A 576716-nucleotide genomic window follows, 5' to 3' on the forward strand; every position below is an offset into this window, starting at 1 on the left:
AAAGGGATGGTAAAACTCACAACTTTTTCTTCCCCCCGTACATATTTCCCAAATCAAATTATCAGAATGTAAATATTTTAACCTTAAAACCCATATTTACGGGATAAATAATTTGTTTATAATTTGGAACTATCCCGGAAAAAGGTGTTTCTCGCAATAAAATACTTGACTGGACTATTGTTTTCGTGAATATGCAAAGTAGTCACACTACCTTTAATATTAGACTGTCCCCTTTCTTTGTTATTTACGAGCCCGGTTGTACGACGTCAAGTCATCAGGCAACATTGACAAGCACATTTTTTTCGGTGAAGCGATTGGCCTATTCCACGAAGACAAAATGGCTGACAAGGAAAGACGAAGTTTTCTCTTCAGTTAATCCGTATTTTTAGCCAAATCGGTTGGCGAAAACACTGCAAAGTGAGCGAGGTGAGTTGAATTTTAGTTGTAGAATGAATTGGAATGGTTTCTAAGGTGAATATGAGTTTTCAAAACGGCAAAAAAAAAAAGCAAACATTGCATTGGCTTTCTGTTCAGTGTCTAGAGCGTGACGGTCGTGACGGTTGGCTTTGTTCAGTGGGGCGGTTAGTGGCGGTATATAGCCTCACTCTTCAGTGTGGCGGCAGTCTTCGAAACACACGTGTGTGTGTTGACATGCCCGAAGCTTGTACCCACTGCAGTTCTTTAATACCTAAAAGACATGGAACGACACTCACTAACCACTACTATATTGTCCAAAACTATTTAAAATTTACCCAGTCACTTTCAGTTCGCACACTAACTTGTCAATGTCACTCTTCTTCCTTCCTTCCTTGTACTAGTTAATATTTTTTCTTGTCTTGTTATGTAACTTTTCTTTACAAACACTTTTTTAATCAAGAAAAATGAAAGATGGAACATATAGTGAAACCGGAAAGGTTTCCGTATGGCGCCACCACTTTTTCATTTGATATGAAATAATATAGGAACTTATTTACCTGATTGATATATCCCTTTTTCTAAAAATGAGTGAAAAAGTGGTGGCGCCATGCGGAAAGTTATCCAAATCGAACTCAAAGTCAACTTTTGAAAAAAAGTTTTTGAAACGTTATGTAATATGTGGCATTATTAAAGTCACCTAGAAATAGAATTTTTTTTCTTTCAAACATAAGAGTATATCAGTCCGCGCAAAGTGCAGATAAGGCAACGTTGCCTTATTGTGCAACATTGAGTAGCAGAATTCGGAAACGTTGACGAGTTGCACTACTTCAAAGTTGCACTATTCGGCAACTCTTGCATTCAAACACAAAAAGGGAATCGAAAAAGGCTTCGTTGGAATAGTTAAAATCATATAATAGTATTGTACAGTTCCTTACCCAACTTTCTATCTGTGCAAATCAAAAAGTTATCTGTGCGTTTTCGCGCAAATGGCTTTTGAAAATCATCACTCCACACTTGCCGTTCAGGAAAACTGCGACGCCATTTTACTGTGTCAGATTGTATCCTCGTCCAGCGGTGTTAATTTATGCAAGTTTAAAAACCACTCTTACTTTAAAAATAACATTGTTTATAGTCAATAAAAAAATGATATTACAGTTTTAAATTAAACTTAATATTTTTTATTGTTAAAATTAAATAAAATAAAAACTTTATTGATGTTAAGTTTTTAAATGTATTGACGTGCCTGACCATTCATGAATTGCGCGAAACATAAACAGATGGCGGGAAACTTGGAAGAGCCTTGTAATAGTAATAACTATTTTAGTAACTTTGCTCCTTGCCTTGGCTGAGTAGTTTGGATAACAAATTTTGTATGTAGACGAGAATTTCATATTAAAGCAGGGAACCTAAGTAAATATAGTGACAACTTTGGCAAGAGTAGGCCTGTCCAAGACCAAGGGACCGTGGTTTGAAACTTGAGATCGGCCCGATGCCGGAATTTTTCATTTACGCCAGACAAGTTCGTTGTGGTGGACCCAAAATATTTTGGAGGTTGAGAGAGGGGGAGATGTGCAGGCGGGTCTCTAACTTAGCCATCCCGGCCCGTCCCATTGACATAATTGATTTAAAACAGTAGATTGCAACCAAATGTAAACAAGTAAAAAGGAAGGTACAGTAATTATTTCAGAAATAAATAATTATTAATAAGTAATTATTTTAATTGTGGTTACAAGTATGGCTACAAATTAAACATCAGTGATATAAAATAATTAATTTTGGTTTGTGCAATCTTTATTAATTAGGGCAGAACTAAACTTGGTATATCCACTGTTCAACAAAAACTATTGGGCACGCCAATCAGCAGGAAGTTGTGTACTAATTAGATGTCCTATTCAACATTCTGAACACACATGGTGGCAACATTTTATTAACTTGGTAAAAGTGTAACATTGTTGTAATTGCTGACTTCCATTTGATTTGAAAAATTTTGTTAATTTTTAAAGATTTATAAAATGTTTATTTAAGAAGTGTTTTTCACTTTGATGTTTACTAAAATTCTGCAATCTTGATTAATCATTACCATAAATGAAACTTTTGTGTTTTTGTATGAGACAAATTTTTTAATTATTTTTATTTACATTTTTTTAAGTGACCATGCAGTTTGCAATTTGCCATTTTTTATTTTAAATTATTCAATCACTGTCAGTAAATTTTTCTAGAAATAACTTTACTTTAAACACAAGTTTTAGTTTATATTTATTATTTATTGCTCTTTCAATGTTAAAAATAAAACCTAGAAAATGTACACTTTTGAAATATTATGAGACTTAGAAAAAAGTAAAACATTTGAGAGTTGATAATATTAATAACAATATAGGTATTTATAGCGCCTGAACTAAACAAGAACCAAGCAAAGAAACAAGAAAAACAAAACAACAAAATATTAACGTCGAGGCTGACTGAAAAAGTAGGTTTTGAGGTTTTTCTTGAAAATGGCAGTAGAAGATGATTCCCTGACGAGTTTAGGTAACTTGTTCCATTCCTTCAGCCCAGCCAGAGAAAAAGACTTGGAGCAGGCAGATCGAGAAAGCCTGTGCTCACAGAGAAGGAATTAAATCGTCATTATAAATATAAATACAAAAAAGAACTAATCAACGCTCAGAAATAATTTTATTAAAGAAATGTATTACAATTAAAAACTCAATGTAAATACAGAATATAATTATGAAGCTTAAAAAAATGAATAAATAAACCTTTAATCATGACGCTATTCTCACGTGTAGTATTAGCTCCGCCCCCATACCCACCCCTCCTCCATGCTCCACCCCACCCCATCTCCAACCAGCCCAACTGTCCTAAAACAACAGTAAAGATGTTTTATTTTACCCTCAGACCACATAAGCTGATTAGCATTGACAGTATTTCACCTTGTTTTCAACGTAGCTTACATTTTTCTACTTTTACACCGGAAGTTGCATTATTGCGCTACTGGTTGCACAATAAGGCAACGTTGCCTTATCTGCACTTTGCGCGGACTGATATGCTTACGAACAATAAAACACCTTTTTTAGTAATTGTTTGTCACATTTATATGTTAAAAAAATATATAAAGTTGTTTGGGGGGCTGACTCCGCCTACCCCTTTTGTGACGTCAATCGAGGCAGACTTTGCCTGCAATGCGTATAGTAAACACACGTGCAAAGTACATGTACGTCCAAGTCGTGAGTTGGTACATTTCAAAAAGTGTTTTTCTGCATTCAGCAGCAATACACCTGGTCGGCATTGCCGGAAAAAACAAAACTTTTTTTTTTTGAAACGTACAAACTCACGACTTGGTCCGTACATGTACTTTGCAATTGTGTTTACTCTACGCATTACAGGCAAAATCTGCCACGATTGACGTCACGAACAGAGCCCTCACGGGTCGGGGTCTACTCTTAAATTTGTAAATAACAAAAGAACTGATTTTTAAAACCTTAGTTAACTGTTTATTCACATTCCACTCATCAAAACACATATATTAGTGACAAAAGCTTTATTTTGAAAGTACAGCATATTTCTTGGACGCTAACGTCCGTCGATGTCAGTTTTTTTTTTAACCGATATATCGAAAATTCAATATCAATATTTGCCCTTTGACAGTTTCCAATCTCTAATTGGTCAAACCCAACCACGTTGGGATGTATTAATGGGTGATAAAGGACCCGCTTTGGAAAATAATTGAATAAATGGTCCCACAACCAGCATACATTGTGTGCAACTAGTTTGTGCTTTGCACTGTATTGCATGCTTATTCGTTTTGTACGTTTCATTGCAACTTGGCACACATGCGCGTTAGGCCTGGGCGAATTATTCGAATTTCCGGTTAATGGCGAATAGGTTTTCCTATCCATAACCGTGAATGCCTTTTTTTTCTTAACCGGATATCCGCATAGGGCACGAATACCTATTTACAAACCGGATAATTCTGTAATTACAACCGAGTAACCAGATATTCTTTAATATCCGAATATCCGTGGACGTCGGGCGACAACTGATATGAATGTTTTCTCTGAATCCTTATGAAACTTCTATTAAGACAGCATAAAACAGCATATATTAAGTATTTAACTATGCTCACCTCCGTGAAGAGTTAAAACAATGACATTTCTGACGTAATTTGTTCAAAGATTACAAAAGTTTTCCTGCACGTAGAGACAATCACGATCAAAAGAAAAAGCAAATCGCTATCTTTAAATTAGATCCGGTCATTTTTATTAAATGAACCAAGTGACACTGTCTAAAACTAATATCAATCCGCCAATATGATCTCATTCACAAACGAACAGCGCCCTCTAGCGGCAAAAAAAATATAAAAAAATGTTTTAATATTTTTTTTTAAATAGTGCCCTCTAGCGGCGAAAAAACTATTTGAAGACCCGCTTAATTTCGGATAGTTGGCCAGCGGTATCCGAATAACAAAACAGGTGCGTGCGTATAAACTCGTTTGGCCTATATGGTCCTGTTTACAGCAACATGCTACATGGACGCTCAGCTCATGCGCCCATTTTACGCACAAAGAACAGCTATCGTCCAATCATTTGCCTACTTTGACCCCAGTGAGGGCGCTTATCAGACCATTCCTTTAAAGAGTCACTGGTCTCAAACTTTCAGTAATATGATTATTGCACGAAAGAGTTGGAAACCATCAAAAGCTAAATATGGCCCCTGAACATGTCTGGAAGTTTCGCCTAGAGAGTTTTAGTTGTTTATTTTGTTGGAAAAGGTATTTGTTAACATGAATAACAGTGTTCGGACCCAGTCTTCACCGTGTGGTAATGACCATGGTTGGTGGCTGGCGCTCTTAACAGACAGACGGCTTGGTCCGCTAAAGACATCATAATTTTGCTAATATCAGCAAATTTTGATATATCAAAAATTCATTTAAAAAATTGGCATCAGCGATTTTGATGTCAACAAAATATCAAGTTAATGAGTATTTTTCGATATATTGACGGATGTTATTGGATGGGATTCGATTTCCAACCCACGGCCTTTGCAATTCTAGAGAAGTGTCAGACCATCTAGACCACCCAGATTGCCTGTTAGTTAGAGGCACTTCGAGCCCAATGTTTAGCAGCGGGTAGTGCAATGATGTAATAGATGTTAAGAACAACTATAAATATTAATAGTAAACTTGCAGGTACAACCATGGGTCAAAATTCTTTTGGAGGAGTGGTGGCTCTGAAAGCCGGTTCTCCTGAAGACGAGTATATGTTCGAAACATCAAGACCAAACCGGCTCTTTTCAGAGCCACCACTACTCCAAAAGAGTTTTTACCCATGGTTGTACCCGCAAGTTTACTATTAATATTTATATTTATAGTTGCTCTTATTCTCCACACCATGCAAAGCTTCAAACACCATTTAACAGATATTGAGTTTGAGTCGGGGGAAAAAGAATATTCATATTGATTTTACCCATATACACTGATTGATGTGTGTCAGCACTGTATACTCAGTACTTACTCGAGCTATGTGAAAATAATCACAGACATGTTACTTGAGTGGGATTAGAACCAACAACCTATTGCAATTCTAGGTGTAATATTTGTTTTTTGAATCCAGGAATTTACTCCCGTGACCCGAAAGCCTAGAGTTTGTTCACAAACTCTCAATGTCTAGTGTTAATTTTGCATTGGGGATTAAGAAGATTTAAAACAAATTTTTAAATCAAACACTTTTTTTTCTTAATGATAGAAATTGTTAATAAAATGTTAAACTTCTTTCTCATTACTTTTCGTCATCCTCTACAGATCAAGTAATTCAGACAAAGAGTGTCAGGTCTTTGTTCATAGTGGCTGACCATTAAACAGTCAACGGAAGCATATCTGTGAAGGATGAAGCATTTGGACCACTTCACCATCTTCAAAAGGGTAAAATACCTTAGTTAATATTCTTAATCCCTGATGCAAATTTAAACATCTGAAATATCGTTTGCGGTACCCACTGCCAAAATATAGGATTCAAACTACCTCTAGATACCGGGCAATCTCGGTAGTCTAGTTGGTAAGACACTGTTCTAGAATTGCAAAGGTCATGGGTTCGAATCCCAACCGAGTAATATATGCCTGTGATATGTTTTCACAGGACTCAGGAAATTACTGAGTATACAATACATCGGTGTATGGGTAAAAAGGTAAAGGTATGATACAAAATTGTTAATGATAAAGAAAATGTATGAGTCAGTGCCTATAGTGAAGACCTACTGTTTGCGAACAGTACCAATAGTTTGGAAATGCTCCTATGTGTGAGTAAATTGTCCCCCCATCATTCAATATCATTGGCGTTTTGTTAAAAATGCAACCACCAGGTACGTTGTTGGTGTTGGTTTAAAACATTTGTTTGTCAAAAACCACATCACATCTGTAATAAAAATAAAATGTCCACCCGCAGTCTTATTTTTGTGAACTTTTTTTTAGCATCTTGAGTCATCCTTTGAAATTATCATTGCCACAATGGTAACCATGACTCGAAACTGGAAAGTTGCTTTGAACAGTCCATACACTGCATTTTGATGTAGGAGAAGAAACACCTTCATGTTCAGTAGAAGTTTCACACAAACAGTATTTTCTATCTTTTAAAAATGTGTTTGGTGTGCACTTGAAGACAATAACTGTTTATAATGGGTTCCACACAGCATCCAGAGATGACACTGAATAAAGGTATACTCCTTGAATCAAACTATAAAAAAATGCCAAAAACTATGATCAAATTGTTTTAAAAATGCAATACGATCTCAATTAGCTTGTGACGGGTTAAAGAGCAGTTTGTGACAGGGCTCCTTGCTCCCTAGCAACTGCTGCTACATAATCCATTCACCGGAACTTTATACGATGTTTCATTCAAAAGTTAGAGGCTTTAATACAATTAAAGTGCCTCAATTTGGACATGCTTTATGTGTTGAAAGCTTCGGTGCAGCACCACGCGGAGCAGATGCGCGCTAGTTTTCGTTATGTGTTATTGTATAAGAAGTCTATTAGAGTGCACATAATGGCCAGCCCTTTTGCTTGAACAAATTGTTCCACTGCTAAAGACCAAATACCATGCATATATAGCCTTGTGTGTAAATAACATGTTAAGTTCAGATAGTTGGCTGTGCAAAATTCCTGGACTTAATGATAGAAATTGTTAATAAAATGTTAATTTTTTTCTCATTACTTTTTGTCACCCACTACAGATCAAGTAATTCAGACAAAGAGTGTCAGATCTTTGTTCATAGTGGCTGATCATTAAACAGTCAACGGAAGCACATCTGTGAAGGATGAAGCATTTGGACCACTTTACCAACTTCAAAGGGTAAAATACCTAAGTTAATATTTTTAATCTCAATTAGCTTGTGATGGGTTTTAGAGCAGTTTGTGACAGGGCTCCCTGCTCCCTAGCAATTGCTCCTTTATTATCCGTTTACCCAAACTTTACTTGATGTTTCATTCAAAAGTTAGAGGCTTTAATACAATTAAAGTGCCTCAATTAGGATATGCTTTATGTGTTGAAAGGATCTGTGCAGCACCACAGGAGCTGATGCGCACTAGTTTTCGTTATGTGTTATTGTATAGGAAGTCTATAAGAGTACACATAATGGCCAACCCTTTTACTTGAAAAAATTGTCCCACTGCTAAAGACCAAATATCATGCATGTAGCCTTTAGTGTGTAAATAACATGTTAAGTCCAGATAGTTGGCTGTGCAAGATTCTTGGACGTAATGATAGAAATTGTTTATAAAATGTTAACTTTTTTCTCTTTACTTTTTGTCACCCTCTACAGATCAAGTAATTCAGACCAAGAGTGTCAGATCTTTTACCATAGTGGCTGACCATCAAACAGTCAGCGGAGATATAAGCTTGATCTGTGAAAGATGAAGCATTTTGACAACTTTACCAACGTCAAAGGGTAAAATACCAAAGTTAATATTCTTAAACCCTGATGCAAATTTAAACATCTGTTATATAGTTATATCTGCTGCCAAAACATAGGATTCAAAATACCTCTAGCAATACCGGGCAATCTAGTTGGTAAGACACTGCTCTAGAAGTGCTCTAGAAGGTCGCTGGTTCTAATCCCAACCGAGTAATAAATGCCTGTGATTCGTTTCACAGGACTCGGGGGGGAAAGTACTTGAGTATACAGTGCAAATACACATCGGTGTATGGGTAAAAAAACCAAAATGTGCACTTTGATTTTATTTCAATCACAAATTATATTACATTTTATGTTGAAACCCAAGCATTTGAAAGTGATTGTTATGAAATGCATATTATGGATCCACACAAATACACCTCAAAATTGCATGGTTTTCCCCATTCATCGTAAAAACGACACACCAATTTGTGGAGTCAATTGTGGACACCAAAAAAAGGGCAAATCGTGTTAAAGCCATTATACACTTTCGGTAAACAGTATTGTCCAAGTCCCACACTTTGTGTATCACAACTTATATATAAAATAACAATCCTGTGGAAATTTAGGCTCAATCGGACATCGGAGTCAGGAGAAAATAACGGGAAAACCCACTCCTGTTTTCGCGCGTTTTGCCGTGTTATGACATGTGTTTATAACAAATCCGTAATTCTCGTTAACGAGAATTATATTGTTTTACCGTTTTCTCAAAAAGTAAAGCATTTCATGGACTAATATTTCAAGAGAAGTCTTTCACCATTACCTTCTGTAAACCCTGTAAATTATTTGTAAATCTGTGAGCTTTTTTTTTTTTTTGTACCGAAAAGGTCCAATGGCTTTAAAGGAACACGTTGCCTTGGATCGGTCGAGTTGGTCTTTGAAAAGCGTTTGTAACCGTTTTTTATAAAATGTATATGGGTAGAAAGATGTTGTAAAAGTAGAATACAATGATCCACACAAACATGCCTCAAAAATGCGTGGTTTTCCTTTTACCTCGTCGACTAACACATCGGCCATTTATGGGGGTCAAAATTTTGACTCCCATAAATGGCCGACCATGTTAGTTCGCATAGTAGAAGGAAAGCCATGCAATTTTGAGGCAAACTTGTGTGGATCATTGTATTCTACTTTTAAAACATCTTTCCAACCATATGCATTTTATAAAAAACGGTTACAAACGCTTTTGTTTTGACCAACTCGTCCGATCCAAGGCAACGTGTTCCTTTAAGTTCACAAAGTAAGAACAAAAAATTGCGATTTTGAGGCATGTTTGTATGAATCATTATACTCTACCCTTTTTCTGCTCAACAGCTTTGTGAAATTGGGCCTAGACACACGGCCAAAATCACTGTCATAGACTTAATTTTTTTATTAAATTTTTTGTTCATAAGAATATGAAGGAAAAACTAATGGCACAACTAAGATTGCATGTCTTTCAAACCAAAAATAAATTAATGTAAGTGGGCTTGCGCTTGCAAGCTTTCATGCGCCGTGTGCCCATATTTTTTTTTCACATCCCTGTAATTAAGCAGCTAGTTACAAAGTTTATTATGCTTCGTCTTTATTGAAAAATATTGGAACAGAACTTATATGCTTTTCTAAATTCAAATGATGTACCTAATACTTTGACGAAGATATGTTCAGATGAATGTTGCATTGACCTAGTTAAAGGTTTAATATTATTTCTCTTTCACTTTCTTTTATCCTCTACAGATTAACTAATCGAGACAGAGGGTGGCGGATCTCCATTCAAGATCAAGGCCATCACCAGTGGAGATGCAGTGCTGGTCAACAGTAATTTAGTGTTTGTAGCTTTGAATTTATTACTTGTATCTGGGATGGATCTGAAGGTTTAATATAATATCACCAAGATAATGAAGGTTTTTTTTGAAAGAGCATCATTGTCTGCAAGATTAAAATGTGCACATCCTGAGTGGTGAATCATTCATACTTTCCTTGTGTGGTGATCTACCTATATTTACCCATGGTGAATCATTCATACTTTCCTTGTGTGGTGATCTACCTATATTTACCCATGGTGAATCATTCATACTTTCCTTGTATTGTGATCTACCTATATTTACCCATGGTGAATCATTCATACTTTCCTTGTATGGTGATCTACTTATATTTACCCATGGTGAATCACTCGTACTTTCCCTGTGTGGTGATCTTCCTATATTTACCCATGGTGAATCATTCATACTTTCCTTGTGCTGGTGTGTTGATCTACCTATTCTTACCTATGGTAAATCATTCATACTTTCCTTGTATGGTGATCTACCTATAATTACCCATGGTGAATCATCCATACTTTCCTTGTATGGTGATCTACCTATATTTTCCTTGTATGGTGAATCATTCATACTTTCCTTGTGTGGTGATCTACCTATACCCATGGTGAATCATTCATACTTTCCTTGTATGGTGATTCATTCAAATCAAAATTTAGACTTGATATGTCAAAGGCTTAGTTGTATGTAGTTATGTTTCATCATTCATTTAGGCCATTCAATTTAGGTGTGCTGATGTCATGGAGTTGACAAACTTGGTTGCCTTATAGTGGAGCCGGCATGGGAATTTTCCCCCCCTTTTTTCCCCATATGGGTTTTAGGGAGGTTTTCGCCCATCTCATACATCAGCAACTAGCAGCCATGCAACTTTTCAGCTGGTCAGCTGATTTTATGGTTTTGGTATTCTCAGCCATTGGAAATTAAAAAATGCAGAACAAAATCTTGCTGTGCTTGTTTCTGAAAATGTCAGATCTTTTGCAAAAATTCAGAGTTGCATGTCTGAAATAGGTGACACTTAAGTGTCTTCAAAGAAGAAAAAACACAGTACAAAATCTTGCTGTGCCTGTTTCTGGAAATTCCTCTTTTTTTGGGGGTGGGGTCAAAATATATGTCTGAAATAGATGACACTTGGTGTCTAAATAGGTTCATTAGGTGTCAAAGAAAATTTGACTCCACATTTTAGGTGTATTTAATTAAAACTTGTAGATGAGTAAACATTTCATTACTATTTTACATGTGGTGAATTACCCATACTTCTTCTGGTGTTGCGTATTTTCTACACTTTCAACTGTGTTTTGAATTACCCATACTTCCCCTGGTGTTGCGTATTCTCTACACTTCCACCTGTGTTTTGAATTACCCATACTGCCCCTGTCGTTGTGTATTTTCTACACTTCCAACTGTGTTTTGAATTACCCATACTTCCTCTAGTGTCTTGAAGTTCCTACACTTCCAATTGTGTTGTGAATTATACCCATACTTCCCCTGGTGTTGCGTATTCTTTACACAACTGTGTGGTGAATTACCCATACTTCCCCTGGTGTTGCGTAGTCTTTACACTTCCACCTGTGTTTTGAATGACCCATACTTCCCCAAGTGTTGCGTATTCTCTACACTTTCAACTTTGTGATGGTGAATTACCCATACTTCCCCTGGTGTTGCATATTCTCTACACTTTCGCTTGTGTTTGGAATTACCCATACTTCCCCTGGTGTTGCGTATTCTTTACACTTTCACTCGTGTTTTGAATTTACAATACTTCCCCTAGTGTTGCGTATTCTCTACACTTTCAACTGTGTGGTGAATTACCCATACTTCCCCTGGTGTTGCGTATTCTTTACACTTTCACTCGTGTTTTGAATTACCCATACTTCCCTTAGTGTTGCATATACTCTACACTTTCAACCTGTTGTGAATTACCCATAACTCCCTTAGTGTTGTGTATGGCCTACACTTTCAACCTGTTGTGAAGACCCATACTTCCTCTGGTGTTGCGTATTCTTTACACGTTCACCTGTGTTTTGAATTTCCAATACTTCCCCTAGTGTTGCGTATTCTCTACATTTTCAACTGTGTGGTGAATTGCCCATAATTCCCCTAGTGTTGCGTATTCTCTACATTTTCAACTGTGTTGGGAATTACCTATACTTTCCCTGGCCGGTGTTGCGTATTCTCTTCATTTCACATGTGTTTTGAGTTACCCATACTTCCTCTGGTGTGGCGTCTGCTCTTCCCTTCACTTATGTTGTGATTTACGCTTACTGCCCTCGTGTGGTCATCTGCCCATACTTCCCTTGTGTGGTGATCTACTCATACTTCCCTTGTGTGGTGATCTACTCATACTTCCCTTGTGTGGTGATCTACTCATACTTCCCTTGTGTGGTGATCTACTCATACTTCCCTTGTGTGGTGATCTACTCATACTTCCCTTGTGTGGTGATCTACTCATACTTCCCTTGTGTGGTGATCTACTCATACTTCCCTTGTGTGGTGATCTACTCATACTTCCCTTGTGTGGTGATCTACTCATACTTCCCTTGTGTGGTGATCTACTCATACTTCCCTTGTCTGGTGATCTACTCATACTTCCCTTGTGTGGTGATCTACTCATACTTCCCTTGTGTGGTGATCTACTCATACTTCCCTTGTGTGGTGATCTACTCATACTTCCCTTGTGTGGTGATCTACTCATACTTCCCTTGTGTTGTGATCTACTCATACTTCCCTTGTGTGCTGATCTACTCATACTTCCCTTGTGTGCTGATCTACTCATACTTCCCTTGTGTGCTGATCTACCCATACTGAAATTTTTACCTATGTTTTTTAAATTCAGTGTCCAAGTAAATGTGACTTAATATATGCTAGGTATTTAATAAGTTTTGTACATTAGTCTATGTCCCAGGGGTGTGCTAATAATCTTGTATGGTGATCTACCCATTCTTTACTTTGTGATTAATTACCCTTTCCCTTGATTGGTGAATTGCTTACACTTTCCTTGTGTGGTGATCATTCAACGTATTCCTTACACTGTGGTACATGACACTTCTCCATGTGTTGTGAACTACTCATACATAGTCCCTTGTGTGGTGAAATATCCATACAACCCTTAGTATGGTGAAATAACCACTTTGACTTCTGTTTAGATTTATCCACACTTCTCCCTGGGTGGTGAATCACAAAAAAATCCCCTTGTGTCCCAAGATCCATCCCTAATCTGCATTAAAGATGTATGATTCAGATTTCAATTAATTCATACATGAAAAACTAACAAAAATTCCTCACAAAACCAAAGAAATTCTGTTCCCTTGCAGATAATCAGGGCACTCTGATTGTCTTCTTGGGAAACAGTTTTACCAGTCCGAGAGCACTCCAATTGAAACTGTTCAGAGAAATTTCAAACAAATTTTTGCAGAAAAAGTAGATAAGAATTGAAGCGAAAACCCTAACCACCCTGTCTGAATCACATGTCTTTGTGAAATTAAAGTAATTTATTTAGTTAAAATGTAAGAGTTGCTCCTACCAAAGAATGAGACCATGAAAAAGAATTGTTTAAAATAAAATAATAATTTTTCTCGCAAGCAAAGTCATTGTTTCAGAAATTGGGCAAACATAAAAACAAAAATTATGGAAATCTCAGTATCTTGCAGAGATATGGACTTTTCTATCCCCAAAAGGACTGATAAAAGACATTTGTTTTTTGTTTTGGTAGATCTCAGTTAGTGTCTTCAAAAAGTGTTGATTTTTTCTGTTATAGGTATAGATATTAATATTTGTCAGTAATTGAGCAAGTTATAGAAATTTCACTATCTTGCAGAGATATGGAAATTTCTATCAAAGAAAATGATAAAATTCCCTTACTTGTACTTTTTCATTGGGGGTTGTAGCTCTAAAAGATATTGAGAATATTTTTCAGAGCTCAAGGTAAAACCACAGAAATATTTTATAGACTCATTGTGTAGGAGCAGCTCATTCTGTTGAGGGTTTTCATGTATGTTAGGGCCTCATCCAAACCCTCTGAAAAACTCGCAGAGTTGTGCAAACACCTGTGCCTGTTGGTGGACCCCCTCGGCTGCCTGGAATAAGTGTTGGTCCTGCTGGTCTGGGTGCGATGGAGGGTATGTTCTCTGTTCAGTGAAGTTTAAATAGATGCGCCACTAGTGTTTTGTTTCACTGGTGTGTTGCCTTACAAATTTGATGAGCTAGAGCGAAGCAATTTTTGGATGCATACATACTAGCGCATTCCGAGCTGGAAAGTAGTGGTTGGTCCCTAAAACGTTTGGTTCGGCAAGATCTCTCAAGACGTCGGGATGAGGGCCCCTTATCATTTAGCCTTTTGTTGGTCACGTCACTCTTTTGTTCTCTAGTAAACAGGTTTGAACTGGGGATCTTTCAAGATCATCAAAGGTGCCTTGAGATGTCTTTGCTTGAGCCAATGGAGTCTGGACTTGGTGGATGATGAGGACATCTATCCAGTTGATGATATGAGGGCTGGAGAAACATGTTCTGCTTGGTCATGCCACCTAAAATAATAAATATCTAGTAAGAACACCCTTTTTATTGCTTTTTGATACCAAAGATGACATTGGATTTGTATCATTTGAATTAGTTGAATTTTAGAAGAGGTCAAAGGTTGTATATTCTCTACTCTTTCATTGTGATTTGAATTACCATACTTCCCCTGGTGTTGCGTATTCTCTACACTTACACTTGTGTTTTGAATTACTCATACTCCCACTAGTGTTGCGCATTCTGTACACTTTTAACTGTGTTTTGAATTACCCATACTTCCCCTGACGTAACGTATTCTCTACACGTTCACATGTGTTTGAATTACCCATTACTTCCCCAGTTGTTGCATATTCTCTGCACTTTCACATGTGTTTTGAATTACCCATACTTCCCCCTGTTGTTGCGTATTCTCTACACTTTCGCTTGTGTTTTGAATTACTCACACTCCCACTTGTGTTGCGTATTCTGTACACTTTTAACTGTGTTTTGAATTACCCATATTTCCCCTTGTGTCGCGTATTCTCTACACTTACACTTGTGTTTTGAATTACTCATACTCCCACTAGTGTTGCGCATTCTGTACACTTTTAACTGTGTTTTGAATTACCCATACTTCCCCTGACGTAACGTATTCTCTACACGTTCACATGTGTTTGAATTACCCATTACTTCCCCAGTTGTTGCATATTCTCTGCACTTTCACATGTGTTTTGAATTACCCATACTTCCCCCGGTGTTGCGTATTCTCTACACTTTCGCTTGTGTTTTGAATTACCCTTACTTCCCCTGGGGTTGCGAATTCTTTTCACTTTCACATGTGTTTTGAATTACCCATACTTCCCCCTGTTGTTGCGTATTCTCTACACTTTCGCTTGTGTTTTGAATTACTCACACTCCCACTAGTGTTGCGTATTCTGTACACTTTTAACTGTGTTTTGAATTACCCATACATCCCCTGGTGTTGCGTATTCTCTACACCTACACTTGTGTTTTGAATTACCCATACTCCCCCTGGGGTTGCGAATTCTTTTCACTTTTGCTTGTGTTTTGAATTACCCCATACTTCCCCTGGTGTTGCGAATTCTCTACACTTTCGCTTGTGTTTTGAATTACCCATACTTCCCCTGATGTTGTGTGTTCTCTACACTTACACTTGTGTTATGAATTACCCATACTCCCCCTGGGGTTGCGAATTCTTTTCACTTTTGCTTGTGTTTTGAATTACCCATACTTCCCCTTGTGTTGCGTATTCTCTACACTTTCGCTTGTGTTTTGAATTACCCATACTTCCCCTGGGGTTGCGAATTCTTTTCACTTTCACTTGTGTTTTGAATTTCCCATACTTCCCCATGTGTTGCGCATTCTCTACACTTTCGCTTGTGTTTTGAATTACCCATACTTCCCCTGATGTTATGTGTTCTCTACACTTACACTTGTGTTTTGAATTACCCCTACTTCCCCTGATGTTACGTATTCTCTACACTTTCGCTTGTGTTTTGAATAACCCATACTTCCCCTGATGTTATGTGTTCTCTACACTTACACTTGTGTTTTGAATTACCCATACGTCCCCTGATGTTACGTATTCTCTACACTTTCGCTTGTGTTTTGAATAACCCATGTTTCCCCTGATGTTACGTATTCTTTACACTTTCGCTTGTGTTTTGAATTACCCATACTTCCCCTGGGGTTGCGAATTCTTTTCACTTTCACTTGTGTTTTGAATTACCCATACTTCCCCTTGTGTTGTGTATTCTACACTTTCACTTGTGTTTTGATTAACCCATACTTCCCCTGGTGTTGCGTATTCTCTACACTTTCGCTTGTTTTGAATTACCCATACTTCCCATGGGGTTGCGAATTCTTTGCTTTTACTTGTGTTTTGAATTACCCATACGATCCCCTGATGTTTCGTATTCTCTACACTTCCACATGTGTTTTGAATTACCCATACTTCCCCTGATGTTACGTATTCTCTACACTTTCGCTTGTGTTTTGAATTACCCATGTTTTCCCTGATGTTGCGTATTCTCTACACTTACACTTGTGTTTTGAGTTACCCATACTTCCCCTGATGTCACGTATTCTCTACACTTTCGCTTGTGTTTTGAATTACCCATATTTCCCCTGATGTTACAAATTCTGTACACTTACACTTGTGTTTTGAATTACCCATACTTTCCCTGATGTTACGTATTCTCTACCCTTTTGCTTGTGTTTTGAATTACCCATACTTCCCCTGGGGTTGAATTCTTTTCACTTTCGCTTGTGTTTTGAATTACCCTTACTTCCCCCTGTCGTTGCGTATTCTCTGCACTTTTGCTTGTGTCCCCTTGTGTTGCGTATTCTCTACACCTACACTTGTGTTTTGAATAACCCATACTTCCCCACGGGTTGCGAATTCTTTTCACTTTCACTTGTGTTTTGAATTACCCATACTTCCCCTTGTGTTGCGTATTCTCTACACTTACACTTGTGTTTTGAATTACCCATACTTCCCCTGATGTAACGTATTCTCTACACTTTCGCTTGTGTTTTGAATTACCCATATTTCCCCTTGTAATGCGTATTCTCTACACTCTCGCTTGTGTTTTGAATTACCCATACTTCCCCTGGGGTTGCGAATTCTTTTCACTTTTACATGTGTTTTGAATTACTCATACTCCCACTAGTGTTGCGTATTCTGTACACTTTTAACTGTGTTTTGAAACCCATATTTCCCCTTGTGTTGCGTATTCTCTACACCTACACTTGTGTTTTGAATAACCCATACTTCCCCTGGTGTTGCGTATTCTCTACACTTTCGCTTGTGTTTTGAATTACCCATACTTCCCCTGATGTTATGTATTCTCTACACTTACACTTGTGTTGTGAATTACCCATACTTCCCCTGATGTTGCGTATTTTCTACACATACACTTGTGTTTTGAATTACCCATACTTCCCCTGGGGTTGCGAATTCTTTTCACTTTCACTTGTGTTTTGAATTACCCATACTTCCCCTGGTGTTGCGTATTCTCTACACTTTCGCTTGTGTTTTGAATTACCCATACTTCCCCTGGGGTTGCGAATTCTTTTCACTTTCACTTGTGTTTTGAATTTCCCATACTTCCCCTGGTGTTGCGTATTCTCTACACTTTGCTTGTGTTTTGAATTACCCATACATCCCCTGATGTTATGTATTCTCTACACTTGCACTTGTGTTGTGAATTACCCATACTTCCCCTGGTGTTGCGTATTCTCTACACTTTCGCTTGTGTTTTGAATTACCCATACTTCCCCTGATGTTGCGTATTCTCTACACTTACACTTGTGTTTTGAATTATCCATACTTCCCCTGGGGTTGCGAATTCTTTTCACTTTTGCTCGTGTTTTGAATTACCCATACTTCCCCTTGTGTTGCGAATTCTTTTCACTTTTTTTTGTGTTTTGAATTACCCATACTTCCCCCTGTTGTTGCATATTCTCTACACTTTCGCTTGTGTTTTGAATTACCCATACTTCCCCTGGTGTTTCGAATTCTTTTCGGTTTCACATGTGTTTTGAATTACTCATACTCCCACTAGTGTTGCGTATTCTGTACACTTTTAACTGTGTTTTGAATTACCCATATTTCCCCTAGTGTTGCGTATTCTCTACACCTACACTTGTGTTTTGAATTACCCATAGTTCCCCTGGTGTTGCGTATTCTCTACACGTACACTCGTGTTTTGAATTACCATACTTCCCCTGGTGTTGCATATTCTCTTCACTTTCGCTTGTGTTTTGAATTACCCATACTTCCCCTGGGGTTGCGAATTCTTTTCACTTTTGATTGTGTTTTGAATTACCCATACTTCCCCTTGTGTTGCGTATTCTCTACACTTTCGCTTGTGTTTTGAATTACCTATACTTCCCCTGGGGTTGCGAATTCTTTTCACTTTCACTTGTGTTTTGAATTACCCATACTTCCCCTTGTGTTGCGCATTCTCTACACTTACACTTGTGTTTTGAATTACCCATACTCCCACTAGTGTTGCGTATTCTCTACACTTTTGCTTGTGTTTTGAATTACCCATACTTCCCCTGGTGTTGCGAATTCTCTACACTTTCGCTTGTGTTTTGAATTACCCATACTTCCCCAGTTGTTGCATATTCTCTGCACTTTCACTTTCCGTTTTTGTTAAGGATGGTAGACTAAATATCGATCCAATGTCATCTCCAGTATCAGTTATTAGCAAACATGCAGTGAGAAAACATCACTACTTATCATGCTCAAACCGTTGAACAATTTTTTGACATTTGTACGCAAAGAATTTTGACGACTTGCGTTACACACAATGGTATACAAAATTCATGCCCATTACAGAACTTGTTTCTCCGACCAGCACATCATCATCGGGATAGAAGTTGTCATCATCTGTTGAGTTAGGATCCCATTGGAACAAGTGTCGACACCTCTTAGCACCACCAGTGCGGCTTGGTTGCGAAACCACAATCGGTGAAATCCTAAGCACTCTTGAGGGCACCATTTCATTTAAGCAAGCAACAACTACCTTCTGCTCAGCACTTCTGCGTCTAAAACCAAGCGCTAAATTGCGTCTAGCTCGTTAGATTTGTAAGACATTACATCGTTGTTACAAACCACTAGTAGCGCATCTAATTGAACTCCACTGAACAGAGAACATATCAACCATTGCACTTTGGACCTTAAGATCATCACAAGTTCCAGGTGGCCGAGGGGGTCCACCGACAGGCTCAGGTGTTTGCACGACTCTCCTTTTTTTTTGGCCAAAATTTTCAATAAAAAATCGAACAGAATTCTCCTTGTAACTTGTACTTTATTTGCCTCAACCCTACCCCCCCCCCTCTTAATCAAATACGGAAGGTCCATCTTATCCCGATGGAACCCACCTCCACACTGTAAGGACCAATGTTAGCCCCCCCCCCCTACAGTGTGGGGGTGGGTTCCATCGGGTTAAGATGGACCCTCAGGCCACCATGTTTAACTACAATGCAATTGGGTATGTATTAAGTCGCTTTTAGCCAAGTATTGTTGCGCATATGAAATTAGGTCTAAAAATAATACACAACCATTGCTGCACTGTGTTCAAACATGGCGGCCAAGTAGACGACTCGAGTAATGAGACATTAGTCTTTGACTTTAGGGCAATCAAAACCTAAATTGATTCGCCCTTAAAAATTAACCTTTATTTTCGTACACACAAAACCAAACTTGTAAACATTTTCAAGCAAAATTTGATAAAGCCATAAGGTTATAGCCTGCACACATTTTCAAGCAAAATTTGATAAAGCCACATTTTGAGGCAAAATTTGATAAAAACCATAAGGCTATAGCCTTGCACACATTTTCAGTAAAAATTTGACAAAAACCATAAGGCTATAGCCTTGCACACATTTTCAAGCAAAATTTTATAAAGCCACATTTTTAACCAAAATTTGATAAAAACCATAAGGCTATAGCCTTGCACACATTTTCAGGCAAAATTTTATAAAACCATGAGGCCTTGTGATAATTTTCAAGCAAAATTTGATAAAGCCACATTTTTAGGCAAAATTTGATAAAAACCATAAGGCTATAGCCAAGCACACATTTTCAAGCAAAATTTGATAAAGCCACATTTTTAGGCAAAATTTGATAAAAACCATAAGGCTATAGCCTTGCCCACATTTTTAGGCAAAATTTGATAAAAACCATAAGGCTTATAGCCTTGCACACATTTTCAGTAAAAATTTGATAAAACCATAAGGCTATAGCCTTGCACACATTTTCAAGCAAAATTTGATAAAGCCACATTTTGAGGCAAAATTTGATAAAAACCATAAGGCTATAGCCTTGCACACATTTTCAAGCAAAATTTGATAAAGCCACATTTTTAGGCAAAATTTGATAAAAACCATAAGGCTATAGCTTTGCACACATTTTCAAGCAAAATTTTAAAAAGCCACATTTTCAGTAAAAATTTGATAAAAACCATAAGGCTATAGCCTAGCACACATTTTCAAGCAAAATTTGATAAAACCATAAGGCTATAGCCTTGCACACATTTTCAAGCAAAATTTTATAAAACCATGAGGCCTTGTGATAATTTTCAAGCAAAATTTGATAAAGCCACATTTTTAGGCAAAATTTGATAAAAACCATAAGGCTATAGCCAAGCACACATTTTCAAGCAAAATTTGATAAAGCCACATTTTTAGGCAAAATTTGATAAAAACCATAAGGCTATAGCCTTGCCCACATTTTTAGGCAAAATTTGATAAAAACCATAAGGCTATAGCCTTGCACACATTTTCAGTAAAAATTTGATAAAAACCATAAGGCTATAGCCTAGCACACATTTTCAAGCAAAGTTTGATAAAACCATAAGGCTTATAGCCTTGCACACATTTTCAAGCAAAATTTTATAAAACCATAAGGCCTTTTGCTAATTTTCAAGCAAAATTTGATAAAGCCACATTTTGAGGCAAAATTTGATAAAAACCATAAGGCTATAGCCAAGCACACATTTTCAAGCAAAATTTGATAAAGCCACATTTTTAGGCAAAATTTGATAAAAACCATAAGGCTATAGCCTTGCACACATTTTCAGTAAAAATTTGATAAAAACCATAAGGCTATAGCCTTGCACACATTTTCAAGCAAAATTTTATAAAACCATGAGGCCTTTTGCTAATTTTCAAGCAAAATTTGATAAAGCCACATTTTGAGGCAAAATTTGATAAAAACCATAAGGCTATAGCCTAGCACACATTTTCAAGCAAAGTTTGATAAAACCATAAGGCCTTTTGCTAATTTTCAAGCAAAATTTGATAAAGCCACATTTTGAGGCAAAATTTGATAAAAACCATAAGGCTATAGCCTTGCACACATTTTCAAGAATAATTTGATAAAGCCACATTTTTAGGCAAAGTTTGATAAAAACCATAAGGTATAGCCTTGCACACATTTTCAGTAAAAATTTGATAAAAACCATAAGGCTATGGCTTTGCACACATTTTCAAGCAAAATTAAAAAAAAGCCACATTTTTTGGCAAAATTTGATAAAAACCATAAGGCACACATTTTCAAGCAAAATTTTATAAAAACCATGAGGCCTTGTGATAATTTTCAAGCAAAATTTGATAAAGCCACATTTTTAGGCAAAATTTGATAAAAACCATAAGGCTATATAGCCTTGCACACATTTTCAAGCAAAATTTGATAAAAACCATTTTCAAGCAAAATTTGATAAAACCATAAGAAATTTGATAAAGCCATTATGTGATATCCTTGCACACATTTTCAAGCAAAATTTGATAAAACCATAAGGTCTTGTGATCATTTTCAAGCAAAATTTGTTAAAGCCACATTTTGAGGCAAAATTTGATAAAACCATATAAGGCTTGCTATCATTTTCAAGCAAAATTCATTCATTTTCAAGCAAAATTTGATAAAGCCTCATTTTGAGGCAAAATTTGATAAAAACCATACTCCTTGTGATCATTTTCAAGCAAAATTTAATAAAGCCACACTTTTAGGCAAAATTTGATAAAAACCATAAGGCCTTGTGAACATTTTCAAGCAAAATTTGATAAAGCCACATTTTGAGGCAAAATTTGATAAAACCATAAGGCTATTATACCTCTATAGTTTTGCTAAAGCCTTGCACACTTTTTCAAGCAAAATTTGATAAAACCATTAGGCACACATTTTCAAGCAAGCCTTCGTACTCATTTTCAGGCAAAGTTTGATAAAGCCACATTTTCAGGCAAAATTTGATAAAACCAAAAGGCTTTAGCCTTGCACACATTTTCAAGTAAAATGTGATAAGCCACATTTTTAGGCAAAAAAAATGATAACACAATAATGCACACATTTTCAGGCAGAATTTGATTAAAAACACCTTTTTAGGCAAAATTTGATAAAACCATAAGGCTATGAAGGTAATGTAATATCCTTGCACACATTTTCACGCAATTTGATAAAGCCTCTGTTTACCAGCCTTGTTCTCATTTTCAGGCAAAATTTGATAAAGCCACTTTTTAAGGCAATATTTGATAACAAACCATAAGGCCTTTGCACACATTTTCAAGCAAAATTTGATAGAACCACATTTTCTGGCAAAATTTGATAATAAGAGAAAGCAGTTCATTTATCAGACACACTGTACATTGTTTGAAGCTTCAACTGCAGGTCTCAGCATCTACTCATCAGTTGATGGCTATGTATTTCACAGTGATGACACCCCCCTGCTGTATCATGCAAACATCATCATCATCATCATCATCATCCTTCGTCCTTGGACTAAATAGTAGAAGCAGCTTTGATGAAGTGGTGCCAGGTTGCTTTATCCCTCATGAGTTGTTGGGTCTCGATTTGATTGAGATATTAAGTGTCTCTGGTGATGGTGTCTGGGTAGTTGATTTTCCTCCTGCCGCGGTTTGGATGTCCGCCAGGAGGATTCCAGAAGACCAGGTGCGATATAGGTTGATCGTCTGTAGTAAACAGTGACCGGCAAACTGAAGGCGTCTCTGCATAACTGTCTCGGACGGCGGTAGATTGCCGTATACCTCCCTGTTTGTAATGGTCCCGCCAGTTGATGTTAAGTATTCTACGCAGCAGTTGGGTAAACAAAGAACAATTATGAGAACAATTATAAGAACAATATAATGCTTAAATAGTTATATTTAAAATATTAACACGTAATGAAACAGAGGAGTAGTTTGGGATAACAGGGTTCTGCCCAGGATTTCTTTAGTGGCTGAAAAACATTTTCCCTAGGTCATAACAATAGACTCAAACTAATAAAGTACTACAAATTATTGCTCGGATACCCTTTGATTTTGGAAAATGTTTCTAAAATCAACATTTTTCTTAAATCTGAATGTTCAAACTGTACATCATCTATTTCGAGACATCTCAAACAATGGTTTCTCTTAATAGTACATTTACCTGTTGATGGAGAACATAATCATTGAATCTTGATGCAGGACAGCATGTGCATTATCAATATGCAATGCAACTACCTTGGGGAAGTAGACTTCATCTGTCAATAGCATTTCTGCAGCTACAGCCTAAATACAAACAAAATATAACAATGTTTTGTGAGAAGGGTGTGTTGTTTTCATATAGGTGAAGCAACAATTTGAAAGAACAATTTGTCGCCAAATTTTCAATTTTGTTTGCATCACACAGAATAAGAATATTCTTCTTTCGTAACTTAAAATTTAAACCACACTAATGTTTTGCATAGTAAACTTTCTAAGTCTTAAAACAATCACTGTGCAATTTGCATGTTCATCAGTGCCATTTTAAGCTTTATAAGGTTCACTTTTTGTAGAAGTTTAGTGCAAAGGTTAAGGAAGGGACTATGACCGTTATAGATAGCCCCATAAATAGTGCCAATTGGCAGGGCTCCTTCTGCATCTTAGCTCTATGCCCAAGTACCAAGGAGGATAAAACATACATCAAAATATTAAAAACCCACATTTTCATGCCATGGAGATTTTTTTCCCAGAAAATGAGACCCACACTTATGCGAAGATTTTTTTCACCCAGATATTGACCTTAGCTCATTTGTGGCGAAAACATCGACTTGAAAACGTGCTCGCTCAAATCGGTGTAATTTTATGCAAAATAAAAATAATGGCAATCGCTGTAAAAATTTGCGTCGGAACCATGATAAAGAGTGTTGATTCCTTTTGTTGGAATGGCCGCATTAGACTACTGATTGCGCGTGCACATCCGTAATTGTCCTGCCATCAAGGGTGACCAACAATGTTTATATAAGAAAAATAATCCTAATACACTAAAACGAGAGTGCACACTATTTTGAGTTAATATAGCTCAAAAATATGATACGGTAAAAGGACAACAGTGGGTGGAATATTTCGGCATAAAAACGTGGGTTTCATACAGCAAAAGCTGTCCAGGTAAATGTATTTTCACAAGAAAGTTGGGAATATAGTATCTAATTTACCTCAATGAAATACCTTTTTTGCAAAAATGAGTGAAAAAGTGGTGGCGCCATACGGAAAGTTATCCCCTCAATGAGATAACCTTTTTCGTAAAAATGAGTGAATTTAGTGGTGGCGCCATACGGAAAGTTATCCCTTAGAAACCTAAAGTAATCATGGCAGTTTTTGTCGAAAACGTGTGCCCACTTTCAAGTCAAATTCTTCAGGTGTATGGAAAAGAAGTCTCTTTTGGGCTCAAAAATCACTATGTGGATGCAAAATTTAAAATCATTTTGATTTTATTTAAAATGATCACAAGAATTCGTCGGACGGTCATGCAAAATGTTGTTCAAAACGAGCCAAAACGCAACATTTTTTGATAAAATTGTTTGGTTCTACACGGGGCACTTCCAATAAACAACTCTGCACACCAATTGTAGAGAGCGCTCATTCGTGAACCAAATAACTTGTGTAGGTGGGGTTTCCGGCATTTTCTGCTACAATTATTCGTTCACACTGTGTATCAACTTTGCTGTGATTGGTTGAATATTTTCGTCGGACAGGGGAAAACAGTGAAAACATCAAAACTTTAGTCCAATCAAACTTCACACCACGGTACGGAAAGGCGCGCATTGCATTGCGCGTATGCCTGACACCCTGTACAATGTATCAACCCGGCCGCACGCACGCCGCACACTGAGTGCATGATCACAGCGCTTTGACTTATTGAGACTTTTCTTACGTAACATTTCCATTCAGAATGTTCAACTACAAGCCGCTCATTTAAGATGATTTTGCAGATGGATCGACATTATGATCCCCCTAGATTATTATGGAAAGACCCTGAACTCCAGGCTGTCGCTCACATCTCAATCTCAGTAATCACATCTTAATATAGTCCCATTCCTTTCCTAATAACGACAATTTCATTACATCAAAATCATTATCACAATCGAATAGGTACTCACGGTCACGTTTGTGGTATGGTCATTGGATTAATCCCGTAAAATCTTCAATTTGTTGACCACTAAAGCACACGTAGATCGAGACAGGTTGACGGCGTCCATTTTGTCTTTGAAACTGAGCGCCTTTAGAGTCATGTGATCATCCAACGGCTTTTCAGCATGCAGTACGGTCGTTTTCATTGGTCAATCTAACAGTTTCTTGATGCTATTTCTGTCTTTCTTATTTTGTTTTATTGGAAGTTACACCCGAAATAAAACAATAAGGTTTCACACTATGTCCAATGGTCTAATTGGCCACCAAATACACCTGTCATTTCTTGCTATTATCACCAAAAATTTGCTAAGCAGATTGTGTAGTGGTCAAATTTTGACAACAGAGGGCGCTGTACACTTAGGTTCAAGTTGCAGACCCCCGAACCATTTCTGTCTGCTACCCGAAGACAACAAATCCGATCGAATAGAAGGGTTTCTACTTGAAGCAGGTAAGTTTATACCTAGTTTTACTATTGGTTTGAGTACCTGCAACCTTCATTTCATAAAGAAAAATATTAGTATTGTGGTGTGATGTCTCTTACCCGGAAGTAGCCCCACCACACAAGTGAAGTGGGGCTAACCCGGACGAAAACAACATTGGCTTTCTTCTATATGTCCGTGTTGATTGAGCGCAGTCAGTCTGTGAACTCTGCTCTGTATTTTAATTTGTTTACCTTTTTGTGAAAATATATAGGCTTTAAAATATCTCAACAAGACTCAATTTTTACCTAGTTTCCCATTTGAAATGGATACCGAAATCAATTATGTCAAATGTATTGTCTGATATGCTCTTATGATAAGTCTATGCTCTTCTTAATTTATTAATAAATCAGGAGCAGTGGCCACGCCCATTATTATTAGTAAGAAATTGACAGACTTGAATAATTGTCCTTCTGTTCTGTCACGGTTAATATGAGCATTATGCTGCCATTCTATAAAGCTATTGAAATGAAATCAATACACTGCTTTTATTATCCTCTTTCCAATGGTATAAAACTTGTTAGGGTTTTGTGAAAAAATACAAAAGTGCTGGACTCCCTAACTTTTCATAGATAGAAAAAAAACCTAAAAGAGCCAGCTAAGTCAGTGTCTTGAATTTGAAAATGGGCCGCAGTTTGTAAACAATTTCATCAGAGTTTTGGATCTTTTTGTTTCCCCTCAGATCTGGTTGGTACTCATTTCACAATGATGCTACCGCTCATACTAACCTGCCTGTGTGGAAGTTTACTAGCTGGCGGCCAGCCAAACGAACACGGCTACGTTCAACATGATGAAACCATCCACGATACAGAGAATGATGGGTCCTTGAGTTTCACTGCAGCAGTCTACCAGCATGATACGCTGAACTGGCTTCTTCCAAGTATCAGTCGTGAAGAGGCATTACGGTTGATGAATATAAATGTGGACACTTATGAGGAGCAGATCATCACTGCTGCTTCAAAGGTACCCGAGTGAGATTCTAAATTCTTTGTCTATAAAACAAATAATCTTGTTCAGCTTTTGATAACCATCAAAATGAGCAATATATTTGTTGAGCTATCACCATCTGTATCATAATCCCTTTGTGCAACAACTTGTATCAGGCCTTGGAATTTCGTTCTTGAAGGCGCCCTGCTCTTTTTTCTCTGGTTAGGGCATCTCTTCAAATAGGGAAATGTAAACTTATTCTGGAACTTTGCAAAGGTCACTGCAGCAAAAGCAGAAGGCCACATTTCATAAAGCCTGTTTAAGCTCCTTAAAAACTTGCTAGTGCACAGAAAATCTTGCTGAACAAAAACTGATTTAAACCAACCAAAATTAAATGAGTTTGCATTGTTGCAACTGGTATAGTAGGTAAGAATTAGATGGGGGAGAGATGGGGGTGGGGATGAGGAATGTATAAAAGGGGAGCGGATTAAGGAGGGGAAGTATGAGGGAGTTTGACAAGCAGAGTAAAGACACTCTAATTTAAGATGGACAGGATGAACAAAAGTGAAAACACTGCGACTCAAGGAATAATGAAGATGGCTAGACAAGAGTTTGCACATATTATGTAGGAAACTAAACAAATCTAATTTCTGTTTTTGACTGTTCGACTTTACATTTTTTTGTACTTGTTTCCAGGGTGTTTCGATGATTGTCTTTCCGGAGTACGGCATCACTGGCTTAAAAATGTCCAACACCACCGTCACTGCCTTCTTGGAGTTTGTTCCCAACCCATATGAGCGAAAAATCATACCCTGCGACTCTATACAGTTGAAGGACTCGCCCATCCTGCAGCGCCTCAGCTGTCTGGCTAAAAACTATTCAATGGTAGTCGTTGCTAACCTCGCTGCAAAGAAGCCGTGCAAAAAGACTTCACAGGCACCCGACTGCCCGCCAGACGGCATGTATAAGTTCAACACTGATGTTGCTTTTGGTGCGGATGGTCAACTTGTAGCAAAGTATAACAAAATAAACCTGTATTCAGTAGAGAGGACTATGTTTCAGCCTGGAAGGGGAGTCGAAAACCTGGGGGTATTCCAAACTGAGTTTGGGGTTTTTGGGCTGTTTACTTGTTTTGATATGTTGTTTGAACAACCAGCGGAGCTTTTAGTTCATGGTATGGGGATCACTAATATGGTCTTCCCCACAGGATGGATGAATGAGTTACCATTGCTTAGTGCGGTGGAATATCAACAAGCTTGGGCTATCAGTTTTGACGTCAATCTATTGGCTGCAAATATCCAATTGCCTTTATTTCAATTTACTGGTGGTGGGTTGTACAACGGTGCAAAAGGTGCTGTTGTGTATCATTATAACATGATGGAGTACAAAGGGGTTTTGGTGGTTGGGAAGTTACCCATTCGAAAACAGAGAGCCGCAAATATGAACTCTACTGACATGAAGAATACCTTGAAACAGATTACGAAACTCACTCCTAAGGAGCTTCTAAAGGTGTCTCCTGTGGTCAGGGCTATTTTCACTGAAGGCTCAGAAACATCCCCATTTCCGGAAGTTAGAGAGGAAACGCAAAAAGTTACCCATCCATCGTCACCATTGCAATCATCACCATCTTGCGATAAACCATTCATATCACTTATGAACCACGACCCCTATACCTTCACCCTCCTAACCGAACAATCTGCACGAACATCAGTGTGCAGCAAAGGACTCTGTTGCTATCTTAACTACACATTCAACGCTAACTCAACCCACACAGAGCTATTCGCACTCGGCGTCTTCAACGATCTACACATCAACAATGGACAGTACTATATACAAACCTGCGCTTTAGTCAAATGTAAATTTCAGATAAAGTATAGCTGTGGTGCTGAGACTGAACAATCCAAGACTAGATTTGAATCGTTTAGTTTGAGAGGTGAGGGATTTGACCCTAGTACAGTACTGTTTCCTTCAGTATTGACTTCTGGTGTGCAGTTACCAGTGATTGGCAAAGAGTGGGAGAGTCCTTCGCCTCATGATCGTGTTTGGAGTGATAGTGGGACGAGGGAGCCGTTACTTGAGGCTAGTGTGTTTGGGAGATTGTATTCTAAAGATTAATGGGAAACAAAAACCATTATTGAGTACAAAAACATTTCAATATAATTGAATAAGACTTAAGTTAGTTTGTTTCTTTATGAAGTTATATGTCATATTTGACACTAAAGAACATAGTATCATGCCACAACGATTCGGTTTTGTAAAAACTGTGTTTCTTGCATAAGAGACGCCGTGTGTAAATACATGGTGCTGAATCGGTGCCGTTAGGTTTTGTATGTACCATAGAGAAGGTATACATTTGGTAATCTTTTTTAAAATTAATGGCAATAAAAACATTTAGTTAGAAGCTTACAGCAGCTTTCGATTTTTTATAGCATTTTGAGAAACATTTCTCTTTTAATTATTGTGTTTATGTAAAAAGGTATCCATTATGTGCCCCAAAATTTGATAACGCTTCTCAGATTGTGTATTCCTATTGACGATTATTCCATTTGTGACAAAACAATTTCTTTCTCTTTCCCTGAAATATGAAACAGCTCAAAAAGGCCCAAAGAAGCTGTTTTGTAAATGTAGACTGAAATTGAAAAGTAAAGAAATGTAAGTGATATTTAGTCGACAGATTTTTATATATGAAAGTATATTTTGTTAAAAAGCTACATATCATAGGCCTAACTGTTTGTTAATATGCAATACCTGTTTTCTAATGTGTCTATTATTCTCAAACAATTAAACAAAATGCCATCATTTTCCAATTGTACTGTTTATTCATAACTGTCTAAACCAAATATAAAAATTGTACTAATAACATCAAATTTAAAATGTACCGAATTACATTAAAGGAACACGTTGCCTTGGATCGGACGAGTTGGTCTATAAAAAGCGTTTGAAACCGTTGGTTATGAAATGTATATGGTTAGAAAGATGTTTTAAAAGTAGAATATAATGATCCACACAAGTATCTCTCAAAATTGCACGGTTTTCTTTTTACGTCGCGAACTATCACGGTCGGCCATTTATGGGGGTCAAAATTTTGACTCCCATAAATGGCCGACCGTGTTATTGGACGAGGTAAAAAGAAAACCACGCAATTTCGAGGCATATTTGTGTAGATCATTGTATTCTACTTTTACATCATCTTTCTAACCATATGCATTTTATAATAAACGGTCACAAAACGCTTTTCAAAGACCAACTCGACCGATCCAAGGCAACGTGTTCCTTTAATAAATTACAAATTCATTCATCAAGGACTTGGTATTCCATGTGTGATTTTCTCTGCAGTGAATGGAATTTAGCTTAAATGTAACATAAGTTTGATTAAATACAAATGACAATAATATGATAACACTCAAATTCTGCAAATTCTTGATCGTATGGTGTCTCAAAGCACTTATACCTTTAAAAAAAAGAGTGCAAAGTTTTTTAGTTTGATGAATTGTACGACACCGATTTTTATAACACGTGGTTAAGTGGATCAGACTCGAGATCTCAGTCAGCAGAGTGCGCTACATACTTGGCAGCACATGCTGTATACTCCCCAAAAATTCCAAAGTTCTTCCAGGCGTTAAAAACGTCCGCCATAAGTCTGTCTCAAATAGTTACAGATATACAAACTTAACTTCATTTTTAAATGATTGGCAGTGATTATATTAAATATCTAGATCTACCATACAATCTACACAAGATCACAGATTTCCTAAAGAAAGACAAGTACCTTTTCATTTCTAATTCTTCACTAATCTACCCAAATTAGTATCAATTGCCTAGACCTTATACCCAACCACAAGAGGGTGCCATTTGTGAATAGACTGGAATGCCATAAACTGCAAGTCCCTTGACCAAAATTAAACATTCGGCCTGATTAAAATGTATCATTTTGTTTTCTACATTTTGAGCAATGTATGTGTTTGAAGACCTGCACGATGAACCTATAATACATAGAAACTTGAAACTTTATGTTTGCATTTTAAAAATAATTTATGCATCTTCACATCGGCATCTTGACAATGGTGAATCTTCGTAAAAACCCTGAGAAATTATGCCTTGTACATCCCTAAATTGTCTAGGATGATTCTTACAGCATTGCCGGCCTGATACTTTCATTTCATTGAATTTCAAGACATTATTTTCCAGTCTAGATACAGTGGAGGCTTCTATATGCACCTTGCCATAGGCCTATGCCTTGGTGCCTTTCTAAAATGTCTGCAGTAGAAATAAAAATATCCCTCACGGAGTTGTCATGATAGGAAAAACAACAACATTATGTAGGCCCAAGAATGCATTGCTGTATAAACCATTCAAAATTTACTGAAACTTGTGCGTTTAAAATGTTCTATTTTTGAAAACTAATCTAATCTGAAAAGACACTGATTATTTTATAACTCTCTAATACGTGAAGATGAAGTTAGGCAGTTTGTGTGATGAACCTGACTTGAGTAATGTAAACAGAAATTAAAACCCTGAAGTCGAATACACAGAAACCAAAACCAAGACCTAATTTAGTTAAGAAACAATTTCACACCTGTGCCAATTCTCATGCCGCTTTTTTAGCGTATATGGTCCCCATTCTCTGTTTACAGAGTTACAGAGTTTATTGCTGTTGTGTTAACCTGTATAAGCAATGATCTTAATAGCTGAAGTATGAAATCAAACGAGCAAAAAATCCTTGCCTTTTGTTTCATAAGGAGTTAAAGCCATTATACACTTTCGGTAAACAGTATTGTCCAAGTCCCACACTTCGTGTATCACAAGTTATAAATAAAATAACAAACCTGTGAAAATTTAGGCTCAATCGGTCGTCGGAGTCGGGAGAAAATAACGGGAAAACCCACTCTTTTTTCCGCGCGTTTCGCCGTGTCATGACGTGTTTAAAACAAATCCGTAATTCTCGCTAACGAGAATTAATATTGTTTTAATGTTTTCTCATAAAGTAAAACATTTCATGGAACAATATTTCAAGAGAAGTGTTTCACCATTACCTTCTGTAAAACCCTGTAAATTATTTGAAAATCTGTGAACTTTTTTTTTTCCCTGAACCGAAAGTGTATAACGGCTTTAACCAGAGCCATGACACGGGCCATGGAATGTACACTTATTGTCTCTTAAATAACATTGTTGATGCTTTTCCAATACAGTAGTGAGGTAATTAGTGATTGCACAACAATTTTACCTGTCTTTGTCAACAATTTCATAGAGCTGCTCAAGCACAAAAAATAGCTCAGCAAAATCCAGTTTTGCTCAGAATACACATACCAGAAATACATGTACATGTGTACCATTCCACGAATATTGTCTGTGACTGGTTTCCTTCTCAGTTTTGCTCGCACAATACTCTGCTTTTCAAAACGACTCCACTAAATTAGGACCCAAGCCCTATTTTATAAGGTCTGTAAGCACAAACAAACTAAGCACAGAATACTTATGCTTACCAGAGTACGTTTACCAGTCAACCTACATATGTACCATGTCACACAGACCATTTGAAACTAGTGTCCTGCTTATTTTTGCTATGCAAGTTACTCTGCTTAAGGAACTCCTTGACATTGGGCTCTGTATGGCTCAAGGCCAAGAGGCAAAGACAAGACAGGAGACGAGAATGACCGAGAGGCCAAGGGCCACGGCCAACGGGAAGGAAGTCATCCCCCCACCCTGGCCTGACTGCAGGCTAGTCGAGATAAGGTAGGGTGCAGGGGTAGGTTAAAAAAGTTGAAGAGTTGACAAGATTGCTAAAACAGCAGTGATGAAATAGGAGAGCAGGTAGGTTGATTCTAATGTATACAACACCATCAGGATGGATAAGCCATGGAACACCCATGACGCCACCTTGCAACACTCCCTGTCAAAACAAAAAAGGATCACATTTCACGTATCCACACATGTGCACTTCTGCTGCACACACACAAATTCTGCTTCTTCTGAAGCTTATAAAGACATTGCTTTTAACATGTGAAAGAAGCAAAGTTGCCCAAGCCCAAAGTTGAGCCCAGGCCAATATTCGCAGGTAAAGATATGACCCAACATTCACTTAATTTATCGAGATTTTTTAATTTTTAATTTTATTTCATTTGTTCTGGTTCAGAAGCTTAGGATTGCAAGAAACTTCACTAGCCAAAGACGAAGAAGAATGTGTCAGTTTTAAATATTTAGTTTTAGATTTTGGAGGAAAACTACAGAGACCTATTCCAGGAAAAACCCACGCAGTCAGGTAGGGACAGAGAACCCAATCCACATTGTCCTCGGGGTGATTTGAACCAGAGTCTTAGAGGTGGAAGGCGAGGAAATATACCACTACGCCAACCCGATCACCCAAGTTCAAGTTGAAAGTGAAACTCACCTATTTGATGGTAGTGTATACCTTCCGTCTAGTAATACTGACATGATGCTACATACAGCAGCTGATATCACCATAGAAGGATCATTGACTAGATGGATACTGTGGCTGCGTATGGGACAAATGAAAGAAGAAAATGATACATTTGTACTGAGTCATGGGGTGTTATCGCTGAGTAGTTTAGATCATCCAATTCAAGTTCTGGTGGTGAAGTAGTAAAACTGATGTGAATTCTTTATCTTTTGGCATCTCAAAGCACTTTTTATGTTTAAGAAAAGTATGTTTTTGAATTGCTGTGTGAGAACAGTTTTCATAACACGTGGCTGATCGGTTAGGGGGATCGGACTCAAGTTCCGATGGCTGAGCCATTAGGGTGTGGGTTCGAATTCCAGTCATGACACTTATGTCCTTGAGCAATATGCTTTACTCTAATTGCTTCTCTTCACCCAGGGGTATAAATGGGTACCAGCAAGGGTAGAGGGTGATATTATTGTGTTCAAAAAATCCTTCAGATGCGCCACAGCAGCTCTAGGCTGTATACTCCCAATGGAGCTGAGAAAGATTACTTATGTTATTGGCCAAATGACCAGGGCACTAATGTATAGCGCATTGATCCAGTTATTGTGAAGTGCGCAATATAAAAAGTACATGAAGTGTGCAATATAAGAAGTGCATTAAGTATCGAGTACTGCAACGATTTAATAGATTTCATCCTCATATAGCACTTTGCAAGACGCCATTAATTAATAATACTATGACTCTACTTACAAAGAACTTAATCAGCCTACCTGATGTTCTTAAACCATACAACTAGTGCAGGTCCATTCAACACAACCAAACACCACAACAGCATCATGATGGCTAAGTGAAAGTTATAGGCCTCTTTGGCCACGCCTAGTGGGCTTAGGTCCTTGGGCTTGGGCTCTGCGTCTGGGTCCACTTTCTTCTTAGGTGTGACATCCTCACTAGGTGCCTGCGCATCAGTATCAGGAGATGTGGCATCATTGTTTTCGGTGGTGGTGTGATTTGTGGTCTCAGCATTGATGGTATCGTTGGGTGGTGGGATCTCTGCTTCAGGAACTGCTCCATGCTACAGGGAAACCAAATAATAGAGCCATTAGATTATTGTAAGTGCAAAACATTATGTTCCAGACCCCAAAATACCCTTGAAAATAAAATATCACGGCTGGCGCCATCCCCAAAAAGCAGGTTTGAACTTGTTACAAAAGTTTGACTTACAATGTTTCAGTTACTGCCCCATGCTACAGGGAATCCAAATAAATGAGCCATTCGATTATTGTAATGCAGAACATTAGTTCCAGACCCCAGACACAAAATAAAGACCATAAGTGCTTTGCATGAGATGTGTTTTCAACCTGTTTTCGAAGCAGGTTTGAACTTGTTACAAATGTTAGACTTACAATATTGAGGCAGTGACTAAGTCTTTGAATTCTCGTCTTTAAGCCAACAACCTGTTTGGATAAAAAAAGAAATCTGTGAAAGTACCGGGTAAAGAAATTATAAAGTTCCTTGTGTGACCAGTGGATAGTTCAATTAATCAATCAATCATAAATTATAAAGCCCCTCAATCAAAATTTTCTCAAAGGGGCAGAGGCACAGAAGAAATAAATAAGTTATTGATGATAGGCCTCCTGAAACTAGTGGCTTTCAGAAAGGTTTTGAATGTTTTCAATGTGTTGATAGTTATCTGCAAGCCAGGAAATGCCATGGAATGTACTGTTTTTGAACCCAATGTGACTTGTCTATAATTCCATCGAAAATGATGTTGATATCATCAAAGCAGGCCAGTGGCTGCTTAGATTAATTGCATATGACGTCACACTTTCAAGAAATGCCATCTCTGAGGCCAAAAAGAGGCAGATCATTGGACGTACATGTAGCTGTTCTTTATGGGTAAAAACTTGCGCGGGTCTATGGAAATAATGAACTCTCACCCAGTTATTTGACATATGCGGACGCGGGTGAACATTCTCTGATTGCCTGGCAAGCGCCGACTTGCTGCTTTAGCCTTGTTAGTGTAGAATGCCTAGTACGTGAAGTACGCACATACACAAGCAAACATTCCCAGCTAACCCATGAAATACGCTTAACAAAAGTGCAGAATTCACAGATTCTATAAGCGCAGATTCTTTGCTTCTGGTAATAGCTCCGAAATTAGGCCCTGCTTTTATCATGACAACACAGAACCACTGAAGTGTTTTACATACCTTAAAGAAATATAAGAAAAGCAACACAACCAGCCCAAGAGTACCACAGGTGGCTACAGACATGGCCATGATGCCACCTAGTACAGCATACATCAACCATGGTGTGGGACCACCTTGGTTTAACTGGTGCTCATCAGCCTTTGTCCTTTAGATAAAAACATAATAACAGTTTAGAGAACTATTACAACTATTTGAAAGGATGTAAGCTTTAGGGACTGTGGTTTACAAACTGAGTAGCTTAACCCTCTAATAAAGTATTCTGTTTCGTCCTTTTCATTTAAAAAAAGTTGGTCAGGTTTTTAAGACATTGACAAAAATCTGGAGAGACATGTAATGCCCACACAGGAAGCATCATCCCAAATAGGAATACACTCTGAGGAACGTTACAGCTGTGTATCGCTCCCCAGATTCAAATTTGTTTGCATAATCTCTATGAGTACACAAGCTTAGAAGAGATACTGCAGTAATGATTCTCAGATTCAAATTCAGGGCCATGAAAACTGACATCTTTTTACATAACAGCAATACTTTGACGTGAGATTTTTTTCTCATAAATGTATTCATACTATCAAAAGCTGCTGTTGGATTCTAACAAAAAGTTTTTAATGCCATTAATTTTGGAGTGATTACCAGTCGTATACCTTCCTCTCAAAACAAGTGTTCAAATGCAATTCGCTGTATTTTTAACTGCATGAAAAATTAGTAAACAAACTTGGTTTTGTCAATTGTTTGTTATATTTATGTTTATGCATTTCGTCATTGATACAAGAACACTACACACAGGAAATTAAAAAACAAGTTGAAACTGTAAAAGCGCCCTCATGCGGTAAAAAAAATGGTAATTAAAAAGACGCCTTAATGCCCTACGGTTAAAAACGAAATCTACAAGGTACCTCAGTCTCAACTCACCCTTTGAACATAAACAGAAAACGTGCCCATAAAGCCACTTTGGTCTCTACAACTGAAGCTAAGATGGTAAGAATGGCATAGCCAAAGATGAAGAACACCATGGGTAGAACGCTGAAGGAGATGTTCCTATCCTCTAATGATCGAAGCTCGTATGTTGAATCAAGCGGGTCGTACCTAAAGCCATTCAAATTGAGAAATAGGACTTGGTTTTGATGCAATTGTTATTGGTTTAATTATCTGTCTAGTAATAAAACCAAGGATTCTTAAAAAAATTCTTGCAAGGCAACCCCTTCTCTTCATAAAAAGGGTACTGAATTGTTCACTTCATGTGACATGTCATGGCCGGGCGGTTGAGAGCACCGGATTCAAGCTCTGGTGTTTGATCAGCAGGGCGTGGGTTCAAATCCTGGTTGTGACACTTGCTACGTGAAATTGGGGAGGTAGTGCTTTCTGCTCTAGATAAAAAAGATAATTAAATAGCAAAAGATTTGAACAAAAACACACATCGTGTTATTTTGTCTTTAGCTTTGTGATTTTTCACTTACTTTACAACGCCCCGGAACATGTTTATGGTAAGCGCCACAGCAGTAGGTTTAGCATAGGTAGACTGCATCCAATTGAAGGAGTCAATGGCCTCTGTAACAAAATATAATACAAATAAATACATGCCTTGTACTTCAAACTTGAAGGGACATTTATTTGTCTCTGGTTAGCGGCATGAAAACAACAAAGTTGAATTTGAATTAAATTGAATTGAATTTAATGGTTTATTCTTTCTTCGTCAAGTATATAAAATTACATGAAATTTTAAATCCTTTTGTACAGCAACACATAAAATATTAAAATGTAAAAATTGCACAAGTTAAACCACAATACCACAATTTGGTACACATAGCAAAAGCACAGGGCCTAATTTCAAAAAACCTGTAAGCAAACTCACAGAAACAAAGAATAGTATTGCTTAGCAGAATCATGTTACCAGCCAAAATTACATTAAGTTTGCTATGTTGTGGCTGGTGCCCGACTCAATTTATGCTTAGCAAAAAAAGTTGTCAATCAGTATTTTCTGCCAAACAGCTATATGAAACTGGGCGCTATGGGCACCACAGCAATAAGCCATTTTGAGATAATGGTGGACACAATTATTCAATTGCACCATGTGGTTTGGGTAAATCTGTCTCTATACACACAAACCAAACAGTGTACTGCCATAGTGTCTGCCATATTTCACAAAAAGATAACCGTTGCTGTTAGTGTTGTTGGTTAATTCAAGCCCTGTAAACATTTTGCATAAACATAAATTTGGGTGATTGGGTCACATACCTGATGTTAGGAAATATTATGAGTGCATCTAACTTTTTCTGTGACTTTTTTTCTGCAAGGTATATGGAGTTATGTTTTGAAGTATGAGACATACATGTATTCCTTTATAGCACAGTGCAATGGTTTACAAGGTGCAATATGCTGCGCCAATGGAACCTGGAACACCGGGGCGATCAAACCCTTCTCTTTACAATAAGTGCACTGAGTTCTTTTACGTTACACAACACACAGGACCTACTGCCCATCCAAATAATGCAGCAATAGACCGTATTGAATATGACCTCACCCGGCTCAAATATCTGACCTACAAGATGGCGTCTGTGTATGTGCGTGTGTGTGTGTGCGTGCATGTGCCGTAGAAACCTTGCCCTACAAGATGGCGACTTTTCATAGCAATAAGGGGCTATTCAATACGATCTATAATGGTTAAGTGTCTTGCTTTTAAAGGACACAAGTGTCACAACCCGCACTCGGACCCACACTCTGTTGATCAAAAACACCAGAGCTTGAGTCATGTGCTCTTATTCGCTCAGCCACGACACATCACAAGTTTTGCACTTACGGTCTTTTGACACATGTCTGAGCTGAAAGCAGATCGTATACACCAGAACAACCACCACGAAGTTGGGAAGTAGGTTAGCGTGGAACCTGACGATCTGTAATGTAAAAAAAAAAGACAAAACAAAAATTAATCAATTTTTGTACAGTTCATGGAAATTACTTTTTTCACATATTTAAACTTCTATCTATTCTGTGCACAGTTCATTTCATTTAATATGATTGTAAAGCCAGAGGACTCTCTGTGCTTTTTCTGTTCTACCCTTTGCAAAATTTCAACACAAATTAACATTTACCTCATAAAAGTGCCAGAGAAAAATTGCTCCTTCAAGAACATAACTCAAGGCCTTTATATGAAACAAACTAAGCACAAATTAACATTAAATATGTTGAAAAAACATACCAGTGATTTATGCAGGTTCAAAAACCCTTAAAAACATATTATCATCTAAAATACTTGGGGCACACTTTGATCTTATTCTGGCTCAATGTACACTAATTTAAAAAAAAATTAGTGATTTTTTATGAAAGAGAAAGGTCTATAAACATCAACAGACTGACAATGACTAAAACACTAAAAAGGCTTTTGGATGAACCATGGATGAACAGACTAGTACATTCTAAATAATGATGACACATTCTAAATAGTGACAAAAAACAACAGACAAATCTTAAAAACTTTTCCACCCTTACTCAAATATGAACACTGTCATCAGCTTACATGTACAACTTGATTTAAAACATACATTGGGTTCACAGTGAATCAGCCAAACTGCAGAAATAACATGTGTAATTGACTTGATTGTTGGATAGGTGAAGATGTTTATCGAGGTATGTTTGTCTCGTTGACAACAGAATCCTCTTTCTTTCTGAGACGGGTACAGGAAGAGGACATAGCCCGAAGGGGTAAGGAATTCGAAGAAACACTACAAGTGCCAAGGACCATTCCTGGGCAGGTTTCAATGAGGCGTTGTCTGGGGCACAATGGAATGCAAGCTTCTTGAGAAGTTCTTTAATTCCCCTCTTGGCACACTCAGAATAATCAATATACACTGTAGACCCAAGGAGGCGGAAACACAATCTGTGCCGAAAATAAAAACAACACCTCTCACGTCATATACATGTAGGACGATGTTAAATTTGCTTAGGTTTTGAGAATATTTGTGGGTTTTACCCTCATACTGGAAAGTACTGAGTAAACAGTGCTTTACAGACATTGTTGTAGGAGGAAAAACCAAACAATAACCTCATACACCCCTGGTGTGCAACATGAGACATTTCCTTTTGAGGTACATATGGCAGCTTTGTTGACTACTAATAAACATTCATGCTTTTGATGATTTGAACAGATTTGCCATAACAAAAAACATGAAGTAAACAACAAGATCAGTTTACTTGTGAGTTGTGTTGTCCCTTCGGCTTTGAGAAAGACCCTGTTATTGCGGAAAAAGCTGGGCCAAATTTCATGGCTCTACTTACATGTTCTGTGTGCTTTACAGGAAACCGTAAGCACAGAACTACATGGTAACCAGCACCATACAATTGGACCCAGTTTGCAATGGCTATTTCTCTGTTTTTTATACTTATTACTTTTTACTGGTTTATTACTTTGTATATCTTATTTTTTTTAAGGATAAAAATCAGCGCAGACAATCTTATAAAAAAATGCAACACTGTGATGATTTTCGTAATCTTATCGGACTACCTTTGTCTAATCTAGACACGCACCCCAGCCAGCCCCAAACCACCCCACCTGCAAACTGGTGGGTTCGTGTAATCCCATTGAACAAAGCGGCTTAACAAACTCAAGGACTACACAGATCTCTGGAGTAGATTTGTTTGCCCATGGTATCAAGTGATCACCCTATGGTTCGGATTAGAGGTATTGGTGCTTGAAATTAAGATCCACCACGGTGAACAAAATCCCAAACTGTATTGTAGTCAAGAATGGTTTAAATATGAATGGAGTCGTTATTTATAGAACTGAGATTCATTTCAAAAACCCATTTTCAAAGAGCTGCTTAAAGCAGAAAATATTGCTTAACATTTTTCAGTTTAGCAGAAATGAGCAGGACACCAGTCACAAATTGTACATGTGAGATGGTATTTTGACTGGTCACTGAATTCGGGTAAGCATAATTACTTGGTGCTTAGCCACTTTTCGTGCTTAGGCAGCGCTATGAAATTTGGCCCTGTTCACGTTTACTTGCCATCATGTTTACAAACTTAGCAAAGAAAAATACTGTGACTTACTTTTCAACAGTTATCCTAAAACTTTAAAATGCACAACTTCCATAAAACATTTAAAACATAAAATGTATATATATAATTTCCCCTTTTTTTCAAACAAAGACACTAAATACATGTAATCAGATTCAAGATAGCTACCATAAAACTTATAAATGTATAATTTCCCGCAGCAAAATTCCACAGAACAGGTTTAATTACTCCAAAGTCAGACAAAGTCAGACAAAAACTAAACAGCAAAAAAAAAAAAAAAAAAAAAATCCAGTTTGTCCATTGCCTCACAGAAAACTATTCTAAAAACAAGAACGATGTAATCCCTATGAACATGAACTAATTATGATTTAATATTTAACTAGATCAGTTATAAGAACATGGTCATTGTGCAACATTTGTTTAATATTAACATTTGCCTTTTCTTCAATCATGAATGAATTGGAATTGAATTCAACCTTTGTACCAAGCTCAATGCTATTAATTTTCCATGTATACTTTATCATGACAGCTACTGTTTCAATGGAACTTCCGCACACTTCACATTATAAGCACAGACTCTCAAATATATCAAAGTGTTTTGATTTTATCAAGCATGAAACAGGAGTTTTCAAACAAATCATCGAGCACCCACACTCAAGGCATGGGGGTAGAACTACATGTACCTCCCCACTCAAGGATTGCTCTCTGTGCCATCATCCCCCCCCCAACATAGTTATTCAAGGTTTAAAAAGAAAAGCTCAAGTAATTTTAACCCTAGCAATGCCCTGGCTTCATAGTGTTAGCCTTACGGACGGCTGTCTGTGTTTCTTTTGGAAACCCAGTTTTAAATTTGGACACCCATTTGATCGGTCTTATTGTCAAATTTGGACCTTTTACATAATCCTGGCTAAACAATGTTTTGCTTTGTTATGTGTACGCAATGCATTTTCAACTGTAAAATACTATTTTTTTTATAGATATTGCAAGAAGCTTCAAAGCTGACTTAAAAGCTGTCTTACCTTCCAAAAGGTCATGAAAAAAGGAGCAAAATACAGTAAAAAGTAAAGTAACATCTTGAAGGTTTTTTTATGACATCGTCACCTCGCCCTGGACCCAGTTTCATAGAGCTGTTTTAGCACAAGTAGCTATAAAATTAAGTTTACCAAAATAAGGTTAACATCCAAAATAACAAGTCACATGCACAATTTCTCAATGGTATCCTGCTAATTGTTGCTAAACACAAAATTTGTAAGCAAAATTGTCTTCTTAAGCAGCTCTATGAAATTGAGCCCTGCACCCAAGGAACTTTTTTTTTCAACAACCCCCCTTTAAAGATGTTGCCAATATCTTTACAGTTTGTACAGAAACTTTTAACAATGAGGTAAATCTGGTAGCAAGTCCGCATTGTGTCAACTGCCGCTAGCTGTAATCAGTTGTCCTAGTGCCCATTGGTCTGTTGACTAAGTAAACATACTAACACCATCACGATTGGGTGTTTAGACCTGATCATTGCTGGTACGTAGAGAGGATTTGGTGTTAAGTCCGATCATTGCTAGTATGTAGAGGCATCTCTATGGTAGAGGGGGCAACGGAGGCGGGTTGGCAATGCAGTTCACAGAACTCGTTCGATCATTGAGACCATACTGAGACATTCTTTGTGGTGTGTTTTTAAACAGAAACACCTTTGGGTGGAGTATATTTCTTGGATGTTGAAGTTAAAGTGAAAGATGAAATCTCTTCAAATGACCAGGAATTTGTTATATTTGTTGAGAGATATGACACAGGTAAATACAATGTGTGATTAGGAGACAAAATTTGTTTGTGATTTGGGGTTAATAGGCCTTTAAGTTTTTGGACATCATGATTGAAAAAGATTGAATCGTTGAGTTGTCAACCACTGGTACCTTTCAGAACCAACACTACCTCACCTAACTATATTGCCACCATGCAAAGTTTCAAATCCTACTTATATGTGATTTTACCACGTACTTTTTGGAAGTGTTTTACTTCAATGTAATTGGCTCTGGCAAAACCCAAAACTTTGACCCAATTTTCAAAGACATTATAAATCTAGATATTGTTCTTTGTCACGATGAGGGCGGACTTATCAAGTATTTAACGTTTAATCATTTATCCCAAATATTTCATCGAAAAAAAAATTTTCTTTGATAAATTTGTCAGGATTTAAAAAAAATTTCAAACAAATATGATATCAAAAAAAGAGAACAAATCTAGCGAAACAATTTGTTAAAAATCTCACTTTTGAAAACCATGTCAAAGTCAGGGAGTTGCCAGAGAAAGTCACATGACAACCTTGAGCTATTACTTGAAGGCAAAGTTTCCTTTGTTTTTTTTAACCATGTGATTGTTTTAGTAGAAATTAAATTCCTCTTGAGATATTACCGAAAATCCGGATCAAACATGTCCATGCAGGAAAAATAATCCCAAACAGGAAAACACAATCTGAAAAGCATTATCGCATTTAAAGGCTGTGGACACTATTGGTAATTACTCAAAATAATTATTAGCATAAAACCTCACTTGGTAACGAGTAATGTGGAGAGGTTGATAGTGTAAAACATTGTGAGAAACAGCTCCCTCTGAAATGACGTAGTTTTCGAGAAAGAAGTAATTTCCCACGAATTTGACTTTTAGACCTCAGATTTGGAATTTGAGGTCTCAAAATTAAGCATCAGAAAGCACACAACTTTGTGTGACCATGGTGGGACAAGGGTGTTTTTTCTTTCATTAATATCTCGCAACTTTGACAACCAATTTTCACAGGTTTGTTATTTTATTTTATTAAGTGAGATAACTGGTGTTTGACAATTACAAATTGACCCATTTCACCTGACGTCATCATCAGAATAATCTTGGATGCGCCATTTTGGTGGTCAATGTCAACGTGTGTTATTCAGTGAAGTGCGCATTTTTAGGTGATGGTGCACTTGCACGTAAACCTATTGACCACCAACATGGTGAGCGTGGCATCAGCCGCCGCATGTGACGCGCGTGTCCACTGCCTTTAATGCTTCTCAGATTTAAATGTTTTTGGCATAAAAAATGACATCTTTTTAGATGTAACCACATTACTTTTAAAAAGAAATGTTTTCTCAACATGCTCCAAAATACTATCAACACTGCCATAAGCCTTTTTAAGGTATGGCGGGCGTGATACGCGCGCGTCACACGCCGCGACTGATGCCACGCTCACCATGTTGGTGGTCATTAGGTTTACGTGTAAACGCTGCGTCGCCTAAAATGCGCACTTCACTGAACAACATACGTTCTGTTTATATGGTCAATACGCACAAATTGACCACAACTTTACAGTGTTGTAGCATTGTGTCCGCCAGATCTCAAAAAGGCTTATGGGCTTCGAACCAAAAGTTTTTGTTGCCATTCTTTTTCAGAGTGATTACCAAATGCTACATTCCCTTTAGGCATTTTGAAACAGCGAGTTCTATTTTTACATGTAATTAACCTAATTATTGTTGGTAGAAACCACTCGGCCCAGTTGGCAAAGTTCAAGTGTACTTCAAACTTTGCTCAAACAATGAACAAGTCCTTCCTCCACGGTATACCTTAGATAATTGATTGTCATTAGTCACAGGCAGGGGGCATTCAGGGTCAGTTCTTTACTGGTTTTATTACAAACTTTATGACTGCATGGTATGGATTTGTTTGCTAAAAATACCTAAAATGCCCCGTGGATGACCAGAGACGGTTTTCATAACCGACAATTAAAGTTTCAAAATATAAAATTTGATTTCAAGTTTCGCAAAAGATTTTAACAAACCCACATGTTGTCAACCATTTTAGCAGCACTTACTGGAACTTCGTGTGACAATGGTTATTTTTCTTTCATCATTATCTCGCAACTTCGATGAATTATTTTTTATGAAGGGAAGGTATACATATACATTCTTTAGCAGCCTACAGCAGCTTTCCTACAGAGCATTTTGAGAAAAAGTTTACTTTGAAGTTATCATGGTTATGTGGTTATGTTCAAAATGTACATGTAAAAGACAAATCAGTGATTATGGCCCAAAATTTGAATCCGAGACTTGTGTCTGTCGGTAATGTTCTTCAGATAGTGTATTCCTATTAGTCATTATTTTCCTGCATGGCGACAAATTCGCTCTAGATTTTTCGACGATATTGCAAAAAAACATTACCATTGTACACATCTATATTTATATATGATTTAAAGGCAGTGGTCACAATTGGTAATTACTCAAAATAATTATTGGCACAAAACCTTTCTTGGTGACGAGTAATTGGGAGAGGTTGATGATATAAAACATTGTGAGAAACGGCTCCCTCTAAGGTGCCATAGTTTTCGAGAAAGAAGTATATTTCCACGAATTTGATTCTCGAAATCAACCATCTAAACGCACACAACTTCGTGTGACAAGGGTTATTTTTCTTTCATTATTATCTCGCAACTTCGATGACGGATTGAGCTCAAATTTTCACATGTTTGTTATTTTATGCATATGTTGAGATACACCTACTGTGAAGGCTAGTCTTTGACAATTACCAATAGTGTCCACTGCCTTCAAACAACTGAATGGTTTGAAATCCAAAGTTATACTTTGCCTTTGATGTTAATTTCTTTATTTACTTTTTGTTGTTACAAGGAATCTACCTCACCATGGTATTCCAGAGCAACCAATCTAAAAGATAACGATGTAAACCAATGTTGATACAATAATGCGGTCATGTTGTAGCTGTTTGATGATTTCTACATGCTAGTACAACCAAATGATGACTTGCCTTTTTCACTTGTTCCATTGACAGACTACATGTTTTAGCAACAATAGCCAGGGTTTGCATTTGGTGTGGGTGAGGGGGGGGGGGGGAATCCATGAGAATGAAGGGCTCAAAATGTTTACTGGAACAAATTTAAGAAAATTCAAAAAATGAAATGAAATTCTTTTTACGAGACCAGAATCAAATTAAGAAAAATTTCCTAACACACCTTAACACTTTAACATTCTTGAACAAGTGCAAAGACATGTAAGAGAAGATTGTTCCCATATGTCTTTAATGGATATTATAGTTCATAATTTCATTTTTCAGTAGAATTGAGCGGTAATTTATCAAATGAACATCAACATTTGATCACTCTTTGTTCAAAATGTTACACAATGAGGCAATATTCTTCATTAAAATTCAATTAAAAAACACAAAATCACCAGGTTTTCTTCGGTCAAATGTTTCCTGGCCCGAGACAAAAATGCTGGCCAAGTGTAAAATCCAGCCCTGAGTGACAGTAATGATAGTAGGACCAGTCACGCTTCTTCCTAGTGGCTTTAATTAGGCGTCATATTCACACTGTACATCCCCGTGGAATACAGCCCTGGGGAGGCCCCAGAATTTTGTTTTACCCCACCATATACCCCGGCGCACTTTCACACTGTCCCCGCCTACAAGTCCCCATTCCAAGTGGTTCTGGTTGCACATTTGAAGAATACCCCAGGGCCTTAACAGCTTACCCCTATACTCCAGAGCATGGGTGGCTGCTCAGATGTACTTGTACATGAATGATAATGGTTTTGAAATACATAAAATGGAGTGTATATGTACGACATTGGCACTCAAAGAGTTCATAGCTTTTTTCAGGCTATTTAATAACAGTTCTTCTGATATTGAAACAAATCCTACATTATACTAAAGTAGGAAGAATACCATGCCTGTGAGATAGCTCCATGGTGAGATTAAGTTTAGAGAGGCTGCCCAACTCAAACAACCTACTCCTATTTTAACACTGGATTTAATTGGTTTATTTGCAGAGATCAGGACTACACAAACTTGAAAGCATGAGCAACGGATCAGTTACATGTAAACCACCAACTTACAGCAACAAGCCAGATCTAATCAGTGTTGATCATCAGGATTGAATATCACATGGGACAACATCTCACACATCATAAATACCACACCAGGGTTTCTGAGTTGTGTGTGTTTAACGGATGTAGAGAGATACAGTGAACAAAGACTATACACCTTTAGGAGAAGTGGAACAATTTGTACACATGTTTATTTTAACACTATAATCATCATCCAGTACTCAGGATTACAAAAGTTATTGTTGTATATAAAAAATAAAACACATGAGGGGTTGTGTTCAAGAACAGCCAAAGCATCTCTCTCATCCAGCCAGATGCTAATTGCAGATTTCCTCAACAACCTATCTTCATAATCTGATCAACGCACTGCATCAGGATTGAGGTGTGAATTTTTGCAAGAGTTGAAAATTCACCCTGACAAAATGGATCAGTCCATGGACAGTGACGAACTGGAGTCTGGGTCCCTGACTACCTCAAGCCCGCCATTAAGTACGCCCTCCCCACAACTGGACAGACTGAGACCTGTCGCTGACTACAGTGCATCTTTACTCCACTTGGACGATACTACACCCCACGATAACAACAATGTTTGTATTAAAACTAAACGATCATCTAGTCTTGGTCTCAAAAGTTCATCGGACTATCAGTTACACATCGAGTCTAAACCAAGGAGAGCATCACAGCAAGACTTTGAAAACAATGTGATGCCTTCATCTGGTAGTCAAAGCTTAATCAACTTTGATACAGGCAACATCTTGAAGTCATCGTACAACCTGACAACATCACAATCTCAAGGTGTTCCCACAGGAAGGCATCTTGAAGGACTTTCACACCTGAATCCTGAATTCAATGGAAACGATGGAACCACAGACCCCAACAACAATGAAACTACAAGTGAGTGGCAATATCTTGCAACACAGAGAAAACCACTCAGTCTGCATCCCATTCCACGAAAAAGCCCTTATCCACCTTGGCGGTTCAGTCAATCCAGACAGCCTCCAGAGACAGCGCTAGACATCGCATTCAGGACAATGCTCGACTACAAACAACCCATGACCCTCCACAGACCCTCGAAAGCAGACCGCCGAATGGTACACTACGACTACCTACCCAGTATTAAGGTCATCTCCAGCAAGGATCAACGACGACGCAATGATAATCGCAATGAGCTCAAGCAACAACTGCAGCTTGCAGAGGAGCGTAAGCGACGAGAGATCCTGGAAATGGAGTCTGACTTCTTCCAAGAAGACGACAGAGATGACCCCCTGCAGAAGAACATCTTCCTCCCATCTGGAGAAGAGTATGAATTCTCTGAGGGTGGACTTCCAGTTGCTACTCTTCCTGTACCATCCCAAAGAAAAGAAAGATCTTCAAGTCGTCAATCGTCTCTGAACGGTTCTTATGATGGGCGGAGACAGAGTAACGCTTCCCATGAAAGTCGAAGGCCGAGCTTCGCATCCCATGATGGTCGAAGGCCGAGTGATGCTTCAATCGATAGCAGGCGGCCTAGTAATGTATCCCTTAATGTCAATGGAGCTTCGTATGCAGGTAACTCCACCCTAGGATCTAAGCGTCGACACTCTGTGAATACCATGGTCAGAAGAGAGAAACTATTTACAGTGGTGAGCCACTGGCCAGGTCTGCAGAAGCCGTCAACCTTCTTCCAGACGCCTCTTGATGAGCCCCCAAATGAATCTGATTCTCCTTTCGAGGAGCCAAGACCACCAAGTGCTCAGAGCAAAAGATCTCTGCCAAACAGTAAAACCATGCAAAAGAGAGCAAAATCTAAAGGGCTCCCATAAGCATAGTCTTCTGACTGATAGAAGATAGAACGTTTAAAGGCACTGTATGAACACCTTTGGTAATTGTCAAAGACCTGTATTCTCACTTGGTGTATCACCCAACATAAGCATACAAATAAAATCTGTGAAAATAAGGAGTTAATTGGTCATGGAAGTTGCAAAAGACTAATGAAAGAAAAATCACCCTTGTGCCTTCAGATACCTGAAAAAGGCTTCAGGCCCGTTTTTAATCAGATTCACATGTTTCAGTGAGGAATTACCTCTTTCTGAAAAACTATGTTACTTCTGAAGGAGCTGCTGTTTCTCACAATGTTTTATACTACCAACAGCTCTCCAGTACTCATTACCAATTAAGATTTCATGCTAATACTTATTTTTAGTAATAACCAATAGTGTCCAGTGCCTTTAACCCATTGGAGACCATAGCGGCTGCAAACGGTTGCAAGATCTGACCTACTTCCAATAAGGTCAAGGTAAAAGTCGTGACCTCAATTGGCAGATTCCAATGCTTCCCATTTTCACAAAGTTTGTTTCTAAAACAAAATTAAACTTTTGTTTCACATTTAATTTTGAGACACTTTTAAAATAATTTTTTCCCCCTAAAATCAAAACCGAAGCCATGTCTGGGCATGAGGTGATGATTATTATACAGAAATGAGTGGTCTCTAAAGAGTTAGGGGTTGTCATGGCCATGGAGTCTAGACAGGGCTAGAGAGGTAGACTCAAGGTCCCTAATACCTAGAATGTGGATTTGAGTCCTGGCCCAGTCAGTGGCAACACTCATGTCCTTCAGCAAGGCACTTTAACATTATTGCTTCTCCCCAGAGGAAAACAAATTGGGGTCAAAATTGTCAGAAGCCGGTTGGCTTGGGACTAGCAAATTTACAGCCAGGCAGCTGATTTTTCCAGTTTAATAGGATAGCTTGGTGTGGTAGTGATTATAAACTACTTCACGATGGATGAAATACTAAATTAAATTTTTCTAGAATGGTCTACACTCCAAAAAAAAATACCATGCATGGCTATGAACAAATTTATTTGGCATACCAGCATGAAGTATTCCATCAATCCTACTTGCAAATGCCTGATTATAATAAACAAAGATAAATGTTTTGTCAACCATGAGAGAAAATTTAAACCAATTTTTGCCGTTAATGTTTTATATTATCTGCTGTGGTTAAACTGTTTCAGTATTGATAAGGAATTAAAAAAAAAAAAGAGAAAAAATGTACAGCATTATTTGAAATAATGTTTTTCTGTTAAATTTTGTTAATAATATTTTTATTGGGGGAAAAAAGAGAAGGAGGCAGAATAAAAAGATTGTCCTTATATTATAAATGTAACATGTTTTTCTTCCATGTTTAATTGTTTTTCTTTTGTGCTATTTTTTTGGTGCCAAAATTACATGGGGGGTGATCAGAATCTCCTGCCACACTCAGGAGCAATAGTGGAAAGCCTGATCAAAAGGTAAAATGTATAAATAAATGCACAGTCACACACAAACAAACAAGCAAACAAAGTACAACACACAAGAAAAAACTATATAATTTGGTTTGTGGTAACACTATGTGTGTGTCTACTTGCCAGGTAGAGTTTGTTCTTTAGTCTAGAGAACTGTCTTGCTATATATTTTCTACTGACCCAGAATTTGTTGAGAGACTTCTCAGTTCTGAGAAGAACTGTCCTGCTTTTTAACTACTACCTGGGCGATAGGTAGAAAATCGGCTGGGACTACTACTTTAGCTTATAGGATTGTTATTAACTGCACTACCGCAGAGTGAGTTCTTAATTGGCCTCTACGTTTCGACTAGCTTGCTCTAGTCATCTTGCTCTAGTCATCGTCAGGAGACTGAGGAGATATGAGAGAAGTGGGTCTATTTATAGGAGTTCAGAGGTTTCAGTGTAGAGTCGATCAATGTCTGATTGGTTCTCCCAAAAGGAGGCCTGTGGGAAAGCATTGATGATCATAGAGTTATATATATAAGAACTAGAGGGCGCACTGGTGATGCTGCTTGCACAAACGCGACGGGACCGCAAGGAGACACACGCGCAATTTTGTACGCGCGTTAAATATGAAGTACACGTTGGAGTCAACTTACAAAATGGCCGCACACAGGGCCACGTAAACACACGCTGTGCAATGCTGTTTTGTCAACTCAGAAAATGGCCTTGTGCGCTTACGCCGCGCCATGTATACACAATGTAGGCCAGTGCGCCCTCTAGTTCCTATATATAACTCTATGATTGTGATAGAGAGAATGATCTTACCTGTCCCATCTTGTCCTGTAGCGACCAAACAATCTTGATACTATAGCGACATTTAGGGTTGAGGTATGCATAGAGTTGAGCAGTCTGATTGTTACTGGCCGGCCAGCCCAATGGAAGCTTCAGTGGTAGCTTGTTAACGTCGCTGGCAGCGGCAACAGAGAACATATCCTGACCCTCTGCCCATGAGATGTGCAGGCGTAACGTTGTACTATCATCTAGGAAGTCAAAAACATTCAATTAGGGGGACCAGGTTGGCGCAGTGATTTCTTTCCCTGTCTTTCACCTCTGTGGACCCACCTCAGACCTGGGCCCAACTTTATGGCTCTGCTTACCTTAAGCACACAAAATGGGCTTAAGAAAGCAGGTAATTCTGTTCTTACGGCAAGCCTATTTCACGGGTTAGCGGAGAATTTTGGCTTCTGCGCGTGCGTACTCCACGTTACACGGCATTCTACGCTTACAAGGCTAGCACAGAAATTCAGCGCTTGCACGTAAGTGGGGAATCGTGGTCGTAAGCGCAGAATATGGAGGTAAGCAGAGCCATGAAATTGGGCCCTGAAGCCTTGCATGTGGATTGGGTCCACACTCCCTACCAGATTGCGTATGCTTTCCCCCAATTTCATAGTTGCTTAAAACCAAAATATTTTAGCGGACAACTTTCGGCCCAAAAAATAAGCAGGAGATCAGTCACACATGGTAGATGCTGAGTGGTATTTAGGCTGGTTACCTTATTCCACTAAGCAGAATTGTGTGTGCTTAACTAATTTTGCGCTTAAGCAGCTCTAAGAAATTTGGTCCAGAATATCAAATCCATCAACGTTTAGTGGATTGACGGACACCAACCCTCAGAAACGATTAATGCACGAGTCATTTCTCAGATTAAAATGGTTTTGGGTGGAACTTTAAAGACAATGGACACTATTGGTATTTGTCAAAGACCAGTCTTTTCACTTGGTGTATCTCAACATATGCATAAAATAACAAACCTGAGGAAAATTTAGCGCAATTGGTCGTCGCAGTTGCGAGATAATAATGAAAGAAAAAAACAACCTTGTCGCACGATGTTGTTCGCTTTCAGATGCTTGATTTCGAGACCTCAAGTTGTAAATCTCAGGTCTTGAAATCAAATTCATGGAAAATTACTTCTTTCTCGAAAACTACGTCACTTCAGAGGGAGCCGTTTCTCACAATGTTTTATACTATCAACCTCTCCCCATTACTCGTTACCAAGTAAGGTTTTATGATAATAAGAATTTTGAGTAATTACCAATAGTGTCCACTGCCTTAAATAACTTTGAAGGGAATCTTTTCAGAAAAAAAATTGCCATTATAAACATCTGCAGTGCTTTTCAGCAAGTTAGTTTTCTTGTCCATCATTATTTGGAGTACCTACATGTACCAATCTATGGTCCTACATTTAAAGAATTTCAAAGAGAAAATTAATTACCTTGTTCAATATTGGAGTCACACATGAGTGGTTCAAGTTTAGCTGTGTATGCAAGATGGAATGCATTGAAGTCTACCATATTGATGCTGTAGAACACTGCCTCTGGTTCTGTCATCTCTACAGCGACACTAGCATCACCTTTTCAAATCAAATTTAAAAAAACATTAAATAATAGCAATTTTATGATTATCATTGTTATTGCCAGTAAGACATAATAATAATAAGAAAGCACTGGCAGCCAGATGGGTGCAGAGGTTACTCATGATTCAAATCAATGATATCCACCCTCGGAGGTACCAGTTTACTCCAGTGCTCGTCCTTTTGAGGATCCTTCTGTTTCATTGCCAGAAAGATACAATAATAAGAAGAAAGCACCGGCAGCCAGATGGGTGCAGAGGTTACTCATGATTCACATCAATCATATCCACCCTCGGAGGTACCAGTTTACTCCAGTGCTCGTCCTTTTGAGGATCCTTCTGTTTCATTGCCAGAAAGACACAATAATAAGAAGAAAGCACTGGCAGCCAGATGGGTGCAGAGGTTACTCATGATTCACATCAATGATATCCACCCTCGGAGGTACCAGTTTACTCCAGTGCTTGTCCTTTTGAGGATCCTTCTGTTTCATTGCCAGAAAGATACAATAATAAGAAGAAAGCACCGGCAGCCAGATGGGTGCAGAGGTTACTCATGATTCACATCAATGATATCCACCCTCGGAGGTACCAGTTTACTGGAGTGCTCGTCCTTTTGAGGATCCTTCTGTTTCATTGCCAGAAAGATACAATAATAAGAAGAAAGCACCGGCAGCCAGATGGGTGCAGAGGTTACTCATGATTCACATCAATGATATCCACCCTCGGAGGTACCAGTTTACTGGAGTGCTAGGCCTTTTGAGGATCCTTCTGTTTCATTGCCAGAAAGACACAATAATAAGAAGAAAGCACCGGCAGCCAGATGGGTGCAGAGGTTACTCATGATTCACATCAATGATATCCACCCTCGGAGGTACCAGTTTACTGGAGTGCTAGGCCTTTTGAGGATCCTTCTGTTTCATTGCCAGAAAGACACAATAATAAGAAGAAAGCACCGGCAGCCAGATGGGTGCAGAGGTTACTCATGATTCACATCAATGATATCCACCCTCGGAGGTACCAGTTTACTGGAGTGCTAGGCCTTTTGAGGATCCTTCTGTTTCATTGCCAGAAAGACACAATAATAAGAAGAAAGCACCGGCAGCCAGATGGGTGCAGAGGTTACTCATGATTCACATCAATGATATCCACCCTCGGAGGTACCAGTTTACTGGAGTGCTAGGCCTTTTGAGGATCCTTCTGTTTTATTGCCAGTAAGATATAATAATAATAAGAAAGCACTGGCAGCCACATCAATGTTTTACACCCTCGCAGGTACGCATTTAATCAAGTACATGTACATGTACTAGGCATTTCGCATTGCTAGTAAGATTTAATAAGATACAAACTCACCTAATGAGAATGGGCCTGGTAAGGTGAACTCTACACTTCTCTGATTAGTGTTATAAACTTCAGCTTTAACTGGTACCTGCAATCAATTAAGATATAGCATTTATATTTCTAAAACAAAACAACAGTTATGTGTGACAAATATTTCAGAAACTTTTACAAGAAAAAACTTAGTTTGGAATAGTTTGGTTTGGGAAAAAGAAAAATTGAGTGGAGCGGGACTTGAACCACTAACCTATGCATTAATGTACTAACGCTATACCAACTGAGCTAGTTATCTATATCCAGACCAATGTTGGCGGTCTCCCTAACGGTCAATGTGTTTGTTCGGGGGTGCCAACAAAAACGATCAGGCATGATGTTTAGCCTCGAAGAAGAGTAGGAACATTGTATTGAGTAGAAGGGCTGACCTACATGTACACATGGTAAAGGCCTTAAAACACATTTCAAGTTAAAATTGTGCTCAAAATCACAATTTTGCATTTTTTTTTTAGGGCTAACAAAATCGGAAATCAGACTTCAGTTGGATAGACATCATGCCTGAATAATGAGGCCAAGTATAAAAAGGCTTAAAAACTATTTTAAAAAGTTCTGTTGATTATGTATAATCAACATGATTCCCTAATCAACATGATTATAAATAATCAACGAATTTGTTTATTGTATTCATTGTTTACATATAAATGTAATAAGTTATCACACAAGCACTCGTGGAATACAGAAAAATATAGCGCTTCTGCATCCCCTATCGAATGAGGTCAAAGGCTGAGTTGGATATGGGACGCTATATTTTTCCGTTTACAGTGTATGCAGTGTGTGATTTAAAAACTGGGAGTAGGTTAAAGGTTTTTTTATACCACACTCTGTTTCGAGCATCCGATTGGTGGATTAGTGCGTACTGGAAGATAAGTAAAATATAATGGAATTCTTACCTGTTTTCCACTCGGTACTTTCACCACAACATGCTTTGCATCAGGATACTCATTCAAATCAACCAATGCCTCCATAATGTCAGACTTCAGAGGAGGGATCACCCTCGCACTTGAGGAAATATCCACCCCCTTTGAACATGCAGTGGAATTGCCCTCCTCACAGACAAATAGCCACTCCCCCGAGCTAACACCTGCAACTATTGCAAATGCATTGTTGGATTCATCGGACTGTTCCACTGGAAAGAGGTAGTGGGTGGGTTTCCCTGAGGGTTCTATGATGGTTTCGGTTGCAAGCTCAAAGGAAGCCCCTGGTCAAGAATGAATACATGATTATTATTAACTGAAATGTTGAATGTGATTCCAGCGCCTTTTGTTTCAGTCAATGTCCAGTAATTAACCGATGGCAAACTCAACTGCAACTGAAAGAGTTATTTGTTACGTCCGTGAAAACTAACCCTACAACCAGTATGCATGTATTATTTGAAGCTTTGGACGATGTGGATAAATAGGAAGAAACTATAAATAAATAGTCCACCTTGTCTAAAACCTCTTTAGCGGAGTGTTGGCCCTGAAAGTATACATGCATGATTCACACCAAACAATTAGCCTTTTGGGTAAGTAGGATAGGGTTAGGGTGGTTGGTTTGGCGTTTTGACCAACAAAGGGAAAGAAATTCTTCTTGAGGAAGCTGTAACCATTTAAAAATTTAAAAGTCTATTTACCACTATTTACTGCAAAATACGCGTACGCGATGTGTTGACGCGAGTCTAGTTTGCGATGGCGCAAATCTCATACACTAGACTATGTTAGTTTACCCCACATGACCATGTTTCAGCCAACCAGAATACAGAGCAAGCAAGAGGTGTATAATAAACATATATATTTTTAGACAATTCACAGGAAATTCAAAAAAATGAGAACCCCAAACATACCTTCAAAGCTGTTTGATTTTGCTTCATCTACATTTAACATTTCGCTCCCATCATGGGTCAGGAAATGGTGACGGAAAACTCTCATGCGGTACTCAGGGTCACTTGAGATCTATAATGGGTTGGAAATAAAATCAATAAAAGAAATGGCCTTATTGTGCGATAATAATATCTTATGTAGCTACAATTATCTGAAACTTGAGAAAGAAAAATACATGCGTTGTGTGTACATCTTGGCTTTTTTTAGCAACATACAAAGTTTTGAGAATTTCAAACTCATGACCACTGTCAATGCTAATTTAGGAGATGTTTTTGCACTGATAAGATTAAATAATTATACTCTCTCTAAGCGTTTTTGTATTCAAGTTGATGTGATGCGCATTTGAAAATATTAAAACGGAATTTCTACAAATTAAACCCATAAAGTTTTATTAAAATTTTGTAAAAGATGCAAAAAAAGTAAAAAAAATACTCACTTGTTTTGTCTGACTGTCAACCATTTGAAAGAGCGCCCTCTTTGTGGCCAGAACCAATTCTTTACACCTAAAAAAGTGAAGAGAAAAAAATTCTTGTATTACAACATTCAAACTACTAAAGGGTGTTGCTTCAGGTCTGATCTCACAACTGCTGGGAGCACTTGGGTGGTCGGGTTGGCTTAGTGGTATTTGACCTTGCCTTCCACCCCGGGGACTCTGGTTCGAACTCCATCTGGGACACTATGTGGATTGGGTGTTCAGTCCCTACCTGACTGTGTGGGTTTTCCATGAAACAAATCTCTGGGGTTTCCTCTCCATTGGGTTCTTGGCTCGTACAGTGATTAAGTTCCTTTTTTTTTTTTTTTTTCATTTAGAGTCATTGTATTTCCAACGAGAATAAATAAATTTAGTTCATATCTTAGTATCTTGTCTCTGGAGACATTTAGGTCTTAGTCTACGTTAAGGTCTTAAGGTCTTAGTAGTGGTCTTAATTCAGGTCCCCCTGGTCTTGGTCTTAGGTTACTTACCAAACAACGCACAGATGATCAGTTGATAACCACACTCTTGGAATGGACATAGACTATACAAGAAAAAGAAAACAAGTATACTTATAATAGTAATAATAATAATAATCACAGATGATCTAGCACCTGAACTTCTTCTATTGAGTATCCTTAAACCCTTACTCCCAGAGCCTTTTTGTCGACAGGTGGCTAAAACAATGAGCACCGGACTGGGTTAAGAAGTGAAGTCAAAAGCAAGGGTGTCAATTGGATTCATAAACATTCACTTTTTGTATACTGAATACTCAACTTATGAATTTGAAGTTAAATCAGGCATTTGGTTTGGGCCCAACGGGCGTACCTGTTTGGGGCCCAAGCTTATAAGCTTTGCTTCTTATAAGCTCCCCTGCAGTATCCCAAAAGTGTATACCTGGTAGAAATGTGTTATTATTAAAACATGTAAATACAGTACATATTATTGCCTGTATAAGATTTGTTACTGTGGCAAGCAAAACAAACCTTGAACCTACCAATGTCGTAGTCAAGAGGGGATACAATGAATGTGTGTTTGATATAACCAGTAGAGTTTTTATCAAGGTAGTTGTGAAGTTTCCCTATTTTATAAGCACCAAAGTATTGGTAAATAACTTACATTGACGCTTAGACCTCTATTTGGAGCAACGATATTCTGAAGAGAAGTTAGTCCAGATCGCACCATGGTGTCTCTGTGTCCGCCACTAACAGATAATACCGTCACATCACTCAACCTTGCACCTTTCCTATGCTCCTTCCAGTACTAAAAAAACAATGTCCAATTAAATATGTTTACAAAAATGTAAAAAACAAAGGATTAGAACTGGCTCTAGCCACCGGGCAATCTCTGTGGTCTAAGCTGGCATGACACTGCTCTAGAATTGCAAAGGTCGTAGGTTCAAATCCCACCCAAGTAATATGCCTGTGATTTTTTTGCACAGAACTTGGGTAAGTGTGTACAGTGCTAACACACATCGGTGTATATGGGTAAAAAACAAAATGAATATTCTTTATCCCCGATGCAAATTTAACATCTATTAAATGTACAATGGTTCTTTTATAGAATGCTTATCCTAGTAGTTAGATCAAGACGCCTTGCAAGGTTATTATCCCTGTTCATCAGGCGTGTTTCAAAACAATCCTCAAATTTTCTCAACTCCCCGAGGAGCTTAAAACCATATAAAATGACACACGTGGACACGTATTGGCAATGGCATGACAACAGTGGTATACAGAACTCTGAAATGGCATCCCTTTGCTTTTAACTGTTTTTTGAACTCTTTTTTTCTTTAATGGACGACCATTTTATGGAGTCAAAAACTTGACTCCACAAAATGGAGTGCAGTGTTAGTTCGCAAAGTAAAAGGAAAACCGTACAATTTTGATGCATATTCTACTTTTAAAACATCTTTGCATTTCATAACAAACAGTTAAAAAAAATCTATATACCAACTCGCCCTATCCACGGCAACATGTCCTTTTAACACCCCTCTGAACAGGGGTGGCAGAGGTGGAAATTCCTCAGGATATGCCCATTTATCCAAACAGACTGTAGGCAGACCGGGGGTACAGCGAACATAGTGTGAAAAGGCTAGTCATTATTCCCCAGGGGATTAGAGTACTGTGAAAAGGGCTTAAGGTTTACCATGATCTGGGTTATATATCAATCCAATGCTTAACTGTACCTTATTGACTTTGGAATAGAAGTCAACCAGCTGCTTGTCGGCCCCAATGACTGGGTTTGTATGAGGTGTAGCCTGGGTGATAATGGTGTGCACCAGATTACGTTGGAAGCGTGGTAGAGTAAAGAGAGCCCTTGCTATCACACCACCCTAACAGAAATAAAAACGAAAACAATGTTTGAATATTTTATATTAATAATAATAACAACTAGTTTATACAGCGCATTTTACAATAATGTATCAATGCGCTTTACAATAGTGCCTCAGCCATTAGGCCAATGACATTCCTTTAATCTTTCTCAGCACCCTGGGAAGTATACAGCCCTGAGCTGCCGTGGCGCTCTGAAGGCTTTCTCAAATATCAACCTCTACCCTCGCAGGTACCAATTTATGCCCATGGGTGACAGCACAAACAGCACAATTAGCGCCAATTACAGGATGCATCTATAGGTGAACAAGAATGTCAGTTCTAGATGTCGCAAATGAAAACAAAACATGAAAGTATTTTATTGAACAACCAACAACACAGTAAGTGCCAATAACAGGATAAATAGGAAAAAAACAACAACAAAAAAACAATGCATTCCAATTTTACATGTTTTAGCATAGAATTTCACATCATTGCAATTTAACTTTATTCCATTTAGTTGGTACGTAATTTACTATTCTTAACCGACTGCCTTGCTTTTAAGGCAGTGGACTGGACGCTAACTACTCAAAATAATTATCAGCATAAAACCCTACTTGATAACATGTAATGGGGAGAGGTTGAAAAAACATTGTGAGAAACGGCTTCCTCTGAAGTAACAGAGTTTTCGAAAAGAAGTAATTTTCCACGAGTTTAATTTTGACACCTCAGATTTAGAATTTGAGGTCTCGAAATCAAGCATCTAAAAGCACACAACTTCATGTGACAAGGGTGTTTTTTCTTTTATTATTATCTCGCAACTTCGATGACCGATTGAGCCCAAATTTTCACAAGTTAGTCTTTGACAAATACCAATAGTGTCCAGTGTCTTTAAAAAAACTACAGATTTTAACAGCAAGACCAACAACAACAGCTGTAACTCTACAAAACTTTTAAATATTGTTGTATTACGTACTGTTTGCAATATGTTCTGCTCAACACCAGACAATACCCATCTTGCAGAATTTACACCAAACAAATCCTTTTCTTAAGCCGCTCCACAACTGTGAAACAACCTCCCAGTCACCATGTGGACCTCAATTTTGCTGCCTTCTTTCAAGAAACACTTAACAAAAATTGTTTTCCATAGTTGATTCTTCTTTGTTTACTTGCTGTATTATTAGGTTTTATTATCAGTTTGCTATATAAGCACTGTGGTCATATTGGAATGGCTGGCGCTATATAAAAGTCCATTGTATATAGTTATGCACATGTACAACATTCCCCTTTCATTTACATGTATGTCAAATTTCACATCCTTCTCTCAACTACCAGCAACATTGTTGTCATAAAACACACACAGCATAATTAATAGTGTTGGTAATTTTGTGTGGTACATGACAGGAACCATCAGATTTAATAAGGGAATCAATGTGTGGTGAAGAGGTTTTCAACTAGTGGTTTAATCCCAATGATGCCTGGTTCTTGATTATTTAACCGAGAAGTAAAACAAAAAATGGAAATTTTTTTGTCAAAAAGTAAAAATAATGCAAAAATTATAATTGTGCAATGATTTCTTTCACACCCCTCCAGCTATGAACTGGTAAGGCACTAGGGTAAACAACTACTTAATAGGAGATTGCTGTGCGCGTCGCGCGTATCGCGTGATGTGGCACAACTGTTCCAGCCGTTGCTCTCGACCAATAGGAATGAAGAAACCGCTTATAAGTACAGGTGCAAGCTCGCGTGTCACGCCCATGTTTCAACACTTTTTACTGGTGTTATATCATCCGTTCAAACACATGCCCTCTCGACGAATCAGAATGGATAAACTGTCTGAGGTATTTATGAATGTGCGTTAAACACTTCTCCATTGGACTTACCATAGAGTGACCAACAAGCACGACACTAGTCGGTGGATTCTTCTTCTTCTTGTACAGACCCAGTATATACTTGATGCATTCATGAACATACTCTGCATAATAAATAGAATGTTTAGGATAGTCAGACAGTGAATAAAAGGTTGTTAATTGTACAAAATGTAGAATTGAGGGGGACGACAATTCCCTTTTTGAGTTTTATACATGGCTGAACAGAGCATACAACAGGCTTCATTTTGACATCTTTTACACACCTTTCAATGTTAGTTCTAAAGTTACGTGTATGCCCTTTAGAAAAATATATTATGTCATAATCTGAAAATAACACCTAATGGAGAACAGCCTGTTTAACAAACAAAAACCGATAACATTGTAAAGCGAAAGAAAAGGACACAAGTTAAAGGGTCATAAAACCTGTTTTTATTCCTGCTTTTAAATGCGCAAATGTTTTGCTTACAGTAAGAAGAGCCATGCATTTGGGCCCTGCTCATTATACAGATTGGTCCATAATCTTAATTGGAATCAGTACAAATGGTTTCAACACAAGGCACAAGCTCTGTTTGCCCAATTAGGAAAACAAGTGCTGTTTTTCAAATATTACTAAGTAGGGGTTTGGACAAGCTATCTTCAGGACTTTGCTGTACACAGATACAGAGTTCTTGAGGTTTGTCATTAAATAAAATAGTCTGGTACTTATTATGTTTATAGTGAGAATCTATCTGGATGATCCATACTACCATACCTGTTTGTTTGTCCAGAGTGCCTCCGTAGACTCCAGTAAGTTCCTCATTGAAGTCAATGGTGAAGTAATTGAAATGAAAATTACGAGACTTGGCTTTCCTCAGAGCCACAGATCCAAGAGAGCGAACTGTCAACAAAAATCAATTTCAAATCATTGTTTATTTCATAATATACCAAACAGCACAAAGACAAGTCTGTCCTGAGCCAACAAGGCCTCATCAGGCCGGTGCTTATATCAGGTTTCCTTGGCATTAACAACTGCGAACATTTCAAATCCCACCAGAGTAGTATGCCTGTGATATTTTTTTTTTTACAGGACTCGGGAAAGTACTGAGTATACAGTGCTAACACACATCGTTGTGTGGGTAAAAACAAAAATAAATATTCTTTATCCCCGATGCAAATTTAACATCTATTATATATCGTTGCGGTACCCGCTGCCAAAACATAGGATTTGAACTGCCTCTAGCTACCGGGCAATCTTGGTAGTCTAGTTGGTAAGACACTGCTCTAGAATTGCAAGGGTCGTGGGTTCGAACCCCACTCGTGATATATGCCTGTGATATTTTTTCACAGGACTAGGGAAAGTACTGAGTAAACAGTGCTTTCACAAAAATTAATACTCCACCCGGATATTTTACTTAGGTAATATGTTTTGAAAAATAGTTACTGTCTGACATTTTGACCCTAGCAGAGTCCTTCCCCAAGGCTAAATTACAACACAACAAACATGTTCTGTCGTAATAGAAACAGTCAATGGGAAATCACAACAAAAGGAGACAAAGAGGGGAGGGAGAGTAAAGAAAAGGGGGCTGGTTGAACCAAATAAATACACAAAGGTCTACTCTGATGTTATAAAACAACCATTGAAGGTGTTGCAGTTGTGGAATGGAGAGAATACTTTCATTCAATGAAAGATGGAATGTTCCATTGAACTTCCTATCATTGATTGGAGCATTCTATCTTTACACCTGGAAATAATTCTCACCATTGCACTCATAAACATTTATTGTTTGTGCATAATCAACAGTATCCTAGTGGTGGTAACTTAATGCATACCTTGTCTGTAGCTTCCAGCATTTCCAGGAATAAAAAGAACTGGTATTCCCTTCAATTTGAAACCCCTATAAAGTAAAAAAAAAAAAAAAATATCATGATAACTCACTGATGTTATAAAGGATGGATTCTGGTACATCAGAACAAATACATATTTCTTAATTACACACCTCAACCACATATTGGAATCAAAATTAAATGTACTGTGAAGTGCAGTATTTGTTGTTTTACAGGAAGCAGGTATGGTTGGCAAGCCAAGGTCGATTTCACAAAGAGCTTAGATTGATATTTACTGCGAATCAATCGTAGTTGCTTAGTTAAGTGTGATGTCACAATACAAATCACTATGGTAATACTGAAAATTTGTCTTGCGATGATTTTTAGTTCTGAGTGAAATCCAGCCCTGGAATTACATGGAGCCCATTGCCAGCCTCTGTTGCCCTGGTCTTGGCCTTGGTGCCCCATAAAAGATACCCATATGACTGTTTGGAGATTTTTCAAAGGAAATGCCTTAAAAGTTGCAAGTTAAAAATGGCCTTGCCCTCTCAAAGATGAAATTCAAGACCTTAATTTGCAAAGTTTATCCCTGCAACAGCCATTTAAGCAAAGAATTTTCTTGAGAATTGGCATGTTCACGTCTCGTATACAGCAAAAACAATCTTGTCCTGAACTATATAACACAGCAACACTGGTTGCAGTCTGAGGAGTTCAAATAAGCAATTATTTTACCAAATCAGTCATGATACCGAACATCATTCAAATCTAAGGCTGTATCAGAATTGGCAGCAACAGCTACGGATGACTGTTGCTATGTGTGTTGCTAAGGATATCCTATACTTTAACGCATGATGGCGTGATGATGATCCAGCTGTAGCCAGCTGTAGCCACAGCTAAGTGTAGCCACCAGCCACCAATGGACCCTTTCCGTGAAATATGCTAATCACATTCATGCATGCGTACAGACCCTGTTGGTTTGCAAATGCCATAGAGTTGTGCAATAAGCAGACGTGCAATCGCCTCTGCGTCTTGCACCCATTAGCCGTGTACAAAACAGCGCGATGTTCCCTCATTTTGCCAACCAAAATGTTAGTGCGCAGGCGCTATGTGCAATTTACATTTTCATTTTCATTTTCATATGCAGACACAGCCTAACTCTCTGCTGTCTTTTTCCTGCATGTGATTGTCTAACACAATCCAGGGCCAAATTTCACAAAGCCTGTAACCATACAAATTTGCTTTAAAAAAAAACACAGACAAATATTGCTGGTTCCCAGCCCAAATCACATAAAGTTTGCATCGTTGCAACTGGTGCCCCACTCACGTTTTGCTTAGCAAAGAAAAAATTTGCTAAGCGATATTTTATGATAAACAGTTTTATGAAATTGGGCCCAGGTCGTTGGTGGGGCTCTATAGAAAATACATTATTTTGTTTTATTGCTTTATTTACGGGCGTCTTATCACTATTTTTTCCAGACAAATTTTGAAGTTTAAGAATTATGAGACCCATTTATGTGACAAAACAATGCGCTGTGGCGCAGTCAGCAGCTGCTGCCATTAACACCGGCAACCTTCTTTTATCAGTAAGTGTAACTGGGTTCTTTTAGGTGCATTAAACAACACATGAGACCAACTGCTTTACGTCCCATCTGAAGGACAAAGCAAAATTAGTTTTGTGTCTTATTTTGAAGTGTCAAGAACGTGACTTGAAACCCACACTCTGCTGACCAGAAACATCAGAACTTGGGTCCAGTGCGCTTGCACTTATCACACGGATGTGATAATCTACTTGCCTGGATTGTTGGATATAGTCCCCTTCTCCGTAGAGCAACAGGGAATACTGAGGAAACCTCTGCTTGATCTTCTCATCAATTGTGGTTGCCTGTGTGAAAAAAAAAACCCAGAAATAAATATTAATATCTTTTAAAACCACGTAATAGCCCGATGAAGTGTCAATACCAGGGCTAATCTTTGTATTAACACTATGCACAAACAATTTATAAGCATAGAAAACTCTTGCTTTTTAGCAGAAATATTTTACCAGCCGACATTCCATAAACTTTACATTGTTGCAACTGTTTCTCCGACTGTGTTGAACTTAAAAGGCATAAATTTAAGCACAAATTAATCCTGAACTTAATCCTGTGTACAATAAATGCTTTTAAAGTAGTAAAAATTATTTCATTTCAATGCTGTCATACATTTACAATTGATCGTCATATTTAAACGACCCTCATATATGTTGTGAATCCCAACTTTGATTCCCGTTTACCGCGAGACTGTGCAAGCTCCACCAGTGACAGAAGCTCTGCAATTTACTCACGGTCTGTATTTTCGTCAGGCTTAATCATGCTGAGAATAAAGTTTCCTGTCGTGGGTTATGCTCAAACATTTATAAAATTATTAATTTTTGGTACTAATCACTCGTGCATTATTATGCCAAGATTCAAGTGAGTCAAAGAAACATCATCCAACCTTGAAAGTTCAAAACAAAATTATCATCTGCTAAATTGAGTTTCATTCTCCTTTAGTTCCCAGATAGATCATGTGATGTAGTTGCTATTTGGGATTCTATGGTGTGCCACCAATATGGAGGAAAACAAAATATTTCAAGTGAAAAAGAAAAAAAAACAATTGTTTGATAAACTGCAGACTTTAGTGTAAGTGTAATAAATTCCGATTAACGTAACAGATATAACAGATTGGTTCTTATACCTGAAACCATGGAAACCAAACATTGCTGGTATGAAATGGGGGAAATAGATGTTATGAAGTGTTTGTGCTTTTTAGGAGATTGGGGTGTTTTACCGTGGTGCCTTGTGAATGTGGTATCTCCGGATTGTAATCAAGTAGCCACTTATGTCATCTTAGGACAACAATCATAAAAATGTAATTAAAATTTGTTTAAAATAATGTAAATTGAATTTGATTTTTTATTTATTTTGCACGCCATACTAGCTTATGAATATTCAATAAAATACCAACCAATGACAGGTTTGAATATGCTGTACATGTATTTACAGTCATTAGCACTGTAAACATGGTAAATAGTAGTGGACTATCTCTTGCAAAAGAAAAAAAATCTTTACAGATTTCAAGCTCAACACAAGAATGATGAAGTGTAATTAATACTATAGAAATAGGCCTACTAGGGCCTATTACTAATTTTTAATTGTTATTAAAAAGGTTTGGATAGATGATTTAAAACAAAAATTTTTTTGATTGTGAACAACTTTCCTGTTATCCTACTGTCTACTGAAAACCCATGACACCAGGATAATATTAATAAACTAAAAAAGCATCCACTGAGTGGGTTCCATTGGTGGGTTCGATAGGGATGGATCTGAATCTAAATAAAACATAATCTGCGGATACTTACAATATACGACGGGTACTCAAACATGTACGTCATGGAGCATCCATTGTCTTCAACATTCACAAAAACATCGTAGAAACCCAGCGCCAGAAGCGCCACAACGACGAAGCACAAGATCTTGTTTTTAGCGGCCATTTTCTTCACTCAAACACCTCGATCGCTCATCAGACATGCAGCAGACATGAGATCGCAAAATCCACCAACTCAAAATCGTGATCGTAAATTTAATTTACCGGCATAATAGTTAGGCTCCCTTCAATATTTACCGTATCAATAGCGTTGCATTAATAATGGGATCCAGACTGGATCAAAGGTCATTTTTTTTATTTAGACAGATCCTCCAGTTTGTAGGTATTTCGTTTGCACGATGCAACGTCAGGGTAGCACACTCGGTACCGGGTGCGCGTAAAAAAACCCAGTTTGACCCCGCCCATAGAGTATAAGACCACTCCGCCCCATCAAATAATATCCAGTGGCGTAAAGAAGAGGGGGGAGGGGTAATGGGGGGGGGGGAGGCAGGGGGTGGGGTGTCCCCCCTCCATTTGAAATGCTACATTTTACAACCCCATAAACAGAAACTTTAAACAAATTCTACACAATGTACAATGGCGAGTGCATAATTTTATTGTGCTAATACTTGTGTTTAAAAGAATTTGTGTGTGCATAACTGGGATATTTTCAGCAGAAAATGCATACTTTCAACAATTGACTTACTTTTCGAGGGAAAAACATATCTGAAAAAAAAAAAAATCGTCTGCAATGTGCATGGATATGCAGCACCACAACACCATACTTGAAAGTTTGGGGTAATTGTTGTTTGTTACCACAGCCAGTTTATCGCAATTGCTTAATTTTATCACTAAAATTCTTTCCAAACATGAATTCTACTTACTGAAGGTTCAGGCCTGGTGAATATGTTCCTGCCATATCAGACACTCAGCTTTTCATCTTTAAAATTTTGACAAATTTTGGCCCAGCAGTGAGTCAGATGATAAATACTATTTGGTAATAAAATGGACATGAATCTAAAGGGTGAGGATATTTATTTTGCCGGGTTGATTATAGAGACATCTTATGCTGTGGCATTGACATTGCTTTTCAGAATGGAACAATATCCCCTACAGGGATTTAACAATCACAAGAAATGTTCGTCTCTAGAGCTCATGTACAAGGCATTAAGAACTTCAAGGCTTATATCAATGTTACTGTACAACAAAATAATTGAATAACTTGTTTATTCTGATTGCAGTAATACACAATCCTTCATCGAATCCTTGACAGTACAGGATCATTTGCATTAAGTTTTATTTATAACAAGATTCATCCCTATTGCTATAGACCTCATCAGCAATTTTTTTGTGCTAGGCAAGCATTGAGTGGAGTACCAGTTGCAGCAATGTAAACTATGCTATTTTGGCTGGTAACCTATTTCTGCTAAGCAAAATACTTCAGTCCTTAACAAGTTTGTACACTTCCATGCTTTGTGAAACTGGGCCCAGGGCCCATCTTTTACCCCAAACGAAATATATACCGAAAATACTGCTTGACAAATTCTCTGCTAAAGCACAAAACGAGTGGGCCCCAGTTGCAACAGTGTAAACTTTATGGAATGTTTTTTGTCAGGGAAATTTACCCAAAATAAAAAAACTCTGAAAAAGGACAAAATTGTAGTAAATGACTGCAAAGTTGATCTTTTGGAAATGAAATTGTATCAAGATTGGCCAAGTTTAAAAAAATACCAGTTGATCCGTCCGGATTTTCCCCAAAAGAGGAGGATGAGGGCCTTTTTTATTATTTTTTTATTATATTTCTTTCGAAGGTGGCCGCCAAGCATTTTAATTCAAACTAGCCGACAATTCTTCAGTTTAAAGTCACCACTTACTTATGTAACAAATTTATAAGTTAATCAAGACAAAAAAATGTAAAATAAAAAATATTAAAAAAAAGGATGCGCCTCAAAAAAGGATAAGGGAGGGGACGATCAACTGGTATTTTTTTAAACATTTGGCCTTAAGGCCTATTAATTACAAATGCTTATAAGTAGGGCATTACAATGTTTTCCGGTTTTGGGCAAAACAAAATCCTTGCCCTCACAAATAAGTTTACAGATTTCTGTTGAACAACTGGTACCAGTGGTCACACCGTCTCAGGTGGAAACAATAAAAATTAAACCTATCTATGCAAGCCTTCAAAAAAAAACATAGACCCCAAGTACAATAACATCTTCTTTGTACAAAATAGATTTATTTTGTTTTGTACGACTTAATATTAATTGCCCTCAAGACGACATAGGTTTGTCCAAACCTAGGCAAAATTTCAAGGCACTAATCACAAAAGTCAACAAAATTGTCCACCTTTGTGCCATTTAAGGTGCATGATTCTAAGGGCGGTAAGCACAGACATCTGCGCTTAACAGAATAGCTGTGAGCGCAGAATTTCGCAGCAAGCATTGCCATGAACTTCAGCATTTTTGATATTTTTTTCAGAAGAAATATAATTCGCAGCTAATCAATAAAATAATATCCTGCTCATTTTTGCACAGAAGAAAATTATTAAAGGAACACGTTGCCTTGGATCGGTCGAGTTGGTCTTTGAAAATCGTTCTGTAACCGTTTGTTGTAAAATGTATATGGTTAGAAAGATATTGTAAAAGTAGAATACAATGACCTGCACAAATATTCCTCGAAATTGTGTGGTTTTCTTTTTACCCTGTCGACTAACACGGTCGGCCATTTATGGGAGTCAACATTTTGACTCCCATAAATGGCCGACCGTGATAGTTTGCGACGTAAAAGGAAAACCGTGCAATTTCGAGTGATACTTGAGTGGATAATTATATTCTACTTTTAAAACATCTTTCTAACCATATGCATTTCATAACACTTTCGGTTTCAAACGCTTTTATTAGACCAACTCGACCGATCCAAGGCAACGTGTTCCTTTAAGCACTTTCTGCTACTTAAGAATCACTATGAAATTGGGCCCAAATCAAAGTTAGCAAGAAAAAACTTGATCATCAAAAGAAGGGTAAGTTGCTCTTGTATAGATTTGATTTTGTCCCATTCATGTAACTAAACCGAGGCTGGAAGGATAAATAGTCTGGTTCCTTTTTAATATTAACATTCATTACTGTTACGGGATACAAGGAACATGGCCAAGATGGTGATAGTATGCCGAAGATCTATTCCATGAGGACACAGAAGGCATAGCTTGCTACTATGTGTAGCGACATCAGCTTCCAAAGGCAATCTGATATCAAGTAGTAAATGCATTTACACAGCACAAAGTCAACCCTCCTACTACCTGACCGATTCATATCCGTACTATGATATCATGTGGCGAATGCATCTATAAAGTACTCAGTCAATCCTCCTACTGCATGACGATACATATCCGTACTATGATATCATGTGGCGAATACATCTATAAAGTACACAGTCAACCCTCCTACTGCATGACAAACATCATCTACATGGTTTTGAGTGATAGATACACTATGCCAGCCAGCAATACAAAGTCATGTAGTGAATATCCACAGTATGTAGTTAGTTCTGTGCACAGTCATGCCAGCATACATGCAATCTGTGTTGTTAAATAGTTCCAAATAGTTGGTCAACTTTGGATTGTTCAATACAACAAGAGGTTCTCTCTTAAATCACTTTGCGGCAGACATTACTTTCTTAAATCCTGTCGTTGTTGAGAAATATCCGACATTTTCCTCCGAGTTCTTCTTCTCTGCTGCATGCGGATTCACAATTTCCAGACCCTAAAAAAAAAAAATGACAAAATGCAGGGGTTATAATTTAATCACAACTACACAAAACAAATTGCAGATTAAAGCCCTCGTCCCACTGTGTCGCTTACACCCCTGGGAAGGCCCATGACTTTTTCTACCCCACAGTGCAGTTTTACAGTTCCTGCCTAGGTCCCTATTCCTCGGGGTTCTGGTTGGACATTTAGAGAATACCCCAGGGTTTTACCGCTTAACCCTACTCCGGAGCAAGTGTTGCTTGGGTATGCCCATTTGCCTCGGTAGATCAGGGGCAAAGTGATCCAAGTGTGAAAGGTCCGGCCGCTTTTCCACGGGATCGCCCCCAGGAATAAAACAGAGCGAAAAGGGCTTAAAAGGGTTAAAGAAACCAGAACTTGACTAAATTTCTTAAAACTGAATGCCTGATATCTACAAAACAAAGAGACTAAAATAAGAAATATGTATCTCAATTTTAGACAGCTATATTTCCCTTCAATCGAGGAATGGTTATATGTTAGTTTCAGAGTTGGTGGCTTCTGACTGGCACCCCAAACAAAGATATTGACACATTATGGAGACTGCCTACAAAAGGTTAGATGCAAGCCTTAGTTGGTAAAGCTCAAGTACATTAGTCCAGATGTCTCAGGTTCAAATCAAGCTCTTGTAAATTTGACTTTGTTCAACCCAAAATAGAAAATATTCCATTAACTTTTAATAAGTAGGGTTTGAAACTTTGCATGGTTGGAGATAATTAGTTAAGGTTTGGTGTAGCACCATGTGTAAATCTCTTTCTCTGAAACGGACCACTGTTCGACAGCTCAATGTTTTGATCACTCAATATGCTGTGATCCTCTTCAGGAGATACATTGAAATGTCAACCATCAGAACTTTCAGAACAAACGCTACTCAAAAGTGATTTTCACATGGTGCTACCGCAAACCCCACCCAGTTATATTATTTCCACCACGCAAAGTTTCAAAATCAAATGAAAAGACTTTGATATCATTAAAATTAATTTGTATTAGCTAGCATACCTGTAGGGGTGTGAACGCCACACTGGATGCTGTACCAGATGTCTCACGGCCTCTTACCGTTGACTTCCCTCCATGTGTCTGTTGTCTCTGTAACTTGCGCTGTTTAGAATAGAACAGAAGGTGTTACTATTAAATGTTAACATTGTTTTACTTTGGGATACACTATATTGATGTGGGATTAGCACTTCATACTCAGTTTGAGACTCTGACCCAAGACCCCTGCATACATGTACATGTACATGCCAGTTTCAAGAGACACATTTGGATCCTAGTTGCCTCTTTCAATATTTATGCATGAGTATGACACAATTCTATTCCAAAACGAGGCCATAGGGGCGCGCAGCCACTTCAAGTGGTGGCGGGCGTGCGCCTGTACCTCATTTTGGGTTAGAATTATGACGTCATGCATGAATATTAAGAGAGGCATATAGCTACCAATGGGCAATGAAAGCACTTAAACTGATGCTTAATCTATGCTTTTTCTAGAACCTTTATTGTCAAAGTCTTGGCTTGACCATCTGGTCCCCAACCTTCATGACTTGGTCTTGGTCTCTGAGTATCGGGTCTCGACTATAACGCTGTTAGATGAACGTTAGTGCAAAAGAGTTTAAGAGTCTATGCTTTTTCTTGACAGATATCTTGTATGAACATCAATAATTAAACTGCTTGCTGTGGTGGCAGGTTTTCAATTCAATTCAATTCATATTTATGTCCAACAACTTAAAAACTTTACAGTCAACACTTAACACAGCAAAACAGAATGCATATACAATGTAACAGCGGACAGAGTATATAAAGGTATTTACAATCAAAGAAAATAGAGAGTATGGAGAAATCAAAGAGAGTAAAGCGTCATTGTTCAAAGATGAAACCTGAACTGTCAACCTACCTGAAGACTCTTGGATATCTTGACCTGTGTTTTATTATCGACAGTCGGACCTCGTATCCTTCCGGTTCCACCCTTGCCAACTTGCCCTAAAGAGAAGCCCAGATCCTCTTGATAAGCATCATCCTCTATCTCACCAAATGACATGCGATTGGCCGCCTTGCGCATACTTGTCATTCCTAGCTTCTCTTTCATCTTGCGGACTCTGGAAAGGTCAGGATGAGAAAGTATTGGAATTTTGAGAAGTCACAAATCCACAATCTGTTTACACCTAGGATGTGTTCCACTTGCGCATACATATATCGCAACTGTACACAAAGTTGTTTTCGTTTGAACAATTGGTTGCAAACTTCGCGATGCCAATATGGTGGTGCTCTGTAATAAAGTTGGCGACATCGTATGTAGTGGTTTTTGCTGTAGCGAAGGTATATTTTAGGCCTTTTGAACATCATGACATCAAATCATTAACTTGTTATTTCAACTCCACCTGATTGCGTTAACAACCACCAAAAACACACAAATTTACTTTTGTGACAAGAAAATAGTAACGTCTGCCTACTGTTCTGCTATCATGTTGTACCCACCGTTATAAAAAACCAACCACCAACACCTCAGAAGTACGTTCGCCTATGGTTGCTACTGTTTGTCATTGTTGGCCTTCACAACTTGTTCCCCTTCAAAATTGTTGGTAAACATGCACCAACGTTTGCAACGGTTGCGTAAGTGGAACACACCCCAGAACTTGAGTTGGTGCAATTAACATCTCGGTTATATCACTCAGCAGTGCAATGTAAGGTTTAGTAAACATTACAGTAAAGTTTGAAGACACTGGACACTATTGGTAATAGTCAAAGACCAGTCTTCTCACTAGGTGTAACTCAACTTATGCACAAAATAATAAACCTGTGAAAATTTGAGTTCAATTAGTCGTTGAAGTTGCAAGATAACAATGAAAGAAAAAAACAGCCTTGTCACACAACGTTGTGTGCTTTCAGATGCTTGATTTCGAGACCTCAAAATCGAATTATGAAGTCTTGAAATCAAATTCGTGGAAAATTACTTCTTTCTCGACAACTACGTTACTTCAGAGGGAGCCGTTTCTCATAATGTTGTATACTATCAACATCTCCCAATTAATTGTTACCAAGTAAGGTTTTATGTTAATATTTATTTTGAGTAATTGCCAATAGTGTCCAGTGTCTTTAACTAGACTTACCTTCTTCCACCACGTTTTTTCCTGCTGACGTCGATAGGTGCAGGTAACGCCTTAGCCTGTTTGGGTGGAGGAGGCTCCTGCAGCTTAGCTAACCTGTTGTCAATATCCTCTTTAAGGTTGAAACCAATGGTGGCATTAGGACTTTCATGGAAGCTGTCAACTCGTGCAGCTAGGGTGCATTTCCCTGAAACAAGGCGGGCTGCTTTCTTTCTCAAATCCTGGGCAGGAAAACATACATAACAAACTGGGATTCAAAACTTTGCATGGTGGAGATGCAATCTAGTAATGTTTGCAATAACAATATGTACATGAGTAGGATTTGAAACTTTGCATGGTGGAGATACAATCTAGTAAGGTTTGCAGTAACACTATGTACAAGAGTAGGATTTGAAACTTTGCATGGTTGAGATGCAATCTAGTAAGGTTTGCAATAACACCATGTACATGTACGTGAGTAGGATATGCAGGAATTGTCTAAAAAATGCCCCTTTGTGGAGCAATCTGTTGTTGTTTCCTTTGTCCCTGCTTACTTTCCCAAAGACTTTGTACACAAATTGCCTTGTGGAGCACCCAGTCTTCAGAATTCACCCGTCTTTTTATTTCCCCTTTTTTGTTTAGTCCTTGGTCTCCATAAAGTGTTGAATATGAGCACATGAGTATGATTTGAAATGATGCATGGATGAAATTCAATCTAAGCTTTGCAGTAAGGGTGGTCACGACACACCACAACATTTGCTCTAATTCCTAGAAGTGACATACAAACTAACTCATTGAACTTACAGGATTTGTTGCTTGTACAATGTCACTGTAGTAGATGTAACCTGTGTGTGGGTTTGTGGCTACACTAGAGAAGCCTGATAGTGTCTTACGCTGTGCTCCAAGGACCAAGATATTACAGGATGGCATCTTAGATAGATTGGTTAACCCTCCAGCAGCACCTGAACAAAAACAAACCAAAAAATTTATAGTAATAATAATAACAATAATATTATAGTGGCTTTTAAATATAGCGCTCATATAATAATTAAGTTAATAATATGCAGTTCATATGTAACGCTTGTCTACTCACGATGGGCGTCTGAAAGCGCTCAGTAGTTTTCCTTAAAAGTGTGTGGATCTACGTGTTGAAGTATGTGAATTATTTCGTTACATAGCATTATGGTTTAAATGGTTCACAAGTTGATGTAGTTTAATATGCAGCCAATCAAACCAGGAACACCAGGGCAATAAGCCCATTCCTTTTTGATAAGGTATTGAAGAGCTTGAAGTAATGAGACCATTTACTTTACATAGCACCATGGACAAGGTGATGTGGCGCAATATGCAGCCAATCACAGTATCTGCACACTTTCAAAAGTCAAAATGAAAACTTTTTCAGAACCCTGTGAAATAATACCTTAATAACAAACTTTGAGAACAGAGAAGGGGAGAAACAGCTATTCTCATTGTTTACTTCTGCCCAGAGCACATTAAAAAGATCTTACCCATGATCTTGGCCGCTGTTGATGATCCGATTATAGCAGACAGGTTTGGTGCAATGAAGGACATACGAGATTCTACATAGGCTTGGATTCTTGACTTGGCTTCATTCAAATCAAATGCCTGTGTATCAAACAACATAATTTTTTAGATATTTATTTATTTTGGTTTTTACCCATACACCGATGTGTGTTAGCACTGTATACTCAGTACTTTCCCGAGTCCTGTGAAAAATATCACAGGCATGTTACTCGGGTGGGATTCGAACCCACGACCCTTGCAATTCTAGAGCAGTGTCTTACTAGGCTACCCAGATTGCATGGTAGCTAGAGGCAGTTCGAATCCGATGTTTTATGTTTTGGCAGCGGGTACTGCAACGATAAATAAAAGATGCTTATCTTTAGATAATACAATTACTACAAGGGTATGACACAGAAACTTGGATCCTAGGGTAAGACACAGACCAGGGCCCAAATTCATGAAACCTGTGAGCACATAAACCTGCTAAGCCCAGAAAACTGGTGCAACTGGTGCCCCACTCAATGTTTGCAACAAAGAAATTTGTCATGTAGCATTTACTGCGTAACAGCTTTGTGAAATTGGGCCCTGGATGTAACTTGTAATGATGGGTTCTATATCTGAAGCCGAGGTGGTCAACTAACATCAACCGTCCACTAAACAAATTTTTCATCAGACTATTAAGGAGATGGTAGTCATTTCTATGCAAAACAAACAGGTACCCTCTACCTCAACTCCTTCATACCATGCGCTATGTCATGGCCGAGCGGTTAAGAGCACCGGATTAAAGCTCTGGTGATTGATCAGTAGGGCGTGGGCTCGAATCCCGTTCGTGACACTTGCTACGTAAAATTGGGAATGTAGTGCTTTCTGCTCTACCGGCCAGGCTTCGGACTGATGATACCCAAGCCTACATCCGTATGGACTGTAAAAGGGGTAACCCTGTTTCAGCCCTAGGAGTAGGTGGCAACGGCCTCTGGACAAAACTAATTGTAGCCCACACCTTGAAGTGGCCTTCAGGCCTTGTGTGTCTGGCGACTGCCCATCTCCTCTATAAGAAATGCAATGACTCCAATATTGGACTCTTACCATATCACAAGCTTCAAAGACAGTGGCTAGTTCCTCGTCCGATAGCTCAGTCCCCTGAGTAGTAGAGGCTGATACACTCACAACCATTATCACAGCATTGGTCAAGATGGCTTGGAGCTGTTCATTTGTCTTGGTGTTATCAAGGGTGTTGCCAAGTTCCTGAAGAAACAAAGATAAAACTGCAAACTAAAACATTCTGAAATCAAAGGACAATTGTTTGGGGTTATACACATAAAGGTACTGGACACGTTTGGTAATTAACTGTCAAAGACCAATAAGCAAATGTGCATATTTGGGCTCAATTGGTCATCAAAGTTGCAAGAAAATATTGGAAGACCAAATCCCCCCATTGCATAAATGATTGTTTTTTAGATGCCTAAGAAAGGATTCATGCGTGTAGTCTTTCTCAGATTCAAATATTTTGGTGAGAAGTTACCTCTCTTTAAGAACAAAATGTTACTTCCGAGGGAGCCGTTTCTAACAATGTTTTGTACTATCAACAGCTCTCCATTGCTCGCTACCAAGTAAGTTTGTATGTTTTAATATATATTTTGAAGAATTACCAAATGTGTCCAGTGCCTTCAGGCTGCCAACATTTGCATCCTTCAATCAAGGAAATTCTGTGCAAACATTTGTGAGATATTAAGAAAAATATTATTAATCTAGGATATATTCATTTGTTTTCATTGGAACATAAAAAGATTGGTTTATTTTCAGGGGCTTTCTGCAGAGGCAATGGAGAGTTGGCAGGTTTGTCGTTTTTATTGGCGTATGTATGACATTAACATCACAAATAATTAAAACTTTACCCGAACTGTTCTGAGGTATTCTTGGGGTGTTGGGACCAGTGATTCCAGCTCAGGGAACCGTTTTTGATAGTTGTCTCTTACAAATTTGTGAATAATATCTGTTGGAAGAAAACAACAAACAATTTTGAATAAAAACACTACCGTTAATTTTGTGGAAATTAAATCAAAGCTTTTTACCTGATTTTTTTTGTACAGAACTCGGGTAAGTACCGAGTATACAGTGCTAAACACACATCGGGTATATGGGTAAAACCAAAATGAATATTCTTCATCCCCGATGCAAATGTATCTATTAAAATCAAAGCTATAGTTACACATGCACATTTTAAGAAAAGTCTCCCACATTTTCCAATTTATCCTGTTACTTGCGCTAATGCTTATTGTGCTGTCGGATTTGTAATTGAAAAAAATAGAAAGAGAAAAAAAGTTAACAAAATAAAATAGCATAAAATAGAATAAAAAACGGAATAAAAAAAAACGAACAAATATTAAAACAAAATAAATGATTGTGTAATTTGTGTCTTACTGATTTCATTATCAATCTCCACACTGAGGTTATTAGCTTCAACGATCAGCATATACTCTGGATCAGCTTCTACAGGACCAACCACTGCAAACATAAAAACAAAAATACAATAGATGTCAGTTTTGCATTGGTGTCATAGGACATAACATGTTATTACCCCCATCCCCACATCAATGGGGATCAAGCGCTGCACACTCAGCAACACCCCCCCCCCCCAAAGCCATGTAAAAAAACAAACAAGGGCAAATCACTTGGGCAGGATTCAAACCCACAACATTTGCGATGCTAGAGCAGGTATGTCTTACCACTTGACCACTGAGCTAGCCCAGTAGCTAGAGGACACTCTCTCATTGCACTGATAATATTACTGAAACGCCTTTGTCTATTTGATATTCTCTTACCTTCTTCTTTGCGAGGATTTTCTTGAAAGTGTTCAATCTGGGTCATCACGTTTGCCAACTATTACAAAAAATAATCATACAAATAATAAATATCAGACATTTATATCTAGGACATAATGAAGGAGCCTCTATGCGAACAACAAAATATGAAACAATGAAAAGAATTGTCTTAAGCGATTGTTACCCAAAAAGAAGAAGATTCAAGCAAAAGAGTCTTTTAAAGTCCCTTGTAAAGAGTCGGCTTGACAAAAATACATGACGAGGCAAGCCTTTCCACCATGAAGGTGCAATGAAGTGCAAGGCCCAAGGTCAATAGAATTTAGTGAACAAATATGTTAGGCATGCAGTTGTGGATCTAGTTGCGGCCTCGTTGTACGAGGTACAACAACCTCGAAAAACCATGCTTCGACTCCACGGTATCAAGTACTTTTATGTACCGTGCAGTAAGTATCTATGCAGTTCGTGAATTCATAGCAGCGGGCCGGTGCTTGCGTAAAGAGCTTTGGACAAGGCTGGCAATTTATAAATGATCACCATAAGCCAGTTTGGAAAAGTTTGGCGATGTGGATGCTTGTAATCGGACATGAAGCAGTTAGTTTGAAAACGTAGCACGGCTTTAACATAACAGTGGACTAGGGCAAATCGTTTTAGTCCATCCCATACCTCTTTGCTGTGTCTGAGCTTAGCAATAGACTTGATCGAGTCCACCCTAGTATCAATGTCCATGGCGATATCTTGTACATCTTCAATGTCTTCATCCTCCTCATTAATGGCCTCTAGCTCCTCCCCCTCCTCTGCAATCTCCTCCAAGTCCGCCAGAAGCTCATCCGCAAGAGACATGATGAGTGTCCGCTACTGCTGGATGGTCTAGTCAGGGCAAACTATAGTATGCAAACTATAGTCTTACAATGCCTAAATAAAATACAGTGAAAAAAAAACATTAATCATTGACTTGGCCTGAGATCTGTTAGCCTTGCTCAAGGCAGTCACATTATTCGCTCCGAAAAGACGCCGCTGTAAACCCACCCGTATACCCTGTTCGTGGTATGGTGCGTGCGATCACACCGCATGACCCACCCGTATACACACTGTCAGATCGTACGAATACTGTTCACACAAGTCATCGCACTCGTACCACTAACCGCATGCGGAGGCCGTCAGGCCGACAGCCTTGTCGGGTCTGTATCTTCCGGGTTTAATGTGTTGTATTGAAAAAATTCCACAAGTGGACGAAATTGGGGGGGGGCTCTCGGATATGCTAGTATGCAGCTCATGAATATGTATATCGTTCGTCAGAGCTATCAGACAACACAGGATGTGAGGCAAATGAATTATTCATTTTGACGTCCAATCACGCACTTCCCTTATCACGACCTTTGGACCCTATCATGCGTCGGTAGTGGTGGTGTGTGATGTAAACATGTCTCGTCTTTCGCGGGCATTATGGTAATGAGCTGACTGTGGGAACTCTTCGCTTATTATAGTAATGAGGTCAGTGGCTTCAACACAGACCCTACAAGGCTGTCGGCCTGACGGCCTCCGCATGGGGATAGTGTACGGGGGCATCGTGTCGTGCGATGTTATGCACAGTGAATACGGGTGGATTTTTAAACAGCGGCGGTCTTTTTTCAGAGTGAATAATTCGACTGCCTTGAGCAAGGCTAGAGATCTGTCAGCAATCAGTAGTATAAAACTGATTCAGCTAAACTATCTAGATAGTAGGTAGCAATGGTTTACTTCTAGATAGGGGTCACATATTTAAGGCTTTTTTAACGCTATACGTTTTTCAAATCAGCGTTGATGGGTGAAAGTTTTGCGACCGTTAGCCAGCCAGAACTGTAGTTTCCTGTGTACTGTACACCTAAAGCATTCCCGGTCCTAAACAATATACATTCATAATGCTTGTATTTCCCTTTGTTGAGTTACGTTCAATAATTTGTTACAAGCATTATGAATGTATATTGAGTAGGACCGATTTGAAAAACGTATAGCGTTAAAAAAGCCCTAAATATGTGACCCCTTTATAAGTAGGCAAGTTCAGTGAAATTTAATGCAGGTGATTTTTTCTCTGACAAGATGTGGTCTCTTAAGGTGTATTATAAGGAGTAAAAATCAATTTAAAATTTTGAAATCGGATGTTTGGTTGCAGAGATATACCGTTTTTAATGAGAGTGGATCGTGCAAAAAACGTACCTGTGTTCAAGTTAAATTGTTATGTTTTTCTTCATATCTGCCACGCCAAGTTTAACGCACAGCCTATGGCAAAAGAGGGCGCACTATATGCTGAGTGCCCTCTACCAATGGGGAGGTTTGCAGACCGTGCAAGGTACATGTACATTCGTGCCTATTTAGGACAACTTTGCAAGAAATGGTTGAACAAAACCTCTCGGAGGGAGAAGAATACATTTATCAAATTACACCAAATTTTCACAAGTTAATCTTAAAAGTATGGGAATTAGCACTGACAAAAAGCTATGCGACTAGATGTACCATGTGCGGAATTTTATCGGCTACACGATGATGTAATCGTTATCTCATTTTGGGTAAACATGTGCTCCCTCATCGCAAAAAAAACGTCTTCGGGCTTCTTCGGCGCTTTCCAAAGATTTCCAAAATCCGTTGTCCACGGGGTTCAAAGGTGACGTCATGCACAAACGAATGGGCGCTACACGCGAGGCCAAGCATCCGGGTTGGCCGTCGAAGTCACACGCACGCAACATTGTGCTTGTGTGGCGACATTGTTAGTTTAGCCTTGTTTAGCCTTTTTTTAGGGAGGGGGGAGGGCGATTTTGTACACGTACATGGAGTGGAGGGAGGGAGCTTGCTGGGGCAACTTTGCAGGGGTCGCTTTTGTGGGGGTGACTTTGCAGGGGGCGAGATAGCCCCACTTGTGTGGCCAACACAACTGGGACTAGGGGCGAGATTACTGGTTTCCATTGGGATGAACATGATGAACTGGCGAGTACAAACTGTCCGGAAACTGGACAAACAAGTTTTAATTCTGCAATTTTCCCCCTGAATTAATGTCTGATAATTATTTTAAATCCAAAACAAATTCTTCTAAACGTTATCAATTTAACTTACAGATGTTGGCCTGTATGTAGAGACTTTATTCCAATTCCTCATTCAGTGTGTTTCTTCCAAAACTTCCAAAGGCAAAGCTAACGACTGACACTAAACCACGGATGGTTGTGATTAAAATACGCATGCGCAAGTTGTGATTAGTCTCTTGCAGTCGTAATGTTGTGTATATTTTTGAGCCAATACTATTTTCTGTATTAAACCATCTAAAGTTCAACCCCGTCATATTTTGTAACGTAACTGCTTTGGGTAAACTGTCTACTGGTTGGATCATGAATGGAGCTTTTCTTATCCTGTGTTCGCACTATTTCCCAAATAAACAGTGTGGTTTGCATATTCATGATCATGCATTTAGGCAGAAGTTCAACCCATTGTTTTGCATCTCAGTTTGTTAACACGGGAGGGCGCCAAAAAGCTCTAAAAGGTGCTCATAGATTCATAGCCGCAACCAATGCTTGTGCTAATTAATATTCAAAAGTTATTTTAAAAACTATTTTAAGTATCTGAACCTCTTGAAAACCAATCAAATATATTTTCGTACAACTAATAAAACGTCTGATTTCTTTTCAATTTTTGGCAGGTCAGCTTTTCGTAATTTTTGCTAATTAGGCCATACCCCGGAAAAAAAAAACACAGACAAATAATGTGTTTTTTCCTAAACCGCTGCAAGTATGATCACTTTTTCACTTCCCAAGCCAAATAGGACCAACCTCAAAGCCTACATTTATCACATCTCCTCAAAAGCTGAAGCACATAGCACCCAGGTTGTGATAAATTGTTATAGGCCCCTAGCGACACAATTAATTGCATGACCCCAAAACAATATTATTAAACAGAATTTGAGGGCATGGAATGATAACCCTGTTTTGCGCATGACTTTTGGCCTACAGTGGCACCCTGACAACTAATGGGGCTTATTCGTCTCTCGTCACCTCTTGGCTATTGTAAAAATATATTCCATCAAAGATAATTGAGCTAAAACGAACACGAACAAGCATAAACAATAATATAAATTCCCCCTTTTTAAAAACCTTTTTCTTTTCAGAAGAAAGCAACAATAATAAGCCCAAATACTGTGAACAGAAACCGAGACACAAAGTCATTTATTAAAATTTGGTCCGTTCCGGCCACGCCCTTCTAATTATGTTCTTTTTAGATCTAAATAATTTGTTTTAGTGTTCGGGCGCGAGCAATTTCAAAATACACCAATACTTTTTAGCACTGACAATTAATTACGTAGGGGCTTTGAAAAGACAGGAAACTACGGGAACACAAAGTTATAATAATTACCAGGAATATCACTACCGAGTAAGCATTAATCGTAACAATTATTACTAACCGGTATATCTCACTTACGAAAAACTGCTATGATAGATAACAAGTCATGATAGTTGTATTAGGGGGGCTATAGTTCAAATGAAATGTAAGTCATTATTGTGACTTTTACTTGAATATTTATAAGATGTAGGCTTTGGTAGTAATTATTGTTACGTTGAATAACAGTTTCTTTCTTTCCTGATAATTAAAAACCGTTTGTACAGTGTTTAACCTCTAGCAAAGTGTTGTCATGTCAAGCAATAACTCAATTGCGACTTTAAGCAGGGCTTGGGTGTAATAGATGAAAGGAAATAGATAGGGCTTACCTGTTTTTAATAATATAAATCAACTCAACTTTTAAATCACCACACTGGATACTGTTTTAAAACTCGATTGCGCTTTTCAGTTAGGAGAGTCGTCTTAGGTAAATGTATACAAATTAAAAATGACACGGCATGAATTAAACTTTACTTTACTGGCTAACTTAAATCCATAAATAAATTGAGTTTATATCAATATTGGTTTGAAAGTTTGTGACTAGTGGAAACTTTTGAAAAGTTGTCAGTGAAGCAATTTCATTGAAACCACGCAACTATTTACCGTGACATTGACATTCTTACCGATCCATAATAATCTCGACAGTAAGGAATGTATCGTGTATGTTGAATATCTTCAATCTATCTTAAGTTTCTGTTGTATTTGTTGGTATAATTCACTCTCCCAGGCAAATTGTAAGAAACTCCAGCGCATCCCCAAAAAGGCCAGCAGGATTATTGGAGCAGACTCTATAAGAGCATGCAAGAAATCATGGAAGATTACATTATGACTCAGTTTAATAAGTTTTAACCATCAATTTTTTCAGAACCACTCAGGCAGGGTCCGACAACTATGTCTCAAGACCAACAGTTTTAAGAACTCGTTTTCTACCTAGCGCAATATTAACCTTTGTAACAATAGTTGGTCGAGATAACGTGGTGCATTTTTAAAATTTGTTGATTATTGTGTATTTTATGATCTGTATTATCCCCCTTTCTATTACTTTAATTTTATAAATATATTCTTGTTGTCTATTGTTTTTATGCCTCTACTTGTATTAGATTCTCCTTATAGGCCCAACACAGAGAAAACAAATTTCATGCTGTTACCATGACAATAAATATTTTGAATCTTTGAAAATCAAGTTGTCTTCAAATGCAGAAAAGCGTTAAAGTTACAGGCCTTTTTCGGTTCGAATGGTTTTAGGCTTTCCTCTCTTGTTTGTAATAACAGAAGTTGCATTTTCCAATGAAAAAGGAACCAAAATCTAGTAATAAACAAAAAACATACATGCGCATAAACGCAGCAACATGTTCTTCAATAATTTTGATCAAGATTTTTATCACAACCATGGATGAAGGAAAATACAATATTTCCTGCCTCTATGTTACATTTATGCGGAGTTCCTTTGCCCTTCCAAATATCAGTCAACTTAATGAGTGCTGTATAAAACAAACAAAAGTACACTGAACATGGAGATCCATTGGTTGACAATTTGCATCGAAAAATTTCATTAAAAACTTTGATGTAACAAACTGTCTCCCTTCCTCCACCGTTGACAATAACTTTTGCCTCAAAAACTTAACTCTAGAATGTGAATGAAACGAAGATTCACACACAAAGTTGAAACTAAATCAGAGGAAGCTATTATTGCATTTGGTGCGTCTATTCGCACAATCTTTATTTCTTTAATGTTAGGCAAATACCGTATTATTCCATTGTTGTTTATAAAAAACATTGTTAATTTGCAATTGGAAATACGTTGTACAAAAGGTTAAAATGATGCAAAGAAACAATCCCTCTTCAAAGTTGTGGTTGCAGTTATTTTAACTATTATTTCTGTAATGTTGAAATTTGATTATAACGAGGATTATAAAACCATACTATATTGCTGACATATCTTTGATGACGAGTTGTTTTATTTGTTAAAAGAAGTTTAAAAAAAGTGAAAGTGGTACCAATCTCCCTAGACGCATTTTTTTCCACCAAAGGTTATTTCAACAATTCAAAGTACATACATACATCATAAAAGTATGGAACTTTAATCTAAACATGAGAAGAAAATGTATGCATTTGTACAATTCGTTTTTACAACAATACATAACAGTACAACATTGTCCATGTCCAACTTGTATGGATCTTGTATCAAGAAGAAATTGCACATTATTTTAATATAAAAAGGTTCATGTAAATGATACTACAGAAACTGCTTAAAAAAAAACCAAGCTTCTTTAACTGTTCCCTTTTTCCACAAATAGAAACGATAATACCACACAAAATTGTCTTGAGCCATTAATGAAAGCTGAACTTTGATGCGTTGGAAGGATGAAATCATCTGCTCTGCAACTTGGCCTTCTATCTTGAACACCCATCGGTTTGTATCCAATGGAACAGGCCAATGAAAGAATACAAAAAGGAAATACATACTTAGTTGAATTTAATAAAATCATGTAAAAATTATGAGATGAGTGGCTGTGGCAAATATTTGTTTCGTTTCAAGGCAGGGTATTACACACAAGTACATGTCAGAAGACTACACATTCATTTCTCATGTGTTTATTTTGAATAAAGACAAAAACAATTGTTAGAAAATTATTGTTGGTATGCCAAAGCTTTCCTTCGGCTTACTAGTCTGTAAACTTGCCTCAAAGTTTATAGTTGTAATTCTCTTTTTAAGCTATTTTATGATACAAACTTACTTTTTTATGAAGGTATGTATTTAGGTTTTAATTGAATTGTGTAGTTCCCATTGCATTGTGTATGGTTGTGTAGTTTCCCATTGACTTGTGTATGGTTGTGTAGTGTCCCATTGCATTGTGTATGGTTGTGTAGTTTCCCATTGACTTGTGTATGGTTGTGTTGTTTCCCATTGACTTGTGTATGGTTGTGAAGTGTCCCATTAACTTGTGTATGGTTGTGTAGTTTCCCATTGACTTGTGTATGGTTGTGTAGTTTCCCGTTAAGTTGTGTATGGTTGTGTAGTTTCCCATTGACTTGTGTATGGTTGTGTACTTTCCCATTGACTTGTGTATGGTTGTGTAGTTTCCCATTGCATTGTGTATGGTTGTGTAGTTTCCTATTGACTTGTGTATGGTTGTGTAGTTTCCCATTGACATGTGTATGGTTGTGAAGTGTCCCATTGACTTGTGTATGGTTGTGTAGTTTCCCATTGACTTGTGTATGGTTGTGTAGTTTCCCATTGCATTGTGTATGGTTGTGTAGTTTCCTATTGACTTGTGTATGGATGTGTAGTTTCCCATTGACATGTGTATGGTTGTGAAGTGTCCCATTGACTAGTGTATGGTTGTGTAGTTTCCCATTGACTTGTGTATGGTTGTGTAGTTTCCCATTGCATTGTGTATGGTTGTGTAGTTTCCCATTGCATTGTGTATGGTTGTGTAGTTTCCCATTGCATTGTGTATGGTTGTGTAGTTTCCGATTGACTTGTGTATGGTTATGTAGTTTCCCATTGACTTGTGTATGGTTGTGTAGTTCCCCATTGACTTGTGTATGGTTGTGTAGTTTCCTATTTACTTGTGTATGGTTGTGTAGTTTCCCATTGACATATGTATGATTGTGAAGTGTCCCATGACTTGTGTATGGTTGTGTAGTTTCCCATTGACTTGTGTATGGTTGTGTAGTTTCCCATTGACTTGTGTATGGTTGTGTAGTTTCCCATTGACTTGTGTATGGTTGTGTAGTTTCCTATTGACTTGTGTATGGTTGTGTAGTTTCCCATTGACTTGTGTATGGTGTAGTTTCCCATTGACTTGTGTATGGTTGTGTAGTTTCCCATTGACTTGTGCATAGTTGTGTAGTTTCCCATTGACTTGTGTATGGTTGTGTAGTTTCCCATTGACTTGTGTATAGTTGTGTAGTTTCCCATTGACTTGTGTATGGTTGTGTAGTTTCCCATTGACTTGTGTATGGTTGTGTAGTTCCCATTGATTTGTGTATGGTTGTTTAGTTTCCCATTGACTTGTGTATGGTTGTGTAGTTTCCCATTGACTTGTGTATGGTTGTGTAGTTTCCCGTTGACTTGTGTATTGTTGTGTAGTTTCCCATTGACTTGTGTATGGTTGTGTAGTTTCCCATTGAATTGTGTATGGTTGTGTAGTTTCCCGTTAACTTGTGTATGGTTGTGTAGTTTCCCATTGACTTGTGTATGGTTGTGTAGTTTCCCATTGACTTGTGTATGGTTGTGTAGTTTCCCATTGCATTGTGTATGGTTGTGTAGTTTCCCATTAACTTGTGTATGGTTGTGTAGTTTCCCATTGACTTGTGTATGGTTGTGTAGTTTCCTATTGACTTGTGTATGGTTGTGTAGTTTCCCATTGACTTGTGTATGGTTGTGTAGTTTCCCATTGACTTGTGTATGGTTTTGTAGTTTCCGATTGACTTGTGTATGGTTGTGTAGTTTCCGATTGACTTGTGTATGGTTGTGTAGTTTCCCATTGACTTGTGTATGGTTGTGTAGTTTCCCATTGACTTGTGTATGGTTGTGTAGTTTCCCATTGACTTGTGTATGGTTGTGTAGTTCCCATTGATTTGTGTATGGTTGTGTAGTTTCCCATTGACTTGTGTATGGTGTAGTTTCCCATTGACTTGTGTATGGTTGTGTAGTTTCCCATTGACTTGTGTATGGTTGTGTAGTTTCCCATTGACTTGTGTATGGTTGTGTAGTTTCCTATTGACTTGTGTATGGTTGTGTAGTTTCCCATTGACTTGTGTATGGTTGTGTAAGTTCCCATTGACTTGTGCATGGTTGTGTAGTTTCCCATTGACTTGTGTATGGTTGTGAAGTGTCCAATTAACTTGTGTATGGTTGTGTAGTTTCCCATTGACTTGTGTATGGTTGTGTAGTTTCCCGTTGACTTGTGTATGGTGTAGTTTCCCATTGACTTGTGTAGTTTCCCATTGACTTGTGTATAGTTGTGTAGTTTCCCATTGACTTGTGTATGGTTGTGTAGTTTCCCATTGACTTGTGTATAGTTGTGTAGTTTCCCATTGACTTGTGTATGGTTGTGTAGTTTCCCATTGACTTGTGTATGGTTGTGTAGTTCCCATTGATTTGTGTATGGTTGTTTAGTTTCCCATTGACTTGTGTATGGTTGTGTAGTTTCCGATTGACTTGTGTATGGTTGTTTAGTTTCCCATTGACTTGTGTATGGTTGTGTAGTTTCCCATTGACTTGTGTATGGTTGTGTAGTTTCCCCACGACTTGTGTATGGTTGTGTAGTTTCCCATTAACTTGTGTATGGTTGTGTAGTTTCCCATTGACTTGTGTATGGTTGTGTAGTTCCCGTTGATTTGTGTATGGTTGTGTAGTTTCCCATTGACTTGTGTATGGTGTAGTTTCCCATTGACTTGTGTATGGTTGTGTAGTTTCCCATTGACTTGTGTATGGTTGTGTAGTTTCCAATTGACTTGTGTATGGTTGTGTAGTTTCCCATTGACTTGTGTATGGTTGTGTAGTTTCCCATTGACTTGTGTATGGTTGTGTAGTTTCCAATTGACTTGTGTATGGTTGTGTAATTCCATTGATTTGTGTATGGTTGTGTAGTTTCCCATTGCATTGTGTATGGTTGTGTAGTTTCCCATTGACTTGTGTATGGTTGTGTAGTTTCCCATTGCATTGTGTATGGTTGTGTAGTTTCCGATTGACTTGTGTATGGTTATGTAGTTTCCCATTGACTTGTGTATGGTTGTGTAGTTCCCCATTGACTTGTGTATGGTTGTGTAGTTTCCTATTTACTTGTGTATGGTTGTGTAGTTTCCCATTGACATATGTATGATTGTGAAGTGTCCCATGACTTGTGTATGGTTGTGTAGTTTCCCATTGACTTGTGTATGGTTGTGTAGTTTCCCATTGACTTGTGTATGGTTGTGTAGTTTCCCATTGACTTGTGTATGGTTGTGTAGTTTCCTATTGACTTGTGTATGGTTGTGTAGTTTCCCATTGACTTGTGTATGGTGTAGTTTCCCATTGACTTGTGTATGGTTGTGTAGTTTCCCATTGACTTGTGCATAGTTGTGTAGTTTCCCATTGACTTGTGTATGGTTGTGTAGTTTCCCATTGACTTGTGTATAGTTGTGTAGTTTCCCATTGACTTGTGTATGGTTGTGTAGTTTCCCATTGACTTGTGTATGGTTGTGTAGTTCCCATTGATTTGTGTATGGTTGTTTAGTTTCCCATTGACTTGTGTATGGTTGTGTAGTTTCCCATTGACTTGTGTATGGTTGTGTAGTTTCCCGTTGACTTGTGTATTGTTGTGTAGTTTCCCATTGACTTGTGTATGGTTGTGTAGTTTCCCATTGAATTGTGTATGGTTGTGTAGTTTCCCGTTAACTTGTGTATGGTTGTGTAGTTTCCCATTGACTTGTGTATGGTTGTGTAGTTTCCCATTGACTTGTGTATGGTTTTGTAGTTTCCCATTGCATTGTGTATGGTTGTGTAGTTTCCCATTAACTTGTGTATGGTTGTGTAGTTTCCCATTGACTTGTGTATGGTTGTGTAGTTTCCTATTGACTTGTGTATGGTTGTGTAGTTTCCCATTGACTTGTGTATGGTTGTGTAGTTTCCCATTGACTTGTGTATGGTTTTGTAGTTTCCGATTGACTTGTGTATGGTTGTGTAGTTTCCGATTGACTTGTGTATGGTTGTGTAGTTTCCCATTGACTTGTGTATGGTTGTGTAGTTTCCCATTGACTTGTGTATGGTTGTGTAGTTTCCCATTGACTTGTGTATGGTTGTGTAGTTCCCATTGATTTGTGTATGGTTGTGTAGTTTCCCATTGACTTGTGTATGGTGTAGTTTCCCATTGACTTGTGTATGGTTGTGTAGTTTCCCATTGACTTGTGTATGGTTGTGTAGTTTCCCATTGACTTGTGTATGGTTGTGTAGTTTCCTATTGACTTGTGTATGGTTGTGTAGTTTCCCATTGACTTGTGTATGGTTGTGTAAGTTCCCATTGACTTGTGCATGGTTGTGTAGTTTCCCATTGACTTGTGTATGGTTGTGAAGTGTCCAATTAACTTGTGTATGGTTGTGTACTTTCCCATTGACTTGTGTATGGTTGTGTAGTTTCCCGTTGACTTGTGTATGGTGTAGTTTCCCATTGACTTGTGTAGTTTCCCATTGACTTGTGTATAGTTGTGTAGTTTCCCATTGACTTGTGTATGGTTGTGTAGTTTCCCATTGACTTGTGTATAGTTGTGTAGTTTCCCATTGACTTGTGTATGGTTGTGTAGTTTCCCATTGACTTGTGTATGGTTGTGTAGTTCCCATTGATTTGTGTATGGTTGTTTAGTTTCCCATTGACTTGTGTATGGTTGTGTAGTTTCCGATTGACTTGTGTATGGTTGTTTAGTTTCCCATTGACTTGTGTATGGTTGTGTAGTTTCCCATTGACTTGTGTATGGTTGTGTAGTTTCCCCACGACTTGTGTATGGTTGTGTAGTTTCCCATTAACTTGTGTATGGTTGTGTAGTTTCCCATTGACTTGTGTATGGTTGTGTAGTTCCCGTTGATTTGTGTATGGTTGTGTAGTTTCCCATTGACTTGTGTATGGTGTAGTTTCCCATTGACTTGTGTATGGTTGTGTAGTTTCCCATTGACTTGTGTATGGTTGTGTAGTTTCCAATTGACTTGTGTATGGTTGTGTAGTTTCCCATTGACTTGTGTATGGTTGTGTAGTTTCCCATTGACTTGTGTATGGTTGTGTAGTTTCCAATTGACTTGTGTATGGTTGTGTAATTCCATTGATTTGTGTATGGTTGTGTAGTTTCCCATTGACTTGTGTATGGTTGTGTAGTTTCCGATTGACTTGTGTATGGTTGTGTAGTTTCCCATTGACTTGTGTATGGTTGTGTAGTTTCCCATTGACTTGTGTATGGTTGTGTAGTTTCCGAATGACTTGTGTATGGTTGTGTAGTTTCCCATTGACTTGTGTATGGTTGTGTAGTTTCCCATTGACTTGTGTATGGTTGTGTAGTTTCCCATTGACTTGTGTATGGTTGTGTAGTTTCCGACTGACTTGTGTATGGTTGTGTAGTTTCCCATTGACTTGTGTATGGTTGTGTAGTTTCCCATTGATTTGTGTATGGTTGTGTAGTTTCCCATTGACTTGTGTATGGTGTAGTTTCCCATTGATTTGTGTATGGTTGTGTAGTTTCCCATTGACTTGTGTATGGTTGTGTAGTTTCCGATTGACTTGTGTATGGTTGTGTAGTTTCCCATTGACTTGTGTATGGTTGTGTAGTTTCCCATTGACTTGTGTATGGTTGTGTAGTTTCCGAATGACTTGTGTATGGTTGTGTAGTTTCCCATTGACTTGTGTATGGTTGTGTAGTTTCCCATTGACTTGTGTATGGTTGTGTAGTTTCCCATTGACTTGTGTATGGTTGTGTAGTTTCCGACTGACTTGTGTATGGTTGTGTAGTTTCCCATTGACTTGTGTATGGTTGTGTAGTTTCCCATTGATTTGTGTATGGTTGTGTAGTTTCCCATTGACTTGTGTATGGTGTAGTTTCCCATTGATTTGTGTATGGTTGTGTAGTTTCCCATTGACTTGTGTATGGTTGTGTAGTTTCCAATTGACTTGTGTATGGTTGTGTAGTTTCCTATTGACTTGTGTATGGTTGTGTAGTTTTCCATTGACTTGTGTATGGTTGTGTAGTTTCCCATTGACTTGTGTATGGTTGTGTAGTTTCCGATTGACTTGTGTATGGCTGTGTAGTTTCCCATTGACTTGTGTATGGTTGTGTAGTTTCCCATTGACTTGTGTATTGTTGTGAAGTGTCCCATTAACTTGTGTATGGTTGTGTAGTTTCCCATTGCCTTGTGTATGGTTGTGTAGTTTCCCGTTGACTTGTGTATGGTTGTGTAGTTTCCCATTGACTTGTGTATGGTTGTGTAGTTTCCCGTTGACTTGTGTATGGTGTAGTTTCCCATTGACTTGTGTATGGTTGTGTAGTTTCCCATTGACTTGTGTATAGTTGTGTAGTTTCCCATTGACTTGAGTATGGTTGTGTAGTTTCCCATTGACTTGTGTATAGTTGTGTAGTTTCCCATTGACTTGTGTATGGTTGTGTAGTTTCCCATTGACTTGTGTATGGTTGTGTAGTTCCCATTGATTTGTGTATGGTTGTTTAGTTTCCCATTGACTTGTGTATGGTTGTGTAGTTTCCGATTGACTTGTGTATGGTTGTTTAGTTTCCCATTGACTTGTGTATGGTTGTGTAGTTTCCAATTGACTTGTGTATGGTTGTGTAGTTTCCCATTGACTTGTGTATGGTTGTGTAGTTTCCCATTGACTTGTGTATGGTTGTGTAGTTTCCCATTGACTTGTGTATGGTTGTGTAATTCCCATTGATTTGTGTATGGTTGTGTAGTTTCCCATTGACTTGTGTATGGTTGTGTAGTTCCCGTTGATTTGTGTATGGTTGTGTAGTTTCCCATTGACTTGTGTATGGTGTAGTTTCCCATTGACTTGTGTATGGTTGTGTAGTTTCCCATTGACTTGTGTATGGTTGTGTAGTTTCCAATTGACTTGTGTATGGTTGTGTAGTTTCCCATTGACTTGTGTATGGTTGTGTAGTTTCCCATTGACTTGTGTATGGTTGTGTAGTTTCCCATTGACTTGTGTATGGTTGTGTAATTCCCATTGATTTGTGTATGGTTGTGTAGTTTCCCATTGACTTGTGTATGGTTGTGTAGTTTCCGATTGACTTGTGTATTGTTGTGTAGTTTCCCATTGACTTGTGTATGGTTGTGTAGTTTCCCATTGACTTGTGTATGGTTGTGTAGTTTCCCATTGACTTGTGTATGGTTGTGTAGTTTCCCATTGACTTGTGTATGGTTGTGTAGTTTCCCATTGACTTGTGTATGGTTGTGTAGTTTCCGACTGACTTGTGTATGGTTGTGTAGTTTCCCATTGACTTGTGTATGGTTGTGTAGTTTCCCATTGATTTGTGTATGGTTGTGTAGTTTCCCATTGACTTGTGTATGGTGTAGTTTCCCATTGATTTGTGTATGGTTGTGTAGTTTCCCATTGACTTGTGTATGGTTGTGTAGTTTCCAATTGACTTGTGTATGGTTGTGTAGTTTCACATTGACTTGTGTATGGTTGTGTAGTTTTCCATTGACTTGTGTATGGTTGTGTAGTTTCCCATTGACTTGTGTATGGTTGTGTAGTTTCCGATTGACTTGTGTATGGCTGTGTAGTTTCCCATTGACTTGTGTATGGTTGTGTAGTTTCCCATTGACTTGTGTATTGTTGTGAAGTGTCCCATTAACTTGTGTATGGTTGTGTAGTTTCCCATTGACTTGTGTATGGTTGTGTAGTTTCCCGTTGACTTGTGTATAGTTGTGTAGTTTCCCATTGACTTGTGTATGGTTTTGTAGTTTCCCATTGACTTGTGTATGGTTGTGTAGTTTCCCATTGACTTGTGTATGGTTGTGTAGTTTCCCATTGACTTGTGTATGGTTGTGTAGTTTCCCATTGACTTGTGTATGGTTGTGTAGTTTCCCATTGACTTGTGTATGGTTGTGTAGTTTCCCATTGACTTGTGTATGGTTGTGTAGTTTCCGACTGACTTGTGTATGGTTGTGTAGTTTCCCATTGACTTGTGTATGGTTGTGTAGTTTCCCATTGATTTGTGTATGGTTGTGTAGTTTCCCATTGACTTGTGTATGGTGTAGTTTCCCATTGATTTGTGTATGGTTGTGTAGTTTCCCATTGACTTGTGTATGGTTGTGTAGTTTCCAATTGACTTGTGTATGGTTGTGTAGTTTCACATTGACTTGTGTATGGTTGTGTAGTTTTCCATTGACTTGTGTATGGTTGTGTAGTTTCCCATTGACTTGTGTATGGTTGTGTAGTTTCCGATTGACTTGTGTATGGCTGTGTAGTTTCCCATTGACTTGTGTATGGTTGTGTAGTTTCCCATTGACTTGTGTATTGTTGTGAAGTGTCCCATTAACTTGTGTATGGTTGTGTAGTTTCCCATTGACTTGTGTATGGTTGTGTAGTTTCCCGTTGACTTGTGTATAGTTGTGTAGTTTCCCATTGACTTGTGTATGGTTTTGTAGTTTCCCATTGACTTGTGTATGGTTGTGTAGTTTCCAATTGACTTGTGTATGGTTGTTTAGTTTCCTATTGAATTGTGTATGGTTGTGTAGTTTCCCATTGACTTGTGTATGGTTGTGTAGTTTCCCATTGACTTGTGTATGGTTGTGTAGTTTCCGATTGACTTGTGTATGGCTGTGTAGTTTCCCATTGACTTGTGTATGGTTGTGTAGTTTCCCATTGACTTGTGTATTGTTGTGAAGTGTCCCATTAACTTGTGTATGGTTGTGTAGTTTCCCATTGCCTTGTGTATGGTTGTGTAGTTTCCCGTTGACTTGTGTATGGTTGTGTAGTTTCCCATTGACTTGTGTATGGTTGTGTAGTTTCCCATTGACTTGTGTATGGTTGTGTAGTTTCCCATTGCATTGTGTATGGTTGTGTAGTTTCCCATTAACTTGTGTATGGTTGTGTAGTTTCCCATTGACTTGTGTATGGTTGTGTAGTTTCCTATTGACTTGTGTATGGCTGTGTAGTTTCCCGTTGACTTGTGTATGGTTGTGTAGTTTCCCATTGACTTGTGTATGGTTGTGTAGTTTCCCATTGACTTGTGTATGGTTGTGTAGTTTCCCATTGCATTGTGTATGGTTGTGTAGTTTCCCATTAACTTGTGTATGGTTGTGTAGTTTCCCATTGACTTGTGTATGGTTGTGTAGTTTCCTATTGACTTGTGTATGGCTGTGTAGTTTCCCATTGACTTGTGTATGGTTGTGTAGTTTCCCATTGACTTGTGTATGGTTTTGTAGTTTCCGATTGACTTGTGTATGGTTGTGTAGTTTCCCATTGACTTGTGTATGGTTGTGTAGTTTCCCATTGACTTGTGTATGGTTGTGTAGTTTCCCATTGACTTGTGTATGGTTGTGTAGTTTCCCATTGACTTGTGTATGGTTGTGTAGTTCCCATTGATTTGTGTATGGTTGTGTAGTTTCCCATTGACTTGTGTATGGTGTAGTTTCCCATTGACTTGTGTATGGTTGTGTAGTTTCCCATTGACTTGTGTATGGTTGTGTAGTTTCCCATTGACTTGTGTATGGTTGTGTAGTTTCCTATTGACTTGTGTATGGTTGTGTAGTTTCCCATTGATTTGTGTATGGTTGTGTAGTTTCCCATTGACTTGTGTATGGTGTAGTTTCCGATTGACTTGTGTATGGTTGTGTAGTTCCCATTGATTTGTGTATGGTTGTGTAGTTTCCCATTGACTTGTGTATGGTGTAGTTTCCCATTGACTTGTGTATGGTTGTGTAGTTTCCCATTGACTTGTGTATGGTTGTGTAGTTTCCCATTGACTTGTGTATGGTTGTGTAGTTTCCCATTGACTTGTGTATGGTTGTGTAGTTTCCCATTGACTTGTGTATGGTTGTGTAGTTTCCCATTGACTTGTGTATGGTTGTGTAGTTTCCCAGTGACTTGTGTATGGTTGTGTAGTTTCCATTGACTTGTGTATGGTTGTGTATTTTCCCATTGACTTGTGTATGGTGTAGTTTCTCATTGACTTGTGTATGGTTGTGTAGTTTCCCATTGACTTGCGTATGGTTGTGTAGTTTCCCATTGACTTGTGTATGGTTGTGTAGTTTCCTATTGAATTGTGTATGGTTGTGTAGTTTCCCATTGACTTGTGTATGGTTGTGTAGTTTCCCATTGACTTGTGTATGGTTGTGTAGTTTCCGATTGACTTGTGTATGGCTGTGTAGTTTCCCATTGACTTGTGTATGGTTGTGTAGTTTCCCATTGACTTGTGTATTGTTGTGAAGTGTCCCATTAACTTGTGTATGGTTGTGTAGTTTCCCATTGCCTTGTGTATGGTTGTGTAGTTTCCCGTTGACTTGTGTATGGTTGTGTAGTTTCCCATTGACTTGTGTATGGTTGTGTAGTTTCCCATTGACTTGTGTATGGTTGTGTAGTTTCCCATTGCATTGTGTATGGTTGTGTAGTTTCCCATTAACTTGTGTATGGTTGTGTAGTTTCCCATTGACTTGTGTATGGTTGTGTAGTTTCCTATTGACTTGTGTATGGCTGTGTAGTTTCCCGTTGACTTGTGTATGGTTGTGTAGTTTCCCATTGACTTGTGTATGGTTGTGTAGTTTCCCATTGACTTGTGTATGGTTGTGTAGTTTCCCATTGCATTGTGTATGGTTGTGTAGTTTCCCATTAACTTGTGTATGGTTGTGTAGTTTCCCATTGACTTGTGTATGGTTGTGTAGTTTCCTATTGACTTGTGTATGGCTGTGTAGTTTCCCATTGACTTGTGTATGGTTGTGTAGTTTCCCATTGACTTGTGTATGGTTTTGTAGTTTCCGATTGACTTGTGTATGGTTGTGTAGTTTCCCATTGACTTGTGTATGGTTGTGTAGTTTCCCATTGACTTGTGTATGGTTGTGTAGTTTCCCATTGACTTGTGTATGGTTGTGTAGTTTCCCATTGACTTGTGTATGGTTGTGTAGTTCCCATTGATTTGTGTATGGTTGTGTAGTTTCCCATTGACTTGTGTATGGTGTAGTTTCCCATTGACTTGTGTATGGTTGTGTAGTTTCCCATTGACTTGTGTATGGTTGTGTAGTTTCCCATTGACTTGTGTATGGTTGTGTAGTTTCCTATTGACTTGTGTATGGTTGTGTAGTTTCCCATTGATTTGTGTATGGTTGTGTAGTTTCCCATTGACTTGTGTATGGTGTAGTTTCCGATTGACTTGTGTATGGTTGTGTAGTTCCCATTGATTTGTGTATGGTTGTGTAGTTTCCCATTGACTTGTGTATGGTGTAGTTTCCCATTGACTTGTGTATGGTTGTGTAGTTTCCCATTGACTTGTGTATGGTTGTGTAGTTTCCCATTGACTTGTGTATGGTTGTGTAGTTTCCTATTGACTTGTGTATGGTTGTGAAGTGTCCCATTGACTTGTGTATGGTTGTGTAGTTCCCATTGATTTGTGTATGGTTGTGTAGTTTCCCATTGACTTGTGTATGGTGTAGTTTCCGATTGACTTGTGTATGGTTGTATAGTTTCCCATTGACTTGTGTATGGTTGTGTAGTTTCCCATTGACTCGTGTATGGTTGTGTAGTTTCCGATTGACTTGTGTATGGTTGTGTAGTTTCCCATTGACTTGTGTATGGTTGTGTAGTTCCCATTGATTTGTGTATGGTTGTGTAGTTTCCCATTGACTTGTGTATGGTGTAGTTTCCCATTGACTTGTGTATGGTTGTGTAGTTTCCCATTGACTTGTGTATGGTTGTGTAGTTTCCCATTGACTTGTGTATGGTTGTGTAGTTTCCTATTGACTTGTGTATGGTTGTGTAGTTTCCCATTGACTTGTGTATGGTTGTGTAATTCCCATTGATTTGTGTATGGTTGTGTAGTTTCCCATTGACTTGTGTATGATTGTGTAGTTTCCGATTGACTTGTGTATGGTTGTGTAGTTTCCCATTGACTTGTGTATGGTTGTGTAGTTTCCCATTGACTTGTGTATGGTTGTGTAGTTTCCGAATGACTTGTGTATGGTTGTGTAGTTTCCCATTGACTTGTGTATGGTTGTGTAGTTTCCCATTGACTTGTGTATGGTTGTGTAGTTTCCGACTGACTTGTGTATGGTTGTGTAGTTTCCCATTGACTTGTGTATGGTTGTGTAGTTTCCCATTGATTTGTGTATGGTTGTGTAGTTTCCCATTGACTTGTGTATGGTGTAGTTTCCCATTGATTTGTGTATGGTTGTGTAGTTTCCCATTGACTTGTGTATGGTTGTGTAGTTTCCAATTGACTTGTGTATGGTTGTGTAGTTTCCTATTGACTTGTGTATGGTTGTGTAGTTTTCCATTGACTTGTGTATGGTTGTGTAGTTTCCCATTGACTTGTGTATGGTTGTGTAGTTTCCGATTGACTTGTGTATGGCTGTGTAGTTTCCCATTGACTTGTGTATGGTTGTGTAGTTTCCCATTGACTTGTGTATTGTTGTGAAGTGTCCCATTAACTTGTGTATGGTTGTGTAGTTTCCCATTGACTTGTGTATGGTTGTGTAGTTTCCCGTTGACTTGTGTATAGTTGTGTAGTTTCCCATTGACTTGTGTATGGTTGTGTAGTTTCCCATTGACTTGTGTATGATTGTGTAGTTTCCGATTGACTTGTGTATGGTTGTGTAGTTTCCCATTGACTTGTGTATGGTTGTGTAGTTTCCCATTGACTTGTGTATGGTTGTGTAGTTTCCGAATGACTTGTGTATGGTTGTGTAGTTTCCCATTGACTTGTGTATGGTTGTGTAGTTTCCCATTGACTTGTGTATGGTTGTGTAGTTTCCGACTGACTTGTGTATGGTTGTGTAGTTTCCCATTGACTTGTGTATGGTTGTGTAGTTTCCCATTGATTTGTGTATGGTTGTGTAGTTTCCCATTGACTTGTGTATTGTTGTGAAGTGTCCCATTAACTTGTGTATGGTTGTGTAGTTTCCCATTGACTTGTGTATGGTTGTGTAGTTTCCCGTTGACTTGTGTATAGTTGTGTAGTTTCCCATTGACTTGTGTATGGTTGTGTAGTTTCCCATTGACTTGTGTATGGTTGTGTAGTTTCCAATTGACTTGTGTATGGTTGTTTAGTTTCCTATTGACTTGTGTATGGTTGTGTAGTTTCCGATTGACTTGTGTATGGTTGTGTAGTTTCCCATTGACTTGTGTATGGTTGTGTAGTTTCCCATTGACTTATGTATGGTTGTGTAGTTTCCCATTGACTTGTGTATGGTTGTGTAGTTTCCCAGTGACTTGTGTATGGTTGTGTAGTTTCCATTGACTTGTGTATGGTTGTGTATTTTCCCATTGACTTGTGTATGGTGTAGTTTCTCATTGACTTGTGTATGAATGTGTAGTTTCCCATTGACTTGTGTATGGTTGTGTAGTTTCCCATTGACTTGTGTATGGTTGTGTAGTTTCCTATTGAATTGTGTATGGTTGTGTAGTTTCCCATTGACTTGTGTATGGTTGTGTAGTTTCCCATTGACTTGTGTATGGTTGTGTAGTTTCCGATTGACTTGTGTATGGCTGTGTAAATTCCCATTGACTTGTGTATGGTTGTGTAGTTTCCCATTGACTTGTGTATTGTTGTGAAGTGTCCCATTAACTTGTGTATGGTTGTGTAGTTTCCCATTGCCTTGTGTATGGTTGTGTAGTTTCCCGTTGACTTGTGTATGGTTGTGTAGTTTCCCATTGACTTGTGTATGGTTGTGTAGTTTCCCCGTGACTTGTGTATGGTTGTGTAGTTTCCCATTGCATTGTGTATGGTTGTGTAGTTTCCCATTAACTTGTGTATGGTTGTGTAGTTTCCCATTGACTTGTGTATGGTTGTGTAGTTTCCTATTGACTTGTGTATGGCTGTGTAGTTTCCCGTTGACTTGTGTATGGTTGTGTAGTTTCCCATTGACTTGTGTATGGTTGTGTAGTTTCCCATTGACTTGTGTATGGTTGTGTAGTTTCCCATTGCATTGTGTATGGTTGTGTAGTTTCCCATTAACTTGTGTATGGTTGTGTAGTTTCCTATTGACTTGTGTATGGCTGTGTAGTTTCCCATTGACTTGTGTATGGTTGTGTAGTTTCCCATTGACTTGTGTATGGTTTTGTAGTTTCCGATTGACTTGTGTATGGTTGTGTAGTTTCCCATTGACTTGTGTATGGTTGTGTAGTTTCCCATTGACTTGTGTATGGTTGTGTAGTTTCCCATTGACTTGTGTATGGTTGTGTAGTTTCCCATTGACTTGTGTATGGTTGTGTAGTTCCCATTGATTTGTGTATGGTTGTGTAGTTTCCCATTGACTTGTGTATGGTGTAGTTTCCCATTGACTTGTGTATGGTTGTGTAGTTTCCCATTGACTTGTGTATGGTTGTGTAGTTTCCCATTGACTTGTGTATGGTTGTGTAGTTTCCTATTGACTTGTGTATGGTTGTGTAGTTTCCCATTGACTTGTGTATGGTTGTGTAAGTTCCCATTGACTTGTGCATGGTTGTGTAGTTTCCCATTGACTTGTGTATGGTTGTGAAGTGTCCCATTGACTTGTGTATGGTTGTGTAGTTCCCATTGATTTGTGTATGGTTGTGTAGTTTCCCATTGACTTGTGTATGGTGTAGTTTCCGATTGACTTGTGTATGGTTGTGTAGTTTCCCATTGACTTGTGTATGGTTGTGTAGTTTCCCATTGACTCGTGTATGGTTGTGTAGTTTCCGATTGACTTGTGTATGGTTGTGTAGTTTCCCATTGACTCGTGTATGGTTGTGTAGTTCCCATTGATTTGTGTATGGTTGTGTAGTTTCCCATTGACTTGTGTATGGTGTAGTTTCCCATTGACTTGTGTCTGGTTGTGTAGTTTCCCATTGACTTGTGTATGGTTGTGTAGTTTCCCATTGACTTGTGTATGGTTGTGTAGTTTCCTATTGACTTGTGTATGGTTGTGTAGTTTCCCATTGACTTGTGTATGGTTGTGTAGTTTCCCATTGACTTGTGTATGGTTGTGTAGTTTCACATTGACTTGTGTATGGTTGTGTAAGTTCCCATTGACTTGTGTATGGTTGTGTAGTTTCCCATTGACTTGTGTATGGTTGTGTAGTTTCCCATTGACTTCTGTATGGTTGTGTAGTTTCCCATTGACTTGTGTATGGTTGTGTAGTTTCCTATTGACTTGTGTGTGGTTGTGTAGTTTCCCATTGACTTGTGTATGGTTGTGTAGTTTCCCATTGACTTGTGTATAATTGTGTAGTTTCCGATTGACTTGTGTATGGTTGTGTAGTTTCCCATTGCATTGTGTATGGTTGTGTAGTTTCCTATTGACTTGTGTATGGTTGTGTAGTTTCCCATTGACATGTGTATGGTTGTGAAGTGTCCAATTGACTTGTGTATGGTTGTGTAGTTTCCCATTGACTTGTGTATGGTTGTGTAGTTTCCCATTGCATTGTGTATGGTTGTGTAGTTTCCCATTGACTTGTGTATGGTTGTGTAGTTTCCCATTGCATCGTGTATGGTTGTGTAGTTTCCGATTGACTCGTGTATGGTTATGTAGTTTCCCATTGACTTGTGTATGGTTGTGTAGTTCCCCATTGACTTGTGTATGGTTGTGTTGTTTCCTATTTACTTGTGTATGGTTGTGTAGTTTCCCATTGACATATGTATGATTGTGAAGTGTCCCATTGACTTGTGTATAGTTGTGTAGTTTCCCATTGACTTGTGTATGGTTGTGTAGTTTTCCATTGACTTGTGTATGGTTGTGTAGTTTCCCATTGACTTGTGTATGGTTGTGTAGTTTCCCATTGACTTGTGTATGGTTGTGTAGTTTCCCATTGACTTGTGTATGGTTGTGTAGTTCCCCATTGACTTGTGTATGGTTGTGTAGTTTCCCATTGACTTGTGTATGGTGTAGTTTCCCTTTTGACTTGTGTATCGTTGTGTAGTTTCCCATTAACTTGTGTATGGTTGTGTAGTTTCCCATTGACTTGTGTATGGTTGTGTAGTTTCCTATTGACTTGTGTATGGTTGTGTAGTTTCCCATTGACTTGTGTATGGTGGTGTAGTTTCCCATTGACTTGTGTATGGTTGTGTAGTTTCCGATTGACTTGTGTATGGTTGTGTAGTTTACCATTGACTTGTGTATGGTTGTGTAGTTTTCCATTGACTTGTGTATGGTTGTGTAGTTTCCCATTGACTTGTGTATGGTTGCGTAGTTCCCATTGATTAGTGTATGGTTGTGTAGTTTCCCATTGACTTGTGTATGGTGTAGTTTCCCATTGACTTGTGTATGGTTGTGTAGTTTCCCATTGACTTGTGTATGGTTGTGTAGTTTCCCATTGACTTGTGTATGGTTGTGTAGTTTCCTATTGACTTGTGTATGGTTGTGTAGTTTCCCATTGACTTGTGTATGGTTGTGTAGTTTCCCGTTGACTTGTGTATGGTGTAGTTTCCCATTGACTTGTGTATGGTTGTGTAGTTTCCCATTGACTTGTGTATGGTTGTGTAGTTTCCCATTGACTTGTGTATTGTTTTGAAGTGTCCCATTAACTTGTGTATGGTTGTGTAGTTTCCAATTGACTTGTGTATGGTTGTGTAGTTTCCCGTTGACTTGTGTATGGTCGTGTAGTTTCCCATTGACTTGTGTATGGTTGTGTAGTTTCCCATTGACTTGTGTATGGTTGTGTAGTTTCCCATTGCATTGTGTATGGTTGTGTAGTTTCCTATTGACTTGTGTATGGTTGTGTAGTTTCCCATTGACATGTGTATGGTTGTGAAGTGTCCCATTGACTTGTGTATGGTTGTGTAGTTTCCCATTGACTTGTGTATGGTTGTGTAGTTTCCCATTGACTTGTGTATGGTTGTGTAGTTTCCGATTGACCGGTGTGTATGGTTGTGTAGTTTCCGATTGACTTGTGTATGGTTGTGTAGTTTCCCATTGACTTTGTGTATGGTTGTGTAGTTTCCCATTGCATTGTGTATGGTTGTGTAGTTTCCCATTGCATTGTGTATGGTTGTGTAGTTTCCTATTGACTTGTGTATGGTTGTGTAGTTTCCCATTGCATTGTGTATGGTTGTGTAGTTTCCGATTGACTTGTGTATGGTTGTGTAAATTCCCATTGACTTGTGTATGGTTGTGTAGTTTCCCATTGACTTGTGTATGGTTGTGTAGTTTCCCATTGACTTGTGTAGGGTTGTGTAGTTTCCGATTGACTTGTGTATGGTTGTGTAAGTTCCCATTGACTTGTGTATGGTTGTGTAGTTTCCCATTGACTTGTGTATGGTTGTGTAGTTTCCCATTGATTTGTGTATGGTTGTGTAGTTTCCCATTGACTTGTGTATGGTTGTGTAGTTTCCGATTGACTTGTGTATGGTTGTGTAGTTCCCATTGAGTTGTGTACGGTTGTGTTATTTCCCATTGACTTGTGTATGGTTGTGTAGTTTCCCTAGACTTGTGTATGGTTCTGTTGTTTCCCATTGAGTTGTGTATGGTTGTGTAGTTTCCCATTGACTTGTGTATGGTTGTAAAGTGTCCTACTGACTTATGTATGGTTGTGTAGTTTCCCATTGATTTGTGTATGATTGTGTAGTTTCCCATTAACTTGTGTATGGTTGTGTAGTTTCCCCTTGAGTTGCGTACGGTTGTGTAGTTAGTTTTGAAATGGAAACTTACCATATTTTTATAATAATAACATACCTCGATAATTTGCTGACTGAGTGAAACTAAACTGATGCCAATCCATTAAAGATAGATAGATAGATATAAATGTTTATTCAATGTTGCAAATAGTGTATAATACAGAGTACTATGGACAAAATAAAAGAAAATATAAAATATATTAAAAGATGAAACTTTAAACGAAAGGCAATATCTAGGTCCGGGGTTATCTTGGTGATGGTTTTAGCAATCGTCTCTCTGTCTCCCCCCCTGCTCTTTACGTCCGCAGCCGCCTTGAAGAGAAAACGCCACGGGTCGTCGGAATAAATTAGTATAGGTAACAAATATTCATGATTCTCATCTTGACTGATGAAGAGGAAACGACACGGACAAGAGACTAAGCAAGCACTGGTTCCAACAGCACATACATTGGGTGCGTTCGTTTAGCTTCCCTGGGTCGATCCCGATGTGGCGTATTTTTTTTTTCCAGGACGAACGTGGGCACACAATTACCTCACGTTCGTCCTCGAACCTGAAAAAAAACCCAGACACATCATCACTTGAGCCTTCCCGTGGTGACCTCGGTGCACCTCGGGTCAGCCCCAAGTGACCCAATCCACAAGCGGGGCTCTTGGGGCTGGCCCGAGGTGCACCGACGTCACCACGAGAAGGCTCACGTGATGAGGTGTCTGAGTTTTTTCCAGGTTCGAGGACGAACGTGGGGTAATTGTGTGCCCACGTTCGTCCTGGAAAAAAATAAAATACGCCACATCGGGGTCGACTCAGGGAAGCTAAACGAACGCACCCATTGTTCATAAACCAAAATGAGAAACAGGGAACCAGCGGCAGTTACCATAGAACGTGCATGGTTGTAGTTCGTGGCTTAGCTTCATACGTCTGTTCTGTTATATATCTCCAAAGTCAGACGAGTGTAAAAACGTGAAGCAGACGTTTTTCTAGTCATTTATATAGCGCCCTCTGTTGAGAAGGTGAACTTTTTAACTTCATCATTATAATTCAACTTTTTGCAGGTCAGCCGTTTAGAATTTTTGCCAATTACCCCATAAAGTAAAAGTGTTTTTTTTTTCCTTAACTGGCTAGATCTTTAAATCCTAAATCATCAGTGAAGAACCCAACTCCAAGCAGTTGTGATAACTTATCATAAAATCACTGTCTATTTTATTTTTAATTGCATGATCCCCAATAAATCATTATAGTCAAAAGAATTTTGGGGCAGGCCTGATAGTAATACTTCATGGGCGCGCCATGCCGGCCGCCTTGGTGCCCCTAAAAGCTCCACTAGAAATTTCATCAAAGGTTGCCCTTCACTAATAAGGAAAAAATGCCTTGATGCCCTTTCCCTTTCAAACACGAAGCCTACAAGCATGTGAGGGTACACTAATTTTCATAATCAGCTCCCATAGTGTCATAAGCCAGTGGGGCATCATTACGGGCAATGATAATTATTTGGAATGCGCATTGCATAAAATACCACAACACATGAAAGTTCTTCAATGATTGGTCACGTGTACATCCTGATATGTGGAGATTGTGCAGTATACCACCAGAACCAGGTCGTTGCCAACTTTTTTGACACCCCCAAAAACAGATTGCACAGAAAGATGAATGTCAATTGACACATGCGAACGCCAGCTTCGTACCCAGGCCCACGGTGATCGATCTCGCCACAACTTTTTCCCCAGCCAGCATGCTGCCTGCGCCGCCTTCTTTTCTTGCTCGCTCATAAATAATATAACCCCTGGAATTGGTTCATTCGCTGATGAACTAGACTTTATTTCAAGTCTGAAACTGCGGTTGCAAATGAAGTTAATGTCTAAAAACAAGAGGGCGCTATTTCAGGCAACATTGAATTGCTATACCAAAAACCCACGCAGCAAACTTCTTGGAACAATCACAATCAGCAATTTCTCCAACGTGCAATGACATGTGTCGGGGGGGGGGGGTCTTTTAAAAACTGAAGGAGGGGTCACAGGGGTGAAGTATAACACGCCAACAATGTCGGTGGTATTTATAAAACCAAAAAGTTCAACATAACTTTTGGTAATTTTCAAGGACCAACAGTATTATTCTAACTATCCCAAAAGCAACATGCCATAACACTTCAGTTTGAAGTTTTTGCTTAACTGGTCATCGAATTAAGTTGCACAAAATGCAGAAAGAGAAAACCTTGCTGTACACATTTTGTGTGCGTTCAGGTGGAAAAAGGGTCACCTGAAGCCTGCAGACGATGAGTATAATTAATTATACAAACTTTCAGAAAGATAGGTTATTGCAGTGATGAATTCTCTGAGACCCAAGTAATTAGTACCTTTAAATTAGGGTTTACATGGTGCTGCGGCGCATACAGCAGCCACAGCAAGGAACACCGGGGTGAACCTCTTTCCTTTTCAATGAGTGCACTGGGTTCTTCCCGTTCAACACACGAGACCAACGGCTTTACGTCCCATCCGCAGGACGAAACAATGGTTAAATGTCTTGCTTAAGGACACAAGTGTGACGGCTGATGCAAGGGTTAGCCCTACGATAGGACTCTTTCTGATCCTCTGTGCTGTACATAGATACAGACGAAAGTGTAAGGCCGCCAGGGCTAATGCAAGGGTATGATTTTATGCATCTGTAACAAAATATTATAAAAAATTATCCGTATTTGTAAAATGTATTACTATTATACATATATATTAATTTATTTATTCACAGTGCAACCATTCAGCGGGTTTCGTGAACTGGTATGGGGTGAGATAGAGGTGCTTCCGGTGAAATGGATATGGAGACGGCATTTAAAGGCACTGGATAGACATTGATAGTTATCAAAGACCAATAAATTCTCAGCTGGGGTAACCCAACATTATGCATAAAATAGCAAACCTGTGAAAGTTTGGGTTCAATTGGTCAAGAATAATGCAAAGGAATAACGAACAAAGCAAAAACAGCCTTAGGCATTACTTTTGTGGTGCTTTCAGATGCATAATAAAGAGGCCTCAGCTGGAGTATTTTATTACCTCTTTCTCAAAAATTGCATTATACCAGAGGGCGCCGTTTCACATAATGTTTTATGTACTATCAACAGCTTTCCATCGCTTGATAACAAATTTTTTTTATGCGCCAATCATTTTGAGTATTTATCAACAGTGTCCATTTTGCCTATTAAAAAGAACAAACTAGAACAGGACAAAAGTATATATTTGTTTAACACTCGGTATAGTTGTTTTTATTATCAACAACGATTTGATCTGCTTCACATAAGTGTTATAATGACGACGGTGCCAGCTTGGTTGAGTTTCGTTCATGTATTTGCCTATCATTGAAAATCCCTCTGAAAAACGTATGATAGGGGAATATAGGTCAACGGCTTTTTGTGAATTATGTCATATCAGTACAAAATTGTATACCTGGACCAAAACTTGTTTCCAAAATAATTATAAAGTAGGCCTATGACGCCAAAATCTATAGCAATTCATGAAAGCAAAAACAGCCTTGTTGCGTTACTTTTGTGTGCTTTCTGATACATACTAAAAAAAGGCCCCAGTTAAAGTATTTTATTACCCCTTTCTCAAATAATTACATTACTCGAGAGGGCGCCGTTTCCCACGATGAATAATGAACTCCCATTTTATTCTACTAACATTATTTCATTATTGTGTTACCATCGTTGTTAATCGTCAATTTCTAAATAAAATTATTATAATGAAAAAAAGAAAACAGGCCGGAACTTTATAGCATTGGTTGATAACTTTACAGATCCCTTCATTAAAATAGTGTTTTATTTTAAACCCATACCCGTTTTATATAATTACAATGTATTGTGTTTTAAAATAAAACTTATGTTTCACATTGATAAAGAAGTTCAAAATCTTCCGAAGCCATTGCCTTGATCCAAGACAAGATAATCACATTTCAAATGTCAGACCAGTATCCTTAAGCCTCTCCTGGCATAGTGCGTCTAGAGCCTCGCTTTGAGATGGGGACAACTGTGCCTTCCAACCACCCTCTTTGCCTAAATGGATAAAGGAAAAAGGTGCAACAGAACGACATTATTGTTCAATTCAATTAAACATTTTTTTAATTTCCATACTCACACTAATAAAAGACAGAATCATCAGGACATTATGGATAGTATAGTACAATGGGAGACTTTGGAACGCTAGGTGGCAGCAGACTTACCAAGTAAATTTCAATTTCAAAGAACAATGGATTTTACCTGGTACGTCTGCTGCCACCAAGCGTCCCAAAGTCTCACATACAAGCTAATTAAATACAGATGATGCCCAAGATAACTTATGGGGCAGAAACATGGACAACAACAAAACTGACAGCACAAACAGCAATGGAGAGTCATTTAAAATGCTATACATGTTATCTCAATTAGAGACAGGATTAAATGTACAGCAATACAAAAGAAAACAGGCTGGAGTAAAAAAGATACATCATAAGGACAACACAACAAGCAAAATTAGATGGACAACAAGAACAATGGATTGCCAACCAAGGATAGGGAATGGAAAAGAGGTAGACAGAGAAGAAGATGTAGAGATTACATCAGGGTTTATGCAAGAACAACATATCACAGAACTGCAAGAAATAGAAATGAATGTCATTTACATGAGGAGGGCTACATCCTACACTGGATGAAGATGATGATGAATGTCAAAAAAATAGCGACAGCATTAAGACCAGCTTAGAGAAGAGCAAAACGAGAGCTGTAGGGAGCGGTCTACAACAAAAGTTTCAGCGCTTTAAAGGCAGTGGACACTATTGGTAATTGACAAAGACAAGACTTCACAGTTGGTGTATCTCAATATATGCATGAAATAACAAACCTGTGAAAATTTGAGCTCAATCGGTCATCGAACTTGCGAGATAATAATGAAAAAAAAAACACCCTTGTCACATGAAGTTGTGTACGTTTAGATGGTTGATTTCGAGACCTCAAGTTCTAAATCTGAGGTCTTGAAATCAAATTTGTGAAAAATTACTTCTTTCTCGAAAACTATGGCACTTCAGAGGGAGCCGTTTCTCACAATGTTTTATACCATCAACCTCCCGCCATTACTCGTCACCAAGAAAGGTTTTATGATAATAATTATTTTGAGTAATTACCAATAGTGTCCACTGCCTTTAACACATAAACATTGGTTTTATAGTCTTACCCTTTCTCATAAATGACTTTCCATCTGCAATCTTGCCTAACCTTTGAGCAATAAGAGTGTCTGGATTGGTCATGGGGTTATTCTTCATGCTCTCAAAGCTGCAGTGATCGGTAATGGCGTCTAGGATTTCATCTGAGAAGGATTTCCCAAGGAACTCACTGATTTGCTTCACCGTCCCACGGAGGTCCTTAAAGGATTGAAAGACAAAAACAATAGTGTTCAAATCAACGGGGTTAAAAACAACTTCACTGGCTCCATATCTCTCAACGAATCATCTTCGAGCTGATGCTCATTGTCCACAAAGCACTCAACGGCAAGGCTCCCCATTATTATCTCAGAACTACTTCAAGTTAAACACTCCGTCATGGAATCTTCATTAAACCTAGGCTACCCACAGAAGATCAGTCAAAAATGCAATCGAAAATCTCCTCGGTAGAGTTAATGTGCTTTTCCAAGTCCATGGGTTCATCATTTATACTTTTAAATTGTACTATTCCTTTAAAACCCACCTTCTTCATGTCTTTAAACTGAAGCACTAAGACGTGATCTTCATTCCTCTTCTCCCAGAACTTCAGAATGTGATCCCACCAACTGCCGAACGGAACTTGATAATAAGAATATCAAATCGTTATTGTTACGGTCGTTTCATGTTCATATACTAGTGTGACAAAAACCGTTTGACAACAGACTTTATTACTGAATAGGTCACAGTTTGTTTGTTCATGTTTTTTCATTTTTCAGAAGAATGGAAAATCGAAAATCAACCTCGCGGTAGTAGAACTAGCAAGACAAGTTCTCAAAAGAAAATCTACCCAGCCAGTAGATACAAAGGCAGACCAAAACATAGAACCACATTGTATTACTTACGGGTGTTCTTCAGGAATCTCTCAAATACGTCATCAAATTGGTAATTCCTGTGAGGTGCTGTAAGATTTCCGTGATGAAAGAAAGACACAATGGTGTCTTTAGGATTCCTGATGACGTAGACCATCTTAATCTTCTTCTCCCATACTTGAGGAGGTAGTAGTTGACTTGGAAGATGAGACTTGATAAATCGAGGAGTGGACCTTGGCATATTGGCTACTATCTTATCACTCCTTGGCATCTGAAGAAGAAACACATTTTTTTATAGGCCTATCTATAAAAACGAAGTAACAAATGCCCTTTTCGAAACAACGGCTGCGGCTTTGGATTCAGCTTCAGGCTCCGTCTGAAGCCCCGAGCCCCAAGCATGTACGCAAAGCACGCGCAATAACATAGGGAGTTTTAGCTGGGCGTTACGAGAGCAAAAATGAACGCGAACATCAGACAATCGTTTTGTTCAAATCTCAAGTTTTTAGCATCCGTGAAGTTACCATTTTTTTTACGTCGGTACGTACGTGCAGCAGACGTCAAACGTGAGCATGAAATACTAGCCCAAAGTGGTCACGTCACCTCAAAACCATACCATTTTCTGACGATCATGTTCATGTTCACGTATTTGCTCGAGCAACGTGCAGCTAAATCTCCCTCCAGCTACACGTTACGCGAGCAAAAAACGTGAACGTCAAACATTGTGACGTGGACACTATTGGTAATTACTCAACATAATTATAAGCACAAAACCTTATTTGGCAACGGGTTATGGGGAAAGGTTGATGGTATAAAACATTGTTAAAAACGGCTCCCTCTGAAGAGAATTTGATTTCGAGGCCTTAGATTTAGAGTTTGAGGTCTCAAAAAATCAACCATCTAAACGCGCACAACTTCGTGTGACAAGGGTGTTTTTTCTATCATTATTATCTCGCAACTTTGACCACCAATTGAGCATGTTGAGATACACCTAATGAGAAAGCTGGTCTTTGACAATTACCAATAGTGTCCACTGTCTTTAAGTAGTCAATACATTGTTACGTGTTTTGAGAAGCCAATTGAAGGCAACGGCAAGTCACCACGTAAACTGCTGTAGTGCATTTTTTATTAATTAATTTTCGCGTCTACTTTACCTCTGGGTGCGCTGCACCAGCGTGTGTCATCTCTAAGAATGGAACTCTAAGAATTGTGTGTTTCTTGTTTACTTCCTCAATGTTCCCATCGTGAAGTATAGTGGACATTATCTCTTGCGTCCACGTGGTTCCTTTATTAGGCGGGAAAAAAAGATCAACCAAAAACCAAAGTCAAGAATAAGTAAACCGAGGAGGAAAAAAATGAAAGGCACCGGACACGTTTGGTATTTATGTCAAAGACATTCTGTTTTGAGCATGAAACCGCAATGGGAATCAATGGTGAAAGTGCAACTGCAAAATGGCCGCCTAATTGTCTTGCTAACTTGTGAAATGCTTACACCTGAGCATTTTTTCCTGCTACAGTGAGCACGAAATTTGCTTACCGTTAAGCAGCCTATGACATTGCGCCATGTTGCCCATACTAACAATCCTTTTGTTTTATACTTTGTCAATTTGTTCGGGGATCGTTAGGGTTATCCTGCTTCTTTAATTTCGTGTATACTGTATAAATTATTGTATGTAATTTTTTCGATCTTTTTATCTCCTCCATTTGTTGAGGTTATGAGGAAATAGATAAATAAAAACTAAAAAACCATACACCTTATGCTATACCTGATTTAGGGTAAGTAACAATGAACACGTCATCTTCTCGAATTTCAAACGTCTTGAGATCGTCCATGGTGCTTTTTAACGTATCTACAGCAAGATGAACTCCTTCATACTCGTACGTATCAAAACCTTTTGCATCTTCTTGTTTCACATTGGCAAATATTGCCATTACTGAAGGAGAAACAAATAATACATGTTAAATTTGCATCGGGGATAAAGAATATTAAATAGTCTGTGTACTTTTGTATATTAAAGACGGTTGAATAAAATTCCTCCTCCAGGGGAAAAACACAAATTCTGTAATATTTCTTTAATTTTTCCCCCACAGAACTCCACAGGGGCTGCGTGTTAAGTATATTACACTATACAGTGCTCACAAACATCGGTTCAAGGGTAAACAAAATATAACTAAGAAACCAATACTAAGGTTTGCGGTGTGACACCATTTACTTATACCATTTTTGCCTACTATACCAATAAATAAAAACGTATAATTTCATTTGTGTAATTTCACAGAAGAGTGCAAAGTACAAACGAAGAACGATAAAAACATACACATACACATTGTACTGTGATGGATTATAACAAGTATCTGAATTACTATCAGTTTATCTCCTGATGCCACAATTAAAGAACCAAACAATATCTATTAAAGGCGGTCGGGACATTTTAATTAAAACACGGCTTTATATACAGTACCAAAATATGAAAAATAATTAAACTTAAACTTGCAGAGAGGAACTGACCCCCACTTACTGACGTCCCTAAATACCAGGGATGTAGCGATAGGCCCCCTATAGCGCAAAATGTAATGACTGGATTTAGTTGTCTGTAAATATTTGCCTCATGTGACCATTTGGAGGAAGGAAAACCCTGGAGGAAGGAAAACCTTTCGCCGTCATGGTGTGACATGGCCCTAGAATAATTCCATGAGAACTTGGTTGATTGCTTTCATAGACCATGTGAACTTTGTTTACAATAGGTGTGACCTTGTACATTCTTTGTGTATTATGGCAGGCACAATATTGCACAGGTCATAATTTATGGGAAACTTGACATTTTGTGTAATAATTTCCAGATTAATCCTGGACAAGTTTTGAGATAAAAATTAGACAGTGCAATCTCCATAAAGATTTTATGATTTCTTTCATTAGGCCGTGTACAAATCGTGCCTGCAGGAAGGAAGTCCATGCTCTGTGGCTCTTTTGTAAACGTGTGATGTCACAGGTCATACCGTCTATTGCAAGATGACTGTTGTGATAATACTACACATAGGACTGGTACAATTTTACACTAACTTGTTTATTCATAATAATTTATGGGATCATGTATACTCAACGGCTCAACCATGCATGCCAGGGCTCAACACACGGACGTCACGTACTCAAAGCATACTCACAGACCTCCATGCTCACAGCCAGCAACCAACGTGTTCAAGCAAAAATAATGTGTCATTTACAACAATTGGTCTCCAACCTGTTTCAAACATTACTAACATTTACATTTCAGCGATCCGGCTGTTACCAATGCCTACACCATATCAATTTTGAATCAGTACTCACTTTTCTGTTGTATGTCTTGAGGGGAAGCCATTGTTGCTCTTTGGTTGGTGTTATATCTCTTGTGTGCAAGATCAAGGAAGTGAGTGCGATGTAGAACCTCTGACGAGTGAGTGCTCGTAATTTGCTTGTTTATTATACCAATTCTACCTCCATGAATATACACCATCCGATGCGTGCCTTATTTATACCTCCCTGCACGTACACTGTACCTCTTGTCACCGCATTACATAATACATTGATTATTACAATGTGAGCCGTACATCTGCTCTTCTCTGCGCATGCACCGACTTTACTGAAACAACCGTGTAGCTGTAAAGATTTCTTTCTTTATAGAAATGTGCACCGACATAAAAATTATAGGCATTCTGTATCTGTGTTTTGATTGGTCCAAGCATGGAGCTATACAAAAAGTCCGGGGTGACGTGGTCCGAGGTGACGTGGCTGCTACCACGTCACCTCGGAGACTTGCAGAGACGTCTGCATACGCCCAGATCTAGGTGAAAGGTGTAAATGAACGGGGATTGAGCCTCGTAGTGTGACCTCAGATGTTCGGGCTACCTTTCACCTAGATCCATACGCAGACGACCAAAAGTGCAGCTGCCAAAAAATTCACCTCGGACAAAACACAGATATAGAAAGATTTGCGTCACTGCACTGCATGCTATCCAATGAAAGTACACTGCACCTTTTTTTTAAAGCCCAGGCAAGTTAGCAGTCTAGTCCCATCCCCTTCGTCCATAATGATCGTACCGGAAATTAATGAACTAGACCAGCCAGCCAATGGGGGAGGGTGATCAGAGGCTGCGTATTTTCAAACGTGCAAGTATTTTAAAACATGACGCCATCAATTATGTCCTCTATGCAGTACTATCCAGAGGACATTATTGCATATGCAATAACGTTCGCCGGACGGTTTTGCATATCGTGTCCACCCGGACGCTGCTGCATAATGCAATTGTGTCCGTCCGGACACATGCAGTTGTGTCCGCCCCCGTGCAAAACCTTCCTTGCAGTAAATTAAACGCCCTTGGTCGACGGAACACGTTCGCCATTTTTTTTACAAGCTATTAAGTGCATGCCATGGATGACAAGACAAATGTTCGGCCGTTGGGTATTCGCTGCAATCATAAAATACGTGAATATTCATGCTGCATACACATAAACTGCTCACAAAAAGTAAGGAAACTTTTTTCAATCCAGTATATTTGTTATTATTTAATACTCTCTTTGTATATGGTATATATCATTGCAAAGCTGAACTGTTCCTCTTTAAAATGATACCGTAATTGCAATGATTACATGTTGCTGGACTTGACCACGTTAATGAGAATGAGACAAAGTCACAAATCAAATGTGCCAAAATTAGCAATTTTGTGTTAACGTGTGAACAATCAAATTGACACTGTAATTCAAACAAGCAAGACAACTTACTGATCTTAATCCACTTTATTGAGACAAGAAATTTGGTATAGAGCAAGACAACTTACTGATCTTAATACACTTTATTGATACAAAAAGTTCAGTAACAAGTGGATGATCCAAAGGCGTTGATGACAGCCTGGCACCTTCTTATCATGCTGCACACAAGTCCTGTGATGCGCTGATGATGAGGGATGGCGTTCCATTCTTTATTAAGGAACCTGGTTAGGTCAGCCACAGTTGATGTGTTGGTGGTTCTGGCGTGGACAGCAAGGCCAAGCTGGTCCCACAGATGTTCCATGGGATTCAGGTCTGGACTGTTAGCAGGCCAATCCATCCGGAGCACCCCAACATTTTTCAGGTAGTCAGTCACCAGTCGGGCTCGATGGGGGCGAGGGTTGTCATCTTGAAAGATGGCATTTGGTCCAAGAGTCTGCAAGTATGGGACTGCATTCGGCTGTAGAAAATCGTCTTGCAAATACCCATCAAACAAGGTGTTTTTCATGAGATGAGGGTTTATGTCCGATGAGCTCACTGGTGCAAATCTTTTTGTAAACCATTAATGGTTCTGTAAAGCTTGATCGGTTCGATTATTGAGCATTACCTATTGACCATTCACATAACAACGTTAATTTTGGCACATTTGATTTGTGACTTTGGCTCATTGTTATTCGTGTAGCCAAGTTCAGCAACATGTAATCATTGCAAATGTGGTATCATTTTAAAGAGGAACAGTTCAGCTTTGCATTGATATATACCATATACAAAGAGAGTATTAAATAATAACAAATATACTGGAATGAAAAAAGTTTCCTTACTTTTTGTGAGCAGTTTAGATTCAGTGCACGCACGCTCGCTTACGCGCGCACATACATGTACAGTCCACCGGACGGTTTTTGCATAGCCCCGGACACGATTGCATTAGCAAAAGTGTCCGGAGCGGACAGTATTGCATAGCGGTCACAATTGCATCTGACACCGGTCCAGGTTATTAGCTCGGTTATGAATACCCGATCCACCGAAGAAAAAGCACTGATACAAACACCACAATAAACTATTAATGTATTATTTTATTAAAATAAGTAATACAAGTCGATGTCAGTCACTACGATACCCATGAGTCACTTCGTACCCAAAATATCACACTCAAGTCACTTCGTACCCAAGTTCGTACCTCCATGTGACTCTGACTGGTGCCATTTACACTGACTTGATAACGAGGTGACCGACATTCATACAAATGTACATGAAACCTGAGTGAAACCTACAGCTGCAATATTAATCCACATCACAAACTTGTTTTCGTCAAACAAAAAATAAAGTGAGTAGATTTGAAACTTAAATGGTGGAAATACGACATACACATTTAACATGAAATAAAGTTTTGCGGTAGACAGCTTTCTCTAGAAGACGATCAGAGCATACTGATCGAAACGTCGAGTTGAAACCAACTTTTTTTTTTTAGAACCAACACAACTCGTGAGGAGATTATCATCACATGTACATGTACACTGCAAACTTTTACCATAAAATATTGAGTGTTTTTTCGAGCTTTCATTCGAGCCTGATCCTTTGAGGTATAATGGTTGTTAAGTGCAAAATCAAATTCTAGCAGAACAATTGAATAACCATCTCAATTCTCTCCTTGATACATGTTTAATTTCTCAGAAGTTGAGTATGGTAATCCTATAGACTGCAAATCAAACTACAGTTGGCTCTCATTATAAATAGTACTGTTAGGAAGAGCCTCTGATTATAATGAGTACATTCTGAAGTGATAAATCTTATTTCTGCTTTGTGTCTCTTTGGTTTGCTGTTCTCCAACAACAATGTTCCTGTTTAACAATGTTCCTGAGATGGTTCTGCTGATGAAGAGTACATTCTGAAGTCCTGAATCTCATTACTCTGTGCTTTGTATTTCTCTGTTTTACTGTATTCTTATAACAACTTTCCTGTTATAAAGAGGTAGTTGGCCAGTCACAGCACTGAATTATGAATCACAATATTACACGCTTAAAGTCACCATGGAAGTCACCTAAAGTTGAAACAATAGGCAAATGCTCCTTTAGGTTCGTCACGTCTTTTAGGTACATGCTGGAATTTACTTTGGGGTGGCGTCATGTTTTAGAAAAGAACTTTTCTCTTCATGTCAAATGGTGTATTCCTGATTCTCGAAGCACGACGGCTCGAAGTGTTTGCTGCACAGCGCTGGAAAAGAATTTGTTCGAAACGTACAAACTCACGACTAGGACTTCCATGCACTTGCACGTACGTGTGTTCGATGTTCGATCGGGGCAAAATACGTCACAAAAGGGGTAGGCGGAGTCACCCCAAACATCTTTATTTATTTGTTAAACCTACAATCGTACAAACAATTACTCAAAAAATTATTTAATTGTTCATAAACATATACTCTATAATGTTTGAAGAACAACAATTATATTTCCAGATGACTTTAAGTAAAAGTGCAGTACCTCGACGTCATGTCAGGCAAACACTGGGATTGATACGTAGATCTGCTCACAGATGCTCGAGTTGAAGGGCACCAGACTATCATATTTACATGTCGAATGAAAGACCAGTTCCCGGCAAAACCTCCTTTACTTGAGCTTCAAGAGCCTCGCTTTGGGTTTGAGACAGTTCAGCTTTCCAGCTGCCAGATTGCCCTGAGTAATGGAATAAACAAGTTTAACTCTTTATTTTGCACATTGGTAATTATTCATGACGCTTGGTTCTTTGTTAAATCGAAGTGTTTTACTTGAGAAAATATAATGTTTCTTTCCCCGAAACAATTACCTTAAATACCGCTCTTGATCAATATACTCCGTACCAAAATATGCAAAGCAATTTTATGAAAAATTGCACTAATGACGTCATAGTCATGGGCATGCAGACGTACATGTATAGACAGAATCATTTATAGTGCGCTTTTCAAAAACATGATCAAAGCGTATAAATTAAAGCTAGCTAGCACAAAACGTGTAGGCCTACATAATAGGAAAAAGATAAGTTTTAAGTTTAAATGTAACAACACAACCATGGACACTATTTGGGAGACTGTTCCAAAGTTCAGCAGAAGAACGATGAGAAGGCGTGATTGCCATAAGATGATTTGGACTTGTAAGTGACCTACCTTTCCTCATGAAGGACTGTCCTTCAGGCATCTTGCCACCGTGAATGACTTGGATCAATGTGTCTGGATTGGTCATGGGGTTATTCTTCATGTTCTGAAAGCTACAGTGATCCATTATGGCATCAATGGTCTCATCAGACAAAGACTTCCCAAGGAACTCGCAAATTTTCTCAATAGTTCCTCGAAGGTCCTTTAACAAATGTATAAAAAAAAAAAAAAAAAAACAGTGCATGTTAAAAAGATGTATTAATTGGGATTTTTGTGTGTAAGAATTAAGTATAACAATGTTTGTTGCTTAAAAGAACATTACAGAAATGGTACGACGAAAAAATTACACGGTCTAATGATGATGATAGTAGAAAACAATCAAAACATCCCTTAAAATATTTCGGTCTGAAATGTCATATTTGATGAGAAACAAATAAAACGAATTTCCCGTTTCGAGTTGATCGCGCAGCTTATTCATTTTTGTTGTTAAATCGATGTCATGCAAGTGTAATTGGTTTTGCACAATTTTCTCGTGACCCAGATGGCCGATCGATCTCAAACTAGTTTTTTTCAGTGCAGGCATGGTTAATCACATAAAGTGCCTACACGGCCAGCAATTGTTTTGTAAGCAGAAACCAATTCTATAATGTTCCCTTTAACTGAACAAACATATATATTTATAAAATCAGGGATGTCAAATTGTGAATAATTAAATGTATAAATAAGATTGTGTGTGTTAAAATACGAGTAAGCAGTAATTTGTTAATCAATCGCCCAATAACTTACGAACAATGTGTTTGTTTAGACTTGCCTTCTTTATGTCTTCGAATCGTAGAAATAAAATATGGTCCTCGTTTCGTCTCTCCCAGAAGTACAAGTAGTGCTCCCACCATTTCCCATAAAGCACTGTTCAAGATACAAAGTGGGTTATTCACAACTTTGTACTCGAAATTTACTTTAAATTTCGTTCAGAATTGAAGTACACCCATATCATGTCAGAGCTAACCTGAGCCGAATCTTTAGCCGAAGCCGTGGATTCAAAAAGGGCCTTTGTCTATGGTCCAAAGTAGTCACATGGTCCCAAATGGTCACATGGTTTATATAACTCACGTGTTCCATCCAAGAATTCGTCAAAAACGAAATCAAACGAGAATTTCCCGGGTGGGGTCATCATTGCTCCATGATGAAACAAAGACACCACTACATCTTTAGGATTCCTGATGACGTAGATCAACTTATTTTTCTTCTCCCACACTTGAGGAGGCAGGAGTTGACCTGGGAGATGAGACTTGATAAATCGAGGAGAAGTCGTTGGAAGTTTCGGTAACATTTTAATGGCCCGGGGGATCTGTGAGTGTAATGATTTCAAGGAAAGTAGTGCTGGTTCAGTTAAAGAAACATTACAGAATTGGTAAAAACTAATTCAGATTTACATAAAACTTACACGGTCTAATGATGAGAAAACATCCCTTGAAATATTTCTGTCTTAAATGTAATATTTGACGAGTAATAAATAAGTATAATTTCCCGTTTGAAGTTAATCGCCCAATGAGCGTTTTTTTATTAAAAGATGTTAAAGTATACCAACCAACCGGTTAATACGTTTTTACATGCTAAAAAACTGAGACGAAAATTATTTTCGTGGCATTGTTTTACTCATTTCTCAACTACAGCACCTCAGTAAGTAATAACTTGAAGGGAAGTTTTCTACTATCATTGTCTTCAAACTGTGTAGTTTAATGTAAATTTGTGGGCATTGTGTTTTGTGTTAGAAAAAAGTTCATAGACCCTTTAAGCAAAATGTGTACATTACATGTAATCGTTTTCTCACTACTTTCTCGTTAGACCCAGATATGGCCGATCGATCTCAAAACTTCTACAGGTTTGTCAGTTTATGTACTGTAAATGGTGGATAACACAAAGTGCGTGACACTGCCAGCAACTGTTTTGTTTACACAAAAAGAACAATAATTCTGTATTGTCCCTTGTACATTAGAGGGAAGGTTTATGGTTGGTAATCGCTAACATAATAACATTTTGTTAGAAGACTACAGCTAGCAGCTTGCGTTACATGCAGCATTTTGAAAAACATGTCACTTCTAAGTCATGTGGTTATGTAAAAAGATACAACATGTATCAGTTTTTATCACCCCAAAATTGAATCTGTATTCCTTCTTACTGCATGCGTGGACATTATTTCCTCCGGATTTTCGGCGATATGTCAAAAGCGCGACTACTTTTTGAAATGAAATTTCCGCAGGTTAGTTTAATTGTATATTATCTATAGCTGTAATATAAACACAAAAAGTGGTTTCAAATTACCAAACGTTTTTCAGAGAGAGCCGTTTCTCACAATGTTTTACATAATCAACAGCTCTTTAAAAAAAAAAATCTTCTCATTACCAAGTAAGTTTTTAAGCTAACAATTATTTTGAGTAGCTAATAGTGTCCAGTGCCTTTAATATAATGCATATCTCTGTAATTGTTTTGGAGACTTACTTCATCGTGTACAGCGCCACCAACGGTCATTTCAAGAAACGGCACTCTTTCCAGTGTGTGACTTTTATTGACTTGTGCAATATCGCCGTCATGGAGGATTGCTGACGTTATCTCCTGGGTCCACGTGGTGCCTTTAAATAGAAGATATGCAAATGTGAATTTCCAAACCTATTTTACAACCAAATTGTTGAATTGTTAAAAGGGGCTTTTTAAGCCCGCTCGTTAAAGTGATTAATGCACACATTTATTCAAGTCGAGTCCATATTAGTTTTTATTTCAAACCTCTTCTCAATCTATAACATACACATTTTGTTTAGATAAGTCAAATAATAAGCACAAAAGATGGATGGGAAAGAGTTAATCTGTGTTAACCAAAATAAAGATTAAGCAAAGGCTTGTAGATGACAGTCTAGACAGACAACTAGACAGTCAACGAAAAAACAACAGACCGGGCTGCAATGAGAGAAATTCTATAAAACTAGTAGAGCTAAAGCAAAATGGCTGAGATGACACAGGGGCTGGACTAACTACATCGAAAGAGAGATAAGATATAAATCAGTACCTGCTTTTGGGTAGGTAACGATGAAGATATCATCGTCTCGTATGTGAAACGTCTTCAATTCATCCATTGTGGTCTTAAGGGTATCCAGAGCCAATGGAATCCCTTCGTAGTCATACGTCTCAAACATTCGTATGTCTTCAGGTCTCACCTTGGACATCGACCACACTTTCGGAGAGAAAACATGCAAAAGTTAATTTGTATGCGGAGTTACTTATTATACGAAGTCTTGGAAGATAGTAGTAGGCCTACCACAGGATCGGATGTGACGATAGGGCAAGGAGGTGTAGGGTGACGAAGGGGAGGGGATGGGAGGGGTAAAAATGGTGTGGCAATGAGGTTGGGTGGGGCAAGGAGGTTGTGTGATGAATCGGTATGGGTAAGGGTGTGGCAATGAGGTAGGGTGGGGCAAGGAACTTGGGTGATGAATTGGTATGGGTAAGGGTGTGGCAATGAGGTAGGGTGGGGCAAGGAAGTTGGGTGATGAATTGGTATGGGTAAGGGTGTGGCAATGAGGTAGGGTGGGGCAAGGAAGTTGGGTGATGAATTGGTATGGGTAAGGGTGTGGCAATGAGGTAGGGTGGGGCAAGGAAGTTGGGTGATGAATTGGTATGGGTAAGGGTGTGGCAATGAGGTATGGTGGGGCAAGGAAGTTGGGTGATGAATTGGTATGGGTAAGGGTGTGGCAATGAGGTAGGGTGGGGCAAGGAAGTTTGGTGATGAATTGGTATGGGTAAGGGTGTGGCAATGAGGTTGGGTGGGGCAAGGAAGTTGGGTGATGAATTGGTATGGGTAAGGGTGTGGCAATGAGGTAGGGTGGGACAAGGAAGTTGGGTGATGAAGTGGGGGTAGGGTGGGGGTAATGAGGGGGTAGGTGGGGAGTGAGAGTGGGGCAAGGATGTTGGGTTGGTTGAGGGGATGGGTGAGTAGAATGGTGAGGGTGTGGCAAACAGGTTGGGGTGATGAAGTGGAGTGAGGGGTGAGGCAATGAGGTGGTAGTTTGGCTGGATCCAGCACCTGAAGAGGTGGTTCTATTACTATCCAAATCTAGTCTTTATACAAGGTCTTTATACAGTTAACATTCTCACTTCCCGTGTATTGACGAGTATGAACCCTGAATACAACGCCAACACACATCGGTGCAAGGGGGAAAAATACTAAAGTACGGTTTGCGATGGCAATATTTACTTATACCATTTTAGTCTATAAATGTACCAAGAAATACGTATAATTTCATTCAGTAATTTCACAGGCAAAATGCAAAGTACAAAAATAAGAACGATATGGGGTATTAGCTCAACACACGTCACATTACATGTATAGTGTCTCGCAACCAAATTCTCAAGCAAGTTTCTAGTAAACCAATGTGTTTCAACTTATCACAAGTCTCTAACCTGGTATTATTACTAACATGACATTTCAGCGATCCGGCTGTTGCCTATGCCGAAGCCATAATGTGAATTTGAATCAATACTTACTTTTATCTTGAGGGGAAGCCATTGTTGCTCTTTGGTTGGTGTTTCTCCTGTGTGTGCAAGATCGAGTAGTGAGTGCGACGTGAACCTCTGACAAGTGAGTGCTCGTTATTTGCTCCTATAAGCAGGGTGAATATTCATGCATCGACCTCTGGGTTGACACAACACCTGGTCAGCTTACCGTGCTATTCAAGTTGTGACATACCAAAAGAGTTCCATGTTAAAGCGAATGAATAGACTTGCATGCAGTCAATCCGCACCCACGCGTTATTAAGCCTAAATGTGAGTTTTTTTTTTTTTTTTTGGTATTCCATGCGTGACATCGGTTTGAATATTTAAATTTAATTAGTCCAAAGGGCTTGTGCAATTCAGTCTTTTTCGGCATTATCTGAAAAGTATTGACAGAAATAATGTAGCAGTACATTGAAACGAAGAGCATATCTGTCGTTTTGTATAAAAAAAATCGGTACAACTCAAATTGTAAACAGAGAAATTTGTACGTAAAAAATTGCTTCAAAAAGAAAGAAACCAAGTCACAAAATCACGGCAAATTTTCCCGTTAGGAATGTCGGCAACAGTACATGGATATAATCTTTCATATTCTTCCTGGAAATGTTAAAGGGACACATCGGCTCACACCGTTTACGCAATTTAGGGGTGTAGAATCACAAATAATGTTGTTATACATGGTTGCTGTAAAAAAATCATCAAAATGTCACGTATTTAGCGAAAAATGATTTAAAAAAACCAAAGCGGCCATATAACAAGCTTCCGTTACACGGACTCTTTGAATGTGAATCTTACGTTAGATTTTTCACCATTATTTACATTTTGTAGCGATAATTTGAATACATGATCTTTTTCGTCAATTATTCGTAAATAATTTTGTAAAAAAAAGATTTAAATTTGGTTAAGTAAGTTACTTTTAGACGGCTGAAAGTAAAACTAGCCCGGAAGGTCACGTGATTGTTTGTACCACTTTTTGGTTAGAACAATCACGCGACCTGCGTTTTTGTCTTAAAATGCTCAAAAACGGCTAAATTTGATGATTTCTTTAAGGACTGTTCTTCTTCATTCCTGGAAGACCGTTGAAGTCATATGTTAGTCTATTTTGTAGCCCAAATAGCCCAATTCGGCCGGTGTGTCCCTTTAAAAGCGAGACCGGATCTAGCTAGTCCGGTCAGGATACAGCGATTTCCACCATTAGTCCAAAACTCCCGTTACGAAAAGAATCAACCATTAAACAACATGGTTCTCCTGCACGGTGATTGACTGACGATGACATCATCCATTGATATGGCAGCTTGCTGTTTTTCGTGAGTATGGTGCCCCGACCGCCAAGCCAGTGTTAGTCAATAACGAAAGACCCTGTCTACTTTGAGCTGAATTAGGGTCAGCTCATAGTAGAGCAAGCTGCCATATCAATGGATGATGTCATCGTGGTTGGTTCTCGACCAATACAACTTCACATCTTGTTACCGAGGTATGACAATAATATTCACTTGCCGATGACCGACATAGTTGTTGGTATAGCTCCATAGTTTATACACCAGAAGGATTGTCTTCACTCACGTCGGCTGTTTATGGAACTCTTTGTTTCACTCAGTATGTCACAAGCACACCGTCTATTCGCCTTTGATAGTGGAGCTGCAGTCTAGCTAGAACATCTGACGTCACACTTCGAGGTAGGTTGCCTAGGTCAATCCCCGTCCTGTTCCACCTTTCACCTAGACTGGGCCCCTGTCTTTATCCGCAAGGATACAGGTATACTTGCTATTCAGAACCAGTGATATCATTGGATACGATCTTTTCATTGGATAAACGTGCAATGACGTGAAGCTTTCTGTATCTGTGTTTTGATTGGTCCAAAGTGATGTTTGGCAGCGGCACTTTCGGTCGTCTGCGTATGAGTCTAGGTGAACGGTAGCCTTTTGTCAAGGCATTCGTGGCTTGGACAGCTTTGTAGAGTTGCTTCGTAGAGTGAAGGCTACACCAGCCTATTTTTATTTTATTTTATTTATTTATTTATTTTTTTTGGGGGGGGGGGGGCTGCGTATTTTCAAACGTGTCAGCTGCATAGATATAGAATAGAATAATAATTATTATAATTCTATATCTATGGACAGATGGCGCTAGCAGGCGCGTGTCCGGGTGGGGTGTATTCTTAGCCTTATTAAAACTAGGACATTCGTCGTCACAATCGTTGTACATGGCACCAAGAACATAAGAGGATGTTGCCCCCTGCAGCGCCCCCTTCCATCACTGAAAGCCATCCCAAACCACTGACAAACCTTTTCCCCCTGGTACCCATACCTCGAGACAGTGACTAAACTGTGAATTGGCCACAATGTATTTACAATGATGTAGTTGGTAGGGCGTAAGTGGTAACCGAGTATGAGTTACATTTTAAGTCTGGACCAGTAATAACCTTAACCATTCACATAGTTATGTTAATGACTTCGAAGGTATCCGAGTACAGCTATCTTTAACATAGCTGGATTATGAATCCCGATCTAAAGCATTGATATAAAGCAAATCCGAGTAAAGCTTTGATACAAACACCACAATAAACTATTAATATAATATTTTATTAAAATAGTGATAAGAATCGATGTCGGTCACTTCGATACCCATGAGTCACTTCGTAGCCAGAAAATCATACACAAGTCATTTCGTACTCAAGTTCGTACCTCAATTGTCCGAATCTGACTGGTGCCATTTGAACTGACTTGGGTACGAGGTGACCGATATTCATACAAATGTACATTACATACATCAGATACATACAAAACATTACACATTACACCCGAGTACAACCTACAGCTGCAATATTAATCCACATCACAAACTTGTTTTCGTCAAACAAAAAATTGAGTGAGTAGACTTGAAACTTGCATGGTGGAAAGATGATATACATGTACATGTGCAATAAAGTTTTGCGGTAGACAGCTTTCTCCAGAGGACGATCAGAGCATACTGATCGAAACGTCGAGTTCAAACCAACGGTTCTTTTCAGAACCACCCCAACTCATTTAGATTTTATCATCAAATTTTAAATGGTGTTACCACAAACGTTTACTATAAAATATTGAGTGTTTTTTCGAGCTTTCATCCGAGTCTGATCCTTTGAGGTATAATGGTTGTTAAGTGCAAACCAAATTTTAGCAGAACAATTGAATAACCATCTCAATTCTCTCCTTGATAATCTATCGGTAGTTAATTTATGGTCATACTGCAAATCAAACTACAGTTGGCTTATAAAGAGCACTGTTAAGAGAAGAGGCTCTGCTTATAATGAGTACATTTTGAAGTGGTGAATCTTATTTCTGCTTTGTGTCTCTTTGTTTTGCTGTTCTCCAACAACAATGTTCCTGAGATGGTTCTGCTGATAAAGAGTACATTCTGAAGTCCAGAATCTATTTCTTTGTGCTTTGTATTTCTCTGTTTTGCTGTCTTTCCTGTTATAAAGAGGTAGTTGGCCAGTCCCAGCACTGGATTATGAATCACAATATTACACGCCCCAGTAAAAGTGCAGTACCTCGACGTCATGTCGGGCAAACACTGTGATTGATACGTCGATCTGCTCACAGATACTCGAGTTGAAGGGTACCAGACTATAATATTTACATGTCAAATGAAAGACCAGTTCCCGCCAAAACCTCCTTTACTTGAGCTTCAAGAGCCTCGCTTTGGGTTTGAGACAGTTTAGCTTTCCAGCTGCCAGATTGCCCTGAGTATAACGGAATAAAAGAAGTCTCTTTATTAAAATCTCTTTATTATTTTAATACATACTTATGGCAATGACGCTTGGTTCTTTGTTAAATCACCAACAAAAAAAGTTTTACCTGAACTACCACTGTTTACCAGGAGCTCCGAAAATATGTAAAGCAATTTTATGAAACCCATAATATTATTTCTTGTGGTTATTATTTGCACATGCAATTAATGGTTTTATCCGTATACTGCTGTGGTTACACCAACTTTCACAGTTCTGCTTTTTGTCATAAAATCTTAACTGTTATTGTTTTTAATGTGGAGCTGGCCAACTGATGTAATTGCCTTTTTAGGATGAATACATTTTTTTTAGTTGAATGAATTGAGCTAGTCATGGGCAGACGTAAAAACCTACCTTTCCTCATGAAGGACTGTCCTTCAGGCATCTTGCCACCGTGAATGATTTGAATCAATGTGTCTGGATTGGTCATGGGGTTATTCTTCATATTCTGAAAGCTACAGTGATCCATTATGGCATCAATGGTCTCATCAGAAAAAGACTTCCCAAGGAACTCACTGATTTTCAAAACAGTCCCTCGGAGATCCTTAAAACAAAAAATGCAAAATAAAAAAAACATCATGCATGTTAAAAAGATGTATTTGTCTGGGGTTTTTTGGTAAGAAGTATACAAATGTTGGTTGCTTTACTGAACAAATATATTTACGAAATCAGGTTTGTAAAATTGCAAATAATAAAATGTATATATACAATTTTCAGTGAAGGAGATTTGTAAATAATAATTTGTTAATCAATAATTGCCCAAATTATTTATATGAAATAGGTGTTTGGTTAGACTTGCCTTCTTCATGTCTTCGAATCGTAGAAATAAGATGTGGTCCTCGTTTCGTCTCTCCCAGAAGTACAAATAGTGCTCCCACCATTTCCCATAAGGCACTGTTCAAGATACAAAGTGGGTTATTCATAACTTTGTACTCGAAATTTACTTTAAATTTCGTCGTTCAGAATGTACACCCATATCACGTCAGAGCTAAACGTGCAGCATGAGACGTAACCAGTATTTTGTGAATAGCAATTAATACAGGAAATTACGTAAAAGCGGGAGATTTAAAGGCAGTGGACACTATTGGTAATTACTCAAAATAATTATTGGCATAAAACCTTTCTTGGTGACGAGTGATGGGGAGAGGTTGATGGTATAAAACATTGTGAGAAACGGCTCCCTCTGAAGTTCCATAGTTTCCGAGAAAGAAGTAATTTTCCACGAATTTGATTTCGAGACCTCAAATTTAGGGCTTGAGGTCTTGAAATCAACCATCTAAACGCACACAACTTCGTGTGACAATGGTGTTTTTTCTTTCCTTATTATCTCGCAACTTCGATGACCGATTGAGCTCAAACTTTCACAGGTTTGTTATTTTATGCATATGTTGAGATACAATAACTGCGAAGGCTAGTCTTTGACAATTACCAATAGTGTCCACTGCCTTTAAAACACTGTAATTACACAAAAAGAAAAAAAATATTTCCCGCTAATGGAAGAGAGAGAGAGATAGGAATAGTGTGCCTCAATATGAACTCTGTGGTTAGAGTGCACTACTTGCAATTGCAAGGTTATGGGTTCGGATCCCCTAATCAAACCGTTGATTTCACGATGATTGGACTAGGTATTGTTTTCTAATAAATTATTACTAAATCACATTATTCTTGATTTGTGCAACTCATAATCATATATAGATATTTAGAAAACCAATGTTTGTATGAGAGAGATTGGCTGTTGCCAGCTTGGCGTTTATATCCTTGTGGCAGTTTGCCGGGTTCCCTTCACGGGAAGATCATCTAAACGAACAAAAAAACAAAGAAAGGCACAAACAAACAAACCAATTAACACCCCCAAAAAGGTCTATTGCAGTCACAAGGTCTGTGATATCGATTTATCACGTGGTCTATGGCCTGGAGTATCACATAATGTTGTCACATGGTTTGAAGGGAAGCTACACGTTTGGTAATTACTCAAAACAAATATTAACTTAAATACTGTCTTGGTAACGAGCATTGGAGAGCTGTTGGTAGTATAAAACATTGTAGGAAACGACTCCCTCTGAAGTAACGTAGTTCTTGAGAAAGAGGTAATTTCTCACTAAAATAATAAAAGACTTCTAAGCCAGAAGTCTTTTATTCCATCTGAAACCACACAAATTCGTCCAACAAGGGTGTTTTTTCTCATCATTTTCTCGCAACTTCGATGACCAATTTAGCTCAAATTTTCACAGGCTTGTTTATTGCTTTGGTTGGGGGTAGACCTGCACCAAGTGAGAAGACTAGCTGGTCTTTGACAATTACCAAACGTGTACCTTCCCTTTAATAACTCACGTGTTCCATCCAAGAACCCGTCAAAAACGAAATCAAACGAGAATTTCCCGGGTGGGGTCATCAGCGCTCCATGATGAAACAAAGACACCACTACATCTTTAGGATTCCTGATGACGTAGATCATCTTAATCTTCTTCTCCCACACTTGAGGAGGCAGGAGTTGACCTGGGAGATGAGACTTGATAAACCGAGGAGAAGTCGTTGGAAGTTTCGGTAACATTTGAACGGCCCGGGGGATCTATGTAGAGAAACATTTATGAATTGGTAAGAACTAAACTCATATAAGATCACATAATTTACAAAAAAACACGGTCTAATGGTGATGACTGGAAAAAATCCTTTGAAATGTTTTTTGTCTGAAATGTTATAACATGACATTTCAGACAGAAATATTACTGGATGAGAAATATATGAAACTAATTTCCCATTTTGAGTTGATTGCTCAGTGGGCGTTTTATTGACGATGTAAAACGATACCAGTTTTTATCCCCAAAAGTTTGAATCTGTAATTCTATATTGTAGTGATTATTTTTAATCTGAGTACATAATCTCTCCGGATTTTCGGCGATATGTCAAAAGCGCGCCCACTTTTTGAACCGAAATTTTCGCTGGATAGTTTCACTGCATATCATATCTACAACTATAATATAAACAAAGAGTGGTTTTCAAATTACCAAATGTCATTCAGAGGGAACCGTTTCTCACAATGTTGTATACAATCAATAGCTCTTAATTTTTCTCATAGTAACCATTGTGTCCAGTTTCTTTGATATAATGCACTTCTCTGTAATTGTTTTGGAGACTTACGTCATCATAAACAGCGCCACCAACGGTCATTTCAATAAACGGCACTCTTTGCATGGTGTGTCTTTTATTGACTTGTGCAATATCACCGTCATGGAGGATTGCTGACGTTATCTCCTGGGTCCACGTGGTTCCTTTAAATACAAGATATTCAAATGCGAAGTTTCAAACCGATATTTTTATCAAGATGGTTGAATTATTAAAAGGAACCTTTGTGATTAAGGTACAAATTTATTTTAATAAATTTATTTTAAAAATTCAAGTCAAGTCAACATTTATTTCATACTATATCTAATAAAATTCAAAATGTATACAACATTATAGATAAGTGAAGTAGTAAGCACAGAAGACCAGCATTTACATCAGCGCCTTTTGCCAAAGGTTACAAAGTGCCTACAGAAGATGCAACATGCTTTACTAAGGTAGGCTGTCAAATTTAGTCAAGGATTGTAGAAGACAGCTTATAGACAGACAAACTACCAACATAGAGACAAGACACAAACAGGTAACGAAGAAATGTGTAGGCCTATAAACTATAAAGCACGCATTCACATTGGAGCTGGACTGACTATAAATAGAAGAGAGCTATACAATATAAAGTGGTACCTGCTTTGGGATAGGTAACGATGAAGACATCATCGTCTCGTATGTGAAACGTCTTCAGCTCATCCATTGTCGTCTTAAGGGTATCCAGAGCCAATGGAATCCCTTCGTAGTCATACGTCTCAAACACCCGTACGTCTTCAGGTCTCACCTTGGACATAATCGACCGCACTTTCGGAAAGAAAACAAGCACAGATTAATTTGTTTTCAGAGAGTAACTCATTATTTGAAGTCTTAAGAATGAAAGACTGGCCTACCACAAGGGTCGGGTGTGGTGAAGGGGCAAGGAGGTGTATAGGGTGACGAAGGGGAGGGGATGGGAGGGGTAAGGGTGTGGCAATGAGGTTGGGTTGGGCAAGGAGTTGGGTGATGAAGTGGGGGTATATGGGGGGGGGGTAAGGAGGTAGTAGGTGGGGGAGTGAGAGTGTGACAAGGATGTTGGGCTGGTTTAGTGGAGGAGGAGAAAGGGAAATGGTGAGGGTGTGGCAAACAGGTTGGGTGATGAAGTGGAGGGAGGGGTGGCAATTGGGGGTGGTAATTTGGGGATCCAGCACATGGAGATGTTGTTTTATTACTATCCAAATCTAGTCTTTACAGAACTAGGTCTTTATATACAGTTAACATCATCACGAGCAAGCCCCGAATCCCAAGCTCCATGCATATACTCACTTCTCCATCCAAAATATAGCTCAGCGACAGAAAACATGTATCCGGACAGTGTCTGTCCCATCTTGCTGTATCTTTAGTTACCAGGATTGGAACAACTTGAAGATTCTTCTTTATGTCATACGGAAATGTCAGTCATGCTTAATCGTTCATCATCTAAAAAACAAAATGTAGAAGTGAAAAAGTGCAACAAGTACATAGTTCGCAGTTAAAAAACTTGATCACCTAACGTTCAAAACATGTACAGTGTACCTTGAATACCCATACAATGCAAATAATAAACAGAGGTTATCATAGCGTTCCGTGCTGAATATAGGTCAAGCATGGACAGCACCTACCATTGACTCCGATCTGCCCCCCCCCCCCTCAAATGTGACTCAGCAAAACTGTTGTATCTAATGCATATACATGTATGAAGGTAGAATAGATATACCTCCATGCTTTAGGTAAATATAACATTAGTGAACTCACCTTTGCCCTACCTTTTAAAACTGCTCTGTATGCAAGTTATCAGCTGTCTTTCGCTGAAATCCAGATATTACACGGCTTGAAGAGGTGAGATCCACTAAGCCCCGCCCATTCGTCAACAAAGGTTTATTTTGGGGGATTGCATCATTGTAAACATCCCCATTGTCATGAGCCGCCGGTTCGCGTCCCGGGAGCAACGAAGCGTGAGACCGCGGAGCAAACAAAACGGCCTCGAGGTTAAATTCGGTTACAACGAACTTTTCCCTTCATTGCGGACCATCGAGGAATGCGTGTTGTTTTAACATTTTTAAAGGCACTGGACAAAATTTATAACTCTCAAAATAATTGTTAGCTTAAAAACTTACTTGCTAACGAGCAAAGTAGGCCTAAGCAAAAGAGAGCTGTTGATAATATAAAACATTGTGAACACGGCTCCCTCTGAAGTCACACAAAGCTGTGCAACAAAGGTGGGGTTTCGATGACCAATTGAGCAAATATTTTCACAAGGTTGTGAATTTAATACGTTAGGATACACCAAGTGAGAATACTACAAACGTGTGCAGTGTATTTAGCCTTAAAAGAAACTGGCTATGGTCGAAACGTCAGGCTTTTCAGCGTTTATGTCTAAAAGTAAAAATGACAAATGACAAAGACGATTGATAATCAGAAAGGCAACTCATGTATCATTATTTCGCCCGTTGTTGCAGGCTTGAGTTCTTGTAATATATTATGTTTGAAATATCTGGCCTGTATGCTTCGTTTTTGAAAGGGCATCCTCTCCTTGGTAAAAAAACCAAAACAAAACACTTCTACTGGAGCATCTCAAGGGCACCAAGGCTTTGGCAGGGGCATGGAGGTAATCGCCTCCGTGAAGTATCAGGCCTGTCAGAGACTCTGAACCCAGTGGATGCTTCATTGACAACAGCATCAAGCAAAAGAGACCAGCATTCTCCTGGATACGATCAGCAGAGCATCTTGTTGTGTCTTCACTATTACGCAAGGATATTTCACGGAACCCCTGAAATATTTCATTCCACATAAAACTGAACGTCTGCAAGGACATTTTCATTTTTCCTCAACGGTAAATATGATATGGGTTCAAATAAAAACTAGGCCCACCAGAAATCCAACTGTAAACATGCCACATTATAATTACCGTATAACCATGGAGGTATAACTGATTTACTCAGTAATTCCTTTCGCATTTGAAAACAGTTATTTGACATTATAATGATTTAACATCTAAAGGCATATTTTTGTAAACGCCGCATGCTCAAACTGTTTTTGTTTTTGTTTATTATAAGACGCTATTAATCATTCTATGTTGACACACCTCATATGGGTAAATACACCTTATTGCAGGTGAGCCAGTCACAAAGCAACGAGGCTATCGCCAAAACAGTGGCATGGAAAGAAACCACACATTCTCATTGGAGAGGCAAGAGGGGACACATACCCACATTTTGAACTGGGGTGGCGTACTACTTATATAATCTCAGACCATTCCTCCAATCTCAAAAAGAAGTAGGACAGCCCGCCCCCTTCTCAGACGGTTAGACCAACACCCACGCCCCCCCCCCTCAGACGGTTACGCCAACACTCCCCCCCCCCCCCCCACCCTCAGACGGTTACGCCAACACACACCCCCCCCCCCCCCGCCCCAGACGGTTACACCAACACACCAGAGTCTGTCATTAAACGCTATTGTTAAACAATCTAAGTGGATGATGGATTTTGATTTGTTTTTCTTCTAATCCTTGGAATAATCATAGCAAGATAAGATAATTCCAATGTGTATTTCTTTTAAAGAATAAAGCAATACTGACATACCTGTATAAACCATAGGACTCCAGAGCGAATGTACTTGCGGGAAGAATAATCCCTGTACTCACACTATACCAAGCGTCTTATAATTATTTCATTTTTGGGGATAACAAGTGGTATCTTTTTCTATAAACATAGTACCTCAAGGATTAATTTTTCTCTAAATGCATTATACCATTCAAAGTTGGCACGGTTGTTTTGATTGCCGATAATTTTCAGAGTCATTACCAAACGTATACGGACCATTTCACTTGCAATACAACCTAACTTATACAATAATAGACGTCACATAAATTATATTGATACATTATAACAAGTACATTTTGTACATGTAACTCATGTATGGAGGCAAATACTAGTTTATTTCATTTCAAAAGTAATATACATCAAGTGTATTATTGGATCCTCAGAAAAGCAACTCTAAGCATACAGAACCATCAGTACCAAGGTAATCTCGGGGAATTTTATCCTAAATTCAAACACTGAAAAAGGGAACATTAACAATTGCATGAGCTTTCGTAGCAACAACTACTTTATCAGATGCAATGAAGCGGACATCCACCCGAGTAATTTGTCCAGGTAAAAATGTCTATGATTTTGTTTACTATTTTTTTCACAGAACTCGGGGAAGTACCAGGTATACAGTGCTAACATCGGTGTACATGGGTAAAACCTTAAAAACCGAAATTAACCATCTTTATCCCGATTGTCAAAGACCAGTGTTCGCACTTTGTGTATCCCATCATAAGCATAACATAACAAGCCAGTGAAAATTTGGGCTCAATTGGTCATCGAAGTTGCAAGAAAATGATGAAAGAATAAAACAACCTTGTTGGTTGAATTGGTGTGCTTTCAGCTAGGAATAAAACACTTCTAGCTAGAAGTCTTTTAATATTTTAGTGAGAAATTTCCTCTTTCTCAAAAACTACATTACTTCAGAGGGAGTCGTTTCCCACAATGTTTAATACTATCAACAGTTCTCCAATACTTGTTACCAAGTTAAAGCCATTATACACTTACGGGACAGAAAAACCCCCCAAAAAGTTCACAAATTTACATATAACTTACAGGGTTTACAGAAGGTAAAGGTCAAAGACTTCTCATGAAATATTATTCCATGAAATGCTTTACTTTTTGAGAAAACATTGAAACAATTATCAATTCTCGACACTGAGAATTACGGATTTATAGTAAACACATGTCATGACACGGCGAAACATGCGGAAACAAGGGTGGCTTTTCCCGTTATTTTCTCTCGACTCCGATGACCGATTGAGGCTAAATTTTCACAGGTTTGTTATTTTATATAGAAGTTGTGATACACAAAGTGTGGGCATTAGACAATACTGTTTGCCGAAGGTGTCCAATGGCTTTAATATTTGTTTTGATTGAGTAATTACCAAACGTGTACCTTCCCTTTAACTTCTATTAAGAGAAAAAATCCCACAACAAAATGTATCTACATGTATTCCCTGTAGTGAGACATGAGGATGAGGAGGTATCTCTGAAAATTTCTTAACCTCAATACTCTTTTATGTGGGATTTATAAAAATATTTTTACAAATAATCACTTGAAGGATGCAGAAGGTTGCCTGCTGCTCGATTTTTCTTCTTGACAACCAATGTAGTAACAATACGCTGCTAAAACTCCATGTAAATTCTCAAGTGTTGAACTATCCAGGATTTGTCTAACAGCTCAATGGATTCTTAACCATTCTGCTTCCATGTCGAGCTGAATTACAAAGGTTTTTTAAATCCAAAATCCAAGGTAGTGACCGAAGTTGGAATGTTCTAAATTTTCAAGTCGCCTTCTGTCGTGAAATGACATCACCTCTTCTTGAAGCCGTACTTCTTTCTCTCGTAGAACAAGTCTGTCTTGGAGCTGCCGAGATTGACAATCTTGGGGCACCCATCTCTCTAAAGGAAATAAAGAGAAAAGGCAAAGAAAATTAGTTACAAATTTAAAACGGCCCTTCTTGAAAAGGAAAGTTTTTGGTTCTCAAGTTTGAGAAAGTAACTATGACTAATAAACACTCGACCCCAAGTCCAACGGCAATTTGTAATGAACCTGTAGTTTCGCAATGGTCATACCCAAACATACCATCATTAGAAAAAGAAAGTTTGGATCTTCCCAATGAAAGTACAATAAAAGAAGGTTGCTATAAATCAATCCCTCAATTGGAGTTGAACACACTGAGGAAAAATAGACAAAGAAGTTTAACACTGAGGAAAAATAGACAAAGAACTTATTAAGCTGAAAAACAATAACTTCAAAGTTGAAGGAGATATATGAGCTTGTCAAAATGCCAAAAATGGTTTATGAACAAACACCTTTCTGTTGTGTAAGAATGTGTACTTCACGCTTGAGTGGTCAAACATTGCAGTCACAAGTGGTTGTTTATGTCCACGAAATGGTTAAACAACGAAAGGGTTAAACAATAAACACTTTGAGGGATTCAATTTCTAACTTACATCTTTTTCTTGAATGGTACATTCTTTGCAGTAGTAAGCATCAGATACTCCGGGCCCTCCACAGATGACACAACGTCCTTGGTACGAGCCATAGTTACACTCATCACATATGCGCACTAAGGTACACGGACGCACATACGAGTCACAAATCACACATTTGCCGTCACATTTCTCGCAAAGTCTACCAATAGCTGTAATAAAGAGAATTTTAAGTAACTGTTAGATTATAATTAAACATCAAATTTTGATGTTTTGATTCAAAACATCATTTATATACTGCCATCAAAGAAATTTTTAAACTAACGCCTGGTCCACACTGCCATCTGGCTGTAAATGGCAACTATGAAGTGAGCCATAACACTACAGCCAAACAAGTTGCAAATTGATGAAAATGGCCTTGGCTTGTCTTTTGTGTTATGACTTATGACTTATGTTAAATGCGGTTTAAATTACAGCTGTCTGTTATTCTTTCCTACAACTATATGCCCAAACAAAAGTTGGTATTTGATTGAATTTCCTATCTATACTAATCCTATCCAAAAAATATTGAAATATAATAAGCCTATTCGGAATTGCAGCTGCGCATGTCTGTTACATACTGCTGCCAATGCAATTTGTCTATCTCCCGTGACCGTTTGAATGCCAGAAAGACAAATTGCGTTGTCAGCAGTAACAGACATGCGCAGCTGCAATTCCGTATAGGATTATTTAGTACGTACTCCATTTCAAAAGTAAACTGAACAGGCCTGTCGAATCGGCCATTTTTGCCAAAGTTTTACTTTATTTTACTTTGAGTTCAAATAGTCTGTTTGACATTTGGCTTTTCTTAAATCAACTCAGAGTTTGAATTTGTCAATATAGAACACAGATCTTTCAATGTCAATACTACGTGCCCTCCAACACCCCAAACGCAACACACACCGCACACACACAAACGAATGCCCATACCCAAACATTGTCCGAAAACTGGGCACAGCCTAAATCTAACAACACACACAAAGGCTGTTTGAATTCGGCATCAACTGAATACTGATCTTAACAAGTGGCTAGATCCGATGGTCTAATAAAGTTCTACTTCAAAGAGGAGTATAGCTTCAGTGCTTAAAAAGACTTACCAACTCCTGCTTGCTTTCTACAGAAAATCAAATCGGGATGATGCTTCGCCATGTCGGATTTTGGAAAAACGCTGGTAAAACGTTTTATGTACCGCCCTCTTGCGATAGTTACTGGTCAGGGAGCGCTTCTTTGTTTATTCGCTAGCCTCGATCGGGTCGCTGTAGCGAGCTCTATAATTATAGTGATTATTTTACACTTATGTGGATTTCCTGTTTCTTTCGCCTTGCTTGAACTTTCCATTTAATGCACATATGACTTTCAGGTAAACAGAAAGGTTCAAAGTAAAGTAAGGTCCCAAAACATCTGGAATAAAATTTAAGGCTACAAAAAACAATTAGCCTTCGGCGATGAGAAACAAAAATGATTCAATACTTCTCGATCTAGTTTCTGCATAGCAAAAAATATAAGCAGGATTCCAGAATCAAATGTGTGCATATGCAAAGCTCTCAACATCTGCATATTTCAATCAGGGAGATCTTGTACAACAATCAGCAGGGAGATATCAATAATTACACTCAAAATAACTAAGGGTCAACATTTCCATGAATCAGGGAGATTTTCCAAATTTGTTCATCAGCAGAAGCTGGAGACTGGATTACTTTTCAGCAGGGACTTTTCTAAAAAAAAAAAGGCAAAGCCACTGCATATGTGACATACCAATTTGGGCGGTACCCTTCATTTTCCCGGCCGGTAGTAAATTCTACCCCTTCGATATTTGATGGTTACTTATTTCACGTCAGCTCCGGTGTCAGATGCAATTGTGTCCGCCATGCAATACTGTCCGCTCCGGACACTTTTACATATGCAATCGTGTCCGGGGCTATGCAAAAACCGTCTGGCGGACATGACTGTAAATGTAGGTGCGCGCGTAAGCGAGCGTGCATGCAGCATGAATATTCACGTATTTTATGGTTGCAGCGAATACCCAACGGCCGAACATTTCTCATGTCATTCATGACATGCACTTAAAATGATGGCGAACGTGTTCCGTCGACCAAGGGCGTTTAATTTACTGCAAGGACGGTTTTGCACGGGGCGGACACAACTGCATATGCAAATGTTCTGGGCGGATACAATTGCATTATGCAGCAGCGTCCGGGCGGACACGATTACATATGCAAAACCGTATGCATATGCAATAATGTCCTCCGGATAGTATTGCATAGAGGACATAATCGCATGCCAGTCTTGTTATTGGGCATACTATTCGAAGACAGACATGCAGTCCTATAACTTATCGTGATGGATGAGGGTTCGTATGACCTCTGACCCAAATGATGGATTCCTTCATCTTGTATTCTTGCTGCGTGGTTACACATCGCCATCCCTAATTATTGGATAGTGGATATAGGTTAACATTAACCAAGCCGTACAAAACCAGGGCACGCACGATGTAATCTCGTCTAATATCAATGCGATGTTTCTCTCCTGCGGGCGGACTTTGGGATTGGAACGTACCGTTGAATCAAACGGCCCACAACAAAATATTAATTAGCGCAGAGGGCCGGCCCAATTTCATGAAGCCTCTTAGCACAAAAACCTGCTAAGCACAGTAAAATCTTGCTTAGCAAAAACAGGTTACAACCCAACTTTCGCCATTAAGTTTACACTGTATGGAGACTGGTGCCCACTCATTTTGTTTTTGTTTTTTGGCTTAGCAAATACATTTGTATGATTTATTGCCCCTGATCAACACCTCTCTGCTTAGAAAAAAAATAAGCAGAATGCAAGTGACACATGGTGCATGTGATATCTTGGCTGGTTCTTCTGGTACTGGCATCATTTGAAACTATATTGTTCTTGAGCCGATATATCCTGCTATCATTGATGCTTTCTCCAGAAGACGATCAGAGCATTACTGATCGAAACGTCGATTGAAACCAATGGTTCTTTTCAGAACCACCCCAACTCAATTAGAGATTATCATTTATACATAGTGTTACGTAAACCTTACTATGGGTGATGACGGATCCGGAATATCCTTCATGCCCCAAACCAATTCCTATAAATCCCAATGAATAATTTCTGCTTATGCTCCTATTACATGTTGTTTACGTACGATATGTGGGAGCGAGGTTTATGTAAACAACACAGTCCTCCCTGATCCTTAATAAAAATGTTATTCCTGATATACAGGGCAGAGAGGGAGAGAGAGAGAGGGAGAGAGAGAGGGAGAGTGAGATGTTATTGTTACGCACACCCCAATTATGGGGAAGAGGACCTTCCTTACTGCACATTCATCTAGTTTCCCCTCCCTTCTGCACTTGCATGGAGATAATTAGCCTTTTGAGATGGTGGACACTATCATCATTGTATTATTCTTATGCTCTCGCTCCTGTTGTACATAGTTAGTTCCTAGTTATTCATTTATTATTTGCTTTTAGATTACATTGTGTTTTTGGGGTATAATTTAAAGGAACACGTTGCCTTGGATCGGTCGAGTTGGTCTTTGAAAAGCGTTTGTAACCGTTTTTTATAAAATGCATATGGGTAGAAAGATGTTGTAAAAGTAGAATACAATGATCCACACAAACATGCCTCGAAATTGCGTGGTTTTCCTTTTACCTCGTCGACTAACACGTCGGCCATTTATGGGGGTCAAAATTTTGACTCCCATAAATGGCCGACCATGTTAGTTCGCACAGTAGAGGGAAAACCACGCAATTTCGAGGCAAACTTGTGTGGATCATTGTATTCTACTTTTAAAACATCTTTCCAACCATATGCATTTTATAAAAAACGGTTACAAACGCTTTTGTTTTGACCAACTCGTCCGATCCAAGGCAACGTGTTCCTTTAATGCACTTTAGATTTGTTAAATTTGATGTACTCTTTAATTCTCTCAATTTCTTTTTTGAAGAGTATGGAATAAACGTTTTTTTTTATTGAATGTGCCAATGGAAAACTAAATTTCTGTATTATTGATGATGCGGACAATAACATTTCTGCTTCTAATTCTAATTCCAGTGCACTGTTTGGTTTTGGGTATACAGACAAAATGTACCCAAACCATAGTGTCATTGTGTCCACCATATCACAAAATGGCAATAATGAAAGGGCAGGGTTTATTCCTGTTTAATCAACTTTATAACAGGCTGTTTAGAGTATGCAAGCCTCTAGCTGTGGGAAATAGGGAACACCAGACCACTGTTTCTCGGTCCCTTTTCAATTTACATGGAACTGTCTCCACTAATTTAAATTCTAGATGTGATAAATCCTTCTTTAAATAAATGCACTATACGAGCTTGATTCGTACACTAAAATCACCCTGCTATGCGTAACATATCGGATATTACTAAAATAGCTGATAAAAATAAAACCTGACAAAACACAAAAAATGTTGTGTTTTGTTTATTGTTGTTAACATACATTTTGAGGAAGCGCAGTGCCGCCCCATGATTACAAAATTCCGTAGTTGTACGTACAAAATATATTTAGATTGATGGTGTACGTACATTATACCATTGATCGTATACGTACATGATAATTACCGTGTACGTACATAATTATTGTTGTGCACGATATGAGTCTAAAAAATATTGTGTACGTACAAGATTACTAGTGTGTACGTACACGAAAAGTCTGGATCGTGTATGTGCATAATAGTCATCGTGTACGTACACAGCATGAGTGGCTTTCGTAATATTTAACTGAAAATTGCATTGTTGGTTTATATTATAAGTAATACAGAACTAGAGATTGAGAGTTTGTGAACAAACTCAAGGTGTTCGGTTTCCGGGAGTACTGGATTAAAAAACAAATATTACACCTTGCTTTGTTCTCAAGATTTGTAATAAATGATTCAAATTACAAAAACTGTCAAAACCACATGATTACGTCATCTAGTAAAAGTGTATGTTTGGTGATGTCATCGGTAATACTTGTATGGTGTGATGGTAAAGCATCAAAGGATGTTTTTTCGACCTAAAAGACAATAAACCACGCCCTTTCAAATCATTTCACAGTCACTTCCCGTTTAAACAGGTCAAAAGGTCAACGAAAGTTCACCAACATATCCATTTCTGTCAAGTACGTAAAGCCCTTTCATTTGATGTACAGATTGTCAAAATAGCTTATGTAGTTTAGGAAATATGAACTTAGGAAATATTGACTGACGACTGAAGAAAAGACTGTAAGGGGCATGTATGTTTTAACCGCCTTGAACGAAGACTATTCTTCATGAAGCTTTTTCGCGCTCTATTGATAATATTTTTAAAAAGAAGTAAAAAAAAAAAAAACGTGAATCAAAAATAATGATTTTTTGAAATAATAATTTGAATTTTTATTACTCAAGAATGGATGACATCATCATGACCTAACTAACAAATTATTCCACTCCTAATGCATATCTAACTATGTGCGAAGTTTCAAGTTCATACGAGTTTGGGAAGTGTGCTTTTGTTCGAGGACAAGGGACGAAGAGAAGAAGAAGATGAAAATCTGGATTGTTTTATTGATTTGTTTGTACTAAAGTTTTGTTTAATCCGGCAGTTTATTTTAGCAAGACCACTCCTAATTGCTTGGGCCTTATGCTTTAACCATTCTGTTTTCTTTGAATGTTTTGTATTGTAACATCCATGTCTGTGCATGGAGGTAGAAATAGATTAGTTTACGTAACGTCCTTTCCTACTAGAGAAAGTTTGAAAGGGCTTATGTTATTTCAGAGATTTTTTTTCTTCAAAATATTTAACTCAAAATAACTTGGATAGTTGTTTTAACAAATAATCGAAACAGTTGATGATTATGCTAAGTTCAAGAAGTAATAGATATCGTAATACTGACGTGAATTCCGTGGGCCCAAAACGCCCTTCACCCGGGGGGAGTGGTCGATCGATGTAACGTCTCTATTCTTCTCGGTGTTTAACCAAAACATGACCAATGTTCGTCATTTTGTACTGTTGTTTTCTCACATAATTAAAAGTCCCATTAATCACTGAAGTAGGTGGCCATCTCAGCGAAACTTCGTCTTCAATTCCACATTGACCACTAAGCCATCAGAAGGGTAACATTTGAACAATTTGACGCTGAAGATTGAAATGAAATCGTTTTCGCAGCGTTCTGCATAGCTATATAGCTCTATGCATATCACGCTATGGCACAGAGTACAACAAACTTGGCAGCATGCCACCAAATAAATTATGCCTTATACACTACACGTGTACGCCACAAGTGTTACGCACAACCAATGGGGAAATTTCGTAGTTCTTTATACAAGAAGTTGTGAACTTTCAAACTCGATTTTGAACCAGAAGACGAGCTCAAAATGGGATCAAAATGGGAGTTTTTAACGAACTTTCCGATGATGTGTCGATTGTAACAACCCATCATGTAGATCAAAAGTTATGATTTTTTGAAATAATAAACTTTGAAAATTCATAACTCAAGAATTGATGACGTCATCGTGACATAACTCAAACGGTTTCTTCTCCTTATACATATCTGACTATGTGTGAAGTTTCAACTTTATATGTGCTTGGGAAGTGTGATTTTTTTAGCGGACAATCGCCGAATGGATGATCACTGGAGCGTGCTCTGCTGCACGGCTAATACACTACACGTTGTGTGTATGCCTACGTGCAATGTTTATGCACATACCAAAGGGGATTTACGTTGTTCTTTAGACGTGAATTTTGAAATTTTCAACCTCTCTTTTGAGCCGGAAGACAACATCAAAATGGGGTCATGTCTGTGAGGCGTTTACGGAGTTTTCAATGACGATTCCGATGATGTTTCGATTGTAAAAATCCCTCATGTAGATCAAAAGTTATGATTTTTTGAATTAATAAACTTTGAATATTCATAACTCAAGAATTGATGACGTCATCATGACGTAACTCACACGGTTTCTTCTCCTAGTAAATATCTAACTATGTGTGAAGTTTCAAGTTCATACGATGTTTGGAAAGATGTTTTTGTAGGGGGACAAGGGACGTACAGAAGAAGAAGAAGAAGAAGAAGAAGTATCAACTAGAGATTGAGAGTTTGTGAACAAACTCAAGGTGTTCGGTTTCCGGGAGTACTGGATTAAAAAACAAATATTACACCTTGCTTTGTTCTCAAGATTTGTAATAAATGATTCAAATTACAAAAACTGTCAAAACCACATGATTACGTCATCTAGTAAAAGTGTATGTTTGGTGATGTCATCGGTAATACTTGTATGGTGTGATGGTAAAGCATCAAAGGATGTTTTTTCGACCTAAAAGACAATAAACCACGCCCTTTCAAATCATTTCACAGTCACTTCCCGTTTAAACAGGTCAAAAGGTCAACGAAAGTTCACCAACATATCCATTTCTGTCAAGTACGTAAAGCCCTTTCATTTGATGTACAGATTGTCAAAATAGCTTATGTAGTTTAGGAAATATGAACTTAGGAAATATTGACTGACGACTGAAGAAAAGACTGTAAGGGGCATGTATGTTTTAACCGCCTTGAACGAAGACTATTCTTCATGAAGCTTTTTCGCGCTCTATTGATAATATTTTTAAAAAGAAGTAAAAAAAAAAAAAACGTGAATCAAAAATAATGATTTTTTGAAATAATAATTTGAATTTTTATTACTCAAGAATGGATGACATCATCATGACCTAACTAACAAATTATTCCACTCCTAATGCATATCTAACTATGTGCGAAGTTTCAAGTTCATACGAGTTTGGGAAGTGTGCTTTTGTTCGAGGACAAGGGACGAAGAGAAGAAGAAGATGAAAATCTGGATTGTTTTATTGATTTGTTTGTACTAAAGTTTTGTTTAATCCGGCAGTTTATTTTAGCAAGACCACTCCTAATTGCTTGGGCCTTATGCTTTAACCATTCTGTTTTCTTTGAATGTTTTGTATTGTAACATCCATGTCTGTGCATGGAGGTAGAAATAGATTAGTTTACGTAACGTCCTTTCCTACTAGAGAAAGTTTGAAAGGGCTTATGTTATTTCAGAGATTTTTTTTCTTCAAAATATTTAACTCAAAATAACTTGGATAGTTGTTTTAACAAATAATCGAAACAGTTGATGATTATGCTAAGTTCAAGAAGTAATAGATATCGTAATACTGACGTGAATTCCGTGGGCCCAAAACGCCCTTCACCCGGGGGGAGTGGTCGATCGATGTAACGTCTCTATTCTTCTCGGTGTTTAACCAAAACATGACCAATGTTCGTCATTTTGTACTGTTGTTTTCTCACATAATTAAAAGTCCCATTAATCACTGAAGTAGGTGGCCATCTCAGCGAAACTTCGTCTTCAATTCCACATTGACCACTAAGCCATCAGAAGGGTAACATTTGAACAATTTGACGCTGAAGATTGAAATGAAATCGTTTTCGCAGCGTTCTGCATAGCTATATAGCTCTATGCATATCACGCTATGGCACAGAGTACAACAAACTTGGCAGCATGCCACCAAATAAATTATGCCTTATACACTACACGTGTACGCCACAAGTGTTACGCACAACCAATGGGGAAATTTCGTAGTTCTTTATACAAGAAGTTGTGAACTTTCAAACTCGATTTTGAACCAGAAGACGAGCTCAAAATGGGATCAAAATGGGAGTTTTTAACGAACTTTCCGATGATGTGTCGATTGTAACAACCCATCATGTAGATCAAAAGTTATGATTTTTTGAAATAATAAACTTTGAAAATTCATAACTCAAGAATTGATGACGTCATCGTGACATAACTCAAACGGTTTCTTCTCCTTATACATATCTGACTATGTGTGAAGTTTCAACTTTATATGTGCTTGGGAAGTGTGATTTTTTTAGCGGACAATCGCCGAATGGATGATCACTGGAGCGTGCTCTGCTGCACGGCTAATACACTACACGTTGTGTGTATGCCTACGTGCAATGTTTATGCACATACCAAAGGGGATTTACGTTGTTCTTTAGACGTGAATTTTGAAATTTTCAACCTCTCTTTTGAGCCGGAAGACAACATCAAAATGGGGTCATGTCTGTGAGGCGTTTACGGAGTTTTCAATGACGATTCCGATGATGTTTCGATTGTAAAAATCCCTCATGTAGATCAAAAGTTATGATTTTTTGAATTAATAAACTTTGAATATTCATAACTCAAGAATTGATGACGTCATCATGACGTAACTCACACGGTTTCTTCTCCTAGTAAATATCTAACTATGTGTGAAGTTTCAAGTTCATACGATGTTTGGAAAGATGTTTTTGTAGGGGGACAAGGGACGTACAGAAGAAGAAGAAGAAGAAGAAGAAGTATCAATAAAAAAAAAAAACCGAACAAAAATAAGAGGTGTTTCGGGCTGTTGGCCCGAACACCTAATAAAAAAAAAAAACCGAACAAAAATAAGAGGTGTTTCGGGCTGTTGGCCCGAACACCTAATAATTTCAGAGTTTTTAATTTGCTTCTCAAATCACGTCTACCGTGCCATCTGTTCATACATTTTTATATTACTGGATATTTTATTACAAATCATACATTTACACATATTGATCCTTTTCTTCAGTTCATCCGAAATATTAGACGAGTGAACTGATTATGTTTCAGATTGGCCGTCCCGCTCTAGCCCAATCCAGATCGTATGCACGGGACTGCATGCACTCTATAAGAGCTATTAGTGTATACCGCACTGTGTTAAGAAAACATGAGATGTCGGCTGATGATTACCACAGAAGATATGTAGTATGTAGCAAGGTTTCTTCCGCCGCATTGCTCTCCTAACACACGGCGAGAAGAAAACTCTCGGGACTCGTGGGAGACAAGACAATTTACTGTCAGTGACAACCAAGATATGCGCGTCAGAGACCATCTCAGATGCAAACATGCTTCGCTCGTGTGTTATATAGTGACATCACTCAGCAGTTATGGAGTGCTGGATGGACCGCTAGATTGTCCTGTATACTTGATTTGCTCTCTGTCAACGATGAGGATGCTTTCCCCAGACAACGAGTCGACACTGAAGGAGTAAGAAGTACACAAGAACTCCCAGCTGCATAGATTGGATAGAAGTAGATGAGGTTATAATAAATCACTATGTACGGTGGTGTTAAAGGAGATGACTTGGTCAATATTTGCTCCATGTATGAGAATTATCGATTCCGTACCCCACAGAGGCTGTTTCGGACTGCGTCTTTAAAGTATCCTGATGATTCTGCAACTGGGTCTTTGAGGTTTAAAGAAGAACACCGAGATCGTCAGAGCTTCAAACATTTTGATGATCGAGGACTTGATGTTAGTCATAAACATCCGCCTGGAAATCTTCAAATTAAACCCGGTGATAATGATGAATTCAACGCACTGACCAAACTCCGTCGATGCAGAATTGGTGATGATAAAAAAATGTACAAACATGACATCCCACCTTTAATGATCACCTCTAACAAGCTGCCGTCGATTTTCAAACAAGTACGGTACCCCATGAGCGACTCTGAGACAAAACAGGGCCTCCCCACGGAGAAAGTTAGTGGGAAGGAACCCTTTCAATATACTCCCTTAACAGGAACAACGGACGGCAAGCAAAACTCTCATAAAGACAAGATGAAAGATGGTGATCAACGGACCACCAAAAATGGCACACTACGAGGGAAAAAGAAAGTTGTCTCATTTGGAGGAGTCCGCATTGTCGATGATAGAAAGTTTCAGAAGGGATTGAGAACGCATCCTTCTCCGAGTATTCACTCCATCCATCTGAAGCATCCAACATCAAGAAAGCAAGATGTGGATTCATGGCCACCTCAAAAGTTGCTCCTTCCACGCAGGGGTAAGCTCCAAGTCCGGTTTTCAGGCAAGAGGTGTAAGCCATTCAACCCAACCACGGCCCGTCTGAAGGCTGATAGTGCTGGGGGTGTCAAGCCGTCGAAACAGGTGGTTCCTCATGTAGGTGTGTCCATCCTAAAGCAAGCTACCCCACTCATGGTCATCCCAACACCTTGCTTTCCATGCAGCCCTGAGTTTGAGCACGCGTTTCGAAGCATCAGGGGGCATCAGCACTAATGGTTAGAAAACACTTGAGAAGATTTCTCCCTTCTGTTTTTTGGTGGTACTCAGCAGGATTTAAACTTTTGTGAGACTCTCAACATAGCAGGAAATGATGCAGGAAATAACGGCTTAACTGGGATTCTGTCCATAAACCTGCTGTTATTTTGATTGTAAAACATAATGCATTCACATGTATAATCAGGTAAGAAGAAAAAAAAGATTCAAAAACCAAGCACAAATTTTATTTTGTAATGGATTGAATTGAATTGTACAATTTCCAAATGGGAAGAAAAAACTTAAGGAAGTTATACTTTTGATGGTTTGTATTATACATCCAGTTTCTTGCCGTAAATATTACTTCTATGCACCATTATTCAATGTGTTAAGTTAAAAACAATGTATTCGGCAAAACGTTGAAAAAATGCATATTATAATAATATGTTTTGTAATATTGGATGCATTCACTCAGTATAATGGAAAAAGCCATATTTCAACGAATGTCCACCCAAACTTTGAAAATTCTTTAAAATTTAAAATTTAAAACAACCATGGACGATAGATTAGCAGCAACCGTCCAATGAGCCGACCTTGCTTCATTGTGACAAACGGGCTGGGAACGATTATTTTGGGAACGATGCTGCCAAACATCCAACTATCCACATTGGAGCCCAATATTTAACTTTGGAGGTGTCGCGTCAGTACATTGCAAATGAATAGTGAAGGTGACACTGACGCAAGGATTTCTATATGCGTATAATTATAATATATCACACTAATTGCCTTATTCCACACACACACTAGCCACTAACGAGAACTATTGTACAGGCGTCATAACAAAAATCAACCAAGGTTTTTTAAGTGAGATGTATGGAACAGTAATCCTGAGAGAGCTCATTTATAAAGATGGGGCGTAATTAGTCTTACAAGGGTGGTAGAAGTAACAGCAAATTTCCTGCCTTCCGATTGGCCTGTAAAACGCCGACACCAAATCACGTGTATGAACACGTAATCAAGATCAACCAATCACGATGAAAGAATAATGCATAATTTTTTTTCGTAGTATTTTTTATTAACATTCTAAATTTATTAAATTTATGTTGTAGTATATTTTGGCAAGAGGAGTAATTTTATCTTACATAAGGCTGACTCTTTTTAATATATAGATACATTAAACAAAGACTATTGTAAGTAAGGATAGTAATTTATAAAGATTTTGTTTTCTAAAAGATTTAAGGATTTGTGAGAATGTGAAAATTAATGAACAAAACATTGCGCACTACTTGAAAGGTATTTGCACCACGAACAAATGCAAAACTATAGTAACAACTAGTTTTATGGTGTTACTTTAGTTTTTTGTTTGTGTTTTTTTATTTTATTTTTTTTTTTTTTTTGGGGGGGGGATCGATTTCTGACAAAGGGTGTGGTATAGGAGAGCTTTGAGAAATTCACAAATAAAAACTTGGTGTTTATTTAACCATGGATAAACAAAATATGTAATTTCGAGCCCCGCACACTATCAAAAGATGAGTCAACATTATATTAAATTGTTTCATACACGTCTTTGTTCTTGTATACTGAGCACTTCAAGTTGTCAAAGTGTAATAAATTTACTCTTTGTTTTTGTTCAGGCATGATATTGTTCAAGCCACTGAAATGAGTTGCCAATTGAAGATCACATCCGACTACCAGTAAACACTTGTTCAAGTGTTGACTTTAGATCGACAGTGTGTCTTAATGCGCTCCTAACTAATTTATGTGTCAGATATAAATTGTGAAATCATTTAGGCCGTGTGTAACAACAACACTATTCTAACCCGTTGGATTATTAAATCAAATTTGCCTTGTAATTTTGACATCGGAAATACCATGCTGTAACGTCAGCTGCAAATTCCAATCAAATTTAAGAATGTTTGTAATTTTGTTCTGCGGTAAGTTTTGAAACGCTAAGATGAACAAGTTATGTACAAGATGAACAAATAAACAAGACGAACAAATTATTGTATTTTATTTGTGGTAACAGCGTATCTACATGGTTGTTTAATGACAAACCAAATGCATTGAGCTCAACATGCAAAACTAATGCCCCAAATTCCGTTATGGCGAAATGATGTATAAGTTAACAACAATTTAAAGTTATGGAGTTAATATTGAGTGATTATACTAATCTGTATTTGATTAGAATGATTGTCGTATATGAATAAATTAAACATTTTAACAAGTAACTAAATTCTTAACCTGGAAAAAGTTAGGTCTATTCTATACGTCAGCTAATTTGATATGGAGTATAATTATTTGAGTTAATCAAACCATTACTTTCAGCGTAATAATAATCTGTATCTGATAGAATGATTAATGTATATGAAGAAATTAAAAAAGTTCACAAGTAACTAAATTCTTAACCTGGACAGGAAAGTTAGGTCTGTTCTATTCGTCAGCTAATTTTGAAATGGAGTATTATTATTTGAGTTAATCAAACCATTACTTTCAGCACAATACCAATCTGTATATGATTAGAATGATTGTTGTTTATGAAGAAATTAAAGATTTTAACAAGAAACTAAATATCTAACCTGGAAAGGAAAATTAAGTCTATTCTTTACGTCAGCTAATTTTGATATGGGGTATTATTATTTGAGTTAATCAAACCATTTACTTTCAGCACAACACGAATCTGTATTTGATTAGAATGATGTGTGTGCCCTGACTGTCCAGAGAATCGTAAAACGTACAGTAATGGTATTTATTCGCACAAGTTGTTGACACCAAACTCAGTGAAAAGCATGTATGGCCTAATGTTATCGGCGAGAGTCAACGGGAGTTGAGTCCCTGTCAATATTTGTCATACGACGTTCGAGTGGAACTCGAGATGTTTTTGTCAACACAGGCCGTTTTTGAAAACAAGGAGTTTGGCGTGTAGGCTCCGCCAGAAAACGCACGCGTTCCTTACGGGGCTAATAAAGCAAGCGAGTTGGAGCCCAACCGAAGCCCATGCCAAAACCTTAGTTTCGAAAAGGGCAAAAGAATCAACGTTATCCACACACACTGACTGCACACCTACTGATTACATCACAGTTTATGTATACTGAAGTGCATCTCTTATTATAATAAAAAGTATATGTGCAATTTTATCTTTATTTCTATCTCGTGGGTGGTTTATTCACTATATAATAATAGGATAGTCTTGACTAATGCAATTACTTCAATGCCATTTCAAGACAATTTTCTTTGTTATGAAAGACTGTGTGCAGCACATTATCTCAAGGCTGTCGCATTTGCATTTTCCAAAGGATCTTCTTACGTTGAAAATCGTTGCCATGGTAGTATAAGAAGGAAATACAATTGCTACAAGGACTGCTGCAGAAACGCACTTAATGTGAAAGGTCAAATAATTATTCTTTGTTTCCAGTTGAAGAACAACTGCCAAGCTTGCATGAACAAACCTTGTAGGATGTATAGGGATATGATTCCTGTGTAGTGAACTCAGAATTGTTCTCTATTTATTGTTTCGAATTTGCTACGTGAGCACAATGTTTTACTTTATTTAAAGTCAAGATGATTATAATAATATATTTCCACAAAAATTGCAACGTATGTGATTTACTTTGTAAGCACACGACAGTATTTTTTACTTTATTTAAAGTCAAGGTGAATAAAATAATTCAAAATGTCGAACAAGCTGCTGCAGTTGTATACTCAGATTGTTAATTTATCTTTGTGCTATTAAAAAAAACTACACTTCTTGTTTTTTTTTTTTTTTTTTTTTTTTTTGCATGGTGAATAATGGGGGAATTTGAAATCTATCTTCGAATGAGCACATAAAAGCAATAAAATGCATTGCTATTACAAGAAGAACCATACCTGTTGGGACGGGGGGGGGCATACGACAGGTTAGTTTGATAGTTCAACTATAAAAACAATTTTCTCGATCCAGTTGGAAGGGGTGGGAGCAACACGGGGTGGGGGGGGGGCAAAGGTTGAGATGGGGGTAGCGGGGCTCACATTTGCGTTCATCGGCCATGCAGGCCTACTGAACTATAAATTTTGCAAGTTAATCCTACATGTATTTTGTGCATCGTCTGCTGCATAAAGCTGGGGAGGCTTACGGTTTTCCGTTTTGAAATACCTCTTAAAAAATGTGTTTTTGAGAAGAAAAAATACAAATTCGGCAAAACACGGGCCATGCATCTGTAATTAATAATGTATCATCTGTTCTTCATTCTTATCATTAAACTTCGATAAATTTGGCTCACATTTAACTTTTAAAAAAGATCGCCAGATTGTTAATGTGACTACAATAATTTTAATTGATGGGAAGGGTTATTCTCAGTCGTAGCTATTGAGGGCGCCCTTTCAAAAGTACAGCGAGTGGACTGGGGAATGCCCCGGAATGATCTAGAACGATGAGTCATCGTTTACACTCGCGCAGCAGTACGTTGAATTTGTGCTGACAGGGCAACAGAAACATCGAGAAAAGCTCGACACCATGAGCTGCAGAAAGGTCGAGAAAACATGGAAAGATATAAAAACCCGTGTCTCAGACAGAGAACTTCAGAATCGAATTGCGATAGCAGTGAGGTATCCAGCAGAGAACCAGAGACGATTGAAATCTACATTCGTGAACATCATCAGACATCACACAACATTACCGTACAAGTTCTTCAGTGAAGTTGAGTAAGCTTTTGTGACTATGGCACCGACGGCAAGTACAGCACCCGCTATTGGCATCGACCTGGGCACAACCTATTCGTGTGTTGGTGTTTTCCAGAACGGCAAGGTGGAGATTATTGCAAACGACCAAGGCAACCGAACGACACCGAGTTATGTTGCATTCACAGACACGGAGAGAATGGTCGGCGATGCTGCCAAAAACCAAGTGGCAATGTAAGTATTCACTTACATTGTAATGTTGTTTGTAGTACCATCCTCCATGGTAGTACTTTGTTCATGCACAAATTTTACCCAGTTCATTATTGTTCATCCACACATCTGTTCCTTGCTCTATATATGGTATACGATATGGTTTAATTTAATATAATAATATTATTCATGACATATTATTAATTATACCCAGTTTAAAGTTGTTCAATCGAGAGAGAAAAAACAGGATTTCTGTACCTCTTGCTAAAGTAAAGTTGTTGTGAATGTCAAAGTTTCAACCTGTTTCTGTTCAACGAACCATAATGAACCGACAGAACAACTATGTCAGTATGTGCTGTCAAGTCATACAGATTACAGTTTTTTTTAAGACGAAATATATTTAGAGTTAGAGTTCATGTTAAATATTACAGAACTAGGAATCAAGTTTTCAAATTCATTGACATGGAACTGGTACTCTGTAAATTTTTCTGTTGAACAAATTGAACCATTCAAAAACCTCAATGATTTTATCAAATATTTTAAGTCAAATGTTAAATTGTTTGTGGCATGCTAAATCTAATTCCAACCAGCCTCTTGTCACCGGGCATGAGGCTCAGTGGTCTGATCTGGAATGGCTCTGCTCGGTAAAGGGTTCCAATATAAACCAAGTAGTTTGCTCGGGGATAAACTTTTCCACAGGATTGTTCCACATGATTGGGAAAATCACTGCGAGAGTGCTTATAAATCACGCATCAGTTTATAAGGGTTCAAAATCAAACGAACATTTTTTATTTTGATGCAATTAAAAATAATTATTGTTTTACACACAGTTTCAATCTTGGGCAAATATAGTACTAGTAGTTGAACATTTCTCAAATGTTTTAAGTAAAGTTTTACATTTAGAGACATTTAACAAAATAATATTAAATGTGTCTGTCACAAGAATGTCTAGTTATGGATCTATCCTACTGTTTCAACATTCTTGTACGACTGCTAAAAAGTTTTATTTAATGGCAGTTCAAAGTCACACACGTGTAGAAAGCATACTCTACAATTCTGCATGAAACTGAATATATATACAACTTACAATTCTATCATTGTGTGTTAGTTTGAGCCATTGATTTACTTATTCTGTTCTTATTTTTGTCAATCCAGGAACCCAAGGAACACAATTTTTGATGCCAAACGACTCATCGGTCGGCGATTTGATGATTCGGCTGTCCAGTCTGATATGAAACACTGGCCCTTCAAGGTCGTCAACCATCAAGGCCTGCCCAAGCTACAAGCCGAGTACATGAATGAAAACAAGACCTTCGCTCCAGAGGAAATCAGCTCTATGGTTCTTGTCAAGATGAAAGAAACAGCTGAGGCATACCTAGGTCAAAAGGTCAATCAGGCGGTCATCACCGTGCCAGCATACTTCAACGACTCCCAGAGGCAGGCGACTAAAGATGCTGGTGTGATTGCTGGACTGAAGGTTCTCAGAGTCGTCAATGAGCCAACAGCAGCTGCTTTGGCCTATGGACTAGACAAGAAGCTGCAAGGCGAGAAGCACGTATTGATCTTTGATCTTGGAGGGGGAACCTTTGATGTGTCTGTCCTGACTATTGATGATGGTATGTTTGAGGTTCTCTCAACAGCTGGTGATACTCATCTTGGTGGTGAGGACTTTGACAATCGTCTTGTGACTCACCTTGCTCAAGAATTCAAGAGGAAGCACAAGAAGGACATAACAACCAATCCAAGAGCTCTTCGACGACTGAGGACGGCAGCAGAGCGAGCGAAGAGAACCTTGTCAAGCAGCACCCAGGCCAACATCGAGGTGGACTCTTTGTTCGAGGGTATTGACTTCTACACTTCTGTTTCCCGAGCCCGATTTGAGGAGCTTTGCGCAGACATGTTCCGCAACTGCCTTGCCCCAGTAGAACGAGCTTTGGTAGATGCCAAACTTGACAAGAATCGCATCGACGAAGTGGTTCTTGTTGGAGGCTCTACTCGAATCCCAAAGATCCAGAAGCTGTTACAGGACTATCTTAATGGCAAAGAGTTGAATAGGTCCATCAATCCTGATGAAGCAGTAGCTTATGGTGCTGCTGTTCAGGCAGCTATCCTGAGTGGTGACCAGAGTGCTGAAGTCAAGGATGTCCTTCTTGTCGATGTAGCTCCTCTGTCTCTAGGTATTGAGACAGCTGGTGGTGTCATGACCAAACTGATTGAACGCAACAGTCGTATCCCTAACAAGGCATCCAAGACCTTCTCTACATACTCTGACAATCAGCCTGCTGTTACCATTCAGGTGTTTGAGGGTGAACGAGCCATGACATCCGACAACAACCGCCTTGGTGTCTTCGAGCTAAGTGGAATCCCACCAGCCCCACGTGGTGTGCCGAAGATTGAAGTCTCCTTTGACGTTGACGCTAACGGAATCCTCAATGTCTCAGCCAAGGATGAGAGCACTGGAAAGAGCAATCAGATCACCATCTCGAATGACAAAGGAAGGCTCTCCAAAGAAGACATTGACAGAATGGTGTCTGATGCTGAGAAATACAAAGCAGAGGATGACGCTCACAGAGAATGCATCACCTCCAGGAACAACTTGGAGAATTACGTCTTCAGCGTCAAGTCTGCCCTGAATGAAGAAGCTGTGCAGAGTAAGATCCAATCAGACGACAAAGAGAAAGTGGATAGCATCTTGAAAGACACCCTGACATGGCTGGATAACAATACTCTAGCTGCCAAGGAAGAGTACAGTCACAAGTTGGAGGAGCTTCAGAAGGTCTGCTCACCAGTGATGGCCAAACTACACAGTGGAGGAAAGGCGAGTGAAGACCAAGAACAGAGTGGGAGGCAGAAAGAGCCTTTTGTAGAGGAGGTTGATTAATTAAATGACTCTTTTATGAACAGTACATATAACTAAATTTGCTTAACATTTATAACTCTCCTGTCTCTCTTCAGCATGACAACAAAATTGAACGCACAATAAGTAGCTGAGCAATACTAAATTAGCAGATGATACAGTTTTTTTACCACTAGCCAAAATACCTTGTCCCATGTAAACTGTACCGTCTTTGACTGTTAGTGTGTTATACTCTATTCCCTTTATACTTTGCACACAATTGTGCTGTGTTGCAGTATAATCTTTTTAATGCAGCACTATAAAAATGGGCCATGTTCAAAAAGACAAAAAGACATTCTTCCTACTGAAGCGGACAACCAGTAAACAAAATTTTCCATTGTTGATGCAAAGAATACACGCTTTCTGCTTATTATACACGTTCAGGTAAAGTATGTATGAATTGATGAGTTTTTCTAGGAGAAGAGCTGCATTAAGGTTGTAATAGCTCTGGGCAAATACAACAATGTTTATTTTTCTGTGGAATTATTTCAATACAGTATGAAAATTGTGGCTTATGATCAGTTGCTCAGTCAAGGCACTTCAAGATTACACAACACACAGGACCAATGGCTTTACAATGTACGTCAATACCCAATTAAAAAGTGTCTTGCTAAGAGGACACTCAAGTGTCACAACTGGGACTCAAACCCACACTCTCCTGAACAAAAACACCAGAGCTTTAGTCCGGTGCTCTTATTCACTTGGCTACGCAACAAGTAAATATTTTTACAATTTTTCTCTCACCAGATATGACAGGTTAGTCCAAAAAGAGAAAGCAATTTGAAAGGAGTCTGAATAATTTCAATTGAGGAGATTTAATCACAGAACATCAATTTTTTTAATTTTGTTTTATTTAAGGTGTTTTTTTTTTCCTTTTGTAATGTTTGGGATGTGTTTAACTTGAAGGTTAAAATAGTTTGACCAACTTTCTTAAAACAGTTTATCAATTTTCAATGGCAACCTGTTCTTCTTTCTTGAATGACAAATTTCAAATCAACACTAAAGCACAATGTTCATATAATATATTAAAGTGTTTAATATATTAAAGTGTTTTGCATATATTATATTATATTTATTAATATTTTAAAGCAACTAAGTAATATTTTATACAATATAGCATTTTCTTACTGCAAAAAAAAAAGAATTAACAGGCATTAGCTACACAGGTTCCATGAGTACTATACATATTTTGGGGGAAAAACAGAACAAACAAAATCTAAAGGAAAAAATGAATGAAAACAGAAAATTTACTAAGTACAGGACAAAATTGGGCTAAAATGCTGTAAATTTGTGACATGCTGTTTTCAAATGTTATTTTGTTTTCATCGCCAAGTTATTTGGACTTTAAAGAAAAATTCTAGCTTGATCAAGACTGTTAACTTCAATGCCTGTGTATTCATTTTCCATTTTAATTAATTAATTTCAAAACCACAGCAGTATTTATTTCAGTTCAAACAGTGGTTTATTACTGACATTTGATTGGAAAGAAATTGTTCTAGTTGAGGAGCCAATTAGTACGTTTAAATGTTTTTATATATTAAAATTTATATTTATATCAAGTAAATGTTTATTTAATAAATAGTTTAAAATTAGATCTTCTGGCTTCACTTACAATAATTTGTGTTCTCTGTTCAATCTTATTCAGAGGGAAACAATTATAGGACTGCTTTTTTAAGTTAAACTTTATTTTGTCAACAAATTGCACTGTGCATGTCTTCAAAAGCACTGAATTTTGTGTTTTTAACAGAATCGTTGCACACACACGCACAAACAGGCATGATACTTGGCCCTTGGACAAATTAGGAAAATTATGTTGAGTGCAAGACCTGACCCACACATGTTTATGGCTTTAACAGACTTTTTACAGGCTATTTAATAAGATGAGGGCAAAATAAACAGATTACAGTATGGAGCATATCATGCCTGCACACAACAGGACAAAGTTCAAAACAAACATTGAAATTGTCACATTATTTAACATTCTTATGAATCTGGAATGAAAATAAATTTAACAAATACAAATCGTAGCAAGAAATGCAAGGTAGGCTGTGTGAGGGGGTTATGTGGGGAGGAGGGGGGGATGTTGGTGGGGAACAGCTCCTTGTTATTAGTTACCTGGGCAGACTTGCATCCAATCGTTTCACCATCAGTAAACTAGAGGTGTGGAATAACTTCCATGGGGTCAGCTTTGCTACATGATAGGACACGAACAACACGCTTAGCACCAGGTTGGGATACCTGAAAGAAGAATAAAAAACATGAACAAAATTAATTGAAATACTTTTGGGATGGTGTTAACTGTCAGTTTTCTTATAAAGATATCAACATAAATAAACCATAAGGGGAAACTGTCTGGGTAATTTAAAAACAAATTATTTGGGATTGACCAGAAACGTGCTGGCGCTCAACCAACTGAGCTAACTATTGACAAAACTGGCTACACGGTAGCTACCATTATGGCTTCTGACATGTACCCCCAAACAAAGATATTAGCTAATAGGGAGACCCTCCAGAAAAGGGCTGGATAGCCCAGTAGAGCACCGGTGCGTTAATCCAGAAGTCTTTGGTTCAAGTCCAACTCCAGTCACGTTTTCTTTGTTGAAACCCAATCTTAACCAAGTAATCATTATCGTTTTTCATCTAAACTGCGATAGCTTATTGATGATGATGATGATGTGAGGTCATAGTCTATTCTACACCAACTCGGGACTTGGTTGCAGCTCTCTACCCTTCCCTGTCCAGCATTAGGGTCCTCATCTCCCCTGTGTCACTGACGCTGCAAAGTGTTGATGACTCATTCTTTCATTTGAATTTACTCCGCTTTTTTTGATGTCTAGAAACAAGGCACGCACTATCCCCCAATGGAACAAGTTACCACCAGAAGCAAAAATTGCCCCAGATATCCCAGCGTTTAAGATCATGCTAGAAAAGTGCAAAATTTAGCGATGCATGTGGGACTACATGTCAACAGCCACAACTGAGGCAATTTGTGCAGTAAAAATATCAAGATCAAGATCAAGGCAGTTTAATTGAATTCACTCATCTGAAACCAATGTGTTTACTTACCTTGAAGTAGACCTTGCATCTCTCCAGCAGATATTTCCATTTGAGGTCTGTTTTCTGTTGGTCTGTGTACTGAATAAACTCATCCATCTAATGACAAAATAAAGGAAAATAAAACTGTGATAATTACAAATATTATGATAGATAAAACCTTTAATCGGGCCTGGCGAGTTTCGTAATTGAGAGGGCAAGGTCATTTAAATTTTTTAAAGGGCACTTCTATTGGAATTTCTTCAAAGTTTATTGGAAAATGTTGAAGGGGAACCAAGGCCAAGACCAGGGAGAAAAAGGCCATGCCTCCATGTAACTCCAGGCCTGTTCTATCTCATGGACTTTGAAGCCAAATAAAGTTTGAAAAAATAATGTTTAAAGTAGGTGTGACGTCGCCCAAAAAAAATTAAATATGGAAATTGTTCATGTCTTGATAAATGAGTTTCTTTACCGAGCATTTGAGCATTTCTTCAGCTTGATTTCCTCCTAGATAACACCCACTGAGAGTGCCTGTAATATCAGAGAGGTCAACTGGGATGTCAAAGGTCATGACTGTGTCAGTTTTACCGGAAAGCGAGGATGGACAGTTGGGATTGATGCAGCCGAAATTTGCAGAATCTACTTGAACTCGGCGCTTACAGCTTGCGCTATTATAGAGGAAAGATAATTAATTGTAACATGTTAAAATTTGTCAACTGATAACCAAAAAGCAAAGTCTTTATGAAGAGTTATAGTCTCTCCACTGTTTTATTAATTGAGACAGTAACAACTTCTTCTGAAGAACAGAAGAAACTTCTATTGGAAATGTTGATTGTTGTCTCACCATACTGTGAACGGCTTGGATGTGATTTCTCTACAAAAAAATGGCAAGGTGGCTTACTTGAATGTGACATTGGTAGGGGTACCAAGTGAGCCACCTACCCTACTAATATTACATCCAAGTGGGCCATCTTTTTTGCAGAGAAATCACATCCAGGCCATTCATTCACAGTGCCATTGGTTCTTTTCAGAACACTTCTTAAAGAAGTGCTAGGTTGTTTGTTCACTTGTCAACCTAAATCGATACGGCTGTAGGCTTAGGTTTCATCGATCGGTAGCCTGAAGAAGAAACTTACCATCTCATTGAGATACCATTTCTTGTACCATTGTCAATATCCAGAGCTGTAAGGAAGGCGTAGGTGATGCCGTATTCAACCCCATCATGACTCTCACCGGTTAAACTCTTAATCTGGTCTACTTTGTACACGTCTTTGATTGTAGAGACTATTGATAAATCAAATCAAAATCAAATCATAACAGTATAGATCTTTAAGTTCATCTCTGAGAGTGCAAAAAATGCTTGATTTTTTCACTGGACCATCGGCCTCATCGGAGTCTCAGTGTAATTCCATAATATCTTTAGCAAAATTTTCACCAGAATGTTTGAGACTTTTTTAGCTCTATATTCTGCTTCGGAATTCAGGAGGCTTCAAGTTCTAAAGAGAACTGTCCTGCTTAGTACCGTCTACCTGGCGGGGATATAAAATTAGCTAAGACTACTACTACTTGTAAGTTGATCGCGTGGAAACTTCTCGAGATAACTTCACTGCTGCAGAGAGAGTTTGCTCTAGTCATCAACAGGAGACTGAGGAGTGTGAGACAAATTGGCCAGTAGATACACTTGGTTATTGCCAACCAAATATATACAAAGACAGATTTCGAAAAGACATTTTGGGCAGCAAGTATGTTCAAATCCTCTGCGTCCTCTAGTCATTTCTAGGAATATTTCTTACTGTTTTTAAAAAAAAAGAAATACTAATTATATGTGAAACTTACGATCAACATTCTGTTTGTCCGCATCGCCAGTCGTGTCATCACTAGGATCGTGTGACTGTCCAAACTTGAATAAAGAATGGGCCTTTTGGGTATCTTTTCAACACAAAAAAGAATAGTCATTAAGTTTTAAAATATAGGAATTAACCTTGTTGGTTTTCAAATGAACTGGTGGTTGAAAACTCAACAATTTGCTCAGTATGCTCGCATTCTCAAAAACTATTCAGAGGGACTCTTTTCTCACAATGTTTCATAAAATCAACAGCTCTCCATTGCTCATTATATACCAAATAAGTTTTTATGCTAATATATGTTTTGAGTAGTCAGCAATCCTGTCCAGTGCCTCTAAGTGAGAGCCTATAGTTGTAAAGTATGAACAGATTTTTTTACCTGGATTTATTATGAAGATAGTCTTTGAGTCAACTGTTCCAACCATGCTAGACCTGAAGTTGTCAAACTTGACCATGATGTCAAAAGCAAACACAACTGTAAAGAAGGAAAACAAAAAGCATAACATTACAGATGTTTTTATTATTGAGATTTGAAAAGTAGAATCACTAAAAGTAGGATTTGAAACTTTAAATGGTCAACCCCAAATTATTTACAAAGTTACCCAGTCAGTTTCCCTTGTGGTTTACAACTTGATTTTATTTTGGTAGAAAGTTTCTACTAGAAACTCTGATTTGCAACCTAATACTGAACCCAAATGCCTCCATCATGCATTGGTGCCCCTTTAAAATAGTCTGGTAACAGTTTATGTTTCCATTATATAAAGGTACCTTTTACTAACGAAGAACTACAGGAACAAAGCATACACCAATTCTGGATTTCATCGAGCTGCTTTTAAGCAAAAAATATTGCTTAACATTTGTTTGCTTAGCAAACATGAGCAGGATACCAATCACAAATTGTACCGGTAACCTTTGGTTAGCATAATTGTGTTGGTTGTGCTCAGCAGATTTGTGTGCTTAAGCAGCTCTATAAAAAATTTGGCACAGGTCTGGATTTTGTATAATTCTTGATACCATACCTGTTTCATGTGTCATCCAACGTTGCACAAGCTCAATGTTCTCTGTATCCCATCTAGATGCAAACAAACAAAAGATGTCAATTTTGATAACTTGAATGATTCAACAAGTTACTTTATACAAGGATGCACTTAATAAAGAAAGAATCAGAACTAAAATGAAGATACAAATTTTAAGGATATGATTGAATAGTGGCGTACCCAAGTTGGGCTGGGGCCTGTTATCTTTTGATAAAATGAATTATTCCACAAGTTACTTTATACAAGGATATGCACTTAATAAAGAAACAATCAGAACTAAATTGAAAATACAGATTTTGAAGTACCGCAACAAAGGATATGATTGAACAGTGGCATACCCAAGTTGGACTGGGGCATGTTTTTTTTACTTTAAAGCCATTGGACCCTTTCGGTAAACAGTGTTGTCCAAGGCCCACACTTTGTGTACCACAACTTCTATATCAAATAAAAAACCTGTGAAAATTTAGGCTCAATCGGTCATCGGAGTCGGGAGAAAACAACGGAAAAACCCACCCTTGTTTCCGCGCATTTCGCCGTGTCATGACATGTGTTTAAAATAAATCCGTAATTCTCGTTAACGAGAGTTTATATTGTTTTGCTGTTTTCTCAAAAAGTAAAGCATTTCATGTAATAATATTTCAAGAGAAGTCTTTCACCTATGCCTTCTGTAAACCGTGTAAGATATTTGTAAATCTGTGAACTTTTATTTTTTTTTTTAACCGAAAGGGTCCAATGGCTTTAAGGGCACTAAATGTATCTGGGTTTGTTTGTGGATGGAGCATTTGGAGAGGATTTGGAGACTTGCAGGGCAGCACAAGTCTCCCCTCCTCCCAAGCTGGGGCAAACTTCATAGAGCTGCTTAAGCACCAAAAAGTAGCTGGGCGTAACAACATTATGCTACCAGAATAAGGCTACTAAGCCGAGCTACCGTGCCGTTAGTACAATTTGTCACTTGTGACTGGTAAAACTGTTCATTTCTGCTTAGCAGACAATTATTAAGCAATATTTTCTGCTTTAGCAGCTCTAATAAATTGGACCCTGATCCTGTCAGCTAAGGTAAGCGATGATATAATACTTACAGAACAATAGGAAATGACGGACAGGTCTCATCATACAGCTTGACCTCACAGCGCTGCATTTTCTTCCCAGCTTTGGTCACTATATCCTTTGGAGGTCCAATCTAAATGAAAAAAGGATAACATCAATAAAGGCACTTGTTATGAACAACTAGCCTTCAACATTTCTATAACAAGCGTGGTGATTGTTAACAGGGCCTGGTTTCATACAGCTGTTAAGCAAAAAATACTGCTTGAATTAATGTTTTGCCAAGCAGACATTTCAGTGGGGTACCAGTCGATAAATGTAAACTTAATGTCATCTTGGTTGGCCCTGTTTGTTGAGGGGGTTGTTCGAGAGCCATTTTCAAGACTTGCTCGCTGGAGGCTTCATGTACGAACAAAGCCTTCCAAATGCCAGGACCCAAATTCATTAGGTCTTTGAGCAGAAAAACTTACTAAGCACCGAAAATTATTGCTTAGCAGAAACAAGTTTTACCAGCCAAAATTAACCAGCTTTTAATAGATCAACTCGCCTGATCCAAGGCAACGTGTCCCTAAAATATTTGCTAACCGTCTTTAGTAGAGCTAACAAGTTGATATGCTCTCCATGTAAACCCTGGCCGTTAGATAGAACATCAGCTAGAGTGTAGTAGTTGTCATTGCCTCTGATTGGAACATGTTGCAGTGTATTGAAGCGATCCAAGTTCCATCCTCCATACAGACTTAATGAGGAATACTTCTCACTCAAACTCAGTTGGTATGGACTAAATAAAACAGATGATGAGACAAAAAATTAGTACTTAATATAAAGATTATTGTGTATCATCATGGGAAAGGTTCTCTGTAAAACTCAGGTCTGTTGGCTCTTGGAAAAAAGTAGGAAAGTTTACAAAGTACACTTTCCAGACTCACGAAACAACAATTTGGGTGATTTTTCTGAGGGTAAACACAAGTTATTTTTCAAGAGATATTTTGGAGTGGATGTGGCTGAGCAGGCTAGACTGGATGCAAATGGTCTAGAATATGGGCTCAGGTCATGACACGAGGACAAATAGTGTATAAATGTCATGTGAGTTGTGAACCAATCACACTTATCAGTAAAAGAAGGGGTTTAACTCAGTTATCTTGACATGGTTGGTTGCAGGTTGTGCCTCACTACCTTGTATACCTTTAGGATACAAGGTGCCACAATATGTGGGTGTCATATTTCAATCATAGCTCTGCATTTACCTTTAAAGGAACACCGTTTTTTATGAAATGCATATGGGTAGAAAATTGTTGTAAAAGTAGAATACAATGATCCACACAAACATGCCTCGAAATTGCACGGTTTTCCTTTTACCTCGTCGACTAGAACACGGTCGGCCATTTATGGGAGTCAAAATTTTGACTCCAATAAATAGCCGACTGTGTTAGTTCACACAGTAACAGGAAAACCAGGCAATTTCGAGGCAAACTTGTGTGGATCATTGTGTTCTACTTTTAAAACATCTTTCCAAACATATGCAATTCATAAAAAAACGGTAACAAATGCTTTTTATCGACCAACTCGTCCGATCCAAGGCAACGTGTTCCTTTAATCAAAATAATCGGCGCATTGAGAGGGATGCTTAAATCTAAAGGGAGATAAGATCTGAGTAGCACTACTGTTACAGAACTGGAAATAACCTAAGTGTCAGACACAAATTTACATATTCCTCATTGAGTGCCCCTTACCAGAGGAAAATAACCATGCTCCATCAAGAGTAAAGTTTGAGGCCTGCTGATAACTTGCTGAATGACAAAATAAGACTATTGTGGACATATGGGAAGGTTTGCGGTAACACCATGTAATGACTATGTACAGTTGGGGTGGTTCTGAAAAAAAAACGTTGGTTTCAACTCAACGTTTCGATCAGATGCTCTAAACGTCTTCTAGAGAAAGCTGGACTCTGATGCTGCATGCTACTAATAAACTCATGTATTGTGGACATGTGTGGATTTGTTAGAAGCTATGTATACTACCTTGGAGTCCATGGGCGGTATCGTTCCTCTTGCTCCGTGTTCTGCTTGTTTTGGATCTGAGGATTTCTTATCTCCACTGTGAGTGAAAAATCAAACATCAATATAATCTAAAGTGAAGACTTACTCAGCCCAAAACTGTCTTATCCTTTGGTTTAGTTGCAGGGGTTTGTTGGCTAAAGGTACTTGTTCAGGTACTTGCCCACCAGTCTGCACACAGAGTCCATCGGCCCACAACACACTTGCAGGATAATGCTGTTCAAACAGCATTCATAACTTTCAATAACCCCTCTTTCTGTATAAATGTATACTACAAGCACCTTAGAGTACCTTGTTGGTAGATACATGCGCTGTACATGTATAACACTTTGATGTTATTATGTTTCCTTTATGTGTGAATGTGAAGCCCTATTACATAAAATAACTACATAGTGTGTCTTAACTTAAAATTTAATGGGTATAAAAACTTACCAATGTCTCCAATTTTGAACTTTGACGCCAAGTCAAAGATGTAATTCTCGGAGCCCCAGCATGTTCCATTGATGAAATCCATAGGAGAATCTCTAATTGTAAAACTGATCAAACCTCGGTCGTTGTTTGGATCTTCACAGAAAGGAATAAATGTGCTTTGTAAATAGGTTGTTAACATGTTGCCTAATTGTTCCCCTTATCAATCTGACAATGTTTCCAGCTGCCTTGTGCTAGCTTCCCGTATTGTAAGTCCTTTTTTCTTTTTGCTTTCTCCCCTCTTTGTTCCCCTCATATCCTTCCCCCAACCCCATCCCTTCTACATCAACTGTGGTAGGATGGCTCTGTGCAGAGATGCTGGTCACCAGGGCCAAATTTCATGGCTCTGCTTTTCACTGAATTATGCGCTTCGATCACCATTCTCCGTTCACTGGACAAGCAGCAAGTTTCAGAGCTAGCTGTGTAGGCGAAGAACACCTAGTAATATCGAGTAAGCACGGCACAAGCAAACATTATCTGCTAGTTTGTGAAATATGCTTGACGTAAGCGTGGAATTCCCTGCTAACGTAAGCGCTGACTCTTTGCTTTTGGTAAGAGAATAGAGCCATGAAATCGAGCCCTGTTCCATTTTGCCACTCATTGGCATTTGGTTGTAACTTTTTAAATAATTGTGTTGTGTTATTGCAAACAGGTTAATTTGTATCTCCCTGTATTTTTCCGCTGTATTGTTGTCCCAGCGAACAACTGTAAACAAATTAAAAATAAATAAAACTCCAACCTTACTGGAGGTTGAAACTTTACTATTACAGAAACGGTTTTATAAAGCAAGTACTCGTTCTAGGACTATCTCTTACTTGCAGTTGCAAATAATCAAATACCTACCCTATGGTTGTGAATTAGAGCTAAGGTTGCAGGACCTTTTCTCTCAATTACTTGCTTACCTGATTTACTTGGAATTGTTTTTGGCTGCTGTTTTGAAATCACAAGTCCAATAATGACCTGAAAAATAAAAAATAAACAAATTAGGTGTCTGTTTATAATAAACATGTTTATTGAAAATAAAGAAAAGTACACATTTTTGTTCAATATTTCAGACTTAGTTAAATAGCTCCATGCGGGTGTTTTTATGTCTGCCAGTGAATTCTGCTTGTAAAACACACGGCCTGGAACTACACATTGTTTTAGGGCTGGCCTTGGCAGGGCAAAACTTTGTAAAAAAGTAAAAATAATATTGTGCAAAGAATAGGTATGTGACAATCCTGTGCATTGCAGTATATTTGTATGGGCCGCGGCGTTCGTAGCGTCCGTGTCACCTTCAATCGTTTTGGGATAGATCACGTCCGAGTATTGCTTTTGTTGACACTTCGTTATGAGGTTTTATTTTAACCGTACCCGGTCGATTTTTTTTTAACACATAGAGGACATATTCAGCTTTAACCTCGTCCCCAAATTTTCTGGACGCGACATCATAATCATGAGAAGATAGGCCCTACACAGTGATACATGTATACCCTAGTTAGTACTAGACGTAGGCCTACTAATTCATTAAAAATTGTGACTTTACTCCCCAACCAAGGTCCTTGAGTTGAGCAACAGGAGTTGAACTTACACATTACGAAATAGAAGGCCATCAATCAATGACAATCCTGACAATGGCAGAGCAATTAAAAACATACGGTAAACGAGTCTCAGCGCCACTGGCCACTAGCTACACGACAGCTTGAGTATAAAAACTTATAAGCCTATCAATATTACTTATCAAAGTACCACCATTTTGTAGGTAGGATTGGCATTAATTGAGTGCACATAAACCGCCGTGGTTACTTACTGCATTTGCTGCATTCGGTGTGATGTTCTTGAGCTGTATCTCGCCGCCGTCGTTGCAAGCGGCAGAGTCACCAACACCTGAGCTGTTTGGTGGGTTTTGATAATTATTTTGAACACGAGTTCCATCTGGCCACCTTTTCTGTGTCCCGAAGTCACCTGAGAAGCTTCCAACATTCCCAGACCACGCCATAATTCAAGTGTTTTTGAGATTCTGTTCAATAACTCCCCTCACCGACTCGAGCTTTTGTCGCCGCTGCGAAAAATGAACACAAAAGTGTCCCTTTAAAAATGGCGCCTTTATTTACCAAGCAACGGAAATGGCACAATTTCATTGGTCGAATGTTTAATTAAATGTGTGACGTATTTACAGGGGGCGGTACCGTGCGTGACTCCTCTGTCATCAAAACAAACAAAATGGCGGCCGAAATGGATGGCGAAAACGGATCATCAAATCTGACGCAAGATTTGTCATCTGGAGACCACAAGTTAAAGCACTATTTCGCATTGTATACATACCATGCTAATAGGTACGTGATCCACGTGAATTATCAGTATTTTGCGGGGAATACTCGCTCAAACTTGCTTACAGATTTAACAATATAAATGACACCGGTTTACGTTGTGACAACTCGACCTTCGTTTTGACATATACCGTGATCCGTGATGGGGACTGACGGTACAAACGCACGGCTCGTAGTAGGGGGTCAAATTCGGGGACAGCTCGACATTTGATACAGATCCAACATCATGTAAATTGCAGCACTGGTTGTGACGGACGGTGGTGGCATGTCTACGTTCACAAAGTAGATCATCAAATTTTAACAAACAAATCGAATTAACTCAATAACTGTTTTTATAGTGTTTAATTATTTGTGTTTACTTCTTTGGCAGTTCTATCATCAAGGTCGAATTGGTCATGTTCATCCATGGAGGAAGAAATTCCTTCCTCCATGGTTCATCCACCAACTTAGCCGATCAAAATTGTTCTGGGTCACTTTTATTTGATTATCGAATTTACATGAATTTGAAAGGATTTGATTCAGGATCAACTTGTTTGTCACTTGTTACGATAACTGCAGCAGATTTAGGATAACTTTCCGTATGGCGCCACCACCTTTTCACTCATTTTTACAAAAAGGGATATCTCATTGAGGTAAATTAGATACTATATTATTTCATATCGAATGAAAAAGTGGTGGCGCCATACTGAAACTTTTCCCAGATTTATTAACAATTAGACAGTTTCTTTTTTATATCCTTTAGATGTACATGTATATTACCATTAATGGCATTAGGGATCTCTTTACTACAGGCCCAGTGTTCAGGAAGGCGGCCAAGAAGTTGACAGGAATGATTCAACGGTCGCTAACTTCCTTCAGAGGGAAGCAACGTCAAACAGAGATTTTAGGTAAGCGAGATGAAAGGAGTGAAATAATCGCAATACGTCTCAAAGTGCAGGGTATGTATTTAGTGTAGTCACTCTTAAAAATGAATAGCAACAAAGCTTATTGGTTAGAAGTACAGCAGCTTTTGATAGTGTTTAGCATTATGAGAATAATTTCTCTTTGAAGTAATAAGGTTATGAACAAATTTTTGTCAGTTTTATCCTCCAAAATTTGAATCTGAGAACCGTTACTTAAAGTGAGTATTGTCTCTCAAATTGTGTATTCCAGTTTCGGATTATTATTCCTGCGCAAACGTAATCACAACAAATATTTTGCAACATCCCAAAAACTTGACCACCTTTTGAAATTAAATTTGTTAGGTTAATTGTATTGTATACAATAAAAACAAGCAAACGGCTCCAAAAGCCACTTTAAACTTGCCGATTTTTTAAACAAAGAACCATGGTTTCCTCGATATTAAATACGTTTTTGTTAATTTCTTTTTTTCTGCACACAGTCTCTCAATTATCGCAACGGACCTAATTGCTGAACAAGAAACTGAACTCAGAGAGTTTATATTCAAGAGGTTATCTCGAGGGACTGTGTATGGTGGCAGTGGAAACGTCAACACTGTTGACATAAGGTATAATAAAGTTTCCACCGAGGGTTTACGTTCTTGGTATCTTGTACATGTAGTTGCAATAATCATAGCTCTACATACTGCGACCATCGGGAGGACAGACGGTTACAGATATCTGGTAAACTTCATGACTTGATTGTGTATATCTTGACCACCCCAAAGCTCATCAGCTGTTTTAGGGTTGAAGAGATTTATACTCCACTAGGATATTGAAATTTTCTGTGTCGGCTTAATGCCCGATAGCAATTCATAAAAACATTAATAAATGCTCTGGGATAAATCTTCTGGGATGTGTAAATCTTATTGTGGTGATAAGTTCCTTCAGGTTTTTGGCAATCAAAACTTACAAAATCCATCGTGCTTACTATTAAAAATATTTGACTCCCTGTCTGGCCTCAATGTTTTTTTTTTCAAAGCATGGAGGTCAAATCGTTATACATAAAGTATACCCTTAAGTGTGAGATAATTGGTTGTGGCTAGTCAGAAACTGCCTTAAAAGTTTCAATGTTTTTTCATTTCCGGATTTATGTTTTGCTGCAAAGTTATTGTTGCAAAAAGGTGTAGAACTTGCATTTATTTCACAGTTCACAGTACGTAGATAAACCTTGCTCAAGAAGCACTCATTTACAGTCAGTTTTAATATGTTTCCTCTGCACTACATTAGAAGTACTCTGTTGTCATTACTATACTATTATTATATTTCTTCTTCAGCAATGAACCATTGTCATGTTACTACTATCTCCTGAGGCAACAGACCATTCCAGATGATTCTGAGCTGGACCAAGATGAGCAAACGAATACCTTCTACACATCTATCGAGTACGTTATCTGTTTACTGATGGACACAAGTGCTGCATTGGAGCTATATCCTTGCCAGAATTTAAACAATAAAGCGCCCAACCCTTTTTCATGTAGAATCGTAGTCTGCTATGTGGTTGTCGTAAGGACAATGTTTTTTTACGTTTTATTGTGAATTACTCATGAAAACTTGTTAGAGGCACTTAGGCAATGACCACGGGTACGGAGGCAATTGCCCCCATTGCCTCTGTGATTTATAGGCCTGTATCGTTTCGCAACACAATAACACTGTTACCCATTACATTTGAAACTGCATTGTATCTGAGATTTAGTGTTTTTGAACTGACACAGAGATTTAGGTGTCCGTCAGTCTAAAAGACTATGGAATTGAGACCCTAGGGTAATAGAAATAAGGCATCAAAGTAATACACAGTTCTTACAATAATATACAGAAAGCGTCACATTCTGGCGAGCGTATCAAAGCGCTGATTATTTTTACAACAGGTATGCAGAGCGCTAGTTGAATGATACTAAAAAAGCTACACCTTGATAGGGTTTTACAAAGTGATGCATCACAATCTGCATGCAAGAAACATGGGGCAAACCCTTCTCTTAACGATAAAGTGTGCTAGCACTGGTACTGAATTCATGTAATTGTGCATTACACAAAATACGGCTCTTTACCCACACAAAGAACTAAAAGATATTATGGTTAAGTGTGTTGCTCATGGACACAAGTGTCATGACTTGAACCCAAGCCAAACATGAGTACAGTTCACTAGACCACTCAGCCACAACACCCTCTTTGTGTCATTCTAACAAAATAATACCTTTACTATGATTATTTTTTCTTGACTCTCTAACCACATTTCGTCCTGAGCTTGATGCCTACAGTGAAGGTCTCCTTGCAGTATTGGATTCAGAGGCAAGTTCCAGACTTGGTTGTTTTGTTTTTGAAAGGGCAAGGGCACAAAGGTATTTTTTCCTTGAGGTCACCCTACAGTATGAGGAAATTGTTACCGGAGCATTTCAAAAGCACCAAGGCAATGGCCAGGGGGCATGGAGGCAATCGCCTTTGTTGCCTCCATTAAGTATCAGGCCTGAAGTTTACAATGACCTTAAAGTGTGAGCCACCCATCCATGATAGGAAAATAGTAGATCATTCACTATTAGAAGTCCATGGAATAAAGAGTGTCTCGCCTCAAGTCAGCTAGAAACAAATGTTCCAGAGTATGTACAGTATAGACTGGTCATAGAGTAGCTATCCAAACAGCATGCCAGCCCCCCTCCCTATTCAGTTTTGAATAACAATACTCATTGGTTCTTATTTCTTACAACTATGTTATTTTTCTTTTCAAACAGGCTAAGGAATTAATCAAGATTCAACATTACCTTGAGCAGTGGTACCAACAGGCAGCTGAGTATGTGTGCCGATGTACAGACAGATTCCAAGATGATCTCTCGCTACTGATACACACGGTAAGAAAGAAAACAACAAATAATCAAACAATTTGAGGGTTATTGAATTTGATTTTACCCATATACACCGATTTAGGTTAGCACTGTATACTAACTCAGTACTTTCCCAAGCTCTGTTCAAACAAATCACAGGCTTATTACTTGGGTGGGGTTCAAACCCACAACCTTTGCAATTCTAGAGCAGTGTCTTACCAACTAGAGACCACCGAGATTGCCTGGTAGCTATGAGGTTTGACACGTAGAAAATTAAATAGAATGGGATTTGAACCTATGAACTTTAGATCAAAATGTTCCGGCGCTCTACCAAGTGAGCTATCCAGCCCTAATGTGATTGTTTCTCATGATGTGGCTGATGATTTACAACAGTGTTTTGATCATGCCGAAGAAGAGATAAACAAACATGTATCACAAAGTCCAAATAGAAGACCATTGCCATAATTTTGGTTGTTTTATAGCGCTCATTCACACACTCTGCTGATCAGAAACACCAGAGTTCAATAGGATCTTTATGTAAGATATTGTCCAACTTTTTGTAAGCCAACCTAAACAATTTTAAGGATTATACCAATATCAATTTCAGTGTAATTCTTGTTTATTTTCAGGCATTACTTGATGAAAAACTGAATTATGTAGGAGGGGATGAGGAATTAAGATCTGATGTTACAAAGTGAGTGTAAAACAATAGTGTTGAAGGTAGTGTTAATGGTAGGGTCTTAGATTGGTTTTTGTACAAACAAGTTTAAACACAGCTGAAAGTTTCTTTTCTCAAGAACTTTGATTCCATCCTTGTTTAGGAAGGAGAGGGGGTCTGACCTGCATCTCTGACCATAGCAATTGCGAAGGGTCACCAATCCACAGAAATCAAGACAAAAATTCATGCATGAATCGTTTCTTAGACTCAAATGTTTTGGGCTACAAACAAAATTATTCCAACCATATTACTTCAAAGTGAATCCTTTTCAAAATAGTTTTCAACAGTTGCAGTACTTCTCACCAAGTAAGATTTTATGGTCGTTCCAGTATTTACCAATCTATGACCCTACATTTAAAACAGTGTATCATGAAAGGCCTACTTTTAAAGTGGGGCTCTAAGGTTAAACCCTATGTGTTCCAGTACTGACATTTTCTACAGGATGTAGCGTACAGTTATTCTAAGTCAATTTCTCCATTGGCCCACACTGAGCTGCAATGTGGTTCGGGTAAAACAAAAATGTGACAAAGCAAGGAATACTCAGGTTCTCCGCTTGTAACATGGTCTCAGTGTGACCCCCAAACTGACACAGCAATCGTTAAAAAAAAAATATATAAAAATCAGGTGAAAACCTTTCTGTTTTGTTTCACTCCTTCATATTTCTGCTTTTGTTGACAATTATCTTGTTTTTATTAACTTATTTCCCCCCGCACCTTGCATCAAATTAAGGTGGATTTGGGGCATTAGCAATCATTATATTATCTATTATTGTTCTAGATTCGTGCAAGTTTGCAGCTTATCAGACCTACTTCAACACATGAGTGATAGTGACACTAACTCCCAAGGGACCTCATCGTCTGAACCAACGCTAATTGACTTGGAGTCTAATGTGTCTCATGATCAAGCTGACGGTAAATCAGCAGACAGCTCATCTCAGCCTGTACAGCTGGTCTTTGACGACTGTACACAACATTTTCATAATGCTGGTAATAATATAACCATTGTTTTGTACTTTAGGCTTTTACAAAAGAAAGCCTTTTTAATTTTTGTCCTAGTCTCAAAATTAAAATACAATAGTTTGGATACCCTTACATCATTTTTAGGGATTTTTTAATTTGTTACAAAAATAGCTGTTATTTCTTCCGATGAATAGGTTCTACTCATTGATCTATTTCTCTACTGCTGAGGATACTGTTCCCAGAAGCTCCTTGAAAAAATAAAACTCCAGGGCTTAACAAAATATTCTTCCTAAAATTTAGATCATGGTTTCAGACTTTTTTGTCAGGAATGACTCTTAATCCAGCATTGTGTGATAAGCACCCTATACTTTGGGGTAGTTCACAGGCTACTCCGTTGGGATTCGAACCGATACTATACCCACTGTTAGTGCGTCAAACAAGATTCGTACTGAACTCTTTTCAACAACGTGCTTGATGACCTACTGGTTAAGAGATCTGGGCCCAGTTTCATGGCTCTGCTTACCGCCAAATTCTGCGCTTACAATAGCCATTCTCCGATTACTTGCAAGCAAATTTCTGCGCTAGCTGTGTAAGCGTAGAATGCCTAGTAGTGTGTAGTACGCACGCGTACAATCCCAAATTCCCCACTAACCCATGAAGTCTGCATGACGTAAGCACAGAATTCCCTGCTTCCGCAAGCGCTAATTTTTTGCTGACGCTAAGCAGAGCTTTGAAATTGGGCCCTGTTCCGAACTGATTAGCCAGTCTTCCTTCTTTTGTTTCTCAGGAAAAAAATTAAATATAAAGTGCTTATCACAGTGCTTATAACACTATAAGATAAAACCATTATTGTGATTTTCTTTGTTGTGAACAGAGAGCAGTCCTTTCTGTGAGGAGTGGACACGACTTTTACTGACCAGCAGCAGTGTTGGTAATCCAGCCAATCTGAGGCAAATCATTGAGGATTGTAAACTACGCACCATTCAAGATTTGAATACTTTAAAGAGGCTCGTCAGGCAGGCAGAATCTGACCACTATGCTCTGTATCGGTACGTTTTGGGGTTTTTAAAATTTGTTTTTATGCAAGACGCCTTGCACACATGGCCTGAACGTGTGGGCTACAATTAAACTATTTCTCCAGGGGCCGTTGCCACCTACTCCTGGGGCTGAAACAGGGTTACCCCCTTTACAGTCCATATGGATTTAGGCTTGGGTATCATCCATCAGAAGCCTGGCTGGTAGAGCAGAAAACACTAACTCCCCAACTAAATGTTAGTAAGACGACAGAAAAATATCCACTCTCCCCTCCCCCTTTCGCCAATAGGTAACTGAGGAAAAAAAGCTTTCCAGGCTGTATCAATAACTTGGGTGTGATCCCTGGCCACATGGCAGGTAACGGTTATATGGTATTTGACTGACATCACTGAACAAAGATATAGAATAATAGGGGAGGCTGCCAGCTGAGGGCTGGATAGCTCAGTTGGTAGAGCAAATGTTTATTGATCCAGAGGTTGATGGTTCACGTCTCGCCCCAGTAAATTTTTCTTTATTCCAACCCCAACTATTTCATAAACAAAACTTAACCAGGTTTCTCCTGAAGACGAGCAGAGTATACTGTTAGAAACTTCGAGACCAAACCGGCTCTTTTCAGAGCCACCACTCCTTCAAAAGAGTTTTTACCCATGGTTGTACCCGCAATTTACTATTAATATTTATATTTATAGTTGCTCTTAAAACTTAACCAATCAGTTTCCTTTGTGGTCATACTTGATAAAATCAATTGTGAGAAAATTAATCTTCATGTATGTCAAACCATTTAGTAGTGATGTAGTTCACAAAATTTACCGTGTTTGCCAGGAAACTTGTTTCTGGTCCAAGTTTCCTCAAACAGACCCTGTTGTCTTTAACTCTTGTGAATATGAACGCTTGATGTACAAGCCTTGATTTTCAAGAATATCAATTGAAAGTGGCTTAACTCCCAATCATGTTTTCACCTTATCACAGAGCGTTTGCGTTCTTGAGGGATTGCGGTAACGGTGCTGTTCTACTTAGACATATCTGGAAGGATGAGAACACAGTCACATCTCAAGATACGCAGAGCGTCTTGCATGTTTTGGAAGAGTTCATCTCACAGAATGGCTGCTTCGCTAAATCCTGATCAAGAATCTCGGCTCACTTGGCCAGAGGGGACCAAGGTCATCAGGAATATTTTAATTATATTTTGTAAATGCAGAAAGGTATAACACTGGTTTATTAGGCCTGGTGTTTCATCTTTGAGCGGGCAACAGGCCTGGAGTTTCATCTTTGACGGGGCAAGGCAATTTTCATTTTGCAAAGGGCACTTGAATTAGACAATGTTTAAGAGTCTATGTGAAGCTTTCGGGGGGGGGGGGGGGGCACCAAAGCCAAGACCAGGGCAAGAAGGCCATAACCTCTGTATTAAGTTGGAAAAAAACCCAATGTTATACCTTTCTTTCACCGATTAGTTTTTTTCATAGTTTTTTTCCATCATTTGTTAGAATTAAGCATCCCAAGCAATCCTTTTCAAATGCAAGTTTATAAACTACTATCTAGTATAAAAGAACCCCGTTTTGCTATTCTTAAATAAAAGTGACAATAAGTAAAATATTCCACAGACTTTTATTCATTCCTACTCTTTAGTACAGAAATAACTTTTTGACACTTTTGTAATATCTTGCCACTACATAACATTGTGTTAAACAAAATTGAATGTTTGTCAAATTGTCTATAAGATCGTTGAGGTACATGTACATAGGTTTGTGATAACTTAACTTGGGTTTCTGCAATACATGTACATTTTTGGACCGCTTGCTTTTATGACCAGTGACATATCAGAGGGATGGGGAGGGAGTCATGCTCTTGCCCTCACAGATGAGATTGGAAAAAATACAGAAATGGGTGGTTTGATACATAAAAATAGTCCCCCTCCAAATTATGTCTTTGTCCCTGTTTCCCCCACCCCCTCCACTACCCCCAAATGAAAATGTATTGTTCAAGCTCAAACAGGGACCGATTTCACAAAGAGCTAAGATTGATCTTAACTGCAAATTAATTGGAGTTCCTAAGTAAAATGGGATGTCACAATACAAATCACATGGTAATACTGAAAAGTTGTCTTCTAATGAATTTTGCTGCTTGTGAAATCTGCCCCATGTCTATCATCGATTGATTACTGCTAAATATCATCGCTGACTGATTTTATTAGTATTTCAAAGTAAACACATAGGCATACAAGGTATTCTTGTGAGTACAGAATTTATGCTAAAACTACTGTACTGTGAAATCTGTTGGCTTTAGTAACAGTGCTTAAAAGCATTGCCATAAAATTGGGGGCCCAGAATTATTCAGTCATTCAAACCTGTGGTGTTTTAGATATAGAGACCAATAAAGTTATCTCAGCAATGTAAATCACAATAGCGTATAAAAAACCCATATTTCAGCTTCTCTAAAGAAAAGAAGCGATAACATTTGAATATAATGTTTCTACTTCTACTTCGACTTGTATACTTGGTAGGGTCCATCAGACAGGACAAGCCGAGGGACTACTTGTCAATGAGCGGTGCAGGGGTGGTTTGTACAAAGTGCAAGTAAAAAAAAAGACTCATTGCTGCTTGTGTTTGTTTGTACATGTATGTTAAACAAGGGATTTGCCTTGTGTTGTATTTTTGTAGTCATGTGAACTTTTTATTTAACAAAGAAATACAATGTACAAAACCATAGATTTTAGTTCACAATAGACCTCGTCATACAGCTGCTATCACTGGAGGTTAACCGAAGATGAAACAATGGAAAATGCATATGTATGAACCATTGCATTTATAAGGTCTTTGAGGTAAATAAAGAGACAAAGTAGCTTATGCTTTATGTAATTAGAAGGGGGCGAGACAGACAGATCAATACACTGTATGTGTACTTCTTTTTGTTGATTGCTGCATAACATAGCAACAATACATTGGCGCAATAAAATGAATTAATGAAAAATGTATTTTTTGACCTTTCTGTTTCCTTGCAATTTTTTTACAAAAGAATAAAATATTTGACCTAAACTAACAAAGATTGTGCACCTGAACAACAATATTTTGAGAACAATGAACTACCCCTCCCTTTGTTACGACCCCCCTTCTTTACAAAACATAGTGGGTGTAAAATAACACTAACAGTATGTTATGAGAACATCTTGAGCCTAGCCTACATTCGTGGGGTTTGGGGTCCACGTATACCCCCCTGCAAAATTGTGTAGATAAATTATCAATTCTCGACAACGAGAATTACGGATTATAGTAAACACATGTCATGACACGGCGAAACGTGCGGAAACACGGGTGGGTTTTCCCGTTATTTTCTCCCGACTCCGATAGCCGATTGAGCCCAATTTTTTTTACAGGTTTGTTATTTTATATATAAGTTGTGATACACGAAGTGTGGGCCTTTGGACAATACTGTTTACCGAAAGTGTCCAATGACTTTAAAGCATGATGCATTTACGACAATATAGGGGCTGTAAATATTTAAGTATAATAAACCACTCCTCTGGTATTACTTTTTAAAAAGGCTATTACTGTTATAGTATTAAATTAATGTTGGGACTTTTCGAGGTCAAAGAAACGCGATTATTTATAATTTTTCGACCAGTTGTCCACACCAGGGATAGTTATTCTTTTCCGAGCATTATAATAATACTGAAGTTTTGCTTCAAATTGAAAAAAATCGAATCAAACTCTTCCCCTTTTTAAAATCTTAATTTTAAAATAAAATTATCTAACGTCGCCGATGATTGTTGTTGTTATTGTTGTTTATTTCTCAATGTTTTCACTCATCCTGTTGGTGGATATAAATAATATCACAAAATGAATACATATACAATTGGTTGTTTGTCTAGTGCGTGTTGCGTATTACCATGGAGGTAGGATCCTACCTCCATGGTATTACAGACACTGTTTGTTGGTATTCTGAGCATCCATGACAACCATCAGCCGACCAGATTATTAACCATACCTGGCAATAATAGTATAGTTCACTCCGATAATGGACAATTTAGCGATGTCTCCACAGAAATTGGCTGTTCTTCACGTTATAAAAATAATTAAGGGTCTACTCACAACTAGGCAGAAATTGACACTGGCATAGCGCAAGCATGAATTGTAAAGAAGTCAAGGTTACAAAAATAATTTCACACATAAAAACAAAGAAAATATCAACCGCTGTTTACAATATAATTTAAAGCTATGTGGTAGCATGTTTTATTAACAAACTATGCCTGGGCCCAATTTCATAGAGCTGCTTATAAGCACAAAATTTTGCTTAAGCAAAAAAATCCTTGCTCAGTAAAATCAGGTTACCGGCCAAGACTCCACTCAATTGTTATGCTAAGTAAACACCAGCTAAATACCAGTCACAAGCAATGTATATGGCATGAAATTTTTGCCAGTAACATGTAAAAAATAAGCGAGCTATTTTCGCGCTGATTAAAGTGGAACGAACAAAGAACTATACTTGGATTTTTCTCCAGAAGACGATCAGAGCACTGATCGAAACGTCGAGTTGAAACCAACGGTTCTTTTCAGAACCACCCCAAGTCATGGTGTTACCGCTAACCTTTCTATAGTTTAATTTGTTTGACATAACAATGGGCCTATCCTAGAAGTTAAACAGGGGATATCAAAGAAATGTCATGGTATAATCAGAAGAAAGAGGACTGAAGAACAAAGGACCACAACAAGAACAATGCTATGCTATCTTTACAATGGTATCCTTCGTATTTTTGTCCTCGCATTTTTTTCGTGCACTTAGTTGTTTGCTTAAGCAGCTCTTAAGTAACATAGTTTTCGAGAAAGAAGTAACCTCTCACTAAAATAGCCGAGGTCTCGAATTCAAGCATCTGAAATCACACAACTTTTTCGACAAGGGTGTTTTCCTTCCATTAATCTCTCGCAACTTCGACGACCAATTGAGCTCAAATTTTCACATGTTTATTTTGTGCATACCTGTGTTAACATACACCAAGTGAGAAGACTGTCTTTTACAATTACCAAAGGTGTCCATCAGTGCCTTTAACGACTTGTTAGCATTCGAAAAAGACTCTGCTATGGTCGAAGCGTCAGATCATGAATAATTTTTTGCGTTTACTTTAAAAACTGCATGAGCTTTTTTAGCAACAAGTACTATCAGAAGCAATGAAGGGGACAAGCCAAACTGACGCTACAATGCACAATAACGTAACAGTAGGATGAGTCCAGTCACTGGCAGTGACAAGGGAGACTATAAATAGCGTCTCCACCCTTTGTTGTGGCTTAATTTACCCGTAACGTTCATGTATTTTGCAATGATTGGTTAATATTTAAGTGCTACCACTACTTTCCTTGTTTTACCTAAATACTAATAAAACACGGCCATCTTTATCAGGGGGTTTAAAAATAGAAATACAACGGCATAGTACCGTAACAAATATGTGTGTAATACATTTTATTTTTATATCACTTAAAATTACGTAAAGCAGGGAAGTCTTGCGGATATGTATCGAGAAAAATACCTTGACGTCACAACCAAATCCTCAAAAGAATTCCCATTAAGTATTGTATTATAACTACTTATTATAATATTTTACCCACAGAACCAATCAGGAGACATCTTTTCATCACGTATATCTCTATACCTATAGAAATGTCGATATTTGTTCACGCTAATTTAATTTTGTTTGCCCTAGGTTTAAACGAATACACATCTTGATATAGATAATACTTATTTTTTGATATTGACGTTACTGCGGTATCCAATATTTGAAAACCATTTCAAAAATCAGCTATAAAATAAGTCTTTATTGAAAATGCTTAAACTCGAGAATCAACATTTATTAAATTTTATGGCTCAATGTTGAGACCAAACCTCAAGAATCAACATTGATCGACTGCTCCAGTAAGCGTTAACAAATTATGTTAATGCATGATTTGCGTGAGCGTAAAAGGCAGTCCACGCCCTATGTAGCAAACTGCCCACACCTCTTTGAATCATAACCTGTTGCGTCTCGTCGCATGCAGTAAACGAAACAGGCTTCAAGGGCAGGAACTTGAAGGGCAGGGACAAACCCCACTTGAAGTGAATTGCTTGTTAATCTTCAACTGGACTTCTGAGCTGATATTAAGTACAGAAGACATTTCTTGAAATGTCGGTGCTTGTGTTCTTTGCTGTGTGGATTCTGCTTATCTCTATGGCGTACACTACCCAAGGTAAGTTTAATCTACTTATTTTAAATTGAAAATCATTATTTTTTTTTCCGTCTGGCTCTCATGCCACTTTCACAGAGCTGCCTAAGCACAGAAAAGGAGCTAAGCACAATATTATTATGCTTACCAGAATAAGGTTACCATTCAAAATATCGTTTCACATAATGTGACTGGTATCCTGCTCAGTTTTACTTAGCAGAGAGATTTTTTTCTTACACGTTGAGAAAGAATGGCACAACATTTACAAGATTTAAATATTGTGTATGCCTATTATGATGTGTAGTTAGCAGTAGCGTAACAATTTAGTTTCGGGGTTGGGGAGTGTCGGGTCAACAAATAAATATTGTATTGCTTTCTAAATGTACTAGATAAGTCTTCAATGTATTTGAGGAGGAGGTCAAAGGGTTTTGAAAAAGACTACTTGTTCTTGGCTAAATGTAATACAACTGCTTACCACGGCATTCTGCGCTTGCAGCACCCTCTAAAAAGACAAATTAGGTTAACGCATCGAATCCACGGAAACATAGCCACGAACTTGGACTCTGGGCCCAATTTCATAAAGCTGCTAAAAAAAATCCTTGCTTAGTTAAATTAGATTACCGGCCAAGACTCCAATCATTTTTTTTTATACTGAGTAAACAGCAGCTCAAAACCCAATACATGTACCATTCACAATCAATGTAGGCCATATATGGCAAAACATTTTGGCAAGTAACATCTGTAAAATAGGGGAGCTATTTTCGTGCTTTAGCAAATTTTGTGCATAAGCAGCTCTATGAAATTGGCCCCTGTTCTGAGATTTAGAGCGTTAAAATATTTCGCATTCGATTTAAGATTTTTTTTTTTCGAAACAAAGCCTTTAGAAATTTGGGCTCTGGCTTCGTAAGTTAGCCCATTTGAAAACGTGTGCTTTTGGTACATGACTTCAAAAAGACGGCCGGGAGCCATTTATGGAGCCCATGCTGTACTCCGTCATTTCGTAAAGAGCTCAAAACCCATCAAATTAAAATTATCATTCAATCGTTGGAAGTCATTCAAATTCAGTGAGATTGAGCATTGACTATAAAGTTCATAAGAATTTAAGTGGACTTCAATTACGTCGAAGTCACAGAAAATTGCATATAAATAGAATATTGATCCATTTCAAAATGTTTTGTCTCTTCAGCTGCTGATGCTGGGCATCGAATCATCGCGCACTTATTGCATTTTCTGGCATACTAAACCGGTTAGCATTCTATTAATCAATTTGCAAAAGCAGTTCTTGTTTTTTAAAAGTTATTTAAAGACACTGGACACTATTGGTAGTTGTCAAAGACCAGTCTTCTCCCATGGTGTATCTCAACATATGCACAAAATAACAAACCTGTAAAAATTTGAGTTCAATTGGTCGTCGAAGTTACGAGATAACTATGAAAGAAACACCCTTTGTCACACGAAGTTGTGTGCTTTCAGATGCTTCATAAAAAACTATACGTTTTCAGAGGGAGCTGTTTCTCACAATGTTTTATACTATCAACCTCTCCCCATTACTCGTTACCAAGTAAGGTTTTATGCTAATAATTATTTTGAGTAATTTAGCAATGTCCACTGCCTTTAAAATCACATTCGTCATTCAGTTCCTAGGTTTGAATGGATAATTTTGTTTTCGTTTTCTAAAGTAGCAATTTCACAAATTAAAAATATAGATAAGTATATCAAACACATCAGGGAGAAAAGGGAAGGTTTTAAAAACGGAAAACAAACCGACCGACGCCAATGATACTTAAAATTTAACACAACGAAAAAAATCAACCATTATCAACGTGATGTAATAATATCTTGAACATTTAACATGCGGTTACATACACCATGCCTTCCACAACCGTATGGATGTTTTAAAAGCATTTAGACACGTTTGGTAATTGTCAAAGACCAATATTCTCACTTGGTGTTTCTCAACATATGCATTAAACACAAAATACGTGGCAATTTGGACTTATGTGGTCATCGAAATTGCATCTGAGAATAATGAAAGAAAAGGCACTTTTGTTCAGGCCTTTTCTCAAAAACTATACGTTATTCTTCGTTTATAGATGGAGCCGTTTCTCACCAATAGTGTCCAGTGCCTTTAAAGACATAGAGAAGGGCTATAAATTGCTACATGCTCTCCTAATTATTATTGAAAATAATTATGCATACCGTTCACACAGTCTAGAAGTGAAATTTAACGTAATATACATGATTGGTAGAGCTGACAAAACAGTCGCAAATAGTGTGATGTTTTGTGTGATGAACCATGTTTCAATATGAAGTGATAAACTTGTGAACAATCGGGAAATAATGAGTCAGGAGAAAATAGTGAGAACCATGCACAAGCAACCGAAATGGCCAAAATCTAATGAGGAGATCTCGAAATCAAATTTTACTTCTTTCTCGAAAACTACGTTACTTCAGAAGGAGCTGTTTCTCACAATGTTTTATACTATCAACAGCTCTCAATTGCTTGTTACCAAGTACGTTTTTATGCTAACAATTATTTTGAGTAATTACCAATTCTGTAATGTTCCTTTAAACACCGTGATCGGCAGTTAATTTTCTGCTCTAAATAAAACATATACGTTTTTTTCTTCTTCATGCACTTAAAAGTTTAAGAATTTACATTTTGCGCCCACACTCATATTGGTCTAGGTCATATAAAAGCTCTTAATACTGCCATCCATTTTGTAAACAAATTAATTAAAGATGAAGTCGTTTTCGCAGGGGTCGTCTCAACAAGGGCATATCCTGGTTTATTATCCGTCTTTTTGTGAGTTTGTTTTCTAAATAAATTAGGTCTGTATTAAGAGTCAGTTCAGGTAAATAATTGACATACTTGCTCACGGTCAAAAAATGATTTTTTTTTTTAATACTTTGTAGGTGGAAGGGCCTTGGGGTGCAAATAAACAAAATTGCATTTTCAATTCCATATATAGCCCGTTGCCATGGTTACGGCTCATTTTGTTTTTGGCCATTTTAGGCCGATTTTGGGGTCTGAAAAACTCATTTTTTACAACTCCACCCCACCAAAATGCAAAATTATTTCAAAAAACCTTGTATATCACTTCAAAGTATCATCCTTGGCCTTCCTTCAGAAAAAAAATTATTGCTTTAAATATCACCCTTGTGCTATTTTTGCATCGTTTATTACAGTATGTTTTTAGAACTTGCAAAATCGTCATTTTTACCCTATTTTTGGACTCAAAAATGTCAACTTGCCAGGGGTCTCAGAAAATTTCCTTTCGGCTGTGATTAGGGCCAACATTGATCTATTCATATCTGGTGAGAAAAACTTGGGCAATTGTATCCTGTTGTGACAGTACGTGTCCAAGATGAAAAAAAGGAATATTTTTCTTATACTTTATGGATGGTAGGGACTTGGGGTCCAAATAAACAAAATTTACATTTCAAATCATTATATATTACGTTGCCATGGTAACAGTTCATTTGTGTTTAGGCCACTTTAGGCCGATTTGGGGGTCTGAAAAACTGTTTTTTAGTTAATATTTACAACTCCGCCCCACCAAAAAACACAAATATTTCATAAAACCTTTTACATCACTACAAAGTATCATCCATGGATTTACTTGAGTCAAAAAATGATTGCTATAAATTTCACCCTTGTGCTATTTTCAGAACGTGCATTAGAGTATGTTTTTCGAACTTGCAAAATCAACTTTTTTACCATATTTTTTTACCTAATTTCATTTTTTCAGGGGTCTCAGAATATTTTCCTTTCGGTTTTGATTAGGGCCAAAATTGATCTTTTTATTTCTGGTAAGAAAAACTTGAGCAAATGCATTTTGAATTGTTTTGAATGCATTTTGAATTGTTTTTTCTTCATATTGAATTTATAACATTAAAAAGTAATAATTCTATCAATCTTGCAGCTCTTCCTAAGCACTCTGTAGGCTTAGTGGATTACACAACATTGATCAGGAACTATTGATGACATAAATTTTAGAATTTGGCGGCCCAGCCCCAATCATATTCCTTGACATTGCATAAAACAATGTTTTGTGAATAGCGCCTCTTTTTTGAAAGTGTTCCCTTTCGGTTGTGATTGAGGCGATTATTGGTGTTTTGTATGTCTTCTGGGGAGAAACACTTGGGTTTATTGTATCCTGTTGTGACACTACCTGCCTCAAGTATAGTAATTTTCAAAAACAATGCATGCTTGTAAAAATCTGGCACTGTTTCCATGCCCTTTGAGTATTGAGTACAAAGTTTTTATTTAAACATAATGGTATCCAACCAAGCCATAACCAATGCTTTGCCACTGAGAGTTCTTGATTTGGCTACTTTACCTATTGTACAGGTATGATTCCCATTGCAAGTAGAGTGCGATGAGCATTCTTTACAAGTTGTCTTTAATACAGGGCCTACTCTCCTTGGTCCCTGCCTGCTACCAAATGTAAAACTTTTCAGAGATAGAGATCATGAACAATATAGTTTCTGTGCTGCAGATGGTTTGGAGCATCCAATCATGTCCACCACAAATGTCGGAAATTAAAAAGCCTCCGCTTAAAAGTGTTGGAAAAAGTTTGCCAAGATCTCATTAAAAACAATGATACTAACGATTTGCAAGATGAGCGTAAGAGATCATTTAAAAGGAACACGTTGCCTGGGGATCGGTCAAGTTGGTCTTTGAAATGCGTTTGTAACCGTTTGTTATAAAATGCATACGTTAGAAAGATGTTTTTGGGTGATACTTGTGTGGATCATTGTTTTCTACTTTTAAAATATCTTTCTAATCATATGCATTTTGTAATAAACGGTTACAAACGCTTTTCAAAGACCAACTCGACCGATCCAAGGCAACGTGTTCCTTTAATGAAACAACATTGAAAGAAGTTGTAAATACTTGCACCTGCTCAACCTAAATTAGTAAGATGCAATTGCAGTGACAAAAGTTTATTCATCCTAGTTTGATTATTTTTTCCATTCGCTATCTTAATAATTCATATTTGGTATATATGTCTCTGAGAACGATCAACAAAAAACATTGTCAACCATTACCTGCTGAATTGTCTATCACGTAACCAACTCTGATATTGCTTGCAACAGTACAATTTTAGAGCCTCTTTGTTCTGATGGGGATGAAAATGTTTAGTTTGGTAGCAGGCAGGGGACCATGGAGACTGTTATAAGGCCATGTATAGACAACTTGTAAAGAATGCTCATCGCACTACTTCTCTTCTTGCAATGTGAATCATACCTGGGCCCAATTTCATGGCTCTGCTTACCGCCGAATTCCGCGCTTACAATTGCGATTCCCCGCTTGCGTGTAAGCGCCGAGTTTCTGCGCTAGCCTTGTAAGCGTATTATGCCTAGTAACTTGAAGTATGCACGCGCAGAAGGCGAAATTCCCCGCTAACCCGTGAAATACGCTTGCCGTAAGCACAGAATTTTGTGCTTACGGTAAGCAGAGCCATGAAATTGGGCCATGGACAACTAGGTAAAGAAGTCATGACGAAACAAGAGCTCTCAGTGGCAAAGCATGGTTGTGGCTAAAACAACCGTTGTACTTGTTACTTTAAAGAGCATGGCAACAGGGTTTAACGATCATGCACGTTTTTGTGTTTTATCAATTCAAACTAAGGGATATCTTCAAAATGCATTTTTCTTGTTTTCGGAAAAATTACCATGTTTGATGCAGAAGTGTCACAACACCAACCAAAGTGTTTCGCCCCAGCAGACATGCAAACCATAATGATAGCCCAATCACAACCAAAAGGGAAATATTCTGAGAACCAACAAAAATTAAGACAGCACAAACTTTCTTGATGTGCAAGGGGATTTAAAAAATAAGACTTTCAAAAAAGAGGCGCTGTTCACAAAACTTTGTTTTATGCAATGTCAAGAAATATAATTGGGGCGGGGCCAATGTGGGGCAAGTTTTAAGATTTGGGTCATCAACAAGTCCTGATCAATGTTGAGTAATGCACTAAACCTACAGAGTGCTTATATGAGAAGCTGCCAGATTGATGGAATTATTACTTCTTTCTGTTTTAAATTAAAAATGAAGCAAATATTTCAAAATGCATTTCTCCATGTTTTTGGGGAAAAGGGTCTATTTTTGAGACAGCACTGATACATCAGGATACAATTGCCCAAGTTTTTCTTACCAGAAATAAAAAGACAAAATTTGGTCCTATTCAAAACCGAAAGGAAAATATTCTCCTGAAAAAAATGAAATTTGGAGGGAAAAAATATGGTTAAAATGTTGATTTTGCAAGTTCTAAAAACATTCTCAAATGCACCTTCTAAAAATAGCACAAGGGTGGAATTTATAGCAATCATTTGTTGTCTCAAGTAAAGCCAAGAATGATAATTGGTAGTGATGGCAAAGGTTTTATGAAATGTTTGTGTTTTTCGGTGGGGTGGAATTGTAAATATTAACTAAAAAACAGTTTTTCTGACCCCCAAATCGGCCTAAAGGGGCCTAACAAAACCGAACTGTTACCATGGCAACGTGTTATATAATGATTTGAAATGTTAATTTTGTGTATTTGGACCCAAGGCCCTACCATCCACAAAGGATTAGAAAAATGTTCCTTTCTTTTTAAGTATGGACACATCATCAATATTATGTGAAATAACCCTTAAAAAGGCATTTTTCACGTTTTGGGGAAAAAAGTCTAGTTTTGAGGCAGTACTGTCACAACAGGATACAATTGCCCAAGTTTTTCTCACCAGATATGAGAATACCAATGTTGGCCCTAACCACAGCCGAAAGGAAAATTTTCTGAGACCCCTGGCAAGTTGACATTTTGGGGTCCAAAAATAGGGTAAAAATGGCGATTTTGCAAGTTCTAAAAACATACTGTAATAAACGATGCAAAAATGGCACAAGGGTGATATTTAAAGCAATAATTTTTTTCTCAAGGAAGGCCAAGGATGATACTTTGTAGTGATATACAAGGTTTTTTGAAATAATTTTGCATTTGGGTGGGGTGGAGTTGTAAATATGAGCTAAAAACCAGTTTTTCAGACCCCAAAATCGGCCTAAAATGGCCAAAAAGCAAAATGAGCCGTAACCATGGCAACGGGCTATATATGGAATTAAAAAATGCAATTTTGTTTATTTGCACCCCAAGGCCCTCCCACCCACAAAGTATTTAAAAAAAAATCATTTTTTGACCGTGAGCAAGTATGTCAATTATTTACCTGAACTGACTCTTAATACAGACCTAATTTAATTAGAAAACAAACTCACAAAAAGACGGATAATAAACCAGGATATGCCCTGGTTGAGACGACCCCTGCGAAAACGACTTCATCTTTAATTAATTTGTTTACAAAATGGATGGCAGTATTAAGAGCTTTTATATGACCTAGACCATATGAGTGTGGGCGCAAAATGTATTTCAATTATTTACCTGAACTGACTCTTAAACCTTATTGGTTTCAGACCCTGCCCTATTCTGTTAGTGTGTTTCATTGTTACCATACACAATGGCTTTAGTCGTGTGTGGACACCTCTTTTTTCCGTTAATTTTGAGGTCGACATATTCACACAATCACTCTTTCTTCCTTGCCAAAATGTTTGTGTTTGGACTGAATATAAACATAATATTTAACAATTATCTGGGCAAAAAATAGGTTGGAGATGTTGCACTAAATCTGTTATGAGCTTTTAGAAGTAGGCTATGTTTTATTTTAGCAATTGCATAACTTGACTACATTTCAGTTTGAAACTTTAATTGGAAATTAGACACGTTAACACAATCACACTTTCTTGCAAAAGTCTTGTTTGATTTTGGACTGAATGTAAACAGAATTTTAACAGAATCTGCGCAAAAAATAGGTTAGAGATATTGCACTAATTCTGTAATTTTTTGACGTATATACATCATTTGATGTTCATTTGGTTAAGTTTACTATATTTCAATTCGAAGTATTTTTTGTAAACCAGCGTTAATAAATTGGCAACGGACGAGAAGAATCAAACACACAAATTAAACAACAATTGAACTATAATCTCCAAACTGAGTATAAGAAATACAGTCTACAGCTGCATAGTTAGGCATTTAAAAAAATATACAACTTTTTATCCGCAAAGATTTTGAATATAAGGCTCAGACTGTGTATTCCTATTTCAGGGATTATTCTTACTGCATGAAAATTATTCGCTCCGGATTTTCGGCGATATCTTAAAACACAACCACATTTTGAAATGAAATAGTATTGAGGCCTATATAATTATATCTACATTTAAATATGACTGAAATATTTGAGAGCTTACTTAACACATTGTTGCGCGCACAATTATTTACGGATAGGGCCCACTAAACTTTATAATTAATTCAGTAGAGCTACAAAATTCGCTGCTTGAAATTTAAAGCTTGATAACAATTCATGACAAATATGTTGAAAATGGGCGGGAAGGTCTTGATTCTAGAAACTCGTCTCCAACATCAAGTATATGAAGTAATTTTAATGAAGTGTTGGAATTTGGGGGAAATTACTCCAAAACGAAATTCAGTTCGCGCAAGGAAATTTTTGCCGACGAGCTGCTAATTTCGTGCTCAACTTGTGGCGTGTCATGGCCGAGTGGTTAAGAGCACCAACACGGGTTCAAGCTATGGTGTTTGATCAGTAGAGTGAAGGTTCGAGTCCCGGTCATGACACTTGTGTATTCAAGCAAAACATTTAACCATAGTTGCTTCTTAAAAGGGGTAGGTAGTGCTTACTGCTCTACCACCTATAGGCTTCTAATGGATGATACCCAAGCCTATGGACTATAAAGGGGGTAACCCTGTTTCAGTACAGGGAGTAGGTGGCAACGGCCCCTGGAAAAAATAGCGTAGCCACATCTTGGAGTGTCTTCGGGCCTTATGTGTCTGGCGACTTGCATAAAAAACTAAGCATGTTTTGGGTACAAGGCAATATGAACAGTTGGCAAATTGTGCTTGTTCGAACTTAAAAAAGGGAATAATACGCAAATATTTGTGTTTATTTTCTAGCCATGATTTGCAGCATTGGACAAGAACCCGATGCGGCCAATGGTAACAAGTTCCGATGGGTTATACCAGTTTCGGATCCATGTGAATGTACTAAGATCCGTATGGGCGGACTCAATACAAGGACCCCAGCTCGACCATTCAACGTGACCTATCACGATACGCCTTTTATCAACGATGACTACAAGAAGATATGGAAATGGCTCAAATGCCCTGGTAAGTCACAATCCAATGTTCTACCTTTCTTAACTTCTTTAACTATGATATGTTAAATGAATATTTTGGTTTTGCTAACAAAACAGATGCTGACGGTGTGTAAGCACTTCATGTAATTCACCATATCTGACAAGCCTCTATAGAAGTTTGAGATCGATCGGCCATCTGGGTCACGAGAAAATAGTTTAAAAAAACGTTTACACATCATGCATGACAACGATTAAAAACAAATGAATAAAACAACCACTGAGCAATAAACTAAAAACAGAATATTATTTTTTTACGTCACAGTTTCTGCTCAGTCTATAGACTATTAATTTTTTTTTTTTTTTACCCATACACCGATGTGTGTTAGTACTGTATACTCAGTACTTCCCGAGTCCTGTGAAAAAATATCACAGGCATGTTACTCGGGTGGGATTCGAACCCACGACCCTTGCAATTCTAGAGCAGTGTCTTACCAACTAGACTACCGAGGTTGCCCGGCAGCTAGAGGCAGTTCGAATCCTATGTTTTGGCAGCGGGTACCGCAACGATATAATAGATGTTAAATTTGCATCGGGGATAAAGAATATTAATTTTGGTTTTTTTAGTCTATAGACGCTCATCCGCGATCTTGCTCTTCGTTGCGCTGGTCTTTTTTCGTGCGTTACTTTTGGGGATGCCGCCGCCGTTTGCGCTTTTTGAATAAAGGCTATTGGGCATGCTGGGAAACAATTGGCGCAGAGAGATTGATCACCACTGGGAACAAGCTTGATGCTGAAAAAAAATTAATTTAACTATTTTGTTTTGTCTGGGATGGATTTACAATTCACTGCTGAATGAAATCCAGTTTATTTGTCTGTTCTTCAGGCCTGAAGTTTTTTCAGGCAACTCAAAACACACATAAATTTGTGCAACAATTGTTTTTCTTTCACTACTGGGGCCGATTTCACTAACGCCTATGTTTGCGATCGTCGCTAACACACTTACGGTGGGATCGCAAACCTCAAATCCATCGCAATTGCGATTTCGCTAATTTTGCGTTTCACTAAACCCATCGCAATTGCGATGACGTAAAAAGGAAAATAAAGTTTTTTTACGAGGCTAAAAGTAGTGACCTTTGACATAACCCGCAACAAAATCGTCGGTCGTCGCGCGCGCGCTCGAAATGAAATGAAATGGCATAATAGTTAAGTGCAGTTTATGTAAATCGTTGTCATGTTTGTGCATACTAACAACAATTGTGAGTTAAGGTTACATTAAATCAAATTTAACGTGGTTCGTTTGTAGGCCTAATGGCCTCTATTATAATTCTAAATAATAATAAACAATTTTCGTAAATCTGTTGTAACGTTGGGATTGATGAAAATTCTGACATATTCTGTAAATATCTGTCTCATAAAAAAATACACACTGCCTTCCGCCATTGTTCGAACGTCAAAAGGGAAACGACATAACTCATTTTTGAATGCCTGAAATAGGCATATTGTCTGTCAAAAGTACATGCAGTGATATTAAATCGGAAAAGACAATTATTGGCTGCAATGTCAATTTGCCTAGGCCCACACACTGCACATAAAATAATCGAACCCAAATAGATCTCATTGTTACAGATTTTAAGCTCTCTTTGCTGTAGTTGCGTCGCTGATAGTTGTCATCGGCATTCTGAGTCTACCAGGTAATAGACCGCAAGACTAAATGTAGCGCCATTGTACTCTAAACCACGGACACATTATACGTCAAGACGTACACCGCTCTATAACTAAGCACAGAATGGCGCAATGTATCATAAGTTTGCGATGAACTTTTACTTTGCAACTAACGAGTCATCGCAAGATTGTCATCGCTAAGTAAAACTTTGCGAAGAGTGTTCTCATCGCAAAGTATAAGTGAAATCGCTATCCAAAATCCATCGCTAGTTGCGATCGACTTTGGATTTAGCGATTGATTTCGGCGTTTGCGATGATCGCAAAGCGTTAGTGAAATCGGCCCCTGGTCAACTTCGATGACCAGTTACGCCAAACATGCAGGCGCAAACATTTGCACAGATTTTTTAATTGTATGCAAACGTTTGGATACACCAAGTGAGAATACTGGTCTCCATCGAACATGTCGGCCTACAGTTAATGCTTCATCTACCTTCATTTGTTGTATGTAGTTAATGAATGTGATGAAGACACCCATACCTGCAGTGGTTCTGGGAACGAAGTATGCTCCGATAAACCCGTTGGTTACGACTGTGTGTGCCAGGAGGGATACCACCGACCTCACAGTGGCGGACTATGCCAAGGTATTTGTTATATTATTTATCACAACGGAGAAGAGTACAGAAGCATATTGTCCCCACATGAATAACAACATACCTTCTTGTGGTGTACGTACGATTGTATAAGAACACAATTGTGTACGTACATGATACACGATGAATCCAAACTTATTGTGTACATACGCGATATTTTGGACTTATTGTGTACGCACATTAATTTAATGTGTATGTACACGACAACTCCACAATTTACTGTGTACGTACACGATAAGTCCAAAACTTATTGTATATGTACACGATAATTTGTCTTTAATTCATCGATGTTATTTATGTCTATTAGAGAATTATGTAAGGCTGAGATCAGTTCAAAGGTACTTTTTATTAAAAAATCAAAGCAGAGAGGAGGCATTTAATAACAGTATACTTCATCATCTATTAAAGGAAGTTGAGGTACTCAAAATGCGTTGCTGTTGTTTTTTCTTGCGAACTACAAATAATTTGTTTTAATGAGTGCAAAGGTTGTAAGTGATTACTTTACAGTCGTTTTATGAAGCTGCAATAGCACACACGCTAAACAAAAACTTTTTTTCAAGTCTTAAATAGTACACAATGCAGTCTGCAGTCTAAAACAGCATGTTTTACCTTCTTATCAGCTAGAAAACCATCACCAACATTACATAAAACCTGCATTAAAAGTATGGGTCAGGGGTCGATTTCACAAAAAGTTTAGGACTAGTCCTAACTTAGGATTAAGTCCTATAGTCGCCCACACAGGACTAAAAGGTTAAGACTACAATCCCGGCCAAAATGCTTGGGCCACCCTTTCCTAACGTTGTATACAACAACAATTCCCTGTGCACTTCCGAATCACATTCAAAACATTTGTCCCCCGCCCCCCCCCCCCCCCCGCTCAATGTTGACTGTAACTCAGAACACAATCGGCAATTGGAACCAACGTTGAAAGGGGGCAGGGGGCCCAACGAGATATGGCCGGGATTGTCTGAGTTAATTTCGTAATTTTTTTCCCGTTTTTAAATGATCAAATAATGCATTTAAAGGGCTGTGAATGTCCAAAGACAGTGGATGTGGATTCATAACTGACAAGGGCACTAAAACATATTTCAAATCAGCAAGTAATTTTGTTTGGGGTGGTGTGGGGGGGGGGGGGCTGACTATGATGGGCATTGACAGTAAATTATGTTTTAGCAATTACACCATTGAGTCGCATAAAAAGTCAAGCGCAGCGATGATCAGCGTCCATAGACTTGATTTCAAGTCTGAGGTGGCAGTTATTATTCCTCTGTATGAGACATGAAAAACGCCCCCACAGATTAGCTATCATGGGCCAATCTAACAATAGGGCTCTATTTGCGGCAATAATGTATTGGCTATCAAGTTGACTAAAAGTGACGATTGCAGGCTTGGATCAAGTCTACACGGTTCACCGTAGTAAAGTAAATAAGGAAATTAATTAAATTTCTTTTATATTTTGGTATTCGTGTCCCAAAAATGAATGAGGTGGTTGAAAAGAATATCAACAGGTTATGTGTTGTTTGTGGACTGTCAATGGCCTTTTCGTGTTGAAGAAAAACAAATTTACGCTAAGTTAGCAGTCAAAATGCTATGGTGAACCGTGTGGTGAACCGTCAGACATGAACGCAACCAAAAAAGTTGGACAGGTACATTATTTTTGTGCGCAGCCGCAAGCGGTCGTGCCAGGAATCGTCATTGTCGTCTCAGAGTGAAAGGTAATGACGTTTTGGACGGGCTACTTTGGGAGTTACACTTGTCTTCACTTATATTATTTTATGAACTTCATACCGAACAACACAAGAAGCAAGCCAAGTTACATAATTAATTTAGGTTTAACCCATGAATATAGTTATGTTTTATTTGTGAAAGCGAGTAAAGCAAAGTCATGTCAAGACGTCCATTTCAGCAAGCATGAATATGGAGTGTGAGAAAATCAGTTGTAAACTCTTTTGCTTAGCGCCAAAGAGAGGGCAATAAAATTACGTATAACACAATGCACGCTGGTACGAGTTGCTTAGCGCCATACAGGGGGTATGCAAGTTACTAATAACACAATGCACCACCATACCCATAAAATAATCACTTTGAAATGCCATTAAAGTAGATCACAGATTATTTGATCAAATTATCCAAGAAAGTTGATTTGTGAATAAGCAGAGTAGCTATCAGATCTGATGTGTAAAGGAAAAGAAGAGAAGATGTCAGATTTGTTTTATTTTTATGTGTAGATGTCGGTGAATGTGTACAAAGCCAAAACTGTAACTTGAATGATTTACAAAGTGTGCTCCAATACACCCGGTGGCTACGAGTGTGTGTGCAAGGCAGGATACCAAACAAGTCCACATTTTGTTTGAAGATCGCGTTCATCGCCAAAAAAAGTACATCAAATGAATTAATGTTCATCATCATCATCCTTCGTCTATAGACGGAATAGTAGAAGCAGCTTTGATGAAGTGGTGCCAGGTTGCTTTGTCCCTCATGAGTTGTTGAGTCTCGTTTGGATTGAGATTTGTGTCTCGGGTGATGGTGTCAGTGTAGCTCATTTTCCGCCAGGAGGATTCCAGAAGACCAGATGCGATATAGGTTGATCCGCTGTTCGCAAACAGTGGCCAGCAAACTGGAGACGTCTCTGCATTATGGTCTCGGAAAGTGGTGGTAGATTGCCATAAACCTCCCTGTTTGTAGTATGGTCCCGCCAGTGGATGTTGAGAACTCTACGCAGCAGTTGAGTGTAGCAACCGTTGATGCGATCATTCATTTTTTTGTGTTGTTGTCCATGTTTCGGCTCCATAGCAGGATGCTTTCAACACAGGCCCTGAAGAATTTGATTTTGATAGCTCTGTTAATATCTGAAGTTTACTTTCAAAATCAAAAACCCTGCTGTTTAAACATTGGTTTCAGTCATTGGCTGCTATAATATAAAATACTGTGAGATTCCATATTGAATTTTACCTTAAAATGCTTGGAATGAAACATTGTCCACTGACAGCGTGGAGTCGTAAGGATAGAACTGCTCATCCGTTTATAACAATCCAAATATTTCTTTTCCGTTTTCTCTTGCAGCTTGCCATTTCTCTACTGTGCCTCATCCCGAACCATACAGCTACAAGTTTATTCTGGAGCCCCAGATATCGCCGTTTACGTTGAACTTTAGTGTGAAAACTGGAGGTTCCGCCTTGGTAGGACTGTCGGAGGATGGGACGGATCAGTCAGTCATTATTGAGACACGTAAGTCTGGTCTGGCAGGAGATTTTGCCCCCCCCCCCGGAGATTCTGTCGCCCCCCCCCCCTCCCGCCAGAAGTGTAAACCTATTTCAATAGCGCCCTCTAGTGAATCCTCTTCCACCAGCCAATGCTATTTCCTATGGGGGACAGAATCTCAGGCAACCAGATTTCCCTGGGACCCCCGGAACTTAGAGTTATCTTTTCATTGCCATACAAATTGAGGCATAATCAGTTACATTTTTATGGCCTACAACAACAACGTTTTGCGGTATAATGTGGCTGCCTCATGCCGTCGACCATGGGGGCAAGCAGAGATTGCGTAAAGTAGGGGAACTGTATACCTTCAACATTCGTCTCTTATGTATGTTACCAATTCCATGTTAAAAATTTTACAGAAGCTGTCTGTTTACAGCCAAACGGGCTCATGATATGCCACACGTATAAAGATAAAACTTAAAGGGACACGTTGCCTTGGATCGGACGAGTTGGCAGTATAAAAAAGTTTGTAACCGTTTGTTATAAAATGCACATGGTTGGAAAGATGTTTTAAAAGTAGAATGTAATGATCCACACAAATTTGCAATGAAATTGCATGGTTTTCCTTTTGCTTTGCGAACTAACACGGTCGGCCATTTATGGGGGTCAAAAATTTGACCCCCATAATTGGCCCATAAGTGGCCGACCGTGTTAGTCGACGAGGTTCAAGGAAAACCGCGCACTTTCGAGGCATATCTATGTGGATCATTGTATTCTACTTTTAAAACGCTTTTCAAAGACCAACTTGACCGGTCCAAGGCAACGTGTTCCTTTAATAATTAATTATATAAATTTTCAATTCTTACAATTTGTTTGTTTTTCTTTTTGTTAAGTTTTTGGCTTCAATCCATCCAGAAGCAAGATAGTTGTCAGACGCTGTATGCCACACCTCTGTGAGACAGTGGGTTTCGGCGGGCTGATGGCTGAATACACAGACACAACAGGCCTAACTAGCAGCACTGAATACCATCCTTTCTGGATCAACTACGCCGAGGGCGTTATTACTGCCGGCAAGGGAGGTGAACACGAGAGTCCCGTGGAATGGGACGCTGGTGCCCATTACGGCCGAGTACCAAATCAATTACATATTGGTATATCTACGTGGGAGAACGCGTACGGCGAGTGGGATTTCTGCAAATGAGAGACGAGCCCGGCCCAAAAATGTATCTTTAATTTTGTTTGAAAGCTAGTGGCCTGACGTCAGACCCTTTGCAGAGTATTTCTCAAAGGCTGACATGTCATTTAGCCTTAAATTTGTTTGCATTATGTCCTTTTGATTGATAAGCAGTTTGCAACAGCTAATCATTTTTTCTAATCTTTAATTCAATCAATGGTATACAATACATTTACCCTGTTTTATTTCATATCTCTCACCGGTTATTATAGGTATAGACCCGTTTCCATTGTTATAAACAAAGCGCGCCGGTTGGCATGGCCGGCCAAATAGAACAATACTATTGTGTTAAAACAATAATGTGCCAAAATCATTATTTCTTTGAAGATCCATATGAGCTGAGAACATCTCCCATGGTTTGTTGATTTGTTTTAAACAAGGTCAACTTATATTTTGAATTTTTGAGTAAAAATGTCTACATGGCTATCCGTTTTTGTTTTGTATTTAGGGTTTTCCATAGTTTTCAAGCCTCAGTTGGCAAGAACTCGGGCTGTGAAGTTGCAATCGAAAGGTCTATACGTCAGAGTGGTCTATAATGGTAGACTGTGTGCAAGTCTAACGTAAATATTTTGTTAGCTGTACTTAAATCCTCTCAAAATCGCAAGTTTCGCAACAATGTGATGATGTTTGATATGAACAGTGCTGCTAAATAGGTAAACAGAAATATTTATCTTTTGAAAAATCTATTTTAATTTCATCGTTTAGAAAGTTGTAAAATTAAAATACACTGCCACATAATTTAACCTTTCGGCCACTGGACCAACCAGCCGCCATAAAGCGAGTCACTGTACTGTATGAGTTACAAGAAAACGCCCACAATCTTGTGTTTTGGACAACAAAGTAACATAACAATAAAACGTTGATAGTCATTAGGCTAGTTAAGTCAATCATTTATAGAGCATTGTGAATCCCCCCCCCCCCCCCCTTCACAGTTGACTTATAAAATGTCAACGCAAATGAAGATGAATAATGCAAAATGCTCATTTTGTAAGCCTATACAAAATTAAAATGTTCTTTTATCATGATAAGACTGTCGAAAACCAATATTGGCAGTTAATCAATATGAGCAATGAGCCAGACAAAAGCCTTAAAAAGCTTTTGTGTTAATGTTAACAGAACTCATTGTATGTATAAAATACAAAAAATTAAAAAAGCCTTGCTTTCTTTTGAAATTTGAAACACGATTCTAATTTACTGCAAGAATCTTGAAAACTAATTATCTTTTCAGCAAATTCGAGTGCTGCAGTGACCCAAGGTAATACAACAAAACAATATTAATGATATCATAAACGTTCTATAGTTAGCGGTCATAATAGTGTATATTTTGACAATTTCTTTATGTCAAAACAATGATGACGTAAGCTAGTCCACAACACTTTGTTGCTCTAAACTTTCTCTGGAGTATCAATCAATACATTTATAAAATTCAATATTATCATCATGCACTTTAATGAAAATTATTGTCCCTAAGTGGGTGTTTCACAGTTCCATGCTTTCGATCAGCAACATCTGAACACTCTTTGGTCAGAATTGACCAGGATTCTGAGTCCTATAGGAGGACTGATTTCTGGGTCAGATTGACCCAGAATAAGGACAACAATGTAATTTTTACCTAGATTCTGGGATAGACAAAGTTGTATATGTTTCATTGGTTGTTGAATGATTCAGACATTCTTTGCTGCAGAATAATTATAAATCGTAATAATAACTAGTTATTACATAGAGCATATCACAAATTTCTCAGTCAATGCACTTTATTATAAACACAAATTATTATCTTTTTAAATGTCACTTTAAGTTCATGTATAATATCAAAGTCAATGGACACGGTTGGTAATCAGGTTGGTAATCAGGCTACTCAAAAAGTTGTTTGCATAAAAACTTACTTGGCAATGGAGAGCTGTTGATAGTAATAACACCTTGTGAGAAACGGCTCCCTCTGAAGTAAAGTAGTTTTTGAGAAAGAGGTAATTTCTAACTCGAATAAAAGACTTTCAGTTGAAATCTTTTATTTTTATGCATCTAAAAGCAGACAAAATAAAGCGCGTTTTTTCTTTCTTTATTCTGCAAATTCGATGACCAATTGAGTCTAAATGTTCACAGGTTTGTTATTTTATGCATATGTTGGGATTTACCAAGTGAATACCGTCTTTGACAATTACCAAACGTTTCCAGCGTCTTTAACGGTCACTGTAACATAATTAACCTTTTAGCTATCCTACACCACCCAGCCGCCCAAAGCAATACACTGTATATACGTTTGTGTTTGTGAAGACAAAAAGTAACCTCAACATAAAACTAGGCCTCGATAGTCAACAGGACGCATTTGGTTAATCAATCTATATGTTTAATGGTTAATTCCCCCCTTCACAGTAAACTCGTAATATGTCAACGCGAATGATGATAAAATAATGCAGCTATTAACCATAGTATTCTCATTTGAAGAAAACAAAAAAGTTTTCTTTCATTATGATACTGTCGAAAACTAAAGCCTAGCAATTAATCAGTATGAGCATTGAGCCAGACAAAAGCCTTAAAACCTATTGTGTACATTTTAACACAATAAATAATAATTGCCATAAAAATCACCGGTAGCCGTTAACGAGAGGCATTTATTGCTCCCTAGGGACTTATTACTTCTGAACAAATAATAACCGAGGAGGACACGAATTGCACATAATTAATATGCCCTGGGTATCTTTTGAAATTTGGAACCACGATTCTTAGTAATTTGCTTTTGAAGAGTTTTGCAAACTACTTATCTTTTCAGCAAACTCGGGCGGTGCAGGGACTCACGGTTAACAATGATTAGAAAAAGGTTTTCGCAATTTTGAGATATCGCCGAAAATCCGGCGCGATTACACAGGAAGAATTATCCCTAGTATTAATACACAGTCTGAGAAGCGTTACTGCGGTAACGCTTCTTATCAGCTTCTTATAGTCAAATTTGGGGGATAACAAGTTTAATCTTTTTTCCATAACCATAGAACTTCGAAGTGAAATGTTCCTCAAAGTGCATTATACTATCCAAAGCTGCTGTACGTGTTACCATGTGAGTTTTCATGGCCATTAATTTTCAGAAGCACTTAACATAATACAGACCTGAATCATAATAATTTCACATAATTAGCAATTAATGCAATTTATATTCCTGTTTCACAGTCTCATTAAGTAAAGGGGAAGGCATGTATAATTTTAAATGAGGATTGAATGTGTTGAGGGAGATAAATTGTGGATGGTCTCCTGCTTCGCAAAAAATATTAAATTTCATCGAAACATAAACATAGTGAGCAGAATTTGAAACTTTGCATGGTGAGAGTAGAATAATGTGAGATGTGGACATCTCTTTTGAGTAGTGTTGGTTCTGAGAAGAACTGGTGGCTGACAACCTAACGTTTCTTTCAGTATGCTTTGATGATCTTCAAGAGGATCAACATAATGTGGTACCACAATATTAGATTCATACAAAGACAATATCATTCCAGACAGAAACATTCTCAAGACATTTGAGGCAAGAACAAAGTTATTTTTTATAAAGCAAGTTTTATTAGTACTTCGATGCCAAAGATGATCACATCTTATCTTAAATTTAGTATTAAAAAAACCCATTACTAACGTTAGTCTTGTAAATAAAACAAGCTATTGGTAAATATACCCAGTGAGTTGACCTAGTATTTGAAACCATTCAAATACACAATTTGTGCATAGTGTTACAATCACGTAACTGTGGTCATGTGTTTACTGTATGCATACACCAAATGATACCACATTACAGGCCTGGCATAGTTTATGTAAAATCACATTAAATTGTATTGAATGGTCATACAGTAGGAGGGCTGACTGTGTACTGTGTAGATACCTTCACCACCTTATATCATATTGAAGGCTGGCATTGTTTAAAACCACAGTGGATGACAGTGGATGGCATTACATGGTCAAACAGTAGGAGGGTTGAGTATAAAGTAGATGCTAACTCAAAATGTTGTTTTTAAAATATAAAAATAAAAATGACAATAAACCATGTTAGTAAATAACTGTCAATTAGAGGTCGGTTACTTAATCAATAACCCATGAAAATCAAGTAAGCTCATTTACCTTTGTGTTAAAGGAACATTACAGAATTGGTAAGAAACAAAAATCGTGGAGATCACAGATTTACATAAAACTTACATGGTCTAATGATGATGATAGTAGAAAACATCCCTTGAAATATTTCTGTCTGAAATATTTCTGTCTGAAATTTCATATTTTATGAGAAATAAACAATCTAATTTCGCAATTGGAGTTTATCGCTCAGTGATCGTTTTATTCATTTTTATTTTGGCATCAATTTGTAATCGGGTTTTCACTATTTTTTCTCGTGACCCAGATGGCCGATCGATCTCAAGCTTTACAGGTTTGTCAGTTTATGTATATGGTGGATTACATAAAGTGCTTACACTGCCAGCAACTGTTTTGTTAGCAAAAACCAATTCTGTAATGTTCCTTTAAGCGTTTCATTCCAACAATTCCCTGCTCTGACCATCTGGGTCCTACTTCATACAGCTGCTTGAGCACAAAACAAATTAAATTTAACAGAGTCAAATGATAACACAAGTACCATCTGTGACTGGTGTCCTGCTTATCTTTGCTTAGTAGAAAATTGTTAAAGCAGTACTGTTTGCTTCAGCAGCTCTATGAAATAGGGAACAAGTAAAATGAAAATGTTCACAGTGTAGCATGTTAGAAGTTTTAAACTAGCAGTCATGCAACTACAGGGGATCAACAAAGAGGGAATTGCCAGGCGCTTAGAACTGTTTCACAATTTTGGCACAGCTTAGAAACCAAAAAGGGAAGAAATCTTCTTGTATACTGCCATTACTAGTGATATGAGAGAGGATAAATAGCAAAATACAGATCACATTCAGGAGATAACAGTTAAAGAGAATTATGTATTCTTTCAAACATTATACAGTTATACTCGGAAAAGTACTGAGTAATACAGTGCTAACTGTAATAAAATAAACTACTTCAGTTTTTTATTTCAGTGCAGCTCTTTCACTGGTCGGTCCGTTATATCCCCAAGGAAGAGGGTACTAAAGATGTCGTCAAAGAATTCTTTCCGATGCCAGCATGCTCTCTCACAGTCTGGGAAGAAATTACACTCAAGTAGAACCGGCTGCATGACTTTCTCTCCTGAATAAAAACAATCAAATTGAGAATTCAGTAATTTAATGTTTCCCTTGGAAGTTTAAAGCATTTTCTCCTGAATAAAAACAATCAAATTGAGAATTGAGCAATTTAATGTTTCCCTTGGAAGTTTAAAGCGTTCTCTCCTGAATAAAAACAATCAAATTGAGAATTCAGTAATTTAATGTTTCCCTTGGAAGTTTAAAGCGTTCTCTCCTGAATAAAAACAATCAAATTGAGAGTTGAGCAATTTAGTGTTTCCCTTAGAAGTTAAAGGAACACGTTGCCTTGGATCGGTCGAGTTGCTCTTTAAAAAGCGTTTGTAACCGTTTGTTATAAAATGCATATGGTTTAGAAAGACGTTTCAAAAGTAGAATACAATGATCCACACAAATTTTCCACGAAATTGCGTGGTTTTGCTTTTACTTTGCTAACTACCACAGGCGGCCATTTATGGGAGTCAAAAATTTGTTTTTTTATCACTTCCGGGGTATACATGATTCCTCCCGCACAGCTCAAACGCCTTTCTGTCACTTTTGTTGCACCGTAGTTTTAGTTTGCTTTAGAGGCGTGTTATAACGGCTCCTTTAGAGGTCTTATTGTCTGTGATGGACGTGACGTCTGTGGTGGTATTGTGTTCCAGTCTTTAAAAACTGTTTTTTGTATGATTGAATATACCCCTGGAAGTGATACAAACATGTTTTAGAGCGCCCTCATGCGCCCTCATTGAGCATCTACAATGCATAACAAGGGGTTTACCAGCATGATTGGTGTCCCATTTCAGCATGACGTCCAATCCATACATAGCTCTTGACCATGGGCAGTGGGCAATACCCTTAGGCGGAGGCTCCGATATGGCCGCCTGGAAGAACTCCAGAATCATCTGATGAATATTGGACTCTGTATCCTCCCAGTTGTAACTAGGAAACTGCTGGTTGAAATTGGTGGCAAACTCATGCCAAAGCACCTAGTGGAAAAAACATCAAATTCAATTTAAAGTAATTTAATGTATCCGAATACGCAAAGCGTCATATAATTAGTGAACAAAATATGTAATCACATTTGAGGCCCATTTTGGTAGAACTGGGAACAATAACGATAACTTTGACCTTTGGTTTTCCACAACTTAGTCTCAAATTTATAGTAACAATAATTGATACAGAACATTTATATAGCACTTGATGAAGAATAATTGTGACACAATTGAACATGAGGTCGGCATCACATGACATTTCTAGTTAATATTAACAAGTAATTTACATACAAGGTCAAAGGTCATACACTTATTGGTGTACAATAACTGTGAATACATTTTTAAATCTTTTATCTGCATGTTTAACAACAACATTTTATTAAAGAAAACATTTGTAGACAAAAAAATACTATAAAGGGTAGGTAACAACACTGGTAAGTTGATATTCTGATGCTACAATTCAAGACACACAAGCATCATATGGAAGATACCAAGAATTGAAAGCAACATACATGTAGAAGACAATGACAATAATTTGTAAAGCACAAAAACATAACATCATTAATAATGTTAATTGATTTTACATTTCCGCCCGAATTCCCCATCTCCAGCTTTCTATAATCTTTGGTCTATAAGTGTCAAATATTGGAAAATTTTCTAGGCCAGGGAATAATTACGCTTTTAGCAAAATTTAAGGTGGGAACCTAACGTTCCAACAAATACTTGCGAGACTTGACTGGTCCTTTCCAACATTCATTTCCAAAAGGTTGTAAAAAGCTCCAGGCATGCAATTAACTATGGTTTCCGGCTTGCTCGTGGTCTTTGTGTCCATTATCATGGTACGCCAAACTGTCATGGACACGCGGTCTTGTGCGCTGGACTCAAGCTCTGGTGTTCTGTGTTCGTGGGTATTCGAGTCCCGATCGTGGCAATACATCAAATCCTATTGCTTCATCCTTTCAATGTCACTTGAATGCATAGGTTCCGTTTGTTAAATATTTATCATTATAAAAGAAAAGGGGCTTGCTTTGTGCAGATTACGCGCATCACCGTGTAATCTCTTAAACTGTTATTATTATTACTATTACATGGATAAAAAAATGGATCTGAAATTACCTGAAAGAAATTATCTCCAACTTCACCTCCTGTAACGTAGTTCATGACAGTGAAGTGTTTGTTGTAATCATCAAGATGGTCCAATGAGAATGGCCTGTAAGTAATCAACAAAACACACATTGACTCTAATGAGATACACATCGGATTGTCCTTGGCAGGGTTTGCTTTTAAAAATATACAACAAGACAAAAGGACTTTGAAGGTAGTGGACACTATTGGTAATAATAATTATTAGCCTAAAACCTTACTTGGTAACGAGTAATGGGGAGAGGTTGATATCAAAACATTGTGAGAAGCGGCTCTGTGGTACCATGACTTACTTGTTAGCAAATCGAGTCCAGAAGATCTTGTAGACATAAAGTTTTAACGGCTTCACCGATGACAACATGACGATAAAACGAAGATCAAATTTGACTGGTCCAATCCCATCACGGAGATACAGGACTGGGTCTGTCAAATACTCACAGGCAACCTGTATAAAGAAAATTAACATTGACCGCTATTTGTATCTTATCAAGTCATAAGCCACAACGGAAACTGTCCAGGTAAATCTGAAATAATTTGGGATTGAACACAGATAAAAATAAAGGAATCTAAGCCAATGCCCCCTGGTTTAAGGTGTCGAGACTCTTCCAATTGAGCTATCTTGCCATATGTTGGTGGTTTCCCTGTCTTTGTTTGGTCGGCGAGGGGTAGGGGCAGCCAGAAGCCATACACCCATTTAATGCCGTGTAGCCAAGGATCACACCCAAGTTTACGACACAACTTGGGAAGTGGCAGCCAGAGGATCACCTTAAGGAGTTGTGACCTTTTTATTTCAGACAATCTTTCTAAAGTCACATATTTGCATGACCCTTTTCGAAACCACGGCTTCGGCTTTTGATGCGTGCGGCTTGAGGCTCTGCTCTCTCATCTGAAGCCCCGACCGCGTATACGCAAAGCACGCACAAATTATCAAAACAACCGGCGGAGCCAAGCTAGCCTGAGCCAAATCCAAAGCCGAAGCCGTGGTTTTGAAAAGGGCCCTTACCTTTGGAATATCTGTTTCTGTCTGTCTGATGATATGATTCAGATCATTGGTTACCACGGTGTCCAGACTACGGGCTAGATTAACCGGCTTACAAATCCAGATATTTTGTGCTCCCCTGGGAAGAAAAAAACACAACCAAGAGATTATTAAGAATTCAATGCTGAATCAGCCACTTTCGCTGTTTAATTATTTTAACAGGTGAGGTTTTTTTTCTGAATCTACAGTGGCATATTATATATTTTTATTTAGGGACACGTTGCCTTGGATCAGGCGAGTTGTTCCATGAAAAGCAATTGAAACAGTTTTTTTTTAATATGAAATCGATATGGTTAGGAAGATTTTTTTAAAAGTAGACTATAATAATCCACACAAACCTGCCTCGAAAGTGTGTGGTTTTCCTTATACTTTGCGAACTATATTTGTGTGGATCATTATATGCTACTTTTAAAACATCTTTCTAACAAATGGTTTCAAACACTTTCCATGCACCAACTTGACTGATCCAAGGCAACATGTCCCTTTAAGGATGGGCCATGGGAGGTGCAGTAGACTTGTCCCTTTCCCTATGCCCAAGGATATAAAGACAGACACCTGTTTTACAGACCCAATGATTTAATTGGATAAAATGGTTGATCATTGGATAAAGTGCAGCGTAAGCTTTCCATATCTCTGTTTTTATTTTTCATATCTGTGTTTTGCACTTTGTAGACCAAGAGTTAAGACAGAGATTCAATTGAAAACTCACTTTTGTTTTTGTTGTTGAAAGTACGATACAAACTGAGGCAATGCCAGCAGCAGGTCAAAGGTCACTGGGAGCCATTTTGGGCCAATGCTTCTCCCTGATTGGTCCTTTGTTCCTGCTCGTCTAGAAACAAAGGCAAGAAGGTCTTTGGTTGTGATAAGTTTCTCTCCAGGAAACTGGCTGATGAACTGGTGGGTCTCGGTGGAAATTTTCCTGACGGTAATGAAAATGAAATCTCAAATTATGTACTGCAATGATTCTTACAACTCTTTACTTCCTACAAAAAGTTACATGAATAATAGTTGTAAAGACATTTATTCCAATATTGGCAACAACAAAAAATGTATCAAATAAAGTTTAAGCATTCCATAAAGACTACAAACCCCGATTGAAACTCCATTTCATTGTTTAAGATACTTAGACTGTTAACAGTGACACCAATATATGCAGGGGAAAATTTGAAGCACAATAATAACACTAGAGGTGCTTAAAGGGAAGATATACATTCGGTAATCACTCTTAAAATTAATTGTTATACAAATTTTTGATCAGAAGCCTACAGCAGCCTTTGATAGTATAAAGCTTTTTGAAAAATATTTCACTTTTGAAGTAATTCGTAAAATACATTTCTGTCTCCAACCAAATGCCAAGGAAAATCAAAATAAACCAAATTTCGGAACTTTGTAATCTCTATTTTTCGACACAAAGAGAACATCTGGCTCTTCTTTTTTCTCAACAAACACAAACTTGCTGGGGTAGATCAGTGTGAAAGGACCCGCTACTATGTCCTGGGGTCCCCAGGGGTATAGAGTAGTGTGAAAAGGTCTTCAGCAAAATCAAAATAAAATTAACAATAATTTGGGAATTTTGACTCTGACAGACTTGACCAACCTGTAATCTCTATTTTTGGACACGTAGAGAATATCCGCATCTTCCTCTTTCTCAACAATCACAAACTTTGGATGTTTGAGATTATTTGAAGCCTGAGAGTTATTACTAAAGACCTTCAGCTGCTTAGAGGTGTCCGGTAAGATGATTTCATCACCTACTACAGGAGCTTTGTAGTTACAGCATCGGGAGAGATAAGCGTCGTCTGGTTCAGGGTGCTCTGTGCTGACGTGGGTTAGGTCACTGTGTTGCCATGGTAACAGGTGAATCTGACGCATCAGTGGGTCGGGATGATTGAAGGCAAAGTCCACCGTTACGTCCTCTGAAAATGGACAATTACAGGGAGCGAGCTACAAATTAGTATTATCACCACCTCAACAATGTCTGTCGAGTCACAGGTTTCAATCTGCGTTAAAGGGTCACGGCCTGTAAACGTTTGGTAATCACTGAAAACTAATGGCAACTATACAAACTTTGATAAATACTATTTCGAAATAATAAAGTTTGTAAAAAGATATCATTTTTCATCAGATTGGTTATTCCTATAATGCATACCTTCCTGGTGGACATTATTTGCTTCGGGAAGTTTCAGTGATATATAAAAAACGCAACCTCCTTTTGAAATAAAATTTTCACAGGTTAGTTTTATTGTATACATCTACATTTATTTGGTGAATAAAACAAACAAACAAACAAACAAACAAACAAACAAACAAACAAACTGCCTTTAAACTGGTCATTTATAACCTCTCGAAGCAAGTAAACAGCCAATTCATGCCTATTTGACAAATTGTGCTTAGCGTTCTCTGTGTTCTATATCTGTGGATAATGTAGACAGTTCCCTACCTCCATACTCCAGGTGCCTTAAGGGAAACAGCAGGTCATATGCAATGTTCTGTGATGCGTAGAGGAGTGGTACCAGACGACAGTTTGGAGTATCCGAATGGTGAATACGTGATCCAAATTCATCCAGAATGTACCACACTGGCTGCTTGTCCTCAGTACTCAGTCCCTTCAATGGAAAACAAAATAATTTATGCTAAGACATGTCAGAGTGATCTTGAGAATCTTGAGGGTATGAGATACATCAAGCACACAATGATTAAAGAATAAGCAGCAAATTAATGGCAACATTTAGGGTATAAAGGTTGAACAAGATGCTTTTGTTCCCTAACCTATGGACAGACGAACATATTTTTACAATCATCAAACCTCATTGCTCTGCATTAAAAACACTCAACGACACTGACAGCACTGTCTATACCTTTCAAATTTTTACATCTACATCTATCCGGCTACTTGTCAAAGCCTATTCAGCATCTAGACAAGGGTGCGACTGCCGGTGGTGGACGGTTTGTGTGCTCAGTTAAAGTACTTGACCCTATAGATTGCTTGAATAGTGAGCCCAATACTCATGCTGTTGATTCGCAATCCTGATTAATTTAACCCATGACCTTTAACTTTACCTGTATGTTTAAGCTGTATGTACGGTTGTACTTCCACGATTCTCCCAGCACTCCATCAATGCATGCATCGTCGTTGTCTTCAGCCGTTCTATTGAGTTCCATGAGACTCATCAGTCTAGCCAGCAACCCTGGGACTTCATGGAGCTGACGTCTTGCATCGATCAAACGATATGTCCAAGCATGGTCAATCAGAAAGATGCTGTAAACAAGAATGGAATAGACCGATCAGTAAGGTCTGGTTCATCTGGTCAGGTCATGCTGTCTGGTCATGTTGGTCAGGTCAGGTCAAATCAGGTCAGGTCATGCAGACTGGTCAGGTCAGATCAAGTCAAGTCAGGTCAGGTCAGGTAATGCAGACTGGTCAGGTCAGCTCAGGTCAGATCAGATCAGATCAAGTCAAGTCAAGTCAGGTCAGGTCAGGTCAGATCAAGCCAAGTCAGGCCAGGTCAGGTCAGGTCAGGTCAGTCCGGTCAGGTCAGTCGGGTCAGTCCGATCAGGTCAGTCCGATCAGGTCAGTCCGATCAGGTCAGTCCGGTCAGGTCAGACTGGTCAGGTCAGTATGGTCAGATCCTGCAGTCCATTCAGGCTAGTCCAGTCAGGCCTGTCTGGTCATGTCAGTCAGGTCAGTTGGTTCAAGTCAGGTGACATGTTGGTAAGGTTAGGCTCCTCTGGTCAGGCATCCCCAAAATGAGGGAGATAACCCATGCAATCAGGTAGGGACTGAAAACCTGATCAAGGCTCCAGTCTGGAATTCAAACCAGGGTCACTGAAGTGGAAGGCAGGGAATGAAACCACTGAGCAAACCTGATTGGCCAAATCATTTTGATCATCACAACTACTGTACACTGCGAACTGTATAGTAGACTTGTGGACTAGTCGTTAAATGTATGTCACAGTGACAGGGTTCCTATTTTCGCGAGACTGCTGCCCTCCCAGGACTACTGCTCTCACAACTACGCTCCCATTTAACGGCGGAGAACTGAAGTCAGCAGCCAGCAGCTTCCCACACCAGTGATCTCACGAGAGCAGTATTTAACCACCACGATGACTCTACTATCTCACAATGACAGACCATTAACATCTTGTCCACAAGTCTAGCTGTATAGCTAGCAACACAACTACAAGTTCAAGAAACAAATATTTTCATCTTGACACACACCTGTCTTCATGAGAAGAAGACAACCCATCTTCGTGACTCACAACAACTTTCAGCTTTGGGGGTTTGTCTTCTCCAGTATTCTCCTCATTTATTTTATTTCTAGTTTGTTCCTCATCAGTGTCTTCTTCACATTCTTCCTCATCGTCATCATTCATGTACGTCAGCATAAACTTTTCACCGGCATCGTAAACCTGCATTGGTTGGGGAAAATAAATTAAATCTTCAGGTTTTATTACTGATGGAGGCTATATTTAGTCATTTTAAAATATGGGTAGTGGATGTAAATCAACGACTGTTTAAAATGCATCAGCGGCAAATCTGTCACTTGACATTATGAATGATGTTGAGGAAAGACAATCTTCTATATTACACTACAGAGAATCCTTCGATTGTCATGAGCGGTTTCTCCATTTGGTTGGGGGCCTAAAATCTAAAATCAATTTAGAGCACAAAAATGATTGCAAGTACAATGAAATGGGTCATTAAATGCCTGATGTTGGCGTTTACATCCCGACTGAAGAACTATGCCAAACACCGACGAAGTAGGAAAAGTCAGCAGTAAAGGCACTTTAATAATAAGCTATCTATTTTGGGGTTTTTGTGGGTCTTTTGGTTATTTTGGGACATTTTTTGTGACTGGCTTGTGATTTGACATATTTACTGTTAAGTTATTGTTAAACGTATCTTCTATTTGTCCCTGTGATTTGTGACCCCCCCCCCCCACACACACACACAGCCCCGCCCGACCCACCGCACTCCTCTGGACCCTGGATGTGTTGCCTACACAAACATTGTTTCAACTTTGGTTGGCTTAAATCGATACCTGATTACTTAGTTTGAGATACAAACTATGCCAGAAATGTTGTGGAACTCCTGATTTTTCTAGTTGAGGTTTATGGACGAGTACAAAATCGTTGTAATCGTTGTTTTCCAGTCCGTTTTCCATGCCTCTTTGCTCTTTCGATGTGATACAACAACTCTTGATGCAAAAAATAATCACAAACACACGTGCGCATGGTACCTAGTGTTCTCTGTACAATCATAAGCTTTGCATACGACGCCCATTCGGAACCCGTCTAACATAAAATTGGGGCTCGACACTTGAGGGCGCCATTCAAAGTTAATGGTGAGATCGTCGTGCAAATAGTTTTCCTCCCAATTTGTCTGTGTTTTTCGGTGGAAAATGGCACAGAGCCCTGTCCATGCCAATACTAATCATGATGAAGACCAAGATGTTCTGATTGGAGAGGAACCAGGAGCAAGGTATGTCCCATTTTATTTGTTTTAGAAATTCGATTTTGTCTAAGAATTAATTTTTTTTATTTTTTTAGCCAGACCGTTGACTGTGTGTCTGGCTGCTGAGATTGTCTGATTGTCTGTGTCACTCTCATCTGTGTGTGTCATCATCGACATCAGCTTGTCAACTGCAGATAACCAATAGGAATGAGTTTTGTTGTGTTTGTTTTCTGTTTGTAACTTGATAAAGTTACCCCCTTTTTTTTTAGAGAGCTCATTCATTCATGCCAGGTAAAGCTAGGACTAGGCAGAAGGTCTCCTCACCACATCACGCACACACGTTCATGACAGATGTGATCATTAAAAAAACCTTTATTCTTTAATTAAATTAAACTTAAATTTTGAAAATTTTGCTAATCACGCCACCACTTTTTCATTCGTTATAAAAACAATATGGTATCTCATTTATGATTTACCTCAAATGAGATATCCCTAAAAATGAGTGAAAAAGTGGTAGCAGGATACGTAAAGTAATATTATCCTTAATTTTATAAACTTAAGGTTCTGGTAATCTGGATAAATTAACATGGTAAAATCATGGAGGAAGAAAATGATGCATTACGCAATCATTCACCGGCGCTGTATATTTATAAATAAGTTGTAAAGGGCCGGCCCGCGTATAAAACATTAGCAAAAATTATGAAATTGTAAAGGCTCGGCTGGGTAACGTGTGATGTGTCTTTAGATTTTTTTTTTGACGGCTCAATAATACAGATAAAGTGTACAGTAACATATACAGAAGGGGGCGTGTTAAAAACCCAAATTTCCAACGCGTCTTCGTAGATGTGTCGCGGTCGAGACGTCTGGCGCACCGAATTCTCTAGTTGTGGCGGCTGATTCATCACAATGTTGGTTTAAATCTTTGTCCCTTCCATTGTGTCCTTGAGCAAGAAAACACAAAACAATAGTTCTTCCTTCCTGCTTGGCATTTATATTATGACGTATTATTGGTCCTAAATGATGAAGTGAAGGTACTGCCCTTCAGTGTTCACATGCAACAGTGCACAATCAACTCATCTCAGGTCATGATGGTTTTGCACTTTTTTTTATCTCATCCCCAAAATAGGAATCGTCATCTTTATTTGACTTCTTTTTTAATGGAGAGTCTTGCCTTTTCTTGTTTAAAGACAGTGGACACTATTGGTAATTGTCAAAGACCAGTCTTCTCACTTGGTGTATCTCAACATATGCATAAAATAACTAACCTGTGAAAATTTGAGCTCAATCGGTCATCAAAGTTGCGAGATAATAATGAAAGAAAAAAACACCCTTGTCACACGAAGTTGTGCGCTTTCAGATGCTTGATTTCAAATTCTCGAAATCGAAATCAAATTCGTGGAAAAATACTTCTTTCTCGAAAACTACATTACTTCAGAGGGAGCCGTTTCTCACAATGTTTTGTACTATCAACCTCTCCCCTATCAATTACTCAATACCAAGTAAGGTTTTATGATAATAATTATTTTGAGTAATTACCAATAGTGTCCACTGCCTTTAACTTTGTGGCTCACTGACTATTTTCAGGGTATATATTTCAATGAAACTTTGTTTTGGAATATTTAATTTGCAGTGATCATCCCATGTTAGCAACAGAAGATTCTTATGAGGAGCTTGACTATGATCTGAACGTCGACGCCCCAGTTCAACAGACAAGAAGAGAACGTCTCGCTAGTGGGACTATTGCAAGTATTGTAGAGGAACACATTGGGTCTGTGGAGGAGCTAGCTACAGAGGCAACAGAATTAGAGGTATTTACAAAAATATTTAAGTCACCTGGAAGTGGTATTTTTTTTAAATAAAGCTTTTGTCACTAAAATATGCGTTTTTATGAGAGGAATGTGAATAAAAAGTTAACTAAGGTTTAAATATATTAGTTTTGATTGTATTTACAAGTTTACGAGTAGGCCCCGACCCGAGAGGGCGCTGTTCGTGACGTAATTCAAGGGCGATATTTGAAGAAAAAATTTGTAGTATACAACATGGCACATCAAAACAAATTTAGACACGATTTTACACACATACGCACATTGAAACTTGAACATGTTGAACGCCTAGTGGTTTTTACAAAAGCTGTTGCTGCTATTTTTATTTGGGTTGTAAGATGTGGGTCTGCCTACGTATTATTATAGAAATACGGCCACGGAGCAGACTGCACGCACGCACTATGGCTGCTGTATAATGTGCGGACGGTCACATAGGACCTGCATGCACGGTGAATTGCATGCGGTACCAACAAAAAATCGTGTCACTTGGCAAAAGCTAAAAACATACCCTCAAAGTTCAAACTTACCCGAATTTTTTCACGTTTAGCAAATGCTCCTCTGGGTTCGTCACGTCTTTCAGATACCTTCTTCGACTTCCCACTAGCTGGAAAAATTGTTGGGACGGCGTCGTGTTAAGAATGGCTCTTCTTGTCATGTCAAATGAGTGGTGTATCCCGGATTCGAAGCACGACGGCTCGAAGTGTTCGCTGCATAGCGCTGAATAAGACGTCGGACCGGACCACTTTGCTCTAGTTAATCTGACTTTCGCAGCCCACAACAGCCTATACTTGGGATCTGCAGGAAACAGATGAAGATTGACCCCATCTTTAGTTGTTTTGCTGCATCTAGCAGCAATACACCTGGTCGGCATTGCCTGAAAAATGCCAGAAAAAAAACCTTTTTCGCAGCGTACAAACTCGCGTCTTAGAATTACATGTACTTTTGCACGTGTGTTTATCTATGCATCGAGGGGGGTCTATGTTTGATCGAGGCAAAGTCTTCCTTTTCCTACGTCACAAAAGGGGTAGGGGGAGTCAACCCCCCAACATATAAATCGTGACAAACAATTACTCAAAAAATTGTTTTATTGTTAATAAACATATATTCTTATTTTGAAAAGAAAAAAAAATCCTATTTCTTGGTGCCTTTAACCTTGTACAACCCTGGGGCTTAAAATGAACTCTTGACCAGAGACCTGAGGCCAGTGATTTGAGCTTCAGACCAGCAAACTTTACCCCCAGCGCTTTGCATCCTCTGGTTAAAGGGGCTCTATAAATGTCCAGCAGTCTTGTGTTTTTTACTATGACACCTCACTCCATTTTACATTTAAACTTGTACAAATTGATTTCAATTCCATTGAGTAAGCTATTGAAATATTTAAAGATCAGAACAATTAGATACATCTTTGTACTTATTTAAAAAGAAAATTCAAATGTGAAACAGTGTAGATTTTTTCATTTTTGGTCTTGAGCCATGCTCCCTACAAAATAGAGAGAAACACTGATAGAAAATGAATGTGCTCTCTCTTGCTCATTTCATTTAACTTCATGTCTTATGCAACAAACTCGGACTTATTCACAGTAAGTTCTCTTGTGCTTTAACAGAATAATGTAGAAGACCTTGAGGAAGATCTTGAGGAGGAAGTAGAATCTTTACATATAACCGACGATACAACGCAACATGGTAGAGAAGATGGGGCATCAAACAGGGATGAGACACCAACAAATAGCACAGAAGAAGATGCAAGACGAAGAGAAGCAATACTTAGAGATACAACAGAAGAAGGTACTTTATAAGGTTGCCATATTGGTCTCGGTTCCTAAACTCAACAACTGTAATTAATACTGATTACAGCAAACTTGTCCCCAGAGGTGTACGATCTCGCCAAGCCACTTATTTCGCTTTGACTGATCTACTCTACGTGCACTCATTTATGGTAGCCTGCAAATAAGGCATCAAATCATAGACTTTAAGATTTTCAAATGGAAGTACATTTGCAAAATGAAAATTGGCCTGAGATGAAAATTCAAGGCCGAGGTAGGAAGTGTGTGCCTCCCCACGGAGCTTCACAAACAGTTGACAGGAAGTTATCAAAGTTATTATGAAGAAAAGTATAAAAATGTATGTTCTGTCCACAGATATTCACAGCAGTACCTGGCGTGATCATAAGAAACATGTGTTTATCCTCAGTGAAGCAGGGAAACCTATATACTCAAGGTAAGAAGGCCTTCAAGGCATTTGACACTCTCAAAATCATTGTTAGCATAAAAACTTACCCGATTTATCCCACCCGAGTAATATGCCTATGATATTTTTTTCACAGGACTCGGGGAAAGTACTGAGAAAACAGTGCTAATACACATCGGTGTATGGGTAAAAACCAAAATTAATATTCTTTATCCCTGATGCAAATTTAACATCTATTATGTAAGTAGGATTTGAAACTTTGCATGGTGGAAATACGACATGGAAAGACTATGTCTAATGAGTTGGGGTGGTTCTGAAAAGAATCGTTGGTTTCAACTTGACGTTTCGATCAGTATGCTCTGATCGTCTTCTGGAGAAAGCTGGAGGAAGCACCAGAACCACCCCAACTCATTAGAGATAGTCATAACATGGTGTTACCGTAAACCTTTCCATATGTGTTATATACATAAAAGCTTACTTGGTAGCAAGCAATAGAGAGCTGTTGGTATTGTAAAACATTGTGAGAAACGGCTCCCTATGAAGTATTTAAGTTTTATGAGAAAGAAGTAATTTTTTACTCAAACATTTTACTCTAATAAAAACCTTCAGGCCTGAAACCTTTTATGAGGCATCTGAAAGCACACGTATTTGTGCAAAGGGTGTTTTCTCTCCCATTATTCTTTTGCAATTTCAATGACCAATTGTGTAAACCTTTTTCTCTTTGTAGATATGGAAATGAAGACAAGTTGGTGTCGTTAATGGGCGTTATGTCAGCATTAATATCATTTGTACAAGATGGAAAAAATAGTCTCAGGTGAGAGAAATACTTTTTTTTATTATTAATGAAACCCTCCTACTTTTAGATACATTAACCAACCAGTTAACATAATAGTGCAGGCTGGCATAGTTTATCTACAAGTCCTAAATACCTCAGCCGTGTACAAAACAGCTCGATGTTCCCTCATTTTGCCAACCAAAATGTACAATTAACATTGTTTCATGGGAAGGGTCTATTCTCCTCCAGTGGTGTCCAGTTGTTGAGATCAAATTGTTTGAGTTTTCCATCCACCAATGTTCTGTTTTAATTTATTTTCCAGGTCCATTGTATCAGCTGATCGTACCTTTGTTTTCCTGGTCCGTCAGCCGCTGATACTAGTCGCTGTATCCAGAACTCACGAGTCACAACAGCAACTTTTGATGCAACTCACTTATGTCTACAATCAGGTCCTTAGTGTACTCACATTCTCACAGCTAAGTCGAGTCTTAGAAACGAGGAAGAATTATGATCTACGAAGATTGCTCTCAGGTAGGTTGGGTATGCTAATAATTTATTATAATAAAAAGGTTTTATATAGTGCCCTGGGCACCGATTGTTTTGGAAGAACTGGTAATGAATTATAAAGAATCCCACCCAAGTAATATGCCTGTGATTTTTTTTATAGGAATGGGTAAAAACAAAAATTGATATATATTTTTCCTGATGTAAATTTAACATCTTTTATGTTATTAATGCTCATGAACTTAACAATCTTCGTGCCTACCATTGCCCAAAAGCTCACATCTAACAACACCACAATTAAAAAGACTAAAGAGTCAAATCATCTCTACAATTTTTTTATTTTGTAGGCACAGAGAAGTTTTTAGATAATCTACTCAACTTGATCGATCAAGACCCAAGTTTCTTACTAACAGCTGTCCGATGTTTACCACTTGACAACACAATCAGAGATATCATCGGCCACAGTATGCAGAGTGCCAAAATCAAGGTAAGGTCGTAGGTAACATGCCTGTGATATTTTTTCACAGGACTCGGGAAAGTACTGAGTATACAGTGCTAACACACATCGGTGTATGGGTAAAACCCCCAACTGCAGTGCGTGCTATAGGACCACTTGGGTAGCACATGATTATTTTGTCAAACAATGTTTTACGATCCCCAAGAATAATATCGGAACTTTCAAATGTGAATGAATCCTCTTCTTGGAAATTGTCTGGAACTGGTTGCCTGTAAATTGCCTCGTGTGACATGACCCTAAGATGACTAAAAAATAGTTTTCGGTTGAATGAAGACAAATTGACTGGAGCTGGAATTGAACCTGCGACCCCTAGATTTACGTGCCGGTGTAATAGGAGAGTCTGTCCCCCTGAGATTACGTTCGGCAAACTGTGTACAAATTCTTTCTGATAGCGCCCTCTTTGAATCATCCTCTTTCAGCCCATGTTAATTTCCCACATGGGGCGAGATTTTCCGATGACACCGGCATTCTACCATCTTAGCTGTCGCGCCCTTATGTTAGCGGTCTTCCTATTTTGTGAATGGCTTGGTTCGGGGATGTCAGTCAAATTTACATTAAGCAACTTATTGTTTACTAAAAATTTGTTGTTTTGTTTGTTTTACCGTCAGGATCTTGTGTTTGCCATTTTGATTGCTGACAACCAGTTAGTCACACTTTGCAGAATGAAGAAGTATGTCCTACATCCTGCCGGTAAGTATTTGTTGGTCTGTTCAAAAACATTCTGCAGACAATATACAGACTGAAAACATTCTGCAGACAACATACTCACACAAAAACATACAAACACACCAAACATCATATTCAGATAACATGAAGACAAATACACTTTTATTAATCTTGGTCAGCTTGAACTGGGTTGTCTTTGTTCCGTATTCCCTGCTGTTCTCTCTCCCACCCCATTTCCTGTCTTCAATCTTTATTCATAAATACCTCAGACAGTTTCGCTTTTCGTATTGGTGGAGAGCGCGCCACGTGGGTGTGTATTAACCTTTGTTTATGACTAGTAAAAAGTGTTGAAACAAGAGCGTGACACTCGAGCTAGCACCTGTGCTTCTTCAAGAGAAGACAGTTTCTTCATTCCTATTGGTCAAGAGCAACTGCCAGGACAGTTGTGCCACATCATGCGATAAGCGCGACGCACACAGCATTCCCTTATAAGGAGTTGTTTACCCGAGGGCGGCGGAGGGCCTTACCATTTCATAGCTGGAGGGGTGTTGTGTTGAAATAAATCATTGAACAATTATAATTTTTGCATTTATTTTACTGTTTGATTAAAAAGGGTTGATGTTTTTTGACCGAAAAGGTATTTATGAATTTACCAACTTTTGTTGGTAAATTCAATAAACTATTATCATTGGTCTCTTAAATCTCCCATTGTGAAGCTTAGTCTAAAACAAACCAACAGTCCTTGGTTATGGTTCAGTCTGGTTGGCTCAGTGGTTTTTGTCCCTGCCTTTCACCTCTGAGGACCCTGGTTCGATACACCGACCGGAGCCTTGCATGTAGATTTGGTTTTCCCAAAAGAGGTTTTCCTCCCATGTCTTAAACTCAAATTTCTTAATTGTCTACTCAACAAAAAAATTGGTTTGATGTTTTTTTTTATTAGAACGATTTTCCGATTATACATGTATAGTTTAGATTCAGATGGTTTGGTTGTAGGGCACTCCTCCATAACTACACAGCTGAAAATGACTGAACCTCAAAACATTTTCTTGTTGGGTCGCCAAAACGCTTAAATTTATTTCCTTTCTTTTATCAGATCTTCATTTAGTGTTTAATCTCCTGAATGCCTCGATGTCCTTCCAGACCGCTGATTCCTGGATGCCAATCTGCTTACCATTTATTTCCTTTCTTTTATTAGATCTTCATTTAGTGTTTAATCTCCTGAATGCCTCGACGTCCTTCCAGACCGCTGATTCCTGGATACCAATCTGCTTACCAAAGTTTGACAGCACAGGATTCCTACACGCCCACATCTCATACCTTGACAACAGCAAGGCGTGTCTACTCCTACTCACAGTGGATAAAATGATGTTCTTTGAATTGGCCAAATGCAAAGAGAAGATTCTGGAGGTAAAGTAAGCCCTTACCACAATAGACCGATTCATTAGGCTCCGCCCACGACACACGTGTGAGCAAGAACACGTGAGCCTCTCCATAGCTTTCTGCACAATCTGCCACGCGCGCCAAGCATACGCGCATGCATGTCGGACCTTATTTGTTGACCTTAGTTGCGTTGTGATTGGTCAATATGCAATGGGGCGGAGCTTAATGGACCGGTCTATTGGTGGCTACAGCTACTGCTACGACTGTTGCAAAAGGTGTTATTCAGGATGTCATGTACTTCAAGGCATGGTGGCGCGGAAATCTAGCAATTAATAGAAGACTAGGTATTATAATAGTTTTATATATTGTATGATTATTTCACAGAAATTAAAAAAGCATAATTGCTTGGAAGCGATTACAAAAGCAATAGGGGATGGTGGTTACCGGTGTCGAGAAGTGGGTATCAGTGATTTGAGACATTTTATTTACAAGTCCAAGAGTACTGCTCAGTTCACTGCGCCGGACCTAGAAGCTCCGTATAAAGACAGCGATGAAAGAGCAAGGTAATAATAGTATTGATAGCTTTAGGCCAAATTTTAAAAAATGCCAGTTGATCGTTCGGATTTTTCCAAAACGCGGAGGATGCGAGCGTTTGTATGATTTATTTTCCCTAGATGGCTGCTAAGTATTTAAAATCAAACAGGCCACAGATTCTTCAGTTTGAGCCCAAACAAAACAGAAGGTTACATGTGTTCGAGAGCATCACACTAGATTCGGGGGAAAAGCTTTTTATTTTTATTTTTTATTTTTTTATAAATAAAAAATGAAAAATAGTAAAAAAAAAACAGGATGCGGCTCCAAAAAAGGATGTGTCAGGGACGATCAATTGGTAAAAAAATTGTTTGGCCTTATATAGCACACATATTTACCAACTAGGTTCTCAAGGCCCTTATATGTGGTATTTACATTTTTTCAGAGAGATTGTTATTGAAATTATGAATTCTGCGACCCAATTATGTGGCACATGAATATCGTTTATGAAATGATCAGAAATGTTGAATAAACACGGATACTTATACTGTAAAGGACCTTGATCTAGCTAATAGGAAATACAAGCTATATGAGAACCAAGTATTATTATAAAATGTTCACAGAATTTTATTTGATTTTGTTCAGGTTATTTAGCATGTATCAGTACGTTCATCAAAGAGTTCACAATGCAGCCAGACCACTCAAGATTATGTTTCATGTTGGATCGAGAGAAGCGTTGTTAGGCTGGGTAAGTCAATTAAAAACATTCATGACTCGATCAAATTGCGTATTGTGTAATTTTGAATCTGATCCCTTTCAAAGCTCTTGGCTTGTCTCCCTTCTATATCACTGATCTAAATAAAGTCTTAATCCATTTGACACTTTCGGTAAACTGTATTGTCCAAAGGCCCACACTTCGTGTATCACAACTTAGATATAAATAACAAAATTTAGGCTCAATCGGTCATCGGATTCGGGAGAAAATAATGGGAAAACCCACCCTTGTTTCCGCACGTTTCGCCGTGTCATGACATGTGTTTAAAATAAATCCGTAATTCTCGATATCGAGAATTAATATAGTTTTAATATTTTCTCAAAAAGTAAAGCATTTCATGGACTAATATTTCAAGAGAAGTCTTTCACCATTACCTTCTGTACACCCTGTAAATTATTTGTAAATCTGTGAACTTTTATTTTTTATTATTATTATTAGTTTTTGTCTGTTCCGAAAGTGTATAATGGTTTTAAGACTCATTTGTTTGAAATCTTTATTTTTGTAACAAACTGCGTTATATGTCCCATCCATAGTCACTTGTTCTTGATCAAGGTTCTTTCATCAAGCACAATCCTGTTGACCTGAGACTTTGACTGCTCTGCTTTAAAGCAAACCAAGGTTGAAATTTACAATGTTCAGTTCAACTAGGTGTCATCGTCTACTTATTTTCAAAAGTGTTCAGCTAGATTTCATAGATAAAAAAGTAGCTAAGTAACAAAATTATGCTTACCAGGATAAGGCTACCAGCCAAAATATCATGTCACACGCACCGTTTTTGTTTGCATCATGCACAGTTCTGCTTAGCACAGATTGTTCAAGCAAATTTCTTGCTTAAGCAACTCTATGAAATTTCCCCTGGTAGGTTACTGTTTTTCAATGACCAAGGACTATGTTTCTCAAAATGTGTGTCTGTTTTTTTGTTTATGGCAGGTTACGACAGGATTTGAGCTTTATGCAGTCTTTGGTCCCTTAGCAACCAAACAAGTAGCCATCTTAGCCGTCAATAAATTACTTAAGTGGATCAAGGTAATTGCTATAGTTTTGTTATATTGATTTTTTTTTAAACTGGCGTCAGACACGGCAACTGTCTGCCCATGGTTTGCCCATTTGGGATGTAAAGGAAACAGTGAGTGGTGCTTCACTGCACAGTACAGGGATGTGATTTCTTTGTTTTAACAAGAAATGTGCGTTGAAAACTTTGTACTCAATGTTAAAATTGATGTAACAGCTTCAGTACACTAGGGGTATGTTCAGACAGCGTACTAAGTTAGACCCGAACCGGTTTTACTTTTACGAGCAGCAGGGGGTGATCGTAAAAATAAAACTCCTTTGCGTTCAGACAGCACTGAGTTAAACCCGATCCGGTTTATCTTTGGCTTTAAGAGGTCAAAGAAAACGCGACCCCGTTACTCTAACATCCTGTTTATTGTCCTGTTCATTGGTCACCGTGTGTTTACGTGCGTAATGATTATGTTGTGAGTTAAACCGGATGTGGTATTTTTTATTCTGTCCACACACAGTGTTAAAAGTTAAACCCGAAGCGGTCTAAAGATAAACCCCCTCCCTGGACGGTTTATCTTTTGTGGGTTGAACTCGATTCGGACTAACTTTAGATCCGTTCAGACACACAGAGTTGAAATCGATCGAGTTGAACCATGAGTTAAACCAACTTTAGTACCGTGTCTGAATGCACCCATATGTACATCAATTTATACTATCAGTGTGAGGACTTTCCTTCAACCTTTGTCCCTCTAACCTATTATTCTCAATAGTCTAAGTGCATGACAAATTATGAGGACACAAAAATACAAATTGCTTGCTATCATTATCTATGTGGGGTTTTCCTTTGTCCCTCCCTAACAACCTCCATAGACATTATAAGTGCATGAAAAAAAAGGTGAGGACATGAAAATACAAAGGATACCATTGTGAGGTGAACCTTGTTCCTTTTGTGTTCCTTTGTTCTACAGTCACTTGTCTTCTGATAACACCATGACATGTACATAGAGCAAACACGTACATGTACATATGGATAAACATGTACAATGTGTTCGCCAGTAAAATATAGCGCTTTGGTCCAGATCTATTTTCTTGCAAATACAGACTCCATGGATGTGTTGCTTCTTCAAAAGCTTCACAAGCTGTTTTTAAATATTTACTCCCATAAACAAAACATTGAGACTGGTGGGTTTGAAAAACAGTGTTATTTAAGAAAACTTTTATCACTTTTTTTCATTACGGTTGAGACACTTTCATATTTCTTTTGACAGAAAGAGGAAGATCGGCTGTTTATCCTCAACCCTCCAGAATATTAACGCTAAAGGTGATGCGCTCATCTGTAACTGGTACTCTCCATGGATTGTGTGAATCAGTCAACAACAGCAACTTACGAAAACCAGTCAACTGCCCAGTGGAAATAAGAAAATGTCCAATATCGCACTTTGGAAAAGGCGTGAGAATTACATCAGATTTTAATCATCCTAAATGATTAAAATCATTTAGATATTGATTTTAATTTTTGTAATTATTGGTTTTTATTTTATTGTTCGTTAGATTGGAATTTTTGCAAGGTTAATAATAATAGTAATAATCGGTTTTTATATAGCGCTTTTCACACCCAAATGGCTTCTCAAAGCGCTCCAACTTTATAACCTCTGTGATCACTGGGCCCTAATTCATTCCTTAAACCATCTCAGTTCCATGGGGGTACAGCCTATGCAACAAATATACGCTACTACATGTACATGTACATGTACTTAGCTAAATCAATCACAACGAACCATTTATTAAGGGAATAAAAGGGTAGTGACGAGTTCTTAAACGGCCGTTAAAAACCGGCAGGGTCGTGGCTGTGTGATAATTAAAGGCCCTCGGCTCGGGCCTTTGTTGCATGGCCACAACCCTGCAAGTATAAGAACGAGTCACCTCTTTTATTCCCATTCATAAATGCCTTTTTGGTTAAAAGGCGTTATAAAGTAAACACTCTGTAAAACTTATCCGTTTTCCGACGTCCTTGAGCTCTGTATGGACGCACGTCGGGTGATGCATTTTTATGACTGAGACAGTTTTCGGATATGCATTCGTGCACATAGTTAGGTCTTGGTGCAAGATGTTTTTCATTTTCTTTTCACACACAGCGCGGCCAACTCGCAAACAGCGCCGCATCGCCCGTAACGGGAAACGTCTTGCACCAAGACTAGCGCGTAGTATCCGAAAAACAACCGGTTATAAACAGCTCCAGCTGGTCATTATCAATCGTTTAAACACCCCCACGTGACACGCTCTCCACCAATAGGAATAGCGAAACAGTCTGAGGTATTTATGAATTATAGTTAAGTGTCTAGTTAAGGACGAAAAAAAGAGCTTTACAGGTACAGATCTAATAGTTAACAACTTTCTTGAAGAGGGCAGCACCTTTTTTAAATTTAATATTTATCGGGAAAATAGTACAAGCTTTACAAAAGTAAATTTTACTTTAATTTTTTGTCATAATCATCTGAGTTTGGAAAGTATACACCCTTTTCAGTGAGTGGGTGTGTTAACATTGAAATACTTGGGTCATTAAATTTTATGGATGGGCAGTTAATCTGCCTGGGACAGTCGGCAGCCCTACTGGTTTGTGCATGATCCAATTAAGTCCACTGTTTGGAAAAGGAATTACATGGAGATAACAGGTGTTAGTTGTCAGATGAAAAAGATGTTTCATTTTAGCCAATTTCATAATGATTACTATGTCTTTGGGTGATTTAAATTGTAATTTCAAATATTGGACATAAATATTGTCATTTACAGAAATCTCCAATAGTTGTACAGTGTAAATATTTTTTCCATAAAATTGTCCAAAATCAACTGATTTTGTTTTGCCAATTTGTGAAATTTGCACATTTTTCAATTAATGGTTTTGTAGAAATTGTACATACAGCTGGTAATGCAAGTGAAATAGTGGTTAAGAACTAATTTATAAACTTGTATTTATTCTTTTTATGTATAGGGGAAGGGGTGACCAACCTCGCTGAGTCATTATCGATTATACTCCGACAATAAATCAATAACTCTGAAACATCAAGAGGATATTTCTGAGTCATTTATTTTTATAACAATGACTCTGGCAAAACACTTATAAGTCATTGCATCAACAAACACAGTGTATCTTTTGCTGGCTAATACAAAAATAAAGAAAAGGAGACATTTATATTTTTTAAGAGTACAACTGTGCCTGACAGGCACTGGACGCGTTTGTAAATGTCAAAGGCCAGTATTCTCACTTTGTGTACCCTCAACATGTGCACAAAAAAAAAAAGTCTGTGAATATCTGTGCGATTTATGGTAGTGAGAATAGACTTTTGCAAAGCTAGCGAGTGATACAGCGCGCTGCTCATGGTAGCGAGGCTGGGAAATAACCAATGTCAAGGGGTGGATTTCACAAAGAGATAAGACTAGTCTTATTTTGAGTTAGGACGAGTTACTCGTCCACTCGTCCTAACTTAGGACTAGCCATGTGTTTTTAGTATCTCCTAGGACTTGTCCTAAGTTAGGACTCTGTGAAATTGACCCAAGGTCTTGGAACCAAGACTAGGGTCCTAGAGGCAAAGGGCGAGGAAAGATACCACTAAGCCAACTCGGCCAATTTCAATCTGAAAGACCACTTATTATAAAGTTTTCCAATTCTAATCCTCCGGAGAAACATGTCCACCCGAAACACTATCAGAATTCAGGAAATGGCATTTGAAACCCTAGCTTATTTTGAAAGCCGCAACTGATATTAACCCAATTTGAAAATGCACAACACCCATGACAAAATGTCTACTTCATAGTTTTCCCTTACAATTATTACAAAATTAAATGAGATTTCCAAATGAGATCATTGTATGGTTCGTTTATTTAAACTCAAAGATGGGAAGAAATAAGGCAAAATTACAACACAATTACTAATTGTGATTGCATACAAATAAAGTGCTTACAAAATTACAAACTGGAAAATATTATAAACTTGCCAATACAAATATCTAAACACCAATGCTGCTTGTTGAAAGATTTTTAGAAAATAACTTTTAAGACTCACGGATTTATGCCTTCTTGTTTGTCAACTGATTTTAAATATACATGCTTTTAAATATGTTTACCTCAAATGAATTTCTAACAGGCAGAAAGCAAAATACTAATGTTACAACTTGTTGTTAAACATTGGACACTTTCGGTAAACAGTATTGTCCAAGGCCCACACTTCGTGTATCACAACTTATATATAAAGTAACAAACCTGTGAAAATTTAGGCTCGATCAGTCATCGGAGTCGGGAGGAAATAACGGGAAAACCCACCCTTGTTTCCGCACGTTTCGCCGTGTCATGACATGTGATTAAAATAAATCCGTAATTCTCGATATCGTGAATTGATATTGTTTTAATGTTTCCTTCAAAAAGTAAAGCATTTCATGGAATGATACTTTAAGAGAAGTCTTTCACCATTACCTTCTGTAAACCCTGTAAGTTATTTGTAAATCTGTGAACTGTTCCGAAAGTGTCCAATGGCAGTGGACACTATTGGTAATTACTCAAAATAATTATAAGCACAAAACCTGACTTAGTAACGAGTAATGGGGAGAGGTTGATAGTATAAAACATTGTGAGAAACGGCTCCCTCTGAAGTGACGTAGTTTTCGAGAAAGAAGTAATTTTCCACGAATTTGATTTCGAGACCTCTTGTTTAGAATTTGAGGTCTCGAAATCAAGCATTCGAAAGCGCATGACTTCGTGTGACAAGGGTGTTTTTTCTTTCATTGTTGTCTCGCAACTTCGATGACCGATTGAGCTCAAATTTTCACAGGTTTTTTTTTTTATGCATATGTGTTGAGATACACCAAGTGAGAAGACTGGTCTTAGACATTATTTTACCAAGAGTGTCCAGTGTCTTTAAAAACGGGAAAGAAAAATGAAGTCAAACAAAAATACTGCAAATATTTGTATCTTGCAGATCACACTAAACAAAAATCAGGCCTGGAATTTCAACGTTGAGACGGCAGGACTATCCTCAATTCGTAAAGGCGGTCCTTATCAAACATTTTGCAGGGTGTGGGAATATTTTGAAAGGGCATCAAGGCCTGGGCCAAGACCAGGGCAACAGTCAATGGTCTCAATGAAACTCCAGGCCTGAAGAACTATGAAAGTAAATTAGACCAGAACATACCCCGTACATTTTCCCTCCAAAATAAACTCGTAAAAATACAACACATTACATTTATTTGTAAGCCCATCCAGCCCAACATTTCGTTTAGGTGAAAGTTTATTTGCTTTCATGATGAAAATCAACATGATCAAAAAGAAAAGATGGGTAGGTTAATAATAAACTCTATTTATTAGATTCAACATTTACAGAGTGAAAATCCATATTTAATCCAGCTACATTTACAATAAAATCTATAAAATATGTTTTTAAAAATAAAGGTATGACATGCATGCAAGACAGTGCCCAAAAATGACCACCATGTTTATCTTGTCTAAAATGTCATGCAATCTCCTGAGAATATTTTAAGATGTCAAAAAAGTTTTGAAAACCTAAAATGCCACATCAACAAAATATTGAGGTTGCTTCTAAATTGTCCAAACTCATTACAGATTACTGCATTTCTTATATTGTACAATAATATATGAAAATATTAATGCCTAGCTAATATTAATATTTATTTCAAATTTTTATTCTGAGAAATGTTTTTACAGATTTGGAATTTCATATTCTTTTAAATGCAATATTTCCTGACTGCCTGAGAGAAAGGAAACGAAGACCGTATCAAAATTGAGGATTTGGCTATGGCTGTTGCTATGGACAACCTATACTTCAGTGCATGATGACATAGCAATCAAGCTGTAGCTGTAGCCGTCAATGGATCTTACCATGGTAATCAAGTCGCAGCCACTAATTCAGATGTAGCTTGTTGCTGGAAAGACAAAATAGTCTGGTACCTTACGAAATAATTGCAACTAGACCTCGCAAGGATCATTGTGCATAAGGGGAACTTAACAATGAAGCACTGTCTATTTGCATGTGTGAGGTTCCAGATCTATATTTCAATTTAAAACTATATTTATTTTGGTTTTACGCACATATACCGATGTGTGTTAGCACTGTATGCCGAGTACTTTTCTAGAGTTCTGTGAAAAAAAACACTGGCATAATACTCGGATGCAAATTTAACAGCTATTGAATCGTTGTGGAACCCGCTGCTAAAATATAGGATTCGAACTGCCTCTAGCTACCAGGCAATCTCAGTGGTCTAGTTGGTATGACTATGACACTGCTCTAGAATTGAAATGGTCCGAGAAATATGCCTGTTATTTGTTTACACATAACTCAGGTAAGTACTGAGTATTCAGTGCTAACACAAATCGATGTATGGGTAAAACCAAAATTAATATTCTTCATCCCTGATGCAAATTTAACATCCCTATTCATTTTAACTAGCATCTAACAATATACTTTTAGTCTTTTATGCCATACCATCCGGCAGATTAACTATTTATAGAAATTTACATAATACACAATTATTTCTACTATAAAGTCAGTTCTAATATCCAGAGTAATTGAAGATAATTTTTTTGTTACAAAATGTGTAAAATATTAAATATTTCTTGCTACTTAATTGCACATTGAAGTGTTTTTTTTTTCTTTCTATGGCCTGGCACATACACACAGTAAGTTTCTGTGCACAGCTGTGCCATCATACACAACCCACGCAATTAGATGGTTTTAAATGTACACGTATGGTCAATGTGCTGGAAAATGTTAGCGCCGTAGAAGGGTTAACTACAAAACCACCTTACTTTAAATTCAATTTGTTGCAAACTCATGATAAGCAATGTCAATTATGTATATTTTTTTGTGGTAAAACCTTGTGTATCTAATTGTTGTGTAAACAATTTTCTTTGAGAACTTGTTTTGTAATTCATTCTGCTGTCGTGGAGTAGATTTAAGAATTTGGGAGAAGTGTCCTGCTAAATGTTTATTGTTCTACATTCATGTATTAGTAGATACACATGTGGTGTTACTGCAAACTGATTATACATTGATACCTCAAAACTCCAGTGTCAATATGAACAATAATCAGGGCCCAATTTCATAGAAATGCTTAAAAGCAGAAAACGTTGCTTAAAAAGTTTCTGCTAACCAAAAATAAGCAGGATACCAGTCACAGATTGTACATGACATGGTACTTTGGTTGGTACCCTTGTTCTGGTAAGCATAATCTTGTTGGGGTTAACTGCTTTTTTTGGTTGGTACCCTTATTCTGGTAAGCATAATCTTGTTGGGTTAACTGCTTTTTTTTTTGGTAACCTTATTTTGGTAAGCATAATCTTGTTGGGATTAACTGCTTTTTTTGGTTGGTACCCTTGTTCTGGTAAAAGCATAATCTTGTTGGGATTAACTGCTTTTTTTGGTTGGTACCCTTATTCTGGTAAGCATAATCTTGTTGGGTTAACTGCTTTTTGGGGGTTGGTAACCTTATTTTGGTAAGCATAATCTTGTTGGGATGAACTGCTTTATGTGCTTAAGCAGCTCTATGAAATTGGGCCTTGTGTTTGTTTACACATGTCAACTCCAAGTACATGGAGTATGTTATCATTTCATGCAGGCCTGTATGCTTCATTTTTGAAAGGGCACCAAGGCATTTTCTGCTTAGTAAATGGCACCCTATGAGGAAATTGTAAATTATACTGTAGCATTTGAAGGGCAGCCTCTGCTGCCTCAGTGAAGTATCAGGCCTGAACATGTATAAGAGTTGGCAGATCAAATCAAATCAAAAGCATCAAACTACGATTCCCTATCACCTTGCGATGTGGATGCTCTGGTATTAGTCTGGTTTATGTGTATCTTGCTTGAGCTTCCAGCAACTGCCGAAGATGTCACCGGTAAACTGGTCACCATCTTGACTTTCACATTGGTTTTATCGGCAAATTTCAACAGGGCCTGGTACTTGCCACGGATGTCCTCAAACTTCTGCCTGTGTTTCTTGTTCTGGTGGTTGAGCCGGCGGACTTCGTCGTGGAGCCTGGCCTGTTCCTCTTCCAATGTCTCCTTCTGGGAGACACGCTTCTCACGGCAGTTGGCGGCATAGCCTCGGTTCTTGAGAGTACGCCGTCTTTGTTTCAGCATGATGACTTGCTCCTTGCTGAGGCCGCGGAGACGACGGTTGAGTTCTCGTACGGAGAAGGTAACTAAGTCATGATCACTTATCACGGTGTCTTGAGAGACGGGTTCTTGCTTTACCTTGGTCACACAAACAAAGACAAAATCAATCAATTACTCATATATCACACTTAGTTCTTCAACAAATTTTGTTAACCCTCCTACTGTCTACCATTCAATATAATCCCCTGTTGTTTTAAAATGATCAACAAACTATATCAGCAAGCAATATGTTGAATACGTCACTGTACATAGTCAACCCTCCTACTGTGTGACCATGTATGTACCAGTACACTGTATTTATGCCATCCTACAATGATATATCGTGTGCACAGTTGGGCCACCATACACAACAAAGTTAAAGCAGCTGAATTAACATCAAGAATATTAACTTGATTAAAGGTAAAAAAGATATTTAAAATAGTTAACACATTTATTTGAAGATGTAGAGTTTATTTTGCTCCAATTCAAGGCAAAGGCAAATACCTACAGACATTGTCTTGATAAGGTTTATCACGATTCAGAAACGCAATGCATTGTGGGAAGGAATATGGGGCAGTTTCTATGCAGTTTCTACGACTCGCGCACGCAACGCCTAGATACCTTTGTGTGGGTTCAACAGCGCCCTCTCTTGATATTTTGCTATTCGCGATAAACCTTATGGGATGAGAACAGTGAATTTACCTTGACATTGGTGGGTCCAGCTTTTCGCACCATGGTTGTAGAGTTAACTTATTTTCACTTTAGATCTAAGAATGAATCAGATAATATACAATCATTCAGTTATGATATATTCAGTGTTTAAAGGTAGATTTATCTTGATGAAGAAATATGCTGAACTCCTTGGGCAGATTTGTTTACTTTGAACACACAATGCCATCTTCGGTTTGGCGCTAGAACTTCCACACCTCTGTCGGGTTGGAACTAGTTCTAACCATGGAGGTAGAATTAGTAGTGTAAACTGTATGCAGTAACAAGATGGCTCATTTATTATGTCAATGAAGGTGCTAAATTATTGTTTCTGAATTCGACATAAAATAGTTAACAACGGCAAGTTTTTAATCCCTTTATGACTTTTAGACTTAGAGGTTGAGATTTTACGGTGATTTGGATCTGGAGAAAGTAATTTTAATGTTATGATGATTTATTGATTGTAACGCAAATTCATGTATGATGATGTCTATGGATGGACCTTTAATCTATTTATTTTATATTAATCACGAAACTGATACTACAAGACACCGAGCCAATGAAATACGTATTATTTGCAATGACCACGATCATGATGGCCATGGCTGAAAAACAAATAAACTTCAGATCCCATTTTCCAGTTCTCAACAACAAACAACATGAAGATCATGAATAACAAAAGAAAACCGAAGTTTTATTACTAATTCCCCCACTATACTTCACCCTTAAAGTAGAAATCTATGATATCTGTGTGTCAATAAAACAAAATCCACTTTCAAAGTATCAATATACTTTCGAACTTTGATGGAAATTTACCTGCAAATTGGAGGAACTTTTCCTACTTCGCGATCCTTTAGTCACTTCGCACTTCGGAGTAAGTAATTCCGGTTTGACAACCTTGACTACGGCTTCCCTCGTACCCGGCTCCTGTAGTAACTATGCAATCACAAATTAATAGTCGATTCGTCAGAGCCATTACCCGTGGGTACGAGTGTGATGATTCGGAAACCGCCCTCCATTGTCTCAAATAAGAGAGTAGACTTCAGATTTTGTCATTTTACAGATTGTGACAGCACAAGCAGCAGACGAACAACACAAGAAGACATTCAATTCGAGACAAATTGTTCATTTTTTTATAGGTGTGTCACTTAAAAAAGGTAAGTCCACTAATTTCTTGAATAAAAATGAAATTTAGTATGTGAAACTTTCACTGAAAGAAAAAATATCTAATGAATGAAATGCGGGTGGGTTTTTTACTTTCTCAACTTCTCAACTCAAATAAGACAAAACCCCTCAAGTTAAGTTTCTGGTTTTTATTAAGGGAATCAATGTGTGGTGAAGAGGTTTTCAACTAGTAGTTTAAACCCAACGAGGCCTGGTTCTTGATAATGTTACCGAGACGAAGTCGATATAAATTATCAAGAACCAGGCCTCGGCGGGTTTAAAAAACCACTAGTTGAAAATCGATTCAACACACTTTTGATTCCCATTCATACATCCTGACATACCTTTTCGGTAGGAGACGATAGCCGGACGAAACCGGAAAAGTTATAGGAGTAACTCTAAACCAAACCCTAACCCTGGAGTGGCCCTGTATTCGTATAATTGTACCAAACGATAGTTGTTCAATGAGTTCATATTATTATTATTATTATTTCTTTCAACACAACACCCCTCCAGCTATGAAATGGTAATAAAAGGCCCTCGGGTAAACAACTCCTTATAAAAAAGGGAATGCTGTGCGCGTCGCGCTATTCGCGTGATGTGGCACGGCTGTTTCTCTCGACCAATAGGAATGAAGAAACTGTCTTATAAGCACAGGTGCAAGCTCGCGTGTCACGCCCATGTTTTTAACACTTTTTACTGGTCATAAACAAAGGTTTATTCATGCCCACATGACGCGCTCTCCACCAATAGGAATAGCATAACTGTTCGAGGCATTTATGAATAAAAAATAATTATTTAAAAAAATATTTAATAAATAAAAAATAAAAAAAGGAATGTATTTTTATTGAAAACTTGTATCATTGGTGGCACCATACTGAAACTTTTCCCAAACTACTTCTGATAGCGCGTTCTTTTTGAGTCCTCCTCCTACAACACTACAGCCAACGTTAATTTCCCGTGGGGGACCGAATCTTGGGCAAACAGCAATCCCTGGGAGTTAGGACACTCGGTCTTGACACGTGTCTACAATCGTTTCGAGCATGCTCGTATCCTCATTACAATATTAGGTTGGGACACACTACTACAAAGTGAAAGACAAATTCACCAGCCAGTTAACAACACTTTACCATGTTACAATTTGTAACAATGTATATATTCAATGTATCGTAGGAGGTCCTGTTTTCAAGGTGTCCCTAAAATCTTTGCAAATCTTTTACCTCTCTGTGCGCGATGTAAACAGTCCCCAGATAAAAATTGTGTGGTTTTATTTGCCAAGCAAAGAGTCTCCTCTCCCTTGACCAAAACTTAGAAACACGTAAGGCTCCACTGGATATTTGCACTTGTAAATGCAAAAAGTTTGGTATTTTAGGCATTTCTACAAGGTACAAAAATATGTCATAATGTTGAGGCCAATATAAAAATATTTGCCCACCGAAAAAGTTTCATCAAACACTATTTCAATTCACAAATCATGATGATCAAACCATGTGACTGAATATTTTGCTGAGCATTCTGGGAAAAAAATACAGAGGCTTAAAGAAGCCATGTGCCTTATATCATTTTCTAATATTTTTGGAGATTTTTTTTTTTAACCCTCCGATCAATAATATTATTAGTATTAAAATTTAAACGATCAGCTTGTTGATTCAATTATCACTGTTTATTTATATGCTTTATTCTAAATTTTAAGAGAAAAAAAAGGGGGAAAAAATAAATAAAAATCAGATTTTAAAGCCAATGATTATTCACACTTTTTTTTAAATTATTTATTTTTGTTATTTTTTGCAAATTACCATGGGAATTTTAAAACTTCATTATAAAATATTTTGAATAAAACGAAGACAACTGCTGGCTATAGAGTAATACACAGAGTCTCAAAGAACACTTGTAGTCACTGTAGATGTTTCTTCCATGTATGGCTTCACCGGGAAACTATGCTTTCTTGTTTTCCGTGAAAACAGGAAAAACTCAAAACAAATGGGGCCAGTTGAAGTCATCGAAGATCGGTGTGTAGTGTGAACATTTCAATGTCCATCAAGTTTTAATATATGTTTGCATACTTCATATTAACAAAAGAAGGTAATTAGGGCATCGGTTGATATAAGGCATCATTATTTTTTTTCCAATTCTAAGAAAAAGGCATAATAGCGTGAAAACTGGTAAGGGGAGGATATATATTGTCACACTGGTACCTGGGGCCTATATATATCAGCACTGGTGCCTGGGCCCAGTGAACACTGGTGCTGGGGGACCTACATGTTTGGAACACTTGTGTTCAGGGCCTACGGAGCACTGGTTTATATTGATCAATTACATTTTTCTATAGGTGACTGATCCAACATCATGGCACTGTTCAAAGACCTCAACAAAATGGTGAGCAGTGTCCTGAGTAACATCCAAACCATCAATCCATCCGCTCGCACCGTTCGGAAAGTGGAGCATCCAGTGCAGAAATATTCCAACTGGCCGATTGTCTCGAATCTGGAATACTTGCGACTGCTGCATGATGTGAAGGGGAAAATGTACGAGTGTGTGCTGTTCTTGGATCAAAACAATCTATTTGCATTCAGGTCAGTATTAATCATGTTAATAAAAATCTTCAAGGAACCTTTTTTAGCTGATGAGCTGGGCCCGATTTCATTGCTTAACACCTGATTTTGTGCTTACCCTGTGAATTTCGTTTTCATAGCCCTGCTTACCATAAAACTCACCTAGGCGTGCTAACCTTCTGTTGCTTACTGTATGAAATGAATGACATAACAACACAAATCAAAGGTAGTGCGCAAGATGGCTGCGCTTGCTAAGCTGTGAAATAAGCTTAAAAGACTTTTTCTGCTGTAGCACAAAAATTTGCTTACCGTTTGGCAGCTCTTTGAAATTGGGCCCAGATTTCCTTGTTTTGAATATATTGTTGCAAAATTACGAAATGAATCATTTATTATCATACAGTTAACGATAATCAGTGTTTACCTGTGTGCATGTACATGTACATACGTACATTGTGTGTTAAATTGCAGTGATAGATTGTGTTTGAAACGTGACACACCTACTACATGTCACAAACTGAATGGAATGTCTCGGAACCCATAATAAGGTTTACTTTGTATAATGTGCAGTGTGATTTTGCTCTTACCTTATTCCGGTGGTTTATAGGATACATGTTATTGTACTTTCCCTTGTATTTGGTTTTGTATTGTTTGTACAGCACCATGAGCGACATGCCTGACGGACCTGCTGGGTGCTCTCCACCATTTTTATTTTTAAGGGAATCAATGTGTGGTGAAGAGGTTTTCAACTAGTGGTTTAATCCCAACGAGGCCTGGTTCTTGATAATTTTACAGAGACAAAGTTGAGGTAAATTTAATTATCAAGAACCAGGCATCGGCGGGTTTAAACCACTAGTTGAAAACCGATTCAACACACTTTGATTCCCATTCATAAATACCTTTTCGGTCAAAAAACATCAACACTTATGGTAAAAAAGTAAAATAAATGCAAAAATTATATTTTTCAATGATTTCTTTCAACACAACACCCCTCCAGCTATGAAATGGTAAGGCCCAGTCAAGGCCCTCGGGTAAACAACTCCTTATAAGGGAATGTTGTGCACGTTGCGCGTATCGCATGATGTGGCACAACTGTCTCGGCCGTTGCTCTCGACCAATAGGAATGAAGAAACTGTCTTATAAGAACAGGTGCAAGCTCGCGTGTCACGCCCATGTTTCAACACTTTTTACTGGTCAAAAACAAAGGTGATACACACCCACGTGACGCGCTCTCCACCAATAGGAATAGCGAAACTGTCTGAGGTATCTATGAATTAGGGAATAACAGTGCGAGTACCCGGTCTTCACTGCGTGGTAATGACCGGGTTGGTGGCTGGCGCTGTTAATGGACCGAGCCGACCTTTTTTAGCGAATTAAACGGCTAAAATTGTCCAAATTTTGTAACTTTTCTCTCGGCGGCACTTCCAGACAGGTTCAGGGGCCATATTCGAGCTTTTGATGGTTCCCATCTCTTTCGTGCGTTAATCACATTACTGATCTTTGAGACCAGTGACTCTTTGAAATAATGATCTGTTCAGCGCCTTCACTGGGGTCAAAGGAGGCAAATGATTGGACGATAGCTGTTCCTTGTGCATTAAAACGCGCGCACGAGCTCGGCGTCGTCAGTTTATACGCGCGCACATGTTACACGCGCGCACTCAAAATTGATACATTTTCAGCATGCGTACGCGAAGTGCGCGAAGTTGCAATGAAACTAACAGGGATATAAATAAGTGGCGATACAGTGCAACGCGCAAGGTTTACACAATGTATGCTAATTTAGTGGCCACTTATTCGCTATTTTCCAAAGCCGGTCTTTATACCACCGTTAACACTCCCACACGTGACCGGGTTTTGACCAATCAGAGACTTGAAACCGTCCAAGGTATTTATTAATATTATATTATTATTCCAGTGTGTTCAGATTGCCTGTGGGTGACGCAACCATTTCTGAGTTCAGCAAGCTCTATCAGACCCTGGCGCCATTCTGCAACCATTGCAGTCAAAACCTGACAGTAGAGATTCTACAGAAACTCATCAATGGCTCACGTTCCAACCCTACATGGTCCAGCGCTCACATCGCTGTGCAAGCTAAGTTCGACAAGTGCCTGTCATCAAAACAAGTTATAGAGTAAGATAATTTTTCGCTATTTATTTGGAGTTATTTCTAATGAAATGCTCTTCGGGCAGTGAAAAAAAAGGAAGTAATGTCTGTCCGGAGTCGTTATAGCTCATCGGGCCGGTGTTTATCCAGTTTCATGAACATGTTCATTGGGACATGTATTGAACTGACTGAGAATACTTCTATACCCCTGGACAGGATCACGGGTTATCTGGTAACTCCATATTTGTAGCCGGCGCCCATTTGATAAAGTGCCTTGGCCATCTACACAAGTAATATAAGAGATGTTAAAGGCAGTGGACACTGTTGGTAATTGTCAAAGATGAGCCTTCACAGTTAGTGTATCTCAACATATGCATAAAATAACAAACCTGTGAAAATTTGAGCTCTATCGGTCATCAAACTAGCAAGATAATAATGAAAGAAAAAAACACCCCTGTCACACGAAGTTGTGTTCGTTTAGATGGTTGATTTTGAGACCTCAAGTTGTAAATCTGAGGTCCTGAAATCAAATTCGTGGAAAATTACTTCTTTCTCGAAAACTATGGCACTTCAGAGGGAGCCGTTTCTCACAGTGTTTTATACCATCAACCTCTCCCCATTACTCGTTACCAAGAAAGGTTTTATGCTAACAATTATTTTGAATAATTACCAATAGTGTCCACTGCCTTTAAATTTGCATCGGATAAACGCCCCTTGTTCTTGACACTGCTCTAGAATTGCAAGGGTTGTTGGTTCGAATCCCACCCGAGTAACATGCCTGTGATATTTTTTCACAGGACTCAGGAAAGTACTGAGTTGCTAACATACATTGGTGTATGGGTGGTAAAAAAAAAATGAATTTCTACACTTGAGTGTTGCAACTGACCAGACCAAACTTCAAACCCTTATTTAGTAAATTTGAGTCCCTGGCCCTAGACCGTTCGGATGGCATGGCGATGGGGATAAAATTCACCCTGGTGTTTAATTCTAAAGATTTAGTTCTGTAGTATGAAAAGAGCTCACATTTTAAGTTTAAGCCACAAGGGAAACTGACTAGATAAATTTTCAAATGATTTGGAGTCAGTCGAACCAATGACCCCCGCATGTTGAATAAGAGGTCATTAGTTCACATCCCACTTTAGTCAATTTTTTCTTTGTTTAACCCCGAATCAAAATTTGATAGGCACATAAATAGTCAGGAGTGTGATGCGAAGAGAACGCCTCTACATCTAGCAGTGAAGTGGAATGATGTGTCTATGGCCAAAGCTCTTGTTATTTACGGAGCTAAACTGAATATCGCTGATGCTGAGGGAGAAAGTGTATTCCACTATGCAGCCAGATTAGTTGGGAATGTGTCGCCAATGCTAGAGGTAAGGATTCAGGAGGCTTTGAGAAGAGTAAATGATTTCATAATAATAATTGTGGCTTCTCATATAGCACTCATAAAACTAACATGTAAAAATATCATTTCAAAAGGTGGTCGGGGTTTTTGAAATCGCCGAAAATCCGGAGCGAATGCGCCCACAATAATCTGAAAAGGAATACACAATCTCAGATTCAAATTGGGGGGAATGATATCTTTTTACATAACTACTTTACTTGGAAGTGAAATGTTTCTCAAAATCCTGGTTACTATCAAAAACTGCTGTAGACTTCTCATTAATCTCACCTTTTTTGCAAGGGCCAAATACCATTGAATTACTCTGATGTCTTTTGTCTTAAGGTATTGGCTGAAGACACAAGTGACATCAATCGATACAATCTACGTGGTATGACAGCTGTACAAGTAGCTTGTAAACTGGGCAATCTGGATACAGCTGCAGGGCTAGCTAACCTTGGAGCCCTGGTCAGTGTTACTGATGTTATGGGTCATCCCATACATTACGCCTTCAAATATCAGAACTTGAAGTAAGTATTGGACGTGTGCATCATACCCCAAACCCACTTCTTTGATCAGTTTAATTTGATGAGCTGCTTCGGGCAAGTCTTTCTCAGTTTCAAATATTTTATTGAGAAAATGCCTCGTTTTAAAAAGCTATGTATGTTATTAAAGAGAGTTGTTTCTCACATTTTTTGGTAGTATATCAACAGCTCTCTGTTGCTTGTTGCCAAGAAAGTGTATTCTGATAAATATTTTGAAACACATTCAACCAAAGGTGTCCAGCAGCCGATTTCATGAAACGCTAGAATTAGTTCTATCTCGAGTAAGGATGGTGATGGGTTCAATGCATCCTTACTTCTAGTAGTTACAGAACTTAACTTGTCCTAAGTCCTAAGATTAATCCTAAGTTAGAAGTTAGAAAGAATTTTGTGAAAACGACGGCTGTGTCTTGAAAAGTAACTAGTTAAATAACTGCACTAGCAACAACTACTTTAGCAGATGCAGAATCAAGACACCCGAAAAAATAATTAAATTTCATTTCATTGAATTTTATTTTTCATCAAGTATAAAAAATACATGAAATTAAGGTGGATTTCATTCAGCAGAGAACTTATTGTAAATCCACCCAGACAATAAATAATAACCAAAACAGGTCCAATGCCTTTAACATTGTATTACTATACCATACATGTATACAGTGCTGCTGTAGCTTTCATGAAAGCACCTGATGCCCAGCTTTGCAGCAGCACCTGCGTCAAGTATGGAGGAACAGCGCTGCATTATGCCAAGTCAGCAAAGTTTGTTGACCTGGCTATCAAACATGGCGAACTGGACGTGAACGCAGAGAGCAAGACCGGTCACACCCCACTCCATGTCATGATACAGAGGCAGAGACTAGAGTGTGCTATGGCAATATTGTGTGCAGGAGCCAACGTTAATGTCCGGGTACCAGGTGGGGATACACCACTTCACGATGCAGTCAGGGTGAGAATATGAGAATATTAAAATGCAACATAAAGCTTACTAAAGGCAAAGTATAGATTTGGTTTTGGGAACTGGTTGATTGTTTTTATCATATATAAAATTAGATGTGTACAATACAACTAACATCATACATGTGAAAATATTGAGTTTGATTTACAAAATGGCGGACAGAGGTGCGTGATAGTGTGCTGCACAATGTCAAAGGGGTCCATAGCTGGATTCAACATTTTGAAAGTGTCTTTGTGTATTTTATCATCCAGAAAAATAACTTGGACATGGTTCACGCTTTGATCGTCTTCGGAGCTGATGTTAATGCGGTAAACATGAAGAAGGAATCTCCACGCCACATTGCCACGACTCCGATAATATCCTCTCTTGGTAGCTACATGGGTTCGACCAATCATATTATCAGCGCTCTACACCTGGTAGGCGCCAAGCGTTGCCCGCCAGGCATGCAGGGATGTAGTGCTGGATGTAAGGCTGGTGGGACGTACAACGGAAACCCTACCACTGCTAATACTGATTTCACTCAGTTAGAGAGCAATAAAGGTATTCTTTGTGGCAATGACAAAATTTTTATTTTATTTTTTTTTTTTTTATCTCAAATAATAAACCACAAGGGAATCTGACTGGGTAAAAGAGTAGAATTTGAACCAATGACGTCCGGATTAACATTGGCAATCTCCCTATTTTGTCAATATCTTTGTTCGGAGGTTCCAGTCAGAAGCTATACAACTGTTAACTGCCATGTAGCCAGGGATCGCACTCAAGTTTATGATACAAACTGGGAAGCATCAGCCAGGGGATCACCTTAGCAACTTTTTATTTCAAATAGCAAAAAAACCACAAGGGAAACTGAATGGATAAATTTTAAATGATTTTGGGGTTGAACAAAGAAAAATTGTCTAGAGCAGGATTTGAACCGAAGACCTCCGGATTATTGTGCTAGCACTCTACCAACTGAGCTATCTAGCCCTATGTCTCCCTATTTTATCAATATCTTTGTTTGGGGTGCCAGTCGGAAGCCATACAACCCTTAACTGCCGTATAGCCAGGGATCACACCCATGTTTGTGATACAACGTGGGACTCTTTTTTCATGCAAGTTCGTCAAAACAAGGCTAAATGCCACTATTGGGTCCAAAAACATCAACACTGATAAATTGATAATTGTTAACAAGTAAAATAAATGCAAAAATGATAGTTGTTCAATGATTTCTTTCAACACAACACCCCTCCAGCTATGAAATGGTAAGGCCTTCGGGTTAATAACTCCTTATAAGAGAATGCTGTGCGCGTCGTGCATATATCGCGTGATGTGGCGCAACTGTTTCAGCTGTTGCTCTTGACCAATGGGAATGAAGAAACTGTCTTATAAGCACAGGTGCAAGCTCGCGTGTCACGCCCATTTATGATCTAAAACTTTTGTTATAGCTTATGATGAATTCCTGGCAATATGTATCGGTTTGATGGCCAGCAAGCAAGGTGTTTCCGTGGCAACAGATGAGACAGATAATGCATCACCTCGCAGGCAGAGTGACAACGTCCTGTGCCTGGATGGGGGAGGAATTAGAGGACTTGTACTCATCCAGATATTAAATGTGAGTAAATTAGTATCAGAATCTGGAGACTATGCTCAAATGAGTTCTTAGTGAGTAGTCATCAATCATTACAAGCAACTAAATGTGAGTAAAATAGTATCAGAGTATAGACCGTATTGAATATGACGTCACCGTTCAAATATTTGCCCTATAAGATGGCGTCTGCCTGCTTGTGCCATGGAAATCAAACCGGGAATGCTGCGTGCTGGTTGTTTCTTTGATGTATGCGTTTAGACGCGCATACGGTTTGACCTACAAGATGGCCACTTTTAAAGCAGCAAAGGGGTTATTCAATACGGTCTATTGGAGACTCGACTGATTCCTTAGTGAGTTTTAGTTTAGCAATTTCTGAAGAGCAAACCCTAGTACCATTCATTGTGCCATACACATCAGGGCTACCATGACGTACATTTTCTAGTAAGACCTGCTACTGGTGAGTAAACACCACCTCTCAACCTGCCCTGTGGGCTACTTTCGGTAATCTGTGCAACCTACTTGTATAAAATGCTCATATTTTTTCCATTCAGATGTGAACAATACATTTTTTAAACGTGTTCCCAACCTCTAGACAAAGGGGGACGTTTTATTTTAGAAGTAGTTTGATGCAGTCTCCTGGACCAAGCTTGTTGAAACATTGAGACTAATTACGAACTCAGTCCACAGTAGTAAAGTTAATAATGATCCACCAAAATCTTCATTAGTAGTCCCTACCTTCCGCCCAGGTAGTAGTGTAAAAGCAGGAAAGTTCTTTTCACAACTGAGAAGTCTCTCGAAATCCGAAAATCTGCTCAGCAAGACAGTTCTCTAAAGAACAAAATCTTCCCTGGCAAGTAAATACTCACATGGCGTTACAAAAAACAAATATATATTGAAGAGAATAATAATAATAAAGACATTGTCTTACTATTCTTGCACGTTGTCATTCTATACGTGTTGAATTGTTTTTCAGGCAATAGAGGAAGCAGCTGGTAGGCCAATAGCTGATTTATTTGACTGGATAGCAGGCACTAGTACTGGAGGTATATTGGCCCTTGCACTGGCAGTAGGTAAGAAATATTGTTTCTTATCAGGGATGTAGCAACCTGGACCCAATTTCATATAGTTGATTAGACAAACAAATAAGCTAAGCTAAACAAATTATGCTAACCAGAATAAGGTTACCAGCCAAAATACAATGCCACACGAACAATTTGTGACTGGTGTCCTGCTCATTATTATTGCTAAGCAGGGATTTTCTTCTTTTATAAAAGCAGCTGTTTGAAATTGGGCCCAGGGGTTTGGCACCACCCTTTGAAGCGTAGATCATTTGTATAGGGTGTCATCGCCGAGTGGTTTAGAGCATCAAATTCAAGTTCTGTTGATTATTATGAGTTGTCCGAGTGTCGGCTCAAATCCTGGGCATGACACCTGTGTCCTTGAGCTAGATGCTTTATGCCGTGGAGCTTCAGTGGTTTTTCATACACAATATCAACCTCTACCCTTACAGGTGTCCATTTATCCCTGGTTAAAGAGAAGTAATTATAGTAAGGCATGTTGCCTAAGGACAAGAGTGTCATGACTGGCATTCGAACTTGCACTCCAATGACTTAACCACCAGGGACCAATTTCTTAGAGCTGCTTAGCAGGATGCATGGTATTTTGGCTGGTAACCCGTTTCTGCTAAGCATAAATCTTTTGTGCTAAGCTACTTTTTGTGCTTAAGCAGCTCTATGAAGTTGGACCCAGAACTTGAACAACTCGGCCATGACTCCGTAAAGATTGCATGTTTATATTTGATATTCTTTATTTATTCTACAGGGTTTTCAGTGAAGGAGACTAGAGGTCTGTACTTTGGTTTGAAGAATTCCGTCTTTTTCGGCAATCGTCCCTACCCCTCTGAACCGCTAGAAACATTTCTCAAACAACTCTTTGGTGAAGACACCAAGATGGACACCATCGTTAAACATAAGTAAGAAAAAAAAACAATCATGGGGCCCACTTTGTATACGTCACGTTAGCAATTGGTTGTTATTTGTGTTCCTGAAAACAGTATATCTCCATTGGGGGTTATACTTATGAATGATGATTTTGTTAACTTTATATTTCGTTTTATTGCCATGGCTTTTCAGTGTTTTTGTACCTTAACTACCTGTTTAAGGTTTGAATAAATGAATTTCCTCCAGGAAAAAACATGAATAAATTATGATTTATTCTTTGTAGAGTTTTGGTCACAGCAACACTCGGGGACCGAACACCGCCACCTCTACACATGTTTCGCAGCTACGAACCCCCGAAATGCTCATCGTCTGCTGCCCTCGTTTATAACGAAGACACCTTCGAGTCACCACCATTGTTCCATGGTAATTTGAAGTAATTTTAAATTTTATTATATTATCCATTTCAGACTTTGTATTTGAACTTCCTGGGCAAGGTTGGTCCCAACTGAGTCTTACGTGTGCACAATTCTGTTTTTCCAAATACTACAATGGTTGTGGCTATAAAATTGATTTCGTACTGACGGCTCCAACCTTGTCCCCCCTGGCATGACCATACCTTGTGTTTAACATTTATAGTGCCCTGGTCATAGGGGCAATAACATTCCTTTAACCTTTCTATGCTCCCCGGGGAGTATGCAGCTCGAGCTGCCATGGCGCTCCGAAGGCTTTTTCATACACAATATCAACCTCTACTCTAGCAGGTACCCATTTATACCCCTTGGTGAAGAGAAGCAATTATAGTTCTGCATCTTGCTCAAGGACACAAGTGTCATGACCGGGATTCAAGCCCACACTCTGATGACTTAACAACCATAACTTGAATTCGATGCCACTCGGCCATGACACCCTACAATATTAAAATATGGAGTGTCGAAGCAGTAAATACATGGTCAAATAATGGATGGCACCAATCAGATGACAAGGATCTAGTGTGTCATATGTAATTATGACTATTGTTTATATCTACAGAGCAGCTGATATGGAAGGCAGCTCGCTGTAGTGGTGCCGCTCCTACCTACTTCCAACCAATGGGACGATTCTTAGATGGAGGTTTAATTGCTAATAATCCAACGCTGGATGCATTGACCGAGCTACAGGAGTATAATATGGATAAGAAAATGAAGGTATGTCATGGAATAATGGATGGATACTTTTGAGTTTTAACAGTTAATGACATTCATACCCTCTCTTCCTTACCATCCGTCACTCAGCTCAAGGAGTCACTCAGCTCAAGGAGCTTTAACATACAGTACTTTCCTGCAAGGTATGTGGGACCATGTTTGAATAGACCGATCCACTAAGCTCCGCCCCATTGCGTATTGACCAATCACAACGCAACGAAGGTCCGACAAATAATGTCCGACATGTGTGCACGTATCTTGGCGCGCGGCAGAGTTGTGCAGAAAGGCATTGGAGAGCCCCACGTGTTCTTGCTCACAATTGCGTCGTGGGCGGAGCCTACTGGATCGGTCTATTATGAGATCTAATCCTTTTACATAGCACCATGTGGCACAATATGCTGCCAATCAAACTAGGATTACCGGGGCGAACCCCTTGTCTTTTTGATAAGTGCACTGGGTTTTTTTACGTGCGTTTCACAAAACACGGGACCAACGGCATAATGTCCCACAAAAAGGTTTTCCAAAATGGCAATGACAGGCAACATTTTTCAAGATCTTCAACTTCCGACCACCACTTTCTGATGAAAAATTCTTTTTTTTGTCTGATAACATTTTGTTAACTTGTTTTCAGGGTGAACCAACTCGTGATGTGGGCGTGGTTGTTTCAGTAGGTACGGGGTGTGTCCCATGTAAACCAATGAAGAGTACTGAGATGGCTAGACCTAGCAGCATGCTAGATTTGTTTAATGCTGCTAAGGCAATCGCTGGAGCAGCTAACTTGGGAGAGATTCTACTTGATCAGGTAAGATAACTTTCAAATATATTTCATGGGTAGACACTTTTTATATATAATTGTAACTAAGCTTGGGGGATATCAATTTATTTTGTTTACGATATATCGCCGACAATTTATCGCGGTATTCGATATAATCACGATTAATTAAATTTGACATCATCAGTCTTCAAACTCCAAGTGAAAGTTGTAGAAGAGACAGTCATAGCATAAGAGAGGTGTCCAAACCTATGGAGTGCAAGATGTCTCAGCTAGCAAATTCATCGCGATATTTAATCGATATCTCGATATATCAGAATTATCGCTATTATCTCGATATATCGCGATATATCAATATCTCGATTAAAACCAAATCGATCCGATATCGAAATGGTTTCAAAAATAATATCGCGATACTCGATAATATCGTGATATCGCCCAAGCTCTTTTCATAACTTTTTAACTTTTGTGGCGTTTGGTTTTAATTATTGGCTGGTCCGTTTGTGTAGTTTATATTTTACGAAATCTTGTGATGCTCTTTGATTATATCTGCCTCTTGCTTGGTGCTATTTTAATTTGTACAGCGCCTTGGGGTCCAGTCATGGATGTAAGGCGCATTATTATTAAAGGCGAATTAAACCTTTTTTTTGAGCCGTTCGATGGTTTAAAAGATAAACACACTCTGAGAAGCTGCCTTATGACAGTTATGTGTCTCAAATTCTGGGCTCAATTTCATAACGCCTGTAAGCACAAAAACTTGGTAAGCACATACAAATATTGCTAAGCAAAAACAGGTTACCAGCCAATATTCCATTAAGTTTACATTGGTGTGACAGGTGCCCCACAATTTTTTGCTTTGCTGTTGAATTTTTTAAGCAGTCTTTTCTGCTAAGCAGCTTTATGAAATTTGTCCCAGTCAGGTAGATGGGTTGTAATCTAAACTTAAGCGTCTCACACCATCATTTTATGTGTTGATTTTATTGAAATTTTCATCCCAAAGTTAACAGATGCTAGAGGGCGCACTCTGGATCGTGCACGCTCCTGGTGTAATATGATTGGTGCTCCCTTCTACCGCTTCAGTACGCCAATGAGCGCTGACATCCCACTGGACGAAACCAGAGACAGCGTCTTACTCAAGATGCTTTGGGAGACGGAAGTCTACTTACATCAAAACAGAGATAAGATCACGCAACTTGGAGAACTCCTGAAATCCCAGCTACAGTAAGATAAACATCATACATATTTATGAGCTTATTTAATACGTCATGCATATTCATGAGTTTAAGGTACACGCTTTTCTTTGGCGTGTTGAGGCCTTGCGATTAAGAGCACCAGACTCAAGCTCTGGTGTTTCTTATAAGCAGAGTGTGGGGTCGAGTTCCAGTCGCGACACTTGTGTCCATGATGCTTCGTCATTCGGATGGGACTTAAAGCCGTTGGTCCTGTGTGTTGTGCAATGCACATACAAGAAACCCATTGCACTTATCACAAAGAGAAGGGGTTCGTCCCCGGTGTTCCTGGTTTGATTGGCTGCATATTGCGCCACAGCACCTTGTAAACCATTACAGGGTGCAATGTAAAAGGAGTAGGTCTCATAATTCAAACTTCGTCCCACATACCTTGCAGGAAAATACTGAATGTTGAATCGTCTTGAGCGCACTGAGTGACGGATATGAACGCTTTATATGAAGCCACTATATATGTATATATACTGTACTATGATTGGTTGAGCTGTCACGATGCAGTGACTGTGTAATGAATTATTCAATAATGATGTATTATCCTACAAAGTGGATGTAATATTGTGTGTGCCATGAGCAGCCTTATTCAAAATCCTTTTTTAAAAATGCAGCGTAGTTTGCATATTTGGCCTTCGATGGGTTTAAATTTAACGTATACTCAGCAGTGATCTTTTCTTAGTAAATATATTTCAAATTGTGTATGCTTGTAGTTTTAAAGTTGCTGTGTCAGATTTTTGGCCCCAAACATTAAAAAAATAGATTTTTTGGAGTGAATGGTATTTCAAAGAGTATCACCCGCTCTAACGAAAAAAAAGTTTAACTTTTACTTTTAATGGTTAGGAACCATGACAAAAATTTAAAACGTTTCTTATAAAACACATAAGAATTGGTCATGTGATATATCGTCGGGATCCTGACAAAAACTAATTTGGAGCACTTTATTTCACTGCTACTAATAATTGGCGGACTTTTTCGAGCAATGGCTCAAATGAAAGCTTGTAACTTTCTCGATCCCAATCAAAATACCTATTGAATTTTAAATCAAAATTTTGGGGTCAAATCGGCAAAAAATCTGACATAGCATCTTTAATGAGTCAGATATAAAACTGACCTCCAAATCAGTTTGGCTGGGTGGTTGTTTCCCTGCCATCTCTTGTGGACCATGGTTTGAATCCCACATCAGATCAGATCCGATATCTAAACCATTAGACAACCCAGAGTGCCTGATGGCAAGAGGCCATTGCGAGTTCCGAAAAAGCGCTGGCTATTGAGAAAACAATGCAATTTATATGTGGATATCGTTTTCAAGCTTTTCAGTACTTAAAACAAAATTCATCATCAGGCAAAACCAGAGTATAGATTGGAACAAATTTGGCGATTTGTTGTTAGTGCAACTGTTTTATATTTAGTATCATATGAAATAGTGACAGTTATTTAGTTTAAAAAAAAGTGTAATAATAGAAGATAGTTTTTTGTATGTTAAATTTTATTTTATCCTAGCAAGTCAGTGTCAGATTTGCACCTTTCGAGAAAGTTCCCAAAATTGTTTGAAGTATCAGGCCTACCCCTCAGTGAAGTATTTTGAAAGAATATATTCATACCTTTTATAAGCAAGCATGAACACTGAAATTATCGAATAATCTTCAACAATCCCTCATAGATTCCAAATCCCACCATATCTTTAAAAGCAATTACAGTCACAACTTAAAAGGTCCAGGTTATTTTTGTAAGGTACCAAACACAATGTTCACAGATTTACATACAGTTTGAAAATAATGATGGTAGAAAGCTTCCCTTAAAATATTACTTGCTGAGGTGCTGTAGTTTTTGAGAAATGAGTAAAACAAATCACAATAATTTTTGTCTCTAAAGACAAATTTTTTTTCAGCATGTAAAATGTATTTTCATGACATTGTTTCACTAATTTTTACAAAAACTACAGCACATTGGCTAGTAATATTTTAAGGTGATTTTTAAGCGGATAACCACTAAGTAACAAGTACATGTGAGAAATGATTTCTTATACATGTATGCCCAAGTCTTTCTTTCGATTCATTTCATAATTTTTATTCAGGACATGGCTTCTGGTCAGACAATAAGTACATGTAGTTCACAAAATTTCAATATTATAGGAGGAAAATTTATGAAACTTACAACCCGGTGCTTGCACCTTAAACAAAATTATGTTTAGTAAACCTGACATGCCATAAAAATGCAGCAAGCGTTAGAATTATTGTTTAAGAATTAATTTTCAATACAAAAACATGCTGTAGTTTCTGTTATTGTCCTAACCTTTGATCATAGCATAGACATATAACAAATGTGTGATAATAGTGCCAACAAAACATTTTTTTTTTTTTCGATTACATTTTCAAATATATTTACCACATAACAGGTGTAGAGGTATCTAAGCCCTACTGAATCCTTAAAGAATTTGAAAACGACCATATTATAATTATTTATAAACAATTTTTGCTTTTAAAGTTGTTGGTAATCTTTTTCTCCCTACTGAACCCTTGGATGATGGAAAATGCACCTCTGCACAATTGTGGCTATCATTTCAACCATTTTGACTCTAAAATGGCTGAGAGGGTACAGGTGTGTGCTGGTGCATTGCATCTTGTGAAATGGGTCAAAATGCTTTTTTTTTGGAACAAAACATAAAATTCTTGGTAAGTTGCATTTTGCATGTCATCGGAGGATGAACCAAAACATTAAAATATCTTCAGAGTGAGTGATAAAAATCTATTGATTACTTCAACTCCAAACTTATTATCCACCTGAGCCCAATTCCATGGCTCTGCCTAGCGTTGCATTCAGCGCACATGATCTCCATCCCCCCTTTTACTGTGCAAAAGCCCCGAATTTCTGCGCTGGCCGTGTAAGCGAAGAATGCCTTGTAACATGGAGTATGCCATAAATGCACTTGACCTAAGCATAGACTTCTTGGCTTCAATAAGCACTAATTGTGCTTACGGTCTACGGTTAGCAGAACCATGACATTGGGCTCTTACTTGTCCTGGGCTTAAAGCCAAAGCTATAGAAATAATGACAATATATGTCATAAGTTGTATTATATCTACATTTTTGTATATTATATTTGTGAATATTTATCTAATTGTTATCTTATCCAGAAGCAGAAGCAGTTTAAAATAAACAGACTTCATTTGCATTTTACAGAAAATCTTACAACTGTACATTTACCACATGCTTCTTGCATTGCTTTGTAGCGTGTCAAGGCTGGGTGATCTGGAGCATCGAACTCAAATTCTGGGCCAAATTTCATAAAGCATGTAAGCACAAAAACTTGCAAAGCACAGACAAACATTACTTAGCAAAAACAGGTAACCAGCCAACATTCCATTAAGTTTACATTGTTGGGACTGGTGACCCCCCTCAATTGTTGCTTAGCAAACAAATTTGTTAAGCAGTTTTTTTCTGCCAAACAGCTTTATGTAATTAGGCCCTAGTTGCTGAGTCATCAGAGTATGGGTTTGGATCCTGGTCATGACACTTGTGTTCTTGAGCAAGAAACTCGACTGTATTTGCTTCACATCACCCAAGAGTAACTGGGTACCGGTGTGTTTGGGCAAAGGTTGTTGATGTGAATGATAAGCAACTTGTGCGCCAATGAGGCTGCTGGTGCTGCATACTCCAAAGGACTTTAGAGCAAAAGATACTGATTAACACTTTTCTGCTAAGCTGAAATGAGTAGGATACTTGTCACAAATTGTACACTTGACGTGGTAGTTTAAATGGTAACTTTATTCTGGTAGGAACACATTTGTTATGCTAAGCTACTTTTTCTGCTTAAGCAACTATGAAATTGGGCCCAGGGGTAGTATTAGTTTAAGGCGCTTTGAACCAATTTTCAAAAGTGACTAATAAATGTCATATCACTGTATATTGTTAAGTTATTACCAACACCTTTAAAACTTCTGGTGTGGGAAAGGGAGGGGTAATTTTCATGTTATAATCTTGGGTTTTGGGGTGGGTTTTTTTTTGGGGGGGGGGGGGGGTAGGCAGTAACCCATTTTCTTGCCACACAATCCTTAGGCGGTCTCTCTACATGATCAAAACTTCAATGCTGTAGCTGCCGCTGGTTTGCTTGACGGGAACAGACGCTGATGTTTTGAAACTTTCCAGAATAGCCTGAACAGCTTCCAATTCATTGTAGAACATCTCCTTCAGACAGAACAATTAAGGTAAAACACAAACTTTAAATCTAAATGCTTTCTTAGTTTAAAATATTTTGGTTTTACTCTTCAACAATGTCAGGCATAATATTTTGTCCTTGGGAAAAAGTAGGGACATTTTATTGAGTACAAGGGCTGACCTACATGTACACAAGGTGTAGGCTTTGATAGACTTTTCAGGCTATTGAATCAACATTTTCCTGATAATTTTTCCTGAAGGCCCCAAAATCAGAAATCAGACTCGAGTAGGAAGAGTATCATGCCATCAATTACATTTTTATAACCTCTTTGTAATCAATGATCTCAGAGTCCTTTAGAAAAATTCACACAAACGGGATTCAACTCCGTGACTTTTGCATTCTAGAGCAAATGTCTTGCCCACAATACCATTGAGTGTGCCTGGTGCCCAGTTTGAATTCTGTAATTACCAGTGGCAACAGTTTGACTGATGTACTAATTAGTGTGTAAAGATAATCATTTTAGTTAACCCATTTTACATGTATGTGGTCAGCACTGTATACTCGGTGTTCCCACATCATACCAGAAAAATTCATAAGCTACTTGGGTGGGATTCAGGACCATGTCTTCCCCTGTTAGACCAAAGAGCAAGCCAGGAACCAACCCAGTTTGAACTCTGTAACGAGCAGCAGATAGCGCAATTAAAGACGACTACTACAATTGCTTCTCTTCGTCCAGGGGTACAAATGGGTTCTTTTCCCTTTGGATGACGTTTTTACTTACTTGATACTTGACAGCATCTGCCAGCTTAAATAACAACTCCCTCGCTTCATAAGATAAGAGAAATTGCGAGAAATGAGCGTCTAACAAAGCACTTGTCCAATCAGCAACCTTGATAAACACAAGAAAATGGATATAAAGGTACTTATGTTATTCTTTAATACAATGTGATAATAAAGCACTTTTTGCTGCAAAAATGGGTATGTGATGTCAAATTCGCCTTCTCTTGAACTTGTGGGAAATTCCCAGGCTCACAGGGCTTGTGGCTCAGAATGTTCAAGGGATCAAAAGTCTTTTTAATAGACCGTAATAAAGACATAAGACAACCCAGTTTAACATCCATTTCAGTTAAACTGTTTTAATTCAGCAAATGCCAATATGTACTATATTTCAGAACTACTTCAAGTTTACACTCCGTCAAGGAATCTTCGATCGAGTTCCATGCTTTTCCTCATTGAACCCAAGTCTCGACACTCCTTGGCAGAGCTGCTAACTAGTGGTAGTGAGTTTTTTTAGGCCCAACACTTGAACTACTGACACAAGGGTTCAATTTCATTGAGCTGCTTTAAAGCAGAAAATACAGCTTACCGTTTGTTTTGGCTAAGCACATCTCAGCAGGATACCAGGTACATTTTGTACATGTAAAAATGGTATGTCAGCCATTCTGGTAAGCATAATTTTGTTGTTCTTAGCAAATTTTTATGCTGAAGCAGCTCTGTGAACTTGGGCCCTGGCCTGTGGATTATTTGATCCCTGCTTATAGCAGGATAACTTACAGCATTTAATGTTGGTGTAGAGTCGTTCTGTTGACTAGATGAACCCTTTACTAGACAGAACAGATACTGAAGTAACACCTAAAAGCAAAGGAATATCCGTAGGAATAAACAAACTAAATACATGTAATGACACTGGCTGTGTGAAAATTATCGGAGTGTTTTATCATCCCCTATAAGTTATAGGGGGCTCCTGCTTTATTCAGACACCCTATCTGACACTTAAAATCACCCTCTATTCATTACTTATCTTGGTAATGTAATAACATGGAGGAAGGAAGAGAAGGAGCTCGAACGAACGGACTTCAAAAGTCGATCCTGTGGTACCGCGATCGTTTAGTGACACCTCGGTCAGACAGGGGCATTGTCAGGGTATTCTTTTGTTACTCTGCGGTTTTGCGGGTCGTTCGAGCTCCTTCTCTTCCTTCCTCCATGGTAATAATAACAACTACATGCACTTTACATTAGTGCCCTGGTCATTGGGCCAATAACATTCCTGTTATCATTCTCAGCTCCCTGGGGAGTATACAGCCCTGGGCTCCTGTGGCGCTCCAAAGGCTTTTTTTTAAAACACAATATCAAGCTCTACCCTCTCAGGATACCAGTCACAAATTGTGTGAAATTGTATCTTGACTGGTAACCCTGTTCTTGTAAGCATAATTTTATTGTGCTTAGCTTTTTTCTGTGCTTAAGCAGTTCTATGAAATTGAGCCCATGTGTAGAGCATGAACTTAACAGTACTGCTTAAAATGTGCTGCTTAGCATAAATAAGCAGGACACCAGTCACAAATTGTATGTGACATGATATTTTGGCTGGTAATCTTATTCTGGTAAGCATGTTTTTGTTGTGCTTAGCTACTTTCCAGTGCTTATACTCACCAAAGCTTCATCAAAGCTGAACTGTTTCAAGTAATCGAGAATGAATGTGTCGTTGAATGGACAACTTAAGACCTTGTTTCTGAATAAACACACTTAAGGAAAAAAACACTCACTAGAGTTCTCATATTTTCTCCAAATCTGTGGAACTCATTGCCATCACATCTTCGCCATGCAACTTCACAGAAACAATTCAAGAAACTACTTAAGACTCATTTGTATAGAAATACTTGACTCATTTACTCCACTTTACATTAGAACATCTTGAGTTTGGACTTCTTTGTTGCATCTTCTGTAGGCGCTTTGTAACCTTGGGAAAAAGGCGTCTCATATAAATGCTGATATGTATGTATGTATGTATTATTTGGGTCTTTGTGTTTACCTAAGCAAGTCATTGTACCAGACATTATTAAAATCAAACTCGGGAATTACTTATTCAGTCGTTGCTTAGGATGCATTTTTATAACAACACAGGGCTGTAGCTAGAGCAAATTTAGTGGTGGGCAATAAATGAAATTTTGTTTGGAGTCTACTGAGGGCAAGGAGATCAACAAAATTATTCATACATACATTTTTGGTTTTTTACCCATACATCGGTGTATGGGTAAAAAAACAAAAATGGGTAAAAAACCCAAAATTAATATTCTTAATCTGGGCAAAAATTGAGAGTCCTGGGCAGGCCCGCCCAGCACCGCCCACCGAGGCTGCAACACTGTAGCAACAATATCCAGATTGATTTGCTTTATAGTCTTTGCCCTTTGGTTGTTCTTAACACAGAAGCTGATGCTTAAAGGATACACATATTGTGGACAGGAGCACATGATAGAAAATTGGGGAGCGGCAGTTGCTAGTTCATCATCTCCTGTTTGCTGCCCTCTAACGCCTTCAGACTGAAAATACCTGGAAGAGAAAAACAAACAATGAACAACAAGAATGGGTTATCATTTGTAATTTGTGCAAAGGAGATGCCTGTCTCCCTTTTCTATTTTGTGTAACCATGGTTTAACCTTTGTGAAATGATCTACCCTAGCAGTTATTAATTTTCAATTTAGTGCTGTTTATCTTGTTTTGTTTTGTATTGTTTTAACGGTACATCCATCACAAGCCTCAGCTTTTAGAATGATGCATCCATGTGCAATGTGATTGATTGATTGATTGATTGATTGAAAGATTGGTGGTCAGTTTTAAACCTGTGAGCACTATAGAGGCAAAGTAAATCTTGTTTTAATTCATTTGTGGCACGTTGTGGCCGAGCGGTTAAGGTCACCAGACCCAAGCTCTGGGATTGTCAGCAGCAGGAGTGTGGGTTCACATCCTGGTCATGTCACTTGTGTCCTTGAGCAAGGCACTTTTATTGCTTCGTAAAAAGTTGGGACGGTAGTGCAATCTGCTCAACCAGCCAGGCTCCTAGTGGATGATACCGTCCTACATCCTTACGGACTGTGAAGGGGATAACCCTGTTTCAGCCCCATGAGTAGGTGGCAGTGTGTCGGTAACGGTTGATTTGGGTCGATAACCCAAAATCAGTTTAGTTCAGCCTTCGCCTTGAAGTGGCTGTCCAGCCTTGTGAGTTTGGCGATGTCTCATACCAAAATATTTGAAAAAATCTGTAGGGCTGCAATGAACAGAAAAGTCCAATAAACTCTCACCTGATGTAGAATTGTAGTGACTTGGTCAAGATAGAGTCTGGGATGTCTTGCATGTGATTTATGCAGCAATCTACCACTTCAAGATCCTTCAACTCTATGGCCAACAGTATCAATGGCGTGCAAGAACTAAAACAAATAACAACAAATTATCCTGAGAAGTGCAAAAAACATGCTATCGGGACCACAAAAGAAACCACGGTCCTGAGGCTGGTTCCAACAATGATAGACCAGCCTGGATCCGAGTAAAAATAGTCAACATTTAGTTAACCGCAGAGCGCACTCTAACTTGTTCCTTGTTGTGCCATTGTACAATAATAATTATAAATATAACTTACATGCAGGAAGTTTCTTTGGTTTCTACTCACCTTGCTGCTATGTTACAATCTCGAATGAGGTTCAGTAGAGACTTCTTGGGCCAGAAGGGTTTCTTATCGGAGTGTCTGTCTACGACGTTGTTCAATATGACGCCAGCTGATGTTGTTCTCCATGATAAAGTCAGTGTTGATGACTTGCAAGTTTTATCTAGTAATGTCTCGCAAAGTTGATTGAACTTTGTTGTTGTCTTGACCTAATCAAAAAATAATGCAAAGATTTTTTCACATGTACAGCGTTTCAAACTAGAGTATTATCCAAACAACTTGGAGCGTCCAATCTCTTAGGACAAACTAACAATACCAAAACTAATAAGCACTATTTTGACAGCACAAGCACAGCGCACATTCAAATGGATTTTGCAGCCCACCCTCTCCAGGACAACAGTAATGCTTTATTAGGAGAGAACAGTAATTCAAGATTTAAGATTCATATTGATTAAAATGTTAAAGTACACGCTGCTAATTTTTTTGGGGAAAAGAACTTGGTGGCTTGTGGTTAAGAAAAATTATGTTCTAGAATATTTTGGTCTTAGGTTCCAAATCCCAGTGACGTAACCAACAAGGGGGCAGGGGTGGGAGTATCCCCTCCCCCCCTCCCCCCCTCCCTCCCCCCCCCCCCCCCACCGGAACCAACCCACAACTGGTGTGGTTCACTACTTCAATAGCCCCCCAAATTATGTATTTTCCCAGCCTGCCCCCATCCAACTGAAATATCTGGTTACGCCACTGCCAATCCCACCCAAGCTCTCTGTAAGCACCCTGTAGATTTTTTCCCTGCAGCACTTTGAACTATTTACACATCGGTGTAATGGTAAAACCAAAATCCTAAAGTATGTTACATGACACATACTCAAAACCTCTGTGTTTTGAAACACAAGTGACAATTCTCTCACTGCTCACGGTCTATTCACAAATTAATAGAATGTTTTTTTTCCTTTTTTCTATCAAAGTTTTCTTGCAATCCAATCAACTTGTTTTCAAGAAACATGTTTTAAAATTCACCAGCGAAATTCACAACTATCTGGTCGTGTGTTTTTGTACTTTGAAAATGTTTTTCACAATGCATTATTTGCAGTCTTACCTTAGAAGGATTCAGAATGTCTTCAATTAGTTGTTCCACTTCATCTTGAACAGATAAAGATTTGTCGGCCTGTTGGGGGAAAAAACCAGAAGTAACAAATTATGTGTAAAATCTGTGGTGTATATTTTCAAAACTTCTCCTGAGAAAATGTTTGGAAAATATTAAGACAAGTAATAGCCCAAGCAATTACAACACTTCCATTGGTGCCATGACAAGAAGAACTACAACTTTTGTTTGGATAATTGCAATCATCTGTACTCCCCACGTTTACTTCCAACCCTTCGGGGAGAATCTCAATTTCCACTTGACAGTCCACACTTGAGAGGATGAGGGGTAACAGTTATCACAACTTACACTTAGGGTCATGTCACAAGAGGCAATTTACAGGCAACCAGTTCCAGGAAGTCTCAAATAAGAAAAGACATTCACGTTTGAGTGTTAACGTATTGTTCGTGTGGATCCTAAGACACTGTTTACAAACATTACTCATGTGCTAAGAAAGTGGTCCTGTGTTAACATGCACTTTAGTAGGTTGACAACAAGTTGCCTGCAAAAGTTGCTTTGTGTCAAAAGGCCCTAAGAATTACCCAACGAAAATGTATAGTTATGTGACTTCATTACAAAATTCAAACCTTTGTTTTTGATTTCTTAGCCCAACTGACAGTGACTGGTATAGAAGGTTGGGTGCTCTGAGAAGATGAACCATTCTGACCAAGTCGAGACGCCAAGTTGACTGAATTATGTAACACGCTGGAAGTTGAATCACTCCTAAAAAATAAATCAAATTAATGACAAAATGTTACTTTTTAAATTGCACAATCCACTCTTGCTCCAAATACTGTCATCCTATATTAGTGACAGATATGCGCCACTTTTTTCCAAACAGAAACTACAACTACAACTACCAAACTCCACCACCACCAGAATCCCAACCCAAAACTCCACTAAGTAATTTTTATGGATGAAGTCCTAATGCTTCGCCCAAACACACACAACTAAAATGGTCAGTCAAATCCTTATCACAGTCTCTCCCAACAAAAGTCATTTGACATGTTAAAATTTATAATCACGGTTTAACTATTTTCCCCAAAACAGTCACCGCATATTCCAGTGGTGTTCATTCCGCCTTGCCTTGATGATTGAATTGTGAATCCTTGCTATATATAATTTATATTCTGGTGATAGAAAGTAACCAGTATAAAAAACTATAGGCCCCTATAAGAGCTTAAAATTAAATTAAAGTTGAATTTGAATTTATAAAACAAATTAATTATAAATTCAAATTCAACCAGAATAGTAAGCTTAAAATAAAACTATATTATATATATAGGGAGTGTATTATTTTATTAAAGTGTCTATACTCTTACTTAGTCCTTTTCTTAATGTTATTGCTAATGCTAGTCCCACTCGCAGCAGTACGTAGGTATATACATTTTATCACGATACTGATGCAATACATTTTTGTATATAACGCTAACACTAACAGTAACACATCACAGATGGGATGTTGATTATAAACTAAATTCAAATCCCTAGATCGAAACAACCAACACGAAATAATATCTGTATAACTTAATTAAACGTTACACTTACTTTGAATCTGCAACCATTGTAGGAACAGCGGCAGAAGGAGTTTCTGCGTTTGAAAAGTCAACCATGATTGTTGATGCTGGTCTGTGTGAGTTTTGCCAGCACACGTGTTGTCTAGCGCCCTCTTTCGACTAGCATGACTCATTCAGAAGAGTTTTTACTTGGCAACTTTCATTTTATTAAAGTTTTAGTTATTACTTTCATAGCTCTTTAATAGTTTTCTATCGAATTTGTACATTAGAGATTAATTCATATTGTGCTCCTCATCAAACCAGGCACCTTGGAAATAGTACATGGATAAAGGTAAGTTATCTTGCCAAGCTTTCAAAGTTGTGTTTTGTAGTAAAGATTTATAAGATAGAGATTGTATTCCAGGGAAACACACAAACACAGCATCCAACAGTAGATTCAACTCACTGGGGTCTCGGAGCTGGAAAGTGATACCCCAACCTGTGCTGTATTAAATGTAGGGTAGGCTTAATGTTTGTAAATAATTTAAACTTTTAAGAAGGTTTTATTAAAGTTTGTATCACTTTGAGACATTTGTTTCAGCTTTTATTTTCAATTTTTTTGTGTACATGAGTTTTGCTGCAAGTGCAACCAACCCCCGAAAAACCCTTCTGGGGTTCTGCATCGTAATCATGCAAAATAGCACCTGTTGCCTCTATGTCGATTAGGCCTGAAAGGCTGTTCGGCACATGAATGTACAATAGTACACAAATATTGAGTGGCTCAGAGTGGAATGGGAGGAATATCACCGCAAGGTAAAATTTGGACTGTTTCGCCGAGTGAAATGGAACAGTACAAATTTTACCGAGCGATAATATTCCTTCCATTCCACAAATTAAAGCCACTCGATATTTGTTTTATATGACTGACATATTGTCATTTGATGTATTTTAAAAGTATAACATTATAAAAAATCACACAAATTAATACTGACAACCAAAAATCAATAGTGCCGTGTAGCGGCCACACTGCACAAATCGGATCACAACCTTTTGCACAGTGCTCCTTTGTTCTAGCAGCGGCGCAGCGGAGCTGTACTGCTCAAAAACATTGAAACAAGGATGATCCTAACTGTTGAATGGGAAATGCGAATAGGTCTTTTTGATCGCCAGTGAGGATGGGAGTAATAGTGAATGTCACTTGAAGTAAGTTTTACCAATCAAATGACAAGTATCTGTATATTAGTTATATAATTAAAACTACTAAACTAGAAGATACTTGGGACAACAATAAAAAATACAGCAAACGAAAACTGCTGGTTCAAAATTGTCTGGAAATTGGTTAAAGGCAGTGGACACTATTGGTATAATTACTCAAAATAATTATTGGCATAAAACCTTACTTGGTAACATTGGTACCGAGTAATGGGGAGCCGTTCATAAACGGCTCCCTCTGAAGTAACATAGTTTTTGAGAAAGAAGTAATTTTCAACGAAATTTGATTTTGAGACCTCAGATTTAGAATTTGAGGTCTCGAAATCAACCATTTAAAAGCACACAACTTCGTGTGACAACTGTGTATTTTTCTTTCATTTTTATCTCGCAACTTGGACGACCAATTGAGCTCAAATTTTCACAGGTTTGTTATTCTATGCATATGTTGAGATACACCAAGTGAGAAGACTGGTCTTTGACAACTTCCAATAGTGTCCAGTGTCTTTCAAAAGTGGGATTTTAACTTGAATTCTGCGTCAGTATGACCCATTTCTAGGTCATTTGACACACTTTCTGGTCAGTCTGACCCAGTAATGGGTCAGGGTCAATTAAACCTGGTCGAGTCAATTCTGACACAAATGTTTTTGGAGACCAAATAATTAAAGTATTAAAGTATTTTACTGAACTTGTTAAAATAGAATGAAAAAAAATGTTATACCATGTATACACCAACTGTACACTAGACAAGTAATATTAATTAAAGCCATTGGACCCTTTCGGTTCAGAAAAAAAATAAAAGTTCACAGATTTACAAATAACTTACAGGGTTTACAGAAGGCAATGGTGAAAGACTTCTCTTGAAATATTATTCCATGAAATGCTTTACCTTTTGAGAAAACATCAAAACAATATAAATTCTCGTTAACGAGAATTACGGATTTATTTTAAACACATGTCATGACACGGCGAAACGCGCGGAAACAAGGGTGGGTTTTTCCGTTGTTTTCTTCCGACTCCGATGACCGATTGAGCCTAAATTTTCACAGGTTTGTTATTTGATATAGAAGTTGTGGTACACAAAGTGTGGGCCTTGGACAACACTGTTACCGAAAGGGTCCAATGGCTTTAACTCGTAAAATTACATGCGAAAATCGGTCCTTAGCGATCGCTACAAGCTTCAAACCCCTCCAGAAAAATAGTTGTAAAACACTAAAGATCGGACAGCCTTACAGTTTTCCCAAAGAAAGAGGACCTTGAGGGTGCTTGCTGTTGTGTCCTGTTTTTTGAGGGGTTGCCATTGTAGAAAAAATAATGTGTATGGGGGAATAAATTTAACATTGAAATAAATTGTGCATGAAAGGGTTTAAGCATGTTTTCTCCCAAAATAGAGTAGAAATGTAAATCACAAATTTCGGAACAGATCATAGTTTACTGACTATTATTTTTTAGAGTGACCCACCCATGTTGGTTTCGTCTCTCAATTAATGAATCCTCTTTCTTTATCAAAACTTTCAAATAGTTTATCAACTTAAACAAATTAAAGCAATCGCACAAAATCGGTAAACAGTATTGTCCAAAGGCCCACACTTTGTGTATCACAATTTATATAAAATAACAAACCTGTGAAAAATTTCTGTTCAGAAAGTGTCCAATGGCTTTAAAGCCATATTATACACTTTCGGCACAGAAAAAAAAAAATCACAGATTTTCAAATAACTTACAGGGTTTACAGAAGGTAATGGCGAAAGACTTCTCTTGAAATATTATTCCATGAAATGCTTTACTTTTCGAGAAAACATTGAAACAATTATAAATTCTCGTTGTAGAGAATTACGGATTTATTTTAAATACATGTCATGATACGGCGAAACATGCAGAAACAAGGATGGGTTTTCCCCGTTATTTTCTCCCAACTCCAATGACCAATTGAGCCTAAATTTTCACAGGTTTGTTATTTTTTATATCAGTTGTGATACACGAAGGTGGGCCTTTGGACAATACTGTTTACCGAAAGTGTCCAATGGCTTTAAAGTTGTATTGAAAGAAACTATTAAAAATGAATATTCTCCGTCATCCAGGTAAATATAATATTGACATTTTAAAAAATTTATACAACTGGACTTACTTTTCAGAGGACAAGTTCAACTTTTTTTTTTAAAGAAAATAAAGTTGCTTTGAAGCCTGTGATAGCATGAAACAAAATGTTTGTTTACATCAGGAGTGGAAGTCCAAGGAGGCCACAGAGACCATGGCCTGCGATGCCCCTGGTCTTGGCCTTTGTGCCCCCTCAAAAGTGTCCCATAAACTTTCAGATTTTCCAATGGAAGTGCACTTTGCAAAATGTAATGCTTGTCCTTTCAAAGATAATATTCCAGGCCTGGTTCATCATATCACAGTCAAAGTCTTGTAAAATATTAAAATTGGGCAATCAAAAAGTATGTACACAAAAATGCATATGACACTCAACCTTCCTCTAAAACTAACAGTAATTTTCTATATTCTAAAACAGTTTACCTACCTATAGTACAGTACATTGTAGCATTAATCAAATTCTTGAAATTGTTTTACATTATAAGAAACAACTGTTAAAACGGTACCTCTTTTATAGAAAATTTGTCAACAAATATTTATGATTTTGCAATGGCACATACTATACCAATACCCAGTGTAGCAGTGGCTCAGGGAGTGACTTGATCATTTTCATGGCTTTTGCCTTGAAGAAACAGTCTGCAGGTTCTTCAAGGCCAAAATAATTTTAAATGTGTTTTGGGAACTTAATTAAGTGAAAGTTTTGAAACATTTTGCCACACGTTCAAAAGGCCTCATACTGCAAGCTTAGATTTTATAATCAACTTGAAAATTACATGTTACCCTCAAAGTTTGTTCCCTGACTCTCTGGAAATCCACACCTCTTGTTGTATCAGTTAGTTATTACAAACAAAATAACTGAAAAACAAAATTCAGTTTTATTTTTGTTGAAAGTCAAATTACCCAGCTGGCCATGATTGTCAATGTTGTATTCCTGATTGAACGACAAAGTAAAATGTGTTAAGCCAAGAAAAACCGTTGAAAAACTGTTGAAAAAACTAACTGATGTTGGAGACCTTTGATCTAAAGGATCTAAAGTTCACTCATCAAGGCATTACTTTGTTACTTCATTCTATACTTAATAGCCCTAATAACTAAAACTAAAATCAATAACAGACTATATTTGTTTTGATACCAGAATTTCCATTGGTTAACTTGCAATTGTGTCTTTAATTTTAAAGGCAGTGGACACTATTGGTAATTGCTCAAAATAATTATAAGCATAAAACCTTTCTTGGTGACGAGTAATGGGGAGAGGTTGATGGTATAAGACATTGTGAGAAACGGCTCCCTCTGAAGTGCCATAGTTTTCGAGAAAGAAGTAATTTTCCACAAATTTGATTTTGAGACCTCAAGTTTAGAACTTGAGGTCTCGAAAATCAACCATCTAAACTCAAACAACTTTGTGTGACAAGGATGTTTTCTTCTTTCATTATTATCTTGCAACTTTGATGACCGGTGAGCTCAAATTTTCACAGGTTAGTTATTTTATGCACATTTTGAGATACACTAACTGTGAAGGCTAGTCTTTGACTATTACCAACAGTGTCCACTGCCTTTAACAAAATGTAAGAATTTAAAGCAAGTCATCAGGGAGAATTGCGGTGTATTTTCATGTCACTTTTCACAATTCCTGAACCATTCCAATAAGTTCCACTAATGACAGGATTGTTACCAGCAGAATAATTACCAGGTTGGATGTATTCACCATTGAGATTATTGTACACTGCACCACAGCACCCATTGGACCACCAACCCTCCTCACTGCTCGGCAAGCGAGGGCAGTTGTTAGCTGGCCGGTCGTATGTTGAGAATGGATGATTGTTGATCATCTCCAAAAAATCATCTGAAATTTAAAATAACAACATGAGGGAAATGATACCTACCCATTTAAATGAGTTCAAAATGACAATAGTGTATGGGGTCGGGATAAGAAGGCACTGCTATGGACCTGTGTGGTAATTACTAAAAGGAATAATAGCATAAAAACTAACAATGGGTAACAGAGAGCTGTTGATAGTGAGAAAAGACTCGCTGAATGTAGTTTTCAGGTGATTTAAAAAAAAAAGGTAATTTAATTCTTACTCAAATTTTAGACTTTCTCAGGCATCTTGAAGCACACAATAATTGTGCAGCAAGAGTGTTTTTTCAATCATTATTTTTCTTGTGCACAGCCTTCGATGACCAGTTGAGCCCAAATTGTCACAGATTTCTCATGTTCACAAAGAATGAATTAATGAAACCCAAATTAGTCTCATATCATGTAGGTATCATAAATCGCATTTGATGCAATTTCTTTAGGCTACTTTTGAATGGCTTCAGACTGGCATCCCCTGAAAAAGATATTGACAGAATACAGAAAGCTGCCAATATAGCGCTAGATATAGCTCTGAGTGCAAGCACTTTATCTGTAAGCTGCAGGTTCAAGTCCCACTCTCTGGTAAATTTGTCTTTTAAATTATTTGAATTGTTCCTCTGTGTAGCTAGAAGATAAACATCTAGATTATTAACTGGTCCTAATAACAACTGATTGTGTTGTGTGGCCCCTTTATTACAGTTTTGGAAACCAGCTACGGCTTTATTGTCTAGCCCATAATATATTTTTTTTAAACGTGCCTAGTGAACTGGGCAGATATGGCTCCATTATACAGGGCGTTGGTCTCACAACTATAAATTTCATTTCCTATTTTCTAAGTAGTCCTAGCCAATTTTCTTCCTTCTGCCCAGGTAGTAGTAAAACAAAAATGGGTAGTTCTTTTTAGAACTGAGAAGTCTTCCCAAAAATCTGAAAAATCTACGTCGCCGTATAGTAGAATATAATACATGTGGCAAGACAGTTCTCTAAAGAACAAACTCTCCCTGGCAAGTAGACACTTGCAAGGTGTTTACGCAAACCAAATATTCACTTACATGTACTTTTTAAGGTAAGAAACTTTTCTAAGAAGTAAATTGAACCAGAATTTGGTTTCCCAACCCGAGTTTAATTTCTGTCTTCATTTAGTTAGTTTCTTTAAAAGTGAAACATAACAATTGTTTAGCCATAAACCCTGCCAGTATTTACCAGTGTAACCTAGGAGCTCAAGACGTAGGGCTGGGTACTCAATGTAGTCTGTTGGTCTGATGCGAATGTACCGTGCTTGAATCAAGTACATGAATAGATTGGTAACTGGGGTGCTTCCATCAGTGTTGCCACGAAATGTCTGTCAGTATAAAACAAAGGAGGAAGTTGTGAGAAAAGTATTTGCCTCCTGTTTGTTGCTTTATTTTTATCATCCCAGGGACTTTTATTTGTTTTTCAACAGGATAGGCAGAGAGTTTTCAACAATGACACCCGACTACGACAACACCTTGTAATGGTTCACAAGGTGCTTCGGCAAATTCAGCAGCATCTGCCAAAAACACCTGGGCAAACCCCCTTCTAGCTGCAAGCCTGGAGTTTCATCTTTGAGAAGGCAAGGCAATTTATACTTTATTGCAAAGGGCACTTCCATTGGAAAATTTGTGGGAAACCTATAATTTAAAAATGGGGCACCAAGGCCTTGACCAGGGCATGGCCTCCTTTTAATTCAAGGTCTGGCTTAAATCCAGTGCTCTGAGCTCTCGACCACGACACGCTGCTAAAAAAGAATAAGTCGAAGAATAATGCTGTGTAAGGGATTTGAGGCATCGCATGGTGAGGTATTAATATATTTGCGGTAACACCATGTGTGTATCTTTGCCAGGTAATAGTTTTTTGAGAACTCGTCTTGCTTTATATTCTACTACCGCGTACGTAGATTTTGGGAATTCGGGAGTCTTCTCAGTTCTGAAAAGAAACTGTTGTACTTTTTGAAACGTTGAAGACCAATTAAGAACTAACTCCATGGAAGTATAAAGTTTATAATGAGAAGTCCCCTCAATCCACTACAGATTAAACTAGTTTTGGCCAATTTTCTACCTGCCGCCCAGGTTAAAAAGCAGGGACAGTTCTATCCAGAACTGAGAAGTGTCCCAAATTCCAAAATCTACTTCACTGTAATAGAATAGTTAAACTAAGACAAGTTCTCAAAAGTACATAATCTACCTGGCAAGTATAGATACACACATGGTGTTACCGCAAAACCAAATATACAATAATGCTGTGATAAAGATTATTATTTGGTTATGACATAGGTTTACACATTTTGTGCTATTATAAGTGATCTTACTTGTGGTGCGGAGCTGGGTGTCTCACTCACATACAACCATGCAGTACTGTCAATGCTGTATTGCAATTGATAATGTGACACATAGTATTCTTTCTGTGGATGTCCCTGTGTGGTGACACCAACAATCTGTACAAGTTTATCATCTATCTCTACTTGAAGCCACGGGTGGGTGTCTTCTAAGGCAGCTGACCAGCAATTTTTTAAGTTCAGTCTTGCATATTTTCCTTGGCGTTTTTCTGAGTGCTGACTAGACGCTGTGATTCTTTCGTCAGGAATTCCCTTGTCTTCCATCCCAAGAGGATGTCCACAGAATGTCCTTGATTCAACTGCAACAAAATTGAAGTTTTATTATCTTTGTCACCACAAAAAACTTGGGATGGGTTTGGAAGATTAAGGGGTGGGGCATCAGAGCAATTATTTAGGTTGTCATTAAAAAACAGAGGATGTCCACAGAATCTACTTGATTCATCTGAATTATTTTTTAAAGTTCTACTATCTTTGTGTGACAGTATTTTTTTAGCGCGAAAGGAGCAAGACTATTCCATTTTTGTTTTCACGTAATAATCATCTCTATCCCCCCGAGGGGGTATTGGGCTTGATAATGAAGAGATCTGCTTTATACTTCTGTTTTTGTAACCCTTCCTCTCAATCTACTTTACATCAATTAACTACATATCCATGTAAATGAATTCAAAATGACAAAGCATGCAGGGCAGGTCAGGGAGTGAAATTCAAGGCACAGCTATGGACACTTGGGAGCTAATCAAAATATATAATAGCATCAAACTTACATTAATATGAGCAACATAGAGAGTTGATGATAAACATTGAGAAATAGCTCCCTCTGAGGTAACATAGTTTTCAAGAAAGAGGCTATTTCTCACGTCTATGAATACGGAACTTAACTCTGTCCTATTAAGTCCTAAGTTAGGAAGAGTTTGGTGAAATCAACGGCTGGTCTTTAACAATTACCAAAGGTGTCCAGGGGCCGATTTCTAAAAGAGTAAGGATTGATTCTTAACTGCAATTCAATCAAAGTTGCTAAATAAAGTGTAATGTCACATTATAAATAACTATAAATGCTGACAATTTGCTTTGTGAAATCAAGCCCAGTGCTTTTCAAGGAAATTGTGGTCATTATTTGGTCTATAATTGACTTTTAAAAGACAACATACATACCAGTTGGTGTTTCAGTTGATTGCCCTGTAGTCAAGTCGTAAGTAGTTTGACTGGCAATGTGAAACATTGGTTTAAGGAAATATTCAGTCCAGCCATTTTGGTTAGTGAGGTCCAAACGAATTGTCCAGTTCTGGTCACCGTCAGTTAGCTTACGAAGAACCTCATTGCCAAGCCAGAATTCGCCATCAAATGACCCAAAGCCATCTTTATAATCTGTCCAACTGCGGTTGAAGTTTACTGATCCGTCATATCGACGCTGGACCACCTTGAAACATAAAAGTTAGATTTTTTACTATTTATTTAATTAGTATTACAACATTTCAAAAGTGTTGCCAGAGGCCAAATTGTATTTGATTTACAATATTATTAGAATAATAATGTAAACAAAAATAAATTAGAGCCACAAAAGCCACAAAAGAACTACCACAAACTCAAGGAACACCAAGAAAAAAAAATTATATTCAAGAGAATACACAGAAACTATAACAAACAATAACAGGACGAGAGCAATTACATAAAAATGGACCAGCAAAATGTGAAAACGATGAAACCAAAGCAGTCAGGCTCTATTTAAAATGCGAATGAGGTAGGGGATAACACTTTTGCTGTATCTATCAACTTTGGTATTCGGCTCGTGTTTCTGAGATCAAACATTATTAATTTTTCTAGCCTTGTGTGAGTCAGACTTCCCTACCTTATAAATTTACAAATTCTCCTTTGCTGCTTTCAAGAAAAAGTTACGTAAAAGAATCTATTTCAGACTTTTCACAGTTAAACTTTGAGAAAATTGCTCACCAACCAAAAGAATCAAATGCAAAGAATAGTGGTCAGCGTCCAATTTCATACAACCTTAAAGCCAAAAATATTCCTAAGCACAGAAAAAACTAGCTTAACAAAAACTGGCTTCTTGTAGAAATTCTATAAAGCTTACATTGTTGCAACTGGTGCCTGTTTCATTTTTTTTATTAGCGAGCAATTTTTTTTTATTGCTTACGGCTTTATGAAATTTGGCCCTGGGGTCGATTTCTCAAAGGATTAGGACTAGTCCAAGGAGATATTAAAAATGTATGGCTAGTCCTACGTTAGGACGATGACATTTTGCCCTGGTGTAATTGACCCTAACAGAGTCTTTCTCAAAGGTAAATTACCTGAGGAAGACTCTGCTAGGATTGAAATGTCAGGCCACTACAAACTAGTTTTTGTCAGTACAACTTCCTTTTAACATAAAGAGTTTGCAAATTATTGTTGTTTTTAAAAATCTAAAAGATAAAACCAGGTGTTGCAAACATTGGTATGAATTTTTACTTTGACTTTTACTTTAAAATTATTTTTAGTATAATTTTGAAACCTGATGATGTATTCACAGTGGTTTTATTTACTAGTAAAAATCTAACAATGTGGTTTTGTTTAGTTTTAATTTTGTTTAACTTTGTGAAGTGTGTCTTTAAAGACGCACATAAACTATAACATCCCCTGACAAAAAATGCACCGACCCATTTTTCTCTACAAATTTTTCCCAGAAAGGGTATCAAATGCAATGGCTATATTTACACCATTTTAGCGTGAGGTTAGCTCTATTTAAAGAACTGTAAGTTTTTCCCCACACATATGAGGACTCTATCTAATGGAAAATGAGTGCATCACAAAAATTGAATTAGACGTTTCCCATCCTCTAGTTATGGGCTGATTCTGATCGTTTACTAGGATCCTAAATGGACTGAAAAGTAGCTTGATGTAATGTACCAGGCCTTGCTCTTAAGCCTTTTTTTCTTTTTTTTTTTTAAGTAGCCAATCGGGTTAATAAGCTCTGAGTTTAACTAAGGTAGTTTTAGTAGCCCTGTTGTTTTAAATTATGTAGGCCCTCATTGTCATAAATGTATCTTTCTGATGCATTAATGATAGGCAAATAAAGTTACAGTCAAACACTCAAAAAGTCCAGTCTAGTCCAGTCAGGATACAGCGATTTCCACCGTTAATCCAAATCTCACATTACGAAAAAGTCAACTATTAGACAGAATGGTTTTCTTGCATGGGTGATTGACTGACGATGACATCATCGACTGATAGGGCAGCAATCAGCATGCTGTTTTTCTTTGGCATGGTACCTTGACCACCAAGCCTAAGTTAGTCATAACAAAAGTGCCCGTCATAACAAAAGCGCCCTTTGTACTAATTAGTATTCAAACCGAGGTCACGCATGAAAAATCACGCCTACTCGCGCCTGATAAATCACAAAGGAGACTTATTAAATCGAGTGTTCTGCGGGTGGACTGTAGGATGCACAGTTTAAGTTGAGAGTTGGTGTTTACTAGCCAGTAGCAATTTTTACTAGACAATGTATGCTGGGCTAGTGCTGTAAGCGCTGTGTACTTACAATCCAGCCTGTGGGTGTTGTCATATCACATAACACCTTTATTCCATCACCATTCTGGAATGGATAGATGGTGTAGACACCAGTCTCTTTGTTACCGGCATCCAACAAGGCCTGGCAGTCTGAAAAAAATATTAAAGAGACGTATTATATTGGTATAAAAAAATAGAAAAAAATATATAGCACTTTTCACACCCGAAGGGCGTCTTTAAAGCGCTTCCAACATTATTACCCATGGTCACTGGGCCATTTATCAATCACAAGAACCATCTCTGCCCTCACAGGTACCCATTAACCCTGGGTGGAGAGAAGCAATTGCAGTTCTGAAAGTGTCTTGTTCAGGGACACAAGTGTCACGACCTGGACTCAAACCCACTCTCTGCTGATCAGAAACACCAGAGCTTAAGTTCAGTGCTCTTATCTGCGTGGCAATCCACCTTATTATAAATGATTTTGGGTTGAGCAAAGAGAAAGGTTACTGATAGGGTGATGAATGCCCAATGCATCGGCCTGTGTAATCACACTGAGACTGTATCTGAGAAGTGCCTGATTCGGCATGAGGTGTCACTTCTAAATTTCTGATTTGGGGAAAATTGACCAGAGAAAATTGACCTCCGGATTAACGCGCCAGCACTCGTCCAACTGAGCTATCCACCCCTTTATTGGTTGTTTCCGTATTTTGTCGATTACCTTTTTTCGTGGGTGCCAGTCAGAAGCCATACAACCGTAAACTGCCGTGTAGCCATTAGCCAGGGATCACATTCAAATTATGATATAACCTGGGAAGTCACAGCCAGGAGATCACCTCAAGGAGTGCAATGTTTTATTTCACACTATTTGACTCACACATAGATCCTTTTCATTTTATTGGTTTGAAAACACATTGGGTGTCTGCCAACAATAAATTCCAGTATTTATGACGAAACACATCAGGTTTCGTTTAAGTATCCGTTCCTGACAATATCTGACGAATACACTCTTTGAAGTATTACTTTTTTTCTTTTTTTTCTTATTTTATGTGGCCAAACAAAATATATTGTAAATTGTAATTTATTGTAGTGATATTCCTTAAAGCACTTATTTGACTGATTGAGATCTCAGTATTGGGTCAATCTGGTAATAAATTATGAGAGGTCAGCGAAATGACCTAAGGAGAGTTTACCTGACCCTAACTTTGGGCTAGTGACAACCTTGCTTAAAAGAATTGTCCTATTGTGATAGGAAATTGAAAAAGTGGAACTATTGGTTTACTGAAGCTACATTTACTGTGCGTTTGCTTGACTCATTCTTACCCCGGCATCCATAATGGTTATGTATCTCCTCTTGGTCATCAGTGAAGATTGGATGATCAGTGTAGATCTGTTTAGTCTTTCTGTCTTGAGCTACTATATACAGCCCTCCTGGTCGGATTGAGGTACATGAACACATATCCTCAAATGGTTGGATCCATTGTAGTCTGTTTGCTTCATCTGGACCCGGTTCTTGAGTCAAGTAACACACTTTAGTAGCAGCAGCTGCTTCAGTGGTTTGCATTAAACAAACTTTAAAAAACAAGGTACAGTGTAATATATGTTGAATCTGACCATTTATTGTTGCAAATTAGTTTTGAGGATTTTTTAAAGGAACATTACGGAATTGTTTTTTGCTGATAAAACTGTTGCTGGCAGTGTAAGCACTTTATGTAATCCACCATATACATAAACTGACCAACCTGTAGAAATTGGAGATCTGGGTGAAAGACCTATTACACATTAGTAGAAGGAAGCGTCTGATGGTGACACACAAAGGAAAATAGTATTGGAAATCGCTAAAAACACAAAGGATTGAATGGAATATTTAATGAGGACACACAAAGGAAAGGGTTTAAAATTTGGGGGACACACAAAGGAAAGGGATTAAGATTTTGGGGACACACAAAGGAAGACGAAAGGTTGAATGAAATAATTAATGAGGACACACAAAGGAAGACGTAAGGAGAAGGGATTAAAATTTTGGGGACACACAAAGGAGAGGGATTAAAATTTTGGGGCACACAAAGGAAGACGGAAGGTTGAATGAAATATTTAATGAGGACACACAAAGGAAGATGGAAGGAGAAGGGATTAAAGTTTTGGGGACACACAAAGGAAGACGGAAGGTTGAATGAAATATTTAATGAGGACACACAATGGGAAGATGGAGTTTCATCATACCTAAATTAAACGTAAACAGAACTATAGTATACAGGATTAAAATGATCCCCCATCATAGGTAACTAACAGCTTAGTCAACTATATTGACCTATTATTTTCTACCCTCACCTGAAAAGGAAATATTCCATCAGTTGTTAATGTTTTATTTATTTTTTCAGCAGGACTCCTATATGTCTTAAAACATTAATGCAGTTAAAGTAATCTTAGTAAATTCACTAAGTTCAACTGAAGTTATAAAATATAATAATATTTGATTTTATGTCATGTTACTTACACTTTTAGCGTTTAAAACCTTTATGCAATTACACGTCGAATATAATGCGAGCTTATTTCTGTATTTAGTTTTTTTAAAACAAATTATAAATGATGTGTAACTAAACAGTCTTGAGATGGACTGTGTAGACAGTTAAGCTCGTTTAATAACTTTAAAAGAAACGTTCGTGTTTAGTAGCGTATACCGAATTTTTGTCTCAATAAGTTGAGAACTGAAATATGTTTTCCTCACTTGCTAAAAGTAACATCCAAATATTTGACTGTACGCATTACATGTAACCCCAAGTTATGAGGGTCGTTTTTATTCCAATGATAACTTGTTTTATAAACACTAAAATAATATGAAATTATAAGCTCACTTCATTCGACTTGCAATTGCATGGTGGTTTTAAACATTAAAAGTTACTCTTTGTTCAATTGATGATCCGTTACTGGGGAAGATAAATGTATTAATCGCGGCAGGTAAACTTTCTTGGTTTTGCTGAATCATGCAACGCAACACGTGTATTGATTTAGTCATAGGAGGTAACACTGAACGATAACAACTTCCGTTAGCCATAGTAGCGCACAATTTTTCTCGTAGTATTAACAAATATATATGTTTGTTTGTAAAATGGCTCAAGACGTTTGACACTCTTAAGATTCAATTCTATATTGAACGTAACGCTTTTAACTTAAGAAAAAAAAGTATAGGAATGTTTACAATAGTCTCTCCATATACTAAAAATGACATGTATTCTTTTTACTATAATGGGGATTAATGTAATATTTCATACTCTGTTTAAATATCATATCGCCCGCGGAAAATTCAAAACGTCAAGTGGAGAGGGACGGAAAAGGGCCGGTAAGGCTAAGGGAGCACCACCAGATGGCGACAAGAAAAGACGTAGAAATATAAAGGACCTACATCTACAAAGTGATAAAGTAAGTGCATCACGAATCAAGGCTATCACAATGTTCATCACCTTCAAATAGACGTTGAATGTGTACACGTCAAAACCAACCGGTTCTTTTCAGAGCCCCCCAACATCTTCCAAAAAGAGAAATAATCAAACTGTCTTAATTTTGTCTACCTATCACTCGATACTATTATATGATTTCAGTTAAACCTAGTGAATTTACTAGGACTACTTTAACTGCATGAATGTTTTAAGACACGTAGGAGTCCTACTGAGTAAATAACTGATGGAATATTTCCTTTTCAAGTAACATCCGAATATTCGAATATAAAGAATCAAATTTACTGTACGCGTTTCATGTAGGTAATCTCAAATTATGGGGTTCGTTTTTTTTATTCCAATGATAACTTGTTTTATAAAAACTAAATACAGAAATAAGCTCGCATTATATTCGACGTGTAATTGCATAATGGTTTTAAACACTAAAAGTGTAAGTAACATGACATAAAATCAAATATTATTATATTTTATAACTTCAGTTGAACTTAGTAAATTTACTAAGATTACTTTAACTGCATTAATGTTTTAAGACATATAGGAGTCCTGCTGAAAAAATAAATAAAACATTAACAACTGATGGAATATTTCCTTTTCAGGTGAGGGTAGAAAATAATAGGTCAATATAGTTGACTAAGCTGTTAGTTACCTATGATGGGGGATCATTTTAATCCTGTATACTATAGTTCTGTTTACGTTTAATTTAGGTATGATGAAACTCCATCTTCCCATTGTGTGTCCTCATTAAATATTTCATTCAACCTTCCGTCTTCCTTTGTGTGTCCCCAAAATTTTAATCCCTTCTCCTTCCGTCTTCCTTTGTGTGTCCTCATTAAATATTTCATTCAACCTTCCGTCTTCCTTTGTGTGTCCCCAAAATTTTAATCCCTCTCCTTTGTGTCCCCAAAATTTTAATCCCTTCTCCTTCCGTCTTCCTTTGTGTGTCCTCATTAATTATTACATTCAACCTTCCGTCTTCCTTTGTGTGTCCCCAAAATCTTAATCCCTCTCCTTTGTGTGTCCCCAAAATCTTAATCCCTTTCCTTTGTGTGTCCCCCAAATTTTAATCCCTTTCCTTTGTGTGTCCTCATTAAATATTCCATTCAATCCTTTGTGTTTTTATCGATTTCCAATACTATTTTCCCTTGTATGTCCCTATCAGACGCGTCCTTCTCACATTTTGCATGACATCGATCCTTTTTTTATTTTGTTTATTTTAGACGCTCTTTGAGTGATAATACTAAACGGGAAAATAGAGCTAAATGTTTATAGTGGTACAGGGTTCTGCCCACAGTGGTTGGTGCTTGAAAACCCACCCAGCACCTAAGATTCCCAAACGACCACTGAAAGAATTTCCTCAGTTGCTGACAACCACACATTTTCAAATTTTTTAAAAACTTTTGCAAAGGTTTTTTAACGAATTGTTAAATTGGGTATTTACCAGTACAAATGGTGTCCGAAGCCATTAGTTTTGAGCACTTCTTTGGTTTGAGTCTATTTATATGATCTACCTATAACTAATCCATCTCGCAATGGTTTCCAGGAAAACATTTTCCCACCACTAAATAAACTGTGGGCAGAACCCTTTTTGAAAGGGGCAAGACAATTTTCAAAATAAATGGGATTAGATGTAGTTTGCACTCAAGTACTTTGAGAAATATCTTTTTTTTTTAAATGAGTTTTGACTCAAAATTAAAAACACAAATTTCGCAGAACTCCGGAAAGTACTGAGGATACAGTACTTAATACACAAGTAAGGGTAAACAAAAAAATATTCTTTATCCATGATGCATACAAAAATTGTCTATAAAAGAAATTTATAGGAGAATTCATAAATATCTCACTACTCCTATTGATGGAGAGCGCTTCATGGGGGTGTTTAAACGGTTGATAATGACCGGCTGGAGCTGTTTTTGACCGGCTAGCTTCTGCGTGTCGGGTGCAGGCGTACGCCAATATTATCGCGCAGAATGCGCAATTCATAGCTATTAGTAACAAGGCTTAATCTATTTCATAGCGCAGACGCCTAATCTATTTTAGAACGCGTACACACAACCCACGTGCATCAAACAGATTCTTCACAAAGTTTTTGAATAAATACTTCAAACCTTGAATTTTCAATTGTCAAAGTGTCTATCATTGTATTTTTTTTTTTTTTTTAGCAAAAGGGCATTTATGAATAGGAATAAAAGAGTAGTGACTCGTTCTAAAACGTCCGTTTAAAACCTTGCAGGATCGTTGCAGTGCAATAAATGGCAACGACCCTGCCGGTTTTAAACGGCGGTAACCCTTTTATTCCCTTAATAACAACCCTAACATCTTTTCAGGTTAATTTTGAAAATCTTTTTCAAAAAGAATTCAAAATGTATTTTCTTAAATATTTTTAAAATCTTGTGTTGTAAAAATAACATTGAAAACCACATACACAAATAAACCCTCAGAAACAAAGCATTTTACTTTATCATGTGTTACAATTTAGGCATTATTGGTAATTCAGGTGGCACGGTTGGCTTGTGCGTAAAGCGCTCGCCTCTCACCAAGGTGAACCCGGTTCGATTCTCGGTCGGGGCCATATGTGAGTTGAGTTGTGCGTTGGTTCTCTGCTGTGCCACAAGGGTTTTCCAGACTATCCGGTTTTCCTCCCTCAGGAAAAAATCAAACACTTTCGATCTTGGCTGTGCTCCGTGGTCATAATTGGTTGATGTGGCTGGCAGCTGAATGCGCCCTTGCATGCCTGCTTCTCGAACACGTTGTAGCCGCGTCCTTCGCAATTCAGCTCTTAGCTGCGATGATTAGCCCCCCAAATTATTATTATTATTATTATAATTACTCAAAATAATTGTTAGCATAAAAACTAACTTGGTACTGGACAATGGAGAGCTGTTAATAGTATATATAAAGCATGGTGCGAAACAGCTCCCTCTGAAATTGTAGTTTTTAAAAAGCGGAAATTTGTCACTCAAATTATTAAAGACTTCTGGCCTGAAGCCCTTTTTAGACATTTTGTGCAACAAGGCGCTTTTCTGTTATTATTCTGTTTCACCAAGGGAGAATACTGGTCTCAGAAAATTACCAAAAGTGTCTAGTGCCTTGAAATGTTTTTGTTTAAAAAAAACTTTCCAAAATCTTTTCCTAAAGAATTCAAAACGTTTTTTCACTCAAACACTTTCAACAAATGTTTTTCTGTAAAACCTTGATAAAAATCTAGAAATAAAGCAATAGCCCTATATCATTTATTATTACAGTTTTAACCGCTTTGTAAAAAAAATTGTTTAAATCTTTTATCAAAGAATTCAAAATTTGCCTCAAACACTTTTCAAAAACCTTTTTCTCCACCAGGAATGTCATTAGTGACAGACATGGCGCTATAGTAATGTTCAATTAAAAGTATTATTATTTTTAAAACCACATTAAAAACCTCCTTCAAAAATTTACTGAGATCCAAAGCGCATATAAAATGTTACAGCTTACCTGTTTTTGTTAAATAAATAAAATAAAATAAAATCTTCTGTTAAAAAAATGACGTTTAAATTTTTTGTTTTATAATGCTGAAGGTAGAAACATTTCTTGGAGATGCAGAGAAGAAGTGAATGACATACAGATCTGAAGAAAAGAAAATACAAACACTTACCCCTGAGTACGAAAACCAGCAAAGGTAAGTAGCTCATTTGGTGAGATTAATTATTAGATGTTGCAATAAAGATCAGCAGAGCCAGTCGGAGTTTTAAAACTGCGTGGATTCTTTTCAAGGAAATACAGCAGTAATGTATCAGCAGAGAATATTCGTTTTTTTAAGAGAGCAATTCCAAATAAGCCAAGTAAGATTTGAAAAGTGTCTGGTACAATGACTTGCTTGAGTCACCGCTTACATTTGAATTCCTCAGACCATAGAGACAGTTGCTATGTCAAATGGTTCGGGGCAAGCTTTTGTATAGCAACCTCCAAATGAGCAGGCCCTGCTACCATTGTGTCATACACATCCATTCAGAATTGTGTATGGGTGTTCACTGTCTCTTCTGTAACTACGCAAACACTTGCCCCGAATCATGTGACATAGCAACTGTCTCTACAGTCTGAGGAATTCAAATTTAAGCGGTAACTAGTGATGAAGCATGTCATTATGTACTAGACAAAATTCAAATTTAACACGCACAAAATGGCTTGTTGAGGTGAGTTTAGTTTCTGTGATCATTGACTCACTTTGACTGGTTTAAAATCTTTCCAGTTTTTATATGGAGTAGCTGTGTGATACTCAATGCATGAGATATCGCAGTACACTGGTGTCATGGAGATGTCATCTAGTCTAATAATAATAATATAAAGCATTTATATAGCGGAGAACAGAGCACTTTACATGAGACTATGACAACAAAAGAAAAACAAACAAACAAGGATGGGTGGGGAAAAAGAAATGTTTTGAGGAGGCTTCAGCTTTTTTTAAAGGAACATTTTACAGGATGGTTTTGCTAACAAAACAGTTTCTGGCAGTGTAATAACGTCATTTCAAAAGGTGACTCGCATTGCAATACAGTTTGTACGCCATTTCTTGTTTAAAAAAATGTGACAACAATTTGAAGAATAGTTCTGAAAGAAATCAGACACTGTGTGTTTCATCAGGCCTGATTGCAGAATCAAACAAGGAAAATAAAATTAGCTGTTGCAAACTGCTAAGGAACTATTGTTGCAACTGTTAGTTGCGTGACATTTCGACCCTAGTAGTAGAGTCTTTTTAGCCTTCAAGAAAGACTCTGCTAGAGGGTAAAAACAACAGGCAACTTACTAATGTTTTTGCATGAGAATCAAACTGTTCATAGTGTGTGGATGTACTTTCTGCATTTTTGTTTTTTAGCTATGTCGAGAGTTAGTTCCAGAATTATCTGATGACATTTTGCAATGTACTTTCTGTCATAGCAATAAGGTTAATGATCAATTGATCATGAAGTTAAATAGTTAAAATGCAAGATAAGACGTTATGACTCTCAAATTTATTTGTACAATGCTTTCTTTTTTGTCAAAACCTTGAGCTAATGGGAACGTTATCAGGATCATTACTCCTGAGGCTATGGACAAGTACAGTTCAAATTTAGCCGTGAAGTTCCGGCAACTGCAAAAGTTGCCATCCTTTATGAGGTATTCATAATGATAAATAAGGGGATACAAAGGTGGCAATGAGGTTTGAAATAGCCATTATTATACCAACTGTGGACATGTAAGCTTATAAATGAACTTAGTGGCTGTCTGCTGGGCTAATGATCTTAAAAAAAAAAAAATAGAAATAAGCGACTAATTAATTTAAAATTTAAAGGAACAATACAGAGTTGGTTTTTGCTAACAAAACAGTTGCTGGCAGTGTAAGCACTTATGAAATCCACTGTATATCCACTGACAAACCTGTAGAAGTTTGAGACCAATCGACCATCTTAATCAGGGGAAAATAGTGAAAAAAGGAATACACATTTTGTATGACATCAATTACAAAAAATTGAAGAAAGAAAACGCTCGCTGAGCGATAAACTCCAAACGGGAAATTAGTTTTATTTATAACTCATCAAATATGACAGAAATATTTCAAGGGATGTTTTCTACTATCATTTGAGACCTTGTAAGTTTGGAGTAAATCTGTGATCTTAAATTACATTTTTTTTTCCCTCAACAATTGTGTAATGTTCCTTTAAGTTAACTATGCCACCATCACGAACCCCCTTCCTTTTACAACTTTGCAGAATTGATAGCAACATTAAAAAGTTCCAATGCTTCCTAAAATGTTAACATATTAATTGTTTTCATAATGAGCCTTTTGTGTTGATTCATATTTTGTTTTCTTTGCAGAAAGCTTACCAGCCTTAACTACTGGTTTCTGAGATCACTCTTGGAAACCCATCAACAATTGTGAGCTCATCTCCACAGTGCACATTGCAAACATCACTACTTGGTACACAGCTCTGTGTACCAAGTGTACCGGGTACCAAGTGCGTCGTTATCCAGTAGTGTGACATTCATTATTCACATCTTACTTTGGATAAGTATAATCGAGACATCATCATGGAACTGGTAAGTGTCATTTTATCTTGTTTTATTCCTGCTGAAAAACAAATTTAAGTGTCTGTAGTCATCAAATAAAATATGTTTGATGTTTAATAAAAGATGTACCTTGAACAGTTCTATGAAATTTGACCTGACTCTGTATTTGTGAGCTGAAGTGTATGAAATTCATTCTACACAAGTACCTTCTACCTGCTCATGTCATTATTCTAATAATAATAATAATATTAGTAATAAAGACTTGTAATGAGCACATATCCACCCTGCAGAGTGTTAAAGGCGCAGTCAAACCATAACAAAACGAAAGAAAACAGGCACACAAAAATTAGTGACATAAGATCAGTTTTTAGAAGAATTTTGTGGTACATCGACAAGATCTAAGATTAAGTAGTAGAGAGTTCCAGATGCGTGGCGCAGCTGAAGAAAAGGACCACTCCAGGAGTGTCTTGGAGAACCTTGTTTAATTTGTAGCTCATATCCTGCTAAGTTGTGCTTAGCAGGAAAAAAATGTTTTAAGGAGTTTTTTCAGCTTAAGCAGCTCTATGAAATTCAGCCTTGGCCTGTTAATAGTAATTTTGCGTGTGGTGCTGTGGTACAAAGAGGTTTCTTGAAAATGATTGATAAGCAAATTTGTTTATTGATTTATTTATCTTCATTATATGAGTTAATTATGTTGGGCCATGTAATTATTCACAAAAGCCCTACCTGAAATTTACTCATTGGGAATCATCTAATCTAATTGTAGTATTTTGTTGTTACTTTTTTTTGCAAAAAAAGAAGAAAAGATAAATAAAAAAATTAACGAACCAACCCTCTTTTCATAGATTTCTTGTTAAGGGCAACCATGACACCTTTGGTAATTGTCAAAGACTAAGTATTCTCACTTGGTGTATCCAAACATATTATGCATAAAATAAAAAAATCTGTGAAACTAGAGTGCTAGACTCAATTGGTTATCAAAGTTGCAGGAGAATAATGAGAGGGAAAATACCGTTGTTGCACAATTCAGATGCCTAATAAAAGGCTTCAGGCCTGAAGTGTTTTACTATGGAGTGAGAAATGACCTCTTTCTCAAAAACTACTTATTTAAGAGGGAGCCGTTTCTCACGATGTTTTATAATATCAACAACTCTCCATTGCCAGGTACCAAGTAAGTTTTCATGCTAATCATTATTTTGAGTAATTACTAATAGTGTCCAGTGCCTTTATGCTTCTCTTTAAATTAATACTACAGGTTATTGCTGCTTGAAAAAAGTTTTATTCACTTATAAAATATCTGCTTGTATTCCAACCCCAACTACACGTTCCATATTGGCGGGCATTGAGGTAGTGATCGATCTTTCACCTCACCGCCTGTGAACAGGTAACACACATGTTCTAATATCACTGTAAAATCTCTGATTTTCATATATTCCGTACTAATGCAATGCTTTGTAAGAGTGCTCAAAGTAAACACAATAGTCTTGTAATAATTCTGGTTTTTATATGGATTAGGTATAAAGAGAGATTTCCGTCTGTGAAAATGTTGAATTAGCGTGTATTCCTGTAGGGATTATGTATTGTGTGTGTCAATGTCGTGGGTAGATGGCATGACCCTGTGCCGGTAGTAGTGTTGTGTGTACATTGTCATGATCGTATGGATGAGTGTTATGAAGTCAACATAAATTGTGTATGAATGGAATACATTGGTTGATCGTTCAGTTTGGCTGGCTGGATTTGACATTGTTTGTGAGTTTCTTGTTTTAGGATGATCAGGATAGTTGGCCCCATGTGGGTCTTTACTTGCATGCTATTCCACTCACACTCATATGTTCGCTTTTTGACACAATAGTAATTTGATAAGATAGAGACCTGTATGCTTCGTTTGTGAAAGAGGAAGGGCACCAAGGCATTTTCTCCTTGATTAAAGGGCACTCTATGAGGAAATAGTGAATTTCTACTGTAGCACCATGACCAGGATGGATTCATTGCCTTCTTGAAGTATCCGGCCTGTATAAATATGCATTCATAAATACCTCAGACAGTTTCGCTATTCCTATTGGTGGAGAGCGCGTCACATGGGGGTGTATAAACCTTTGATAATGACCAGTGTTTATAACAAGCTGGCTTCCGCGTGTCGGGCGCGCAAAATTATCACGCAGAGCGGAATTCATAGCTATAGTGACAGCGCGTAATCTAAAAAAATATTTCAAACCTCGAATTTTCAATTGTTAAAGTGTCTGTAATTGTATTTTTTAACGCCTTTTAACCAAAAAGGCATTTATGAATGGGAATAAAAGGGTAGCTTCTAGTTCTTTCACAGCCGTTTAAAACCTTGCAGGGTCGAATTGCCGTTCGATGAAGGCTTGGGCCTTTATCTTCGGCTCGGGCCTTTCACTTGGCAATTCGACCCTGCCTGTTTTAAACAGCCGTGAAAGAAGCTACCCTTTTATTCCCTTATTCAAAACAAAGACAGACAATAAACAATGTTTACAAAACAGACACTAATTTTATGTACTAATTATACTCAGATACGAATAAAACAAGCAGACAAATTATATTTTGATTGATTGCCACAGCCTCTGAAAACTGTTTTATTTCCAAAACAAAAATTGTGAAGGTTGCTGAAAAACTTATGGCTAGCCAGTCACACACATAAAAATAGCTTAGGGTACACATGACCCCACAATTGTTTGGCCAGTACTTGGCTTCTTCTGCCAACATAACACTCATCAAATTTGCCCAGTACCTGGATTCTTCTTCCCATGAACATGTGACCTCAACCATTACTGGGCACCACGCCCGAAGTAATTAATTGGCAAACAATTGCCACACCACAACAAATCTGGCCAACATGGCTTCTTCTTCCAATGTACACGTGACACAACCATTAATGGGCACCACGCCCCTATTACTTATTTGGCACACAAATGTTATATTTGTTAACTGGCACCTGGCCAAACATTAATCTGCATGCCCACCTGACTCCAATCACATGGGCACACAGTCAGAATGCACTAAAACAATTATTGAAACTAGTCATACCTTACACAATGAGGTTAACCCATCAATCAATTAATTAAGTTGTAAAATTCCACTTTGAGACATGAGGTCGGACTTAGCCCCTAGGGAACCTCAGAACGCTAACACAAGTTATTGTTACAATACTTTAACTCAATATTACGAATGGGCGTGTAAGTTCCTAGAACAAGGTGTACAAAGTGAAAGAAATAATTTGACAAAGTACATTTACTTGCAACTATAACCCCCAAAACAGAAACACTGTGTGAATCCCGTAAAAAACGCCAAACGTGCCAAACGCGCCAAACGCGTCCCACAGGGAGAACACTTTTTTTTTCTTTTCTTTTTTTTACATGGCAAGAATACAAGAATGCAAATTGGCCCGAAACAATGTTGTGCCCAACGGCGACAAATGCACACCATCAAAACGATATAGCGCTGTTTTGGTCCAAACAAATTGGGGATGGTGCAAGCAATATGCACCCAACCTAACACATTGGGACTTAGCCCAGCGATTAACTGCCCGCCGTTTCTTTTCAACGGCGGGCTGGGATTTGGCCCCGAAGTAAAAAACCCTCGGCAGAATGTCGGACCAGACAATTTTGGTTGACGGGAATCGTCTAATGCAATCCCTAGTCGCATACAAAACTCATCAACCTTAATTAAATCATTGGTCCCTATATGAAAAATAATAATGGCTGGAGTTGCCCCACCACATGACTGCAACAAAGATTCCAGCTCAAACATACCAGCCCCACTTTTACCCTTCCACACCACGGGACGAGGTAGATTGAAAGCTGTGGCAGCCCAGCGGACGATGGAGTCCCCAATTATCCAAACAGGACCTAATAATGATAGCCACAGAAAAGGAGGGAATGGGAAACTTTAGACTATCTGCCAATCACCAAGAGAGGGCGCTCTCCACCAGGTAATGTCAACAACTTATTAGGAATAGGAGAAGCATGAGGGACGGTCACTGGCAGCAAATACCTTGTGTTTTGCGTGTTTTTGATTTTGTATTTAGATTTAGCCAAACTGTATTTTGTTTCTCATAACACAATGCCAGCACAAACCAAACTGTTCTGGAACAGGACGCACTGGACATGAGTTCCCCAAGGATAACAAGCGGTGTGCATGAGGTTTTGGGAGTGTTTCTTCTAGGGTAATTAGCAAAAATTCCAAAATGCTGACCTACCAAAAAATGAGGAGAAATCTGAAGTTTAGTTGTATGACAATGTATCTGATTTAATTTTCAAGAGGCTGAGCGACTTCTAAATATTTTTTGAGTATTTTTGAATGTTTAGCATTTACCATTGTTTGCTAGGAGTTGTGCACCCTTGCCTGGTAGGTCTGCTGCCCTCTAGTGGCAGAGCTTTCAAAAAGTCTCCCATTGGTAAACTGACTACGGATTATGTCCTGTAACCGAAGTACATGGCATTTCACAATGAGCAATAGGTCGAATATAAGTAGCAACAGCATTTGAACGCCACCTACCCATGCAACGAACTTGATCAATGGGAATGCACCCACTCACCGCAGTGGATGCCGCCCCGATACGAAAAGAATGAGCCCGGATGCTCACCAGACAAACCTGCAAACTTTAGGGCTTTTTGCAACACTGCATTAAACTGAAAGCGAGTGAGTGGGGAGCAATCAAAATGACAAAATAAAGGGCCAGCCGTGTTAGGTCTCACAGAAAGAAACTCTCTCAATGCCAGTACAGGACAGATGGCTGGGTTGCTTGATTGCACTAAACGAATGACCTGTGGGGGGCCGCACTGATTATTCTTTGCATGGTTGAAAGAAACAAGGAACGACTGGCCCCCATCTGCAGACTGACAAAACTGAACACTAGCGGCCGTTAACACTGAAGGCTGAATGCGGTGACGTGAATTCGCAGCCAGCTCGCCTACCCTCATGAAACCCAAAAATGCACAAACAAATATTGCTTTAAATAAACAAGCTTCAAACGTAGAAGTACATACTGCAGGAAGTGACTGTGTAATTTGCACTAACATAGGTATAGACATTGGCAAACGTGCGTCTGATAAGGGACGCAAACGCCTGCACCCTTCAAGTAGCTTGGACACCAAAAAATTATTAGTAGGATCATCCCACCCTTGTAACTTGTGATAAAACCCAACAGCAAACTTTTGCAAAGATAGCCATGCGACAAACCGTGAATTACATCGGCTGTTTTTGTGAGCTCATCCAACAGTACACATTGCAAACATCTCGCTACAATTAAACAGCTACATGTATGTACCAAGTGTACCGGTTACCAAGTGCGTCGTTATATATCCACTAGTGTGGCATTCATTATTCACATCTTATTATGGATAAGTATAAACATGGAGCAATAAACTAGTTTATTGCTCCATGGTATAAACGAGACATCATCATGGAACTGGTAAGTGTCATTTTATCTTGTTTTATTCCTGCTGAAAAATTTAAGTACCTGACTTAGGGTATTGTTCCCATCAAATAAAATATGTATGATGTTTAATAAAACATGTACCTTTAGCAGTTCTATGAAATTTGACCTATCTCTGTATTTGTAAGCTGAAGTGTATGAAATCCATTATACACAAGTACCTTCTACCTGCTCAATTATGTCATTAATCTAATAATAGTAATAATAATAATAATAATAATAATAATAATAATAATAATAATAATAATAATAATAATAATAATAATAATAATAATAATAATAATAATAATAATAATAATATAAAGACTTGTAATGAGCACATATCCACCCTGCAGAGTGTTCAAGGCGCAGTCAAACCATAACAAAACGAAAGAAAACAGGCACACAAAAATTAGTCCTTGAAAACCTGTGACATACGTTCAGTTTTTAGAAGAATTTTGTGGTACAGCGACAAGATCTAAAATATAGAGAATTCCAGATGCAGGGCGCAGCTGAATAAAAGGACCACCCTAGAAGTGTCGAGACTTGGGTTCAATGAGGAGAATCTTGTTCAAATTGTAGCTCATATCCTGCTAAGTTGTGCTTAGCAGAAAAAAAATGTTTAAAGGGAATCGCACAACATCGGTAAACAGTACTGTCCAAAGGCCCACACTTCGTGTATCACAACTTATATATAAAATAACAAACCTGTGAAAATTTAGGCTCAATCGGTCATCGAAGTCGGGAGAAAATAACGGGAAAACCCACCCTTGTTTCCGCACGTTTCGCCGTGTCATGACATGTGTTTAAAATAAATCCGTTATTCCCTATCGAGAATTGATATTGTTTTAATGTTTTCTCAAAAAGTAAAGCATTTCATGGAATAATATTTCAAGGGAAGTCTTTCACCATTACCTTCTGTAAACCCTGTAAGTTATTTGAAAATCTGTGAACTTTTAATTTTTTGTTCTGTTCAGAAAGTGTCCAATGGCTTTAAGGGAAGGTAAACATTTGGTAGTTACTCAAAACAAATATTAACTTAAAAACTTACTTGGTAACGAGCATTGGAGAGCTGTTGATAGTATAAAACATTGTGGGAAACAACTCCCTTTGAAGTAACGTAGTTTTTGAGAAAGAGGTAATTTCTCACTAAAATAATAAAAGACTTTTAGCTAGAAGTCTTTTATTCCTATCTGAAAGCACACAAATTCGTCCAAAAGGTGTTTTTTCTTTCATCATTTTCTCGCAACTTTGATGACCGATTGAGCCCAAATTTTCACAGGCTTGTTATTTTATGCTTATGATGGGATACACCAAGTGAGAAGACTGGTCTTTGACAATTCCCAAACATGTACCTTCCCTTTAAGGAGTTTTTTCAGCTAAGGCAGCTCTATGAAATTCAGCCTTGGCCTGTTAATAGTAATTTTGCGTGTGGTGCTGTGGTACAAAGAGGTTTCTTGAAAATGATTGATAAGCAAATTTGTTTATTGATTTATTTATCTGTATTATATGAATTAATTATGTTGGGCGATGTAATTATTCCCAAAAGCCCTACCTGAAATTTATTCATTGGGAATAATCTAATCTAAATGTAGTATTATGTTGTTATTTTGTTTTTTGCTAAACAAGAAAGGAACAAAAACTTTTAAAAATTAATGAACCGACCCTCTATTCTTACTTGGTGTATCCCAACATATGCATAAAATAACAAATCTGTGAAACTAGAGTGCTAGACTCAATTGGTTATATCTAAGTTGCAGGAGAATAATGAGAGGGAAAACACTGTTGTTGCACAATTCAGAAAAGGCTTCATCAGACCTGAAGTGTTTTATTATTGAGTGAGAAATGACCTCTTTCTTAAAAACTACTTGTTTAAGAGGGAGCCGTTTCTCACAATGTGTTATAATATCAACAACTCTCCATTGCCAGGTACCAAGTAAGTTTTCATGCTAATAATTATTTTGAGTAATTACTAATAGTGTCCAGTGCCTTTATGCTTCTCTTTAAATTAATAATACAGGTTATTGGTGCTTGAAAAAAGCAAGGAGGTGTTCGTGCTTGTATTGCACGAACACCTAACAAGGAGGTGTTCGTGCTTGTATTGCACGAACACCTAAAAATGCCCTCATCCTCCTCTTTTATAAAATGTTTGGACGATCAACTGGTATTTTTTTTTATTTGGCCTGATAGAAGTTATACTAAAATAAATGTTTTGCCCAATGTTGTCCAGATACCAATTTTACAGACCCTTAGGGATAGTTACCAGCCAAAATTAAGAAATTATCTTCCCTGCTATTTAAGAAATATAAGTTTTTGAAACAATTGTCTACGTACAAACAAGAACAGAAATTTGTCACAAATTGTCTAAGTCCATTGTTCGAATGTGATTTTTTCCCCATTTTTATTGCCTTAACACCCACAGCAACATCTCAGTTTTATTGCTTACAATCATTAAGAGTCAGGAATATTCCTAACACAATATTCTGTAATTGTTTTCAAATTCTTTCTTTACTTTCCAGGCCATGTCTGTCTTTTGTTACATTCGTAACACATTCTAAATGACCTTGTAATTCCTAGAGGTCACCGATTTTTATTTTTTTAACTAGGAACAATCAGAAACAGAAATAAAAGGTAAAGGAAAAGACTTCCAATGAGTTTTGCTGCAATGAACAGTAACACCCCACACGGAAAACTTTCCGCAACCAGGCACCACTTTTTCACTCTTTTTTTTAACGATTCAACTTATTTCCAATGATTTTTTCCACTCTTTTTTTTAACGATTCAACTTATTTCCAATGAGTTTTGCTGCAACTAACACCCCACACGAAAAACTTTCCGCAACCTGCAACCACTTGTTTCACTCTTTTTTTTAACGATTCAATTAATTTCCAATGATTTTTGCTGCAACCAGCACCCCACACAGAAATTTTTTCGCAACCTGCCACTTCGTTTTCACTCTTTTGTTTTTAGGAAAATGAATGGAGACATTGGCACCTGTTCTCTCACTGAGGCCTGCACTGCTTTTCAAGAGAGCATGACAATGTACAATTTGTTTAAGTTAAAGTCACCTGGAAATAGAGATTGTTTTCTTTCAAACATAAGAGTATAATATGCTTAAATGAACAATAAAACAATTTTTTTAGTAATTGTTTGTCACGATTTATATGTTTAAAAAATAGATAAAGTTGTTTAGGGGGCTGACTCCGCCTACCCGTTCTGTGACGTCAATCGAGGCAGACTTTGCCTGCGATGCATAGAGTAAACACACGTGCAAAGAACATGTACGGTCCAGGTCGTGACTCTGTACGTTTAAAGTTTTTTTCTGCATTCAGCAGCAATACACCTGGTCGGCATTGCCGGAAAAATGCAAAAAACTCTTTTTTTGAAACGACAAAACGTACAAACTCACGACTTGGACCGTACATGTACATTGCAAGTTTGTTTACTCTACGCATTGCAGGCAAAGTCTGTCCCAATTGACGTTACGAACAGCGCCCTCTCGGGTCGGGCCTACTCTTAAATTTGTAAATAACATAAGAACTAATTTTTTAAAACCTTAGCTAACTGTTTATTCACATTCCACTCATCAAAACACATATTAGTGACAAAAGCTTTATTTTGAAAAAAATCCACTTCCAGGTGACTTTAAAACTACTAAATTTATATTTGGGAAAACAACAAAAATACAGCAATTTGAAGACTGAGTTATACAATTTGAAGACTTTTTAAAAAAACTGCTGGTTTTCACTTTCTTTCATTTTCAATCTAATAAAAATACTGGCTGGGTTCGGTGAGAGAATGATGCCAGGCTTGTGTGGGGGTATGGGATTTTATTGGAGCAGCTGCTTGAAATTGTTCAATTTTGGTGCATTCACTATTATGAGTCGTTAATGGCATTCCACTCATGGTCCTTGTAAAGAATGCAAGTGAATAAATCCAAGCGGGCATTGTGAGTTATAAAGTTTTTTTCCGGAAGTGAGCTGGATTCTGTGCTAGGGGAGTGAAGCCATTTCTGGTTCAGGCTGGTCTGGAAACTGGTTAAAAAGTGGGATTTTATCTTGGATTATGTGTCAGTTTGACCTGTTTCTGGCTCATTTTGACATACTTTCTGGTCATACTGACCCAGAATGGGTCAGGGTCCATAAGTCATGGAGTTCGGGTAGATCCTGACACAGAAGTTTTTAGAGTGTATAAATAATTACTTTATTACTACTGATAATAAACTTGAATGAAAAACAAAACAAAACGGCAACCAAGTACTAACTTTTTCATGTGCAAACCGGTCCCTGGCCACCAGTTAAAGCCATCGGACACTTTCTAAACAAAACAAAAATTTAAAGTTAACAGATTTACAAATAACTTACAGGGTTTACAGAAGGTAATGGTGAAAGACTTCCCTTGAAATATTATTCCATGAAAGGCTTTACTTTTTGAGAAAACATTAAAACAATTATCAATTCTCGATATATCGAGAATAACGGATTTATTTAAAACACATGCCATGACACTGCGACACATGCGGAAACAAGGATGGGTTTTCCCGTTATTTTCTGCCGACTCCGATGACCGATTGAGCCTAAATTTTCACAGGTTTGTTATTTTACATATAAGCTGTGATACACACGCAGTGTGGGCCATTGGACAATACTGTTTACCGATGTTGTGCGATTGCTTTAAAATCATCCAGAAAAATAGTTGTAAAACATTAAAGATGTTTTCACAGTTTTCAAATTTAAGAAAGAGAAAAATTAAAAATTAATGTGTCCAATATAATAATAAAAATTAACACTAAAATAAATTGTGCATACATACAAGGGTTCTAAGACATGGTTGCTCCCAAAATAGGGTAGAATTATGCAAATCACAAACTTTGGAACTGATCATTTAGTTTATCCAATTATTATTTTTGTAGTTTCCCACTCATGTTGTACTTGTTTTCCTCTCTCATTTAAAGGCACTGGACACCTGGGTAATTGTCAAAGACCAGTCTTCCTTCTCACTTGGTGTATCTCAACATTAATAATGCACAATTAACAAACCTATGAAAATTTGAACTCAATTTGTCTTTGAAGTTGCAAATAATAATGGAAGAAAAAACACCCTTGTCACTCGAAGTTGTGTGCTTTCAGATGCTTGATTTCGAGACCTCGAAATCGAACTCGATGAGGTCTTGAAATCAAATTCAAAAATTTAAGTGGAAAATTACTTCTTTCTTGAAAACCACGTTAATTATAAGAGGGAGCTGTTTCTTACAATGTTTTATACTATCAACAGCTCTCCCTTGATCGTTTTAACAAGAACGTTTTGATCACGGTAATAATTATATTGAGTAATTACCAATAGTGTCCACTGAATCCTTTTTCTGTATCAAAACTTTCCAATAGTTTATCCACTTTAAAAACAAATTGAAGTTGTATTGAAATAAACTATTCAAAAACATATAGGAACTTTAAGCAGACCAGTCTGAATTGTAAAAGAGGAGTAAATTCAACTTTTATTGTTTTTTAAAAGTAAATAAAGTTGCTTTGAAGCCCCAAAACTGTGACCCTAGCATGAAACAAAATGTAATCTCTTCCCACAAAATGTTTGTTCACAAAATATTATATTGCAGTCAGAGTCGTCAGCTGCATATTTGAGTGAAACTTTAGAAATGGGCAATCAAAAAGTATTAAATTAACTTAGGCTTCTCAGGCCTGAAGTGTTTTATTGGGTGAGAAATTACCTCTTTCTCAAAAACTACTTTACTTCAGAGGAAGCTGTTTCTCACAATGTTTATACTATCAATAGCTCTCCATTGCTTGTTACCAAGTAAGTTTTCATGCTAACAATTATTTTGATTAATTACTAATGATGTCCAGTGCCTTTAAAGGCAGTGGACAGTATTGGTAATTGTCAAAGACTAGCCTTCACAGTTGGTGTATCTCAACATATGCATAACATAACAAACCTGTGAAAATTTGAGCTCACCGGTCATCCAACTTTCAAGATAATAATGAAAGAAAAAAACACCCTTGTCACACGAAGTTGTGTGCATTTAGATGGTTGATTTCGAGACCTCAAGTTCTAAATCTGAGGTCTCGAAATCAAATTCGTGACACTTCAGAGGGAGCCGTCACAATGTTTTATACCATTAACCTCTCCCCTTTACTCATCACATGACTCATCACCATGAAAGGTTTTTTGCTAATAATTATTTTGATTAATTACCAATAGTGTCCACTGCCTTTAAGCTTCACTGTAAATTAATAGTACAGCGCGTGAAAAAAGTTTCATTCACTTATAAAATATCTGCTCGTATTAAAACCCCAACTACACGTTCCATTTTGGCGGGCATTGAGAAAGTGACCTTTCACCCATACACAGCCTGTGAACAGGTAACACACATGTTCTAATATCGCTGTAAAATCTCTGATTTTCATATATTCCATATTATTGCATTGCTTTAACAGAGTGCTCAGAGTAAACACAATAGTCTTGTGATTATTCTATGAGTATTTTTGATACATTTTAACTAGGTATAAAGAGAGATTTTCGTAATGTAGAATTATCATGTATTGTGTGTGTCAATGTCATGATGCCATGACCATGTGCCTGTAGTGTAGTGTTGTGTGTAATTGTCATGATCGTTTGGACGACTGAATACAATACATGAAGTAGACATAAATTGTGTATGAATGGAATGCATGGGTTGTCTGTTTGGCTGGTGGGATTGGACATTGGTTTGTGAGTTTCTTGTGTTAGTAATGATCAGGATAGTGGGTTCCGTGTGGTTCCTATCTCGCATGCTATTCAACTCATATTCATATGTACACTTTTTGACACAATAGTTTGATGTTTGATAAGTAGAGACCTGTTTGCTTTAAGGGCAAGGGCACCAAGGCATTTTCTTCTTGGTAAAGGGCACCCTATCAGGAAATAGTGAATTTCTGCTGTAGCATAAGGGCACCATAACCAGGGGGCATGAAGGCAATTGCCTTCATTGCCTCGCTTGATGTATCAGGCATTCAAACATCACCAACAAACATTAGATCATAAACAATGTTTACAAAGAAGACACTAATTTTATGTAAATCTCTTTTTCGTTTGGTTCAATTCTGTACCATGTTTTGACCTTGTAAATAGTTAAAATTATTTTACAATGTTTAATAAATCTCCATTTCTTTGTGATTTATCTTTGCAGGGTACCTTCTACTTTGGAACCCCACTGTTTATTTTGTATTGTCTATTCATAAAGTGATGGCTGAAGCAGTGGTGACGGTAGGGTGTGTTGGTACCATCTCTGGCATCTGTACATCTGTATGTAAGTGGGTGTACATGTACATGGTACGGGTGTACATGTACAAGTTGGCCTAATAATAAGTAATAATTTATTTATTTATTTATTATGCGCAAGTTTCATAAAAAATATGTACAGATTCGCATTACAATAATAAAATACATGCCTGATGCCATGTGGAAGTGTCATGGCCGAGCGGTTAAACAGCGGCTACAGAATGCTCAAAAATATATAGTCGATGCAGTCCACGGGAAACAGAAAAAACATGTAACAAGTCTCGTACCTCACGTTAAAACATGGTAAAAATGTTTTGTCCCCGAAACACTCCAAGCCAAAATTCTGAAAAACGTTAGGTCAAACAAACCCGCGTGACAAAGGAATTGTTTTGTCATTGGCGGCTTGATGTGGAAAATAGCGCCCTCAGTTTGCCAAAGCTGGAGAACTGTGTTCAAACCCAACTAGGGGAAAATCGTCACTGGCGTCAAGGGGTCGTTATAATAGATAAGACGTTTTTGACTCTCGGCTGAACAAGCCGCGCAGAGATGTGCATTTTTGATTTATTACCAAATGCAAATTTTAAGCGTAAAATGGTTATAAATCGGTATCTACGATGTCTGTTTGGCCAAAAAAGGGTCATAGTTAAAACATTGAGATTATCCTTAGCCGCTGTTTAAGAGCACCGATTTCAAACTCTGGTGTTTCTGATCAGCAGAGTGTGGGTTTTGATGGGGGTCGAGAAAGTTACAAGCTTTCATTTGAGTCATTGCTCAAAAAAGTCTGCCAATTATTAGTAGCAGTGAAATAAAGTGCTCAAAATTAGTTTTTGTCGGGATCCCGACAATTATATCACGTGACCAATTCTTATTTTTTTTATAAGAAACGTTTAAAAATTTTGTCATGGTTCCTGACCATTAAAAGTAAAAGTTAAACTTTTTTTCGTTAGAGCGGGTGATACTCTTTGAAATACCATTCACTAAAAAAAATTCTATTTTTTAATGTTTGGGGCAAAAAATCTGACATAGCATCTTTAACGAAAAGAGAAGGGGTTCGCCCCGGTGTTCCTGGCTGTGGCTGCTTAATGCGCCATCGCACCTTGTAAACCCTTACAAGGTGCTAACTAATTGCAATAACCTATCTTCTGAAAGTTTGTATATATACTCAGCGCCTTGAGTCCCCTTGTTTGGTAGATACGTGCGCTGTATTTCAATATTATTATTATTAATAATAATAAACTAGATATTCAGAGTCTGTTGTAAAACAAACTCTAGGTGTTCGGTTTCCGGGAGTAAAAGCCTAGTGTAAAAAACAAATATTGCACCTTGCTTTGTTCTCAAGATTTGTAGTAAATGATCAAAATTGCAAAAATGTAAAAAAAAACATGATGACATCATCATGACTAATTTAGGACTCATCATCATGACTAATCATCATGACTAATTTAAATTTGCCGACATTCATAACATGAAAATTTTCCATGTTTTTGTGACATGTTTTCTCTGTTTTTGAAGCAATTTTTTACGTACAAATTTCTCTTTTTAAAATTTGAGTTGCACCGATTGTTTTTATACATAACGACAGATATGCTCTTCGTTTCAATTTACTGGTACATTATTTTGGTTGAGACTTTTCAGAAGGCTGAAAATGACCGAATTCCAGAAGCCGGCTTTTGACTAATTAATATTCACATAGAGGTCACGCATGAAAAAACGCTGCATATCCCTGCAGATAAATAACAAAGGAGATTAGTGTACTGCGGGTAGACTGATACAAAAAAACTAAATCATACTCCATGTTGTTTTTGAGATATGAACCATTGAAATTTGGTCAAGGCGGCCATGTTGTGCGCGCCATAAGATGCGAAAAGTGATTTTTGTGATAATTTCCTAATTTGAAAGCAAATTTAGTTTTTGTACCAGGTAGAGAGATCAAATTTGGTATGGCATCTTACTTCTTGCCAAATTTCATGAATCTGCACTCAATTTAAATGTATCTCCTTTAATTTTCGAAAATGTTTTTTGTGAAATTTGGGGTTACCCTGTGCCCACATGAGGGGTCAAATGAATCCTGTATTCTCTAGGTATTATCTATGGGTGCATGTCTATAACCATAAGCAATTATAAGCTCACGAATGCATGACTTTAGAAATAGCATGGCCCCAAAATTGGTTCCAGCCAGAAAAAGGTCAAAAAGACCCTGCCCTTCTTGACCCCGGTTGACCCCGCGATCAATTGAAACATTTTGTTAAATTAACACCAGTTACACATTAAAATAAAAAAAATCACACAAAGCATTTTTAGCTGATTAAAGTGCTTACTTTGGGTGACCATAACTAGAAAATTAAAGGAGATACATTTAAATTGAGTGCAGATTCATGAAATTTGGCAAGATGTAAGATGGAATGCCAAACTTGAGCTCTCTTATCACAAAAAACACTTTTCGCATTTTGCGCGCACACAAAATGGCCGCCTCAACCAAAATTCATTGGGTCATATCCCGAAAACGACATGGTATTTTAGGTTTTCTGTATGTATTCATTTAAGCCAATCCAATCATTCTATTGAAGTTTCATCAAAATCTGAGTGAGAGGGTCACCTGGGGACCACTGTTTGATTTGACATGGATGACCCAACTGAGATCAAAGTTTCACAGGCTTTTTATTTTCTGCATATTATACACCAAGTGAAAAGACTGGTCTTTGACAGTTAGCAATAGTGTCCAGTGTCTTTAAACGATTTTCTCATAATTCTAGCCCTGCAGATGCTATATGTCAGCCTCTCTTTCATCACTTGCTGAATTGTTTTTTAAAGGTAGATGGTGTTGTGGGGACAACGGTTGCTGTAGGGTATTCAAGTGGTGTAGAGGCAAGTGTAAAAATGTAAAACTCTTCGCTACCCTTATAGAGTCCCTTAATAATAGTTTTGTGGAATCTCTGAAAAAGAGCCCCAGAGGGTTGAATGGCCATTTTTGGGTAAAAGTGGGAAACAGACTTTTAAAATCATTTCTGGTGTTCTGAATCCGATAAAGCCGGTTCTCAAAATTTCAAGTTTTTGACCATCTGCATGTAAATTGCATACTTAAATTAGATGCCGAATTGCCAATTTTTGACCTTTCTTGAACCATTTGAACCCTTACCTGACATGCAAAAATGATAAGTGATGCATGTACCCCAAGTAAATATTTTAAGTATTGATCTGCTACGTACGTAGTATAGGCCTACTTAATTTGGTACATGTGCATCGAACTCGGCTAAAAGTAAACCTGCTTTGCGATGACACCTTGAACTTTTGTGGTTCTTGAACTGATGTGTCACAACTCAATTGTTTCATGTTTGTTTTCTTTAGGAGATTCACCTCAGCTCAAAAAAGAAAGATATTCTGACAATAGTGTCATCATCACAGCCATTGGGTTCTTATTTACCAACGACACAAAAATCTCGCATCAGGTTCAGACAGGTGTACCAAAGTCGCGTCGACCAAATTCTTAATTAAGTAAATGGAACAGTTTGACGTCTAAAAAAGTTGCTGTTTGATTGACTGAAAGATAGACTGTTGCAGTCATTCAAAACGACTCTGGATTGCCTTGGTTTCAGACGTCAATCTTGACATGAGCCGGACCTTATTATGTTTTGCTAAGTTTGCCTTTCTGAAACCAAAATTTATTTGGGTTTACCTCGGGTCGCTCCTAATCTATTTGGTTTGGCCGGCGTGACTCTTGCGGGCCTGTAAAACAGTGTTAGTCTAAAGCACAAGCAGCAGAAACAATAGAAAAAGAAAAATGGTTCACTTGCCTGTTTGAAAAAATATCTTTAAGCTGAGAATGGTGATTATAAGCGCAGAATTCGGCGGTAAGCAGATCCATGATTGGGCCCTGACATAAGATCAATAACCATAGTTACATTTTAAATACTAATTGTTTATTTTAATGTATTTTTGTGTTTTTCAGGATCTCCTTCAGACACAGGTAAGCAACATGGAAGTTGTGGAATTATGCCTCAATGTCAAGGATTATTATGTTATGCCTGTCCAAACTTCAGTGCGCATCCAGACCTGTACTGCTATTGAGACATTTTTTTTAAACTATCTGTTTCCTTTTGTTTACTTTTAACTTGAGCAATCAGACTATATGAAAGGGTAAATTGAAAATTGAAGGGTAAATTGTGTCATACGCATAATCCTGCTGGCGCTGATTCTCAGGCATTTTTTTCTCCTCCAATTTAGAGATCCCAGATCCGCCCCTGGTTGTTATGTTTGCGTATCTGAAACCAAAATTTATTTGGGTTGATCTAGAGTTGCTCCTAATCTATTTGGTTCGGATGGCGTGACTCTTGCGCACCTGTAAACAGTGTTAGTCTTCAGCAAAAACAGCAGAAACAATAGAAAAAGAAACATGGTTCACTTGCCTATTTGAAAAAATATCTTTTCCCTGGATGATGACATCTTTAAAGACAGTGGAAACTTTTGGTAATTGTCAAAGACCAGTCTTCTCACTTGGTTTATTTCGACATATTCACAAAATAACAAACCTGTGAAAAATTGAACTCAATTGGTTGTCAAAGTTGTGGGATAATAATGAAAGAAAAAAACACCCTTGTCTGTCACATCAAAGTTGTGTGCTTTCAGATGCTTGATATTGAGACCTCAAAATCGAAATCTGAGTTCTAAAAATCAAATTCGTTGAAAATTTCTTCTTTCTCAAAAACTATGTTACTTCGTAAATTCAGAGGGAGTTGGTTCTCACAATATTTATACTATCAACAGCTCTCCAATACTAGTTACCAAGTAAGTTTTTATGCTAGCAATATTTTGAGTAATTACCAATAGACCCTTCCCATGAAATAGGTAATATGCACATAGCGCGTGCGCACTAACGTGTTGGTTGGCAAAATGAGGGAACATCCTGCTGTTTTGTACACGGCTAATGGGTGCGTGACGCAGACGCGATTGCGCGTCTGCTTAGTGCACAACTCTATGGCGTTTGCCAACCAACAGGGTCTGTACGCATGCGTGAATGTGATTAGCATATTTCATGGGAAGGGTCCATTGTGTCCACTGCCTTTAATCTAATATGAGAGAATGCACAGACCTGTTGGTTTTTACATGTAGCTACAAAACACTCTAGCATTGGAAATAATATAGATCTGAATTCATTGTAAAACTGAGGAGTGGATCTAACTAGTAAATGCTTCCTGATTGCAACTTAGCTGAAGGAACCAAAGGGCCCAATTTAATCTGCTTACCGTAAGCAAAGCATCGGCGCTTGCTGAAGCAGGGATTTCTGTGCTTACATACTCGAGTGTATTTCACTAAGCTTGGGCGATACCACGATATCGAATATCGCGATACTAATTTGGAAACGATTTCGATATCGGATCGATTTGGTTTGGTTTTAGTCGAAATATCTATATATAGCTGAGACATCTTGCATCCCATAGGTTTGGAGTAAAACCAGAAGAATAGGTCATTCGAACACCTATCTATGCTATGATTGTCTCTTCTACAACTTTCAATGGGAGTTTGAAGACTGATGATGTCAAATTTAATTAATCACGATTATATCGAATATCGCGATTTATTGTTGGCAATATATCGTGAATAAAATACATCGATATCGCCCAAGCTTATATTTCACAGGTAAGCGGGGAATTTGGGCTTGTGCACGTGCGTACTCCCTGCTTTTTACTGGTATTTACGCTTACACAGCTTGGGTGTTTGTAAAAGATAAACACGTTGAGAACGGATCCGGCTTATACTGGAACATGAAATTTTATTAATAACTGAACGCCATGAAAAACATGGCGCCCGCTTGAGAGCGTAACAAGCAGTACACTAATAGCGCCCTCATTGTTGCATGAGAGAAAGTAAGCACTACATGGAATACAACGGGTTTGTAAACACAACAACAGCTAGCGCAGAAATTTTGCGCAACTGCGCAACTTTGTAACAAGCAGTACGTAAATAGCGCCCCCATTGTTGCATTAGAGGAAGTAAGCACTACATGGAATACAACGGGTTTGTAAACGCAACAACAGCTAGCGCAGAAATTTTGCGCAACTGTATAACAAGCAGTATGTAAATAGCGCCCCCATTGTTGCATTAGAGGAAGTAAACACTACATGGAATACAACGGGTTTGTAAACACAACAACAGCTAGCGCAGAAATTTTGCGCAATTGCGCAACTTTGTAACAAGCAGTACGTAAATAGCGCCCCCATTGTTGCATTAGAGAAAGTAAACACTACATGGAATAATAATGGGTTTGTAAACACAACAGCTAGCGCAGAAATTTTGCGCTGGCACATAAGCTGAGAATGGTGATTATAAGCACAGAATTTGGCGGTAAGCAGATCCATGATTGGGCCTTACATAAAATAATAAAGATCAATAACCATAGTAAAATACTTATTGTTTACTTTTATTTGTTTGTTTTTCAGAATCTTCTCCATCACAAACAGGTAAGCAACATGGAAGTTGTGGGATGCCTCAGTGTCAAGGATTATTATTTCATGCCTGTCCAAACTGTGCGCATCCAGACCTCTGCTCTTGAGACATTTTTTTAAACTATCTGTTTCCTTTTGTTAAACTTGCGCAATCATAATAATATGAAAGGGTAAATCAACAATTTAAAAAATATTTTTTTTGCACATTGTGTTATATGCTGGCGCTGACCCTCGGATATTTTTTGTCTCCTCCATTTTAGAGCTCCTAGATCCGCCCCTTATTATGTTATGCTATGTTTGATCTAGAGTTGCTCCTAATAAGCCACTATTGTTTCTTCACCATTTCATGTGTGTAAATTTGTCAGTTGTACAAAACAATAGATTGAAAATAACAATATTCACAATTTGAATGGTGGAAAACCAATTGAAAAACTTGAAAAAGACTTGGATGACCGATTGAGCTGAAACTTTCACAGACTTGTATATTTAGGCTAACATATTGTGTGCATACTGGCCTTTGACATTTTATCAATTTTGTCTATATTGTTAATACATTAATGCATTACTGATGTATCTCTTGTAATATCTGCTAAATGTGCAATCAGGAAGGGAGAGTATGTACAGAGAGTACAATTAAATTAACCTACGTTTCCAGATTAGAACTTTTTATTTGTTTATTTTCTTCCTGAGTTAATTATTGCTGGGGTGCGCCGATTGGCAGTAGTACACATGCTATTACTCACCTTCACAAAACATTTAACGTGCAAAGCTTGAGTGTTGCTCCTTATATTTAATTCAATAATAGGCGAAGTAGCAATTATTACAATTTTAGAATCTTTTGATGGAGCAAAGAACATGCTACTAAAAAGACAAATTATTTTCCCCTTAATTAGTAGTGCCATTATTTATTTGCTTATTGTTCTGTAACTTGTAAAGTGCTGTGGTACCCTTTTTATTATATTATTATATTAAGGCAGGATGTCCTGTTAAACCTGAGATATATTTTTAATTTAAGATAATAAATTCACTCCACATAATGCAGTCATCAAATAAAATAAAATAAATGCTTTTGGTATGTTTTGTTTCAGCCAATCAATCATCAACTTACTTACTGTGTTGTTGTAAGTACAATCTTTAAGATTTTTGTAATTTTTCCAAATATTCCACCAGTTAATTCATGCGAAGAAAGAACATTGACATTTGGTAAAATTAGAAGCATGATTTCCACTACCCTTGCAAGGGTACAACAATGAGTGCACTATGCATAGTACACATATCACCCACTGTTCAGTGACATCCCATGTTAAACTTTGGAACAGTTGTTTGCGCCCATTTTGTGTTTTATATTGTATTTGAAAGTTTTTGATTATTAAAGGCACGTTACAAAATTGGTAAGAAAAAAAACTTGTCTAAGATCACAGATTTACATCAAACTTACATTGTGTAATGATGATGATAGTATACAAATATTGACTGCTTTTACTCGGTTAAAACTATGACTCCCAAGGTGATCCCCGGAACAATCTATTTCCCCTTGGGCAAGGGAAAATAGAACGCTCCGGGGATCACTGAGGGAGTCATAGTTTTAACCACAGCATGAGTAAAAGCAGTCAATATTTGTTTTATAACACCCCAAACATTTCTAAATACTGTACTATTAAGTTACAGACCTGAATGCTACAATCCACGGACGACGCGAATACAGATTGCGAAAACTTTTACTGTGCTGCATGTAGTGTCATGTAATCCGAAATGGTTACAGATAAGACTATTAATTTATCATCGTACACGCAACGGACGTCTGGGTACTGCACGCCATGTGATAGTCTTCGGACTAGCTCACGGCAAACCGATGCACTATTACACGGCAAACCGATGCACTATCACACGGCCGCCGTCTAGTCCAACTAAGACATAGCATGTGACGCCCTCTAAACCAATAAGGCAGAATATTCGTATGGGGTGTTATAATAGAAAACATCCCTTGAAATATTTCTTTCTGAAATGTCATATTTGATAAGAAATAAGTAAAATTATAACACACCTCTTGCTTTTTCTGTGTTCTAGTTGGCTGAAACACGGTCACGTGGGATGAACTAATATAGTCTAGTGATCAGGCGCGCGTGTTTGCAGGAACTATAGTTCCCGAGCGGGCACTAGTCTTTGAAAATAGTGCCCGGTTACAGCGCCCTCTCTTGACTTGAACCGTGAACAGCAACTACAAAGCTTTCTTATCCAGAGTTCTGTTCTTATTTCACATTTAAAACCGAGTTGTGTTATAAAACACATATTGACTGGCATAATTCAGTAACTAGTGTACATCTATTCCCCCTCGGGCCTGTGAGTGACCAGAGGAGGGGCTCATTTCCCTCGGCATTCGGCCTCGGGGAAATAGGTCCCTCTTCTGGTCACTCAAAGTCCCTCGGGGGAATAGACATACACTAGTTACCTCATTGCCAGTCAATATGTGTATACTAAAACCCGGTTTGGAGTTTAACGCTCAGTGAGTGTTTAATTCATTTTTTTTTTAATCAATGTCATACAAAATATATAATCATTTTTTCTCGTGACCGAGATGGCCGATCGATTTCTAACTTCTACAGATTTGTCAGTTTATGTATATGGTGGATTACTTAAAGTGCTTACACTGCCAGCAACTGTTACGTTAGCAAAACCAATTCTGTAATTTTCCTTTAAAAGTCTTCCTGTGTTTACTGGTTAAATCAAAGTTCTGCATGAATCAACACTTCTTTCCAAAAGTTTTATTTACTATTTGTTTCCCATCGACTTAATCTAGTTCCGATGCAAAGCTTCATAATGTTGAGGGTCTGATTTAAACTTTTGTTTTTAATTGCAGCTTGTTGTGGTGATGCATCGCTGGGTACGTAGCGGGTATATGTACTTTAATTGTGGTGTGGAATGAAGGTCCTAATTTGAATAGTGTTTAGGAATCCTAGTAGCGACAATTTTTCGCACAAAGTTATCCAATATTAAAATTATGTATTTTAGGTTGATTTTTTTCCCAATAGGCATTTCCCCCTCTCATTAACCTTTAATTATCAAAGTTGGAGATTAGTCTGTTCAAGTAATTGTTTTACCCATATTCACTGATAACGATGCACTGTATACTCGGTACTTTCCCAAGCTCTGTGAAAAAAAAGCACAGGTATATTACTCGGGTGAGATTCAAACCCAACACCTTTGCAATTCTAGAGCAGTGTCTGCTCTCTTGATCCAAAATTGTTTGACTGACTATATCACCATTTCTAAAACTTTACAGGCAACAACACTCAGTCAACTGCACGTTTTGAACATAGGACTCCAGAAGAACGCAGTCAGCAACAATCCAGTGAGTAATCAGCAGTTTCTTGGCTACTTTTTTATCTTATTGAGTACAGTCACTTCTTAAAGACAGCAGACACTATTGGTAATTGTCAAAGACCAGCCTTCTCACTTGGTGTATCTCAACATATACATAAAATAACAAACCTGTGAAAATTTGAGCTTGATTGGTCTCCGAAGTTGTGAGTTAATAATGAAAGAAAAAACAACCTTGTGACATGAAGTTGAGGCTTTCAGATGCAAGTTGATTTTGAAACCTCATCTAATTTTGAGGTCTCAAAATCAAATTCGTTGAAAATTACTTCTTTCTCGAAAACTGGGTTACTTCAGAGGGAGCCGTTTCTCACAGTGTTTTATACTATCAACCTCTCCCCATTTACTCGTTACCAAGTAAGGTTTTATGCTAATAAATATTTTGATTAATTACCAATAGTGTCTGCCTTTAAAGCACTGTTCATACTTCCTGCCAATATGAATGCAAAGCAAATTTTGACAGCACATGGCTGTTTTTGCACTGAATGTTCACATGAGTTGAGCTCAAGTTAACTGTGGCGAATTATTTATTTGAATTTGTTACGTCAACAATTGCAGGAAGTACATGAACCAGGCATCCACAAATGTTTGACTGACTATTTTCCACCATTTCTAAATCTTTACAGATGTGGACAGACAGCCAGCAAGTAATCCCTCTGGGTCTAATCAGACTGTTCATCCAACGGCACGTCCAGAATCGAGCAATGAAAATGATCCGCAGCTGCTGCCACCACCAAGTGAGTAATCAGGATTTACTTATAGTTATTTTACTTTGTCTGGTCTCAACTTTCGGTCTTACCTGTGCATTTAAAGGGTTCCGTACTTTTTGTTGGACACAAAACACTATGTCCTACTACACCCCGATGCTCCTGGTTTGATTGGCAGTATATTGCGCCACAGCACCTTGTAAATCGTTTCATGGTGCTATGTAAAAAGGAGTAGGTCTCATAATTCAAACATAGTCCCACATACCTTGCAGGTAAAATACTGCATGATGAAGTGCCTTGAGGGTCACTGAGTGATGGATATATGAGCGCTATATGAGAAGTCACTATTATTACTTTTGATATTATCTTATTGATACAGTCAATGCATAGGGAAGGTCCTCTCTTGCTAGTGCAATTTTTCATCTTAAAGATTAGACAGGTATTATTTAATAATAATAAGTATAGTGGCTTCTTATTGGTAATTGTCAAAGACTAGCCTTCACAGTTGGTGTATCTCAACATGTGCATAAAATAACATACCTGTGAAAATTTGAGCTCAATCGGTCATCGAACTTGCGAGATAATAATGAAAGAAAAATAACCCTTGTCACACGAAGTTGTGTGCATTTATAGATGGTTGATTTCGAGACCTCAAGTTCTAAATCTGAGGTCTCGAAATCAAATTCGTGGAAAATTACTTCTTTCTCGAAAACTATGGCACTTCAGAGGGAGCCGTTTCTCACAATGTTTTATACCATCAACCTCTCCACATTACTTGTCACCAAGAAAGGTTTCATGCCAATAATTATTTTGAGTAATTACCAATAGTGTCCACTGCCTTTAAAGCACTGTTCATACTCCCTGCCAAAATGAATGCAAAGCAAATTTTGATGTCATACACATGGCTGTTTTTGCAGTGAATGTTCGCATGGGTTGAGCTCAAGTCAACTGATGCGAATTATTTGTTGCAAATTTGTTACGTCAACAATTGTAGGAAGTACATGAACCAGCATCCACAAATGTTTGACTGACTATATTCCACCATTTCTAAATCTTTACAGACAGTCAGCTAGCAAATAATCCCTCTGGGTCTAATCAGACTGTTCATCCAACTGCACCTCCAGAACAGAACAATGAAAATGTTCCACTGCTGCCAACACCAAGTGAGTAATCAGGAGTTACTTATAGTTATTTTACTTTGTCTGGTTTCAACTTTCGGTCTTATATTTTGATCTGCGTGTGTGATGTGTAATGTTGTGTTATATATGACCCCCGTGGTTGTCTGTTCAAAAATGAAAAGTACTAAAGCATTTCTTATCTGCTTCACTTTGTCCTACCATGCTGGCTCCATTTTCATCTGCTTTGTTTAGATTTAGGCATGTCGGGTTACACAAATTGCAAAAGTTTGTTTTATTGTTGATTCTTGTTTATTGGTTGGTTATTGATTACCTATCCAAAATCGGACAAGAGTTTCAAGCCAGAAGTGACCTAATTTGCATATTTAAATTAGGTGGTAATTAGCTTTTGTCCTACCATGCTGGCTCCATTTTCATCTACTCTGTTACTATGTTTCAATAGTCCAGTTTACTGTTCAATTAACTTCCTGTTATCATTAACATATCTGTATCATTACCCTGAGTCAGTATGAAATAAATGTTGTTATTATTATTACTTCTTTTGGCGTGTCGTGACCTCTTTTAGTGGCCTCGAGCTCTGGTGTTCCTGTTCAGCAGAGTGAGGGTTCTAGTCCCAGTCATGACACTTATTCATTATGCTTTGTCCTTCGGATTAGACGTAAAGTTGTTGGTCCCCTGTGTGAAGTAGCACACATAAAAGAACCCAGTACTTTCTAAATATTGAAAAGAGAAGAGGTTTGCCCAAGTGTTCCTGGTTTGATTGGCAGCATATTGCGCCATAGCATCTTTGTAAACCATTACATGGTGCTGTAAAAAGAAGTTGGTTTACAAGAGCTAATTTGTGTTCAAATGTGTGCTGAACTGGTTGTTTCTATTTTCATTGTGGTCATTGGACTGCTTTCTGATAAATGCAGTAAATCATGTTAACATGTCTTTTAAGAAAACTTAATTTTTGACAAACCAATCAAAAACTTTTTCTTCATCAACCCGCAAACAGATTTGACCACTGTTGAAAGCTCCACAACAGTTGCAACACCTGATCAACGTGATTCCCAAACAAATCGGACAACCTCTAACCAACATCCGCAACAATGCACTGGTAAGTAGAAATTACGGTCAAACTATAACTCAATTTCTTGAGAAATAACGGCTTTTAATACAGCAAGTAGAATCAAATAAAATGTGTTATAAATGATGAAATAAATCTTAAAAACACAACTTAACTGGAAAGTAGTCTTCAAATCAAATCAATACTTCAGGGCCTTTTCAGCTCTGCAGCTGACTTCCCATCATTTCCTTTATTTGTTTACAGAAAACTAAAATGGTACAAAGTTTTTTTTTTGCAATATCAAAGTTGTATGTTTGATATTATATGCAGGCAAAGTTGTTACTGGATCTTCTCAGTCAGGTTCCTTGGTTACTGTAGATGTCCACCAAAGAAGTGCAGCACAAAGTGATACCTCTGGTAAGTATATAAGTACAGGCCAACTGTCAAGTCAACCTGCATGGTTCGGTACTTTTTGTTGGTGTCCTACACCCCGATGTTCCTGGTTTGATTGGCAGTATATTGTGCCACACCACCTTGTAAACCACTACATGGTGCTATGTAAAAAGGAGTAGGTCTCATAATTCAAACATAGTCCCACATACCTTGCAGGTAAAATACTGCATGATGAAGCGCCCTGAGGGTCACTGCGTGATGGATATATGAGCGCTATATGAGAAGTCACTATTATTACTTTTGATATTATCTTATTGATACAGTCAATGCATAGGGAAGGTCCTCTCTTGCTAGTGCAATTTTTCATCTTAAAGATTAGACAGGTATTATTTAATAATAATAAGTATAGTGGCTTCTTATTGGTAACTGTCAAAGACTAGCCTTCACAGTTGGTGTATCTCAACATGTGCATAAAATAACAAACCTGTGAAAACTTGAGCTCAATCGGTCATCGAACTTGCGAGATAATAATGAAAGAAAAATAACCCTTGTCACACGAGGTTGTGTGCGTTAATAGATGGTTGATTTCGAGACCTCAAGTTCTAAATCTGAGGTCTCGAAATCAAATTCGTGGAAAATTACTTCTTTCTCGAAAACTATGGCACTTCAGAGGGAGCCGTTTCTCACAATGTTTTATACCATCAACCTCTCCACATTACTTGTCACCAAGAAAGGTTTCATGCCAATAATTATTTTGAGTAATTACCAATAGTGTCCACTGCCTTTAAAGCACTGTTCATACTCCCTGCCAAAATGAATGCAAAGCAAATTTTGATGTCATACACATGGCTGTTTTTGCAGTGAATGTTCGCATGGGTTGAGCTCAAGTCAACTGATGCGAATTATTTGTTGCAAATTTGTTACGTCAACAATTGTAGGAAGGACATGAACCAGCATCCACAAATGTTTGACTGACTATATTCCACCATTTCTAAATCTTTACAGACAGTCAGCTAGCAAATAATCCCTCTGGGTCTAATCAGACTGTTCATCCAACTGCACCTCCAGAACAGAACAATGAAAATGTTCCACTGCTGCCAACACCAAGTGAGTAATCAGGAGTTACTTATAGTTATTTTACTTTGTCTGGTTTCAACTTTCGGTCTTATATTTTGATCTGCGTGTGTGATGTGTAATGTTGTGTTATATATGACCCCCGTGGTTGTCTGTTCAAAAATGAAAAGTACTAAAGCATTTCTTATCTGCTTCACTTTGTCCTACCATGCTGGCTCCATTTTCATCTGCTTTGTTTAGATTTAGGCATGTCGGGTTACACAAATTGCAAAAGTTTGTTTTATTGTTGATTCTTGTTTATTGGTTGGTTATTGATTACCTATCCAAAATCGGACAAGAGTGTCAAGCCAGAAGTGACCTAATTTGCATATTTAAATTAGGTGGTAATTAGCTTTTTTCCTACCATGCTGGCTCCATTTTCATCTACTCTGTTACTATGTTTCAATAGTCCAGTTTACTGTTCAATTAACTTCCTGTTATCATTAACATATCTGTATCATTACCCTGAGTCAGTATGAAATAAATGTTGTTATTATTATTACTTCTTTTGGCGTGTCGTGACCTCTTTTAGTGGCCTCGAGCTCTGGTGTTCCTGTTCAGCAGAGTGAGGGTTCTAGTCCCAGTCATGACACTTATTCATTATGCTTTGTCCTTCGGATTAGACGTAAAGTTGTTGGTCCCCTGTGTGAAGTAGCACACATAAAAGAACCCAGTACTTTCTAAATATTGAAAAGAGAAGAGGTTTGCCCAAGTGTTCCTGGTTTGATTGGCAGCATATTGCGCCATAGCATCTTTGTAAACCATTACATGGTGCTGTAAAAAGAAGTTGGTTTACAAGAGCTAATTTGTGTTCAAATGTGTGCTGAACTGGTTGTTTCTATTTTCATTGTGGTCATTGGACTGCTTTCTGATAAATGCAGTAAATCATGTTAACATGTCTTTTAAGAAAACTTAATTTTTGACAAACCAATCAAAAACTTTTTCTTCATCAACCCGCAAACAGATTTGACCACTGTTGAAAGCTCCACAACAGTTGCAACACCTGATCAACGTGATTCCCAAACAAATCGGACAACCTCTAACCAACATCCGCAACAATGCACTGGTAAGTAGAAATTACGGTCAAACTATAACTCAATTTCTTGAGAAATAACGGCTTTTAATACAGCAAGTAGAATCAAATAAAATGTGTTATAAATGATGAAATAAATCTTAAAAACACAACTTAACTGGAAAGTAGTCTTCAAATCAAATCAATACTTCAGGGCCTTTTCAGCTCTGCAGCTGACTTCCCATCATTTCCTTTATTTGTTTACAGAAAACTAAAATGGTACAAAGTTTTTTTTTTGCAATATCAAAGTTGTATGTTTGATATTATATGCAGGCAAAGTTGTTACTGGATCTTCTCAGTCAGGTTCCTTGGTTACTGTAGATGTCCACCAAAGAAGTGCAGCACAAAGTGATACCTCTGGTAAGTATATAAGTACAGGCCAACTGTCAAGTCAACCTGCATGGTTCGGTACTTTTTGTTGGTGTCCTACACCCCGATGTTCCTGGTTTGATTGGCAGTATATTGTGCCACACCACCTTGTAAACCACTACATGGTGCTATGTAAAAAGGAGTAGGTCTCATAATTCAAACATAGTCCCACATACCTTGCAGGTAAAATACTGCATGATGAAGCGCCCTGAGGGTCACTGCGTGATGGATATATGAGCGCTATATGAGAAGTCACTATTATTACTTTTGATATTATCTTATTGATACAGTCAATGCATAGGGAAGGTCCTCTCTTGCTAGTGCAATTTTTCATCTTAAAGATTAGACAGGTATTATTTAATAATAATAAGTATAGTGGCTTCTTATTGGTAACTGTCAAAGACTAGCCTTCACAGTTGGTGTATCTCAACATGTGCATAAAATAACAAACCTGTGAAAACTTGAGCTCAATCGGTCATCGAACTTGCGAGATAATAATGAAAGAAAAATAACCCTTGTCACACGAGGTTGTGTGCGTTAATAGATGGTTGATTTCGAGACCTCAAGTTCTAAATCTGAGGTCTCGAAATCAAATTCGTGGAAAATTACTTCTTTCTCGAAAACTATGGCACTTCAGAGGGAGCCGTTTCTCACAATGTTTTATACCATCAACCTCTCCACATTACTTGTCACCAAGAAAGGTTTCATGCCAATAATTATTTTGAGTAATTACCAATAGTGTCCACTGCCTTTAAAGCACTGTTCATACTCCCTGCCAATATGAATGCAAAGCAAATTTTGATGTCATACACATGGCTGTTTTTGCAGTGAATGTTCGCATGGGTTGAGCTCAAGTCAACTGATACGAATTATTTGTTGCAAATTTGTTACGTCAACAATTGTAGGAAGTACATGAACCAGCATCCACAAATGTTTGACTGACTATATTCCACCATTTCTAAATCTTTACAGACAGTCAGCTAGCAAATAATCCCTCTGAGTCTAATCAGACTGTTCATCCAACTGCACCTCCAGAACAGAGCAATGAAAATGTTCCACTGCTGCCAACACCAAGTGAGTAATCAGGAGTTACTTATAGTTATTTTACTTTGTCTGGTTTCAACTTTCGGTCTTATATTTTGATCTGCGTGTGTGATATATGACCCCCGTGGTTGTCTGTTCAAAAATGAAAAGTACTAAAGCATTTCTTATCTGCTTCACTTTGTCCTACCATGCTGGCTCCATTTTCATCTGCTTTGTTTAGATTTAGGCATGTCGGGTTACACAAATTGCAAAAGTTTGTTTTATTGTTGATTCTTGTTTATTGGTTGGTTATTGATGACCTATCCAAAATCGGACAAGAGTTTCAAGCCAGAAGTGACCTAATTTGCATATTTAAATTAGGTGGTAATTAGCTTTTGTCCTACCATGCTGGCTCCATTTTCATCTACTCTGTTACTATGTTTCAAGAATCCAGTTTATGGTTCAGTTCACTACCTGTTATCATCAACATATCTGTATCATTACCGTGAGTCAGTATGAAATAAATGTTGTTATTATTACTTCCTTTGGCGTGTCATGACCTAGTGGCCTCAAGCTCTGGTGTTCCTGTTCAGCAGAGTCCGACAACTTCTAACGAACAGTGGCATCAATGCACTGGTAAGTAGAAATAAAGCAGTGCCACTATTGAACAGGCGTGTTCGATAGTGGTGCGTTCAAAGTATTTAAACTCAATTTCCGCAGAAATAACTGCTTTTAATACAGCAAGTAGAGCGAGTATTAACACTAACGAACACAGTAAAGCAAAACAAGAAGTGAAGTATAAGTGACAACAAGAGGGCGCTACACTGCTCTGTCGTAGCTTTCCCTTATTATTAACCAATACTTCAGTTGATTTAAATCATTACCAAGGTATCAGTACTGACATTTTCCCCGGATTGTGAAAACTTCAGCCAGATTTTTCCAAGGGCGCAATCTTGTGGGATCCTTTTTGGCGAGCTGCAGAGCAGTGCGAGCCTATGTAATACCAATTTCCGTCCGGCATCCGTCTGTCCGTCCGGCCGGCCGGCCGTCCGCGTTAAAGTTTTTGAAAATGTTAAAGTTTTTGGTTTAAGTTTAAGTCTTTGAGTTGAGTTGTTTTTGGTATATATACAAGCCAAAGTGAGATTGTTATATACAATTGCCAGTCATTTCAGTAATTTTCAGGTTTTTTTTCAAATAATGTTGAAGTTTTGGGAATAAAAAAATGTTAAAGATTTTTGGAATAACAAAAAATGTTAACGTTTTTAGAATAAACTAAAATGTTAAAGTATACATATAGATTCATAAGAAAAGATAAACCTCCCTTTGTGCATCACTGGTTCCAGTTGAATGAGCTGAAACAATGACAACCTTAAATGGTCATAACTCCTGATTGCAATGATGTTCTGACTTGAAACTTAAGTCAAGTGTTGCTTCTTACATGTAGATTAATATGAAGAGATAAAACTTAAAAAATTAATCACAGGTTTCAGTTGAATGAGCTTAAACAATGAACAAATTGAATAGGCATAACTCCTTATTTCCATGATGTACTGACTTGAAACCTAAATCAAATATTACTTTTAACATAAAGATGCATATGAAAGGATAAAACTCAATGAGTGCATCACTGAAGAGTGCAAAGTTTTAATCAAATAATTATTGCTGCTTAGATGCATATAATATGAAAAGATAAAACTCAAAGATCACTGGTTCCAGTTGAATGAGCTCAATCAATGAAAACCTTAAATGGTCATTACTTCATACTTGTCAACGTCCCCACCCCTTTGACCATCAGTTGATCAAATGATTGGTTTTTCTGTCAGTCATTGGTTCTATCTGGTGATCAGCAGCTCACCATGGCAGCTCTGCTGTTCTTGTTTTGTTTTAATGTTGAGAGTCTAAATCCAACCAAGGCATCTTTTAGTTAATCGTCCTGAAGAATTTGAAACATTGGATGATAACTACAGTACAATAAAGAGTTAATCAACAGGAATTGACCTTGAGAAATGCAAGCTCACAAATTTCAGAGGAATATCTTTATAAGGAGACCAGTTAAAGCGCCAGCTAGCACATTAATCCAGAGGTCATTGGTCAATCCCTTACTAGTAAATATTTCTTTGTTCAGCCCCAAATTATTTAGGAAAGTATTTGCTTACCCTGCAAAGTTAAACTGCTTTCATTGTAAAGTCCCTGTTTAGATTGATAAAAACTTATGATCAATTTTTAATCTGAGTTTGTGATTGTGACGACGATAGCAAGTGTTTCAGAAAAAAAACATTTATGTCATTTATGCTTCCATGTGTGAAAAATTGTTTTCTGAAACTCAGTTTCTCATTTCAAAATAACCAAATTAATATTGAAATCTGCAAAGTTCCTGACCAATCATGTACAGTTATTATTTGTTTTCTCAAAAACATGTCCAAGTTGCTGGTACAGTGCATTTTTTGAAAACTAAAAGATTGGAATGAAGCATTTTCCCCCAAATCAATGATAATAATAATGATATTAATAATCACTAGTTTTTATGTAGCACATTCCAAAATAATGTCTCAATGCGCTTCATCCGTGACTTGGTGTTTGGGCTGATCCTTTAATCTTTCTCAGCCCGAGCTGCCGTGCACTCAGATGGCTTTTTCAAATAAAATATGAACCAAAAATGATGAAATAAATCTTAAAAACACAACAAATGTTTTTATCAATTTAGCCAAGCCACAGCAAAAGCTGTCAGTTCAGACACAGCTATGTTAATAAATCAGCAATCTTTAGTCCTTTATTAGCTCTTTTGGTATCCATTCATTTAAGTACCTTCACTTTTTCGGTTGGTTTATAGGAGCTAAATTCGTGTTCAAATTTGTTCCTGATTTTTTGTTTTGTTTAGTAGGAACTGGGTGTTTTTATTGTCATCCTGGTCATTTGGTCTTTTCTCTTATACATGCCTAAATGAGAGCTCAAGTGGAAGACAAAAACTGCTCTTCTCAAAAGTCACAAAGGTTTATCAAATCTACGGGTCAGTAACGCATCTATCCACGCCTGTCAATGACTGCCTGGCACCATCATGGTGTTGATCAGTCTGGTGACACGCTGCTGTGGGATGGCCTTCCACTGAACTTGCAGAAGATGGGACAGGTGAGCCAGGTTGCTGTTGGTGTTGATGTGGGGATATGCAGATCGCTTCAGCTAGTCCCACAGGGATGGGATTGAGGTCGTGCGAACTTAGCGGCCACACTATTCGCTCGATGCCTTCAGCAGCCAGGAATGCAGTAGCTACTCTCCCTCTATGTGGTCGGGCATTAATGTCATCCATGTACACAAATGCTCCACCATGGGCTGCAGCAAGTGGTGCAACATTTGGACGCAGCACTTCGTCAACATATCATTGCACTGTCAGGTTGCCAGCAATCTGCACAAGTGCATCTCCTCTCCGAGGGGACATGGGCTGGGTGTTGGATCTCCCCGCCAAGGAAGCGGAGGACGCCCCCGCTGAACGGCGGTCTTTTAAGAGGAGGACTGGCCCGCTCAGAGGAGTGGGAATGTTTTCCCGGCTATGCCACTCGACCGTGTATGCGCTGACCGCATCGAGGGCATTATGTCGGCGTCCTCTTGGACGGCCTACCCCAAGCGGGTGGATTTATATTACCGATTCCCCCCCCCCCCCCCGGGATTTCGATAAATATTTTTCGACCCCGGTCCTACCGGACTCCGCGGCAGACAAGCTGACCGCAGACAGGGGGTCAACCTCTTCCAAACTTCCCTTCACCGACAAAGCGCGGGGGAAGATGGAGGAAGTAGCCAGGAAGATAGACTCAGCATCGCGCTTTGGCATGCGCACATCGTCTTTTTTGCTTCTCTTGTCCAAGTACCTCACGCTTGCCGGCGATGAGGACTCGGCGATCCCAGCGGACATGATGGTGGCGGCCTGCGCACTGTCCTAGATCAATTTACGAGAGTATCCACCCTATCAACATCTGCCCGTAGGGCAAACCACCTAGACGCTCTGTTCCTCCCGTCCGTCGGGGCTCCCAAACGACTTGATGCGCTCCCCCTAACGGGACGAGACCTGTTTGCAGGAAAATTCCAAGAGTCTATGGAGGCCAAGCAAAATATTGATAGAAACTGCCGAGAAAACTCATCAAAATATTATCCATATTCCATGAAACAGAACGCGTTTTATTTTTGTGTTTTACACCACCGTTTCCGATTGAATAAATACTTTAATTTGTACCTCAATTGATTGGAAGTTGTAATCTCTCAAAAGCTGGTGCCGCGATTTGTATTCCGATTCGTTCATAAACACAACTACACACGTGCAAGTTACTTAAATACATGTACTTTTTCAGTATTTGCCCAACTTCCCAACTTCCTTGCTGTTTAACCCCTGGGAAATGTTTTTGGTATCACCTGTAAAAAATAACTATGAACTTTAATTGTAAACAAAAAACATGTTCAGGGCATACTGGGAGTGTCGTTGCTTAGTGATCTGGTGCACGAAGGTTAACTTCTGAATACTCTTTAAAGGCACTGGACACTATTGGTTTACTCAAAATAATAACGAGTAATGGAGAGCTGTTGATAGTATAAAACCTTGTGAGAAACAGCTTCCTCTGAAATAACAAAATTTTTGAAAATGAAGTAATATCTCACTCAAACAATAAAATACTTCAGTTGAAGCCATTTATTATGCTTCTGAAACCCCACAAGGACCAATTGAGTAAGTATTTCACAGGTTTGTTATTTAGTGCACAATTTTAGTTGGGATACACCAAATGAAAAGACTGGTCTTTGACAATGACTGATTGTGTCCATACAGTGCCTTTAACATCATGCTCAATGGGATTGTCTTGTATCGTGTTGTCAGGGAGTAAAAGTAAACAAACACATAGTTCCCTCGATTTTGATGGGATCAGGAAAAATGTGGCACTGGCCCTCTGGCACTTGTGTTTCAAAGCAAGACACTAAACAAATTCCTCCTTTAAAAATACAAACAAATTTCAGTTTTAAAGGCACTGGACACTATTTGTAATTACTAAAAAATAATTGTTACATAATAACCTACTTGGTAAAGAGCAATGGAGAGCCGTTGACCGTATAAAACATTGTGAAAAACGGCTCCCTCTGAAGTAACATAGTTTTTGAGAAAGAGGTTATTTCTCACTCAAATAGTGATAGACTCCAGCGGAAGCCTTTTTATGATGAATCTGAAAGCAAACAAAGTAATGGAACAAGGGTGTCTTTCTTTCATTGTTCACTTGCAAATTTGATAACCAATTAAGGCAACATTTTCACAGGTTTGTTATTTTATGCATATCTTGGGATACATCAAGTGAAATACTAGTCTTTGACAATTACCAAGTTGTTTCCAGTGCCTTTAAGATGAGTTCGTAAATGAATTTATTTTAATTTGATATTGAACAAGAAATGTAGATCACCTCAATAAATTAACATTGAGCCGATCAATCATAAAAACTGATTATGTAGCAACCAAAAACTGTTTTTTTTATGGTTTTATATTTTCATTATGCAATGTACTTTTTGGTGAATGGTATGCACTATGCAGTACATCTTTTACCGTAAAATTTATCTTAAATACTAAGCATTATTGTATATCTGTGTGACCATAGAGATGTTGTTAAGTCACTGTTAATAAGGCACAGGGAAACTGGATTTGAATATCTCTTGAATAATTGTTTATTGTCGGAATCTGTAAATTGGATGAACAGAGATGTTTACTTGAAATATTTCAGATTGAGATTTTTAAGAATAAGATCCTATAACCAATAAAAAAAATCACTTGGAAGTATTGGTAGAGATCTGTCATCAACAATTAAGTTTTAATACAAAATACTTTGTAGTTGCTTGTTTAAATTTTGTTAATTGTATCGGGAAAGAGCTGGTGGCATTGACAAGAACCAGAGCTGAAGACCAAAGAACTGTGTTTGAAATGTCAAGATATCTCGGGTTCTTCAGAACCCTCACTTCTTTCAAGAACTGAAAATGACCTTTCATTTTTTTTCTTCCCCATATACTCTGATGTGTGTTAGCACCGAGTTCTGAGTAAAAACTCACAGACATATTACTGGGGTGGGATTTGAACCAACAACCGTTGCAACTTAACATGTCTTAAGAAATGCAACTTTACTTTTGGTGATGACTACAGCATACTAAAGAGTGTACCAAAATGAATTGCCCTTGAGAAATACAAGCTCCTTTATTAAAGTTTTGTAGAAAACTGAAAAACATCGTACAAAGTTTTAGTTTGGCAATATCAAAGTTGTATGTGGGGTATTACTTGCAGGTTACTGAGTCTTTTCTGACCGCAAAGATTGTTGTCTTTTATTGAATGAAAACAAAAAACATTTTTTTCTTTCAATTTTTTTTCTTCTTTTCAGAATTCGGTTCATCTGAGGTGTCATGTCTGGGTGCCAGTATACCAGACAATGAACTTGCTAAACTTGCATATGATCCCGAAACGTTGAAGGTGCTTGCTAGAAAGAAGCCGGGTAGGTCTACCTGAGATATTTATAAGCTAACATAGGATTTAGAACAAAACTGAAGATTGATTCAGGCTTTTTACATACTACATTAATTGAAAGATTGAACAGATACAAACACTGCTGTTGCCATTAATTTTTAGAGTCATTCCCAAACAATACGGACTCTTTAAAGGCACTGGACACCTTGGGGTTATTGTCAAAGACCAGGGGCGGATTGCACCAAGCGGTCTTAAACCAGTCTATGCAGATAGCCGGCTAACTTGAGACGCGTTTAGACAGTCTTTAATTATAGACCAATTGCAATAGCGCGGTCTATGAGGTCGTTCACACGCCGTACTAAAGTTGGTCTAAGTCCACTTACACCGGTTCGGGTTCAACTTTTGTGCGTGTGAACGCAAATAAAGTTAGACCGGATCGGGTTTAAACCCCAAAACTTAAACCGTCCAGCGAGGCGGTCTAAGTCTAAACCGGTTCGGGTTTATCTTTTAACACTGCGTGTGGACAGAATGACATCCGGTTTTAACTCGTAACGGACGACCCATTGTGTGGTTCAATGCACACGCCCGGGACCCGGAGTGCTTGTATACGGTTTCTGTTGCCTCTGATGCTGAAAAGCACCGAGTATTTATATTACTTTCTTGCCGCTTACCGAGTTGGCGAAACCCTCTCGATCGGTGTATGCAGTTTAACACAGGCCCACGCCCATGATTTATTAAATTCTGAAACAAAATTATATTTTCCAAGCTTTTTTTGTTCAGTGTCCTATAATAAATTGAAACTGTTTTTCATGCGTATACTACGAGCGCAGCGAAGAAGCATATTTTTCAATGCTTCTCACATGTACAGCGGTGCCATCCCATAGTGATCACTCTCTGATATCCCATAGTTACCATCACCGATCCCGTGGATGTGCCTTTCTATTGCCGTCACCGTTACTAGCGTGCTGTACTTTCAATCTAGGAGAATGAACTGCAGTGGGCGCGAGGCTGTGTGTAGGGGAAATTCCCTACGCCAGCAATATCACCACGTTGTTGTTGGGAAGTTGGGAAAATACTGCAAAGTACATGTATTTACGTAACTTGCACGTGTGTAGTTGTGTTTATGAACGAATCGGAATAAAAATCGCGGCACCAGCTTTTGAGAGATCGCAGCTTCCAATCGATTGAAGTACAAACTAAAAGTATTTATTAAATCGGAAACAGTGGTATAAAACAAAACGCACAAATGAAACGTGTTCTGTTTCATGGAATATGGACAATATTTTGGTGAGTTTTCTCGGCGGTTTGTATCAATATTTTGTTTGTTTAAAAAAAAAAATTTGAGTCGTGTTCATGTTTGTTTTAAGTGCCCATATCCTCCCAACGGTAAAACTGTTACCGCGTTCGATTTGGCCATTTGTATCCAATAATTATGCCCTGATGATCATCCAGGGCATGGGGCACTCAGTATTTCGGCATACTCGGTGCATGAATCTGATGAATAAAACCGGATGTTAGAGCAACGGGGTCGCGTCTACTTTGACCTCTTAAAACCGAAGATAAACCGAATCGGGTTTAACTCTGTGCTGTCTGAACGCAAAGGGTTTTTATTTTTACGACCACCCCCCGCTGCTCGTAAAAGTTAGACCGGTTCGGGTCTAAGTTAGTACGCTGTCTGAACATACCCTATAATTATAGCCAGTCTTAAATCTTAAGCCTGCTCTGAGCTGGCTATAATCGGTGTTTGTTTTGGTTTTTAGAGATGGTGCTGCATTTGTTAGTTGTAGATAATTTGATACAAAGAGCTCTAGGATTAGATTTTATTTTAGAAATAGATTACACCCATGGGAGGCATTATGATGATGATCAAGGTGATTGTATCGTAAATGTATGTTCCCAAAAGTCAAAATGATACAACTCACAGATTTGATATCCGGTGATTTAAACCAAATGAATAAGAACAATGCCGTACCACCAGTGCCTGCAGAGTGCTAAGTATTATGGGACACTCGTTCGTATTTCATTACTTTCACCGACTTATCTAAGACCGGCTTATATTGCAACAGGCTTAATGACTGACTAAGCTAAGACCGTCTTAGGCAGATAGCCGGCTATAACTGACTGGTCTTAGACTGTTGACTAAGACCGTTTTATTGCAATCCGCCCCAGTATTCTCATAGGTCCTTGCTATATGGTGTATCCCAACATTTGCATTAAATAACAATTCTTTGAAATTTTTGACTCAATTGGTCATCGAAGTTGCAAGAGAATGATGTAAAAAACATTGTTGCACAAATTTGCTTGGTTTTAGATGCATATTAAATAAAAGCCTTCAGGCCTGAAGTCTTTTAATATTTGAGTGTGAAATTAGCCCTTTCTCAAAAACTATGTTACTTTAGAGGAGACACTCTCACCATGTTTCATACCGTCAACAGCTCTCCATTGCTCGTTACCAAGTAAGTTTTGAGTAAAGACAGAGTCCAGTGCATTTAAACAACACTTCTTTACTTATCTTGCAAGTTTGTGTGGAGACGTAAAACATTTTTGTAAAATTTGTTATGCTTTTTAATCCGGTCAGTATGCAAAAAACAAATCCACACCTCAGCATGAACATTTGAGAAGGTGGCATTTCATGGCCTAGAGGTTTTAATCATCGGATTCAAACTCTGATCAGCAGAGTGTTGGTTCGAGTCTAAGGCGTGACACTTGTGTCCTTAAGCAAAACACTTAACCATGACTTAACCTTCGAATTGGACATAAAGCCGTTGGTCCGTTGTGTTGTGTAATGCATGTATAAGAACTGTGCACTTATCAAAAAGAGAAAGGGTTTGCCTTGGAGTTCCTGCATGGTTTGGCATGATTGGCAGCATGTTGTACCGCAGCACCATTTCATGTGCTGCATCTATACTATTAAAAGCGTAACCCGCGCCATCTTGGATTGAAAATTAGAAGGTCCAGTGACATGGCATCCTTGTGGAAATCAACACGGTTAAGTGTGTGGAATTCAATACGTTTGTGTGGTTTCAGACGTCGGGTTGCAAGTCTACAAAACCCTGACCCAAACTCCCACTTACAAGCCAACTGATTGGAGAAAGTTTGGGCAGTGACCGTGTGTCAACCACTGGTCGATGTTGTTACCAGACTTCCTAGAAATCTTTCTGTAAGGCGACTCATTGGACAGTGTTTCGCAGATGGTTCTCCGGATTGGTTCACTCATTGCCCCTTGCCCGCCCACCCGCCATTCGATCCGCCCTTTTTGGTCGGGTTACTTTCATGTTGTACTAAGCATGGTTCTCCGGATTGGTTCATTCATTACCGCGCAGGGTCGAAAGGGTCGAAGAGGCTGGGTGCCAGGACAAAACCGACACAAATCTCACAAATTTGCATTGAATGAATGAAGTAACTCACAGATTGATGTTTCGCAGGCGACCATGTGTCAACCACTGGTCGATGTTGTGACTTCCTAGAAATCCTTCGGACAGGTGACTCATTTGTTGAAAAGATTAAATGGAGAATATTTATAAAGAAGCATTCACTTCAAAACGGCATGAGAATTATCATGATGGACAAGGATGGGATCAAACGGAAGCTTTATAATTTGGAAACATTGGGTAGGGCCGGCTATAGGTTGAAAGGTGTCTAAGGGAACTTTACAATTAATAACATTTGGGGGTTGGGGGGGGGGCCTTACACAAAGAGCCTAAAATAACCTCTCCTTACATTCTGGTCAGTGTATTGTGAGTGGTGTGTTATCTGGTTTTGAGACAGGCCACCTGTTGATTGGTGAAGGAGGTCGCCGTGGGACCACTTTAGGTTGAAAGTGGGTGGCGACCTCGGACTTACAAAAATCTCCATACAGAAATTGCACTATTGATGCAAAACGTATCTTGCTGTTTTTAAACTATGGACACTATCTTTTGCCAGTAAACTCAAATGAGTACATGAATACCGTTTTAGAATACGGTCTGTTCATGGAGGTATAGTGTTGCAGTTTCAGAGTTTACCCCATCACGGAAGTTTGTGAAACTTATACACGTACGTCAAAGGCTGTTTTGAAGCTGTAAAAAAGAACTTTGCATTTGGTCAAAGTTGTTAAGCAAAACGACATTAAGTTTCCTTTAGAATAAGTCCATTCACAAAATTGGTTAGAGCAGTGTGTCGGTCAGGTCTCAGAATGTACATTTTGCCAAATCCATTTTCTAGCCTTATTTAGCGATCGGCCCGTCGGGTTGGTTACTGGAGATAATATTAACAAAAGAGACCTCATGCGGCTGAATGGGGTACATTTTTAGGAGTTTGTCTATTGACCCAAACTGGACGTAACAAACCCTAAAAATAACTTGACATGCTTTCTGAAAGTGAAATAAGTTAGAGAAAATTAAGGAGGCGCGGCATCCCGCTAGTGTATGTAAAAAGGAGTAGGTCTCATAATTCAAACATAGTACCACATATTGTATCTTGAGCGTCACTGAGTGACGGATATGCACACTATATAAGAAGCCACTATTATAATTTATTATTATTATTCTCTTGTACTGTGAAGGGGATAACCCTGTTTCAGCCCAATGAGTAGGTGGCAGTGTGTCAGTAACGGTTGATTTGGGTCGATAACCCAAAATCAGTTTAGTTCAGCCTTCGCCTTGAAGTGGCTGTCCAGCCTTGTGAGTTTGGCGATGTCTCATACCAAAATATTTGAAAAAATCTGTAGGTCTGCAAGGAACAGAAAAGTCCAATAAACTCTCACCTGATGTAGAATTGTAGTGACTTGGTCAAGATAGAGTCTGGGATGTCTTGCATGTGATTTATGCAGCAATCTACCACTTCAAGATCCTTCAACTCTATGGCCAACAGTATCAATGGCGTGCAAGAACTAAAACAAATAACAACAAATTATCCTGAGAAGTGCAAAAAACATGCTATCGGGACCACAAAAGAAACCACGGTCCTGAGGCTGGTTCCAACAATGATAGACCAGCCTGGAATCGAGTAAAAATAGTCAACATTTAGTTAACCACAGAGCGCACTCTAACTTGTTCCTTATTGTGCCATTATACAATAATAATAATAAATATGACTTACATGAAGGAAGTTTCTTTCGTTTCTACTCACCTTGCTGCTATGTTACAATCTCGAATGAGGTTCAGTAGAGACTTCTTGGGCCAGAAGGGTTTCTTATCGGAGTGTCTTTCTACAACGTTGTTCAATATGACGCCAGCTGATGTTGTTCTCCATGATAAAGTCAGTGTTGATGACTTGCAAGTTTTATCTAGTAATGTCTCGCAAAGTTGATTGAACTTTGTTGTTGTCTTGACCTAATCAAAAAATAATGCAAAGATTTTTTCACATGTACAGCGTTTCAAACTAGAGTATTATCCAAACAACTTGGAGTGTCCAATCTCTTAGGACAAACTAACAATACCAAAACTAATAAGCACTATTTTGACAGCACAAGCACAGCGCACATTCAAATGGATTTTGCAGCCCACCCTCTCCAGGACAACAGTAATGCTTTATTAGGAGAGAACAGTAATTCAAGATTTAAGATTCATATTGATTAAAATGTTAGAGTACACGCTGCTAATTTTTTTGGGGAAAAGAACTTGGTGGCTTGTGGTTAAGAAAAATTATGTTCTAGAATATTTTGGTCTTAGGTTCCAAATCCCAGTGACGTAACCAACAAGGGGGCAGGGGTGGGAGTATCCCCCCCCCCCCCACCGGAACCAACCCACAACTGGTGTGGTTCACTACTTCAATAGCCCCCCAAATTATGTATTTTCCCTGCCTGCCCCCATCCAACTGAAATATCTGGTTACGCCACTGCCAATCCCACCCAAGCTCTCTGTAAGCACCCTGTAGATTTTTTCCCTGCAGCACTCTGAACTATTTACACATCGGTGTAATGGTAAAACCAAAATCCTAAAGTATGTTACATGACACATACTCAAAACCTCTGTGTTTTGAAACACAAGTGACAATTCTCTCACTGCTCACGGTCTATTCACAAATTAATAGAATGTTTTTTTTTCTTTTTTCTATCAAAGATTTCTTGCAATCCAATCAACTTGTTTTCAAGAAACATGTTTTAAAATTCACCAGCGAAATTCACAACTATCTGGTCGTGTGTTTTTGTACTTTGAAAATGTTTTTCACGATGCATTATTTGCAGTCTTACCTTAGAAGGATTCAGAATGTCTTCAATTAGTTGTTCCACTTCATCTTGAACAGATAAAGATTTGTCGGCCTGTTGGGGGAAAAAACCAGAAGTAACAAATTATGTGTAAAATCTGTGGTGTATATTTTCAAAACTTCTCCTGAGAAAATGTTTGGAAAATATTAAGACAAGTAATAGCCCAAGCAATTACAACACTTCCATTGGTGCCATGACAAGAAGAACTACAACTTTTGTTTGGATAATTGCAATCATCTGTACTCCCCACGTTTACTTCCAACCCTTCGGGGAGAATCTCAATTTCCACTTGACAGTCCACACTTGAGAGGATGAGGGGTAACAGTTATCACAACTTACACTTAGGGTCATGTCACAAGAGGCAATTTACAGGCAACCAGTTCCAGGAAGTCTCAAATAAGAAAAGACATTCACGTTTGAGTGTTAACGTATTGTTCGTGTGGATCCTAAGACACTGTTTACAAACATTACTCATGTGCTAAGAAAGTGGTCCTGTGTTAACATGCACTTTAGTAGGTTGACAACAAGTTGCCTGCAAAAGTTGCTTTGTGTCAAAAGGCCCTAAGAATTACCCAACGAAAATGTATAGTTATGTGACTTCATTACAAAATTCAAACCTTTGTTTTTGATTTCTTAGCCCAACTGACAGTGACTGGTATAGAAGGTTGGGTGCTCTGAGAAGATGAACCATTCTGGCCAAGTCGAGACGCCAAGTTGACTGAATTATGTAACACGCTGGAAGTTGAATCACTCCTAAAAAATAAATCAAATTAATGACAAAATGTTACTTTTTAAATTGCACAATCCACTCTTGCTCCAAATACTGTCATCCTATATTAGTGACAGATATGCGCCACTTTTTTCCAAACAGAAACTACAACTACAACTACTGGGTTACTTCAGAGGGAGCCGTTTCTCACAGTGTTTTATACTATCAACCTCTCCACATTACTTGTCACCAAGAAAGGTTTCATGCCAATAATTATTTTGAGTAATTACCAATAGTGTCCACTGCCTTTAAAGCACTGTTCATACTCCCTGCCAAAATGAATGCAAAGCAAATTTTGATGTCATATACATGGCTGTTTTTGCAGTGAATGTTCGCATGGGTTGAGCTCAAGTCAACTGATGCGAATTATTTGTTGCAAATTTGTTACGTCAACAATTGTAGGAAGGACATGAACCAGCATCCACAAATGTTTGACTGACTATATATTCCACCATTTCTCAATCTTTACAGTCGTGGACAGTCGGCCAGCAAGTAATCCCTCTGGGTCTAATCAGACTGTTCATCCAACTGCACCTCCAGAACAGAACAATGAAAATGTTCCACTGCTGCCACCACCATCAAGTGAGTAATCAGGAGTTACTTATAGTTATTTTACTTTGTCTGGTTTCAACTTTCGGTCTTATATTTTGATCTGCGTGTGTGATATATGACCCCCGTGGTTGTCTGTTCAAAAATGAAAAGTACTAAAGCATTTCTTATCTGCTTCACTTTGTCCTACCATGCTGGCTCCATTTTCATCTGCTTTGTTTAGATTTAGGCATGTCGGGTTACACAAATTGCAAAAGTTTGTTTTATTGTTGATTCTTGTTTATTGGTTGGTTATTGATGACCTATCCAAAATCGGACAAGAGTTTCAAGCCAGAAGTGACCTAATTTGCATATTTAAATTAGGTGGTAATTAGCTTTTGTCCTACCATGCTGGCTCCATTTTCATCTACTCTGTTACTATGTTTCAAGAATCCAGTTTATGGTTCAGTTCACTACCTGTTATCATCAACATATCTGTATCATTACCGTGAGTCAGTATGAAATAAATGTTGTTATTATTACTTCCTTTGGCGTGTCATGACCTAGTGGCCTCAAGCTCTGGTGTTCCTGTTCAGCAGAGTCCGACAACTTCTAACGAACAGTGGCATCAATGCACTGGTAAGTAGAAATAAAGCAGTGCCACTATTGAACAGGCGTGTTCGATAGTGGTGCGGTCAAAGTATTTAAACTCAATTTCCGCAGAAATAACTGCTTTTAATACAGCAAGTAGAGCGAGTATTAACACTAACGAACACAGTAAAGCAAAACAAGAAGTGAAGTATAAGTGACAACAAGAGGGCGCTACACTGCTCTGTCGTAGCTTTCCCTTATTATTAACCAATACTTCAGTTGATTTAAATCATTACCAAGGTATCAGTACTGACATTTTCCCCGGATTGTGAAAACTTCAGCCAGATTTTTCCAAGGGCGCAATCTTGTGGGATCCTTTTTGGCGAGCTGCAGAGCAGTGCGAGCCTATGTAATACCAATTTCCGTCCGGCATCCGTCTGTCCGTCCGGCCGGCCGGCCGTCCGCGTTAAAGTTTTTGAAAATGTTAAAGTTTTTGGTTTAAGTTTAAGTCTTTGAGTTGAGTTGTTTTTGGTATATAAACAAGCCAAAGTGAGATTGTTATATACAATTGCCAGTCATTTCAGTAATTTTCAGGTTTTTTTTCAAATAATGTTGAAGTTTTGGGAATAAAAAAATGTTAAAGTTTTTTGGAATAACAAAAAATGTTAACGTTTTTAGAATAAACTAAAATGTTAAAGTATACATATAGATTCATAAGAAAAGATAAACCTCCCTTTGTGCATCACTGGTTCCAGTTGAATGAGCTGAAACAATGACAACCTTAAATGGTCATAACTCCTGATTGCAATGATGTTCTGACTTGAAACTTAAGTCAAGTGTTGCTTCTTACATGTAGATTAATATGAAGAGATAAAACTTAAAAAATTAATCACAGGTTTCAGTTGAATGAGCTTAAACAATGAACAAATTGAATAGGCATAACTCCTTATTTCCATGATGTACTGACTTGAAACCTAAATCAAATATTACTTTTAACATAAAGATGCATATGAAAGGATAAAACTCAATGAGTGCATCACTGAAGAGTGCAAAGTTTTAATCAAATAATTATTGCTGCTTAGATGCATATAATATGAAAAGATAAAACTCAAAGATCACTGGTTCCAGTTGAATGAGCTCAATCAATGAAAACCTTAAATGGTCATTACTTCATACTTGTCAACGTCCCCACCCCTTTGACCATCAGTTGATCAAATGATTGGTTTTTCTGTCAGTCATTGGTTCTATCTGGTGATCAGCAGCTCACCATGGCAGCTCTGCTGTTCTTGTTTTGTTTTAATGTTGAGAGTCTAAATCCAACCAAGGCATCTTTTAGTTAATCGTCCTGAAGAATTTGAAACATTGGATGATAACTACAGTACAATAAAGAGTTAATCAACAGGAATTGACCTTGAGAAATGCAAGCTCACAAATTTCAGAGGAATATCTTTATAAGGAGACCAGTTAAAGCGCCAGCTAGCACATTAATCCAGAGGTCATTGGTCAATCCCTTACTAGTAAATATTTCTTTGTTCAGCCCCAAATTATTTAGGAAAGTATTTGCTTACCCTGCAAAGTTAAACTGCTTTCATTGTAAAGTCCCTGTTTAGATTGATAAAAACTTATGATCAATTTTTAATCTGAGTTTGTGATTGTGACGACGATAGCAAGTGTTTCAGAAAAAAAACATTTATGTCATTTATGCTTCCATGTGTGAAAAATTGTTTTCTGAAACTCAGTTTCTCATTTCAAAATAACCAAATTAATATTGAAATCTGCAAAGTTCCTGACCAATCATGTACAGTTATTATTTGTTTTCTCAAAAACATGTCCAAGTTGCTGGTACAGTGCATTTTTTGAAAACTAAAAGATTGGAATGAAGCATTTTCCCCCAAATCAATGATAATAATAATGATATTAATAATCACTAGTTTTTATGTAGCACATTCCAAAATAATGTCTCAATGCGCTTCATCCGTGACTTGGTGTTTGGGCTGATCCTTTAATCTTTCTCAGCCCGAGCTGCCGTGCACTCAGATGGCTTTTTCAAATAAAATATGAACCAAAAATGATGAAATAAATCTTAAAAACACAACAAATGTTTTTATCAATTTAGCCAAGCCACAGCAAAAGCTGTCAGTTCAGACACAGCTATGTTAATAAATCAGCAATCTTTAGTCCTTTATTAGCTCTTTTGGTATCCATTCATTTAAGTACCTTCACTTTTTCGGTTGGTTTATAGGAGCTAAATTCGTGTTCAAATTTGTTCCTGATTTTTTGTTTTGTTTAGTAGGAACTGGGTGTTTTTATTGTCATCCTGGTCATTTGGTCTTTTCTCTTATACATGCCTAAATGAGAGCTCAAGTGGAAGACAAAAACTGCTCTTCTCAAAAGTCACAAAGGTTTATCAAATCTACGGGTCAGTAACGCATCTATCCACGCCTGTCAATGACTGCCTGGCACCATCATGGTGTTGATCAGTCTGGTGACACGCTGCTGTGGGATGGCCTTCCACTGAACTTGCAGAAGATGGGACAGGTGAGCCAGGTTGCTGTTGGTGTTGATGTGGGGATATGCAGATCGCTTCAGCTAGTCCCACAGGGATGGGATTGAGGTCGTGCGAACTTAGCGGCCACACTATTCGCTCGATGCCTTCAGCAGCCAGGAATGCAGTAGCTACTCTCCCTCTGTGTGGTCGGGCATTAATGTCATCCATGTACACAAATGCTCCACCATGGGCTGCAGCAAGTGGTGCAACATTTGGACGCAGCACTTCGTCAACATATCATTGCACTGTCAGGTTGCCAGCAATCTGCACAAGTGCATCTCCTCTCCGAGGGGACATGGGCTGGGTGTTGGATCTCCCCGCCAAGGAAGCGGAGGACGCCCCCGCTGAACGGCGGTCTTTTAAGAGGAGGACTGGCCCGCTCAGAGGAGTGGGAATGTTTTCCCGGCTATGCCACTCGACCGTGTATGCGCTGACCGCATCGAGGGCATTATGTCGGCGTCCTCTTGGACGGCCTACCCCAAGTGGGTGGATTTATATTACTGATTCCCCCCCCCCCCCCCCCCCCGGGATTTCGATAAATATTTTTCAACCCCGGTCCTACCGGACTCCGCGGCAGACAAGCTGACCGCAGACAGGGGGTCAACCTCTTCCAAACTTCCCTTCACCGACAAAGCGCGGGGGAAGATGGAGGAAGTAGCCAGGAAGATAGACTCAGCATCGCGCTTTGGCATGCGCACATCGTCTTTTTTGCTTCTCTTGTCCAAGTACCTCACGCTTGCCGGCGATGAGGACTCGGCGATCCCAGCGGACATGATGGTGGCGGCCTGCGCACTGTCCTAGATCAATTTACGAGAGTATCCACCCTATCAACATCTGCCCGTAGGGCAAACCACCTAGATGCTCTGTTCCTCCCGTCCGTCGGGGCTCCCAAACGACTTGATGCGCTCCCCCTAACGGGACGAGACCTGTTTGCAGGAAAATTCCAAGAGTCTATGGAGGCCAAGCAAAATATTGATAGAAACTGCCGAGAAAACTCATCAAAATATTATCCATATTCCATGAAACAGAACGCGTTTTATTTTTGTGTTTTACACCACCGTTTCCGATTGAATAAATACTTTAATTTGTACCTCAATCGATTGGAAGTTGTAATCTCTCAAAAGCTGGTGCCGCGATTTGTATTCCGATTCGTTCATAAACACAACTACACACGTGCAAGTTACTTAAATACATGTACTTTTTCAGTATTTGCCCAACTTCCCAACTTCCTTGCTGTTTAACCCCTGGGAAATGTTTTTGGTATCACCTGTAAAAAATAACTATGAACTTTAATTGTAAACAAAAAACATGTTCAGGGCATACTGGGAGTGTCGTTGCTTAGTGATCTGGTGCACGAAGGTTAACTTCTGAATACTCTTTAAAGGCACTGGACACTATTGGTTTACTCAAAATAATAACGAGTAATGGAGAGCTGTTGATAGTATAAAACCTTGTGAGAAACAGCTTCCTCTGAAATAACAAAATTTTTGAAAATGAAGTAATATCTCACTCAAACAATAAAATACTTCAGTTGAAGCCATTTATTATGCTTCTGAAACCCCACAAGGACCAATTGAGTAAGTATTTCACAGGTTTGTTATTTAGTGCACAATTTTAGTTGGGATACACCAAATGAAAAGACTGGTCTTTGACAATGACTGATTGTGTCCATACAGTGCCTTTAACATCATGCTCAATGGGATTGTCTTGTATCGTGTTGTCAGGGAGTAAAAGTAAACAAACACATAGTTCCCTCGATTTTGATGGGATCAGGAAAAATGTGGCACTGGCCCTCTGGCACTTGTGTTTCAAAGCAAGACACTAAACAAATTCCTCCTTTAAAAATACAAACAAATTTCAGTTTTAAAGGCACTGGACACTATTTGTAATTACTAAAAAATAATTGTTACATAATAACCTACTTGGTAAAGAGCAATGGAGAGCCGTTGACCGTATAAAACATTGTGAAAAACGGCTCCCTCTGAAGTAACATAGTTTTTGAGAAAGAGGTTATTTCTCACTCAAATAGTGATAGACTCCAGCGGAAGCCTTTTTATGATGAATCTGAAAGCAAACAAAGTAATGGAACAAGGGTGTCTTTCTTTCATTGTTCACTTGCAAATTTGATAACCAATTAAGGCAACATTTTCACAGGTTTGTTATTTTATGCATATCTTGGGATACATCAAGTGAAATACTAGTCTTTGACAATTACCAAGTTGTTTCCAGTGCCTTTAAGATGAGTTTGTAAATGAATTTATTTTAATTTGATATTGAACAAGAAATGTAGATCACCTCAATAAATTAACATTGAGCCGATCAATCATAAAAACTGATTATGTAGCAACCAAAAACTGTTTTTTTTATGGTTTTATATTTTCATTATGCAATGTACTTTTTGGTGAATGGTATGCACTATGCAGTACATCTTTTACCGTAAAATTTATCTTAAATACTAAGCATTATTGTATATCTGTGTGACCATAGAGATGTTGTTAAGTCACTGTTAATAAGGCACAGGGAAACTGGATTTGAATATCTCTTGAATAATTGTTTATTGTCGGAATCTGTAAATTGGATGAACAGAGATGTTTACTTGAAATATTTCAGATTGAGATTTTTAAGAATAAGATCCTATAACCAATAAAAAAAATCACTTGGAAGTATTGGTAGAGATCTGTCATCAACAATTAAGTTTTAATACAAAATACTTTGTAGTTGCTTGTTTAAATTTTGTTAATTGTATCGGGAAAGAGCTGGTGGCATTGACAAGAACCAGAGCTGAAGACCAAAGAACTGTGTTTGAAATGTCAAGATATCTCGGGTTCTTCAGAACCCTCACTTCTTTCAAGAACTGAAAATGACCTTTCATTTTTTTTCTTCCCCATATACTCTGATGTGTGTTAGTACCGAGTTCTGAGTAAAAACTCACAGACATATTACTGGGGTGGGATTTGAACCCACAACCGTTGCAACTTAACATGTCTTAAGAAATGCAACTTTACTTTTGGTGATGACTACAGCATACTAAAGAGTGTACCAAAATGAATTGCCCTTGAGAAATACAAGCTCCTTTATTAAAGTTTTGTAGAAAACTGAAAAACATCGTACAAAGTTTTAGTTTGGCAATATCAAAGTTGTATGTGGGGTATTACTTGCAGGTTACTGAGTCTTTTCTGACCGCAAAGATTGTTGTCTTTTATTGAATGAAAACAAAAAACATTTTTTTCTTTCAATTTTTTTTCTTCTTTTCAGAATTCGGTTCATCTGAGGTGTCATGTCTGGGTGCCAGTATACCAGACAATGAACTTGCTAAACTTGCATATGATCCCGAAACGTTGAAGGTGCTTGCTAGAAAGAAGCCGGGTAGGTCTACCTGAGATATTTATAAGCTAACATAGGATTTAGAACAAAACTGAAGATTGATTCAGGCTTTTTACATACTACATTAATTGAAAGATTGAACAGATACAAACACTGCTGTTGCCATTAATTTTTAGAGTCATTCCCAAACAATACGGACTCTTTAAAGGCACTGGACACCTTGGGGTTATTGTCAAAGACCAGGGGCGGATTGCACCAAGCGGTCTTAAACCAGTCTATGCAGATAGCCGGCTAACTTGAGACGCGTTTAGACAGTCTTTAATTATAGACCAATTGCAATAGCGCGGTCTATAATTATAGCCAGTCTTAAATCTTAAGCCTGCTCTGAGCTGGCTATAATCGGTGTTTGTTTTGGTTTTTAGAGATGGTGCTGCATTTGTTAGTTGTAGATAATTTGATACAAAGAGCTCTAGGATTAGATTTTATTTTAGAAATAGATTACACCCATGGGAGGCATTATGATGATGATCAAGGTGATTGTATCGTAAATGTATGTTCCCAAAAGTCAAAATGATACAACTCACAGATTTGATATCCGGTGATTTAAACCAAAGCAATAAGAACAATGCCGTACCACCAGTGCCTGCAGAGTGCTAAGTATTATGGGACACTCGTTCGTATTTCATTACTTTCACCGACTTATCTAAGACCGGCTTATATTGCAACAGGCTTAATGACTGACTAAGCTAAGACCGTCTAAGGCAGATAGCCGGCTATAACTGACTGGTCTTAGACTGTTGACTAAGACCGTTTTATTGCAATCCGCCCCAGTATTCTCATAGGTCCTTGCTATATGGTGTATCCCAACATTTGCATTAAATAACAATTCTTTGAAATTTTTGACTCAATTGGTCATCGAAGTTGCAAGAGAATGATGTAAAAAACATTGTTGCACAAATTTGCTTGGTTTTAGATGCATATTAAATAAAAGCCTTCAGGCCTGAAGTCTTTTAATATTTGAGTGTGAAATTAGCCCTTTCTCAAAAACTATGTTACTTTAGAGGAGACACTCTCACCATGTTTCATACCGTCAACAGCTCTCCATTGCTCGTTACCAAGTAAGTTTTGAGTAAAGACAGAGTCCAGTGCATTTAAACAACACTTCTTTACTTATCTTGCAAGTTTGTGTGGAGACGTAAAACATTTTTGTAAAATTTGTTATGCTTTTTAATCCAGTCAGTGAGAAGAGAAAGGGTTTGCCTTGGAGTTCCTGCATGGTTTGGCATGATTGGCAGCATGTTGTACCGCAGCACCATTTCATGTGCTGCATCTATACTATTAAAAGCGTAACCCGCGCCATCTTGGATTGAAAATTAGAAGGTCCAGTGACATGGCATCCTTGTGGAAATCAACACGGTTAAGTGTGTGGAATTCAATACGTTTTTGTGGTTTCAGACGTCGGGTTGCAAGTCTACAAAACCCTGACCCAAACTCCCACTTACAAGCCAACTGATTGGAGAAAGTTTGGGCAGTGACCGTGTGTCAACCACTGGTCGATGTTGTTACCAGACTTCCTAGAAATCTTTCTGTAAGGCGACTCATTGGACAGTGTTTCGCAGATGGTTCTCCGGATTGGTTCACTCATTGCCCCTTGCCCGCCCACCCGCCATTCGATCCGCCCTTTTTGGTCGGGTTACTTTCATGTTGTACTAAGCATGGTTCTCCGGATTGGTTCATTCATTACCGCGCAGGGTCGAAAGGGTCGAAGAGGCTGGGTGCCAGGACAAAACCGACACAAATCTCACAAATTTGCATTGAATGAATGAAGTAACTCACAGATTGATGTTTCGCAGGCGACCATGTGTCAACCACTGGTCGATGTTGTGACTTCCTAGAAATCCTTCGGACAGGTGACTCATTTGTTGAAAAGATTAAATGGAGAATATTTATAAAGAAGCATTCACTTCAAAACGGCATGAGAATTATCATGATGGACAAGGATGGGATCAAACGGAAGCTTTATAATTTGGAAACATTGGGTAGGGCCGGCTATAGGTTGAAAGGTGTCTAAGGGAACTTTACAATTAATAACATTTGGGGGTTGGGGGGGGGCCTTACACAAAGAGCCTAAAATAACCTCTCCTTACATTCTGGTCAGTGTATTGTGAGTGGTGTGTTATCTGGTTTTGAGACAGGCCACCTGTTGATTGGTGAAGGAGGTCGCCGTGGGACCACTTTAGGTTGAAAGTGGGTGGCGACCTCGGACTTACAAAAATCTCCATACAGAAATTGCACTATTGATGCAAAACGTATCTTGCTGTTTTTAAACTATGGACACTATCTTTTGCCAGTAAACTCAAATGAGTACATGAATACCGTTTTAGAATACGGTCTGTTCATGGAGGTATAGTGTTGCAGTTTCAGAGTTTACCCCATCACGGAAGTTTGTGAAACTTATACACGTACGTCAAAGGCTGTTTTGAAGCTGTAAAAAAGAACTTTGCATTTGGTCAAAGTTGTTAAGCAAAACGACATTAAGTTTCCTTTAGAATAAGTCCATTCACAAAATTGGTTAGAGCAGTGTGTCGGTCAGGTCTCAGAATGTACATTTTGCCAAATCCATTTTCTAGCCTTATTTAGCGATCGGCCCGTCGGGTTGGTTACTGGAGATAATATTAACAAAAGAGACCTCATGCGGCTGAATGGGGTACATTTTTAGGAGTTTGTCTATTGACCCAAACTGGACGTAACAAACCCTAAAAATAACTTGACATGCTTTCTGAAAGTGAAATAAGTTAGAGAAAATTAAGGAGGCGCGGCATCCCGCTAGTGTATGTAAAAAGGAGTAGGTCTTCATTAAAGCATTGTTTCGTGGCGAACAGCATGCACGTGCAAAGTTTCGAAATCGATTTTTGCAATGACCATATGCTGAGCATGACGCGTTGACACTTATGTAGAGTGCAATATATAATATATGGGAGTAGGTTATATGGCCTATTATCACACTCTGGTTTGAGCATCTGATTGGAGGATTAGTGCGTACTGGAATATAAAGATAAGCGAAATGCGCTTTCAGCGCTCACAGATGCCATGTTGTGGGACAGGTATTTTAATGGTAATGTCATATTCGATACAGTCTTTTGTGGTGAATTGGAGACTGATGTCTTACCACAGCTAGTTACCATCATAGGCTTGGAATTGTACAAAGGCCGCGGTGGCCGTTCTGTTGCCCCTGCTCAATTGGCCTTGGTGCCCCTTCAAAAGTTCCTCATAGACTTTTAAAAAGATTTTTTTCAATGGAGGTTCCCTATGCAACTGAAAGTGACCTTGTCTTCTCAAAGATGAATTTCCAGGCCTGCTGTCATTTAGCAGCTTAGGCCATGTGGAGAGTTTCTGACTGCAAACAAATTTCTAGCATTAGATTTTCTTGAGTGTTGATTTTTACAGACATACTTCTAGTGGTTTGCATATTTACATCAATTGATTCATGTTATAACACAGACAAATACAATTACAGTAAAAGACCAGTCACAAAAGAAAACAAATTCTTCAATTTTTTTTTCTTCAGCAGTTCGTTCAGCCATTCCAGCTGAGATTGTGCAACAAACACCAAGACATGAAACAGCTATTGTGACAAAAGAGCAACTTCGTAAACTTGCTCACAATCTTGGACCATGGGATGAGCTAGCTGTAAATCTGGGTATGTCTAAAGGAGATATTTACAAACTGAAAGAAGAACACAAAAACGACCAATGGGCTCAGGTTTTCTACATGCTAGACAAATGGAAAAACAGGGAAGGTCCAAAGGCTACTGTGGGTAACTTATATAAAAAATGCTGTGCGACAGAAACAGTTGACAGCAACATGTATGCCTTTCTGTTGGAATAGACATGCATGGGGAACTGTCAAACTCCAATAAATGAAACTTCACAGACAGGGCCCGAGCAAAACCCTATTCCTCGCAGGGCCCCGAGCAAAACCCTATTCCCCCCCCCCTCAATTTCACAGATTTGTTATTTCATGCAAAATGTTAGTTGGGATACACCAAATGAAAATACTGGTCTTTGACAGTGACTGATTGTGTCCATTGTAGCATGCTCAATGGGATTGTCTTGTATCGTGTTGTCAGGGAGTAAAAGCGAACCGACATTAACAAACACATAGTTCCCTCGATTTTGATGGGATCAGGAAAAAATTGGCACTGTTGAAAAGATGGGCCTCTGGCACTTGTGTTTCAAAGCAAGACACTAAACAAATTCCTCTTTTAAAAATACAAATAAAGTTCAGTTTTAAAAGCACTGGACACTATTAGAAATTACTCAAAACAATTGTTACATAATAACCTACTTGGTAAAGAGCAATGGAGAGCTGTTGATAGTATTAAACATTGTGAAAAACGGCTCCCTCTGAAGTAACATAGTTTTTGAGGAAGAGGTTATTTCTCAGTCAAATAATGATAGACTCTAGCTGAAGCCTTTTTATGATGAATCTGAAAGCAAACAAAGTAATGGAACAAGAGTGTCTTTCTTTCATTATTCACTTGCAAATTTGATGACCAATTGATGAGGCAACATTTTCACAGGTTTGTTTTATTTTATGCATATCTTGGGATACATCTTGAAATACTAGTCTTTGACAGTTACCAAGGTGTTTCCAGTGCCTTTAAGATGAGTTCGTAAATGAATTTATTTTTATTTGATATTGAACAAGAAATATAGATCACGTCAATAAATTAACATTGAGCCGATCAATCATAAAAATTGATTATGTAGCAACGAAAAACTTTTTTTTATTGTTTTATATTTTTATCATGCAATGTATTCTTTGGTGTATGATATGCATTATGCAGTACATATTTTACCGTAAAATTTATCTTAATACTCAGCAATATTGTATATCTGGTTACTTGAAGTATTTCAGATTGAGATTTTTATAAACCTAAGATCCTGTAACCAAATAAAAAAAAACACTTGGAAGTATTGGTAGAGATCTGTCATCAACAATTAAGTTTTAATACAAAAATAGTTTGTAGTTGTTTATTTCAATTTTGTTAATTGTATCAGGAAAGAGCTGGTGACAATGACAAGAACCAGAGTTGAAGACCAAAGAACTGTGTTTGTAATGTCAAGATATCTCTGGTTCTTCAGAACCATCACTTTTTTCAAGAACTGAAAATTTTGTTTGTGTATCCATATACTCTGATGTGTGTTAGCACCGAGTTCTGAGTAAAAACTCACAGACATTGGGATTTGAACCCACAACTTTTGCAATTCTAGACCACTGAGATTGCCCAATAGCTAGAGGCAGGTCTGATGTATGTATAGCACTGTATCCTCATCCGAGTTGTGAAAAAATCACAGACATATTACTCAGGTTGGAGTCGAACCCGAGACCTTTGCAATTCTATTGCAGTGTCATACCAACATTGGCGTCTATGGGTAAAAGGCAAAATGAATATGCTTCATCTTATTGGAAATACCTGAACATCTATTAGAGAATTACCTTAGGTGTAATTTCTTATTTACTTTCAACACCAAGCATAGTTTGAAGAGTACTCTAAAGATCTAGAGACATATAGCTTCCCTGATGATGGGTTCCTACAAGACCCTGTGCTTTTTTATAAAACCCTTCCAAAGGTTTAGCATTGTTTTGCTTATATATATTGTCATCTTTGATAAAATGTATTTATGTAGGCCTTTATACTTCCGTACTGTAGTGGTAATATTTTTGTATTTTAACTGTATTTTTTTTACAATATTTTTACCTTGTAATGCTACATAATTCAGTTTTGTGCTGCTAGTTGATTTTTTTAAATAAAATGAATCAATGAAGATGAAAAAAATGATTGTGTGTGAAACCATGTGTCTACTTCAGGCAGTACTTCCCACAAAAGGGAATAACTTTATTTTTTTTTACAATTTTGTTGTAATTTGAAAATGACCCCCTTGATATTAATTTTAATACACTGTACTTATAAATCTGACCAGTTATTTGTTGGAAGCCTTATTACAGGCTGATGATCAAATTTTGTTGTTTGCTTTGTGACTGAATACAAAAATAAACTAGCTCGTTCAGATAGTCCTTTGCTAAATGTTAAAAAAAAAAAAGATGAGATAATTTATTTTTATAGCCGCTGCACTTTTTCTTTCACCTACATTAATAACACTGTACAACACAAGGATTTTTGTGTGTGCTTGTTTTTTGTTTTTCCCGAGTTAAAAACTGCATCAGCAGCAAGAGGAGCCTTGACCAGGAGGTAGGGTTACGGGCATGGACCTGATGTGGTCTATTTAGTTAGGGTTGGGGGTGGGTGTGGTGATTTGCATGACATTTTATGTACTAATTTATTTTAATACCTGGTAAAGTTTATTTTCTTTTTTTTTTCCGCTGTCTGATAATTTTCCTTCTTGCTGTCCTTGAATTTCAAAACACGAATACAGATAATTTGCTATTTCAGTTGAGTACAAATTAATGAGAAATAGAATTAGCTTTTGCCAACCTTACCAACGAAAAGGACATGGTATAAATGCAAACAAAATAGTTTATGGCCTGACGTTTCGACCCTAGCAGAGTCTTTCTCGAAGGCTTAATGACAACACAACAGACATAACTAAAAGTTTCCTGTTCATGTTTGCTGTGAGTAAACAAATCCCTTTCTGCAAAAATCGGGTCATGCAATTTTAAATTTGGACCAAAAGAATTTGATTAATCGCACATGCGATAGCTTTTATTTCTTAAAAAAAAACTCTAGGCCCCATTCAGAGGCATTTACAAATGATCAGTATCTAGATTTTCCCCTTTTTAACTTTGTGTGCTGTAGCTTCTGAGAAAAAAAAAAAAAAAAATGCATGAAGATGTTGTCCAAGGAGTTTTTATGCAAATTAGTTTGAACTGGAGTTGCATCACGTGTTACGAGTAACTTGTGATGCACATTTTACACCTTTATGGACAATTTTCTAACAATTATTAAAACTATTAATTTTTAGTTAATTAATTGTGATTGGAGTAGGCCTAATGTAACTTTCAAAAAAACCCACAACAAACGAAACTGTTTATGACCTATTGATGAAGATTGACCAATGAAAACGACTGTTTCGGAAGCCTTTGGATGATCACGTGCGACTCCTGCACATGCACGAGTTTCAAAGATAAAATGGACGACGTAAACTCGACCTGAGGCTGTGTGATTTATTTCTCAACAAAATGACTTCTTTTACGGATTTCCAAAGACACAATTACCACAAAAGCGTGATGGTGAGTTACAGATTTGATTGTGATAATGGTGGTATTGATTTGTAGGATTTTCACATAATTATTTTGAGTTGAGTATAGGGGGCGCTCCCGTTACGGGAGACGATAGCCGGACGAATTTTCTTTTTGGGGTGGTGGGGGGGGGGGGGGGGGTGCTCCTAGAACTTTTTCGGTTTGGTCCGCAATCATCTACCGTGACCTCATATAGGTTTATATCTCTCAGGCATAAAATGATGATGGTTCAATGAATTTTAGAATCACAAATCTCTTTTTTTTTCTTTTAATCTTGCCAAAATTAGGCTCTATACATGTATACTCGAGGGGAACTGTGCCCCGTTGGGTCATGCTGCAGGCATGTAGGCCTACCACATGACCAATTGAACAACCGTTTGGGTTTTTTTGCAAGAAAGGTGCTTATTGGAAGGAAACTTTGCGGAAAAAAACTATCACATAGTTTTGGACCAATCACACTTAGTTTAACATTGATGAAAGAGGGACTCGTCATCTTTATTAAACAGTTCACACCAAAGTATTATGACGATCTTTCGTTTTCATTTCAAGCCACATCATAGAGTATAGAGTGTCATGGCCGAGTGGTTAAGAGCATCAAATTCAAGCTCTGGTGCTGATTCACCGGAGTGTGGGTTCGAATCCCGGTCATGACACTTGTGTCCTTGAGCAAGATACTTTAATATAATTGCTTCTCTTAACCCAGGGGTATAAAAGGGTACGGTACCTGCAAGGGTAGAGGTTGATATTGTGTATGAAAAAGCCACAAGCGCCTTACAGGCAGCTCAGGGCTGTATACTCCCAAGGGAACTGAGAAACATTACAGGGATGTTATTGGCCCCATGACCAGGGCATTAATGTAAAGAGCATTGATACAGTTATTGTGAAATGCGGTATACAAGAATTTGTTATTAATATTATTATCATAAAAACCTTGGGGTTGCGAAAAGCTTTGTCAGATGGGCTGAGTTTCATGCTTCTCCTTAGACAATTGTGGCGCTTGACGGAAAAATGATCTCTGGTGTAATTGATAAGATTTACAAAACATACATTTACCAAAAAGCCTTGAGTACTCTTTTATAGTCCATTTACCCCAACTTTACACTATGTGCTGTTTAAAAGTTAGAGGCTTTATACAATTAAGTGCCTTCAATTTGGACATGCTTTACTGTGTTGAAAGCTTCGGTGCAGCACCACGGGGAGCAGATGCACGCTAGTTTTCGTTATGTGTTATTGTATAGGAAGTCTATTAGAGAGCACATACATGGCCAGCCCTTTTACTTGAAAAAATTGTCCCACTTCCAAAGACCAAATATCATGCATGTCTGTAGCCTTCAGTACGGTCAATACACATTGTTATACCTCGGTAACAAACTGTGAAGTTTGATTGGCCGAAAACCAGTCACGTGACGTGCAACAAATACGCATGTTACATGGCTCTGGGGTCGGGTAACATGAAAAGTGATGTACAACGTACACCGGTGTATCACCTTGATCATTCCCAGTGTTGGTCGATTTCAAGAGCAGTGTACAAAACACCTGCGGGTTCAAGGGAACAGTGAGGAATTGTTTCTTGTTCGTCTGCTTATTAAACAATGATTACTCTGTCGTAATTATGTTTGAAGATGACAGCAGAACTTTGAGATGAGGAATAACAATACTACCAAGGTATAACAAAACAATTGTTGCACGCTGTGACTGGGGTCCATGGGTTTTGTACACCTTCGAGGTAAAATGGCCATTTTCCCCCTCGGGTGTACAAAACGCCAGGAACCCCGTCGCAGCGTGCAACAGTTGTTTAATGTAACATGTTAAGTCCAGAGAGTTGGCTGTGCAAAATTTCTGGATGAAATCAGTCCCAGATTTAATGATAGAAATTCTTAATATGTTAAATTTCTTTCTCATTACTTTTTGTCATCCCCTACAGATCAAGTAATTCAGACATAGAGTGTCAGATCTTTGTTCATATTGGCTGACCATTAAACAGTCAGCATCAGCGGAGATATAAGCACATCTGTGAAGGATGAAGCATTTGGACAACTTTACCAACTTCAAAGGGTAAAATACCAAAGTTAATATTCTTTATCCCTGATGTAGATTGAAACATCTGATATATCGTTGTTGTACCTGCTGCCAAAACATAGGATTCGAACTACCTCTAGATACTGGGCAATCTGTGTTGTCTAGTTTGTAAGACACTGCTCTAAAATTGCAAAGGTCAGTGGTTCGAATCCCAACCAAGTAATATATGCCTGCCGGTGATATGAATTCACAGTACTGAATATACAGTGCTAACACACATCAGTGTAAATAGTCCCCCATCATTCAATATCATTGGCGTTTTGTTAAAAATCCAACCACCAGGTAGTTGGTGTTGATTTAAAACCTCTGTAATCAAAAAGAAATATCCACCTGCAGTCTTATTTTTGGGAACTTTTTTTTAGCATCTTGAGTCATCTTTTGAAATTATCATAACCACAACGAAATCCATGACTCAAAACTGGAAAATGGCTTTACTAATTGTTGAAGTCTTACATGTATAGATGATTGGGACTTTAGACCAACTTGAAGCTAGTCAACAGTCCATAGTCCATACACTGCATCATGAAGTTTCACACAAACAGTATTTTCTATCTTTTAAAAATGTGTTTGGTGTGCACTGTGATTTTGTTTCAATCAAAAATTACATATATAGCATTTAATGTTGAAACCCAAAGTTCCCTTAAAATGCTTTGATGTCTGGTGATATTTGCATTGATGGTCTGTTGATATTTAAGACAACTTGTTTAACCTTTTTTTCTTCATTTATTCTTTTACCATCTACACGGTTCCTCATTTGATGCTGGCAACAATCTACCATGGCGAGTCAATCAACTTTGAAGGTTAGATACATTTTTCTGTATCAAAAAATCTTAAACCACTATTGTTAATCACTGAATCCGATCAATGGAGAGTTTTTGGTAGTATAAGACATTGTGAGAAACGGCTCCCTCGGGAAGTAATGTGGGTCTCGAGAAAGAAGTAATTTTACACTAAAATATTTGAATTTGATTTCGAGACCTCAGAATTTGATTTTGAGGTTTGGAAATCAAACATCTGAAAGCACACAACTTCGTGTGACAAGGGTGTTTTTTCTTCCATTATTATCTCGCAATATTGATAAGTTCAAATCTTCATAGGTTTGTTATTTTGTGCATAGTGGAGACGCACCAAGTGAGAAGTCTGGTCTTTGAAAATTACCAATAGTGTCTAGATCTTCAGTTGATCAGCTGATTTCCTTCTTTTTGGTTTCTCAGATGTGCCATTGAAAATTGCAAACCAAAACTCATTATCTCCCAGCTAAAATGCAGTTGCTTGCCTTTATGTACCTCGATGAGTTGCTTTACAAAAACTCTGAAGGCATAACTTTAAATATGGAGCTAACTTTGGGTAGACATTCGACCTCAGACCAGTAGCCAGACCATGACTAGAAATATGTTTGAGCAATAGTTGTTGGTTAAAGAGACACATTTCCTTGGATCGGGCGATATGGTTGATGTAAAGCGTTTGAAAGGTTTTTTATGAAATGCATCATGGTTAAAAGGTGTTTTAACTGTAGAATATGAGGATCCACACAAATACGCCTCATAATTGCACGGTTTTTCCCCATCATCGTGAAAACGACACGCCAATTTGTGGAGTCAATTTTTTTAAACCACAAAATGGCCGACCGTGTTAGTTCACAAAGTAAGAGAAAAACCACGCAATTTTGAGGCATTTTTGTATGAATCATTATATTCTACTTTTTTCTGCTTAACAGCTTTGTGAAATTGGGCCTAGACGTATCGCCAAAATCACTGTCATTTTTTTTTATTCATAAGAATATGAAGATAAAACCATTTGCAAACCAAAGATAAATGAACATACGTGGGCTATGTGGTCGCAAGCTTTCACCCCTTGTGGCCATAGTTTTTTTTCAACATTCTATCACATTCCTGAAATGTAGCAGCTCATTACCTGTTGAAAGTTTGACATGCTACTTCTGGAAATTCTTTATTGAAACTATTGGAACAGAATTCATATGCTTTTTTAAATTTCAATGATGTACACTACTTTGACTAAAATATGTTCAGATGTTTGTTGTATTGACCTAATTAAAGGTTTTCTTAACTGTTTAATATTAATTCTCTTTCCTGTCTTTCATCCTCTACAGATCAACTAATCGAGACAGAGAGTGGCAGATCTCCATTCAAGTTCAAGGCCATCACCAGTGGAGATGCAGTGTTGGTCAACAGTAATTTAGTGTTTGTAGCTTTGAATTTATTACTTGTATCTGGGATGGATCTGAAGGTTTAATATAATATCACCAAGATAATGAAGGCTTTTCTTGAAAGAGCATCATTGTCTGCAAGATTGAAATGTGCACATCCTGAATGTGGTGAATCATTCATACTTTCCTTGTGTGGTGATCTACCTATATTTACCCATGGTAAATCATTCATACTTTCCTTGTGTGGTGATCTACCTATATTTACCCATGGTGAATCATTCATACTTTCCCTGTGTGGTGATCTACCTATATTTACCCATGGTAAATCATTCATACATTCCTGGTGTGGTGATCTACCTATATTTACCCATGGTGAATCATTCATACTTTCCTTGTGTGGTGATCTACCTATATTTACCCATGATGAATCATTCATACTTTCCTTGTGTGGTGATCTACCTATATTTACCCATGATGGATCATTCATACTTTCCTTGTGTGGTGATCTACCTATATTTACCCATGGTGAATCATTCATACTTTCTCTGTGTGGTGGTCTACCTATATTTACTCATGGTAAATCATTCATACTTTCCTGGTGTGGTGATCTACCTATATTTACCCATGGTAAATCATTCATACTTTCCTTGTGTGGTGATCAACCTATATTTACCCATGATGAATCATTCATACTTTCCTTGTGTGGTGGTCTACCTATATTTACTCATGGTAAATCATTCATACTTTCCTGGTGTGGTGATCTACCTATATTTACCCATGGTAAATCATTCATACTTTCCTAGTGTGGTGGTCTACCTATATTTACTCATGGTAAATCATTCATACTTTCCTGGTGTGGTGATCTACCTATATTTACCCATGGTAAATCATTCATACTTTCCTTGTGTGGTGATCTACCTTTATTTACCCATGATGAATCATTCATACTTTCCTTGTGTGGTGATCTACCTATATTTAGCCATGGTGAATCATTCATACTGTCCTTGTGTGGTGATCTACCTATATTTACCCGTGGTAAATCATTCATACTTTCCTTGTGTGGTGATCGACCTATATTTACCCATGGTGACTCATTCATACTTTCCTTGTGTGGTGATTCATTAAAATCAAAATTCCAAATCGTTATGTCAAAGGCTTAGTTGTATGTAGTTATGTTTCACTCACTATTCATTTAGGCCATTCAATTTAGGTGTGCTGATGTCATGGAGTTGACAAACTTGGTTGCCATATAGTGGAGCCGGCATGGGAATTTTCCCCCCCTTTTTTCCCCATATGGGTTTTAGGGGGGTTTTCGCCCATCTCATACATCAGCAACTAGCAGCCATGCAACTTTTCAGCTGGGCAGCTGATTTTATGGGTTTGGTTTTCTCAGCCATTAAAAAATTAAAAAACACAGCACAAAATCTTGCTGTGCCTGTTTCTGGAAACTTCAAATCTTTTGCGAAAATTTAAAGTTGCATGTCTGAAGTAGGTGATACTTAAGTGTCAAAGAAAGAAAAGAAAAAACAGTACAAAATCTTGCTGTGCCTGTTTCTGGAAATACAATTTTTTTTTTAAATACAGGGTCGCATAAGTCTGAAATACAAGTGTCTAAATAGGTTCATTACATGTAGGTGTCAAAGAAAGTTTGACCCTACATTTAAGGTGTATTTAATTAATTACTGAATTACCCATGCTTCCCCTTATCTCGGGTATTCTCTACCCTTTCACCTGTGTTTTGAATTACCCATGCTTCCCCTTATCTCGGGTATTCTCTACACTTTCACCTGTGTTTTGAATTACCCATACTTGCCTAGGTGTTGCGTATTCTCTACACTTTCACATGTGTTTTGAATTACCCATACTTCCCATTATCTCGGGTATTCTCTACACTTTCACCTGTGTTTTGAATTACCCATACTTGCCTAGGTGGTGCATATTCTCTACACTTTCACATGTGTTTTGAATTACCTATGCTTCCCAATATCTCTTGTAATCTTTACTCTTTCACCTGTGTTTTGAATTACCCATACTTCTTCTGGTGTTGCTTATTCTCTACACTTTCACATGTGTTTTGAATTACCCATACTTTCACTGGTTTATTTGCGTATTCTCTACACTTTTACATATGTTTTGAATTACGGTACCCATATTTCCCCTGGTGTTGCCTATTCTCTATACTTTCACAGGCATTTTGAATTACCCATACTTCCCCCGGTGTGGTGTATTTTCTCCCCTTCACCTATGTTGTGATTTTTGCATACTTCCCTTGTGTAACGTTACCCTTGTGTGGTGATCTACTCATACTTTTTTGTGCTGATCTACCCACACTGAAATAGTTACCCCTTTCACGTCAATAAAGGGCATATAAATTAGGTGTCCAAGTTAATGACTTAATATGTAATACATTGTAGGTATTTAATTTAGTTAGTTTTGTACATTAGTCTATGTCCCAGGGGTGTGCCAATAATCTTGTCTGGTGATCTACCCTTTCTTTACTCTGTGATTAATGTCCCTTCCCCTTGAGTGGTGAAATGCTTACACTTTTCCTTGTGTGGTGATCAACCTATTCCTTACACGGTGGTAAATGACACTTCTACATGTGTTGTGAACTACTCACACTAATAGTCCCTTGTGTGGTGAAATGTACATACTACCCTCTGTATGGTGAAATAACCACTTTGACTCTGCTTGATTTATCCACACTTCTTCCTGTGTGGTGAATAACTCAAAATTCCCCTTTTGTCCCAAGATCCATCCCGTATCTGCATTAAAGATGTATGATTCAGATATCAAATAATTCATAAATGACAAACTAATAAAAAAAAATCCTCATAAAACCAAAGGAAAATCTTCCCTTGCGGATAATCAGGGCACTTTGATTGTCTTCTGGGGAAACAGTTTTACCAGTCAGAGAGCACTCTGATTGAAACTGTTCGGAGAAATGTCAAACAAATTTTTCTTCTGATTTTGTGGATGAATATAATTTATACCTTCCCTTGCGGATAATCAGGACACTCTGATTGTCTTCTTGGGAAACAGTTTTACCAGTCAGAGAGCACTCTGATTAAAACTGTTCAGAGAAATTTCAAACAAGTTTTTGCAGAAATTGTTTTTTCTATGAATTGAAGAGGAAACCCCAACTGCCCTGTCTGAATCATATGTCTTTGTGTAATTATTTTAAATTGAATTAGTTTAAAAGTAATTAGATTAAATGTAAGAGTTGCTCCTACCAAAGAATGAGCAAACCATGAAAAAGAGTTGTTTTAATTAAAATAATGATTTTTCTCGCAAGCAAAGTCATTATTTCAGAAATTGGGCAAACATAAAAACACAATTATGGAAATCTCAGTATCTTGCAGAGATATGGCCTTTTCTATCCAAAAAAAGGACTGATAAAACTCATTTGTTTTTTTGTTTTGGTAAATCTCAGTGTTTTCAAAAAGTGTTGATTTTTTCTCTTATGGGTATAGCTATTAACATTTGTCAGTAAATGGAAATATCAGTATCTTGCAGAGATATGGGAATTTCTATCAAATAAAATTATCAAATTCCCTTACTGGTACTTTTTTTCATTAGGGGTTTTAGCTCTAAAAGATATTGAGAATATTTTTCAGAGCTCAAGGTTAAACCACAGAAATATTTTATTGACTCATTGTGTAGGAGCAGCTCATTCTGATGAGGGTTTTCATGTATGTTAGGGCCTCATCCAAACCCTCTGAAAAACTCGCAGAGTTGTGCAAACACCTGTGCCTGTTGGTGGACCCCCTCGGCTGCCTGGAACAAGTGTTGGTCCTGCTGGTCGGGGTGCGATGGAAGGTATGTTCTCTGTTCAGTGAAGTTTAATTAGATGCACCACTAGTGTTTTGTTTCACTGGTGTATTGCCTTACAAATTTGATGAGCTAGAGCGAAGCAATTTTTGGATGCATACATACTAGCGCGCTCCGAGCTGGAAAGTAGTGGTTGGTCCCTAAAACGTTTGGTTCGGCAAGATCTCTCAAGACGTCGGGATGAGGGCCCCTTATCATTTAGCCTTTTGTTGGTCACGTCACTCTTTTGTTCTCTAGTAAACAGGTTTGAACTGGGGATCTTTCAAGATCATCAAAGGTGCCTTGAGATGTCTTTGCTTGAGCCAATGGAGTCTGGACTTGGTGGATGATGAGGACATCTATCCAGTTGATGATATGAGGGCTGGAGAAACATGTTCTGCTTGGTCATGCCACCTAAAATAATAGATATCTAGTAAGAACACCCTTTTTATTGCTTTTTGATACCAAAGATGACATTGGATTTGTATCATTTGAATTGGTTGGTTTTTAGAAGAGGTCAAGGGTTGCATATTCTCTACACTTTCACATGTGTTTTGAATTACTCATACTCCCATTGGTGTCGCGCATTCTGTTCACTTTTAACTGTGTTTTGAATTACCCATACTTCACCTGATGTTACGTATTCTCTACACGTTCACATGTGTTTTGAATTACCAATTACTTCCCCAGTTGTTGCATATTCTCTGCACTTTTGCTTGTGTTTTGAATTACCCATACGTCCCCTGGGGTTGTGAATTCTTTTCACTTTCACATGTGTTTTGAATTACTCATACTCCCACTAGTGTTGCGTATTCTGTACACTTTTAACTGTGTTTTGAAGACCCATATTTCCCCTTGTGTTGTGTATTCTCTACACCTACAGTTGTGATTTGAATTACCCATACTTCACCTGGTGTTGCGTATTCTCTACACTTTCGCTTGTGATTTGAATTACCCATACATCCCCTTGTGTTATGTATTCTCTACACTTACACTTGTGTTTTGAATTACCCATACTTCCCCTGGTGTTGAGTATTCTCTACACTTTTGCTTGTGTTTTGAATTACCCATACTTCCCCTGATGTTACGTATTCTCTACACTTACACTTGTGTTTTGAATTACCCATACTTCCCCTGGGGTTGCGAATTCTTTTCACTTTCTCTTTTGTTTTGAATTACCCATACTTCCCCAGGTGTTGCGTATTCTCTACACTTTCGCTTGTGTTTTGAATTACCCATACTTCCCCTGGGGTTGCGAATTCTTTTCACTTTCACTTGTGTTTTGAATTACCCATACTTCCCCAGGTGTTGCGTATTCTCTACACTTACACTTGTGTTTTGAATTACCCATACTTCCCCTGGGGTTGCGAATTCTTTTCACTTTCACTTGTGTTTTGAATTACCCATACTTCCCCTGGTTTAGCGTATTCTCTACACTTTGCCTGTGTTTTGAATTACCCATACTTCCCCTGATGTTACGTATTCTCTACACTTTCGCTCGTGTTTTGAATTACCCATACTTCCCCTGGGGTTGCGAATTCTTTTCACTTTCACATGTGTTTTGAATTACTCATACTCCCACTTGTGTTGCGTATTCTGTACACTTTTAACTGTGTTTTGAATTACCCATATGTCCCCTTGTGTTGCGTATTCTCTACACCTACACTTGTGTTTTGAATTACTCATACTCCCACTAGTGTTGCGTATTCTGTACACATTTAACTGTGTTTTGAATTATCCATACATCCCCTGATGTTACGTATTCTCTACACTTACACTTGTGTTTTGAATTACCCATACTTCCCCTGGGGTTGCGAATTCTTTTCACTTTCTCTTTTGTTTGAATTACCCATACTTCCCCAGGTGTTGCGTATTCTCTACACTTTCGCTTGTGTTTTGAATTACCCATACTTCCCCTGGGGTTGCGAATTCTTTTCACTTTCACTTGTGTTTTGAATTACCCATACTTCCCCTGGTTTAGCGTATTCTCTACACTTTGCCTGTGTTTTGAATTACCCATACTTCCCCTGGTGTTGCGTATTCTCTACACTTTCGCTCGTGTTTTGAATTACCCATACTTCCCCTAGGGTTGCGAATTCTTTTCACTTTCACATGTGTTTTGAATTACTCATACTCCCACTTGTGTTGCGTATTCTGTACACTTTTAACTGTGTTTTGAATTACCCATATGTCCCCTTGTGTTGCGTATTCTCTACACCTACACTTGTGTTTTGAATTACTCATACTCCCACTAGTGTTGCGTATTCTGTACACATTTAACTGTGTTTTGAATTATCCATACATCCCCTGATGTTATGTATTCTCTACACTTACACTTGTGTTTAGAATTACCCATACTTCCCCTGGTGTTGCGTATTCTCTACACTTTCGCTTGTGTTTTGAATTACCCATACTTCCCCTGGTATTGCGTATTCTCTACACTTTCGCTTGTGTTTTGAATTACCCATACTTCCCCTGATGTTACGAATTCTCTACACTTAACACTTGTGTTTTGAATTACCCATACTTCCCCTGGTGTTGCGTATTCTCTACACTTACACTTGTGTTTTGAATTACCCATACTTCCCCTGGTGTTGCGTATTCTCTATACTTACACTTGTTTTTTTTTAATAACCCATACTTCCCCTGGTGTAGCGTATTCTCTCCACTTTCGCTTGTGTTTTGAATTACCCAAACTTCCCCTGATGTTACGTATTCTCTACACTTACACTTGTGTTTTGAATTACCCATACTTCCCCTGGTGTTGCGTATTCTCTACACTTTCGCTTGTGTTTTGAATTACCCATACTTCCCCTGGGGTTGCGAATTCTTTTCACTTTCACTTGTGTTTTGAATTACTCATACTCCCACTAGTGTTGCGTATTCTGTACACTTTTAACTGTGTTTGGAATTACCCATATGTCCCCTTGTGTTGCGTATTCTCTACACCTACACTTGTGTTATGAATAAGCCATACTTCCACTAGTGTTGCGTATTCTCTACACTTTCACATGTGTTTTGAATTACCCATACTTCCCCTGGGGTTGCGAATTCTTTTCACTTTCACTTGTGTTTTGAATTACCCATACTTCCCCTTGTGTTGCGTATTCTCTACACTTTCACATGTGTTTTGAATTACCCATACTTCCCCTGGGGTTGCGAATTCTTTTCACTTTCACATGTGTTTTGAATTACCCATACTCCCACTAGTGTTGCGTATTCTGTACACTTTCGCTTGCATTTTGAATTACCCACACTTCCCCTGGTGTAGCGTATTCTCTACACTTTCGCTTGTGTTTTGAATTACCCATACTTCCACTGGGGTTGCGAATTCTTTTCACTTTCACATGTGTTTTGAATTACTCATACTCCCACTAGTGTTGCGTATTCTGCACACTTTTAACTGTGTTTGGCATTACCCATATGTCCCCTTGTGTTGCGAATTCTCTACACCTGCACTTGTGTTTTGAATAAGCCATACTTCCCCTAGTGTTGCGTATTCTCTACACTTTCACATGTGTTTTGAATTACCCATACTTCCCCTGGGGTTGCGAATTCTTTTCACTTTCACTTGTGTTTTGAATTACCCATACTTCCCCAGGTGTTGCGTATTCTCTACACTTTCGCTTGTGTTTTGAATTACCCATACTTCCCCTGGGGTTGCGAATTCTTTTCACTTTCACTTGTGTTTTGAATTACCCATACTTCCCCTTGTGTTGCGTATTCTCTACACTTACACTTGTGTTTTGAATTACCCATACTTCCCCTGGGGTTGCGAATTCTCTACACTTTCGCTTGTGTTTTGAATTACCCATACTTCCCCAGTTGCTGCATATTCTCTGCACTTTCACTTTCCGTGTTTTGTTAAGGATGGTAGACTAAATATCGATCCAATGTCATCTCCAGTATCAGTTATTAGCAAACTTGCAGTGAGAAAACATCACTACTTATCATGCTCAAACTGTTGAACAATTTTTTGACATTTGTACGCAAAGAATTTTGACGACTTGCGCTACATACAATTGGTATACAAAATTCATGCCCATTACAGAACTTGTTTCTTCGACCTGCACATCATCATCTGGTTAGAAGTCGTCATCATCTTTCGAGTTAGGATCCCATTGGAACAAGCGTTGACACCTCTTGGCACCACCAGTGCAGCTTGGTTGCGAAACCACAATCGGTGAAATCCTAAGCACTCTTGAGGGCACCATTTCATTTAAGCAAGCAACAACTACCTTCTGCTCAGCACTTCTGCGTCTAAAACCAAGCGCTAAATTGCGTCTGGCTCGTTCGATTTGTAAGACAGTACATCGTTTTTACAAACCACTAGTAGCGCATCTAATTGAACTTCACTGAACAGAGAACATATCAACCATTGCACTTGGACCTTTAGACCATCACAAGTTCCAGGTGGCCGAGGGGGTCCACCGACAGGCACAGGTGTTTGCACAACTCTGCTTTTTTTTTGGCCAAAATTTTCAATAAAAAATTGAACAGAACTCTCCTTGTAACTTGTGTTTTATTTGCATGAACCCCCCCCCCCCCAATTCAAATATTGAAGGCCCATCTTATCTCGATGGAACCACCCCCACACTATAAGGACCAATGTAAGCCCCCCCTACAGTGTGGGGGTGGGTTCCATCGGGTTAAGATGGACCCTCAAGCCACCATGTTTAAATACAATGCAATTGGGTATGTATTAAGTCGCTTTTAGCCAAGAAGTTTTGCGCATATGAAATTAGGTGTACATAATAATACACTCCCATTGCTGCACTGTGTTCAAATATGGCTGCCAAGTAGGCGACTCAAGTAATAATGAGATATTAGTCTTCGACCCTAAAAATTAGCCTTTATTTTCATACACACAAAACCAAACTTGAAATATTTAAAACCTTTTACACATTTTCAAGCAAAATTTGATAAAACCATGCCTTGAAAACATTTTCAGGCAAAATTTGATAAGACTATAGCCTTGTAACCATTTTTGGGCAAAATTTGATGAAATCCACATTTTCGGGCAAAATTGTGAAAAACCATAATTGTAACATTTTGGGGAAAATTTGATGAAACGCACATTTTCGAGCAAAATTCGTGAAAACCATAAGACTATAGCCTTGTAAACATTTTTGGGCAACATTTGATGAAACGCACATTTTCGGGCAAAATTCGTGAAAAACCGTAAGTAAACCTTGTAAACAATTTCAGGCAAAATTTGATAAAACCATAAGACTATAGCCTTGTAAACATTTTTGGGCAAAATTTGATGAAACCCACATTTTCGGTCAAAAATAGTTAAAAACCATGACTACAGCCTTGTAAACATTTTTGGGCAATTTTCGATGAAAAACCACATTTTCGGGCAAAATTTGTGAAAAACCATAAGACTATAGCCTTGTAAACATTTTCAGGCAAAATTTGATAAAACCATAAGACTATAGCCTTGTAACCAATTTTGGGCAAATATTGATAAAACGCACATTTTCGAGCAAAATTTGTGAAAAACCATAAACATTTTTGGGCAAAAATTTGATGAAACCCACATTTTCGGGCAAAAATAGTTAAAAACCATGACTACAGCCCTGTAAACATTTTTGGGCAATTTTTGATGAAAACCACATTTTCGGGCAAAATTTGTGAAAAACCATAAGACCAGCCTTGTAAACATTTTCAGGCAAAATTTGATAAAACCATAAGACTATAGCCTTTCAAACATTTTCGGGCAAAATTCGTGAAAAACCATAAGACTATAGCCTTGTAACCAATTTTGGGCAAATATTGAAAAAAACGCACATTTTCAAGCAAAATTCGTGAAAAACCATAAGACTATAGCCTTGTAAACATTTTTGGGCAAAATTTGATGAAACCCACATTTTCGGTCAAAAATAGTTAAAAACCATGACTACAGCCTTGTAAACATTTTTGGGCAATTTTCGATGAAAACCACATTTTCGGGCAAAATTTGTGAAAAACCATAAGACTATAGCCTTGTAAACATTTTCAGGCAAAATTTGATAAAACCATAGGACTAAAGCCTTGTAACCAATTTTGGGCAAATATTGATAAAACGCACATTTTCAAGCAAAATTCGTGAAAAACCATAAGACTATAGCCTTGTAAACATTTTTGGGCAAAAATTTGATGAAACCCACATTTTCGGGCAAAAATAGTTAAAAACCATGACTACAGCCCTGTAAACATTTTTGGGCAATTTTTGATGAAAACCACATTTTCGGGCAAAATTTGTGAAAAACCATAAGACCATATAGCCTTGTAAACATTTTCAGGCAAAATTTGATAAAACCATAAGACTATATATAGCCTTGTAAACATTTTCGGGCAAAATTCGTGAAAAACCATAAGACTATAGCCTTGTAACCAATTTTGGGCAAATATTGATAAAACGCACATTTTCGAGCAAAATTCGTGAAAAACCATAAGACTATAGCCTTGTAAACATTTTTGGGCAAAATTTGATGAAACCCATATTTTCGGGCAAAAATAGTTAAAAACCATGACTACAGCCTTGTAAACATTTTTGGGCAATTTTTGATGAAAACCACATTTTCGGGCAAAATTTGTGAAAAACCATAAGACTATAAGCCTTGTAACCAATTTTGGGCAAATATTGATAAAACGCACATTTTCGAGCAAAATTCGTGAAAAACCATAAGACTATAGCCTTGTAAACATTTTTGGGCAAAATTTGATGAAACCCACATTTTCGGGCAAAATTAGTTAAAAACCATGACTACAGCCTTGTAAACATTTTTGGGCAATTTTTGATGAAAACCACATTTTCGGGCAAAATTTGTGAAAAACCATAAGACTATATAGCCTTGTAAACATTTTCAGCCAAAATTTGATAAAACCATAAGACTATAGCCTTGTAAACATTTTCGGGCAAAATTCGTGAAAAACCATAAGACTAAGCCTTGTAACCAATTTTGGGCAAATATTGATAAAACGCACATTTTCGAGCAAAATTCGTGAAAAACCATAAGACTATAAGCCTTGTAAACATTTTTGGGCAAAATTTGATGAAACCCACATTTTCGGGCAAAAATAGTTAAAAAACCATAAGACTATAAGCCTTGTAACCAATTTTGGGCAAATATTGATAAAACGCACATTTTCGAGCAAAATTCATGAAAAACCATAAGACTATATATAAGCCTTGTAAACATTTTTGGGCAAAATTTGATGAAACCCACATTTTCGGGCAAAAATAGTAAAAAACCATGACTATAGCCTTGTAAACATTTTTGGGCAAACTTTGATGAAAACCACATTTTCGGGCAAAATTCGTGAAAAACCATAAGTAAACCTTGTAAACATTTTCAGGCAAAATTTGATAAAACCATAAGACTATATATAGCCTTGTAAACATTTTGGGGCAAACTTGGATGAAAACCACAAAATTCGTGAAAAACCATAAGACTATAGCCTTGTAACCAATTTTGGCAAAAACTTGATGAAACCCACATTTTTGGGCGAAATTCATGAAAAACCATAAGACTCATAGCCTTGTAAACATTTTTGGGCAAAATTTGATGAAACCCACATTTTCGGGCAAAAGATGAAACGCACATTTTCGAGCAAAATTTGTGAAAAACCATAAGCCTATAGCCTTGTAAATATTTTCAGGCAAAATTTGATAAAACCCACATTTTCGGGCAAAATTTGTAAAAAACCATAAGACTAAACATTTTGGGGCAAAATTTGATAAAAACCACATTTTTGGGCAAAATTTGTGAAAACTATCAGACTTGTACACATTTTTTGGCAGAATTTGATAAAAAAAACACATTTTAAGGCAAAATTTGTTAAAAATCATAAGGCTACTGCACACGTTTTCAAGCAAGTTATTTGATAAAACCACTTTTTCAGGAAATTTTTTGTAAAGTCACATTTTTAGGCAAAACTTGATAAAACCATAAGGCTATTAATTATAGCCTGGTTTACTTTTTCAAGCAAAATTTGATGAAGCCACATTTTCAGGCAGTTTGATAAAGCCACATTTGGGGGGAAAAGTCCAGATCATGGTTTCTGTATATACAACTGATTAAGTAAAACATAACAGTTATGCAAAACATTAACATTTTTGATTAGAATCTGAGATGATTCATCAAAAGTAATATCTAAACCGACCTATAATCTTGTAATTAAAAACACCATTGCAAGTAACAAATTTTAGTTTTAAATTTGGTCTGTTCATCCTGGTAAGGTTTGTTCAATTTAGCAGGGCTACCAATCGTGCAGGTCCCAGGATACCGGCCCCACGCGCTTTTCCAGATCATCGGGGCCTTTGCACCGCCCTCCCGAGCGGGTCAGGTCCGCCGCCCCAGGGTTACCTAGGGCAGTCCCCTACCTTACTAAGGCGGTCCGCTAGCCGAAAAGACTAGGGACTACTTCCGTTGGTCAACCATTTGTGATAACATTGGCCCTCCTAAGGAAAGGAGCCCGAATGCACCTTTAAGATCAACCACCCAGCGGCCCGAGCCGGAAGTAGGACCCCACCTGCCACGTGCAAGTGTCCAGGTCCCTTTAATCTTTGAAGTTGCCGCACCACCAAGGTAGCGCAAACAAAAAACGCGTATGTGCTTGTTATTTGCAATGGTGCTCGTATTTACAAGATTACGGGACTTTTCAGTTATTATTATTGATGAATCCCCTCAGATTCAAATGTAAAGTGTAATGTTTTTCATACCTGTGGTTTTTTACTTGTTCATGTGTATAAAAAGTAACCCCTTTCTAGTAATTTGGGTCCAAAATAGGTACACAATGTGTCTTTTCTACATCTAAACTGTACAGTAGTGCAATAACAACCCACTATACACTAACTAGAAAAACATAGAAAATCAAACTAAGATAATACCTACAATGAATTTGTTAGTAATAGGTTTGATTGCAACAAATAGCTAGGTTGTTACACAGATGAACAGCTAGGATGCCTTGATGATACTGATGTTTCATACGTGTTGCTTCCTTTGTACCATGCAGCCTTTCAAGATGTCAGTAGGGTTGATTCCCTCCATACTTGTTTGTAGGAACTACTGAGCAAGGAAAGATAAAGTAAACAGTTTATATGCAATTGCAGGCAAACAATTCAGTGCAAAATCTATGGCCTCCTCCCAAGTGATATCAGGGTTTTGTTTTAGTGTTTTTGTTTTAGTGTGATAAGTGACCAGTATTACTCATCTGTGTGGGGGGTTCAAAGTAGGTTGTAGTACTCTGTGAGGAAATATGACTAGTACTTTGTATTACCTCCTTTTCATCATCTATTCAGGGGAGGTTTTCGCTTGAATTAAATTTTAAAATCAATCACCACTCTAAAAATGTATTGCATTGATTGATGCACCTTTTGACTGCTTAAAACAGCTTGACATAAAAACACAACTAAGGCCTGTCAATTCAGACAAGACATAAAACTGATTTGACTTCTGTACAAACAAGAGCCACCACTTCTGCACAATTATTCCAGATCTCAATGGACCGGGTTAAAATTAAAAGTTTGTTTTATGGGGATTCACCTTTTACTGGAGAGTGAAGCTCTTGTATCAGAGGCTGGTCTTGGACATCTACTTGGTGACGGGAAGTTGCAATGGAGATCCCGAAGCTTGACTGCAACACACAAAAAATTCACAATTCGCAACATTTAGATTTGTTACACACATTATCCATCGGTAAAACAGCTAGATACAATTATTTTTTCAATACATTTGTTTTCTATACTTTCGATCACAAATATATGAAGACAAAACATTGAAAACACAACAGCAGTGTATTGATTGGCTGTGCTCACGCACATTAGGAGTATTTTTGACTGGTGCAAAATGAAGCAACAGCAACTCAGGGGTATGCCAAATGCTGGGAACAGTTCTCTTAAGGGGTGCTGATGATATGAACTTTATTGATCAGTCATGCCAGTTAGCTTTCAGAATAAAATATTTATAGCACATGACATAATCATTTATTAACAAGACTAAGATTTTGTGTCGTTTAATTGATGGAAATTTGCATCGGGGATGACCACGTTTTGATCATCGAAAACGCATTGCTGTCCTGTCAGTATCTGTGCACACAGCACAAACGTGTATGTCTGGTTAACGGCTTAGCTATGGGCTAGTTTTTCGTTATCTCACAAGCACTGCAATGCACAGCCAACAACTGCTAGCAGGTGCCTTTAAAAGATCACATAAAGGCAGTGGACACTATTGGTAGTTACTCAAAATAATTATCAGCATAAAACCTCACTTGCTAACAAGTTAATAGGGAGAGGTTGATAGTATAAAACATTGTGAGAAACATCTCCCTCTGAAGAGACGTAGTTTTCGAGAAAGAAATGATTTTCCACGAGTTTGATTTCGAGACCTCAAGTTTAGAATTTGAGGTCTCGAAATCAAACATATGAGAGCACACAACTTCGAGTGACAAGGGTGTTTTTTCTTTCATAGTTATCTCGCAACTCTGCCAACCAATCAAGCTCAAATTTTCACAGGTTTGTTATTTTATGCATATGTTGAGATGAGATGACTGGTCTTTGACAATTACATAGTGTTCACTGTCTTTAATGGAAGGGTATGTTTTCTGTCAGCATTACAATTTACGCGATTCCATACATTAAATTTTTTTCAAGCATGTGTCGTTAAGGAATGTTTCGGCCTGGCAAATGATTGAGTGGCGGATTTCTTTGGGATAAAAAAACTGGCAATAGCTGGTAAAACTGGCACCCCTACACTTTGTACTAACCTTTATACAATGATTGCTGGTTGATCACTGCTCCCATGTTGAGTGTTTAGGGTCATCCCTGGCTGCTAGGTAAGAACACAGATTGTTGGTGCTGTTGGTACATGTGTCTTCACTAAACACAAGGAGAGAAAAAGGAGGAAATAATTCAAACTCATGGTGACAAAAAACCTCATCAGGGCCCTATTTCATGGCTCTGATTACCGCTGAAATCTGTGCTTTTGATCAACATTTTCTGCTGATGTGCAAGCGCCATATTTCGGCGCTAGCAGTGTACCTTGGAATGCCTACTAGTGTGGAGTATGCACGCACACAAGCCAAAACTACCAGCTCATCATCATTCTCTGTGGTCCATCAAGGGGGACGTAGAGCCGCCCAAACCAATCGATTTGTTGCAGACTGCCAAAACTGTGTGCAAGTCCGGTGAGCCATGGTCCACTTCTAGCTGGCGCAACAAGGTGCTGCATTGTCCCCCTCGGGGTCTCTTCCAAGCTGGGCCAGGACGAAGTCCCCCCTCAAGCGTACATGCTCAGCTTGAGGGCAGTCATTGAGGGCTCACATTATCAATTGGTACATGATGATCACATCGCCAGTGTAGAACTTCGACATATTATCGGAATAGTTTCTTAGGTGTGAACTCGTTGAGAATATAGTGAGGGACAATTCTGAATCTGAATTATTGGATAACTTTCCGTATGGCGCCACCACTTTTTCACTCATTTTTACAAAAAGGGATATGTCAATCAGGTAAATTAGATACTATATTATTTTATTTCGAATGAAAAAGTGGTGGCGCCATACGGAAACTTTTCCGAATTATTATATAGTCGGCAAATCATCCTTTCAGGAAACATCACACCACTTTGAATTTGAATATATGAAAGGAATTTCAGCTGCTCAAGTCAAAAACAAAGAAAATTGTAGTCAAATTTGTGTTCGCATTGTTAAGAACCTTTACTTTTATACCCAGGACGTCAGTGCAGTGGCACTGTCACTGACTGACGTCCTGCAGGGCTAGTCAGCTCCCAGTGCCCTGCTTGTGGAGTGGGTCACTTGGGGGCTTGCCCCCAGGTAAACGACGTCACTACGAGAGCGGTGAGTGGTCGTTCGTTTAGCTCATTGTCAGGGGCTCACCCGAGTGAGCAACGCGGGGTAGACCTGGGGAAGCTAAACGCACCCATAGAGCAATGTCAAAAATTTGCTTTCAAATTTTGCGCCGTCGTAGACTAATTTATTTTTTAATAGTTCTTTAATTTTCCACACAGATCCATACCAACTCACCCTTTTAATTTTTGAACATTCAAGCCATTCAGTCGTCCGTGAACACTGGTAAAAGAGAGAGTCGTCCACCGGGAAAACGAGGTCATCAGTTCAGGTAAATTTGTCTTGTATTAATGGCAGGCGGCAAGCTCGGTGTGGTGGTGCCCGGGCAGTATTATTGGATTAGCGCGCTCGTTCATTGAAAACGGTTTGCACTGGTAGCCTGTTTATAGTGACGTCAGTATTTTTGCCATGCCATGGGTGGGGTACAAAATAAAATAAAACTAAATCCAAAACAAAATAAATAAAAACACGATGTTTTGTTTATATTTCTGTATGACGAGCGGTCGGCGAGTTTTTTTGTTTGTAATTTTGGTTAAGTTTTTTTTTAAATACACGGTGTTTCTCTGAAAGATTACTACGGAGCCTTTGAAGGGACACATTTAGAGAGAAGTAACATTCTTTTCATGACTTTCAGCCTACATCTCAAAAGTTTGACGTGGTACAAGTCATAATTTTGAATTATAATCTCATAAATATAATGTACCGTTACGCATGTCATAGTTGCCCTTTGCTAAAACAAAAATCAATGCAGGGCGCTAATCTGTCTAAAAAATGGGCCGGGGGCGTGCGTTATAGTCGGGGTCAGGGGCCCGCTTTAGGGCCCGGAAAATTGTAAGGTCGTAGAATGCTCTCTGGTGCATTCGTCCTCTTTAGAGACATCTTTTGACTTATTCATTTAAAATAAAATTATTTTAAAAGGTAATACAAAAAATGCAAGTTCTTCCAAAATGGTGTTGCCACCTTTTTTGCTGTGATATGCCGAGTCTATAAGGGGTGATTTGCATCAGAAGTTGTAATTTGGGGGATCACTTTTAGCCATTTGGTGCACCATTTTGCTATGATGTTGGTTGTTGTATCTGAAAAACAACTCAATAACAGCTTTGTATACATTTTTTGCACATTCAATGCTCAGACGGCGTTTCGTCCCAGTCATCGACAAGGGCGGATTTTTATATAAATTGTTTTTTCGGAAGGGGGGGTGATTTGGGCAAAGTCTTTTTAAGATGGAGCATGTGTGCGCGGAACGCGAAACCTTTTACAGCGTGGGGGTCCGAGGAAATCATCAGATCAGATGAAAAGTTGCATGCCTGTTTGGTAAGGTCTTTTCATGCAAAGATATTTCAAAACAAATTTGCTTTAAAGGGAAGGTACACTGTTGGTAATTGTCAAAGACCAGTGTTCTCACTTAATGTATCTCAACATATGCATAAAATAACAAACATTTGAAAATTTGAACTCAATTGGTCATCGGAGTTGGGAGAAATGATGAAAGAAAAAACACCCTTGTTGGACGAATTTGTGTACTTTCAGATAGGAATAAAAGACTTCTAGCTAGAAGTCCTTTATTAATATTATTTTAGTGAGAAATCACCTCTTTCTCAAAAACTACGCAGAGGGAGTCGTTTCCCACAATGTTTTATACTATCTTCAGTTCTCCAACGGTAGTTAAAAGTCAGTTTTTAAGTTAATATTTGTTTTGAGTAATTACCAAACGTGTACCTTCCCTTTAACATGCATTATCCAAACATTTGAGACATCCACGAACACCATGTTATCACTATCAGAACACGCTAACAAATAATTAATGGTGTGACTTTTCAACCATATAATATAGTCTTTCTCAAAGGCTAAAAAGAGAAAGACTCTCCTTTTGGGTCGAAACTTCAAATCATTAACTATCTTTTGCATATTACATGCTATGGTCGATAGCAGTTTCAAACAGCTATTTACTATTTTCCGAAATCAAAACTTATCACACAATGATTCTCTTTAAGACAAGACACAATAGGATAGTTGATCTTCATCATTCTTGTAAGATTTCTTACTCATTTTAATTGTATAAGTTATGCATTTATCTATTCCTTTCCAGTGTTACCAATACAACAGTAAAATCAAATAGGCAGTACTGCAACCATTTCATTCGTACAAATAAAACCAAGACATAAAAACAAGACTTAAAATATATTTTACGACATCAAATCTATCCGTGTACCACACTGGTATGAAATTATTTCCATAAATTCATAAAAACAAATTAATAAATGCAAAGGTCGTACTCAAGTCAGGCATGATATCTGAGAAAAAGTATAAATATTTCATTAAGTGAAAGGGCTGACCTAATTCTCATGGCATATTGGTTAAAAGCACCAGACTAAAGTTGTTGGTTCGTGTCCCAGTCATGACAATTGTGTCCTTGAGCAAGATACTTTACCATAATGGACCCTTCCCATGAAATATGCTAATTACATTCACGCATGCGTACAGACCCTGTTGGTTGGCAAACGCCATAGAGTTTTGCACACAGCAGACGCGCAATCGCGTCTGTGTCAAGCAGCCATTAGCCATGTACAAAACAGCGGGATTTTCTCTCATATTGCCAACCAAAATGTTAGTGCGCACGCGCTGTGTGCAATTTACATATTTCATGGGAAGGGTCTATTGCTTTTTCCTTCAGAAGCTGTAAGTCCGTTCTACTACAGTAGCATTGGTAGTTCACGTAAAAGCTTTGAACGATTTTAATCTCTAAGCTTTCCTTTAATAAACTTGATCCACCCCCCCCCCTTCTAAAATAATTAAGAAAATATACACAGTGGTATTGTGATAGCTTTACCCTGTTATGTGGTATTATGATAGCTTACCCTGTTATAATATATCACATTTTTTCAGAATCCATCATTTGACAAATTATTATACGTTTTCCCAGTAATTTCTGGCAAATAAGCGGCCATTTTAAAAATTGTGTCATTCTACATGTATTATGAATGAAATTGATTGCTTCTCACAACAGTCATTCAATTTTATTTAATATGCAGCAAATGTTCTCTTGTGTCAGGCAATTAAAAAGTTAAAGAGTTACACAAAGATTTTCAAAATGAACAGTAACTCTAGGGAAATCAGTATTTACCTGGTGCTCATCATGTGGCTTTAATTTTCAATAGTATCCTTTAAAGGCAGTGGACACTGTTGGTAAATACTCAAAAATAATTATAAGCATAAAACCTCACTTGGTAAAGAGTAATGGGGAGAGGTTGATAGTATAAAACATTGTGAGAAACGGCTCCCTTTGAAGTGACGCAGTTTTCCAGAAGGAAGTAATTTTCCACGAATTTGATTTTGAGACCTCAAGACCTCAAGTTTAGAATTTGAGGTCTCAAAATCAAACATCTGGAAGCACACAACTTTGTGTGACAAGGGTGTTTTTTCTTTCATAGTTATCTCGCAACTTCGATGACCGATTGAGCTCAAATTTTCACATGCTTGTTATTTTATGCATATGATGGAATACACCAAGTGAGAAGACTGGTCTTTGACAATTACCAAACGTGTACCTTCCCTTTAAACATTTTCTTTGTGTTTTCTCCCAAATATCAGTGTTTGAGCTATCTTTTGAGCTATCTTTTGTTGAGCTATCTTTTATACAAATAGGTGATATAAAGAGAGCTCATGTTTGTATTTGACTTGAGGAAAAAAAGTTATATAAAAAAGTACAAAATACAATCGGAAAATTATCTGTACATTTCATCTGGAACACCATTCTTCATTTCAACTTCAATTAGCAAAATTATAATCCTCCATAAAAACAAATATCCCTAATCCAAAGCAATTTTTAATCAAGACCTTATCCCACTCTCTAAAAATCGACTTAATAAATTAAAACAAAAAAGGTTGTTTAACCTAGGCCAGTGCTTTGTGGTCACCATTTGAAATCTAGTATGAAACCTTATCTGGGGTAAACTTGTCCCCAAACCTTACCAATGGCATTTGTGAATTAGATTTGAATATTGTCTGGTAAATGACTTGCTTATAAACACAAGTGAACGTTCAATCAAAATTCCTTGGACTACAGATAGTTGCTATTTCACACGACTTCAGGGCAAGCTTTTGCGTAAAGATAATGTACACCATCACTAGTTCTAAATCAATATATATGGAACAATGGTACCAGATTTTGCCCATCTGGGCCCAGTTTCATGAAGCCTGTATGCACAAAAACTTGCCAAGCACAAAACAAGTCTGGCTAAGCAAACATAGGTTACCAATCAGCACACCATACAGTTACAATTGCTGCTACTGGATGGTACCCAACTCATTTCTTGTTTAGCAAAGAATTTTGCTTAGCAGAAGACGTCTTCTGAAGACGAGCAGAAAATACTGTTCGAAATTTCGAGACCACACCGGCTCTTCTCAGAGTCAACACTCCCCTAAAAGAGATACTTAATAGCTGCTCTGTCTTTAGTCTGGGGAATCTATATCGTGTGTTCACTTGTGCTCAATCAAGTCATAGTTGTACCAGACATTTTTTCGAAATCTAACTTTCCAAAGATTTTACTAGCCATGGGGTCAAATTACCTGCAGTATCAACAGCACCAGTCAAAACGCTGGGGTTTAAAATTATATTGTACAAAAATAAATACTTTGGACTGTGAATAAAGTCTATTAATACATCTCTTAAATCTTATCTACAAACTCAAAAGGAATGAACCATTTTTGTTTAACAGTGAGCTTTTTTTATTACAGATCATCAAGATCAATATGTATAGGCATAGCCCGGCTTATCCTTCCTGCGAATGAGAACGCGTGATACAAATTTTGACCTCACAGGGCTGTTTTTGCAGCGAATAACTCGAAGGAGTTGAGCACAAGTCGAATGTGTTTGTTGCGAAATTGTAACGCCAAATTTGTATCGCGTGCGCACATACAGAAAGTATAAACCGGGCTTAAAGCTGGTGATATTTTGGCAAGCATTCTTTTCTTGAGCAAATCACACTGGCGACAAACAATAATGGTTTATTCCTCTGTTGCCTTTCTCACCTAATCCTGCCGTCCGATTTAATAAACTTTAAGTCTGCTTTAGGATCTGGCGACAGCGTACTCCATGACTGACTATAGCATGCCTTAAACTGTTTACAATCCGATTGTTTGGTAGCATTAGCTGGTGAGACGCAGAATCCAAGAACAGACCAGTGCTGACCTACGACCTCATCCACCCATTCATGAAGCCCCGCCCCGAGAAGATGAGCCTTTTTATCTGCCTCTTCAATCAGAGGGGCCGAGTCCGTTAACTGGAAGAGTGACTTCATGCTAGAGAAGTCCTTATCGACGTATTTATTATTTGGCACGCCAGAGTTGAGCCTGACCGCATCGGCCTGGAGGATAGCCTTCCCACTATTAAAAGCGAGCGGGACGATCAGAAACTCTATTTCAGCGACTACCATCCATTGATACAACAGCTTGATGTACCATTTTCCAGGGCGAAGCGGTTTCTTAAACGGGGGACTGTGATGCGTTTCCTCCTTGTCGTGGTCGACAGTCGTATCGAATGATGCAGCCACGTGATTGGTTGGATCGATCCATGAGATGGTGACTAGGACCTGCTCACCAGGCTTCCATTTTAGGAAGACGATGGGGGAGTCGGTGGGACCCATGATGTTAGCAAAGTTACGCAGCACTCTTTCTTTCAGGTCGTACTCTGTGCCGACCTGTAAGACAATGAGACAACAGTCAATGATCTTTACTTGAGTTATGTCTTAGCAGTAGTTAGTTCCGAACCTAGGCTTTGGCACCAGCTTCTGTCATCATCATTACTTATTGAAATATTACACAACCAACGGCACAATGAGCGCCATAAGAGTGTCATGGCCGAGTGGTTAAGAGCATCAAATTCAAATTCTGAATTAAGTCATTGGAGTGTGGGTTTGATTCTTGGTCGTGACACTCGTGTCGTTGAGCAAGATACTTTACTATAATTGCTTGAACTCTCCACCCAGGGGTAAAAATGGGTACCTGCGAGGGTAGAGGTTGATTTTGTGTATGAAAAAGCCTTTGGAGGGCTATGATCATTATGATGTTTCTGATCAGCAGAGTTTGGGTTCGAATTCCCAGCCTTGACAATTGTGTCCTTAAGCAAGACCTTTAACCAATGCTTAGTCATCGGATGGGACGTAAAGCCGTTGGTCCCATGTGTGGTTGTGTTTATACGCAAGTAAAAGAACACAGTCCACTTATATTGAAAACAGAAGGGGTTCGCCCCGGTATTCCTGGCTGTGGCTGCTTAATGCGCCGTAGCACCTTGTAAACCCGTACAAGGTGCTAATAAATAATTGGGTCTCAGTATCCATCACTGCACTAACCTATCTTTCTGAAAGTTTGTACATACTCAGCGCCTTGAGTACCTTATTTGGTAGATACAGGCGCAATATAAGACTTTAATATTGTTATTGTGAAATGCACTGTATAAGCACTAGTTATAATTATTATATTAGGATGGATAGGAAAAGAGAAGAAATGTTCAGCTTTAGATGTGAGAGGAAACCACGCAACCAGGTAGGGACTGAAAACCCAATCCACATGCAAAGCTCCCTGAGGTAGAAATCGAACTGGTGTCTACAGAGGTGAAATACAGGGAAAGAAACCCTGCACTGAGCCAACCGGAACCCAATTAGTTCTGCCAGGGGTAAAGATCAATGAACAACTTTACTCTAAAACCTCAAACCAACCTGAAATTTCTGCAGTCTGGTACTCGGCCCAATATAGTTGGTAACTTTATATTCAGACGACTTGGATAACCAGACCTCCATGTTGTCACTGGTACCCTTGGGTGTCTGACCTTCCACGGTAACCACTAGACCTCTAAAGTCATCATTGTGCAGGTACATAGTGACTTCTTTAGGGGAAGATTTGATGCTGTAGGCACAATGGTCATCATATGGCTGGCCCTTAAAATCAAACAACAAATAAAATATGATCATTTAAAGAAAGATTTAAAAATCTTGGTTTGGTTAGAAAATAGCAAAAATTACAAGTGTGTAAATGAATCTAGACCAGTACTTGAAAGTATGAGCTTTGGCCTACTTAATAAATAGCCACAATTACACATGGTAATATTAACTTGGTGATGCTTCATGTTCATTAAAGGAAATCATGTTGAATCCATTGATCTAGTTATATATTTGAAAAGGTAGATCAATCACATGTGTACATGTGGTATAGATCATCGATTCTGTAAGGACATGTTTAAAGACACTGGACACTTTTAGTAATTGTCAAAGATAAGTCCTCTTACTCTGTGTATCATGCACAAAATAACAAAAGTTGAGCTCAACTGGTCCTAGAAGTTACACTTGTCACACGAAGTTGTGTGCTTTCAGATGCTTGATTTCGAGACATCAAATTTAATTCTGAGGGTCTTGAAATCAAATTCAAATATTTTAGTGGAAAATTACTTCTTTCTCAAAAACTATGTTACTTCAGAGGGAGCCGTTTCTCACAATACTGTCAACAGCTCTCCATTGCTTGTTACCAAGTAAGTTTGTATGCTAATAACTATTTTGATTAGTTAACAATAGTGTCCAGTGCCTTTAAGAGCTTTATGATAAGATATATAGAATCGGTTGGTGGAAACACTGGTGATATATTTTTAGTAAATGGTTGAGAAACTGCTGTCATACGCCCACAATTTTTGCTACTTCCGCCTCCAAACTCTGACTTACATTCAGTCAAATCTTACAAGGAACGTATAAAAACCAAAGATACCTGTTACAAGAAAGGTATAAAAAAAACAAAGATACTTGTAACAAGGAAAGTATAAAAACCACAGATACCTGTAACATGGAAAGTATAAAAAACCAAAGTTACCTGTTACAAGAAAGGTATAAAAAACCAAAGATACCTGTAACAAGGAAAGTATAAAAACCACAGATACCTGTAACATGGAAAGTATAAAAAACCAAAGTTACCTGTTACAAGAAAGGTATAAAAAACCAAAGATACCTGTAACAAGGAAAGTATAATAAACCTGTGCAACCAGTTACCTGTGCAACTAAGTTGATATGAGCAGCCATCAGTCTTATGAATGACTGGTAAACAGTCAATGCTACATCACTAGCTATGGTAGAGCTGTCCTCGTAGTGATACAAACTCTGCCAGTAGGACCGATCTCCCGGGGTACCAACAGGATAAGAGCCGTACAGCCAAGAGTCTAACTGGTTGATAACAGCTTGGTTTATGATTGGTTCAAACTTGCGGGCAAAGTAGGCCGGCCGATTAGGCTGTACAAGAGAGAAGGAAATATATATATCATAATTTAAATTTTGAAAAACTTTTTATTTTAATAATTCATGAAACTCTTGTCAGAAGAATAAAGTGGTTGATAATATTTTGTAAGTGTCTAGCTGAAAAACATACGGCAGAGCAATGAATTAGACCTCTGTATTAAGGAGGCTTGTTGAACTACTGGCATACACTTTCTGATGCCCCAAGAGTTAATTCAAGGCTTTTTAGAAACAGTATTCACAGTTCTACAGAAGTATACATATAATATAAGTCTATTTTTGAAGCCATTAAAACACAGTAAGTACAACCCTGTTGGCAAGTCATTGCATCACATGCATGCATGTCAGCTGAATGCCCAAAGTTTCTGCTACTTCCGGCACCATGGCAGGCATACATTTATGTGTAACTTGAGCTTGAGCCCAATCTGACGTTTGGCAAAATAAAGGCTCAGGTAAGGACTGAAAACCCGATCCATATGCAAAGCTCCGATCTGAGTTTGGATTTGAATAGGGGTCGAAAGAGGTGAAGCAGGAAAAGAAACCACTGAGCCAACCTTAGCGTTAGCCTGAACATATGGCATCTCCAAGCCTTGTGAATTATGCCAGAGATCTGCTGTTGATCCCTCTACATAATCACCTTTGACCTCATATCATTTCACATGTCCTGTGGTTCTGGAGATTCGCAGTTAAATCTGACATACATGTGAATACATAAAAAGCCAATACCTGTTCTTATCCTTATCCGGGGACAGGGGATCAGTCTAAGCCAACCTAAACTCCCGGCTGATCCCCATCTTGTTGATTGTTTACCTTGGTTTTATATAAATCTTCTGGTTTGAAGTCATTCGGAGAGCACCCACACCAGTCTACAATGTGCTTGTATTGACACTGACATCCAAGCTTGCGTTTCCAGTTTGTCACTCGGAGATTGTTATCCACAAAGGTCTTACATAGTTCACTGTTCTCAAGAACTGTATGAAAAAATGACTGCAATAAAACAATGTAAAAAAATATTATTTATTATAAAATACTCAAAGGTTTGTAAGATGTATAACTTTCGAGAAAGACTCTACTATGGTTAAAAACTTCACACCATTTGTACCACAGGTCCTTTTGGTTAGTTAGCAAACTGCAAATAGCAATACTTTCTCTGAGTACAACTTTGGTCAAATTAGGAGAGAACCTACTCATTTTAACCACATCTAAATGCAATCATTAACGCTGAGAAATAATGCTTTTCATCATAAAAATTCAGACTTGGAAGGCCACACGGAGGCCACTACCTCTGCTGCCTTTTGTCTTGGACTTGTCGCCCCAAAATTTCCCAAAGATTGAAAAGATTTCCAAATGAAAGAGCCCTTTTCAAAATAAACATGGCATTGTCCTCTAAAAGATGAAATTCCAGGCCTGAAACCAGGACATCATAAATCAACTTTGGCCTAAACATTTAAGACACAATCGGTAGCTACACATAAAAAAGCACCTTCACATTGCGACTTTAGGATTGTGATTATGTACAGCAGAACATCATGTTATACCATCAGCAGATTAAGTCAAAACACACATGTTTCTAGTACTAGGTTACACTTAAATAAAATGAACATGTACATTGAACTTGACCCTGAGTTTATCCAAATCCACTCACTGAAGATAAACAGCAAGAGTCCAATGGGATTATTGGTGGGTTTTTTCAAGGTCAGATTTTATATAGCAACAGGTATTAATTTTGATGTAGATTTACTTTTCACCTTCGGAGTCCCTATGGGATTGTATTTTTGTGTGCAAAATAAATTACTATTTAATGTTTGAGTCAGTAAACAATTTTGTCTGAAGGCTTGTGAATGAATCTGTACTTATAAGACCTTACAGTTTGAAGTTAACTCTGTTTGAGAGGAAGTACAAGTAAGTAAACCATGTTAGCAGAATTTCCAATGGTTTGTGACACCTGAAACCTACCACATTCTATAGGTTGAAGGCCCAGTCACTCTGGCCTCGATAGCGAGAACCAAAGCGAGAACGATAAAAATGAACGCTCTCGATTGGTTGAATTGCTCCACGCAGAATACGCCCACGCTTATTCAACCAATGGAGGGCATGCATTTTTATCGTTCTCTTTTTTGTTCTCGTTATCGGGGCCTATGTGACCAGGCCTTAAGTCCAGAGTTCCACAGTGCTATGTAATTGGGCTCTATCTTGCCATACCCTCATAAAGAGATTGTCACATTGTATTTGAAGTGACTTCCCAACGAGCACCAACAGTCCTTCACTTCATTGTTTACAAAGCAGGCAGTTTATCAAATTTGAATGATCACTTAACTAATTTAAGTCGACGTAGAGTTCAACACACTGAGGTGTACCACAAGACCTACCTCACCCTATCACAACAAGTTATTGTATGTGGTTAGTATGTGTGCCTACTACTGCCTTGTACAAATACCACGTACAAGTTTGTAATGTATAAATAAATCAGCTGGAAATATACATGTTGCCCCTTTGCAGGCTTTGGATTCAATTATAATACTTATAATAATACCCTTTGGGAATGCCTACAAAACAGGCCTTGCTTATTATGCAGGCCACTAGAAGAAACAAGGAATGCCTAGGATTGTGTGAAAATTGTGTGATTTTTCTCTCAAGTAGTGCAGGAGTAAAACCTGCTGGCATACTACTCATGTGGGATTAAAAACTGTGACCCCCACATTGTGACCCCCACATTTTATTGCAGGGCCCAATGTCGTAGCTTTGCTTATACCATAATCAAACAATTGGCCCTTACCGAAACTGGGAATTCCGAGCTTACGTCAAGCGTATTTCACTGGTTAGCAGTAAATTGTTGCTTAGATGCGTACGTACTCTATGTTACTAGGCAATCTTCGCTTTTACACAGCTAGCACTGAAAATCGGCGCTTGCTCACTAAAGTGGAGAACAATGATCGTAAGCGCAGAATTTGTGGATAAGCAGAGCCATGAAATAGGGCCCACATGTCTTAATTCACACATTTTCTAGCAGATATCTCAACCACTAGCCCAACAATCGTGCCCTCAAACATTTAGAACCAATTACAGACACCCAAAAAAAGTGCACAACTAAGTGTATGCACACATTGGTCATCAAATTGGATCCCACTTTTAAATGCACTCTATATAAGAGTGAACAAAATATGACGACTTGTTCAAATACCTCAGCAGGAAGAAGTGTGTATTTGTACATGAGCTTCAAACCAGTCAGTAGCTCATTTGTTGACATAATCAAGTACTCCACAAACTGTCGATTGATAACGATCCAATCCGATCCGCCGTCCAGCGTGATTCCTAGAGGGAGTTGACGATCGCCCAGACGCCACATGTGTGTGTCACACTCGAAGAACGTCTTATCTAATCCCTGCTTTTTAATGAATCTGGCGGGAGGTAGAAAGAAAACAGGATCAAGAAAACAGCATTAGAAACTGTAGGATTTGAAACTTTGCATGATGGAATTAGTACAGCTTATGGTGTGTCCGAGTTGGCGGCTACAGCTAGGGCTACAGCTAGATTTCCACATCATCATTCGTTGAGGTATAGGACGTTCTCAGCAACACCCTTAGCAACAGCCGTAGCCGTTGCTGTAGACGCAACTTCGGACAAGGCCCAAGAGAGGTTGGCAGTACACCAATAGTGAATATCTTTTTGAGTAGTACATAAGCAGCAACAAGCAACAAGGTCCAAGCATTCTCCTGGAGATGGTCAGAGCATACTGATTGAATCGTTGAGTCATTAACCACTGGTTCTATTTAGAACCCAGTACAACTCAAAGATATTCTCATTGTGTAATTGCAAACACGTCTTAGCAATTTTTGTCTGGTTTCTGAAAACCAACAAAATGGCAATCAATACCTTTTTAAAAACGTATCTGTGAAAAATTCAGATGAAAACCTGATTGAGTTATTTATATAGGTCATACAAGCATAAGGTCAGAGGTTAAATGAAGGTCAATATCAAAAGCAGAGAGTCAGAAACAGGAAAGGATAGAACATAATGTAGGGTGATACCCAATCTACATATAAGCCCAGGGAGATGTGGGTCACTCAGGAGGGTCATGGTCACACATGTTATCCCCATTGGGTATGAATGGGTGTTAATCCAGGGTTAGGTCAGATGCATGGGGTGAGGGGTCAGTGCCACCAAGATATCCCAAATGGGGTATGAAAAGGGGGACTAGTCGGAAAAAAGTCATGTTGTGATACGATTTGAACCGGGGTCCGCTAAGGTGAAAGGCAGATAAAGAAATCACTAAGCAAACCAGACTCCCAAACTTATCAGTATTTCTTCATAAACATTCAATAACAATTTTTTTCTTCAAGTAGGCTTGAATCCTTTATTCTGATTGGTCGATCAATAGCAACAAAAGTGCGATATAAACCCTTCAGCCTCATTGGATATGGGACGCAGAAGCGCTGTATTTTTCCGTATTCCACTCGAGCTTGTGTGATATCTTATAATATCCAGCACTGTTGAATCGCTAATCTGCTTACAAGAACCACTGGCAAGCTAGTGGGCTTCTTGCTTTGCTTACAGGCAGCAATGTTTATGAAATGGGATTCTTCTAATGGCATCTCCATAAAATAGAAAAGATCCGCTTATGTTATATGAATTTGGCCCTGGTAGATTGTTGGAAAATTGTCAATTATCTTTGTTTTATTTTACCTATAAATTTTTAATCTTGATTGTTTGCCCCGAAAAAAATTGCGAAAAAAAAAGTAACAGCCTGACGTTTTGACCCTAGCAGAGTCAGTCTCAAAGGCTAAAAAAGGAAACAACCTTGTTGAATATTAATTTTGTACCCGTACACTGATGTGACAAAATATCACAGGCATGTTACTCGGGTGGGATTTGAACCCACGATCCTTGCAATTCTAGAGCAGTGTCTTACCAACTAGACTACCAAGATTGCGCGGTAGCTATAGAGGCAGTTTGAATCCCATGTTTTGGCAGCGGGTACCGCATTGATATAATAGATGTTAAATTTGCATCTGGGATAAAGAATACTCATTTTGGTTCTACACCAAATAATACACCAATGACAAACTTATGCCCCTAATCACCGTGTTGGACTTATTTCATTGGTCTCATATTGCATGTATTGTTCTTGATTTAATTCTTAGAACTTCCCATCTGGGTCATTGATTACTTCACATCAGGGAACCATCTACCCATAGCACTCTCCCTTTAAATCTTTCCAGGGTTAAAATAATAAAAAGCCAGCATGTAGCTTCAACCCGTGTGTTGCCAACATCCTCTCTACTTATTCTTTTTAATCCACAGGCCAAAGTCATTTGAAGACAGGGGTGAGTGGACCATGTGGTCTAGCTCAACGTTTGTTTTTTTCACATTCAGCTAATAATACACCAATGACAACCTTATGACCCTAATCACAATAAATTAAATAATTGTATAAACAGTAGTGGCATAATTGCAGTTGTACATAACTCAAACACAGGTGACTTGGATTCAACTACAGGTGCATGTATCTGGATGCAGACTTTGGACATGGACTCCAAATGACTCAAGAGCAATTTTACTGCGTGATAGGTAATGTGGACAGACTACAGTACCAATTCTACTACAACTGTTAGATCTGGGCCCAATTTCATAGAGCTGCTTAGCACAAAAAAAATGCTCAGCATGAAATTGCTTCCTTGATAAAAACAGGATATACCAACTAAACTTCCATTTGTTGCATATTGCTTGTTACTCAGCTGTTGTTTGCTTATTCTGAAAATCGTGTGGAAATTTGGTTGGTAATCTTGTTTTAAAAGGCAGTGGACACTACTAAGCTTGGGCGATATCACGATATTATCGAATATCGCGATATTAATTTGGAAACGATTTCGATATCGGATGGATTTGGTTTTAATCGAAATATCAATTAATCGTGATATATCGCAATAATCGCGATATATCGATATATCGATTAAATATTGCGATGTATTTGCTAGCTGAGACATCTTGCACCCCATAGGTTTGGAGTAAAACCAGAAGAATAGGTCATTAGAACACCTCTCTTATGCTATGACTGTCTCTCTACAACTTTCACTTGGAGTTTTAAGACTGATGATGTCAAATTTCATTAATCGCGATTATATCGAATATCGCAATATATTGTCGGCGATATATCGTGAATAAAATAAATCGATATCGCCCAAGCTTAGACACTACTGGTAGTTACTCAAAATAATTGTTAGCATTAAACCTTACTTGGTGACGAGTAATGGGAAGAGGTTGATGGTATAAAACATTGTGAGAAACGGCTCCCTCTGAAGTGGCATAGTTTTCGAGAAAGGAGTATTTTTCCACGAATTTGATTTTGAGACCTCAAGTTTAGAATTTGAGGTCTCGAAATCAAGCATCTAAACGCACACAACCTCATGTGACAAGGTGTTTTTTTCTTTCATTAATATCTCGTAACTTCGACAACCGATTGAGCTCAAATTTTCAGAGGTTTGTTATTTAATGCATATGTTGAGATACACCAAATGAGAAGACTGGTCTTTGACAATTACCAATAGTGTCCACTGTCTTTAACAAGGAAGAAATTTCATGCTAAGCAAACTTTTGTGCTAAGCAGCTCTATGAAATTTGGCCCTGGCGCTTGGCCAGCAGAGCAGACAACTGCTTGGGGAAAACATAACAGCATGGATATGGTGTATCAATTACTTGCAATCTGGAATATGATGGATTTAGGGTGTTTCCCATACACCACAAACCTCCGTTAAAGGACCACGTTCCCTTGGATCGGTCGAGTTGGTCTTTGAAAAGCATTTGTCACCGTTTGTTATGAAATGCATATGGGTGGAAAGATGTTGTAAAAGTAGAATACAATGATCCACACAAACATGCCTCGAAATTGCGCGGTTTTCCTTGACTAACACGGTCAGCAATTTATGGGAGTCAACTTTTTGACTCCCATGAATGGCCCACCGTGTTAGTTTGCAAAGGAAAAGGAAAACCACGCAATTTCGAGGCAATGTTGTGAGGATCAATGTATTCTACTTTTAAAACATCTTTATAACCATATGCATTTTATAACAAACGGTTATAAAATGCTGTTTATAGACCAACTCTTCCGATCCAAGGCAACGTGTTCCTTTAAGGTTCAACTTTTGAAAGACCCTCTTCCCTACAGGGCATAAAACCTACATGTAGATGTGTCATTGTTTAAAACGAAATCAAGAGAACAGTGAACTTGATGGTTTAATAAACCTTGCAGGTAAATCCATTGAATTCAACAATGTCCATGGCTCTGTAACCCAGAAAAAGGATAAGCTCTGAGTGGGGTAAATATTGAGGTGGGTGTCAAGGAAAGAAAGGCTGTTCAAAATGTACTTAAAAAGTAATGAATTAGTGGACAAGTGTACTTTGTAGGGGGTGAAGTAAATATTAAATGCAAGAAAACCTCCAAAGCACAAACACCAAAAATTTCTCCAAACCAGAGTGTGCATTATACCTCAAAGAAAGATTTTCAAAAGTCTATTTCATAAGTACTACTAGTGTGAGAAAGTATACTTTGAAGGGGAGGGTGGGGAGGTATTAACAAATGTTTATTCACTTCAGGAAAACCTCTGGATCGCTGACACAAACCAAAACTGGCTGCCAAGCAAAGTGTGTGTATACCTCAAAGAAAGACAGATTAATGTCTACTGCATCAGTATTAATAGTGTGAGAAAGTATAGTTTAAAGGAGTGGGTGGGAAGGAGTCTAAAATTGTGTATTTACTGCAAGAAAACCTCCAAAACACCGCACAAACCAAAATTTGCACCAAACTAAAGGGTGCATATACTTCTATGAAAGAAATATTGTTATATTCAGGAAAAGGTATTTACTAACGAGGATAAATTTAGAATGTTTTATTCACTGCAAAAAACTCCCAGGAACACACAAAAACCCAAGGATGCCCTTCACCAAACAGGCATTATAAGTGAAAAACCCTATGGTGGAGAAATAGAAATAACCTTGGATTTAACCACCGGCGTCTTACCCATTGGCAGCAACAGGCCCAACAGACAAAAAATATGGGTTAGTCCAAATGTTACCAGCTGCAATTTTATTGTTTTAAATAAATGTCAGAAATGATATGATGAGACCTGAAAGAATGATACATGAGCAGTTAACCTTGTACCAATAGACCCAGGTTTTGATGCTGTCATGGTTTGCATTGAGCACCTAATTTTGATACTGAGAGCGGTGAAACTAGAATATTTGAATGAGTTTGCGCTTCCCAAAACCAATGATGCATAATGCTTTGAATAATTTTGACTGCACCGGTTATCAAATGACATCTACATGTAAGATGTGTTTTTGAAACCTTGACACAAATACTTTTAAATAAGGGAATCAATGTGTGGTGAAGAGGTTTTCAACTAGTGGTTTAATCCCAACGCGGCCTGGTTCTTGATAATTTTACCGAGACGAAGTCGAGGTAAATTATCAAGAACCAGGCCTCGGCAGATTAAACCACTAGTTGAAAACCGATTCAATACTCTTTGATTCCCATTTATAAATACCTTTTTCGGTCAAAAACATCAACACTTTTTTGTCAAAAAGTAAAATAAATGCAAAAATTATAATTGTTCAATGATTTCTTTCAACACAACACCCCCCCCCCCCCAGCTATGAAATGGTAAGGCCCTCGGCCCAATCGGTTAAACAACTCCTTATAAGGGAATGCTGTGCACATCGCGCGTATCGCGTGATGTGGCACAGCTGTCGCGGCTGGTGCTCTCGACCAATAGGAATGAAGAAACTGTCTTATAAGCGCAGCTGCAATCTCGCTTGTCACGCCCAAGTTTCAACACTTTTTACTGGTTATAAATAGGAATAGCAAAACTGTCTGAGGTATTTATGAATGCGTTTTCAAAACGTTAACAATAAATACATGCGTGCTGGAAGTCATTTGTGCAATGGGACAAAATGAAGTGATGAGTAAGCAAACAGATATTAATGTTAGAACTCTAAAATGATCAATGGTTAGTTATTGAGTACCATCATCAACCAGACAACAAGTCTAGCAAGCTGATGGTTCCCTGGTTTAAATTCCACTTATTGTTACTTACATGGTTTTAGAAATGTTAGTAGTGATATAACAACAACAATGATTAAAATACAAACGGACAAATAGTGCTTGTGGAAAAACCCATGAAATGACAAATATTGTCCCTGTCACCAACTTTTTTTTCTTACCCCGGTTTAACTTTTCCATTTTTGTCTTTCCTGTCCAAATCAGAATGGCTTTAAGTTTAATGCAAAGTAAAATATAAAGCAGAACACCTTTAAATATTTCTACAGGAGCTCACATTCACTGAAAACAATTTGATATCAAAATACGTAAAATAGGTGAACTGGGTTATTTTGATTGCATTGACAAATGCTTTGATCTGTTAAATAAATATATATATATATACATATACACACAAAAAAACGATAAAAAGGGGGAAAACATTCTTTACAAAAAAGGAAATAAGTTCTGATGCGTCACTTGTCGTAAAATGAAATGATAGCAACGATAACATCACTGTCTTTTCCCCACACTCTTCCCTGAAATGTGTAAACTCAGAAAGAAGTTCTTTTTATGAATTTTAGTGGGAACGTCAACTAAAAATATGTCTTGATGGGAAACTGCTTTAAAATGAAGGGAAGTTCCCTTCACTCCACTTGATAAGATCTCACGGAAGAAGAAGCGTGTTTTTAAAATAACATTTGAATTGCCAAACAGCCTTGACAAAAAGTGACACCCAAAACCAAAATCAGGCACTTTCAGAAAATGTTCAAGGGACATTAAGACTTTGTTTTATTTGATGACCAAATGATGAGTGTTGACTTGATGTGTCTATAGCTTAGGCAATGAGTGTCATGCTCATCATGCTATTAAATGAACTGGTTTATACCCTGCATGCAAAAGGGTCTTTTATCATTCACATACATATACATCTTGGAAAGGAAACAAAGACCACTCGAAGTTCACATTCCTGCAGTGACATTCCTGGCTGTCAAAACTTCAATGACAAATACAATGGGGGACTTTTTTTGAACACTTGGTGGCAGTAGACTTACCAGGTAAAACCACTTATCTTGGTATTGTTCGCATACTCAGAACTACGTAAACAATGGAAATTGAGCTGGTATGTCTGCTGCCACCTAGAGTTCCAAAGTCTCCCGTCCTACTCAGTAAAATTATAGATTGAAATTGACAACAATATAAATACAAATAGTAGTGAGATTCCTTCATCGTGTGTACATACCTTTCATCGTCACTCCCATGGGACTTCAAGAAGTTGTTTTTACGATATCGACTCAGAAAACTGACTAAATAGTCATTAGTTCTGCAAAAGAAGATATTGGGAAAAGTGTGTGAATACACTATAAAGTTATTAGAAATCAATGAAAACAATAATACTTGAATATATCTGTATACTCAGTATATTTTCTGAGGTCTGTGAAAAAAATCACAGGCATATTACTCTAGTGGGATTCAAACCCATGACCTTTGCAATTGTAGAGCAGTGTCATACAGGTACCAACCAATGAGACTGCCTCTAGCTTAGCTACAAGTTAATCTCGGTGGTCTAGTTTGTAAAACACTGCTCTAAAATTGCAAAGGTCAAGGATTTGAATCCCACCAGAGTAATATGCTTGTGATGTTTTCACAGAACTTGGGAAGGTACTGAGTAGAGTACATGTACATGTATATACAGCGCTAACACACATGTGTAAGGGTAAAACCCAAATTAAAGGAACACGTTGCCTTGGATCGGTCGAGTTGGTCTTTGAAAAGCATTCTGTAACCGTTTGTTATCAAATCGATATGGTTAGAAAGATGTTGAAAAAGTAGAATATAATGATCCACACAAGTATCACTCAAAATTGCACGGTTTTCTTTTTACCTCATCGACTATTACGGTTGGCCATTTATGGGAGTCAAATTTTTGTGCAATTTTGAGTGATACTTGTGTGGATCATATATTCTACTTTTACAACATCTTTCTAACCATATGCATTTCATAATAAACGGTTTCAAACACTTTTTATAGACCAACTCGTCCGATCCAAGGCAACGTGTAAGACATAAAGACTGATGTGATGATTAGACCCTAGAGAAAGGTCTTTTCTCTATGATTTCCTTTGACAAGGAAAGACCCAATTGCCGTACAGGAAAACATACAGAGTGCCAGCCACTATATCCTTTGAATTTTACGCTTCTTGAACACTGTGATTTCACAGGAAACAGTGCCATGAAATTTGACCTAGTTTGTGATAGACCTTTTAAAGAATCCTGAACAATGAAACCTGAAGGAAATGTCCCAATTGTCTAATGATGCAAAGCACAACTGTGTACATGTGGTGTGCGTTAGAGTGGACTCTATAGCAGACTATTACACTTTTCTCCTGCACTAAGGCATTTAACCATAATTGCTCCTCTTCACCCAGGTGTATATATGGGAACCGGAGAGGGCTGAGACAGGTATGATAAACCCTTTAGCCCAAATTCCAGCAGCTTGGGGGTGTACATGTATGCTCCCCAGGGAGTTGAAAGAAGTTTTGTAATAGTGGCTTCATTAAGGATAATGTGAGCATTCAGGCCTGATACTTCACGGAGGCAATGAAGGCGATGGACCCTTTTCATGAAATATGTAAATTGCGCATAGCCTATGCGCACTAACACTTTGGTTGGCAAAAATAAGGAAAAATTGCGATGTTTTGTACACGGCTAATGGCTGCGTGATAAAGATGCAATTGTGCGTCTGCTTAGTGCACAACTCTATGGCTTTTGCCAACCCCAGGTCTGTACTTATGGGTGAATGTGATCAGCATATTTTTACGAACAGGGTCCATTGCCTCCATGCCCCCTGGTCATTGCCTTGGTGCAGGGTGCTCTTACTAAGGAGAAAATGCCTTGGTACCCTTGCCCTTTTCAAAAACGAAGCATAGGCGGGCCTGTGAACTACAAAAAAAATATATCTCATCAGTTGTTTCTAAGTGATCAAACCATTGAAGGTTTTGTGCCACACTGCTTTGTCCACAGGCCATGTAAAAGTTTGTAATTTGTTTACGTTGAATCAGTTCAAAATATTAGCCTGATTAAAAAAAATTATGCATTTCAGGGATGCTTGAAAAAACGGCCATGTGTATGATGTGATGTCACTGGTGAAACAAGAGACACAACCATTAAATCTGAATGCCATTGCTACCATACTGCTAGGATTTAAGCATTTCTGAATTTCTCTTTCCAATTGACATATTTGCAAGATGTCATAAGCAAGGCTTGTTTTTGTGGATATTCCCAGAGAGCATTATTCTAAATGAAATAAATGGAACATACACAATAGGGATTGCTACAGGAAGCTTTCCAGAGGACTTAAAGTATTACTATTACATCTTTTGAGTGGATGTGTGTATGGTACGTGCACGGACAGACTAAGATGACTTAATCCATGGAAAAATATCATTCAAAGTGTTCGGTATCGGTACAGTATATTTTGAGAGTTTCAGATTTTCCACTCAGCACAGTAAGGTCCTCTGATTTATATTTGGAAACGTCAACATGGTTATTCATCCAAAATGCATTCACATTTTAGAAGACACAAAAATAAAGATCAAAGCGCATCCTTTTACAAAGCGCATCCTTTTACAAAGCGCATCTACAATCCTGGCCATATCTCGTTGGGCCCCCCTGCCCCCATTCAATGTTGGCCCAATTGGCGGTCTTCTTTTGCGTTACAGTCAACATTGAGCCGGGGGATGGGGGGGGGCGGGGAAGTGGACAGGCAATGGTTTTTTACATTAGGAATTTGGCTGACATGTAGCTTTATGCTAAACCCACTTTGAAATACAGACACAATGAGCAGGCTTAGAATTTCATCTTTGAGAGGGCAAGGTCATTTTCATTTCACAAGGGGCATCTCCTGCAAAACTTTTGACAGGCATCAAGGCCAAGATTAGGGCAACAAAGGCCTTGGCTTTTAGTTTTCCAAAGACCCAAGTCGCCAATGTTCTGTGGGCCTGGGCACCAGATGAGGAATGTACTTACTTTATAGGCATGTCTGACTCGCTGAGATTGATAAAGAAGTCCCAATCCCAGTCCTCCATATTCAGCAGGTCCTCCATGCACCGAAGATACACCTCAAGTAGACTAGCACCGCCCCAGATGGTCGCTAGACGCCATTTGGTCATCCGGATGTTAGAGAAGCCTTTAGTTGCCCTGGCAACCTCTCTGTACAGGTAGTCTGATCTCTGGATAGGAGAACAAGAAAAGTGGATGAAGTCATTAGATTCAGATGTACAAAGGGAATAAATGGATGCCATGTGATAAACAACCAGTGGTACAGTGACCAGGGGTCGATTTAACAAAGGCAGTCTTAACTTAGGACTGAGTCTTAGGAGTTATTGAAAACTTAAGACTTAGTCCTAAGTGAGGACGAGTAACCTGTCCCAACTCGAGATCAGACTAGTCTTAACACTTTGAGAGGTGTAGGAGGTTTGGGCATCCATTGATTTTGAGCATGCATCAAGGATATTTTACACGAGATATGTACAACCTTTCAACATTTTAAAACTATGGAGCAAAGTAATTGCTATTTAAGGTATTTAAAATTGCAAGTTTCTGTTCCAGAGTGTTCACTTTAACACCGATACATGTTTCTGACCTTGTGTTATGTGTATATGAGAAACCTTAGTTTACAAAGTATTGTTTGCCAAGTTTACAAGTATGTAGGTATTTCTAAAAAGGAAACCATACAGGGAAAGGTGAACATACAAAAATTCAAACAATCTTTTGTTTATCAATATAAACAAGAAATATTGAAACGAGTGACACCAAATAATAAATTTGATTAAAAAAAATAAAAAAATAAAAAACGATTGAAATGACACCTGACACTACAGGCTCTCAATAACATCAAACTAACATTCTACTTGAAATCTCAACAAGTAAAGGCAATCCACACTTATGTTATCATTTCCAAATCAAACACAATCGGCTGGAATTCATTTCAACATCCTGTATTGTCACACACACTTGTAGAGTGTTTACCAAAGGATATTACATTTCAATGTAGCAAGATCATATCTTTCCTTAAATCCTACTAAAGCCCGGTTCATACTTCCTGCAGTGTCGAATGCGAAGTGAATTTGACGTCACAACCCTCATTTCGCAGCGATATTCGCAAGTGAGTTGCCCAAAGTTGCCCTGCTGCAAATTATTCGTTGCGAATGTGTAACGTCAACTTTCGTATCGCATTCGCAGGAAGTATGAACCGGGCTTTACTCTCATCTTTTCTTACAATATTCCAATGTGGGTTTTTTTTTTTTTTAATGAAAACTATTCATAAAAGTAATTGCAGGTGAATAAACCACACAGCTCAACTGTGATAGGTGTTGATTTCATAAAGGCTATTGTATCTGTGACTGTCAGCAGTTTCAAAATCTAAATGTGCAGCTGCCTTCTCACTATGCTAATAGCAATGCTCTAAAGTTAACCAGCATCTAACAAAATTAATCAATCTATCGAACAACCCATCAATCAATCATTCAATCAATCAATCAATCCATTACAATGTAGGAGAGGTTTGCGATAACATTATGTGTAAAGCTCTTTTCTTCTGAGAAGAACTATCCCAAAGCATGCTTCCTTGTCCTGATTAGGTACTACATAAATCAACTAGCTCAGGCAACAGCTAAGCGTCAGCAGAGAAAGGATAGAGAATGTGAAAGACAACTCCATGGTCCAACCCTTCCTATAACTACAACCTGTGACATCTGCCTGAGAGTATGTGGCTCACCGATCGGACTTTTGAGTCGTTGGCAGAGCCACCTAAGGCACCAGCTACCTCAACCCTAATAACTTTGTTTATTGTGTGGAGAATATCTTCCTCGACATTGAGGGATTGCTTATTTTTATTACTACATGTGATACCCTGAATGAGGACATCTGCCATTAAATGTTTTGTAACAGCAAAATCAGTTCTGTAGTGTTCCTTCAATGAATGAGTTACTCAACATCCATCTTTTGCTACAGTAACAAGGCATCACATGTTCACATTATCCTGACAAATGAAGACAACCCTCCCCCCACACAATCCATGTAAGTTTATCATTTAGCCAAAAACTGACATCCATTGATTTTATACATCGCCATCACTCAATGAATACTGACAATTGATTAGTGAACAGCCGACGTGCTCTTCTTAAAACCCAGGCTTTCTAAACCAATTTCACCCCTCCCCCTTCGTTCATCCCATCTGAGTGTTATACCTCCTGACTGATACAACAAATAATCAAGATCAAATTTCCGCTTCTTTCTCCGTGGTGGGTCCGTAGAATCAATTGGAGACTCGGCACACTCTGATGCGTGCACGTGGGTGTCACGTTGCGCGTCAAACTAACGCAGCCTGCCTTCTAGAATGCTGAATGTCGCTCAGTTCGACCAGCAATGAGACAATTGAGTTATGCAGATCGTAACCCACAGGCCCAAGTTTAGAAGTGTTGTGTAGAGGCCATCGAAACAAAAAGTTATGGTTGCCGTCCATTCAAATAAAAAAAAACTACAAGGATGTTCTTTTACGTTCAGTAGAGTCTACAGTAACATCATGAAAGTATCTCTTTTAAATTAGGCAGCTTCTTACAAACAACCTCTACATTAATTCTCACCATTTCTAACTTCAAGTCCTGCTAACATTTGCTTCTTTCTTCCCTTCATTGTAAGTAGACGAGCATGGAATTCAGTTATGTGAATCACCGAGATGGAACGGCAATTTAAGTGTATTGGAAACTTTTGAAAGGGCACCAAGACCAAGATTGGGGCAACAGAAGCCATTGCCTTCTTTTCGTTCCGACCCAGGGTGAGGGAAGTGTCAAATCACTCTGCATCAGGATATCCTTCTCCAACCCAAGGATGAATGACAATATGGAAGATGTGAATTTAATACAAAACTTGTACAGTTTTGAATCCCTCCTTCTTACGTTATAATGATTAAAGGGGAAATAGAAGCTGTGCAAATAATAATTTATTGGCACTAGTGTTTAGTAGTATTCTATAGACCATGAGCGTCTGTGATTAGCCACCAAATTTTGGAGGCTGTATACACGAGTAGTCCTTAGGCCCCAAGCACCACTGCACAATAGGGTCAAGTCACAATGTGCTGTGGACCTGGGGTCCTGTATTGTATGTCCCAGGCTCTTGTGTATTGTAGGCCCTAGATACCAGATTCCAATTGGTACTACGTATAGGTACCATAGTCCCTAAGCCCTACTTTATGCACTAGTGTCCTAAGGGGCCCTACATTGTCCAATGGGTCCTAAATGTAGGTACCAGAGTCCAATAGGCCCCAGGTTCCAGTGTACAGTAGGTCCTGGGCAGCAGAGTCTAGTCTAGCACTACATTGAAGGTCCCAATGTTTTGTGCATTTGCACAATGTTATTGCCCAGGACAAATATCCATAATCTACTCTGGCATGGTTACCCCCTTCACCCCACTCCCATCTGGAGCTGATGTCCGAGGAGTAAGCCCAATGACAAGAGGCCACCTGGAATCATGTTGTTAGCAGCGTGTACTCAAAAAAACAAAAAACTACAATTCCAAACTATCAGTTAACTATCCTGAACTATACATTAAAAAAAAAAAAAAATAGGCTTGGATTTGTACATGTTCATATAGATCCCAATATTTTATTTTTTTGTTTGACCAGTGTTTCATTGAAATTGTTAAGTGGTTGGTTTGGATTTCCCAGGTGCAACTACAGTGGGAGGCATCTCCAATGACAAGAATCCTATGTCCATTTCGTTTAATTTAATTATTACAATGGATATCCTAAAAGGGGAGATGTACGTGTACTTAATTGAGTATACGTAATGGGTAGAAATAGACTGACACAAAATACTCCATGTAATGGCATAATTTAAAAAAATGAGGAAAAAATGCAAGCTTTCTAATTTCAAAGAAGAGCATTTACATGTAGATCATTTTAAAATAGTATACTGTATCTCAAATGGACATTTTCTGTACTTAAAGGCTGGACACATTTTGTAATTGTCAAAGACCAGTCTTCTCACATGGTGTATCTTATGCATAAAGTAACAAACCTATAAAAATTTGGGCTCAATTGGTCATCAAAATTCGAAGAAAATAATGAAAGAAAAATACCATTGTTGTACACACTTCTAGGCTTTCAGATGCCTGAGATAGGCTTGAGACCTGAAGCTTTTTAGATTCAAATATTTGAGTGAGAAATTACCTCTTAAAAACTATGTTACTTCAAAGGAAGTTGTTCTCACAATTTGTTATACTATTAACAACTCTCTATTACTCGTTACCAACTAAGTTTTTACATAAAATATATATTAGCATATGATAATATATATATTTTTGGTAATTACAAAAAGTGTTCGGTGGGGGCCTTTAACTTGCTGTGTTCACATTCTTGTAAATTCACACAAATAATACAGTCCATTAAAGTCCTATACTCTGTAGTCAGCACAAACTGATTTAACCTGACATGAACTTCAAAAGCCGGTCATCTTTGTTATACATAAACATTTTTTCTTCTTTTGTAAAGGGAAGCGGCAGCCAAGTTTTCCCTGGCGTGTTTAGACTCTTTGTCAACAAGGAAACTGCACAATGCGTATTTGTAAAATACATGGGTAGAGGGTTCCCTGGGTTTGGGGGGGGGGGGGGTTGGACTAGGAGGTTGAACCAGCTGTTCTGCTGGGTTTTTCTTGAAGCGAGAGATGTAAGAAATAGAGAGGTATGACCTTTTCGTTGACTGAGGCTGTAGAGAGTTGAGAAAGATTGTTGGTTCTGTATCTGCATTGATTACATGGCCCAAATTCATAGAGTTGCTGGATACAGGTGCTTCAGCACTGTAGCTTAGCATAACTAAAGTATGCTTACCAGAATAGGTTAACCAGCTACATTGTAAACTACCATACATTTGACATGGTGGTTTAGCAGGTAAACCTATTCTGGTAAGCATACTTTTTGTTATGCTAAGCTACTTTTTGAAAGTGCTGAAGCAACTCTATGTAATTGTGCCCAGATCTCTACACGAATTGAATGGGATAGGGACTGGTTTAAAGTGAATTTATACCTTTGGTTTTTTGAACTTTTGGATTTGTTTAATCCTATATAAAAACAAAATAAACATGTATACAATAAAACTAACCAGAGAAAATTTGATTTTCAGTCCCTTCCAGATTATATGGGATTTCCTCAAACATTTACAACTTAACACTTCATAGACTTCGCAACATGTACAATTGTTTCTTCAGGCCTGGATACATAAACAGCTAGTGACCAGTCCCTTTTAAAGGTGCCTTTGTTTCATTTTTCTTCTTCAATTTTTGCACTCCTTGGGCAAAGTTACGGAGTACAAGTTACGGAGTACAGAGGACAGCACTTGAACTCTTTTGTTAGAGGAGCAACCTGAGAAGCGCATAGTAAGGGGATCACCTTAAGGGACTGCGACTCTTTCTTGTTCAATTCTTAATTGATTTAGGAAGTCTGTTCTACAATCAAGGAGCTGCTGGTACATATGCTCTATCTCCTCAGGATCGGTCCCATTTTGGGGCAAACCAGAGAAAAAACAATCGTTGGATGACCGAAGACTCGTGGAAGATGTCTTGTGGGTGTTTAGTGAGAGAAGTGATGGACTGCGGAGTTTTTCAACCCTGTATGCTAGGCACTATATTCTACGTGCTTTTTCGACAGACTGAAGACTTTAAAGAAATGGTGTAATGAATGAGAATATTGCCACAAAAATGTTACAAGATGGTCAACACCCGAGGAATAGCTTAAAGGCTAAGTGTACCTTTTGTTTTTGGAACTGTTTTATCAGTTTAAATGTAGATGTACACAAGAAACGTCTGAAAATGTTGTTTCAAAAGGTGGTCACGTTTTTTAGATATCGCTGACAATCTTGAGCATATTTTATATAAAAAAAACGCAAAGAATTAAGAGGGGGTATAAAAACTGGTATCTCTCTACACAACTGCATGAAAGTGAAATGTTTATCAAAATGCTGTGTGCTTCTAACCAAAGGTTGTTATTGCCATTCATTTTAAGAGTGATTACCAGACAACTAACTTCCCTTTAAAAAAAATGACGTAATGAGAACACTTCCACGTATTGGTAACCAGACGGTCAATACCTCAGTATTACCTTAAATGTTTAGGAAAAATATTACAATTTAACAAAACAAAATTTACGCAGGTAAACTCCAAGATTGACAAACACACTCCCTGTACATCCCTACCCTGAGCCTGTAGACCGGATGACAGACATAATCAATGACTCAGAAGGACACAGACATTGACAAACAATAAGAGAAAACTGGTCTTAATTTAATTAGCTGATCGACAAACTGTCAATTAGAAACTCTTTATCACCAGAGATACAAGCTCTATTGCACGTTTATAAATGACATCACTTTGGTCAGTGAATATCCCTTGGTGTTGGAAATGTATCCTACATAAAGTCATCAGGTTTTCTGTAATAATAGACCTCTCTTATTGCAACGTCACAGCCCAAGTTTTTGCCAACCTAGGTTGGAAAACTATGGAAAGCCATTAACGCAAATCAAAAACAGATAGCCATAGTTTGTAGAAATGTTAAAGGCAGTGGACACTATTGGTAATTACTCAAAACAATTATTAGCACGAAACCTTACTTGGTAATGAGTAATGGGGAGAGGTTGGTAATATAAAACGTTGTGAGATACGGCTCCCTCTGAAGTGGAGTAGTTTTCGAGAAAGAAGTAATTTTCCACGAATTTGATTTTGAGACCTCAAGCTTAGAACTTGAGGTCTCGACATCAACATCTAAACGCACACAACTTCGTGTGACAAGGGTGTTTTTTCTTTCATTATTATCTCGCAACTTCGATGACCAGTTGAGCTCAAATTTTCACAGGTTTGTTATTTCATGCATATGTTAAGATACACCAAGTGAGAAGACTGGTCTTTGACAATTACCAATAGTGTCCATTGTCTTCAAACAAATATTCAAAAACATGTTGAATTTTGAAACATTACTTCAAAGGGGTATCCACAACTAGGGGGAAGTTCGAGCAGTGACAATTTGTCAACCACTAGTCAATGTTCCATGGTAACCTATACATTCAATACATCCTGGGTGCTAGGGAAAATGGTCCACAATAGTCTACTATAAGTCCCTCGCTCAAACTAGCTCACATTGATCTGTACATTCCAAAGAAGAATTTTTGCACCATTTAACAATTTCACAATTAATGCCAATTTTATTGAATATCCTTGAAATTCAGAAATGAAAAAAAAAAAAAAAAAAACCTTCCAGTTCAAAAACAAAAAGATCCATATAATTTAAATGTGACCTCTACAATGTTTGGGATGTTAAAAGAAAATTGTACTGGATGGAATTTTACACAATTAGTGTGAGGTTAGAGACTTGTGTTTTCCCCCCACTTTCATAAGGACTCATCTTTTGAAAAATGAGTGCAACACAAAACTGAGTTGAACCTTGGAGCCCGTCTTTAAAATAAACTATCCATAAATATGTACTTGTTTATGTAAATTAACCCTACCTTCCGGAGCTATGGTGGATAAGTATTCTGCATGCATAATGTAAGATTCCCTCAAGTGCTAGACGTCTAGTACTTACAGATTCATGGCAAGTATTTTTTTCTAGTTGGTCGTGTGATTTACCTGAGCAGGAACAATGACCGTAGCATTTACTACCAGGACCCAATTTCATAGAGTCGCTTTAACGGCTAATTTTGTGCCTACTGTGTGGCTCCCATTTCATAGCACTGCTATCCGTAAGCACACGTTAAGGCATGCTAACCTTCCAGCACTCACTGCATGGAAATGAATGATGCCACAATGGAAATCCATATGGTGAATGTGTAATATGGCGGTTTACTTTTCATGCTAACCTGTGAAATACGCTTGCACCGTAGTAAATTTTCCTGCAACACTAAGCACGAAAATATGCTTACCGGTATGCAGCGCGCTATGAAGTTGGGCCCTAAACATTAAACGGGATTGCTAAACATTGTTAAAGAAAAGGTATACGATTGGTAATAACTAATCACTCTTGAAAATTATGGCAATAACAACTTATTTGGTTAGCTGTACAGAAACTTTTGAGAAACGATTCACTTCAAAGTAAATGCAGTTGTGCCAAAAGATATAAGTTCTTATGCCCTCAAATTTTGAATCTGTGAAGCATTACTGTCATTATGCTTCTCAGCTTGTGTATTCCTATTAGGGATTTGAGAGGTGTGTATAGTTTTTGAGAGATGAGTAAAACAAGTAATGTTGATCTTTTAGGTCCCAAAAAAGATGTTTGACTCTACAAATGATGTATATAACCAATTGAGCTTATATTTGTGAGGTTTGTCATTTATGTAATTTTCAGTCAAAGTATGGATACTTGTCTTTATAACAAAATACCAATGATGGCTACAAGCTTCATAGCAGCAAATAATACAAATAATCCGTGACACATTCTAAAGTAGTTATCGTCTCAGGGGAGAATTTTGTCCAGCAAAATCCTTTGCGTAGCAAAACAATTTGCAGAAACTTATTTTGTGCACACTGAATGACATGCCTGAGTAGCAAAAGGTGATTTTTGAGTAGTAACTGATACACTTTGTGTAGCATTTTGCTCTGCTGTACAAGGGAAAACATAAGCTGCTTCTATGCCACCGTGCGTGTGGGGTTATTCATAAAGAAATATACATCTATGTGCATATATGTTGGTATGCACATGTCAGTAGGTTTATTTGTACATCTTGTAAAAACTAAATCTTGTTGCTCTACCTGTCCTCTGGGAAATTAATCTCTCAAATATTGAGGACCCATCATCCAGTCTGTCAAATTCTTCCAAGTGAACATTTTCATTTTTCAAAGTATACTTGTCCAATGAAGGATGCAGGGCATCAAAACGAACTAGATTCAGAAAAAACAAAAAAGAACTTCCATCAAAGCTTCACCCCGACTTCTGAGGCGAGAAATGTTTTCATCCGTCAAAACTAATTTCCGGAAACTCTGAACAAAACGGGTAGAGGCCGTGATGTTTATGACGCTATTACATGCACTTGACAGGTTCCCTTTACCCCTCTGGCAGAGAACTGCTTCAGGGACTGCAGTCCGCTGAAACGTGTGATACAGTTGAATGGCAACGGTCAGCACAATACGGTCACTGGTCAATTATTAATAACAAGCATTCATATCATACTGTCCGTACAGATATGTTTTAAATTCTTAATTGGAATTTCGCTGGAAGTACAAAATACCACGTAAAAGCGTATCAAACTGCGGTTTTGAATTTCCTTGTGTTGGAGTTTAACCACTTGAAAGTGTTGCATCTGAAGTGTTGATGTAGTGTGTGGGATACAGTATATGTAATATGTACCTTATAAAGGAATTCAAACATTTCGTAGCGAATTTATTCTTTATCTGACAAAATGTAGGCAAATCTACATGTATGCATGGTTAGTGTACAAATGTCAGGCATATTATTTGGTCCTTGGAAAAAGTAGGACAATTTTATTTGATTACAAGGGCTGTCCTACATGTACACATGGTGTAGGCCTTAAAAGACTTTTCAGGCTAAATAAAGTAGGGACTTGAAACACTTTGTGGACCTGCACATGTCCACACAGTGTTATTTACAGTGCTTGGTTGTATTGTATGAGTGTGTTTTTTAGTTAGTCTTTGAGAAAAGACTGTGCTAGGGTCGAAACGTCTGGTCACAGCATTTTTTTCCATGTTTACCACAGGTTGGTAAGCAGTTTGCTACGTTAGCTCATTACCTTTTTTTCCAGCATGTGATTATATTCTAGGAGGGTCGAAACGTCAGGCTACCAGTAATATTTACATTTATATCATTGGCTTGCTATGTCAGCTAATTCTATTTTGTCAAGACTAATAATACTCCTTTACAAAGTTGACTTTCCACTATGTCTAGAATACAGAAGTCTGTAAGATGGAAATTTCCATAATGTTCCGACGAACTACAATTTTTCAAATGCATTAAATCACACAAAGGAAGCTCCCATCTACAAATAGCATAATCGTCAAAATTACAACGAGACGCGATTGAAATCAAACTTAATAGGTCCTTTACTAGTATGTAGAGAGTGGAGATGTTTCCTGTACTGAGTGAATCACACAATGACAGCGGCTATAAGTACCCAATCACTGGGCCAACTCAATTTGTGCTGTTGTATTTATGACGCAATTACAAGGTTTCTGTAATTAAGGAATTCATATAAGCCTCGCTACTGCTGCTTAAAGTCTATTCCACCCTGGGGCATTGAGAGAATTAAATCTTTGATGTGATTCATTCGGGAAGTTTTCTTGAAACGACACCCCCCCCCCCTCCAACGGGGGTGATAAAATAAAGGGTGATTAATCTAAAATGTACATCACTAGCGAACAAAAAAGCAATCTGATTGGTGGAACAAAAAGTGAGGACGTCATACGATATCTCTCAACAAACAAAATGTCTATAAAATGTATTTTTTTATTGTCAATACAGGCACTACGTTTTAATAGGAAGCGAACCCACACCCTTATGATTTTACCACTCAAACTTGAGGTGCGTGCACTAAACAGTTCGGCCACAATACGCCAGCGCATGCGTTTTAATTTTCTCCCAAGAAAAACACTGAGTAGGCAGTACTTTATCCACGCTGTTTAGAGGTAAAATTAAATTGTTTCACTAGGAAACAGTATTAAAAGCAAAATATACTTTTGTTTTTTTTAACCATTTGTTTTTTTTTAATCGGATGTAGATGTACACAATCAAACAACCATCTGAACATTGTATTTCAAAAGGGATTGCCGATTGCGTTTTTGAGATTGCCGGAAAAAAACGCAGCAGTTTTGTCCATACAGGAAGAATAATCCATAATTGGAATACACCATCTTTCTCTAACCTTTGAGAAAGACTCTACTTGGGTCAAAACATCAGGTCATTAACTATTTTGTGCACTTTTCTAAAAAGAGTTACTACCTCTTAGAGAAGCAGAATTCATGTCAAGAGCACCTAGACACTTCAAGACAAGCAGCATTGTAAGTAATTAACTTCAGTTACTTCTCAAGTAATTTCCTCTGCCAGCACGACGGCAAAGTCCCCCTCCTGATGCTGCCCTAAATATCGCAGCCTGGGTTGCACACTTCACACCAGCTAATTATCTCAATACTTCAACTCTCATAGCTAGCTGTCACTGTTAAAATTATCACAGAACAACGCGGCCGTTGGTTGTAGCGGTGGAGCGTGCTGTCTGAGCAGTTAAAAGACGATTCGAAGAAATCGTATCAGACATCTTTTCTATCATCCAATTTTGAGGATGTCCTCGGGCAAGAAGATAATTGGCTCTCTGAGGACCCAGTTTGATGAGATCAGAACTTTACAAAAATCTGATCAGTGAAATTATTTTTTATTCCGCAAAGAGCTTCTCATGAAAACCAAACCAAACCGCTTGGAGAAGAGACACACTTTAAGAGTATGAATATTCTGCTTTCAGATGATTGTTGTTTTTCTATCACAATTTGATGTTTGGGTAAAAGGCCAAACATCGAAGAAGAGGTCAGATCTTGTATGTAAATGTTACTCAATATATTTTCCAACCTTTTTCCAAGAGCTAAATATCATTCCTGTTTACCAATATTGCATGGAATGCTATTTTTAAATGATATAACCTAAAGAGACAATGTCTTCACATCATTGTTCATGAAACCATGCACTCCTGTACGAGACAATTCCACTGACAAAGGGCATTTGCTGGAAGCCAGTAAGAACGAAGACTAGACTAAATGGTCAAGATGTTGTTGTAACTTGTACGTGTTGGTGATAATATAAGTAAGGTTTTTTGTAACAGTGCTGGTTTTCTTTTTCTAAGAACTAAATATCATTCCTGTTTACCAATATTGCATGGAATGCTACTTTTAAATGATATAACCTAAAGAGACAATGTCTTCATGTTATTGTTCATGAAACCATGCACTCCTCTACGTGACAATTCCACTGATAGAGGGCATTTGCTGGAAGCCGAGTAAGAAAGGAGACTAGACTAAAATGGTCAAGATGTTGTTGTATGTGTAGGGTTTTTGTAACAGTGCCGGCTGTCTTTCAATGGTTCATGCACGTGTGGGGAAAGGGAGAGTCAATAGTCAAGCAGTAAGAATAAGAAGCAACATTGTCTCTCACTATTTGTCTTTTTTTTTTGCCATGAAAGAAGTAAATATTTCACCATTAAAGGTACTGGACAGTAATTTACTGGATATTATTGGTAATTTACACTCAAATGTTATATAGCATAAAAATGTACTTGGTCACAGCAATGGAGAGCTGTTGAAAGTATAAAACATTGTGAGAAACGGCTCCCTCTGAAGTAACGTAGCTTTTGAGAAAGAAGTAATTTCTCAGTGAAATATTTGAATTGAATTCAGGACCTCAGCTGAGGTCATGAATTCAAGCATCTGAAAGCACACAACTTGTGCGACAAGGGTGTTTTTTCTTCCATAATATTCTCTTGCAACCTCAATGACCAACGTTATTCTATGCATATGTTGAGATTGACGAAGTGAGAAGACCGGTCTTTGACAATTACCAAAGGTGTCCAGTGCCTTTAAATAGAAGCAAGAAAGTTGCATTATTGTTTGGTTTGACCCTACATATAGCACTGGGCTTTATAGAGCTGTAATGAAAACCCAGATTCATACTTTAGATGGGATTCAATTCAAACCCATGAAACTGCCATTTTAGAGCAGATGTCTTACCACTAGACCACTAAGCGTGCCTGGTGCCAAGAGGCTAATAATGTCAACGAGCACAATCTTATACCAAGAGATGTTATTCTAATAGAAAGTTTGGACATATACAATTCTCTTGATTCTTTAAACTCATAACAGACATTTATGAAAATTTATCATGTCAACGAGCATAGTGAATCTTAGACCAAGAGACCTTACCCTAATAAAACTTTGGATTTCTACAAATCTCTTGATTCTTTAAACTCATTGACAGACATTTATGAAAATTAATACCTTAAACTTAATAACCGATCAGCTTTAAACATGGTTGGTTTGGTATTAGTCTTACAAAAACCAAGGGCTACAAAGGCGACAGGATTTGTTTTTATCTCTAAAACTTCCTTCTAAATGAGATAAATTAATTTATATTTTGAGCTTCTTATTTCAAATTGGGACAGGCAGACGCTCTGGTATTTTGATTACAAAGCTGCCCACTCAAGCGGAACGGGACATCAAGGCAATGTTTACTGATCCGAATTGTCAGATAACATTTTGCTAAGGTAGAACAAAAGCACCCTGGGGGGGGTTCTGATACATGGAGTGGGTTCTAAAAACAAAAAACATGTCAAAATATTTACTAGGAACTGTTTTTATTGCTCCTGGTGATGTTTCTATCTGGAGATGTGGATAGGATGCGGAGTAAACGATGCCAGGGGCTAAATGTATTCGCTTGGGTGACTCCACATCATAGAGTTTGCTACCAGTATACCATGGCATAGAGCAAGGAACCATAGAGAGATCCTTTCTCAACGAGTACACCATGTACATGAACGCAGTCCATGGTCCTAGCTCGGATAGAAAAACCGTGTTCTGACCGATTGCTTAAAATCATTCACGGTTCGTTCTACATCCATGGTTTGAACATATGCACAATGAAGGAACAACACATTATTAAAATCTTAATTCAATCGGTGCTAAGAATGTGAATCTATGTTGTCTTTTGTCTATCAAATCAGAGTTTCAAAGGAAACCATTTACTGCAGAAGCTCATAAAAAATAACACTTACACAATAGTTATTTACATTATTTAATAGCATTTAAAAAATGCACCAATTTCAAAATCAAAGCGTAAATCATTGAATGCTTCAAACCATGCACCAATCTTTAACCTTTCTGACTGCAAGCCTCTGTCCACAGCTCAACAACTCAAGCGGCAAAAACAAATCCGAAAATGAGCTTAAGACAGCGTCAGTCGCGGCTTAGTATTATCTGTTGAAATTGCAAAATCAGACCGCGCTCGGCCGAGCTTATTTCAGAAATCATTATCGGATTCCATCACACCGGGTATTTATAATCCCCGGCTGATCGGAGAAACAGTCGCGGACAGATCGGTTTACACGCAGAGGGAAAATATTGCCACCAAAGGCAAACCCCCCCCCCCCCCCCCGACTCTTCAGGGACGGGAAATCAGTTAGGCTTTAAAATCAATTGGTTGTTGTTGATTGGTCGGACATTTCAGAGAAGAGAGCTCTGTATGTTTGGGTATGACAGAGTGTTAGGAAAACAATTTATGTGTGGATAGTCAAGCAGTAGTCAAAGCAAATGAGATCACGGTAATGTGAATTTGTATTGGAACCTTGCGGAGGGCACCACAGCAAAAGTACAGGGCACCAGGGCAATTGCTGTGGGTGCCCTGCCCTGGGTTATTTCGAGACCCGTTAATGTTATGTTTAACCTTTAGTGTAATTACACAAGAATTTTGTTACTTGCTTCGTTACCTTTAATTGTTTTCTTGTGTTATTTTTACGGAGAGCCCAAATGATTATGGATGATTGCAAAACTAAAACCAGGCAGTAACTTGAGGCTAATCTGAAGATTCTAAGAGGTTTTCCAGAATTATCCAAGGTTTAACATCTCGTAACCTCTAGTTACCTCCAGTAAAACAGGCAGGAAGGTTCCTTGAGGTTTTGTCAGGGTAATCCATGGTTTATCATCTTCTTACCTCTAGTTACCTCAAGTAAACTTGAGTTAAACAGGCAGTAACTCAAGGTTAGCCTCTATGTCTCTCAAGGATTTCTAGGGTTATCAAGAGTTTAACCTCTAGTTCCCTCTAACAGACAACTTCAGTTACCTCTTAGTTACACTTAACTCGAGTTACCCGACGTTCAATTCTTGTTCGATTCTCCTATCTTGCTGCAGGTTCTTGAGGGTAAGAAATCAACAGTAAACATCTATTTAAAGGGTCTATGTGTTTTTTCCTAGCGAAAAACACAATGTCCACAGATTGACATTAAACTTACACAGTTTGAAGATTATGATAGTAGTAAGCTTCCCTTGAAATTTTACTTACTGAGGTGCTGTAGTTTTTGAGAAATGAGTAAAAGTAATCATTTTGTCTCAGTTTAAGCATGTAAAAACGTATTAACCAGTTATGCTATGGTTTTGGTATAATATCATAACTGGTTAAGGGGATTTCACATGCTAAAATAATTTTGGTCTCATGAGACCAAAATTTGTTGTGACTTGTTTTACTCATTTCTCAAAAACTACACAACGTTAGTTAGTAATATTTGAAGGGAAGCTTTCCACTATCATTATCTTCAAACCCTGTAAGTTTAATGTAAATCTGTGGACATTTTGAAAAAGTACCCTAATCCTTTAAGAGAAACTCCGTTCCTATAATGAGTACTTACAGAGTCGACATGAATGTAGAAGTAGTGGTCTGTGTGGAACAGTAGCCTTATGAGCCTCTTCACCTGTCGTAAGGCTCGTCCATGAATCACTAACATGTAGACGATACGCACCGGCTTCCCATCAACGATCTTATACCGCGGGTTATCCTCAATCTCATTATCGGCCTTTCCTAGAAATTCAAGATAATTTAAATCGGTCATCAATTTATTATGAGACCATTGGAAAATCTGTACCACTAAAAATCCACTGACAGTATTTTTCAGAGGCATTTGTAATGGTAAACAAGGTGATCTGTATTAAGCCTCATGTAGCTCTAGTTCATAAGCATTTTGTAACCTACATTGTAAAGGTAGCCATTTTGTAACTTACAGTGAGGTAGCCATTCTTAAGCCCTTTCAGCCATTATGTAACCCACAATTAGCCATTCTGTAACCCAGTTAGCCATTTTGTAACCCAAAGTACATGCATTCTGAAACCTACAAGTACAATTCTCAATTCTATCACCCAGTCAACCATTTTGTAACCTCGTTACACCAACATTCTGCAGCCTACAGTTACCATACTACATATGTATAACAAATTTGGCCACTTTATAACTCATTCAGCCTTTCTGTGGTTAATTAACTGTAACCTACAATGTACACTTAGCCATTCTGAAACAGTTAGCCATTATATAAGTCATTCAGCCTATCTTAACCCAGCCCTTCTGTAACCTACTCGTAGCCATTCTCTAAACTCTTTTGCTTCTAAGATGTACCTTCTAATGAGCAGTATCGAGGCAGCCTGGTGGGATACAGAGATCCTTTGGGCATATCACAGACAGTATCAGCAATTTGTTGTTTGCACTGCGGTGTCGTCGCCCTACTCAGCGCTGAGATGGCATCGCGCCCTTCCACTGCACACTTAGCAAAATACTCCAACTGGACGGTGATGTTCCCAGTTGGGGTAACTCGTACCATGGTGCTGCGGTAGTGCTGCTTCTCAACATCGAGGGCCAACTCCTTACTCTTGGCATCAACGCTATCATCCTTCTTGAAGTTCTCTGCACCAGCCTGCTCCAAATCGGTCCGGGACTTCAATTTTGAAAGTTTGGACTGTTGGAACTTTCTCCTTCTATCCAGTGGTAATGAGTCATCCTTTAATGTTTTCTTGACTTGGTTGGAAGAGTTCTTGAACTGCTGCATAACATCTTTAAAGATTCCTAAAGTCTGGGTCTTCCGAAAGGACTTCAGTGTGCCTGGTGGGTTGGTGATTTTTTGAGTGTGGGATTCATTTTCCTGAAATGAGAAAAAAAGATTAATTTAAAAAACATTTTTACGAGTTAACCTTGTTTTTATTAAACTGTCAAATCTGTATGAAGCCCCCTTTCACACGACAGCAGTTTAGCAGGAACCCCTTGCTTTATTTGAGCATGCTTTGTAATATTACAATTTGCACTACGTGTGAAAGGGCACCAATATTCAAAAATCGGAAATCTTTGTTCATGTGGTGTAAAAGAAAATAACTACATTCACCATTCAAATGGAATCGCATTTGAATGGGGAGGATAATTTCAACAACAATATTCTCACATTTCTGTATCTTTGTACAAGTAGCGTAGCATTCAACATTGAAATCTCTATCTGTACATTTTATAAGTCTTTATAGTGCAGCTGCTATACATGGTTACAATTGTGCACTTTGTGGTAAGAGCATGAGATTTGCTATGATGGTTGGTATTGGGCAAATTATCAATTTTAGACTTGGACCCACCTTGGGTCTCGCCTATTTGGGGACGGAGCTTCATTTGCATAAAAAGGGGGTCTTGGATATAAATATTGGACAAAAATCACACTTAGAAGAAAAATTTCTTCCTTTTTTGGACCAGAAAAAAAATTGAAATTCATCGTTATGAGTTAGAACATAAAGTAGCGTAAAAAAAATACCAGCAAACCAGCATAAAATCTCTAATCTGTAAGTCTTTGTATGTAGTGTAAAAAAATACCAACATTAAACATTTAAATGCCTACACACACACTTGACTGGAGAGACAATTTCAACTACAATATTTGCATCGGTTAATCAAGCGGTACAAATGGACCTCAGCTTAGACTTTAAATTACCTCTAATACCACCACACTACGTTCAAATTCATTATAGGGGTTTTTAATAGCTAACGAACCTTGAGTCCAGTTTTCTAATGGTGAAACACAAATCCTGGAAACGAAAAGCAGGGAATGGTGGTATCGCGGACAAAGATGCGATGTTGCGACGGAGACAAAATCAATGAGGTGTATATCTTTCAGTCGCCAATTCTAGCGTATTAATTCTATGAATAAGTCTCCCAGTATTACAAAAAGAACCTAATTGTTGTTTGTACTGGACTGGAGCGAATTAATGGTTGGTCATTAATCACATAAAGTGCATTGCGTATGAGACAACCAGTCACCATGGTGAAATGCATCGCCGAGCAAAGCAACAAATTATGCAATGCGTACGGTATCGAGTATGGTTTCCATTGACAACAAAAAAAAGGAGATAAAACCCACCATTGACACGGTTGTAATGGTCCTTCTTAATGAACCATCTTTTTGACTGTCTAGTGCAACATGTCAGAAGCTATCAATTTAATTAAAGGAACACGTTGCCTTGGATCGGACGAGTTGGTCAAAACCAGGTTTTTTTTTCTAGCCCCTAGTCTATCCCGCATCTCCAGTGGCTTTTCAGCCTTTTCCCTTAACAGTGGACTATTGGCCAAATGCTAGTTAAAATACCCGACGACCAGTAAAACTTCTCTCCAATTGGTCTGGCTGGCTACGTCAATGTTGGAAAACGTCCCTATTTCATTTGATTTATAAACATTTAAAAAACAGTTATATCTTTTAACATCAGGAAAGCCAAATTTCTTAAGTCACATGCACTTTTCGCCCAATGCCTATACTTAGCTGACAAAAACTGCATTAATACCAAATACCTACATTATTAAATCATCTATGTATTATTAGTAAAGGCCACCGGTGTACCTATAAAACCATCCCAGAATAGCACATTCATTATCCCATGAAAATGATATAGGGTCGTTATAGTCTGCTACCTAAAGATATAGAATTCCCAATGAATCGTCACACTATAAATATGACCTCAACAACCAGCCCGACAATTTCAACTAAATACCACAGTGATATAATTCCACTGCGTAGTAAACCCCACGCTATGCATTCCCACCAATCGTTGCTAAATTAAGTTGCTACCCACAGCTCTCTCTTCAGAAGAAAAATATTTCACACTGTTTTTGTTATCCAATCTCATTTTGATAGCTCTATTTTCATTACTCTTTAATCAAGACAATCCGTCAGGGGCCGACCTCCGCCCTGCCAGGCATACACCTGGTGGCTACTGATCAACTTTCTTTTTTTTGTTTAACTGGAAACGATTTCTGAGTTGCTGCAAATTGATCCATCTCCCCTGTTGTTCCAGACACAAACAAGTTTGCTGCATGGAAAATCACAATGTTATCATTGACTTTTCTTTTAAAGGCACTGGACACCTTTGATTTACCACACCTAAGTGTATCTCAACATATGAAAAATAATAAACCTGTACAAATTTAACAAAATTGGTCATTGAATTTGTAAAATAAAATACGAAAAGAAAAAACACCCTTGCTTTTATCTTGGTCTGCCCCTGCAAATTGGCATAACTTGTGAATAAACCATTATCCCCTGGGATATAACATTAACAAAAAAAATTAAAAACTTGTGGCATAGCCACCCCTGCTCAGGAGTAGGGGTAAGCGGTAAAACCTTGGGGTATTCTTGAAACATGTAGCTGGAACCCCACGGAATACAGACCTACATGTAGGCAGTAGGTCAATGTGAAAGTGCACTTAGGTAGGGAAACAAAAAGTGCCCAGCCTCCCGGGGTTTATTAAGGAAACAGGACAGTGTAAAAGTGCGCTTACACGTACGTAGGTAGGGAAACAAAAAGTGCCCAGCCTCCTCGGGGTTGTATTCCACGATTGGAAAAGAAACAGTGTGAAAAGGGCTCTAGTAACTTACAAATATATACATCCCTCTATTCTACATGTACCTGGAGGGTATGAACTATTCTCGTACCAATCCATTCTTCTTTCCCCTCCCAGCTCAAAAGACCCAATTCCGCTTCATTTCTTAAGTCCACATCTTACCACCTGTCATGTTTCCCTCCCACACAGTAAACTCAATCCCGCTCTGACTTCCCCCCCAAGTACAGATGTTTCATTCCGCACCAGACTTCATCAAATGTAAACCTTGAATCGCAAACAGAGATTCCCACCGAAGCGAAGTCGATCGCTAACACCGACTTTACCAAGCATTGCCTGTTCAGCTGCCAAGGGGAGGCCCAATCGGCAAATACAATCAGTGGGGTTAGGGCACTTGGGTCCTGTGTCATCACAGTCCAGTGGATATTGTTTGGATGAAGCTGATGTCATATGTAGAGACTGTCAAATGTCTGATGTACTCCTCCTAGTTCTTATCTTACACAGGTCCATAGTGGCGATAAATGTCAACGTTGACAACTGCGACTGTACTTTATTTACATGGACCGTCTAACATTCTAATTAGACTCTACTAATACACTTCATTCAATACTTCTGGTTGTGAAGCCAAGGAGCTCTTTGAAAATGAACCTAATCACTGTACTAGCCAAGAACCCCACGGTGAGAAGATAGGTAAGGAACTTGTTTCAGGTGGAAACCCCAGAGAATTATTCCAGGGAAACACACAAAATCAGGTAGGGACTGAAAGCCCAATCCACATAGTGTCCAAAATGGGATTCGTATCAGTGTCCCAGAGGTAGACCTCCAAATGTCCCTTCACCATTTTCAAAGGTGTCAGAGTCCAAGCTACATAATGCCAACATATTGCAAAACGTGGAAAAGGTTGTCATGTGCACTTCCTTTGGAACACCTTAACACCTGTGGGAAACTTTGAAGGGCCACCAAGGCTGAAACGAGGAGCAACAGAGGCCCCTCTGTAATTTCAGCCCTGCAACATCACAGAGGCTTTCACTATCAGATAATACAGGACTGTGTCTGAATGGTGGAACACACTCGATTCAGCTGGACAGAGCGTGTTTATACATGGAGGTAGCTATTTCTACCTCAGTGGTTTATATCACCCCTGTACAAATGCTGTAATGAAATATTTATTGAGCATTCCTGCACAGAGAGCTATCAGTTGAAGCACTAACACACTACTTGACCAAGCATGATCAGAACCATCAGAACCAACCATTTATGGACCACTGCCTTCAAATTATCCTAACCACATGTTACCTTGACTGACCAAGCAATAAAAAGATATATATCTAATTAATTTATTAAATTCATAAAGCATATTAAACAATGATATTTCAGGTCAGTTCAATTCTTCGTAACTGAAACTTTTTAAAGCAACAGTCACTAAAAACATCTACACTCGGCAGTAAACAAAATACTTGATAATAAAGCAAGGCTCCTATACCATTTGGTATAGGAGACACAGTCTGTGTAGCTCAATGATTTAATCAATACATGCCTGCCTTCTTTCCTTTTTTCTAAAGTACATGTAGGTTGCTCTGTGAATGAAATCATCCACTTGGATGTACAGTCTGAAGACACCTAAGGTATTTTCGCAGCTAGAATTGGGTTAATAGGACAGCTTACAATGGACCTCACCAAAGGCACGACACTTCCTGGAGGCAATTCCATGCCCTGGTCATTACCGCGGTGCCCTTTGAAATGTTCCAGTTTCAGGCCCGATGCTTCACCGAGGCAATAGGGGCAAATGCCTCCATGCTCCTGGTTGTTGCCTTAGTGCCTCTTGAAATGTTCCAGTTTCAGGTTCAACTCTTCACAGAGGCAATTGCCCTGGTCATTGCCGCTGTGCCCTTTGAAATGTGCCAGCACAAGTTTACATTGCCATGCCCTTTCAAAAGGAGATTGATCATTGGCCGATCATTTTTCGCCATGGGTACAAATCTGTTTGTTCCCATTTCTTATGCCCTTTCTGAATTTTGTGGCTACTCGCCTCTATGCATGATGTCAAAATTCTTACCCAAAATGAGGCTATGGGCGCAAGTGCCTCATCACTTGCAGTGGCTGCGCCCATTGCCTCGTTTTGAGTTTAGCATTGTGACGTACCTCATGCATAAATATTTAGAGAGGCAAATAGCTTCAGCTACGACTGTTACTAAGGCTGCTGCTGAGGACGTTCTGTACTTCACTGCACAATGACATAGCACACCAAGCATAGCCGCCAATTTGGACAGGGCCTAAATCCCAGTTATACCTCCATGATGGCCGCCTAATGATGTCAATGCATACTGTCTATGTATCTAGACTGACAGATTATTACTGTATATGTCTGACCTATTTACTGGATTATTCATAATGGATGAATGGATCTATGCAATGAAATGAATGATGCAGAACACTTTTTGAACTGTCATCGTTTGTCCAATTTTTCCCTGCAATTCTATGGACTATTGAACACGGGTGTATAAACCTTTATCATGCTGCCTCCATCTTGCTCATGTACCTCATATATCACATAACAATAATGAATGCTAATATTCATTTTGAAAACAGGAACCAGACTATTTTGTTCTTTCAGCCTCGGTTTGGTAACATTGATATCAATGGGAGAGATTCAAAACGGCTGCAACATGATAAAGGTCTACTTGTATGTGGCACTAAAACAAACCGAACAAGGGCTAACATTCAGTCATTTTGCTGACTTATACCAATTTCATCTGATAGGGCAAGGCCACTTTTATTTTGCGAAGGGCACTTCCGTTGGAAAATCAAAAAGTCAATTGGAAACATTTGACAGGGCACCAAGGCTAAGACCAGGGCAACAGAGGCCATGGCGTTTGTGGCTCAAGGTCTGTAAATTCGTTTGTCAAATTTTCAAAACAAACCAAATATTTGGCTAATTTTGCTGACTGAAATTCAATGTTTTTCTTTTCACCAAATAATACCCCGTTTTTATATAGCGCTTTTCACACCCGGAGGGCGTCCCAAAGCGCTTCACATTATTACCCCTGGTCACTGGGCCTTAAATCACTCCTTAAACCATCTCAGCTCCCTGGTGGGGAGTACACAGCCTTGTGCAACATTAATATGCGCTACTCGGCTAAATCAATCACAAGAACCATCTCTGTCCTCACAGGTATCCATTTACCCCTGGGTGGAGAGAAGCAATTATAGTTAAGTGTCTTGCTAAGGGACACAAGTGTCACGACCGGGATTCGAACCCACACTCTGCTGAACAGAAGCACCAGAGCTTGAGTTCGGTGTTCGGTGTTCTTATCCACTCGGCCACGACACCCTATCACTGGCGGTGTTTCCAATTTTCGCGTGCTCACCCACAGATTAATTTCGGAAAAACATGTTGAATATGAAGGGGTTGGGGACACATAGATTTTATGGTAAACTATTCGCCTGATCCATTGCAGACTGGATTCTAAATAATTTATTCAACACATCAGTTGGATATGACTAATTTGCGTTTATTTATGGGGTTATGACTTATTGTGCAATTAGGAAGTGTCTAGGTAATTAGGAGATAATGAATGATTGAGATGATTGCTAATTAACATTTAAATTGCAGTTTAATCTCAGGGATTAACAAACAATTTGATAATAGATATGCAAGTTTAGCCAACCAATAGCACAATAAAGACAAGCTGATTACCCTTACAGTGTATTTCTAAACCAAATATCACTGGTTATTTGTGATGTAAACACATTATTAAGTGGTCTTTGTGTAGTTGTTTGTTTAGATGATCTTCCTGTCAAGGGAACTCAGCAAAAACCACAGGGGGATATAAACACCAAGCTTGCAACAACCAATCTCTCTCATACAAACACTGGTTTAATGTCTAGATGCACAGTAAGCAAAGAATGGTGGTCGCGAGTGCAGAATTCCGGGGTAAGAAAGCAATCAAATTGGACCTTGTACTGCTGCATAGTTAATTCATAAAAAACTTTTGACATTTAGTTTCCATGGTGTATTGACCATAATTGAAGCCATAAACATGTACACTGGAATAATTGGATTCTCCATAAAGCATGGTTCAATTCATAGAGTAAGGTCCTTTCTCTATGGCTCAACTAACACTTGGATCATTTGGTTTGCTTTAATTACTTCTTCAATATAATGTACTTCAATTATGGAGTGTCAGGGCCGAGCGGTTTTAACCAAAGAGCACCGGATTCAAGCTCTGTGGGTTCGAGTCCTGGTCATGACACTTGTGTCCTTAAAGGAATGTGACAGAATTGGTATGAAACAAAAATCACAGATTTACATAAAACTTACATGGTCTAATGATGATAGTAGAAAACATCCCTTGAAATATTTCTGTCTGAAATGAAATATTTGATGAGAAATAAATAATCTAACTTCGCGTTTGGAGTTTATCGCTCAGTGAGCGTTTTATTCATTTTTATTTTGGCATTGATGCATTGACCCAGATGGCCGATCGATCTCAAACTTCTACAGGTTTGTCAGTTTATGTATATGGTGGATTACATAAAGTGCTTACACTGCCAGTTGTTGTTTTTCCATTTTAATCAGTGATGGTGAGATTTTGATAACATTTCTCTCTGTTTAAAATTTGAACTAGCCTATTTATTGCTTATACTAATCTGTTGTAATTAATTCTGTGTTTTTAAAATTTAATGTTTATATTATTTTATATAGGCCCAAGTATCAAATTTGAATGCACACAGGGAAAACAATTTTCACTTTTTACTTGTAATCTGTGATGAAATAAATAAATTGAATTGAATTGAATCGAATTGAATTGAATTGAATTGAATTGAATTGAATTGAATTGAATTGAGCAACTGTTTTGTAAAAAAACAAATTATAGCCCACACCTCTCAGGCCTTGTGTGTCTGGCAACTTACATACAAAAATTTAAAAAGCACACACCTCAAACAGGGCTTTAAATACCCACAAAAAGAACTACTGCAGTTCTTTAAACACCCTGTGGATCAGGTTGGGTTAGTGGTAACATGCTATGCTATTCACCTCAATGAACACTGGTTCGAATCCCACCTCAGACCAAGCCTAGCATGTGGATTTGGTTGGTCTAAGAAAGATTTTAAATAACCAAACAAGTAAGGCTTGTTCCTTCTTTGTCAAAGGGCTGACGATCCATTTAACACCAGTAAATATTCACTGTCTCTAAAAATGCTCACAGCATCTCAGTCCCTAGACTTTACCCCAAGTCCCTAACCGCCCCCCCCCACACCAGCTCGTATCCTCTCCCCTCATTCAAACAAAACCCCAATGCCTAAAAATAGCATCAAGATGCAACACAAAATTGGTTTTTGCATCAGATATTTCCGCAAGACATCAATAATAATTGGTGAGATTGAAGTTCCTATCCATTCCCACTGGAGGCAAAGCACACAGCCACCTGTCCCTAGCCACACTGAGAGAACAGAAAAGGGGAAAAGCTTGCCGCTGGCCACGCAGCACTATTTTGTTAAATTGTGGAATATAAATATGGTTAAGTGTGACCAGGGACCAATTTCCAAGAGCTGCTTAAGCAGTAAATATTGCTTTAACAATATTGTCTGCTAAGCAGAAATGAGCAGGATACCAGTCACAAATTTTAACATTTGACATGGTAGTTTAGCTCGTAACCTTAGTCTGGTAAGCATAAGTGTTTTGTGCTTAGCTACTATTGTACTGAAGCAGCTCTATGAGACAATGGAAAGTGGGAAAGCGTGCCTCTAGCCGCCCGCACTATTTTGTTTTGGTGAAAAATTAATATGGTTAAGTGTGGCCGGGTAAACCTCTTGATTTTATTGACCAGCAAACTTGAAGACACACTTCACAAGTTTCCAAGGGGTCCAATCGCTCTCATCCGCATTTCTTAACCTTTAGATGGCTTTGACAAACAGTACTGCTCAAAATTCAAGGTGGACTCTAAAACATTTTTTTCATAGCGGAAAATGCAACTTTCGATAACAGTGTTTTGCTTGCTTTGATCATTAAAATAAAAAACAATGATCTACATGTATACACATCCATATCCTGCAGTTCAGTAATAGATAGATCCAAATAGACGCCATCTTTATTAGCAACTAGGTTATGGACTTCGAGCAGCGTCAAGCATTTGAACTTTTCTGTTCAGCCAAGTAAAGTGGTTCACGAAGCTGGAAGCTTTAGAGAAAAACTTTAGGTGCGCATCAGATGTGCAGGCGTATGACGCGCGGCAGTGACCAAGATAGGCTTAAGCTAAAGATAAGGTTTATGGTGACACCATGTAAAATTCTCTGTAGTGGGTAGTGGTGGTTCTGGAAAGAGCCAGTTTCTGCTCAACAATTCCATCAGTGTGCTCTAAATGTCTTCTGGAGAAGATATGCTTCCATAACTCCTCAGAGAGAAAGTTGAATTGGCATACAGTATTCCTTTAACAGCCCCCCCCCCCTTCCCACTCAAAGAAAATACAATTGCTACGCCCCTGTGCACAATGTCAACACATTACAGTTTGTGAAATAATGGCCAAAATGGAGAAGTGGCACACAGAGCATCGATTGTAGGCCTAAATGTACTAAAAAGGTTTTCCATCCAAGCATACAGAAAGTACCATCAGAAAAATTGCCACATGAAATGTGTGCAATGATGTGTGACAAAGTTAACATAACGACGACGAGACAGTGTTCAATGTTTAATATAAAAAGTCATTAAAATTTATAGCATTTTCACATGATAATGTTCCAAAATTATAACCAAATGTATGTTTAGCCTACTGGTAAAAATAGTGTTGTCTACAACTTAAAATAATAATAAACTAATAACTTTTTTATAATGGGAAATTCAATTTTTATACTTCAAGTGTGGGTTTGATTGAATCCTGGTCACGACACTGGAGTCCTTGAGTAAGACACTTATAAAACCACAAATTGCTTCTCTTAACCCAGGTGTACAAAAAGGAAGCTGTGAGGGCTGAGACCTCATCCCATTGGATTTATCCCAACACACTAATGAAAGTAGCTTGGGGTGTATACTCCCTGGGGAGCTGAGAAAGTTTAAGGATATCGTTAAAGTATGCCATATGAAAAAGGATAATGTTCTAGCTACTAGAATGTTCTGCGCTAAGAACCTAGTATTTGTTATTTCAGATGGATGAATTTCTCTGCAGGCTTGTCACTGTTTTTTTTTTATAATCAGTTGGGTTCCCAGTTGAATTAAATCATTTTTGTTCAGTAACTATATGTACCGATGCTATATTTCCATCTTTTTATGTATTGAAGGAATTGCTTTTAAAGGCAGTGGACACTATTGGTAATTACTCAAAATAATTATTGGCATAAAACCTTAGTTGGTGAAAAGTAATGGGGAGAGGTTGATGGTATAAAACATTGTGAGAAACGGCTCCCTCTGAAGTACCATAGTTTTCGAGAAAGAAGTAATTTTTCACGAATTTGATTTCGAGACCTCAGATTCAGAACTTGAGGTCTCGAAATCAACCATATTAAGGCACACAACTGCGTGAAACAAGGGTGTTTTTTTCTTTCATTATTATCTCGCAAGTTTGATGACCGATTGAGCTTAAATTTTCACAGGGTTGTTATTTTATGACACACCAACTGTGTAAGCTAGTCTTTGACATTTACCAATAGTGTCCACTGCCTTTAAAACATAGGATTAGAACTGCCTCTAGCTACCTGGGCAATCTACATTATAGGTGGTCTAGTTGTTAAGACACTGCTCTAGAATTGCAAAGGTCGTGGGTTGGAATCCCAACTGAGTAATATGCCTGTGATTTTTTTCACAGAAATTGGGAAAGTACTGAGTAGACAGTGCTAACATACATCGGTGTAAAGCTAAACCAAAATTAATATTCTATGAAAAAGAATTTTCTTATCAAGCTTACAAATAAAAAACCATAATAGTGATAGGATCAATTTACCACGACCATTACGCTTTTTCTTTTTATGAGGAAAAAAAAAACATCAAGCATAACCTCAGGCCATCCACAGAGAAATCGTTTTCTTAACGGGAAAGCCTTCCTACATCTACATGCTACGTACGAGTGTCCTCTATCAGTGTGAATCTGGGTTGGCTAGTGCAGCCAGCCTTCCCTTCAATAGGATTTCTAATCACAGACTAAATCGTAGTTTATATTTGGCGAATGATTAAAATAGCCCGGGGCAAAACAATGCAAATTGTGATTTCCAACACAAGTTCTAAATTATTCGCTTGACACTCCCGATTTTTCCATTCACACATAAATAGAACATGAATACGCAAATCAAACAATGATTTATCTCGCTGCGTCATTTTCATTTATCAAATTACCTTTAGATGTTAATTTGCATTGGGGATAAAGAATATTAGTTTTGGTTTACTCTTAAGGCCGGTTTATAGTCGGTTGCGCGATGGTCATGATGGAAATCTTGACGAGCAATCTTTAAAATACATAGTTTTTAAGATGTCAGTTTTAGAATCGCGTGCAATATTTCCATCGCACGACCATTGCACGACCGACTATAAACCGGCCTTTACCCTTTTACCCTCACATAATGGTGTAAGGGTAAAAACCAAAATTAATATCAAATACATGTTTCGGCTAAGCTAGACGGATTGATTCCAAAATTAAATCTTATCTTACTTGTATAAATCAATCAATTGAAAAACAAACCACTCTGTACTTTTTTGGATTTGTCAAACAGGATTACTTCTCCTTTCCAGCCATTCCCTATTTAATGCTGGATTTTCGTTTGGCTAGTTTTATTTGTTGTTCCCATTATGGATTGTTTTGCTTACCGTACATGTTACCTTCCATTTTTTTGTTTTTGTTTTGTTATGCTAAAAACAATTGCCTTTTTGCTAGCCATTTCCTTTTCAATGCTTGGTTTTCGTTTGGCTATTTTTTTTTTTCTTTTTGCCTTGCTATGTTACGTTGCATTGTTTATGCTTCTTGTAGTTCATTTGAGTTCCTTTGCATTTTAGTGGTTTTTGTTCTTGTTTTATTTGCTTAAATTGCCATTTCTCATTGTTGTTATGTCATGTCATCTCAGCAGTATTTCAGCATTACTTTTCAGAGTAAGGTCCCCCAGTCTCCCCTGTTTCATTCACCCAGACTTTATTAGTAGTGTTCACTTTTTCGTTTTTTCTTTTGTTATCTCCACCAGTTGCCTTATTGACTTTTTTGTTGTTTTGTTTTGTTGTTTTGTTTTGTTTTGTTGGTCTCTTTCCACATGACTGTTGCTGATTTTGTTGATATTTTATCCTCTGATGACGATAATGCACTTAATGATGATCAATGTACATATTTTGAGTCTAATGAGTTTAATGATTTAAATATTTCTACTCCAGGTAACTTTTCCATCTTTTACATGAACTCCAGGAGTCTCTGTAGACATTTCTTCGACATCCAAGATTACTTATCTAGTCTAAACCATTCCTTCTCCATCTATGGGTTCACTGAAACCTGGTTTAAAGCAACCCCTCCGCCCTTTGTCCACATGGAAAATTTCCATCTAGTTCATTCTTCCCGTTCCCAAAGACCTGGCGGAGGGGTAGCTTTATTCGTCAAGAACTCGATGAAATTTCGGACTCGTGAAGACCTCATACCTTCACAAGATAACTTTGAGTCCATTTTTATTGAAATTCAGCGTGACAAAGCTAGTAATCTGATTGTGGGAAATGTCTACAGGGCTCCTGGTACTTCGTACGACAACTTTAACAAGGTTTTTGAGTCTACCTTAGATAAGATAACAAAAGAGGAAAGCTGTGTTACATAATGGGGGATTTCAATCTTAATCTACTCGATTTTGCTGATCACCCGCCCATGGACGATTTTTTGAATGCTGCCTTAGGCTGTGGTTTTCACCCTTTAATCACCAAACCCACTCGCATCACTCCTCACACTGCCACACTAATTGACAACATTCTAACCAATTCTATTCTTGACACTACATCTGGGATTTTGTACTCTGACATCTCGGATCATTATCCCCTCTTTCAAATCACTACCTCTTGTCTTGAGAGCTCTGACTCATTTCAAAAAACATTCTTGTCAAGGGATATTAATTGGACTTCCATCAGTTCCTTCAAACAATGTCTCAGTAACATCAATTGGAGTCATGTTTATCAAGCTCAGGACTCGGACTCTGCTTATGATACTTTCCTTTCTATATTCTCCTCTCACTATAATTCTCATTTTCCTCTCACTCTCAAAACGGTTAGGACTAAAAAGATAACCAAGCCATGGATTACTCAGTCTATTGTGAGCTCTTGTCACTTCAAAAATAGGCTGCATAAACGATTTCTTCGAAATCCGACTATAGCTAATGAGCAGCGTTATAAAATCTATCGCAACAAGCTTACTGCCACCATACGCCTCGCCAAAAAAAGATACTACGCCGACAAGCTTGACCATACCAAAAATGATCTCAAAGGTATTTGGCGAGAGATCAATGGCATCTTTGGAAAACAGAAGAAAACCAGCCTTCCTAGCGAGTTTATGGATGGTGATAATCCTGTGTCCAGTCCGCGTGAAATTGCCGACACTTTCAACAACTTCTTTACTAACATTGGCTCTTCCTTGGCTAACAATATCTCCCCTACTTATACTCGCTACACTGAATCCTTGCACAATCCTAATGCCTCCTCTTTCTTTCTAATCCCTACGAACAAAGAGGAAATTATTAAGGTTGGCAGCGAGCTAAAAAGCGGCAATAGTTGTGGTTTTGATGGAATTTGCTCAACCGTAGTTAAATCTGTTCTACCTTTCATTGCTGAACCTCTTACCTACATCATTAATCTGTCTTTTCTAACCGCTTCTGTTCCTCTCAACCTTAAAGTCGCTAAGATCATTCCTATTTTTAAAAACGGCAATAAGCAGGAATTCAGCAACTACAGGCCTATTTCCATCCTTCCTTGTCTTTCTAAAATCTTAGAGCGGCTTGTCTACAATCGCCTTTCTCAGTTCCTTTCCCACCATCGTATTCTTTTCGATCAGCAATATGGCTTTAGATCTAAACACTCTACCGACATGGCCCTCATTGAACTTGTCGACAAAATTACCAATGTGTTCAGCAAAAAATTCTCTGCTATTGGTGTTTTCATTGATCTTTCTAAAGCTTTCGACACACTCGATCACTCTATTCTTCTTTCCAAACTAAACCATTACGGTATCAGGGGTGTCCCGCTTCAATGGTTTGCTGATTACCTTTCTAACAGGTACCAGTACACTACAGTGATGAGCTGTGACTCTAATCGTCAGAACATCCGGCATGGGGTGCCTCAAGGCTCTATCCTTGGGCCACTGCTTTTTCTGATTTACATCAATGATCTTCACAACTCTTCTTCGCTTCTGAACTTCACTCTTTTCGCCCACGATACAACCATCTTTTACTCTAGCCAGGACGTTACTTCCTTGATAGACACTCTCAACTCTGAACTCTGCTCTATTTCTTCGTGGTTTAAAGCAAACAAACTTTCTTTAAATCACAACAAAACTAACTTTATTCTCTTTACCAAGTCAGCTCGTCCACTAGAGATTTTCTTGCCTCAATTGGTTATTGACAATATTCCCATCAACAGGGTATCTTCTGCAAAATTTCTGGGCGTTACCATTGATCAAAGCCTTTCCTGGACTGAACACATTTCTTCTATTTCTAAAACCGTTTCCCAAAACACAGGCGTTCTATCTAAACTCCGCTTCTTTCTTCCAGCTACCTCTATGCGCTTACTGTACAACTCTCTTATTCTACCGTATTTGAATTATTGTAACATTGTCTGGGCGCATACCAGCAATAGTAAATTGAACGCCTTGTCTGTTATCCAAAAAAGGGCCATTCGCATATGCACTTTTTCTCATTTCCGAGACCACTCTGCACCCCTTTTCGCGCGTCTATGCACCCTTACTATTACTGACATCAATAAACTTCAAACTGGCATCTTTATTTTCAAATATACTAATAATCTCCTTCCTCGATCATTTTCCACTTTCTTCACATCGTTTCATGAAGTCCATGACTACTCAACCAGATCCCGTAATAACCTGTTTCTTCCTTTCACCCGCACACTGTACTCTAGCAACACCCTTCAATTCACTGGTCCACGTCTTTGGAATGCTATCTCTAGCAATTTAAGATCAATGCCGTTCGTGGGTCGATTTAAGATCTTTTACAAAAGATTCCTCCTCTCCCACTATGCAACATAGCTTTTCTCTCCACTTATTTATTTTTTTTGTCGTCTTCAGTTAGCCTGGTTTAACACTCTTTGTGTTTTTGTCGTCAGCATTTTGTGTTGTCAGTGTGTAATTGTCTTGCCCTTGTTTCTTCTTCGATGTTTATTTGTTTGTTTGTTTGTTTGTTTGTTTTCTTGTCTGTATAAAGGCTGTTGTCTATAAGCCACGGCTTAACTAACAGCCTCATGCTCTCGCTCCTGTATTGTACATAGTTAATTCCTAGTTATTAATTTATTATTTGCTTTTAGTTTATATTGTTTTTCTGTATAATTTAATACACTTTAGATTTGTTAAATTTCTATGTACTGTCTAATTCTCACAATTGTTTTGTTTTCTCAACAAGAGTACGAAATAAACGTGTATTGAATGAAAAAAAAAATAATGAGCAGATTGAAAACCTCAGCTGCATTTCAGAGAACCCCTCAAGGGAAGGTTACACCTTTGGTAATTACTTTGGTAATGAACGGCCATAAAAACTTACTCTGTAACAAGTACTCGAGAGCTGTTGATATGACAAAACATTGTGAGAAATGACACCCTTTGAAGTAATGTGGTTTTAGAGAAAGGGGTAATTTTTCACTCCCGAAAGGTGACTCTGAGAAAGGCTTCAGGCATCAGGCATAAGGCCTTTTTCAGGCATCGGAAAGCACATAAATCTATGCAACAAGGGTGTTTTTTCTTTCATCATTTTCTTGCAACTTTGATGCCAAATTGAGCCCAAGTTTTCACAGATTTGTTATCTGATGCTTATTTTGGGATACACCAAGCGAGTATTATGTTCTTTGACAATTACAAAGTGTGTCCACTGTCCAGTGCCTTTAAGTGTGCACAACATTGGTAGACGTAGATCGAAAATATTTGTGTTCACAGATTTGCACTTAATTTTAAAGATGGTCATCAGTGAATGACTTCTACATGAATACCAGATTTCTGCCTTGGCGGTTACCCGCTGTTCCCCAATAAGCCTACTCCCCAAATAAATTGAAACCACTTCTAAGCTAGTTGTAGTGAGCCATCCATGCCAGTCTAACATGTGGAAGTAGTCACAATAAATGTGTGAACGATTGTGGATCTAACCTTCAAGTACGGGAAACCACAAGTTCAAAGTGAGGAATTTAAATAAACATGGAACCACTTTCGAAGTTTAAAAAAACATAGATCTTCCGGCAACATGGGTTCATTGCATTGATTTTTGTATGTGTTGTCCCTGATGCTGTTTGACTACAACAATTTTCCAGTCAACTGCAACAGCTTCATCATGTATAGTGCTATTAGTAACTCCGGTATTTGTCGTAAGAGGAAAATACATGGATGAATAAAGTTAGTTAATATTTGGTTAACAAATTCTTGCAGATAAATTCAGACTGGTGAAAAAAATTGCGGGCTACTGTTTGTAATTGAATGTTCGTACAAATGCTTAACACTGATATACTGCTCAAAAAACATTAAGAACAATGTTGTTCACTGAATGTAAACAGGAAGGTGGCTGACCAATTCAAGTTTATGTGGGCCTAGGGAACACATACAGGGCCCATCTTCAGGCACTGCTTACTGTGAGCAAAGAATCGGCACTTGCGGAATCAAGGAATTTTACACTTACGTCAAGCGTAATTCACAGGTTAGAGGGGAATGTTGGCTTGTGCGTATGCGTAGTCCACGTTACTAGGCATTCTTTGCATACACAGTTTAAGGCATGCACTGATAGTAACAACAGAGAGATGATCAGAGATGAACAGAATGTATGTATTATTGACAAGCAATACCGAGGTCTTTGTCTCTTTATTCCAATTTGCCGTTGGTGATCAAATCAAACCTATTTCCAAATAACAGCAGACATTCCATTCCTTCTAAGATTGACGACCAAATTCCACGTCACTGTCTATGGTTACCATAGGCACAAATTCATCTTCATTACCAGCGTATGTTTGCTTCCTAAATTACCCTAGCCTCTATTATCAGCATCTATTCGCTTCAACCAATACCAGAGCTCATCCATACACGTCTTGTATTACACTAATCAAATCATCAGAAGTGAAATCACATTATCGCGGCTTGACACACAGACTACAGATGACTGGCTCAGCTAATAAGGCCAGCTCAATCGAATTAAAAGAGCTATTAACGTGCAATTTATATCCCCTCGATGAACAATCAATGCTTTTAATTTGGTTATTAGAGTAATGGTATGGCACATTTGCATAGCTGCGACCACAGGACAGTACAGCAAAGGTGGTTCACGTACTGTAATGTACATTACTGATAATAAAAATTATCTTAAGACTAGTTACCAGTTGTGTAACTAGACATGGGGGGGAGGGGGTGTGCAGGGCAGAGAACTACTTTAGTGTGGCTTCTGCTTTTCCTTAAGAAAGCATTTGCAGGCAGTAAAGAAAAGTCTGTGGCAGGCCAGTATTTATATCTGGTTTTATTGGCAATAACTAAGAATGTTTTGTATTTCCCCTGGACAGGATGCCAGTCCGTCGCAGGTTACTCCCCAGCTCTCACCGATACCCATTCGTACACCTGGATGGAGAGAAGCAATTATGATACAATACCTTGGGATTGACCAAGCCAGGATTTGAACACACACTCTGTAACTTCCAGAATTTAAGTCCGCCGCCCTAAACTGCTCGACCACTACACCCAATTTGCAAGAAGTGCAAGTCATAAATCCTGTCATTTCATCTTTAAGAGGGCCAGGGCATTTTCATTTAACAAAGGGCACTTCCATTCAAAATCGCAAGTAAAGTCCATAAAAAAACAATTGAAGGGGCACCAAGTCCAAGACCAGGGGAAACAGAAGCTGCGGCCTCTGTGTATCACCACGTCTACTTTAAATTCTCACCAAGAGAAAGCATTTGCAAGAAGTGCAAGGCATAATTCCTGTTAGTTCATCCTTTAAGAGGGCAATGCCATTATCATTTTGCAGAAGGGCACATCCACTGGAAATCTTTGGGAAACAATTGAAGGGGCACCATTGCAAAGACCGGGGGCAACACAGGTCATGGCCTCCTGTGGCCTGTGTGTTATTTCAGCCATACTTTATCCTCACCAAGAGAAACCATTTGCAAGAAGTGTTAATTACATTAGCTGATGCACTGACCCATCAACACACACATTTTCCAAACAGTCTTAATTAGTTTACAGGTGAACCACAGAAGGTAATTTATAATTGCTCCAACCAAATAGAGTGTATAAAACCAAATAGAGTGTATAATTTTCCGACTAGGTATGACAACATAAAGATTTTTCTTTGATCTTATTTGGGGGAAAGAGAGTTAAGGCCAAGCCACACTACAGCGATATTGAAAACGATAACGATAACGACGCAAAGAGAACGCATTCTATTGGTTGAACAGCTCCAAGCAGAATACCCCCATGCCATTCAACAAATCAAGAGCATGAATTTTAATCGTTCTCGTTTTCCTTTATCGTTATCGGGGCGGGAGGGAGGAATGGTTCTAAGGGGGGAGGGAGCAAGGGTTCTAAATATTTAGAGAGAAACCTTTTGTTTCTGAGTTCTTTTCTTATTCTACCAACCAACTGCCACTGTTCCATTCTCTCCAAGTGGATGGCTTGTTCAGTGTTGCCAAACTCTAAAATGTCATCCATTTTACATTTGCAGAGTCAGATACCCAAACCTGCCGCAAACAAAACCACTTTTCTGAAGTTCAGAACAAACACAACTATGGCCCCAAAACTTGACTTTTAAAAAGCAGATGGCAATTTTTGTTTCAAGCACCCGTACTCTCAATCTCCAAGAGTAATAATCTAATTAAGAGGCAAATCATGACAGAAGTAAAAGTTCTCAATGGTTAATATGAAACCTCGTAGGAAATCTGGAGTGTTGTTCCTAAAATTGAAATAGTGCCTTTGCGTACGCTGAGTGGTTTAGCAACCATTAAGCGTAAGGGAATTTATTCTTGGCTGCGGTCGGATTTTGGCTGGATCTAATTAATAGGTTTCAAAAAGAGGTTAGGAATCCAGGCCAGAAAATGCAGGACTCGTGGGAAGTTTCAAATGCTCCTTGACTAGGAAAATAACCTACAATGTATTTTATAAGGTTCAAGATGTCGGTAACATTTCTTTATATGTTTATTTATTTTACTATAGTCTGTTTGCATTGTCATCATTTAAACAGTTTTGTGATGGGCAAATAATTCTTTCAAAAATCCAAAGGTCAAGAAGCTATAAATATATTTGACGGTCATTCGCAGTTCCAAAAACCGCCACAAGAGTTGACCAACTTCCACTCAGCCAAAAGGGTCAAGGTAAAGGTCATGTCCTGATCTGACATCCTACAGATGTACATGTACAGTGTACATTTCAAAACAAAACCACATTTATAATATTAACAGTTTGATTAAAAAACCTTTCTAAGTGAAAAATTCCAACAAATATTTCTGGTAGTGAAACAAAGGAACATGGCAAATTGATAATCAGAGGAAGATGCATCTAAACTTGACATTGTCGTCCCCGACAGACATCTGCCAACTACTACTGCAAAAGGTCACACACAGCTACTGGTGACCTTGTTTGTTTTTCTGTCCGTCTGCCTGTCTGTCTGTCTGTCTGTCTGTCTATCTGGAAATTTGTCTGGATTTTCAAGATAAATGATTACAAGGACCACTAAATCTTTATGAGCATAGAGATATTTATGAGATTTTGAAAATTCTCCTAAACATTTTGTCCTTCATGTGACCTAAATCCTCCAATCCTAGTCTCAACATATGACGTGTGAGCTTGATTGGATTCGGAATGCCTGACACAGTGATTTAGGCAATTGTTATTGGGACGAACAACCCCTCTCCTTCTGAGCCCTTCATGTTAGCAAAGAGGATAATATAAGGATAATGGGATAAAGTGAGACTTAGCCTGAACATCTAACATCATCTGCTGTTGAGCCCATGTCCATAATCAACTTTGACCTCGCATCATTTTACATGGCCCTCATGGTTCTGATGATTCGCACTTAAATCTTAAGTACATGTGTGCATATAAAGCCAATACCTGTCATTATCCTTGGGGATAAGAACATGGTACCAGTCTAGGTACAACTATGAAAGGGGAAGAGCTGCTGTTGAGCCTATGTCCATAATCAACTTTGACCTCCCATCATTTTACATGGCCCTCATGGCTCTGAAGATTTGCAGTTAAATCTAATATATACATGTGTGCGTATAAAGCCAATACCTGTCATTATCCTTGGGGATAAGAACATGGTACCAGTCTAGGTACAACTATGAAAGGGGAAGAACTTTTCCTCACCAAAAGTGAAAGCAAGTAAAAATGACTCAACATTCCCAAAATGACTGTTGCATTAAGGGCAACACACTGGTTCAACTATTTTCAAATCAACTATCACAGAGGAGCCCCAAAGTGCACATTCCTAGAAACAGCGTCCTGAGAATGCAAATCATATTTTCATACCAGGTGTTTGTTCAAGTTAGCTACATGTGCCTGAATTTCCCCTCCTCATGCTGGTTCTACTCAGCAGGCCTTGAAGATAGGGGTATAGATTTATTTATTTCCGTCAAATAATGATAGTTTATAGGCAAAATTATCAAGAAACTATATTTTAAAAAAACATCACATGTGAAAGTTTTAGCTGAATACAGCTAACAAAAAAACTGTCATGGTGTCATCAAGAATGTTGAATCCATCCACATTAGGCGAAATTTGAATTTACAAAACTCCCCTTGAGATGAGTTTTAGAGATGGACATTTTGTTTAGATACTTTCATTCTAAATATATAAAATAAAAATAAAACACTTACCACATTTATAATAAGAAGGCTTTTCAATAGAAATAGTTTTAAAAATAGGGGTCATCACTCATAACAAAAGAATGACCCCATTTTTTAGCTCACATTATTCCAAAAACAGATAAACCCTTAGATTCCATATTTTTACTTCGATGACTCGAACTCACCTCTCTGTATTTGTTGTTGTTTTTGATGGAGGCAAACTGAAGCTTGTCCATTGGTTGCTTCTGCAAGATGACAAAGGATAGAAAGATAGAAAAGGTAAATGAACGAGAGATGGAAGTGGAGAAATGACCAAAAATAAACAAGTTGGTGGATGGGCAATCTACTGACTATAAGTCCATTTTATATGGTTGCAATTGACAAACCTACATACATGTACTGTGAATTATTGTAACAGACTCCTATTAAAACGAATGATTATTATCCATGCATTTAAGTGATTTGTTTATGTCAAAAAAATTGGTGGGCAAAGGGTTTTATAACAGTAAGGATTTAAATTGTCCACTCCTGACGCCCAAAGTCCAGGGCCCTATAAAATGCTATTAAAATGCAAAAAATTAAGCCAAGCACAAAAAAAGTTGCCAAAATACTAACAATACATGTAGATGTATGTGCCAGTTGTGACCGGTTTCCTATACATGTTTTCATAGCTGCAAATGCAGCATTTTCTGCTCAAGCAGCTGACAACTGGGCCTTGGGTGGTGTTTCATAAGAAAGTGGAAATCCTTCAGGACTAGTCAAGTTTACACTGCAAATGTATCTATTTCCCGTTATTGCGAAGGTTACCTTTGGTTTTTGAACTGTTTGATTGTTTTTACTACTGCACACATTTCATTTAAAAAAGGGTATCCAGGAATAATATTTATGTCCCTGCAGGAAGAGTATCATATCCATAATAATTTATTAAAGATGCTATGTCAGATTTTTTGTCGATTTGACCCAAAAATTTTGATTTAAAATTCGATAGGTATTTTGATGGGGGTCAAGAAAGTTACAAGCTTTCATTTGAGCCATTGCTCGAAAAAGTCCGCCAATTATTAGTAGCAGTGAAATAAAGTGCTCAAAAATAGTTTTTGTCGGGATACCGATAATATATCACGTGACCAATTCTTACATGTATGTGTTTTATAAGAAACGTTTTAAATTTTTGTCATGGTTCCCGAACATTAAAAGTAAAAGTTAAACTTTTTTTTTTTAGAGCGGGTGATACTCTTTGAAATACCAATCACTCAAAAAATCTATTTTCTAATGTTTGGGGCCAAAAATCTGACACAGCATCTTGAATACACAATCTGAGAAGCGTTACAATGGTACACTTCTCAGATTCAAATTTGGGGGGAATAAAAACTGATCTTTTTAACAATAACATTACTTCTGAGTTCAATATTTCTTAAAATGCGTCTATTTAAAGCTGCTGTATGAGGCTTCTAACCAAAAGTTTGTATTGCCATTAATTTTAGGAGTGATTACCAAGGGTACACTTTCCCTTTAAAGGGAAGGTACACGTTTGGTAATTGTCAAAGACCAGTGTCCTCTTTTGGTGTATCCCATCATAAGCATAAAATAACAAGCCAGTGAAATTTTGAGCTCAATTGGTCATCGGAGTTGCGAGAAAACGATGAAAGAGAAAACACCCTTGTTGGACAAATTTGTGTGCTTTCAGATAGGAAAAAAGACTTGTAGCTAGAAGTCTTTTATTATTTTAGTGAGAAATTATCTCTTTCTCAAAAACTATGTTACTTCAGAGGGAGTCGTTTCCCACAATGTTTTATGCTACCAACAGCTCCCCAATGCTCGTTACCAAGTCAGTTTTTAAGTTATATTTGTTTTGAGTAATTACCAAACAAGTACCTTCCCTTTAAAGTACCAATATGGCTAACTCATGAAGCCGAATTCGAAATATTATACTATTTCTGCAAGTGATGAGTGAGACCCAAATCTCTGAACAGAAACACAGGAATTGACAGCAAAGCAATCTAATGGTAAAAGACTAAGCAACATTTTGCTGACATCTTCATTTTTCTACACCAGTAGAGGAAGGTTGTAGTGCAGGCTACTGTACCAGCACTAAGGACAAATGTCAAGTCACCCAAGCAATGTCAATAAATAATGCCCAGGTACGTACATCAATGAAATAAAGAAACCTTATATTATGCAACCATGGCCTTATTTATGAGTTTTCCATCTTGAGTCCCAAATCTCTGTACAGAAACACATGAATGGACAGCAAAGCAATCTAATGCACCATTTTGCTGACATCTTCATTTTTCTACACCAGTAGAAGAACGTTGTAGTGCAGGCTCCTGCAAGCACTAAGGACAAACTTCTAGTCACCCAAGCAATGTCACTAATTTATAATGCCCAGGTACATCAATGAAATACAGAAATCTTATAGTATGCAACCATGGGCCTCATTTATGAGTTTTCCATCTTGAGTCATGGGCATGCTTTAGCCTCAACATTTTAGTGACTGGCCAGGGACCGGGATGGAACTTATAACCTTACATCAGTGAACGATTACCCTTGTATAGCAGAGCAAAATGCTACTCAACATGTTTCAGTTGCTACTCAAATATCACAATTTGCTATTCAATATTAGAATTCAGTGTGCACAAAATAAATTCAGTCAAAATGTTTTGCTATGCAAAATTGATGGATGAAATCGCTCCCTGTACATGATGTATTTTTTTATGAAATTGGGCCAAGGGAGGGTAATAAAAACTACCATCCCTCCAGACAAAACAGTTTCAATTTAGACGGGTAATAACTTTGAATTTTTGTGAGCAGATGTCTGAAATCCAACACTTGCCTCTTGTGGGTAAAGTGAAGTTATGACCTGAACTCATGTCAACACATTCATGGTCCCTGAAGAACCGTTACAAGACACTGCAGTTCAAAAATCAAACCTTATGCATCGCATGATTCTAGTAAACGTGGAAAAATTTTCATCGAAGGAACAGGTGCACTAAAGGGGTGCATCCCACAAAATAATAAATAGTGACTGAATTAAAGGCACTGGACAATGTTGGTAAATTACTCAAACTAATTTTTAGCATAAAAACTTACTTGGTAACGAGCAATGGAGAGCTATTGAAAGAAAAAAACATTGTGAGAAACAGCTCCCTCTGAAGTAACGTAGTTTTTAGAAAGAAGTAATTTTCCACAAATTTGATTTTGAGACCTCAGAATTAGATTTTGAGGTTCCGAAATCAAGCATCTGAAAGCACACAACTTCGTGTGGCAAGGGTGGTTTCTTCTATTATTATCTCACAACTTCGATGACCAATTGAGTTCAAATTTGCACAGGTTTGTTATTTTGTGCATATATGTTGAGACACACCAAGTGAGGAGACTAGTCTTTGACAATTACCATCAATGTCTGGTGCCTTTAATGCACCAATTGTCTTGATATTTGGGAGGCCCCCCAAAAAGTGAGAAGAAATGAGGCTTAGGTTTCTGTTATGATTTTTTCAAAACTGTTGGGCATTCAGGACCCAAAAGTTTACAGTTTGACCAAAGCACTCTGAAATGCCCAATTAAATGTATGTCTGGGAATGAGAAACTTTGAAACTTACAGCTTGTAAGAAAAGTTCGGGAAAAGTTATAACTATCAAACTTCCTTAACTCCCATGTGTGTTAATTGATTACTACACTGGTAGGACGTATTTCCAGTAGGTAGGTAAAGTTAACCACAGAATGGCAGTGCAGTCACATGCTGTTACAATCACATTATCATTGTACAATGTGTACAGCCTGCAGACACAACCAGCCACCCTGGCTGTACACAACAAAAGTACACCAGTTCCGGGGCCAAGGTCACAGGCTCACAATTAAACTGGTTTTCATAATAGACAGAGATGATAATCAATGCTGACAAAAAATGTCTGCAACTTGGACCGCGTTCCCACTGGATCCACAATTGCGAGATGGGGATCCCGCAACAAGATTAGTTGCAGGCGTGAAATCGCGGTTGCGTCCCCACTTGAGGATGATTGCGCATTGATCCCCTTTTTGGGAAAGAAAGTTTGTTCAAAAGCTAGCAAATTGCAGGGTCTGATCGCCCTTTGCATTCCCACTAAACTTTTGATCGCCCATTAATCCACAAGGGCGATCAGATCCAGCTTTAATCCTACTCCCGAGGAGGATCAAAATTGTACGGCCAGATCCTGATCGCCCTTGCGTTCCCACTGGAGCTTATTTCTCTTTGATCGCCCTTTCGGAGATCAATGCGGGGTCCAGTGGGAACGAGTCTTGGATCCAGATCTTAGAAATTTCCTTCTTTTTATAACCCCTGGAGTTTACAGGTGCCAATGAGTTTTTGGGAACAGTATCCTCAGTGCTAGAGAAGTAGAGTTATCAAAGAGTACGACTTGTTTTAATTTTGAGGTACTGCCTCTTTATTACCACTACCCATGCTCATTGTGCCTTCAACATTCTTGAAACTTTCTCAACTCCTTTGAAGTATGCAGCAACGGCAGGCAGCCCATTGGGAACACAGGTTGCTAATCATTCACATCAGAGAGCAATTACACTGCTGTGTGATGAGAAGCTTTTACAGTTAGATAAAAAGCTATTTTCAGCTAGTTGAGGAAAATATTACCTTGCATTTCATTTGAGACCCAATTATTAGCGGAAAAAACAATAGTGATTCCTTTTTTTCTACCTCCATGCTTTAAGAGATAAGATCTGCAAAAGGTTCAGTCTGGGAAAAAAAATATATTCTGGGGATTTTCAGGAGGAAATCAAGAGTATGCAACTTTAAAACAATACAGTGTACAAAAATGTGTGTGTACAGGGTGTGTGTATGTACATGTGGTGCATCTTAGACATGTACAATGTAGGCCTAATAAGGCAGAAAGGAAATAAGGCAATGTTGATCTACAAACAAAAACAAGAGGAAAATTGCATCATGTCCAAATTCCACAACTGTGAATAAAAATTCAGGTAAAATCACAGAGAAAAACCATAAACCCAGAGCAACAAGAAGTTATGGTCTCCATTGCATCCTTTCCTTTTAATTCCAATATGGAAACTGACATCATTAGCTTTGCAATATAAACTGACAAACTGATTGAACATTAATGACTGCACACAATGTACCATTTACAATCAATCGTCATGCTGGAAATTTGAGATGTAAATTCTCACCATTTCCCCAGCAATCATTTCCTTTTTGGATAAAAAGTCCATCATTTCAGAATTGGTAAGAAAAAAACCATCTAAGATCACAGATTTACATAAAACATACACATGATGACGAGAGTTGAAATATTTCTGTCTGAAAGGTCATATAGTGTATTTGATGAGAAATAAATTAAACTAATTTCTCGTTTGGAGTTTATCGCTCAGTTTGTGTTTTATTCTTTCTTTTTTCAAATCGATGTCATGCAAAATGTGTACCCGGTTTTTCATTATTTTCTCGTGACCCAGATAGTTGATCGATCTCAAACTTCTACAGGTTGGTGAGTTTTTGTATGGTGGATTACAGTGCTTAATACACTACCAGCAACTAATTTGTTAAATTTGCGGATAAAGAACATTCATGTTGGTTTTATGTGTGAGCCCTGTATACTCAGTACTTTCCCGAACTCTGCACACACAAAAATCACAGGCACATAACTTGAGTGGGATTGTAACCCACGACCTTTGCAAATCTAGTGCAGTGTCATTCCAACTATACTGTTTCGTTTGCAAGAACCAATTCTGTAATGTTCCTTTTAGCAACTAAGCAAGATTCACAGCCAAATTACCTCATTCACCGTATCAATGATCATGTCTTCAATTTGGAGAAAGTACAGGTCGGACCATGGTCGGACCCAATCAGTGTGAGTGACTAGAGGGAGTACTTGATGACTGAGACACCTAATACGTCTAATTTAAACTCAAATTACTTTCCTTGTATGGGGGCCAAGTCTGTCCTCACCCGGTACCCACACACACAGCCACATACTGTGAGTCATTTACTAATGTTTACCAGCTTGGTGAGGAAATGACGCTAGACTTGGAAAGTTGATCTTGTACATGAATGTTGGTTCTTACATGACCGTTTGGTGCTCATTGTGTCTTTTTTTCTCATTGGCTAGTTATTAACAGCCCATAAGAGCAACATAACTCTAACTGTAGGCCTTTTCGCACTACAAAAATCTATGTTGGACACGAATGTGATTTGTGTAAAGTGGACTGTATCACATTATGCATGGTGTCGAACCGGATAGAGCACTTTATCCAGGGGGAAGTTTAGTTAAGAATTCATGAAAATACCAACACGGAACAAAAGCCCTAGTGTGACTAGAGTTAAGACTAGAGTTAATTTTTTTGATCTGTTTTGTGTTTGTGTGGCAAAGCATTTTTAGGCGTTTTTTAAGTTTCAATTTAACCACTACATGTATTTCAATTGGCAGTTTTTCATTCAACACAAAAATTTCGGCCCAAATCAGCCATAAAATCTGACCTACATGCAGCATTTTTCCTCACAAACAAACAAAGTGTACTTTCACTACCAGATTTTAAGTGTACATGTAGTTTCTTGCCAGAAAAAAGAATAATTCAGACGACTAATCTTCAGATCTAGGCCAGGATCCAATGACAATATGATGACCCAAGCACAGACAACAGGCTCGTTACAGTGACATCTAGCCCTTCATTTTAAGAAATACGAGTAGGGGTAGTACCTGTACAAATTTCCCTCCCTTATTTATTGAGAAGAGCTGCAGGCACTCTTCAGAACCAAACTTTACATTTCAGTGTAAAAAAGGAAAATTTAAAAAAAAACGGTTCATTAAATCTGACAAGCTTTTAATGACTTGTCTAAAAAATCTAGAGCAGGGAAATATTGAACCTTGTTTATGTTTGTATCACAAGATAAGACACTGAGTGTGTTTAATAATGCTAAATGTGTTGAATAAAATGTGTTGCAATCTTTTCTACTGTCTATACTTTCTTCATTACACAAAACAAGATCACATTGGGACATAACTTACTTGACTAGCTACATGTATGTATACAGGGCCCAAATTCATAGAGCTGCTAAGCACCAAAATGTGCTTAGCATGAAATTTCTTCCTTCATAAAAACAGGATTATCGACTAAATTTCCATTTGTTGCATATTGCTTGTAACTGGTATTCAGCTGTTGTTTGCTTATCCTGAAAATCACGTGGAAATCTGGCTGGTTATCCTGTTTTTTATCAAGGAAGAAATTTCATGCTTAGCAATTTTTTGCGCTTAGCAGCTCTATGAAATTGGGCCCAGGTCTCAAAATAATAGCCCATGGCACTTGCAGTGGTGCCCTGTGCCTTTGCTGTGGTGCACCCTGCAAGGTTCCAACAAACGTACATTTTCCCTCACTGAGGTGCTCCTTAGCGGAGGCAAATTGCTGTGCCCCAATCAACAGGGAAGTTCAAGGCCAACGAATGCACCCCAAAGATTGAATGGGGGAAAAGGGGGGGAGGAAAAACAGTAGGTCCAACTTGCTATGGCTAGAGTCTAGCCATGCAAAGGTCAAGGGTTTGAATCCTAGTGATTTGCCTTTGGATTTTTTTCTCACAGAACTCAAGAAAGTACACCATGCTTTTTATGCACATTGGTTTTATAAGGGTAACAAACAATGAAATATCATATTGATGTCCTAATTATTAACTGGAAAAAAGTTTCAGCTACAGAACCAGACATCTCATCTGACGCTCCTATTGCTTAATGATTATTGAACTAAAACGATGTAAACGTGATTACAAATGTGGAACCATCACAGTCTTAGTTGGTAAAACAAAGGCCTAAAAAAATACTTGCAACCCAAAGCAATTGCTTTGGTGTCCTATCTTTTTGCTGTTGTGCCCTTTGAAAAGTTCCATGATATACATTTCAATGTTCCTCTGACATAGAAATGTTATGCCCTTTACCCACTAAGGGAGAAAAATTGCTGTGCCCTTTCAAGAACAAACTTCAGGGCATGAAACGATATTATGAAAGCAATACTTTGCACAAGACAGAAACATGTGTATTTCAGATGACATTTGGGAGGGTCTAGAGCAAGGAGGGCAACTCCTGTCATTACGTTGGCATACCATGCTTGAGAATGATACAACCTGCATTAAGTAATTTGTCTCTGCATATCTGAAAGTCTGCTGAACATTCTTTTGCTGCAGGGTTTAAATGTTGTGATCCATGACGTAGACAACTTGCATCTGAAAGTGTTAAGTCGGTCCACATGGCCCCAGGACACTTATTATCTTATTAGGTCACAGTAAGTGCAAAGTAACTGCAAAATGTCAATAATTTGTTATAAATTTGACACCCCAACAAATAAGCACACACACATCTACACTAAAAGCTCATTGCTCGAGTTGAGGCTTTGTTATATTTCATTTAAAGGAAATCTAAGAACACACTTCAGTTAAAGGAACACGTTGCCTTGGATCGGACGAGTTGGTCTTAGAAAAGCATTTGTAACTGTTTTTTATAAAATGCACATGATGTTGTAAAAGTAGAATACAATGATCCACACAAACATGCCTCGAAATTGCACGGTTTTCCTTTTACCTCGTCGACTAACACGGGCGGCCATTTATGGGAGTCAAATTTTTGACCCCCATAAATGGCCGACCGAGTAAGTTCGCGCTGTAAAAGGAAAACCACGCAATTTCGAGACAAACTTGTGTGGATAATTGTATTCTACTTTTAAAACATCTATCCAACCATATGCATTTTATAAAAAACGGTTACAAACGCTCATTTATCGACCAACCCGTCCGATTCAAGGCAACGTGTTCCTTTAAGGCAAGCACATACATGTACATGTATTGGTTTGTTGCAGATTTGTCATTCCAACAACCGACAACCAACAGTAAAGTTCTTGTGGATTCAGTATGACCTTTGCATTGGGCTTTTGGCAACATAGTTAAAATGTTACCCTAGAGGTAACCCTTTCTCTAGAACAGCTTTGCTTACAGTTTTGGTTCATTATCATACACACAATGCTCTCCTTCCAACTTGCCTCGTTGAATAAAACAAAGTTTTACTGGCCTAGACGCTATCCATACAACTGTTAAAAAAACTCCATTTGTGAGAGAAAACTACACAAAACAGATTTCAAAATCCATTGCTGAGTGCGTACAATGGAACAGGTGGGCTACTTTATAGCTGTAGGCCTACTGCTTCAGTAATGTTTTTGTGTGGTGACTTTTTAATGAGCTTTTCATGGTAGTGATTTAGCGGGATCTGGATCTGGATAGTTACTACATAAAATTCCTGGTGGAGTCAAGCAAGTAAGGAAGTGTTTGTCCCAAACTCAAACTGGCAAACCACTATGTTTTTGAATGTAGTTTTACTAGGCTTTTTAGTTGTCATTTTCTAAACATCATCTGGTTGAAATAATCATGGTAAACCCATGGTAAACCCAATCATCATACAGTAATTAAAGAATGTAGGGATTAGGATGATGTGTTTTAGTTGTAATAACGTAACCCTCCACCCAATGGCAGGAGGAGGGTTACAATAAATCGCAACTAGATGTGTTTAAGCATGGAGGAAAAATTGTTTTTAAAAAGCATACTCCTAGAACGGTACAGAGGTTTGTTCCGCTATCAAAAGCTGAACAAACCCCATAGTCATAGCTTTAGGAGTAGAGAAGTGATCTTATAAGACTTAAAGAACCATTTTCCCATGCCAAGTGGTACGACTTCCTTGTACTTTGTAAATTTAGCATTTTGGGCATTGGTGGTGGGGGGGGGGGGGGGCGGGTCAGCTATGGCGACTAGGATAAGACTGATGTCAACAAAAAATTCCAGTAAAATAGCCCCAAAATATTGGCTTTATATTATAATATAAAAGCCATTTCCTAAAAAAAATGAGTTAACAAAAGATATATCTTATTTTATAATGTATGACTTTACTGGTATTGTTACGCTTACATTTCTGTTTACAACTAGGCAGGATCCTTACTCTGGACACTATTGGTAATTGTCAAAGACCAGTCTTCTCACTTCATGTATCCCAACATGCACAAAACTACAAAATGTGAAAACTTCAGCTCAATTGGTCGTCGAAGTTGAGAGATAATAATAAAAGAAAAAGAAAAAAAACTTTGTCACACGAAGTTGTGCACTTTCAGATGCTTGATTTCGAGACCTCAAGTTCTAATTGTGCAGTCTCGAAGTCAAATTCGTGGAAAATTACTTCTTTCTCGAAAACTACGCTACTTCAGAGGGAGCCGTTTCTTACAATGTTTTATACTATCAACAGTTCCCCATTACTCATTACCAAGTTAGGTTATATGCTAATAATTATTTTGAGTAATTACCAATAGTTTCCACTGCCTTAAAAGTGAGGATGTTATTAAGCTACAGGGTGTTTGATTGTTGGTGTAGTGCAGATCAGACACATAAGTGCTATCATAAACAAAACTTAGGGAACTGAGTAGCCCCACTTGTGTGGCCAAGGATTCAGCTATCCTTGGCCAAACAAGTGGGGCTAGGTACTGAGGTGTAATAGTTAGTGTTACATTAGTCTCAACTCCCTCAAAATTGAAGGAAAGCCAGATAATTTGAAAAAATTACTTATTACTTTTATTATGTAAATGGATGTAGGAATGCAGGAATTATTTATGCAGCCTTGATAGGCCTATTTCCTAGATGTAACTGCCTCTTCGCTTGCCCATCCTACTCCTCCTTGGTGCCTCTTGAAATGTTCCAAATAACAATGACTAAGTTAAGTACCTCCATGCCATGGACTAAGTAAGAATACAATATATTAAGCCCTTATTTAACCAAGGTCAAGGAGAAAGTGACTTGATGCCCCTTGCCCTTTCAAAATTTAAACTTCAAGCTTGATGTAGGCAAGTTCTAACCCTTAACAAAACTTACCTGCCGAGTATCTTTCAGCAGAGCGCCACTCAACTTCCCTCCAGGTCGTCCTCCAAGCTCCCGGTCCGCCGACCAAACCATCTCGTCCCGTCTACCTCTTTCCTCGGCATTCTCCAAAGCGAAGAAGATTGTCCAAGCAGCAACGAGCTGGACGGTAATAATGAAAGTAGCCACGTAGACTGCCCTGCGGTACCGATAACAGAGCCGTGAAGACCGGTGGATATGTACGCTGTTCACCGCCATGTTGCTCCGTCGGTGTTTTTTTCACGTGTGCGGGGGTCTGCAGTAAGCGTTCAAATCAACAAAGTTGCAGACAACATCATGACATGCACACAGAACGGCGGTGTTGTCGGCAAAGTGCAAACTCAACACATTATTGTGCGGGTAATAAAGAATAAACTACTTCCAAGCACTCATGACAATAGCTTTTCAAACACTGCGGCACGTACACACAAGCGGGCAATGTTTATTGCTACATTATTAACCCGCAAGCTTGTATTTGTAAAGAAAGTTCTAAGTTCGCCATGGCATAAAGTGCGCACACGTAGGTTGTCTGCTCGCTTGTGAAAAACACAATAGCGACGTGGCTTTTCACTTCCGGGTTATGTCGACTTGCTCAACTTCAAAATTGAGGGCGCTGTGTTGTTTTAGAGGTCTGGAATTATCCTTTTCGAAATTACAACTTTGCCTTCCTCGAGCTTGGCGGTGTGTGTGATGGGAGTTCTTTTTATCAATCGACCCCTACCAGCATCATGCAAACCAGCCACCAAAAAGGAAAAGGGAATTACTGACAATTCCGATCGTTCACAGCTCATTTTAAATACAGTAAACATTGTTTTATTGTAGTATCCTATGCTTTTGATCAGGGGGGAGGGGACGGCATCAGAGCAGAGTACAGAACTCAAAAAATCAATGTCAATATTGCGGCCTTTTCATTTTTCCAGATTCTTTAAAGTTTCATATCAAAGTGAACAAGCAGGTTAATCACTTGATGTGGTAAATTCATGGTCATCTGTACATTATGCTCAGAGTTATCACTCTTGGAAATATTTGCTTCCATCTGCGTCACAGAAAGTCTCATGACGTCACTAGATCTAAAGTTTTGTTTTGGGGTTCTGTAGTCATGCATTAGCATTGCAAGACGTAGACTGAATTGGAATTAACTCAATTGAGAAGACATCTTGCAAGTTTACTTTGTTTATTTTGCTACATTGTGAGGCATTTATTTCTTTATCAATACACACAAAATGCAAAATTTATTCTCAGTAAAAGCTAACTTCAATGAACCAAGTCACAGACACTTGCTAAGCACAAACACTTGCTAAGCACAGAATAATATTGCTTAGCAGAAACAGGTTATCAGCCCAAATTACATTAAATTTGCATTGTTATGGCCGCTGGTGCCCGACTCATTTTTTGCTTAGCAAAGAAATTTGTTACGCAGTATTTTCTGTTTAAACAAACTTGTGAAATTGGACCCAGGCCAAAGTATGACTTCTTAAAAACTTCTACTATCGTATTTTCCAAAAAATACATGAACAAAAAAATCATGAAACTCAACAAATCGCGTTAAAAGAGTTGGGACTCCATCTTTTCCGCACAGTTCCATTTACGCCAGAGCTGGAGGGAAATACATGAAAGTTACAAAGTGCGTTTTTATTTTTTCAAAACAAAGCGTCAACTCGTGCTTTTTTACACAAAGGTAAATCAAAATAGTTAGATAGCTGTATAATAAAACTTACATTTATTTATTTACAATCCTTGCGTGGTCTATCGTTGAATGCGGACATTTCACTCTTTGATTCAGTTTGCCACAAACGGTTTGGTTTGCGACCCCTATTGAGTCTGGGTCATCAGTTGTTCATGACTTCGGTTACATGTTGTGCTGCAGAGTAACGATGTTACTTGTAGTTGCGACAACGTACCTCCTGCCGTCGGCAGGAGGGTTACGTTATCGCAACATATTTGTTACGTGTTGTTCTGACCGAAACGTAACCAAGGCTCGCTTAAAGGCTTGTTTTCAAGATGGAGGGTTTTACAAACTAAACCCCGAAGGATACCAATATAAAGGACGTCACGAACTTGTGAAAGTAAATTAAATGCTATTACAGAAATCCCACTCGCCATACCCTGTCTCCCACGTAGATATGCCGATGTGTAATTGAGTTGGTACGCGACCGTGATGGTCACCAGCGTCCCATTCCACGAGACTCTGCTGTTCATCTCCCTTGCCGGCAGTGACGACGCCCTCAGCGTAGTGAATCCAGAATGGGCGGTATTCACCTTTGATAATTACCGGTGATGTATCTTCGTACATAGCAAATTCCCTGCCGCTATCCCCGCAGTGTTGCGGCATACAGGCTCTAACAGCTATCTTCTTCCGTTCCGATTGATAGCCAAAAACTTAACAAAGAAATAAAATAATAGTATTAATAATAAATACTCCACTCTAGTCAATTCTTTGTTCAACCCTTAAAGGAACACGTTGCCTTGGATCGGTCGAGTTGGTCTTTGAAAAGCGTTCTGTAACCGTTTGTTATAAAATGCATATGGGTAGTAGAAAGATGTTGTAAAAGTAGAATACAATGATCTACACAAATATGCCTCGAAATTGCGTGGTTTTCTTTTTACCTCGTCGACAAACACGGTCGGCCATTTATGGGAGTCAAATTTTTGACTCCCATAAATGGCCGACCGTGTTAGTTCGCGACGTAAAAGGAAAACCGTGCAATTTTGAGAGATACTTGTGTGGATCATTATATTCTACTTTTAAAACATCTTTCTAACCATATGCATTTCATAACAAACGTCTTCAAACGCTTTTTATAGACCAACTCGTCCGATCCAAGGCAACGTGTTCCTTTAAGCTCATTTCAAAATTTACCCAGTCAGTTTCCCTTGTGGTTTATATTGATAATAATAAATAGCGGTAAAACAAATGTTTAGAATTGAGAACTATAAACTACTGGTCCCCAACAAGAAAACTCTTAGTTCCGGACTTACGTATCTCAATAATGACTAACTGATCCGTCCCATCCTCCGACAGTCCTACCATGGCGCTGGAACCGTAAGCTTCAACGCTGAAGCTCAACTTAAAAGGCGATATCTGGGGCTCCAGAATAAACGTGTAGCTGTATGGGTCGCTAGGCACAGTAGAGAAATGACAAGCTGGAAGAAAAAAATAAACACCCTACTTTAATAATTCACAAAAGAACAAGCACACATCCTGTTCGGGGTCTTGCTATATGTTCTATATTATTCCCCTTTCAAAAGAAATTTCTTGTGGGTTCCAAGTTGAACAAGTTGAACAAATAATTCCCTTGTGTGGTCTAAGTTGAACAAAGTATTCCGTTGTGGGGTCCAAGTTGAAGAAAAAAAAAATCTCAAGGGCACTGCCGTAAGTATGTGTAACCCGAACACCCCCTTGGTTCCCGTTTTCGGCTGTTTGGTTTTGTTCATGGAATGAGTATTTCAAAGTGTATTTTGCATAAGAAGATAGAGAGCCGTTTTTTGCAAATAGTTAACCTTACCTTCACAAGACTGGCCAGCACGTTGATATCCCACCATACAGACACAGGCAAAGCTACCTGGAGTATCGACGCATGTCTCGTGTCTCATGACGTCACAAGTATGAACATCCGTCACACACTCATCAATAGCTGAAATAAAACCAACAATTGCAGTAACACAATGTGTTTAGTTTTCTGTATTAGACTTCGCAAAACCTTTGGATACTTTCTAATTACAACTCTTTCTTTTGTTCCTAAAGAACTTGTCCTGAAGCCTATACCCACTGTAAATCGGATAAGTAGTTTTGTGGAAGATCATGGGCTTTCTTCTATATGTTTGTGCTTTTGATCATGTAAGCCAAACGTTGTGGAAGTTTTGACGAAAAACGCTCCACAAAACTCACCCTGCTTGAGGATAGGCCTACCCTTTCGGCAAGTTGATTCGAAATTGGCGATTGTTTTCTGTATGAGTGACGTGTAGTCATTATCAGCCTTGGCTAGAGTCATTGTCCCACACATGTCTCCTTTGACAGAGAGAAACAGTTGTAAGATTCCCGCCAAAACCAGTGGCAAAATCGGGTTGTTAACGAAGTAGGACATCGTTGCAAATCGTAACCAAATCAAATTATACGCAACACCAACAAAATGCTTTTATATGCAGCACCGTCAAGCTGCTTTACGGGTTAGCTATACCGCTTTGCTTGTTTCTATGGTAACTAAAACGGAAATGTAAAACCATAAAAACCTTTTCCCTCTGGTTAGGAGTAAAGACCACTTTCTTTATAAAATTTTGTTTGTGTTAATATGAGGTAACGTTTTTAGTTAGAGTTAGGATTGCCTATAAACGACAATCTTGATTTTGTTGCATTCAACAATGAACGCTTACGTTCCTTGCAAAAGCACAATAAGGTCTCATACGGAAAATAAAAAAAAGATGATACTTTCTATATATCAATATCAACATTTTTACAACAAATTTAAAAAGTAGTTTCAGAGTTTAAATTGTTTAATTAAGAACAAAAAGTAAGATATTTATTTTATTCCAATGCCGAGGAGAAACTGGGTATAATTTTTCATTGGCCTAACCTATTTATGTCGTAAAAGAAGAAAATCCTATTAACTGAAATCTTCTTACATTGTGTTCCTTCATCCATTTTGAAGTATCAATTAAGCACCAGTGGTAATCGTGCTCTTGCTTGATCCTTAACGACCAGCGAGTTTATCATGACAAAGGAATTTCATTATCAGCGTCTGTCACGTGACTTCCTGGATCCAATTAGTTAAGAAATGACCATAAAGGAAATTTTAATCCGAAAGGCTGAATTTTGTTTTGTGAAAAGGCCTCCGGGTCGTGTTCGATATCTTGCGCATTGTCCATTGAATTTGCATTAAAAAAAGGCTAGCATCTTTTTATATAGGTATCTATGGAGGACCGACAGTGGACAACGCAATGATCAAATTTGTTGATATAATAGTAGAAAATGAGAATTTACTTTCACGTATAACCATTTTTCAAAATCTTCATTTTCTGCTAGCAGAAATTTTGAATTTACTTTTTGCCAACCCAAATTTCCAAACTATTTGTACTAGCACAAAAAAAAATTAATTTGGATTTCACTTTTAGGACCAAAACAAATTTCAAAATGTCAATAGCAAAAGTGTGGATTGAACATTGTGGACTAAACCAATTTCCATGTATAACCAATGTCCATGTATAACATCGACTCTGCTCTGGATTTTAGAAGAGAATGCAAGAATGTCATCATAAAGTACAATTGCATGGAGTGCGTATACTTGATAAATGGTATCTGAGCATTGTTTGCATTAGGTGCTTGGCTATAATTCCCGTGCCACCGCTTCGATAACGATTACGAGATATAATCTTTTCCACTTGTTAAATTTAGACACCTTTTACCTCAACCGATTCCGTAGTGTAGTGGTTATCACGTCTGCCTAACACGCAGAAGGTCCCCGGTTCGAGCCCGGGCGGAATCAACTGTGGTATTTATTTTAGCAAAACCACGTTGGTCGTTTAAAGTTCATTTAATGCAGTTTAGGGGCGATGTTTTTTTCTTCCTGTGGATTTGTGGGTGGGTATGTCGAGCCCAGGCGGAATCAATCTTTAAAATAAATTTATTAATAATGTGTAGTTTAAAGGTAATATATTGGTTGATGGAATCGTTCTATTGTTTTAATCTTATATAAAATAATTTAGTCGTGTACAATAAAATAATCTTTCATATGTGAAGTTTAAAGGCAATGGATAATTCTGCTTTTTGGAACCGCTCGATTGTTTAATCCTATACAGAATAATGCAGTTGAATATAATAAAATAAACCTGTCAAAATGTCGTCACGTTTTTGAGAATCGCTGAAACTCCAGAGCGAATATGTTCATGAGCATGAAATTTTGGCCTCGATAAAAACAAAATTACCAACCAAATTTCCACGTGGGTTTTGAGGATAAACACACAACAGTTGAATACCAGTAACAAGCAATATGCAACAAATGGAAATTTGGTTGGTAATCCTGTTTTTTATCGAAGAAGAAATTTCATGCTAAGCAAATTTTGGGGCTTAGCAGCTCTATGAAATGGGGCCCTGGTCTTTGACGATTACAAAACGTGTCCAGTGCATTCAAGTTTCAAAGCACCAACATATAGATAAAACAAATTATTCATGGCTGTGTTTATACCATGGCAACTATATAAAAACAACATTGTCTGTATAGTACCTTTAAGGTTTCAGGGTTATTTGTTTCCACAGTAATATATCTTATACAGGTAGTAATTCACGTTACAAATAATACAGCACGGTACTGTTCAGCCAGGTAAGGGATACTGCATGAGAGCTCACTGACAAGCAAAGCTTAAAAGCGTGATCCCAAACAGTTTAAACTGCATGCATGCTCATACAAAAAATATGATTTACTTTGCGAAATAAAATATGAGTAAAAGTTCTTCATCTTGTTTGCTTTGTATTGTGGGTTCGAGCCTCGGTCGTGACACTTGTGTCCTTGAGTATTGCTTCTCTCCACCCAGGGGTAAAACGGGTACCTGCGAGGGCGGAGATGGTTTATGTGAATGATAAGATTGGAGCGCGGTAACATCACCGGTGTCAGATGCAATTGTGTCCGCCATGCAATACTGTCCGCTCCGGACACTTTTGCATATGCGATCGTGTCCGGGGCTATGCAAAAACCGTCCGGCGGACATGTACATGACTATACATGTATGTGTGCGCGTAAGCTAGCGTGCATGCACCGAACCTACGTATATGCAGCATGAATAATTCACGTATTTTATGATTGCAGCGAATATCCAACGGCCGAACATTTCCCATGTCATTCATGACTATGCACTTAGCTTGTAAAAAAAATGGCGAACGTGTGCCGTCGACCAAGGGTGTTTAATTTACTGCAAGGAAGGTTTTGCACGGGGCGGACACAACTGTATATGCAAATGTGTCCGGGCGGACACAATTGCATTATGCAGCAGCGTCCGGGCGGACACGATTGCATATGCAGCACCGTCCGGCGGAAATTTGTGCACATGCAATAATGTCCTCCGGATAGTATTGCATAGAGGGCATAATTGTATGCGACACCGGCGGCATACTCCCCAGGGAGCTGAGATTTAAGGAATTATTTAAAGCACAGTGACCATGGCCATGGTCGGGTGCTATTGTTGGAAGCGCTTTGAGGCTCCCTCCAGGCTGCGATAAAGCTGTATATTATTCAATGTTAACACGCCAATTTAAGTCTTTTAAACTTCTGTCGTGTATTTTGTGATATTTTTAAATGAATGAATGAATAAATAATAAACCAGAGAAGTGCACCATTTGCTATTGCAAGCAAAGTTAAAGGCATCCGAACATTTTACTATAAATAAAAAACCTGTGGGAATTTGACTCAATTGGTCATCGAAGTTGCGTGATACTAATGGAAGAAAAGCACACCCTAGTTGAACAAAATTGGCGTGTCTTGTTTTAAAATGCATAAAAAAGTTTCAGCTGAAGTCTTTTATTATTATTGAAGTGAGAAATTACCCCTCTATGTGAGGGCGCCGTTTCGCACAATGTTTATACAATGAACAGCTCTCCATTGCTCTTTGCCAAGTACATTTTTATGCTAATAGTTATTTTGAGTAATTGCCAATAGTGTCCAGTGCCTTCAAATGATCTATTCTTTTAACAAAAGCACCATTAATCAACAATTAATGAGTTTTATCCTTCGCTATAATGGCAAGCAATAATTGCCACACTAAGGAAAGCATTATATGAATAATTTAGTACTCTGATCATATATATATAACTTTGTTGCGATGCCTTTTGGCATATTATTGGTAAAACTGAGATCATGTATACTTGGCAGGGACTCATTTTAGCGCTTGTTGCACCCGTTAGTTTAGTGATGGGGTTGTTGTGTGTGCCAGTTGATGGGAACATGTGTAGCGCATTCACTGCAAGTGATAGACATGGTCAACCAACTGTGCTTAGAGACAAACTGATCAAGGCCTTCAAAACATCTTGCAGACCAACAAAACAAAGTAAGTTTGTTTAAATTTCTACATTTTGTTAAACCAAAGTATATAAACAGAGGAATCATGACCCTAGTTATGCTCAAAATGACGCTCGCCACTAGTTTTGATTTGAATCCCTGCCTAAACATCACACTAAACCATAAATTGCTTCTCTTCACCCAGGTGTGTAAACAAACCTCACTAACTTCAAACACACAAACGTCATTATAGCTTAGATTGAATCCCTGTCATGGCTTGTATGCCCTAATACCCTTAACCATAAATTGCTTCTTTTCACCAAGGTGTATAAATGGGAACCTAGTATAGGGCCGAGACTGTATGAGCTGATTGACTTTGTGGTGCTCTTTGAGAAAGTTTTCCGAGTGCCAATTGTTGAGAAGCACCTTGATCTGGCCAGGATCAAGGCCCAGTTACATAGAGCTGTTTATTTAAAGCACAAAATATCGCTCAATAATGTTGTGCTTAGCAAAAAATGAGCAGGATAGCATTCACATGCTGTGACCATATTCTGGTAAGCATACTGTTTATGCTTAAGCAGATCTATATGAAATTGGGCCCTGACCACTATAAAGACCCCATTACTTTTATTATTTAAACTTGCAAATCATTAATTTTAGGGCAATTAGTTTGTTTGTTGTGACCCCACAAATCACCTCAAAGGATCCCAGTTTGCACCACAATTATGCTCACCAGAATAAGTCTACCAGCCATACTACATTGTGACATGTACAATTTGTGACGGGTATCCTGCTCATTTCTGCTTTGCAGACGATTGTTAAGCAATAATTTGTGTTTATAAGCAGCTCTATGAAATTTGGTCCAGAGTCTGGTGGTGTGGGATATTGAGCTTTCAGACAACTGATGCGTTTATTTTCCCCAAGTTCTCTTTTACGCTTGTTTTTTTTTTGCAGGCGTTCGGGCAAAATGCAGATACAATGGACCGGTTATCAGATAGGTTTTTATATATGCTTCGTAAGTTAGGACTTTTTGTCTATATTTCTGACAGTAAAGCACTTATTCGAAGATTGTAGCCTTTCGAGAGACCAAATTAATTTTAATGTGTAACCCCGTATTTAAGTAAGTGGTTTCCAGAAAAGTCTGACACTTGTCTTTTTCCGGCAGTCTGCAGTTTTAACACAGAGGGATATTTGGGACCAATCAGATACACAGTCCTTAAAGATGCCTTCAAAATGCATTCAGTGTGAACTTCAGTGTTGAAGGCTGGAGATGGGGCTAAAGTTGCCCTCTCAGAAAACGGGACGGATGACTCCATCTTCACAGCGATTTGTAAGTGTCATAAAGGAACATTACATAATTGATTTTTGGTCACAAAATAGTTGCTAGCAGTGTTAAGCACTTTCTGAATCCACCATTACACAAACTGACAAACCTGTAAAGTAGAAAAAAAATCAGTGTGAACTTAGTAATACAATTGGACTTTGGTTGGAGTAGAACCTATACATGAACCACGGCTTGGTTCAACAAAGCACTAAGATTCATCTTACAATGAGCTGTCAGTATTACGTGACATCATTATTTCAACAATTGGGGGGTAGTTCAACCAATTTTAATGTTCCTAAAATTAAAGGGACAGAGTGCAAGTTTTATTACTGACTTCATCAGTGGAACATACTTCCTAAGCAAGTGTTTCTAATAATATTCATACCATTTCAAAAGAGCAATAAAACAACATCTCTCATCTCAATCCAATTGGTAACAGTCTCAATCTAATTGGTACATTTTGACTGCCATTGTTCACTATTTCACTATGTTTAGTGTTGTATTTAAAGGGTGGCTGCAGTGTTTTTTTAAATAAATTTAACGATTAAACATGACTTTTTAAACCTGAAATATTTTTTTAAATATTTTTTATTAAATACGAAAGGTTTTTAAAATGGTTTTCAAGAGATTAGGAGAACCCACCCGCCCCTAAAAGGGAGCATAAACGTGACGTCATGTCGGGAACCCGAGTCGTTCGGGCACCCTGGCTGTGTGCATATAGAGACGTGTGCACTGTGTGGCCTGGTACCTAGGCGCGTGTAGTTATGGGCCAGACTCTTTTTGCCGACGATATGTTTGAATTCCCGACGTGACGTCGATGGTTGGTGGCGGTAACAATCCACAAAGGGGGGGGGGGGGGGGGGGGGGGGTATGACTTATTCGCTAATTACGCAAGTGAGATATGTCAGGGAAAAACAAAACACATTTTATTTGATGTTCAATACACATATCAGAAATAAATGACAGCAAAATTAACTGTTTTATTTTAATTCACTGCAGCATCCCTTTAATTGTTTGTCCAATGGAAATAAGCCGTTTTTTAATCAGTTTTTGTGGCATCCTTTGCTTTTATTTAGTCTAATTGTATGTACTTCCTATACGCTTGATTGTATTGCCGAATAGGTAATAATACTTTGCTTATTAGCAATAAAGATTGATTCCCGTATAAATCAATCTTAGCTCCTTCTGAAGTTGATCCAAAACCAATTTAATAAAACAGTAATCACAAAACCTGATAAGCACAGAAAGTGTTGCATACCGGAAACAGGCTACAAGCCAAAGTTACATTTTTTCACCAAAGTGATTTTAATCAAACAGAATGCTGGATCTAAAATTATATATTTTATCTAGATTGTATGGCCCGATTTCAGAAAACCTGTAAGGCCTATAAAAGCACAAAAACCTGCAAAGCACAGACCTGAAAAGTGTTGCGTAACAGAAACAGGATACCAGCCAAAATTGCATTTTTCACTTCAGTTATTTAATAATTAACCAAGAGCTGAATCTAAATCTGTATATTATTTACCAAAATATTGTACTTTAAACTCAATATTGTATGGGAGGTCTATATTTCATCTTTGAGAGGGCATGACCATTTTCATTTTTGAAAAGGCACTTCTTCCATTGGACAATCTTACAGTGGGCATAATGGGAAACTTTGGAAGCGGCGCCCAAGACAAGGGCAAAGGATGGTCTCCGTGACATTCAAGGCCTGATGTGATGTTTTTTTTGTAAGTTGTAAGATATGTCTTCCACCTTCATCCTAGGTATTGGTTGTGGTTGGGATGTAGAAACATTCGTTAGAGCATGTCATCCTTATACCTGCTCCCGAACGTTTAGAAACCTACGTTGATCAGTACATCATCGATCCCTACGAATATCGCTCCTTCTGGATCGAGTATGAGATGGTATTGTGAGGGTCGGCAAAGGCGGAGTTACCGACGCCATCTTGGAATGGAACGCTGGAGCCTACCATGGTAGGGTACCCACTCAAGCATATGTAGGTGTATCTACTGGAAGCTATGACGGGGAGTGGACATTCTGTTGAAGTGCGATTGTAATAACAGTTTGACCGCGAAATCGCATGATTAACTACGGAAGTGATTGCCGCCCGATGAATAAAAAACCTTAATTATTAAAGTGAAAACTTATCCTGTACGAACACAATAAGTCCATACTTATTGTGTACGTACATGATGAGTACTAACTTATTGTGTACGTACATTATATATATCGAGAACGTACATGGTCAGGACACAGTTTCATGTACATGTACGTACACAATAAATCAAAATGTTTGTGTACGTACATGATAAATGATCAAGTACAAACACAATAAAGCCAAACTTATTGTGTACGTTTACATAATAAGCCATCCATACATACACAATAAATTTGGATTTATCGTACGTACACGAATAAGTTTGAGTGTACTTGTATGTAAAGATAAGGTAGAGGATTTTATTATGTGGCGGCAATACTCTTGAACAGTACAACTGCATTATTTATAAAGTTTATGGCTTTTTGGAAGCAAGTTACATGTAGTTGCATTTAATTGCTTGTACATATATTTTAAATTCATTTTGAGACTGTATGTTACAAATAAAACAACATTCATTACTCATTGGTTTATATTTAACAACTCTTACTGAGGTATATACATTATTTCAAAAATACAATGCCTTTTTGTAACAAAGAACAAAATATTATGAATACTATCGTTATATTAATGACCAAAACGCAAAAGAGTAGACAAAGGGGTTTCGTATTTTATTTATACTACCATTAGCCGTCACCAAGTGCAATTTGTGAGTAAGATTTGAATAATGTATGGTACATTTGCTCAGTCATTCAAGGCAAAGTATTCCTTTGGTTTTTGGAACTGCTTATAATCATTTTAATCATGTATAAATACAGATGTAAACAATACAACTAACATGTGAAAACTTAATTTCAAAAAAGATATCTCGCAAAAAGCGGAGCGATGTTATTGCAGAGATAATAATCCCTATGAATACACAATCCAAGAAACATTACTGACAGTTACTCTGCTCAGATTCAAATTTTTAGGCATACAAACTAACATTTCTTGTTGTGACATAACCACATTACTTCAAAGTGAAATGTTTCCCAAAACAGTTCATACTGTCGTCTAGTGCTGTAGTTTTTATTGCCATTAATTTTAATAGTGATTACCAAATGTGTATATTTTATTCCCTTTAAATACAGTGGACACTATTGGTAATTGTCAAAGACCAGTCTTCACAGTTGGTGTATCTCAACATATGCATAAAAAACAAACCTTTGAAAATTTGAGCTCAATCGGTAGTCGAAGTTGCGAGATAATAATGAAAGAAAAAACACCCTTGTCACACGAGGTTGTGTGCTTTCTGATGCTTGATTTCGAGACCTCAAATTCTAAACTTGAGGTCTCGAAATCAAATTTGTGGAAATTACTTCTTTCTCGAAAACTACGTCACCTCACAGAGGGAGCCGTTTCTCACAGTGTTTAATACTATCAACCTCTCCACATCACTTGTAATCAAGAAAGGTTTTATGATGATATTTATTTTGAGTAATTACCAATAGTGTCCACTGCCTTTAAATGACCCTTTACATTATTTATTATTAGACTAGCTCCAAACAGCTGCAGGGACCAATTTTATTAGATCTGTAAGCATGAAAAAAACCTGGTGAAAGGCAGTGGACACTTGTTAATTACTCAAAATAATTATTAGCATAAAACCTTTCTTGATAACCAGTAATGGGGAGAGGTTGATAATATAAAACATTGTGAGAAACAGCTTCCTCTGAAGTGACGTAGTTTTCGAGAAAGAGGTAATTTTCCACGAAATTTGATTTCGAGACCTCAAGTTTAGAATTTGAGGTCTCGAAATCAAGCATAATACGAAAGCACACAACTTTGTGTGACCATGGTGTGACCATGGTGCGACAAGGCTGTTTTTTCTTTCATTAATATCTCCCAACTTCGACGACCTGTTGAGCTCAACTGATGTAACCTGGGCCCAATTTCATTGCTCTGCTTGGAAGTAGGGAATTATAAGATAGTCAAGCGCTTTCAACGGGCTAGCAGGGAATTTTGGCTTGTGCGCATGCGTACTCCATATTACCACATGTAGGCATTCTACTCTTACACAACTAGGGCAGAAATTCGGAGCTTGCTTGTGAACAGAGAATGGTGATCGTAAGCGCAGAATTTGGCAGTAAGCAGAGCAATGAAATTGGGCCAAGTAGGAGTGGCACACACTCAAACAGCACTATGAATAGGAAATCGTACATTATGTACAGAATCGGCTGCTAAGCAGCATTATAAAATTGGGACTTGATAGTTTTCAGGGAAATGACATAACACAAGACTTCACCTCCCCATTTCCATGCAAGACAAGTTTATCCTGGTATACCTCAACCGTCCCAAACCCATTACTTCCTGGTGCTATTTCTATAATACCTGGCATAGTCACAACATGAATACCTTTCTCATCTACGAAATGAGAGAAGAAATGAACGTGGCCGCTGAAGACCGCCACTACACAGCTGAAAGAATGCAGGAGTTGAAGGATGTCCTTGTAGTTCCAGAGACAACAATCAACTTCAATAGTTGGATGGAATGGGGCATGACCTGTAACCAAAACAATCAAATTGAAACATTTAATTTATTGATTCTGGTTGAGAACCCAAGGACTCTCAGAAAATCAAATTAAACCACTGTATTAGCCAAGAACCCAATACACATATCCATTAGGCTCCGCCCACGGCGCACAGATTAGCAAGAACATGTGAGCACCAGTTATACGCGCACGCATGTCAGACTTTTGGTTGTGCAATGGGTTGTGATTGGTCAATATGCAATGGGGCGGTGCTTAATGGATCGATCTATTGATAAACGACAATGAAAAAGTGTTAGTGTTTGATGATGTGGGAGGATAAAAACCCAGAGAAAGATTCCAGAGAAGAATCCATGCAGAGGTGGAAGGCAGAGCAAGACACCCCTACCCTAACCTGACCCCCCCCCCTCCCCCAATTAAAATCGCTGTAAAGTTCCAGACAAGAGGTGGCATTTGCTAGATGTTTCGGTTAATGTGCGAAATGAGATGAAGAGTTCCAAAATCTCCCATTTGTAATTTCAGGGAAGCTCAACTTAAACCTGGGCCCAATTTCATAAAGCTGCTTTTAAGCACAAAAAGTAGCTAAGAACAACAACATTTGCAAGCAAATTTAGATTACTAGCTTAAGTACGATGCCACTTGTTCAATTTTTTTGACTGGTAACCTGCTCATTTCTGCTAATCAGAAAAATGTTTGAAAGCAGTTCTTTCTGTTTTAAAGCAGACTGGCAGTTCTATGTAGTTCGGCCCCGGTTTAGTCGATAGCGAGTCCACAATTTATTTAGTATAAGGCTTTCATACTGTTTATTTTACAGGGTGGGGGGTTTGTGTTGAGTAAATACAGGTATTTTTGTTTGCTGTCCAGAAAAAAAGTTTGCAATAAAATTTCCTTGTTAGCACTTAACTTTATCTTACCAAATATGATAACCTTTTCCTGGTCATTGCTTGCTTTTTGAAGTACCCCTTCCAACCACCTCAACTGGCTCTCTCCCATTCCTCCGTTGTACTCCACAAATCTTCTGTCTATACCCTGGAGCCCATCGGGCGAGTTCAGGCATTCGTTCTTGTTGACCGAGCGTAAAAGATTCATCGAGTCCTGGTGAATGGAACAAGACTCGTCATGTCCTAAGGTACTCACGTCATACGTGTCAAGGACAACACAACGAAACCCTGGACACGGACTGAAGTGGTAATATGCTGCAGGGGGGACTTCTGCTGTTGTGGGAATCAACTCTGAGATACAACTACAAGTGGTGTCAACTTCGGTCGTCTCAAAATTGATCCCCGACAGAAGTCGACTACTTGCAATCTCAGCTCTTGTGAAGTTATAAAACTCATGGTTGCCAAGAATGTGATGTGTATCACAACCAGCCTTGTCAAACTCATTTATAACAACATTCAGAGCTTGAAATGATTGTTTCTTGCCGCCTCTTTTGTTAAAACCATCAATGATGTCCCCAAGTTGCATCACAAAACTTGGTTTACTAGCGCAACTATCTCCGCTCCAATGTCGAACTGCTTCTTTTAGGAGCTCTAAGGAATTACGGTAATATCTAACACAATTCTGCCTGAAATTCGGACGGTTGTCTGCGTCTGCGTATTGGATGTCTGCGATCAGTCCGAATGAGAACAAGCAGGTTTGCTTCTTGGCTTCCATTCTGGATACCTGCATAGCACAAACAAAGGTGGGTACATGTAACAATCAAATAATACAGAACAGAAAAGGGCCAAAATGTATAAAGCAGTAAAATACTGCTTGACAGTTTGGGGCACCAGTCACAACAATGAAAATTTAATGTGATTAAATACCATTCTGTGCATTAGCAAATTTGTATGCTCATCATGACACAAGCTTTAAAAACAGTGCTTTCACCGAGATCAAAGAAAGACTCCCATTGCCTGAAAGTTTGCCCCATGGCTTCCGTGCACCAGGACAAAATGTTCAAATCCTGTTTGAGTTGAGATAGCTTTGCACTTGAGGTCAAAATGCAAAGTGTCATACGTGAACAACCAGAAGAAATCGTTTCTTTGTTGTTGATGGAAGAATGGAATTTGGAAGCAGATAAGCCATTTTAACTTTGGATGGATTAATGATGGTTCTTTAAATACATTTTTTCTATGCTTGTATTGTTTGTATACTGCTAGCGTGCTGACAAAACATACAAATGACCCCATTCACTGAAGTCATACCAGAAACCAATGTTGATACATTATAAGTACTTTCAGTCGAGAATCAAGTACTGCAGCAGTGTAGTTGGATGGCTAAGTAGTTCTCAAGTACTGTAGGACTACGAGTACTTGGGCTAACAAGTGTGAGAGTCTTAGGTATTCTGATTCTGAGAACCGAGTCCAACAGCCAAAGACCAAATACTTGGATCTCTGAAAATTTGTTCTTTATTTTAAAAAAATACACAACTGAAAAATGAAGGATTTAGGTCCTAATTTCTTAGACGACAATGTGTGATTCTTTCTATCTAATCAGAACGATGAGTAAACCCAGTAACTGGGGCGCTGTGTACTACTCCTTTCCCCAAAATTTGTCAATAATGACAACGTTAAAAAAAAGTACAGCTACCCAGTTTCTGGCTCTAAATGATGAGTAGCTTGAAAACCTGAATTAATAAATAAAACATTGAGTGATTTATCAGTTTTTCTTTGAATGATGCAATAAATACTATAGTTGCGATAAGACCCAGTAACTGGAGCGCTGTATTCCTTTTTTTAATTTCTTTTTCACATTATCAGTCATGCTTCTAGCTACATCCCTGTATACAACCGATAGAATGAAAAAAAATTTAAAAAAGGAGTAGGCCTACAGCGTAATCGATAATGACAAAATTAAAAAAAAGGAGTACAGCGCCCCAGTTACTGAATACTGGGTCTAAGTTGCGATAATGTGGCGATTTAATTTGAATACCCTCCCTCCATCGACTGTGCGGAGAATGTACGGTTACCATTTATCACAATAATTAATGTTATTGAATGATGGAATTTACACGTATTCTAGTAGTTGCGATAACTTAACCCTCCTCCTCCCGTCGGGAGGAGGGTTGCAACTAGTAAGAGTAGTAGTATTCAACCAAGGAACAGAGGAAAAAAGTAATGGAAAGCAAATACAATCCATGTCGTTTAATGACTAGCCACTAAATTCTATCACAAAATCACTATACTGTAGGCCTCCCTACATTACACTACAACAAAAAGGAAAATAAGTCATGATCCGTCATTCAAACCGTACCAAACGTCGTGAGGGGTCGTGAGTTGTCGGTATTTAGTGCGACCGCAGTACATATGTTGGGCGCGATCGGTCAATCTGCGCGCAATAGTGCAGCGCGATCGGCCGATAGCGCAGCGCGATCGGTTGATCGCGCAGATTGACCGATAGCGCCCAACACATACACATGACCAACATTCAAATGGAGCAAACCAAATTCTTACCTGAAACTGACAATGATTGTCACCATTAATGTGCAATTACTCCAAGACGATTCGAAGCTGTGGTTGTAACTTGTATTTACTAATATATTATACTACGCAGAAACACGTTAGATTATAGCAAAGTTGCAGAGTAATTACACAATAACAAGCAACTTTGCTCTGCTCTGCTGACCCCGGAAGTACCTTTTAGTTAAGCAACAGATCGGAGAACGTTTGGTCGTGGAGGGGGGCAGCCGGCCGCACAAGCACCCATTTAACCCCAGGCATATACAGTCAAGCGTGACACTCTTGGCTTATTTGGAAACCCGTAATTACCAGAATTTAAGGTCATCCACTGAAAGGTTACTTGATCACGTTATGTGGACGACAACTTTGGTGCATTGTTATTTTACAAACTGCATAGAAACAGCTTGGAGGTAGAAACAGTACACAGCATCACCGCCCAGAAGCATAAATTGCATAATCTGTTTAAGAATCACAAGAACACATCCGCTAAGGGGAGGTGATGATTCATGGAGGGGGGGGGGGACTCCCTTACCCCCCCCCCCCTCCCCCCCCCCCCCATCCCCCTACGGTCCCTACCCCAAAAAAGTTGAGCAATTAAGCACAGACAACCCTTGATTCTATTGGGAACAAATAAGTTACCAACCGAATTACCATTGCAGTTACCATTGCTGTGACTACTCTACTATAATCTTGTAGCAAGAAAAATTGGTGAGCAAAAGTTCCTGCCAAAAACAGCTTCGAAGACTCGTGCAAGTTCGTTTTGGATCAATTCATTCATATCAGAGGGTGTGTCATGAAATCATACACGAAACTATCAACATTTTGCTTGTTTATCGATTTAAAAACTATAAATTGAGCTAATAAATTGAATTATGAAATAGAAAAATGTATTAATTATGTCCGTAAAACGTGTTGAAGAAATTGATTTTCAAGTATATAACATATGAAGGAAGGCCACCCCTCCTGCTTTATCCTAGGTTCCCAGTATCCTATCGCTGATTGGTTGTTGACCCTTATCTAAATTTTACTGCATGGGATCTAGGGTAGTGCTGCCTTTACAAAGTGCTAACTGTAGTTCGCACATGTCATAATATTTACAAAAATTGTGCCGTGCTTGTCAAATAAAACGTACCTTTCTACTTCTAACACAAGAAATATGACGTCCAATGTCGGGGTGCAACAGCAGAAAGTTGACGTGGTAAGTAATTTACATTTATGTGGAGTAACTATAGATTTATTAATAATGATGAACATTTTCTTTTTTTAGAATAATTTTATTTTTAAAAGAAAGCAGGAAATGATGTTGTCTGTTTCGTCTTCTGGATCTGGGTCAATACTGCAATCAATCTCCCAATGTAGGGATGTATAGGTTGCAAGTGTGTGTAGCCCACCTTGTTGAGCTGTTAATGGCTTTTAACATCGGTCTCATCACTGTCGCCATTAGTGATAAGACCGATGTTAAAAGCAGAGCCATAGGTGGGCTAAGGTGTGTGGTGCTGGGGACTCTAATTATAATGCGCTCTACTTTTGATATTTAACAGATAGGCTTTTTTTGAATGTGTCAGGTGAGGGAGCTCCTCTCACAGCAGCTGGGAGGAGGTTCCATTCTGCTGTAGTTTTCGGTAGGAACGAGTGTTTGTAGCAATGCTTGTTTGCGGGTACTCCGATGAAGGATATTGACTGCATGTGTACCTTCCCGTGCGGACATTTATTCATGCCGCAGTGTAGAGTAAGAATTACAGCAGCTTTGGATAGTAAATCCATTTTGAGATACATGTCACCTCAAAAGTGCTGCAGAACGTTATGGAAAAGAATATCACTAGGATTTAAAATCAGTACAGAGAGCTCCCCATCCCTAGTTGCGATAACGTTACCCTCCTGCCGATGGCGTAGCCGGAGGGTTACGAAGCAGACGCAATGTGAGCAGGGCGAAATGGTTAAAAACGTACAATTTCGACAGCTAGTCAGCAGATTCGCTCCATTTTTACCACTTTTGAAAATCATGACACAAATTCTAGAAACACGAACTTGATCCTCAATGTCTAATGAATACTACAATATCACTCAAAACACCATTGAGGAAATAATTTGAAGAAAAGGCACAAAAACTTACCAGATTCCCGAGCGAAAGCCCCAGGTTGAAAATTCGAACCTGAGGGGGGCGGAGCTTCGGCTGTTTGTGCACGTCACGGACTCGCTGCGTGTGTGGGGTGCATTCTGTATCCCTGCAACTGTGCAGCCGTAGTCTTGTCCATGCGGTGAGATGCGGAAATCAGAGAAACAGAGCGCCCGCTAACGTTCGATTATAACAAGCGTGTACAGTTTTTGCCGTGCATAGATCGGAATGTTGGTTGTGTGTGACCACGCAACAGCAATGGTCTTGGATCAAGACTAAGGCTACACAGTTACCGGGATACACAATGCACCACATGCAGCGCTGAGTCGTTGACCCCGGTGACGTGCACACACGGTCAAAGCTCCGCCCCCCTCAGGTTCGAATTTTCAACCTGGGTCTTTCGCTCGGAAATCTGGTAAGTTTTTGTGCCTTCTCTTCAAATTATTTCCTCAATGGTGTTTTGAGTGATATTATAGGATTCATTAGACATTCAGGATCAAGTTCGTGTTTCTAGAATTTGTGTCATGATTTTCAAAAGTGGTAAAAATGGAGCGAATCTGCTGACTAGCTGTCGAAATTGTACGTTTTTAACCATTTCGCCCTGCTCACATTGCGTCTGCTTCGTAACCCTTCGGCTACGCCGTCGGCAGGAAGGTTACGTTATCGCAACTACCCCATCCCCTGCTTGCTTTGGTTCCTGTACAATTACCACTGTCACAACTATAGTTGTCCAGTGTCTTTAAACACTGGTGGCTGACACAAAAAACAAACTGCATTGAAACAGACTGACTATAGTTGGGACGCCCAAGCTGAGACCAGTCCCAACTGTAGTTGGTGCTAAATTGTCAAATTTGGGCCGAACACATACTACACACACAGAATCACCCTTGCATTACTTTGTTTGCATAGGGTCATAGGTTAGTAAATTAACATACCATGCAAATATACTTTGCATAATTTAAGATTCTTCTCTTGGGGTACAGGAACTTAAGTAATATATTTGGCGCCCTCTTGGGACACTCTTAGTCTGCCACCTAACTTCTAGCAAACTTAAAGGAGCTAAATTAAAGACATGTAAAATAAAATACAGCAAAAACAACAATAGTTATTTATACTTTGAAATAATTGACTAGGGTTTACTTAAATATTCAAGTGCATACAGTTAGACAAAATCAAGAATAGGGGACTAGTAAGTTGCTCTTTGGCTTGATGCCTCTTTGTATGTTACCATACTTGAGTTAATTAACCAATTCCAGGGGTTATGAGCTAACAAGGCATGCTGTGAAAGATTGGCATGGCAAGAACAAACACCCCTGGAAACGAGTTTGCCTAATAAGCTACTCAGACTCTCTTTGAATCTAAATATTTTTTTTAAAAGATTGAGATGTGATGACAAATGGGTCAAAGTAATGTGAAGCCATTAACAAGTCTGTTTATACTGCAAACTTTTAAAATTAAGTTGTTGCTGAATTTTTATTTCTTGTGACAGTCAATCATCCTTCCTGTATACAATGCTGAGCCCTGGTTAACTGAATGTCTACAATCCGTGTTAGATCAAGAAACAACAGCTACTTTGGAACTTTCAGCCTTCATGGACGCTTGCACAGTAAGTCTAACTAAGTGTTTAGCTGCAATAATCATGGCTCTGAATCATGTTCGTCAATAGTCCTAATTATTGTGATCTTTGTAAAAATCTTTGTCTGATATCATGATTAACTCTTTACAGGATAATTCTTGTGAAATTCTGAGAAGCTGGCAACCAAAGTTAGAAGCTGCTGGTATCCAAGTTGTTGTGAATGGACACTCCAATGAGAATCCTAGAGGAGGTTAGTATTCACTTTGCATTTTCTAGTAACTTTCTTATCCCTTATACCCATCTCTAGAAATGTGTCTAAACTTTTCTATTTTTTTGCACTTTGTTCAGGTGTTTCAGAGACCTGTAATTTGTAGAATGTCTTCCAGGATTCAACACACCCACACATATCGCGATGGGAAGCACTTTTCTGTATTGATGGTAGAGCATTACAATACAAAAAAGATGCATCTTTTTAGTCATTTTCTTATCGCTTATGCCCGTCTCTAATTGCTTAACATTTTGTTTGTAGCACTTTGTTCGGGTGTTTCAAAGACCTCTCAGCTGTAGAATGTTATACTATGAGGTCTTCCAGGGTTCAACACACCCACACATATCAAGATGGGAAGCACTTTTCTGTATTGATGATAGAGCATTATAATAAATAAAAAAATGCTTATTATCTAGATGGGAAGCACTTTTCTGTATTGATGATATTAGAGCATTATAATACAAAAAAATGCTTATTATCTAGATGGGAAGCACTTTTCTGTATTGATGATAGAGCATAATTACAATACAAAAAAAATGCTTATTATCTAGATGGGAAGCACTTTTCTGTATTGATGATAGAGCATAGTTACAATACAAAAAAATGCTTATTATCTAGATGGGAAGCACTTTTCTGTATTGATGATAGAGCATTAAAATACATCAAAAATGTTTCCCATGCTAACAAACCCTGAATGTAATACACACAACAGTAGCTATAAAAAAAAAAAAAATATCACATTTGTCATGGACTAAACTGAAAAAGACAGTTTAACATGATTAAGCAAACATTATGATAACGATAGTAGAGGTAGATTACATACAGTAAGGTAAAAGGGGGGGGGGGTCAGAGGCAAACACAGGGGCCTGTAACCTCCCTTCAGACACTTAACTTAAGTGTACTTGTATAATAAGTTAAATCATAAACCTGCTAACAGATACAATGACATGCATAGCACAGAGGGCTTGCCTGGTCTCCCAACAACAGCATTTGACACCATTCAAAGCGTGACATTTGAGATTTTCATTAGGATTCAATCTATTGGAAAATTAGTGCATCACAGAACTTGGCCTTGGAGTCCCTCTGATAAACAGTCTTAGAAAGATCAGGGCCCAATTTCATTTCTCTACTTATCTGCCTACCATAAAAGCAATAAGTCAGCACTTACACAGGCAAGGAATTCCGCACTTACGTCAAGTGTATTTCATGGGTTAGCAGGGAATTCAGGCTTGTGCGCAGGTGAACTCCAAGTTACTAGGCATTCTGCGCTTATACAGCTAGCGCGGATTTTTGCCGCTTGCACGTGGTGGAGAATGGTGATTGTAAGCGCAAAACTCGGCAGGAAGCAGAGCCATGAAAATGGGCCCTGTTTGAATAAAGTTAAACTTTAAACATGACTTTCTCAAAACATAGAACTGTGGCTGTAGGGAGAACTTATCACGTTACAGAAACTGTGGTGAGTTTAAAGCTATCGATGAATTCAAATTTTGTTAATTTTTGTTTAACTGCAGTTGGATATGCCAAGAACCAAGCCATCTCACAAAGCCATGGACAATATCTCTGCTTTCTTGATGCAGTAAGTTTTAATTCACAGATTTTAATTTAAAAACCCACTGGTCTCATTTAGCTAGGATTTGAATTATCGAATCCATGAACTTTGTCATGTTTGTGGTTTTAGAGTAGTTTATTTGGTTTACAGATTAAAATGTATTCATTTTATTATTATATATTTTTGTTACTAAAACTAAGCATACCTCACAAGATTTTGATTACTGTAGCTTGCTAGTCTGAGAAAACATGTAAGCAGGGGTTGTTTGCTATGTGAACCAGCAGAAAACTTGATTAACCCCTACTCTTCCACAATAAGTGTTCTGAATTCTTTCATGAGCACTACCAATCCTAATACAGGGAACCGTTGCTTAATGTCCTATCCGGAAGGAAAAAGCTTCTTCGACTAACTGGGACCTTCAAAAAAAGACATTGACAAAATGCGAAAACAGTCAATAGTATAAATAATATTAAAAATGAAGACTTGAAATGCAAACATATCCACATGTTTAAGGCACTTGGGCTTAGATAGCTCAGTTAGTGGAGCGCAAGCACGATGAACCGGAGATTATTGGTTTAAATCTCGTTTTACAATTTGTCTTTGTTCAACCCTGAAAAGCCATAATGTTGATTTTATAGTATTTGTTTATATTTATTGTAGGATGATGTTATGAGTAAACAACGCATTGAGATGCAGTTAGCTGCTACAGTTAATCGCTCATTCACAGTAAGTACTGCATTCTGGATAAAGTGGTTTCTAATAAAGTTAAGATTGCAGCACATCACTTTGTAAACACATGTTTGTATAGTGCTATTAAATGGGTCTCATAATTCAAACATAAAAATATCAAACATGTTGAGATGTCCATAGGGTGCAATAAAGCGCTGTGAAAGAACCGTGCATCAGAAAGTTTACTGGGAAACATTTTGGCAACTCTTACTAGGATAAGAAGATACTTGAGCTTCAGTCATTAGTTGGAGTTTTTAGGAGAAAGGTGGTGCTGTGATGATATAGTTGTTTGGAGCAAATGATTATTTCAGTGCTGCCATAAATCACAATAGTTCAAAGTTAAAAGAGACCACTTTGGCTGAAAACATTTTCAAGGGATGTACTTACTTGTGTATGTGTTTCTGGTTTCTAAGCTGTCGCAAATTGTTTCATTCGTTGAATTTTCACGCCAGACACTTGTCTCTTGTCATGCTCACCGAAGCTCACCATAGAATTGTTTACCTTAAATATGGGAAAATATATGAAGGTGAAATAAGGGTATGCCAGGTGATTGTCATCTTGATTACTTGTATGTGAATGAACTTAAGGCAAATGATCTCTGTGACCTCTGAAGTATAGAGGCTTGCAATCGTTGTGTAAAGTTTGAAAGTTCAGATGTGACTATAAAATAAGTGCAGATGGTGATTACTTAATTGTGTTTATATTTTGAGGGCATTGTACAATTTTATTGTTGGAATCTGAGTAAACAAACATTCAGTTTAATCATTTCTGACTATTAACAAAACAAACCGTCAACATGACAATTAGTATGATACGGTGATTGCAAATAACATAAATACGTGCTGAGCATTGTTGATTACATTGTTACCAGGGCCACATTTCATAAAGCCTGTAAGTACAAAAAATTGCTCATCGAAAATAGGTTACCAAACAGAATCCTATACAGTTACAATTGCTGTGACTAGAACCCCCGTTATTTCTAGCTTAGCCAAGAAATCAGCTAAGCAAAATCTTCTGTTTAACAGCTTTATGAAATTAAGCCCAGGGTGTTACTGTTTTACTGGAAGTTGCTGTATCCAATTTTAATGTTCACAAGTGAATATATAATAAGTCATTTTGTGAGGTATAATTCAAAACCTATATCTTACGGCATTTTCCTGAAGACAATCAGAGCACACTGATTGAACTGTTGAGTTGTCAACCACTTTCAGAACCAACACTACTCCAGGCCTATGAATGTTGCTCTTGAACTGGCACTTCAATGTTCCTCTGGAAAGGGACACTTCTATGTAAGGAAAGTTAAAATTTGTATTGGAATTTTGCAAAGGGCACCGTAGCAAAATCACTGGGCACCAAGGCCATTCCATTGCTGTTGGTGCTGTGTGTCAACTCGAGGCTTGCTACTCAAAAAAGATTTTACATGGTGCTACAGCAGACTATACTCCCACCGTGTAAAGTTAAAATCCTACTTAAAATCTAACTCGCAAATGGCTTTATTTGTTAAATAATTGCATACTTCACAGATGACTGGTTGCCAGTTTAACAGACTACCAGCAGGTTCTACTGAGAGATACACTCGATGGGCAAATACCATCCAATCGGATCAACTAACAACACAGGTAATCAACACAATTTAAACCAGTTCTTCCTTTAAAAAAACTCTTTAAATTAATTCATCAAAATATAGAACTTAACATAAAAACTAACTGGGTAACGAGCCTTGCAGAACTTTTCTTAGTTTAAAACATCGTCTCCCTCTGAAGTACTATAGTTTTTGAGAAAGAGGTAGTTTTTCGCTAACAAATTTGTTCTGAGAAATTTATTTTTAAGCACGAGAGCCAAGGCAATTTCTATTGTATACAGGTATATAAATAGCAATAAGCCAAATCTAATCTAATCTAATGAAAGATAACTGTATGATATTTTACATATTTCAATTCCTGTCAGATCTACACGGCTCATGGTCCTACCATCATTATGCCAACTTGGTTCTGCTCTCGTGAAACCTTTGATAGAGTTGGTTCATTTGACGAAAGTGGGAAGGTAATTGTTTTCTTGAATAAATTACTCGGTTGATAATTGACTCAATTTAAATTTGAATATTACAATCCCTACAAAAAGGTTGTGTCATTTTGCTGGCCCTTTTGAGAACAGAACAGCCATAACTAATCAGGCCAACCCTGATTGTTTCATAGGTGACAGGCCTTGCGCTTAAGTGTTTTGTGATGTAGCCCAGGTTGGTTTTACTCTCCCCAAGAAGGTTTTAGCAGTCGATATTCTAAACATTTACCGTCAAACTACCATTTCACTGTAGGCCTACATGTAAAATTTTTGACTGGTAACTTGTTCATTTCATCTGCTTAAGCATTAAGCAGAGAATTGTCAAGCAATAATTTCTTCTTAAGCAGCTCTATGAAATTAGTCCTGGATGCATCAATGGCAGTAATCACAACCAGTTTAATGGTCATCCATGTAAGTGATGTTACATTCACCCACTCAAAAATAAATTAACACATGTAACAAAGGTATTGTTCACATGAAAAGAAAGAAATTACAAACAAGCATTACCAACAAGTAGGTTGCAAAGATTAGTAACCCACAGGGCAAGTTGAGAAGTGGTGTTCACTAGCCTAAGCAGTTTTTACTAGACAAAGTACGCCGGGCTAGTGTCCAGGGTGAGCCCTCGGTAGGTTTAACTTTCATATTAGTGGTTTTTTTAACAGGGTATTATGGAATTGAACCCTCTTACATAATTTGGTTTTCACTTCTTAGGGGACCCCAGAAGACCTGTTGTTTTTGTTGGAGCATCTTAGACTCGGTGGCAGTGTGCACCGAGTCAACCAGTGTCTTCTAATGTACAGATACCATCCCGCTGCTGCCACTAACTCTGTGTCTAAGTAAGTTTGTAATTTCTGGGAGCTTTGTCCCAAAATTATTTTCCATAGACACTGTGCATTCGCATTGCAATATGAATTATATATGTTGGCTTTACATGTACATGGAGTGGATTTGTTCGTTTGTGTAGTGTGGGTGAGGGGTCATGTTTTCCCTCATAGTTTGAGATTTGAACTGATAGTATAAATGCAAACAATTGTTACTTGCCTGACATTTCGACCCTAGCAGAGTCTTTCTCAAAGGCTTAATGACTACACAACAAACATGAAGAGGTTACTAATTGAAACTTAAGCAGTGAAGTGGAAATACATAAATAGAATTAGTTTTAATCTGATAGGTTACAATTTTGTAATTGTTACTTTGCATCGAGGACAAAGAATGTTTGTTGTTTTACCCATATATACACCGATGTGTGTCAGCACTGTATACTCAGTACTTTCCAGAGTTCTGTGGAAAAAATCATAGACATATTACTAGGGTGGGATTCGAACCCATGACCTTTGCAATTCTAGAGCAGCGTCTTACAAACTAGACCACCGGGATTGCCCAGTAACTCGAGGCGTTTGAATCCTATCATTCTGCCATTTACATTTTGCATTAAAAATAGTTATTAGTGGAAAAAGATTACACTATAAGATAGCAGTTTTAATAATTCTACCATCAGAACTTCTTCTGAATATCTAGCTCTGTTATATCTCTAACTCTAAACAGAGAGTCTATATGGGATATCAGAATGAAGGCTGTGGAGGAGCGAGTATTGTGTCATTGGGAATCGTTCACGATATGGAACGCTGGCAAACAAGGACGACGATTTTATAGATCACTGAGTCACTCAAGTCAGAAAAAGGTATAAATTGGCGGGGAAACAAGATTAGAATTGCATTGAGACATCAGTCATAAGAAACTTTGATGCTCTCCAAAAAGAAGAAATTACCACAAGTATTAGTATAACATCACAAAAGTATCAAAAAGCATTACCAAAGTTGCGATAGTTTTTCTGTGGGAAGTATTTTTTCGCCAGTTCATTTTGGCATTCATGTCTGTGAACCGTAAATATAGCTCGAATCTTGTACATATTATGTGCAGCCTAGAGCTAAAATATAAAAATGAGTTGCCAATATCACTAAAGTGGTTTGTATTGTGAAATCACACTTTGCTTAGCAATTCAGATTGATACACATCTTAAGATCAATCTTATCGAGCCTTTCTAATGAATCTCTGTCCGTTGTCTGGTTTGTTAAATATGTTTGAAGGTTGTTCAGTTTTGTGATGTTGACCCTGTCAAGATTGAGAAAGGAGTGTACGTGTATGAGGATTGCAAGGTAAGTCAATAGATGGAGAGTAGGAAAAAGTGAACTTATTCAGACATAGAGCAGCTGAATAAATATATCTATGTTTAATATATTTATTTATTTTATTATATTTATTTTATTACACATCAAACAGCACAATAACAGGAAGAGTAGGAAACAAGAAGAAATGTTCAGTTTTAGATGTGGGAGGGAAAACCCCAATAGGGGGAAACCCACACAACCATGTAGGGAGTGGAAACCCAATTCACATGCAAGTCTCTGCTCTGTGGTGGGACTCGAACCAGGGTCCACAGAAGGTGAAAGGCTAGGCAAGAAACCACTGAGCTCTCCCCCGGTCCAAAAAGTGGGGAGTGTTCACCCTCATCCTCTTGAGATTTCCATCAGTGGACAAAGTTCAGGATTAGTAATCAACAAATTAAACAGATACGTTACAATCTGAAAGCTCACTGATTAGGAAGTCCAGTACCAATGCTCCAGAGATGTTTCTACATACTGACATAAGCAAGTTTAGACATTAGCAATGCCGTGGTCGTGGGTTCAAGTTCCACCCAAGTGATTTGCCTGCTGATTTTGTTTTCATAGAACTTTTGAAAGTACTGAATATACAGTGCTTAATAAACATTAGTGTATTGGTGAAAACAAATTATGTACCATAACTTTGTATCCATTGCTGCTATTGAAATAACCATGCAAACTTCTTACAAAGCAAACCTTTTTGTCTGATTCATTTAAATTAACTTATTTCGATGGTTTGTGTCTTGACAACTAGATGATAGAAATTAATTTAATTTACAAACAGTTACATCTGTTTTTGTTGGTTTTTTGTTCTAGGAAGTTCCCAAGCCTAGAGTTCCAATCATTCATTTCAGTCAAGCCAAGCCTCCTTTCATCATCTGTGTCAAAATGGTAAGTTCTGATTTAACACACGTTGACATTGACCACCAAAATGGCGCATCCAAGATTATTCTGATGATGACGTCAGGTAAAATGGGTCAATAGGACTTCCTTTGCTACACCCTTACATAACAAGAGCCATAGCCTTTTTAGATGCCAGTTTGGATGCGTCGTTTTAAAGGGTACCACCATTCAGGTGTGCACTAGACTTGCACAGTTTATACTGACTGAAGTATTTGTCTCAACTGAATTCAGGACCTTACCAACGGCAACTTTGAAAGTAATCTTGAGTCTCTTAACCTGAAGGAAGGAGAAGATTACATCTTATTCAGCTGATAGTCAGAAGGACTAACTCAAGTCTACTCAAGGAAATGGTAAGTGTGACTTTTACTTATATTAAACTATTGTAAGTTATAGAGGCAGAAAAAGATGTCACTTTTCTTGGATGGATTTCACAGAGAGTTAAGACTAGTCTTTTTTCAAGTCCTAAGGGACTTGTCCTACATATGGCCCATCGACTAAGGATTCCACAAATCCATTATAATTTTTTCAGCTGTTCTTCAACTAATGGAATGATTCTTACCTCACATCACAACGGGAGTATAATCAGTAGGGTTGACTTGATGTAGCTGATAGCTTTAGACATTTCTAAGTACAAATCGCCTGTGCATTCCACTGTCGTCATGAACCCGATCGACCGACGAAATGATCTAAGGCTTATTCGTCCTCTGCCTGTACCTGTATTCTACTGTATTGACGAACCTGATTATCCGATGTGAAGATCCGTGGCGCATTCGTGAGTCGAAGCCACGTACTTGGTGGTGCACAAAACTGCCTAATCACAAGGTTTTCCACAAATCCATTATTTTATTTTGGTCGTCCATTCAACAAGTGTGATGATTTTCTATAGCATCTTTATCATCACAAGGGTAGGGCCTTGATTTCGCTGATAGCTTTAAACGTTTATCACATGTAGCACACAAATCGCCTCTGAAAAACCTGCATGCCACTGTCTTCATGAACCTGAGTAACCGACGATCCAAGGCTTATTTGTCCTCTGCCTACCTGCATTCCACTGCCGTGACGGACTTGATTATCTGATGTGACGATCCGTGGCTCATTCGTGACTCAAAGCCACCACGTGGTCTTCGTCAAAACTGCCTCATCACAAGGTTTTCTACTTGGTCGTCCATTCAAGAAGTGTAACGATTTTGGTCTAGCATCTCTTTCATCACAAGGGTAGGGCCTTGATTTCGCTGATAGCTTGCAATGTTTCTTTTAGGTTTGGGAATTTTGTCTGCGTACACCCAAACCAAACAGTGCCCTCCTACAGTGTCCAGCATGGTCACAAAATTTCAATTCAGTTTGTTGGTCCTACATGTACCAAGGCGGAAAACTATTTGCACACATGCAATACACAAAATAAAGGAAACATCCTAGTTCATTACTCTGGGGGGAAAAATTACTCTGAATGTTTATTCTCTTGAAACTATACATGGTACTTATTGTAAGAGTAAAACAAAAATTACACAATATATAACAAAGTTCTTCATCTTAAATATTTTTGCTTACATGCAAATAGTTAGTAATGTCCATTTCTAGAGGAATATCAATTTATCCATACAATTTTAATGCATCACACTGAGTATTACCTCAAGCTGTCACGAGAAATACATATCTAGCTAAATCACTTATTCATCATTTTGTTTGTAAACTCTCTTCTAAATATCGGTTGATAATAAAACCAATAGTTGTGCGGGTTAAAAATGTTCATGCCATAAAATTTAAAGCCATTATTGTTTATATAACTTCGAATAAACTTAATATCTTTAATTGAGGATTGGAAGTCCCTTCACCTGTACACACACACATATGAACAACTTTAAAAAAAAATTAAAAACCAAAATCTCCCTCATGATCTGTGAAGATACTCCGCTAAATCAACTCTGCGACAGTAGAATAAAGATAAGAAGACAAAGTTGTCGAAAGAACATAATCTACACAGAAAGTAGCCACACACATGGTGTTACTGCAGACCAAATACTATACACATGCAATGCCTCAAACTCGATATAAGGTTGACTAAGTTCCCCAATTTCTGCGTTTGTAGCAGGACAAGTTCTGATTTGAACAAGGCAATCTCTTGACTAATTCCCAGTCCTTTCTAAATTAAATTTTTTGTATGCAAGTCGCCAGACACACAAGACCTGAAGGCCACTTCAAGGTGTGGGCTACAATCTTTTTTTCAGGGGCCGTTGCCACCTAGGCCTACTCTAGGGCTGAAACAGGGTTACCCCCTTTTACAGTCCATACGGATGTAGGCTTTGGGCATCATCAGTCCGAAGCCTGGCCTGTAGAACAGAAAGCACTACCTCCCCAATTTTACGTAGCAAGTGTCACAACCGAAATTCGAACCCACACTCTGCTGATCAAACACCAGAGCTTGAATCCGGTGCTCTTAACCGCTCGGCCATGACACGCCAAAACTGTTGTTAATAAACTGCAGGAAAACTTATCTGAACTGGAGTAGAGGAGGTTTTTTCCCAAGCAGCAGCAGATGAAATAGCAGGACAAGCTCTTTATAACAACAATTCTACAACAAAGTAAAATAATCAATTGATGTTACAACCAAATACAACAAACTAAGTTCTCAACAACACAAAAATAGCTGTGTGTTGCTCAGTTTAGTGGGTAAAAGATGCTTTCTGTCATTTACAGCCGATTTTTGAAATGACTTTATAATAATAAATTTTACACAGAATAAAAAACATTTTACATTTACAAAATAGAGGCCAGCAACATTGTTGAAATTTCTTTTAATTGCCATGGCATTGAGTAAACATACTCAGTCTACATTCTGAGATTACCTACATAAAAGAAATCTTTAAGTTTACTACTTAGTCTGATTTTGCTCAGAAAAAGTAAGAACAGGAGGTCTGACACTTTGTTCTGGTAAGGGCAAGGCAGAATTTTTCGCGGTGAAGGGCACCTGTATGAGGGAATATTCCAAAAGACACCAAGGCACTGACCAGGGGCATGGAGGCAATTTGAGGTATGGCGCACGTGATAGGAGTGTACCGTTTGGTTTTGGTTTATACACACAAACTTACCCAAATTTTATAGTGTCGTAGGATTGTGTCTGCCATATCTCAAACAGGCTCATGGCCTCTGTTGTCCCTGTGAAATTTCACTACCAGGCCATACCAAACGTTTGTTGATCTACTGATGGAACTTTGACAATGTTTGGGGCAGTTGGCTCTGTTGCCCTGTTCTTGGCCTTCATCCTGTTCAGAAATTTCCTAGACAGTAAAAGGCTTCTTCATAAAATAAATGGCCACACCCTCCTAAAGATGAAATTTTATGCCTACTGTAATCCCACAACCAAATATTAAGTCATGCTGTCTATCATAAAGACACACTTTTGATGTTCACCACTTCATAATTGTAGAGCTTTTTAGTTTGAAACCTCCCACCTCAAAGTTCAGCACCAATGGCTTGCCAGACTCTGGGTCTAACCATTAGGCCATTTACTATGTTTTTGCATTTATACCATAGGTTCTTTTGGTTGGTCTGGTAAGCAGTTGGCAATCAGCTACATTTTTCAAATTTTTAAAAAGGTGAAAGGTTCTTTTGTCTTGTAATTGTAAACATTATTCTGGTCCAGTAAAAATTTTGAAGTACAAGACCTGTTGTAGAGATGATTTCATTGATCTTGATGTTATGTCCTGGTGGAAACACTTATTCGTTGTCCCACCAACTGATGGTTGTATTCCATTGAACATAACATGGCTTGATGTATTCTGTCTGGTGGTTTGATAGAGCCAATGTGGTGGAGATGAGGACATAAACGATGATAACAGGTGTAGCTAGGATGAGGGTTACTGAGATAATACTCTCAAAGAGGTGCATCTTCCTGCAAAGACAAATATCAAATAGTAATAGTGGCGTCTTATATAGCGCTCATATCTGTCACTCAGTGGTGTTGAAGGCAGTGGGCACTATTGGTAATTATTCAAAATAATTGTAAGCATAAAAAACTTACTTGGTAACAAGCAATGGAGAGCTGTTGATAGTAGAAAAACGGCTCCCTCTGAAGAAACTTAGTATTTGATTTTGAGACCTCAGAATTAGATTTTGAGGTCAGAAAATCAAGCATCTGAAAGCACACAACTTAGTGTGACAAGTGTTTTTTTTTTCTTCCATTATTATCTCGCACCTTCGACGACCAATTGAGTTCAAATTTTCACAGGTTTGTTATTTTGTGCATACAATATATCGAGAGGTGACCAGTGTCTTTAAGATTATTTAATATTCAGCATTCAGTATATGCCTGTAAGGTAATGTGTAGCTACGTTTTTGAAGTATGAGACCTACTTTTACATACTGCACTCGGTTCTGTTTTGGCTTTACTGCATTACTTACGGTCTTTCTGAGAAGCTGTCTACCATGTAGAGTGATCGGAGGCGGAGATAAGAGATGGCTGGAGCCATGAATGTCAAGACAGGGAAGAGTACACCTCCAACCAGGGTCATTAGAACAGTGAAGTCTGGTACCGTCTCAGCAATGAAGATCAGAAAGAGGATGACACATATGCGGGAGAGGATTCGCTTCCAATTGAAATCTGGAACAAAGGAGAACAACACAAACTCTTGATTGTCATACAATACTTTCCATCGTCTTTCAATGTTAGCCTCTAAGTTAACTGTAGCCAAGTTAACTCGTAACCAAGTATCAACTCGTACCCAAGTGAACTCGTACCCAAAATATTGTACCCAAGTAAACTCATACCATGGTGTACTTGTACTCCAGTGAACAGAAATTATACCACAGTCAACTCGTACCCATCAACTCAACCCAAAATATTGTACCCAAGTCAGCTCAAACCCAAGTCAACTTGTACTAAAAATATTGTACTCAAGTCAACTCCTACGCCATCGAAGTCGTACCCAAGTCAACTCGTACCATAGTCAACTCGTACCCAAGTCAACTTGTACCCAAGTCAACTTGTACACAAGTGAACTTGTACCCAGGCTAATTCGTACCCAAGTGAAATCGGAACCACGTTAACTCGACGTACCCAAGTCAACTCGAACCCAAGCCAGCTCGTACCCAAATGAACTCATACCCAGGTTAACTTAAACCCAAGTCAACTTTTAACAATTGACATGGTCACAAGCTGACTTGGGTACGAGTTCACCTGGGTACAAGTTCACTCGGTTACAAAATGACCCAAAGTCGACTCTAATTGGTAAATGGTAGCCATGGCCTTGCTTGACCTCATCAATATTGATCTCTAAGATTGACCTTGCATTGAGGTCACAATTAGTTTTCATTTTAAGAGTCTAGCTAGGTCATCTGATCTTTTTTTTTGGAGAATTTGTGTCATTTGGCAGTATCGGGAGAAAGTTCATCAATTTGAAACATAAAAAAAAGACTTGTGAGCATCCTGTCAGCCTTTGTTGACTCATTGCAAAATCAGAGGTTTGTTCTGTTTAATCTTCAAAGAGTACCAAAGTGACGTCACATGTTTTCTTTGACAAATTTCGGTGGCCCTTTTCAAAATAATTGCAAAAAGACGTTGATGTCTGATAATGTTAGAGACAATTCCTCCTTGGCAAACTGATTTGGATCACTCTATATTTACCTGCTTGGACATCAAGCAGCTCATCAAGATGTTGGAATAGTGGATTGATGACAATGAGTAAGACTGGTCCACTGCCAATCAGGAGAAGGAGCCCTGGAATGACCACCATACCATCCCTTGGGAGGATGACCAGCAGGCTGGATGTAACGTCAAAAGGAAGCATGATATCACCATAGGCCATGTAGGTGATCAGAAGGGTAGGGAACAGGAAGAGAACAATCACTGTGGAGAAAGAATGCAAGGAAAACCATTAATTGCTTCTCTGCATATTGGAGTGCTACAGTCACTGTGGGGAAGATGGGTATGAACTATGAATGCAAGGAATCCATTAATTGCTTCTCTGCATATGAGAACGCTCCAGTCACTGTGGAGAAGAAAGGTGTGAATGCAAGGGAAACCATGAATTGCTTCTCTGCATATACATGTAGGAATGCTACAATAACTGAAAGAGATGTGTATGGATGCAAGGAAACCATTAATTGCCTCTCTGCAAATAGGAATGGTATAATCATTGTGGAAAAGACAGATGGCTTTGTATGCAAGGAACCACCATTAATTGCTTCTCTGCACATGGGAATGTCTGATGTGTCTGTTGGGCTTTGTATTTGTCATTGGAATGTATATTAGAGGCCTCAAAACAATCCATGCACCCACAGCAGTTGCTGTGGATGCCTTGTGCTGTGGTGCTCTCATTCTCAGTGGAAAACTGCTGCGCCCTACAAAGAAATAAATTCAAGGCTTGTATAATATATTGGAAAAAATGTTTTGTTGGGTGAGGTAGGACTGATTTTTTATTTTTCATTTTTTACTTACAGAGGAAATATCCGAGAGCACTTCTGTCAAAGTCTCCCGGCTCTTTCATCGCTCGCTGGACCTCTGGGTAGACAAAGTGACCACCCATCAGAAAGATGGTTCCTCCTATCAACTTGCCAAACGCCCAAGACTCCATGGACGGCTGGAGACGGTGTAAGGCTTCTCCGTTACCATGGAGGTAGAGAGATGCGTCAATGAACATGATGAGGATGGCGAGGATGGTAGTGATGATACTCAATGCTCCAAGTTGCCTTAGAATTCAAGGGAAATTTTTTCAGAAGAAATGGCTTACTTCGTAACATTCAATTAATTAACAATACAATAATAATAATAATCGGTTTTTGTATCACGCTTTACACACACTCTGGAAAATGCAGACTGCAGTCTGCTTCTAATGTATGTAACCCATCAAATCGAATCCTCACATTAACAAAATCTTTCTCTCACATGTACCCATTTACTACTAGGTGAAGAGAAGCATTTAAGGTTAAGTGTCTTGCTCAAGAACACGGGGGTGAGAAACCTAATCCCAAACCCGCACCCAGAGTTTATGGTGATGTGTCTTTACTACTCAAAATTGGTTCGGTGAGCATTTGTAAGGAATAGCATAGAAAATATTTGGTCTTTTAAATAGTTTTGGAAGGTTTAGGGTGTAAATTATTGAGTAGGAATATGGAAAAAAGGAAATGAAAATCGAGTTATATTTTGAAACCAAAAGGTATGAATCAGAAAGACAGTAAATGAACAGAAGATAACATGAAGGTTGAAACCTTTTCACTTACCAGAAGTGCTTTGGCATTCCCACTAGAATAGCCGGGCTCATGATCACACCAATGATAATTGGCCAATAGCAGTACGTACCAACGAGACTGTGACCAATCACAATGAGTACAAGCTGTGATGTAGCTAGAAGCATTACTGTACTGGCGCCAAAACTAACGAGATCCACCAGCACATTCACCATGTGTCTAAACATAAGATCAGAATGTTTTAAAGGCCGTGGACACTATTGGTAATTACTCAAAATAATTATTAGCATAAAACATTTCTTGGTGAAGAGTAATGGGGAGAGGTTGATCGATGGTATAAAACATTGTGCGAAACGGCTCCCTCTGGAGTGCCATAGATTTCGAGAAAGAAGTAATTTTCCACGGATTTGATTTCGAGACCTCAGATTTAGAACTTGAGGTCTCGAAATCAACCATCTAAACGCACACAACTTTGTGTGACAAGGTTTTTTTTTTTTCTTTCATTATTATCTCGCAAGTTCGATGACCGATTGAGCTAAAATTGTCACAGGTTTATACTTTATGCATATGTTGAGATACACCAACTGTGAAGGCTAGTCTTTGACGATTACCAAGTGTCCACTGCCTTTAAACTAAGATATAAAAAAAGCTAGCTACCAGGCAATCTCGATGATCTAGTTGGTAAGACACTGCCCTAGAAATGCAAAGCTTGTGGGTTCAAGTCCCACCTGAGTAGTATGCATTTGATTTATTGTAAAGTCCTGAGTCTATAGTGCTTATACACACATTGGTGTAAGGGTAAACAAAATTATACTCTTAGTTTATGTACTGTAATTAAGTTGTAATTAAACAAAACCTTTAAAAAATGCTTTTTATTTAATAAAATAAAAGTTTTCTTTTACAGTAAATGTTGGGACTGAGAATGTGTGTTCCTTTGTGATTTATAAAACAAAAATGTACGGTGGTCAAACAAATCATTCATTAAAACATGTCAGTTTTGTTCTCCCAAATAATTGCAGAGCTCTGGGTCCAATGTTTAAGACAAAACTATGCTTACCAGAACAAGCTTACCAGCTAAAATGCCATTTCATATGTAGAATCTATGACTGGTATCCTGCTAATTTATGCTTAGCAGAAAAGCTTTAAGCAATATTTTGTGATTAAGCAGCTCTTTTGAAATTGGGCCCAGATGAGTCGTCAGTTATCAAACTTTGGATGTGGGAAATAAACCTGACCCCAACTGTACTAGTTATGCTACAATACAAACAAGTAGACTGTCCTGTTTTGAATTTCAGCTGCCTTTGGTTTGGGGGTATTTGTAAAAGCTGCGTACAGCTGTTAAAAGAGCTGCGTGAGAGCTGCGTACAGCAATGGAGGACCAACATGTTGAGAGGGCCATCATTTGATGCTCTGCATCGACTGAATGAATGAATTAATGAGTTCGTAAGGACACTGCACGTTATTGGTTGAATCGCAGCCCCGCCCCTTTACTTAAATGATGCCACAGTTTTGTAACTGTACATACCTCGCCCAGTTTCCAAATGCCTCATATGCTATGGCACCATATGGATTGGAATCTTCAAAATGCGTGGCTCTGACCAAATTCCAGCAGTTTCTGAGCAGTATGGCGGCGTAAGCCAGCATAAAAGTTAGAACTGCGAAGAGTAGGAAACCAACCCATCCTAAGAGATAAAGGATAATTGATATTTATGTTATACAAAAATAGGTTAACAGATGGGTCGAAACATATTGAAGCTAATAATACAATAATATTTTATTACTGGGGGAAGGTTGCGTAAACATACATGTCTAACTTTACTCAACAACTGTGTTTGTTGTGCTTATTGACATACGAATTTGACTTTTCAACTGGAACTTTATTGCCTCAAAAACATTCTTAAAACAATATACAAACTAAATGAGCTGTTCCGTTGAATTTACAACAAACACATCTAAGACAAACAAATTAAACAAGAAACCAACCAAAGTTGGTTCAGTGCAGAATTAAACTTTAAGATAGAAGATGAGAAAATATAGGATTTAAAATGCCTCTAGCTACCAGGCAGTCTTGGTGGCCAAGTAGGTCAGACTCCTGAATTGCAAAGGTTGTGGGTTCAAATCCCACCGAACAGTATGTCTGTGTTTTTTGTTTTGTTCACAGAACTTGGGAAAGTACTGAGTATACAGTGCTAACACACATCGGTGTATGTCGGTAAAGCCAAAATTAGTATTCTTTATCCTCAATGCAAATATTACATTAAAAAAGCAGACGATCTTGATGAGTTACCTGTATGTATAATAGCTACCATCATAATAGTAGCAGCAAAACCTGGGCAGTATCCTGCGATCAGCAACATTGTCTGGACGGAGTTTAGACCATCCCTCTGTCAACAAATAACAATTAAATTTTGAAAAGTTATTAAAAAGATTAAGGCACTGACCGTATTATGTTCAAATGAGCATTCGGTATTTAATCAGCACTCCCGAGAGATGGAAAAACTGGGTCAAATGCTGACAACCCTCAAGTACCAGTAAACATCCTCATCAATTGAACCATCTGTTTAGCAGAGAATACTGCTCAACAAAATTTATTTGCTTAGCCAAAAATGAGTGTTGGCTGTTTATCTGTTTTTGCTATGCAATATTTGTATGTACTTAGCCAATTTTTTTGCGAAAGGCTTGATGAAAATGGGACCTAAAAGTTGCCATAGGCTTGAGTATCAGTATCACAATTCACATTATGAACCTACTTTTAAGATTTAGTCATTTTAGGGTAATTCTTGTAATAATTTACAAGTCTACATTGTGTTGACTTTTAGTGAGCTGGATTTACCTGGGCCCAATTTTATAGAGCTGCTAAGCACAAACATTTGCTTAGCATGAAATGGCTTCTTTGATAAAACCAGGATTACCAACCCAAATTCCATTTGTTGCATATCGCTTATTACTGGTGTTCAGCTATTGTTCGCTTATCCTGAAAATCATGTTGACTGTTTTTATCAAGACACAAATTTCATAGCAACTCTATGAAATCGGGCCATGTACTTAACACGTTTTGTGCTTTGTACATGCCATCAAATTGAAAAGGAGAATTTATATTTGTCAGTAAAATATATTTTTCACACTAGACTTTCTTCTCTTGTAAATATTCTTGTGCATGGTTTGTATTCAATAAAAACCAGAATACTTTCCCTGCAGGGTCTTTTATACCAGTGGGTTTAGATATTGAATGGCTTGTTTGCACTGTGAAATAACCTTGCAGTGAGCTCCCAACTATAGCTTTGTGTGATGTTTTGTGAAACTTCCATTTTTCTCAATGTTGGTAGGTGTGCCATATGCCATTGTTGGTTGTATTTCATAACAGATTATGGGATTCAAGGCATAGCTGGAACACAATTTAAGGTTGACCTGGAGTAGTTTGTTATTTTCTTTTCAATAAGCTGGTAAGGAAAGGGTAACAATGGTTATAAAAAGACAATGGAAACCTTTGGTGGTTGTCAAAGACCAGTATTCTCAGTAGGTGTATCTCGACATGCATAAAATAACAGATCTGTGGAAGTTTAGACTCAATATTGGTCACTGAAGTTGTAATAGAAAAATTAGAGAGAAAAAACACCCTGATTGCACAAGTTTGTGTGCTTTTTTAGATGCCTGATAAAGGGCTTCATGTCTGAAGTCTTTTAATATTTAAGTGAGATACCTCTTTCTCAAAAACTATGTTACTTCAGGGGAGCTGTTTATCACAATGTGTGATACTATTAACAGTTCTCCATTTCTCATAACCAAGTTAGTTTTTATGCTAACAGTTATTTTTAGTAAAAATTTTTTCAAGAGCTCATGTATTGTCCCAGCCAATAGAAATTTTGAAATATTATTTATGAGTGACCAATATTTGCAACTCGTTTTTAATGTATTTTGCAACTTTGAAATTAATGAACAACACTTGACTTAGTTGGGTACCTGCTTTTGTTGTGTGGTTTTCAGTTTGTGGTGTAAATTTGCACCACAAACTATTTCAGGGAGATAAGACTTGTCATCAACTTGTTGCATGTATGGTAAATGACCCCAATGGAAATAAGTCTCAAGCTATTGACTTCTTGGGGGGCTATCCTTGGATAATCTTGTGAAGTATTTCTATCATGTGTTCTATGTTGGTTTATCTTATTTCATTGTCTTTTCTCCTGTTGTTGTGTATGTATTTTTGGCATGTTCTTGCTGTACTAACTTTTATCTGTATAAATTCAACCAATCAATTAATCAAACGACAAGGAATTTCAGAGACCACATTGGAGACTTATCATTGGAATCACTGATAGGGCTGTAGTAAGCAATCGTGTGATAGTTAACATCATGCCTGGAGTATTTTGTCTTCAGTTGGACTATTTTATGGAAAACATGTTTGTGGAGACAGCGACTTAAATGTTGTTGTTATGTTGTTTTTTCGTTGTTGTTGATTAGAGACCTATTGTTATTGTGCAATCACTGATACGGCTATGAAGAAATTGTGATAGTTAACATCATGCCTGGAGTATTTTTTTCTTCAGTTGGACTATATATGGAATACATCTTTATGGAGACTGAGACGTAAATGTTGTTGTTATTCGTTGTTTTTGTTTATGCTGTTTTCTTTTTTAAGTCTGCAGCTGCTAAGTGTTTTAAAGGCACTGTACACGTTTGGTAATTGTCAAAGACCAGTGTTCCATCCCACCATAAGCATAAAATAACAAGCCTGTGAAAATTTGGGCTCAATTGGTTGTCGAAGTTGCGAGTTAATAATGAAAGAAAAAAACACCCCTGTCACACGAAGTTGTGTGCTTTGAGATGCTTGATTTCGAGACCTCAAATTCTTAATCTGAGGTTTCGAAATCAAATTCGTGGAAAATTACTTCTTTCTCAAAAACTATGTCACTTCAGAGGGAGCCGTTTCTCACAATGTTTTATACCATCAACCTCTCCCCATTTACTCGTCACCAAGTACGGTTTTAGGCTAATAGTTATTTTGAGTAATTACCAATAGTGTCCACTGCCTTTAAATGAGCGCATTCGGAAAGTCCAATAACGCGTTGATGGCAGCGTTGATGAATGGGACACAATGGTGTGTATATATAAGTTGGCTCAATTATCAGTTTCAAGGATATTTGAGTATTGTATTTTGTTTGTGTGGTGGTGGTGGTTTTTAAAGAGGGGCCATAATTGGTCCAGTGTAAAGGCCCTCTCCTTACTTCGAAGTATATGAGTGTATGGTTGTTTAATTTTTTTTGAAGGGTGTATTAGCATTATAGCCCTGCCTGGTAACAATCCTTATTTTCTGTATGCGTTGCTCGGTTTCCTACCTTATTTGAATCTAGGACAGGCCTGTATGCTTCGTTTTTGAAGGGGCAAGAGCACCAAGGCATTTCCTCCTAATTGTAAATTTCTACCAAAAGTATTTCAAGGGCACCAAGGCACCGACCACGGAGCATGGAGGTACCTCCGTGAAGTATCATGCCTCCTAGGAGGTATGAATAAGAACGGAGCAGCGAAGCCATAGGTGCATACCTCTCTCTCAGCCTGCCCAGATCTATCTTCTGTAAGTTCCACCAAGTCATCATTATCAGTGTTGGTATATAAAGCTGTCTTGTAGTTCTGAAACAGAAATAGTAACTGGCCTTTTCGGTGTGACGTTTGAGATGTCTTTGCTGTTAGCTTGCTTGCAAACAGGGGAGTGTTAGTTAGGTGGATGTATGACCACGCCCAAAATTTGTCTGTTACACGCTGTTAGAGAACTCTCATTTCCATGATTTGTAAGGTTACAATGTATTATGTTGCTTCCCTTTGTTGTCTTTCACGGTTCACTATTGCTATTTCCTTAACATGTTTATGAACGGTCTAAATCATGCACGGTGTAGCCCTGTGTAGATAGACCGTACGGTCAACAAAACAATGATATGTTCAAATCAACAAAATGCACTATAAGAACAAAGATGCTGTAACGGAGGATGGGGGAAATGTGCATTCCATGATCCATACCCTTTAAGTGGTTTTCTTAAAATCCAATTTCAACCATTTATAAGATTCCAACTCTCTATGAACAATCTCAAACAGCGTAAAAAACCAATGTTAACCTAACGCAATAATATGATGACAGTGTCCTTTTATACACCTGGATGAAGCGAAGCATTTATGGTAGCCTGGCTTGTTCATTTAATGTCAGTACCGCAACCACAATAGATGAAACACTGAATACCAATAATGGTGTAGCAGTATTAGAGGCATAATGATTCCATTGTTAATAAACACACCAATGCTTATGTTTAAAAATACAGCTGCACAACTTGTTATATCAATTTTATCCGAGGTTGATTTATAAAATGTAGTATTTCCATCTATTGTCCCGAACATTATTATCCAAACCCTGACAGCTAAACCCTGATATATTTTTTACATCTGTAAACTATGGGCTCCTGTTTAGGCTTCATAGAATATAAAACAAAAAACACTATTGGCTTCCTGTTTAAATGTGGCTTTATACAGAGAGCCGGAGCTCATCAACGCCATGGTTTCGAGAAGGGACAAATCAAGGGATTTGAGAACTAGAAGGGGCAGTAGAATATCCCTTATAATATAACTTGTGAGCAGTTCCTCTGCCACCAGACCACGAGACTTTTAGCACTCAAATCCTGTGCAACCAACCATTTGCAGTATTTAGTATTAAGTGATAAAGCTTTTATACACTTTCGGTACAGAAAAAATTAAAAGTTCACAGATTTACAAAAATTTACAGGGTTTACAGAAGGTAATGGTGAAAGACTTAAAATCTTGAAATATTATTCCATGAAATGCTCTACTTTATGAGAAAACATTAAAACAATATCAATTCTTGAGAGCGAGAATTACGGGTGTGGGGAAAAAAAGGGTGGGTTTTCCCGTTATTTTCTACCGACTCCGATGACTGATTGAACCTAATTTCCACAGGTTTGTTATTTTATATATAAGTTGTGATACACGAAGTGTGGGCTTTGGACAACACTGTGTACCGAAAGTGTCCAATGGCTTTTAACATAAGTCTCCCATTTGAGATAATTATGAATGTATAATCCAAGATGTTTGACCGTTTGTTATTGGTGGAGAGGTTGGTCGATTGCCAATCTCTCCGCCAATCACAAATCCGGTTGCGGCATGCACAAGAAACATGACCTAATATTGGGAAGCATGATTGTTGTTTGTTGGTGTTAGTCGATATTATACAAACCAATATTATTTTAGTTACCACCCTATTATTACAAAGCTTGCCCAGTACCAGTGTCAGTTTCTATTAAACCATGGCATTATAGGTTATGGAAGTGTTCCTTATTTTGTATAAAAGAATTGCAAATAAGTTATTAAAGGCAGACTGCATTTCGAGGGCAGTGTCTTACCAACATAGACCATCGAGATTGCCCGGTAGCTAGAAAAGCTGAGTTTTTTTTATATCTTAGTTTAAAGGCAGAGGACACTATTGGTAATTGTCAAAGACTAGCCTTCACAGTTGGTGTATCTCAGCATATGCATAAAATAACAAACCTGTGAAAATTTGAGCTCAATCGGTCATCGAAGTTGCAAGATAATAATGAAAGAAAAATAACCCCTGTAACACGAAGTTGTGTGCGTTTAGATGGCTGATTTCGAGACCTCAAGTTCTAAATCTGAGGTCTCGAAATCAAATTCGTGACAAATTACTTCTTTCTCGAATACTATAGCACTTCAGAGGGAGCCTTTTCTCATAATGTGTTATACCATCAACCTCTCCCCATTACTCATGACCAAGAAAGGTTTTACGCCCATAATTATTTTGAGTAATTACCAATAGTGTCTACTGCCTTCAAGCCAAGTTAAACTTTTCAAGTATGACGTATCTAAAATATAGGATGAACTCGTAACCAGATTCAGAACTAGTTTTTTAATGTACATTTTTGCAAAATAGGCAATATTTTAATGGTAATTAAAAAAACGTTTTGAAGATCTCGACCCAATTTCATAAAGCTTTTAAGCAGAAAAGTCTGCTTATCGAAGCAAGAAATGACCAAGGTACCAGTAACAGCAAAGGTATGGCATCCTGCCTGTCAACTTGTTTTGCTAAGCAAGTGGTTGTAAGTTTTTGTGCTAACAGGCTTTATGAAATTTGGGCCCTGAAACATGCACCATAGGCCAATCAGGGCTCAATTTCTTTAAACAGTTAGCAGAAAATACTGCACAGTAACTTTCTTTGCTAAGAAAACAATGATTAGGGCACCAGTTGCAACAATGTAAACTTTATGGAATTTAGTCTGGTAACCAGTTTCTGTTAAGCATGATTTTTCTGTGCTGAGCGAATGTTATGCTTATCATTTTTATTATTATTAATTCAGCCATGTCTCAAAAAAACAACAACAAAAAACCACCTCAGTATGCAAATAATCTGTTTGAAGAAATTAAATGGTAAAAATAAATAATAAAAAAAACAAATAAGTAAATAAATTAATAAATATTAATGTACATTATCCAGTTGGCCAGGATAACCCAAAGTGTATACTCAAACACTGTAACTCAAAAGTCTGCGAATCCAAACTTGAAAATTCGAACATCAGTAAAGTACATTCATTTATAAATCAATAAAAGGTTAAGAAGAAACAAGCTTACATGGCTTAATGAAATTGAATAAACTGTGCAAGTCTCGTGGGCATTCAAACATTTGGACCGTTAAAGTGCGCGGGTTTGTTCCATTCACGGGTGTGGGGAACTTTCAATACAAACCCCCACACAACTCTCCTCTTTCATTTAGACACTGATTGCATAGCCCTACATAGGACTCTTCCTCTGTGCTGTCACTGTAGTAAAGACGAAAGTGTAAGGCCGCCAGGGCTAACTGATTGCACTAATTTCTGAGGTTCGTTATTAGCCCAAGAACTAACCTGATCCGTTGGTTGCAGTTTCTCCGGTACCTCATCACTATGCGTGTACAATGTAGTCTTATATTTCTGTAGTGGAATAAGGAGGTCTTCGCGTTTAGCGGAAGGCCCACCGTTCGTTTCCATCTTGCTTTACACACAGAGACTGAATCTTGCAGTCCTAGAGAACCAACACCAGGGTTCTCACCTGATGAACCATACGGCAATGTTGGTCACGGTGCCTGCATACCTCGTTCATCATAACTCTGACTTGACTTGCCTATAAATATTGTTGTTTACAATTTACATATGAAATGCTTTTTGCTCTATGCTTTTGTTTAGTTTCAGTGGTCCAATGTGAAAACTTTCAGGCTTTATAATGGCAAAGCATTATGTATTAGACCTTGCTGAACCGTGATGTGTCCTTGCTCTATGGTGTTACCTGGGTCGCTTTTGTGCTAACACATTGAACCAAAACACAACTCTGTGTGTTTGGCGATTTTTCGCTCACTGTTGGTATTCGGTAAATGCTATTCAGTTTCTGGTGATTGACTTAATCCTTATAAATCTACCATGATGAGATTTGATTGTACTGTCAGAACTGCATTACTTCGCGACCGGAATGCGGTATACGTTTTTATTAAATGTCTATGTGTACTATCTTGAAGTCTTCCTTATCTTGAAAAGTAAAAATCTTGAGTGTTTCCTTACAAACAGAAGAAGTATCAGTAGAAGTTAAGTATATCTGAATCAACTTGTAAAACAGTAGAAGTATCGAACTTGAATTTAAATGTCATTAACAAAATATAATACACCGCGGAGTAAACCCTATCAGGGTTAGTCTTACCGCAAACCCAATATTGCAAAGTCACATATTGGTTTCTAACTGACTGTGTGCTCTTTGTGGTCGTGGAACTGTTTTGGAAAAGTTCACCTATGCCCCAAGGCGCTGTGACACAAACGCATTGCAGCCAAATGGAACACCATGTGTAAGCAAACCCCTTCTCTTTATAACGAAAGCCTGAGTGTACTTGGTTCTTTACGTGTTTTACACCGCCAACGGCTTTTAATACGTCACATCTGAAAGATGAAGCAATAATTAAGAGCCAATGCCGGGATTCGAACCAAGACTTTGGTCCAGAAACACTAGATCTTGAGCGCGTTTGTGCCGGTTGTGGCAATCGAAAATTAAGCAGCTATTAGTCATGGGGTCTGGAAATGCCATTTCTCAACTTTAAAAATAGTGGACACGAAAATATTTATATCGAGGATTAGCTTTCAGCTTAACAGCTTAAAGGAACCCGTTGCCTTGGATCGGTCGAGTTGGTCTTTGAAAAGCGTTTTGAGACCGTTTGTTATAAAATGCATATTGTTAGAAAGATGATGTACGTGTAGAGTACAATGATCTACACGAATATGCCTCGAAATTCCGTGGTTTTCTGTTTACCTCGTCCAATAACACGGTCGGCCATTTATGGGAGTCAAAATTCTGACTCCCATAAATGGCCGACCGTGATAGTTCGCGACGTAAAAAGCAAACCGTGCAATTTTGAGAGATACTTGTGTGGATCATTACATTCTACTTTTAAAACATCTTTCTAACCATAACAAATGGTTTCAAACGCTTTGTATAAACCAAATCGTCCGATCCGAGGCAACGTGTTCCTTTGCATTTTCTTTCCTGTTAAAAATACAATATCTTTACTTTGCATCATGTAACCTCCAGGCATAGAATTTAATATATAAAAAAGTGTTTTACATTTGAAACCATCATAATTATATTCCCATCCTTTACACAATTAAAAAATTAAAAATTGCCTACCTTACATTACATTAATTTAAGTCCCATTTGAGAATGAATAAACAATATTTTCTTTCTCGTGTATGAATAACATAATTATTACTGTGCGTTACTTTGTATGGCATCATCGCCAAATGACATGAATGCTATATTAAAACATATAGTTTTTATTACTAAATAAATTGTTATGACACGTCTGTCTCTAAGTGAGTCAATTCTCATTTTGAAATCCATTTGAATTAATGCAAAAATATATTGTTAAATATGAAATTAAATTTAGGCCTATACTTCTTCTTAGAGGTTTTATGGCTTCATCAGTACAGTCCTAAATGTGTCTTCCTCTTCAAGTGCATTATTAGTTATTTCAATGTATTATTACGAGCCCATGAGGGGTTATTTTGGAGTTGTATACAACGTGGTCAGCTCAATACGGTGTGACAAGTTTGATAAACTTTGGACCACCATCAAAGTTGGTTTACAAAGAGCCATTCCAACAGCTTTATCCATGTATACATCTCTTTGGTACTCCTTGCCTGGTGCATGTTTCCCTCCATCCTACAATCTGGACTGTTTTAAGAGGAATATAAATTCTTACATTCAGCTCCCATGAGTTATTTTGTGTATTTATTGAGTTTTCTTCCTGTGAACCCCATACCAAGAGTGGCTTTTTTAAGCCTTGTTTTGGCGTCATTGCAAACAAAGAAATACAAAATACAAAATAAAATTGCATGGTATATTAAATGTGAGCGGCTGTTGCGTTGATATAACACGGTGATTTGAAGAGGGTATCTCCTTTAGCTATGGACATGATAGCAATATAGGCAGTGATACCCATTACGACTGGACACAAGGCTATGATGAGTATACATGCTACTGTATCAAACCTGTGCCAAAACCTGAGATAAAGAGACAACAAGATGAGTAAAAGTTATTAAACAATAATAGTAATGTATTGGATTGAATTGAACTGCGCCCTTTCCAAGACCAGCCTGCATGCTCGAGGGCGCATTACCAAAAGAAAAATACACACAAAGAAAAGTTTTAGAAAAAGTAAAAATTAGCAAAATAGAAACAAAGCCTTTATTGACCGCTCCGGACACTTTTGCATATGCAATCGTGCCCGGGGCTATGCAAAAACCGTGGACATTATACATGACTGTACATGTATGTGCGCGCGTAAGCGAGCGGCATGCACTGAACCAACGTATATGCAGCATGAATATTCACGTGTTTTATGATTGCAGCGAATACCTAACGGCCGAACATTTCCCATGTCATTCATGACATGCACTTAGTTAGCTTGTAAAAAAAATGGCAAACGTGTTTCGTCGATCAAGGGCGTTTAATTTACCGCAAGGACGGTTTTGCACGGGGGCGGACACAACTGCATGTGCATATGCAAATGTCCGGGCGGACGCGATTGCATATGCATATTATTATTGCATATTATTACATATGCAATAATGTCCTCCGGATAGTATTGCAAAGAGGACATAATTGCACGCAACACCGACTCTGCATACTCCTATAGAGTTGAAATGGTTTTGAGGAATGTTTAGGGCCCGGTGAACATGGATAACAATGTAAGGCACTTTTATGGGTCTAAAGTAAAAGTTGGCTTGGAGGCCTAACACATTGTTAGATTTTGCCAGCAGAACTTCCACTATACCACTCGGTCATGACACGTCAGTGGACTAAAAAGTATTTGTCACTAAGTTTTCTCAGAACGTTTTACTCACGGATTTTCTGAAGAACTTTCCGGCATGTACATGTTTCTCAGTTTTAAATAGCTAAGTGGTGGTGCAATGAATATCAAGAAAGGTGCTGCAAACGCCGACAGTAATGTGACTAGGACGGCAAACTGTGGTACAGTTTCTGCACAAAATACCTGTAATGAAACAAGCACTGTGCGAACTGCGATTCGTTTGCATCCAAACTCTGCATGCAGAAAGAGAAGAATAAGAAAAATCAGATTTGAGATTTGTCGGTTTATGGAGCAATAGGCAAGAAGAAACCATAAATAAATATAATTGATGTTAACTTTGCATCGGGGATAAATTATATTGATTTTGGTTTTTACCCATTCATCGCACATCGGTGTTTGGGTAAAAACCAAAATTACTATTCATAAACAAATAGTAAACATGCGGGTAGAAAACCATGTGTAAATATCTTTTGATGGGAGTGTCGACTCTGAAAAGAGCCGGTGTGGTCTCGACGTTTCGAACAGTGTCCTCTGCCCGTGTTCATGAGAAATTGGCCATTGATAGTCCATTGACGGAACTCTTCAAAGGGTTTTGATATCTTTGCAGATTGAACAAGTTTTCGGTCATGACATAAGTTCTTACGCACTGTAAATGAAGATGTTTAATTGACCTGTAGAAGTTCTAACCTCATTTTTAGTCGTCAAATTTTCGAGGGAAAAAAGGGAAAATCACAGAGCAATGTTTTGAGGAGAATCGCGTAAATTCGTTGTACTTTCTGAAATAATTTCCTTGAAATTGTTTTACTCATTTCCCCAAATCCATACATTCAGCAAGTAATATTTCAAGGAAAGCTTTCTACCACCATTATTTTTCAAACTGTGTAAGTTCAATGTAAATATGTGGACGATTGTCTTTTGTGTCATACAAAAAAAAAAGAAAAAAAAAAACTAATCATGACACACCAACTTTACAATATTACATGGTTTTTGGGTGGCTTTTGGTTAATTTTATCTGAATGTTGTTTCAATTAAAGCAGTTTTGGTTAGTTGTGAAGATTTGAGTCAAACGAAGTGGTCATTGATGACATGTACTATAGAATTAAGATGCTGTTACCTTCTGGTACATTAAGAACTTCTTCAGTGTGTTGAAACATCGGACTGTTCTGTGGAACTATAACCAGCGCGCTATGAATGACCAATACCACGGCAGTAGAGATCACTGCAACTCGATCGGGCAGAACGTACAAAATGCTCACTCCAGTCTTATTTGAACTGCTTGTTACAAGACTAGCAAATGAGAAGTAGCCGATAGTAACTGCACATGCTATTATACCACCAGTGACTGCAAGAAAACACAATACATCTATATTTTAAAAAAGTCTAGAGTTTGTTCTAGAGATCATTAAGTCATTTTGTTCTGATCGTCAGAACTTCACCATGATGTTTTGCAATAAAAGTGGTCTTTAATTCTTAACAAAATACTAGAGCATAATTACATTAGCTTGAAGGATTTGGGTACTTTTTGTTACACAAAACTAACACAATGTCCAGAGATTTACATTAAAGGGAAGGTACACTATTGGTAACTGTCAAAGACCAGTCTTCTCACATGGGGTATCTCGACATAATATGCATAAAATAACAAACCTGTAAAATTTGAGCTCAATTGGTCATCGGAGTCGGGAGAAAATGATGAAAGAAAAAAACACCCTTGTTGGACGAATTTGTGTGCTTTCAGATAGGAATAACAGACTTTGTTCAGTATGTGGGATTACATTAGCCTGAACTGCTGACGTCATACTTCGAGGCTCGTGAATTACGCCAGAGTTCTGCTGTTGAGCCCACTTACATAATCACCTTTGACCTCACATCATTTCACATGGCCTTCATGGGATTCGTAGTTAAATCATACGTACATGCGTATACATCAACTAATACCTGTCATGTGACCAGTATAGTAAAGGTTCGTTTATGTCTGTGGTGCGCACTGTGTCCAGTATGGACTATGTAATTAAAATTATCTCCATGTGAAATGAATGTAGGTGAAAGGTGATTATGGACGGTGATTGATCTAGGCTACAGAGGCCACTCTCTGGGTAAGTCGCGAGCCTCAAAGTGTGACGTCAGATGTTCAGGCTAATCCATCTTAATTTATTATGACGTTTAACGTACTTGTAAAGGTTGTGACGACACACATGTTGAAATCCTTGGGCTTGCGCATATCACGTTGAATGACTGGTACAGTGAAGTGCACGAAAGGTATATAAATAGCGATACCACATAGTGATGATAGGGACCATGCATCAAAGGAAGGTGGAGGGGGATGCACAGATGCATCGGAGCTAAACACAGCATACACTATGAGGATGATGAAACTAAGTACGGATGTGGTGTAACTCACTGCACTGACTGGCCTGCAAACAAAATAAAAAAAATTGTATCAAGTGGAGTTCCATGTTTAAAATGTAGCACTCTAGATATAGACCTGTTCTCGTGTTATGTACGAGAAGCGCCTCAATCCACTAAGGCTAAAGTAGTAGTTTTGGCTGATTTTCTATACCTTCTTGGTAAGCAGGTCAGGTTTTTTTTTTTTTTTTTTTTTTTTTTTTTTTTTTTGGGGGGGGGGGGGGGGGGAACTGCCGGGTCGACCCAGGGAAGCTTATCGAACGCATCCTTAATGGGGGGAGGGTGACCGAATCTTCGGGGAACAGATTCTCCTGCCACACCGGCTCGGGGAACAGATACTCCTGCCACACTGGCTCATTTCAGAGCCAAAAACTCTCTCAAAATAGATATACTACATGTTTGTACTTGCGGGTCCGCAAGTTATATTTTAAATGCAATCAGATTTCGATTTTTATGAATACCTATGACATCACATACCATGAGTCTTTGGGTGTACCGAGCCACATAATTGGACAAATAATCAGGCCAAAAACCGGCGGCCAGTAGCAGTATGTCCCATGGGCTGATTGACCAACTAAGATGTACAGTAAATCACCAATCACTAGCAGCATCAAAGGGCCTCCTGCGAAGCTGCAAATACCCACCAGAATACTGATTGCCGATCTGGGGGAAAAAATATAATAAAATACCGTGAATTCTCTCAGAAATTTCATTCACGGGTGACGTGAGTAATTTATTACCGATTTTAATCGAGTATGGTTTTTTTGTACGACAAATGGTGGCGCTATTGTAAAGCCGCGGCCAGCTCTCGCTGCGGCCAGATACACAGCTCTGGCAGCGGCCATGCCAGAGCTCTGGCAGCGGCATCAGCGGTAGACTGGTCCCCTTTCATTTAAGGATAAGGACCATGCATGCATCATAGAGCAAGGACCAATTGCTCTATGCATGCATGCACAAGTTGAGAAAATGACGAAAAAAGACCGGATTCTGTGATGAAAATAATTTTACCCAATCAATATTCTGCCCCAGTTAAGAATCCAGTACGCACGATCTGTGCATACTAATTTAAAGTTGGGCTTAATTCTTAGTTGGGCCACACAACCCATATAATTAATGTGTATTTTTTTCACACTTGGGGTTAAGCTGTTTTTGGATTAAAAAACACATTCACAACCTATTCAAAGTAGTTCTATATCACAAGCCGTGGAAAACGGAAATTAAAAAATAGAGACATTTTGCCTCATTGTATTGCCTTTTTTTCGTCAGGTGAAAGCCCTGCTTATGAGAAACGGCTCCCTCTGAATTAACGTAGTTTTTGAGAAGGAAGTAATTTCACACTAAAATATTTGAATTGAATGTGTGAACTCAGCTGTGGTTTTGAATTCAAGGCATCTGAAAGCACACAACTTAATCAAATGTTCACAGGTTTGTTATTGTATGCGTATGATGTTGGAATACACCAAGTGAAAAGACTGGTATCCAGTGCATGCTTTTAAGCAATACACAGCAAATTAACAAAGAATTCAACTTCAGACTAGAAAAACACAAACGAGGAGAGAGCAAAGTGGTTATTGTTTTAAACCATAACCAGGCCCGTCTTTGGCATTCATGAGTTTCCATAGATCATGTATTTTTGGATTGTTGTTCAAAGGCAGTGGACATTATTGGTAGTTACTCAAAATACATTAAAAAAAAAACGCGACTAAAACGTTCCAAAAACCTAAGGTATTCTTTGCCTTAGAACATGGTCTAACAAAAAGTTGTCGTGAAACATGGTTGGTTCATATCACACTTACTACACACCAGCCCCATGCTATTCGAGGGACAAACAGTGAACATTGAATGAGCTAAAATAAGCACCACGAAACGTTTACAAAAGAATCAGTCAACTAAACAAATAAGTGTAGGTTCACAAGTTTAATAGTGCAGACGGTCATGGTCATGTGCACATATTAATAAGAATGCGTTTACTTTTTTCGTAAAAACGAGATGGTTGATGAGAGTTTATAAACGCCATGCATGACATCAGGTCTTATCCTGTGCTTTTGTCGCTTTATGTATGCGAGTTTTTGGTATGTTGAATGCAAATTGTTTTTGAGGCATTGCATGGTGAGGTACCGGTAACGGTTTGGTTTAACAAGAATCAGTCAACTGACAAAATAATAATGCCTGTCATGAGCTATAAAAAGTAATGCTGTGCTTGCAGACTATGGTAATGTGCACAATGTTTTTACTGCTTTCTAACAATAATGGGGTGGTTCAGTGCATGATTAAACCCAACGCCAAATCGGGTCTTAACTTGTTTTTGTTCCGTGTGCTTTGTTGGTCAATGTCATGGGGGAAGAAATAATATGTGAGTTTTGTATGTTAGTCCTTGCATGGTGAGGTACACCTATGTACCTCCGATTATCTACTCCGCGGCAGTAGAATATAGCAAGACAGCCCCTAAGAACAACTCTACCTGGCAAGTAGATACACACATGGTGTTACCGCAAACCAAATATACATTGATACCTCACCATGCAATGCCTCAAATCCTATATACACCTATGTAGTTATTCAGTTTTCGGTAACGAAATGGTCAACCAATAAGCAGTCAACTAAAAACAATAAATGTATGTTCATAAATAGCTAAAATGAGTGTAAGGCTTGCGGACTTCCATGGTAATAATATGCACATAATAAGAATGTGTTTACTGTTTTCATAATCATGAAATTGCATAACAATTTGGATTGCACACAACGCCATATCGGGTCTTGTTTTTGTCCTGTGTGCCTTTTGTTGGTAACGTGAGTTTTGGTATGTCGGTCGTTTTTTAAGGCATTGCATGGCGATGTGCCAATTAGTATATAAAGTTTCCGGGAACGAAATGGTTTATGAGATCAGTCAACTAAAATTAATAAAAGTGTCTGTTGTCTGTTTACGATCTAAAATTAATATTAGGCTTGCGGACTTTTATGGGATGTGCACATAAAATGAATGTGTTTTCGTAAAAATTGGTTGGTTCATCAGTGCATATGGGTTAGACTGAAAGCCATACGCCTCTCTTATAAAGTCGTATGCATGACGTCATAATTCTTACCCAAAATGAGGCTATGGGCGCACGTTCCCCATCACCTGTACCTCATGCATTTATTGAGAGGCGTATTGGGTCTTACTTGCTTTTGTCCCTAATTGTGCATATTGTTGGTATGTGAGTTTTTGGTATTTTCTGAGGCACTGCATGCTGGCGAGGTAGCAATGTATATTCAGTTTTCAGTAACACAATGTGTATGTTTTATACTTTGCTTTCTTTAGAGACTGTCTTCAAGTTCAAGAAAGTTCTCAAGAAATAAATCTACACAGCAATGTAGATACACATTCATTCTCTTATCGAGTGGTATAAGTTTTGCTCTTGTGAGAGTGAAAGTCAATCCGTATCACTCTTTTTGAGTAAAATTGGAACGAACTTCACTCTCAATCGAGTTGAAAGTATCCGATGGCGGACAAAATGAGTAACTTTTCATCGAGGAAATAAAACCTCGGCCAGCCTTCAAATATAGTTTGTGTTTATGGCTGTTGTTCAATTTTGCTGGATGACCTGCCTCGGTCATGCATGACAACAATTTGTAATCATTGTCCATTGACACTTCCTATGAACTGTGAAGGCACTTTTCCTTTCCTGTAGAATGTAGGTAGACCATCGCCGAAGGGCTTTTGTCTATGGGATATGAAAGGTGTCTCAATATTTTCATTGCCTGCCATGGCATGGCTGGCGTTATAGTACCACCCCTCCTCTTTCAAGGTCAAGCGTCTTGAACCAGAACAATTTATACCCAGTTTCTATATTATTTCGATTTTGTTTTTTGCAACTTAAAGGTCAACCACAAACATCAAGCTTGGTGACTGGACGGGAGCAATTGCTTAACAAGGTCTCGTAAAAATGATCTCGTGCAAAAATTATTTTGTAAACCTTCGGTTCCAAAGTATTGCTTTAACGTGAGTGAAGGAAACAAAATCGGCAGCGTTTTCTTTAGACATTCTTGCGATGTCCATCTTGCGATGTCCCTATGTACAAAAGTACGAATTAAGTAAATCGGATTCCCATTGTACAAAAGAGGATCAGACTGCTCTCCCTCAGACTACTTTCGATGTGGAATGGGATAGATGAAGACCCTCATAAGTTGATATTGACAGTTAACAAGTAAATGACCTCTACCTTGCACAAGGCCCGCCGGCTTCAAACGCGATTGCCCCGTACGGATGTCTGTCTACACACCACCTCTTCTCGATCATATTCCAGCAACTTCCAAGAAGTGTAGCAGTGTACATCATGCTTATCAACAAAGCACATAGAATTAAGATACCAACCCAACCTGCCATGTCAAGAAAAATAAGAACAAAATTGTAATGTTGTAATACCCTTCTTGAGTAATATTGTTTGATGTTATAAGATTTTTGGCCCTGTTCAAGTCATGGCTTCGGCTCCGGCTCTATAAAAGCCAAAGTCCTTGTTTCTAAACGGACTTGATTATAAGCTGCACTTGATGATGATCCCATCTTGGGTCTAATTTCATAAAACCTGTAAGCATGTAAACTTGCTTAGCACATCAAAATCTTGCTCAACAGAACTTTGGTAACCAGCCCAAACTCCACAAAGTTGCAACTGGTGCCCATCACTATTTCTTTTTTTGCTAAGCAGTATTTTCTGTGTCTCAAAGTGACATAACAAGAATTATTTTGAATTGTATATAACTAGGGCAGTCAGGTTGGCTCTGTGGTTTCTGTCCATGTATTTTACATACATGTACCCAAGTTCGAATCCCACACCCCACACCCCACACCGAAGCCTTGCATGCGGATTAGGGTTTTCAGTCCCTACCTGACTTTGTGAGTTTTCCCTGTATGGGTTTTCCTTCCACGTCTAAAACTGAAATTTATTCTTCTCTACAAAAACAAGTTGGTGTGATGTTTCCATTAATTGGGATGCTTTGCCGAGTACAATTCAGATTCAGGTTAAGGATATAGGGTTGTGATGTCAGTCGAATCAATTCAAGTGTATTAAAGATGCTATGTCAGATTTTTGGCCGATTCAATAGGTATTTTGATGGGGGTCGAGAAAGTTACAAGCTTTCATTTGAGCCATTGCTCGAAAAAGTCCGCCAATTATTAGTAGCAGTGAAATAAAAGGTTTAAAATTAGTTTTTGTCTGGATCCCGACAATCACGTGACCAATTATCATGTGTTTTATAAGAAACGTTTCAATTTTTGTTCATGGTTCCTGACCATTAAAAGTAAAAGTGAAACTTTTTTTTCGTTAGAGCGGGTGAAACTCTTTGAAATACCATTCACTAAAAAAATATATTTTTTAATGTTTGGGGCCAAAACTGAGGTGGGAACATTGGTCTCTAGTATATTGAGATATACTAGAGATCAATGGTCGTAATGACTATAATGTACGTAATATTGACCACCATTTTTGATGTAAAACAATGGACAAACGCACGCGTGTACGCACTGGCTACGACTCTCAACCAACGACAGCCTTTCACGGGTGCACGTTTCATCATAGATGGCGGCCAATGCGAGGGGTCTATTGGGGCCATAGAGTTATATAAAAGTTCTGAAATAAAACTCTATGACTGGGGCCAGATTCTATGTTGATTATCGACCTATTTTGGTATACCTGTATATGCAACAACTTGTATCACAGCAGTTGTTCCAAAACCCGAAAATATGGCAGCGAGAGCGATACACGTCTGCCAAAAGTTCAGTCCATCTTCTTCAATCTGTGAAAGACGAAAACAAGTCTAGTTAGCACATCATCATACAAAAAATCTATAAAAGCAAACCAATCACCCTCTAGCATGGTGAAAGCATACATATAAGAGTGGGCTGACATCGTGTACAATTTGGTCTCGTTCAAAATTGGGCCTCTCCCTAAATTTATTTTGCCGGGATTTGCATGGACAGTTGGGTCTTATCCAAAATTGGGCACCTCTCAACTAAAGTTGACTTGAGATATGACTTGCATGACCCACAGTTGGATCTTATTCAAAATTGGGCCTCTGTCAAATGTACTTGAAACGCGACTTTAAATATGGTCATTCTATGGGCTAGCCTATACAGTTTGAGTTTATTCGAAATTGGGTATCTCGAAAATATTATTAATACGGGGCCTTCATGGTTGACGATATTGTGGCTTTTTCAAACTTTGGCCTTGGACAAAAGAGTTCAGAGGGATTATGTTCTACAACTGGGCCTATTCAGAAAGTTAGTCACTCCCAAGTAGAGTTCTAGTACAGTCGGTGTAAAAATTGTTTATGTGAAAGCAAATGACCCCAAATTGTCGAAGCAGTCCACAGTGGTTACACTTGGCAAGTCAACCATGCATCACAACAAGATCAGCCATCTATGAAAAGTCATTTCTCATTTTTGTTTGAAAATATAATAAAAAAAAAACACAATTTAGACTGTAAAAGGAAGCACATACATGCAAACGAATTGTGTGTGTAGGTCGGGGTGGGAGGGAAAGGGGGGGGGGTGTTGAGGAACTGACTCAAAAAATTGCTGGGCCAAAATGTCATTCGGGCGCTGACGAGAAAGTTTCAAAGGCTTTTACACAAATTGAAAGTAGTTCGAGAAAGAAAGAAAAAAACATTTGGTAAAATGGCCATTCAGTATTTAAAACTTACAACACAAACATCGAATACTTTTTATAACATTCCATAGTCAAGCTAATAATGCAGTGTTTCATTTGAGAAGGAAAATTATATGAACAATTATGACTAATTAATTACGAGAGTGTCTCACTAGCTTGTAGCTGAGCTGGTTTCAAAATGTAACGAATACTGACTGACGTCACTCAACATTTGTGAGCATAATAAACGTTACATATTATTCCCACCAAGACACCAAATTTAAATACTTGCGAATAGAAAACAAAAACGTTTGTAACATCGTAGTTAAAACGGAATTAAAACGTTTGTAACATCGTAGTTAAAAACGGAATTATAGGCCTATAAGTCTAACGGCTTATATAAGTAGCATTATTAAAGGCAGTGGACACTATTGGTAGTTGCTCAAAATTATTATAAGCATAAAACCTTGATTTGTGGCGAATAATGGGGAGAGGTTGATGGTATAAAACATTGTGAGAAACGGCTCCCTCTGAAGTGCCATAGTTTTCGAGAAAGAAGTAATTTTCCACGAATTTGATTTAGAACTTGAGGTCTCGAAATCAACCATCTAAACGCACACAACTTCGTGTGAAAAGGGTGTTTTTTCTTTCATTATTTTCACGCAAGTTCGATGACCGTGTGAGCTCAAGTTTTCACAGGTTTGTTATTTTATGCATACGTTGAAACACACCAACTGTGAAGAGTATAGTCTTTGACAATTGACAATAGTGTCTACTGCCTGTAAAGTTGTTTGACATACCCTAACATTATTCGTTATGTGGAACTCTCTACCCCAGATAAAAACACAACCGAAGCACCTTTCGCAACGAAACAATTTGTGAATCATTAAAGGCGGTGGGCACCATTGGTAATTACTCAAAATAATTATTAGCCTAAAACCTTATTTGGTAGCGAGTAATGGGGAGCTGTTGATAGTATAAACCATTGTGAGAAACGTAGTTTTCGAGAAAGAAGTAGTTTTACACGAATTTGATTTCGAGACCTCAGAATGAGATTTTGAGGTCTTGAAACAGGCACCTGAGAGAACACAACTTCGTGTAACAAGGGTGTTTTTCTTTCATTATTATCTCGCAACTTCGACGACCAATTGGGCTAAAATTTTCAAAGTTTTTTTAAATTATTGTATGCATAAATACACCAAGTGAGAAGACTGGTCTGTGACAATTACTAATAGTGTCCAGTGTCTTTAACATTGTTCTGAAGGGTATGTACACGTTTGGTAAACGCTTCTCATATAACCATTCCTATAGTGGTCATACCCCGTGGAAACTTTTGCTCCGGAGTCTCAGCACTATCTCAGAAACATAATATACCACCTTTTGAGTTAGAGTTTATCACGTTAATAGGCCTACAACTATATTTGTTATATAAAAATAAACCAATCGAAAGGTTTCAAAAACCAGACACTAATGGTAATTACTCAAACTAATTTAAGCGTAATAATTTACTTGGTTACGAGCTATATGGAAAGCTGTTGATGGTATAACACACTGTGAGAAACGGCTCCCTCCGAAATACAGAGTTTTTGCGAAGAAGGCTATGTCTCATTCAAATTTGACGTAAAGGATTCGGGTACTTTTTCAGAATGTCCACAGATTTACATTAAATACTTAAACTAAAGCCTTTTTAGGCAGCAGATAAAAGCACACAAATTTGTGGAACAAGGATGATCTTGACTAATCTCTTGCAACTTAAAGCCCAAATTTGCACAGGCTTGTTATTTTATGCATGATGGATACACAACGTGAGAATACTGGTCTGTGACAATCACCAAAAGTGTCCAGTGCCTTTAAGTTGACACACAAACACCCATTCACTCACATTTCGGATAGAACCTTCATCGTCACTATTTTCATCATAGATGGTCCTCTCTTGAATCAACGGCTCCCCCGCTGTGAGACCCCCCTTCCGTGAAACCATCTTAAGAAGCCCCTATGCCACGAAGTATTTCTGTCTACTGACGATGACTATAGAGCAAGCTAGTCCAAACGCTGTGACTAATTAAAATTCACTCCGCTGTAGTGAAGATTATAACGAAAGCTAGTACCGGCCGATTTTGTACCTTCCGCACAGGAAGCATTTAGAAACAGGACAATTCTTCTTATAGATGTCTCCCGCATGTACGACAATCTACTCCGCGGTAGAACATAAAGCCAGAGTTTTATCTACATTAAACTACCTGGCAAGTAGATAAACATTTGGAGTAACATGCAAACATAGAGAAACCCCATAGAGAAATCATCACTGAACTGACGTGGACAATACTACCAATTCAATCACCGCTACCTCTCTAAAGTCACCGTTCGCAAAAGTGACGTATATAATATTAATAACAATAATTTCGATAAGTGCACTGGGTTCTTTTACATGCGTTTACACAACACATGGGACCAACGGCTTACGTCCCATCTGAAGGACGAAGCAATGGTTAAGTGTCTTGCTTAAAGCCATTGGAGCCTTTCGGTACGGAAAAAAAAAGTTCACAGATTTACAAATAATTTACAGGGTTTACAGAAGGTAATGGTGAAAGACTTCTCCTGAAATATTAGTCCATGAAATGCTTTACTTTTTGAGAAAACGGTAAAACAATATAAATTCTCGTTAGCGAGAATTACGGGTTTGTTATAAACACATGTCATGACACGGCGAAACGCGCGAAAACAGGAGTGGGTTTTCCCGTTATTTTCTCCCGACTCCGATGTCCGATTAAGCCTAAATTTCTGCAGGATTGTTGTTTTATATATAAGTCGTGATACACGAAGTGTGGGACTTGGACAATACTGTTTACCGAAAGCGTATAATGGCTTTCTCTATATGTTTATTCAAAGAACAATAATAATTAAAGGACTTTGCTTCGATGTTCTTCAAAGACTAAATATCTCAGATATGAATGTAACTTGTTTGTCAACAAAATGTTTGGGTGAAAGCGCCCCCTTTTGATCACCCCTGCAATTTTGTGTGTGTGTGTAACACACTGGGTGAGGCGGGGAGGGGGACTACCCTATGCCACAGGTTTGTTATTTTATGCATATGTTGAGATACACCAACTGTGAAGGCTAGTCTTTGACAATTACCAATAGTGTCCACTGCCTTTAAACAAATTTTTGAATAGAAACAAAAACTGTATGCCTAGATTTCCCCCCAGTTGTCACTAACCTAGTACATTACTACATGCACAATATAACGCAAAATGTGCAACTCTAAACGTAGGTATTTTCACTTCAAAAACATCCAAGAATGTCTGGCTTTCGAAATGAGGACACGTCGAGTCTTCAATCTCAAGGCGTTTGTAAACTGATTTTGTCTGGTTTCGCCTAATTTTACCAATAGAGGGCCTTTTAATGCACTTGCGCTTTGGCATTGTTTTGAATCGTCCTCTCGTTTAAAGTTTCTTGCATGTTTTGTCATACCCAAAGTAGCAACGACTACTGGCATGAAAGGTTGAAAGTGTCTCGCTGCATTTTGTGTGACATGTTATGCTGGGCTACACCGCCAGCAACTATTCATAATAATAATTAAAACAGTAATTATGTATAGTTCTTTTGACAGGAACAATGGGGGTGCCCCGGGTGTTTCGCCACCGTATCAGGATACAATAAAAATAGATAAAAACAATACAAATTAAAAAATTATATCAGTTAAATTCAACTAATATGAAATTACTTTGCAATGAAAAAGTCATTACAATTAATTGTAGTCGTCCATGATATGAGAACAAGAAATAAATGAAAAATACAGCAGCAATGAATACATTACCTAAAGGACCGTTATAGAATTACTAAGAAACAAAATTGTGAACATCACATATTTACATAAAACTTACACGGTCTTATGATGATGACAGTAGGAAACATCCCTTGAAATATTTCTGTATGAAATTTGATCATGAGAAATAAATGGTCTAATTTCGCGTTTGGCGTATATCGCTCAGTGAGCAATTAATGCTTTTTCATCCATGGATGTCATGCAAAATGTGTAATCGGTTTTTCACAATTTTCTAGCGACCTAGATGGCTGATAGATTTCAAACTTCTACAGGTTTGTAAATTTATGTATATGGTGGATTACATAAAGTGCTTACACTGCCAGCAACTGTTTTGTTAGGAAAACAAATTCTGGAATGTTCCTTTAAAACAAAATTAAAACAAATGCTATGTAAAAACCACTAAAAAATAATAATGGATAAAGCACAAAATAGAAATAAATTAATAATATTTGGTTTTTCGAAATGCCGGTACCGTCAGGTTCAATTTCTTGCATGTCATTCCTTTTCAAGTCGGTTTAGTAATTTGCTTCTTTTCTTCTTATTTATTTAAACTCCATTCTTATATTTTAATACATTGTGCGAAACTGCAACTATTGTTAATCAAAATACAAATCACCTAAATAATATAAGAATTTCGAAATCGAATGGAAAACGCCGGTTTATGTTACAGTTAGCTGTTCATGTTTGCCCTGGGATATTATTTAAAGTTGTTACCCCCACTTTCTTAAAATGTAGCCTCGCCCTAAAAAAGGGGAAAGATCAGAGATGGGTCCACATCTAAAAATGATCTTCAGGGTAATTATAGCAGCTGTATGAAGTTTCATGCTTTTAATACCACAAATTGGGAAAAGCTTCCGTATGGCGCCACCACTTTTTTTTTACAAAAAGGATATATCAATCAGGTAAATTAGATACTATGTTATTTTATTTCGAATGAAAAAGTGGTGGCGCCATACGGAAACTTTTCCAAAATACTGCACAAACATATATCCAATGATACCCTAATGCAGAAACCGCCAAAGTTAAAGAAGGCACTACACACCGCGCAGAGCATTATAACAATAACATTAACAACGAACCTATTGACCATTAAACTGTCAATACAATACAATAGGCTCGATAAAATTGAAACCAACGAATTGCAACCGATTGTCTTCACTGACAATCATCGACATCCCTATCTACAACACCATAGTAAACATATATCGTATAAGTGATTATTAACGTTTATAACATATACTTAGTTTCATTTGAGTTCCGGAATTATGACGATTGAGACCTCCAAAAAGATGATGACTTGAATCCCGGCGACGGAACCTCCAGCGTTTTATTTTTTTTCAGCGGCGGCGGGGAAAAGCGCCGCAAGCGATAACCGGTGTCCATGCTCCCGGCCCCGGGGATCCCCTACACGTTCTGTGTACCAAATTCGTTCCAGACCGCAGGGTACAATTTCGAAGCTCTGCTTGTCGCCGAATTCTGCGCTTATCGCCTAGAGTCCGCTCTTTTTCCCTGCACATAAACATCCACTGTCGTAGTTTTTTATAAAGGGGATGTTTTGTCTTACAAATCGACTTAAAAAGATTCCTTCTGAAGACAATCAGGGGGGGGGGGATGAGGATGACAATTATGCTACCACCGAAGAAAACATCTTCGGGATAGAATCCCCTGCCACAGCGGTTCTCAAGATGAATGAAAGAACTCCTTCAGTGAAACTTATGATTTTTAACAGGAAATTTCGAAAACAGATGAACTTCACAGTTACGTAACTTCCCAGACAAAAATTACACAATGGTGTTGAACTTTCTATTGTTGATAAACAAACTCAGTGCCTTGAATAACATGGATGGTGGGACTCTCAGATGTTTTAACCAATTAATTCACGATTTAAAACTTTCAATGAAATAAAACACCTCCCATACTATAGTTGTTTTGTATTCAACAAAAAACAACACAATTTGTATAGAAGCGAACTGTTTTTGATTTAATATAGTTTTCCAACCTGGGTTGGCAAACGTTGCAACTCTGCAGTGGCGTAACTAGGGGGGGGGGGACGCCCCCACCCATTTGATGTCAGTCCCCCCCCCCCCCCCCCCCCCCGGACTTAGGACCAAAATGTAATACAAATTCTAATAATTTAATGATATTATTATTTTATTTTGCACGCCATATTAGCTCTATTCTGAATATTCAATAAAATACCAAGTGTTGATTTGACAGTTGCGCATGCTTTGCGTAAACGCTCCCGCGGGGGCTTCAGACGAGAGAGCGGAGCCTCAGGGGGAGCCATGGTTTCGAAAAGGCCGGCCTGTGTTGTTATCTTTAATTTAGCGCCCTCAAGCGAATGGTTAAAAAAAAGATGGCAGCATCCACGATTGTTTGTTAACAACGGCAAATTGTCAATGAATTGAATGGTAATTTTGTAGATTTTCAACCGCGTTATATTTTAGAATGACGACTGTGCAAGCTGAGAAACTATCAACAAACAGTAGAGTGAAGTCTACTTCTTCTAAGACACACCAAGCCTCTAGATCTCGACATGGTAAATTGTCACCGGCCGCGAGCCCGAGTTCAGGCTCCGCGTCGGGTGAAGGCCGGCCGAGAAACAGTGCTCCGTCACGGCGGCAACAGATCACCAACTCCCCATCGCTGACCAAGGTGGCCGGACGTCGTGTTGGGAGTAGCGGCAGCAATGTGGTGAATCATCGAAGGTACTGACTTGCCGTGTAATCATAATTGATACCATATTGATTAAAATATTGATCAATATCGTTATCAATATCATGCAGTCATGACATAGATCATGTAGATAGTTTAATTTAGCCTAAAATTAGTAAAAATACTAATAATAAATTCGAAGGTTACACAGTACCGCCTTACTTTATAGACCTGGACTTTAGTTTTAGAGGACAAGTGTCAGGCAGGGGATGTCAACCTAAAATTTAAACCATTTCAACATTTGTTTTTAAGGATATGACACAAATTTAAAAAAAATGGGTGACACTACAGTCACTGACGGATCATCAGATGTGAAGTCCACTTCAGCTGTTTTGATAACAAAAGTTGGTTAAAATAGTATACAAATCACATCACTTTATAGTTGGATGAAAAGACACTTGCAGATTAATCTACTTCATTGATACAACACTCTCATGTTTGAAACTACGTAGTTTACTGTTACGACAAAATGATTTAATAATAGTGGCCATGTTTCTTCTTCATTTTAATGGCAGGAGGTTAAATGGAGAGGATAAGGAGCTTGAAGACAGTGGTCAAGATGTGAGATTTACCGACGTCCCTTCACAAGAAGATTCATCTGCAAGGCCAAGCTCAAATTCTCAACTGTCGCCACAAGATATTGTACGCACAACTCAGACTTTCAGTTAATTTACTGTATTTGAGAAATTTTAGACTTCTGTCTGCTTTCAGACCATACGTGGAATTTAATTTTGGAGAAGGCAAGGCCTTTCTTATTTTGCAAAAGATACTTTCATAACAATTTCTTAAATTCTATGGAAAGTTTTTGAAGGGGCACCAAGGCCAAGATCAGGGCAATGGAGGCCATTACCTCTGTGGCCATCGTTGATTTCACCAAACTCTTCCTAACTTAAGATTAATCTTAGGACTTGGGACGAGTTCAGTTCCGTATCCAAAGGCGTAGGACGCAATGAACCCATCCTAAGTTGGGACGGGTTACTTGTCCTAACTCGAGATAGAATTAATCCCAGCGTTTTGTGAAATCGACTGCTGGCCTGTTAGACCCTATTGTAATCTGCCTGGTGTAAAGATGTTAAGATGTTAAGATGTTACGATACAAAGAGGCCATACTCTTCTTATCGATTTCTCTTCCAAGAACTCTTCTTTTCCCAGAAACTCCTTAGAATTTATAACTCCAGACCAGGGGTTAACAAAAGTATGAAACGTCGTAATTTCAACATTCTTCTGAAAAATTTGATACTAGTTTAGTTTTGGACTATTATTAGTCAGCAGTGACTCTCACCCCTGTGTGTAATGCAGTTGTGGCATGGCAGAGTTGGTTTTAATGGAGTATTGCTTTAGATTGTGGCTCAACAAAGATGTTGTTACTACGTACAAATTTAACTTTGGACTCAAATTCTTATTCAATGTTTTATTTTGGCAGCTAAAATTGAGTCAAGAGGGCAGTTTTGAGGATGTCTATGAAGTGAATTTACACGCATCAAATGTCGGCACAGTACCAAATTTAGAAAAGGTAAACTCATACAAAGTGTTGCTAGGAAAAATTACATTAAGCTTACATTGTTGTGACTCATTTATTTTGCTTAGCGAATACATTTATCAAGCCGAATTTTCCGCTAAACAGCTTCATGAAATTGGGCGCAGGGTAACAGAGGGCATGGCCTGTATGCAAATATCAAAGATTTTCCACTCGGAAAATAATCTTAAGTATTTATTTCCTTTAAAAACAAAATTATGAATTGTCAACTTTGAGTTGATAGGTCGTAGCAGACATGCCAGGTAATCCATTATTAATTCAATTTTGACAATGTGCACATTTTAAAAAAATAATGGTAAATGTGCTGGCCCCTAGCACCCTAAAAGTATCACATTCATGGTGGGAAGTGATGTCATGGTCACTCATTGAATTAAATCTACACTTTGTAAAGGTACTGAATTTGTTTTGTACTGCAGTTTACCAACCTTCGTTTGCTGGATTTGTCGTGTAATAGCATCAAACAAGTTAAGAATCTCCATCAAAATAAGGTAAGATGAACTAGAACTAAGACTGTACTGTGGACAGACAATCTAAAGACTTGTAGGTTTTTTATAATCAAGCTTTGCTTTACATTATTTTGGTGACGTAAATTATCACAAACCATGATTTGTGTACAGCAGTTTCATACGCCTGTCATGTACCTGGAAGTTTGTGTTTCTTTTCTTGTATTGCCCACTATTGGAAGTAGAATAAAGAATTTATATTTGTGTTTTGTTTTCTTCTTCCTACAGGGTTTACGGGAGTTGAAACTGTATGGAAACCAATTAACAGAAGTCATTAACTTAGAGAAGTAAGTCTTTAAGACATTATACCTCCTGAAATATCACTCAATTTAAAATTGTCAAATTGTATCTCGCTTAAAGTATCCCCAGGTGTACACAAAACAACGACGCACCGAGATATAATGCTTTTGCACGGCACACGTTTTAAATGAACAAAATTCCTTATAGAACTAACAATCCTGAAACTGATTTATATTTTAAAATTTATCTTTTTTTTACTGTTACATCCCAAAAAGGTTTAAAGACTCACCTGAACACCAATCATGGTCACCTTGGTCTTGTGGTTAGATGGCAGGACTTGCAATTTAAGGTTGTGGGTTCGAATCCCCTAGCTAACTGCCAGTTTCACAATGACTGGAATAAAAGTATTGTCGTCTAGTTAATGAATCACAATTTCTTGATTGGTGCCATTCATAATCAGAGATATTAAACCATTGTTTGTATGAGAGAGATAAGCTGTTGCCAGCTCAGTGTTTATATCCCCTTGTGGGAGTTTTCTTATTGATTTCCTTAATGGGAAGACCATCTCAACAAACAAACTTGTAGTTGGTTGTCCCCATTACTTTTGTCTTTCTTTCTCGAAGTGCCTTGTGTTGCTTAGTAATTTGGCGCTAAATAAATACTGTTATTATTTATTATTACAGCTTAGTTGAACTGCACACACTGCAACTTCAACACAACAGAATAAACAACTTAGGTAAGTGATCAAAATAGAAAAAGCTCTCAAAACATCACTAGTTTCTGTATTTTCTATTAGATGCACATGATCATTATCTCACAAACCATCCCTTCAAAACAGAGGATGCAAAATAGGTAAATATTTCTAAAAAATGGAGGTCTGAGTTTCATCTTTAAGAGGCAATATAAGGTCATTTACAACGTTCAAAGGGCACTTCTGTTATACAATCATCAAGCCTGCACTGAAAGCCTTTTAAGCACAAACACATTGCTTTACTAAAACAGATTACAAGCCAAAATCACATTAAGATTACATTGTTGTGACTGGTGCCCCTCAAAGTTTTTGCTGAGCACAAAAATTTGTCAAGCAGTATTTGGTGGGAAACTTGGGCTTAAAATTTATGGCTTTGGTACCTGTGAGGTGAAAAAAACTGACCTGTTTAAACTACAGAAGACTTACAGCAAACCTTTTAAGATAAAAATCATGTCAGTGACGTTTTTGCCTGCAACTGTGTGACTGTTTTGATATATTGTTCCGATATAGGACGATGTTTATCCTGTCTGAAGAAGTTGAAGGTATTAAGATTGGACAGTAATCATCTGAGGAAGTTGGAATCAAGAGAAATCGCATATTGCTCTCAGCTTACGTTTCTGGATATCAGTAGCAATAGGATTGATAACCTCACTGTAAGTTGGACTATATTGATGTTAATGCTGCTGCCTATGTTGCTGCTGTTGCTGCTGCTGCTGCTGTTGTCACTATCGTTGCTGCAACTGCTTATGTTGCTGTTTAGGTTGCTATTGTCACTGTTGCTATTGTCACTGCTGTTGCTGCTTATTTTGCTGCTGATTATGTTGCTGCTCTTGCTGTTGCTGTTGCTGTGACCTAGTCACAATGATGGATCACGTTGCACGATTTCAGCTTTTACAAATACATATGTATCTACAACAGTTTCACCAGAATAATATTGTGGCTACATTAACCCAATTAATTTTGTTCCATCTCTGGTTTCAAGGGCTTAAACTGTTTATCAACATTGGAGGAGTTACACGCAACGCATAATGATCTGAAATCTGTAGGTGACCTTAGCAGATGTAAAAAGGTTGGTATAGTATAAAAAGCAAAAATGAACCCCAATAAATATACTGTTATACATGTATAATCTCTTGTCCAAATAATAGCAGTTTTCTTGCATATGTTGTTGCCCTCACTGGTGTCAAAGGATGACACCTTTGAGTGAGCATTCATAGAGCTGCTTAAGCACAAAAAGTAGATAAGTACACCAAAATTATGCTTACCAGAATAAGATTTCCAGCCAAACTGCTATGTCACATGTACAATTTATTCTGCTCAAGCAACTCTATGAAATTAGGCCCTGGGCTTAATTTCATAAAGCTTGTAAAGCACAAAAATGTGATAAGCACAGAAAAATCTTGCTTAGCAGAAACTGGTTACCAGCCAAAATTCCATAAAGTTTACATTGTTGCATCTGGTTTCCCACTCAGTTTTACCAATAGCAAATAAATTTGTTAAGCAGCATATTCTGCTTAACAGCTTCATAAAATTGGGACCTGTGATGTGGAAGGCGTCTGTTAGCTACGGCAATAGATGATGACAATCTATCTTTGATGCATTTCTAACTTTCCTTCTTGCATTTTTAAATTCACAGCTTAATGAGGTCAACTTCTCCTACAACAGACTGTCTGATGTCACAGGTTTAAAAGGTCTCCCTCATATCACGGTAAATATGTGCTTGCTCTTTGCAGACGAACTTAATATTTTAGTTTCTTTTAAAAGTACTTGTTATGATTTAAATTACTGTTCAAATTATACTGAACGATTTTGTGGGTGAAGCTCCTTGAAAAATACAAATAAGTTTGAACGAATTAGTATGTACATGAATCAAAGTTTAAAGAGCAGGATAGTCTGACTCTCTCTTTGTATAATGGATAACCATTGCTTACTGTTGTTGAATACAATGAACATGACATAAATAATGGTGTGTATCTTAACATGTTTAAAGACACTGGACACTATTGGTAATTGTCAAAGACCAGTCTTCTCGCTTGGTGGATCTCAACATATGCATAAAATAACAAACCTGTGAAAATTTGAGCTCCATTGGTCGTCAAAGCTTCAAGATAATAATGAAAAAAACACCCTTGTCACACAAAGTTGTGTGCTTTTAGATGGTTGATTTCGAGACCTCAAAATCTAATTCTGAGGTCTCAAAATCAAATTTGTTGAACAATTACTTCTTCTTGCAGCTATGTTACTTCAGAGGGAGCTGTTTCTCACAATGTTTTATACTATCAACAGCTCTCTGTTACTCTTTACCAAGTAAGGTTTTATGCTAATAATTATTTTGAGTAATTCTATGTCCATTGCCTTTCTTGATTGACACTTACATTTTGTACTGTTTTTCCACTTTAGATTCTTCACTTGTCCCATAATGTACTGACGACTAATTGTCTGAAGGCACTTGGAAGATTAAGGTACGTCGGGGCGGGAGGTAACAGGGTTGTACTGTTTGTTATTATATCTCTCTGGTACTGGGACCAGTAGACTTGAAGAAACCTGTGTAGAGAAGATGAGGTGGAAATGTCAATGGTAGGAAAACGTCAAATAAAAACCAATGCAGTCAGGTAGGGACTGAAAAGAAACCAATCCGCATGCAAGGCTTTGGTCCAAGATACAAACCAGGGTCCACAGAGGAGAAAGGCAGGGAAGAAATGACGAAGCCAACCCGAGTTCCCAATGTTAGGGTTCGGAACCAAATCTGAGTTATACTCGGCAACGCATCCTATTGGAAACATCACACCAACTTTTTGTTAAGACGGCAATGAAGAAATTTTAGTTTTAGACGTGGGAGGAAAACTCCTATAAGGAAAACCCATGCAGTCAAGCAGAGACTAAGAAACTCAATCCACATACAAGGCTCCAGTCTGGGTATCGAACCGGGGTCCACAGATGTGAAAGGCAGGGACAGAAACCACTTAGCCAACCTGACTGCCTAGTTAGGTACAGATTTTGTCTCTTCAAGTTCACTTTAATCATCAATGTCTTTACTCTTTCAGATCGTTACAGAATCTTGACATCTCTTCTAATCAGCTGATTGAAGTCAACGTGATACCAGAGTTATTTCCAGCTTTAGAGGTTCTCAATGCTAGTGAGAATAGAATACACAGATGGTCATCAGTGGTAAGTTCAATTCAGTTCAATTCAATTTAATTCTGTATTTGTCCTGCCAGCATGAAGATCATTACCTCGTGTTTGCAGACTGATATAACAATTTTTAAAATACGAAAATACACTTGAATATCCGACGTCTCACTTCAACTTAAGGTTCATGAATAATGCCTGAAAACCTGCCTTGAGCTTAGGTCAATCTCCTTCTAAATGCATGTTTGACCTTGCATTCATTTTACATGGAGATTCGCTGTCAAATCCTATGTACATGTATGCAAATAAACAACATTACATGCAGAAAAGTGCAGCTGCCAAACATCACCTCGGACCAATCAAAACACAGATATGGAAAGTTTACACCACTGCACATTTATCCAATAAAATAATTGTATTGAATGAAATTATTGAGTTGTATTCCCACCTTGATCCCAGGGATGATCGATTTCGCCGCTACACTTTTCCAAAGCATGCCTTGCTCGCTCATAACCCCTGGAATTGGTTAAAGTGTGACAGCCTCCTACACATTTTAATAAGCCTTGTGGCCTATCCACTCTACGCACCCGCATTAGTATGGTAACCTTCAAAAGAGGTTTCAAGTCATAGACGAACTGAGGTGGACGAAATACTGGTCCTAACTTTAGGATCAGCCATGTGTTTTTAACATCTCATAGTCCTAATTTAGGACGAGTCCTAACTCTATGTGAAATCGACCCCTGGTCCCCTCTTATTCTTCTTTGATCTTGTGATTTTTCGAACTATATGCAGTTTAGGATAATTGTGTAAAAACATGATTCACGTCAAAATACCTGCATTTTTGCACACTTGTAGCAAAGCATCCTTCAAGCACCATACAAGCGCTCAAAGTTTTTGACAAGCATAGATAAGTAACCATTTTCTCTCTGTGTGTTTCAATCCATCAGCTTTCATTAGCAAAGTGCACCAGTCTATCAGAGTTGTATATATCTGGGAATCCATTCTGCATGGAGGATGGAGAAAAACCAAGGTAACATGATGATATTTTATCATTGTGGATTCAATATGAATGTTCTTTTCAATTTAGTTTGTTATTTACTTCAAAGTGCAGTTTTTATGTAAGAATTGTATCCCAATGCAAGTATTACATCTATAGAATTCTTTTCAGTACCCACTTCTACTTACAGGATTCAAACTGGCCTCTTGTCACCGACACACTCGGTGGTCTAGTGCTTCAGAATGTAGGGGTGTGGGTTTGAATCCCACCTACATATCCTTGAGGAATATATTTTCCTGAAGGGTCCAAATAGCACGAGTGTCACACAATGGTGTAAGAGTCAAACCAAAGTCTAAGCCAATCTCTTTTCAAAATCTTATTTATAGAAACTTTAGGTACGGCGTTTACTACATGCAGTGAATCCCCTGCTGGTCAGTTTTTATCAGTCTTGGTTTTTGTTCCACAAATCCAAGACTATAATTCAAAGTTATTTTGGTTTCCTTTTATGGTTGGCTTGGCTGCAGTTATCATCATGACTTACAGGAACATATTCCTCATCTCGACATTCTTGATGGAGCTCACGTCAAGAAAACATCATCCAAGACAGTTCCTATTATGAGACCAATGTCCGCTGCTTCAGGTTAGTTTTAAAGGGAAGGTATACGTTGACGTTGAATAATGTCACTCCTAAAATTAATGCGTTTTGGCCACCCCAACCAACTCGACAAGTCGATTACTGGTTGGTCTGAACAGCATCGTCACCGCGCCTAACCAAACAAGCGAAAAACGCTCAACCGATGACCAATGTTTCTGATTAGGGTCGCCAAAACGCAGCAGCTTTCGATAGTATAAAGTTTTTATGCCCCAAAATTTCAATCTGAGAAGATTACTGTGATAATGTTTGTCAGCTTGTGTATTCCTTTTTGGGGATTATTTTTTCTGCATACACACATTCGCTTAGGATTTTCGGCAATATTTCAAAAATGCAACCACCTTTTGAAATGAAATTTTCACAGGTTAACTTTAATTATACAACTACATTTATATAAGATTGAAACAATCAAACTGTTTCAAAATTAAAGGGATTGTGTCTTGATCAAAGAAAGCTTGGGGCTGTTCATGGAATTATGAACTCTCAAACAATTACTTGACATGCGCCCATTCCCTCTGTATCATATCTATGGAGAATGCGCAATGGTGCAGTTTATAGGTCAGGGGTGGATTTCACAAAGAGTTAGGACTAGTCTTATCTCGAGTTAGGACCAGTTACTCGTCCTAACTTAGGACTATCCGTGCAATTTGTATATCTCCTAGGACTAGTCCTAAGTTAGGACTAGTTCTAACTCTTTGTGAAATCGACCCAAGATGTCATAATTCCATGTACAGCCACAGGCCTTCTTTGCTCATTTGATCATGACGACACAGTTCACAATGGCATGCTAAATCTAAATCTTTTCCATGTTTGCAACAAGCTAATTTTCAATTTGTAACGCCCCACACTACTTCAGAAAAAGCTTGGCATTAAAAGTGAAGAAAACTTTTATATATGTACCACCATTTCTAGAAGTACACAGGACCTACAGCTTAGCCTCTTAGAAATGTAGTTTTTCAAACTGGATGAATGTTTTTAATTAATGGATTTTTTCTTTTGGTATTAGCTGTAAGTGCAAGACAAGTTGAGAATCAGCTGAAGAGTGTGGAGCAAGATTTGTTATCATTTGAGTCAAGTCTTCAGGCAAGGTAAGGGCCTTTAGTCATGCTGCCACAATCTCGGTCATGTTTCCTTTATCCAGTAAACAGTGAAGGATGCTAATGTTCAGTGCACAAAGAAGAACCAGACTATTTCTCCTTGCAGCCTCGGTTTGGTTACATTGATTTGAATGCGGGAAAATCAAGATGGCTGCATCATGGTACAGGTTTATACCTTAAAGCAGGGCCAAGGAGGTTTATGCACCAAACTCAAGCCCTGGTTTTATTATGGTATTTCTATCCTTGAACAAGACCCTTTACCACAATCGCTTCATCCTTCGAGAGGGACGTAAAGCAGATTGTTCAGCGTGTCTTGTAATTCCTTAAAAAGATCCTAGTACACTTATTGTAAAAAGAAGGGGTTTGCCCCGCTGTTTCTGGCTGGCATTGATGGCTGCAGATTGCGCAACATGTAAACACAAGGTGCCGAATTAATGGATCTAAACTTTCAAAACTGCACATATACAAGTACCTCTGCAGACCTGTCTTAATAAATACAGAGTACTTTGGAAACTGATGTGTGTGCTTTAGTTGTAAGCCCTAAATAAGAACTGCACATTATTTTGTTGAATATCAGATAGATCTTAAGATGTTGTAGAGACACATTGCTTATTTTGCCTCTTAAGCTTTCTCATATTTTAAATTTTTGTCTACAATGGACAATACTTTCCGTCACATCTCCACCTTTTGTATTTGTCAGAACACAAAACTTCTTGTTGTTATTGTCAACATCATTGTTTGTTTGACAGATTTGAGAGCATGCGTTCAACCATGGAGACTCTACCACTAGAAGCGCCCCCAAGATCAAGCACTGCACTCAGTATACGCAGTGTCTCTACTTCAGATGGATCCAGACCTGCTAGTAGATGTAACAGGTAAGAACAAGGGGTTTTCTTCTTCTAAAAGACGAGTGTCCTGTATTAATGCCATTATCTTCGATTTGGTATGGCCATGACCTACCAGTGTAATTGCATTTCATGTTTATATAAGTGTTCATACATTTCTAATTCAAAACATCTTTGAATAGTTTTAACTGTTTCAGCAAAACATTGGCTGAAAAATGAATAGAATAATAGTTCAATTGATAAGATGCGCATCAACAACACCAGAGCATTAGATCGCTCGGCCCCCGACACTGAAACAAAACATAACTATTCAATCTATGTGTTTTCATTGCAGTCGGAGTCGGATAGCCGAGGCCCAAGCCTTTGCATTTAAGAACTTTTGATTGGAGGAATATTACCTTGGATTAGCTCTGTCGAGTGAGGATTGATGCATCATGGTGGACCCCCACCAGCTTGAAGTGTACAAGATGATCTTCTTCTTGTTGTCCGTGGGTGGAGCTGCAGTGATTATCCCTCGACCAGCATGCTGCCGCCGCTGGTTGACCCCACCGAGAACGCTTCACTTAACTCGGGTGCGTCCATGCAAGGATAAACTTGATTGGTGCATTGAGGATCCCCTGCATCTGTTTGGTTGGCCGTGCCGCAAATTCTAAAAAAACAGTTGACATGATGCACTTCACAGCAAAATGAGGAATTCTCAGAAATACTGAAATGACATGACAGTGAACACAGTTGAAACAACAGGCATGATACAAGACTGATGTCTTAAGCATTCTTACTTCATATGAATTTTGACGTCTCAAATTTGCAATGAAAAATTAGCAACAATTGAACTGTGTTCAAGGCCTGCGAAACATTTGCTGATCAAACAGATATTTTGCAACAAAATTCGCTTCACAATCGCAGGAAGTATAAACTGGGCTTTATACGACAACACATGGTTGAGAAATACTTACCTTTTATGTCTACAATATGTTATTTGAAAGCAGTTTTATCTACTTGATAAGCATGGAAATGTTTTGAATTGGGTGACATACAATGGTTGCAAGTAAATACTGTTAATAGTAACACACTTAAATAAGGCACTTTGACACTGAAACAGGAATTGTTCTAAAACTTTCAAAGGTGCAGAACAAATACTAACTGTAAATCTCATGCTGATTTGAAAATTGTGATCTAAATATTTGCGTTATTTTGTTTCCTTCACACATAAATGCGTGGTCAATGGGAACCTCGGTTCCTCCAAAATATTCTAATAGACCGTATGCATTGACGGCTTCCTGACACCAAATTTTGCAGGTCTGGAATTTCATCTTTGAAAGGGGAAGGCCATTTTGATTTTGCAAAAGGCAAATGAGCACGATAGGCACAAGGGCACAATTGGAAAATCTTAAAGTCTATGGCAAACTTCTGAAGGGGCACTCGGGCCAGGGGCAATAGCAGCCATGGCCTCGGTATAATTCCAGGCCTGCTCTTGACCACCATCTTTTGACCTCTACATGAGGGTGCCTACAAATGTACGTGAATGACATATGCATTTAAGGTATAAATGTGCACATTCTTTACCGTTACTTAGCCCAAAGTAAAGATTTGTCAACTCTTGTCTAATAATGTACAGGATGATTGTTTTTTTTCACTCTTAAAGACACTGGACACTATTGTCAAAGACCAGTCTTCTCACTTGGTGTATCTCAACATAATGCATACAAAAATATATATATAACAATTTGAGCTCAATCGGTCATCGAAGTTGCAAGATAATAATTATGAAAAAAAAACCTTGTTGCACAAGTTGTGTGCTTTCAGATGCTTGATTTCAGGACCTCAAAATCTAATTCTGAGGTATCGAAATCAAATTAATTCTTTCTCGAGAACTACTTCACTTCAGAGGGAGCCGTTTCTCACAACATTTTATACATGTAGTATGCTAAAGACTATTTTGAGTAATTACCAATAGTGTCCACTGCCTTTAAGGATATCTTTAAATTAAAGATATATTTCTATATCTCTCTATAATATAACAGAAGAATTTTCTATATTACGTCGCCAGAAACATATTGTTAGTGTATTGTTTTACATAAACAATCTTTATTGAAAAACAAGTTTTAAGAGTATCAGTTTGTTTTATTCTGCGTAAATTTCAATTTCTGATTACCTTAAAGTAAATTAAATTTACACAATATTTTTATTTTAATTTTAAAAATGTATTGGAAATCTCAAAGAAGTCTTTCTTGCAAAGTTTCAGCTTGAAAAAGAACGATTTGTTGGGTATGGGTAGAGGTTGAGTGAAGAGGTTTGGAGCCGAGGATAGGGCTGGGGTGTGGAGCTACGGTGCTGATGGGGTTGGGGTTGGGGTTGTTAGGGTAAGTTTAGGGATGGGGTTAGGGTGGGGTAGGGTAGGGGGTTGGGGTGTGGGTTTATACACTAGCCTAGGGCACAAAATTATTTGCTCAAAGTTTGCGATTATTTGTGCACTGAGTTTTTTCCCATTTTAAGTCTTATTTAGGTTATATACATTTGAAATCTGAATAGTGTGTTTGGCCCAATGTGCAACAAATATACATGCTGACATGACAAAAATGACTTTCAAGCTTTACTCCTTGAGGTAACGAGACTGATTTTGTCTGCTTGCAGGGGCAACTTACTCTGGTAAATAGATGCTGATGCATTTCGTTCTTTTAAATTCCCTCTGGAATGAAAATGTACTTGTTAAAGGCAAAGTATACAATTGGTTTTTGGAGCCAGTCAATTGTTTTAATATATAAACTAAGATGTACACAACAAAAAGTGGTCGCGCTTTTGAGATATCGCAAAAAAATCTTGAGCAAATAAATCTGCGCAGGAAGAATGTTCCCTCTTATCTTCATGTACGCGATAATCCTCCAATCAGATTGGCAGAATGGAGTGGTGATAAAAACCTACATTGCACGGCTATTATCACTACCATGCGTATTGTGTGTTCTATGTCACGCACTAAGTTTGCTTGAAGATAAATACGTTATCACACGTTATCGTGGAAATACGGAAATTATAGCTAGTCTGCGTCCCATATCCAACTCAGCCTTCTGCCACGTTGGATATGGGGCGCAGAAGCGCTATATTTTTCCGTATTCCACTCGCGCTTGTGTGATAATTTTTAATAAGAATACACAACCTAAGAAGCGTTCTCAGATTCAGATTTTGGGTCATAAGAACTGTTATCTTTTTACATAACCACAGTACTTAGAAGTGAAATGTTTCTCAAATGCTGTATAAGTCCCCTATCAAATGCTGCTGTAGGCTTCGAACCAAATGCTATTAATTTCAGAGTGATTATCAAATGTACACCTTCCCTTTAACTATCAGACTATTGATAACAATGCATCAAACAATGGACCTTATGCACATGACGTCATTTCAGTAGGGCGCCCTCACCTAGAGGTCAAAAGGAGGTCGTTCATTGGCCAATCCTGTGCGCCGCGCATACAAATCTGTGCGTTTCGATTGTTTCGTCACCGTTTTCCCAAAAAGATGGCCGCTGGATGACGTCAATGCATTTAAGGTCTATAAGCTAGAGAGAAGTTTGTTTTTACAGCATACGTGAATTAGGTTATTTTCAACACCTATTAAGAATTTCAGATATGGATGATTGTAAAACTTGAGTTGAGTAAAACTTGAGAGTCATTTAATTCTCCTTATTGTTTGCAACCGCTACATTTAAAACACATCACTACCGTACTAAATAGTATTCTATTAAATATATGCAACTTCATAATTAAAACAAAGTATCAAAAACAAATACTTTTATAAAACTATTGATATATATAACAAAAGACATTTACAAATAATACTTCTATAAATTTACTTAATTCTTCAAAGGGTGCTCTTTATACTAATGGAGATATTGTCTTACTTTAAAAACACTAAATATTTACACCAGCCCAACAAAAGTATAAACTAATGCTATTTGGAGCCTGTTACTGTAGTACACAATTTGATCAACGATTATAAAAAATATATCTGTTATTTACATCAAGAAAAAACTATTTCATATAGCTAACATCAGACAACTTATAAAAGTTTTGTTACAAAATATTTAAAAAGGTTTCTTAATTTCCTGCAGAGCTTCGGACTGAGTGACACTTTGACAATTTAAGCTAAGTCTGCTATCCACACACGATCAAGGTCCCATTTCATAAAGTCTGTTAGCATAGAAAAAATATTGCTTAGCAAATTTCTTTGAGTGGAAACCAGTTTCAGCATTGTAACTTTATGGAATTTTGGCAGATTTCTCTGCACTAATTACATTTTTTTGCTCACAGGCTTTATGAAATTGAGCACAGGGCGGAATTGCATCAAGACCGTATGCATAAAAACTTGCTAAAAAAGTACAGAAAAATATTGCTTAACAGAAACCGTTACGAGCCAGAATTCCATCAAGTTTACATTGTTGCAACTAGCGCCCAAACCGTTTTTTGCTCAGCAAAGAAATTTGCTAAGCAGGAATTTCTGCTTAACAGCTTGAGGATCTTTCATTTATTTTTCTTCACCTTTAAAGATTATTTTAGAAGATGATGAAGTTGCTATCATAAGAGAAAAAGAAACACCTCCATAGTGGTGACCAAACTTCTAGATTTCTATTTGTGTTTTAATAGAGTCTGTAAACCTGTAAAATGTTACATTCTCTATCACATCTCTGACTGTTTTAACTATCCCCTGCTGACACTATCCCAATACCTTATGTTGCAATGCCTATAGCCAAAGCCCATATAGATCACATTAGACAAGTATATATTTCTACAAATTGCATAGATAATATCATATCTGATATGTATGAAGTCATTATCAGGCCTGATGCTTGATGGAGGCAAAAGCAGTAAGGCCTCCCCTTGCTCATAGCCTTGGTGCCCATTTAACATTCCAAAGAGGTTTCCTTTACACTACATTGCCCTTTTCAATAATGAAGCATCAGGCCTGCATCACCACACAACATCTTGAATGCCCTCATTTCAGGAGTCACTTTCCCATAGTGTCCTACTATGTACTGCACATTTGTATCCAGCGTGCACTCAATAACACTCTCATTGTACTTTTACATTGACTTTGATTTCTAAATTGGCAGACTGTAAACCGAAAGTACCCGTGTTTGACTTTGACTTCTAAATTGGCAGACTGTAAACCGACAGTACCCGTGTTTGACTTTGACTTCTAAATTGCCAGACTGTAAACCGAAAGTACCCGTGTTTGACGTTGATTTCTAGATTGGCAGACTGTAAACTGAAAGTACCCGTGTTTGACGTTGATTTCTAAATTGGCAGACAGTAAACTGAAAGTAGCCGTGTTTGACGTTGATTTCTAAATTGGCAGACTGTCAACTGAGAGTAGCCATGTTTGACGTTGATTTCTAGATTGGCAGACTGTCAACTGAAAGTAGCCATGTTTGACGTTGATTTCTAAATTGGCAGACTGTCAACTGAGAGTAGCCATGTTTGACGTTGATTTCTAGATTGGCAGACTGTCAACTGAGAGTAGCCATGTTTGACGTTGATTTCTAGATTGGCAGACTGTCAACTGAAAGTAGCCATGTTTGACGTTGATTTCTAAATTGGCAGACTGTCAACTGAGAGTAGCCATGTTTGACGTTGATTTCTAGATTGGCAGACTGTCAACTGAAAGTAGCCATGTTTGACGTTGATTTCTAAATTGGCAGACTGTCAACTGAGAGTAGCCATGTTTGACGTTGATTTCTAGATTGGCAGACTGTCAACTGAAAGTAGCCATGTTTGACGTTGATTTCTAAATTGGCAGACAGTAAACTGAAAGTAGCCGTGTTTGACGTTGGTGCAAATGATCAATTTCAACTCGTTACCTCAACCGAGCCAAGATGCTTAGACTTCCTTCTAGTCCTTTGACTCATCTTTCCGTTTCCAGCAGCAGCAGAGAAAGAGTAGAGCCAGCAGTAAGAGTGTGAAGACAGCCAGTAAGACTATGATGATAATCCATTCTGTTTCAAGTACACCGATTTGAGGTGCAGTATCAGGGAATACCAGCTCTGAAAAATTACAATGAGAATAAGATTTAGTCTGTTGAATCCGATAATCAGCAAGTTATCATTGGGACATCATTTGACGTGTTGTGATGGAGCGGTCTAGGTCAACGGACACAAGCTCTGGTGTTGTCAGAAGCAGTGTGTGTCAAAAAACATTGCATCTTGTAATAAATGTTCCGGATTCACAAATAATACTAATAACTAGTTCTTATATTGCGCATTTTACAATAACCACATCAACGCACTTGACATTAATTTATAGTGCCCTGGTCATTGGGCCAATAAACTTTTGATACTCGGTTCATGGCAACAACTCTCTAAAAAGTATCTATTCCCCAAACTAACATTGGCGACTCCGAAGTTACCGCTTCTACCAAAGCTCGTACTCGTATTCTTGGTGTGATATTCCACTCTTCGATGATACTTAGTTTGCATATTTCTAGTAATGCATGTTCTACGACATTTTACATTCATATCATAGGAAATATTTAACACAAAATGTAACTGAGAAGATAATCCATTCTGTCGTAGTTTCCAAACTTGATATGTGCAATTCACTTCTATAGGCTCCATTTATACCCCTTGGAGAAGAGAAGCAATTACAGTGACGTCTTGCTCAAGGACACAACCACACAAACCCAATGGCGTGAGATACAACATTGCTGCACAAAGCCTCTTTTATGCAAGGTAAAACGATATTACAAAATACAGTCATTAAGTTTATGACTTGTGTGGCAGAGGTAGAAAACTCATTGTATATATTAAAGATACCTGTAGTTCATTTCCTCGCAACTTTTCCCTACTCGATCTTGGTTTTCTCATTTTGCTCAAGCAAGTACCCCAACAGTTAGTGTGTTTATTAGGTTTATTCATTAGTTTTCTAAGTGGACCATTTTTCCTGGTTACACCTGCAATCATAAAGGTACGCACAAACTCGATGATGCTGAGATCGGATGTCATAACAAAGGATTAAATGATACTTACTTGTATTGCAGACATCTCCAATGTAGCCATCAGGGCACGTACAGGAGACTGAGTTGAAGAGATCTTTACATATGCCCCCATTAATGCAGGGATTGGACGCACACTCATCAATTTCTGTACCAAAAAGAAGAAGAACAAATTACGAAAAGAAAAAAAGTGAATCCACAAATTGAAGACACACACTTTTTATGAGCTCTTTTTGTTTCTCAGTTATGGCGTCTGTGACTTTGTCTATGGCCGGATTGTCATATCATTATATATTGAAGCAAAGTCTGTCCTTAACAACACCTTTAGCAATAGCGGCATCCACTAATCTAGACACTGCCTAATGATGTTCCCAAAGAGAATAATAAGTTGCCACTTACAACAGCTTCGGTTCCATAGGAAAACCATCTTGCAATACTTCTTTCATGTGAACTTGCCTTTCATATTTTTCTTGTCGGATAAACTTCCGTTATAAAAGAAATTGTCTTCCTAAATGTAAGAGCCTTTTGGAACATCTTACTTTCTGAAACAGTAAAACCCTTTTTTCTGTAGGATGGTCCTTTAGTCTCCTACAATCTGAGATTCTTGCAGTTGTAAAAATTTGATTAGGGGTTTGAACAAATACAAATTGACTAGAGCAGGATTTGAACCAACAACCTATCAGACTAATGTGGCGGGCGCTCTACCAATGCAGCTATCCAGTCATATGTTGGCAGCCTCCTATATAGTCAATATCAGAAGCCATTTCAGTTTTAAAGTTTGTAAGATTTTTATTTATTTATTTGCTTTTAGGTGGGGATTGCCAAACTCAGACGGCTGTCTGGCCACTTCAAGGCGAGGTCTATGACACTAAACTGATTTTGGCTATCGACCAAAATCAACTGCCACAAGGGGCACTTTGCAACCTAGACCCAGGGCTATACAGAGTTTACCCCCTCACAACCTGTAAGGATGTAGGCAAGGGTAGCATAAGATGTTACCTAAATGGCAGAACTGGCCTTCGTAGCCATCAGGGCAGTCACAGCTATAGCTCATCAATGAGTCTTCTTGACATGTCCCTCCATTCTGACATTGGTTTCCTTCACAAGGATCAATCACTGTAGGGATACAACAAGACAGATTCACAGAAAGGAAATGGTGAATATTGCAACTCAAACTCACACTTATTTCCATACTTCATGAAAACAGTACAAAAACTGTAAAGTTCAACAGTACACCCAAAACAATAATTTTTAACGAAGTAAGCAATAACCAAAGCTCTTTTTACAAGGCAAAGAACATAATTAAGTATAGAGGCATCATCTACTAGAAGCCTAGGCTTGATGGAGAGAAAAACATCACATAGAAACAAGACAAACAAAAACGTTGAAGAATACATGTATAATACAGATAAGACTATTACTTTAATTCTTTCATTCATGCACAGAGCACCAAATCATGTAGTTTTCAAGAGACGTCTATTACTTTAATTCTTTCATTCATGCACATAATTTTGATCATGGTGTTTTATATGTAAAAATATATAATTGCAATTTTGTATACTTTTTGTTATTGTGGTATTGCCCTAGTTGGTATTTTTAAAACTGTTTTATTTTAATTTTATTGTGGAGCTGCCCATTCTTGTAATTGCCTTATCTATGTAGGATAAATCAAGTTTTGTGAATTGAATTGAAATGAGTTGAATTAAAAAGGTACAGCAAGATGTTAATAATAACAATAATAATATAGGATTTGAGGCATTGCATGGTGAGGTATCAATGTATATTTGGTTTGCGATAACACCATGTGTGTATCTACTTGCCAGGTAGAGTTGTTCTTAGGGAACTGTCTTGCTTTATTCTACTGCCGTGGAGTAGATAAGCGAAGGTTCGGCAGTACAGTTAATTACGATCCTATAAGCTAAAGTAGTAGTCCAGTCTAATTTCTATACCATCCGCCCTGGTAATAGTTAAAAAGCAGGACAGTTCTTTTCAGAACTGAGAAGTCTCCCGAACCTCCGATTATCTACTCCACGGCAGTAGAATAAAGCAAGACAGTTCCCTAAGAACAACTCTACCTGGCAAGTAGATACACATATGGTGTTACCGCAAACCAAATATACAACAATAATAACAACGATATTGAAGTCTTATATAGCGCATGTATCTACCAACAAGGTACTCAAGGCACTTAGTATGAACATTTATACAAAAAGAGAGGCTAGTTAACCTTAGCAGTGTCCAGGGCCAATTGGCCCCTCATATTTTCTCTCAACTAATAAACTTGAAGTTGTGACAACCATGTCACACTATGGGTTCTACATGGAATGACCCACATGTTTCATTTCATTTCATTTTCATTTTCATTTCATTTTATTTGCCAGCAAACATGAAAAAACACAAACATGTATTAAAAAATTGCACATCAAAGATTTACAAGAAAAAGCAATATTACAATGGTTATAAAAAGAGAACAGCAACAAATATGCAAAAACACAAGCAAATTACTGAGAAACCTGGCCTGGCCGCGGGCAGATATAAGGATTGTGTAGGAAACACCTCCAGTGGGGGTGGAACACAAAACACTACAGACGAAACAAAAGACAAGAACCCTGGCAGGGAAAGCCAATAGCGACAAAAAGTCACTTTCAAAGTGGCTGACCTTTATGTTGTTATTAAGTCCAGTGTGTCTTACCATTTTCACAGAAGTCGCCGAGGTAACCTTTATTGCAGCTGCAGAGAATGACTTGCTGTTCTGTCATGACGCAAACACCATGGTTATTACACATGCTTGCATCACATGACTTGGATGTCGCTAAAAAGATAACCAGATGATAGAAAAAGGTGAAAATTATTGCTAGTTCTGATTGTGACATTAAACAAAATTAACAGAAAATGACAATAGACAAAAGAGGAAAAAGCTAATTAGAAGGGACCGAATGGCCCAGCCATTTAGTAGTATTTTGTGGTACTGCAAGAGGACTCTACAGAGCAAGAAATCCTGTGGTTTTCAATAGACAACTGCTTAAGCTGTGAAGTTGACATCACATATTGACCCAATTCACCTGACGTCATCATCAAAATAATCTTGGATGCGCCATTTCGGTGGTTAATGTCACTGTGTGTTAATCAGTGAAGTGCGCATTTAGGCGACGCGACGATTACACGTAAACCTATTGACCACCAAAGCGGTGAGCGTGGCACAGTCGCCGCATGTGACGTGCGTGCAAGGTGTCATGACACCATGTTATACAAAAAGAGTAACTTGTACATCGGGCAAGAAACTACACTAATCATGTTATAATTTTTTTTTAAACCACAGAAATTCAACAAATATCAGCGGAACATGTTTTCAGATAAAAAAGGTGTCCAGTATCTTTAAGTCTTCGACACTGCAAATTATTGTGCAGGTTAAATTGATAGATGTGTATCTGAACTTACCAACTTCACAATACTGGCCAACAAATCCAACTGGGCAGCTACAACTAACGAGGAAAACACTCAGTTCTTCACAAATACCTCCGTTCTGGCAAGGTGATGTATCACATGCAGCTACATGTACAACAAATATGGATTGAAAAGAAAGAACATGGATCAAAGATTGTGTCGTTACTGATCAAATAAGCGATAGGGATAAATTCTCAAAATTTGAAAGAATTTGAGAAGTTTCTGGCACAAGGCAGCCTCTGAGTCCAGTTACTCGGACTCATTGTTCAGTTTTACTTTGTATTTTTGGTTTAGAGTCAGTCAGTTTATTAAAAACTTGAATGAATTTGTAGCTTGAATTTTTCACACACAAAACAGAAAGAGATTCCTGCCTGCTGAAGCATTGAGCTTGTTTCTTGCCCTACATACCGACAGGATGTATCATTAATATGACATTTCGGTACAACCTTATATCAAATTAATATAATGTGTATAATTTCTGAAAGATTGTAATGTGTGTACCTTACAACTACCAGTATATTATGAAATTGTACATGTAATAATGTGAAATTTTAGGGTGTCGTGGCCGAGTGGATAAGAGCACCAAACTCAAGCTTTGGTGGTTCTCTTCAGGAGAGTGTGGGTTCGAATCCCGGTTGTGACACTTGTGTCCCTGAGCAAGACACTCAACTATAATTGCTTCTCTCCACCCAGGGGTAAATGAGTACCTGATGTGAGGGCAGAGATGGTTTGTGTGATTTGTTTAGCTGAGTAGCGCACACAATTGTCGCACAGGCTGTATACTCCCCAGGGAGGTGAGATGGCCTAAAGGCAGTGGACACTATTGGTAATTGTCAAAGACTAGCCTTCACAGTTGGTGTATCTCAACAAATGCATAAAATAACAAACCTGTGAAAACTTGAGATGATAATGAAAGAAAAAATACCCTTGTCACACGAAGTTGTGTTCGTTTAGATGGTTGATTTCGAGACCTCAAGTTCTAAACTTGAGGTCTCAAAATCCAATTCGTGGAAAATTACTTGTTTCTCGAAAACTATGGCACTTCAGAGGGAGCCATTTCTCACAATGTTTTGTACCATCAACCTCTCCCTATTACTCGTCACCAAGAATGGTTTTACGCTAATAATTATTTTGAGTAATTACCAATAGTGTCCACTGCCTTTAAGGCCCAGTGATCAGAGGTAATAATGTCGGAAGCGCTTTGAGAAGCCCTTATATCATAAAAAACTGTTGTTATCATTATTATTAAATATCAAGAGTATACTTGGTTCTCACACTGTGCCATACCCACAGCATATTCATACTTACATATTTGGCAGTTGGTTCCTTGGAGTGGACCAAACTGACACTGGCAGATGTATTCATTGATACCATTGATGCAATCTCCGCCATTCATACATGGAGTACTCTCACATTCATTGATATCTAAAAGCAATGGTTAACAAAAACCAGGTAATTAATTAACAAGACTACACAAACCGACACTGGCAGATGTATTAATTGATACCATTAATACAATCTCCTCCGTTTATACCAGAGTACTCTCACATTCATTGATCTAAAAGCAATGATTAACAAAAACACATGTTATAGATGAACAAGATTTCCAAAACAGTGAGAGGGTCTTGATCATTCCTCTGTCACCCCCCCCCCACTCTTTACCCTCCTAGGTGTAACATTCTAAAGCACATGGGTCAGACACTATATAAGTACACCGATTGATTTATACAGGCAAATTTACCCAAACCTATGAGTGTCATAGTATTGTGTCCGCCATATCTCAAAAAGGCTTATGGCAACCAGCAGCCACAGCGTAAAGCCCGGTTCATACTTCCTGCGAATGCAATCCAAATTTAATGTGATTTTGACGTCACAACTCTGTATTCCGCTGCGATGTTCGCAGGAGAGTTGAGCACAACTCAACTGCTGCAAATTATTCGTCGCGAATTTGTGACGTCAACATTCGTATGGCATTCCCATTCGCAGGAAGTATGAACCGGGGCTTTAGCCAAATAAAATCCCTTAAAGTTATGTGACTTACCGATGCTACACAGATCTCCTCTATAGCCAGGCAAACAAACACAGTCAACGATATCCCCTCTGGGTACACACGTTGCTCCATTCCTGCATGGGTTGTCTAGACATCGCTGATCACTCACAGCTACAAGACAAAATTATACAAATCTTATAAACAAATTTATTTGACATGTTTGATGTCATGTAAAAAACCACAAGGGAAACTGACTGGGTACATTTAAAAAAGTTTGGGTATGAACAAAGACAAATTTACTGGAGCGAGCTCAAACAAACAACCTCTGGATTAACCTGGCTGCACTCTACCAACTGAGCTATCCAGCTCTATGTTGGTGGTCTTCCTATTTTGTCAATATCTCTGTTCGAGGGTGCCAGTCAGAAGCCAGATAACCATTTGCTGCCGTGAAGCCTGGGAAGCGGCAGCCAGAGGATCACCTTAAGGGGATGCTACTTTTTAATAATGAATTGTTTAAACCCAAATTATTTAAGGTTATTTGTTAACTGAAATAAAAAGTTGCATCCCCTTAAAGGTGATACCCTTGCTGCCACTTCCCCGGTTGTATCATAAACTTGGGTGTGATCCCTGGCTACACGTCAGATAACAATTGTAGGGCTTTTGACTGGCACCTCTAATCAAAGATTTTGACAAAATAGGCAACCGCCGACATAGGGCTTAGAGAGCTCAGCTGGTAGAGCCACTGGCACGTAAACCCCAAGGTCGCAGATCACGTTCAGCAGTTAACGCTTCTTTGTTTACCCCAAAAATTAATTTTACAAACTTTAATTATGGAAAAAAATGAAGTAATCTGAGACCAATACAATAATATTATAGGGGTTGCTTTGACACCATGTAATCAATTTCCAAATGAGTGTGTGGTTTGGCACCTATGTAAGAATAAAGCAATTTATAAGAAACACCATCCAAATTATGATTGGAAGAAACATTTATTTTGACTTACGTGTGTTGCAAGTGAGCCCAGTCCAGTATGGTGAACAAGCACAACTGAATCCATTGACTTCATCAATACATAACCCTGAGTTTATACATGGGTTACTCTTACATTCATCTATATCTGTAAGAAAGCAACAAACAAGGGGAGGATTAAAAACTGTCATAAGGAAATCTGTTTAGTATTGTTTCTTTATGAAGGAATTTTTTTTCACTTGCACTCTTACACATGTGTTTGATTAGCACTGTTAACTCAATCTACCCAGCTGGGATTCAAACCCATGACCCATACAATCTATAAGCAGGGCCCAATTTCTTACAGCTTGTTAAGCAGAAAATACTGCTTACCAAATTCAATTTCTAAGCAAACAAAATGAGTGGGGGGAACCTAAGCATGTTTTTAACAGGCTTGATAAAATTGGGCCCAGATGTCTTAAAATTGTCGAGCCACCAAGTGTGCTGCTAGGGTCAGACTATATTTGAATGCAGGATGATGTGGAAATCCAAACACAGCCATAGACATAGCTGCATTTCAAACGCGAATCTTTAGATGTTGGTCTCAACAGCATGATAGTATGTCCTCTATCTTCAGAATGCACTTTTGAGAAATGAGAGAATGTACTTACCAAGTTGACACAATGGTCCTTCCCATCCATCTGCACAGTCACATGTAAAGCTGTCTCCAATGGCTGACTCTGTACATAAACCGGAATTCTTACAGGGTGCACTATCACACAGACCAACCTCTGAAATCATACACAGTAAGAAAGCATATGGGATTTAAAGGCAGTGGACACTATCGGTAATTACTCAAAATTAATATTAGCATAAAACCTTTCTTGGTGACGAGTAATGGGGAGAGGTTGATTGTATAAAACATTGTGAGAAACGGCTCCCTCTGAAGTGCCATAGTTTTCGAGAAAGAAGTAATTTTCCATGAATTTTATTTCGAGACCTCAGGTTTAGAACTTGAGATCTCGAAATCAACCATCTAAGCGCACACCACTTCGTGTAACAAGGGTGCTTTTTTCTTTCATTATTATATCGCAAGTTTGATGACTGATTGAGCTCAAATTTTCACAGGCTTGTTGTTTTATGCATGTTGAGATACACCAACTGTGAAGGCTAGTCTTTGACAATTACCAATAGTGTCCTCTGCCTTTAAGGCATTGCATGCTGAGGTTTCAATGCATATTTTTTTGCAGTAACTCTGTATATCTACTTGCTGAGAACATATTAGGAGAAGATATTTTTAGATCTTGCGAGGCTTCTCTACTACTGCGGGGTAGATAATGGGGAATTTGGGCGACTTCTCTTTTCTAATAAAGTATCTTAAGAACTACATGTACAAGTATGCTAATTCATGTGAGTGGTCTATGGGACAATTTTATGAAGCTGCTTACCGTGGAATTGTGCTCAATCCTCATAGAACTACACACTTAACAAGGCGTGGTAAGCACAGATTTTTGTGGTAAAAAGTGACTTGATTTGGGTCCTGCTTTGATTGAAACCATGTTTGTTCAAATAAATTGTGTATAGAAACTTTGGGTATTGAACTGACACTAGTGACCATTCCAAATAGCAATCTGTGCAATAGAACTACAACTCCACTGCCTGGTTTTAAACAGCTGATTAAGCATGAAAAAGTAGCTAAGCACATCTTGGCATGGTTTTCTCCTTACATGTACCTTCTGCTTACAAACAGTTGCTAAACAAACTTTTCTGCTTAGCTAGCTCTATGAAATTTGGGCCCTAGATGTACAAGGATTGCCAACAGACAAACAGACAAACTTCTGATACAGAATGTGCTTTCAGATTGCTGAACAAACTTTTCTGCTTAAAAGCATGCACAACTCTATGAAATTTGGGCCCTAGATGTACAAGGATTGCCAACAGACAAACTTCTGATACAGAATGTGCTTTCAGATTAGACACTGTGGGGTGATGTTTAGGTAGGAACGTGTACATGTACATGTGGGTGTTTAGACATTGTGGGGGTGCACCACATAATGTCTTTTAACAGGAAATGTTTAATGAATCATAGACAACACCTGGCAAAACCTACAATATCTAATCTAGTCTAATATAACCATTTATTGTTTAAAGTGTACCACATACAATTATCTCAGCACACTGTACAAAGTGACAATAAAAGTTAATGTTCAAAAGTTGAACAAGAAGAGTAAAAACTTAAAGTAAACAACAGCTACCATAATAAGAACGAAACAAATGAGTTTTAAACAATGACTTAAAGGATTCATAGCTGTGGGCTGCACGAATTTGTGATGGAAGATCGTTCAATACCATGGGAGCAACAACTGAGAAAGCATGATTACCAATATTGCTGTACTAAGTATCTGTGTCTGTTTGTCAGTCTGTCTCTCTACCTATCTGTCCATGTCTTTATGACTCACCTGATGTTGAACATGAAGGATGCCTGAATCCGTCCGGGCAGATACAACGGATTACTTTATTCTCACTCACACACTCAGCCTCTGAAGGACACGGGTTGCTGTAACACATGTTAGGATCTGATCGGGGAAACAAAACATTAGTTATGCATGACAATAAAAGAGTGATAACTCAGGTTTAAATGTCTGTATAATTGTGCTTTGGTTCCTCTTTCACTGTTTTTACACTGCTAAAAAAGGTATTCTTGAAATAAGAAAAACATCTTTCTCATTATTTCTTGTGTCACTCCCTAGAAACTTTTTCTAGGGAGTGACACACATCAAATTTTTTCTCAAAATAATTCTTATTTCAAGAATACCAGTTTTAACAGTACGTATTATTTAAATTTGATAATGCAAACAAAGAATCTAAAAACCTACCACTTTCCATTTGACAGACGTCACCAGTGAAGCCTGAGAGACAGTAACATTCAAACTTGCCAACCCCATTCAGACACCTGCCACCATTGAGACATGGGTTACTGGAACATTCATCGGTTGCTGTCAAAACAAACAAGAGTACATTACTTAAACAACTAAAAATTCAAATTTGAAAAGCAGACACTATCAGACTTAATACATGACAAAGGCGGCAAAGTTGATTGCCTCCATACCCCCTGGTCATTGCCTTGGTGCCCTTGAAATGCTCAGATAGAAGTTTACAATTATAGGGTGCCCTCTATCAAAGAGAAAATGCCTTGGTGGTCTTGCCCTTTCAAAAAACGAAGCATGCAGGGCTGCACTATGAAAAATATATTGGGGACACTAAGCAGACATTTTGTGCTTTATAAGAATCAGCACTTAGCACAGTTTCTATTTCATGAACACTATTAACCATAAGTAAGGCAAAAAGAATACTAGCTTTGGCAACAGTTCTTTTGTGCAGATGAGAGTTGCAAATACAATCCCAGGAATGCGCAGTGTCCATCAATCAACAATGTCAGGGTGACAGGCATGATGTTTGGTCCTTGGTAAAAAGCAAGGAAAATTTATATCATGACCTACATGTGCACATGGTGTAGGCTTTTAAAGACTTTTCTGTAGGCTGCTTAAACACACAAGCGCAAAATAATCGTAAATCAGATTTAAGAAGGAAGAATATTATGCCTGGGATAAGAGTGAGGAGGCAACGGATGAGGAAATGATGATCGCTGTGAACTAAAACTGTCTGTGATATTCAAGAATCAACCGTAACACTAGTATCAAACTTACCATCTCTGTCAGTTTCCACTTGGATCGTCAGCGCTATCCCAGTTTCTGTCTTATCATGATCTGAGCTAAACGTCATCCACATCTGAGATCCTTCAGTCTTGAAAATAATTGGAACTTGACTCCCAGACAGTTCCAGCAGAAGCGACTCCATAGACGTCGAGTCCAAACCAGTTCCAAATCGCATCCAATCATAGTTCAACTCCGTCAAGAACTCGGTGGTTTCAACAAGAAGGAAAGCGCCATCGGGGCCAGAGATTGTCCAACGACAGAACTGATTATCCTCGTAGTTGGCGGGGAAGTTTGGCGTTTGGATGATGATGGTTTCATTTTGTTGGATCGTCATTTCTCGAATACAACTTCCCTCTGTTCAAATGAACAAGATCATACAAAGAAATAATAAAAATAATAATTTATAATGGCCTCTTATAAGAGGGCTTATATCCATCACTCAGTGACGCTCAAGGCACTTTAACATTCCGTATTTTACCTCCAAGGTATGTGGGACTACGTTTGGTTTATGAGACCTACTCCCTTTAACATAGCACCATGTAATGGTTTACAAGGTGCTGCGCCTAGTATACAAATATTGACTGCTTCGAGTGCTATGGTTAAAACTATGACTCCCGAGGTGATCCCCGGAGCATTCTATTTTCCCGAGGCGAAGCCGAGGGAAAATAGAACGCTCTGGGGATCACCGAGGGAGTCATAGTTTTTAACCATTGCACGAGTAAAAGCAGTCAATATTTGTTTTATAACACCCAAACATTTCTAAATACTGTACTATTATTATTAAGTTACAGACCTGAATGCTACAATCCACGGACGACGCGAATACAGCTTGCAAACACTTTTACTTACTGTGTTGCATGTAGTGTCGTGCAATCCGAAATGGTTACAGACTATTAATTTATCATCCTCGTACACGCAACGGACGTCTGGGTACTGCACGCCGTGTGCTAGTCTGTCGGACTAGCGCATGGCAAACTGACGCACTATCACACGGCCGTCGTCTAGCAAAACTAAGACATGTCATGTGACGCGCTCTAAACCAATGAGCAGGCAGAATACTTGCAAGGGGTGTTATAAAAGTATAAATTGGTACATACCAAGATGGCAGTATTTTCCACTCCATGCTGATGTACATTGACACTGGAATCCATTCACCACATCAAGGCACTGGCCACCGTTAATACAGGGTGAGCTCTCACACTCATTTATATCTGTAAATCAAAATATTTTAGACAGTTAACAAAACCTGCAAAACTAAAACAGAACAGCAGTTTTGGGGAAATATTTCAATATCATTTCAAGGCATCCTATTGGCATTACTTTCCCCATCTCTCATAACGGGAAAGCTCCATTGAAGACCCTAGAAAACCTTTTCATTTGACATAATTCCTTTTCCAAACAGTGGACTAACTTTTATCATGCACAGACCAGTCAGTGCTGCTAACTACCCCAGGCAGATTAACTGCTCAATCAATAAGTTTAATGACCCAAGTAATGTAATGATGAATTTGCCTCTGAGTTTTGTGGCCAAACTCAGAAGTTGTTGAATTGAGCTTTACCATAATGTTTTCATTGATATACTGTACTTAGAATAAATGTCTCATTAGAGTAGTTGCAAGACCGACAAAAAAAAAAAAACATTGAAAGTTCTGTGAGAATGTCAGTCAAAAGAGCTTGAACAAGTTTTTTGGTAGCTGAATAAACAAATTTAATAAAAGAATATTCATTTTGGTTTTACCCATATACGACGATGTGTGTTAGCACTGTTTACTCAGTACTTACCCGAGTTCTGTGAAAAAAAATCACAGGCATCTTACTTGGGTGGGATTCGAACCCACGACCTTTGCAATTCTAGAGCAGTGTCATACTAACTAGACCACCGAGATTGCCCAACAAACAATTGTACACACATTGGCAAGCCCTGAGGGTGGATTGAGCCCACCAAACCTCCCCTTTAGTCTAGCACTGTGAGTATCTTACTTTCATCACACAGCGCTCCTCTCCATCCAGGCAAACATGTACAGCTGAAGGTGACGACGTTACTGGTACATGAAGCTCCATTTCTACATGGGATGCTGTCACATGGATCCAGCGCTGCAGGATCACAAGGAAAAAGATATGAAAGAAGCTGGAATTATATGTAACCCTTGAATCAAATTAATGTTTTTTAGTAGTACACCGCAAGGGAAACTGAATGTAAATTTTAATAACATTTGGGTTGAACAAAGACAGTTTTACTAGAGGGAAATTTGAACCAGCAACCTCCGGATTAACCTGCCTAGATGCGCTCGTCCAACTGAGCTATCTAGCCCTTATGTTGACAGTCTCCCTATGGTGTCAATATATTTGTCTGGGGATGGCAGTCAGAAGAAGAAGAACTTGTAACTGCCATACAGCCAGGGATAACACACAAGTTTATGTTACACCTTGGGAAGAGGCAGGAGAAGATCACCTTAAGGGGATGTGATTTTTTATACATGAGTTTCACATTGCATTATAATGACTGCTGTCTACATAACAGAATTGAGGAAATAAAGCCAGGGTGGAAGAACATTTACAACTTTTTTTTCTTTCTTCAAATTATTACATTTTTTTAAATTGTAAAATACCATTGTGTGAATTGTGTTTACAGTTCTAAGAATTGTTTCCAAGAAAGGTCAATTTTGCATGATTAAGGGTACATTTTCATGGGCATGATGGGTAGTAAAATTTCAAAGATTAAGAATAATCTTCAAATGCAATTTTCTTAAAGCATGAAAGATTGCTACATGGGCTACTGCATAAAAACAGGGATGACAAGACGTGGGCCCAATTTCATGGTTCTGCTTACAGCTGGTGCAGACAATCGACACTTACCCTAGACAAGCAGAAAATGGTGATCGTAAGCGAGAATTCGGTGGTAAGCAGAGCCATGTCAGGCCATGCATGAGTTGGAGGAAGACCATACAATTATTGAAAATCCCTCATAAACAATTTGTTCCAGCCTTGCTATGTCTACTCACCAGATTCACATGTTGGTCCAGTCCATGGTGCATTGCAGGAACAAGTGAAGGCATTGGCATTATCCATACATAAACCTCCATTCTGACAGGGGCCACTGGAACACTCATTCACATCTGTGCAAAGTAGAATTTTCTAACATTATTTTTGAATATAATAATAATAATAATAATAATAATTTTTTTTATAGCGCTCTATCACAGCCCGAAGGGCATATCAAAGCCCTTCTGACATTATTACCCCTGGTATGGGTCATGAATTTCATTCCTTAAACCATCTTAGCTCCCAGGGGAGTATAGAGCCGGTGCTGCCAAATATTTCAGGTAAATCAATTACAAGAACCATCTCTGTCCACACAGGTAGGCCTACACATTTATACCCCGGGTGAAGAGAAGCAATTATAGTAAAGTACATGTATCTTGCTCAAGGACACAAGTGTCACAACCGGGAACTGAACCCACACTATAGTGACTATGAATTTGATGGTCTTAACCACTCAGCCATGACACCCTTTAAATTTGTTGTATTCCTTGAAATCCCTAGTAAAATAAGACTCACCATATTCACACACACTGCCATAGAATCCAGCAGCACATTGGCAGATATAGAAAGTATACATATTGATGCACTCTGCGTTATTGCGGCAGGGATTGTCACTACACGCATCTCGTTCAATCTCGCATCGAGAACCGATCCAACGAGACTGACAGCCACAGGTGAAGCTGTTACGACCATCTATGCAGGTGCCGTTGTTCTGGCATGGGGAACTCACACATTCATCAGCATCTGGTGAAGAAGAGATATTAAAATAATCAAATCAATCATTAAGAGTGGATGAGGCTTTTGACAAAGGAATACTTTGGGATTATTGTTTATATTATTCATTCATCTGATGAACGCAAGATATTAAAATGAACGAATCATCACAAATGGAAAGGAAGTTTGGGATGAAATGGAATGGAATGAAATGGAATGCTTCAGGATAATAATAATAATAATAATAATCTATTCTTGATAAAGCGTATTAGGGCCTTCATAAAATCTCATCTAAGCCTAAGTTAAAACGAAATCTAGAACATGTGGTAAAGAAATACAACACAAATGCAATATCTAACAAAACATAGAAGGGTAAAAAATCAAACCATTTACTCAAATACTTGATTGAAAAGATGTGTCTTTAGTTTTTTGTTAAATTGGGTTAAAGAAACAGACGATTTTACTAGTGCAGAAAAAAAAATTCATAGGCGTGTGGCAGTTGTGAGAAAGATCAAGGATTGAGGATTGAATATTTTTTTCAGAGGAATGAAGACTACTTACCGATGGCACATGTTGAACCACGGAAGCCTGGTGGACATATACAAATGAAGTCATCGGCAATACTGATACAATCTGCTCCATTGTAGCAAGGGGCACTTAAGCATGGTGCTTCAGCTAGAGAATGAATAACATGAATCAGTTATATAATGATATCACATGTATAATGCTGTTGGCAAGAGAGAAGCTTCATCAGTCATGTCAGGATGTGGCATGTGTGAGCGAGCGGTCTACAGTAGTACACCGGGGACCCAAGCTCTAGTGTTTTCAGCAGCAAAGTGTAGTCATGACACTTTAGTCCTTCAGCAAAGCGCTTCATAAAAAGATGGTAAGGTAGTGTAATCTCCGCTACCAGCCAGGCTCCTAGTGGATAAAACCCATGCCTGCATCCTTGGACTGTGAAGAGGGTAACCCTGTTTCAGCCAATATTCAAGTGTAAGCTACCAAGCCTAGCCCTATGTTGGCGGTCTCCAAATCTTGGCGGTCTAGTTGGTATGACACTGCTCTAGAATTGCAAAGGTCGTGGGATCAAATCCTACCCGAGTAATATGCATGTGATTTTTTTTTCGCAGAGCTCGCGAAAGCACCGAATATACAGTGCTAACAGGCATCGGTGTACATGAGTAAAACCAAAATTATTAATATTCTTTATCCCTGATAAAAAATTTCCAACTGAAATACTAGATATTGCATTTACCTGATTGACACAATGCTCCCTTCCATCCAGGTACACATTCACACTCAAAGTACGTTCCGTAATCATTACATGTAGCTCCATTCTGACATGGGCTGGATCCACATGCAGTCACAGCTGGCAAGTAACAACAAATACATATTCATGAAGATACAGAACCCAAAGAACAAGCTTGCTATAATTACTGGATTTGAACTGGCCTCGTCAACAGGCCAAGGTCCAGTGGTTAGACTACAGGACATACAATTACAAGTTTGTGGGTTTGAATCTCTCAAGCTTACTGCTGATTTCACAGTGACTAGAATAAACATTGGCTGTTGCCAGCTTGAGGTTTGTTAACCCCCTTGTGGGAGTTTGCCAAGTTCCAGTTAATGGAAAGATCATCTAAACAAACAGACAAGCAAGCTTGGTGGCCTAACGGGAAGACATTGATTGCTCTAAAATATGGGGTCGTTGGTTTTGTAATAAATATTATAAACAATGCTTATATAGCGCTATTCCAAAAGAGGCATGATCATAGCACTTAACAAAATGAAATCCTTCTGAAAAATATACACAAAAATTGTGAAAATAAACAAACATAAACCAAGCAATGAATCCCACTCTAGTGAATGCTCATGGATTTATTTCCACAGGATTTGGGAAAGCACTGACTATACAGTGCTGTATCATTACACCTTGCTGTTAGGTAAAACCAAAGCACTATTCTTTTATTCCTTAATGCAAGTAATAGGACTATTAAAGAATCCAAAGCAAGTACCTGTTTCACAGTGAGTACCAGTCCACCCAGATGCACACAGGCAGTTATACACTCCTCCTACACTCTGACATGTAGCATCATTCAGACATGGAGAGCTTACACACGTATCTAATGCTGTAAGACAAAAACCATAGTACATGTATTATAGTGAGTATTGGCAGGTGAAGTGGCTGGTCAATCGTCATGCAAAATAATGGCAGGTAAACCAGCAAGGAATTTGTTTGGCAAAAAGCAGCAGGCACATTGAATCGTTGTCAGAATAAAAAATGAAATTAATCTTTTTATTTGAGATACTTCTCAGCATTAACGAGGTATCTTACCAGTTTCACAATTCTTGCCGGTCCAGATGTCATCACAAAGACAGAAATAATCTGTCTGTACGTTGAAGCATGGGGTATTATGTTGGCATGGCGATGGGACACACAGGTCAACAGCTGGGGATAAATACAAAGACAACCAATCAATGAGCTACTTTCAAATGTTAGGCCTAAGGTTTTATTCTTTTCCACAGTATTGTTTTAAAACAAGGCTATAATAATGTTCCAAATATTACAGTTGAGCCAGGAGGAAATAAATACACTTAAATGATACTGCAGGGGAGCTGTAGAAATGTGAACTGTGATTTCTAATTCAATACGTAGAGTTGGATGCTCTGTGTGTTAGAGATAATTGCAAATCTCTCAGGCAGACAATATACTGATCGCTCCTAGAAAGCTAGCATCTGAAACAATTCATTTGGTTTATTTTTTAATGTTTTGTCTAGTATCTCCTTTTTCCATTGCTTCCATTAGTGCACTGGACGCAAGCTCTGTTGTTAAAGATCAGTAGAATGTGGGTTCAAGTCCTGGTCTTGACACTGATGTCTTTAAGCAAGACACTTAATCATTATTGATTTGTCCTTCCGATTGGTCATGTGTGTTGTGATGCACGTAGTAGTCCCGGTCTATTTTCTCCTGAATTCAGAAAATCTACTCCGCGGTAGCAGAACAAAGCAAGAAAAGTTCTCAAAAGAACAAAATCTACATGGCAAGTAGATACACACATGGTGTTACCCCAAACCAAAATATATTGTTACCTCACCATGCAATGCCTCAAATCCCACATAAGTTAAGATTCAATTATGTTTTTGATACAGCCGGGATTGACTTACCCAAGTTACAGTCTTTTCCAGTCCAACCAGGAGTACAGTTACAAGTATAAGAAGAATGGAAGTTTGTGCAGTTGGCATCATTTAGACATGGGTTTGGCTCACACGCATTCAACTCTGGAGTGAAGATAACAAGATTCTTGCATATATTTATCTCAATTCATGAGTTTGATTGAGCAAAGTGTGTGAAGGTATGAATAGATAGACAGCATGGCCCCTGATCATTCTGAATTATATTTTAAGGCTTCGAACTGCCTCTAGCTACCAGGCAACCTCGGTAGTCTAGTTGGTAAGACACTGCTCTAGAAATGCAAGGGTCGTGGGTTCGAATCCCACCCGAGTAACATGCCTGTGATTTTTTTCACAGGACTCAGGAAAGTGCTCAGTATACAGTGCTAACACACATCGGTGTATGGGTAAAAAACCAAAATAGTTATATTTTTAATGATTAAAACGGTATTGTTACACTATTTTCGCTAATGTTTAATCAAGTAATGTAATTCAGCACTATTAAACATCTTTAAAATAAGTTTCAGAAAAAAGATATTGAACAAAACTTTTTAAAGACCCACAAGATTTGAACGACTGCAAAGGAAAGACTACTGCATTTGCAGAGGTACAGAATGGAATATGGGTCGTAATGAGGTAATAAGTTAATAACAGTATGGTGAAGTAATTAAACAGTTTATATGTTATGTTCGTAAATCCACATTCAAAACACTACAGCAAATAAACTTGGAATTCCCTCTGAAAATACTAAGAAAATTTGCAACATTGCTCTCTTCCAGCTAGCATTTGTTCCTCCTTTCGTTCCCACGATTTGAAAAATAGCTTTTCTTCATACCAACCTCGTCAAGAAAAATATGTGAACACTCAAATTTAAGTGGATTCTTTTTTTGAAGATTGCCAAAAACTGTGGTTGCCTGTAAAAATTGCCTAGTGAGACAGTGGCCTTACAAATGATGTATTTTCATTATGCCGTGGCAGTGCGTTGTATCTTAATTTTGCAACAAAGTGATATCTCACACGAATTATTTTTTCTTGTCGTGTACTCATTTTCTGTGTACATCCAGGGTATTTTAAGTGAGGTACAATGCTTTGAATAAGTGCTATTTTTTTTTTAGACACAACCATTTTTACAACTCACCTGTTTCACATCGTGCCCCGGTCCAATCTGGTACACATAAACATTCATAACTCGTTCGTAGATTCACACACGTTGCTCCGTTCAAGCACGGAGATGATACGCATTGATCAACAGCTGGAAAAGAGGAAGGATGAACAGGGTATGAAAAGTGTGATCCTTCTCAAATAACACATCAGGTTTTCATCCAGATCAGATTAGGGGTATGATAATAACTTGTTCTTATACAAGCGCATTTTACAATGACCAATGACGCCACAACTGCCATTGTCTCTCAAGAGAGACGGAGGCCAACTCAACTCAAATTTATGAATCATAATTTACAATCTTTGTGTTAGTAGAGAATGTGAATTATTAATGAAAAGAAAGGATGTTAGTTTATCATACCTATATCACATGCATCTCCCATCCATCCATCTTGGCAGTCGCAGATGAAGGAATCAGGAGCTGAGATGGTACATGTAGCATCATTAGCACAGGGGCTAGGATTGCACTCATCAGCAACTACAAGCAACAAAACAAAGATCAGATGAAATGTTTAAGTATTGTTCCTTCATGCATTGGGTGCATGGGTTTCTTTTGTTTGTACAGCTGGCACTGGTACCACAGACTGCTACACAGTACCATACCTTTAATAGATAACTTATTATTTAGATATTGAGGTATCTGGAGCATACCTTACCGACCCCAATGGTACCTACCGATATCACAGCTTTCACCTGTCCAGCCATCAGCACATTGACAAACAAAGAAGGTGAAGCGATTCACACATGTTGCTCCATTCATGCATGGATCTGCAGGGCTACATGCATCCAAAGCTTTTAAGAACAATATAATCAAGTCATTATTACAAACATAGGTTTAGTACAGATTTTTTAGGATCCCTCAGCTTTAGTACCAGAACAATCATCTTTATACCATTTAAGCACTCTTTTATTGGTAATGACTCGGAAAAGTATTTTTTAACTGCATAGTATGAAGTACAGCAGCTTTGAGAAGTATGATGCATTTTGGAAAATTTCTCACTTTGAAGTACTGTGATTATGCAAAAAGACATAACTTTTTATCCCCCCCAAAATTCACAGATTAAAGAAACTCTATTGTCAGTTGTACCTGTTTGGCAGTTGGTATCCGTGTATCCCTGTGTGCAGCTACAGCTGTATGAAGTCCTGAAGTTATTACATAATCCACCATTCAGACACGGTGAGGACGCACACTGGTCCAAAGCTATATGGAAAAAAATATATATATGTTTATTACACAGAGTTATGTGAAGAATGTACACCAACCTAGCATGCATGAGATCAATAGCCCGTTAAATTTGCATCAGGAATTAATAATATTCAGTATTTTTAGCCATACATCAATATGTGTTCAACAAGAACAGGTGCTTTCACAGAGTCCTGTGAAAAAAAGCACAGGTATTTCTCAGGTTGAATTCCAACCAACGACATCTGCCATTCTGGAGCAATTCCAAAGTGCTGCTTAACTAACAGTAAGCAAATATGCTGCTAACTGTAGCAAAAAAAATTTGCTTAAGCATAAGCATATTGCCATCTTGTGCATTCACCGTGGATTAACATTGTGACGTCATTCATATACAGTAAGCAGCAGAAGGTTAGCATGCATTTATGTGTGCTCATGGTTAGTAGTGCTATGAAATGGAAATCGTACAGCAAGCAGGAAAACGGCCGCTAAGCAGTGCTTTATCCACACTTGACATCACTCGCTTGAATGTTCCCACGAGCAAACAAAGTTCAGAGTCAAAAAGCTTTCAGTGTAGCTGGGCCAATGATTTGGAACAATCTCCCTACTGTCAATAGGGAATCTGTTACTTCATCTACACTCTATGTTAATTGCTTTCAAGTGTGCTATGATCTTGATGGAAAAGCGCCTTAAAAACTGTTAGGTTATGTTAAACTTACGTATTTGGCAGTAGGCACCACTCCAGCCAGCGTCACATGCACACTGGTATCCATTCAGCATGTCAGTACACGTTCCATTGTTAAGACATGGCTGAGTAGCACACTCATCGATATCTAAAACAAAAAAATAAATATGGATATGATGGCTACATGTATCTAACAGAACAACAACAAAATCGATATAATGGATATCTTACAGAACAAAAGAAATATCAATATGATGGATACAGCGTGAGAATGTACGATACAGAGGCTGCAGAGGCTGCAGTCACAAGTTTGCAAGGATTCCAGAGAGAAGCACTGCCAGATATAAGAGGGATGGCGTTTCCGATCTCTCTCAGGACAAATTGACAACAACAACATCTTATAAGCACAATCTTTACAGCATAAGCACAGGGCGCAGATAGATTTTGCAACCCACCCTCTACAGGAAAGGATCATAATTCAAGATTCAAGATTCAAGAATGCTTCTTTTGATACATCAGCAAGTTATCATGTCCAGTTTACGTGGTTCAGTGATTAGACTGCAGGACTTGCAATCACAAGATTATGGGTTCGAATCCTACCAAGCTAACCGCTGATTTCATACAACTAGAATAAGTGCTGTCATCTACACATGTATTTACTGAATCAAAATTTCTTGATTTGTACACCTCATACTCATAGGTGTTAAACCAATGTTTGTATGAGAGAGATTGGCTGATGCAAGGTTGGTGTTTATATCGTCTTGCGGGAGTTTGCAAAGTTCCCTTGATGGGAAGATCATCAAGAGAGACGGACATGTTTAGTAGAGCGACATGGTTGGCTTCCCCAGGTGCCGTTTATGATCCCTTTTCTTTAATCTTTCCTGTTGAAAAAATTGTGGGATGTACCCCCACAATTTCAAAACATCCAACAGGTACAGTTCCTACCTAAAAATCACCCCACAATGTCTTTATTGTCAGCCCTGACAGACAGACAGACAGACAGACAGACAGATATAACCTCAGAGGTGCCATTGTAGGAGGATCACCTTACTAAAGAAAGAAAGACTTTTTCATTAAATATCAAGTAATAAACCCCAAGTGAAACTGACTGGGTAATTATAAATCACTTTAGGATGAACTAAGACAAACCTCATTGCTTCTATATTGGGTTAGCATCAAGTTTGGATCAATCTTCAAGTGCATAAAAGCAACAAATGTAAAAACAAAAATATAACATACCCAAACCACACTGGACTCCAGACCAGCCTGGTGCACATACACACTGGTATGATGTCTGTGTACTGGAACATGTAGCTCCATTCAAACAAGGCAAAGAATCGCATGGATCTGAGACTATTAGGAAGAAAACAAAAACAGAGATCAATTCAATTTTTAAAAGACAATTAAGAAATTTAGAAAACAGCAAGAAAGAGCTGTAAGACCAGAAGATTTTACAAATTTTCCATTTTCCTAAAAGGTCAAATTAAAGGTCAGAAATCAGATTAAACGAGGGAAGAGTATCATGCCTGCGTGATATTCAAGTCAAACATTATGCAGTTTCTTGGGCAATATTCATAGAGAAAAAAAATTAATACTGAGTATGTTGACCCCAGGGCTATATTTGTTTACCCTACTCACAAGCAAGGGTAGCTATTTCCCAGGAAATTACTATTTCCCAGGTGTTTGTCGGGGTAAGCACTTCATGTGTGAAAATGTGCACCAAACATTCATGAGAATTGAACATGGACTTGTCTAGTGTGAATGGGGTTAGATATTTCTCTCTTACCAACTTGACAGAGCTCCCCAGTTATCCCTGGTAGGCAGCTAAAATGTGACATTTTCATGGGAATTTAACTTGGATATTAGTCTAGTGTGAATGGGTTAGATGTTTCTCTCTTACCAACTTGACAGCGCTCCCCAGTTATCCCTGGCAGGCAGCTACAAGTGAAATGTGCATGGGAATTTAACTTGAATATTAGTCTAGTGTGAATGGGGTAAGTTGTTTCTCTCTTACCAACTTGACAGAGCTCCCCGGTTATCCCTGGCAGGCAGCTACAAGTGAAATGTGTAGGGAAAGAATTGCAGGATCCACCATTCAGACATGGGTTTGATGCGCAGGGATCAATAACTGTCAAAATCAAAGACAAGTTAACAGTTGAAATCACAGAGATCACAGAAACAAAACGGGAAGGTTGAGCTTGATTGCAGTGTGTTCTGCCGTGGGATGTGACATACATAGAGCTGCTTAAACTGAGAATATTGCTTAGCAATTTTCTGCTAAGCAGAGATGAGTAGGATACCAGTCACAAATTGTACTTGTGACTTGATAGTTTGGCTGGAAACCTTAGGATGGTAGTGCTTTCGTTATGCTTATCTACTATTTGTGCTTAAGCAGCTCTATAAAGTTGGCCCCTGAACCGGGTCAAATTGTTTTGTAAAGCTGTTAAGCAGCAAATTAGCAACTTTCTTAGCTAAGCAAGAAATGATTGAGTAACCGGCTGCTGCAATGGTAGTTGTATGTTTTTCAGGTAACCCAAACATTTTTTTATGCTAAATAACTTTTTGTGCTTACAGGCTTCACGAAATTGGACCCTGTCCCCCCAGACATGGCAGGATAGACTTGTTACTTACCAACATCACAGATTGGTCCATCCCACCCAACAGTGCAGTCACAGGTGTAGTAGTTGACTTGATTGGTACAGGTAGCATTGTTCTGGCATGGATTGGATGCACACAGATCAACAACTACAGGGAGTAATCAAACAATCAGTTACTGCAAGATGAGATTTGACAAATGTGGAAACTCACAAGAAATACAAATGGGCACTTGGTGGTGGTCTAAGGAGGAGGCAGGAGTGGCAGCTCAAGATCGGTCTGTTTGGAAGCTTCTCGCCAGTCAGGAAGCTGGTGCAGATACTGACCGATGATGATCATCATAAATGGCCTTCACCCTTTAAGGTCAGGTGATGTGTTGTAGCCGATACATGGCAATTTAAATAGTACCAATCCAATACACAGTCAAAAGAAAATGACCAAATTTAATCGGCACACAACATTGCTTGGGTTAGGGACAGAGTCAAAACTATTGTTAAAAGTAGCTTTACAGGAAACAAAAATCTAGGCAAGCCTTGAGTTGCACATTTATTTCTGTATTTGAAACACATTCTTCAACTTGGGCTATATATATAGCTCAGCTGGTAGAGCACCGGAACTTTAGTCCAGAGGTTGGCTCAAACCCCGCTCTAGTCAACCTTTCTCTGTTCAATTGAATATCCATTCTTCGACTGTTAACTTTATTGTGACCAGTATACACATTAGTCTTTATTATGCCTCATTAATTTGGATAAAATCTTTGATACTAGACTAGAGGTTGGGATACTCACGGGTCTCACAACTGGTACCCATCCATCCTTCTAGGCATTGACATGTGTAGGAATCTAGCTGGTTCACACAGGATGCTCCATTCTGACAGGGGTCACTGGTGCACGGCTTGATCTCTAGAATGAAAATCAAGGGGAAATAAATGAGTTACATTTATCTGCAAATTATAGACATTTGCCATGATGTGGCAGGTTGATAATGGAGTTTACCAGGAATAAGCCATTTAAGAGTTAGATTTGAATAATGTCTGGTACAATGACTTGCTTAGTCACAATGTACTGCCACATTTGAATTTTCCTCAGACTATAGAGACAGTCGCTATCTGGTTTGGGGCAAGCTTTTGCATAGCAACCACCAGATGAGCAAATCCTTATAGCGTTGTGACCATGCACATCCATTCAGAATTGTGTATGGTGTTCACCGTCTCTTACATAACTATGCAAAAGTTTGCCCCTAATCATGTGATAAAGCAACTGTCTCGATATTGTCTCAGAAATTCAAATTTAAGTGGTAACTTGTAATTAAACACGTCATTGTACCAGACAATACTCAAATCTTACACGCAAACGGCTTATGTTATTACTTTGTGAAGTGGGCGTGGCTTACAGTGGAATTACAATTCCTTGGTTTTACATAAAAGATATTCACAACCAAGGAATCGTAGTTCTTATAAGTAAAAAGAATAGAAGTGTATAGAGGAGGAGGAGGAGGAGGTAGAGTGTTACCTGTTTGGCAGTTGGTTCCATTAAACCCTGGATCACACTCGCAGGTATAACCACGCACTTCATCTCTACACAGACCTCCATTCATACATGGAGTACTTGCACATTCATCCACATCTAGTGCAAAAGAAAAATATATGGGGGTCTTAAAAGTGGGTCGATTTAAACACAAGGAGTTATGATTGTAGAAGACTATTTTAAAAAGAACTACAAGTACAACACAATATGTTTGACATTGATTTAATGTTGCATCGGAGCGGGATGCAAGCATTAGTTGCAGTCGATCAATGATGATAATGATAAGTAGGATTTGAAACTTTGCTCGGTGGAAATACAACATAGTAAGCTTTGCAGTAACACCATGTATGATAATCTCTAAATGAATTGGGGGTGGTTCTAAAAAGAACTGTTGGTTTCAACTTGACTTTTCAATCAGTATGCTTTGATCGTCTTCTGGAGAAATGAAAAGTCTCCAGAAGACAATCAGAACATACTGATCAAAACTGTTATCATTACATGATGATAATGATGATGGTGTACGGATAGCAGCCACTAATTTAAGCAAACTCAACCCAACTGCCTTCCTATATACCAGAGCCAAATTCCATCAGATACTCTCAGATTTCAGGAGAAAGAACTCTATTCATCTCCTATTGCTGCAAGTGTACCCTATTGACCCGAAACCATTAGCCCATGTTTCTCTAAACTTCAATCTACAAAGCTTTTTTTGTAACCCACTTCAGATCAATTTAGCCCAGTTGTACCCACTGCCCCCAGTTGTACACCAAATCCCCATTCAAATACAACATAGATATAAGTTTCAACCAACTCATCACAAACAAGTATCCAACCTTCAATCCAAATCAGCCCAGATGTACCTACCCTTAACCCATGACCAACCCAGTGGTACCCAGACCTAAACCCTACTCAACCCAGATGTACCTACCTATATCGCATACGCTTCCAATCCATCCAGGCATACAATCACAAGTAAAGAACTCAATTCGATTATTGCAGACTGCTCCATTTAGACAAGGGTCACTGTTACATGGATTCACAGCTGTTGAAGAGAACAAAAAACACTCATCAATCTCAAACAAATATTATTCTGTTTCATTAAAATCTGACAAAACCCTGTTCAACCCAAATCAAAAATTAATTCCCTTCCATTGCCTTGTGACTGTGAAGGAGTTACTTGAGCATTTAAAAAATGTTGCTTCTCAAACAACATTTATAAGTTGTTTGTATACAGCACATTTTACCCTTACATATCAAAGCATTTTACATAGTGCCCTGGTCATTAGGCCAGTAGTATTCCTGTAATCTTTCTCAGCTCCCTGGGGAGTATACAGACCCGGGCTGCCGTGGCGCCCAATTGGCTTTTTAAAACACAATATCAACCTCTACCCTTGCAGAGACCAATTTATGCCCTTGGGAAGCAAATAAAGAGAAGCAAATATAGTAAAGCATCTTGCTCAAGGCCACATGTGTGTTATGACTTGATTTGAAACCACACTGCGGTGGGTAAAACTACCAGGACTTGACTTTGATGCTCTTAAAGGTAGTGGACACTATTGGTAATTACTCAAAATAGTTATTGGCATAAAACCTTACTTGAAAACGAGTAATGGGGAGAGAATGATAGTATAAAACATTGTGAGAAACAGTTCCCTCTGAAGTAGTAATGAGAGAAAGAAGAAATTTTCCACGAATTTGATTTTGAGACCTCAGAATTACATTTTAAGGTCTCAAATCAAGCATCTGGGTGTTTTTCTTTCATTATTATCTCTTAACTTCGATGACCGATTGAGCTAAAGTTTTCACAGGTTTGTTATTTTATGCATATGTTGGGACACACTCAGTGAGAATACTGGTCTTTAGCAATAACCAATAGTGTCTAGTGCTTTTAACTCCCTCGGCCATGGCACACCCTGTTCACAGCCATGGGAGTAAACTCTCAACAAAACCTGCAGAGCATGAGACCAGAAAACCCTCAATACACTAATTTCATTAGGTATTGGTTCATTGACTGCTTAATTGTACCTTGGGTGCAGTTGACTCCTTGCCATCCTCGTACACACTGGCAGGTATAGGATGTCAGCTGGTTGATACAGGTGCCATTGTTATCACATGGAGTGAACTGACATGGGTCCATGACTGCAAGCAAAATGGAATTTCATTACTATTAATAATTTTCTGGTAATGAAACCAAGATATTCATTTTGGTTTTACCCATACACACTGATGTTCACTGTATACTCGGTACGTTCCAAAGTTCTTTTTTTTTCACAGAACTCGAGAAAGTACTGAGTATACATTGCTATTTCACATCAGTGTATTTGAATAAAACCAAAATGAATATTCTTTATCCCCGATCCAAATTTAACATCCATGAAACCAAGACAGATAGACAGATATTAGGTAAAATGTTTATTCATAATAGTCATCACAGCATAAAAACTGAATTGCAACTATGATATACATCACTAAAAGTTAAAAGGGCTTCCAAAAGCAACATTTATACAACGTAACTCGGAAGTCTGGGGAAAGCTGTAGACAATTGTGTTTGCAACGAGCTAGAAACAAGATGGTTGTAACATTAATGTTAATAATATTGGCTTCTTATATAGCACTCATATCCGTCACTCAGAGACGCTCAAGGTGCTTCAACATTTAGTATTTTCCTGCAAGGTATTTTGGCCCTACGTTTCTGATGAATGAAACTGTTTTCCTTATACAAGTATGTGCATTACACAACACATGGGATTGGGCTTTAAGTCCCATCCAAAGGGCACAGCAATAATGTTTATTTGGTGTCTAATGGTAGCGCTTCTGTTTTAAGTTGTATAAAATAGGACATTTGCCAACCATTTTTGACAACCACTGGTTGTCCTTAATTAAAAAAATCTCTGCGATTATTTATAGGTTTGAGGGCTGAGTAGTACTTACTTGTTTCACAGTTGAGTCCCGTAAACCCGATAGGACACAGACATTCAAACTGGTTTGAATAGTTGATACATGAACCTCCATTCACACATGGAGCACTCATACACTCATCAATATCTAAAGGGGCAAAAAGGTTCACAGAGTAAAACCAAAATTAGCAGTAACAGCAGTGGAATCTTGTTGATGTAAAAGTTCTCCTCTGAAGTTGTAAAACTGACTTAAAGCCATTGGACCCTTTCGGTTCAGAAAAAAAAAAAATAAATCACAGATTTACAAATAACTTACAGGGTGTACAGAAGGCAATGGTGAAACACTTCTCTTGAAATATTACTCCATGAAATGCTTTACTTTTTGAGAAAACAGCAAAACAATATAAATTCTCATTAACAATAGGTGGACATAGAGTGTCTCCATTACAGCTCAGTAACAAAAAAAACCAAAGGTCTGACCAAAACAGGCTAGTGCAGATTTATCTTCTACAACCTGCCTTTCGTTCAACAGTACCAGGAAAGCTTGCCAAAACAGCATTCTTCCTAAACAGAGGTTTCGCTGGCCAAAGACCAGTTCAAAACAACTGAGGACCAGTCAAAATTCTAGTTCAGTTTTGAAAAGCATCTCTTTACGATATGAAATATGGACTACACAAAAAGCTGATGGACAACTGCAATGACAAGCTAACTGGGCTCAAAATAAGTTCATAAAGCCTGTAAGCATAACAATTTGCTAAGCACATAAACAGATTACTTAACAGAAATAGGTTACCAACTGAAATTACATTCAGTTTACAATGTTGTGACTGGTGCCCCACTGAATCTTTGCTAAGCAGATAAAATTGCTGAGCAGCAGTCCCTGAAAAAATTAAATCCACTTAAAACAAAAATGCTAGAATAAAGAGCAAACTGGTCCCATGGGCTACTGGCTGAAATAAGTTTATGGCACACCCTGACAACATGAAACCCATGTAGAAAGTAGAAGGAAAAAATTGCTTAAAGCAACTTACCAGTTTCACAAAATTCTCCAGTCCATCCTGGTGCACAACTGCATGTATATTCTCCGCTGGTAGGTTTATAGCAAGTGGCTCCATTTAGGCACGGACTACTATCACAAATATTCACCACTAGGAAGAATGTAATAGAACAAAATCACAAAAAGGAACTTGAAGAAACCTGAAACTCCATTGACTGATTTTAAGTTTGCAAGGTTGATTTGTTTCAATAGTATCTAAGAAATGTTAAATTTGCATCGGGGATAAAGAATATCAATTTTGTTTTTTACCCATACACCGAAGTGTGTTAGCACTGTATACTCAGTACTTGCCCGAGTCCTGTGAAAAATATCACAGGCATGTTACTCGGGTGGGATTCGAACCCACGGCCCTTGCAATTCTAGAGCAGTGTCTTACCAACTAGACTACCGAGGTTGCCCGGTAGCTTGAGGCAGTTCGAATCCTATGTTTTGGCAGCGGGTACCTCAACGATATAAGAGATGTTAAATTTGCATCGGGGATAAAGAATAATAATTTTGTTTTTTACCCATACACCGATGTGTTTCACAGGACTCGGGAAAGTACTGAGTAAACAGTTGAACCATTGAACCAATCTTACCTGTCTCACAGTGTATACCAATGACTAGATCAGGACACTGGCACACATAACCATTTTGGGCATTAACACATGTTGCACCATTCAAGCATGGACTGCTTGCACATTCATCAATATCTACAAAGAAGAAGCAATTCCAAAATCTTATTAAACTAAACTCATAAGTATTATATGTTTTCCATGCCTTAAAGGCACTGGGGTCGATTTCACAAAGAGTTAGGACTAGTCCTAGGAGATATACAAATTGCATGGGTAGTCCTAAGTTAATGTAGGACGAGTAACTGGTCCTAAGTCGAGATAAGACTAGTCCTAACTCTTTGTGAAATCCACCCCTGGACACTTTTGGTAACTGTCAAAGACCAGTATTCTCACTTGGTGTATCCCAACATACATGTATGCGTGAAATAACAGACCTGTGAAAGTTTTGACTCAATTGGTCATAGAAGTTGCAAGAGAATAATGAAAAAAGAAACACCCTTGTTGCACAAATTTGTTTGCTTTCAGATTCAAAATAAAAGGCTTCAGTCCATTAATTTTTGAGTGAGAAATTACCTCTTTCTCAAAAATTATGTTATTTCAGAGGGAGCTCTTCTCCCAATGTAGTATATGATCAACAGCTCTCCATTGCTCGTAAGTTTTTATGCTAACAATGAATTTGAGTAATTACAAATAGCGTCCAGTGCCTTTAAATTGCTCTAAACCATAAAGTACATTTATCTGGAAATATATCTACCTTTGTGGCATTCATCATGTGTTCATTTAGTAAAGAAATTAATTCATGCGATGTGCATTTAACCATTCATAAGGCAGAATGAATGAGGTGTTCTAATCTGGGCTACTTTTTTCCTTGAAAGATACTTCCAATCTTTCCAGAAATTCTGAAATCAAAAGGCGAAAAAATAATCCAATCAAGAGAAATCCTTACGAGGGTTGTAATATTTTCTGCTTACCTATTTCACAATTTGATCCATTGTATCCAGGGAGACAGTCACATGTATAGTTGGTTATGAAGTTATTACAGGTGGCTCCATTCCAACATGGAAAACTCTCACATGGATCAATCTCTGTATCAAAACAAATCAGATTGTTATAATAACTGAGTAGGAAAAATCAACTATAACAGGTACGATGCATTGCATGGTGAGGTATCAATAATATATACTTGGTTTGCTTTAACACAATGTGTGTGTCTACTTATCTTGCTTTGCATTCTACTACCGCGGAGTAGATTTTCGGAATTCGGAAGACTTCTCAGTTCTGAAAAATGATTCATGCATCAATCGTTTCACAGATTTGATGATGAAAAAATTATCCAAACCAAATTTCTCCAAAGAGAATCCATTCTTTAAGTCTATACATCAACAGCTGCAGTGCATCTCACCAAGTAAAAGTTTGTGGAGTATTTATCAATCTACGGCCCTACCTTAAGGTTTTCTTCACCAAAAATAATAGCAAGTTTGAGATGAATATTTTCTGACCTTTCTCACAGCGCAGACCCGTGTACTGAATTGAGCATCCACACTCAAACCCAGCCGTAGTGTCAGTACATGTTGCTCCATTCATACAGGGATCACTCAGGCATTCATCCACATCTATAAACAATAACAACATCATTCACCTGTAGAATTGCTTTCGTTTTGCTTAATACATATCTTGTGGTTGATGTCTCAATCTTTTTTTTTCTCCTTTTTTTTCTGTTTTGAGTTTTTCTTTCACAAGCATATGGTCATATGGCTCGATTTCTTAGGCCTGCTTATAGGCACAGAAAATATTTTAAGCACAATAAAATTATGTTCACCAGAATAAGGTTACCAGCCAAAATGCCATTTTACATGTACTATATATATCTGTGTCTGGTATCCTGATCCTTTCTGCTTACCAGAAAATCATTAAGCAGTATTCCGCGCTCTTAAGCAGCTCTATAAAATTGAGCCAAGGTGAAAAGGGTGTACGGCATATATAGGTTGAGGATTTTTATATTTGACGAAATTGCATCATACAAATTTTATCAACTTTGTACACAAAATAAAGTAGCTAACTCAAAATTGTTTTCACATTTTAATTTTGTTTTTTCTAATTATTTGTTTTTAGGGAAAAATCAAAGGTGACTTCGGGGATATGTTTGGTTATTGTCAAAGACCAGCATTCTCACAAAGTGTATCCCAACATATGCATAAAATAACAAATCTGTGAAAATTTGACTCAACTGGTCATCAAAGTTGCAAGAGAATGATAGGACAAATTTCCTTGTTGCACAAACATATGTGCTGTCAGGGCTGCGTACTACAGTATTTTCTTTTTGAAGTCTTTTAATATTCTAGTGACCTATTGAACTCTGACATGAAGGTCACCTAACCTTACCTATCTGACAGTGAGTACCAGTGAAGAATGAAGAGCACAGGCAGAGGTAGCTGTTAACTCCTTCAATACATGTTCCATTATTCAGACATGGACTGCTCATGCATTCTGCAGTGTCTGTTAAATATAAACGTACAAAAACATTTATAAGAACATTCAATGGAATTTTACCCTTCTTAAAACATGCAAAAAACATTGATAATTGTATCGGCCTTTTATCTGTTTATAAGACCAACATGCACATGAAATAATTAACATGTGAAATGTTAAGCTCAATCAGTCATCATAGTCACAAGACCAAATAGTGAAAAACATGTGTTGTGATCACTGTTCTCACACATTGGATTCACAAGATCATAATACTGTTGTTATTCATTTCTTAAAACTGTTGCATTTCAGGCAAACGTATTAAATGTATGTATGTTTAATGGTTTACTATGTGCTGTGGTCAAGCTTAATGCAGCCTACCATGCCACAAAAACCAGGGAAACCCTTTCGCGTTACACAACACAAAATACATACAGTCTAACATCCCATCTGAAAGACGCAGCAAAAATGGTTAAGTGTCTTGTTGGTTAAGGACACAGTTGTCAAGATCGGGACTCGCACCAACACTCCGCAGATCAAAAACAGCAGCATTTGAGATAGATAAGCTTGACTGCTCAGCCAAGAGACACTGCAAATATGTTATCAACTTCTGGCAATGTTAAAACCTAGGTAGCCTGGCAGACAGATGCATTTGATTACAATGGGTAATGTACCAATGTATCCATAGCATGGCGAGTACACATCTATTCAACCAATAACTTACACATAGCATGGCGAGTACACATCTATTCAACCAATAACTTACACATAGCATGGCGAGTACACATCTATTCAACCAATAACTTACACATAGCATGGCGAGTACACATCTATTCAACCAATAACTTACACATAGCATGGCGAGTACACATCTATTCAACCAATAACTTACACATAGCATGGCGAGTACACATCTATTCAACCAATAACTTACACATAGCATGGCGAGTACACATCTATTCAACCAATAACTTACACATAGCATGGCGAGTACACATCTATTCAACCAATAACTTACACATAGCATGGCGAGTACACATCTATTCAACCAATAACTTACACATAGCATGGCGAGTACACATCTATTCAACCAATAACTTACACATAGCATGGCGAGTACACATCTATTCAACCAATAACTTACACATAGCATGGCGAGTACACATCTATTCAACCAATAACTTACACATAGCATGGCGAGTACACATCTATTCAACCAATAACTTACCACTTTCACATATAAGTCCTGTATAGCCTGGAAGACAGACACATCTAAACGCATTGATGCCTTCGTAGCATGTTCCTCCAATCAAGCAAGGTTGACTAACGCACTCAATGGATTCTGTAACAAATGTTTGTAGACAAACAAATAGCATTGTTTCACACTCCCTTGTTGTCTTTGAAATTGAAATAAGGCCTCGATGTCTCCCAAAATAAATTCAGAGAAATCCAAATGAGACATGAAATGACTCATTGGTTGATTCAGTAAGTGCGTAGTACACATACATACCTGTTTCACACTGTAAGCCACTCCAGCCTGTAGGACATGTACAGTTGTAATGAGTGAACTGATTAGTGCAGTTACCTCCATTGAGACATGGTGTGTTGATACAAGCGTCTACTCCTGTAGTTTAAAGTACAAGAAAAGTATCTTCTTTGAAATGAAACAAATCAGGATATCGTCAATGCTTTGCTATTAAATGCCGGGGCCAGTGGTGACACTACAGAGAGAAAGGGGCAATTATTGCTAACTATAATGGAATTATTGATTGATTGATGAATTGATTGACCAACGGACATGATCAGACTGACCTGAACTTACAGGTATAACCTGACCAGAGTGACCTGGACCATCCTGGAACAACCTTGCAAAAGTTTGGATGTACACCATGGTTAACTAAAGCCTTACTATTTTGTCTCAAACCAAGGCTGATCGACCATTGGTTGACTACTGTGGTCGACCATTTGTAACAAGCCTCAAGACCATGGTTTCTTCACCGGTCCAAAATAACCTGTCCCATGCTTACATGTATTAAGTGAAGAGGGGAACCAGTGAAGCTTCAGCATAAACACTGAAAGCAAATGAGTTGAATAGCGTGGCACAGTTGGTTAACTACGGCCGTGTCCAAAACGACGACTTCGGCTACAGCTACGTCTAGATCAGCGCGTATACCAGTGTTGAAGAATAGCAGACGCGCGCAATCTAGCCGTAGCTGTAGCCGTTTCGGACACGGCCTAAGCTTCCAAATGAGTCATTCTAATGAGTGCATCCCTGTACATGTATGTTGCTGGTCAGGTGTCAACTAAATGTGCGCACTGGAACTTGCTCCTGATTGGACCGCACTGACCACCTGATTGACCCAACTTGACCTGACTGATCTATCGGGACTGACCTGACCTGACCGACGAACCTTACCTGACAAGACTGACTGACGGACCTGATCGGACTGATTGACCTGACCGACCAATCGACCAACCGAATGAACGTTCAATATATTATTTGATTAATTTATTTATTGACTACTTGATTAATTGATTGATTACCTATCTCACAGTTGACCCCAGTCCATTCAATGGAACATTCACACATGTACAACGATGAGTCCAGGTTTGTACAGCGTGCTCCATTCATACATGGGTTACTTCCGCACGGACTGGCATCTGTGAACAAATAGAAAGGTGAAATGTTGAATTTCACTTGCACAAGATTTGTTCGTCCTAACTCGAGTTAGGATTAATTTTAATGTTTTGTGAAATCGGCTGCTGGATCATTATAAGCATTACACAACACACAGGACCTACGGCTTTACGTCTCATCTGAAGTACGAACCAATTATGATTAAATGCTGCTAAGAAGCACAAGTGCCATGACCAAGAAATTAAACACACTACAACAATGTTTTTAACTTTTTGTAAATCTCTTTGCATTAAACTGTTTTTTATAAACTTTTTGCCAGAGTTCTGTATTATCTAGATTCCTTACCAGACTTTTATTGTTGTTCTTTTCCAGCACCTTGAGGCGGATTCTTTCTGCTATTATTTTTGCGCTTTATAAAGTTCTCTTTTTTGTTATTATTATTATTATTATTATTAACATCTAAAATATAGTACAGTGCCGAGAAATGCCACGACATACAAATAGAACTCACCATTTTCACATTGATCACCCTGGAAACCTCCCGAGCAGCGACAGAAATATGAATCAGGTCCTTCAAAGCAGAGACCTCCATTCAGACAAGGGTTACTGGAACATTCAAGTACATCTGAAAAATAACAACAAACAAAAATAATACAGCAGCCGATTTCACGGAACACTAGGATTAATCCCTATCTCGAGTTAGGACAAGTAACCCGTCCTAACTTAGGACAGGTTCAATGCGTCCTAACGTCTTCGGATACGGAACAGAACTCCTCCTAAATCCTATGATTAATCATAAGTTAAGAACAGTTTGGTGAAATGGACGGCTGGTTCTTTTAGCGTTTTATCACATCCCTAGTGAAGAATCGAGGCATCCAGTATCCTTTACAAGCACCATGTAATGGTTCACAAGGTGCTGTGGTGCAATATGCTGCCAAACAAACCAGGAAAACCGGGGCGAACCTCTTCTCTTTACACGCTTTAAGATAACTGTCCTTTTACGTGCATTGCACAACACACATGACAAAACGGCTGTATGTCCCATCCTAAGGAAGCATCAATAACGGTTCAGTGTCTTGCTTAAGGACACAGGTACTACGACCGAGACTCAAACCCACACTCTGCTGATCAGAAACATCAGAGCTCAATATGGTGTTCTCATCCTTGCCAAACAAATAATCAAAAGGCTGTATTTATATTATTACAACTGACTTTTTAACTGTTTAAGTCCTGCCTACCTTGATCACATACTGGACCCATCCAGCCCGATGTACAGTCACATGCGAAGGAGTCACCCAAGTTGTTACATGTTGCTCCATTCTTACATGGGTCGCTGATGCACACTCCAATATCTATTAAAAAAAGTTAAAAGCCTCATTTTGGTGCGTGGAGTTGGGATCTTGATTCTTTAATACTTTTGCATCAAGGAAAAAGAATATATAATTTGATTTTACCCTTACACCGATAAGTACTCCATACTTTCCCGGGATCTGTGAAAACAAAATGTCTTTATCCCCAATGCAAATCTAACTTCTATTAAATCGTTGGGTTAGGATAACCGATGCTAATACACAGGATGCCAACTGCCTCTAGCCACCAGGCAAGCTCAGTGGTCTAGTTGGTAAGACTAGCTCGGTGGTAAAATGGTAAGACTAGCTCGGTGGTCCAGTAGTAAGACATCTGCTGTAGCAATGCATCGGGTTCGAATCCTGCCCGAGTGATAAGCCTATTTTTTCACAGAACTCTGGAAAGTACCGTGTACACAGTGCTTAATACAAATTGGTGTAAGGGTGAAAACAAATTGTATATACTTGTTTCTTTTTTGTCTATTATTTAATTCATAAAAATAAGTTCCATTTGTTGCTGTTTGTTTACCTATTTCACAGCGTTTTCCTGTGAATCCTTGAATGCAAATACAAGCGAAGGCGTCTGTCCCATCAAAGCATGATCCTCCATTCAGGCATGGGTCACTTGCACACTCTAAAATATCTGTACAAATACAATTATAAAAGAAGCCGTAAAACAGGTGACACTGCGCTCTACTCCACATGAATATTCTCTTTTAAATTTTGACAACTGGTACTCAACATTACAACAAATTGCAGACCCACGTTTTATAACCATTACAATCCAATAGTAAATATTTCATCAGGGAGCCAGGTGAAACAGGTGTCACTGTGCTCTGTTCCATGTGAATATTCTCTTTTGAGTTTTGACAATCGATACTCAACATTTCAGACAGTTCCTTTGTCACTTGTCAGAATTCTCAATACAAACAGAACAAGCCGTTTGAAATATGGGTTCTTTGAAGAACCATTGAATTCAAAAGCAAAAGTTCACATGGTGTCATCAAAAACCTGTTTTAGTCTTATGATGACAGACAGAGCATCATACTGGTAAAAATGTTTAGTATTAGCTACTTAAAATACACATAATCAAGATAAATTTCATATGGCATCAATGTAAATCTATTCCTTACTAAAAAATGTGCAACCTTGTTGGAAAGGTACATGTATATTAGAGTACCCTCCCTAACCCAATTGCTTTCCCCTGAATCTAACAATGCTACACCAAGAAGTGTCGTGGCCAAACAGTTAAAAGCGCAGAACTCAAGCTTTGCTGTATCTGTTCAGCAGAGTGTGGGTTCGCGTCCTGGTCAATACACTTGTGTCCTTAAGCATAGGACTTAAAACTGTATGTCCTGTGTAGTGTTATAAAAACTATCAATAGAAAGGTAGAAGTAGAAGGTAGAATCACCTGTTTCACAATTGACACCTGTCCAACCAGCCAAACAGTCACACTGATAAGAGATGATTTCACTTCTGCATGTCGCACCATTCATACATGGCAGGCTCGAACAAGGTCTAACAATTTCTGTGCAAAATAGAAAAATAAAGATACATTTAAAAAGATTTGCAAAAGAAGTGGTAATGTTTTGATCTTTCTCTGCAACTTTGACAAAGGATCTCCTAGATAGGGTCGACACTTTGAAATCACAATTTTGACCTGTGGTATTCACAGATCTGAGATGTAGTATTTGCAGATCTGACTTGTGGTATTTGCAGATCTTATCTGTCAAACTTTTATCTGACTCATCATGGCATTCGCAGACGTGATGTATATTCATGTTATTACCTTGGCATGTGTATAGTTGGCAACTCCTTCAATGCATTTGTACCCAGGCTCACAGGGATTGGTAGGCCACAAAGTATGGTTGTGTTGTTTCCCATTGACTTGTGTATGGTTGTGTAGTTTCCCATTGACATGTGTATGGTTGTTTAGTTTCCCATTGACTTGTGTATGGTTGTATAGTTTCCCATTGATTGGTGTATGGTTGTGTCAATTCCCATTGACTTGTGTATGGTTGTGAAGTGTCCCATTGACTTGTGTATGGTTGTGTAGTTTCCCATTGACTTGTGTATGGTTGTGTAGTTTCCCATTGACATGTGTATGGTTGTGTAGTTTCCCATTGACTTGTGTATGGTTGTTAAGTGTCCCATTGTGAAGTGGCATCTCTGGAATTGTGTATGGTTGTGTATATTCCCATTGACTGGTGTATGGTTGTGTCAATTCCCATTGACTTGTGTATGGTTGTGAAGTGTCCCATTGACTTGTGATGGTTGTGCAGTTTCCCATTGACTTGTGTATGGTTGTGTAGTTTCTCATTGACATGTGTATGGTTGTGTAGTTTCCCATTGACTTGTGTATGGTTGTGTAGTTTCCCATTGACTTGCGTATGGTTGTGTAGTTTCCCATTGACTTGTGTATGGTTGTGTAGTTGGGTACCGGTCAACTCGGTCACAAGTCAACTCGAGCCCAGTCAACTCGGTCCCAGGTCAACTCGGTCCCAAGTCAACTCGGTCCCAAGTCAACTCGGTCCCAAGTCAACTCAGTCCCTATGGTTAATCGACGGGGGTGGCTTCGGCCGGATGGCCGCAAGGACATTTGCGTTGAAAGTGTACATTATTTTATGTTATTCTCATAGAAATTCTATTTCTATGGTTATTCTCGATAAGTTGCAAGCCTGTCTGATTATTTTGTAAAAAAATTGTAATGATGTTACCATTATGACCCCTGCCAACGATAAAAATATAATTATACAATAAAAAAAAAGGTGATTGTATGAACCATTTTAAAATCACATAATCTGTCCATCCTCCCTATCTAACTCACCCATCAAAGTAGGACTGTGCACTAGTAAGCATCGCTTTAAATTGAATCAGTCATACTAACATAAACAATCCAACAGTTTTAGTTACCATATTATGGCGAAATGTTTTGTTCGAGTCAGAAAGGATCCTAGCACAATGTACAAGTAAATAACCCTGGGAGAGTCAGGGCTCTGAACCTTCAAAACAGATCGCTGGTAACCTGTTTTTTTTACCCCATTTTCATAAAAACACCTACCAGTTTCATACGTTACACTCCATCCTTGCCGGATAATGTTGAAATCAGAGTACCAAGTAAGCCACACTTGATTCGTTTGGTAGGTAAAGCTGATTGGCTCAATGAGCTGTCCACTAAATTCCTCTTGTACCAATCCACCGCCCTCTTGTCCGATCCCAAGGACATCCTTGTTCATCTCTGTATCTAATGATGTGATCGTGATGGTGATATTAACAGCACTAGGGACTCTGATGAGGTAGAGACAGTCTTCAAATACATCATGGGTGTCGGGGTAGTTTGGGGAAGAGATGACGCCAGATGTGTTGTAGAAGCTGAACTGACAGATGCGATCTGTGGGCAATGGGCAAAGAACAAGGTTGTCAGATAAATGTATTGTTGTTAATGGGAGACGTTCCAACGCTAGGTGGCAGCAGACTTACTGGGTAAATTTCCATTGTTTACGTAGTTCTGAACATGCGCACAATTCTGAAAACAATGGCTTTACCCGGTAAGTCTGCTGCCACCTTTCATCCCAGAAAATCTCCTGTTGCAAGATTCGTAACATCCCAATCACCCAAACCCCCCCCCCAAATCCAACTTCGGCTTTGTCTGACACTCCAATTTGAATTAGATGCGCCTCTGCCAATCAGGAGCAGAGAAAGAACAAATATTTTGCATTAGAAAACCCCAGCACAGTAAGGGAACACACCATTGATCCTGAATTCCAAATAAGATGTATCATTATGGCAATGACACGTATTACAATTTGTGCTCTAGGCGCGTATGCCTAAATCAAAATTTCTTGCTTTCAACTAGTTCTTTTCTTAAATAAAATATTCCCTTGTCATGACAGTGACACCAAAAACATATGTGCGTGCAGGCCTGTATTTTTGAAAGTGCAAGGGCACCAAGGCATTTTCCCCTTGGTAAACGGCACCCTAAGTTCTACTGGAGCATTTCAAGGGCACCAAGGCAATGACCATGGATGATCGAGGCAATCACCTTTGTTGCCTCTGTGAGGTATCAGGCCTGTACGTGTATAAGCAGTAACCTCTAGTCAATGTACAATGAGAGCTCTATGTTTAAAACTTACTTGAGTCTTCAGAGCAGTTTGTCCCACTGAAGGTTGGTTGGCAGAGGCAGATATAGCCTGGTGCCAAGTAGGCATCCATACAGGTTGCTCCATTCCTACATGGACTATCTGAGCAGTCTTTATAAGTAAGAAGAAAATAATACATACAAAAAATTACCATTCGGCCCAATACAAAAAAGGTTTGTTTTGGTCATAATAACCATAATATAATGACAAAACCACGAGGAAAAAATAATTCCCACCACCAAATTCCATGGACAGAAAAAGTAACAATCCTTAATAAACTTGGGAGAGCAAATTCTTACCACTGATTGTTCTCATAATTCTGGTACATATTCCTATTTTTTGCCCCGCTGAATTTTTTTATTATCTGCGTCATTCATCGATCATGAAATTTACCAATTGAATGCCACTAATAATGTACTCCTAGAACTATGAGGTTTGTTTCGCTCTTGTTTCGTTCCGCGAAATGTTATTAAAAAAACATCTATTATTTTAGGAGAAAACCAAATGATTTTTCAAGTGGCCTTTTCTAAAACATCGAATCGATCTTGACACTCTTGCTCATAGAGGAGACGTGTACACGTTGTTCAAACATTCAAAGATTGCTTTTCAATTCTACCATATTACAATTAAAAAATCTCAAAAACTCGTCAAAACTGTCTATCTAATTGCTAATCTACCCTATGACAATGACTGATGACTTGACTCCTGAGTAACTAACTCAGTAACTGAACAATATTTTTGGCAAACAATTTTGGGGAAAACACCTCCCGATTTGAAAAGATTTAGGGATCCAATTTTGTTATAATTTAAAAATAGTCCTACAGGTTATTAACACTTTTTAATCACCGAGAATATCAAAATTTTGGGGGAAAAAAGGAATCTAGCGCCCCAGTTACTGACACTACTGACATGACTGACACTGACAGTCAGTGACACTGCCACTGCACTGCACTGGGTCAACATGCCTAACGCAACAGTGAAATTCACCACAGAAAACCACACATTCCACACATACATACTCAATAATGCACCGACTGACAGGCCTGCATGAGTAGGTCTACGTCATAGAGTTATATATAAGAACAAAAAAAGCAGTACAGCGCCCCACCAGTTACTGGGTCTACTTCACCACAGTCACTATTCCTACACTCTCCCGTCCCCGAGGCTCTCCATCCCCTGCAGCAACAGTTGCAACTGCATGCTACCTTAACCTATCCTGGTGTCATGTGTTTTCAGTAGGATAACAGGAAAATTGTTCACAATCAAAAACTAAAAAAAAAAAATTTCAAATCATCTATCCAATTTTTTAACAATAACATTTTCACTTCATGGTGTGTTGAAATTTTTAAAGTTTTGGTTTTACGTTGCGAGAGACAGTCCGCCATTAACAGTGCTTGTGCATGCACGACATTGGAGCAACGTCATATGTTTTCACACCTTTCATTGGTTGGTATTTTATTGAATATTCAGAAGCTAGTATGGCGGGCAAAGTAAATCAAAAATATTATTCAATTAGTACAATTAACAAATTTAATTACATTTTTGTCCTAAGGCATTATGACTACTATATTAGAATCCAGAGATATCATAAGGCATGAAAGTAAAACACCCCCACCCCCCCCCCCCCCCCCCCTTGATGCACTCACACTTCATAACAATCCGTTTTCCCCCATTTCAGACCAGTAATGTTTGGTTTCAAGAGATAAGAAACCAATCTATGATATTTTCTCTTAAATGTAGACTTAATATTTATTACGCTTATCGGAATTTGTAACAGTTATGCAGTAAATAAATAAAACAAATTGTTGTCATTTTCACTTAAAATATTTTAATACTTTCCCCACATTTGCGCACCAAAGAATCCCAAATAGTAACCACCTCACGTGATCCATCTAGTGACTAAAGCAGAATGAAACTCAATCTTAGCAGATAGTAATTTTGTTTTGAACTTTCGAGGTTGGATGATGTTTCTTTGACTCACTTGAATGTTGGCATAATAATGCACTAGTGATTAGTACCAAAAATCAACCATTTTATAAATGTTTGAGCATAACCAAAGACAGGAAACTTTATTCTCAGCATGATTAAGCCTGATGAAAATACAGACCGTGAGTAAACTGCATAGCTACTGTCACCGGTGCAGCTTGCACAATTTCGCAGTAAACGGGAATCAACGGGAAACATTATTAAACATATGAGGGTTGATAACGTATGACGCTACGATACACTTCATGGTGTGTTGAAATTTTAAAAGTTTTGCTTTTACGTTGCGAGACAGTCCACCATTAACAGTGCTTATGCATGCACAAGTTTGGAGCAACGTCACATGTTTTCACACCTTTCATTGGTTGATATTTTATGGAATATTCAGAAGCTAGTATGGCGTGCAAAATAAATCAAAAATAATATTCAATCACTACACAACAAATTTAATTACATTTTTGTCCTAAGGCATTATGGCTACTATATTAGAATCCAGAGATACCATAAGGCATGAAAGTAAAACACCCCACCCCCCCCCCCCCCTTGAAACACACACACTTCATAACAATCCATTTTCCCCCATTTCAGACCAGTAATGTTTGGTTTCAGGTGATAAGCAACCAATCTATGATATTTTCTCTTAAATGTAGACTTAATATTTATTACGCTTATCATGCTTATCGGAATTTATTACAGTAGGCCTATCTATGCAATGCAGTAAATAAATATATAAAAATGTTTGTCATTTCACTCAAAATATTTTAATATTTTCCCCACATTTGCACACCATAGAATCCCAAATAGTAACCACCTCACGTGATCCATCTAGTGACTAAAGCAGAATGAAACTCAATCTAGCAGATAGTTATTTTGTTTTGAACTTTCGTCTTTGTTTCGAGAATGGATGTTTCTTTGAGTTTGACTCATTTGAATGTTGGCATAATAATGCACTTGTGATTTGTACCAAAAATCAATCATTTTATAAATGTTTGAGCATAACCAACAACAGGAAACTTTTTTCTCAGCATGATTAAGCCTGATGAAAATACAGAGCGTGAGTAAACTGCATAGCTTCTGTCGCCGGTGCAGCTTGCACAATCTCGCGGTGGGGACCAAAAACATTATGATGATGAGGGTCGATAACGTATGACGCTACGATACGGAGTGTGCAACGAAAATGCCCCTCTAAAAACGTTGGCATTTTAGTGTTGTTTGTCCGTCAATCTTACCTTAACAATACCTGCCTAGGATGGAAACATTTTACAGTAGATTCCCAAATAATAAAGTGCGAAAATTAACCATTTTCCAGCCTCCCCGACTGTGACACAGATATTGTCACGTTGTTTTCGATGTATTGTAAGTCACGTGTGTTTTTGCTGTCAAAAATCCAAGATGGCGTCTGCCAAAAACTTTACTGATTGGTCGAATGTTTGTAAATTATAATCTAGCTTTTGGACCACAAAAACACTGAACAACATAAATCTTTTTCTGTGTAAAGTTTCATTACTTTATTTTGTACAAGCTTTTTTGTTTTTAATGAAACTTTCTTGCTGGGAAATTATAAGTATTGAAAAAAATAGAACTGTCGTCTGCTCGAACGAATTGTCGTCTGCTTGAAAACGGTTTTGAATATTAATGAGGTTACGTCACATTTGTTTTAAAAGCTTGGTTTACGTCAACACTTTTTGTATACATTTTTTATCTTAAGTTAATAAAAGTAGGCGTCATTAAATTATTTTTAGCCAATTACTTTTCTTTGAAGCTCAGGTATTACAGAATAATGTATTTAGAGCTACGTTTGACTTTCAGTTTGATACATTTTTTGTAAGTGCCTGGATTTAGGGGCGTGGTCTAATTAATATGCGCAATTGCTTTTATTTTGGGAAGGCACTTTATGCAAAAGTGACAGATTTCAGACAACACTTAATAGTAGACGACAGCGCTGCAGGTGACTCAGAATTTCTGCAAATTAAAATCGGAAGGAATTATTGGAAGTTGTGAAGGTACGTGAATATTTATGAGTAAAATCTCAGAGCTGAAAGTTTTTGAAGAACTAAAATTTTATGAGGAGAATTTTGGGATAAACTTTTATTTTGTGAAATAATTTCCACATAAACTTTGGGGAAATGTGGTGATCTGACAGGTGGAACTTTATAGTTGCATTAGGTTAGCTGCGGAGCTTTTTATGTGTGAGGGAGCCATTTTTAATAGTGAGCTATGTGGCTCAAAAATCATTACTATTATTGTCAAAATAAGAGATTATTGTCTAACAAGAGATAATAAACTGACTATATAGAGGACCTGTACATGACGTACAATTAATTGGGGAGCAAATTTCAGTCCAAGGACCAGGAGCCAGGGTAGTCATTATGTTTTGCAGTTAAATTAGTTGAGTCGTTATTATTAATATTAGGCCATAAAACTCATGGCCATGGTGGAATCATAAATATTATTTTGTTCCCGTCTAAAAAATATAGGATACAAAAAAAGCATACTAAAAGTGCCTATTATAGCTAGCATGCATTGCATGGTATGTAGCATGAGAAAGCTGTTCCCTCAATGGTCACGCTAGAATAGGTCTCATAACTTTTTATTTTTCACCAAAGTGGTCCCGGCCAATAATTGTCAAAAAAGCACCTATGATAGGGCTGCTGTGAATTCAACAGCTAAAAATCCTCTAAAATTTTATTGTGATTGCCGCGGCATTTTCACTATAGCCACACAGGCAGCTCAGCCAGCCAGCCGCTCCTATTGAACTTAACGCCCTCAATGTTCAAGAAAAATTATGCATAATACATGTATCAAACTTATTTTTGTGCAAGGGGTGACTGATTGTGATTAATTACACTGATTGATGAACCACAATTTAATTGATTATGCAGATGTAATTGACTCATTGTTGCTGGGATGAGTTAATCATTTTCTGGTTGTAAAATGGAAAACTCAAGCAACTCAGTTGTACATTATTTTGTTTACTTTGTAAACATGGGCATCTATATCTGTAAGTAAACATAACAACTCGTTCAGGTGTATGTCTGTATTTACACAGACGTTGGCCTTGCCAGAAAATGATCCGGTTGACTGCCTCGAAACATTGTTGACACACAACAGGTGTACTTTTACTTGCTCAAATACTTCTGTCAAACGTGTTTATAATTATTTGCTGCATAGTTCAGATCAAACGTGTTTATAATTATTTGTTGTGAAGGGGGCCTATTTAAGTTCAGAGATGATCATTTTGACGAATATTCTATTTCTCCACCTCATTCGAGAGAGTCGAGTGTATAGGCCTACGTTACGTTTGTAGAGGTCGAAGCCCCAAATTTAAACTGTCTGTCAGAGGTTGTGTTTGTTGCTGCGGTCATAAAGACGTTATAAAGAGGAGTAATATTCAATTCGACGATTGACTTGTCCTTTTAGACAATAGCAATCACCGAAATGGTCATACAAAAATTCACTCATTGCCATGACCACGGGTCATTATTCTCTCTGGTGGATGAATCCATGATCATTGTGGATGCTGCATACATACTTATATTATTACTATAGACGGCAATGTGGCCATGGGTGTTTACGCTTATTTTGAAACATTTCCCCAATTCAAGCTGTTTGTGTTCTGCGTTCACGTCAGGTGGTTGTTATGATGATGCGGAAATACTGCAAACAAAAGGACCACTCAGAACTTTTTAAACTCCACATACACATACTTTATTGTATCATGGAAGTAGAATGATTGTATTGAACAAAAACTTAATGGCACGAAAAAGGGCAGCCCGAGCTATATAGCTCTATGGGGCAGCCCCATCAGTCATGGGCCATTAGATACCCATTCTTCCATAAAAGCATTCAAAGGGATCGTTGTGCCACTTCAAAGTTGTTTTTTGCATTAATGTATACACTTACTTTTTAAAGCTATTTTAATAGCTTGGGTCCAAAATTTAACAACGAATTTTTGATAGAAGAGGGAAACCAAGGAGGACACTTTCTGTAAACAAAGTTGCTGAATCCGTCACCTTTTCAATATATTTTCGTGGCCACAAATACATTTAGTTCATGTATTAATATTAATATGTGTCACTTTAGAATTAGGAATTATTGTAGGTTTCCTCCAAAGATTTCCGTATCTTAATATGCGCTGTCACCACTCAAGTTTCCATTGTTTTTTGATAAGTTATTTAAAAACAAAACAAAACGTGTTTTTATTTTATTTTTTATAATTATCAAATTTGAGTAAAATAGACAGGCATTAACGAATACAAATGTGTGGTGGCAAGACACGGACAATTTGTACGTTTTGTCATATAATGAGTAAAAAACCAGTGGCGATCGGTCTTCTTGCAATTATATTAAATCATTATTATTTTTCACACTAAATGCCCAATGGCCTTACTTACCGGCATCCACTTTTGGTATGAGTAACGCACCCAAAACCACTATAATATAAATCCAAGTACACTTCTCCATGTTGCTCTCCTCAAGGTTTGTGAAATTGCAAATCTTTCGATGTTTCTCTATGATGAAAGTTATCTCTGGTGCACTGGTTGCTCCTAGCCTGGAGACTGTAAGCCTACGGGGAGCCTCTTACACCGTGGGAGTGGCTGACACAGTTTCCCAAACGGGCAGGCGGGTGGGAAACTTTAGAAATTAATGAGTGCAGTGGGTTGATTTAAAGCTGCGTCCAGCAAGTCAAGAAGTTGTATAACAGCTGAGCACCTTATGAGTTAAATCACCAAATGCAGCCTTAAGCCGAACCAAAGTGATAGTACAATTCCAATATCAAATTACCCTTATGAAATATACATGTATACATGTGGACGTATAGCCTTGCAAACACTCTTCCGCGATGACACAGATTGTAAAAATGGTCCATTCTTTATTCAAGCAACAACAGGCGCCCTTTGCTTTTAACAATGGGGTTTTATCGGCTTGAATGCATGCACACAATAGAGACAACGTAACAGGATGACTACATAGGCGGTTAACAATAGGCTCAAGATATCCCCAGTCGAAAGTATGTGTGGCTTTCGGATCCTTTGAGTCAACCAAACACTGTTCAAGGTGCCTCAATATAATAGGCGTGGCGTTATTTCTTGTGTAGGACCTAATGATGTATGGCTTTCACTGATGTCACTCTGATTGATTTACAAAGGCAAAAAAGAAAATAAATTTGATTTGTTTTTCATTTTGTTTTTTAAATCGTGATTGACGTCATTATGGCAGAGCACTGACTGTTGCCTTCGCAACGATTGTTGCACCCTTATTTAAAGACAAAAATTTCGAAATTATTGTTAGGAGCCAACCACCACGAGTCCCGAAATCAATTTTATAAATTTTGAAATGCAAAGAACAAATAATGCCTCAAGTGAATTAGATAATTTTATATATCAAAGGTCTCCAACATCAGTCATTATATAATAGCTATTTCCAAACGACTTTTTTAAATTTTTTAGTCTGAAATGATAATCTTGGAGAGCTTTCACTACATCTGAGTTTTGGTTTTCAGTTATTTCAATTCCAGAAGAAGAAATAAACCGTAGAGAACACGGAATCGCCCCAAACTATAAAATAAACTTAAAAAAAACAGACAACGTGTTTTTCAGTAAAAGTAGAATTGTCACTTGATTCCGCCCGGGCTCGAACCGGGGACCTTCTGCGTGTTAGGCAGACGTGATAACCACTACACTACGGAATCGGTTGAGATCTTCGTTAGATTATTTGGGGGTTATTTATTATATTTAGCACGATTCCGTAATAGTTTTATTGAATATATGTAGTTGGGAGATATGGGGCTGGCAAAACAGGATTTGGGAGGCTAGTGGGCAGATTTAGAATCATATTGAATGGGATAAAGCCATGCTCGATGGATAAAGCCTAAAAGTGGATCGAAGTAGGAATGAACTAGACGACTGTTGCTAGTCTATGCTTGAGAGAGGAGAGGCGTGATCTTATCCAAAGAGGGCGTTCTATCGATAGAAATGGCGACTTACGAGTGGTAAAGTTCTCCGCATTTTCTCTGATTTTTTAACAGTTCGCTAGCTGCAGTTATGATAAGGGTTGAATTTTGTGTAACGTGATTTCATTAGTATCACCCCAAAATACAGATTTGTCTTCGATAATCACATGTAAAACGTAAAACAAAGGTTGGGTGAATGGGTTGGGCTGGCTGAGCTGAGCAGGCAGGAAGAACTGGTGGTGGTGTATGGGGGGGGGGGGAGCTGTCACTGTTGTCTCTACTGTGTCTTGTTTTTAAGTTTGACAGAACATGCAGGAGGTTATGGAATTTTTCCGTATCTTGCTACCACTTTTTTGGACTGATTTTATTAAGAGGAATAGGCTGTTTCATTTATTTATTTTTAAAGTAAATTTCATTTGAATTTGATGGCATCGATTCAAATGAAAAAGTGGGGTGGCAGTACCGTTTGGACGACGTTTCCCGTGACATGTTTCCCATTCTACTATCTAGTGTTTTAAATTCACTTGAATTCCCGTTTAACTTTCAGGGGAATTGTGGTGGTCTGGAGTCAATACAATAGGGCTAAGTTCAGGCCTGGAATTACACGAAGACCCATGCCATGGCCTTGTGTCCCTTCGCAAATTCCCATGGGCCATTATTGGCGTTGGGTTAGACCCAGTAACTGTACTCCTTTTTTCTACAAAATTTGCCATTATCGGTCGTACCATGGTCGTACTAGCCAGGAAATCCTGGCCTGTAAGTTGTGTCATTTGAGAGAGATAGCTGACAGCAAAATAATTGGCTGTATCTGCAAAATATCTTTCTGCAAAATATCTTAAATTTCTAAAAACATTTTACAGATAACTGTTTACACTAAACATTGCCCCACAATTATGTTTGACTTGTAGGTACTCCCGTCCCAGAAACTACAATGGGGAGCGGAAAGCTTGCGCACTTCAATCTGAACCAACCTTGGACCATCCTTTAAAACCTGTCACGGTAAAGGAATTCATTGTTATTTATTAAAGTACTAAAATAAACTAATTAATTACATTCAGTATATTGCAAAATGTATGAAATGGATATAAGTATTGTATGATTTGGTGTATGCTTTAAACTGTGTGTTGAGTAGAGACAACATAGTACTGTTGAAGTCCTAAATCCACTGGTTGCTGAGCTGGGACCACCAAGCTTTAACCGCTAGACCATCATGGGTATGCCGAGTGATAAGAGGCCATAAAACAGTTTAATATACCAACTGGATGTTTTACAAAATTAACTTACCATTTGCATTTGCGTTTCAAACTTGACAGCGACAATTTGAAACTTGAGCTACTTAGCGCTCAACATTGATAAAAAATTTATGTAGAGTTGAGGCTTAACTGTCAGATTTGTTCATCAGGTTTTGTGTGTTTTTAACAGAAGGGTATTCATAAATGGCAATAAAAGAGGTGCCACTCAGTCATAATGGTTAATTAAAACTATTTTACTCAAAACTGTACTTGCATGTTTTTTAACAATCAGACAGCAAAGGTATAAGGAAATCAAATTTCCTCTTTGTTTCAACTCCCAGATCTCTCAGGTGAAGAAGATTGGAAGAGGTAGTACTAATGCTAAGAAACAGTCTCCCAAGCCTTCGCCTGCCCTAGACCCTCTAGCCACCACCATGGAGGGACTGGATCCACTCTCTCAGTTTGCTGCTGCTGCTGCCGTCAAGGTTGTTGATCCATTATCTCTTGGGACATCACCAAGTCCAGACACGGTAAGAGCATGATAGAGAAAGTCCCCTGGGGAAAACTTCTTCATTAAATAATTGTGATAATAAATAACAAAGTTCATATGATGGGTGTCTCAAAGCACTCAGTATTTTTTCCCGCACGCTAATGGAGCTATTCGTCGAAGTATGAGACCTATTCTTTTTTTGTATACATAGCACCATACAATGGTTTATAAGGTGCTGTGGCGCAAAGTACTGCCGATCAGACCAGGAACACTGGGATGAACCCCTTCTCTTTACGATAAGTGCATTGTTTTTTCTTCGTACACAACACAATGGACCAACGGCTTTACGTCCCATCCGAAAGATGCAGCAATAATGGTTAAGTTAAGGATACAAGTGTCCTGGCCGGAACTTAAACCCCATGCCCTGCCATCTTGTCATCCAAGCGAAGCAAACAATATTCCAAACCTACTGCAACCTTAATGAACTATATTTTTTAAATTTCTTCACAGACTGACGCAGGAGGAGCATTAGCGCAGCATAAACTTGATGATTCATTTGAGCCTTGGTCCAGCAAGAAAGCCACCATTCTAAGCAAGTACACCACCTCAGAGAAACTTTCCATCACTACGGTAAGAAGAAACTAAACAGTGTGGAAAAAGGCTCACCTGGATTTGTATAGGCATACAATTTTGCAGAGTGCGTATTTTGTGTGGAGAGTCCATGTAAACAAAGACTAAAAGCCTGAAATTTTGAAACAATGCTTCGCCAAGGGATCAAGCGTTATGTACAGTGCGTGATGGTCTGCATTTTGTGGCACCTCCCTAGATTGTGTGTGACCCATTTTATAAATAAACCCAGCTAATTTGGTTATATTTTTGTTTCTACAGAGCTTTCTTTCTGCTGGAGGAAGAGAAAAAGGTGAGCGTTAATGTCAATGACAAACTGTTAAAATGCTATCTATATCATTCTTGATTCAGTGTTGTTTTTGAAAACATTTTATTTCTGCAATTTGTTAAACACTTGAACTTGTTTTCAATAATTTGTTAATACACAAAAAATAAAGATTGACAGTACACTTGACAGCCTCAGTCAAACCATTTCTCATCTATTGGTAATGTCTTTATTATGCAGTTACCGTCAAGTCTCAGCCAGCAGCCCAGAGCACAGTCACAGACAAAGTGAAGAACAGACTAGAGCAACTTGATGATTTTGAAGAGGTATAAAACAAACTTACAATAAAGCAAAACCGTTGATTCAGGTGTTAAGAATGACCAAGTTTTTGATAACCAGGAGTTTGGAAACTTGCTGGAAACTGTTTCAAATAGTCGGAGGAAAAGTTATAATTTCTTAGATTATCTTTAGCTCTTTAATACAGTACTTGATAGAGTTTTCTTTCTTTGTGGACAGGGCTCTGTGAAAGAGATGCTGAACTTGAGCCAACAGGACTACGTTAATCGAATTAATGAGTTGAATCAAGCTTTGATTACATCGTGGGATCAGGATCAGAAAGTGAAGGCACTCAAGATTGCCATACAGGTACATGATTAACTTAATCAGATTAATCAACATGATAGTGACAGAGACTAATTTAATCGAATGACCTTACAGCAGTCACAGATGTGGTTTGCCTTCTGTTTATCTTAATGCATATCTATATTGTTAAAACTCTTGATTTTGTTTTGCCACTTGTATTTTTGTTCTCAACATTTCTTTTACTTGGAAAACAGTTTGAGAAAATTTGGTTAACCACAAGTTTGCATTTTTGTTGTTTTACTCAACATTCCTTTTACTTTGCAGATATTTTGTGAAATGTTTCATGAATTCCATGTTTTCTTTTGTCAACCAGTGTTCCAAGTTACTTGCAGACACATCAGTAATTCAATTCTACCCCAGCAAGTACGTCCTGATCACTGACATACTAGACACCTTCGGTAAGTTGGAACTCCAGGCAATGATTCAAGCAATCAATCAATCAATCAATCAAGCAGGTGCAAATCATTCACTAAAGCAATCAGTTAAGCAGGTGCCCTGCTGGAGTCCAGCATTGGCACTCTGCCAGGAATCTGCCTCTATTTTGTAGGATCATGCAGTAGGCTGAGGCATGATTTTGATTGACCCTGGGAATCAGCAGGTCATTGGGTATAGGTTGTTCCATTGATTGTTGCTACTTGCATATTAGTTGTAAACACCAAGTGACTAAGGCCCAACTTCATGGCCCTGCTTACCGCCGAATTCTGTGCTTACGGTCACTATTCTCCACTTATGTGCAAGCGCCGAATTTCTGCGCTAGCTGTGTAAGCGTTGATTGCCTAGTAACAAGGAGTATGCACGGGCACAAGCCAAATTTCCCTGCTAACCCGTGAAATACGCTTGATGTTAGCATAGAATTCCCTGCTTTCGCAAGTGCCAATTCCTTGCTTTTCGGTAAGCAGAGCCAAGAAATTGGGACCAAGTGTGTGATTTTTATTGTTGATTAGGTGGGGGAAAAATATTGAAATTTGCTGGTCTCATAAGATGCTAATTGTTTTATTTCAGGTAAGCTTGTGTATGATCGCATCCGGCGTAAGTCAACCTACATCCCATCGGGGAGTTCCACTCCTCAGATGCTTCCAGAGAACTTTGCTCCTCATCAAGTACCAGACTCTGCTAAAGAGACTTGTCGTAATTGGTTCTTCAAGATTGCCTCTATCAGGGAGCTCATTCCAAGACTGTATCCTTTGACAATGCCTATATAAAACCCAACACTTTTGAAATGAGGGTGTTCCCCGAGGGTCGTTTACATGTCATTCGACCTTGAGCTTGGAATCATAACAACAAATGGTTTTGCTGAATAAACCTTGCAGGTCTCGCACTGGACTGAAACTTTCCCAAAGTCCAGCAAGGTGCTGTTAGAATTTTGTTTTTAAACTGCTGTGTGCATGAGTGCATTGTTTTATTTCTATAGGCTTTTCATTGCTCTAGGTCTTCAACTATTTCGTAGGCCTTGAATTTTGTTCTTGAAGTGGCACAGCAATTATCCTCTGCTAAGTGGCACTTCTACGAGGAAAAATTTGTGGGTCCTGGTTACAGTTGTACTTTTCCCATTTGATAATCCAGCTGACATAGGGCTATCATAAAATAATATTATAAATTTTATAAAGGTAGTCGAAGTTTAGGAGTCATTTTTACTCTCAGGATCAAAATAGATGAAAATATGGCCACAGAGATTGTCCATTGTTTTTGTAAACAGCCAATGAGGGAGTGGGAAACAGAGAGGCAGATTGATAATGTGTAGCTTGTTGATTCCTTGACATACTTCTTCAGTTACGTAGAGGCTGCCATTATGAGTTGCTACAGCTTCTTAACAACTGGGTATGTGTTCAGGTTACTTTTGTGTTTACTTTAAAAACAATAGAAATTCAGCCTGGATTCTGCGTTTTAAAGTTTATTCGTTTGTTCATTTTTCTTTCAATTGTTTGTGGATTTGTAATGATTATTGCCTTGGTGACTTCTGGAATCTGGAATCATTTTGATGTGTAGTTATCGGGCAGTCCAGCACATCAAACTCCAGCTCTGGTGGATGAGTCATTTGAGTATAGGATATTGGGTTCAAACTCTGGTCCTGAAACTTATGTATTTAAGCAAGACATTTAACTTGCTTCTAGTGAGAGTTGAGACTGTGAACGTGAATAGCAAGCAGCATGTGTATGTCTGTGTCTATTTAGTTGCTGGTGCTGAACTCCCCAAGGAGTTGAGCACAAAAACCAGCTGAGCACAACTAAATTATGCTAAATACCAGAATAAGGTCAGAGCCAAACTACTATGTAATTTGTGGCTGGTATCCTGCTTCTGCTTAATAGAAGAAATGTGTCAAGCAATATTTTCTGTTTTTAAAGCAGCTCTTTAAAACTGGGCCCTGACGAACAGGGCCTTAAAGGCAGTGGACACTATTGGTAATTACTCAAAATAATTATTAGCAAAAAATCTTTCTTGGTGACGAGTAATGGGGAGAGGTTGATGGTATAAAACATTGTGCGAAACGGCTCCCTGTGAAGTGCCATAGTTTTCGAGAAAGAGGTAATTTTCCACGAACTTGATTTAGAGACCTCAGATTTAGAACTTGAGGTCTCGACATCAACCATCTAAATGCACACAATTTGGTGTGCCAAGAGTGTTTTTTCTTTGATTATTATCTCGCATTATATTATATGACCGATTGAGCTCAAACTGTCACAGGTTTGTAATTTAATGATTACACTGAGAAACACCAACTGTGAAGGCTAGTCTTTGACAGTTACCAATAGTGTCCACTGCCTTTAAGGGACCTACTTGTCTTGCACAAATGCACAATAAATACACTTCATCAATATGATATCATATTTTCCATCTTATGATGAATAAGTTGGACCTTCTGTGTATATTTATTGATATTACATTCCCTATGCGTTTCTTGACAGTGAGTATGAGCAGGCCTTACTGAGACTCACAAGCCAAATGAGAGGAATTGGAGATCCATTGGTCGCTATCTACGCTAGAGCTTACCTATGTCGTGTAAGTTACAATTATTTATCAATAACTGTAATCTACCTGTGGTTAATAAAAGCATACGATGCCAGCTCCCCTCCCATACTTGTGCACATTATTGTCCTCTTGTACTGAAGTACACCCCTAATAACCTCCAAAGAATTCCTGAAATTCCACGCACACAATTTAGAAAATGTGGGTGGGGGGCAGGGGTTTACCACCATGCCCTATATCAAGCACCAAAATGACCAAGGATCCTCTTTTTTGTAAAGTGAATGAATGTGTTTGTGAAAAGATAATTCTGTTACTTTACAGGGTTTAAACCTATCCATTAAATATAACAAATTGGTAAGATAACTCTTGAGATATTTCTTGTGCTTATTGATTGAGACAATTCTTGACTATTTCTTTTGATTCTTGACTATTTCTTGTGCATATTGATGAGATAATGCTGGACTATTTCTTATTTGCCTTATTTGTCCTGGTCGGTCGCCATCTTGCGACCGAACATTTCTACGAATTAATTGTATAGAAAAGAATAAACCTTAGGAATAACTAATCGAGGGTTTCCTTGAAACTCAATTGATTTAGATATTAAAACAATGAAATGCTACTCAAAGGCAACAAGTATTTACAAAGCATTAACCTTCGTTTCACTTCTACAAAAATCAAATAGCACAACGATGTATACGGTACTAGTAAAACATCGGAAATAATACATTTTTACCAAACTCGGTCAGGTAAAGTTTAGGTACGAAAAGAGACAAACTAGTTGAGTACTATTTAATATAATTCTAAAATGTGATAGCAAAGTAAAATAAAAGAATGGAATGTTGTTTTACCTGTAAAAGAAGACGAAGAGAATATTCAATGTTCGTTCGTCTCCGACGCAGAGAATAATGACGGAGGGGTCGCCGTTGGTGGCGCCCGAGGATATGGATATTCATTAAAAAGGAAATTGAATGCACAAGAAAATAGTTTTGTGGGGGGTATTACTTTATACCTGTCACATATTGATGAGACAATTCTTGACTATTTCTTGTGAATATTGATGTGATAATGCTGGACTATTTCTTGTGCATATTGATGTGGAAATTCTTTACTATTTCTTGTGCATTTTGATGAGATAATTCTCAACCATTTCTTGTGCATATTGATGAGATAATGCTGGACTAATTCTTGTGCATATTGATGAGATAATTTTTGACTATTTCTTGTATATATTAATGAGACAATTCTTTACTATTTTTGTGCATATTGATGAGACAATTCTTGACTATTTCTTTTGTATATTGATGAGAAAATTCATGAATATTTCTGATGCATATTGATGAGATAATTCTTTACTATTTCTTGTGCATATTGACAGGGCAATTCTTGATTATTTCTTGTACATATTAATGAGACAATTCTTTACTTTTTTTGTGCATATTGATGAGACAATTCTAGAATATTTCTTTTGTATATTGATGAAACAATTCTTTACAATTTCTTGTGCATATTGATGAGATAAGTCTTGAATATTTCTGATGCATATTGATGAGATAATTCTTGAATATTTCTGCTGAATATTGATCAGATAATTCTTTAATATTTCTTGTGCATATTGACAAGGCAATTCCTGACTATTTCTTATACATATGGATGAAACAATTCTTGACTATTTCTTGTAAATATTAATGAGACAATTCTTTACTATTTTTGTGCATATTGATGAGATAGTTCTTGAATATTTCTGATGCATATTGATCAGATAATTCTTGAATATTTCTGATGCATAATGATGAGACACTTCTTGATTGTTTTTCCTTTTCATATTGACGAGATAATTCTTGACCATTTTGTGTGCATATTGATGAGATAATGCTGGACTATTTCTTGGGCATGTTAATGAGACAATTCATTAAATATTTCTTGTGCATATTGATGAGATAATCCTTGACTATTTCTTTTGCATTATGATGAAAAATTCATGATTTATTATTACATTCTTGCATTTTGATGACATAATATATATTTGGTATATCAACTTCATTCATGACTTATTCTTGCATTGATTAAAACAGTCCTGACTATTAATTCTTGCATGTTTATTTTTGATGCAACCATTTAATACTTATTTTTTGCATCTTGATTATGAATGCAAACATTCAGTACTATTTTCTTGCGTGTTGATTATTGATGAAACCATTCAAAACTTGTTTTGTTTTGCATATTGATGAGTCCATTTAAGTATATTTTCTTGCATATTGGTTTCTGAGTGAAACTATTCCAGACAATTTTCTTGCATATGTTATTTATCGATACACCACTTTAAACCATGTTCTTGTTGGTGCAACTATTCAATACTATTTTCTTGCATATGTTATTTATTGATACACCACTTTAAACCATTTTCTTGTTGGTGCAACTATTCAATACTATTTCCTTGCATATGTTATTTATTGATACACCACTTTAAACCACTTTCTTGTTGGTGCAACTATTCAATACTATTTCCTTGCATATGTTATTTATTGATACACCACTTTAAACCATTTTCTTGTTGGTGCAACTATTCAATACTATTTTCTTGCATAATGTTATTTATTAGTACACAACTTTATACCAATTTCTTGTTGGTGCAACTATTCAATACTATTTTCTTGCATATGTTATTTATCGATACACCACTTTAAACCATGTTCTTGTGGGTGCAACTATTCAATACTATTTTCTTGCATATGTTATTTATCGATACACCACTTTAAACCATGTTCTTGTGGGTGCAACTATTCAATACTATTTCCTTGCATATGTTATTTATTGATACACCACTTTATACCACTTTCTTGTTGGTGCAACTATTCAATACTATTTTCTTGCATATGTTATTTATTGATACACCACTTTATACCACTTTCTTGTTGGTGCAACTATTCAATACTATTTTCTTGCATATGTTATTTATTGATACATCACTTTATACCACTTTCTTGTTGGTGCAACTATTCAATACTATTTCCTTGCATATGTTATTTATTGATACACCACTTTAAACCATTTTCTTGTTGGTGCAACTATTCAATACTATTTCCTTGCATATGTTATTTATTGATACACCACTTTATACCACTTTCTTGTTGGTGCAACTATTCAATACTATTTCCTTGCATATGTTATTTATTGATACACCACTTTAAACCATTTTCTTGTTGGTGCAACTATTCAATACTATTTTCTTGCATATGCTATTTATTGATACACCACTTTACACAATTTTCTCGTTGGTGCAACTATTCAATACTGTTTTCTTGCATACGTTATTTATTGATACAACACTTTACACAATTTGCTTGTTGGTGCAACTATTCAATACTATTTTTCTTGCATAAATATTGATCTAACCATCCAATGCTATTTTCTTGCATTTATTTTTTTAATTTTTTAATCAACCATTCAATAGAATTTTCTTGCTATTGATGTGAACATTTAAGACTTTTTGTTTTGCATATTGCAGTGTATGTCTGTTTTCTTGCATATTGATTGATGCAACCCTTCAAAACTATTTGTATATATTGATTATTGATGCAACCAATCAAAACTATTTTCTTTTATACTGGTTATTGATATACCACTTAAAAATATTCTTGCATATTGAATATTGATACACCATTCAATACAGATTTCTCGCATATTGATTATTGATGAATCTATTCTAAACTAATTTATTGCCTATTGATTATTGATTTTGAACATTCAAGACTTTTTTTGTTTTGCATATTGCAATGTAAGTCTGTTTTCTTGCACATTGACCATTGATACAACCATTTGAAACTGTTTGTGTTTTGCATATTGATGCAACCAAAAGTCTATTTTCTTGCATATTGATAATTGAGTGAAACCAGTCCTTACTATTTTCTTGCATTTTTTTTTTTTTGATGCAACCATTCCAAACTATTTTCTTGCATATTGAATATTGATAGATCATTTAATACAATTTTCTTGCAAATATTGAATATTGATAGACCATTTAATACCATTTTCTTGCATATTGATTATTGATGTGAACATTTAGGACTATTTTGTTTTGGATATTGCAATGTATGTCTGTTTTCTTGCAAATTTAATTTTGGTGCAAATATTTTCAAAACTATTTTCTTGCATATTGATTATTGATTCAACTATTTTAAATTATTTTCTTGCAATTTTATGAGATAAGTAGTGACTTGTTCTCACATCATGATCATAAATGACTATCTTCTTTATTGTCTACCATGTAGGTGGGTGTGGCAGTTGCTCCTAATGTTCGCACACACTTGATCAATAACTTTTATGACTTCCTGTCCTCCTACTCCCAGGTATGTATATTTATAAGAACCATCAAGTCTTGCACAGTTATAAAAAAAGGATTGTGCAATTTTTTTTTCTTCCCATGGTAAGCGATGTACATTGGACTAAATTGGTGCCCTAAATAAGACTGTTGTCACCAGTTGAAATTATCATCTAGCAGCTAAGCTGTAAGCAAAACTAGAACTAAAAATGGATCAAAACTTTGTAAAATTACCAATCAAAATGATCTGTAGAGTCAGGGAAAGAAGATCATATTAATATACTATAGTAGTTTTTTTTTCAACAAAAAAGCAGGGTATGTATTATTTTTGAAAAACAAGAAATAGCAAAAAGTGGCAATATCCTTACGTTCTCAGAGGAAGGTCTTTGAGAAAAACTCTGTTAGGGTCGAAATGTGAGGCCATTGTACATTTACCACATTTTTTGCTCTCGTCTTTTAGAAGGGAAAGTGCGGATGTTTGATCAGTGTTATCAGTGTTGTGCATTTGTTATAATTTTTATCTTGCAGCTTCAGAGTGACAGTGTTCAGAATATTCTAGCTATTCAACGTCTGGAGATGTCTAGTTACCTGTCTCTGTACTCACCAGCCTTAGATTGGATCCTCCAGTGTATAGCTCATCATGCTACAGAGGTACCCTTCTAATGAGGATTAGTCTCTGCTATTGAAATCCATTATTAGTAGTTCTTGAGTTAGGCACCAAGAGCAGCTGTTGGCTAATTATCATTTTGCCTCTTATTTGATAAGTAGTGACACTTGAGTTGTTGATTTACAATTGTAGAACAAGCAACTGATAAGCATGTACACATGCATACTGTATTTAAATAAATTTATTCAGTAAACAGAGGTACTATTTTGAAGTGAGAAACAAATATTGGATGCATATGAGAGCATTGTCATAGAAATTATCATGTAGTGAAATCTGGTAGGACAAAGCCGAGTGAAAAGAAAAAGCAAGATTTCATCGAGTGATTATAGTGACTAATATATCCCTATCTTAAAGCCATTGGACACTTTCAGTACAGAAAAAAAAAAAAATTCACAGATTTACAAATAACTTACAGGGTTTACAGAAGGTAATGGTGACAGACTTCTCTTGAAATATTATTCCATGAAATGCTTTACTTTTTGAGAAAACATTAAAACAATTACGGATTTATTTTAAACACATGTCATGACACGGTGAAACGTGTGGAAACGAGGGTGTGTTTTCCCGTTGTTTTCTCCCGACTTCGATGACCGATTGAGCCTTAATTTTCACAGGTTTGTTACTTTATATAGAAGTTGTGATACACGAAGTGTGGGCCTTGGAAAATACTGTTTACCGAAAGTGTCCAATGGCTTTAAAATGTGTTCACATTAGACCATAATAGATTATGGAAACGCACATCCCATCTACACTCTAAAAATATTTTTAAAACTTCCAAAGAACATGGAGGACTTCTTGTAGACGCCAACCTCGCTGTGACACAACCTTGCCTCGTTTGGACAAACTGGTAGGGAAGGATAAGTTTGAAATTGCTGCTTTGAAGCATCCAATAATAGTCCATATTGGACAGGGCTGCCCAGTTTTTTTCAATTGTGGAGTGCCTCAGCAATAAATTATACATGATAAAATAATGGATGACACTTCACGGATCTGTGTGTGTTTTTAAAAGACTGTATCCCACTGCAGTTGACCACCAATTATTCTGGCTTTTTGGAGGATAACAATACACAAATAAGTATTAATGCTCAGATTTTTTTTATTCATATCCTGTAGGATATCTTGACTGAGATACTTGGCAAGTGCAAGAAGCAATGTAACAAGTGAGTAACCTAAAGAAAGCAATCAAATAGTTTGGAAAGGATTTTTGTCACTCCATGTTATATTAATAAAAAATTGTTCTTGGTGGTTCTGAAACGAACTGGTTTCATAACTTGGTGTTTTGATAAAAATAATGCTCTGATAATTTTCAGGAGAGTTGTTAAAACAACTCTATTCAAAACCAAATTTACTCCTCGGCAAGTTAGAAGGTGTTATAACAACACATCTTAGCCTTGGAATGATTTTCAACCATGCAAAGTATTAAATCCTTATTTTGTTCTGTTTATTTCCTATAACAGTGCCCTATTGCTGAATTCCATCATGTCAGCTTTCAAACCTGAGTTCATTGCGAGTAGAGCCTTGGGCTTCACTGACATAATCAAGGAATGTGAGGAGGCTGGATTCCCTAAGGTAAGTTTGAGAGGTTAAAGGTCAAGGGTTAAAGAGACAAGGTCATGACTAGTTAACAATGGTTTAATATTACGATTGTCTGCCCAGCAGAAAAAGAGCAGGACACCAGTCACAATGTGACATGCTACTTTCTACTCTGGTTAGCATAATTTTGTAAAGCTTGGCTACTTTTTGTGCTTGAGCAGCTTTGTCAAATTGGGCGTGGTTACTCCAAAATCCTATTTTTCAGTGGCAACATAGCCAAAGTCTATTCATTCAGAAATGTGCGCACAATCTGGATGTGCTTAATACTAAATTGTACAATTTGATTTTTATGTTTGTGCTTGTAGCATCACCTTTATCGGTCACTCGGTACTAACCTAGCGATGGCAGATCCACCCCAACAACAACGACTTTCTGTTCTGAATGAAGTCTGGAAGGCAATCATGAAACTACGCACGCCAGAGGTAGAGTAATACCAGTGGTAGAGTAGGAAATGAGATTGTGACTAACCAAGTTTGTCACTAACTAGACCAGGATGTCCCGGCTAACATGCGCATACCAAGTGTTTGCAAAGTAGTGTATGGTGACTCAACTGTAAGCAAACAGAACTATCTACTGTGTAGATGTTTTATATTGCACTCATAACCACAGTGGATGGTATTGAATTGTCAGAAACAGTAAGAATTGACTGTGCACGGTCTAGATGCATTCACCACATGATATCGTTCTTCCGGCTTGCATAGTTTATTCATCATTCATAAATACCTAAGACAGTTTATCCATTCTGATTGGTCGAGAGGGCATCACGAGGGGTTGTTTGGACGGATGATATAACGCCAGTAAAAAGTGTTGAAACATGGGCGCGACGCGTGAGCACCTGTGCTTATAAGACAGTTTCTTCATTCCTATTGGTCGAGAGCAACGGCTGAAACAGTAGTGCAACATTACACGAGACGCGCACAGCATCTCCTTGCAAGGAGTTGTTTACCCAAGGGCCTTACCATTTCATGGCTGGAGGGGGGGGGTTGTGTTGAAAGAAATCATTGAACAATTATAATTTTTGCATTTATTTTACCTTTTGACCAAAAAGTATTGATGTTTTTTTACCGAAAAAGGTATTTATGAATGGGAATCAAAGTGTGTTGAATCGGTTTTTAACTTGTGGTTTAAACCCGCCGAGGCCTGGTTCTTGATAATTTACCTTGACTTCGTCACGGTAAAATGATCAGGTCTAGGCCTCGGCGCGGGTTTAAACCACTTGTTGAAAACCTCTTCACCACACCTTGAATCTCTTATTCAAAACCACAGTATAGTAATGAATGGCCAGACAGGAGGAGGGTTAAGATGGAGAGAGCAGGTGTTACTGTACTTGGATTGTTATTTGACGTTGTGTGTCTTAATTTCTGTGCAGGATTACATCAGCTGTGCTGAGGTTTGGATTGAGTATCCATGCAGACACTTCGGTGTAAGTCAATTTAGTTAATCCTTTAAATTTTTGAATTAATTTGCTTTTCTTAAATGCTATCCATCCCAAACCTTTACCTTTACAAACCCTTAAAAATTCACCTGAAGAGTTAACTTGAGTTTCTGGTCAGTCAAAGTCCACATTTTTATTTGAAGTTACCTATATGTAGGCTTGATTTCTCAAGGCCCATAAGATTTGTCCTATGTAATAAATTAACCTTTTTAATATTCCTTTGCAAATTGTGACCTTGACATCACACAAATTTTGTGACAATTAACATTTTATCCTGAGGTATACAATTTTTCGTTTGTGATAACCCTGGCTGATAACTGTTAAGATGTAGTTGTGGATATAGTTCTGACATTGCAGTTGCGGGAAAATATACATCATATTCTCTCTGTTTCATTGTTCTTGCACCCCTGGTAAAATTTAGAAAAAAGAAGTGAATACAATCTTGGGTGACATCATCAAGCACATGAATCCAGATCGCGCTTTTGAATCCTTCTACCCTCAGGTAAGTCCAAAGAGAATTTTCTCCCTTCATCAAATAACTTAAACAGCTTGTCTCAAGAAGGCTATTCTTTATTTAAGTATTATCCCGGCAAACATTTGATGAGTAGACAATGGACTGGCCTGGAAATATAAGAAGGCCACGGAGGACATATCCTGTTGCCCTGGTATTGGCATCGGTGCACCTTCAGAAGTTGCCTGTAAACTTTAAGATTTTAAACTTGAAGTGCCTTTTGCAAAATGAAAATGGCCTTGCCCTTTCAAAGATGAAATTCTATGCTTGATTGAATGCTGAAGTAGGAGGAACCAGGGTCCAATTTCGTAAAGCATGTAAGCACAAAAATCTGCTTAGCATAGAAAAGTATTACTTAACAGAAACAGTTTACCAGCCAGAATAAATTTACGTTTACATTGTTGTGGACTGATGCCCAACTCAATTTTTGCTAAGCAAAGAAAGTAGTCAATCAGTATTTTGTGCTTGGCAGCTTTTGGAAATTGGGCCCTACGCTTCACCAACAAGATTAACAAGCGAATTTGCTCTATTAATAGACTGCTTTATTTTAATTTCTTTTCCAGTTACAATCTGTGATGTCCAAAGTTCTGTCACACATCAAGGACTTCTCAATCTTGCTCTCCATGGTAAGGAATAGTAAGGGCATAGATATAACATATTATTTGATTGACAGTCCCTCAAAAACATAGCTTCGCACAAGGCGTTTGCAAATCATAAAATGCTTCATGAGTTTCACTCAGTAAAACTCTTACACATTTTCAGAGTGTGAGTCCCGGTCTGGACACTTGGGTTCTTCAGCAAGACATTTCTTTTTGCCCTGTAGGTCCTGTGTGTTGTGTAATACGTGCACAGTACACTTTTTGTTATTAGAGAAGGGGTCTCTGCCCCGGTGTGTTTGGCATGTTTGGTTTTTCACAGATTACACTTACAAGTTGCTGTGTAAATGGGTCTTATAAGTTCAAACATTGCTCTGCATACCTTTAGTACAGGAATAGTAAAATGAGTGTGTGATGCCGCTTGGGTGTGGAAAAGCACTATATAAGACTTTCATATCAATCCTAATATGTATTGGTTAGCAAACTAAAACTGCATTTTCTGCTTCAAAATAGGCTTTTAAAGTTCCCTTGGAATGTAATTGCCCATTTTATAAAGCTGTTTAATGGTAAGCAAAACTTGTGCTTACTGTCAGACGTAGCTCTTTGTGAAGTCTAGCCCTGTGTCTGATTTCACATAGAGCTACATCTGATCTTAGGTGCCAATCTTAGCCCTTTGTAAAAGTCCAGGCCATGTTACAGATTTTGAATTTTCTTTTTGACAGGATAAGTTTATGCCGATGGTAGACATGTTCCAGCGAGATGTAGTGAAAGTTGAATTGTGTCGTTACATTATGGATGCATTCTGTCGTAACCAAGAAGAAGCAACCAACGATCCAGTCATCATCAACGCTCTCATGTTTGTCTGTAAGACGATGCATGACTCCATCAAGTAAGCTTTAAATGGAAAAGTACAATTTTTTTCTAGAAGCCTACAGCGGGGAAGTTTAAAGAGGGGCTCTAAGGTTAAATTCAGTTTTAAGATTTACTCGTTTTCCAATACCTTTTGAAAATTTGTTGAAAAAAAATCTTTGCAGCAATCAGGGCCAGATTTCATAGAGCTGCTTACCGGTTGATTTAATGATTGCTGTACAATTTCCATTTCATAGCGCTGCTAACTGTAAGCACACGTAAAGGCATGCTGACCTTCTGGTGCTAACTGTATGAAAATAAACAATGAAAACACATAATGGGCCCGCAAGCTACCCACCTATTTTATTTTTTTTACCTGTGAAACATGCTTACGGTTAAGAAAATGTTTCTGCTATAGATAGCTCAAGAATTTGCTTACTGTTAGTGTTAGCAGCACTATAAAATTTGCCCCAGGCCGCAGCCACTTCTATAGCCTTCATGACAAGGCTGTATCTCTTTTGTGGACTGGATCCTTGATGATAATTTCTCATCTTGTGTTTCAGTGCTCTGTCTCTTGAAGATGATGTCAGAGACATCGGAAGACTTCTCTCCGGATTCATCAGAAAGGTACAGGAATTTTTGATCTTTTTATTTGGAAGGTTTACTCCTTTTGCATTGCCCATGTTAGCTGGTTTTATCTCATTAATCCGTGTGTGGTTACCCCTTGGATATTAAATGTGTTTTTGTTTGCAATAAACAAAAACATTCTTACAAATATTTGCATAAGCAAGGGCTGTTTACGACACATAACAGTTTGTTTTATTTTACAAGTAATATTTCCAGATTTGCTGTTTTCTTCAATATGTCTTTAATTACCCTGATCTTGTTTTCCTTATTAATATCAATCGTGACCATACTGTATGCAATATTTGTTGACTGCTCTCATATCACCTCGATCACACACTTAAAAAGAACTTAAAGGCCCTGGACACTAACAGTTGTTAGCATAAAAACATACTTGGTAATGAGCAATGGAGAGCTGTTGGTAGTATAACACATTGTGAGAAACGGCTCCCTTTGAAGTGACGCAGTTTTTGAGAAAGAGGTTACTTCTCACTCTAGTAATAAAATACTTCAGCTGAAGTTTTTTATTATGCATCTGAAAGCACACAAGTTTGTGCATAAAGGATTTTTTTCTTTCGTTATTCTCTTGCAACTTTGATGACCAACTGAGTCCAAATTTTCACAGATTTGTTATTTTATGCATATATTGGGATACGCCAAGTGAGAAGACTGGTCTTTGACAAATACCAAACGTGTACAATGCCTTTAAGCACAAGTGCAAAGGCCTTTTATACATAACACTATAGTTTTGTACTGGTTCAACACACAAGTAGTCAAATAATTTACTCACCAGCAGTTAGTTATTTCAAAGCACACGTTCTAATATTTACATCCCTTTGGAGATATGTTTTGTTCTTTCCTTTGTCCCTTTACTTGGCCCTTGGGCTGGAACCTTACACTTTTGTAAACCAACAAGATCCTAACGTTAACTTACAAGTAAAGTCTATAATAATTGCAAGTAAGATTTCTTTTTGTTAAATAATGATTACATTTTGCAATTTGATAGATCTCCTTTGGACGTGACTTTGAGCAGCAGCTGAGTTTCTATGTGGAGTGTCGAGCCAACTTCAGTAACATTGACAGCGTTCTTGTCACACTCGTTCAGGTAAGTGGAACAACAGACCCCTTGCATTGGCCGCCTACATTGATGATTTGTGCGTGCGAGAAAGGCTGTCATTGGCTGAGAGTCTCATAAAACAACTTTAATTACAAGATTGCCTTTAAGATACACATGTGAACACTTGTCTAATTAACTTATCCATACAGTGCAGTGTATGATATACTTACATGTAATACTTAAACTACAACAATGGCAGAAACAACTATTCTGAAACAATGAAGTATTGAAACACTTAACAACAATATCACACATCAATTGATACACTAACTGTACAGAAGTTTGTTGTCTAGTGAAAATTCTTAGTCGTTTACCTAAACAATTGACAGAATAAGCAGGATGTCCAAACTGAAAGCACCAATACACCCCTCTGGTATCCCCTGGATATTGTTTTCTAGCAGTCAGATTTTTCCGAAGTCCGTATTTCATATAAAATAGGGATGCCCTCAACACTAAAGCAGTCAGCCAGACCACTTGGAGCGAAGTTTGACTGGTTGTTGGGTGTTTTAATTGGCATATGTAGGCCAGCAGACCACTGTCAAGAGAGGACACTTCCTGGGTTGCAACCAATTATTTATAACTTTGCCAAAATCGGCTGACAAACACTATCCTTACTTGTTTAAATGTACAAATTCATCAAAATAACTTAGACCATTAGGTTCTAAACTTGACAAAGAGAAATTCCCACCTGTAATTATACAGTGCTTAGACAGTAACACTTGGTGCATGTATTAAAGGAACATTACAGAATTGTTTGCGGAAACACCATGTAATGACTATCTCTAAATGAGTTGAAGTGGTTCTGAAAAGAACCATTGGTTTCAACTCGACGTTTCGATCAGTATGCTCTGATCGTCTTCTGGACAAAGCTGGACTCTGATGCTGCATGTTGCTTAAGTACTGTGGAGGCAGCATGTAGCACCAGCTTTCTCCAGAAGATGATCAGAGCATACTGATCGAAACATCGAGTTGAAACCAACAGTTATTTTCAGAAACACCCCAACTTATTTAGAGATAGTCATTACATGGTGTTACCACAAACCTTTCCATAACGTATTTCAACAATGCAAAGTTTTAAATCCTAATTACAGAATTGGTAAGAACAAATTGTGAAGATCACAGATTTACATAAAACTTACATGGTCTAATGATGATGATATTAGAAAACATACCTTAAAATATTTCAGTCTGAAATGTCTTAATTGATGAGAAATAAATAAAACTAATTTCCTGTTTGGAGTTCATTCATTTTTTTTTTTTTGAATCGATGTCATGCAAAATGTGTAATCAGTTTTTCACTATTTTCTCGTGACCCAGATCTGACTCAAACTTCTACAGGTTTGTCATTATGTATATATGGTGGATTACATAAAGTGCTTATACTACCGGCAACTGTTTTGTTACCAAAAACTGATTCTGTAATATTCCTTTAACCCTTTTTTTTTTTTTTTACAATTACTATTCATGAATGCTGTACCGTGTGCCAATAATTGGTACTGCAGAACTTCTTGAGTCTGTGTGTTTTTAGTATGTTGATGAACATTGTGGTTGGTTTGGTTAGATTATGAACACCATCACAAGTGTCTTGCAACATCTACAGGTTTCTCTTGTAGTTAACTCTGCGCCCACATTCCCAGAGAGCAGGTTGAGAAATCTGTCATTTAAATTATTTCAAATGTAGTTAAATAGTTAAAAGTTTAATCTACTCCATCCCCTTGTCTTGGGTTGTTTTTGGAACTACTCGTGGGTGAAGCATTAGATATACAGCTTGATTCAGAACAGTTTCCATTATCGCATTATATCAGCAGGATTATTGGGTGCACTAATACTAACTGATACTTGTGCAGAGTTTTTGTTTTACCTGTTACCTGCCTTGTTGATCCACTAGTGGTATCCACACGGTTGAAGATGTGAAGCAGTAGATGACACTAAAGAGTATTTTTTTAAGACTGCATTCTAAGGTTCAGCAGAATTATTGAGTTCACTAGTAACTGATACTGTGTGGAGTGCTTTTTCGGTTGTTGTTTGCTTTGTTGATTCACAAGTGTTCACCGGTCATAATGTTGATGAAACAGTAGATAGATGGCAAAAAGTTTTCACTAAGGTTTAGCAAGATTATTTGGTGCGCTGATAACTGATATTAGTTCAGTGTGTTGTGTATTTGCTGCCTGCCTTGTTGATCCACTAGTGGTATCCACACGGTTGATCCTGTTGCGCTGACATCCACCACACACCATCTTCTTGAGTTGTTTCTGAAAGCGTTCATAGGTGAAGCAGTAGATGAAGGGATTGATGCAGACATTCAACAACACAATCCCTCTCCAGATGCTAGCATCAACAAAATTGTTGTTCAGTTCAAGATTGTACAGCAAGTAGTCAATCTCTGTTGGTGTCCAGCAAATGATGTAAGAAATGGCCACAACAAGTAAAGTCTTGGTGACGTTTTTATTGGCTTTGGACAACATATTACTAGCTTGATTTGCGTCGCCGACCCTGGCCTTAGAACGTTTGTAGAGCTCCAAGATTATTTTGGTGTATGCGAATATAATAATGGCCAGAGGTAGGGAGAATTCTGCAATGAAGATAAGAAAGCCTGCTAGGGCTTGAAAAGTTGGGCTCGGCCACATCGCATCACAGGTACCAGCGACTTGATATGCTACAGGCAGGAGATGAAACTCTGGTAACCAACCGCATATCCAGACGGTTACGATGATCAATTTGAGCTGGCGATTTGATGAGAACATGTTACGATGTTGGACGGGTTTGCATGTTGCTAAATACCTCTCCAGTGATATAGCAGCAAGATTGTAGGTAGAGGTAATCAGCATACCATACTGGGGAAATTCTGACCACCAGAGTTTACAGTACACTGAGCCGAGGATGCTATCTGGGACTTTCTCTGGTGATGTTATAAGTAGAGTACGGCCGAGTATGAAAACAAAGGACCCAAGAAAATCCACCATAGATTGATGGATGATGAGCTTATTTGTTGTGGAATTGAAGACGCTTCGATAGCGCATCATGACCACACAGACAAATGCATTGCCAATCATTCCTAGTACACCTAGTACAATGTACACATAGAAAGCAACATTGCTTGAATCGTCTTGTTCCTCAGGTTTAATGTTCGTAGCTGTAGACACCTCCATGGTTAGCTTAGCTTGTGATAAAGCCACGTCACTACTGGTAGCTTTCATCGCTGTGGATCTGTCTTATAGCTTCTTGAAAATTGATTGCCTTTAATTGAAGCGAAGGAGACAAAATAATTCATCAAGGTTTCACCACAAATTGAATAATATTGGAAGTCCATTTCAATGGCCTCATGAATATGTCGCCCCTGATATTTCTATCTTTTACAAATAGTGTAACGTCAACCTCAACGATATTCTGACGAAACTGCATTATACTGCAAGCTCACTTTCGGCCTCCGTCTGATGTGCTTCTCAAAAAAAATTGATGAGTTTCAACCAAAAAATCGAATTAGTTCACAAAAGCCCTCAATGGAAAAGTTTTCAACAAACTGTGTGACCTATTTACTTCTGTGGCTACAAGCCATAATTATTCCATGAGAAATGTAAAAACAAAGTGTTGTGTGTTCCTAAAGTTAGGACTGAGAAAGGCAAAAGATGCATTTCTTATGAAGGTTCCTTTTTGTGGTTCCTTTTTGGAAGGTTCCTTTTTTGGCACTAATGTAAGCGCATTGATAAATACGGTTATTGTGAAATACGCTATATAAGAATTTGTTGTTATTATTTATTTTGGAGTGGTTTACCTGAGAGATTGTTCATAAAGCCCAACTTGACTTCTTTCACTTCTATGAACTGGCTTTTTTTTATGGAGTCTTTTCAATCTTGCTCTTTTTAGCTTTGTTTTCTCTGCTTATAGTGATTTAGATTGCTGTTGTTGCTTTTCATGGCTCTTGTTCTTTCACGTTTTTTCACTTGTTTAGTTGTTGAGTGCAATGAAATGAAACGTGAGAAGACAAACGATTTAATCAAGGTTTCAAAAGTTGTACAAAGTTAGATTTTTTTTTCTGATAAATTTGTTGGTCCTGAGTTCTTCCTTCCTTTACAAATGGATGCTTTTCGAGACAAACCGTTTTTTTTTTTTATGAACAGGAAACAAAAGGAAAGACTGTAGCAAGTATTGCCTCTTCAGGTTTTGTTGTTTCAAACAAACCTTCCTTTTCAATTGTTAAAGCATGCATTGAGGGTCCTTGTAAAGTTTTAGTGGCACTTCCTGATAACTTCTGACATTTCTCTTTACATTGACAAGATATAACATGAAGGAAGCTGAGGTACTTGTTGGTCAAATTACAGCCATTCTCAGAAAAGGAACTGCGTTAACATCCTTGACAAAATACAAAGGAATTATTTCCTTTATTTTAAAAAGTTGCTGATAAAAACTTTTGTCTGCTTGTTTACAACAATTCCCAAATTTCTGCTTTATGTTTGCGTGGTTGCCAAGCAACTTGGACACAGTAGTTGAATCCTTTAGGTCTAGGATTGACTAATAGTTGCACTTTTGTTGATACCTACCTCACATTTTCATAAGTCTTGTTTTCCGAGAATGGTCAATTCGCAGATGAGGCAGTAGATAAATGGATTGATGCAAGCAGTTCGACTACGATGTCCTAAGGTTGTGTGAGAGGTGCACGCAAACCGATACTTGTGCAGTGTTTTGTGTAGTTGTTTACTTTGTTTATCCACTAGTGTTCACATGGATGATGTTGCAATGATATACACCAAACACTATCTACACTATCTGATCATAATGTAGAAGAAGCAGTAGATTGATGCAGCCAATTTACAATAAAGATGGCCTTCTAAGGTTCAGCAGGATTATGCGATGCACTGATAACTGATACTAGTTCAGTGTGTTGTGTATTTGCTGCCTGCCTCGTTGATCCACTAGTGGTTTCCACACGGTTAATCCTGTTGCGTTGACATCCACCACAGACCATCTTCTTGAGTTGTTTCTGAAAGCGTTCATAGGTGAAGCAGTAGATGAAGGGATTGATGCAGACATTCAACAACTGAATCCCTCTTGCAACATCTCCAATGAAGACCCCGTGACGCAATCCAAGATTGAAGAGTATGTAGTCAACCTGTGAAGGTATCCAGCAAATGGCATAAGAAATGGCTACAACAAGCAAAGTTATAGTGACGTTTTTATTGGCTTTAGACAACATCTTTCGAGCATCTTGATTTGTGTCGCCAACCCTAGTCTTAGAACGTTTGTAAAGCTCTAAGATTATTTTGACATATGCGAGAATGATGGCGGCCAATGGTATTACGAAGCTCATCAGAACGATTAAAGAACCAACGATAGCCTGTGTGGCAGAGCTCTGCCAGACGACAATACAAGTACCAGCCATTCTGTGTGCTATGATTAAGGCATGGCTTGGTGGTAACCAGCCAAACACCCAAACAGCAACTAAGATCAGTTTAAGGCGGCGGCTTGTCAACATGTTACGATGTTTGACAGAATGACACATTGCGAAATACCTCTCCAATGATATAGCAACTAGGTTGTATGTTGATGTGATGAACATACCATACTGAAACCATCCCGTCCACCATAGTTTACAGTACAGTGAGCTTAGAAAGCTATCTGGTAACCTGTATTCTGGCGAAAGCGTTAGCTGGCGAAGTAGAAACAAAAACGACCCAAGAAAATCAACAATTGACTGATGGATGATTAGTTTATTAGTCCATGAGTTGAACACACTGCGATATCGTAGCATAACCAGGCAGACAACTGCATTACCAACTAGTCCCAATCCGCCTATGATCATATAAATATAAAAAACTGTGTAATCAGAGTTCATTTTATGCTCTGATGGCGGGCTTGAAGATGTTGAAATCTCCATGTTCATCATTCTGAATGATTTAACAGCATCAATGCAAGTAACTTTTATAACTTCTCCACTCCTAGCAATCTTCTCTGTTATGTTATCATGCTTTGGAAGTTGATTCTCATTGTTAATTTAAGATTGGTTTGAATATTAAGTTAATTGAATAAGTGTATTTATGTACATGTCTTTTGTATTCGACTGCCAGTCCTTGACAAATCTCTTTTCAACAAACGTGAGACCTTACTACTTTTCTGAAAGCTTCCTTTTCCGGCTTCATTTTACAGAGCTATTAGACCTCATTTTTTGCACAAAGACAACAGTTACAATGTCAGACTTTGCGCATCCGGCTTAAATTGCATCTCAAGCTTATTGTTTTTTAGTCAGTGGAAAACGTCCCTTGTGGGTCACTCAAGGTGAAGACTTATTAGACTAAAGGGAATAGGGAACAAAGAACAAAACAAGATTAAATATTGACTGTAGATGGTGCCTAAAATGTTGAATGTGCGTAGAGGGAGCAGACAGTTATACACATGTACATTCTGTCAAAGAATGATTTAACAACTTAAAAATAAAGCTGTCTTTTGTGATGCTATAATCAAATTCTTGATGCACATTGAGTTTGAGTCTCGTAGTAAAGTGGGCAAATTAGTGAAGTGAATGTTAAAGAGATTACACCCAGTTCAGACGGGCTCTCCAGAGTCGCGCCGAACCAAATAGATTAGGAGCGACTCTGGGTCGACCCAATTAAAAAAAAAATTCAGACAGGCAAACTTAACATTTACATTAAGTTCGTCTTACGACAAGATCGACGTCTGAAACCAAGGCGCTCCAGAGTCGATCCAACCGACTGCAACAGTCGATCTTTCTACTTCTAGCACATCCAGTCGTGCTCCTAACTGTTTCAGATGCAAACTTTTCATTTACTTAATTCAGAATTTGGTATGAACTGGGTGTTAGTACCTTTTGTACTGCCACAGCTGTCCAGTAAGACCTTTTAGCAAAAGAAACACCTTTGGGAATTTTCCTGAAAGTTTCTGTTATCTGTTTAACATCTTTATATGTGGATTTCAGATTGCTTTTTCTTTGGATTTCTTTTGTGAATCAGTTTACTAACACCATTTTGGGGGATACTGTTTTTATGCATCAGACATTTCTGGCATTTCACTGCCATGAGTGATTTAGTGCATCAGAATAAAGTTGTGAAGTTGTCAGAGTGTGCATGGTTGGCTGCAGATTAGCCACATCACTGTGTAAGTCCTTACATGGTGATTTAAATGTGTCTTGTAATTAAAACGTACATTAGCATGTGGTTAATAATGATGTGCTTCCAGATAGCAATAGAAAGTTCTTAAAAAAATACAACTATCATTAACACACAATACTTGAAAATTTTTATTCTTTTTTGTTAAATAATGAAAAAAGAGAATCGTACACCTCAACATTTTTTAACAAGGCATCCACAGAGTCCTGTGTTGCTGACAGGCTGTTTTTGATCTGTTTGTTTATTGTTGTGCAGTGTGTGAATCAGCTAGCTGCAGAGACCCGTACCGTCATGAAGGGAAACCACTCTAGGAAGACTGCTGCCTTTGTCAGGGTAAAAAAGCTTTGTGTACTTCAAAATAAGGATGAGAAATGTCAGACTTTTATCTGAGTTCAATTTATGGTTTGATCTGTCTGCTGAAAACAAAGTAACTTTACTTTTTCTACATTTTTGAAGAAAATCATGCTGACATTTGATCTGCTGGGTGCTGGGAATACTGTTCCCTTGCAGTCTATAACTCTAGTAGAGTTAATAGATGTAGAGTTAAAACCAAAAGATGAAAACCCCATCCAAAACATCTGAACATAAACTAGAGTCTTTTTCCTCCATGGTATGACCATTAAAGATGAACTGAATTGAATGGAATTGATTAAGATCCCAGTTCAGACCTCAGACATGTAATGTGTTAGGTAAGTGCAGAATTCTGCAGTCAACCATCAAATTGGGCCCTTGTCTTTGATAAGCAGAAGCCACCACTTAGTGTTTTCAATCTTTAACTGTAGACTGTATCGGAATTGGTGGCTATGGATGCAACTGTTGCTAATGGTGTTGCTATGGTGTCCTATACTTCAACACAGTTATCCAGCCTTAGCCATAGCCCCAACATGGTTGTATTTGAAGAAATGGTGGTGTGAGATAAAACCTTATTGCATTAAGAAGAGAAGAATTTTAGAATGATGTTTAAATCTGATTTATTGTTGTTTTGCAGGCATGTGCTGCATATTGCTTCATCACCATCCCTTCAATCGCAGATATCTTCCATCGGCTCAACTTATACCTACTCTCTGGTCAGGTGGCCATGCTGAACCTAGCACTTACCCAAGGTAATACCCAAATGGATATACAGGGCTCACTATACGGGGCTGGGTGTACCCTGCTTCTTACGGGGCTGGGTGTACCCTGCTTCATTGTACCTACTTCAATGTCTGGTCAGATGGCATTGCTGAACTGTTCTCAAACCCAAGGAAGCGCCCATACTGGGTATAACATGGGACTTAAGTGTACTCGCTGCCTCAATGTACCTATTATCTGGTTAGATGACCTTAAGCTAGGACTTAACTAAAGTAACACTGAAATGGGTATTCAGGGTTGGGTATCGTAAACCTAGTACTTGCACAAGGTATTACCAAATGGGTAATATGTATGTCGAACCTAGCTCAGTACCAAAGGCGAATGCAGCATCCGATTGGGTGTATAGCAATGGATTTGCAAAACAGCTTTTACATAAAGGTAATGCTGAACCAAGCCCTTACTTAGCATTACAAGAAATGGGTATACAGGTCTGGTATGATGAACATAGCTCTGATCCATTGATTACCTATTTTTTTGTCTACTTGTTGGGTTCAATATCTTTCCCGTCTCCCCATAAAAAGTTACAACAAAATAATGCAAAGAGTTTGGATGAGCTAAAAGCCATCTTGTCTACCGGAAAGAGTCTTACTGTCCCTTTACATCTAACCCTTACAGCCGATGCCTTCTTTAAGGGTGCCATCAGCTTGATGCCAGATGTTCCTAGGTCTATGGTGATTGATAAGAAGACAAGATCCACTGAGCCGTTCATCTTGAGTTACCTCAACAGCTTCCTGTGTACCCTCCTCGTTGTACCAGTAAGTACAGCTTTAAAAAAAAAAAAAAAAAAAAAGTTCAAGGTGTGGGCTACAATTACTCTTTTTCCAGAGGCCGTTGCCATTACTCATAGGGTTGAAACAGTGGTACCCCTTTTACAGTCCATAGTGTTAATGAAAATAATGATTTGGGTGTGAACAAAGAAACATTGACTGGAGCGGTACTTGAACCAACGCCCTTGAATTAACGCACCAACGTTCTACCAACTGAGCTATCCACTTCATGTACAGCAACCGGCCTGCTATGATCATGATGACTAAGCCCCTGTTAAAAGGTGCTCCTGTCTTTGTTTAGTTTGTGACCAGTTTTTTTCAATAATTAATTTTTTTTCTTATTTTATTCTCCAGGATAACCCAGACTATGGAGTGCTATATTTGGTTCGAGGTCTACTGAATGTTATACAGGATTATGTATGGGATGTAGACACGGATGCTAAAGCCACAGTGTTCCTGAATGTGCTATGTTTGCTGTCAGCTTGTAGCCAGGAACAGTTTATCTATCACATCAAGAACGGTAAATAATGCTGCTGTCATGGTCTGGTTCCCTGTCTCCCAAAGGTGTTATGATAATGTTGATTCCTAAAACAATCTAAAGTACTGGCCCGATTTTATCTTGTGATTATATTCTGCGACTATGCACTCAAATGCATCCAATGTCTGTATAAAATTTGTATGATCAGAAACACCAGAGCTTGGGTTCGGTGCTCTTAAGGGCTGAAATACCAAATTATCAATTGTAAATTATGTTGCAATTCAGTGGTATGCTGCTATGACATTTCAAATAAAAGTAAACCATAAACCATTTCGCTATCTTTCTCCCTGCAGTTGACTCAAATGATGTTCTTTATGGCAGTGACAAGAAGTTCCTGACAGAAGTTTCAACTGTTTGTGGGACTCTGATCACCTCCATACTTGAACACTGCAAAGCACTGGGACAGTCACAGGTAATAAAGGATGTAGACCGTACTAGTTGTGTGTGTTTTGGGTATAATCAGAACCCAATACCATGGCTCTGCTTACTGCCGAGTTCCGCATGTACAATCACCATTCTCCACTTACTTTGCAATTGCTGAATTTTCTTTGCTACAGTTTGCTTTGTAAGCACTGACTGCCTACTAACATGTAGTAAGCACAGACATAAGCGGAAATCCCCTGCTAACCCGGAAAATATGCTTGATGTGAGGGCAATGAAGCAGGGAATTCTGCCCTCACATCAAGCATGTTTTCCGGGTTTTAGCAGGGAATTTTTGCTTATGTCTGTGCTTATTCATTGATTCTTTGCTTATGGTTAGCTGAGTCATGAAATTGGGCCCAGGTAAGACACCATGTGCATAAATCTGTTTTAAGTAGTGGTGGTTCTGAGACAAATTGGTGGTTTAAAAAAAAATTTCAAACAGTATGCTCTGATCGTCCACGCATCTGTGTCCTTGCATCTGTGTCCTTTAAAATGTCTCTTTATCTAATAGAGAGACCACCAACATAGGGCTAGATTAGATAGCTCTGTTGGAAGAGCCCCAACACGATAATCCAGCGGTCGCATTTGCAAATCTTGTTCTAATCTAAATTTGTTTGTTCAACCCAAAGTTCTTTTAAACCTTACCTATTTTCTTGTGGTTTGTTATACTCTTGATCAATAATTAATTGAACATGACTATGTTCCCTTCAGGCTGGTCAGAAGAGGCAGTCTCAACTCGCTTTAGACTTCTTCAACCGTATCTTGATCCACGGTGATTTATCTCAAGCTGAGATATCCTCATTGGCACTCAACCTCTGGAATCTAGCCCAGAAACATGGACACACCGACACCAAACAAATGGTAGGCTTTCTCTACTATCTCTCCTTTCTCTTTTTTGTCGCCACTTGTCTATACAAATGTACACTAATGACAATTATTTGTGCATTTTCATTGACACAAAACAAAATATGAGCCTTTTTCTTTGTTTCTCCACTCCTTGTATCCTGCAACTTCTGTCTTTATTATAACAGCCATGGCACATTATAAATGTACATTGTTGACAATTTAAAACTAATTGTGCTATGTCATTGAAACTAAACAAAAGACAAGTTCTTTCTTTGTTTCTCCATTTACTGTATCTGCAACTTCTGTCTTTATTTTAACAAACTTGGCACATTATAAAGGCACATTATTATTTGCACTTTGATGCTATACTATTGAAATGATGATATTTATCTTCTGCCACTCCCTCTACCTATGTGTTTGTTACTTTCATATATTTTTAAAAACAGCCATATTTTTTATATATGAACTGTATTGACATTGTACCATTACTGTTGCATTTTTATTGACACAATGTCAAAATACTTGTTCTTGGCAATTGTATTTTTGTGTTGATATTTTAAGACTGTTTTATGCTTTGTTGTTTTCACTTAACAATGGATGTGCTCTTTTTACAATCTTCCCACTCTCTTTTTCTGTCTGCCACTTCTATATGATTGTTTTAATTACTATTGCCATTCTAGAACTGTTTTGTGCATTTTTTTTGTGACTAAACAGTGGAGTGGTGCTTTCTTTCTTCAATTTTCCCACACACTCTTTGTCTGATCTTTCGATATCTTTACTTCATAGTCATTATAACTTTGTAACTTTGTAGTCATTGTAACTGTTGTAACAATGGAAGTGTTTTCCTTACAATTTCCCATATCCCTCTATTTCCCATATCCCTTTTTGCATTGTTGTTGTAACTGTTGTAACAATGGAAGTGTTTTCTTTACACTCTCCTATAACCCTATATTTCTGCTTCTTCTAATCTTTATTTAATATCTATTGTCATTATAATGTTATTCCTTTGCTATTTTAAAACTGTGGTGTGCATTTTTTTTATGAACATTGAAGGTGCTTTCTTTACAATCTTCACACTCCCTCTACCTCTGAAATTTCATTATCTTTATTCAAGATCTATGGTCATTAAAATTGTATACTATTGACATTTTACAACTATTTTATGCATTTTTGTTGTGATTAAACAATGGAGGTGCTTTCTTTACAATTTCCCCACACACACTTTGATATTTCTATATCTTTACTTCATAGTCATTATAAATTTGTACTATTTTTTTACATTTTACAAAATATTCTGTCATTGTTGTTGTAACTAAACAATGAAAGTGCCTTTTTTACAATCTCCCATATCCCTCTATTTCTGCTACTTCTATATCTTTATTTAATATACATAGTCATTATAATGGTATACTTTTGCTATTTTAAAGTTTGTGCATTTTTGTTGTTAATGAACAATGAAGGGGCTTTCTTTACAATCTTCACACTCCCTCTATCTCTGCAATTTCTTGATCTTTATTTAACATCAATGGTCATTAAAATTGTACACTATTGACATTTTACAACTATTTTGTGCATTTGTGTTGTTACTAAACAAATGAGGTGCTTTCTTTCCAATCTCTTAACTCCTTTTATTTCTGCCACTTCTATATACTTATTTAACATCCATGGCCGTTTTTAAATTGTACTATTTACATTTTGAAACTATTTTGTGCATTTTTGTCCTTACCAAACAAGGGAAGTGCTTTTCTTACTATATACCAACTCCCTCTTGTATTTCTGCTATTCTCACATCTATGTTCCTTTTATAATGTATACTTTTGACATTTTGAAACCATTTTGTGCATTTTTGTCGTTGCCATACAAGGAAGGTGTTTTCTTAACAATCTTTCCACTCCCTCTATGTCTACTGTTTCTTTCATCTTTATTTCATAGCCCTTATAAATGTGTACTATTGGCATTTTAAAACTATTTTGTGCATTTTTATTTCATTTCTGCTTTAGGGAATTTGTGCCCTCACACATGGGTTAAGACCC

At 38.1% G+C, this 576716-nt stretch overlaps 29 protein-coding genes, 2 long non-coding RNA genes, 2 other non-coding genes and 1 pseudogene across 49 annotated transcripts in view; 13 read left to right on the forward strand and 21 right to left on the reverse strand.

The window, feature by feature from the left end:
• The first annotated feature begins 331 nt into the window (after window positions 1–331).
• LOC139944350 (uncharacterized) lies at window positions 332–12595 on the forward strand. The gene is made up of 5 exons (XR_011786947.1): window positions 332–426; window positions 6212–6331; window positions 7636–7754; window positions 8224–8349; window positions 10069–12595. It is a non-coding gene; the product is annotated as an uncharacterized lncRNA (long non-coding RNA).
• Window positions 12596–20431: 7836 nt separating this feature from the next.
• LOC139944332 (uncharacterized) lies at window positions 20432–25728 on the reverse strand. Its single transcript, XM_071941326.1, has 3 exons — window positions 25565–25728; window positions 23593–23714; window positions 20432–23251 (listed from the first exon to the last, which is right to left on the reverse strand). The coding sequence occupies exons 2-3, from the start codon at window positions 23697–23699 to the stop codon at window positions 23029–23031; spliced, it is 330 nt and encodes a 109-aa protein (XP_071797427.1). The 5' UTR covers window positions 23700–23714; window positions 25565–25728; the 3' UTR covers window positions 20432–23028.
• A 223-nt stretch (window positions 25729–25951) lies between these two features.
• Window positions 25952–29978, forward strand: LOC139943975 (pantetheinase-like). Its single transcript, XM_071940897.1, has 3 exons — window positions 25952–26043; window positions 26757–27037; window positions 27698–29978. Exons 2-3 carry the CDS (start codon window positions 26780–26782, stop codon window positions 29114–29116), a joined length of 1677 nt encoding a protein of 558 aa, XP_071796998.1. The 5' UTR covers window positions 25952–26043; window positions 26757–26779; the 3' UTR covers window positions 29117–29978.
• A 1153-nt stretch (window positions 29979–31131) lies between these two features.
• Window positions 31132–65421, reverse strand: LOC139944209 (GPI inositol-deacylase-like). Its single transcript, XM_071941178.1, has 22 exons — window positions 65216–65421; window positions 63630–63718; window positions 61843–61907; window positions 60785–60910; window positions 60046–60137; window positions 58039–58185; window positions 56973–57116; window positions 56345–56397; window positions 55818–55884; window positions 55345–55453; window positions 54413–54720; window positions 53484–53559; window positions 51997–52134; window positions 50550–50764; window positions 38409–38502; window positions 37069–37159; window positions 36524–36697; window positions 35615–35759; window positions 34808–34858; window positions 34175–34476; window positions 33390–33494; window positions 31132–32891 (listed from the first exon to the last, which is right to left on the reverse strand). Exons 1-22 carry the CDS (start codon window positions 65345–65347, stop codon window positions 32753–32755), a joined length of 2862 nt encoding a protein of 953 aa, XP_071797279.1. The 5' UTR covers window positions 65348–65421; the 3' UTR covers window positions 31132–32752.
• Window positions 42127–49601, forward strand: LOC139944210 (uncharacterized). Its single transcript, XM_071941179.1, has 2 exons — window positions 42127–42408; window positions 46423–49601. The coding sequence occupies exon 2, from the start codon at window positions 46902–46904 to the stop codon at window positions 48279–48281; it is 1380 nt and encodes a 459-aa protein (XP_071797280.1). The 5' UTR covers window positions 42127–42408; window positions 46423–46901; the 3' UTR covers window positions 48282–49601.
• A 405-nt stretch (window positions 65422–65826) lies between the features above and the next one.
• LOC139944373 (U4/U6 small nuclear ribonucleoprotein Prp31-like) lies at window positions 65827–79618 on the reverse strand. Of its 2 annotated transcripts, XR_011786951.1 has the most exons (13): window positions 79506–79618; window positions 77085–77333; window positions 76422–76479; window positions 76021–76104; window positions 75495–75592; window positions 74686–74844; window positions 73584–73701; window positions 72880–73037; window positions 72100–72317; window positions 70887–71088; window positions 69998–70096; window positions 68172–68978; window positions 65827–67966 (listed from the first exon to the last, which is right to left on the reverse strand). XR_011786951.1 is itself a non-coding variant. In XM_071941377.1 (12 exons), the coding sequence occupies exons 2-12, from the start codon at window positions 77259–77261 to the stop codon at window positions 68868–68870; spliced, it is 1482 nt and encodes a 493-aa protein (XP_071797478.1). In that variant the 5' UTR covers window positions 77262–77333; window positions 79506–79618; the 3' UTR covers window positions 68105–68867. The 2 variants fall into 2 exon arrangements, 1 of the variants encoding a protein (XP_071797478.1); XM_071941377.1 differs by lacking the exon at window positions 65827–67966 and having other exon boundaries at window positions 68105–68978.
• Window positions 79619–104233: 24615 nt separating this feature from the next.
• Window positions 104234–110746, reverse strand: LOC139944565 (amine sulfotransferase-like). The gene is made up of 7 exons (XM_071941613.1): window positions 110428–110746; window positions 108869–109036; window positions 108257–108387; window positions 107139–107376; window positions 106781–106875; window positions 106272–106458; window positions 104234–105118 (listed from the first exon to the last, which is right to left on the reverse strand). Exons 1-7 carry the CDS (start codon window positions 110591–110593, stop codon window positions 105012–105014), a joined length of 1092 nt encoding a protein of 363 aa, XP_071797714.1. The 5' UTR covers window positions 110594–110746; the 3' UTR covers window positions 104234–105011.
• A 1958-nt stretch (window positions 110747–112704) lies between these two features.
• On the reverse strand, window positions 112705–119598 carry LOC139944334 (sulfotransferase 1E1-like). The gene is made up of 7 exons (XM_071941330.1): window positions 119504–119598; window positions 118029–118193; window positions 117467–117597; window positions 116078–116315; window positions 115779–115873; window positions 114980–115169; window positions 112705–114512 (listed from the first exon to the last, which is right to left on the reverse strand). Exons 1-7 carry the CDS (start codon window positions 119523–119525, stop codon window positions 114406–114408), a joined length of 948 nt encoding a protein of 315 aa, XP_071797431.1. The 5' UTR covers window positions 119526–119598; the 3' UTR covers window positions 112705–114405.
• Window positions 119599–122067: 2469 nt separating this feature from the next.
• Window positions 122068–128248, reverse strand: LOC139944333 (sulfotransferase 1E1-like). 3 transcript variants are annotated; one of them, XM_071941327.1, is made up of 8 exons: window positions 128151–128248; window positions 127683–127835; window positions 127017–127184; window positions 126414–126544; window positions 125607–125844; window positions 124075–124169; window positions 123630–123819; window positions 122068–123230 (listed from the first exon to the last, which is right to left on the reverse strand). In XM_071941327.1, exons 2-8 carry the CDS (start codon window positions 127741–127743, stop codon window positions 123124–123126), a joined length of 990 nt encoding a protein of 329 aa, XP_071797428.1. In that variant the 5' UTR covers window positions 127744–127835; window positions 128151–128248; the 3' UTR covers window positions 122068–123123. The 3 variants fall into 3 exon arrangements, with proteins under 3 accessions (XP_071797428.1, XP_071797430.1, XP_071797429.1); XM_071941329.1 differs by having other exon boundaries at window positions 128162–128236; XM_071941328.1 differs by lacking the exon at window positions 128151–128248 and having other exon boundaries at window positions 127683–127922.
• Window positions 128249–130195: 1947 nt separating this feature from the next.
• On the reverse strand, window positions 130196–133638 carry LOC139943997 (PHD finger-like domain-containing protein 5A). The gene is made up of 3 exons (XM_071940924.1): window positions 133559–133638; window positions 132444–132634; window positions 130196–131888 (listed from the first exon to the last, which is right to left on the reverse strand). Exons 1-3 carry the CDS (start codon window positions 133608–133610, stop codon window positions 131799–131801), a joined length of 333 nt encoding a protein of 110 aa, XP_071797025.1. The 5' UTR covers window positions 133611–133638; the 3' UTR covers window positions 130196–131798.
• Window positions 133639–147967: 14329 nt separating this feature from the next.
• Window positions 147968–152864, forward strand: LOC139944015 (heat shock 70 kDa protein IV-like). Its single transcript, XM_071940948.1, has 2 exons — window positions 147968–148398; window positions 149530–152864. The coding sequence occupies exons 1-2, from the start codon at window positions 148205–148207 to the stop codon at window positions 151253–151255; spliced, it is 1920 nt and encodes a 639-aa protein (XP_071797049.1). The 5' UTR covers window positions 147968–148204; the 3' UTR covers window positions 151256–152864.
• On the reverse strand, window positions 152467–162819 carry LOC139944016 (meiosis-specific with OB domain-containing protein-like). Its single transcript, XM_071940949.1, has 13 exons — window positions 162540–162819; window positions 161653–161710; window positions 160715–160846; window positions 160247–160322; window positions 158814–159006; window positions 158264–158364; window positions 157167–157219; window positions 156527–156622; window positions 156140–156232; window positions 155440–155587; window positions 154776–154971; window positions 154337–154423; window positions 152467–153508 (listed from the first exon to the last, which is right to left on the reverse strand). The coding sequence occupies exons 1-13, from the start codon at window positions 162726–162728 to the stop codon at window positions 153425–153427; spliced, it is 1506 nt and encodes a 501-aa protein (XP_071797050.1). The 5' UTR covers window positions 162729–162819; the 3' UTR covers window positions 152467–153424.
• Window positions 162820–162935: 116 nt separating this feature from the next.
• LOC139944538 (protein Njmu-R1-like) lies at window positions 162936–170887 on the forward strand. The gene is made up of 10 exons (XM_071941582.1): window positions 162936–163065; window positions 163851–163946; window positions 164441–164566; window positions 165275–165427; window positions 166229–166286; window positions 166724–166840; window positions 167443–167507; window positions 168309–168517; window positions 169365–169539; window positions 170495–170887. The coding sequence occupies exons 1-10, from the start codon at window positions 162953–162955 to the stop codon at window positions 170646–170648; spliced, it is 1266 nt and encodes a 421-aa protein (XP_071797683.1). The 5' UTR covers window positions 162936–162952; the 3' UTR covers window positions 170649–170887.
• A 4721-nt stretch (window positions 170888–175608) lies between these two features.
• On the forward strand, window positions 175609–191617 carry LOC139944640 (uncharacterized). The gene is made up of 5 exons (XM_071941702.1): window positions 175609–175734; window positions 184716–184928; window positions 187069–187200; window positions 190273–190437; window positions 191304–191617. The coding sequence occupies exons 1-5, from the start codon at window positions 175671–175673 to the stop codon at window positions 191609–191611; spliced, it is 882 nt and encodes a 293-aa protein (XP_071797803.1). The 5' UTR covers window positions 175609–175670; the 3' UTR covers window positions 191612–191617.
• A 3331-nt stretch (window positions 191618–194948) lies between these two features.
• LOC139944559 (tubulin--tyrosine ligase-like protein 12) lies at window positions 194949–205178 on the reverse strand. Its single transcript, XM_071941606.1, has 11 exons — window positions 205011–205178; window positions 204188–204378; window positions 203029–203227; window positions 202409–202574; window positions 201566–201884; window positions 200678–200887; window positions 199933–200047; window positions 199223–199374; window positions 198903–198996; window positions 197573–197780; window positions 194949–196819 (listed from the first exon to the last, which is right to left on the reverse strand). The coding sequence occupies exons 1-11, from the start codon at window positions 205131–205133 to the stop codon at window positions 196668–196670; spliced, it is 1929 nt and encodes a 642-aa protein (XP_071797707.1). The 5' UTR covers window positions 205134–205178; the 3' UTR covers window positions 194949–196667.
• Window positions 205179–205302: 124 nt separating this feature from the next.
• Window positions 205303–218973, forward strand: LOC139944540 (protein SAND-like). Its single transcript, XM_071941584.1, has 13 exons — window positions 205303–205450; window positions 207054–207231; window positions 208851–209031; window positions 209385–209463; window positions 210161–210247; window positions 210531–210739; window positions 211060–211199; window positions 211838–211919; window positions 213091–213302; window positions 213660–213838; window positions 214452–214554; window positions 215512–215607; window positions 216852–218973. The coding sequence occupies exons 1-13, from the start codon at window positions 205371–205373 to the stop codon at window positions 216894–216896; spliced, it is 1671 nt and encodes a 556-aa protein (XP_071797685.1). The 5' UTR covers window positions 205303–205370; the 3' UTR covers window positions 216897–218973.
• A 469-nt stretch (window positions 218974–219442) lies between these two features.
• LOC139944347 (transcription factor MafK-like) lies at window positions 219443–225333 on the reverse strand. 2 transcript variants are annotated; one of them, XR_011786946.1, is made up of 4 exons: window positions 225266–225333; window positions 224444–224508; window positions 223075–223840; window positions 219443–223019 (listed from the first exon to the last, which is right to left on the reverse strand). XR_011786946.1 is itself a non-coding variant. In XM_071941348.1 (3 exons), the coding sequence occupies exons 2-3, from the start codon at window positions 224474–224476 to the stop codon at window positions 223385–223387; spliced, it is 489 nt and encodes a 162-aa protein (XP_071797449.1). In that variant the 5' UTR covers window positions 224477–224508; window positions 225266–225333; the 3' UTR covers window positions 219443–223384. The 2 variants fall into 2 exon arrangements, 1 of the variants encoding a protein (XP_071797449.1); XM_071941348.1 differs by having other exon boundaries at window positions 219443–223840.
• A 172-nt stretch (window positions 225334–225505) lies between these two features.
• On the forward strand, window positions 225506–242286 carry LOC139943663 (85/88 kDa calcium-independent phospholipase A2-like). The gene is made up of 14 exons (XM_071940395.1): window positions 225506–225606; window positions 227943–228186; window positions 230078–230293; window positions 231450–231636; window positions 231990–232174; window positions 232847–233132; window positions 233393–233681; window positions 234566–234732; window positions 235682–235778; window positions 236530–236680; window positions 236932–237071; window positions 237678–237832; window positions 238461–238631; window positions 239602–242286. Exons 2-14 carry the CDS (start codon window positions 227960–227962, stop codon window positions 239824–239826), a joined length of 2496 nt encoding a protein of 831 aa, XP_071796496.1. The 5' UTR covers window positions 225506–225606; window positions 227943–227959; the 3' UTR covers window positions 239827–242286.
• Window positions 242287–242819: 533 nt separating this feature from the next.
• On the reverse strand, window positions 242820–251215 carry LOC139943664 (nucleolar protein 11-like). Its single transcript, XM_071940397.1, has 10 exons — window positions 251123–251215; window positions 250162–250297; window positions 249530–249598; window positions 248440–248642; window positions 248075–248200; window positions 247224–247325; window positions 246429–246507; window positions 245553–245630; window positions 244780–244887; window positions 242820–244027 (listed from the first exon to the last, which is right to left on the reverse strand). Exons 1-10 carry the CDS (start codon window positions 251185–251187, stop codon window positions 243908–243910), a joined length of 1086 nt encoding a protein of 361 aa, XP_071796498.1. The 5' UTR covers window positions 251188–251215; the 3' UTR covers window positions 242820–243907.
• A 64-nt stretch (window positions 251216–251279) lies between these two features.
• On the forward strand, window positions 251280–327133 carry LOC139943670 (uncharacterized). Of its 4 annotated transcripts, none has more exons than XM_071940404.1 (25): window positions 251280–251422; window positions 257673–257822; window positions 269083–269183; window positions 271358–271579; window positions 284164–284283; window positions 287067–287120; window positions 288202–288219; window positions 290690–290710; window positions 291784–291816; window positions 293553–293576; window positions 293976–294044; window positions 294697–294807; window positions 295839–295940; window positions 296911–297012; window positions 297292–297378; window positions 298360–298461; window positions 299432–299533; window positions 299813–299899; window positions 300881–300982; window positions 301496–301567; window positions 307318–307428; window positions 314828–314938; window positions 315452–315523; window positions 321279–321389; window positions 324916–327133. In XM_071940404.1, exons 5-25 carry the CDS (start codon window positions 284220–284222, stop codon window positions 325233–325235), a joined length of 1875 nt encoding a protein of 624 aa, XP_071796505.1. In that variant the 5' UTR covers window positions 251280–251422; window positions 257673–257822; window positions 269083–269183; window positions 271358–271579; window positions 284164–284219; the 3' UTR covers window positions 325236–327133. The 4 variants fall into 4 exon arrangements, with proteins under 4 accessions (XP_071796505.1, XP_071796507.1, XP_071796506.1 ...); XM_071940406.1 differs by having other exon boundaries at window positions 324919–327133; XM_071940405.1 differs by having other exon boundaries at window positions 271436–271579.
• LOC139944190 (uncharacterized) lies at window positions 275973–279507 on the reverse strand (annotated as a pseudogene).
• LOC139944086 (uncharacterized) lies at window positions 312038–314767 on the reverse strand. Its single transcript, XM_071941042.1, has 5 exons — window positions 314745–314767; window positions 314205–314340; window positions 313573–313641; window positions 312510–312712; window positions 312038–312270 (listed from the first exon to the last, which is right to left on the reverse strand). Exons 1-5 carry the CDS (start codon window positions 314765–314767, stop codon window positions 312141–312143), a joined length of 561 nt encoding a protein of 186 aa, XP_071797143.1. The 3' UTR covers window positions 312038–312140.
• An 18036-nt stretch (window positions 327134–345169) lies between the features above and the next one.
• Window positions 345170–348838, reverse strand: LOC139943686 (uncharacterized). 2 transcript variants are annotated; one of them, XR_011786876.1, is made up of 4 exons: window positions 348697–348838; window positions 347419–347530; window positions 346200–346290; window positions 345170–345719 (listed from the first exon to the last, which is right to left on the reverse strand). It is a non-coding gene; the product is annotated as an uncharacterized lncRNA (long non-coding RNA). The 2 variants fall into 2 exon arrangements; XR_011786875.1 differs by having other exon boundaries at window positions 345170–345722.
• Window positions 348839–350543: 1705 nt separating this feature from the next.
• Window positions 350544–418646, reverse strand: LOC139943667 (xylosyltransferase 1-like). 2 transcript variants are annotated; one of them, XM_071940401.1, is made up of 12 exons: window positions 418098–418646; window positions 407404–407463; window positions 386005–386524; window positions 385247–385416; window positions 369850–370052; window positions 367064–367144; window positions 366006–366035; window positions 359971–360187; window positions 357600–357776; window positions 356550–356786; window positions 355236–355454; window positions 350544–354218 (listed from the first exon to the last, which is right to left on the reverse strand). In XM_071940401.1, the coding sequence occupies exons 1-12, from the start codon at window positions 418338–418340 to the stop codon at window positions 353547–353549; spliced, it is 2829 nt and encodes a 942-aa protein (XP_071796502.1). In that variant the 5' UTR covers window positions 418341–418646; the 3' UTR covers window positions 350544–353546. The 2 variants fall into 2 exon arrangements, with proteins under 2 accessions (XP_071796502.1, XP_071796503.1); XM_071940402.1 differs by lacking the exon at window positions 366006–366035.
• Window positions 418647–419487: 841 nt separating this feature from the next.
• On the reverse strand, window positions 419488–421678 carry LOC139943685 (uncharacterized). Its single transcript, XM_071940430.1, has 3 exons — window positions 421628–421678; window positions 421101–421265; window positions 419488–420500 (listed from the first exon to the last, which is right to left on the reverse strand). Exons 1-3 carry the CDS (start codon window positions 421662–421664, stop codon window positions 420193–420195), a joined length of 510 nt encoding a protein of 169 aa, XP_071796531.1. The 5' UTR covers window positions 421665–421678; the 3' UTR covers window positions 419488–420192.
• A 1850-nt stretch (window positions 421679–423528) lies between these two features.
• Trnav-aac (transfer RNA valine (anticodon AAC)) lies at window positions 423529–423601 on the forward strand. The gene has a single exon. It is a non-coding gene; the product is annotated as a tRNA-Val (tRNA).
• Window positions 423602–428659: 5058 nt separating this feature from the next.
• LOC139943679 (manganese-dependent ADP-ribose/CDP-alcohol diphosphatase-like) lies at window positions 428660–435942 on the reverse strand. Of its 5 annotated transcripts, none has more exons than XM_071940423.1 (3): window positions 435805–435942; window positions 432967–433717; window positions 428660–432066 (listed from the first exon to the last, which is right to left on the reverse strand). In XM_071940423.1, exons 2-3 carry the CDS (start codon window positions 433706–433708, stop codon window positions 431780–431782), a joined length of 1029 nt encoding a protein of 342 aa, XP_071796524.1. In that variant the 5' UTR covers window positions 433709–433717; window positions 435805–435942; the 3' UTR covers window positions 428660–431779. The 5 variants fall into 5 exon arrangements, with proteins under 5 accessions (XP_071796524.1, XP_071796523.1, XP_071796522.1 ...); XM_071940422.1 differs by having other exon boundaries at window positions 435673–435942; XM_071940421.1 differs by having other exon boundaries at window positions 435490–435942.
• Window positions 435943–436552: 610 nt separating this feature from the next.
• On the forward strand, window positions 436553–453433 carry LOC139943678 (queuosine-tRNA galactosyltransferase-like). Of its 2 annotated transcripts, XM_071940419.1 has the most exons (13): window positions 436553–436693; window positions 439101–439217; window positions 439338–439437; window positions 440967–441031; window positions 441665–441730; window positions 443257–443352; window positions 443681–443776; window positions 444506–444630; window positions 445340–445475; window positions 445882–445950; window positions 446773–446847; window positions 447091–447209; window positions 453295–453433. In XM_071940419.1, exons 1-12 carry the CDS (start codon window positions 436652–436654, stop codon window positions 447169–447171), a joined length of 1068 nt encoding a protein of 355 aa, XP_071796520.1. In that variant the 5' UTR covers window positions 436553–436651; the 3' UTR covers window positions 447172–447209; window positions 453295–453433. The 2 variants fall into 2 exon arrangements, 1 of the variants encoding a protein (XP_071796520.1); XR_011786874.1 differs by lacking the exon at window positions 445340–445475.
• On the reverse strand, window positions 448290–463361 carry LOC139943673 (uncharacterized). 2 transcript variants are annotated; one of them, XM_071940411.1, is made up of 9 exons: window positions 462951–463361; window positions 459580–459666; window positions 456329–456425; window positions 455567–455723; window positions 454075–454260; window positions 453293–453543; window positions 452480–452701; window positions 451258–451456; window positions 448290–450748 (listed from the first exon to the last, which is right to left on the reverse strand). In XM_071940411.1, the coding sequence occupies exons 1-9, from the start codon at window positions 463071–463073 to the stop codon at window positions 450574–450576; spliced, it is 1497 nt and encodes a 498-aa protein (XP_071796512.1). In that variant the 5' UTR covers window positions 463074–463361; the 3' UTR covers window positions 448290–450573. The 2 variants fall into 2 exon arrangements, with proteins under 2 accessions (XP_071796512.1, XP_071796513.1); XM_071940412.1 differs by lacking the exon at window positions 459580–459666.
• A 2102-nt stretch (window positions 463362–465463) lies between these two features.
• On the reverse strand, window positions 465464–477439 carry LOC139943675 (uncharacterized). The gene is made up of 8 exons (XM_071940414.1): window positions 477341–477439; window positions 474505–474607; window positions 473038–473194; window positions 469316–469501; window positions 468605–468846; window positions 467547–467774; window positions 466467–466665; window positions 465464–465623 (listed from the first exon to the last, which is right to left on the reverse strand). Exons 1-8 carry the CDS (start codon window positions 477437–477439, stop codon window positions 465464–465466), a joined length of 1374 nt encoding a protein of 457 aa, XP_071796515.1.
• Window positions 477440–481644: 4205 nt separating this feature from the next.
• LOC139943672 (uncharacterized) lies at window positions 481645–493793 on the forward strand. The gene is made up of 16 exons (XM_071940410.1): window positions 481645–481992; window positions 482515–482641; window positions 483423–483512; window positions 483953–484024; window positions 484268–484326; window positions 484963–485015; window positions 485541–485683; window positions 486013–486099; window positions 486667–486738; window positions 487431–487492; window positions 488075–488198; window positions 489107–489189; window positions 489681–489796; window positions 490815–490896; window positions 491655–491780; window positions 492085–493793. The coding sequence occupies exons 1-16, from the start codon at window positions 481733–481735 to the stop codon at window positions 492131–492133; spliced, it is 1605 nt and encodes a 534-aa protein (XP_071796511.1). The 5' UTR covers window positions 481645–481732; the 3' UTR covers window positions 492134–493793.
• Window positions 493794–494136: 343 nt separating this feature from the next.
• LOC139943665 (uncharacterized) lies at window positions 494137–544853 on the reverse strand. Of its 2 annotated transcripts, none has more exons than XM_071940398.1 (49): window positions 544372–544853; window positions 537989–538105; window positions 536917–537246; window positions 535267–535383; window positions 534385–534498; window positions 533748–533861; window positions 533021–533134; window positions 532416–532532; window positions 531382–531495; window positions 531100–531213; window positions 529788–529901; window positions 528905–529018; window positions 528377–528490; window positions 527430–527543; window positions 526826–526942; window positions 525829–525942; window positions 524923–525036; window positions 523826–523939; window positions 522883–522996; window positions 522160–522273; window positions 521408–521521; window positions 520791–520904; window positions 520016–520129; window positions 518811–518924; window positions 517999–518112; window positions 517587–517703; window positions 517273–517389; window positions 516889–517002; window positions 515745–515858; window positions 514915–515028; window positions 514595–514708; window positions 513838–513951; window positions 513144–513257; window positions 512385–512612; window positions 511829–511942; window positions 510807–510920; window positions 509924–510037; window positions 508818–509180; window positions 507987–508106; window positions 507570–507686; window positions 505782–505901; window positions 505166–505279; window positions 504214–504333; window positions 503481–503597; window positions 502167–502277; window positions 501421–501540; window positions 499728–499844; window positions 498763–498876; window positions 494137–497781 (listed from the first exon to the last, which is right to left on the reverse strand). In XM_071940398.1, exons 1-49 carry the CDS (start codon window positions 544439–544441, stop codon window positions 497630–497632), a joined length of 6207 nt encoding a protein of 2068 aa, XP_071796499.1. In that variant the 5' UTR covers window positions 544442–544853; the 3' UTR covers window positions 494137–497629. The 2 variants fall into 2 exon arrangements, with proteins under 2 accessions (XP_071796499.1, XP_071796500.1); XM_071940399.1 differs by lacking the exon at window positions 544372–544853 and adding an exon at window positions 541207–541320.
• Window positions 544854–545596: 743 nt separating this feature from the next.
• Window positions 545597–545669, reverse strand: Trnav-aac (transfer RNA valine (anticodon AAC)). The gene has a single exon. It is a non-coding gene; the product is annotated as a tRNA-Val (tRNA).
• Window positions 545670–545798: 129 nt separating this feature from the next.
• LOC139943666 (VPS35 endosomal protein-sorting factor-like) overlaps window positions 545799–576716 on the forward strand; it is a 31922-nt gene continuing 1004 nt past the window's right edge. The window contains exons 1-28 of the mRNA XM_071940400.1: window positions 545799–545969; window positions 546839–546929; window positions 547504–547692; window positions 548163–548282; window positions 548541–548571; window positions 548785–548870; window positions 549061–549189; window positions 549500–549584; window positions 550189–550363; window positions 550957–551004; window positions 552090–552183; window positions 556419–556496; window positions 556997–557119; window positions 558249–558295; window positions 558593–558704; window positions 559034–559150; window positions 560098–560151; window positions 560585–560665; window positions 561238–561300; window positions 561993–562159; window positions 562683–562746; window positions 563750–563848; window positions 571234–571311; window positions 571967–572081; window positions 572725–572864; window positions 573231–573396; window positions 573708–573826; window positions 574549–574698. Of these exons, the coding sequence (XP_071796501.1) occupies window positions 545953–545969; window positions 546839–546929; window positions 547504–547692; window positions 548163–548282; window positions 548541–548571; window positions 548785–548870; window positions 549061–549189; window positions 549500–549584; window positions 550189–550363; window positions 550957–551004; window positions 552090–552183; window positions 556419–556496; window positions 556997–557119; window positions 558249–558295; window positions 558593–558704; window positions 559034–559150; window positions 560098–560151; window positions 560585–560665; window positions 561238–561300; window positions 561993–562159; window positions 562683–562746; window positions 563750–563848; window positions 571234–571311; window positions 571967–572081; window positions 572725–572864; window positions 573231–573396; window positions 573708–573826; window positions 574549–574698 (2838 nt within the window). The 5' untranslated portion in view covers window positions 545799–545952. The remainder of the gene's footprint in view (window positions 545970–546838; window positions 546930–547503; window positions 547693–548162; window positions 548283–548540; window positions 548572–548784; window positions 548871–549060; window positions 549190–549499; window positions 549585–550188; window positions 550364–550956; window positions 551005–552089; window positions 552184–556418; window positions 556497–556996; window positions 557120–558248; window positions 558296–558592; window positions 558705–559033; window positions 559151–560097; window positions 560152–560584; window positions 560666–561237; window positions 561301–561992; window positions 562160–562682; window positions 562747–563749; window positions 563849–571233; window positions 571312–571966; window positions 572082–572724; window positions 572865–573230; window positions 573397–573707; window positions 573827–574548; window positions 574699–576716) is intronic.

The sequence above is a fragment of the Asterias amurensis genome, chromosome 11, assembly GCF_032118995.1.
Source record: "Asterias amurensis chromosome 11, ASM3211899v1".
In the NCBI taxonomy this organism is placed as follows: Eukaryota; Metazoa; Echinodermata; class Asteroidea; order Forcipulatida; family Asteriidae; genus Asterias; species Asterias amurensis.

Bases quoted from the DNA above. Each gene is read 5' to 3' on its own strand.
- LOC139944333 (XM_071941327.1), bottom strand. From the start codon at position 127,743: ATGGGACAGACACTGTCCGGATACATGTTTTCTGTCGCTGAGCTATAT. The intron at 125,845-126,413 runs GTAAGTCTCCAA...TTCTCTACATAG, and splicing joins GTGGCGCTGTTTATGATGAC to ATCCCCCGGGCCGTTCAAAT. The intron at 124,170-125,606 runs GTGAGTTATTAA...TATCTTGAACAG, and splicing joins CGGGTTCTTGGATGGAACAC to TGCCTTATGGGAAATGGTGG.
- LOC139944086 (XM_071941042.1), bottom strand. From the start codon at position 314,767: ATGTCCTTCCTACAATTGTTGAC. The intron at 314,341-314,744 runs GTAACAAATTTG...TTTATTTTTTAG, and splicing joins TCCTTCCTACAATTGTTGAC to GAGTGATTCAACTTCCAGCG. The intron at 313,642-314,204 runs GTTTGAATTTTG...TTCCCCCAACAG, and splicing joins CTAAGAAATCAAAAACAAAG to GCCGACAAATCTTTATCTGT.
- LOC139944540 (XM_071941584.1), top strand. From the start codon at position 205,371: ATGGCACAGAGCCCTGTCCATGCCAATACTAATCATGATGAAGACCAA. The intron at 214,555-215,511 runs GTAAGTCAATTA...TGTTTATGGCAG, and splicing joins GAGAAGCGTTGTTAGGCTGG to GTTACGACAGGATTTGAGCT. The intron at 215,608-216,851 runs GTAATTGCTATA...TTCTTTTGACAG, and splicing joins AATTACTTAAGTGGATCAAG to AAAGAGGAAGATCGGCTGTT.
- LOC139943997 (XM_071940924.1), bottom strand. From the start codon at position 133,610: ATGGCGAAGCATCATCCCGATTTGATTTTCTGTAGAAAGCAAGCAGGA. The intron at 132,635-133,558 runs GTAAGTCTTTTT...TCTTTATTACAG, and splicing joins TAGAAAGCAAGCAGGAGTTG to CTATTGGTAGACTTTGCGAG. The intron at 131,889-132,443 runs GTAAGTTAGAAA...TATTTCCTTTAG, and splicing joins GTACCATTCAAGAAAAAGAT to AGAGATGGGTGCCCCAAGAT.
- LOC139944334 (XM_071941330.1), bottom strand. From the start codon at position 119,525: ATGGCTTCCCCTCAAGATAAAA. The intron at 118,194-119,503 runs GTAAGTATTGAT...TCTCTCCGAAAG, and splicing joins GGCTTCCCCTCAAGATAAAA to TGTGGTCGATGTCCAAGGTG. The intron at 117,598-118,028 runs GTACTGATTTAT...TTCTATTTAAAG, and splicing joins CGTTACCTACCCAAAAGCAG to GCACCACGTGGACCCAGGAG.
- LOC139943685 (XM_071940430.1), bottom strand. From the start codon at position 421,664: ATGGTGGGATATCAACGTGCTGGCCAGTCTTGTGAAG. The intron at 421,266-421,627 runs GTAAGGTTAACT...TTTTTCTTCCAG, and splicing joins TGCTGGCCAGTCTTGTGAAG to CTTGTCATTTCTCTACTGTG. The intron at 420,501-421,100 runs GTAAGTCCGGAA...TTCTTTGTTAAG, and splicing joins GTTAGTCATTATTGAGATAC to TTTTTGGCTATCAATCGGAA.
- LOC139943672 (XM_071940410.1), top strand. From the start codon at position 481,733: ATGACGACTGTGCAAGCTGAGAAACTATCAACAAACAGTAGAGTGAAG. The intron at 481,993-482,514 runs GTACTGACTTGC...TTTTAATGGCAG, and splicing joins AATGTGGTGAATCATCGAAG to GAGGTTAAATGGAGAGGATA. The intron at 485,684-486,012 runs GTAAGTTGGACT...TCTGGTTTCAAG, and splicing joins ATAGGATTGATAACCTCACT to GGCTTAAACTGTTTATCAAC.
- LOC139944565 (XM_071941613.1), bottom strand. From the start codon at position 110,593: ATGGTGTATATTCATGGAGGTAGAATTGGTATAATAAACAAGCAAATT. The intron at 108,388-108,868 runs GTATAGCATAAG...CGCCTAATAAAG, and splicing joins TGTTACTTACCCTAAATCAG to GAACCACGTGGACGCAAGAG. The intron at 105,119-106,271 runs GTAAGACTATAA...TTATCCATTTAG, and splicing joins AAAGTCATTTATGAGAAAGG to GCAAAGAGGGTGGTTGGAAG.
- LOC139944538 (XM_071941582.1), top strand. From the start codon at position 162,953: ATGGCGGCCGAAATGGATGGCGAAAACGGATCATCAAATCTGACGCAA. The intron at 164,567-165,274 runs GTATAATAAAGT...TTTCTTCTTCAG, and splicing joins GTCAACACTGTTGACATAAG to CAATGAACCATTGTCATGTT. The intron at 165,428-166,228 runs ATATCCTTGCCA...CTCTCTAACCAC, and splicing joins ACAAGTGCTGCATTGGAGCT to ATTTCGTCCTGAGCTTGATG.
- LOC139943664 (XM_071940397.1), bottom strand. From the start codon at position 251,187: ATGGTTGACTTTTCAAACGCAGAAACTCCTTCTGCCGCTGTTCCTACA. The intron at 247,326-248,074 runs GTGAGAGTTTAT...TTTCTCTTCCAG, and splicing joins TCACTACAATTCTACATCAG to GTATTTTCAGTCTGAAGGCG. The intron at 244,888-245,552 runs GTAAGTTATCCT...GTGTTTATCAAG, and splicing joins CTACACCAACATTAAATGCT to GTTGCTGATTGGACAAGTGC.
- LOC139943675 (XM_071940414.1), bottom strand. From the start codon at position 477,439: ATGGTTTCACGGAAGGGGGGTCTCACAGCGGGGGAGCCGTTGATTCAA. The intron at 467,775-468,604 runs GTACGTTAAACG...GTTTTCTTGCAG, and splicing joins TGTCGTCACAACCTTTACAA to TCACTGGTGGTATAATAGCA. The intron at 466,666-467,546 runs GTAACAGCATCT...TTCTGCATGCAG, and splicing joins AGTTCTTAATGTACCAGAAG to AGTTTGGATGCAAACGAATC.
- LOC139943673 (XM_071940411.1), bottom strand. From the start codon at position 463,073: ATGGAAACGAACGGTGGGCCTTCCGCTAAACGCGAAGACCTCCTTATT. The intron at 453,544-454,074 runs GTAAGTGAAAAG...TTGAATTCTAAG, and splicing joins GGAATGCCAAAGCACTTCTG to GCAACTTGGAGCATTGAGTA. The intron at 451,457-452,479 runs GTAAATATAGAG...CCTTTGTTCCAG, and splicing joins GCTGCTTGATGTCCAAGCAG to ATTTCAATTGGAAGCGAATC.
- LOC139943665 (XM_071940398.1), bottom strand. From the start codon at position 544,441: ATGGAGAAGTGTACTTGGATTTATATTATAGTGGTTTTGGGTGCGTTA. The intron at 513,258-513,837 runs GTAAATGCAATA...TTCATTCTCTAG, and splicing joins GGGAGCATTGTGTCAATCAG to CTGAAGCACCATGCTTAAGT. The intron at 502,278-503,480 runs GTAAGTATGAAT...TTGTACATGTAG, and splicing joins AGGAACCAACTGCCAAATAT to CTGCATGTGATACATCACCT.
- LOC139944209 (XM_071941178.1), bottom strand. From the start codon at position 65,347: ATGGCCGCTAAAAACAAGATCTTGTGCTTCGTCGTTGTGGCGCTTCTG. The intron at 35,760-36,523 runs GTGAGTTGAGAC...TTTTATCTAAAG, and splicing joins TTTCTGTTTATGTTCAAAGG to GACAAAGGCTGATGAGCACC. The intron at 34,859-35,614 runs GTATGTAAAACA...TTATCCAAACAG, and splicing joins TTTTCTTATATTTCTTTAAG to GTTGTTGGCTTAAAGACGAG.
- LOC139944373 (XM_071941377.1), bottom strand. From the start codon at position 77,261: ATGTCTCTTGCGGATGAGCTTCTGGCGGACTTGGAGGAGATTGCAGAG. The intron at 76,480-77,084 runs GTATGGGATGGA...TTTTTGTAATAG, and splicing joins AGCTCAGACACAGCAAAGAG to TTGGCAAACGTGATGACCCA. The intron at 75,593-76,020 runs GTAAGACACAAA...TTCTTCCAACAG, and splicing joins GGAGATTGATAATGAAATCA to ATATTATTCACAAATTTGTA.
- LOC139943678 (XM_071940419.1), top strand. From the start codon at position 436,652: ATGACGTCCAATGTCGGGGTGCAACAGCAGAAAGTTGACGTG. The intron at 436,694-439,100 runs GTAAGTAATTTA...TTCTTGTGACAG, and splicing joins AACAGCAGAAAGTTGACGTG to TCAATCATCCTTCCTGTATA. The intron at 439,218-439,337 runs GTAAGTCTAACT...AACTCTTTACAG, and splicing joins CCTTCATGGACGCTTGCACA to GATAATTCTTGTGAAATTCT.
- LOC139943663 (XM_071940395.1), top strand. From the start codon at position 227,960: ATGGCACTGTTCAAAGACCTCAACAAAATGGTGAGCAGTGTCCTGAGT. The intron at 231,637-231,989 runs GTAAGGATTCAG...TTTTGTCTTAAG, and splicing joins ATGTGTCGCCAATGCTAGAG to GTATTGGCTGAAGACACAAG. The intron at 237,072-237,677 runs GTAATTTGAAGT...TTATATCTACAG, and splicing joins GTCACCACCATTGTTCCATG to AGCAGCTGATATGGAAGGCA.
- LOC139944332 (XM_071941326.1), bottom strand. From the start codon at position 23,699: ATGCTATTGACAGATGAAGTCTACTTCCCCAAGGTAGTTGCATTGCAT. The intron at 23,252-23,592 runs GTAAATGTACTA...ACTGCTGCGTAG, and splicing joins ATTATGTTCTCCATCAACAG to AATACTTAACATCAACTGGC.
- LOC139944347 (XM_071941348.1), bottom strand. From the start codon at position 224,476: ATGGTGCGAAAAGCTGGACCCACCAATGTCAAG. The intron at 223,841-224,443 runs GTAAATTCACTG...TGTGTGACCAAG, and splicing joins CTGGACCCACCAATGTCAAG to GTAAAGCAAGAACCCGTCTC.
- LOC139944559 (XM_071941606.1), bottom strand. From the start codon at position 205,133: ATGGAAAACGGACTGGAAAACAACGATTACAACGATTTTGTACTCGTC. The intron at 203,228-204,187 runs GTGTGTGTCAAG...TCTTGTTTACAG, and splicing joins TCTTCTTCTCATGAAGACAG to CATCTTTCTGATTGACCATG. The intron at 200,888-201,565 runs GTTGGTCAAGTC...CATTACCGTCAG, and splicing joins TCCAAAAATAGAGATTACAG to GAAAATTTCCACCGAGACCC.
- LOC139944640 (XM_071941702.1), top strand. From the start codon at position 175,671: ATGTCGGTGCTTGTGTTCTTTGCTGTGTGGATTCTGCTTATCTCTATG. The intron at 184,929-187,068 runs GTAAGTCACAAT...TGTTGTATGTAG, and splicing joins GAAATGGCTCAAATGCCCTG to TTAATGAATGTGATGAAGAC. The intron at 190,438-191,303 runs GTAAGTCTGGTC...CTTTTTGTTAAG, and splicing joins GTCAGTCATTATTGAGACAC to TTTTTGGCTTCAATCCATCC.
- LOC139944015 (XM_071940948.1), top strand. From the start codon at position 148,205: ATGGCACCGACGGCAAGTACAGCACCCGCTATTGGCATCGACCTGGGC. The intron at 148,399-149,529 runs GTAAGTATTCAC...TTGTCAATCCAG, and splicing joins GCCAAAAACCAAGTGGCAAT to GAACCCAAGGAACACAATTT.
- LOC139943670 (XM_071940404.1), top strand. From the start codon at position 284,220: ATGGCTGAAGCAGTGGTGACGGTAGGGTGTGTTGGTACCATCTCTGGC. The intron at 301,568-307,317 runs GTAAGTAGAAAT...TCTTCTTTTCAG, and splicing joins ACAGTGGCATCAATGCACTG to AATTCGGTTCATCTGAGGTG. The intron at 315,524-321,278 runs GTAAGTAGAAAT...TCTTCTTTTCAG, and splicing joins ACAGTGGCATCAATGCACTG to AATTCGGTTCATCTGAGGTG.
- LOC139944210 (XM_071941179.1), top strand. From the start codon at position 46,902: ATGGATCAGTCCATGGACAGTGACGAACTGGAGTCTGGGTCCCTGACT.
- LOC139943667 (XM_071940401.1), bottom strand. From the start codon at position 418,340: ATGGCGGTGAACAGCGTACATATCCACCGGTCTTCACGGCTCTGTTAT. The intron at 370,053-385,246 runs GTAAGTACTCAT...TCTCCTATCCAG, and splicing joins TCTACATTCATGTCGACTCT to AGATCAGACTACCTGTACAG. The intron at 360,188-366,005 runs GTAAGAAAAAAA...ACCTCCCGCCAG, and splicing joins AATGGAAAAGTTAAACCGGG to ATTCATTAAAAAGCAGGGAT.
- LOC139944016 (XM_071940949.1), bottom strand. From the start codon at position 162,728: ATGGCGTGGTCTGGGAATGTTGGAAGCTTCTCAGGTGACTTCGGGACA. The intron at 158,365-158,813 runs GTTAGCAAATAT...TTTTTCATTTAG, and splicing joins TGTTAGCTCTACTAAAGACG to ATTGGACCTCCAAAGGATAT. The intron at 156,623-157,166 runs GTATGGTATCAA...CCTTCTTTACAG, and splicing joins TTGGATGACACATGAAACAG to TTGTGTTTGCTTTTGACATC.
- LOC139943975 (XM_071940897.1), top strand. From the start codon at position 26,780: ATGATGCTACCGCTCATACTAACCTGCCTGTGTGGAAGTTTACTAGCT. The intron at 27,038-27,697 runs GTACCCGAGTGA...ACTTGTTTCCAG, and splicing joins TCATCACTGCTGCTTCAAAG to GGTGTTTCGATGATTGTCTT.
- LOC139943679 (XM_071940420.1), bottom strand. From the start codon at position 433,723: ATGCAGGTATCCAGAATGGAAGCCAAGAAGCAAACCTGCTTGTTCTCA. The intron at 432,067-432,966 runs GTAAGATAAAGT...TTTTGGTTACAG, and splicing joins GGAAAAGGTTATCATATTTG to GTCATGCCCCATTCCATCCA.